This window comes from Aulonocara sp. 'chitande type north' Nkhata Bay, linkage group LG14 (assembly GCF_057382095.1).
Source record: "Aulonocara sp. 'chitande type north' Nkhata Bay isolate Kocher_YH1m ecotype deep benthic linkage group LG14, A_spYH_male_GT1.1, whole genome shotgun sequence".
Classification (NCBI taxonomy): Eukaryota; Metazoa; Chordata; class Actinopteri; order Cichliformes; family Cichlidae; genus Aulonocara; species Aulonocara sp. 'chitande type north' Nkhata Bay.
The window spans coordinates 32,826,762-33,384,778 of record NC_141357.1 but is presented as its reverse complement, the minus strand read 5'-3'; the positions used below and the strand labels follow the sequence as shown (position 1 = coordinate 33,384,778).

General features: G+C 39.0%; 12 protein-coding genes across 27 annotated transcripts in view; 4 read left to right on the top strand and 8 right to left on the bottom strand.

Annotated features, from left to right (window-relative positions):
* cntn5 (contactin 5) overlaps positions 1 to 69,496 on the top strand; it is a 111,762-nt gene extending 42,266 nt beyond the window's left edge. Inside the window, exons 3-25 of one of the 3 annotated variants that reach the window (XM_086262179.1) lie at positions 5,750 to 5,956; positions 15,019 to 15,142; positions 15,254 to 15,429; positions 26,505 to 26,600; positions 28,071 to 28,094; positions 29,758 to 29,961; positions 34,603 to 34,705; positions 40,960 to 41,141; positions 44,532 to 44,668; positions 44,832 to 44,961; positions 47,427 to 47,571; positions 51,338 to 51,465; positions 51,846 to 52,033; positions 53,436 to 53,556; positions 56,145 to 56,303; positions 59,039 to 59,188; positions 59,872 to 59,942; positions 66,324 to 66,558; positions 66,643 to 66,752; positions 66,861 to 67,047; positions 67,211 to 67,323; positions 67,974 to 68,142; positions 68,608 to 69,496. In XM_086262179.1, the coding sequence (XP_086118305.1) occupies positions 5,750 to 5,956; positions 15,019 to 15,142; positions 15,254 to 15,429; positions 26,505 to 26,600; positions 28,071 to 28,094; positions 29,758 to 29,961; positions 34,603 to 34,705; positions 40,960 to 41,141; positions 44,532 to 44,668; positions 44,832 to 44,961; positions 47,427 to 47,571; positions 51,338 to 51,465; positions 51,846 to 52,033; positions 53,436 to 53,556; positions 56,145 to 56,303; positions 59,039 to 59,188; positions 59,872 to 59,942; positions 66,324 to 66,558; positions 66,643 to 66,752; positions 66,861 to 67,047; positions 67,211 to 67,323; positions 67,974 to 68,142; positions 68,608 to 68,711 (3,263 nt within the window). In that variant the 3' untranslated portion in view covers positions 68,712 to 69,496. The remainder of the gene's footprint in view (positions 1 to 5,749; positions 5,957 to 15,018; positions 15,143 to 15,253; positions 15,430 to 26,504; positions 26,601 to 28,070; positions 28,095 to 29,757; positions 29,962 to 34,602; positions 34,706 to 40,959; positions 41,142 to 44,531; positions 44,669 to 44,831; positions 44,962 to 47,426; positions 47,572 to 51,337; positions 51,466 to 51,845; positions 52,034 to 53,435; positions 53,557 to 56,144; positions 56,304 to 59,038; positions 59,189 to 59,871; positions 59,943 to 66,323; positions 66,559 to 66,642; positions 66,753 to 66,860; positions 67,048 to 67,210; positions 67,324 to 67,973; positions 68,143 to 68,607) is intronic. The other 2 variants (XM_086262181.1, XM_086262180.1) reach the window with 2 other exon arrangements.
* A 17,847-nt stretch (positions 69,497 to 87,343) lies between these two features.
* Positions 87,344 to 168,166, top strand: arhgap42b (Rho GTPase activating protein 42b). 2 transcript variants are annotated; one of them, XM_086262170.1, is made up of 25 exons: positions 87,344 to 87,610; positions 112,798 to 112,893; positions 115,634 to 115,695; positions 133,461 to 133,532; positions 145,718 to 145,819; positions 146,046 to 146,156; positions 147,519 to 147,623; positions 148,252 to 148,381; positions 148,737 to 148,837; positions 150,492 to 150,601; positions 151,093 to 151,149; positions 152,763 to 152,841; positions 153,179 to 153,218; positions 153,531 to 153,593; positions 153,778 to 153,852; positions 154,349 to 154,433; positions 154,630 to 154,688; positions 155,768 to 155,873; positions 156,072 to 156,231; positions 164,219 to 164,369; positions 164,597 to 164,992; positions 165,281 to 165,437; positions 166,201 to 166,263; positions 166,366 to 166,445; positions 167,260 to 168,166. In XM_086262170.1, the coding sequence occupies exons 1-25, from the start codon at positions 87,457 to 87,459 to the stop codon at positions 167,346 to 167,348; spliced, it is 2,703 nt and encodes a 900-aa protein (XP_086118296.1). In that variant the 5' UTR covers positions 87,344 to 87,456; the 3' UTR covers positions 167,349 to 168,166. The 2 variants fall into 2 exon arrangements, with proteins under 2 accessions (XP_086118296.1, XP_086118297.1); XM_086262171.1 differs by lacking the exon at positions 151,093 to 151,149.
* Positions 167,580 to 174,140, bottom strand: pgr (progesterone receptor). 2 transcript variants are annotated; one of them, XM_086262178.1, is made up of 9 exons: positions 173,210 to 173,292; positions 172,981 to 173,129; positions 172,567 to 172,676; positions 171,735 to 171,851; positions 171,221 to 171,526; positions 170,802 to 170,946; positions 170,523 to 170,653; positions 169,743 to 169,900; positions 167,580 to 169,649 (listed from the first exon to the last, which is right to left on the bottom strand). In XM_086262178.1, exons 2-9 carry the CDS (start codon positions 173,127 to 173,129, stop codon positions 169,494 to 169,496), a joined length of 1,272 nt encoding a protein of 423 aa, XP_086118304.1. In that variant the 5' UTR covers positions 173,210 to 173,292; the 3' UTR covers positions 167,580 to 169,493. The 2 variants fall into 2 exon arrangements, with proteins under 2 accessions (XP_086118304.1, XP_086118303.1); XM_086262177.1 differs by having other exon boundaries at positions 172,981 to 174,140.
* A 1,178-nt stretch (positions 174,141 to 175,318) lies between these two features.
* On the bottom strand, positions 175,319 to 183,169 carry trpc6b (transient receptor potential cation channel, subfamily C, member 6b). 5 transcript variants are annotated; one of them, XM_086262175.1, is made up of 13 exons: positions 182,438 to 183,169; positions 181,766 to 181,961; positions 179,798 to 180,566; positions 179,507 to 179,692; positions 179,153 to 179,312; positions 178,635 to 178,760; positions 178,035 to 178,262; positions 177,446 to 177,710; positions 177,115 to 177,310; positions 176,780 to 176,986; positions 176,531 to 176,587; positions 176,151 to 176,226; positions 175,319 to 176,071 (listed from the first exon to the last, which is right to left on the bottom strand). In XM_086262175.1, the coding sequence occupies exons 2-13, from the start codon at positions 181,783 to 181,785 to the stop codon at positions 175,905 to 175,907; spliced, it is 2,457 nt and encodes an 818-aa protein (XP_086118301.1). In that variant the 5' UTR covers positions 181,786 to 181,961; positions 182,438 to 183,169; the 3' UTR covers positions 175,319 to 175,904. The 5 variants fall into 5 exon arrangements, with proteins under 5 accessions (XP_086118301.1, XP_086118302.1, XP_086118298.1 ...); XM_086262176.1 differs by having other exon boundaries at positions 178,635 to 178,757; XM_086262172.1 differs by having other exon boundaries at positions 178,635 to 178,851; positions 179,148 to 179,312; positions 182,438 to 183,168.
* cep126 (centrosomal protein 126) lies at positions 182,501 to 190,024 on the top strand. Of its 4 annotated transcripts, none has more exons than XM_086262165.1 (11): positions 182,502 to 182,870; positions 183,092 to 183,211; positions 184,259 to 184,404; positions 184,674 to 184,785; positions 184,885 to 185,017; positions 185,761 to 187,702; positions 188,132 to 188,250; positions 188,652 to 188,721; positions 188,982 to 189,191; positions 189,311 to 189,375; positions 189,469 to 190,024. In XM_086262165.1, the coding sequence occupies exons 1-11, from the start codon at positions 182,836 to 182,838 to the stop codon at positions 189,550 to 189,552; spliced, it is 3,036 nt and encodes a 1,011-aa protein (XP_086118291.1). In that variant the 5' UTR covers positions 182,502 to 182,835; the 3' UTR covers positions 189,553 to 190,024. The 4 variants fall into 4 exon arrangements, with proteins under 4 accessions (XP_086118292.1, XP_086118295.1, XP_086118291.1 ...); XM_086262164.1 differs by having other exon boundaries at positions 184,882 to 185,017; XM_086262166.1 differs by lacking the exon at positions 189,311 to 189,375 and having other exon boundaries at positions 182,501 to 182,870; positions 184,882 to 185,017.
* Positions 190,025 to 193,268: 3,244 nt separating this feature from the next.
* On the top strand, positions 193,269 to 215,625 carry yap1 (Yes1 associated transcriptional regulator). Its single transcript, XM_086262163.1, has 8 exons — positions 193,269 to 193,995; positions 195,155 to 195,390; positions 204,765 to 204,883; positions 205,790 to 205,903; positions 210,525 to 210,688; positions 212,737 to 212,864; positions 213,879 to 213,991; positions 214,798 to 215,625. The coding sequence occupies exons 1-8, from the start codon at positions 193,795 to 193,797 to the stop codon at positions 215,031 to 215,033; spliced, it is 1,311 nt and encodes a 436-aa protein (XP_086118289.1). The 5' UTR covers positions 193,269 to 193,794; the 3' UTR covers positions 215,034 to 215,625.
* Positions 215,626 to 220,412: 4,787 nt separating this feature from the next.
* Positions 220,413 to 254,053, bottom strand: maml2 (mastermind like transcriptional coactivator 2). The gene is made up of 5 exons (XM_086262162.1): positions 252,636 to 254,053; positions 226,802 to 227,971; positions 222,102 to 222,266; positions 221,906 to 222,014; positions 220,413 to 221,809 (listed from the first exon to the last, which is right to left on the bottom strand). Exons 1-5 carry the CDS (start codon positions 253,044 to 253,046, stop codon positions 220,977 to 220,979), a joined length of 2,688 nt encoding a protein of 895 aa, XP_086118288.1. The 5' UTR covers positions 253,047 to 254,053; the 3' UTR covers positions 220,413 to 220,976.
* A 1,855-nt stretch (positions 254,054 to 255,908) lies between these two features.
* gab2 (GRB2-associated binding protein 2) lies at positions 255,909 to 290,399 on the bottom strand. Of its 2 annotated transcripts, none has more exons than XM_086262161.1 (10): positions 289,986 to 290,399; positions 275,684 to 275,984; positions 265,070 to 265,298; positions 261,504 to 262,030; positions 260,834 to 260,931; positions 260,377 to 260,653; positions 260,160 to 260,250; positions 259,953 to 260,055; positions 259,698 to 259,817; positions 255,909 to 259,621 (listed from the first exon to the last, which is right to left on the bottom strand). In XM_086262161.1, exons 1-10 carry the CDS (start codon positions 290,055 to 290,057, stop codon positions 259,478 to 259,480), a joined length of 1,962 nt encoding a protein of 653 aa, XP_086118287.1. In that variant the 5' UTR covers positions 290,058 to 290,399; the 3' UTR covers positions 255,909 to 259,477. The 2 variants fall into 2 exon arrangements, with proteins under 2 accessions (XP_086118287.1, XP_086118286.1); XM_086262160.1 differs by having other exon boundaries at positions 259,698 to 259,820; positions 289,986 to 290,398.
* Positions 290,400 to 290,960: 561 nt separating this feature from the next.
* On the bottom strand, positions 290,961 to 296,598 carry nars2 (asparaginyl-tRNA synthetase 2, mitochondrial). The gene is made up of 14 exons (XM_086262159.1): positions 296,263 to 296,598; positions 295,234 to 295,343; positions 295,010 to 295,130; positions 294,771 to 294,911; positions 294,602 to 294,682; positions 294,392 to 294,486; positions 294,039 to 294,171; positions 293,419 to 293,517; positions 293,272 to 293,309; positions 293,108 to 293,174; positions 292,861 to 292,998; positions 292,643 to 292,740; positions 291,284 to 291,310; positions 290,961 to 291,195 (listed from the first exon to the last, which is right to left on the bottom strand). Exons 1-14 carry the CDS (start codon positions 296,422 to 296,424, stop codon positions 291,051 to 291,053), a joined length of 1,455 nt encoding a protein of 484 aa, XP_086118285.1. The 5' UTR covers positions 296,425 to 296,598; the 3' UTR covers positions 290,961 to 291,050.
* A 12,736-nt stretch (positions 296,599 to 309,334) lies between these two features.
* On the bottom strand, positions 309,335 to 455,410 carry tenm4 (teneurin transmembrane protein 4). Of its 4 annotated transcripts, XM_086262155.1 has the most exons (33): positions 454,808 to 455,410; positions 421,925 to 422,210; positions 421,001 to 421,273; positions 400,124 to 400,345; positions 390,457 to 390,706; positions 387,984 to 388,058; positions 387,646 to 387,744; positions 386,505 to 386,740; positions 381,007 to 381,171; positions 377,586 to 377,800; positions 376,271 to 376,481; positions 372,848 to 372,949; positions 371,991 to 372,185; positions 370,282 to 370,482; positions 366,756 to 366,941; positions 363,872 to 363,898; positions 359,973 to 360,119; positions 357,397 to 357,613; positions 351,443 to 351,562; positions 347,875 to 348,136; positions 346,290 to 346,557; positions 346,045 to 346,188; positions 342,022 to 342,271; positions 341,588 to 341,608; positions 337,889 to 338,121; positions 336,998 to 337,152; positions 331,413 to 332,290; positions 326,937 to 327,109; positions 323,882 to 324,117; positions 320,078 to 320,374; positions 317,514 to 319,128; positions 315,289 to 315,431; positions 309,335 to 311,955 (listed from the first exon to the last, which is right to left on the bottom strand). In XM_086262155.1, exons 2-33 carry the CDS (start codon positions 422,145 to 422,147, stop codon positions 311,197 to 311,199), a joined length of 8,598 nt encoding a protein of 2,865 aa, XP_086118281.1. In that variant the 5' UTR covers positions 422,148 to 422,210; positions 454,808 to 455,410; the 3' UTR covers positions 309,335 to 311,196. The 4 variants fall into 4 exon arrangements, with proteins under 4 accessions (XP_086118281.1, XP_086118282.1, XP_086118283.1 ...); XM_086262156.1 differs by lacking the exon at positions 387,646 to 387,744 and having other exon boundaries at positions 454,808 to 455,329; XM_086262157.1 differs by lacking the exons at positions 387,646 to 387,744; positions 387,984 to 388,058 and having other exon boundaries at positions 454,808 to 455,329.
* Positions 455,411 to 517,353: 61,943 nt separating this feature from the next.
* Positions 517,354 to 520,463, bottom strand: LOC147315009 (paraneoplastic antigen Ma3 homolog). The gene is made up of 2 exons (XM_086260436.1): positions 520,318 to 520,463; positions 517,354 to 519,609 (listed from the first exon to the last, which is right to left on the bottom strand). Exon 2 carries the CDS (start codon positions 518,983 to 518,985, stop codon positions 517,354 to 517,356), a length of 1,632 nt encoding a protein of 543 aa, XP_086116562.1. The 5' UTR covers positions 518,986 to 519,609; positions 520,318 to 520,463.
* A 32,053-nt stretch (positions 520,464 to 552,516) lies between these two features.
* On the bottom strand, positions 552,517 to 554,530 carry fam181b (family with sequence similarity 181 member B). The gene has a single exon (XM_086260317.1). The coding sequence runs from the start codon at positions 554,369 to 554,371 to the stop codon at positions 553,409 to 553,411; it is 963 nt and encodes a 320-aa protein (XP_086116443.1). The 5' UTR covers positions 554,372 to 554,530; the 3' UTR covers positions 552,517 to 553,408.
* Between the last annotated feature and the right edge of the window lie 3,487 nt (positions 554,531 to 558,017).

The following is a 558,017-nucleotide window of genomic DNA, read 5'->3' as shown; positions in this document are numbered from 1 at the left end:
GCAACCATTCACACCAACCATGTAATTTAACTGGACAAATTTGCAACATTTTTTTTTTAAATCAAGCTCAATTTTTCTGATTTTTTTTAGATTTTTGGGGGGATCTGACTAAACAGATCGGACAAATCAGATCACTGAATTTCTGTAGATGTGCAGTGAACACACAATGAGGTGGAAATAGTAAAATATTAGTCTTTCACGTCAGACACAGCGAGATGCTGATCCGGGTCAATCGGCTCTCTGAAATGATTTCTCTGCCTTTTCAGATGTGATCTCAGCCCTGCCAACAAGACCTCAAACTGCCCTACTTACATCCTGCAGTATGTACAAAAGCATGATACAGTTTCAACTCCTGGATCAAACTACGAAATTCTCCCTACTGCTGCCTTCTCGTGAGAATTGGATGAACCAGAATCTCAGTTTCTTAGTTTTATTGTTAAGAGAAATCAGAACCAGCTCATCATGCCTCTATGTTGACGTAATTTTTTTCATAATGCATTTTTTTGATGACTAATTCATCACAAAAATGCAACACGTTCAGTGTCTACATACGTTACACGGCAACTTTCGATTTGGAAATTCGTTTGGTTTTTTTTTCACAGTGCATTCAGTGTGTAACAGTCTAATGCTTGATTTAGTCTTCTGCAGGAAATATGTACATCCCAACTCAGGTTACCTAAATCATGTAACCAGAAACTCCTTTTATCCCTACACTGCAACCTTCCATGACATTCAAAGTCATTGTGGTATGCCTCAGCCAAACTAGTAGTACATACAGACATTTCTCGGGAGATGCACTCCAAGTTACACAGAAGGTTGTGGCATTGGGTTAAAATGGGGTTCCCGTTATGGCGAAAGTTACGATGTAGATCTGACGCAGAAGTATAATTCACGTGCTAAGTCTATATATGTATTGTAAAAGCTATTAAAACAATTAATAATACAATTAGACCTATAAAAGCAATGACAAGTATTATATTGTTTCACAAAGGGCAAGACAAGATAGGATATAAAAAATGCTTTATTTATTCCAACGGTTAGGAAATTACTGTGTTACAGTTATTTAGCTACACAGTAGCTTATGCCGTTGATTTAACAAAAGTCGCACACGGGATAGCACAAATTCACAAAGCCACCAATCCAAAAGTTTTTCAGAAAATCCTTCAAAAAATACCTAGTAACCAGTTTCTTTAGCTTGTATCAACCTGACTGTCAGGAGTTATGACTGTCTTACTGGTTTATTACTTTAGGGACACTTAGGTACATCAAGTATAATACAATGTCAAAAAAATGAAAGCTACTTAGACCTTAATATTTAAAAAACACTAGATTATCATATCTGAGTGTGTCAGAATTGTGATAGTCCTACAATAGCTGCAGTATGTTATATATTAAATGAAACCATAATGTTGCTCAAGCTCATGAGTATTTTAAAATCCCATGCTCCCAATAAGTATGACTCATTTTGTACTGTGAAAAACACTTCTGGGCTATTTTTTATGGTTCCGGCCCAGTCTGAATTTGCATCAAAGGCTTGTGTTAATACTCTTGGGGTAAGCTTTTATTTGATTCACTAGTCCTTTGGTAAAAATTACCCCTCATAGTTTTGTACTCTCTCAGGTATCCTAATGATTTGATTCTGATTTTAGGTGCTGTGGTTTGGTTACAAAATGATACATCCGTTTCTATATATGCACATTCATAGTGTTGTAGTCATTATTATTTATCACCGTTAAAGTCTGATGAATCTAGTAACATTATTATTTATTTCCACTGCAGGAAGTATGCCAAATGGCATTGATGAGATACGGCATGTTTACGTGGAGATGTCCTGTTTAGCGAGAGAAATTAGCTGTATGTCCTGACAGTATTTTAAATCTTGACTAAATGAAGTCATTGCAGCTGTCATCTTTTAACAGATCAACCTGTTTTATTACAAGCTGTTTCCTTGTAATCATTCAGCTTCTTTCAACCATTACATCTTAGCTGTCAGTCAAAGATACTAAGTTGCTTTATACATTTTTGCATCAAATATGCTTAACACCAGTCTGCTTCTGATAGCTTGGCCTCAGCTCAGTTATAAAAAATTCAGTTATATATTATGTTCTGAGCTCTGCTTGAATTGCAAAAAAAAAATCAGTGTGACAAACACGATCATAAGCAGAACTTTGTGTGACTCACTCTGTATTTCTGTGTGACTCTAAATGTTCATTGCAGGGCATGACAGATCTTTCTAGTTTTTCTCCAGGGTTTCTTTACCCTACACCAGGCCTACAGGGTCATGTTGCCAGGCTGCATACCCATCATCTCATACATAAGTAACTACAATACTGTGCAAAAGTACACCTCATGTCTATATATTTTGTCTACTAAAGAGTCAAACTTCTTTGCTATATTTTTAAAGTGGTCTCGAGCAATTGTCTTCAAGCGCTTTCAAAGTTTTTCACCCGTTTCCAATGATTGGATTTAAAATACACTGACCTGACCATTTTCATAGATTTATTGGCACTGACCTGTGAATCCTTGAAGGCCCCTAACTCTAAGGATGAGACACTTTTGTGTCTACACATTATAGATAACTTAGCAAAAAATGAAATTTAAATCATATCTTTAGGCACTTTGTTACTAGTAGCCTGTCACAAAGAGAGCATCTCTCGTGACTGAGGGCCCTCGTCTGTGTGGTAACAACTGGGTTTTCAAAGCTCATTTTTCTGAGGGTGAATGTGTCACTGCTGGAAACTACACCTAATACCATGGGTCAGTTTCTCAAGCAGCCTTGACACATGAGACCCACATTCCATCTCTACAATTCCTTCCCTCCGTAACTGTGAAAGCATGCTGACCAGTAATCGTACCTTTAGACCAAATATCCTGAAGGTCTTGGTATCTCCTGATATGAGAAGTTGCCTGTCCATTAACTCTGCAATACGCTGACGGGTCAGCTATCCATACTGCTGGTTGAGGGCATCCATTGTGTTGGTATAAGGGAACCTAAAGTTGCTACAGGAGTCGGCAATAAGCAGCTTAAGGTGATCCAATAATATCTGGAAACTGAAGCGTTTTGTTGCATCTGCTGGGAGAATATTTTCCTGGGCCATCCTCAACCATGCAAATTCCACTGGATTTGGGTATACAAAATCTAGGATGGTAGGTATGGGACCCTGTAGTAGCGCTCCTGACCCCCACTGGACTCTGATGGGGGACCATGCTCCTCCCATGCAGGTAATGCATGGGATGACAGGATATGGCATTATTTTTGTGCCTCTATTCTGGGCGCACATTTAAAAAAAATTGCAAGTGCAAATGTTGCATTTTGAGGAGAAAATTATTTTGAGCAAAGAAAAGCTTAATTTGAGCAAACAAAATTCATTGCTGCGTGCAAGAAATGTATTTCAGTGTTTGCTATTATCCATATACACACACAATAACAGCCCCTCTCGCTCAGTTGTTGCATTTGCTCTTGCTCAGATTTCTGCTCTGTGTGCTGACAGATATCTGCGGACCTGCTCTCAGTGTGTTGCTCAACATCTCTGCACCCTACACGCTCAACTCTTTCTGTACACATTATAAATCTTCCACAAAACCAACCATTCACAGACTTGGATGCGAAGATTGTGATTAGCTGTTTTGTTCTCCAATCAGCTCACTAGCTACTCTATTCCGGAAGCACTGTCCAAAATGTAGCCAAATCCAGTGGAGTGGTTTGCTTTAAGCTAGATTAAAACCAACAATGGGCTTAAAAATTATCAATTTTTAAAACAAATAACATACTAACCAAAAATAGGTTTAGCTATACTAATACATTTCTTGTACGCAGCAGAATTTTGTTCGCTCAAATTAAACTTTTCTTCGCTCAAAATAATTTTCTCCTCAAAATGCAACACTTGCATTTGCAAAGTCTTTTTATGTGCACTCAGAATAGCAGCACAAAAATAACGTCATAACAGGAGCGCTTTTTAACAAATACTGCATTTAAAATATTTATGTTGAACATTACAAACAGTGCTAATATAAATGCATTGCATTATTACAATGCCATTAAGCCGTATTACTGAGGCTCTAAAAAGTAGCTAAAATTTTATTTTGGAATTCTCTCTCAAGTTAATACGATTTGTACCTTTCCAGGTGTTAAAGGCACATTTAATGAAGTACTGAAAGGTACTGTTGCAGGCATCAGCAGTGAGAATATGATTTATACCACAAACTAAGCTGATTTTTGGCAGGATAAATGGTTTAACTGACTACCAACCATCTACTAATTGCTTTGCTTTTCAATGTTCAAACTCACAGTATCTTTAATTTCAAATGGAGTTCCATATCCTGTTTCTCAGCAGAATATGTAATACTGTAATTGCCTGCTCTCCATTTGTAGATTGCTTTTTTTTTTCTTTTTCTTTTTTTGCAGCTGACAAGTCCCCAAGGACACATAATTATTTCTCAGTTTTGTTCAGTTCTTTCACAGCACTTTATCATGTAGGGTAAGAAACTCCCACCCTTCTTTGCAGATATTTGATTAAGTTCTTCTTGAGCTTTAAGATTATAGTCTTATGCATTTTAGTTTGAGCCATATATTTGCACAGGATTGGTTCCATAGTACCAGTAATTTTAGCTATTCCTTAGCTGTATCGTGCAGTTGCTTTGAAACGTGTGAAACGAGGATTAAATTTCAAGCAGAAAAATACACTAATTGTTTATGTTTTCTTGAGTTATATTAATAGTATCACAAAAGTAAAACGAATTGGAACAATACCATTAAAAAAGTGGACTGAATTCTTCAGAAATATGCTGCAGACATTTATGGTGACAGCGATGACTAGTGACAGCCTCGACATCTTTTTTCAGAGAGGATATTATTCTGAACCTCCACGGTCTCTTTGACTTTAAAGGAATCTGTTTCTCTCCTGTTCTGTTACACTTACCATTTTATTCAATTTGAGACTTTGATGACAGTAATCTCCAGAATATGCAGTGTGTCTGTGGTTCCTTTTAAGAACTGCATGTTTTCACCTAAGGCATCATAAGTGCCTTTTTAGTCAGTACATCAAATGGTGCTACGCAGCAGATGCTCCAAAAAAAAACAAAAAACAGACTGTATGAGAGGCAAATGGGAAAACAGACTCCTAGATTTAAATTGTAGAATAAAAAAAATGTTTAAAAAAGAAATTAGAATCTTTATGGGTAATTTCACACCTTTTTAACAGGTGCTGTGGTAGTGATTTTGAAAATGACTTTTATATTAGGTGGATATTGGGACTTTAACAGACAGATATTTAATCTTACACAAATCTCTTAGACCTTGTGGTTACAATTTTACTCAGAAATTAGATCAACTATATCATTTCTATGCATTTTTTAGACATTGTAAGGTGTTTTTTTCTGTTTATTTCACTCTGAGTTTTACGACACACCTGCTTTCTCCTTTATTTTTGCCTGTGTGCTATGCCTCGTTTGTAAGCACTAGTTTGCTCCAAATTATTCTATTCCTTGCAGAATGAAAACTGACTAGAGTTGTTTTGCTGCTGAGTTTTATACTATACACTACACTGGAGTACTTTTCTCTTTGTTATTTATTAAAAAGGTTAGTGCTTTCATAATTTGTTCTTTCAATTTGGACATCGACTTGCTGCAACAAATATCCACTAAAACTGAATTTGTTGTTATTGTTGACAAATTTAACTTCAGTTTCAGTTAACATCCTGAACATAAATGATTTATCCTTAAACTGTGTTCCACATTTTTTCCCCCCCAGATTTTGCAAGAGCTGTTGCAGCACGGCCTATATCATATGCAGCAGTATTACGAATGAAGCCAGACAGCTCTTCTTCAGTGGTCAACTCACGCGGCAGACCTCAACACTACAGCAGTGGGCTGGTGACTCCTGACTGGCCTGCTTCCTCCAGTCACCCCCTGTCAGCCCTGAGTCTGCATAGCTCTCAGGAGGACTATAGAAGCGAAGGTAAAACTAATGGAGCAGTCAAAATCTCAGTTTGTTTTCTCTCAAAAGTTTTTGATTTGTTAGAGTTTGCGTTCATACTTGCATATATACAAGCAAATGTTTCAACAGGGATACATATATATAAACACAAAAGCTTATTAATGGGAGAATTTGGACAATTGTTTTGCTGCATAGAAGTCATCTCCCATTTTATCCATGGATACTTAATATTTGGATCCCTTTTGACTTAATTTACACTTTATAGTATACATTGTTTAGCAAAGTAGGAAGAGAAAGCTGAGTATGTTTTTTCTTTTATGGCATAGTATGTCTTACTAGCTATCAATGTCAGCTTCTAACTCCTTATAAGTAGAGAGCACCACTTTTTCACGCTATTTTCTGTTGTTAGTTCTGGATTACATTCTCAGTCGGGGTCAACTACTTTCAAGTCACCCTATACAGGAGTGAGACCTGAATTGTGAAGTTCAGATGACAGTGTTCTCACCCGCCAAAATGAGCCTAACCAAAAGGGAAGGCACTCCAGAGTTTGACTGAGCTCCTCCAAAAGTAATTGGTGTGAATGCACTCTGCTATGTCTGCACTCTGGCAAGAGTTTGCCATATTAGGTTAGACTTTATATGTTTCTCTCTGTTTAGGTTTGGTCTGGAAATGAATTGTACCTATCCGTTATCACCGCATTCTCCGGGGAGACCAGGGTCATGCCCTTTGTAAAATTGAAGTGGGATCATTGCAATATTGTGCTCACTGTGCTTCTGCCAGCATAGAAAGAAATAATGGATAGCTATGTCAAAGACAAGATGTAATACCCAAAATGCACAATGGAAACACAACATCATAAATTTACATGGGTCACTTAGTGTCCTGATTTCAAGAATTAATAAGTCTTGAGGATCTAATGACACATTGATGCTTTGATGTGATTAATTACATCATGCTTATTGCATCTGGAAGGCTCATTAATGGAAATCTGAAGCAGTTTCTCTATTGTCAAACCGGATCAGTAGTTCCTAATAAAGTGAGTCATATTAGAAGCAGGCATAAAATTATAATATCTATCCTTTTTTTTTCATTTTTTGTTTCCTTTGTTACCTTCTTTTCTGTTCCAGGCGCTTGTCTATTCCTTTCTGCCTATCTTTCTGCCTTTTTTACTTTCTGACAGCATTATCACTAGGTAGCCATAAAATGACTTACATCTATATAACCAAGGTGAAGGTAATGCCTCTCCACTGTCAGTGTTGACAGGACCATTATACCATTGCACCGGATTGATGTTCAGTGGATGAAATGGATGCCAACAAGTAATGTACCGTTGGTGGATTGAAGGGGGTATTGCGTTTTTTGACTCTATGACTGACAGATGGCCATGACACTCGAAGTTGAATGACACATATGCTTGTGTATGTGTTTGTATTTTCTACAGACAAACACATAAACAAATACAAATGCACTTAAAGAATGATATGGGGTTTTTTTTTTATCCAACTCTCAAGTGTTTTCAAATTATCACAAACATGTTGGTTGAACAGCTCTTCAGTATTGCTGTGAAGAAGTAATTGTCCCATTCCTGATTAGTAATTTGTTTGCATATTTGTCATACTTAAATGTTTTAGACACATCAAACAGATTCTCCTATTAGACTAAGATACCGAGTGTAAAAAAATATATATAGATTTTAATTGAAAATAGAAAAAAGCTATCCAAATCTACCTGGCAAAAGTCAATGCCCCCTAAACCTAATAACTGGTTGTGCCACCATTGGCAGCAAACCTGCAATCAAGCATTTGGCTGTTAAGTTAATTGGGATTCCTAGATTGGCTGTAGGTGTAAATATGAGCACGAGTAGCCATCTGTCTCATGTCTGTTTCTTTGTTAAACCTGTGATGCACTAGCAACCTATCCAGGAGGCTGTCTTTGGAGTGTGACTAGAAGCCTCAGAGGGAACCCACACAGACACAGGGAGAACATACAAACACACTGAAAGGCTCCAGCCAGATGGTGGATTCGAACACAGGACATTCTTCCTGTGAGACAACAGTGTTAGCTACAGCATCACCATGCTGCCCCTAAATAAAAATAAATGCATTTAAAAAGTGTTTAATCACAGTTAATTAATTATTTAACAAGCAGGGTAGTTACTTTTTCCCTTAGTAAGTTAAATCAGCAATTAAAAGATAAGATAACTTTTATTAGTCCCACATGTGGAAAATTTGTTATCTTACAGCAGAAAGTGGAGAGTACAAAGTTACAGTAGCAAAAACGTTTGAATAAGATAAGAGAATAAGAATAAGATACTGTACACAATAGAATAAGATACTATATACAATAGAATAAAATACAATGTTGTCAGAACAGAATTTTGTATTTACTCAGGTTGTCAGGTTTCTTTTCATATAAATGTCATTAAATTGTGTCAAATAATTGAGGAAAAAATTGTCCTTGAAGCGCAGATTCTTTCCCAGAAGCCTTGAAAATTGAGGGAAGTCTGGAGCCTGTTTATTTCTCCTTAATTGAGTATGTGGGTTGCACCCATGAAAAACTTTAGACAAATTGACATTCAACAAATGTATTAATTTAACAAGCAGGTACCTTGGTAGCATCTGGAACAACCATGCACAGCTGCAAAAGCCTGGCCTTTCATCCTCATGCTAGTGACCAGCATAGTACCACACTGCCGTGGGATGGCATCTCATTCTTCATCCAGCATTTGCAGCAAGTCAGCCAGTGTGATTGTGTGTTTCTGACATAAACAGCATGCGAAAGCTGATCCCACAAGTGTTCAGTAGGGTTAAGATCAGCACTGTAGGCAGGCCATTCCAACCTCTACACTCACAAGGGAGTCTGGAGGGAGTCCCTGATAAACCCTGCTCTGTGAGGACGAGTGTTGTCATGTTGGAGGATAGAGTTCAGTCTCAGACTGTGGAGATATGGGATTGCCACTTGTTGCAGATTCTCAAGTTGATCTCTCAGTGTCGGGATTGGCTCCAGTGATGACAAACGTTGCCAGTGAGGGATATGCTGCCCAACACCATCACACTGCATCCACCAAAATCCACCAGCTGCCAGTGTACCCTGTCTTTGACATCCCATATTATATGGAACTTGGCCTTCAAATTGGAGAGAGTACTAGGACACACTAAAATAATGCTGCAACCTGGGTTTTGCAGAACATTAGCTTGAAGTTGCCCTGTCCAGATCTTTGGAGCAGACACCAACTGACCACTCTAGCTCTTTCTATCAGTCTATCAATCAATAATTCAATCATTCTTTTTGCAATGTGTCCTGGTGGATTTCTGTGTGGATGTTCTCCATGTGCGTGTGTACTCCATCAGAGTACTCTGGCTTCTTGTCACACTCCAAAGACAAACTCTTGAGATAAGTTGCTAGTGCATCACAGGGTTAACAAAGAGATAGCCAAGAGACAGACAGCCACTGACGCTCACATGTAGACCTAAAACCAATTTAGAATGCTGTAGGAGGATAGAGTTCAGTCTCAGACTGTTAACAGTCATGCCTTAGACTGTGGGAGGAAACTGGAACGCTTGGAAAAAACCCAAACAATCACCAAAAGAACATTCAAACACCATATAGAAAAGTGCCAGTCATTCAGTGGTTCAAACCCTGAGGCGACTGTATATAGCACTGCCCCACCGTACCCATAGTAAAGTCAGTTAAATCCATATTATGTTTGCCTTTGAGCGCTAACAGAATGCATATGAATTTTTCCTGTGGCTGTCTGCACAATAATGCATTGTAAATAATATACTGTGTACCAGAATTACAGTGTTGCCAAGAAAGACAGTGATAGTCATTTATTGTTTAGGCTCCAGCATACTGGATTTAAAATTAAACACTAAGTGTGAAGCTTAAGTGTTAATTTTCTGCTTTAATCTGAAGGTGTTTACATCCTCACTGATTGAACACTGTAGGAATTCTCTTCCTTGTTAAACATATTTCCCTCACTTAAGGGGATGAAACTTAATTTAAATATTCAATACTGCTGGATGTTATTATATATTATATATTATTATCAGATGTAATAATATATCATTCTTATAATAATATGATTTAGACTGATGAATTAGGTCCACATATTTGTATGCTGATTGACATCACAATAAAAATGGGTGCTGCTCAGCTCGATATTATCTAATATCACTTCCTGAGTTTAATTACGTTTTTTAGGTTGTCTGTCCCTATGTTTTTCTGTTCCTGCAATATATAAATATAAATATAAATATCATATAAATTCCATGTGAATGTATATTATGATAAGTCAATTCTGGCATTTCCTGCACCTTTTAGCAACATATATTATATGTTATGACATGGACTCACCTGAAACTTGATTGTGTTTGAAATACAAATATTTTAATAATTTTCAGTGGCCCATTCGCTAAACTAAGCAGGACAGGTGCAGCACACTGATATTGCTGAGTTTATGTCTGAATGTGCAGACAGAGAGCCGTGTAAATAAGATGCAGAAAATGTAAAGACCTGATGGGCTTCTTTTATTTTTAGAACTAGTAACACTGCAAGGACTGACATCAGTTGCTTTATATGCACTGTAAGGTTTGCAACTTAATATTGATTCATTTTCCTCCAGTGATGAGGATATTACTTCAAAAGCTATTTATTTCCCTGTAGAACAATGAATTGCTGACAGTATGAAAGAGATTATATACAGCACGGGAAGAAAAAACAACATGATTCCCATTTTGTCATTGGATTATTTCTAAATAGCGGCAAATACTCAAGGTTGAGTCACTCGTATTGTTGCATTGCTGACATTATGTACCAGATCAAATGCAGTGTCAGCTAGTGATGAATGCCCTAAGTGTATTAAAATGGGTTCTGGGGATAATTCTCTGATTGTTATTGCCATGTTTATCTTCCAAATGTTATCTCTCCAACTCTCACACACGATGATGCTCTGCTCTTAATGACAACGGTTAACTGAACTAAATCTATGGTTACAGTTGTGGCCACAAATGTGACAAATATTTTGGATGTCAGAGCCAAAACATGGAGACTGTAAAAAACAATCTTGAGAAAGTGGCTCACATCCAAACTGGGTGCTGCAAGAATTTCAGTTCAGTAGTAGAGAATTCAATTGAGGATTGTTATGTAAGTTAACTAAATTATAAAAATTACATTTTACACTAGCAAAGTTGCCATTGACTGAATGTACTGATAGATTCTGAAACTGTTAGTGTTATCAGGGGGAAAAAAATCATTTTTTGTGACAAAATAAAGCAGAGTTACTTCTGTTATTTGTTTCTCTTTTCTCTCCTAAACCAATTCAAAAGTATCACATAAATAAACAGTATTGCAAAATATAGGATAAAAACCTTCCCTAAGGCCAACTAAAGCAAAATGCTCAGTGTAATTATGTCTGTTAACCAGTTGGTTGTTAAGCTGGCTGTCCCATTGGCATTGCATGGAGCCACTGCAGGTTGGAAGTTCAATGATTATGAAGTTAACAAAAATAGCTGATATTATCATGCTTAGCTTTGAGTTTTTTAATGTCAATGAAAGGTAGGATACGTGTTAGTCTCTGACGAGGGCATGCTGCTGCTTAAACTACTGATTTAAACAGCAGCATGCATGACTTGCATATATATATATATATATATATATATATATATATATATATATATATATATATATATATATATATATATATATATATATATATTCAGCTACTATATTCTCCTGTGTCACATGCAAACTTCAAAGAAGCTCTGTTTACAGAGCTTAGAATATCCCTAAATGTGCAATTCTTTTGAAGAACACAAGATTCAGCTGTCTTTTGCAATGTCTGTAAATCTGATGTGTAATGCAACTAGGAAGCCTGCCGTACAAGGTGCATCACTTTTCTGTTACCAGCCGAATGAAACAAAGAGCACTCGGAAGAAACAACACAACTGCAACAGGGACTGTCAAGCAGAAAACTCCAGGGCTGAATGATACTGAAATAAATAAAAAAATTACTGACATTTCGCTTCTGTCTATTATATATTTCTTTTTTTTAAAAAGGCAGGCTTTTTCCCCGGCTGACTTGAGAAGCTCTGTTTGATAATAATTAATTATTCTACAATCTTTGGGATGATTTTTTTTAGGAATGTGCACCAGTATAGAAAAACTGAAAAATATTTTTTGGGCGTAAAAATGATCAATTCGTATACTTACTTACTTACTTACCGCTACAATACACCGAACACTAGAGGAGACGCCCCTCTGAAGGCCCATCATTATTGCTCCCTTCCTCAGGAGTGAGACTATTTTCTCCAGCACCATGCTTGTCGCCGAAAGGTGGATGCTCATGGCAGAATGTGTAACCCCTCCTTAACAGGTCCCATTTTGTGGGAGGGAGGAGTTGCAATCTGTTCAGAGAAAAGCAGAAGACTGGCACATTGAGAGAGGATGTACCCATGTGCCCTGTCCTGCTTGCTGGCAAGAAGGCTGCAAGGACGCCTGCACAGTTTTGTTGGCCTGCACCCCAAACTCAAATGTTGCCTTTTTGTTAGATGCTCATTTTGCAGTCTGCCGCTCAATAGGTAACAAACTGGGTGTTTTGTAAATGGATTTTAAAATCTATGCACCAAAGAACCCTTCAGTTGAAGTAAATCAACTTATATGTGTCATAACAATTTAGTTTTCCTTGTCTGACACATATCCTCTGATGTGATTATTGACACATTACTGTGTCAGAGCTAGAAGGACATTGAAAACATTATACCTCCAAAAAACATTGATGTCTGGGTAAGTTTTTTGTAACCTGTAGTTCAGTGGCGTTTACAACTAAAGTTTTCTCTGTACTGTTGTAAAACAATCGTGTCTTGTATATATTGGTATAGCAAATTGGTTGACAGTTTCATCTTAGCTCTTTCATTAAAATCTATTTAATGAGGTCACACTGTAGGTACCTCTGGACTCCTAACAACCCATGTGTCCCCCATGTATGCTGCACGCTTTCAACTAAAAGAACAAAAGTATGACAGTTTTCCCTTTGAACCGCGCACATGCATTTGATGACAGTTGTGCTCTGTGCCTTAAAATGAAAGATCAAAAGTGTTCAAAATGTCATATTTCTTTGCTTTTGGGATATCCTATGAGTTAGGAAGTCAGTGATGTGGTAACGCATGGCTGGTAATTTTCTAGTGCGCATTATGCATTTATAAGTTTAATAGTTCATTTACCTACTGCTTACTAATAACAGAGGCTAAAATAATGATCTAAGATAGATTTTTAACTTGAGGTCACAAAAGTAACAGAGTAGTAAATGCCTCTAAACAATGTGCAGTTATTAATTTGGTGTAAGAAATAAAGATACAAGATAACTGATGTCAATAAAAAATAAACAGAATATAAAATGAACTGTGGAACAATGGTCAGAATTCCCATTGTTCCAGCTTCAAGTCTTCTTCCTGGAAGACTTGAAGCTTGTATAGCTGCAAAGGGCGGGCTGATATTAAACCCTATGGATTAATAACGGGATGTCACTCAAGTTCATATGCATATTAAGGCAGACAAGCAAATACTATTTTCAATACAGCGTATTTGAAATGAGCTTGTGTTCCCATTTAAACGCAATGGTCTGTCTTATTACATTTGTTTGTATATAGCAATTGATTAATACCATATTAAAGCACTTATATTAGAGTTACATACAGTAAATAATTTTGCTGAATATCAGATAAGGTCCTTTTAGTGTGTGTGTGTGTGTGTGTGTGTGTGTGTGTGTGTGTGTGTGTGTGTGTGTGTGTGTTGTTTTTTTTTTTTTTTTTAATGTATTCTTCTGCTTGCCAAGAGTGTTATTTTAAAAAAGAAAGAAAGAAATAGAGGCCTGGTATCCACCATAGCAAAGAAGGTGAACATTGCAGAAAGATTGACAGAAAAAATAATGCTTGTGTTATAATATTCCCTCCAACAAATAAAAGAAATGCCTGTTTTCTGCTCAGTGGCAGCATCTTTAAATTATTCTGTAAAAGGACAGAAACAAATCTGTAAGAAGAGAAGATGGATAACAATATCGTACTAATGTTATCAGTCCCCTAACATGGTTGTTTACCATTTGATACCTTTGTTTAGCAAACTGTATGTGCTTGGATATCAAGTGCAAAGCCCAAAGAGATAGAAGATGTACACTCCCTGCTTTGCACTCCCAAGCCAGGGCAACAAAAATACTTTAGTAAATAGCAAAGTCAGGACCATCACTTGTCTTTCGTTAATCACTCGCCCATTTAGTCAAACAGCAGTGTGTCCAAAAACGTCTAAAAGAAATGGGATAAAAGCTTAATGGATAATCTTAAAGGTTTAACTTATATCATCATTCATTTTTAACATAAGAAACCTAAAAGATTACCCTGAGGAAAGGATCACTTCTAACTTCAAAAGCTGTTATAGCTCTTGGAAGGACAATGCTTTTCAGGTGTTCTTGCTCAAAATTCAGTTTAGAGTGCCATTTTGAGGATTACTCAGTTCTTTGTAATGTTAGAACTAACAGATTAGTTATAAAATATATCGCTCAATCTGGAATGCACTAATTAGCCACAATATTAAAAAACAGACAGGTGAAGGGAATATTTTGTCCATAGTGCAGTGATCTTCCCTCAGGTCCTCACATATATCTAACTGTTACTTTGACATGGACTAACCACTGGCAGCAACCTCCCTCAGCAGGAAAATGTAACCTGATGGCTTAAGAATCACAACAAGGAGTCCATCAACCTAGCCTCCAAGCTCTCTAGATCCCAATCTTGGTGACCATCAAAAATGCACCAAAGCAAGTCCAGTCCACAGCGCCCCATCTTGTAACCTAAAGTCCCCAAATCCCACAGTGCACCCCAGACTTGTCATGTCCTTGCCCTGACTTGTCAGAGCTGCTTTTACAGAATAAAAGTGATACACACAATATTAAGCAGGTGGTTTTAATGTTGTGAAAAATTGCAAATTTCCTACTGTTTCATGCACAAATCAAATTCCAGAGTTCATAGAAAGCCCCCTGGCACTCTGTTATGATAATTATAATCATCTTCTCTCCATCTCTTCTTTTGTTGTAGAAAGTGAAGAGTTTGGGCCTGTTTTTATCCAGGAGCCAGATGATGTTATTTTTCCTTTGGATTCTGATGAAAAGAAAGTGGTGATGCACTGTGAGGCACGGGGGAATCCACCACCCACATACAGGTGTGGCATTCGTTTGTCTGTGTGCTAATTGAAATTTCAGCTTTAACTCGAAAATAAGTTGGTCATTCATCACAAATATAACAAAAACCTTATTCCTCTTATGTTTTTCAGTTGGTACATCAATGGGACGCAGGTAGATTCAGAGGCAGATTACCGCTACACATTCATCGACGGAAACTTAATTATTTCCAATGCAAGTGAGATCACTGACTATGGAAAGTACCAGTGCAAAGCAGAGAACAGCATTGGGATTGTCCTCAGTCGAGATGCTTTATTACAGTTTGCATGTGAGTATGATTTCTCTGCTTTATTACACCAACTTTCTACCTAGTAAAGTTCAGATAACCGCACTGTAAGTCAGTATTTATTAAAACAAATGGAAAGTGCATTTCATTTTTGTCAGACTAAGAACTTCTATGAAGCAAATACTTAGCTTTAAGCCCTTTTGTCTCTCTGAGTCAAAATAGCCCTGTTTGGTTCTAGGGATAAATAAACACTATGCTTTGTTTTGTTTTGTTGCTGAATATAGTTCCCACAAGCTCCATCTGATACTGCTAAAGGGGTATATGCACTCGAGTGCAAGTGTTAAATGAGACCAAACTGCACGTTTCTTCCCACAGTATAATAAATATCAGAGGGCACACATGGAATCACCAGGGACACTATCCTTTAGTCAAAATGCATTGTTGGGGTGCTCTTCAGTTTCCTCAGGGGGCAATGACCATACTACTCTTACCAGTAGTTTACCCTTCCCAGTCACTGAGTTGTTGCTAGAAAGAAAGGTACACAGTCTCATCCAGTGTTATGGAGCTTTAGAGTTCCTACAGAATTACTTAAGAGGCATCACTAGATTGGCCTGCAGCTGTGTAGCAGGCAAAATGGATGAACTTCTCTATAAAAACACAGCATTTCTTGACGCCCAGAGAACCAAGTGCTTTCTTTACTTTTGGTTGCATTCATTCACAAAGTTTCATATATATCAATATGATCCAAGTGAATAAAAATCAAAAGAGGACCAGTCCTAATTTAAGTGTAAGGCAGATTGCTTGGCAGGCTGGAATGCCCAGATGGTAAAGCACAGGCTTCAAAAAAGTTGTGCCTGTTTGTGTGGAACGCAAGATGTACTTCAACATGTACCCTCATCTGTGTTCTCAAACATATCCAGATCTTTTTCTCCTCCTTTTTAAACTTAAGGGTCATGTACAAATTTATGCTTGAGTTTTTTACTTCTAAAAAAAACAAACTAATCTACAACCAATTTATCAGGTTGCATTATCTATACCTAATATTAGCATTATTTTACTGCTATGCTCTTATTATCCCATTTAAGCACCTAGTGTATTTATAAGTCTAAGCCCAAAGCATAAAGATGTTGAACATGGCAAACATGGGAAAGTATAGAAGGTGTTTCCTTAGGTTTCACAGTGGAGGACCCTGACAGCTAATGCTGTTGACTATCTCAAAGTAGTTCTCATATCCGAGGCAATGGGTATAAGAATAGATACATGTGAGTGAAAATTTAAAAGGTAAACATGAACCTTCATCCTCTATATTCAGGGAATCAAGTGGCTATGTTATACTACTGTGGGTATTTTGCTGGCGTTCTCATGATCCACTCGGTTCCTCTTGGAGGAACTGATGATTTTAAATTAATACAAAGTTGAACAAAGTTTCAGTTGGAACTGAAACTTTGTTCAACTATTTACCATACTTCCCATACTAACACACTCTGTTAATTCATTTAGGTTTTTTTCCCCCTTTTAGGGTATTTGTTTTTTCTTAGAAGATGGTTAGTAGTGTGCTTCTGAAGTTTTAGGCCTTACACAACAACTTCAGACAGCACTGAATGACAGCAAATGTCTGTAATCCCCAGTAAAATTAAGTAGAGTACCAAATAAAACTGTAGAGTCCACCATTGTTTCGATAAATTTAAACTGTCTTGGCCTGACTCTATATCAACCATCATATTTAAAGAGGCACATTTGTTGTTTTTCAGCATTGTGTTTTAAAGAATCAGTTTTCTGTTTTGCAATGGACTCTTTATGTATAGCTTTTTTAGTTTTGTGTAAATACTTTTTAAGTTTCATTTCTATTGATCTAAAATCAGTAAAGATGCATTTTTTGGGCAACCTCCAGAGCATATGATTTGATTTGAAGCAAATAAGGGTTTGTGAGATTTGCAAATCATTCAATTTTTATTCACACAGCATTCTAACTTTTTTTGGAACTGGGGTTGTGGATCATATTTTGGTCACTCTTTGTTTACTGTTGCAGTTCTTCAAGTGTGTGCATTTTGCTTTGGTAATCATATTGAAAAAAAATGTGGTTTGAGCAGATAGTGAGGTTAGGGATATGTTGTGTTGATTGGCAGGTGTGTCAGGTGAGATGATGGCCAACTGTCACACATCAACTTCATCCAAACAACCTTTCCACAAAATTGGATTTTCTAGTTTCAATAACAGGCAGGTCATCATGTTGTTACTATAGATATATATATAGATATATAGATATATCTATATAGATATATATAGATATAAAATTCAATGAGTATCAAACACTGCAAGTACTGCTGTTTGATACAATCCTTACACATAGTTCATTATGCTAAACTGTTATACCTGAGAGCAATAAAAAATATGTATGCACAGAAAACAAAATTCATATGTTTTGTTATGATGTAATTAAAAAAATAAGCTCTAATAAGAGAAACTTTCTAAAAAATTTCAAAGATTGTGTACTATGTTTAACAGCTGCTTTGCTGTTTATTTAATAATGATATTTAACATGGGATTTGTGTGACTGAAGCTGCCTTTGCTAAACCATGAGCAGAAATAGTAGTCCAATCATTTCTTCTCTTCACTAGATTCATTCCAGGGTTTTTTCTACCATGTAAAATAACACATCTGTGTGACTGTTTCTTTTGCTTCGTGCACTACAAATATTCAGCAGCGTGAATGTGCAGTAGGCTACATTTCTTTAAAGTGCAGCCCTTCAAAAGGCTAGCCACAGAAACAAAGAAAGGTGCCCTGCAGCACACATTTAAATGCAGAACCTTCCTTCGCTCTTTCAGCATATCAAATGGTGGGTATTTATCACTCAGCATGAAGCTCAACTTTTCCTTCCCTTTTCATGTTAGCACTGCACATTTTTATGCAGTAGCACAGTGGTTGATTGCTTTACCTGGTTCAGATTCATATGGGTACTTCTTTTCCATGTAAACTGAACGTTTTAATGGAGTAATTGATGCTTTATTGAACTAGAAATCAGTGTTCAAGCTATGTGACTTGTGGAATGCATTACACGCATATTAAACAGCATATAGAAACCTGGCTTCTTGTAACTTTGACTTTAGATTGGAACATGATTACCCCAGTTAGATTGTAGAATTTAAAGCACAGCGCTGTAAATACTAAAGTCCTTTACCTGGTCTGAAAGAAGCCTCCAACTTCTATATAGTACCTGCAGCAGGTTGAGTTTGATTCACGCCTACTTAAAATACTAAAGGTTAATGGGCTTGATATTGTTTTGCACAAAAACTTAATAAGTACTATCAGAGAACATCTTGAAAGCCTCATCATAATATCATCATAATAAACATTCACAGCCCTTGTGTGTGTGTCAGTTCACCTAAATGTTTTTGCTACTTTATATGACTCAGGAAACTTTTGTTCTCTATTTCACACATTACAGTAATGTGTGAATTGTAATGGATAGTGAGTCAGATGAGCTATTGCATCTCTGGTTATGTTATATAATAGTAATAATAATAATAATAATAGTAATAATAATTAATCTTATTATTCGTTTAAATTTATTTTAAATAAATACATTTTTTTAACTTATTGGACTGAATCAATTTGAGTAGGCTGTCAGTGTCCCTCATTTATGGTGGTGGCTCTATGTTAATGCACTGTATTCATTTATCTCGCTATAGATAGCGGCCATACTGATCACAGCCCTGCTTCACTGAGTCATGAGAGAGTAAAGAGTGGACAAGGCAGAGTGCATGGGGAAAGGTTGAGTCAAGGCTCTATATATTCTATCCACTGGTCGTGTACTCTGTTCGAAAGATGTTTCAGTAGGATGCTTTTTTTCTCTTTGTTTTGAAATTCTGAGCTACTGAACTCACACTTGGGCTGCTTTTCAGCCGTGACTTTGAAGGCAGCAGGCAGAAAGGAGGCGTCAGATCTTTCTCTCCGAAGAGTCCTTCTCCCCCTCTCTCTTTTTGCGGACGTGAGGCTGGCCAAGGCTCAAGTCACTCCAAGCTGTACAGTAGTAATGAAATTATCAGGATGCTTTAAATCAAGCACTGGAAGAGCCACACACACCACTCTGATATGTTCTACATTATCAGATGTAAAGCTCATTGATTGAATTGATTCATACTGACCTTGAAATATCGGATTTACATTAAGCACCTGTTCCTTTGCTTGCTGCAGATTTCATCACTGACTTGGATTTTAAACATTTATATGGACATATGTTGACTTGTAATTTTTCTGGAAGCTTTAATGGCCATGTTTTTTGTTTTTTTTTACGTTATTGAAAAAGTCAATAATATTAACTCGGGTACATAGCTTTAGCTTGTAAAAGGACGTTATATTTTCTTCTGGTTTCATACCATATTTAATGACTGAAGCACCCACTTGGTCTTAATTTGTCCTGTATGTTAAATGATCATTCTGTCTATATAGCTTTTTGCACTTGTTAATCAAATAGTACTTCAGATTTCTTAGTGCTTACCTGATATCCCCCTTGTGTTGCTTCTTCCTGTAAAATGTTGAATTTCCTGTGTGCCTGGAGTTGTTTCCCAGGAATTGTCTACCTTTACCGTGTGTTTCAGACACACATCATAGCAAGTGTAGGCCCTTAAAGTAAATATACTAAGGTCTGGAATATCATTCATTATTGACAAATTTAGGCAAGCTGCCCAAGAAGACCCTTCTCTCCACAACATGTAGCCTGGCAGAATTTATTAAAGGGAGAGAATATACTGAAACGCTCATATCCACATCTGGTTGCTGCCAACTCCCGCAGCCACGTTGTAGGTCTGTAATTACTGTGGCTGTACTCGTGTCTGTGTTATTTACTCACCAATTACTCACTCAGTCATTTCATATTCTATCCTATTTTATCATTAGATAAAAAATCAATGTAGCTTCCTCATTGTCTGCTTACTAATTAAATATATTGATCAAAGATAATGCATGAGTTATGTTGGAATAAAAAAGGGAAAAGATGTAGAGCAAAGCTACACTGACAATAGAAGACAGGGTGGTGACAGCTGCGGGTGAATCAATAGGGAGCGCAGAGACAATCATTTCCATCCGTGCTCTGGTGGCATGCTGTTTCCAAATGGGCCAAGGTGTTATGACAGAGTATCTCTAGGATAGCTGTCCAAGACAATTAAAACAGGAAAAAATGGCAAGACAGCTACGGATGGGAATCAGAAATTGGTTCCGGTTCAAGACCTGTTCCAATCTATCGGAACTGTATTACTCCTGCTTTTTTCTTTTATCAGTGCTGGCATGTTTTCTGACATGAGCACATTGCACAACAGTGACATCAAAGTCATAACTGTGAAGCATGTGCAAATGTGCAAACTTTTTTCTTTTTCTTCTTTTATTGTTTTTATTATTATCTCTTTTATTGGGACAGCTGTTGAACATAACAGTAGTTTGCCTTTTTACATTTTCTTTGCTGTCACATTTTAACTTATAATTGAAAAATAAAGAAGACGGAAAAAGAAGAGAAAAGAAAAGAAGAAAAAAACAAAAACAAACAAAAACACCCCCCCCCCAAAAAAAAAAAACAACAACAAACAAACAAACAAACAAAAAACTAGGGTTAGGAGGCAGCAGGGCAGGTAGGTTTACGTAGAACTCAGGGTTGTAACATCATACACAAAATCACACCTCATATGCTTAACATAGTCTGTCCATTTAGACCATATTCCGTAGAAGGTATCCCTCTGAGGTTTAAGAGAAAATGACACTTTTTCCATCGTATAGATCTCTTGTACAGAATGTATCCAGTCTTCTATCGTTGGTGGTTCAGGCTTAAGCCATCTTCTCGTAAGAGGCTTTTTACTTGCGGCCAGAAGGATATACAGGAGTCTTCTGTCGTTGGAATTCAGTTTATCCACTGGTGCATTGCACAAAAACATGGTCTCAAAAGTTGAAGGAAAAAACAAATGAAAAAACATTTTGTAAATGATCATGGATTAGAGACCAATACTGGCGAATATCTTTACAGTCCCAAAAGATGTGGAAATGGTTAGCTCCATCTCCCCCACATCTCCAACATTTATCACCAATTCCTCGATATCTTTGTTGAGCAGGGGTAATGAAAAATCTCATAATGCTTTTCCAGCAAAATTCACGCCAAACATTAGACCCAGTGGTAGCCCACTGTATCTTGCATGCGTGAGCCCAACACTTCTCTGTAATTGTCAAATTACCCTCCTTTTCCCACTTCGCTTTAATATGTCGTTTTTACACCGCCGGATGCTGTTATATAATTTAGAAATAATTTTACTTTGCACTTCAGATTTGGTTAGTAATAAGAATGTTTCTACAAATTGTAATTCGTTTAGGTTCACTTTTAAGTTTTGATTAAAATAATTTCTGATCTGTAGATATCTAAAAAAAATCATCAGATCCCAAGTCATGTTTACTCCTTAAAGATTCAAAGCTTTGAAATGCACCCTTATGGACAAATGAATAATAATTGGTTATACCTTTTGAAATCCAGCTTTTGAATCTATTATCATATTGATTTGGAGTAAAATCCGAATCATATGCACACCATCTTAAACCCTTAGAGGCATTTTCCAAACCACCAATTTTTATTACTTCTTTCCAAGCTGATATCATTATTTGCAGTATAGGTTTATCTGCCATATGTATTTTATTCTGTAATTTTATGTCTGATATTAAAGCTGAAACTGGTATTTCTTTTACTATTGTTCCTTCAACATCTTTCCATCCGGCGGTGTAGTTTGGACAACAGAGACAAATCAGCGGTCTTAACTGAGCTGCACAATAATATTCTCGTAGACAGGGAAGCCCACGACCTCCCTTTTCTTTCTTTAATTGAAGCGTTTTATATTTAACTCTAGCTTTTTTCCCATTCCAGATATATTTTGACAATGTTCTATCCCATACCGCAAACTGTTTTTGTGGTATGGTAATCGGTAGAGACTGAAACAAATACAGCAGTCGGGGAAGAATATTTAATCTGATTGATTCAATCCTGGAGTGTAGGTCCAGAAATGGAATAGTGTTCCATCTTTGTATATCTGATTTTATGGGTTCATTTAGAGGGGCATAGTTGGCATTGAACTTTTTGGTGAAGTCACGCTGTATTACCACCCCTAAATACCTAATGCTATCTGCATCCCATTTCCATTTATAACGATTCTTGATTTCAACTGGTGGTTCGTAATTTAAAGTTAATACCTGCGTTTTATTTATATTGACCTTATATCCCGATAAGGAACCATACTGTGATAGTGCTTCCATGAGATGGGGGAGTGCCTGTGAGGGACAAGTTAATGTTAAAAGTAAGTCGTCAGCAAATAATGCTAATTTCTGTTCCCCTCCTGGCGTTCGTACTCATGTTATATGCTGACTCTGCCTAATCCACTGACTTAATGGTTCTATAAACAAAGCAAAAAGCAGCGGTGAAATGCAGCAACCCTGTCGTGTCCCTCGTTCCAGTATAAATGATTCGGTGAGGTCCCCATTGATTTGGATTTTAGCTGTTGGTTTGTTGTATAACTCTGAGAGAATATCAATTATAGATTTATCAAAATTAAACTTCTCAAGCACTTTGTATAAAAAGGACCATCTCACTGAGTCAAACGCCTTCTCAGCATCTAAGCTTAACACTAAGGTCTCTAATTTTTGTTTGTCAACTTGCCGCAATATATGCAAAACCTTTCTGATGTTGTCCTGGGCCTGCCTATGTTTAATAAAACCCGTTTGGTCATTATGTATTAACCTAGGTAATATCATTTCTAATCTCTTAGAGATAATAGATGTGAACAACTTGTAGTCAATATTCAACACACTGATTGGGCGATAGTTGCTACATTCTAATTGATCTTTTCCTTCTTTTGGTATAATGGAAATTATTGCTTCCCTCCAAGAAGGAGGGATAATTTTCTTTTCCATTACCCAATTAAATGTCTTTATCGTGGTGGGGATCAAATGATCCTGCATTATTTTATACCATTCAGGGCCGAACCCATCTGGCCCCGCCATTTTCCCTCCCTTTAATCTTTTAATTGCCAAGTAAATTTCTTCTTTAGTTATTGTGGACAACAGCATTTTATTTTGTTCCTCTGTCACACCTTGCAACTTTAGACCTGAAAAGAAAGTATTGACAATAGAGTTGTTATCTACAGGAGATTGGGAGTAAAGTTTTCTGTAGTAATTCTGGAAGCATAGTTAAATTTTCCCCAGTTCAGTTTCTATTTGTCCATTAAGAGGATTCTTTATTCTATGTATAGTCCTCTCTGCTTGTTGCTTCCTAAGTTTAAGAGACAGAAGTCTTAGTGATTTCCTCCCTACCTCGCATTGCTGTTGTTTAATAAAAACGATTTTCTTTTGTATATCTATCATATTTAAATCATCTATTTTTTTCCTAAGTTTTATTATGTCAGATTTGATATCATCATCCAGCGTCACAGAATGTAGATGTTGTAGCTCTAACAATTTGTCTTCTAATTGACAACGGTTTTCCCACCTAGATTTTTTCAGGTAAGAGGATATACTAATTATTTTTCCTCTAATTACTGCCTTCAATGCATCCCATAATATTCCTGGAGATACCTCCTCATTTTCATTATACTCTAAATAAGTTTCTATTTCCTCTTTCAAACTCTCTTTAATATTTGGATAATTTAAAATGTTTGTATTCAGCCTCCATAAGGTTGATCTATTTTTGCTATTCAGGCAGATCTCAAGATTAACCGGGTTATGATCTGAGATGGTACAAGCGCCTATTTCACAGCTTTTAATTCTAAATAGGTCATTCTTAAACATGAGAATATAATCTAGCCTAGAATATACATTGTGTGGAATTGAGAAGTGGGTATACTTTCTGTCATTTGGGTGTAAATCTCTCCACACATCTAGTGGTCCAAAATCGTCCATAAAATGCACCATTCTTCTTCCAATACTCCTCTGATCGCCTTTTCCATTTGAAGAGTCTAACTTGGCATTTAATGTGACGTTAAAGTCACCACCGCAAATGAAAATTCCCTGACTCCTTGTTGTTGCCAAATTCAAAATCTGCTCATATAAGGACCAGTCACTGCCTGGGGGAATATACACATTTAAGAGAGTAGTCATTATACCCTGAATTTTACCCATTATCAATATATATCTGCCTTCTTTATCTTTAAATTCCGAAATATGTTCATAGTTCAAAGTTGAGGATATCAAAACTGCCACCCCCCTTCGCCTCCCAGAACTATGGGAGGAATAGAAGACATGTTTGAAACCTAATTTGTTAAGTTTTGCATGATCTTTGTCAGCTAGATGTGTTTCCTGCATCAGAACAATTTCTTTTTCTTCTTTTAGCAAATTTTATTTAGGCGCAGAGAAAATAAAACAGTTGCATAAATTCTAAAACCCCAAGAAAAAAAAATACAGGAATCAATAAGCAGTTGGTAAATCATCCAAATTGTAAGTAGGTACTAGCAGTATTCCATCCATTTGCTTCCGCTTATCCTTTTCAGGGTTGTGGGGGGCACTGGAGCCTATCCCAGCTGTCATAGGGTGTGAGGCAGGGTACACCCTGGACAGGTTGCCAGTCTGTCGCAGGGCTAACACACAGAGACAGACAACCATTCGCACTCACATTCACACCTATGGGCAATTTAGATTGTTCAATTAACCTATCCCCACAAAGTGCATGTCTTTGGACGGTGGGAGGAAGCCGGAGTACCCGGGGCGAACCCACGCAAACACGGGGAGAACATGCAAACTCCACACAGAAAGACCCCGGCCAGATGGTAGAATTGAACTCAGGACCTTCTTGCTGTGAGGCAACAGTGCTAACCACCGTGCCACCATGCTGCCCCACTGGCAGTATTAGCTGTACAACTCATAGAAATACCTATCTCTAAAGTCAACAACAGTGAAAAACATTGAAATGTGGACAAGCCAATTGTCCCCATCTAACACTGAATTGAATGTAAAATGTGACTGGAATCAATTTTAGATAAAAGATCAATCACAGTTGTTTGTAAAAGACATTAGACATTAAAAGAAGCTATCTTCAGTCATTGGGATTCCAGGATTTTTAATTTTGTGTGTTGTTGTTCCAAGATTGCTCACTGTCAGGAGCTGATAAACTGTCCATTTAGTGCTGGATCTGTCTCTTTCTAGGCACAGGAAATGGTGGGCATAGCAAATTGATTGGTGGTGTGGACTGAGTGCTTGCAAATCCGAGTTGTGTGGCAGGTCATTCTATTGGGTGTTTAAATGAAAAAGTGCCGTATACCCAATGTTTTTTCTTTTGTTTTGTTTTTTTTCTTAATCTTTCAGTGTGGTCACTACCTGAACTATCCTTTAGTTATTTCACCAAAACAAAGTTCAGTAATCCAGTGAGGGTTTTTTTATTTCAGTTTTTAAAGACACTGACTATGCTGTGTATATATAAACATGATATTTAAAGGGCATGTACCACAATTTTCATTAAATGTGCCACAAAGTCGGTTTCACAAGTCACTCTGAGGCATAATTGTGAAGACTATGGAATGAAGGCCATGAAGACCTAATCACCTGCCCCAGGTTAGAGGTCTGTCACTTGATCTCCACACTTTGCCATTGCTTCAGCTAAATGTTAGCAGCCATCATTATGCTCCAAAAAGCTACAATTCTGGAATGAAACATCCATTGTTCTAGTCATGAACAGTAACAACAGGGTCAAAAAAACATACTTGGACACATAACTCTATAATTGTAAAGTTCCATGTGATTTAAATTAGAACTTATTAAAAAAGTAAAATAGAAAAGAAAATGCAACTTTCTGGTTTTTACTGGCTTTTAACATTTTCCTGTTGTTGTTTTTTACCACTGTAGTGGTTCAAAGTACGTAGTTTCAAAAGAAATACATAAGCTGTCTGTTCTTTGTCTCTCGCTGAGTACAGCATGTTTTTGTGGAGGTACTATCACTCGGGGAGAACAAAAGCTTTATTGTTACCTCACCAAATCAAAATTACTTCCCTCATCAAATGATGAAGTCAAAGGCTATCAGCAGAAATAATGATGGTTCTGTATAAATTCATTATATCTTACTGTATTTGTTTTTATTTGCACTGAAAGCTTTCGTTTCCATGCTGTTCTAGATCTTGGTGCTTTCAGTACAAAGGCCCGGGGTGGGGTTTCTGTGCGTGAAGGCCAAGGTGTGGTACTCATGTGTACCCCTCCTCCCCATTCACCAGGTAAGAGTTTAGTTTTTCAATCACAGGCAGAAGAAGAAATTCATTTTTTGCTTTTATTACCACTCCAGTGTGAGTTATTGCTCCCACTGTTTATTTTTATGTTATGCATTGTATTTTGATTATTTATATTTCATAGCTGTTCACTGTCCTGTCTATCCATCTATCCATGCTGTTCATATTAGTGTGCCAAGTTACAGTGACCAAAGAGCCAGAACTCCACTTATGAAAGATTAAATTTACTGGATCATTACAACTAGAAAGAAATGTTACACGGCCAATTATTTCACACAGCCACCATCTTTAATGCCATATATTTAATATCCCTCTCTATAGTCGTCCTTAAATATAAGCTCTTATGAGGTTTTCTGTTTGCATCAGCTCTGTCATTCTCCTGCACTGCACCCATGGGAACGTTTGCCAAGTGCTCTTCAGCACCCATACACATTTCTAGATGCCATTTTGCATCTCATGGTAGCAACCAGAGAGTCGGTGACAAAATAGCTTGTTTAAAAGAGACGCAGTCAATAATTAATGTTGCGTAATGACTGACAGATGTAAGTGTAGTACAGAGTTTTCTCAACCTTAAAGTTTTTCATCAGTCATAGTGCAGATGTTGCCCTTGCTCAAGGAGTATGTGTGAATATGAATTTTTCACAGGGAGTTTGAAAATCAACCCCTCATACATACATGCATTTAATTTTTTGACCAAGGTCTCTTCTTGAATGCTTGGAACTCTGATTGGCATGTGATTGAAATCAAACACTGGCGATGATGTTAGCATGATGACAGCATAATGGAAATAGTGATTTTCTGTCTTTTGAAATTTGTTGCAGTCTTACTACTATAAACTGTAAAATTGACCCAGGTTTCATAATGACATACTTTAAGTCCCCCGTGTTGAATTGCTTGCATTATATTCATTATGCGGGCCAAGTGGATCAATACAGAATATATTATACAATCACTCAGCCGTTAAATGCGTAATTCAGGGCAACTGCATTAGATTTACAATTTATTAGAAAATCAGCATTTAAAGAGTAAATAAGAAAATCCATTGAAAATTTAATCTACAAAATACATTTGTGCTACACAGAATAATTGAAGGACCTTAGCTTGTTGATTAAGAAATTTCTGGTTTCCTGTACCTGTTCCTTGTATATATGTGGTTAAATGATACAGTAAGATACAAACTGCTTGTCAGGGAACAAGCTTGGATATTGTTGTCTTGATTTCTATTTTATAAGCTTACCTTCCCTCAACTATAAACCTAAGCTTCTAAGCTTTTACAGCATTGCATTTATCCACAAAAAGCGTTGCTACACTAATCATACTTTAGGCCAAAAATGAATAGTACTTGATCTCCCCTTTTTATGTTGTGATATTAACTTTTAGGTTTAAAAGGGATATGAGAGGCCAGTCTCAACATGTTGTTGAGCCTTTATTTTGATGCTTATTTTTTCATATTTACAGATTATACTCAAAAACACAATACAGGTAAGATTATGATTTATTTCTTCGGCATTGCTTACACGAAATGAAAAATGATCTCAAAAAACTTTGATTAGATGCCTCATCCATAGAATATCCTACTGTGATGAATGCTTTGGTGTGTCACAGTTCAAATTCATATTGAAGAGGGAGTGCTAAAAAATGTTTGGGCTAAAATGGCTGTGGGAGGATTCAAAGACATTAAAATGCCACTTATTTTGCAAAGGCCTTGTGAGTAAAAATAGCTGTGAGTCACTGAGATATGAAAAGTTGATCATCTTCCGTTTGATGGTTTTGAGAAGTTTCTGTGTGTTTTGGGTAAATGCTGCGTATAAAGAATAGAAAGAGTGTAATGAAACTCTGGCGTCTTTGACAATGCTTATTGTCTAGAACAAGGTCTGTTATCTTTTATATCAGCAATGATATTCTGTGTTAAGTTATTCTTTTTAGTTTTACAGGGTCCTGTTTGACTTGTGGACCAGAATCTGGAATATCACTATTTTACCTGTTCTTCCCTCTTCGGGGAAGAATAGCAACATATGATGCTAACTTTGGACAGTAATCTGTTAAAATACAGTATTTAGGAGTCCACTAACACTGAGCTTAAATTGAGTGTTGAATTTAGTCATAAGATCTGTGCACTAATAATGTTGCATCTTTAAAACATCAGTTATTCATTATTTACCAAGAAGACAAGAAGCTTATCCTTTCTTTGTCTGTTTCTTTCATGGATTATGGATCCAGATCGAAGAGTTGTAGCACAAAAGTTCAATGTTCAATGGGATGCAGCGTTCCACAGATTGAATTTAATTGTGTTTCACACTTTAATATTGATCTTGGCTATGTATAAATGTGTAACACATGGAAATATGTCACAGTTTAGCTCTGTATTTACCATATTCATCTATCCATTTATCCATACATTAAACTGTCACTTCTGCCACATTCATAAGGTACAAATGGCTAAAATACAATACATCTTACCAAGTACTTTATTACAGGTATCAGGTATTTATATCTTCTACTCTTACTGCATTTTGTTTGAAATCTAAAAAAGATTGTGATCCATCTACATCGATAATCATTCAGAATTATTTGCTATAAAAGCCAGCTAAATCTGTTTTTAATGACTCTGAATACATTCATAAGCACGTTCATACACATGACCAAGCTTATTGGAATCACTCTGTCCTGGAATGATACCCTATCATATGCTAGTTTTACCTTTCTGATAATCACCGGTTAATTAGATTAACCTCCCTGCAAATAACAGGGTCTTTAAAGTCTTCTTCTCTGAACTTTAAGCACCTTAATATTATTTTTTAGATTAATTTAGTCTGTGATGATCAATTGGCTTTGTTGCTACATAAAATCCATACTCATGACTCCTTTAAATCATCACTGTTTCAGTATTATATTGAGCATTAAGCAGTGTTAGGCAATAAGCAGTAATGCAAAATGCGTCTATACAGTACTTTAGACCATTTCATAACCAGTGTATTTTTAGTATATAAATGTTATATTTCAGTACATTGCAATAGTTTATTTGTTAAAGAGGTTAAGAAGACCTTTTTGGGTACTCTTACACAGATAAAGAGCTGATCAAAATTCATACATGTAAAAGTTTTTTTCCTAATGTGTACAGTATCTGTCTTAACTTGCTTTTCAGAGATTATCTACAGCTGGGTGTTTAATGAATTCCCCTCGTTTGTCGCCGAGGACAGTCGACGCTTCATTTCCCAGGACACGGGAAACCTCTATATTTCGAAGGTGCAGCCCTCTGATGTAGGAAGTTACATCTGTCTGGTGAAAAACACAGTGACAAATGCAAGAGTTCTTAGTCCCCCAACACCTCTGACACTGAAAACCGACGGTGAGTGTTTTTTTGGGTACATAACACAGAAAATTTTAAAGTTCAATGTTTGTTTGACAGTAACAGAAAGCTAAAACTACATTTTATATTCTGTGTGTGTACAATATTGTGTGGAAATGCATTTGGAGGAAAATTTCAGATCAGATAGGTTAATAAAGTCGGGTGTTCTTCTGCTTTCCACTGAGCCTCATGTTTGTAGAGGGCGTTTTGAATTCCATACACACCATAAATAGATAGTGAGCAATGCTTTAACATTAGTGCGGGGAGCCTTCTTAGCTCACAATGTGCTTTGGTGAAACTGGCCATCGGGGAAATCATTTTCCTGCATAAAATTAACTGAATCAATGGCCCTTGCTGTGGATGGGAATTTGCTCTTTTATACTAGCCTCTCAGGAGCCATGGTGTGGAGCTGTTTGTTGGATACAGGTGTGGATTTCACCTACAGGCTTTTTTACATCCGACTACACAGAGAAACGTCCATCACTTCACGCAGGTGCCTGTCTTTGTCAAGGTTTCAAAGAGCCACTGAGATTACATCCCCAGTGAATCTGTGAAATGGCCTCTGTGCCTCAGAAACACGTTTGTTCCAAATGTTACAACGCAAATTTACCTCTTTACAATTACATGCCTTCCGGCAAGATTCTTGCTCTGTATTTGCATAACCTTGTGTGAAGTGGCCCCCTGAGACATACAAAACACTTTGCACATAACAGTGCTAAATTGGTTTGTGTCTCTGTAACTGAGCTGCAAAATGTAGTCATAAGGGCATATGGTCAGTCGGCTATTAGCATTTTAATATTTTTCATGGTTGGATAAAGAAACAGAAGATTAGTTGTTGCTGTGGTTTTTTTTTTTCAAATAGTGAATGAACGAAGGAAAATGAGTTCTGCACCAACCGTGTCCTATTTGGTAATGACACATGGGTTGAAGAACAGCACCCTCACCTGCAACACAACACGGCCAAATCTAATCACTACACCTGTAGGTCCATTACGCCAAAGAACGTCTTGGCATCTCTTGCTCAAATCTCATGATGCTTAGCAGCCTCTTATGTTGTGAATTTGGGTGTAAAATTCTGAAAATTACATTGGCGCACATCACAGCAGTCGCCCAAATGTTGCCGTGCTGTTCCCACCCTTCAGTCATTGGAGTCTGACCAATTAGACACTGCAATCTGTGCCTCAGTAAAAATGAGTGATTATTACACAGCAGACAGTTCAAGCTGGATCTGTGCGTGGCTCACCACTGTCAGCTCCAGCCCTCACTCTCTTAATCAAAACAAGCATCTGGGTTCCATTATACCCAGCTGGAGGCCATTGATCGTCAGATCACAATCCACCTTCAGCAGAACGGGGCTAAACGCTAAACTCCAGACTAATACACCTTTTAAAAACAGTTCATCTCAGAAACACCTCTTTGATTTTCTGCTTTAGTGAATTTCGAAGCAATTGCACTTTTTTTGCTATATCATGGTGTTTATGATATCGCATTTGATACATTGGTTGTTTTTGGCAACTTTTTGTTAACAACAATTTTAGACAAAAAAAAAGAGTTTAGTATTGATCATGTTGATGAGATAGAGGTCTCAGAAACTCATGTATTAAATATGATACAAATGGCATTATAGGGATAAACAGTAGCTAAATCTGAGGTAATAAAACAAAATTCAAGAAACTGGACTAAAAATTGCAGATATATTCATGTCTTATGGTTAGTGAAAAATAAGGAATTTATCCATCAATAAATCTCATGTAGCTGGGAGAGTACCTTATAAATACAGAAATGCAACCAAAATCTATGGTGTATTTTTATCGTTTATACAGATAAGTGCTGCAATTTTTATTTGGGCTTCGGCAGCACAGCTGTCATTAATGTCATAACATATTTTCTGTCTCACTACTGTGTCAATAATATCAGTGAAAGACAATGTTTGCAGGCACATCTACGCATGGGCATGTTTTTCTCTGCTTCACTTTACTAAATTATTATTGAAGACCTCTGGTTCATAGATATATCGGATGTCAGAATGATTTTTTTGGCCAACATACTGTAGAGGCATAGTCAAAACAACTCCCTGTCCTTGAATGAATACACATTTGAAAAGGAAAGAAAATAATTGTCATTGTTCTTAATAGCACATTGTATACGTCTATGTTCTTTTTGAAGTTTAAAAACATTTAATTTAAAGAGCGTTAAATGTGCTATTTTTAATGAAAACAAATATATAATGTGCATATAATGCATATAATCTGTACATGCACAGATTAATTAATCAAGTGCATATATGACCCGGAGTTGTCAATTTATTATTTCCTTTTATTTTATTTTCAATTAAAGTTTCAGAAGTTTTGATTTTGATCGGCATCATAAAACCTATCTGTTGCTGGGTCAGAGGCCTAATAATACATTCTTTTAAATTTGTATTAACTTGGATTTTCGGTAAAAGTTAACAGGCATTATAGTTTGAAATTGGTTGGCAGAAGAATGAAATACAACGAGAAAATAATCAAATTTTCATGTGATTAATAAATGAAATTGGAACATAAAATATAATGCTACGCTGTAGGGTTGGTAATGTTTTAGCACACCGAGTCTACACATTAGTTCTTCCAATTCTATCAAGTCCAGCCACTGAGACTGAATATGATATTGAATATACTATGGCAAGAGCCAGTGAAATATTGCAAATTCATTATATGTGAAGGGCTGCTTTGGAGCCATAAATGTTGAGAATGAGATTGAAATTGAAAAGTTCTTTGGAACAAATATCATAAAACTCCTTTTCCATGCATAGTGGGCCACAATTCAATAACCCCACTCCCTTTCTTCATTCATTTTATCACATAAAAAGTGTCAGGTGCATGTAGTAGAAGGTGTAATTATGGTTTCTCAAATGTCAAGCGGGTCATTTGTCCTGGTGCTCATGTACTTTATAATGCATGTGGAGTCATGCTACACATGCTCTGATATGTTTTGATGTGTATTCAAGTTCAGCTGTGGATGTGTGATGTTCAAATGCAATGATTGTGTATTTAACATTACCGTATGTCACCGTTCTCTTCACGCTGCTGCTAAGCGGCTCTCTTTGTATGCCTGCAGACTTTCCTGTTGGTTGTTTATATATGTATACACTGTTAATCTCTGTGTAAAAAGTAGTCAGTATTGCCTTCACTGGCACAATATTTTGCAAATCGTTGCCAGAGTCAGAACACAGTTTGGAGAAAGAGCTTTAAAGTATGTCACCCCCCTTTTTTTCCTGGAATCATTTACAGAAGAACCTGAAATTGGCAGAATAGATTTTCTTTGAGGGGTTTTATATCATTTTTTAAGGATCAAAAAATGGTTCTCTTGGTCAGTGTGAATGCTCCTGAGGATGCGTTTGTTCTCATATTATTGCATGTGAACTGGATGCTGTATTTGCTTGCTCGTTGCTTGTTGTGTGTCAGTTATATTTGCTCATTTATATTTGTATTTGTTACAAATGCTGCTTCTATCCTGGCCTTGGCTCTTGAAAAAGAGATTTTAATCTCAGTGAGACTTTTACCTGGATAAATAAAGGATTTAAATATAACACATATTTTCCTTTGAGAAAAGTAAAACATTCAGATAATATTCGTATTGCAAACACCCAATTAATAAGACAGATAACAGTAAATCCCTTTAAATGATGATGTTTTTCTTTGTTACACTTTTTTTCTTTTTTGTTTATTACCATCTCTGACACATCATCCTAGTAAATGAAAATAAATAGCCGGCTTAACATACAGATGAATAAACAAAGGAAACGTCCTCTGGCGATGGCTTAGAACAGAGGTGTTAGTCATAGTGGCACTTAGCAAGACTGATAACATGTTATCACTTGTGTCCTTCACAATGTGTTTGTGAATTGTTGAGCGGATTACTAATTCTTGAGGACAATAGTAGGAGTCATTTTGTCTCTTCTGCTGGAGAATGTTTGTTTTTTGTTTGTACGTCATCTTAATGTGCTGTTTGTGTTTTCGTATAAAGCTAATATGTCACCTACAGACTTTTCCTTACATTCCCACATCTTCCAAGTATCTGCGACATATTAAGACAAATTAAATTGCAATCTACCAAAGTGCTAACCCTAGCTAATCTTGCTCATGCTTTAACCCACTGTTTTTGTAGGGATTCAAAATATAATTATTAAGTTGTGTGCTTTACAGCTCTGTCAATTAAATAGTCTTATTAAAATAACACTGTATAAACTTAAGGTTCATGGTTAAAATGATTTTCCAGATGGTGTGCACAATGTGCATTCCACACCTAAACACTGCTTTGATTTAACATACTGTTCATTTTAAGAGGTTTAACCAACACAAATCTCTAGGAAGAATACATTTATAGCATATAATTTTATCCTTCAGTTGTTACTCTTATTTTGAAAAAATTGCAGGTGAAAGAGGAAATGGGTGCCTAAATTATTTTTATTTCTTTGTTTGTCTGTATATGGGCAACAAAGTTGAACAAATCGCCATAACATCAAATTGTTAAATCACTGCAGTCTGTTTTTGTGTCCACACTGCAAGACGCAAAGGAATAATAGCAAACTGGAGACCAACCAGCTATTGCAATACCTGCTTCTAATGAGTACAATTTCTCTTTCTTAACCCTTTTCAGGTGTCATGGGTGAATATGAGCCCAAAATTGAAGTGCATTTCCCTACATCTGTTCTGGTTGCCAAAGGAGTCACTGTCAGACTGGAGTGCTTCGCTCTAGGAAAGTAAGTAAACAAGGACATATTGCGCAAATATTGGTAGTTGTTTATTACAGCACTATCATATTAATCACCAGGAACAGTAAAGTACAGCCTATCGCTGCTCTGTTGCTGAGAGATCCTTTAGATAATCCTGCCTGTGTTTTTTTTTTTCTTTCTTCCTTAAATTACATTATTCCATTACCTGAATGGGAAGCAGGCATATCTTGTCTTCAGGCAGTATGTTAAGTGAGTGTAGAGAAGTGCTGCATCGTAGCTTGGCTGTTAGATGGCATGTTAGTGCATGGTGGGGGGGGGGGACTGAATGGGGAATTCAGCCCTAGGGACCCATGTGTTCTTATAATTGAGAGCCCTAATGTAGCTGTGTTTCCTGGGTGCTTTCAGGGTCCGTTATGAATGTAGAAAGCCCAGGTTATGTGTTTGGAAGGAAAAAAAAGGGAAATTGGTAATAGTTGTCTGCCAGGAGGGAACACTCTTTATTCCACAGAGACTAAATCCAAACCACTCTCCACAGTTACTAAAGTTAGTGCTACTGGCTTCAATATTGCCTTTTGGAATATTTATTTTCTTTGTCAAAGTTCTGAAATTGGGAAAGACTTTATCTCTAAACACAGGTAGGCTAGATGACGAAAAGCGGAACTTTATTGGTAAAATCAGTCTAATCAGCAAGATTGCAAGATTGCAGTGGTGTTTTTTTTATGACACAAAATAATTCTGGTAATAATTTATCATCTTTGCTCTTTATTTAGTATTTATGCAGTATAAATTATTCATTCCTATCTTAAGTGCAAACAGTCTCTAATCTGCGGATGACTAAGGGCCTCATAATTGTTTACTTTGATTTAATTTAATTATCCACATTATGGTGGTCATTCCCTAAATATATAGACACTGTATTATAATCTCACTCCCCTTGGCTTTTTCTATCAAGCAAAGCAGGAGTTTCTGAACAGTCTGCTTGATGGGAAACCCACTGAACAGCCAAACAGCTTGAATTCTTGCCCTGTGCCTCCCTCAATGAAGTAATTTGTGCCTGATAGCTTTCAGTCAGACAGTGATCCCAGTGACTTACCCTTTTACGCAGAGATGAATGATTTATCAATGCACCCCATTAAGAAATGCCAGTCTTTATATAGCACTGAAAATGAAGTTAAAATGGGTTTTGTACTCCTGTTGATCAATATGTATGATGGCACTGCTATCTAGTACAGGGCAGAAAAGCTCTTTGTGTGAATGCCAAAGCTCCTTGATGTGATTGTCTGAAGGGCGAAGAGAACAATGAGACAATGAAAACAAAAACAATATGAATACTGCTCTTAACTTGAAGGAATTTTGAACTATGTTCACATCATGAGCTATTTTAGTGATGTCTGTAGGAATTAATCAAGATTTTTGTTTAACTGCACCATGTAGAATTAGTAATCACTGTGGTTCCTGAGTTCCTTCATCCATAAAAAAGGTAAATTACAGCTTTGACTAGAAATAATAAGCAAAATACATATTACAGTTATACAGTAATTCCAGAGTCCAGTGACTTTGAAAGAACCTTTGAAAAATAATTTCAAAGGTATTTTTAAAAGCAGAAATTTAGATAAAGTAAAAATCTAACTAATTAAAAAGACATTTTTGGTTTCAAGCTCCACTCATAAATATTTGGCCTTTTGGAAGTTTTTATCAATGATGTGCTGATTTTAATGTTGCCTCCCTGAAAAGTCTGAGGCCTTTTTGAGGTTCTCTTAGAGAACGCTGTGGACTGAGGGAGGCCTTTGGATCATAGTCATGAGTGATGGGAAGGTGGGCTGGCAGATTAGTGCAGCAATAGCAATAGGACTGTTGTGCTGAGGAGAGAGTTGAGACGAAAGGCAAGGCTTTCAGTTTACCAGTCCATCTTTGTTTCAACCCTTACCTTTGATCACAAAATCTGTGTAATGGCCGTAAAAATAAGTTCAGAAAAACAAACAGCCAGATAAGATTCCTCCGTAGGATGGCTGTGCTGAACTTTAGAGATATGGTGAAAAGCTCAGACATCCAGAAGGAGCTTGGATTAAAGCCTCCGTGTCAAAAGGAGAGTTAGGTAGTTCAGTAGGTTAGGTAGTTAGGTTGCCTCCTGGGTGCTTTCCTCTGGAGGTGTTCCAGGCACACCCAGCTGGGAAGAGATCCCAGGATAAACCCAGAACCCACTGACAGATTATACATCTCATCTAGCTCTAGAACACCCAAGGATCCCCCGGGAGGTACTAGAAAATGTTGCTAGAGAGAAGAACATGTAAAAACAATGCTCAGCCTGTTATTACTGTGACCTAACTTTGGATAATTGTACATTAGATGGATTGATAATTATAAATGCCAGAACCACGCACCCTCAAGTTGAAATCCTGCCTTCACAGGATCATCTATAAGTAACTCTGGAAAGTGCAATTCTGTTAGCTGCTTTTATTTCAAGGGTTACTAGACTATGAAGTTCATTGTAGTTCAAAAAGCCTTGTACATTCGATGGGTTACACATTCAACCCACTCATTTCCACTTAAAATATAATATGTAGCATGTGTTAGAAGGTTTCATCCAAATTGCTTTAGAGTAGTAGATATACTTTTTAGTTTCAGTGATCCCAGAGGGAATCAAGCTCTTGAAGCCCTGCAGTTAAAGCTGACCACTTAGTCAGCATGAAACTGTACCTCTTAACACAGCACATTTTATACTCTCTGTGCTGTTGTTAATGTTTGTGCTCTGATACAAACGTTAATAAAAACACCTTTGTCTTTCGTTTGGATACTTCTTTTAAAATGGTTTGGAAATTATTTTTTTTTAAAGAAGAAATTGAGAGTTAGCAAATTAGCTAAATAGTGAGGCATTATCTAGGAATCAAGTTCTTTATTATATTTTGGTATTAGATTTAATTTTGCACCTTTATTATGGAACAAGTCCAGATGAGGGCGCATCAATTGTGTGGATTGCTAATTAATATGTAATCTGCAGAGCTTGCCTTTAGGTACATTTTTCAATTGAAAACCATAACACCTCACATAAACTCCAGTGTGTGACTCATTCAAAATGTTAGGGTATGAAATGCTTACTTTTAGAGTTTGATGAAACAGACCACAATCACCAGGGTTTCAGAGTCTACTGTCTACCTGTCTGCAGCTTCAGGAAGATGCTGACAGGAAGACTTCATACAATGAATGAACCTGTTCCCTTCCAGTCCAGCAAACATGTGCAGGCCCAGTGCTTATTATTCAGTCTCCAAAGCAAAATCCTTCCATGGACTCAGGAAGTTTTACCCCCATCGTCCAACCTCTCATAGTCCCTACAGATTTCCTTTGTTATCTGACTTGTCAACAGTTTAGTTGGAGCAAAGGTCTCCAGAAAATTGTCCATCAATAACATACAATGAAGTGCATCACAGCAACTCAATGGCATATTCATGAATACTGATTAAGTCTTTGTGACTCTTTCTAGTAAAGATAAGAGTATACTCATGTTCAGAAATCTGGGGTTTTGGTAATTCTAACATGTTCTTTCTGGAAACTATAAACTATTCCTATTCACAAGTCACGAACATCACACGGAGGTTCTGTCCAAAATGAAAAAGAAACATTTGTTTAATAAAACGTGATATGAATCCTAATTTGAGTCCATTGCAGCTCAAGGGAGTAACATTTCTGTCTTGACTAAATGATTGATGGGTTCAGTGGAGCTTTGTATGGTGTCACTTTTCTATCTTTCACAAAACTGTCAAATCTAGTCATATAGTCACTACTGATACTGTGCTTATACATAGGATGACATTCACTCTCTGCATGTGCAAGTAATCTATCAAAGGGATCTTTAGGGGAATACATGAATAAACAGGCGTTGATAATGGTTGCTGGAATATCAATTATTTAAAAAGAAAAAACCCTGATCTTGTAATAACCTCATTTGAATAATGTCCCTTTTCCTCGAATGTCTGGTATCTGTTATATCTATTATATATATATTTACTGTAACAAGTGAGACACATCTATCTTGGGTGGTCAAAGGGTCATTGTTTGATATGCAGAGCAGAACATTAAATTACTATCATGGGTTTTCATGACTTATGTGCAAATGAAAGATGACAGCCAAAGTTGTCTTTTACCTCAAGATCTTGATAGAAATTATACAGCATAGTGATGGAACTAATTATTCAATCCCCTGCTGTATTTAGAAACACGCTCAATTAAATGAGTGAGTTTGTTCATGAATAAAATAAATAAAATGAGCAGTCTCTAATTTTTATGGTAGTTACAGAGAGACATGATATGAACCAAAAATACAGGAAAAAACATGTAACATGAAAAAGTATTTGATCTGCCACAAACCAGCCAGAATTCTGGCTTCCACAGATTGGAATCATTCAGTCAATTATAAATACTCCTAATCTCAGTGTGTATGAAGCACATCTGTCCACAGAATCAATTTTTGCCTTTCCAGCCTCTCAACCTCACCTCACCAACCTCTTCACCGCCAAAGGAGCTGTCAAAGGACAGAAACTGTAGACCTGCAGAAGGCTGGAATTAGGGCTGTTCGATATAACGATATATATCGGATGACGATATAAAAACATCTATCGTTTCGTGGTGTCGCAAAATAAACTGTTTACGGCAATATTTTTTCATCGTTTTGATGGTCACTGTAGTGGCTATATTAATTTCTTAAAGTTCTCTCTTTCTCTTATATTTAATATAACCACACTACAGACGGACAAGCGCCTGTTTTTATGTGTTGTGGTTAGCAACAACAACGGTAACAGCATTACTATGGCGTTATTTTTATGCCACTATTCTGAGCACACGTAAAAAAAATTTGCAGGTGCAAGTGTTGCATTTTGAGGAGAAATTTATTTTGAGCAAAGAAAAGCTAAATTTGAGTGAACAAACTTCATTGCTGCGTGCAAAAAATGTATTTCAGTGTTTGAAATAGCTTTTCTTCACTCACTTCACCAAAATAACGCCATACATCGCGTGTCCGCTTGTTTATGTTCCACATAAACCTTTCGCAATAAAGCTCAAGATCCTGTTGAGACTTTTCAAAATAAATGGAATCACGTGAAAGAGCAGATTATTTACGGATGAGAATTAAAAAAGAGCCGCCAGGTGCTAAAAAATAAACCTTACACGCAGACGTTAGGACAGGCTTTTCCCCGCAGCACGCCGTGTAATAAATACTCACAAAGGAAACGGCGGCCTTTACAACTTATGTCTAAAAATGTATCGTTTCATGCATCGGTTAAAACACTCGACTCCAGGTACATGACGCGCAGCTGAAAACACTTCCCGCAAGACGAGCTGCCCGAGATTCACAGAATTTACAGAAAATTTTACATTTTTGTGATTTATATCGTTATCAGGACGATAGAATTCTTATATCGGGATATGAGATTTTGGTCATATCGCACAGCCCTAGCTGGAATGGCCTGCAAGAAGGTGATTAATGTTGCTGCAATTATTTAGAAGTGGAAGAAATATAACATGGTCATAAATCACCCTTGATCCAGAGCTTCATACAAAATCTTGCCTCATGGAGTGTTGATGATCACGTGGTGAATCAGCCCAAAAAATATGGCAGGAGTTTCAGAAGACAGTTGGGACGATACCCACCAAGAACAGCAGAGGTAACACAAACTGCGTTGTGATGGATTTTAGTCTTGCAGTGTCTGCAAGGTCCCCCTGCTAAAGCTCTTTACATAAAGTTTGTATTTGTATACATTTTTATGAGTCAAAAAAAGTTCAATGCAAAAGCACCATAAAGATTCTTACTTCAAACTTTTAAACCACTTGTTTTCATCATTCAAAAGTCAATGATCATTAAGATAAGATAAGATAAGATAGAACTTTATTAATCCCTCGGGTGGGTTCCTCTGGGAAATTCGATTTCGATTAAATTCGATTAAAGAGGGATATCAGTGATAGAGAGTTGAAGATGCAAAAGGTTTAAATATCTTTTAAAGCTTTCACAGGCTGCATATATTTAAAATTTATTAAAGACAAGTCCTAAATTTCTTGGAGCATTTGAAAGTGTCATTACAAGATCATTTATCTGTGAGTATATGGTACATGTTATTCTAGTCCCTTTTCTTAAGGAAGCCCTGAGTTTGAATTTCTTTAAATGATTATTTCTGAATTGAATCATGATCGTACTGTATGTAATTCTGCTTGTACACTTTATACTGTAGTTCAGTATTATTTATGCTACTGTATTACATGCTGTGGTGTGCCATGCTACTTTCTTCTTCTCGCAGCCCAGTGCCAACCATCACGTGGAGGAAGATAAATGGCAACATCCCCAAGAAAGCAAGACTCCGTAAATCTCAGGCTGTGCTAGAGATTCCCAATATTCAACTAGAGGACTCGGGAACTTATGAATGCAAAGCTGAGAATCCAAGAGGAAGCACTGCTTTCAAGGGACATCTGCAGGTCTACAGTGAGTCTAAGTATTTTTACATGTTTTTGTCTTCACTGGTTTAGGGAAAAAAATGGCACATTTTGATTATGTGGTGTTGGCAAACACCCCACCACTACCACACACACACACACACTCCATTATTATGCATTATCTAAGAATGTGCTTGTATTAGAACAAGTGTTCATTCATTCCAGGAATGACAGTCTAACCAGCAGCTCTGCTATTTTGGTCCTTCTGAATTTCTTACTCATTTTTCATAAAGTAATCTTTGCCACTTAGTGTTTTCAAATTGAAGACTGTTCCTTAGGAATTTGCTGAACAGCCCGTGCTATAATTATGTATTGATCTACCCAAGATAATCCAAGAGCAAGGATTCATCACAGCAAGGAATGTGTTGTTTTGTTTGAGCTGAGAGAGAACTTAATAAGTGTGTCTTCTTCTAAACTACATCCCTGTTCATTTGATGCTTAATAGACTTCTGTGTTTGCTCCCAGGTGCATAATTTGATTTTTTTTCTGTATTGTTTATATTATTAACAATTATTATTTATTTATTGATGATACATCTCATCTAAAAAATACTGAAGAACTGCAAAATTTAATCAAGAATTTTCATTATCTGTTTTGTATTTGTGTATGATTATTCATTTTGGGGTGAATTTCACCTAAGAACAGTTTTTAGTTTTCTAATAATGAATTTCTGCCTGGTTTGTCGCCTTCTGTGATCATAAACTTATCTTTGAGGCTGCATGACTCCCAGTTCCTCAGTATTTGTGCCATGTGCTAGGCCCAAGATAATGGACTGCTTCAACCTTGGTAGGACACGTTTTCAAGGCCCTGTTCTTCTTGGCAACCTCCATTCTCTTGACATCACAAGGAGAATAGTGAGCCTAATTTGTAGCAGCCTCACACTAAATGTAATTTACACAGGTTAGCTGGTAGTTTGCACTTTTATTGTGAGGGAGACCTTTCTGACCATAATCATTCAATCAAACCACACAAAAAAAGTATTCTACTGAAGGTGCCATATGGAAAGAATAGAACGTGCTTGGCATGTTATTGTGAGAGAAACAGCTCAATAATGCGGGTGTCACACTGTCTGCACAAGAAATAAACCACAGTGAAATGTGCACCATTTAAGTTGGGAAGGTGTGTCATAGTATACGCTAATATGGACATTATTTGGAGGATTTAATTTCTTAAACAAAAACATGCCAGAAATATATGTATAAGCTTTGGCTAAGCTAAGTAAAATATATTTAAAGTGAGTTCTAAAGCCAAAAACATCATCAAAAAGTTGTCACAAGAAGCATTACAACTTTTTGGTTAGACTTACACACACACACACACACACACACACACACACACACACACATATATATATATATATATATATATATAAAAAACACCCAGCACGCCCCTGCGGGCGGTTTATCCTTCAAGCTCGGGTCCTCTACCAGAGGCCTGGGAGCTTGAGGGTCCTGCGCAGTATCTTAGCTGTTCCCAGGACTGCGCTCTTCTGGACAGAGATCTCCGATGTTATTCCCGGGATCTGTTGGAGCCACTCGCCTAGCTTGGGAGTCACCGCACCTAGTGCTCCGATTACCACGGGGACCACCGTTACCTTCACCCTCCACATCCTCTCGAGCTCTTCTCTGAGCCCTTGGTATTTCTCCAGCTTCTCGTGTTCCTTCTTCCTGATATTGCTGTCATTCGGAACCGCTACATCGATCACTACGGCCGTCTTCTTCTGTTTGTCTACCACCACTATGTCCGGTTGGTTAGCCACCACCATTTTGTCCGTCTGTATCTGGAAGTCCCACAGAATCTTAGCTCGGTCATTCTCCACCACCCTTGGGGGCATCTCCCATTTTGACCTCGGGACTTCCAGGTTATACTCGGCACAGATGTTCCTGTACACTATGCCGGCCACTTGGTTATGGCGTTCCATGTATGCCTTGCCTGCTAGCATCTTGCACCCTGCTGTTATGTGCTGGATTGTCTCTGGGGCATCTTTACACAGCCTGCACCTGGGGTCTTGCCTGGTGTGATAGACCCCAGCGTTGCACCCCTAATATATATATATATATTGATGTTTGCCTATAAGGTCTTGTTTGAGAGTGAAAGACATTCAAGCTAAAAGGGATTAAAATAAACTAGAAATACTCTGGATTTGTGACTCGCTGATTAGCATTTTCTTTCCCGCACAAGACTGACAGAATGTTCCTGCCCCAGTAAAAGGTTCTTGTATATTTTATAATCTTGTAAATGTACAAGAATTTAAAAAAGTCACAACCACAGATCAGAGGTGCAAGATGGAAAGAGACTAGAAGATAAAAAGAAAAACCTACAGCCTATACAGTGTTAAGATCTTGAGTTGTGAGAGAGATTTTCTGCAGTATGTGGAGTTGAACAGGAAATGTGGATGGAGCCTTGGGAACACAAGAAAGTAGGCTGTGGAGAAAAAGAGAAAAGTCTGATGGTGAGTCCCCAGGAAGGGCAGTTGCTTATTGCATAGTTTGCCTTGGCCTTGGACCAGCAGTGAAGTGGAAGGAAAGATAGAAGATTTTGACATACATGATACAAATAAGTGTAGCGAACAAACAAGCAAAATTGCTTCAGTGCTTACTCACTTGGGATTTGATTTGATTCAGTGCAAAAGTGCTCCTGCCTCTTGACATAAGTTTTAGTTCTTGATTTCCTTCAGTTACTATCACCTCCCTACAGTTTTGAGCATGTTAGCTTGACAATAACACAAAAACATGAAAGTGATCCCTACGAGAGTGGCTTTCTACACATCGGAGCCCCAATAAAAAGCTGGGCTTGAAATTTTTTTTCTTGCAAAATACATGCAAAACCAATTTGCATGGTCTGTAGTACTAATTAATATAAAGGTTTAATACACTTACTTCTTGTCCCCAAAATAAGCTATAGATCTGTTGTGCAGTACATGAATCAAAACTTCTCTTTTGCTTTTTCATGCTATTCTGTTTCATGTTACCAAAAACCATTAAGGAGTGCCCAGATTTGAGGACTTTTGTGTTAAGTGATAAACAACAAATAAAAAACATTAGTGTACATGAAAGAGAATGCAAAAACAAAAGACTTGATGGTTTTAAAGATTAAAATGCTCAAATTAACTAATTAAAACATAAAATATTACTGAGATTAATAAAAGCAACATGTACACAAACATCAAATACATGGCACATCTGATTTGAAACGTAATTTATAAATTAGTAATCGTAATAGTTTATTTTTAATCAGTGACTGATTTTATTCAACTCTAATACAAAATTCAGCCTTTTACGTTGTACGTTGACGATGTATTCATGCATGCACGTTCTTGTACCTGGTGTGCACTTCAAGGATACATTACTTATTCGTAATCTTTTTTTCTATCTTCAAGCCCTCCCGCAGTGGGTCAGAATGATTAATGATACTCAGATGGATAGTGGAGAGAAGCTCCAATGGGAGTGCAAGGCCATTGGGAGGCCCCGGCCCACCTATCGCTGGCTTCGTAATGGTTTGCCCTTGACATCGCAGGTACCCATTTTACTTCACAGTACCCTTTCTTTTGCTCTATGGAACATCTGAATCATCCTTGTGAATCTTCACATCGACTATATGCAGTACAATCCTGCAAATTATCTCCGCATCCAGGAGGGATATTCCTTTATTCTTTTTCTTTTTTTTTTTTTTGTTCCAGGGTCGACTTGAAATAGTGAATGGGGAACTGACCATTCACAAAGTGCAGCAGGCGGACTCGGGAATGTACCAGTGTGTTGCAGAAAACAAATATGCGGCCATCTACTCTAATGCTGAACTCCAGATTTTAGGTATCAGCTAAATGGATTTAAGTTGAGCAAAAGAATGTATCAAAAACAGAAAGGGTTGGTGTGAATTACTTTAATTATGTTACTTTCCCTTTCTGCATATTGTTTTATTGAATGTCTGCAAAGAATAAATTGCAGACATTCAGTATTGACAGCTGAATAAGGTACTACATGATAGGTAAGGGCGGGTTGCTGAAATGCAAGCGGAGAACACTGAACTGTGAGATGTGCTGATTGCCAATCAATGGTCCCTGATTTAACCCTGGCGGTGGGCGGCATGAATAAAAGAACGCCTCTTATAGTTATATTCAGTGAGGTGTCTGCAAGCATTAAGCTTAGGAGAGTCCTGAATAATTCTACCTTATTCTGAAAACAAAAACCAATGACTTGTAGGTATAGATTTATACTAATGGGAGCAAACACTAAGAGGAAGACATCAATGGTTTCTTTGATGGAGTTTAATGACTCCATTAGAATCTTATCTTCGCTCTATCGTTTGTCATCAAAGCCCAGACTACATTACTTCTCCCATTACTTAGGAAAACAAATCTTCGATCCGGACATGACTTTCATCGGCCATTTATTAGTCAGTCATTACTATTATCACTTAATAATCACTTATAACCATTAATATATCGGCCTACATGGTCTATATATTGATGGTGAAGTTTTCTCATCATTTCTAACAGAGTATCAGAGTATATGTATCTTTTTCTTGTTGCTGGTTTGGTTTTTTGTACATAACAAAACCTCCATCAGAAGCACTTTAATGATATTAAAGGCCAAAGAAGCTGTGTTCTTTCTTGAGGCTCCTGGGTAAAAAACATAACAGTCATACTGAATAGCTGTCCACTGTTCTGTCTTGATGCAGTATTTTCTCCCTGTCATTTTCTATACTGGGACACATCTGTGACACCCATTCCCCTTTCATGTTTCCCTGAGGGACAGTTTGATTTACTGTCTGTATGGCTTGCCCTTTTTTGAAGGCAAGTCTGTGGCCTTTTGAAAATCTTACTGCAAGTGGATATGTTTTTTTTTTTTTTTTGCCCAATATTTAAAAGATTAGTATAAAACCAGTGTAAAACAATCACTGTTCAGTTGATTTAAATTCAAAGGCTTGCCTGCAAGAACCAAAAGTGCTGTTTTTCTAAAAAGTTTTATCTGTGCTGACGAGGAGGTGCTTTTTGCCCTCCTTGGAGACAGAGTCACACTTGTGATATTTAGAGACTGTTGACGAATGTTTTCATAAGTATAACCCCCAGGCACATCTTCCTGGTGACCTGTGCTCTGTGGAGATGTCCACAAGCAAACACTATCAGGACAGATTACATGACTAATAACAGCCTGCAGATGAGCGATCACTAGAGGCTATGTGGGGGCAGCGGCTGCCCTCACGTCTGTGATCTTGTCCTCGATCCAGCTCTTATGGGAGCGTGGCGGGTGAAGTAATACGGGTACTGCCACCAGCAGCTGTAGGCCTGCTCTTATTTTGATTAAAACAAATACGCACAGCAACTGCTCTGTTTTCTGCTACTTTCGTGTCTAGAGGGACCTCTGCCACTCAGACAGCTACTGAGGCTCAAAGACACAAGTGTCACAAGGAGAGAGGGGGTCAGCCTGTAGCTACAGATGGGATTGAATTGTCATTGTGTATAATGTCACCTATGAAGCATCATTCAGAATTTGAATAATCACAGTTGACTAAGCCCTGTAGCCTGTAGATGGCCTTGATTTGTAACTAAGCTATATGCTAGCGCCACAACGTTAATGCCTGAAGCCTTTTTCTTACAAAATTATTGCTTCATTTGTTTTTGCAAGGCACTTATATTAATTGAAATTTCATATATATATATGTATGTGTGTGTGATTATAATACATAGCCAAAGTGGCTCATTTCACAGTAAATAAAAGAATACATGTATGCATAAAAGCTCTCCTTGTAATACTTGTTATGAAAATTGTAGTTATTTGCAGTAAATTTCGATTAACACAGTGTTCTGAGTCATGATGTGCCAGCCTGAACCCTCTAGCATTTTTAAAATAATTACTTTGAAATACCACAGCTGAAAAGTCAGAACTGCATTATGCTTTTAACTTTTTTAAGTTTCAGCAATCGCACAGTAATTAAAACAGCAATAAGCATCAGGTATATGGGGGTTTTTTTTGTTTTGTTTTGTTTATTTAGTTTTATTTCTTAAGTAAGCAGGTGAATTTGAAAACAGTTTCAGATGAAATAAAATAAAACAAGAATCCAAATTTCCACTGAACAGATTATTCAGCTAGCTTGTGGAATTTTGCTGTAAGTGGGGGCTTACATTCTGGTAGAAGATGGTAATACTGCATTTTGTTAGAAGTCATTTGATTCATAGATTGTTTTAAAGCTACATCCACGATCAAATGTCCCTTAAAATAAGCACTTAAAGTAGTGAATCTTTATTAAAGAAATATTTGTCGTTTGTCTTACACAGCATCAGCACCCGTTTTTCTCCCCAATCCCATACGGGTCATAGCCACACTTGGAAAAGATGTGTCATTAGATTGCAAACCAAAGGCATCACCCAAACCACGGATAACATGGAAGAGAGGAGACCGGAGGATAATACCAAATAAAAGGTACAAACATGACCACTCTCAAATGAAAGTAACTTTTAACATACTGGATATCTTATTTTGATCTTGTTTATTAGAATGCATGGAGTTTTTAAATTGTTTTTGTGCATTTGTCCCTTTACATGCAACTTGCAAGAACCTCAGAGCTAATAGCTCTGCTTAGGATATTTGAGTGTGTAATGTGTGTGTCATCATGTTAAACTTAGAAATGTGACATATGTTCAACACGGTGTATGGTGTGATATGGTTGTTTTCAAAAACCACTGTAGATACATGTCGTGTGCACTGTGTACAGGGGCTCAATGTTACAGGCGTGTCTATTAGTAGGGTAGATTTCTACTCTTAATTATGATTTTTGCTTTTAAACAGTATATCACCACAAGCCTAAGATTATGTACAAGTATTTGTGTAAAAACTAAGATAAACATGTAAAACACATAATCTATCTTAAGTAGAGCATCCTGTATAATAATATGTTGTTAGAAGTGTTTCAGTGTTTGGAAAGAAATCTTTTAGACTTGACAAAGGATTCATTTCCACTTTTATCACTGGGAGAGGCAGCATACATTTTCTTTGAATAGTCGTAGATTTACAGTGCCGCAGCTCTTTTTTGTAATAGAATCTGATTTTTAGTTCATCTGTACAGTTTAGAGAATAAAATATTATGAGAGAAAGTTAATTGCTCTGTAAAATATGTATGAAGTCATGAAAAGTTTGTCTCCCTCGATATCTTTATATTGTTATTCATCCTAGTTTTATGGCATAAATTCCACTGTTATCATTGGAGCTCAGGCCCTTGAGGAATTGTCTACATGTCTTGTTGTAACACATCACAGTTTCATTACTGTAACTGAAATAAAGTGTCACTGTTAAAATAAAACACCTTAGGTACTGGCAAAGCTCTGGAGACTCATACTCAACCCCACCTCCTTCTCAAGGATGCTGACAATTTAGACCACACAATTGCATTTGGAATTCACATGCAGTTTGATGCATCATCTTTTATGAGAAACATCTCTCCATTGCACCTAGAGGGGGCTGAGCAAGGCGCGGGTCTATCAATCAAACTGAGCGATGCCGCTGAAATTATCAGTCATGGCTGAGCATCTCAAGTTTTGAGTGAGAGAATGGAACCTTTGTTTATCGGCCAAGATTCAGCAGTCTGTTGAACAGCCTCACAGCAAGGACAGCCAGTTGATAATCAGATCCTCAGTATGTGGCTCCTTCAAACAGGCAGGGACAAATCTTCCTTTCTCTAACAGGTGGAAGAATATTCAGGGATTAGTTTATCAGGACCATTTCAGAGGTTAGTGGAAGTTTGTGCTATTTATTTCATTTTCGATTAAATTTAAAATAGTCTTCATAGGGTTCTTTTTGACATTTTTCTTGCAACTGATGGATGGGTCGTGATTAATGGCGCTAAGGTTTTTGTCAAACCTTTGCAGATGTTTTTCATATCACAACACAACCTTAATCTTGTTTAATATCTAACTTCAAATAAACTGTCTGAAATTGCTAATCTCTCCCCTCCTAGTAATATATAATTCACTATAAAGTGCGATCTTTAGATTTGTGAGGTGTTGTTTTTTTTCTTTATAAGCTCTACAATCAGTGTTTCACATTTACGTATAGATTTTCTCTTAACATATTCAGCGTTTTGATAATCGCAGACTCAGATCTAATTACAATTTGACATCTTATGCATTGCAACTTAAGGTCGCTATAGTAGGTTAAGCAGGTAATTGTGTGTTTGTGGGAGGTGCTGTTCAAATGGAGATCAATCTTGTGAGAGGACGATTTCTATCTGAAAAATCCAAAATAGAGACGAGGAGATATGCGTTTGCAGGTCTTGGTCAGAGTGACTCCTGTAAGGATTTTCTGCCATTTCCAATAGTAAAGAGTTTATGGGTGTAGAGACGTCCTATTCATGAAAGACCGGGAGGAATCGAGCGTCACGTTTATCTGGCATTGACAGCTGTGCTGACTTAATGAAGGTTTGTAATTAACATGGATTTCCACTAATGTTCAGGGCTTTTGTCTCTTAAATAGAAAGTATTAATCCTATTAGTTTGAAAGCACATGGCAGACTCATTTGAAATCTACAAACACTTTGTTTGAGAGCCAATCAGGAAGAGCATAATTTCACCATTTTTTTATTATTGCAAAATGTTTTCCACAAATAATTTAAATAGGTTACTAATTTCATATGTGAATTAGTATATTGTTGCAATCTGTTTTATTTCACTTCAGAGATCTTTCTTTAGATGAAGTTTTCAAATCCTATAGTTTAGCTGTGATCTTCTTATGTTTACATCACATATTCTGTTTACCCAGCGTTCCCTATCTTGTCCTTTCTGCCTCAGTGTCCTTGTCAGATGTAAATTTTTTTACGCTAATTGAAAAATGTCTCCTGGCTGCAGATTGCCACAGAATTGTGTATGTGTGGCAAGATTTTTTAGTCACGCCCTCGTGAAGATCCCCTTGCCAATTTTAATCACCTTGCCCATGATGAAAGTGCTCAGTGTTGTAAATGTGAATGCCAAATAATGTGAATTAAATTACGGCAAAAGACCGGAAAACCTCACACCCCCTTGTTATTTTTGACAAGTGAAATTAATTTTCTAATTAAAAAGAAAAAGTACGTGGATGCACCTCAGTTGCCAATTGGTGCGAGTTCATACACTTTTATATATCTTGCCTCAAAGGCAAGAATTTGAAAAAACAAAACTAACAATAATTTCAAAGTATTAACCACCTCCCCGTTTAAAATTAGACATAACATAAACATCACAAAGGAATCGGTTTGCCCTAGAGAGCAGCGTGACATGATCACAACATGGTCACAATGCCATACTTTAACATGAATCCTGCTCTATAGCCATCTGCTCACACACCTGCTCTCAGGCTTTTTGTATATAGTTACAGCCACAGCTATCTTATGTTAACCAATGCATTTTCCAGCTGTTATTTACAACTCAGAGAGAAATGTTAAAACCTAATTACTATTGTCTTTCAACTGGAGACGGGAAAGCTGTGGGATTGTGGCTGTTTCTTTTTGTGTCTCCGGTGTGTATTTAAGGAGGGCAGCTTGGTGACATGTACATCTGCATTTGACAGTTTTTGCTTTAGATACATTAAATGAACATTTAAGGTTTCTCTGGCGCTACCATGAGCAGTCTGTAAGATGAATGCACTATTTATGTATACCTAACAAAGAATCTTGTCATCTATTCTTATTATTTTACTTTGTGTAGTGTTCTCTGCAGATTTTGTACTGAAATGTTTCATCAGTGACTTTTAAATTATTCTGCAATTAGAATAAATTGCAGCTGATTGTGTTCTTTTAAAGATTAAATATAGCAAAGCATTGTAGTGGAATTGAAAGTCAGAGAAATAACTTTCTCTGTTCTTGACATCAAAACCTTGTCCTCATTATCTTTAAAAGCATTTCCCTTTAATCCTGTGCATGGTGGAGCTATTTAGTGGTATCAAAAAATCAAATTCATTTTCACATTTTTACTATGATTAATCTTTATTTCATGTGTTTATTTTCATAGTTTGTTGAAATTGAGTTATATAAACAACTTTAAGATGTAGATCTAGTTGTTAGTATTTCAAGCATATCTCATGAGATTGCATATGCTCTTACCGATAGTGAATGTTACTATTCTTGTAACCCGAACAACCCCAAAACATATAACCTCATGCTTGAACTTGTTATTTGAATTGTTTCTCATACCAGTATTGATTTTTGTGTCCTTTCTTATAGGATTATGCTGTTACGGAACAACACTCTGAAAATTGTTAACTCCAGCCGAGCGGATGAGGGGAACTATGTGTGCCGGGCAGAGAATCAGTTGGGCTCGGCAGAGATGACTGCCATACTGTGGGTAAAAGGTAAGTGATGCCCTGAAGGCCTTTATTTTCTGCCAAATTAGCACAAGTCGGCCACCAGTAAACAGTCCCCAATGTCATTTTTTCCTCCCCACCTTTGCTCGGGTGCCAGGGAATTTATTGTGCTTGCTCAGCCGTGAAGAAGGCCTCTCACATTCAAGAATCATATTACAAGGACACACTCTAGCAGTGTAATAGTATGTCTCATAGCTGCACTGCGCACAGTTTAGAACAGAGCTAACCAGGATATTTATCTGACAAAGGTGAGTGTTTTTGCCCAGGTTAGGCTTGGGTTCCCGTGATTGCTCTGCCTCTGATGTCACAGCTAAATGCACTGCCTTCCGTTAGCCTGAGGTGACAGTGCAGCAGCTTTGTGCTTTCAGAGGCCATGCGTGTGGTGCTTAGCCCGAGCAGAGTGGAGGTGACTGTCGGGGAGAGTGTGGTGCTGAGCTGCAAGGCGACACATGACACGTCACTGGATGTGGCTTTCCAGTGGTTCTTCAACCAGAAACCAATCAACTTTCAGTATGACGGTGGCCACTTTGAATACATCCAAACAGTAAGAGCCCGAGTAAGAGCAATAGTACTATTAACAGCAATTTTAACACATTTGCTTTTGTTCCTATCTAACTATTTATCTCTGTCTATCTAATTATCTGCATAAATATCCATATGTTCTGTGTAAACAGAAGGCTTTTTTCCCTTTTGTTTAATTTTAATTTTTCCACATTCATTGAGCCTGTCAACCAACCTATTTAAGTTAATTTTCCTACTAGTATTCTTATTGAACCGAACACTTGTTACACCTGAAAAAGAATCAGGTCCGCCAAAGGTCAGACACCCTTGTGGTATCATCAAAGCGAGTCAATAAATAACCCATTTATGCATATCAAAGACAGTCCTTTTGTTTTGAATTTCACCTGTGAACTGTGAAAATGAGACACTGACTCATACTGGCTCAGCTTTGAAGGTTTATCAGGGTCACCAGTGATTTAGTATGAGAGGTAAGGCTATTGTCAGCTTTTCTTCAAAGCTGACAAGCTTGGCTTGGTTATGGCAAAGTCTAAGATTCTGCTCACAACAAGTACACGGTAGTTATTCCCATCTAGAGTTAATATAGCACAGTATCTCCTCTTTGACTTTTATCCTCTAGAATTGACCAGGGTATACAGGATCAATGATCCTTTATATGCGATGTACCAGCAAAAGCAGAATATACACAGAAAGAAATGTAACCTTTGGCTTCCCTCAGCTACAGGACTGTTTCACTAACCTTGTCTTTTCACCTTCTTCATATTTATCTTTGTTATTTTTGCTGGACCGCTTCTGACCTCTATGTTTCACTTGTTTGTTTAGGACCAGCAGATCAATTGATGATCAATAGATCAATATATAATTTTCTGCCTCAAGGTGCAACATTTTTATACAAGTTAATTTAGTTTTGTGTTTTTTCAGAGGTGCTATTTTCCCTCTCTGCAAAAAAATAATTGGTCACCATAATTGTGACCAACCATAAAATGTTAAAGTTGAAAACAAATCAGCAAGCTACTAGCAGGGAGTCCTGTTTATGTCACTATTCCTTTATCAACAGAGGATGTTAAAATCACATCTGCCCTGATATGTCCTCTGCCACAACCTGTCCTCTAGGGAGGAAGTATTTGCAGTGACAATTCTTTACAGGCACAACAGAAGCCTGGCTGATGCATGGTTTGTAATTTTAATCAGGTTTCCTGCTAAACAGCTGCCTGTAGACTTTGAATTATTCCCAGTCTTGCCTTAGGCATTTCTCATTTCAGCAGAGAGAAAATACGGGTAGCTGAAGAATGTAGCACCAAGCAAGCACCTGAATTAAACAGGAATTTTTCAAGCCACATGAGCCTCTACAAGATGTAAAGGAATCACACTTTTTGTGTCGAGCACATTTAGGCTTGCCTAATACCTAACTTTTTAATGCTTTCCTTTCCCAATTGCAGCAGTCTTCAACAGTGGATCTGATGATTAGGAACATTTTGTTGAAGCATGCTGGGAAATACGGGTGCAGAGCCCAGACCAGCGCTGACACTGTATTTGCAGAGGCAGAACTTCTTGTGCGAGGTAAGCTTGTTATCTGGCAGTACACTGTGACGTCTTGCGCGCTCTTTATTGCTGGCGACTTACTGCTTCTCTTGAACTAATCCACAACTGCAGTACAGAATTACCGTATTGCACACTCTTGGAGAATTTAGTCCAAGTCACTGTGCCACTTGGCTAGCTTTTAGGTGAACAGGAACATTGACATAATGAAAAACTATCTCGGTGAACATATGGGCATTGGGCACATGTGGGCCCAAGACAGACTTTCAAATTTAGTGAGCCAGTGCTTTAAAGCTATTAGTAATTCTCTGAAATAATGTTAACAATTTCTTGGAATCTATTAAATTAGCCCAATTTGTTACAAGTGCAGCTCATCTGGGAAGTTGGTTAATTACAGTGATCATTAGAGATTTGCTCCTGCTGGGGACAATTGTGCCAAGACTACTTCCACATTATTGCCCCTTTTTGATCATTTCTACTAATTTTACATTATCATGGTGAATGTCCTCAGCAGATGTTGCATCTGCATGAACAGGTTTGCTATGTGCTGTTAAATAGATTGACTGAAATGTCTAGTGATCAAATGCGTTGGTTATTTTTTGATTGTTGCTGAAAATTGCCCATGCAAGTTCTGGGCTTTTTGTTTTTTTTGACTGTTGTAATGACACATTAACGCATTGTCAGGCTAATCATCATTTTATGAGTGACACTATTTAAGCCTCATTGCCTGGGGAGTTTTCATGGGAGATGGCAGGAATATTTATAATGAAAGCAAATCTATGTCAAGTTAAGCTTTGCCTGTTGATTGTCTGTGTTATAATCGGGCAATACTTTAATATCAGTGGTTGGTGAGTGACACTGGAATACTGTTGTGCAGGTAGACTCAAACTGTTAGTGTTGGGGTTGAAAGTAAACCTCGAATGTGTTTCATTTTCTCTCATATATAACAATTATAATTTCATAATTTCAAGTAATGAAGTCATCTTTTTAACCTTCAGCTAAAAAAATTATTACTACGCTTATATGTAAAGATGTCACTGAGTAGGGATGCTGTGGCATTAATATGGTCATCTCAGGCTTATAGCAGTAACCCATACCAGTTGTGTGACATTTTTGACAGCCAGCCAATCAGAGGGGAGATAGGTTGAAAGAAAGTTACTCTTTAAGGGAGAGGAACTATGAACAGAAACTCCACTAAAACCCAGTACAACAAAAATAGTTTTGTTTGTCGTTATTTTACTTCTTTTTTTTTTCATTTGACATTGTGGATTTTTCACTTTTATTAGAAAACCTATGGTGAGCAATCAGACAGGTAACTTGGGATGAAAAACGGTGGGGGGATTTGCAACACAGCTCCCTAGAAATGAATTATTATCTGTGCTATTATTAGCAGAGTATGTAAAGTATGCAATTTAATATGCACCTCTAGTTATGAGCCACAGTTTAATATGTTTTCATTACAGCTGACAAAACAAAACAAATGCATTAGTTAATAACAAAAAATATAAAACATGGTAGAGAAGCACGAATGCATCCCCCGGACATCATTATAGGTGGATATTTGTCATGTCAACTGCACATCTGCAGAAAGGATGGTATTTATTACTGGCAATGGCTAGCATGTATCGTTCACATTAATTTTGAGTTGATGCAGTTATTTGCATGCAGACTTCAGTTTTTTTTATATATAATGAAAATATCTTTGTTTCCAAGATACAAAACATCTACAATTCAAATTGTTATTTTAAGCATCTGCATCATCTGCAGATACAACATTTAAATACCATATACTATTAATAAGAAAGGACATAAAATAAACAGTAAGTTGTCTCCTACCTGTCAAAGCTTAAGCTGCTAACTAGCTGTAGCTAATAGAAATCAACTCATTCACTGCCCAAACACTGGCAAAACATTCCATATAGACGCCTATGACAGTAATTATTTGGATCCCACAGTGCAAAGAAATGGCCCTTGCAGTGTAGCTTTCTCATGGGCACTTTTGGGGGGACACAGTAGATTGATTTTCACTGAGCGCGCCACCTGTCTGCTTTTTCATTTACAGCTGTTCCCTCTAGAGTCCTTAGATGTTTGCTTTAGCTGCAGTATACGTTTACCTCTGAAGACTTAGGTAAACATATGTTCAGCTGTATTAAAACAGAGGAAGGCCTGCCGTCCAGTCACGCTGAGCAGAACTGGCAATTCCCTCCAAAAATCCAAAAAGGAAGCGTCGCTATCCCTTAATCATCGTCAAATCCTTGGCAATGAATCTGTGTCAACCTGCATCCTGCTTCACTTTAGTCAGTTTAGTATGTTGTGTTCTTGTCTGGTGTCTGTTTGTGTAAAGATTACAACAGGGAGCTGGTTTTGTCACCATACACGCACAGCTGCATTTCCCTCCTAATGCTTCCGCAGTTGCATCCATTAGTGTATCTAATTGTAACAGCCCATAATGAAAACATCACAATGGGCCAGCTTAAAAATTGATTCAAACAGCAGCAAAGATTGATGATTGTTTGGTTTTTTCCTTTTTTGCGTGGCCATTTCAGAAGCGTTTTTTTCTTTTAAACTTTCAAACATGTTTTATCTGTGTCTCCTTTTTCTTCCACCAGGCCCCCCCGGACCACCTGGAGTGGTGATAGTGGAGGAGATCACAGACACCACAGCCACTCTGTCGTGGACACGTGGTGTCGACAACCACAGCCCTATCAGCACTTATAATATACAGGCCCGAAGCCCATTTTCATTAGGTTGGCAAACTGTCAAAACAGGTAATCAATAAGGAGCAAATTGCAGCCTGTAGATCTGGGAGGTTAATGTGAGGATATATACAAAGGTCGTAATCCTGCCCAAAGTTCTATACCAAGATAGAGAATCAATCCAACCTGATCAAGGTTACTGTTTTCAAGAGAAACAAATACAATTTTCTTTGGCAATCTTCTCTTACTTATATTAAAAGTTTGAATTCCTCGTTTTAAACAGTTGCTATAGAAAAAACTATGAAAACAGTGCTCTCTGATGCCCATGTAAACATTGCCTTCTACGTGTGAGATTTTTAACAGTAGGAATAGGATACGATAGGATAAATAAGAAGCAAATTGATCGTATTCACTGTTTCATTCATTCAAGTGTTTGAATGAAGGCTATGCCTAACAGAGTATGAAGTCACTCCAGTGCAGTCTGAGTTTATTTTAGTTCTAGTTTATCTGCTTGTCCATGTGAGTCATGAATATGCAGCTGAACTTACCTCTACGTCTCCTTGCACCTTGGAAGTTGGTGAATTTGTTTCTAGATAACCTGGTTAGCAAGTGCATTTTTAACTAACTGTAATATTAAATATTTAATTTTTTAATTTTAGAAGGCTTTAAAAATGCTCTTGTCGTGTATAGTAGTACAATTAAACAAATCACAAGAAGATATGTTAAAAGTCGATATCTATGAAGTTGTCTTAGGCTAAAATTAACTATGGGGATCATTTATGTCAAGTTTTAAACATGCTTATTTTTTCCAGTAAAGTTAAAATGAGACTCTGTTGGAACTGACTATTTTTTGAAACTGCAGTTTCCAACAAAATAGCACTGTCATATCCCGACAATGCTTATGGCTTTAAAAAAATACTGTCTTACCAAGTAGTAGTACAGTAGTACAAGTTTAAATAAGAACACTTATTAACTAATACAACATATTACCCTTCCCTCTTGCACTCATACCACTGTTCTCAAAAGGGTAATTTCATTTTGCTCCTTGCCTTGTGCGTGTTGAGCAAGAGTCACTTCATCTTCCTGCAGACACTAAGCGAAGGAGGAGATGTGGCTGATGCGCCCGTTTGTTTCAGTCTTTGAGGCTGGTGCTGTAGTGCGACAGCTAGTCGGTCTTAATAAAGAACATGAAACACAGTTTTCTGTCATTTTCTAGTTGAATTCGGCTATTTTTCAGAGGTGCTCAGCAGAAAGTAATTTGAGCACATATCAAATGTCACTGGTGTGAATTTTAGTCAGTGTCATGTCAGCAGTAAGTAGGAAATTAACCTTTTGGGCTTGAATTATAAAACCGATCTATGTTCATTTAGTAAAAAACGCACTTTCAGTGCTTAGAAAGAAATCCTTTTCTTCTGTAACTACATGGAATAGCCATCAATTACTATCACTTAGCATTAAAGAATGAAGGCTTGCTAAGCGTCGTGTGTAATCCATCTTAATATGGCGTGTGATAATTATAGCAGAGTTTAAGGTGTGATAATGATTCATCCCCACAGATATATAAATCATACTTTGTATACCCTCCTCTCACATCATGTCTGTTCAACTACATTTAATTTGATAAAGCACAATTAGGTCTCTCTGATATATTGTCAGTGTTGAACTTGTTAAGATTAGCGTGAAGGGGATTGGGTTTTTAGCTCCTGCTCCTTACAAACAGAGTTATCAGCTCATGTTTGGAGAGCAGCCTGCTTGACAGAGTGATCTCATCGTGAGCCGCTGTGAATGATAAGAGTGTAAGCTCCACTGCTTTAGAGACCTCTGGTTCATTTGTGACATGGATATGCTTTCAGTCAATGTTTGATTGTTATTGCAGGATCAATATTGACAACGCTTGATTATGGCAGTGCTGAAGCAACTAGATTAGTTGCATTATCTCCTTGTAATTCTATTCTAAATACATTCATAAAATCAGATTTTTTTTCCTTTAGTCTGAGGCTGTAATTTAATTGCATTGGTTTGTTCTGCTGAAACTGCAAAAAATGGTTGAAATCACCTTCACTCTGTAACGTTTTAAGCTGTTGTTCATGCGTCAAAATGCCATATATCACCTTTAAAGCAAATTGTGTAACATCACCACCTGCTGTGAAAATATAACAAGTCACAGTGAATCTGTGAGGATGATAAAGAAGTTGTACAGTCCATAAGAACAAAGGAGTCTTTTGTTGGCTCAGTTCACACTAGTTTTTAACTGAAAGGCAGGTTAAAATCTCCCAACACTGACATTTTGCATACAGGCATAAATTGTGACCCTTTTTTATGTCATTCTACAGTTTGACAGGATTAGATTTAAGAAATGTTATGCACAGTATGTTTTCATATGTAGACTATGTCAACAGACTTTGTAAAAAAAAAAATTTGTAGGCCACAATCCAGGCTGTGTTGCTCTTCCAGATCTGTTCCACTTCTTGCCTGTTTCAGTGGCTTTTCACAGTGAAACACTTACTTAGTTGCATGATTGAAGTCAAAACCTTTGATTGTTTGGCCATAAAAAAAACCTCTGGCCTCTCCTGGTTGCATTTTATTTCTGTTTATTGCATGCTATACTATTCTTTGGAGAGGATTTTAGAAAAGGCATATGATACCTTACTGATTTATTCAATGTGCTTTCCGCAAACACCTTTAAAGCGCTAAGCTGGCACTTAGGGTACTTACCTATTATATACTGTACATAAGGAAAACTGAAGTGCTATAACTGCAACGTTGTTCTGAATAAATAAACGCACAGGAAATACTCTTGTGTGCAGACCCAGAGCCAGTGACAGGAGACATGGAGTCAGCCATGGCTGTGGAGCTCAACCCCTGGGTGGAATATGAATTTAGAGTGGTGGCCACCAATGCAATTGGGACCGGAGATCCTAGTGCACCTTCGAGAGGAGTTAGAACTAAAGAAGCAGGTAATACAGATTTTGACAGACATCAGCTGTAAGAGCACAATTATATTTATTATAGTCAATTCAAAATCCAGTTGATAACTTATTGCTGTTAGAGAGCTTAGCTGTTGCCCCCATATGCCACTTCAGAACCATGTTGTATTCCCACTGTTTATGTACTCTATTTTAATTGGGGAGGACGTTGAAAGTAAGCTGCTTATGAATGTGAATTTCAACAAGTCTAGTGTTTCTGTAAAAGCAGCCAGGCTTTTAAAGCCCCAAGGCAACAACACAGCAAAATATAGCATTTACGATGAGCAAAAATTCACTGTGCTGCTTCACTAACTGCTCATTTTCCGTCTACAAAATGCAATAATTATAAAGGTCAGTGGTCATTTCAAAGTGGCTTATTTAATCTGTCCCATCTCTTCAGCGTAATTAACAGACTAATAGCTGTATCTACGCACAGTTGTGGTAATCCATCCCAAAGTTACAATACGTGATCTAAATGTCAACAAATAGGTTCCAGTTCAAAACACAGCACTGGAAACCTACAATAGCGCTCACTTTGATTGACAGATGTTTCAGTGAAGGCACAGCCACCAAATAAGGTAGTTTTTTTTTTTTTTAGCTGTTTTCTGATGCTTTGACTATAGTTTTAAAAAAGGAGATTTTGTAGTCAGTGTTAACCTCTCTGTTTTCCACAGTCCCATCAGTGGCACCATCAAACGTTAGTGGAGGAAATGGGCGCAGACATGAACTGGTCATCTCGTGGGAGGTAGGTTTTCTGTCCAATTTCATTCAAGTTTGACAATGTGCAAAAAAAAAAACCCGTTGAATTAAATGTGTTAAAGGCAAATCCCTTAATTTAAAAATAATACTTCTCACGAGCACAAGATCCAAACATTGGAATTCCTCTGAGACCGTATAATCATAAGCAGAAATAGCACATAAATAACATATAGAAGGGTTTTTCTTTGAAATTCAAGATGCTAAATATATAAACATACTCCTGTTTTTACAGAATCTTATAAAAAGCTTGTCAATGTCTTGAGGCCAGATTGAAGATAGAAGAACAAGGAATAATGACTGCAATAATCAGTGCAAGTCAAAGTTACCCTGATAATAAATGTTACCCCAAAAGGATTTAGAAATACTAATACCATTTTTATTATCTTATCTCCGATTACTTTTATTCTCTGGATTCATAAAATAGTGCCTCTCGTTTTCTCTTGTGACCCTGTAGAACAAAGCAGTGCCTCTGGTAGTGGAAACCCACATGCATAAAGGCACATCATGATGATTATTTTTAGGATCATTTACATGAGTAAACATAAGAAGACATCTATAGCCTGTAAATATTCATCATTTAACTTGAGGAAGTATTACTCACTAGGATTAAAAATGTGATAATGGGACTCTGTGTAAGGAAATTTATCATCGCCTAGACGCGTCTGAAACAGCATGATGAGAATCAGTAATGTAATCCGAGAGTAAAAACGAGCCCACTGCAAGAAGGTTTATTGTAAACATCACTAAGTACATTTCTGACTTTATTCACTGTTTAACAGTGACTACCAAAAAGAAAAAAAATGCATATCATCTAATAATCATGTAGATGTTGCCATCACATGAGCTGCATGTGCTGCTCATCCTAAAAAACTTCACTTCCTGGGAATACTTGTCAGACATTATTAAGGAGGATAAAGCATGGTTGATGGATGACGGTAGTCCTTGTGGTTCTAAGCTTGAAGGAAATGGTCTGATGGTTTCACGATACACAGATGATTGCATTCGTTTCCAGTCAGTTGCATTCACTTGAGGTGAGATGCGATGACTAGCTGCAGTAACGCTCGCTGTGTTTTTAGGGACTTGCATTTGATTGTCATGCTATTCCCAGAACCATCAGCGGGAGATCTAATTAACACATAGACAAAAGTTTCAGCAGCTCGAAAAAATAAAACGAGATCTTAGAGAAGTTGTGACTCTTGTATAGAACAAATTAATAGTACCTGTGATTACACTATCCTGCTAATACAAGGTTTTACATTTCCTTTTGTAAGAACCAAGTTTGGGATACAGCACTGTGCAAAAGTGGAGAGTCAACTCTCATTTCTTTATATTTTCCTTGGAAAAATTGGAAATGTGCTAACGTACATGGATATGTTGTTTTTGCTACGGAATGTCTAGACACAGAACTGGTTCATCTTTCGATTCAGGTGACTTTTCTGTGCTTGAATATATAAGGTCATATAACACAACATAGGTCAGTGTTAAGTGCTTAACCAAGAAAGGGAAACATTCCTCTTAAAATGTTCAGATACAAGGACTAGGCCAAAAAATGATGGAAAAAGCAGCCAATGTCCAAAGTAAAAACAACTTAACTTTACAAGAAAGTCGGGCTTCTTGGAAGCAAAATGGTAACATGATGAGGGGTGACTCAGCTTTATCACAGTACTGTATCTGTGTATCAGAGAAAATTATGTAGTGCACAAATATACCTCATTAGACATTTTCTACTCACTTAAAACTTCCAAAATTAAAATGTCTTTAGACAATGTGCAAAGGCCATAGTTCATAAACAGCAGGGCTCTATTTACATGTAGGCATAAGTTGAAGGATGAACTTGAAAACACTGAGGTTGCTTCTTCAGTTCTAGCTGTTTGTGACTTCATGTGCCCCAAAGTGAAAGGAGACAACTCAATAATGAGTTTGTAGAGTGGCCAACTACCGAGAATGTGTCATGGTGTGCTGTGTGGCAGGCAGGAATTGGACCCAAAATGCAGGACTCACGGAGGCAAAACGTGAACTTGAAGGCAGCTTTATTGCTGACCAAAGCAAAACCAAACAGAAAACCTAAACTGGAAAGCTAGAACCAAAATACACAAGAGAACATCAGGAGAGACAGGAGGCAAAGGAATACACAAGCTAAGAAATATAGAACAGAAACCAAAACACCAGTAGTCATAAGCCAAGAACCCAAAGGAAAACAGCCCAATAAACAATAATATAGAATCAAAACACTGGGCCACAGGCCCAGGACCGTGACAGAATGGTGTCAAACATGAGTGTGTTTTACCCACAATCAAGGCTTACCTACTGAGAGCGCAAGTGTCGAGTTCACATAAGTTTTTATCGTTTCCTTTTGTGAAATACAAAGCTCTTGAAACCTGAATTATTTATTCATTGTTCATCTATCCACTTTCAGCACATCACAAAAATAACACATACAGTTTCTTATCATGGCATTGTTGCTTTTATTGGCCCACTACACCTTCTGTGTGTACACGTTATAAAGTTTCTAACAAGCAGTGTTTCCCAGTGTCAAGCCACAAATACAGGCATTCACTCCAAAAGTTATTAATCAAACACCTGACTGTTGCAAAATACCCAAACCTGTTTTTTTATGTTCACCAACCTTTTCATTTTGATTAATTATTATTTCTCCACTGATAATTTCCTCAAAACAAACCATTCATGTCAGTTTCCCCCTTGTGTCTCCATTCACAACACCGGGCAACCAGGGAAAACAGCTGCACACTCCATCTTCTTCTGAACATGTCTGGCCACAGTAACACCTGGAGGTGTGCAGTTCTAATTACAGTCCAGGTGTGCATAGTCTGTATGCTTGATTGCAGCGATGTTTTGGAAAAAATGTAAATAATGTTCCTAAAAACTAGAAAATGAATTTTGATAACCCTAAGTTATATATTTTTTATATAAGAATACACTTTTATTTCTACTTCCATTCTACATGTGGCACGACAGTGGGACTGATTTGCAAACCAAATACAATTGTGCACTGTTGCATAGAGAAGACATAACTGTAAGATTATCTATTTTTTTATTGAACACCAGAAACAAAGAGGTAAACCACATTTAACTATACTACCGTGACATAAGCTGTAGCACTACAGAATTCTTTCTCATCAGCTGTGTCAGGTGTAGGTGGTCAAAAGCAGACCAAAGTGCGCTTTTACACCCTAAACTCAAAAGTTCTTGAAGCTTGGGCCCTCGGTGTGTTGCTGATTGAAAAGAATTTCTCTACTTCTTTGTTGCTGTAACTTACTGCAGCTGTCATTTCCAACAAACACGACAGTTTGCACTACATACTGGAAAGTTCCTCAGCTGTAGAAACAAAGATAAAATAACCCAGGTGGTGATGCACTGAACTCCAAGGCAGCATTGACCCTTTTATTAGGAAAGGCAAGGGAGATGCACATTATCTCCCTTGCCTTTCCTAGAGGGGTATATCACATAGGATGCCATGTGAGCTGTGAGGGGCTCAGGTGAACATTCATCATTAGGGCAAAGTGACCTTTTTCCATTTAGACACAGAGACGTGGGAGACCCATCTGCTGTGATATACTGGATGATTTTCTCTGACTTTCATTGAATTTATACTCAGATATGGAAAGTCATTGGCCCACTGGGACAGAACAGTTTTCCTCAGGACCAACCGTTGAACTGGCTGTTGTACAAAGGCAGAACATACACGAGATAACAGACTAAACATCTGTCTACAGTCATTTCCAGCACATGTGCAGATTGTGGTTATAAATGGCTCTGCATTTCAACATGTATAGATGATGTGTTGGGAGCTGTGGCAATATTACCATGTTTATTACAAGCTTATTATTAACAGTGGCCAAGGAGTGGCTCAAGATCATAGCTCATTGCATTTTAAACAGGGTTCTAATTTAGCCTTGAGAAATTTGCTTAAACATCACGGATCTTAAAGTTAGAGGGCGCAACTTGGTAATAATTGCAAAAATTGCTGACACGGTTCAAAGACGGCCAGCTGGGCCATTTACTACACAGAGCTACATCAGTCTGGCAAGTGATTAAGATGTACTGAATTTAAAATTTGGTCCCACCAGAGAGGCGCAGTAAAGATTAACCTTGACTCTTAGCGTCATTCTCTCTAAATCCAGAGGTGTTTATGAAAATCTGTTTGTAATCTCAAGCTACAATAGTTGTAGAAAATATAATAAGTTTCACAACAAGTAAGCGGGATATTAGTATGAACCATTTCCAAGTGGACAGCCTGGCTCTCAGCCAGATTCAGGCCAATGCAGCTACTGAATTGCTATGAGCAGAGCTGAGAATTTGCAATTGAGATCAGCTGAAGGATACATTAACAGGGGACCAGTGAACAGATGTAGAGGCAACTGACAGTTATTCTTGTAGTTATTAAGTATGGGAGCCCAACTGCCACTGGGAAGATAACCTTCACATCAGGAGATGTGCACCTCCATGGCACATTATGGGGGATAATGTCCATTCCAGATGGGATGCTGTTTGGTGGTAGACCATTTCCTATTTATAACTCAAGAGTGTCATTAGCTTGGCTAGTATAGCACAATGACATCCATCTTATAAATACCATAGCGCCCCATGTTGAGGGACACATAAAGCTCATAAAATAACGATTGATGCTTGGTATGACACAAAAGCCTAATAAAGAGCCCTTATGAGTCATGCGTGAATTTAAATAATTACAAACAGCAATTTCTTGCTCACGATTCTCCTCATAAGGTTTATAGCTGTGACTTTCGTTCACGCACATCCATGATCTGAAGAATTAGGTTCTTCCACGAGTGGCTCAGCATAAAAGTGAGAGCGAACATTATTCAGTCTCCTCATTTGTTTTCATTCAGACATTTTCTCCAGTCAGATCAAGTCACTTGTGAAGTAGCGAGCCTACAACAGTGAAAAATTTAAGTGCTTCTTCAAGAATTATATTGTCTCTCTGCCAATTTTGAGGTACAAGAATTGGTCACCCATCAGGAAGTGTGTCAGTTTTCGAGAGAATCACAGCACAATGCTGAGACACTTCACTTTGATACAGTAGCCTCCTTCTGGTTCTTGGCATTTTAAGTAGTTTTAGCTCTACCCTATTTGTTCTTGCTTCTGCTAAATGCTTTTGGAAATAAATCAAGACTCTGTCAGTGATCAATGGAGATGGATATTAGAGGAGACAGAGCAGGAATGTTAGCCCTTTTTGGCAGTCAGGGCATGTGAGCGCATAGCAGTTCCGCCTTTCCAATCATCTGTGGAAAGTTGTCAGAGCCTGGACAGCCATGGTGGGCAGGGTTATTAAGCAGGATGAATGACTAAACAGTCTCTGCAGCTTCATTCAGCCATCTCTTTAGAGGCGACTGCGAGAGACTGCTTTTACACTTGTAGCCAAAGGGAGGACCATTAGTGATGCCTCCATAGTCCCCATCACTGAGCCTTAAGACTTACCTCAGTTCAAACTGTGTCCACGCTTATCTGTGACTATCTCACATCCCAAAGTCTTTCTGAACTTAACTAGCTAATTTGTTCACGCTGTTTTGTAAAGACCTGTGTTCCTTGGCATCTCTTTCAAATCTCTGCCAGCCGTGAGAATAATTTTGATGGAAGCTAATTCATTTCCACTGATCATCCCTGTAATTAGGCAGTCACGGTGATTGGTCATTGTCGAATGAAATGTGAACTACATCTCTATTCCCACGCAATCCCCCTACAGACTAGATAGCTAATGCGGGTGATGCCTTCAGGGGACTGTATCACTCTGAAGCTTATGCAAATCAACACATTACAGCAAATGCAGCATACTTGCCAAAAACAGGTGTACAGGTGTTTGTCATTTATTAAATTTAGCCAAAGATTTAATCCCTGCTGCTCATATTTTAATTAGATTCTAGCTCACTTAATAAATTGGCACTTGATTTGATTAAGTACAGAGCAGCTGTGGAAGACACTTCCCAGTTTCACCACTATAGGAAAACCACAGATAATCACTGGAAACCCGTGTCCCCAAAATCCTCCTGTCAGACATGGAAAGATAAATAGCTACATAATGGGCACAACTGAGCCAGATATGATTTGTTTCCATTGCTCAAGACTGACTGCATCTTTATTAATACTGGCAGACAGTTGCAGTAAATGGGTAGGAAATTGAAAGCTGGTTAAACGGGATTACCGCAGAGGAGAAACTTCTTTTTTCATTCAATGAGATCCTTGCTTTCAATGATGAAGCTGTCCAGATTGGAAATTGTGAAAATGATGCACTTTCAGTCAAAGAGTTTAAGTGCTGCTGAGCTGCTTTTGTATTCTTATACCAGTGAAATACACTCCATGGTGATTGAGTCTCCTCTTTCTGTGTTTTCAGCCTGTATCTGAGGAGTTCCAAAATGGTGAGGGTTTTGGGTATATTGTTGCATTTCGTGCCAACGGGACACGAGGGTGGAAGGAGAAGATGGTGACTTCCGCAGACTCTACGATGTACAAATACAGGGACGAGACCTTCCCTCCTCTTACCCCCTTTGAAGTGAAGGTTGGTGTCTACAACAATAAGGGAGATGGGCCATTTAGCAAAGTTGTCATCATCCACTCTGCTGAGGGGGGTAAGTTAATATTCATGGTAGTATGAATTTTAAAGACAGAGGAGGAGTTGTTTTCTCCATTAGATCTTCACTGTTGTTTTACAGAGCCAAGGGAAGCGCCGTCTGATGTGAAAGCTTACGGCATTTCTTCCTCAGAAATTAGAGTGACTTGGAAATCGCCCACGCCTGGTCCTGGAAAACCAAGAGGATATGAGGTTTGTATAAATTATGTCTGTGATTGTTTCTTTGCACACTTTTGGTGTGTGACATTTTGTAAAACGTTCTCCTTCTTGCATTTTTCTGTCCTTAATTTCTATTAACAGGTCAGCTACTGGAAGGATATGGAGCTGGAGGAGTCAGGAAAAAAACAACAAACTGTAAAAAATGAGACATCGATGGTCTTGACAGGATTAGAGGGGAACAGTGTGTATGCCATTACAGTAAAAGGCTTCAACAGCATTGGCCAAGGTCCTGGCAGTACTGCTGTCACAGCCAAGACCAGGAAACCCCGTGAGTACAGCACTGACACTAATCTCATAATACTATATATGGAATACAGGCTACTTGTTAAGTTTGCTTGCCTGTAGAAAGTGTAGTAATTGACCTAGTTGGCTGAAGCTCTCTTTTAAAGTCTTTTTAAATTTGGACTTTGGGTGTTGTGTTATATCCATAGCTCCTGCTCAGCCACCAGCCAACCTTCACTGGCTTCAGGAGGGCAACAACGTGTCCTTAAGCTGGGACCCCGTGAAGGCAAAAGACAATGAGTCTGATGTCATCGGGTACATGGTAATGATCCATCCTTATATTGTTCAGTTACATAAAATCTGGTAAATTGTTAATGCAGGGAGGAAAAGTTCCCAAACAAAGTATCCTATCCTCGATTTTGCTAAAGATTGATCTCAAACTCTGCTCGTCTCCACATGAGTAGCCGTGTTTATAGTTTATACACTGTGGCAAATAATTATTTGATCCCCTGCTGAATGCGTATGTTTGCTAACTCGCAAAGAAATAAACAGTCTTTAATGTTTATGGTCGTTTCATTTTAATGGAGAGAGACGGGATATCAACGAAAACAAAAACACATTACATAAAAGTTGAATAATTATTAGGATCAAATAATTATTTCCCCGACTGTATCTTAGAGAAATGATACCTCTCGAAAAGATTGAAAAATGACCTATGATACACAACTATATAAATGCAATAGGTATTACCATTACCTTCAGCAGGGTTTACATTCAAACTACTACTTTCTCATAAAGATTGGCTTGCTGCATTTCTACTGACCTAGTTTTGTAACAAATAAGAATATATCTGCAAATACACTTAGCTTATTTGACCATTTTTTTCTTTCATAGGGGTCTGAATGCACTTTTAGTGTGATATACGGGGAAATAAAAAGTGAAGTAAACCTTCAATGTGCATATGTAATGCAGGTGTTACTGAAACAGGAGGGCAGAGGCCACAACCAGGTGACAAGAACCATTAACCCTTCAACCATGCTCTCACTGCCAGAGGGAGGCACTTATGTCATCGAGGTGCGGGCGCTCAGTGAAGGGGGAGAGGGAGCCTTCAGCTCCCAAGTTCGACTTGTCACTTCCTCTGGTAAGCTGGAAGCTGCTTAGTTGCCTCTCTTCTCACTCACATTACATGACCTCTGAAATCCAATTTCTATGCACAAGCTGTTTTCTCTTTGTAGCAATCTTATGTCCTGCCCTTAATTTAGTCACCACAGCTGTTCAGCGAGCCAAGTTTTCTTTGGCTAATACTGTTTTAATTACCTCGCCCACACAAACCTTCCTACTCCTGCACAGCCAATTAACTTCTAAGCAACAGAATGAACCGAAACTTTGCAGTGTTACGTGTGACCAGCCAGATTTTAAAGGCAGTTGCAGTTTTCCTCTTTGTCTCTATATTCCACCACTCATTTTCCACCCTTCAGGAAAAAGATTATTTCCATGCAGCTACACGCTCCCGATATATAGACCACTATATTGAATACATAATTTAGCATTAAAAAAAGAATTCATCTTTGTATTGACTCTCCTCTCATCCACTTGCTTTCCTTAGGTGTCCGAGCAAAAAGCAACCAGTGCTCAGTGCACTGCCTGCCACGGAGCCTAACATGGACTGCGATCCTCCTGGTTCTTCTGGTGCCTTCAGCTTCCTGGTGAGGCCACGGTGGTGTCCTCACTTTCATGAAGGGAGCCACCAGTCTTCTGCTCCCTTTTTCTCTCTGACTGCCTGCTTGCTTCGGCCTTACCCATCTCAAAGGGCCTGAGGTGTGCTGAAGGGGTTTGATTCTGCCAGTTCACATGCAGCTCTTCAGAGTCCCTCCTTTTCAATTCAGTTTTCTTTGAGACATTTGAGTTGCGCCATTCTTTCCAACATCACAATAGTGTTGTACTGTAGTATACATTATGTGGAAGGATTTGTTTAATCACTTAATTTAACATTATGTGTTCCTCTCAATGACTGGCATCTAACTACTTCCAGACGGCTCCTACAGCTCCGGGGCTCTACAGAGCATGAACAATTCCTTGAAAGCTGCTGTGGTAGTAATACAGGGATCAGCCGACCTGTTTCTTTTCATTACTTATCTGCATCAATTTACCCCTTGGCTGCCTAACAAGCAATGCAGCAGAGGCTCAGTAGAGATAAGTGCATTGTTTTCTTATTCACACATTGAGGAGAAAAAAGTTTTTTTTATGGAACCAAGAATCTTACTATTTCCAGACTTGCTTTTTGTACATTGTGTTACCTTTAGAGAAAAACAGTGGTGTGTGTCAGCTATGTCAAACTCTGTTTTTTGGTAGCAATTAAGCAATGCTTGGTGATACAGTTTGTTAACTGTTGGATGTATGGAAGTAGGAAACAGTGGTTTGGGTACATGCTGTGCCCAAACACATTAATAGACAAAGATAGCTCTGTACGGACTCCTGGTGTCAGTACAAATAAATGTGATGTATATTTTTTAAATGATTGTTTTTGGAATTTCTGACTTTCAGAATGTCTGTTCGTATAGGTGTGTGTGCGTGTGTGTCCGTGAAATAACTCTAATATCCAGTAGCTACACCCAAGGTATCCAGAAAACCATCTCTGAACACAAAAATGACACAAAAGGTCAAACATTGAAGCAGACGGACTACAACATCAGGTGCTCATCTTCTGATGACTGCTTCCATCAGGACAACAGGCCATTCATTCACATATTTAAACTAAAACTCAAATCATATAGAATCTTGCTGAGCTATCACACAGGTTTGCATTTTAAGGAGTCTTGGCCATGTGTCATGTAAGATATGGGTAGATTAAATTTCACATGTGTGGCATTAGAGGCCGCAAAACTTTGTGTGATAAAAGACACTCTGCAGAGCCAAATAGGACAGCATCAAGAGTATCTCTCCTTCCTCCTGGGCTTCTCTCTTGCCTTGTCTGCAGTAAAAGCTTATCTTACAGGGCAGAAATCCAAATGAATTTGCCTCAAGTGTAATTAATGTTAGTATGGAGATCTATAGTCCTAAAGCCTTCTTGCCTGAACCGACCTTTTGCTTCCTCTGCCTCTAGCTCTGTGGACTCTATTACAGAGTCAGAGTAACCTGGCTCACCCGCGCAGGTTCAGACAAGGGTGCTGGCTCAACCACAAGAGATACGACCACACAGCAGAACAGAGGACGAACACTGCTCCGAGCAGTGTCTATCCCATAGATACTCTTCTTTCGGACTTCTCTGTTTTGGTTACGTTCAAAAGGGGAGGATGGTGAGAGTGGTCTCCTCTTTCTAACTTGTACATCATTTCTGTCTGTAGTGCTAAGCATTAAGCTGTTTAATGTCAATGGAGGGGTTTTGTGGTGCTTTTAGCCTGTTCAATGATGTCGGCTCAAACACATGCCTCCACACAAGTGCTAATGTACCAACCTTTAATTATTCATGCAGCACCTGACTGTGTTGGCGCATCTGATTTATGATAATGGATTATGTATCCAGCAAGGGGACCCATTTGGTTCAGAGAGCCAGAAGCTATAGTGTCAGCAATTAAAACATGAACTCCCCCTAGGTTAATGTCAGTGTGTGTGTGCATGCATGTGGATGTGTGCAGGATATACTGTGCTTTTTAGTAATCTACAGTATATTCAATGGTATTGGGTCTAATTCATATTGCTTGAGATTAAAAAAACAATATTTTTTGCCGTTTTTGATGACACTACTTGTAGTTACATTTTGTATGTTAAAAATAAGCTGCTATTACTGTAGTATTTGAATATTTTTAATGACTTGGCCATAGAAATAGACATAAAAATATTACCTTAGGTACATTTTTCTAACGTGTGTATAACCTGGCCTACCTGTCTGTAGTGTGACTAAAGGAGTCACACTACACTGGTTTTGATTGGGTTAGCCACACACCGACTAAAATGTCAAACCGAAAGCGGAGCAACCTTGCTCCGAAAACAATACTTTTGGAATTTAAATTTCAAAACAGATTGGATGATTTGAAGCTAGCATGCCACGTGTAAAGGTTGTCCCCTTGTCATTCTGAGTTAGCTTTCTCTGACACTTGCATCATGCACACAAGGAGAGTGACTCTGCTGTGTCAAAAACAGCCTTTCAAAAAACAACCAGCCAATATCTTCATACTGCCGCTTCATGCATTCCCTACTGTCCTTCCATTTTATAAAACTTACAGAGTCAAGTATTAAATTGTCTTTGCAGCGTTGTTGTTCAGGGAATCGCTTTGTGATTTAGAACTGAGTGATCCCTGTGACTTTGCTTTTGAGGCAGGTCACAGTTTAACACTCGTCCTGAAATTGCCAGAGAAGAACTGCAAAGAAGGGTCCTCCAACAGATGCAGCCGCTACAGTAAGAGGTAAACTGTAATATCATACAGTAAGAGATTTTCACATGCACTTCCATGTTTTTTCACTTAAAAAAAGGTCTTAAATCATACAGTTTTGGACAGATTTATCATGGGAATATGTTTGTTTTCTGAATCTTCTTTTAGGACAATTAGCAGATGCTACTAAATTGAAGGAAATATTTGGTTATTTTTACAGTAGTATGTTTTTACAGGCTTATATGTGATATAAATCTGATGTAATATAAAATTGTATATATAAATCATTTATTAGCTGTTGAGTCTGCTTTACAGGTCACGCTGTATGTTTTGGTATTTAAATGTAAAAATATGACTCTTGGGACTTCTGATTCTGCAAGCTAATTTGAATTTGTTATTCGAGGTTTCTGTGATGTTTGGATTTTCAGCCTATTGGCCCCCCCGGCAGTGACAGGAATGGCAGAGAATGAGAATTAGGGAAGAATGTGAACAGAAGGATTAAAGGAAGCGCTTTGTAGTGAGAGTCAACAGAAAGCATTGTATTGCATCAGTCCACTAATCATCAAACACGATGTCTTTTGTCCTCTAAAATCATCTTCTTGACCATTTATTCTGAGGAAACCAAAATGCACAGTATGTGCAATATTTTTGACCTTTACATGACATAAAATTGTTTTCCTATTTTTTTCTTGCATCATAATTTATTTTCAGATTGTTATCCTTCCTATTAGCTGTAAATTAATGTCACTTGGTTTGCCGGTTAAGTCTCCAGGTTAAGTAATGTTAAGATATTTGAACAAGTGTTGTTCAATTCAGAATTCAAAAACAAGTACAAGTGTAGTGTATAAAGTATACCCTCTTCAGAACTAAACCGTGCCTGTGTGCTGGCAGATGGTGTACTATTAAAGGGGAACTTCTTGAAATACGCCAGTTAATCTGATATACTGTGAATCCTCACTCATAAGAAATTAAAGCAAAAGGGCCCCGCAGTGAGGCCTCATTAGGGAGACACATTTAAGAGTAAATCTAAGAAGCGAGATGACAAATCTGGTTGATTAAACTTTCTTCTTGTTCTTCACACTTTGTGTTTTTCCTCTGTTTCTACTCTAAACATTTACCACTGAAATATAGTAATGAGATATGGGAAAATGTCTGGCGCTTGCTAAATCACATGATGTCTGCCTGCAAATAGTTTCCAAATATGATGTCTCATGCTGCTCAACAGAGAAAAAAATCAACATTTCCTAGATTTTTGCCTGCAGGTGTATTTCCTTTCAGGAAGTAAGAGTCACATATGGTGATTTGTTTATACAGATCTTGGAATTCAGCCAAATCCCTGCAGATTGGAGACAGTGGTGATTCAGTTTTGGAGATCCGAGCTACTTTTCTCAAGACCCATTGTGTGAGGAAATATAATGGGATGGATGTGTAAATCTGGGGATAAGGAAGGAGCAGTCTGTATAGGAAGATTTAAAGGTCAAGCAAGAAAGCAGTCAGCTTAGTTTAGACCTCTGCCAAGACCTTATAATCTACCCAGTTAGCAGTTACTTTCACAATTGCACTGTGCAGATAGCTGAATATATAAAAGTAGACTAAATTTGACCCAAAGGTGACACATGCATGAAGGTCAGGGGGTCACCAATTTCATAATATCTGTTTCTAAGGGAAGCAATAACAAACACAATGAATTATCTATAAGAGTAATCCATGACACATACATTGTTGCAATGGTCTAAGGGTAATAGTGTTCATGAGGAGTTTTGTGCAAGTTTTTCAGGACCAGTTTGAAGCTTGGTTCAAGCACCCTGAATAAATATATTCAGCTACACAGTTTTGTTGACCTTAAAGTATCTTAATAAGATTGTGGTTCTGTTTTCAATTTGCTCATATCTAAAGTTGTCTGTAACTCTGTATGGCACACTGTCATTAAAATTTCACATTAAAAAGTAACATCGGGCAGAGGTTAGGACTGATAGGAATTCAGCTATTTAATCTAGAGGCATTTCACAATATTCTTACTTACTTGTGGATTTAGCATGATCTGAAATCATTAAAAGCATATATTATATGCCCCATAGAGCTATGTTCAAGTCAATCCAGTAGGCATGCATGAAAGTACTTGACTGCCCAGCAATCATTTTATAAGTTCTTAGTTTAAACCCCAGTTATTTTATTTCTCGTTGCTTAAATAGAAATGAAAAGTAGTTTCAGAAAGACTCTCAAAAATTAAACATTTTAAGGCTATAGGGAATGTAGAGTGAATCCACACGATAATATCTAATTGTTTCTAAATTGCAGAACAGAAAAAGAGCAGTCATCACTTCCTTTTCAAAGAGGTAACTATTAGTAGTAGTATTTTTTTTTTTTTCATTGGCCATCAATGGGCCATTCATTAAAACTACACAGGTGACATTTATTGCTGGATCTGTGGGATTAAACATGTTGAAAGTTCTACCAAAAATGATCTGAAATGTATTGTTTCCTTGTAAATTGTATGTAATTTCATTAGTATAACCTTCTGTTTTTTTGTCTAGGTTATGGGTATAATGTGCTACTTTTTTACAATCTTCATAGTAAGTAGATTCAAAGATAATACCTAATGTTTTATTCATTGCTTTTAGAATCAGATGAATCAAAGTCCTATCGGTGTCTTTAATGCACTGGCTTCTTTCCTGATTGAACTGTCCTGTCCTGCCACTAAGACCTTGCTGCAGCCCCCATTCTCTATTTTCCATGACAGAAGGAGACAAAGGTAAATGTGGGGTTTATCCTTGGTCTGAAGTCTGGCTGTGCAAGAGAGCATCCAGTTCATCGCTTGGCCTTTTACTGCATCATTGCCTACTTTATAGTAAAGCCAGGTGCAGCGAACCTTTCGTAGAGCTGACATATTGCCTGATTTAAAGATTCCCTGGGTGGCAGGCCACAGTAAAACCTGGATCAGTTGAGGGAATCTGAGGGTTCCTTTAAAGTGAAATTAAGTCACAAAACAGTAAAGAGGTCACACTATTCTGCTTCTTTTTGGTATTCCTCCGTAAGTTTAAATTGGCTGGATTATCTCAAAGCTCCATATTTGCTCATTCTGCTGCTGCACTGAAACACGTGTGAATTTCCATGACTGATAGAATAAAGTTGAATCCGTGTCTGGCAGCTTCTTTCTTCATCTGGCTTGACTGAAATATTGATTTTCAAAAGTTTCACAATGTTCAAATCTTCAGTGTACAAATTGCTCATATATTCAGTTATGGAACCACTTGAGGAAGGATTTCAAATAATTTCATGTTGCACTTCTTACTTGAGTGACTGTTAATTTCATCTGGATATTTGAAAAATGAAAACCCACTACCCCTTGACTGCACCTAGAAATTCTGTCCATAAAAAAAATCAGAGTTGTGGCAGAGTTCAACACCCACCAGGAACCAGCCTGACTTGTTGTTGGAAATGTGAACTAGCATCTCGATGTTATATGGGGACTGCATAGCCCATAACAATAGCCCATACTCTGAAAGCAACTCCTCAGGACACAGGTCAAATGCCTCCTGCATTCAAGCTTGGACTCTCCAGGTGGACTCTCCTCGTCTGTTCCCTGGCATAGACCTTCACATGGAGGCTGAGGAGTGTGAACTGCTAGAAGTTGGAACACATCCACCAGTCCCCATTCTTAAGGTGAGAACCAATACCGTGGTCCAAATTTCCATGCAATGTTATAGAGGTGTGTCACAAAAAGAGGGCACATCATCCATCCCGTGGGCTCTGCCACCATGGAGTTCTTTAACTACCTCAGGGACTCTTCCCACATCCCCAGAGTCTGCTTCCTGAAAGTGTAAGTGGATTTGAGGAGAACCTCAAAATATTCTTTCTAATTCCTAACTTTCCTTTTAATTGCAGACAACAGCACATCATCCCAAATGAATATAGTGTGAGTACAGCATAGCTTCACCCTTCTGAATCACCTGACAGTTTCAGAGTCACTACTAGGCTAACCAAAAGTTTTGCTCCACGGCCTCAATGAACTGCTCCCACAACAACGTTTTCAGGTTTTGTTTTTTCCTGTTTGCAAGAGTGCTAACCACTCTGCCACACTTGGCCTGCAGGTACCCACTACCTGACTCTGAAATCCCACAAGCCAACCGATTAAAAAAAAAAAAAAAAAGACTTCCTCTTCAGCTTAACAGCTCAATTTACTTCTGGTGGGTGTGTCCACCATCTAGTTATTGCCAGGCAGAAAAATTACAGTCACAGCTCAGTGCATCATCCTCAGCAACGGAGGTTCAGAACATGGTTCACTCAGACTGAACATCCACAGCCTCCCTCAGAGTGCTGTCCCTCAGATTTCTGCCAGAGGTTGAAGTTGAAGATATCTTGGACTGGAGTCTCTGCCAGACACTCTGAGTCTCACTGTATATGTGGGCACACCAGGTCTGTCCAGCATCCTCCCCCACCAGCTGATCCAACTCACCACCAGGTGAGTCAGCGCCTCTTTTCACCCGAGTGTCCAAGACAGAGAGTGAGAAAAATCATTTATTAGTTTAAAGTAGGTTTAAGTTCACACTTTCTATGCAGGACTTTTGTGATATCCCCCTTTTGTGATAATTCTGCTTCCACCCAAATGAATTGGATGTTAATACATTTTGTTTGTGGTACTTGCAGTATTAAAAATCTCAGCATCGGTGCTTTAATGACAACAATGTCATGTGCTCTGGATATTTTACAGGTTTTTATGTGAAACAGTGTCTACTAAGAAAAGGGCACGCGGTCTAGTGGACCAGAGCTGGCCAGCCAAAGCAACAAATCTGACCCCACTTGATGGTTTTCCAAAGAGTGTTTTTTTTTTTGTCATAAAAATGAGCTGCTGTTTCTATTTTAATGATACCAGCTTTACTTCACAGTAAACATCTAAATGTCCACAAGTTGAATAAATTTCAGTTCAATAAAGTAAAACACTATTGTTTACTTTCAGAGTACCCTACATGCGAATACTTGTGCTGTTGTAGATTCACTGTGATCTAAAATGTACATTTTTATCTGCAGGTAGTATCTGATCTTTATAGCAGCAAAAATTAAATTAAACTAATATAACTACAGCAGTGCGAGAGTTTATTTTAATTTAGTCTACTCTGCAGAATAAAATAGCTATTGACAATCGCTGGTCATTTTGGTGTATACTTCATATGGCCTGCAGGCAATCAACATCTAAAGGGTGGCTACAACAATGATACTTGTAGAATCAATACCTGGATCAATACTGTACATAGTGTCAATACGCTCAGGGCTTTAATCATTCATCTCTGATGTCTTGCACAAGGTTCTGTCAATGCGTCTTTCCGGTATAACAGCTTCACATCCTCAAAGCCCAACAGTAACCTGAGGTATAGTCCAACATGAGCGTTGGCATCCTCCTAGATTTTTGAGTGAAACCAGACATACACATATGCTACAGAATCAATATACAGGGAGTGCAGCTGTTGTAAGGCCATGATAAATGGGACAGACTTGAGGTGATTGAGCATGTCTGCTCCGATGGTGGTGCATTTAAATTGGGCTGTGCGTGTAAATGTTTTCCCTTAATTGGTAGCCAGAAGAGGTTTATCACCCGAGGTGAATACAGATTTGCAACATGGCAACTGAAAAGAAATTCAATTCAGATTTAATGAGCTTAAGACTGGATATCTAAGTTCACATTGATAGGCTGAGGAGAAAGAAACTTCTTGTTTTACTGACAGTTATATATATACCTTTTCTTCTTAGTTTTTTAACTGTGATTAATTTTCTAGGTTTGACCAATTGACTTTAAGCTGAAATGAAGAAATTGCTCTTTACCCTTCATCGTGCTACGTGTTTCCCTGTGTGGTAGGTTTAGCAGACTGATTTTATTTTCCCTTTCTTTAAAAAAAGGGGCCAAGTTTAATTCTAAAAATGTCCTAAAAGCAGCTGTGGTGGACCATAGATCACAGCAATCGCCGTTCAGGTGAACTAGACACAAAGTCTGTAGTGCTGAGGAGTTTTCTTGATTAACGTGTCCTCTCAGACAAATAGGTGCATTAGACAGCTTAGGGACTTTGGTGAGGGAAAAGAAAAATAAATTAAAGGAAACAGCTGCAGGAATCTAGAAAGACAAAGCAGAGACAAGAATTACAAGAAGCCATCAAATAATAGCGGGAGCTAAGATCTTTGCACATGGCAACAGGAAAACTTCTCACAGTAAATGATTTTTTAAAAATGGCCATGCACAGAATGTCAATACTGCTCATGAGAAGATATTGTTGAGAGAGCATTTGACAGTTTTAACAACTGAAAATTCTTGTCAAGATTAGAAAAACAATTTTACTGCTCAAAGAAAAACGATTCAAGGAATTTCTCGTTATGTTAGAAAAATCGAAATAATCTGATGCTGTGGTGAAATTATTGGGAAGGCACTGCATGGAAGCACCGACATCAAGCTCGTGTACTGATAGATGGCTGCAATAAAGTGCAGCTATCATTGCATTTTTCAGCCTATGTTGATGATTCTGGGGGTAATGGGTAAAAAGGAGATTTTACATGAATGTACTTGGTATCAAGAACGCCATTGATAGAAAAAACATCCACTGAAATCAATTGAGTCACTGATGTGTTTGCGGTAGTGCATACTGGCATCAAATCAATATAATATGGGCTTCAGAACATCCTGCTGGACGTCTTAACTGGTGCAATTGGTGGATAATCTTCTGAGATTTCCTCTGGGTTTCTGTTTCAGCAGCTGCACAGTTTGTTTTAAAGGGTTCAGTTTCGGGGTTTTCCATGCCACCAGAGCAACTGCGTGATTACTGTGTTTTCTTCAGAGGCTCCATGTATAGCCTCCTTGCCTGCTGGAGCTAATCTCAGTTTAGCATTTCCAAACAAAAGCTGCCTTTGTGGTTACTCAAACAATTGTAGACCACTAGAAGCCTCTGATCACGCCGTTTGTGAAAACAAAGACATGCAGTTTTCTGTTTGACTCTTTCTCAAATGGTAGTTTATACATGTAAGCCACATCTCCCACGTGGTCACCGGCTGGCCTGTCCCTAAGACCTAGGAACCTTTGGCATTAACACTTCTGTCTTTATGAGGCAAATGTCTCGCAGACATGCGTTAGAATATGCAAAAGAATGTAAAACTTTGAAGTGTTATTAGTGCATTTTAACAAAAACAACAACAAAATCTAAAGGAACATTTAATAAAATTCAAGCATACAGAAACTGTTCCCTGACCTCTCTGTCTCTGTCTTCATATTACTACTGGATCAGTCTGTCTGTCTCTTATGATATTATATATAAACATATTATGAAAGATTTTTCTTTTACATGTAGTCTGGTCTATCTACGAAAACCTAAACTGATTAAATATATTTTCACCAAAATTATATTCTAATATTACATACATCGTTACTAGAATTTATTTATAGATTTTAATAACATTTTAAATGTTTTATTTAAAATTATGAATAAAATATTTAACACATAAACTACAAGCTAATTTACCCATTCTCTGAGAAAGACAAAACGTAGAAGCCGCTTTTTAAAATTCTTTTTAAGGTTGTTTATGATGTCCTAAGAAGGTAAAAAATAATAATAATTTAGATCTAAATAACTTTATTGCTTTGTGACATTGAGCAATGTCACATCACAGCCTGTTTACAATCTGCAGATGTTTTATGACAGAGGGATTTGTTACAGCTGAGCATCCAAATATCAGATGTCCCTTTCCCCCTCCTTCCTATAATACCTTGCATTTAACAGGCAGAGATGTTTGGCAAATCACATTGCACATGAAAGCTATGGGTATAATCTGCTTTCAAGAAAAAAAGATAAGTGAGATTAAATCAGGCATACATGAGCTGAAAGTTTGGGCTGTGTTGATAGTGTGGTAACTCTGATGCCTTATCTGTGTGCAATATATATAAACATCCAAGTGTTGAAAACAGAAGTTATACCTACCCTTTCTTCTTCGGGGTAGCAATTTTTTTTTTATCTTACTGTAAATAAATTTTCTTGTATAGAACTTGACACTATAACAGCAGAATACCTGAAGGCAACCATTTAGAATTAGAATAAATCTTTAAAGTGGAAGCTGTCACTCACTTGGTTTGACTGACATAACTTCTGATGTGAGGCAAACGGAAAGTGGTTAGATAAGCCTTTTGTCTTTGTCTGTTAAATGCCTCGACCTTGGATTATTGAGCTTCTGTCAGCTGCAGTCTCCAATCCATGTTGCTTATTTGCCACCATTGTGCTTGTGTAAGGACATTCTGCAGAGGAGATAGATGGCACTTTTAAAAGTGTCTTTACAGACACTCAAGACAGTCATTAGTTGTGACCTCACCTGGCACGCAGGCGTAGGCTGGGAGGCTTATTTTGTGATGTTTAGCGTTATGTTTGTGAGTGTGAAAATAATAACTTGACATTTGCAAGCAGCATCTGCTGCACAGTGAGTGCTGTGATGAAAAATGTGGGAATGTGGTCTTACTCATCCATTTTGGGAAAGTGTTTTGGACACATTGAGAAATGACTCGGTCCAAATGTCACTATGGGTAGTTTACTAAAGTTATGCCTGCTTGGATACCAAACTAATTTAACTAATGTACCAAAACATGACTGTGTGCTCATAAATCTGGGAATTGTTGCAGCAGCCTGTTGGTTTCCAAAGCTGTGGAAAAAGTCCATAATCTCCAAATATCAAACACTTCATTTGCACATTGTTATAAATGGCACTACATGAAGTTTGTGTTTTAAATGTTCATTTAGATCATTTCTGCCTGGTAATGAGTGGGCAATTTCTGCTTACATATTAGGCATTTTATTGTGTTTTACAATTTTGTGTGAGTGCGTGTTTGCTTTTCATTGTGCGTTATCAAAAGATGATGTATATTAAGTAAAGTATATTAATCGCAATAACTCATTGTCAACTATTTTAGGTATGCCGTGTCCAACTCGCTGTCAGACAAAACCTTTCATCTTGAGTGACATGGGGCAATAACCCTTTGAATTAGCAGGGCATTACGGCCAGACTGTTTAACTTTTGAGAATACACACATCCATCCAGTTTCCTAACTGCTCACCCAACTTAGCAGGACACACACATTACATTTGAATCAATAAGTAACAAAGCATTTTAGCTCAATTATGTGCACTTAGTAATTTGGCCACTGGTGGGTAAACAGAGCAGGCTTGACATAGACATTGCTTAGTTTGCTGCGTGTATTATTTGTGCTGCTGTTACACGGCATGCTTACTAATCCAGATTGTCTAATAATGACTTTTCAAAGCAACAGAATCTTTGCTATTCTTGTGTAATTAATTACCATATTTGGCCGGTATTACTGCTATTCTGTAAAGGTTACCTAATCTTTATCTTTATTTATTTTATTTTTATTTTCCATTTTTCGTTATGAGCATCTCAGTCTCATGTGGCCTTTGTGGCTGTACAGAATATGTTGATTTTGCATCAACACAAACATGTAATAATGGCAGACAAAAGTACAATTCCTTGAAAAGGAATTTCAGTTAGAAGCAGTATAAAGTAGTATAAGCCGTTGTTGTTGACTGCTTGGACAGCATATCTGTCTGCAATTATTTTTTTTCTTTCTGGGCCTCATAAAATGTCTGGACAAGCTTGATTGAAAGGCGCAGCTGTGATGCAGCATGGCATATTGAATATGGTCTGTGAGGCATGAGTCTATGAGCCCTTGCTGAATTATATAATGGTTGATGAGGCTGGTAGTGTTTTGGATGTGTTGTCTCTCATGTGTGCCAGTGCTCAGGATTTGGCTTTTCTCTGTGCTCTGTGGCAGCATTTAACCTGTCAAATGATATTCTATGCATCATGCTGATGGACTGTGAAAATCTTAACTTAATCTTAATCCATTATAACCATGGAAACGTGGGCTATATTGATATCGTTGCCGAACATAAAAACAGCAATGACTGAACCACTCAACCATACAGTGCTTTTAGTAGTGTGGGATCTTTTTAGGTATGACCCACACAAAGACCCTTTTTTCCCTTTTCAATTACCTGGCACAAAGCTTTAAGGATCCCAGAGAGAGCAAACAAAGCTTCTATCACTCAATCACTGTGTGCTTTTAAAATGGAAAGCCACGCAGTTATTAAGCCTTTCCTTCAAAACACATTCCTCTTCAAGAAAAGTGATTTCTTCTGAGAAAGCTTTCTTCAACTCACTGGTATTTTCCAAACATGAAATTGCCCCAATAACAGTTATTCAGCCTGAACTCTACAGATATTTTTGTTTCATCTCCAATAGACAAAGATTGCCTTTATGCCTTTATAGTGAATGTGACATACACTTAGAATGTGTTGTTCGCATTTATATAGAAAATGCCTGACAACTTGGACATCTTAAACAGTGTGTTTCTATGAGGTTACCGAAGTAGTTTATCTTATGGGGAAGAAAATAAATACTCAGCAGCTCAGTGACACTCAGTGTCACCAGTTGTAACTTCTCACTTATATTTACTCACTTATATACAGTATATTGGTTCACCAAAGAACATAATACTCCTTCTTTGCCTCTGGGATTTTGCCATATCACAGTGAGGCAATTTAAAAATTTCAAAGAATTGTTTGTGTGATTTCTCCTTTATAATACGCTCTGGGAGTTAATCTCTTTGGCCACTTTCTCCGTGTCAGCAGAAGAAATATTGGCTAGATTGAATAGAGAAACTTCAGGTGACATCGGACTAATGGGCTTTAAATTTAACCATGAGAAGTGAAGATGATTGGAAAAGTTTTTGAAGGAGGTAAAATTATAATACAGCCTCCCTGAGGATGAGTCAAAAGCATCGGAAGACCTGTGTAATTCTCTCTCTGATGGCAACCCTTAATACTGATTTATCTGATCAAGAATGTCTCAACAGCTTTCTCAGTTCTGCTCATGGAATACTAATAAACCATTTAATGAAGGCTAAGTACAGCAAGAACTGAACACGACTGGGGCCTTACATACAGCTGTGACCTCTTTTCATTTTTTTCTCTGCTAAAAATGTGCTTATTTTGTAGTAACTTTAAGCCATAATTATTTCTATTAAAATAATACATACTGTGGGAAATGGTAATACCACCGCTCACATTGCAAACCTTACTTAAATTCCCCCAATCCACAAAACTTACTAAAGCCTGGTGTTTGATGAAAAACATATAAGCAGTGGCACCATTTCCAACCAAAGTGGCAATCAAACAGGATGTCTGGTCAAAAGCATTGGGTCCAGATGGAATAAGCTACAAAGAGAAAATTATCCAGTTTTACATGCAATCTGTTGTTTTCTGGTGGGACTAGAATATTGATGGGATCCTATGCTGTTTACTCCCAGATGGTTGAAACGAATTGTCTAATAAATTACACCAGTTAGTAGATATGTCTCAGAATTTAACCATAGTTCCTTGAAAGTGCCATTTTTTAAAAGTAATGAACAAGTATTTGTGATACGGGGTTTCATGTTTTGCTACAGAAAAAATGCAGTGGAAGAGTGTGTTTTCATATTGTACCATTATAAAAGCTTCCTCTCATTTTGACTTTAGATTTTTTCCTTCCTACAAATAGATTTGGCGTTTTCCTGGTCAAAGGGTACGTGATAAGAATATAAAGAGCAGCGGATCCTTCATTTTTCAGTGACATATTAGATGCGAACTATTCTTCTTTGAGCTAAAATAGAATCAAAGTCTTTTCTCAGATATGGAGGAAATCAAAAGCAGCTGCCAGCAGTTGAAGCTCTAACCTGCATATATCTGGTTTTAAAAATAAGAACAAAGGTTTCTCTTTAGTGTAGTAACACTAAAATCTTTTAAGTACTATTCTCTGCTCCAAAGTTTAGCCACAGATTTTCACATCCACAGTAGTGATTGTCGATGTACCAAAACATCTTCACAGTGTGGGGGCAAGATGAAAATTTTCAAAGGGTAGTTTATTTGGCTCGATGGAGGCATGCTGCGGCTGAGAGGCTTGTTTTTTTGAATATCTGCTGTTCCAAATTAAAGCCAAAGTCCCAGTGAAGCACACAAACTGTTTGCTTACAAAGCTGGTGGAGCAGCTCTTGTAATTTATCACCCAGACTTAAATTTGTGCCTGGGGTCTACCTGGACAAGTGTGACCTTATGAAGGTCAATGAGGTAAAAAATAAAACCGCTTTGCTCCCGAGAACAACCCTTCTTATGTATACTGAGAAGATTTGTAAGTCAAAAGCTACACATGCAGAGACACAAGGCAGCTTTCATGTGTGCTGGACTGTATTTACTCTTTGGATCTAACATTTTCCAGAAGATGTGTCCTTTACCTGACACCGGATTCAACTCATATGTGACCGTGGCATTTCAAAGTTTAAAAAAAAGAAAAAAAAGCTTACCATCCTAGTTTTCACTGTGCAGAGAAAAGCAATAAATTGAATCCCTGTGGACACTCCATGCTTTAGAGATGTCTCTTTCTGTAAAGAGGAGGTAATCACGCATAACTGCTCAAACATCATATGGACACAGGAGTCATAAATGAGAGAATGGCACTTGCCACTTTGGCAGATTGCATTGTCAGGAGGTAAACAATGGAAAGAATGAGGAAGGACTCATCTGATAGGAAATGTCAGAGCATGATTGGATTAAAAAAAACCTTCTAAATTAGGCTCATTAATCACGAGCTAGGAAAACAGTGACAGGTCTTGTTCTCAAAAGCTCTCCTCTGGAACTAAGCTGAGTGCCACCCGGAAATTGCGCAATTACCTTAATACCTGATTTAAATGAAGAGTATGCATGGTGGTGTCAATTGTTAATTGGGGAAAACAGCTCATATTATTTAGAGGTAATTGCCATCACAAGAAGTCTAGTTATCTAATCCTATCTTTTTTTGCATAATTAACAAGACAGCATTGCCTTGAATTCACTCAGATCTGATGGTTCCCTTTTGTGCAGGAATGTGACTGAATGCTTTCTATAGCATAGTCATAAATGTAAGCTGCATCCCGACCAGTAATACATGTCAAGTGTGACATCTTAAACTCTATCATCTCTGCACTTTCAGACGGAAAATTGAGAGCTGTGTATTGAGCAGATTTTTTTTTCATAGTCCTTCTCAGTTATCATATTTCACCCAATAACCCAGTTCAGTACTGCAGAGTGCACACAGCAATTAACTTGAAGCAACAGGGTTTCCACTAATGTATCACATCTCTCTGCTCACTGTGTCAATGTAACAAACTGCACCCCCGAGGGCTGCTGCTGCAGAATGATGGCACAAGAGCTGGAATTGACGGGAGCATGTTAGGACCCAAAAACACCCCCCACCTCTCCCACCACAATGAGACCAGACAACTTCTCACAGCAACTGACTATCCCGCTGTGCAATGCAGCAATATTAGAGGAAATCTAATCAGAAGACCCCTGACTTGTGCATAATTTATTGCAGAGCTAATTCACGCTTATTCTGCATGGATTAATGATATTTGTTGTGAAATCCAAGTCTTTTTTTTCCCCATTTGAGCTGCCCATTCTCAATCAGGCAACATCATTGTAGCCCTGTTTAATGCAGTGAGAAAAAGGATGAGGATGTGGGAAAAGAGTGTCTCACATATAAATTATTTCCCCACTTGTATGATAATGCGAAAGATGTCTCACTCACTAGTGTGTGCAACAAGCTTGTATTGCTCAAGCATGACTGGCTTGTATATGCGTGTGCAAATGCTCCAAGACTGTCCTTTAATGGGTCATAGTTGGTCTCCTTAGGTGAATTCACGGAAAACGATATGTGCACCGCCTCTCAATAGACTCATGTTGGCATGACTAATATGAATGTGCGAATGCCTTCATGAGTGAGGAGTACAGGGGCACAGTTCTCTATTGAGTCTCATCTTAATTAAACAAAATTTACCTCAAAGACTCTACAGGCGGCTATTTTAGATTGCAATTAGCCATGCTTCATACAGCTAACCACTCGTCCTCAAGTCTCCACTGGTGTGTTGTTAAGGCGGTATTTTTGACCACTTTTTTTTTTGCAAGATTTCTACAAATGTAGCATATGGCTGGAAACCAGCACATATTTATCTTTATTTTTGTGGAATTACTTGTTCATTGAACCACTTGCTTTTCTACAACAATATACCAGAAAACATTATTATAGCTAATCACATATCCCCAGGGAAACTGGGCTCTCTGGACTTTTTTATCACATGCAAATGAAATATTTTAATGTTGGCCACAATGAGTGTTACACCTCTAAATGAATCCCTCCAGGATCCTGTTGAGTTTCATTCCCAGACTTGAGATTTCATCACCGTAAATGCACACGTGTAAGGACACACATGCGCCCACTGTTTTTGATTCCTCAGGTGCAGCCAGAGGCCAGTCCTTGTTCCAGTTCCACATGCTTGCAGCTGTTTGAGTGTAACTCACTTCTGCTATAAGTGAGGCATTTTCATATGTGAGTTGCAGTCAGAGGAAAGTTAACTGTCAACCCTACAGATAATCACAGCTGAAAGAGTAACCCACAGAGGGTAATAGGGATGGATCTTTTTCAGGTGGTAAAAGCTTGAACTTATATCGCTCACCTATGGATTGCAGTGCATTGTGCACTTTAGTTTTATGGTTCTCAGTGAAAAACTTTTACATTGCTCACATCTCAGAAACACTCATATGTATCATTTTGATATTGAGATTAATTATTACTATTTTTTTATCTTACTGTATTTGAAAATATAGTTTGACTACAGACCTACTGGCCATTGCTGGAATCTGATGGTAACACACAGTAACAATTCAGCTGCAGTCACATGACTTTGCCTGTAAAGGTTATCTGTCTCTGCTGATTTACCTCACTGCTACCTAGAGTAAGATCAGGTTTGTTGTTAGGAACGGTTGCTAGTTAGTTACCAAGGCAGAAATGTACAAGGCCACAGGGTGAAACTTAGAAAAAGCTTGTCTCTACTTACAGAGCTCCAGTCTGCTCTTAATTTTGAAGCATTAGGTTGTTATTGCTTTTTCATTTGTGGGTTTTGATTATAGTCATTGCTGCAGTATTTGCATCTTCGTGTAGTTATTACTTTAATCTTTGCTCAGAGATAAAGCCTCTTTCTCTCCCTCTGGCACTGTAAAGCATCAAAGGTAAAAACAGTCATCCAAAGGATTTAGTGTGACTGGTGACAAAGCCTGTGCTTCACACCTACCAAGATATTTACCTGGAGTGTAAAATCATTATTACTAACCTTTAGCATGAAGAGAATGTGACAAATCCCTGCCTCCAACTAGGCTCTAGCTTAATTACTTCCATTTACCAAGGTATTAGTTTAGATCCCTCTTCTTAAGCTCTCGATGATGCCAGTGAGATGCCATGGACATCTGCAGAGTTTACAGTTCACAATATTAGAAAGCAGCACCACTGGCATAAATTGACCAAAAAACAGTATATTTGGTGCAGTAGACGCTTTAAGTGTGTGCTAAGATATCGTAAAATAACAAAAGTGAAAGAGGTCATTTAAGAAATAAATGGATTTTTTTTAATGCAAAAGATTTCTATAGCATTGCATACTGTGGTTGTATCTGAGGCAAAACAAAAATTAGTTCCAAAATCCTTGCAATTGGCAATTCTTGTTTGTATTTCCACAGAAACTGAATTCAAATTTTAATCTCTCTATATATTTTCTCTTTTCAGTCATTTGTAGTTGATATAGAGATAAGTAGGTTGATTTTTTTTTTTGTTTTTCGCTTCTTATTCTTCTTATTCATTATTATTATTATCATTATTATTATTAACGTAATTAGGAGGTTTAGTGTGAAACGCAGAAATCAGCTCAATTTTTCAAAATAACTTTTTTCGTTGCTTAAGTTAATGATGGACCTACCACATTTGTTGTAATCTGTCCAAAACTAACCAGCAGGAGTCATACGACCACTGTTTTTTAAGGTAGCCGACAAAAAAAGCGAAGAAAATCAAAGCGGAAGTGAGGAACTAAGCGGAGCAGGAAAAGTTTTTAGGGGGAACTTAGAAGTGGCTATTACATCGGAACTACGTGATGAAAAGTAAAAACCTTTGTATGCCTAGTTACAGAGTTTAAAAGCCAGCGTTGCCGTTGAGGGACAATGGGACTCCCCACTTTGGAGTTCAGTGACTCTTTCCTGGACAGTCCGGACTTCAGAGAGCGTCTGAAATGCCATGAAATAGAACTGGAGCGGACAAATAAATTCATCAAAGACCTCATTAAGGATGGGAATATGCTAATCACTGCGCTCAAGAGTAAGTAGCCCAGCGTGGCCTTTTTTTTAATTCTTTCAGTCCACAAATAAAACTACGTAAAACCTAGAGGCGACTTTCAATTAGCGGACACATTCATTATATTTATTTTAAGACTTTTGTGCTAGTGTTTGAATGGTCCAGTCTCTCTTTGAACTGAAGCCACCGGGAGCTGAATAATTGTTGTCCTACTGGGAAACATTTATATTACTAGGAAAAAGCTTAAATCTATACAAAAGCCACATAATTCATTATTAAGGTTGTTGCAATGCAAGGGATTTGTTTGCTTTGTGTCTGCTTCCCTGGCTTCAATGCATGCATGCAGAGGCTTGTCTAACAAATCCCAGTGTCAGAACTGTTAGTGTCATATAAGTGGGTTTCCTCTGCTTTAATATTCAATCATAAAGCCACTTTCTGACATATGGATAACAATACTGGGGGTTAATTCATTGATAGAAAACGTTTTTTCTCTGAAGAGTCACCGCTCAAAAGTAAGGAAAATACATATTGTGGGCTTTAATGTCTGCATGAGGATGTCAGTGAGGATGCCAGCATTCAATTTGAGAGGTCATTGTCCTCTCAAATTCCAAGTTAGGTCTCAGATTCCACCGTGCTGATTAAAGTCGACTTCCTGCTCTTTCCCTGTGGGGAAGGAGTTTGGTCTGTTAACGTCAGAAGTGTGTCTGTGAAATGGAGAAAGATTAGAAATATAGGTCTAATAAAAATGGAAAACAGCTGGGTTGAAATAGAATGGGAAGGGCACAGCATTGTGCCACACTGCGCACACTAACCCATCACTCACCACTGTATTTTTTTTTTCCACAGTTAAACTCAACATGGGTCTGTCAGACTTTGCTGTGAGACGGCATCATTCTTGTCACGCTCTTGCCTTTTTAATCACCATTCCTGTATGTTTTGCTTTTTGCTGCTCTTGTGCTTGAGGCAGCGAAGCTGAAATTGCACCTTAAGCAGGGAGTAAGGTTGCAATATCCAACAATTTACACATTTAAGCGGATCTATTATGCAATTTAACAATTTTTTTGTGTATTTCTTCTTGGACTCTGTTAGAGTCCAAGTGTGATTCACAGTTCAGAGTTATCTTGTACTACTTGGTGCAGACCCCAAATTCATAGGGTTTTTTTGAGACAAGATTTTCACCCCTCCTTTTAGCAAACTTTCTTCTGACTGGGTGGCCCTGACAAGCCAAAGGTTTCAATGGCAAGTGAGCGGTGCTCCTGTGCTCACAGCCATTGACTGTTAATATACCATACCATGGGATAGTAAGTAAAACTAGGCTTGTGTCTGCTGTGTATTGAGCACTGAACTGAATTTTAATAAAGCACAGTCATGGCCTAAATTATAATAGTCCAAAACAAATTAATTTGATCTCACAAATGACACGTCTTGACTTAATTAACTCTTCTGGACTAATCAGCCAATTTGAAAAACAGGACACTGATGCTTATAATAACCACATCTTTGTTTTTTCAGTATCTAGTCTGGCAGAATGAGTTTAATGGAAATTTATATTGATAAATGAACACAAAGGCATACAGTGTTTAACAAAGTAACTTTTAAGTTTAAGCTCTTTGCGGTGTTGTGCTGTATTTCTTGCTTCTGGTTTCAGTTCCACATATTTGTACTAAGCGTACATCAGATCAACAAAAGTGAGGAGCACTTAGTATTTGTATCACCCTACCATACCGTTGTATTGCTGACTCTAGTATTTCTCAGGGCAGCTGAAGGCCAAACCTATTTCATACCTTTTTTGCAGGAAAACTGTTCCGTCAGTGGACAGGGCATCATAGGTGGACAGTAACACCCTTCTCAATGTTTTATTCACAACAGGGAGGATATGTCAAAGGCCTGCGCAAATTGTTTAATACCAAATAAGACATTAAGACTTCAAGATAGACTATGCAGTGGCAAGACAGTGGCAAGTGGTTTGAGACTTTGATTGCCTTTGATGGTTTTATTGATGTAGAAACACTGCATAGTTAAGGTTTTAATAGATCCCAACCTACACACCCCTCCATCTAGCTGATCTGTTGCTATATTGAAGTTTGAAATGAGAAATTCTTATTAACCAGTGTTTCGTGTTAGTGCGTCATCTTCCACAGTAAATAATCCTTAAACATGACCACAACATTACCAGTGTTTGAGCTACTTGGAAGGAATTTTCCATTGTGTTTGTCTTTCCTTTGTAGTCATGAGTGTCTCAGTCCTTTAACTGAATGCCCAGTTTCAGTCAGGAGTAGGGAGAGAGTGCAGGAAGTGAAGAGACGGAAGTAAATTATTGATGGTCTTTAACTTGGGACACCGTAGAGGTTTATGACCCTTTATGACCTGTCATCAGCGGTGACATTACTGGAAGATATTTAATGGATCTTTTTTCCTGTTATCATCTCATGTTTCACAGCTGTAAAGTATCCTATAATGTATTTTTCTTTAAATGCTGTCTGAGTGAAGGAGGTCTGTTGAGCCAGGTTGTTAATGTATTACCTGCAAAGTGGTTTGACATGTGCTGAAACTGCACTAACTGGCTCCATATAAAGTCAAGCATATGTTTGTTATGGGTAACTAAAGAGGGTGATTTTCTGGCTTTTAGAATTAGTAAAGAAATTTTGTGACTACCATTGTTGCAGTAGTGAAGGAAACACTTTCGTCTGGAGTCTGTGACGTTTTCACATTTTAGATGCACTCTATTAGTTGGGCCAAAGTTTAAGTCATTTTAAATGTTTAAATACTTACCTCACACAATATCTTTAACTTTCTGTCATCAGCTGAAAATTAATTCTGTAATCTGGTAACAACCCCAAAACATCCAGCCAAAGTCGTAAAAAACGATTTCTAGTCATATGTAGAACAAGAAGACTAACAGATGGTATGGCCCCCTCAGAGCTCTGGTCTCAACACGGAGGTGGTCTGGGATTACATAAAGAAACAGAAAACAGTGAGACAGAAGGACTTTGACTAGTTCTCAAAGATACTTTAAAGAAAATACCAGCCAAATACCTTGAACTGCTCCACTTGCTACATCTTAATCTCTGTGATGACTGTTAAAATATACCTGTAATGTGCATATGAATGTGCAAATGTTTCCGTATGCTCACGAACCAGCCTTGATCGTGCAGTTACTTTATGCAAATACACAGATAAAAGAAACTGTAGCTTTTCATGAATCAATCACCATTTAGATATTACAAATCTCTGTACCTTTGGTACTTTATATAGGCTCAGTTTCATGAAGATTGGAAAGGCTGTCTAAGCTGAGGTCAGGAACAAACATGACACGCATATATTACGATCATTATGTTATGATATGCAAGATACAATCAAAAGGTTCTTTGACTGTGAATATACAACTCAAAGACCTTACCAATCATCTCTAACTAGTGACTTGTTGCAGGGATACACAGCTCCCAGCACTCCAGCCACTTTTGAAGCTATTCTTGAGGTCCTGTTCGTTAAGCTCATCAAGGACAATTCGTCATAAACCCTGGATCACTTCCAATCTGACAAAATGGCAATACTTCAGCATAAATGTTTTGGGGCAGTCGCTGAAATCTGATGGGATATGACTGCATTGTAGTAGTCAAAAGGTTGCCATCTCACCACAATTCAGATACCTTTAGGTAGAGCAGGGCGATATGACCAAAAATATTTATCACGATATACATTTGAAAATTTGTGATAACGATATAACTGACGATATAATTTACACTAGACAAAATACTTTACAACTCCACAACTTTATTAGTGCAAAAAAAACCCCATCAATGTATTTTCATTTAATAAACAAGCAGCTGTTTTTTTATGTGCATTAAAGTTATATAAAAATGTAACAGTTCAAATGCAAATTCCTTGCTGACAGTTTAACCAAAAGGCATTTCCAGTGGAAATTGGCCGACATATCCTCAGCATAACCATGTATAATATCCAACGACGGCCCGCTAGCATGCGCTACCAAAAATAGTGCTTTGTTGTGTATCTGACGGACGAAAGCTAACCCAGTTCCACACTACTGAAGTTGCAGCATTTTTACAAACCAATTCTGGTTCATCCGTTTCATTCAACGATCCGCTTTCGCCGCCATGCTTTTTCCGACGTGTGCGTATGAAAACAAAGGCACTGCGCATGCGCGTTTTACCCATATTCTATCACGATATTTAATTTTTCCCAAAATTATACCGGTATTGCCGTGAACGGTATGATATGGCCCAGCTCTATCTTTAGGAGCCTGAGGACATTACAGTAAAACTTGCTATTGATAGTTTAACTTTGTAAAACCCTGCTAATGTCCAAGAAAACAGAGTAGATTCTCATCCTACTCCTAAGGTAATGTGCCTTCAGTTTTAGAGATTGTGACTTCGTCTATTTTTAAGCCCAACTCTCCTCACTAGGAATGATTCTTGACGTCAAGGTTGTCTGAGAATCCATGCTCTATTGTGAAAAATCTGTGTTACACAAGTGGTGACATTACATAGAATACATACTGACACATGTTGCTCGCATGTGTCAGTGCTATTCCCAATTTATCACTAAGAGAAAAAAATGTAAACTTCTTTGTCCCTCTTCATATTAATACTAATGATGAAGGTTGTGGTTTAAAGATTTCTGAAACACGCTGTTTAAACAGTGTTATGTATCAACAGTGATTTGGTCAGGCGGATGTAAGTTGCACGGTTTACACCTGTTGTAAATTACTAGTATTTATTATACCCTATACTTAACTGTATTAATTCACTAATTATCACTTTGGGAGAAGGGTGGGAGAACCACAGATACGAGGTAAATTATCATACATTTAACATGTGGTTGGCAAGTTTATTTTAAGAGTATAAGAGCAGAAAGCCACAGAATTGGAGGCTAGTGTCTCTTATATGAAATCTATTTGGTACCTTCTGTAACTTATGTGATGACAGTGTCTTTACTATGCAGCAAATTGTTTGATTAACATTACAGGTTCTACAACATCCTTTAAGAAATTTGGACACAGATACTCTTGCTGTATTTTCTATAGAATGAGTTAAACCATGCTGCAGTAACAGAAAAAAGTGAATAGTTACAGTTACAGAGAATATACTCATGGTTGACAGGCTAGTGACATTTATAAATATGTATGAAGAACATGAAAAATGATGAGCCATAGCTGGTCATACTTTGGCAAGGGGATCTCTAAAGACCTACGTAGACACACATTCTTTTGGGTGACAGCTTGTATCCGTCATACATAATTTGTACGTATTTGTAACACAGTGAACAAACAGTTTGTTCCTTGCACTTAGTGTCATCAGAATGTACTTTGGTTAATTGTGCATCACCACACATCCTCCAGATATCCACTGTTCTGGAGCTTGGGGTTCCCAAAAAATTCAATCCAAAATTCCAGGTGTTCCAGATGCTGTCTAATGTTATCTTCCTGCAAGATAACAAGTTCTAATTGAAAGAAAAAAAGATTTCTAGATCTTAAGTATTAACTTTTGTGACATCTAATGCGTTTCAGTGAGTGGAGACAGATGAGCTTAGTATAAAGTGGAAGACATGGTTTTATTATGCTACCTGATAATATATCTCTGCCACCGCCCCATATCCATGCCTTTCAGCAGTGACGGAGTGATGCTTCCTCCTTAGGATATACAATAATGAATGGCTGACACGCACGGGGACTGTTATTAAAAGAAATCTGTATTTAAAAAATATGTAAACAGCAATTCTTCCAACTGTGCTTAAATAATTTAATGCTTTTATGTAACTCAATATAGTTATAATTAGTTGCTGCTATTTTATTAAATAAAAAGATGACTTGTAGGCTTTTGTCAAAAGTGATTTCACAATAGCTTTCAGCTTTGGGAACTCTAAGTGTTTGTTTGTCTGAGGACAGATGATGCTCCCAAGGCTCAGCCACAGGAAATGTCCTGTAAACATGCTTGTATAACCATCCCCCATCCGCCCTCAGATAGCATTTGGCCTGACATCATTCTGCTTTACTGTGTGGGTGTGTGTATCTGCTTTCTTAGTGTCTGTGTCTGTTGGACTGTGACTAAGGCAGACTGTGTGTTGCCGGATTATGCCATTTATAATATATTGGTGCTACTTTGACTACATTGATGAATTTTAACTCATGTAATGGAAATGAAATGTAGAGGTAAATTATGCGACTTGTTTAGCAATAAAGCTGAGAGAAGCGGTAAGCATAGCTGCTGGAGACGTGGATAATATGTGAACAGATTTTGATAAAAGGATTAGACGTTGTATTCCTAAAAGCTGCTTCCCTTCAGACTGTGCAAGAAAATGTGTTAGACTTCATATTGAGGTCTGTTCTGAAGCACTCTGTTGTTAGTCTGTCAGTCAAACTGATTGTCACAAAGAGTACACCGTTCTCAAGTTCACAGTTAGCTGACTTACACTGAATGCCAGGTATTGTGGTTCATATGTATTTCACCTCCATAACATTCAAAATTCAATAATTAATCATTCAATATTTTTTTGTGTGTCATCCTGAATACAAACTGAAATATATAAATGTATATATAATACTGTGTAAAATGTTTCCGAATCCCCAGGCAAGTTAAGATTTTGCTTGGAAAATTTGAAAGTAGGTGCAGTGATTTATTCAAATGTGTAATACATGGAAATACAATATAATACAGTGAAAACGGAGTTTGTACAATTCTAGTGAGCTTGAAAGTCAATATTTGGTAGGGCAACCTTCCCTCCTCAACTCAGCCTGAACTCTCATAAACAAGGTTTCTAATAATTTCTTTAAGAGCATTCAGGAAGTGTTCTCAAGGATTCTTGAGGAAATTCAAAGCTTTTCTTTGGATGCTGGCTGCCTTTTGTTCCATTCTGTCAAGAAGGACCCACACTGCTTCCATAATTTTGTGGTTGGGGCTCTTAAAAGGCCAAGAGGCAGTCATGACTAAGTGTTCCATTGGATGGTTTTCCTATAGCAAGTGCTTTTAATGCATTAGAAGTGTGTTTGAGATCATTGTCACATTTGGTCATAATTTTGTCATTCACACTGTGTCAACTGAATAGCTGGTTTAGGGTTGAAATTAGAGCTGGGCGACAGAACGATAACGATATGTATCGCGATATAACTTTTACTCGATAGAGAAATTAAACTATCGCGTTAGACCTCGCCGCTCTTGTCCTCTTAAAGAAAAAAAAAAAAAAAAGCAGAGCCGAACCAATCACAGCCGCAGTGTCACGTCACGTGACTTGTTACGTACAGCACAAGTGCCAAGCCGCACATGTGTATTTGTTTGTGAAGCAGCCAGCGGGTAATGGAGGAAATGAGTGTGCCGACTAGAAAAATCAACCGAGCGTGACCGAAGGTTACCGAAGAGAAAACAGATGATGGTTCCAATGCCGGAGAGATTGTCGAACGGAAGAGCCATAGAAGTTCCGTAGTGTGAAGGTATTTCGGCTATTTCAAGTCTGACAAAAAACAGAGTAGCGTGCACTGTAAATTGTGCCGAAAGCAAGTCTGGAAATACAATAAACTGGTGCATGCGTTACACTGTGCGCCACGTTATTGTTTCGGTGAAATGGATTTCTACAATACTGTTACTGTTAATTCTACTCTCTGCAGTGTTTAAATGCTTACATATACACACAGTTACTGTCCCTCCACACATACGACTCGGTTCTGCTTCTATGCCCCAGCTTTGTTTACTTTTTCCCACCGAGGCTTCTAGACTTCTGATTGGCCAACATTTCTGCACGGTTAGGAATCTAGCGCCACCTGCTGCTTTGGCATGTTCATAGCAGCGTTTTCCTTCATTTCTGCCTTTATGTGTGGACGGGATTATTTTTTAAAACGAAAACGGAAAATCTCCGTTTTCAAAAATACCCGTGTACATGTGGACGTAGCCTCAGTCTCTGACTGGAAGCGCTAATTCGTCATTCGGCTTTTGTCAGACTAAAGTAACTGTTAAAACTGTTTGAAAAGCTAAGCTATACAACAAGGAGAGATTGAGAATTTCCTTTTAGTTCTCAGTTTATTTGATATTGACAAAAGTTAGTCAGTTTTGTCTGTTCTTCTGTAAAACAAACTAAGATTTATTTTTAGAATTAATATTTTGTTTCTAAGTGGAATTGACAATTTAGTCGTCTGTTTCGTTTGTTCTATTTTGAAACTTAAACGCTTTAGCGGCTGCCTTTTGTGTAGTTTGCAATATTTGCCTTTATTTATCTGAAAAAGTCTCATGTTCCTTAAGTACATCTACCCTGTTGAACTTCATCCATCCATTCGCGTCCGCTTAATGGATGAACTTATTATGGGAAATAAATATTTAAATAAAAACAAGCTGCTGATTATTTCACATTTTACTTGTGAGCAACGGCACATTTAAATCTTACAAATATAGTTATTTGGCTTATATCGTGATAGATATCGTTATCGCCTGAAATGAAAAAAACATATTGTGATATGAAAAAATCTTATATCGCCCAGCTCTAGTTGAAATGCAGCCCTATTACAAAAACCACCATGATTTACAGATGGCTCTAGATACACACTGTGGTACCGCTTTTATTGGTGACATTTTGAACCAAAAATGTCATCACATCATAAGACATTTTGCCACGTATTGTCGTATGTAGTTTGGTATTCTTCAGCCTTTTACCTCTTCCTTTTCTTAAGACTGGGTTCTTGACCGCCACACTTCAAGTGAGGCTGCTTCTGGGGCTTTGGTGAACAGTAGATCAGCTGAAGAGAGGGGTACATCTCTTGGGGCCTGTGTCAGATATTTGCTGGGGGATTTTTTCTTAAGGATTTGACTTTCAGATACTGTTCATCTGTTGTAGATAGTTTTTTAGACCTGACATTTCATTTTCTGTCCTCTACTTGTCCAGTTTTCTCAAACTGTTTTGTCATGTTTTGAATGACTAACTGTTCACCGTGCTGAAATATGCCACTCTTTTGAAACCACCTTGTTGGTGGTCCTTTTCGTTGTCCTTTTTCATAGATTGAGCTAAACAAATGGGAACAAATTGTGTTTTTGGAATAGGCTGCATTTAACAATTTTTTTTAAAAATATAATTTAAAATTGGTGCCTGTTGTGCGTTGACATAACACTGGTTCATCCTTGGAGTAAGGTGTCTTTTATCCGCTTGAATCGTTCATAGGTCAGTGTTTAGTGACAAGGCCTAAACTGTAAAAAAGCTAAAAGGCTAAAAAGCTAAATGTCCTTCGGAAAACTTGGAGGACAACTCAAGACCGCTTTAGAAAAATGACAAGAAAGTCTGACTCCTTGGAAGCAAAATGTAAAGAAATGATGGGTGGACTTTTTCACAGCAAATGTATATTAAATGTGTACCAGTATATACTGACTAAAAAGATTTGTCCTTTATATTTGTCCTCAGTGGGTTGAAATAAAAAAAAAAAAGTGATATTTTTGCAAACTGAATTATCTTTCTTTAAAGTCTGTACTTAGCTGTTCTTTTACTAAATACATGCTTTGTTAAGTCTTATATTGAAAAAGGCCTTTGAGAACTGTTACTACTGTTACTACAAAGTAGTAATCGAGCTGATTTTATCAGAACTTTTTTGAGAAATAAGTTCATCTCTGTTAGAATTTGTACCAGATGTGTTCTCGATGTGTCTTCTGAAAGAAAATCTCTCAACTCAGTCTAAAGGCAGTAGACCTGGTGATAAATGGTAGGTGCTGGCCTGTCTGCCTTTCTTTTTTTTTCAGTCCCGCAGAATTGCAGGGGTAATAACTCTGATCTTTTTCTTTCGCGCTAAAGAATAGGCTGTAGCATTGCATCAGCCTCACATCAAAGACTCAGTGTCAGTATCTTCCATCTTCTAAGTTGTTTTCAGCAATTTAGATAGCTGAAAATGATGTAGATGTGTATTCTGCATGAATATGTGGGGAAAGATGGTGTTTTTCCTCTTTCATTCTGTGAACTCTAACAAATTTGTTGAAAGAATTAATTAGCCAATACTTAATAGGCATAAAAGCAGATTTTTGGATATAAGTCATTGTAAATGACAAATTCACTTTAGTGCATAAAATAATTGAGACATACCTAGCTTCACAATAATGACGTGCAGTTCTTCTAAAAAATACTAAATTGCTGGATTAACTTCCTTTGTTTTGAAATGAGAAAACAACTGTTGTAATTGGAACATGGGGGACTACCACGTAGGATTTTAACTGTGAAGTATTTTGTAGATATGCTGTGGTTTCTAAACCCAAGATTTCAAACTGGATCTCTTCCATTAGTGCTTAATACATTCATATTAAGACCTCTCATGAGTTGCCAATTTATTATCCCATCTTAAACCACATTAGGGGGTTGAATCTGCTAAAAATACTAGAGTTACTGTGTGACTACTACAAATGCAAGTTACAGTCATTGCTATGTATCGCTGACAATGCCATTAATGGCACATGATGTCAACATTTGAGAGCTATGTTTTTCACCATTCACCAGTAACAACAGACTATCCATGAATCCCATTTATCTCTAATGAACACGTAAAAGTAAACAACAATCTGCTGGAAATTGTAATTACATAGCCATGTGTTTGTGGAAATCCTAAGCTCTCTATTAGTGTGGGGAGTTTTGTTACATAAATAAACTATTACATTTTGGTTACAAAGCTATATTGTTAGGCAGGGTTTATTCTAAGTAGGCTAAGATACAGCTGATTACCATGCCATGTTAATGACCTGATCCAAAAAGGCCTGAACAAAAACTAGTAGTAAACACTTTAACTGCCGAACTCCAGAATTGAGTAAAACTGCCTGTTAAAGGTGTTGCTTGATGCTACAGCTGGATATATTAGATGAGGCTTTGTTTCGAACAACAGCTTGCGGTGGGAAAGTTTCGGTATGCTCCGTGAGTGCAAAGGACTGTCTGCTGGCTCTGATGCACTATCTCCCCTGCTGGGTGACTGACAGGCAAACGTAATAGTAAGCAGGTGGAAGAGGCCTTACCTGAAGGGCCGCTCTTCCATTACAATCCCTCCAAATGCAGTGGCACAATGCACCCCACTGTTGCATCAAAGAGATCTCCCCATCTCTCATTAAGCTTGGTGTGCAAAAGCTTTCCCCTTTGAAGACCTTCTCATCTGAAATCAGCAGTGTCTCACTGACAAGATAAAGTAGCTACGGTGTTTCTCATTGCAATGTTGATATATAGGCAAAGAGTGAGCTGTCTCTACAAAAAAAGAACATTATTGCAGATTGCTTTTTTTTTGTATATGTGCCTCAAGGAAGGCAAAGATGTATAGCAAAGTCAAGGAATGTAGCTTGTAAATGTGACACAGAATATCTTAAACTCACTGTGAGTCATTTGGGGGAAGTGAAAACTTGTAGCTATTTAGCACAAACTGGAGACGAGTGCATAGTAAAGCTTTTTAATGGAACACATTTATTCCTGCGACTTAAGGTTTTAAAAGCTTTTCTGCATTAATTTGTGTTAAGGTACTTCATTATAACCCCAAAGAATTATTTAGAGGAGTGAAAGCACAACAAGGATGCTGCTGTGTAATTAGTGTTATAATGAGTATGTCAGTCACATTGTACGGTGAACCGGGAGTGCTGCAGACAGATGTTGTAATATGCCTGAAATTTAGCAGGTCAATTGGATAGTTTCTAAGATTCTTTTGAGATATGTTTCTTGAGTTTGCAGGGATTTTTGTGTAGAGGAAGTCTGTCAACTTTAAAACTTATTTTGAACTTAGTGAGGGTTTCAGAAATGTAATTGTTTCATAACCACCATCTTTGCGACTTGGGTTTAAAAGCTTGACATACTAGGAGGAAGTTTCTTGTATTAAACTGAAGCCTGGATCAACTAGAAATTGCTTAATGGATTTTAACATAGTATCAGTGCGTTTTACAGAAAATGAAGTAATAATGTTTGATTTCCTGCTGGGGAAATTGTTTCTTTTTCATGCTTTGGATACTAAAACCCAGGAGGGTGTTAATTTGGTACCTTACATATAAAAGTACCATAATCATGATTATGTGGTTCAACCAGACATAGAAACTATATGTTTTATTGACTGAGATATAGTTGCCACCCCAAAACTAAAAATAACTGAATTGCTCTTGTAGAGTGTATGACTGCTATGACTATCCGTATTAGTCAAGTCCTAATAGTGAAATAAGTATGCAGTGTTTGCAGGAAGACTTTCAGGTTCAAATGTAGTGTTGTCTGTGCTTTGTCAGGCGCTGTCAGCAGATGGAATTTGGTAGTATGTGGTTGCCCTGGAGATGAGATAAAGGTTGTACCCAGGGGGTTTTGTTGTGCGATGACTGACAGCCATAGTCCTTTCTCATATCTCTCACACTGGGCACTAACTGGCGTAGCTTTTCCATCCAGTAACGTCTTGCCTGGGTGGTCAGACTTCTGCTCTTTGATTAAAACCTATACAGGAGGATGGTACACAATACTATTGTTCCTTCAGTTACCTCTTACTGCATTCTCACTCTGAGAAGAATCATTGCTGCAAGTTAAATACTCTAATAGGAAAATTCAGTGCAGACTGAGCTAAAATGTGTGCTGAGTATATAATTAGACAACAATATTTTAAGGTGTTTAATGTAATGAGTAAAATCAGAAGTGGGTTGCTTCCTTTTTTCACCTCCCTTACTCAGGCATCAGTATTTTTTTCTTATACCAGTGTTTCACTTCATGTGGTAACATTTTCAGATTCACGCCTTATACGAGTTAGGCTTGTTCCTCTCATTACTTCTGTGAAAAACATAGCACCATTTCGCTACACAAATTGAAAGCAGAATGCACCAAATTCTTGTTCCTGACAGAATAGGTGTATAAGAATAAGATGAAATATTCAGGGAACCACAGAGACTATAGTTCCTATATACAATGTGTCCTTTGTTCCATATTTTCTTCCTTTCTTACAGAATGAACTACTGATGTTTGGTAACAGTGTTACATGTGATGCATATTATTATATTTTCTTGATATGACCAATACAGAAACTGAATTGCTTTTTGAAGTTGTGAAGACTTTGCATTTATTGTATTTAGTGACAGTCCATTATGCATTGGAGGCTACAACTGCCTTAATTATTCATAGCATGCATTCAACAAAGTGCTGGTAGCATTCCTTAGAGTTTTTGATACTTATTGATATATGATAGCTTCACAAAATTGTTACAGATTTGTAACCAACACCTTCATGATGGATCTTGAAATATATGGTACATGGTTGCTTTTCTACTCTACCTGAGTACTCAAAGTACTTTTTACAACTTGTCTCATTCAGCCAAGCACTTCTTTCTGTGCTTTCTAGTACTTTCTATCTAACATTCACACACATTCATACTCAGAGAGCAGCTTGAGGTTAGTATTATGCCAAAGGCATGCAAAGTGGAGCAGCCGAGGATCGGACCACCAACCTTCTGATTAGTATATGACATGCCCTACCTCCTGAGCTACATTCACCCTAATCTAGTGACTGTGGAGGACATTTAAGTTGCAAACTCTGTTTAAGACTATATGAGTTATGTGACACAGCACATTATCCTGCTGAAAGTGCCCATTAGAACATAACAACACTGTAGGTATAAAGGGATGGACACAGTCAGCAACTGCCCAGTTAGGCTGCTGTGTGTAAATGATGTTCAAATTGGCCCAAGAGGCTTAAAGTGGACCAGAAAGCAGCCCTTGTCATTATACTAGAGCTGGGCGATAGAACGATAACGATATGTATCGCGATATAACTTTTACTCGATAGAGAAATTAAGCTATCGCGATAGACCTCGCCGCTCTTGTCCTCTTAAAAAAAAAAAAAAAAAAAAAAAAAGGTCAGCCAATCCAAATTGGGTAGCGCAGAGCCGAACCAATCACAGCCGCAGCGTCACGTCGCGTGACTTGTTACGTACAGCACAAGTGCCAAGCCGCACGTGTGTTTGTTTGGGAAGCAGCCAGCGGGTAATGGAGCCAGCGCATAATGGAGGAAATGAGTGTGCCGACTAGAAAAATCAACCGAGCGTGACCAAAGAGAAAACAGATGATGGTTCCAATGCCGGAGAGATTGTCGAACAGAAGAGCCAAAGAAGTTCCGTAGTGTGAAGGTATTTCGGCTATTTCAAGTCTGACAAAAAACAGAGTAGCGTGCACTGTAAATTGTGCCGAAAGCAAGTCTGGAAATACAATAAACTGGTGCATGCGTCACACTGTGCGCCACGTTATTGTTTCGGTGAAATGAATTTCTACAATACTGTTAATTCTACTCTCTGCAGTGTTTAAATGCTTACATATACACACAGTTACTGTCCCTCCACACAGACGACTCGGTTCTGCTTCTATGCCCCAGCTTTGTTTACTTTTTCCCACCGAGGCTTCTAGACTTCTGATTGGCCAACATTTAGGCACGGTTAGGAATCTAGCGCCACCTGCTGCTTTGGCATGTTCATAGCAGCGTTTTCCTTCATTTCTGCCTTTATGTGTGGACGGGATTATTTTTTAAAATGGAAAATCTCCGTTTTCAAAAATACGTGTGGACGTAGCCTCAGTCTCTGACTGGAAGCGCTAATTCGTCATTCGGCTTTTGTCAGACTAAAGTAACTGTTAAAACTGTTTGAAAAGCTCAGCTATACAACAAGGAGAGATTGAGAATTTCCTTTTAGTTCTCAGTTTATTTGATATTGGCAAAAGTTAGTCAGTTTTGTCTGTTCTTCTGTAAAACAAACTAAGATTTATTTTTAGAATTAATATTTTGTTTCTAAGTGGAATTGACAATTTAGTCTGTTTCGTTTGTTCTATTTTGAAACTTAAACGCTTTAGCGGCTGCCTTTTGTGTAGTTTGCAATATTTGCCTTTATTTATCTGAAAAAGTCTCATGTTCCTTAAGTACATCTACCCTGTTGAACTTATTATGGGAAATAAATATTTAAATCAAAACAAGCTGCTGATTATTTCACATTTTACTTGTGAGCAACGGCACATTTAAATCTTACAAATATAGTTATTTGGCTTATATCGTGATAGATATCGTTATCGCCTGAAATGAAAAAAACATATCGTGATATGAAAAAATCTCATATCGCCCAGCTCTGCATTATACCACTAGGAGCAGCTCAAACTGTTCAAGGTACATGTTAGGAGAGATTCGTGCTTTCTACCTCCACCATATGAATGTTACAGCACAAATCAACACCGATGTCATTACCCATATTACAAATTAACATGTTTCCAATGTTCTAATACTATATATATATGTTCATATATATATATATATATATATATATATATATATATATGTGTATATATATGTGTATATATATGTATATATATGTGTATATATATATATATATATATATATATACACATATATATATATATATATATATATATATATATATATATATATATGTGTGTATATATATATGTGTATATATGTGTATATATATGTGTATATATGTGTATATATATGTATATATATGTGTATATATATATATATATATATATGTATATATATATATGTATCCTGGCCAAAATAGACTGTCTATTTACCAGAATGCCTTACCACTACCCAGTGGTACTACCCTGCCAATTTTGTGAGCCTGTGCCCACTGTAACCTCAATTTTTCTAATCTTAGGTGACAGCAGCCTATTGGGCACCAGTAGCAATGGAGTGTTCATGAAGTCTCTTGACTGGTCTTTTAATTCTTTAGCAGAGTAGATTTTCTTAGCCATGTCTGCATGCCAGATGCATTGAGTTTGCACAGGTGTAACAAATAAACTGTCCAGTGAGTCTGTGCATTTAGATGCAGATTTCCAAGAGTAAACATTCATGTTCAAACCAATAAAGCCTGGAATATGTTATGCTGATTACACCTTTACTGTTTCCCTGGGGATAAAACAATTAAGCTGTTCATTTATCTTCCTTTATACTGATCCCCCTGCCATTTATCTTTGCTGCTGCTAGTTTCAGTGGGATGGTTTCTTTGTAAGTGGTTGTGCTATATTTTCTGGAATATACATAGTTATTTGTGCTAATTCCTGATCTTAGTAAATAATGCATTTAAATAGAAAATAAATACATAATTGTTGCGCTAGCTCTCGTTTAAACATTGCCCAAAGTAAAATGTGGTACATTTGTTTTCCCATTGAGGTATAGTTATAAGCAAATCTTACCAGAAAGACTCAAAAGACTCAAATCTTGTTCTTCTACTTCTTTGAGCTGCTTCCTTTAGCGGTTGCCACAGTGGATCAATTGACTCCATCTCACCCTATGCCTATCATCCACCTCTGTCACACCAACCCTCTGCATGTTCTGCTTGTCTATATCCATGAACCTCCTCAGTGGTCTTCTTCTTTTCCTCCTGCCCGGCAGTTCCTTATTCTATATTCTTTGTTCAATATATCACAATTCCCTCCCCTGCACATGTCTAAACCATCTCAGCCTTGCCTCTCTCTTTGTCTCCAAACCACTCAACCTCAGCTGTCCTTCTGATATACTCATTTCTAACCCTGTCCGTTCTGGTCATTCCTAGTAAAAACCTTAACTTCTTCAAACCTGCTACCTCTCTGCTAGCTCAGCTTCCTGTCTTTTTGTTAGTGCTACTGAATCCAAACCATAAATCATAGCAGGCCTCACTACCATCTAGTAAGCCTTCCCTTTCACATGTGCTGCTATCCCTTAACCACAAATCACCCCTGACACTCATCTCCACCTTGCGCTCTCTTCTTCCATTCTCTTGTGCACTGTCCATCTCCACACCTTGTACCTTCATGGTTACAATTACTCATTCACACACACGTATGTATATTAAAATCTATTTTCACAAGCACATTTATACAAATATCTAATTTATTATAAGATCTAAAGTGTAAATCAATCAATCTTCATATCAATGTTCATTATATGTGGGTATAAAAAACTGTCAGTCACCTCACCTATAAATATTATACTGAAATACACACAATCACACATATTACACTCTGGTTTCAAAAAGAGCAGTGAAATCAGGTTTATTATATAGACCTTATATTGTTTCCCTAGTCTTTACTTTCTTTGTGCCCACGTAATTCATAACACAGCTGCAGAAACTGAATTGCGAGTTTGACTGCTTTGCGAGTAATAACAATACACACTTTTTAGAGGATATTATTGGTTCACCAGTGGTTTCTTTTTCAGTACTAATTAGAGTGAGTGAGTAACGAACAAAAGTATTGTAATTTTTATTAGCTATTCAAGCTATTCAGGAAAAGCGCTAAAGTATTGACCAACTTCTGAACTAGTTTGTGCCCAACTACTATGCTTATTATGGGTAATCTAGTAGTTTGAAAAAGGTTGAAATGAAGGACATTTTTTTACCTTTAAGAAAAACCTTAAAAATTGGGAGCTGCTTTATTTATTTACATTGCTGCTCATTTGCTGAGGTATAGTTTTGAGGAGATGCATAACTTGAATGCTAATGCTGAAAATATCCCTTTTTGTTTCAGTTTCATAATTATATATTTTTTTCTACAAAGCTCATTCAAAACCCTTCTTTTTAAGAAGAGCACCCAATCTTTTTAACAGTTTAATGTTTCCCATGAGCAGCCCATAACTCTGTGATTAAAGAATAGGAAATCAATACAAACTGACTCCATCACATTTACTTTTGATAATATAAAGATTTCAAGTCTGTGTCGACTCTTTCATTTGTTATTAAGCTGAAGTCTGTGAAGTCAGCTCAAGTCAATTTATTTGTACAGGCCAAAATTACATGCAATGGTTTACAGAGATATGAAACATAAAAACACATTAAAAACACGAAATGAAACAGAATCATCAACATGTCAAAGAGACAAAAATGAAAAGAGAAAAAAAATGAAGTACAATGAGCTAAATAAAACCCGTTAAACAGAGACACAGAGAACAAGAGAGAGAGATGGAATGAGAAAACATGCTTGCAAATAATAGTCACTGCAGCTGCATAATTAACATTTCTCTCCCCCATTATGAAACCATTGGACTGAGTAACTGAACATTACCTTTCTGAGCGACAGAAACGCCACCATTTCCTAAACCTTGAGCTCTTCTGAACCTATATTATTTGTAAATTCAGTTATTTTGAGGAGAGAGGAGATTTAGTATTGTTCAAATAAAAGTACATTTGTTCTATAACTATTAAGATTACTCAAGATGTGCCGTATAGTACTAAGGCATCAATCAATGTCAATTACCTGTGCAAATATTATTCAGCTATCAATATTAAGCAAAATGTTTAAAGAAGAACCTCTCTGAAAGTTTCTTGAAAGTATCCACTGACTTTGCTTCCTTAATATTTTGAGGTAGACTGAGTTTGGGGGCAGATTTAATGGATGTCTACAAATTTGGCAGTGGAATATCTAAGAGTGCAGATAAGGTGATATTTTGGTAATATTGCTGAGATGAAAGGCACACTTAATGCGCAGCTTTATGCTCAGTCACTCCTAAATAAGCATGACTCTTAACGTCTGGTTTTATCCTGTATGTTTACTTGCCAAATGAGCGCCTTCAATTTCATTGAGGTAAAATAATTTCCTTTTATCTTCATTAACTTTTATTTATTTATTTATTAATGCCAGTTAAATCCAGGGCTAGAGTTCAGCATATATAGTTGTGTGTCATTGCGTTACAGCAATGGCAACGTTATGGCAATGAATATCGCAGTAGCAGACCAACACACCTGAATTTTTCATCACCCCAAGAAGTGCCATTGGATTCCTGATCTCCACAGCTGAAAAAGAATTTCCTACTGGAGATATTTAATCCGATTCAGGAAATAGCATCATATTAGGAAAAACCTACAAGTAGTCATGATGGTGAATAAAGTAATCAAATTTGCCAAAAGCTAATCATAAATTAAAAACAGCCTTAGCATCATAGTTGGGTGTTAAATCTCTAATTATTATTTTGTTTTATTTATTTTTGTGTGAGGACAGGCTTGAATGCCTTCTGTTTAATGATTGTTGAGACAAAGAAAATAAATACAGTTAAAAAATATACTTTAACCTGGAGAGTGAAGGTTTGCGTTTTATTTCAGCCACACAATTATATTAAAAACAGGAGTGAAATTTGAGAATTGTCTTTAGTGCAGATGAAGAATGTGGTAGGTTAAATTCTCAAGAGAACAATAGTCTAGGGTTGCCTTCATTATCAGCAGTAATTTTTCAGAAATAATTTCCTCTGGCTTTTATGACAGCTTTGTTATAAGATGCAACACTTTCTTTACAAGCTAGTAGATGGACTTCTAATTGAGTTTTTCTCCATCTCCTCTAAGCTACTCTGCAGACCCTTTTGAGCTCCTAGATAGAGGTGGTCAACCATGGGGATGATTTAACAGAGCACTTTTTTCCTACTTTGATTGGCATAATTAAATCTAGTAAATTAATTAAAGTGCTATTTCTTGTTAGTCATATCATCAACTGAAGAGTTAGTATTAATTTTGATGTCTGAGAAAATGAGTTCAGATATATTAAGTTCGGTGCTGCTATAAAAGACCCTTTACTTGATACTTTTATGGGTTTTTGACCACAAGGAAAAATAGCACCAAAACACTGTAGAGCAGTATCAGAGAGTGGAATGTTGTAGATATGTACAGCACATATTAAAAACAGAACTGTGTGACCAGGCTCATTAACCAACATATCCCATGACGTTTTGGCCATTGCTGTTGCCATCGATATAAAGCAATATCAAAAATAATTTTGTCGAGGATTTAAATTCTATTATTTCAGAGTATTCTGATAAGCAGTGAGTAGCTTTTTGAATTGTGGTTTGTGGTTTATTAATTTTAGAAATGAGAACATTGGTTTTGCAAATGAACCAAGAGTAACAACATTGATGTTGAAGCTGAAGAATTAAGACAAAAGGCAAAGACCATATCCTGTAATACCAAAACTTTTGTTGTAATTTTAATGTTGCATTTTCCTGGGTTTTGATAAAGGCTGTTAGGAAACATTACATTCAGGTGACTGTAACATTGGTAGGTTTGGTAAAGGTTGGGTTAATCTGAGCATCAGAGTTAAAAGATCATCCATTATTGATGGTCCTGTGAGCACACCCAGACAACTGCAGCAGGGCATCGATCTGAAATCTGCAGTTTTAGAGTCAAAGTGGGAACGATAGTAGCGCATCAATGGCACAATACATTTTCTGAGTTCCTCTCAGTGCTGTTCAGTGCAGCCTCTGCAATATTTACAAGTGGTCGGTCAAACTTAAAACAACATATTTTTATGAACACTTCAGTGTGTGGTCTATTCGAGAAGAGAAGCCTTGCAGTTGTCTTTCTTAAATAGATTGAAATTGAATGACTCAGTGCTGACTGTTAGGGTTAGAATAATATCAGACCTGTCAAGCAATTTCTGTTCCTGTGAAGTTTAGACCCTTTTAGTGAGGATACGCTATTTTGTTCTGGGTAGCCACTATATCTTTTATAAACTGTCAAGCATCCTCTTACAGGCAATTTGCAGCAGAAAATGAAACTCAAAGGTTTGCAACTTTGTAACTTGATGGTTGCTCTTAAACTTTTTTTATTGTATTAAAGATAATTTGGATCCTTCTTAACGAGCAAAATTCAAAGCTTTTTCAAGTATAAGAACAAACTGTATGCAAGCATGTAACCATAAACCTACGTGTGCCATTTACACTTGAGACCTGTAAAACCGCTGGTACTTAATAGTACTTAATGAGTCTTTTATATTTTTAATGAGTCTATTACATAAACACAGTTACTGTATCTGTGTCAAATTTATTTTTCTTTTAACTTTTGAGGGGTTTTTTTTAGGTAAAGACTGTTGAAGAGAGAATAATTAAGGTAAGAAGCAATTAGTGAGTCATTGTCAACAATAGATATGAGAACACTGCATACATTTGAACTGAGTGGGCTGGCAAATAAAAGGCAAAAGGCATTTTAGAATCTTTGCCTTGTTTTGTTTTTAATTATAAATCCAAAAGAAAGTTGAAATGTTGAAATATTCCCTCACGTGCCCGATCTTCACTCATTATTAAAATTTCACCTCAGCAGGCCCACACGTTAACCTTTACGTAACTGAGATATGAAACATATTAGCTTCAGTTGCACAATTAAAAACAGAGTAAAAATAATAACTGCAAGCAGGAATGAGGGAGCCAAGTACTTCCCAATAACAACTTCATGTGATCATGTCAAAAGTAAGGCTTTTTCAATTGGCTACATAATGCTTCTAAGGCTTAACCTGAAGATTATCAGGACTAGTTATGATGGCAAGTCAATTAGGCTGACATGACTAGTTGACATATCTTGACCTTGACACCCCCGCACTTTTACCAGATGCAAGCGCTACTAATTATAAGCAGAAATGTTGAACATTATTTAGCAATACCTTTTTCTTCTAAAATGTATAATATGATCACTTTCAATTTTCTTTGTGCTGTTTCTGCTGCTTGTTAATGTTGGTGACAGGGCTGCAGTTTACCGGATTTCCTTAAAAGCTTGACTTGTATGGTACTTGTTCTGGTGAGGAGCAGAGCCAAAGTTTAACAATATAATGGGTAAAGTAGATTAGATGAAAAGTTGTTGAAAAATGCAATAAACACTACCACATATATACAGATATACGCAGCAGTGTTCATTGCCATATATGGCATACATGAGATTGCATCTAATTATAACATGACTGTGCAGTTTAGTGCAGCTACCAGGTTCCTCCACAATCACTAATCCAACGACACGAGGGAGTGACTGAAGTCGTTCTTTACAGAGCATATTCCAATACAAAATATTGTATTCACGTCTTTTGATTTATTTGTTCCTGTTTCATTTAGGCATTCAGTCTGAGAATTTCTTCACTTTTTTCCTGCTTTTTATGGATGCACTTCCTTTTATTCTGTCTCCACTGCCTGTGTCAACCCGTCTGTAATTCCCTCCCCCCACAGAAAGCGCAGAGTGGAGGAGTACTGGTAAATGAAAGATTTTTACCAGAAATACTTTTTATACTTAAAAGTCGACTGACTTGGGTCCACAGGAATTTCCTCAGTCTGAAGATCAGATGAATGATTATTAAGTAAACCACCGAACACACAGATAGAAGTTACTGAATTCATTGAAAAGTTAAGTTTGACGCATCGTGGCATGCTCAAGAAGTAGACATTAAAATGAAGTGACTGCCCCCAGTTGGTGTTCAGAGCTACAAACCAGTCAATTTGATTGGTTGGCATAGATTCTTACAGCAAAGAGACAAATAAGAAGATGGATAAGAACTCTTCTGGTGTCTATGCAGCTTCATTACTTGGCCCACAATTATAAGTGAGTCATGCGCTCGGTTAGCTTTATAGACGTCATCACTGTAGTTACTCTGACCCTTTCATTAAATGCAAAAAAACTGCTGCATTTCTTTCCTCCTTGTGATTTCAGTTGTAACTGTAATTAGATCTTCTCTTGAATCAACGCCCTGATTTCTACCATACATATCATTGGTTTATAGTGTACATCTGTGTGTAAGATGGAAACCAGATTTTAACTGAGTACTGTTTATTTTTGTTTCGTCCAACAGTTTAAAACTCCCTGGTGTAAATGTGAAGGTGTGTATGTCTTTTAATGTGTGAAAATATGGAGAATTTTTGTGTAGCTCTCATCCAAGCTGTTATTTGAGGGAGGAGAAAAATGAAAAAATAGTAAGTTGCAAGTTGATGTAGCCTAATTGGGGAAATTAAGTACATTTTTTAATATCCCACATAAACTTTTGAAAACTGTTGACAAGGCAGGCAGAAAAATGTAGATATAAAAAAAACATTAATCAGCTATTAAATCGTTTCGTGCAACTTTTTTTAAGCAGCAACAGAAGTTAAACTCATGGTGAGGTGTCTGTCTGTTCCCATTTAGTTCTTTTCTTTATTCCATGGATCAAAGAGAAAGTGGGAGGTTTTATATAAGGCAGGTAGGGTTCAGGAAATGATAACCTAGTCTTTTTTTCCCATTGAGAGCATTAGATCAGAGACTGTTGAAGCACCTCTAATTCTTGACTGGACATGTTACACTCTGGTTGACTCATCAATCCAAACAAAGAGAAATTGCTCTTGGCTACTTCTGGCTCATTGCTATTAAGTCAAAGGTATAATACTTTGTATGAAGTAAACTTGTTCATAAACTTGTAGTTTTATGCATACAAATTTTAGAGACAAAGAGCTTACAACTGTGCTGCCTGCAGCTCTAACAATGATTGCAGGACGTCAGCCTTGTAACTTTCTGACCGCAGCTTGAATCAATTTTCTTTGTTATTGGATCATATTTGGACCAGTTCACGTGCTAAGCTGCGGTGTTTTGTTTCTCATTGCCACATTTGTAAATATGCCTCCAATCTTTATTGGACTTTAGCTTGCTTCTATTCATCAGCAGTTATTACTAAGGCTTATAGATACTGTTGTCATATAAAAAAATACTATGAAATTCTCCTGCTGTATTGTTAAATTCTTGTGGCTCATTTAAATCTTTTTAAAAATTTCCACTGGCAGTCACACGCACTTGTGTTTTCATAGCTGGAAGGTTTTGGAGTACAAAAAATGACAGTACTCTCTGGAGGTTGTCAAAAAAGACATTTGATCAAGTTAAACTGTAGAATACAATAAAATCATAGATTTATACCTAGCAGTGGGGAGTATCCAAGGGTGGAATTGTTCTATTGATTTGTATTTTCTGTGTGGGCTTTATCATTTTTGAGACAAAGGTTAGGCAGTTCATCTGGGCTTATTTTTTCAGATCCAGGTATTATGATCAGGCACCAGTAAATATTGCAAATGTGTGACTGTCAGTGGGTGTGTACATGGACAGACAGCAGTTCATAAAAGTCCATTATTTGGTTATCTGCTGTTATGAATTGTCAAGCTTTATGCTATTGTCAGTTTATATCTGTAGAAGTAGTAGGGCTGCAGTGATTTATCGAATAACTTGAATAACTCAATTAAAAAATATCCTTGACGCAGAGTCCTTCCTTTGATGACTTGGAGACTTGCAGTAGAAATGAATTTAGAGGCCTTTTTTTGCATGCCAGTAAAAATGTACATGGGTCAGTAAAACTCTGAGCCACTGACCTGGGCTGTTAGGCTGGACACTGAATTATTATTATTAATATGTACAGTATGAGAACACCTCTTTTCAGCAACAGGAAACGTTGCATCAAAGCACAGGTCAATCCTCAGTTCTCAGAATGTTAAGATGCTCACTTTTCTTAATTGAAGGCACCACATGCTATTTTAAAGGCTTACAGACCACACTTACTCATTCACTAGCACACTTCAGCGTGCAGGCAAACACAAAGACACATACACATGAACAAACCATTGATCTATCTCATCCATACGATACTTTTAGAAGCATTTTTTGCCTCCTACTAATGTAAGAAAGCCTTTCAAAAAACTGAATAAAGGCTGTTTAATGAATGTTTTCATTTAGTTTGTGTTCAAAAGAGCAGTTGATTTTAAAAGACTTGACTTTTGTCTGTTTTGAATATTAATTGTTGCCCATTAATAAGATAAAAACTAGGCCTATTTATATGCTGATCTTTTATGATGCAGCTGTGGTGCCCGGGGAAATAATTCCTTGCAACTTTACAATAATTAAAGCAATGCTATTGGATGTGGTGGTTATCTTGATATGGTATAACCATATGAAATTTCTGTCATTTGACTATCCACACGTCAGTACAACTTATAGAACTTGTAGCTGTTGTCCTGGGTTCTGCTTTGTTTCCGCTTTGACAACAAGTTCTGGGAGCAAAATTTTGGCACCCTTTCCCAGGTGTTGCAAAATCTATTTCCAGTTATTGTGTGGGAAGGGATGGGGCACACGGCTTTTGCTCATAATTGGCAAAAAGATCTGTTATATGAACTGAAATAAATGCAGCAACAGAGCAGAAACCAGTAATTTGTCTCTGTGTCCACTAAACTTTTTTGATGTGGAACAGCAGAATATGTTTTGCCCGAAGTGTGTCTTGTTTTCAGCAATATGCATCTGCTTGTTCCCATTTTGTGAAAGTGGAAAAGCAAAATAAAGTAAAATCTAGTGCAAAAGCAAAGTCTGCGAATTTTAAATGGTTATTGTGTATAGTCCAAGGAGGTTACATTAAATTTGCATTAAATTACATTACATTTTTCTTTATAATGTACAATAAAATTTGATTCATGTGTCTTCAGTGTGCTTTTCATCTGTGGTATGCCTCATCTGATGCTCAGCCCATCTGATTTTCCAGATCTTTCTGCTGCCGTCCAGAAGTTCTCCCAGTCTCTGCAGGAGTTCCAGTTTGAGTGCATAGGAGATGCAGAGACAGATGATGAGGTGAACATCGGTGAGTCCAGTTTAACAAGGCACAGAGTATTCACCTCCTGCTAAGGTTTCATCTCTTGCATCACATCAATCAGATTTTTTTTTATCTGATTTTTCTTTTATGTTTTAGTTTCTCGTGGGAAAACAGTTGCTGCGCCCCCACATGTATCATGCGGGCACTTGTCTTGTAAAGGTCACATGCTCAAACGATTCGTTTATAGTTAACCTGTATATTAGTAAAAGTAATTAACGAAGAAAGAAAATGCTGTAACACTAATGCTGTTCATTTTTTCAAATATAATCCAGCGTGATCTTAGAATGGGGTTTGGCTTTGTGTATGGATGTTAAGCTTGTCTGCTGTGCATGTATAATTAATGCTATTGATTTGCTTATGATGCTTTTCCTGTATCTTTTCAAGCCTATATGAGATCAAAGGGACTAATTGTGATCAGTGTCAGAGATTAATGAAGGTGCAAACCTCCTAGCCTCCAAGAGGAATATGAAAGCAGCTGTGCAGAGGGCCTCGTTGGCTCTAATGGGCATGACTCCCAGTTTGGCCTCCTCTTCGTCTCCGTTTTTTGCACTGCTCATTATCCCCAGCTTGAGTCTTTCGCTCTGTGGAGCTGTAGACTGCTGAATTACTGTCCATCTGTGAGGGCTAGACTAGATATCGACCTCCTCTACAGGCTGTAATGTTCACCTGAATGCAAAATGAATAGTCCTTTTTTCCCCTCACAAAGCTGTTGTTACTGTGTGATGGCCATGGGTGCAGGAGACCAATTATATTTATTGGAAAAATCCACATCCAAATCTAAACCTCATTAGAATCAAGCACACTTTAATTAGAGACCCTTCCCTTGACTTCCCTTGTAATTAAGAATCTGATCATCTTAGACTCAACAATGGATGTTTTAGCAGCGCACCTGTAACTGAACCTTTTTGGCGATGCATGAAACTGGCACAGGAGAAATGGTTCTGATGACAGTTTCATGCCACGTGTTGGGAAGAATTTGTGTACTGTGTTATTTATAGACGTTGGCAAATTTGTTTGGGCAGCCTTTAATCAGGATCAAAGTAAAAATGAAAATGCAAAATAGTGTTTGTGTGATTTTGTGTCCACGTCTTCAGTATCCTTCCTGCAATACTACTCGGTTCATTCACCATGTCAGGGAGAAAAGGCCACGATTACTATTTGAGGAAAAAAACAGCCTGTTGAAATCAATCTAGTCATCAATGAAACTGAACTTTCTGACTGACATACCTAGACCCTTGTGTGAATGCCAGCCATGATCTTGATGCAGTATTGGTATAGTTCACTTTGATGCTCCTTACTTCCCCACATAACATTGGGATCCTGTATGTGCTGCCAGACAGGTTCATCTGACCTTCTATTGATTTCAGTCTATGACTTCCTGCAGTGACATTCACATTCCAAGCCAGAATGGGGCGAAAAGATTGATGTGGCTATAGAAATTTAAATCTTTAGAAAAGTTACAGCCCCAACTCATAGAAGGTCAATCCTGTAGTCGACAAGAACTGTTCAAATGTGGAATAAGTGAGATGAGCAAAAATCCAGCTCTGAAATGTTAAATATGGAACAGAAAAAGCATCATTTTAAGCACATAAAATTGATTGTAAACATACAGCTCTTGTTGTTGTCTAGCTACAGTGTGCAGAAAAATGTACATTTAAAAAGCTTATCTTCCCAATTCATCTGTTCCTAAGGTACTAAACTTTATTTAATTTAGTGATTCATCGGGTTTATTGCCTTCCCTCCACTTAGCAGTGAATGATATGCAAGTTATAACCCCACTTTGACTCCCATTTCCTTTCTTCACAGTCTAATCTTGTCCCATCAGTGGCTCCAGCTGTGCCCTTTACCCCCTGAGAGGTTTTCACCGTTGATAGAGGAACTGGTAGCATTAATAGGAGGCCAGCCTGCCTGCAGGATCACTGGCACAAAATCATTGCTCCCCGGTCTTTAAAAGCTTTGGTGTGTAAATGGACCAAAGTGTCTAAGATGATGCATGGGTCCCTATGCCAGGCTGTCGGGGTTGATAATGATGTTACTGTGTTGGCAAGCAGAGCAGCTCGACCGCTGCTAAATGGCTAGACATAGGGTGACACAGGGGCTGACCAAGACAGGCCACGTTGTATCTGGCCTTCTATTTAATGAAGCTGTAAAGCTATCAAGGCACAGTTCTGTGTCAGATAAGCCTCGATGCATTGTATGCTGAATTCATCTGGCCCTGCAAAATGTAATATAAGCCACTGAAGTATAACCCTGATGGCAGGAACATATCTCTATCACATCAGTCTCTCCTGTATTGTGACACTATATTGCAAACCCTAGCTGTGGGAGAAAATAAAGGGAAGCAATCAGTGGGTTCAATTGAAGTATTGTTTTTTGTTGGTTTATTATTCCTTTCTTTTTACTGCTGGTCTTGGCTTAAATTGGACAGCTGCATGCTTTTATTAGGTTCTAAAATGTACTGCACTGAAAGGTCTGAAGCTGCAGTGCAAATAAACATTTTAGCATCACGCCTCTCCAGTGCTCGTAGGGTGCCAGGACCAGCTGACGTTTAACGGCTATGCTTTTTTTTCTGCTTACGTATTTTTTTAATCATGTGACTGTGTCAACAGCCCAGTTCACTGTGTGTACTCTCTCAGCTGTGAATATATTGTGAAATGGGGACTCATACATACTGATATATATATTGACCAAACATTTTAATATGCCGATATGTCTTATTCTGTTTCAGCCCAGTCATTCAAAGAGTTCTCGCAGCTGTTGAACACCGTTGAAGAGGAAAGAAGACGCTTGGTAAGAATCCAATTTTAGACACCAAACAAAACCATAATTAAGATTTCAAACAGAAGCGCTGCAGTCTTTATTGCATCCGGTGATTGACAGCGATTTTTATAACTTGATATACAACAATAAAACAAAATCACATTCACTAAAGCAAATATTGCCAATTATCTAGTTAATAGTTTCCTCTTATTTTATTTTGCGTGCTGAAAGTACGTTCACTTTTAATCTGTTTGCTTTGCTAAATCCAAACATTCGATTTTAAACATGGATTTTGTGTCTGGAATTTATAGTAGTCAATCAAGACGATAGAAATATCAGTGAGTTTGTGGTTGCAGTGGGTGGTCATATAAAGTTTTGCCGCAATGCTAATGATTAGTTGATGTAGTTGCAGCTCACAAAAAGCAAAATGGAACAGTAGCTGTTTATTTTACCATAATGAAATCAATTTGATTTGTTACTTATACTGAGTACTTAGTAGATCTGCATTAACCTGTTGACCAGAGCATCACAGTCTCTAGTTACACAGCTTTACTAACTTAGTTTATAAGAACATAAGCTATTACTGAATTATAGGAACTGACATTCTTTAGAGGTTTTTATTCTTGGAAGAAACATTTTTCCTATAGGTTTCAGATGACTGGAAGTCAACAGAGCATAACATAATGATTGATACAGGTAGTAATATGAAAATACATTAAAACGGCAACGGAATGGAGAAACTTTGGCAAAACAATTTAAAGCCCCACATTTTCTTTGATGGATTTTTGAACTAAGATCGTTGGCTTTTTTTTTTTTAGCATGGTACAAAAAGTGGCAGTTATGGCTCCGGATGGCTGGTCTAAAGGTCAGAAAAAAAGGCTTCCAACTCCGCTGAATGCCTGCAGACAAACCAGGCATGACATAAAGGGCAAGGGCATTGGAAGGGGCCAGAGGGAGGGGCTTATGCCCCACCTGGTGTGAGAATGTTGCAGAACTGAGCCCACACACATACACACACACACACCTCAACCAACAGTATGGCTTTTTTTTTTCTTGGAGGATAAGCAGTTGACAGCAGACACGTTTTTTTGTGTGTTTGTCATAATTTAATTTTTTGGCTAATGACAGTATAGAGATATCTGTTGAAAGGAACAGAGTATTTGTCTGTGCACACCTCCACGTCATCTTATCCATGCATGGTTTTTCTAGTGTGGATTAGACGGTTAGAAAGCACAGTTGTAGAGTATAAACAGTACAGTGAAACATAAAATGCTTGGTAGTATTTTTGCTTTTACTTTATTTGTTTTAAAGTTGCACATCTTTAAAGTTTAAGTTTTACAACTTTGTTAGTTCCCCTGAGTCGATGTTTTCATGCAGAAAAAGAACATATCCCGTGTCTAGCATTTAAAGGTAAAAGTAGCTGTTTATGAAAGTGGCACTAAGAGATGTCTCAAGGCAGCAATTACATTAGTCTACATACTTCAGCTGTACATCTGATTTAAGAGGTCTGATATGCAAATGTGACCAGCTGTAGGTTAGCAGTTACAGGTTTTGCAATTACCTCAGACATTTTCATTAGAACTGTGTTCACCGTGACGGAGGAATCTACAAACTTTATACTGCCACGTTTTTTAGACTGCAGAGAGTAAATGTTTGATACCATAACTTTTATTTGAGATAGCTCGCTGAAGTTTAAGGTACAGATCTCACATAAGTTTGCATGTCTACAATATGTGGTTATTGTGGTTACATATATACAGCTATACTGACAAGCATTCACCCTCACATTCACACCCCACTTCTCACGCTAGGTAGCTGGGATGGGCTACAAGCTACCATATCAGATAAGTGTTAGACGATGGATGGATGGATGGACATGGCTATACTGTACCCATGCTTCTATGTTCTTGGATAGGCTTGCAATATATTTCTAAAATTATGTAGAGTTTCAGTGAATGTGAATGCGAATCTCACAGCTGACACTCAAAGCACAACTCAATTTTATGATGGAAAGAGTTGCACTTAAAGAAATGGGTCATCTCTCGTTAGACTACATACCTTTAAGGAATATTGTGTCATCCTAATCATTTTACAAGAATAAAGGTAACATTAATAAATGTATGTCACCTGTGAAACATGTTTCTTTTCTTTTTTTTCCAAAGCTCAGATGCTTACAAATGCATTAGATCATGCATCTTCTTCGCAGTTAGTCAATTATTGCCAATCTATTTCACTGGCATCGGAAATTTTAACCAAGGTTAACCTTTTGTTTAACCAGGAAGTGAGTTCTTGAGATAAATAAGCTGTTTTGCAAGCCTGTCCTGGGTTGATAATGGCAACATTAAGCTAGCATGTTTTTTTTGTTTGGCTTGTTTTTGGGGTGGTTTCACTAATCTGAGCTCCCAGAGAAAAACCTGCACAAGCACCCTAAGGGCTTCTTGCTGTGAGTCATTAGCAAAGCAACAATTGATAAATCATTATTCCATGTGCTCTTTGGATGTTGCATCAATGCAACATCCAAAGAGCATTTTCTATACGTAAACATAATTATCATCTAATAAAGAGCAGCAGGCCTTTCATTAGTGAGGTTGCCAGGCAGGCCCTGAGTCAGAAGGAGACTGTTTAAGAGCTTTGTATTTGAATAGTGATCGTGGAGATTTCGTCTGCTTTCACACCACATCAAAATTCTTACAAAGTTAATTTTCACTGTCTGGGCCCAGAATATGCTCATAGAAGTGATTCTTAATCTGGCGAGATTAGCTGCCTGGATAAATAAAACAAATAAGCTGCTGATTCTTTTCACATTTCTAAGTACTTTGTTAGATTTGGGGGAAAATGTGTTAAGAAACCCACATGCTGAAGAGGGATGCTTATCTAGTGCATTCAAATGTTGGGAGTGCCTGACTTTTCTCACTATTGCCTTAATTGGTGTGTCATGACCTTGTGCTTGAATAAGAGAAAGCAGCAGCTCTGACACCTGTGTTGCTCTGAGCTAGGAAGTAGTTCAGGAAGTGATGCAGAGCTTTCTAATTAAGACACCTGCATATACAGAGCATTAATGCAACGAAGAAAGTGCCAAAGTCTTCTGTATCTTAATTTAAATTCATATACCACGGGTAGTCATAATTGCTTGTTTGTGTGCCTGCAGCACCACTTCTAACAAACTTGATACTGAGTATGGGTGCATAGGTGGTAGCATGAAATACAGCAAAATGTGTGTGTACGGTATATTAACTTGTGGGTGTGAAACACCAGTGTAACCTTAGAAATGAAAATCTTGGGCTATGATGGAATCAGTGGTGGGCACAAATGCTTCTTGCATGATTAGTTAGAAATATCAAAGGAAATAAATGTGTTTTGGATGCACTGAGAGTCTAAGGTTTGTACAGGTTATATATACAGGTTTGTCCTCTCCTGAATAAACATGCACTGTTGTTGTTTGTTTATTGCTTTTTGTATCTTTGTGTGTAATTCTCTTCCTCTGGGATGCTGGTGGTCATCTGGGGGCTGACAAAGAGGGTATAATTTATCTGTGCATTTATTAGGATTCAACACAAATACTAGGAAGCTGACACTAGTGCTACTGTAGACATAAAATTAAAAATTGACAGGACAGATACATATTAAAGCACGTTTGCATGTGCATTAATATGTAAATATTATGTAGTCGTGTCATTTCAAAATGGTGAAAAAAACAAAAACAAGTCAAAATGACAAGCAGAGACAAGCTGAACTGGATAAGAGAATTTAAATGACGGCACAGCTGAGAATCCAAAGTCATAGAAGTAAATTTAATAAATCAAAGCGGCTATGGCTAGGCAAAGAAGCTATGGGATGCAGCACTTCATTCATCTTTGATAGATTTAATAAGTAAAAACATATTCATAGCACGCACACACACACACACACACACACTTCCCCCCCTACTTGCTTGAAAAGTATCCTCTTTGCATCATCTTGCCTCTCTTCACCTAGCAGCTGTCTCCTCAGATCTCTGGAATATGCAAGAAACAGGGTTCTGATCTCTGCACTTTGAGCTGATTGTAATGTGATGCAGGAAGAAACGCTTTTTCTTATGGTTTTCTTTCTTTCTTGTTTTTTACCTGTGTGCATTCTAAATCTCTTGGGACACAGGTGCAATGTAACTAATGCCTTAGATAAACTTTGTATTTTTTAAATCCCCGTGGTGTGCAAAAGTGACTTTTTGATATCATTTTCCAAGAAGATTATTCAAGGATTTTGTTTACTTTGAACTGAATGCTGCCTTATTTTTTTCTCCATTGCTCCTATATATGAAATGGAAACTTTAAATGACTCACATGACTTGGGGCATAAAACTGTGAATGATGCTCCTCAGTAAGCTACAACAAGTACTTTGCTCATTTTTATAGAGCCAAACTGGTTATACCAAGTTCACTGATTGATATATACGTCCTAGTTTCCACTACAATAGCGTCTTGATTTGATTTGAATGACCATTCAAATGCTTTCGGAAAGCTTTGATGAGTCCAAGAATGTCATATTTGTCTTTTAATCACTCTTTTTTTGTAGCAGATCAAATAAAAAACAAACTGCCCTCAAACTGTTAGCATACATCATTTTTGTACAGAGAAGGTCAAACATCCATAGATGACCACAAAACAAAAAATGAATGCTGTAGCACCCAGAATGTAAACACCTTTCAAGTCAAGTATAAAAGCTGATGAAAAAAGGTTAATGACACCACAGAGCTTATAGAGCTATTAAATTACTTGTTTTGCTATAAACAACATATTGGTGGCAACAAGCCAGTTATGTAGGAATAAAAGAAAAAGGGTTTAATATCAAACCCTTTAGATTATCTAAACTTGCAGTCAGTTTAGGTCTCAGCTAAAAATTAATAATGAATTCATTTTTATTTGAAATGATTAAATGAATATAAAATAAAGTCGAGTTTCTACCATGTTTTTATGCTGATATCACAGCTATATAATTTTCTTGTTAGTCTCGATATGACAACTCCACAGTATTTTTTTTTTAAACAGCTGGAGTGTTTTGTAAGGCTATACTCAAAAGACTGAAATAACCCATTTACATAAGCAGTCAGACCCTTCACTTCATACTTGGTTGATTCACCTTTGGCAGCAATCGCAAACTCTAGTCTTCCTTGGAATGAGCCACAAGCTTGGAACAGCTTTCTTCTGGTTTCTCCTATTCTTGGCAGAATTCTTTTAGCTTACCTAGTTTGATGGAAAGTGTTGGTGGATAACAACCTTGAGGCCTCTCCAGAGATTCTCCTGACTCTGGCTGAGATACTCCAGGACTTTTACAGAGTTTTCGAAAAGCTGGTCCTGTGATTTCTTCCTGGTATGCTTATTGTTGTCAAAATGTAAAACGTGTCTGACTTGCCAAACATTGGCACCGTTTTGATACTGCCTCTAAGACTATGCTTGACTATGGGGACGACTGCGAATTGCGGCCAGATTGTGAAATTATATTTTCAGCATATACGCGCTTTTCTTTTCATGGTCTGAGAGTTTGTCATGTGCCTTTTGGCAAACTTCCAGCACGCTGTCATGTGCCTTTTTGTGATGAATGGCTTCCGCCTGGCCATTATACCAGAAGGCCTGATTGATGGAGTGCTGCTCTAATGGTTGTCCTTCTGTAAGTTTCTCCCATTTTCCCAAAGGAAATTTTGATCTCATTTATAGCGACCATTCGGTTAATCTAGTCTGACCAAGGCCCTTTTTCCTCAGTTACTCAGTCTGGCTGCTGATCAGATCTAGTAAGTCCTTAGGTGCTTTCAAACTTCTAACATTTAAAAATAATGCGCCATGTTGTTCTTTGTAGCATTTATAGTCCTCTTGAATTTTCCCTATAGCCTTTTATGGATGTTCAGGGAGATTATATCCCTCTGTCTCATTGTTTGGCTTCCCCAGCTGTGAGACCTTAAATAAACAGTTACATGACTTTCCATTTAATTAAATTAGGTAAAAGTTGACCACAGTGAAAATCACCGATAGAAGCAGAATAAACCAGAGCCTAACTGCAATTCTAATAAAGTCTATTGTAGTCGAAGTCTAAATAGCAGACAGGTATCTCACACTGAACTACAAAGATGCAACAAAAAGTACTTCACAGCTTTTAATTCACAGTCAACTTTTCACTGTTACTGTGTGGCAATGCACAAAAAGGAAACTCCCTGAATCTCTTCCAGATCCACTGTCACAGTTTATGCATCTGACTGAGACAAACCAGGAGAAAAGTACAGATAACCAGAAAGTTTCATCTCAGTCTTTACAGCAGTTGGTCTTCAGAACTTAATTAGCACATCTCAAGCCAACACATGTTCACCAAATGTATGAAACATTTCCTAACAAGGAGACTATCCTATGCTCAAACCATGAAATATTGTGAGATATATCAGCTGAGACTTGACTCTCTGCTATTGTTAAACCACAATCACTGCCAGATGGTGTTTCTATTTTGCAGGTTTGTTTCCCCTAATAGATTACAGCAGACAGATGTGCTTGCAGCCACACATTAGTAAAAAGAATAGAAAAAAACTTGTCATGCTCAGACAGAGCAGTTGAAAACTTTCAGAAGCTGGCTGTGGGGGGAAAAAAAGGAAGAACCCCTCCATCTAGTACCGTTTCACATCTGGACTGAATCTGTAAGAAAAGCACAGACTGATGAGAGTGACTAAAAATGTAGATATTTCAGACTGGATATAGAGGAAATATGCATGTCTCAAATCAAGGTCCCTGTCATTTCTGGAGTATTACCTAGCGTGCTTTAAATCTAAGTTGCCTCTGGTGCTTGGACAAAACTCTTACCAGTAGCACAATTTCTGCAGGGTTTGCCAAGCATGAAGCTTTATATTGTCTGTTGGCTCAGCAGGCAGCCAGGCCTAAAATCTTTTTGTTTTGTGGCTTGTGATTGGCTTGTCAACTACCCAAGTGTGTTATTCCTCTTAAAAACTTCCCAAATTCTATCCTGGTAAAAAGATTTTTGCTATTATTCCCCAGTTGATTCCCCTGAATTCCCCTCCAACCATCAGAGAAATAGTGAAAATGGTTAAAGTTCTGCATGGTTTGAGAAGGTTCAGCATTGTTGAGCATGGATGGCATTAAGGAGAAGAAGGGCAGTGCCCTGATGTTGGGGCTCTTGGAGTGATATCCATGTCCCCTGGGATAAGGCTGCGCTGAAAAACACATTGAGTTTTCATGGTGTTGTTGCTTCTTTTTTTATATTTTGGTTACCTTAAGAGCAGCATAATATATTTGGGGGTTGGGAACAACTGAATTGCAGTTACTTTAAAGAACAGGCATGCATAAACACATCAGTAGATAAATAGCCCAAATATTTTAGTCACCTTTTGCACAAATGTTCGCTTTGATTGCAGTTTGCCTTATATATTCGAAATGAAAACAGTAACTCAAGCAGCGCAGTAGCTCAGTGTCTGCTGTCACTGCTGTGTGGAGTTTCCATGTGCTTAAGTAGTTTTCCTTTGGAAGCCTGCGTTTCTTCCACTATCAAGAACTTCCAAGGTTTATTGTTCTGTCATTGTGCCCTTTATGAAGACACTAATCTGGAGATGGAAGAATAGCAGCCAACAGACATTCACAGAAGAAGACGGGTATGTTGTGGGCAGCATAATTGCCCAACTTCCCACTGCAAGACTGGAGCTGGAGTCTATTCTTAAATTTTCCAGACTGCAACTACTCCTCCACAGTTATTTAAAGGAGTATCAAGAGCATTAAAATGCAATGTATACAATGTCAATATATATATATTTGTGTGTGTGTGAGAGAGAGAGGGAAATACACTTCTCAAATTCATTTCCCCCTTTATTAAAGAAAAGCATTCCCTAATAGTCCCTCAGCTGCATGTGATGCATTTATTCCCCATATTGAATTTCCTTTGGTTTACAAGTCATTCACAGACATGCAATTATACATATTTTGTGTCTTTGCCTGACATTAAATGCAAAAAGTGTGTCTGTGGTGAGCAATATGCTGCTGCTGTTTTCCCAGGATTTAACAGTACAGTAATTCTGCTATGTGGGTAGCTTGTGTGCTGGCCTGTGAACTGAGGAATGTCCCGTTGACCCTGAAACAACACAGTGAAATAAAGGCAGTCATTGTTCTGAGGCACATTCATGGTGGCTTGTTTAATGAAAGTCTGAAAAGTATTTGGAGTGAACATCATCAAACCGTTGTGCTACACGCCCCAAAGCTAAAGTAAACCTCAGTTAGTATGAGCAAAAATTTCTCTGGTTATCACCCACTCTGGTTAATACATGCCGGCATGCTATGGCTATGTTATTTGTTTAAGAAATCCTCCACATGCAGTGTTTGACTGAAATTCTTTATTGCAATAGATAAATGTCATTTTAATTTTAGATGTTTTCCTTAAATCTACTGAGGTTTATATCAAGACTTTGTAATAATAATGGATTGCATTTTATATAGCGATTTTCGGGGCCCTCAAAGCGCTGTACAATTCCACTATTCATTCACTCACTGGTGGAGGCAAGCTACAGTTGTAGCCACAGCTGCCCTGGGGCAGACTGACAGAAGCGAGACTGCCATATCGCCCCTCTGGCCATCACCAGCAGGCGGTAGGTGAAGTGTCTTGCCCAAGGACACAACGACCAAGACTGTCCAAGCCGGGGCTCGAACCGGCAACCTTCCGGTTACAAGACGAACTGCCAACTCTTTAAGCCACGATCGCCCTACAAGTAGCCCAAATCCCCACTTTGGGATACTTTTAGGATATTTTCTTGGAAAAGAAAATATGTTCAAAGTAAAGAATCTGTCCTATTTCATGATTCATTTTCCTTCTTGTGACAGTTACTTTTTACTTCCAAATAATGTGCTAAGTAATGATAATGCTTTAACAGCATAGCCCCCCCCCCCCCTCCCAAAACCAATTTTCTCATCAAAGCAGGCCATGTTGATTGGTACTGGTGCATGGAAGTTGTGACTTCCGATCATGCAGTGAGTGATAGAAACCAGAGAAATAACCTGAAAGAGTTGAAGATTGTCACTGTTTTGAAACCAGTTCATAACACACTAGTGTGATTTCTTTCCTCTTCATTGCTCTTGTTATCTTTATGCTTTCTGCTTGTTACTGTATGTTACACTTGAGTAAAACAAGGTCACTGATTCATCTGATGGAGAGCATTTTCTCAGTGTCTGGAGACAGCTGCTTCTCCAAAAGTGTGGAAACTGAGGCAACCACCAGAAGAGCTGTTTACTGATATGATGTATTTTTCTGTTGCTGTTGTCTTTTAAGGAGACATTGAGCCTTAAATGCTTAAATGCTTCACCGTGGAAAGGAGTTTTGAGAGTGCAACATGCATGCAAGAGTTAATGCAGAATATGTTTAAAAGCTAAATGTCTGCATGTTATTTCATTAGAAGAGTGATTTCACTGGTAAAGTATGTAATAGACACGCCAGTCCAACGTGTCAGTTTGCCTCTCCAAAGCGTGAAATGGACACACATGCAGCACCAGCAGGGCGAGATAAGATATTAAAAGCCAAGAAGTCGGTAGTGAGCAAAAAAGTGGGAAGTACATTTCAGGCTCCTTAGTCGCCAGAAACGATTAAGCTAGGCAGCTAATATGTTTTTACATGAAAATATGTTAATAAGGTCTGTTTAAACACTTTCCTGTTGGCATGAAATAAAATATCTCCCTCTGCAGATTACTGCAACTTCTGCATGCGTGTACATTTCACACTTTGGAGAGACAAAGTGTGAAATGCACACGTGTCTGTTAAATGTTTTGCCGTGATACTGAGGCTACGTCCACACATACATGGGTATTTTTGAAAACTGAGATTTTCCGTTTTCGTTTTAAAAAATAATCCCGTCCACACGTAAACGCAGAAATGAAGAAAAGCGCTGCTAGGAACATGCCAAAGCAACAGGTGGCGATATATTCCTAACAGTGTAGAAATGTTGGCCAATCAGAAGTCTAGAAGCCTCGGTGGGAAAAAGTAAACAAAGCTGGGGCATAGAAGCAGAACCGAGTGGTATGTGTGGAGGGACAGTAACTGTGTGTGTATATGTAAGCATTTAAACACTGCAGAGAGTACAAGTAACAGTACTGTAGAAATTAATTTCACCAAAACAATAACGTGGCGCACAGTGTGATGTCAAAAAAGGCGCACACCTTTGACGCTGCGCTTTCTCCGTTTTTCTCGTCCACACGTATATGCAAAAATGGAGTTTTTGAAAATATCCACCCTGGCAGGCGTTTTTAGAAATCTCAGTTTTCAGTGACTGAAAACGCCGTTTACGTGTGGACGAAAGGTGCAAACGCATAGAAAAATCTGCGTTTTCAAAAATACCTGGGTACGTGTGGACGTAGCCTAAAATTCATCGTCATCGTTTTAGAAAGTCTCCGTTTTGAAATGTATGCGTTTTCAAAAGAGCGTTTTCAAACCGCTGCGTTTTTCCTTGAGGAAAACGCCGTCTCAGTGTGGACGGAAGGCCAAAACGGAGAGAAAACGATGCGCTTTCAAACGAAAACGCATTAGTGTGGACGTAGTCTGAGGCTACATCCCGGGTATTTTTGAAAACGCAGATTTTTCTATGTGTTTGCACCTTTCGTCCACACGTAAACGCCGTTTTTGGTCACTGAAAACACAGATTTTTAAAAACTCCTGCCAGGGTGGATATTTTTTGAAAACTCAGTTTTTGCGTTTACGTGTGGACGCAGCATCAAAGGTGTGCACATTTTTTGACGTCACACTGTGTGTCAGGTTATTGTTTCGGTGAATTGAATTTCTACAATGGCGGACGAAGACAAAATACTGTTACTGTTAATTTTACTTTCTGCAGTGTTTAAATGCTTACATATACACACACAGTTACTGTCCCTCCACACATAGGACTCAGTTCTGCTTCTATGCGCCATCTTTTTTTACTCTTTCCCACGCAGGCTGACTTCTGATTGGCCAACATTTCTACACAGATAGGAATATAGCGCCACCTGCTGCTTTGGCATGTTCCTAGCAGCGTTTTCCTTCGTTTTTGGCTTTTACGTGTGGACGGGATTTTTAAAAAAACGAAAACGGAAAATCTCCGTTTTCAAAAATACCCATGTACGTGTGGGAGTAGCCTGAGATGCTCACTCACTCATTGCCAGGTGTACTAACTTTTACGGTCTTTTAAGATTTAGTATGCTAGTTAGGCTTCGACACACGGTTATTATGACGAATAAATATTACTGCTTTTTAATTACCAAGTAGCAATTTCTAAATTAATTTACAATAATGTATAAATAACCTTGTAAGATTTGCCAAAGTGTTATAGATTTTATTATTGTTTTGAGTTCCAGGTATTGCTCATATTTTAAGGTACTGGTAAGGCCCAAATGTTACTCAGGAAAACTAGGTAAGAATATCTGTTTATCACCACTTTATAAAAATCTAAAAACCTTTTCCATTTTGTGGCTCTTTTAATATTGCAGCTCTTTACCTGCAGACTGTTTGATACATAGGGATAAATGTGTGCAGACAGCAATCACAGCAGCCTCAAACTCTGGTAGCAAGAAAGGTCAAGCAGTCTCTAACTGTGCTTAAAACAAACAACAGAAAATCCTCATGGGACCCACAAACCAGCTACTATCTCCATTTCAGCAGTTTCTTTATATCCTTGCTTAACAGCTTACTCGCCAATCACATTTGTGTAGGGCAAACGTGTCACATCTATTCTCACACTGTTGTGTTACTTTGTCTGCAGTAGGTTTGCTTTTATTTCATAGCTCATAAAAGTTAGGGAAGAATAGCTTTGCAGCTTGCTGCAGGTGCCACTGCTGCACTAGATAAAGATTTAGCTCAACGAGATTGTTACCCCCCTGACACACACGCACACCTTCTCTGCAAAACAATCTGCAGAGAGAATGACAGACACGCATATCTATTGCAGTCCCTCTTCTAATAAAGGTTGTATCCCATTGTCAGCATGAAATAGAAAGTTTTATTTTGTCATGATGATACGGACGATAATGTTTATTATGCATTTAACGCACTGTATTAATTAGGTTTTGGGGGCTTTGCTTCCGCATCTTTAATAAGTTTGACTAATTCCTTTTTGGTTGCTGCTGCTATCACTGTGGTTATTGGTGTGGTGTTATTGTTGCTGATATTTTTATTTGATGCCGCCGGGTGTTACTAGGTGTAATACAATTCAGGACAAAGAAGTACAGACGTCTAGCACGCAGTCTTTTTTCATGTAAGGCACACCCACTCATGTTATTGCATTTAAAGGCTGCGCCAGCAGTGCTTGTTAACATTCCTCAGATAGTCATCAGCAGTATTTCTCTACTGGTTTTTACGCTTAATAAATTTGCACAATTATACATTCAAATTAGCTTCATTTCAGCCCCAAAGGCTTTAGATGACCATTTATAACTGACAGCTAAACAAAGGTGGGAACCTAAATGGGAAAATTAAATCACCTCCAAGAACGAAAGCCACTGTAAGCATGCTTAGTTAAGCCAATAACTTAATATTTATCACCAGGAGACTTATTCGTGCTGCAAAGGAAGAAGGACTGCTATTCTAGCAGATAACTAGAATCTGCTAGAATATATAGTATCTATTTGTTATATTATAACAAATAGATACTGACCAAAATCTGCTGATTGATATGATTCTTTCTTATAATATATAATAAACAAATCAAACAGATTAAAATTAGGAAGTTTTTTGTATTTTTCTCGTTAGATGTTAACCATTCTGGAAAATTGTGACCTGTTTCTGTCACAGGATTTTACTAAATTGTCACAGTTGACAGATTTTCACTTGCAAGCACCCACCGATAAAACACCTTCTTGTCAGGGCCCAGTTGGCTTTTTACAGAACTGTTTTTTCCGCCTGGAGCCACATTTTCTTGGAAAGTGTGCGTGAGGGTGAAACTGCTACAACAACAACAAACAGAAATATGCTTTTTCATTTGAAAGATAGTGCAGCACGGTGGCCGAGCGGGCTTTTATGACGCCTCTTCAGCCAGAGAAAAATGGCAAGCCCGGTGTGTATGCATGTGGGTGAGTTTGTGTGTATTCAAAAACCAAGCGATTCAGTTGATTTGCAATGAAGAAGCACGGCTTTAGGTGTATTAAGTTGGAGTTTCATTGTGAGGACGCTGTCAAAACGGAACGGGCAAAAAGCCTATAAAAGTTATTTACTGCCCTGTTATAGACTTACATACTGAAACCGGTGAGACGGCACAATATACAGTTTAATGCTAGAGTGATTATAAACTGCAAGTGAAATGCACCAACACAACCAAGGAACCACGGCCACGAGATATGCACTTTAAGCCATTCTAGACGATCTGAAACATAATAAATAATATAAATATTTGCATAGAATATGAAATGGTTTTACCCAAAATGTGTTTTAGCAGCAGTTGTAAGTCATAGAGGTGAACATGAGAGGTGCTCTTCTAATAAAAGCTGGCCTAAGTAATGATTATTTACAGGCTTTCTCTGCAGTAAACATAGATTAAAGAGGAAACTTAAAAAAAGTCTGATATCCAGCAGAATATTTTTATTAAGGGAAAGATGAATGATACATGATGTTTCCAAAGGGTTTAAAGTTGATATTCACATTTAAATCGGTTCTAAAGATGTGTTTGAAAGGGGAAAATTTGAATTGGTACACTTCACAGTATTCAATTTGAGCTGGCCTTGGTGGCATTCTGGTCGGCCTCTGCAAATTAACCTCAGAGTAACACTTTTGATCTGCTTGATGTTTAGACTGGTAAAAGCAGGAGCATGGGAAATACAGCACATTGACATTCCTCTCCCTATCTGATAATGAAATTGCTTAGCGCTATTGCATCCTTTCAAGCATCACACTGTGCTCGCTCATATGGATTTAATCCTGTTGAGAGAGGCTGTTGCTGAGGGCATTCGGCACAATGCCAGTTTGAAAGTAATCCATTGAGTCTTAAATAAGATGGCCTCTTTCAAGTTTAACTGTCTGAATCAGCTTATTGGAAGATAATAATCAAAAGTGATCGGAAATCTTGAACATTTTAAATGTATTTTCCATTGCTTTGAATGTAATATGCATTAACTGACACAAGAAGTAATCACGCTCCTATTATATCTAAATCCTGTCAGATTTCAGGTAGCAGTCGCCTTCAAGGACAATTAAACTCAACAGTCATCGACTCAGAAATCCAGAGAAGAACAAACTTGGTATTTTTATCTTGCTTTCAGTCGCTTTCAAATATTAGATCATAATCTCAAAAGCCTGGAGTGCTGTGTATTTAATTGTCCTGTCTATTTAGCTGAACATGAAAAAAGTGTCGTTCTTGCTGTTGAGACGGTAGATAACACAACGACTTCAATACGACTGGAGGATTCTAACAGCTAAGAGATTATTTTTTTATATAACAGATCTGATGACCATCAAATGTCCTCTGTGCTTCTGGTGGAGTATTACTTGTAACCAAAGAGACTTGATTTATCTTACAGAGCTCCATCATGCTTTTAAACCCCATCTGGTGATGAATCATTTTGCAGGTTGCGAGATGATATTTTATATGTAAAGCACTTCCTACTTCAAATTTCCATCAAGCACCTGATTTTAGATGAAGGTTAAAGACTAAATAATAGGTTAAAATGTTCAATTTTGTTTTAATATAACCTGAAATTATTTCAAATTCCCCCAAATGTTATTTGAGTCAAAAAGAGTAGTTAAAAAAACACACAAGCTCAAGATTACTGAACAATAGATTCTCAAGGTGCCCTGTGGTATCTGGCATGAAAACCTTTGCAGCAGAGACCTTAAATCTGGGCAGATGCTAGCTTGAGCCACCACAATCAGACTTATTACAGTACATCCCCCAACTCCCTTACCAGTTCATGGTTTGTCTTTCCTCCTATTTTTAGTTGTCTTGACAAAATAATTTGGCTTACCTACTCATCCTCATCTGTTCCCTTCATGTTTAATATATGAGAGAGGGACAAGCTGTTATTCATTTATGTTTGAGTAATCACAACATTTTGCTGGAATGCTGTATGTTGTATGAGTAATTGATTATAGTATTAAACAGTAGAAGTTTCGAGATGTTGTGGTTTTGAAGTTACTGTACTTTGCAAAAGTCTTGAGCTACTCCTCATTTGTTTTATATGTTATTGGTTTCTGATTTTATGTTTTGAAGTCTGTTCTGTTTTTGTTCTGTTTTTTAGTGTTGTTACTATTAGGGCTGTTCAATATAACCATATATATCAGATGACGATATAAAAACATCTATCGTTGCATTTTACGCTATCGTTTGTTTCGTGGTGTCGCAAAATGAACTGTTTATTGCAATATTTTTTCATTATTTTGATGGTCACTGTAGTGGCTATATTAATTTCTTAAAGTTCTCGCTCTCTCTTATATTTAATATAACCACACTACAGACAGATAAGCGCTTGTTTTTATGCGTTGTCGTTATTTCCACATAAACCTTTCACAATAAAGCTCAAGATCCTGTTGAGACTTTTCAAAATAAACTGAATCACGTGAAAGATCTAGAGTATTTACAGATGAGAAGCAAAAAAGAGCCGCCAGGTGCTAAAAAATAAACCTTAGACTCAAACAGAACAGGCTTTTCCCCGCAGCACGCCGTGTAATAAATACTCACAAAGAAAACGGCGGCTGTTACAACCTATGTCTAAAAATGTATAGTTTCATGCATCGGTTAAAACACTCGACTCCAGGTACACGACGCCCAGCTGGAAACACTTCACGCAAGACGAGCTGCCCGAGATTCACAGAATTTACAGAAAATGTTACATTTTTGTGATTTATATCGTTATCGGACGATAGATGTCTTAATATCGGGATATGAGATTTTGGTCATATCGCACAGCCCTAGTTACTGTCACCATCTTTGTTATTTAAGCCAAAGGGGGCTGTATTTTAACAAGAGTGCTAAGTTATCAGCTAATGCTGGCAAGCTAGGTTAGAAAGCTACATCCATAAACATATACAAAGAGAGATTTCTGCTAATTACTTGTAACACAATAACACGATAATTTCATTCAATTATTTTCAAATTAAAACACAGTTTGTCAAGAACCGAAGTTCAACACACAAGCTGGACCCAGGAGCAGAACACACACACAGCGGTACGAGAGAAAAAATAAACTTTATTATAACTGAGAGTGTCCCGGGAGAGTAGAAGGGAGAAAACGCACGGAACCAGAGAAACCGAGGGACCGGGAGAAGAATCGCGCAGGAAACGCCGAGAGCGGGACCGTGGGAGGGATGATAGCGGGGCCAAGGGAACCGGAGGGAGGGGTGAGGGTCCGTGGGGAGAAGCTCCAGAAAGGGCGAGGCGGCTGGGGTTGATGGTGATCCAAATTCTGGACAGGCAGGTGGACAGGCTGGTGACTCAAAACACGCCGAGCAGTGATCGCTGAAGGACGATTACGGACTGGCGTGGAGCAGCAGGCTGGGCAGGATTAAATGGTCCACCTGGCGATCGCCTGGGATGGGATGCAGGTGTGGAGTCAGCGGCCACGCCCACGGGAGTGGGCATCCCATCAGCACCTCAGACGCCAGGCCGCGGACCATGACACAGTTTTCTTCTCTCGTTTCTTGACATTTACTACAGGGGCTAACTTAAAAAAAAAAATCAGCTCTAAAGCTTAACATGGGTTTCATTTGAAGCCCTTTTGAACAGCTGCAAAATTTGTGACTGTAGTGTAATCATAGTGCATTATTACAACAAGTAAAAGTTACATATTTACTCTACAAGATTTTAACATCCACATCATAAAGGGAAAATGAAAACACTGCAGGCTAAAGAGATTGCATCTTCCTTTTCAAGTCACTCATTCTGGTTGGGTTCGGAGCTGACAGGGTTATTTTTAGACAGTGAAAATATGCTATGATTAATGGTTCAAAACAAAGACTCCATCTCGAGAAAGTCTGTGTTCAGAGGACTGTAGCTGGGAAGCTGATAGTCATTCTGAGCTGACACCACTAAATTAGTGCTGTTATCATAGATGTATCATAGAGCCCAGCCCTTAGTTTATCACTGGACAGAATAACACCTTAAATCAACCTTAGAGGCATGTCATTTATGGCAGTGCTTCCTGTGCTCCACCAGTGGTGGGTGAAAGCTCATACACAGAAAATTCAGAAGCACCTTAATGGCACCTTTTTGAACTGCTCACCTGCAGTTCAACATAGACAGTAATTGACACAGTGTATCTCAGCTTTTCAGTTTCTGTCTGGAATAAAAGCGGAGTGACTCCTCCAGAGACCTTTTTTCCGGTCACAGAAGAGGTCACCAGTATGTAGAGACATACTTCAAAAATTTTAATGCATTGCCAATTGAACTTGTAGAGCTGTGCTGCTGCACTGTGTTATAACTCACCAAGATTTGACAATACTGGTGCATCAAAGCTCATATAAAAAGGCTCCGTTTTTGTCTGCCTTGCAAGACTATTGTTGAGTGCTTTATCTCATAGATCTGCTGCACTCATTTCGGTTCCGTGCAGTCACACATTGTTCATTGTCGCTGGCTTAAGAAATATTATTAAATGTGATTGCTCCATCTTCCACGTGTATTTTCAACTGTGTTCGACTTAAGCTGAATGATTCCATAATTTCCTGTGGGACACATTTGTAGACCAAGCTTATTGTTAAAAAAGTGAATGCCTGCCAGATTACATTTTTGTGATATTTTCTTTCTAATAATTCTTTTTGAAATAGTCTGAAGACTCGGGTTCTATCTTTCAGTCAAACTGACGTCTGTCTGTATCACTGCTTTCTTATGATTTTCATTTCAGATTCAGAATGCAGATGATGTGTTGATTACTCCTTTGGAAAAATTTCGTAAGGAGCAAATCGGCGCTGCGAAGGTAAGAGACCACCTACATGTGCAATTAGTAGCTGAACAGCGCAGGATATTTCATGTATTCTGACACGCTCACCTCCTCTCCTAAGCCCCTTCATTTTCACTACAGTATGTAAATCATTAATTAAAAGTAAAATGTGACACTACCAAGAGAAGTGCCCTGCCCCTAATTAATGAGGCTAGTAGGGGGTATAAACAAATGTGTTGCTCTGCAATTGTGATCTTAAACGGTATTAACTCTTTTTAGTTTTCTATAGTAGTTAGTTTATATTCATTAAAACAAGACATATTGGACATTTACTATTTCTGTATCCAACTATGTTAATTAGCACAAACTACATTTGACAGATTCCCCGTTTTGAAAACCACATTAATAATACAATACTTTATCCCATGCCATATTTCACTTCATTTTAATATAAAAATAAACTTTTTTGTGCTGTGAAAAGGGCACTGCACGATAAAATTCTAGCTGCAAACTTTCAGCATCTAATATATTTCACCTTCACCCATTTTATAATCAGATTACTTTAAACCTGATACGTATAATGCAGTCCTCACTAACCTATTGCATACAGGCTTTTGATATCAGTAGGGGTGTTGCTTGAAGGCATCCTGGTTCCACAGTGGACATGTTGTTGAGGCTGAAGCTGACTGCAAAGAACAGTGTGGGTTTGTTGCCACAAGCCATGCTTTCATTCCTGGCCAACGCAAAGGCATAAAATGAAAGTACAGCAGCTTGTTTGTGGTTATTCCCTTGGTGAGATCACACATGAACAAGCTTGTAGAATGCAAGCCTTTGCACTGCTCTCTCACACAGTTTGCAAGTTCATTCCTAACTTTATATTGAACTATGAATCATTTGCACATCTTTACACAACCCTGACCCCTGTGATGGTCAACCTAGCCTCAAAGTTAGACTCGCACATTTTGATTTATTTCACATGACTTGACAGCCACTGGTCTGTAAAAGCAGTCACCTTACTGTACGTCCAAAATAATGGAACAATCTCTCTTCACAGCGCTGAGGTGTGAACATAAATCATCTCCTTCTTCTGTCCAGGCCAAATAACTGATGTCACTTCATGTCTTAGGCATCACATGTATCTACCATAATGAAAAAGCACATTTTGCTTCCATTTCTTTCTCTCACTTCCCCATCACAGTGTTCAGTGCAATTGCATTGACTGACTATGTTTATAAAATAGTTCCTTAAAAGCCACAGCCCCTGTCACTCCCACTGCTGCTTATTTCCTCCGACCACTTTCTCCTAATGGCTCTCTCCTCCTACGGCCTATCCCCCGCTAAACATTAGCCCAACTAGAGTGAGATAAAAGGCTGACATCATGAGTGGCTGAGCAACTTTCCACTGTTCCGAGAATCTGGAGAGATCTGCAGGCTGTCTGACCCTTCCAGTTACTGCATTTCATGTCTGAGAACATAAGGTGGACAAATTGGGAGCTCTTGCCTTATATGGGTGTGCTTCGAGTAATCCCAAAGAGGTTACGTACCACTGTATCAGCTTCTTAGGCACAAGCACAACACTTCCATAGCAGCAACTCACTAGCAGATTGACTGCAGCACTATAGGACATATTAGGCACGGTCTGCTTAGCACAAGGCTGATCCAAATGTTTGGAATGAACCCCCTCAAACTTCAGTGCAGTCTACTGTAAATACACATGCTTCCAGAACTCAAACAATCACATATTTTCACCGGAGCACCATATGCACTGGCTGCCAGACTGTGATGTAGAACTGAAATTGTTGTTACACTTCTTCTTTTTACTCTCAGGTATATGTTTCTGTTGCTTTCCCAGGTAACACAAACAATACTTTCAGAACTGAAATAAGAATCGAGAATGATCCTAGTTTCTGTTTATTTATACTGCTACAGTGACCACAGTTTACTTAATGGAGAGTAAATATGATGAACAGTTTGCTTTGTTCACCATGTTTAGTGTTCAACTTCTAAAACATCTGTAATATTCATTTGTGTTTAATGAATATTCATTAATATTTTATGATTTATTTATTTTTTCAAAAGTGGGCCTGAAGTGTCACATAGAGCTGATGTTAAATTAGTACTAGAAAGCTTTGTGCACATTTAGGGGGGCAATGTGTGTGTATTTAGTGGTTGTCAGACCTTGAAATTTAAATAGGCCCCAGGGACACTTTGTCAAGGAAATACCAGGGGGTGTCTGACTGTGGGTGGCATTCTTCCTGTCTGAAGTTTTGACACTATTATATTTCCTTCAAAGATCGTCTTCAACATTAGGGGCACTGTGGGGGTCCCACACTTACTGAGTGTGAGGAATTAGTGCAAATAGACCCAATTGGGATACAGATGGCCACCAATGATTTGCAAGGTCCTACTGTACAAAGCGTGGTTAGACATCAGATGATTCTTAACTAGATTAGATATGACTTTTCCATCTATGCTGCATAATCCTAAAATATGCTGCTGAGTCAAGGGATCAATTAAAGTGGCCTGGGGATACACCTGCCAGCTGTGGCCAAAACCTTTGCAATCACACAGATAGGAACAGTATATTTTTATACCTTCATTAACCTTGGAATTTTTCAATCAGTCACTAGATGTAGGTAAGTGCCTCTTTGCGTGCACATGACTGAGAACTTTTACTTGTATCCAATATACTTTAAATTGTATTAAAATACTGGAAAACAGGGCTGGCCCACAGACAGTATAAAAGATGATTATAGCTACAGTGATGTCAACTGCTGATTTCTAAAGTCCTGTTTTTGAGCCTGAAGATAAGCGTTTTCATCGTTAGCATCTCGGTTTCAAAGAACAGGATGTAACAAAGAGGAATGGACTGACTGTAAAGCTGCTTGCTCATTGGCTAATGACTCGTCAATCATAAGTAGTTAGCTAATCAGCATACCATAGACAAGTCTAAACATAGTGTGGCCAAGATTTACAAAGAAGTTCTACTGAGAGCATAAACTCATCAGATCAGTCTTCAGATCCCTTCTAGTGTAATGCAGTGTAGGATGACTTTGTGTAACGCCATAGAGTAGCCAATTATGAAGTGTTTTTTACACTAAAAAATAAATGACATTTCATTTAGAGAGTTTCAAAAAAGTTCAACTTATCCATAATTATATTAGGGATTTTTGAGCTATTTAAAAGCGAGAAATAACTAGATCCTTCCGTTAGCCATTGCTAGCAACAAGCCAACAATTAGCTTTCCGTAAAAGCATGGGTTATGGCAGTGGGAAAAGATGGTGAATTCTCCTGTCAGCTCATAGTTTTGGTCCTGTCTGCCTGATTTAATCTGGCTTGCTCACCTGGCACTGGATCCCAGAATTGACAATGGAATGTTCCATGCAGTACAATCCACGGAGGTGGACTTAACATGTTTTTATATTACAGACTAGACACTGTCTGGCCTTACAAGAGCCAAAGAAGACAAACTGCCTTTACTACCCTGCTCTTTTAGCTCTCATCGCAGCCCTGAAAATGTGAAGTGAGCATACCTCCCCCACCAGCAGAACTTTTGAAACACTTCATTTTGAAAAGAAAAAAAACAAAAAACCCTGGGCAACATAGTTGTACACGTTTATGTGTCACTACTTCATTAACTATTCACAACAATCAATTAGTTGAAGCACAGACAAGCTGGTCGGGCGTCAGGAGCTGTCAAACACACAAACAGATTCACACTTTTACTGTGAAATAATTTGTTACACAGCAGCTGTCTGATCAGACAAGTCTGAATATTTTTATGTTAAAAGTCTGATCCATTTATTAAAGTTAAAAATATTTGTTTCAGTTTCCCCCTTAAATTCAAAGTCAGTAACAGCAGTTGTGGTTATGTGGTTATATTATTGCACAGATGTTAACCATAAAAAGTGGGACCTCTCAGAATATTAGTACTTATAAAAACATGGGAGCAGGCAGTCTGATAATGAACTAGTTAGGGTGTTATTATTGTCTTGTTAAACTTCACAGAAGAGATGTTTCCTCTCAAACATATAGTGTTATCGTTCTATCTGATTTATTTCAAGGGCCAGTTAATCCAAATTACCAAAGCAGAGTTGACAAGCTTCAAATATCATCATCATATCATTTCCCTCCACAGCCCACAAGAATTGTTTTTAAGTATTCTTGTAAGCCATTGTTTACTGCTTAAGATTACACTGACCATGATAGAGAACAGACTATAGAAAAGAGTAGCAAACTAATATGAGATAAACTGGTGCCATGCGTTGGTTTTCCTTCTCTCCTTAATTTTTCTGAGCCACCAGGTGCCCTTGAACCAAAGTGTGATAAAATATTTTTTATCATTTTCCAAAATTCTCAGGATGTTGAAGATCCCCTCCAGACTCCTTTGTTGATATTCACTTTGAATATTAATTTATGTCTGATATACTTTTTTTTCAAATAAAAAAAAATATATAAGATATGCAGACTCAGGTTTCCACATAGTCCCCTGGCTCTGCAAGAGTTCCCAGATCTGAATATCAGATAAGCCTGCACTTTTGTTACAGCTTGCCTGGTAAGGAAGCACATTTTGTAGCGGTTTAACTAGCAAATTTAATAAAACGTATTAAACAAGATAACGTAATTTTAATAGATGACAAAAATATAAAAATGATTGAATGTGAAAGGCAGTAGAATCTTTTGTATTGGATGTATTTGAGCGTGGATATAGTTTGTCTGAGTTGCACAAAAACAACATGAAGGAGCTAAAAAGAAAGTGAGAGGGTAAATATAGGGCAGCCAGGCGAGCCGACTACCAGCACCGGTTTTATAGCCTGCCCACCTAGGTATCTAAAACACATGCCGAGGAAAGGAATGTTGAGAGTAAAAACTAGGGGTCATCACAGCCTCGCACTTGTCATACTAGGACTGGACTGCAAAAGAATTTTAATGGCAGAAAGTCCTGTTTACTGGCAGAGAATTTCAGCACATCTGAGTTTCCCATTGTCAATAGAAGATTTTAAAAAGGACTTTGGGTTTGACACAAAGTTAAACTCCAGATTCCAACCAAGTAGAGGTTGCTCTGTTCTGGGAAACTGCATAATTAAACACCCCGAACTTACTGATGAGTATACTTTTTAATATTTATTGAAAATGTATATTATGATAGGCCGGGTACATCAAAAGCAAGAAAACTTCAAATAACAGTGACTGCAACTGATTGTTAAAGTTATAGCCAATATATTAGTTGTTGACAGATTAATTAATTATGCTTTTTTTTTTTTTTTTTTTTTTTTTTTTTTTTAAATGACATCAGAAACAGCAGTATGCGACATTACGTGATGGCAGAGCTTCAGTTCATCCTTTGTCATTTTTTTTTTTTTTTTTTTTTTTTTTAATAAATAGGACAGGGGGAATGAATGAGAGAGAGAGGGGGAGAGAAAGAAAGAAAACGCATAATTAATTATGCTTTGACCTTTTCACTACATTGTGCTTATAGACTGTGGTTGTGTTTGTTCACTATACGAGAACGACACATCCCAGCTGTATTAACATAAAAATCCATTGTATAATCAATGAAGGAAGTGCTGTCCTAGATACTATGCATTTCATAAAAAGGTTAGCAGCCTGTCAGTTATTAGTGTCGTAGTGATTTATCAAAAAATGCACAAGGCGATAAGGTAAGAAGAACAAAACAAGCTTTGAAAACATTTCTCCTAAGAACTTGAGATGACAGCACCGCAGATGATGCAGAGACTCAAACTTTGTGGTGCAAAAACAACAAAACGCATGAATAATGCGATGCAGATTGAATACATTTCTTTTTGTTATTCTCGTATCTGTTCCATCACTTCCCACTGTGCCCTACCCAATAAAGCAGAAACACTATTAAAACAATCTTTCTGAAAGTAATTACTTTTTCTCCTGATCATCAGAATTTCACAAGGCAGTAGACCTTGAGAGGTCGGTCTTTACCTGTTTTAAGGCAGCAGCCGTTCGCTGTAAATATATAAGATATTGCCTTTCGCAAAAGAAGTATATTAAATCAGATTATGCGCAAACAGTGAAATCATCCCGAAAAAGAAGGATGCCTACAAGCATAAAGAAAAATTTAACATGAAAGATGGCGCTGAGTGCAGCTGCTGTGATAGCTTTGTCCCAGCTCATTGATAAGAAAGGCAGTAAGAGTTTGGTAATATTTTGCCCTGTTATCCTGAAATAGATCAAACCATCTGAGACGGTTGGCTTTGTGAAATCAACTATGTTCTTCAGTCTGAAATATTTGTAGGAGGTAACATTATATAAACTAGCAAGGCCAGGCCTGCAGTGCTTGTTTATTCTTCATTATATCATTTTATATAGTGTGACAGTAAACACAGCTGAAAGTGTTTGTTACATTAATAACTTCTTAAAATGCTAATTTGTCTAGTTTCTTCAGATTTCGATGAAACAACACCAAACAACAAACTATGGCAGAAAAAAACAGTTTGGCATCAGCAGAGAAGATTTTGCCGAAAAGAGACGTTTTTCTTCCCGTAACCCGCTTACTCAACTCTGCTGCTCAACCCACAAATGCAATTTCCTTACACATTTGGCAGCATTTAGGGGGGGAAAAAAAGCTTCCAACAGTACCCTGCGATAATACATGATTCCCAACATTTCTTTCAACCGTTGCATTGAATAGGGGTATTGGGCTGTGAGGGCTGTGAATTTCTTTTTTTTTTTCTTTCTTTTTTTTGCCTGTCCCGTTTGGCTCTTTTGCCATCAGAATTGTTGTCTAAAGGCAAAGAAAGATGCCCAACGGATTTACTTTACCAAATTGACCATCCCAGCCTTGCCGTAATGGTCCATTTGAGTCACCTTTTATTGTTTATTTTATTTTCACTTACTGAATATGGGACAGACTTGACTGGGGGAAAGAAGGGGAGAAAGAAAGAGGGAAAGAGAAACAGCTGAGAAGAGGGACGGGGGAGAAGGGCAAAAACCAAAAACCAACAGAATGAGCAGAAAAAGAAAAAAAAGAAGAAAAAAAGAAAAACAAATGCATATATCAATCACCTGGGTCACCTGCTGAGAAAGAAAAAAGAAAACAAGCAGAAGAGAACAAGAGTAATAGAATAAACAACATCACAATGATATATGGGAATATGACAGTAAATACTAAATATTAAACATTATTGTGCAGCACATAAGATCAACAGAACACAGTGTGCTTTGAGGTAGGAGCCAAAAAGGGTGTAGTTTGTGGGTGTGATCACCCGTGTGTACACCTGTGAGCATGGATGCGTTTGTTTTTAGTTTTTTAAAAGGTTCCTTCATGTAATGATCTGCTAGAGGGTGTGGGGGGGCCACAGCCCCGTCCTCCAGGGCATGAAGCAGGTATGGAGGAGATCAAAACTCCAGACATCCAGAGGCCCCCAGAACACAAGAGACCAAGGAAGACCAACAGAGGGGCAGCCGCGCCACTGTCCCAGAAAGAGCTGAGGAGAGTCCCAGATGAGGGCTCACTCAGCAGCCGCGGAGCAGAAGCCAGGGGGAGTTGCAGTGACGCGCCCGTGAGCTCCGCCGGCAGCCAGCCGTGCCTGAGTGACCGAGCCCCAGGCCGGGAGGCCGGGGGCACCCCACCTCCGAAGTGGCCCGAGCAAGCCCCAGGCTCCAGGCCCCGATAAGCGGCCGCCAAGGAGTGAGCCGGTGTGTACCTGGACGCCCATCCCCGGACACAAAGAACCACCAACGCACCGATGTCTGAGGGAGTCCGCCACTGGCAGGGGAAGTGGTGGTAGGGGGAGATAGGCCTCCAAACCTTGGAGGGCCTAAGATGTCCCCAGAGAGGTGGCGCCTGACACCCAACCTCACATATAGACACAGAAATACAGGCACACACAGATACAAACATCCATTCCCTCATGCTCTCATATGCACTTACTCCACACTCAACCAACGTGGAGACAGACATAAAGAGATGCTGTACACACGATCACACTCCCCAAGCGTACTCTAAGCCCCGGGTCTAGGTACCCTTGCCCCTGGAGGGGGGGAACTGCACCCAGACCCAGGTGGTGTTACCCTTTTCCCTGCGGTGGGGGGAGGCAGACCGCCCCGACTCCGCAGCAGCAGGGAGGCCCCACACTCCAGACCGCAGTCGGACGGCCAACTCCTCCTCCTAGCCCCCCCGCTCCAGCAGGTCGCAGAGAATGGGGGTGAGAGAAGACTCCAAACCTCCCTCCACCCGCTCATTGTAGTGTTGATGCATGTGCGTTCTAAGGTGCATTTAAAACCCAGGAGGGCATGGAGCTACCTGCCAGAGAGCAGCAGGTAAGCGCATGGTCCCTCCTGCTGGCCCTCAATGTCTACGTGTATTTAACATTGAGAGGTGGGCAACGACGCCAGGGGTGAGGTGTACACCCTGATGGTACTTTGGATTCCGTGTATCGTGCCCACCCCCAAGATCCTATATGTATGTGTAATGGGAGCGTGAGTAATGTGAATGTCTAAGTTGTGGGATAAAATTGAGGCAGAGGCAGCCAGAAGGGGACGGGGGGGGGCCTCCTCTGCACCCTGGTGACACACCCCTACTCCAAGGTCCTGCATGTGTGGGTGGTTGTGGTGGAGCGGGAAGAGGGAGGCAGCTGGAGATGGGGAGGGAAGGAAGGGAGGGGCAAGTGACCCCTCCCTGGGGCCAGCTCCTCCGCTGACCCCAGTAGGCACCCCCATACTCCGCGACCCACCAGGGAAAGGGGGCCCAGGCCAATCCTGGGCTGTGAATTTCTAATGGTACTGGTACCAACTGCTAAATTTCTGGAATCAACACAAAGCTGACTGGAATCAAATTTATAACATATCAATTTTAACTGTGATTTTTTTAAAATATTCATTACTTAGATGCAAAACCCTGCTAAAGATACTGAATAACTTGCTTGTTACCTTAAAAGTAATTTGCGTGGCCTGAGAGAACTTCTTAGTCACAGACTTAGTCATGAGCCAAGCTGACCTATGATATAATCCAAAACAAATAATCATCAAATCTGTCATCTTATTAGGAAGTTCCAAATGTCCAAATGATTCAAGTTGTTTTTCCCTATTTCTTATCTCTAGATTAGGTGGTAAGATGGTAAGAGGAAAGCTTCGCTTGACCTTGATGGGAGAGATGCCTAAGGGATCCTTACAATACAGACCTACTGCATATTCAAGGAAAGCTTGTCAAAAGATTTTCTTTTCCAGAGTATAATAAGAAAAAGCTTTTTGGAGATATAAAGATACCAGCGTTTTTCTTGCTGCATCTTTATTCAGCCTTTAAAAGTTGGTCTGTGATATACCAAGAAAATCCCACTGTGAAATGGAAAGGCATGCATACTATATTGCGAACTCTTATCTTTATCACTTTAAAGCCAGAAAACAAAGGGACTGATGAATATTGTTTAGACTAAAGCTTTGCGTTTTGCCTCACACACGAACGATATTTTCTCTGTTTCTTTTTTAAACTGCAGAAGCAGATGTTGTAATTATTTCATACTAATTGGCCAACTTCTTGTCTTCTCAGCAGGTGGGATATCAGGTAAAGATGGAGACAATTATTTATTTATTTATTTATGTGGACCACATCCAGCTCCTGTGTGGTGAAATCACACATCAAAATAACCCAGCTATTGCTATTTAATCACCATTCTGGACCCCTGGTCCAATTAGCCGCCTCTAGTGAGCTCATAGAGATTTGTTTTAAAGTTTTCCCTTTCATGTCACTGCTCAGAGAATCCGTTTAAAATGAACAAGCGAAGAGATATCCCGCATGTGATTCCTCGCTAGACATTGATGTTTGTGTTCTTCTAGGATGGACAGAAATGAGGAAGTGTAGTGTGATAGCTGGGGTTCTTTCCTCTGCATACACGTGCACAGAAACGTTCGACCTCCCTTGCCGCTTGCATCTGTTACCATGGCGATGAGAGGCGTAGAAATTATGGCCCTGAGGCTCGTTAGGGCCACTGTCAAAACTAGCGATGTGCAGCTAGTGTCCAAATATTCCTCCTGCAGTCTTCATATCTGTTCTCAGCATCCTTTCTATAGCAAACTGAGAAGTCCTGATGACCAAAAAAAAAGCCGCCTGCAGTTTTTCCTCATCGCTTTCCTCCCTGCAATGTTACATTAGCAATTAGCAAAGTTACCCATACTACAGCTGCCATCAAAGCGCTCTTAACAGCAACATTAGACTTTTCTAGTTAGAAATTCCACTACAGAGCAATCTGCATCAGAATATTATCTTCCTGCATCTGATTTATTCATGAGAGCGAACAAAGCAATCAGATGAGGAAATCTCCCAAGTGATAGGTTCATGTGTGTTTTGTGCACCACAGAGTGTCGGGAAGTGCTTTGACTTTATTCATTCCCAGCTAGATGATTACTCTCCAATGCTGGCATTAGTTTGTGTTAGAAACTCCCACTTTGCATGTGCTTGAGGGTATACATATATATATATATCCACCCCAATGTCTTATGTCCCCACATGTTGGGCTTCAAAGCCTTTTCCTTGCACTGCAACTACCTTCTCTTGAATACTTTTTGCAATTTAAATGCTCATATTCCACTCTGATTGCACAGACATATCCAGGGGCTGGGGGGTATGATCAACACATGGACAAACCAAGAAACACCTGGTGTTCTGCTAGGGTATCATTATGGTAGCACCAGTTTATACACGTCCTGCTTGGATCAAAACAAAGCAGTGCACTTTGGTGACTTAATCAGGCTGGCTATGCCTCACATATTCACTGTAGCTCTGAGTCACTGCCTGCACTTTGTAAGTGTGAAAGAGTTAGGCCAGACAGACAGAGAGAGGTTTGTTTTTGGGTGGTTTTTTTTGTGAGGACTTTTCTGGTGTGCTCACACTGGTCAGCAGCGCTGGGAGATTCCTGCTGTGACTGTGGGGCTCAGCTAAACCTAAAGCTCTTAATTTAATATGATCTCCAGTGTGTGTGTGCATGTGCGTCCATGCGTTTGTGTGCATGTTTGTGTTTTCCCCAGGGCTTCTGCTGTATGCGTGCTCACAGAATAATGTCACATCACAGTGGCAGAGAAGACAGTCAGCTACCTTTTGTTCTCTAATAAAAAAAAACCTTAAGGGAAATTTATTTCCTGTCAGCTGACATCATTTTTAATCATATATTTATTTTCTCATCCACCTGTGTATTTCTTTTTCTTTGTTTCAGGAAAGAGTGCTTATATACAACAGATTTTGTTTCCCCTCCCTCATTGCAGAAGAGATTATTTATGAGTAGACGTGATAAGAAAGATGAAAATGAGATGCTACTACATTAAATTATCAATTGATTTGATTTTATTCTTGTTGTATGTTGAAATGTTACCATGTCTTACTGTGAATTCCTCCACAGTTTTATTTCTGAGGTTTGCTGGGGCTGAACGCTGTTCTAGGTCATATCAGTAGCTAGCCGATTAGACTTGCTAAATTTCAGGGCCATGGGAATGAAAATAAACAAGAAGGATCTGGTTACAGTGGCCGTTTCCTCACACTTTCCCCAGCCCCCGCTTATTCTGCCTCTCCGCTCCTCTTTATGAATGTTTGCATTGCGAAATGAGCTTTAAGTAGGCAAAGCTTGGTTTAGAGGTCAGACTTGCAGATGAGGCATTTGAATGTCCTCACTGAGACAGGTTTTCACTGCTTGGGCATTTTGATTAAGTACTATAAAAAGGATCTTCTGGGGGGCAAAATGTTTAATTTCTTTGTTCGTGTACTTTATGGATCGGCATCTCACATGAAAAGCCCATTTCCTGCGCCTTCTTCAGAGTCTTCTGAAACATGCTGACTGAATTCTGGGACTTGTAACTGTTGAGACTGACTTGTGTCTGTCAGTGGATAGCAAAGCAGAACAAGAAAAGAGATGCTAACATCAACTGGTCAGCTATGTGACAGTGCCAGAAGCATTATGCTATGTGTGATTTACAGTGCTGTGGGTTTCACTGTGAAGTTATGTACCTGCCTGTGAATAACAGAATAACAGTGCATTATTCTCACATGACCCATCGATATGCCGACATTGTCTGCTCCTCTGTGCGTTTGTTATAAGCCACTTTCAAGACATGCAATAATCTAGTGTCAGAAATTTTTGGCATGAGAAACTGTAGTTAGACCTCCACCTAGTGGCAATCCATTCCCACACCCCCAGATCGGGGAATAAGTGACACATTTCTGGTAATGTTTAAGCCTTTCATGTGTCTTGTGAACCTTTTTAGGAGGGGAAGAAAAAGTTCGATAAAGAAACAGAGAAATACTACTCTACACTTGAGAGACACCTCAGCTTGTCATCCAAAAAGAAGGAAGCATATCTGCAGGAGGTAAAAAGAAAAACAAATTTTCTCATCCTGCAAACGTGTCTTTGAATAATGCAGTTTTATGATCAGCCGAGTGTCTTTGGAAAATAAGCTGTTTGTGTGCTTTGCTGTGCTCCTTACCCCTCTCTCTAACAACAGACTGTTTCCACGTGGTGATACAGACATTAACTCCTAGGTTGACGCTTGTCGTCGTTGTGGCACTAACCCTGGTTTGTTTGCTCGTTCTCAGGCTGACATGCAGATTGACAAGGAGAGACAACTCTTTTATGATGCGTCCCTTGAGTATGTCTTCAAAATACAAGAAGTGCAAGAAAAGAAGAAATTTGAGTTTGTCGAGCCAGTAAGTGAAGTGCCAGTTTTATATATTTCTCTGCTAAATTAGTTTTGCATTTTAAAGATGAAGGAGTACATTTTCATGCTTTGATATATTTTATTTGTAGTCAAAATACCACCAGATCTCTGTAACTACTACTACATTTCTTTTTTTTTTAATGTCTATCATCCTGGAGTGAAGGCAGGTGCATTTATACAACACTCACAGGAACATAACCACACTTGTATATCCCACGCATTTGTCATCTTCATCACAAATTCTTTGTAATGTAGTTGATCCATTTGGGGAAGCTTGTGGGTAAAATTAGATGAAGTATCGGCTGTCAAACAAAAGAAGACAGAGTGCTAGTGCAAATCAAAGGCTTTATGAAAGCCCCTGCTTTATAGATATGTAGAGTCGATTTTAACATCTTTAGTGCAGATGCTACCAGGAAACATTAAATTTGCTTCCTATTAAATGTCTGGGAATGTGAGATGGGTGCAAAGTAGCTGTTTCAGACGTCCTACTCCCATTTGTTTACATCCACTGGCAACTTACCCACAACCCTGGCCCAAAAATGTAAATCTCCGGGCCCCAGGTAGTGCTCAAAATATGACAAGGCTCAACCTTGTGTGTGATGAATCTGGGCAAAGAAAAGATGGTTCATCCTTGAACATTTGATATACCAAGCCTCAGCCCAGAAATCAAATCAGTGGTTGTGTCTGAAGGTTTTACTGAAAGCAACTCCATGTTTGTGGACCACACTTGTTCACGCAAGAGATGGCATCAGTTTGTTTCTCTGTAACAGTAGATCTTTATGCTTTATTTATGTGTGTATTTATTTATTAATATATTTAGATGTATCCAAAATGGCCATGGATGTTTGTGTGTTCTACAAAAAACAAGATCAATATCTGTCTGCCATAAAAGCCGAAAACTTTTTTAAAATTTGGGTTTTTTTTCCACTAATATACTTTTTTCAGTTTTCTGCTTGTCAGTACAAAAATGTTCAATAAATTATCGATTTAAAATTAATGAGACTCAAATTCCTTCAACATGAGATTTAAAAGTGAACATCAACAATGTAACAAAAAATTCTGACAAAATGATTGGTAGAATAGAAAACAATGTACATATCATTGAGATGACATTATCATAATAAGTGCATCGTTATCAAATAATAATAACAATAGAAAAACGTCCGGATTACTTATATATTATAGGTAGGATATTCTATTATATGCTATTATAAATGTTTTCGGTGTGTTGAATGGATGTTCTGTTTTACAAGATTCCTTTAAAAAAACACTTGCCCATGTAAATAGGCAATCAAGTTCTTGTAATGTTTATTAACTCGATAATTCACCAATAAATATTGTTCCATTCCAGCTCCTGGCCTTTCTTCAGGGTTTGTTTACATTCTACCATGAAGGATATGAGCTGGCTCACGAATTTGAGCCGTATAAACAGCAGCTCCAGTTCAACCTACAAAACGTAAGTCTCAACACCTCAGGGGTTGTACACAAAGGCAACCAGCCACGTAATCAGATTCTGCAGCTTATCACACCCTGATATAACAAGCGGAGTTTTCACAAATGGATAGCTGTGTGATTAAATGAAATTCTTTGCTGCGCCGAGGATCGATATTTTCAGTGTTGCATTGCAGGCAGTAACTGTAGGCCATTTTATGGTGTGTCAAAAAAGACTTGGGAGTAAAAGTCTAGTTGCTGCAGTGCCGCCTTGTTCCATCACTATGTCCTCTCTACTTAGGTCCTGATGGTTCAAACATCTCTCTGACCCAATATGTCAGTTCTGTTGCCCTTACAGTTTCCACTCGGTAACCCTCTCTCGGATGCAAAGATTTCTGATGGTTACTGGATGAATGGAGGCTGCTTCACCACTCTCTGAGATATTAAATGGCCTGATATTGACCTTTATGACTCCAAATAAGAGGCTGACATCTTCAAGATCGTGTTCTAATTTTAAATGACCTAAAAAGTATTACTTAAAAAGTCTAATGATAGTTTTTATTTATTTGTTCTTTGAGAAAAAATAGATGTGTTTTTATTTTGAGAGATCAGAGATAACACAATGATAACATAACCCTAAATTTCCCACACAGACACGAAACAACTTTGTGAGCACCAAGCAGGAAGTGGAGAAGCTGATGAAGAGGATAAGGTCGGCAGATCAGGACTATAAACCACCCGGGCAGTGGACGATGGAAGGCTTCTTGTATGTCCAGGAGAAACGTGAGTCTTCCTAGCTGTGCTCCCAGCCATCCAGGCCATCTCACTCCCCTTCACTTTCAAGTGAATGGTTTTACATCCATCACCATAAACATGTCTCGAGTTCTCCCAGGCCTCTGCCGAAGAGATCCACTCACACAGAACTCATAATTCATCCTGTTTACGGATTCACTTTGATGTGCTCTCAAATGGGGGAGTTACCACAAATGGTAGATTATTATCAGCAGCAATAAACAACTTTTGATTTATCACACTAAAATTGCAAATTGATTTTCAGAAGTCTTTCCAGAAGCCTGTGATTCAGTGAAAAATTATTTTGCCTCAACTAGTGTTTTCTTCTGCATTTGTTCTGTCCTAGGTCCTCTGGGATGCACTTGGACACGTCACTACTGCACTTATGAGAAAAGCAGCAAAACATTCACCATGAGCAACACTGAAAACAAGTCAGCTGGGAAACAGGTACTTTACATTCACTTTATTTTGTTTAGTTTAACATTTGCACGATAAAAAGCTAAGAAAAGAAGGAGCAGAGTGTAATCTGTGTGAAAAAAAGAGGCTTAAAGGCATGGTTTGTCCCGGGAGGAGAAAACGGAAAATGCCAGATTGACAAAACTGCAAATTAGGCGTAGAAGACAAAAGACTCGTTACGTCAAGGCAAACAAACATGTTTTATTTTTAAATAACAAAATGAACAAACAACACCGCAGGGGAATTCAAGGAATGAAAATAGTCCGTTAAACTAAACAGTTATAGTATCTTGCTTTCTAAGTGATCTGATGAATGTTTACTTCCTTTGTAGGAATTTATCGCTATGACTTAATGACACTTCATGTAGATCAAATGATAACTGATAATTATTTCACATTTTATGTATTAGATGAAAAAAAGCTTCCAATCAATCCTTTTTTTGTATGTAGTAATTGGATGATGATATGGAGTAACTTCCACAGGGAATACAGCTTAGCGCTGCTGCGTCAGGTGCAAACCGACTGAAAATGTCAGCATGGTTTTGAAGTGTTTAGCTATCGCAGTTTAACCTTTTGTTATTTTTCACAAAAAAGTATTTGTAGAAATACAGGTTCCAGTGACGATAACAAAAAATATGTGCACTTCAGTGCCACACAGATTAAAAAATTATGAAAACATACTTTTAAAGAACTCCAGTAAACTTCAAGGGAGAAATTATATAAAAAAAATATCCACATAACTGTGAGTTTCCATGCATTTTTCTGCACATGTTACAGATATGGCTACATTCTGATTTACTAATGATCTCGGTTTCTTTTTATTTTTAAATAAAATCGAATAAAACAAAGAAACCCACACACAGATGGAGAGGGAGAATATAAAGCCCAAAGCCAATGCAGGTGCAGGCGTATTTTTATCCACATATCTGGTTTGTTGCAGTTGGCTACAGTCAGTCTTACTGGCGTGCACAGGGGAGGATGTGCTGTATGTGAGATATGGCTAATTCTCAGAAAGAAAGAACAAAATCCGTTCAGGAGGTAATTGAATTGATACTTTCAGCTGACACTGAAGGCCTCTAATGGGAAATGAAAAACAAGGTCAATGATATAATGTAATTTTAAAACTATATTTTCGCGTGTTTAAAATCAAGATAATTGAAATAAAAGCTCTGCTTCTTGATAAGTGGATGATATGAATGCGTGCAATCAAGTAGCTTTGTTTGGGCTGACAGCCCAAATCAATTTTTAGGCATATGAAGATTGCATCGAGCTTGAGTTTAGAAAGTCTGAACCACCAAAAAGAAAAAACTAGCCAAACAAAAAGAAGAAGAATTTTGCAAATCCAAACCACAATGGTAAATGTTCTGTTTTTGTTGTTGTCGATGATTACGTTTTTTTTCATTCGTTTTTCTCTTTTTTCTGTATTTCCAATCATATTTTCACAAAAGCACTGGACGCTCCGGATACATAAATCTTCTGGTTTCAAAGTACCTTCTGTGTCTCTCACAACAAACACACAGCATACATATTAGTCATTTCAGACTTGCAGAGCCGTGCATTTGCAATTGTAAATATATTCATTTTCATTCCATAATCATTTTTCATTGTATTTTTAACTAATTAATGACGAGTGTGTTTATTTTTAGAATGGTCTTGTCGTAAATCAGCCAGAGGTGTTCAAGCTCAAGTCCTGCATTCGGAGAAAAACGGACTCCATCGACAAGCGTTTCTGCTTTGACGTTGAAGTGGCAGAGAGGTCTGTGATGTGTATCCCTGAAAATGTCTAATAGCTTTCATAGGCTGAAAACACATGCAGAATGTATTATGTATTGCCTTAATCACCACCGAGAGCCAAAAAGAAAAAAGAAAGTCATTGCACATCACCTGCTGAATACTCATATTAGTAAGATAGCAGTTGCACACACTTTTTTCTTGTTAAAACTAACTTAATATAAGAACGTCGAACTGCACGTGACATTTTGTGCTATGTTGAACTCACCAATACTGGAAATTAACCCAGATTCCCCCTGGAGTACACGACGTTTGAACATGCGAGAGCTGTTCAGGTTTGATTAACATCTTCAAAGACTCGGTTTAACAGTGTTAGACGTAATCAGCTCTGTTTGTGTCCTGCATGTTTCTCGAGTCCTCTCCCCCCGCTCCGTTTGCTGTATGTCTACATTATCATTATTTTTTTTTCTATTTTTGAACCCATCCCATCTTTTCTCTGTGTTCATGTCAATGTAGAAATGACATCTGTCGTGGAACTCTTTTCAGGCCGCTTCAGTTTTTCTGTAAAGTCCGGTATGTGAACTGACCAGTGCTGCCCTTTCAGTGCAGTTGCATGTGCTGCATGTGTCCTAATCATGTTGTTCACTCAATATTAAATCCAAACCTAATGAAATCCTGCTGCTTTCTTAGCACTTCACAAAATCTGACTTGGTCACTTGGTCAAGACACATTCTTAAATTATTTCTTCTTGTCTACAATTACTCAAGTAACACACAATATTGAACTTAGAATTAATTCCTATTTTTTTCCCTTTCTTTTCAAAACCTTTGGCCATGTGGGAACATTCATAGTTGATTTGTTTTTAATGTTTCACGGGGAAATAGGATTACATATTGGGCAATGATCAGAAACCTTTAAGTAGCTGTCAGCTGATTAACACTGGCTCAATTGACCAAGCCATCCATTATGAATGCTTGATATCAGTTCTTTATAGTGATTTGTACCCCAGAATAGAGTTAGCACATCACTGTGTGTTAATGTTGCACTGCAGCAGCATTGCTCACGCTCGGTGAGTGTTGCTGAGCATGGACAATAACTGCAATTTATTTGCAGGACAACTCATTTATCATTAACTGCGCTGCCCCAAGGTGCGTGTTCTAACCACAAGGACAATGTGGGCCAAGCTCCAGTCAGCTTCAAGCTCATCCATTAATCCCCATTATAATAAACATGCTGTTGCCCAAGTTTAATCAGGCCAGCCATCTCGGAACCTCATTTTTAACGGGTTGATTCACCCGAATTAGTAAAGAGGTATCCAGCTATGCGGATACTTTTATTTGCCCAGATTCTGAGATAGCCATCTCTGAAACATCCTCTGCCAGCCCAATAAAAAGAATTTCATTTGAGCTGCTCATAGCAATGAAAGAAGAGTTTCATTAAAAATTTACCAGCAACGTGTCTTTCATAAGGACTTAAGGGAAAATACATCCATTAAAAAAAATGATATGAGGTTGGATGAGGGTAGCAGAGATGCTGTTTTGGGAAAGAGATGTTGTTAAATGATTTGAGAGCAACACAAATATAAATATTTTCTTCTGCGTTCACCTGTACGGGTTTGGAGTCTTTAATATTGGACAACTTAAAAGCTGGTGAAATAAATGCTAAACTGTCTGCATGTCAAAATATCAGTAGGGGTGTTGTTAAAGGTGTAGCACTTTTTTTTGTATTTTGGTTGAAATGACCTTTAACACATGCAAGCTGACACAGCTCCATGCTAGTACTAACTGCCACTACTGGGTGGGGTGACGTTTTTTGTTTGCCGCCATCATCAGATAGTGTTCTATAATTGTGTTACAGCCAACTGAAGCAGTGCCACAAATCAAGGCATAATGCCCCAGATTCTCACTATGCTGCACACAGTAAGGTGAAAGCAGATAAAGCTGTATGCATGTTGGGTGCAAAAATGAATCACTCTAATATTAAGAACTTGTAGCTTTTAATTGGAAGGGTAATGTGAAGCACAAAGTGAACTGAGGGCATAGATTGAAGTCAAGCATTTGCACATGAGCTATTTTAGTTACACTAGTCCTTTTATAGTGGTCTCAGCCAATATAAACATGGTCTGTCCAGGGGCCCCAAGGAAAAGAGATCAGACTGAGACCAGCTTTTCTCTTAAATCTTTCCAGGCATGGCGTTATGACACTGCAGGCACTGTCAGAGTCCAACAGAAGACTGTGGCTCGAGGCCATGGATGGCAGGGAGCCGGTAAGGAACTCTGCCTGTTCTTCTTTGAAATATTCATTCGGTGCTGGCTGCAGTTGGTCAGGTTTTTTTAAAGTCCTTTGTTTGGCAAGAAGACAATGCCAAAAATGAATTATTTGTCACTGGCACCCTCTTCTGGTGGCTTTCTGTAAGGTTTTTTGTTGTTGTTTTTAGGAAACCATGACCTCACCATTTACTTGTGCTAATAATAGGACAGTCTACTCAAATTAGATTCAGTGGGAATAAGGTTTTGACATTATCCTTTTCTTTCAGCGATTTTTTTCAGTATTCAAACTAAGGTAACCTTTACATTATAATGATTTTTGTAAACTCTCTCTAGATTTACAACCTGCCGGCCATATTAAGCAAAAAAGAAGAGAGTGAGTATTGTTTTTATATCTTTCCAAACTCCTTCAGGATTAAAATGTTTGCCTTTCAAATTCTTAAAACGTAAGATAATGAGATCAACAACATACACATATGAAAGAAATACTCGTTACCTATGACTATGCCTTTTCATTAATACTATAATTTTACATATGCCCACTCAGCAGGCATAGCACAGCCTCACAGTACAGGGCTGTGCTATTAATTTGAGCAGCGGCATAAGGGAGAGCTTATTATCCCACATGACGGGCGGTTATCCCAGGCAGTAATTGTCCTTTCATTTCTGCTCTTGTTTTGTGTTACAGCATATCTTAATGAGGCAGGCTTCAACTTTGTAAGAAAATGCATTGACCTGGTCGAGATGAGAGGTGAGGCGCTTCAATCTCTCAGCTTTCGTGTGTCAAATGATTTGAATGCAACCTGGTTGTAATGATTAACAATGTGCTCGTTAGTGGACTTGACAACACGTTGCACTGGCACGAGTCCTAAATAAACACAAAGTCTTAGGTCCTTGTTCCAATTCATCCTTTTGCTTTTTTCACTGCCACACAGGGATAAACACAATGGGACTGTACAGAATTGGAGGCGTCAATTCTAAAGTGCAGAAGCTGATGACCACAGTCTTTTGTAAGTAACTAAAATCAAAAGTATTATCAGTGAACTAATGTACCAAGTCAAACCCCTTATTCTGTAATTCACAAGTGTCTGAATCTCCATGGTAATGTATGAATAGTTTTCTAACGTGATCTTTTCCAGCAGAGTGAGGAAAGAGGTCCTCCTTGTGGTAGGACAGTGTAACAGCAATTAGGCCTTATATTATGTTGTCATTATTTTATTGAATTACAAGGTAGTCTCGTCTGGATATATATAACACATTTGTACAGGAAATGTCTGAATGAGTTTGTTAAATGTCTCTAAATCTTGACCCCCAGTGCTATTAGACACCACACACGTCACTATTTATTTTCAATTCTCCTTTGAGTCTCTTGACACAAGAAGAAAGTATTTTCGGTCCTCGGTTGAGCAGCTTGACAGGTCATGTCATGTTGTATTGGTTTCTTAAGACAATTTGCAGCTTAAACTTACCTAGTGGTCATATAACAATAAAACATCTTTCCAATAGCATCCAAAGCACCTGTGGATATGGACCTGGACCCAGACATGTGGGACAACAAAACTATCACCAGCGGCCTGAAGAATTACCTCAGGTCAGCTCGCCCCACCATCTACGTGCACTTAAATATCAGGAGTCATCCTTGCCTCCATAGTGCCTCTTTGAAACCTCTCTGATGATAGTCATACATTAAGTGCTGCGACTGACTCACCAAGGATACCAGCTGCATTCACAGGACCTGTGTCACTCAGGAAATAAAATGAAACTGTTTCTTTTTTCTTTTCCATCAGGTGCCTGTCTGAGCCTCTAATGACTTTCAAGCTCCACAAAGATTTTATCATGGCTGTCAGTAAGTTACAGTTATAACATATTACATATTTTATCAAGTTCTCTATTATCCTTTCTTGTATAGAACAGATTAGGAAGATATTGGTACAATTCAAATCATATAGCACTAATGAATCGGGTGCATCTGATAACTAACTAATTATGTCAATTGCAAAGGTTAAGCAGGATTTATGTGAAGAGATATTGCATTAGAATTTTGAAAATCTTTATGAAACATTTTGAATTCATTTTAGAGATTTGAGCTTTGTGAGCACTACGTCTGGGTTATCAAAGCAGGGAAAGCAAATGAGTCAGGACTGATCTGATTAAATCATTTCTATCTGAGGAAATACTTGTATGGATCTCAGGTCATCTCAAACTGTGATGTCAGAGTGACTCGAGTGTGACTTTGTAATGAGAATAACTTTTTTTTTTTTACCGTAAAAACCGTGAACTTAAACATTTAACATAACTTAAACATTGAGATAAATTTGCTGATATGTCCACTCCTGGGAAGATTAGCAGCTGTCCCAAATGCTTTGCAGTTTTTAATAATCTTTCTCACTTCGCAGAATGATGCACATCAAATTGCAATTCTCACATAGATGGTCAGCAAAAGTTTCTTCTCGTCTTTCCTTCTTGGCACTGTTGCCAAAAATCTGAATGCTACAGACCTGCAAACTGCCAAAACGTTTATAGAGGTGGTCGCATTCGCTGATGATCAGTTAATCAACTGTGTTTGATTAGCAGCTCCTGGCTGCTGCTTACCGTGTTCATTTCAATGGAAGTAGTAATGGCGTAGTTAATTGTTTACACACTACGTGTGCATTTTGGCTTAGTTTTGGGGGTTAAGTGTCAGGGTTAGAATTAGGGTTATTTTTATTAAATAAATAATGACACAGTAATATGTGATGTATTGTTCATGTGAGGTTGTATTTACCTCATTTTAAGACCTGTTTAGGGCCAGAAGATAAAACCTTAGAATTAAAATGGGATGTACTTTCTTTTTCACACAATTACATCTGAAATACAATTATTCCATAAGTCAGTAGTGGCCAGCATTTCTACTCTTCCCTCATTTCTATTTATTTTCTTTCTCAGAGTCCGATGATCAGAACTACAGAGTGCGTGCTGTCCATGCTTTGGTTCATAAGATGCCTGAAAGAAACAAGGAAATGCTGGAGTTACTAATAAAGCATCTTGTCAGGTACATGTTCTTGTAATCAATCAATTAACTTGCAGACTTAACGTTACCTGAAACTAATTAAAGTTATCTGAGGCACTGCACCGCAATTGCAGGCGTCTCGCCAACTCTCACTATCTCGTAGACCAAAAAATATCACCTCATGGTTAAACATGTGAATTCTTAGGACGCTTGTATGATGTGCTTGTCTTCTAAACGCAGAGTTTCTGCACAAAACCAGTCTAACCTGATGACAGTGTCAAACCTGGGCGTCATCTTCGGGCCTACATTGATGCGATCACAAGAGGAGACAGTTGCCGCCATGATGAACATTAAGTTCCAGAACATTGTGGTGGAAATACTCATTGAAAATTTCAACAAGGTGAGTCACAGTTTGACTTTGAATGGCCTGGTATGCTTTTAATTATATCTGCATCAATAAAAACATTCCTCGTGCAGCAGTTTTCTGAAGTAGAATATCCATATTTCCTTATTAGAACAGATTTATAGAAAGATCTCTTATGGTTTATAATCATTTTTCATGTTTCTCAAAAAACGACACCTAGACAGCAACAGATAGCAGAAGACACAGACGAGCGACAAGAATAATGCGTTTTATAATGCTATATGAACTTTCATATTCCAATGTTTATGTTAAATTCAATTGACATTTAGTCATGCGAATACATTGTTGCCACTAGTAGTATCATACATAAAGCACAAGCTGAAACAAATGGCTGCATCAGCTGTGTGTATTTGTGTATGTGTGTATTTCTCTGTGTGACTGTTTGCGCGCGCACTTGCGTGCATGATTGTGTGCTCTGTGCCGTGTGCTAGAGGCACATACAGTCAAACAGTTAGCAGAGGAGAAAAAAATAGCAGAAGCTGGCTCTGAGATGAAATGTAACAAGTGCACATATATTTGTTTCATTTTTTAATTTAATTCGTTGCTTTTAAGCCAAAAGCTGAAGGCACCCAGTGAGTGAAAATGATTGCATTGGCTCACAACATTTGATGTGGCGTGCCTCTTTAAATACAGGATCCATGGAGGAGGTTTATTTCTTACAAGTGATGATGGTTAAGTATAATTTCAATTCAGTATAGCATTGTCTTGCTGAAACATGCATGCCTTCCTGATAAAGACATCTGCATCGGAGCATAGGTGGCTCTAAAACCCATCTATATATACCTTTCAACATTGAAAGTGTCACTCCAAAAGTGCAAGGTACCAATTCTATAGGCACTAATGCAGTGCCATACTATGAAAGATGCAGACTTTTTAACTAAGTGCTTATAATATGTAATGGTTCCTCTCCTCTTTAGTCCAGTTGACACTGCAGCCGTGTTTTCCAGAAAGAATTTAGAATTTTGATTTGTCTGACCACAGTTTTCCACTTTGCCTCGGTCCATTTTCAATTACCATTGGCCCAGAGAAGACTGCAGCATTTGTGGAGCGTGTTCAGATATGGCATCTGCTTTGATCCATAGAGCTTTAAACTGCTTTGTGGATAGCAGAGTGAACTGTGTTAAACAATAATTTCTGGGAGTGTTACTGAGCCTGTGAAGTTACTCTTAAATAACAGAATCATCCCTGATTTTAACACAGTGCTGCCTGAGCGAGAGAGTAGTATTCCCCCAACTGTTTCTTTTTTTTACCTCTTACTTTTCCAGCCTTTTGTCTCTAGCCAAACTTTTTTTAGATGTGTTGCTGGCCTCAAACTCAAAATGAGCTCATATTGTAATTAAAAGGGTATATTTTTAAATGTTTTCTATGTTCTATTGTGAATAAAACACAATAGACATTTACAATTGACATTTACAAATCATGCCATTATTTTTTTGTTTTGTTTGTTTGTTTGTTTTTACATTATACACAGCGTCCCAACTTTTTAAGAATTGAGTTTGCACAGACAGCCTGTTGAAGAGAAACATCTCGCTGCCCCATTAAAACTACGAGGTTAGAGTAAAAGGATCAACACTATCAGATGTTTATATCATATCAGTTAAGAGTTCAAGACTCCTTCTATGTCAACTACCACAATTTTCCTCTGAAAGTGGAAAATGGTTTGACTTCCCACTGTCCCCCTAAGAGCAGGTTTCATGGACCTAATTTCTCTCTCCCACACTACCCAAAATCAGGAGCATTTGGGGGATTAAAGTGAAGCTGGATTTGGGACTTTCAGGGATGGGTCATGGCTGCAAATGCATCTCTCAACTCCTTGCCTCTTCTTTAAAATTGCCACAGTTAGAAAGAAGCTCATGGGGCTCTTCTCTGCATGCAGTGAAATGTCTGTGGGACATAAGGAAACTGTCAGAATGGAACTGTAGGAGTTCAATATGAGAGTATCTGATGTTAATATTAAACATTATTCACCACAACATCCAAGTTTGATAGTTAAAGGCCTAAAACAGTCAGCGACTATGGACCAGAAGGTCAGTTTGCATAACCTCAATCTAGAAGAAGGTAAGTTAACTACATCCTTGTTGCTATCACAGTGATTTTTTTCTTGTCTCTGGGTAGCATATGTTTCTGCAAGGAAGACATTCATACCCCTGTTTTATCTTTGATGAATCAACCCCTCACTTCTGAAGGGAGGGTGGAGGTGTCAGCATTATGTCTTAAATTCGGTGTATGGGCTGTCTTGTGAGGTGAATAAGCAATGGACAGAATCAGCTGACTCATCAAGAGAAATTGTAATGACGACCCCAACCATGTGCTCATTGTGCTCATGCTCCCTTTGAGCTTTATTGAACTATTTCAGTAGGTGTTATGGAGAATGGATTGTTGGACCCAACAACAATGTGCAGTTAAAAGTTAGAAGTTTTAATTTATCCACAGGATAATGCTGCTCAACAAACATTATGATGTCAGAGGTGAATGCACAGTCATTTGAAAACTTTTTCCTAGGGCATGAAGCGGGAGAAAGTTGGAGGTTAACACATTTGACTTGTGGCATTTCTGTATGTGGTCTCTCTGTGCACAGTTTAAGCTTTGCTGGCTCCCCTTAAAATCAAGATGCGTGGCTGCACCCTGAGTCAACACACTGTCAGTCTGCCCCAGGGCAGCTGTGGCTACAACTGTCGCTTGCCTCCACCAGTGTGTGAATGTGAGAGTGAATGAATAGTGGAATTGTACAGTGCTTTGAGGGCCCCGAAAAGCGCTATATAAATGCAAACCATTATTGCATTTATTTATGCGTTCGTGGCTCAAGAGTTGGGAGTTCGCCTTGTAATCGAAAGGTTGCCGGTTCGAGCCCCGGCTTGGACAGTCTCGGTCGTTGTGTCCTTGGGCAAGACACTTCACCCGTTGCCTACTGGTGGTGGTCAGAGGGTCCGGCAGCCTCACCTCTGTCAGTGCACCCCAGGGTGGCTGTGGCTACAATGTAGCTTGCCATCACCTGTGTGTGAATGGGTGGATGACTGGATGTGTAAAGTACTTTGGGGTCCTTAGGGACTAGTAAAGCGCTATATAAATACAGGCCATTTACCATTATTATTATTATTATTACTATGCTCCATCATCTAAGACAGCATAGGCATCAAAGGTCCTAATCTTGTTTCTAAGTCTTATTTTAATTACCTTTAGTGTGACTTTAGATAATATAATCTGTGGGTTCAAGTGCATCACACTGGATATCTGGGTTCTCTTCATTATCCCTGGATGCTGACTTTTGCACCTAAAACAAACACCTGTTTTGCACCAGAGAATTGTGTGGAGCATGATACCGTAGTTGAATATGAGCCTGTATTGGGCCTGAGGCTGCTATATAAACTGCTGAGGTACACAGAAGTTTATATAGCAGCCACGGAGAATGTTACTGGAAAGGTAGGTAAAGGAGAACAAATAGAGTGAGGTTTCAGTAATAATGGGTGGAGGTCAAACTGCATATAATGCGGCCATGGCCTGCTGAACTGGTGGTAACTGAAAATATAGGCCATAGGTTGGCAAACTATGCTAAGCCCCTGCAGATACAGAGGGTTGGACTTGATAGGAACATACAAAGGAACAGATTGGTGGGATTTGGTCAGGAGGCAAATTATTTGGCCTTTAATGGGCACTTGAGGTGCTTGTAGAGCTGTAGATTGGCTTCTGGTATATAAGGAGAGAGAGGTTAGGTGTCAAAACTCACTTTGAAGGTGTATGAGAAGCCAATGTGGAGCCATAAGGCACACAAGGGGTAGAGACTAGATTAAATGGCACATAAGCTTTTGAGGCTCATGGTTCCTGAACCTGAGACTCCATTTGGGGGACTTCAGCAGGTCTTTTATGCTTATATGGTGCAAAGGTACAGTACCTATGACTATGAACAGAACAGGTTTGAGCAAACTGGCAGGATTTTCCACTATCAAGAGTGGATATGGATTCAGGTAAATTTGGTTCAGATCGTATGTTCTCATAGTGAGCTTCACTACTATCATTACAGAGGCTGGTTTATTCTCTCTCTGCTATTTTCTGTCTTATTAAATCAGTCTCGACTCTCTGAAATGGGTTCTACACACTTTCTTGGTTGCTTTAGGGCAGGGGTCACTAACAGGCGGACCGGGGTCCGAGTCCGGACCCAGTCGCCATCCTATATGGACCTGGACCTATAGTTAACAAAATATTAAATTATATTTAATTTTGACGGGGCGATTCAATTTTAAGCAGTAACCTTACATTGTATTAGACCAGGGAACATACTAACCAATTGTGTGCGAGTTACGCCACCCACGTGACACTACTTAGCCAATCACATCTGCGCATTCAAGGCGATCGCAAGGCTGAGTGCAGACACAGACAGACAGAGGAAAGACATGGTGAGAGGTGAATGACAAGCGAGACGATTAACGATACAGTGAGACAAGACGTGAGCGGGAGTCACAAGAGGTAAAACAACTATGGCGCTTTCAAAAAAGAGAAAAGTAGACACCGAAAATAGAACTTTCAAGACTGAATGGACTGACGCATATATGTTCATTCTTCCGGCCGCAAGCAGCAAACCAGTGTGTCTCATATGTTCAGAAACCGTGGCACTGATTAAAAGTGGCAATGTCAAACGCCACTATGAGACAAAGCACAAAGCTTTTGAACAATCATACCCACCCAAGTCTGAACTCAGGTCCCAGAAAATTAGCAGTCTCAGAGCCCAATATGATCAGTCCACAAGGATCTTAACCAGTTCTTTCACCGCCCAACAACGTGCTCATGAATGTTCCCTCAGAGTTGCTTGGATTTTAGGTCAACACAAAAAGCCCTTTGCAGATGCAGGTGTTTTCAAAGACCGCATGAGTGCAGTAGCAGAAACATTACTTGAGGGTAAACAAAAAGAAGAGCTTCATGACAAAATAAAGCAAATACCTATGTCAGCATCAACAGCCACAAAGAGAAGTGAATTATTAGCTCAGGATGTGCTATCCCAGCTGGAAGAAGCTATTCATAAGACACCATGTGTAGGCTTGGCTGTAGATGAGTCCACTGATGTGTCTGACAATGCTCAGCTGTTAGTTTATGTAAGGTTCTTCAACAATGATAAGAAAGAGTTCTGTGAAGACCTGCTAGGTGTAACTTCCCTTCACAGCACTACAAGAGGAGAGGATATTTACCTGGCCATTAAGGAAATGTTAACAAAGCGAGGAATAGAGCCAAACCAAGTGGTTTCAATAACCACAGATGGAGCCCCTGCTATGATGGGGAGAGAGAAAGGAGCTGTAGCAAGAATGAAAGAGGACAATCCCGAGCTAATCTCTTATCATTGCATTATTCATCAGTCAGTGTTATGCTCCACCCTGTCAGACGAGTATGCTGAGGTGATGAAAACAATGATGAAAATGATTAATTTTCTCAGGGCATCTTCTTCTTGTCAGCATCGCATGCTCAGGGAATTTCTCAGAGAAGTTGATGCACACGCTGATGATCTTCTGCTTCACAACAATGTGAGATGGCTTAGCAAAGGCAGGGCATTGGAGCGATTTTGGTCCATCAGAAGTGAAGTAGCAGCTTTCTTGGAAGAGCTGGAAAGTCAAAAAGCAACAAACTTTTCTCTCTTTTTAAATGATGGGAAAAACATGGATATTGTGGCCTTTTTGGTTGATATCACTTCACACCTGAATGAACTGAATTTGAAGCTGCAGGGCAAGGACAATTCAATTTGTGAACTGATGACAGCTGTCCGCTGCTTTCAGAGGAAACTTGAAGTGTTCAAAGAAGACCTGCAAGGAGACTATGCACACTTCCCAACAGTGAAGGAACAGGTTCAGGGACAGAGAGATGTGTCCTCTTTTGTTGACTTTGTTGATAAGCTGATTGAAAACTTCAGCAAACATTTTGATAGCTTCAGCTTTGGACAGCAGCTCACCATGTTCATAAAGAACCCATTTGCCATCACTGATGTCAGAGGGTTCTCAAAGGAAGTCACACAGCACTTCAAGTGGGCAAATGCTGGGCCTCTTCAAATGCAACTAATTGATCTCCAAGCAGATGTGGCCCTGAAAGAGCAGTTTGGAAGAACTGAACCTGCCATGTTTGGCTCCACATACAGCTGTGAGGCAGCTTTCTCCAAAATGAACATAATAAAAACTAAATATCATTCCAGGATCACCAATGAGCACCTACACATGTGTATGAGAATGGCCCTGACACCATTCCAGCCCAGATTTAAAATCCTAGTAGAGCGAACTAAAGCTCAGTTCTCTCACTGAACAACAGAAAGTTGGGACGTGGAATATAAGGGGGAAAGAAAGAGAAACTGTAAAATTGTTAAAATGTTTTGAGGTTATCTGTTGAAAATGTATTGAGACTGTTTAGTCGAGATGTAAAATGTAAAGAAAAAGGGAAACTTTTTTTTTCTGAAATTAAGCACTTTGTTTTAAGATGCACAATTTAGCCATTTTATTTATTTTCTCTAATTCATTTTAAACAGCAGCCCTATTTCTAATGTAGGCCTACTGTGTGTTTCAGTGTTAACAATAAATTTTGTTGAAATGTTTTAACTTGTATTTTCATTGATTTGACAGTCTATTGTTCATACGTTCAGATATAAATAAAAATTTTAAAAAAAGGTTGCTTCTCTATCACAATCATAACGTAAGTTAGACATTATGATGTCCCGGACCTCTGCTTGAGAAGATTTTCTCCAACTGGACCTCCTCAAATTTTAGTTTAATACCCCTGCTTTAGGGGCTCGCCCTGAAGTTCTACTTTTTTAGTCTCAGAGATGCACTGAAGGCATCCATGCTGCTTCTCATGATCTTTTGGGGTTGCTTCTGAATCCTTTCCAGCTCAAATGATCAAGAAAAAAACTACAGAGATGTTTGTACTGGTTTACTGAACACCCAGTGTCATAGCCCAAAGGCTGTTTTAAAGGTGGACAATTAATGGCAGTTAGGTAGCTTGTTCAATAGACAAGCGATTGTTTTTTTACACTTGAGATATCAAATTAAAGACAAATAAATGCAATTGCAGATAAAGGGAAATTGGCAATCTTAGCAATCCTAGCAGCCACCATCTTTATATTCATTGCCTTTAAGGTAACACCGTAAAGGAATCTAATGTAACCCAAATAATACACACATTCAGATGATCCTGAAATATGATGTAAATCAAATAGATGAAAGACTAAACAGTCCCCTTACACTTAGAATATTCTCTTTGTTGTCTGTTTCATAATTACTTAGCCTCCTGGGTGTGTCCAACAGTTTGACAGTTATGATGTACTGTGACAGGTGTGGCATGGTCAGAAAAGGTGAGGTTTTTAAACTTGTGATTTTAACATTGTAATTGAAATTCCATCTCATCCTTTTATAAGTGTAACATCGGCAAACAGTTTTATAGAAAGGGCCAGTCACGCACATCCTGCTAGACCAGCTATCAATACACGCCGAAACACGGAGGTAATTCAACTTCCGTCGTTAATAACAGGATTTTTTTCTGGCTCTGAATGAGCCCCCGAGGGGTGGCATGAGAAGCACAATCACCCAATCTATCATGAAGGCAATGTGTCTGTCACCTTATTTAACATTTTCCTGTTTTTTTCTTACCACTTGATGAACAAAAAAAAAGAATTATTGACCAAATGAAACCTTGTTTAACAAAACTTTGTGCAAACTGAAAAATTCTTTATGTAGGATAAATATTTTAGTATACTTTTACATAGCTGCTATAATTATCTTTACTTACAGAACCGTTAAACCAGAGATATAAAAAGCAAGATTTGCTAGATGTCTGGTGGTTAAGATTTGTTAGTTAGAGGTTAGTTCATCAAAATATATAAATGGGTACTGAGAGTGTTTGAAGAGTACTGATAAAAATCATGTTGAAATGTCAGACTGTATAGAAATACATAGTTTCTGTATTTGTATTGAGTAATCAGTGTTTCTTTCTGGACCTGTAGATCTTCCACCAGCCTCCAGATCCCAATGTGCCTCTGCCCCAGCCCCAGAGTCGACCTGGCTCTCGCAGGAGCAGGGCCATCTGTCTGTCCACCGGGCCCCGAAAACCCCGGAGCCTCTACACTCCCACACTGTGTCTTGCAGATGCAGATAGTGAGTACCAAGGAAGTGATGAGTGTCACAATTTGTTAAACCACGCCTTTAATATCTTTTAGGAATCTTTACACGCAGTCTCCTACATTTAGGCCAGCTCTCTAAAGCTAATGAATAATATAATATCTAAACATTTTTTGTCTAAATTGCAAAGAAGCTAAAATCTTTTACTTGCTAAGCAGGTTTTAATGAGGGCCTTGTGTGCCTCGTCTCTGGTCCCTGCATAGGTGACGCTTTGAGCAGCAGTCCAGACAGCACCCCCATGGGGAGTATGGAGTCTCTGTCTTCCCATTCCTCTGAGCAAAACACCTCCTCCAAAACAGCTTCCTCTAGACAGAGGACATGTCAGGACAAGTCACTCCTGGACCTCCGCCGGACACCTTCACAGCTTTCAAATGGCCCCCAGAGTGCCGTGTTTGTCAGCAGTCCCGACTCGAGCTCCAGGGAGGACACGGGACGCACAGATGGCGAGTCAGAGGATGCTCTTAGCTCGTCCTCAGTCAGCACAACACCAAGGCTGTCTCCTGCACCCAAGAAAGCCCCACACTGTCGTGCTGACCTCAGGCCAGAGCTGCTAAACCGCTCCACGGCACCCTCTCTCAAATCATTGCATATATCCGAAGGTACGATAATCGTGAAGCGATGCCATTTGAAACGTAATTTGCAGTTATTTTGACTTAAAATCAAGTCGATCAGAATCTCATGAAAGTGAAATTTCAGGACAGAATAGATAAACTGGGTAGTTTTCACTGTTATGATTTATCCTTCAAGGGTTTTCAAAAACTGACAGTAGCTCGAGAATATTTTGTTATTTCCTGATTTATTTGGTGCAGCGTGATAGCTGTTCCTTAGTGTCTGCCTTTTGTTTCTATGTGTCATTTACGAGTTATTATTTGTATGTCGCCCTTCAGGCCACAGGAGCTGCTCTGGATCTGTCCAAAGTTTATCAACACTGGAGTCCAAAGAGAGTTTAAAGCCTACTGAGCACCCAAACCTTCCACCAAAACAAGCGATCCGCCGCAGGATGGACACTTCAGTCAGCAATGGCTACCAAAGACCTGGCTCAGTGTAAAGAGCTTTAAAAAGCAAATCATTTTTCTCATCATAAGTTAGAGTTTTAACATGTCTCCACAAAATAAATACAAGGCAAACAGGCTTTTACATATATACTTGATTTTCTTTCTCCCTTCCTCTCTGTTTGCCCTCTGAGTTTTCTGCCTCCTTCATCTGTTTACAAGCATCGAGAGGTTTCTAAGGACAGATGAGTGCGTGTTGTGAGATTTATGTCTTTTCTGCTCTGGTGGGAGAGCTGGCCTTAATTACGTTCTGCCTGCTCTCGGGTTGCCGTGACCCAGCACCAGTCTGCACTGGATCTCTTGAGATGAATAGATAGTTTGACTTGTCTTGTCTAAGAAGCCAGTCACACTTGTCTTTCAATTAGTTTTCCCGTATAGCATCCAGCTAGCTTGCCCTAGTCTCTGTTGTCCCCATGACTCTGGGGTTATGTCCAGGGTCAAGTGCGGCCTCGTTATATAGTTTAACTCAGTTTAGCTTTGTGTTAAAGCTGAGTCTGCCAGGAGGAAGGAAACCTCCCATATTGTGTGGTTAAGCCTTTCATTTCATTCTCAACAATGAAAAATGCTGGCAAGAGCAAGTAAACTAAGACAGCACTGATACATTATAATAGATAACACACAGTTACACTGTTTCATTATTTTAAAATCATCTTAATTGTCACTCATGCTTGTCTTAAATGGCATAATTACAGCTTGACATACTTTACACAATGAAGTGCACTGAACTCTATTGTTTTTTTTCCAATTGTTTTCAGGGTGGCTGCCCGAGCATTGCTTTTTGAAAATGCCTCCACCCAACAGTCTGCTCCAGTTGGAAGGTGATAAAAAATTACAACCCCAAACAAGAGTTTGACCTAATCGATCCCACGCTTATCTCCTTAAATCTGCGATTACAAAGCATATTTTTGTTGTCTTTACAGAGATGCCAAGGCAATGTATTCCTGTGAGGCAGAGCACAGTCATGAGCTCAGCTTCCCACAGGGGGCACACTTCTCAAACGGTGAGCAGAAAAAGCGCAAACACATAAGCACATTTAACTGTCTGCTTGTAAGCCGACTTTTGCTTTACAGCAAAAGTGTTCGGATTCAAGATTGCAAATGATTCGTTGAAAGGCTGATCGGAAGTGTAAATACTGTACACACAGAGGGGGTAATTTGCCTGACTTGTGCTGACAGCAAAGAGCAGGAACTTGGTGAATTTCCAGTGTTGAAATGGAAAGTTTTTGCTCTTAGCGCGACACTCCCATATACATTATGGACATCCAAACAGTGCCAAGATTTTTTTTATTGCCTCCTGCTTGTTTCCATTAAGAGATGACTTGGCCCACAAACAGTCTAGGCAGGTCACTGTAACCTAGTAATGAAAGGCACCAGTGCCGGTTTCCTCTTAGCACAGCCAGCAGAGCCAAATGCAAAAACGTCAACAAATGCTCCCCACAATTTACTAGCAGGCAGACTTTTATTGTTCTCCATTTTCTCTACATCTTAATTCAGCACATCTCTGCTAGATTGTATTTACCGGACATTTTACAGCTGTTTCCCTTTGTTTTGGTGAATCTCCGCAATAATTTAGTTTAGTTTTAATGGTTTAAACTGTTTGCGTTTCTTTCACGATGGCTAAAATTCAAATACTTCATGGGGACTGAATCTGAAGAGCAGACTAGCCCAGAGCCCTCCTCAATCTAATATTCAATAATTCTTGTAAATTATGCAGTCAAATATAGGCTCAGTGATTCAAATCAGCTTATTCCAGATCAGAAGTCTGAATCTGTTTTTTCACTGGCTCGGTATGTTTTTCTCTCTTCTGTCCTGTAGTCTACCCCTCTGTTGAACCAGGCTGGCTCCAAGCAACATACGAGGGAAAAACAGGTTTAATCCCAGAGAATTATGTTGTCTTCCTCTGACAGGTGGTAAACTTTGCATCTTTTCATGGTATCCATGGAAAACAAATCACACAATGTGCTTAAATCTCCCTATTATTATACTAATGCATATTATGCATTTTTAGCAGTTATCAAGCAGGTTAATAATTGCTTAAACAGTGCGACAAGTCCAAAGATATACCTCCCTTACTGTAATGACTATTGTGTGCTTCTGGAGAATGGACATTATTGTTAGATTTAACTATGTTGCCTGCTGGCTGCACTGAGTGACAGCGTTCACTTACAAAATCACCAAACAATATCATATCCCATTTCACACATTTTATTCTCAGAAAAATATCATATTTTAACTTCCCATTATATTAGCAAAACATATTCATCAAGAAGTTAATGAAAATCTGCTGTCTCATAAACATTTGTATTGACTGTAATTTAACAAGCTGTGATTTAAAATGAGAAGATCTATTTGAATCTAATAGAAAAAAAATGTATAATGGGTTTGCACCTTAATTTTCATGTTTTTGTACTCTGATCATTGCTCATCCACTGAATCTCCTCACTGCTGCAGTGCACTTTCTGGTTCAGTAGCTACACGGTACTGTAATGTACATTAAAGTTTGTAAGTCTTTTTCTCTGTAATTCCACATCAAAAGATATTTACTTCTAATGACATTATTATTTTTATTATTACTATACACTGCTCACAATGATATATATCACATGTTTGTTTTATAATGTTACAAATGAATGTTACGAGAAGTGTCCTTGATACACCGGTGTACTGGTAATGACAACTAGACAAGCATAGCGTTAACAAATAAAGTTCTATTTCTGTCACAGCATTTTTCTAAAGAAATGTTTCTAATTACATAAAAAGTTAACTTCATTGATACCGTTTAAGAAAAGCATAAAAGAAAAATTAACAACAAGGTCACTTTGAAGTAAAGGGTTCTCTGGCTAGCCAAATTGTTTCTGGGAGTGCATTTTTAGTTTCGCTGTTGCCAAGATCAGGATGTTCTTTTCTTTTCCTTTTACATGTTAGGAATGCAAAGCGGCCTTGAACAGCGATGCCGGACTTGTACTCCCTTAGAGTCTGAATTTGCAGGGGCAAGTTATATCATTGAAATGATATTCATATCCCAAATATGTAACATTTGGCATCCTTTTATATACTGGAAGTTTGATGCCTTGGAGACATCTACTGTATCCTGACAGTGCATAAACATGTCTATAAATAAACTTAAGCATGATAGACCAGTTGTCCAAATTTCTTTGCTATAGTTAGTGAGTGGAGATAAAGCTTTGTAGCAGTAAAGTTCTCCTCAAGTGTTCTTCCTATCCATAAAGACATGACAATAAATTTTATTTTATTTTTTACATTTGGACCCTTTAATCTTGTCAAGCCAGTAATGTTTTACTTCAAATTTGTCGCATTTCCTGGCCAAAGAACTCAGAAGTTGCGATAACTCAGGAGAAAATGTGGTTATTTTCCTGAATGGTCTGGATTTCTTAACAGTGCAACATTAATGGTAATAAACATGTTTGCAGTTGTCACTTGCATCGCATTAAGATCCCATTATTTACATGTACATTTATGTTGATGCAGATATGGATGTAAATTAAAGCTGGTGAGCTAAGTTTTGTTAAGAAAATATGGCTCATAGGTCACTTTTCGTTCTTATAAATATTTTAAACAAAGTTATTTTAAAGGTTTCACCTTCCTTAAGTAGGTATGGTGAGTTACTATGCTGGTATCCTGTATTGATTAGCCTAAGTCACAAATTTCAATTTATTCTGCACCTTTCCTTGAAAAATGTTAGCATTTTTGTATTTATTTTTTATTTGTTTTGAATACAAAAATATCTCTAATGGTTTTCTTAAAACCTACTATGTTCAAAGCAAGTTTTATACACAACTTGTAGGAATGGAAATGGTGGATACACCTGAATAAAACATAGGAACTTTATTGATTGATGCCTCTAAATGTATAATTTTCAAGATATGTCCCTGCTAAAAACATTTTAAGAAACCTGGTTTTCCTGTTTAACCTCAAGCAAATTAGAGGCATTTTGGCAAAATGAAGGCTCTGAAGAATCCAGTAACAATGGGATGAGTAATCCAGACACAAGCTGTCTTCACAGAGCTGCAGTATCTGTGTTGGCAATGTCATTTGCTGTGGAATAAGAGGGGCCTCACCATGCCAGCAAGGACCTTGGGAAGCTGGGAGGCAATGACCTCTGACATCATCTCTGGAAACTCCACTTTCATGGCATCTGCCTGGATGAAGGTACTCAAACAGAACAGGTTGATCTTCTTTACTATCTGTTAAAAAAGAAACATCAATTTGTGTCTTGGTAGTTGTTAAAGTGGCAAAAATATATATACGGTTATACTGAGCTCTGTGGGGGAGCCTACATCATGAATGGCATCCATGAGTTTGGTGAGGTGGTAGAATCGCTGGGAACTTGCCACGATGCCCTTCTCCTTCATTTGAATAGCCTTGGTCAGCTCCCGGATGTAGTTTTGTCTCATTTCATCAAATGCTGCCTGACTTTTTAATCCTTCAAGAGGCACTAAGTGCAGAGAAGATATTTGCATATTTAAAATTGCACTAAACATTTCAAAACGGTATTGTTAGAAGAAGTAAAGAAATACTGGGGAGATGTTATGCAAGTACCAGCCAGCAATGATTTTAAAGGTAAATGCCGTTAGTAAAACTAGGATTGATAGCAGTTGCTACATAAATCTTGTCAAGATGCACACTGCTTTTATAAAAATGTCTTTATTGTGCAGTGCAGCTGTAACTGATCATAGCTTAGTTTGTAAGTCTCCTTAACAGCGTAAAATAGGGCCGTGCGATATGACCAAAATCTCTGATTCAGTTTATTTTGAAAAGTCTCAACGGGTTCTTGAGCTTTATTGTGAAAGTTTTAGGTCGAAATAACGACAACGCATAAAAACAAGTGCTTGTCTGTCTGTAGTGTGGTTATATTAAATATAAGAGAAAGAGAGAACTTTAAGAAATTAATATAGCCACTACAGTGACCATCAAAATAATGAAAAAATATTGCCGTAAACAGTTTATTTTGTGACACCACGAAACAAACGATAGCGTAAAATGCAACGATAGACGTTTTTATATCGTCATTCCGATATATATGGTTATATCGAACAGCCCTAGCATAACAGTCTTACCTGTGTTGAGCAATATTATGGCTTTCATGCAAAGAAACTCTTCGCGTGTAACTTGAAGATTTGCAAACTCCTGAGGAATAAACTGTATCGCTAGACAGAGGTCGTAAATTGGAGATCTCCTCATTTGCTCCCTAATGGACAAAAGCACAAAATGGTTTACGTCTCTGGATAACCAGTAGACTCTTTCTCTACTGAAATCACTAACTTATGGATAAAAGAGTTCATGAATCATCACCAACCGAAAGCCATCTTCAATTGCCGATGACTGTGGTTACTTACTGGCTAAGAACCAGATCAGGTGCAAAGTACAAATGTTCACCGGTGACATTCTGAAAGGAGCGCCACCCAAGAGAGAACACCATCATGTTCATCCACGAGTACTGGATGAGTGTCATCTGATCATTGATGTGTAGATTACGAAAACCTAAAAAAAAGAAAAAGAAGAACATTTCATTCATAACATTTCTTCTCGTATATATATGGTTTTCCAGTAACAGTAACATTTTTGTCTCAGTAGGTGTTTACAGTCATGTTAAACTATATTAAAATTTCCTGTCAAACACTTGACTCGGTGACAATATTCAAGGCATTACAAAGTCTTCTATCTTGGCGTTTAGGACTTTAGACTTCCAACAAGGCCCGCCACTAGATCCCCATGACAACAACTGTGATGGCCCTGAGATGCAGAAAGCTGTTACCTGGGAGAGATTTTGACCACTTCACAATCCACATCAGCTGTTTCTCACACAGCCTGTTGAGACTGGTGAGCAGAAGATGGGGAGCATCAGCCTGGGAGCTGTCATGACCAGAGTACACCACCTCTGGTTCGATGTTTTCAAGGATGTTGAGCATTTGTTGGGAGACTTGTAGCTCATGAATGCCTGGTATGTAAGACATGGGAGTCAAGGCTTGGCTGTCACCGGGCATGGTCATGTGGGACCGGAACATCAGGGATGGGGTCAAACCTGTGTCTTTCAAGGCCCCAAAGCGCTTCAGTTTCCTCCCTGTGACGTGAACATAAGTTCTGGTTTGATCTAATGGGAAACCACTAAATTTGTGCCAATAAGACATTTGAAAGAGTAAAATATCCTGAGGGGTTTTTTGTTGTTTTTTTGAGTCATGATTTTCTTTTTAATCTAAACATGCAGAATATTCTCTTTGGTTTTAATCATGGTTTCTTGGGACTACATGATAAATAAAACCAAATGATACCTCCAAGCATCATTCCTGCTTGATAGCACTTTCGAAGGCGACACGCAGGGCAATTTTTTCTCCGAATTTTGTCCACAATGCAGTCATTCCGCCCAGCACAGAGATAGCTGTGATGGCCTGTTGAATGAATAGGTACAGACAATGCAAAACATTTTTAGCAGTTCTCCATTCCAAATATGTAGGAAACGGGAGAGGTCTTTAATAAGAAGAGAATGTGTTGAAGAGTTCTTGACTAGCATGAATACTCTACTCCACGCTGAGGCAGCACTCTGGCAGAAAATTAGATAGAGGCAAGGCTGTGAGGACAGAGTGACATGGCCACGGTGAGACATAGTGGCTCTAATATATCTCACATTGAAAGATAACAGGAGAAAAAAAAAACTCCAAGTGGAAGAACAGGATGTACACTAGTAACTGTGATACTGTTGCTAATAACCTTTAACAACTACCACAAAAGGTCATTATTATTCTTTTAACTTGGTTTTAGGAAAAATTTATAAAGATTAACATAGAAAATACATGTCTAAGCACTAAGAGAGATTTTTCATTTGTCTAAATATCGCAGTATTATGTTAGTAGTACATTGTGCAGCATTTTAAATGAGGGACATGAGGACAGAATCAAAAGAAAGAAAAAGACAGTAAGGAGTAAAGCAGTGAAAACTATATATATATATATATATATATATATATATATATATATATATATATATATATATATATATATATATATATATATATATATATGATTCATACACACACACACAAACACACACACACGCACACACATATACACACACATTTGACATTTGTTAAAGATTTTCTTTGCTCACCTTCAACCGCTCTTTTAAAAAATACTTTACAGCTCCCACACGTTAAGACTCCATAGTGGCAGCCAGATGCCTCATCACTACAGATCATACACAGTCTCTGGGGTGGCATACTGGGGGGGAAAGTAAATATATGTGAAGAGAAAAAATATTCAGACAAAGACTACTGAGCGCTGTGGACTCCGCACTAGATAAAATATTTTTTGTTACGTTCAGAAATACCTAGAAAACCGTTAGTCGTTGTAAAATGATAAAGTATGTGTTGACAGTTGTGTAATTAATTAGGCTACTCTTTGATCCTCGAGTTACACGTGCCAACATTCACACCTATCCAAACTGTGTTAAAAGTTTTGCGACACTGTTATGATTAATATAATTAAGATTCTGTCGGCAGTTATCACGCTGAGTAGTAGTTACCCGGGGAATGTGGAGAAAGGAGCTGGGTTCCTCTGAGGAAGAGTCTGGGTCTGGTTCTGCATCACATTGTAGCCACTAGTTCTGAACGGGTCCTCGTTTACCCCCGCCGACTGTCCCCAATACTGGGTCTCACCTGGAGATGCTTGCATCTGCCAACGAGGAACATCAGTCTTATATATCGACAATTGCCCAGCTGTTTGCGCGTTGGGATCGAAACTTGTCGATTCACCTTTGCTAAGCCCTAAGTGCTGCTTCCTGTCGGTGTCAGAACAGGTATCGAGAGCGGAAATCTCGAGTGATGGATCAAAGTTGTGACAGGGGATGTCCATAATCACAGAAGGCTCCTTTTCATCTTTGATGAACTTGCAAGCCCCGGAGGTAGAGGGGAGACCTGCGCCTGGTAAACTTTCGGATGCGGCCACGTTTGTCCTCTGAAGTTTAACAAAATCCTCCCACGGAACACCATCACATTTAAGATAGTCTCTGTTACGGTCATAAAAATGTTTTGCTCCAAGTGAAGGATCGACTGTGTTACAGTCTTTAAAAACTGCGCAGTCAGGGCTTGAATTAAGACCTTGGATCAATGTGTTAACGTTTCCAAAATTACGCACAGAGGACATGCAATTTAGAAACCGTGAATCGGCCGGCAATTTTGTATTCGACCTACTGTATCCAGCTTCAATCACGTCACTTAGGCTTGTTTCGGTGGAATCAGCGACCGAAGTACTGTTGGTGCCCATCTTCCCGTTTGTTTTATTCTCCATTTTGTGAACCTCTAAGCGCACAACAGAGAGTGGAGGGCGCTCGGAGGTTGGAAGGTGTATGATAAGCTGTGATTTGGTAACCTTCCTGTAGTCCTCCTCCCCGTGGAAAAAGGCAGTCACTTGTCTTTCTTTCACACGAGGTCTATTCCATTAATATATATCTATATTTTTTCACTTCACAAATAAAATGAAGTTTTGGCCATTGTTGATGAGAGCGCAACTACGACCCCCAGTCGATAATCTCGGCAGATTTATAAGCATAACCTTGTGCTGGTAGTAGTCATCTTTAAAAGTCACATCGATTGTTTTTATTCTTGTTTCACATATTCGTAGTATTCCTCATTCTGACTATAACGGTCCTCCAAAGGTTGCCAGGGGAAGAATCCAAGACAAGACATCTATGTGGTTGCACTGCGCTCACACCAGACTTAAACAATAGACCAAAGAGGAGAATCAACAGTGCATCACTTCAATGCCAATGGTCTTTTGTCTCCGCCCTACAGTTCATGAATCAAGTAAAATATGGGGAAGGCATTATTACCAAAGGAGAAAGTACTATAAACTCTTATCGCCATCGGAAAGACGAAGATAAACCCCAGTAACTCGCAAAATGGATAATCATTTTCAACATCACCCTTGTGATTTCTGCTAAATCACAAACTTTTGTCTGTTTTATAAGTTTTCTTCAAAGGAATATTTTTTATAACTTTAATTGACTGTTTCCTTTTTCATATTTAATAGATTTCATAGTGCTCGGAAACTAACCCTGCGTTTAAGCATCATCATTTTACTGTAGACAGATGAATATATAAAAAGACTTTGATAAAGTGAAGACTATCACCCATGTGGCCATCTAATGGCTACTGTTTATAAAATTGCCCTTTACCTTGAATTACTTTTTTGTTTTATCTTTAGCCTCAACCTTGTTAGATATTATAGAGGGTTTTATTTTTAAAGGAAATGTGAATGTTGCTGATGCATGTCGTTATTATTCACACAACGACCTTGGCCCCTATCTCCTGCGTCATGTTTTTGACAACATCAGAAACAATTCTCATGCTGTAATTGTTCTTCATATCTCCATAATGTGTTCTTTAATGTGCTGCAATGGCCTAGTTTTCTCACAAGTTTTTAAACTTTAAATATAGCTCCCATTGACCACCAACAGGCTTCGAAAAATCCTCTCATTTAATCAAATTTCGAATATTTCAGACACATGGGTAAATTTCCTCGGGATGTTAATGTTATAGATTCTTCTGGTGGTAATTGTATCAGTTTCGCTGTTTTATAACAGCCATGTTATAAAACTTGGTGTAAATGCTTCACAGCTGCATTATTCACAGGCTTGGCAGTTAAAGCCTGTTTGTAGCTTTTAGTCTTTCTGCCTCACTATATGGAGGCGAGCTGGATGTCTACATGACAGGTCACACTGTTCTCAGATATTTTGCCTAACACCAAGCACGAGAGAGCACAACAGCATGTGGTGCAATGATTTTAAAAACGCATAATCTCTCATGGGATGAAGATAACCCGCAGTAACTTTAATAACATTAAATAAACATTATACTCGGGTAATTAATATTTTGACAAAGAACAACATTTAAGAAAAAAGTTTTATAGAGTTTTGAACATCAAGCCTGGAGTTGTATTGATTAACTGAAGTTACATTAAAGAAAAAGTAACTACTTTCCTCCAGCTACACTGAGCGCAGTTATCAGAAAGAAGCTTAATTGAGTGTTGCGACTGAGACAATCAAACATATCTTTCTGTTTTATCTGAACCGCTTTCTGGTTTTCAGCACCAGGTGAATTACCTCCAAAACAAATCATGCAGATGACAGCAGTCAACTCAGAACTGTAGCCTAGTCAAAGCAACAGGAAAAGTTACATTACAGTTCCTTTATTGTAGCAATAAGCAAACTGTTCAGACACAGGCACGGAAAAAAAATCAAAAGACAAACAAATTAATAAGTTTACACAATGGAGAAAATGGAGGAATTTTTTTTATAATGAATACAAAATATGTAGTTTTATCAGCTAAGTTGTGTCTGAAAGTTGTGTGTTAAGTCTGTGTCACAGAAACATTCGGCCTTGACTGAATCCCTCATTAATGAGAACGATGGAGTGTGTCCAGTAAATACATTTCTAATCTTTATTGTTTTTAAGAAACCATATCCAGTGTATGCTTCTGCTCTTCTTTCTGCTTCGCATGCATTACTTCTTCCAGCTGCCTCATGAGCTCTGTTAGTGTCTTCTTATCGTGCTTCTCCCTTTCCAGGAGCTCAAAGCGAAGACTGGAGATGTCATGTTTGATCTCTTTCAGTTCACCTGAGGAACAGCAAGTGAAAAGGATAAAATTGTGTTTTTTATGTGATCCTAGCATGAAAAGTAGCTCAGAAGAACTTACCTTCATTCACTTCATTGTTATCTTTATCCCTCTGTGCTTTTAAGATGTATCTTTTAATGAGACAATTCATTATTTTCTGTAATAAAGTAACAAAGTCATGATTATAGTTTTATTCTGCTCTGCTAATTATTTCCCTCACACAAGACACAATTTGGACTATTTGGACTGACATGTTATGGGTCCTTATGTGTATATACAGCAAATTTATTTTATGCCTTATACTGTTTCATAGGTATGATTCCATAGATGACACCAAAATAAATGACAAACTTTGCACTTTTTATGTGCACTTGTTTATGTATGCAAAACCTTTATCAGGAAAGACAATTTACTGAAAGCTCCTTTATTAAGCAGTTATTGGAGATTTAAAAAAGCTTTACTTGATGACGGGTTGGACAAAGAGATGTTTCCCCAGCCAGATCGTCCTGTCGTCTTAACTAAGCCAAAAACAACCAAAAGAAGAAGGTGTTAACATAGGTACTTACAACCCCAAGCTGTACCTATTAATGTGACAAAAGAAGGCCCTGAGGCCTGCTGAGATGATATATATTCCAACTAGTACATTCAACAAAATTGAAAATTCCTTGATTAAAATGTTGTTTCATCAAACGACACTGGTGGTGCCTCACATTGTTAAGCTCCATCTCATTGCGTGATTTTTTTGTGTGTCTGCCGGGAGGTACATTCCAGATGAAATCCTTTATACTCAGCAATAGACAAGATACTGATTTTGGGCAGGGCACAAGATTGAAGGGCACAGGCAGTGTGCCACTATGGTCAAAGTAAGAGAACCAGAGTTTAGCTCTTGCAAATTTCCACTCGACATCTGCATCATCCTGCAGCAAAAAAAAACAAAAACAAAAAAGATGGAAATTTAAAACGCTGATAAATTTGGCAATCGGGCTTAAGATATAGTACCAGTCAAATCAGTTCTAAATTAGAAATATCAGTGATGAAGTTGTACCTCAATTTCTTGGAAAGAGCTGTTAAACATAGCAATGAGCATATTCAGCAAGACGACCACCATGATGATGTTGTACACCCCGTACAGAACGTAGCCTACATTCTCAATGAACTTATGGTTGATGTCAATCACCACTGATTTCACTTCTGACAGCCCAAAGATGGCCCAAAATAATGTTTTAAAACTCTCTTCAAGCCTGGAGTAATACAGAAATCAGAATTTAGTATAGTTCAACCATTGTGCCATATTTATTAGACACGTTTTGTGTGTAAAGGAAACATTTGATCATATTTTTCTAAAAACGGCGTTTTTGAAGTCGTTTGACACTTACGTTGTAAAGGCATCGTTGTGTTTGGCTCCAAGGTAGTATGAGTACAGATTGAACATTCCTACCATGAAAGCCACAAACACTGTTACGAACACCACCATGAATTTAAATATGTCTTTCACCGTCCTTCCCAGAGAGATCTGCAAAGGCCCGAAGCGCTCGTTGGCGGGCAGGATGTACGCAATGCGGGAGAAACTAAGCACAACGGCAATTGCGTAAAGGCCTTCGGAAATAAGCTGCGGGTCTGAGGGCATCCAGTGGATTCGAGCTAGGAAAAAAGAGAGAGAGAGAGATGCTGCATGTAAGAACAGGTTTTATGATCTAAACTTTGTGTCTGTTAATATTATTACTTGTGTTAAGATTTATAAATCAAATACCAATAAAGATCATTTTTCATTTTAATGATGAATTTTAAAAAATTAATTGGGCTATGAAGATAACACCTAAAAGTTTGTTTGTCTCTTTGTCCAGTGCAACATTAGAACAAAATTAAAATCTAAGACCAGCAACCTTTTATTTTAACAATGTAAACAAATATTGAATCCTTACCCATAATACCAATAACACTTGAATTTTTTTGGTCTACACTTACCAAGCTGGAAATACTGTATTTCAAAGGGCAACGTCATGTTGGACAGGCTAGTATGGTGCTTGTCAATATAACACTGGGCTGAATATGCATGCCAAAAAGCCATTAATCTGGCAGTGAAAGACGTCATAAAAATGGTGAGGATGCTAAAGTCTAGAAGGTTCCAGGGTTCTGATATGTACTCCCGGATGTCCTGGGACCAAATGTTGTTACATTCTTCCCAGATCTTCCCTGTGGAGAAAAAAAAAGTGATTGGCAGTCCCATTTTTGCTCTCTTATATGAAATAGTGTAATAAAATCTTATCATGTACAAACAGTATTACTAAGATTTGGATAGTATTTACATCACATAGGAATTTTTATTGCTGTTACTGGTAAATCATGTTTGACATGGCTTCAAAGTCTGGTCTGTAGTTTGAGATTTTCTTGGTGAATGTGGGCAATTTGTATCATAGCAGATGTGTGAAGATTAATAAATCTTGAATGATTTTGATGTTTTTACCCTGACATGCACAGCAGTGTAATATTATGAGGACCCTGACTAAAATAATGAGAAATCCATAAGTATATTGGTGAGGGACAAAGTGTGTTTACGCTTATGACCTATGACCCAAGATATGATGAGAATTTCCATCCAGGTGAAGGGCGTGGTCTTCATACGAAAAAGCTGTGAAGGGTAATCATGGATGGTCATGTTGGGCAGCAGTGAAGTTCCCTCAAAGCGGTCTGCTGCATTCAGGACCAGTAGGCAAAGAAATATCATGAAGGAAGCTGCATGCGCCACAAACTTCAGGAAAGGGCTGCCCATAAGTTTCCCAAACTGAAGCGAGAGACAACAAACAGAACAAAACCTAAAATCACTTTTTTTTTTTTACATATTTCAGTGATATATTTTATACATCAAAAGATACATGGCAGTGCTTAAGCCAGTCATAAAAACTGAAACATTGATGATGAGAAAAACTTCACAGGAAACTAAAAAAGTCAGCGCAATCCTACATTACAGCTTTGTTAACTTAGTGTTACCAGAATTTGGCAATTTAAAGTTCAGCAGGCATAATGCAACATTTGTATGGCAGGTTATTAGGTTATGTGCAACTTTTTTTGTAAACTAACCTTACTTGATGGTGCTATCCAGTAAATAAAAGCCAGTATAGGCAACCCAAGAGCTACACCGAGAACAAGAAGAATCTTAACTGCTGTTGTTTGCTGGTGGAGTCGAGATAGGTTTTCATACCAGATGGAAAGGAGTTGCTGTTGGCAGTTTGGATGTGCCACAAACTGCCTCATTTGAGTTTAAAGGTATGTGTTTTTTGCGTGTGTGCATGTGTGTGTTCATGCAAGACAAAGACAGACAGACAGAGACAGGAAGAGAAAAGGATTACTTTACACACTTTACATATTCAAACATGAGGTTGATGAAGGATGCAAGATTGATTAAAAAAAAAAAAGTTAAAGAGTGCTCATGTGCTTACCTTCTTAACCTCATATTTTATTGCAAGTTTTAACCTAATCAGGTTTTGTCTGTTCGTGGTGTCTGAGCTACGATATGATTCTTTGTCCCCATTTAAAATAGCCTCCACTTCCTCTGTGTTTCGACACAAATCCAGGAGCCCCACCACAAAGTCTTTACACTGCATTGACAGGTTCTTATAATCATTCTGTAACAGAGAACAGCAGCATATGCACTGTGAATGAGTGAAGCACATAAACAGACTGGCAAAAACATCAATATGCATCCTGAGTGAACACTGTAATTACTGTACCTTGAACTCTTTCTCGGTGTTGGCCAGAACTGCAAGCTCATTGCTCAGTTCCAGCGCTGCCATCACAGGATCTTCACTGGAGAGACAGAGATATGCCGGGCTGGCTAGACCTTTATATGCATTGATGCGGGACTGTGAATGGCTGAAAGAGTCATGCCTCCGCTGCTCACTACAGGTCTTGCACTGACAGTAGTAGTCATGGGGTCTTTCTATCCTGGCTCCCTTAAGAAGAAGTATATGCACTATTTCATACTCTTGGCACTGGCAAGCCAGAATGATGGGAGTGATGTCATGAGAGAACCGTGTCCCATCCTCATCATAGGAGAAAAAGTCATCATGCATCTCTGCCTGGCTGGGGCTGTTAGTCAGCCTTTGACTGTCTGCAAAAGCCTCGTGGTTCAGTATGGCCTCTACTATGCGAATGTAACCTTTACTGATGGCTAACAGCAAAGCATCTCCTATTCTGGCGAGGTCTTTCTTCTTTAGAAGAAGTCTGGTAAGTTCTAGATGCTCATTGGCAACAGCCAGCTGCAGTGCATTCTGTCCCATGTAGTTGACACAGTTAACATTGAGCTCTGGCAGCTCTTCCAACATCCGCCTCACTTCAGGGATATTGCCATATTCTGCAGCTTCTAAAAAAACTTCCTCCTTCATAGAAAGGCAAGAGGAAGAGTGAGGATGAAATGGGTAACCGGCCCCCCAAAAAGCTTGTCTCCGGGGTTTGACCACAATTTGTCTTAGCATCGTGGCTTTCTCTTCATTGCTCCATCTAAAAACAGGTAAGTGTATTTAGTCATATGATCTTTAACACAGGGTTACAATCACATTTTAGGTTTGTAAAATTATTTCTGTAAGACAAAATAGAACTACCTTTTCAGCTGGTAATCCCTCCTTTGCTAAGGTAAGATTAATAATTTCTCTCGAGGAAGATAAACAAATATTCTATTGCTTTAAAGGATAATTTTTACCTTATATCACAAAAAGGGCTGGACAATGAGACAGCAGTGATCCAACCAGTGACTGAACAACAGTGTGCACAGTGGGTCTCTGCTGATTTATAACTCACACTAAATGTGTGACACCACCCACAGATTCATCATCTGCTCTCCTTCATTTCATGGGAGGACACTGACCATTCAGCCTCTGCTGGATTCACATGTCTTTTTAATTTAGTTACTGTTGAATAATCCAAAATAGACTATACATAACACCACTTGCTGATCATGGAAAACTTAGAACGTGTTACGTCTTAACCACAGACATTAAGCTGAGGTCATACCTGATGACAGTGACTATTTTTATTGCTAATTAAATCGCCATTTTTAAAAGAGAAAATCAACTTTCTGCTCACTAATTACATTTGAATAACAAGGTTATCTGAGGAGCCAATTGCTTCAGCACAAATAACCACCATGATGACAGACGTTGACGATGTCCAGTGTATTCAGTCATAATTAGTGACATTAGTAACAAGATTTTAAGTAACTGAGCAATCCGTTAAATGCATGCAATACATGCAGAATTTGTTCTGATAGAGGGGCAGATCGTTTATATTTGCGAATACAATATAAACTGAATATGTATCCTGCTGTTAGGCCAGGGAAGGTGAAAAAAATCCTTATTTAAACCGAAGTGGTTTAAATAAGGATTTAATAAGTGAAGATCAAAATAATATTTGAAACATATTTTCTGGTGAACTTTGTTTCCCTTCCTATATCATCTAAAGAGCTAGATGGAGAAAACAAATGAAATGAAAGATTTCTGTAGCATCGTAAAAGTAGCAATAACATCGATATTATGGAAATATAACAATATCATTATCTGTCATATATATATATATATATATATATATATATATATATATATATATATATATATATATATATATATATATATATATATATATATATATATATATATGTAAAGAGAGAGAGATTTAAAGGGAAAAAAAACACGCGCTTCACTAACCTTGGGAAATACTGCTCCATCAGATGATTTATTAATTGTTTAATCTTTATGACCCAAATCTGCTTCGGTCATCGAGCTCATCCTGTAGCCTCTGGACCTTCTGTCAGAGTGGCTCTAACCCTGCGTCCAGTGTTGACTCTTGAAGCTTACAGTGCTGCATTTGCACGCCCAAAGGGCGTTTTTCCTTTAGAATTTCCTTTGAAATATGGGTATTGGTGTGGGTATTATATTTATCTATTATTTACTTTATTTTCAATCAATCTTCCCGTAAGCCCCCTAAAGCAAGATATTAAAGCACTTTGACAAACTGGGACTTTGGATCAGCAGAATCGCTCCAGCATAACAGGTTGTGACTTAAACTGTAGCCGAGGGCAAAGGGATTATATGTAATTACCCGAGTGCAGGATAGCAGCAATATCATCACTATACCCATATACAGTGTTTGACAAAGTAAGAGATAAAGCAGCGGCCCACTCATCCATAAAATGGCATACACAATCTGGAAAAAGCAGATTTTCAATAATCCTCTTAACTTCTGTTTTTATTAAAGATAAAAAGTAATACCAGCCCATCCTCGTATTTTACAAGCCCTCCTCTAAGAGTAGATATAAAAGCTGAGTAAAAACATTTTAACTATCCCACAGAAAGTTTTTAACATTAAAATGTGGATACCTTTAATTTCCAAATGTGCCTGAAGGCGACATGCACGTCTGGAGGAGTCCTGCGCCCTCTGCTGGACATAAGAAAAACAATCACCTCTCTTGGTTGCCAAGGAGTCGCGTCCTCGGTCGCTATCATGGAGCAAGCGTACACAAACACGGCTGTGGACGTATCAACTTATTCGGATTTTTGTTCTCACTCTTTTACACAAGACAATGAGGCTGTTACTGGTCAGGGGAGGTCGCAACGATGTGGACATTTACGCTACAAGCTTCACTTCGCCCTGAAAATGGTTGAGTGACTTAATCCGGCGTACTGCCGACGTTAGCTAAAAAGGACAAGTTAGCAGCTGCTAGCCGATTGAACCTGTACGTCTGCTCGGTGTCAGCGAAGATCAGCAGCCTCAGAGGATGCAAGTTCCACAAGATCACTTCTTCTACCATTCGTATCCTACATGCATGAAGTTATTTGTGTTATAGAAATGTGTGTCGTGCACCCACGCTCGTTTTAAAACAAATGTAGAGTTCGGTAATGACCCAACTTGAAACTTTATTCGACCTGCTTGTATAATTCACGAGAACTTAATCATTACTGATTATTACTTTTACGCGACACATATCCTCTGACTACCATCAACAACTGCTCTCCTCAGCTGATGACTACCAGATATTCGAGGTTGAGAGATCATGCAAGTCTCGAGAAGGAGAGACGGCTTTTGGTTGAAGAGCAGAAGATATGCAAATCCCGAGCACGCAAATTCTCCCTGGAAACCAACCGACGCAGAAAGTCAGTTGTCAAATATATTATTTTTATTGTTGGACTAACAGCAAAGTTTCATCTAAACAACACACTTCTGTCCGATTTCTATAACCTATAACGCTCCCATACCCATTTAGAGAAATATGTGCAGCCCATTTAATTTTGCTGGTGTTCAGAATGGGCCTCTGGTTCTGTCCTTGACTTTGATACTTTATAGGATCAACTGTGCAGACAGGATTTCACAATGTAGACCTGGAAATAGATCTATGTTTCCAGAGAGGTGATTAAAGCTTGACTTCTTTGAATGCTTAAAGCTGCAAAGTTTATCCCGATGAGGTTCAGATCCCTTGCACCTTCTAAATATGTGTTTCCATAATTGGGACCTGACACTGAGAGGTCCTGTTTTTAAACCTAGTGCACTAAAAGCATGTTATAGCAAGGATGGCTGTAGGCAATGGTCAGGCTTATTGCGTAACATCAGAACAAGGCGTAACCCAAGAACAAGAGGAACCCCACAAATTAGATTTGTTCCTTTAATGGAGGGGCAAATTAAACTGTGGATAAGCTTACCCATAAACATTACATAGATTGCATGAAATACTATATCTTCACTTACAGTAATACATTTCAGTTTTATTTTTAGACAGCAGAATTGCAATCTTTAACATGATTTTTCACACGTAAAAAAGGCAGCATAATTAGGCACAATGTTGCACATTTAAAGGACAGGTGTAACTCCAGTTCATGTATAGTTTAATGACACATTTTCAAAAATGAATTTTCAGCTACTATAAGCCTTTGTAAATACAGTAGATAGAGGTACTTCTCATGGCTATTTAATACACTACTGCTTCTGACATTTTAAAAAGAAAACAAAGTGGAATTTTATTTACACTATTACTGTTGTTACTGGCTTCACCAGTGAACCCAGGAGTGAATGGTGTCTTTAATTTATTAATGGCTCTGCTGAAAACATATCTCTAGGCAGGGACTCAGGTTTCTGTTTAGCCCAGACTAGATTTAATAAATTAAAATGTGCCCTAGGTTCATTCTCTTCCCTTTTTCATGGCTCAGGGCTTTGGATGAAAGACGGAAGCAGTGGGATGTGCAGGAGCAATGCCTAAGAGACCGCATCCTCCAGCAACGCAGACTGCAAGTACAGGACGCAACTGAGCGTTTCCAAAGAGCACATTTACCCCCTTCTGAGAGGCGCCGACAATGTTAGTAGATTATACAGTTAGCTCCATATATATTTGGACACTGACACAAGATTTGTTCTTTACCTGTTTACTGAAAAATATTCCAGTTATAGTTGTATAATGGACATGGACGGAATGCGTAGACTCTCAGCTTTCATTTGAGGGTATTCACATTCAAGTTGGATGAAGGGTTTGGGAGTTTCAGCTCCTTAACACGTACCACCCTCTATTTCACTCAACAGTCTTGACATATTTTGGTTTATTTGTATGTTTTCCTTTGTGTCTCATAGCTTTTAAAAGAAATGTTGCAAATATTGAAGATGCACTCCATCAAATTCAAGGCACCTTGAATTCGCACACTCGGCAGTCCTCTTTCTTGTCCAGCAATATAAATGTTAATGGGTAAAAAAGAAGCAGATTTAAACTTCAACCATTATCTTACTGCATACCAAAAATAGCCAGTCACTGCTTATTTATATTCTCCTTTCTCTTTTAAAGAAGCTGCTCCCCATCTCCTAAGCCACCCACAGTTTCTAAATCCTCCCACCGCCAAGCGCTTTCTGCTGTGGAGGCCTACACAAAACTCCTCCTGGAACAGAGCAGAATAGAGAGCGAGCACGATCACAGTCCACAGGTATTTTGTTTTTGTTTGTTTTGTTTTTTTCATTTCAATGTGCAGGAAACAAAACTTTAGTGTGACAGCCCTTCTGCTTTTTTCGAGGCCACAGTTTCTTTCAGTCGGCGCTTAATTGCTGTGGAAGCTCTGAGGCTGTACTTACTGCTTGTACTGCTTCTACATTTTGGCTATATTTTTAGTAATTAAATAAAGACAGAGTGTAATATGCCATGTGTTGTAATGCCGTATTTAAATAATTGTAGAACCTGGTAAGGACCAGATTTATGATGATTTTGTTTTTCATTTTTCATTTTTTTATATATATATATACTAGCACGACTGAACGAATAATGGGCTGTTTATAATATTGGGGAAACCTACCTCAGTCACCTGAGACTGAAGAAGTCACTTGGATGAGTGTTGAAACGTTTCTCCCACTGAAAACGTCCAGATGAACAGAATCAATCTTGGGGGGATTCCACTAGGTGGCAGCATTGTAACAAACCTTTTCCTGCAGTAACAGTCCCTGTGGATGCTACAAACTGTAGCACCCTCTAGTGCAATGTGTGTATATTAATAGCTGTTTCAGAATGTATATTATTTATAACAGTCTTCATTTTCATTTTGTGAAAAAAAAAAAAGATCAGTGGCAAGGACGCAGGGGAGGTCCTTGTAAGCACTGATAAGCAACAGGCATGCCTGTACAGTTGTAAAATATATTATTTTCCACTTATCAACTCCTCTCTGCTTCCATTTTCCAGGGTAGCCACCTGTCTGATTCTTGTCTTTCTGAGAGCCTTTCAAGTAAGGATAGTTTGGAAAATGAGGATTTCAACCACCTCACAAAAACTCTGCAGAGTTCCTATTCATCACTCTTGCTTGGCACAGAGAGGACCCATCAAGACCTAAGAAAGCAAAATGACTTGTGTCATCAAACATCAGACTTCTCAGCGATGATGCTTCTCGGTGATAACTTAGTCCAAGCAAATAAGCGGCATGAACCAAACCAGAAAAAACTAGATGAATCTGGATGGTGTAATAATAAGATAAATGTTTCTAAAGCCTCGTGGGAATTCACATCTATTGAACAAAGACTTAAGACAGAGATCCAGCCTGCTCTGAACAACTGTAATTTATCAGCTCATAGTGAAAATGTTAGTGCTGACCTAGAGCCCTATGAGATGAAAACTCGACAGAACAGCCCCGGTGGCAACATCATTATTGCAAATATAGCTGCTCTTGGCAACGCAGCACTCGATTCTTCCTATCCTAAACAAGAGGGCCTCTTGGCTCACAAACAGGAGAGGATCCAAGATGACAGACAATTAAAATATCCAACTACAGAAATTCCTTTGCTTGCCAAAAATAGCAACAGCAAAGACATTTTGTTTGGGGATCCCCCAAAGCCAAATATTTTCTTGTACAACAGTACAACAGACAATTTGTCAAGAGAAAGCGCTCTTCAGCAAACAGGAAAAGAAAACAGCGCTCTGTCATCTCACAAAGAATGCAGTGCTTCTACAAACAATCTCAATAAGGTTACAAACTCAGACTCCAATACTAAGAAGCCAATAAATACAAAACCCATGGAGCATACCTGCTTGTCTAATATTCAGTCAGATACGTACAAGTGTCTTGAATGTCCTGAGAAGGAAGTCGAGAAAATACCTTTGTCAATAGAGACGTCTGATTCGGTATGTGAGGTCAGATATAGTAAGGGAATTCTTAAAAAGCAGTCCAAATACATGGATTCCACTTGTGTGTACGGCTCAGGGAATTTGATTTTTGCAAAACAAGTAGCTTTAGCGATCAGGGATAGTGTTGAATTAGCACGGAGAAAAACAAGGGACCTGGAGGGCAATAACACTGTCAAAAAGAAGCTGCGTTGGTTTGATGAAGTGCATGTGGAAAAAGAGAAAGATAAACAGAACAAAATGAAAGGCAAATCCTTCAATCTCTGTCAACCAAAAAACAACTCGAACGACCACCAGCTAAGCCTTAGTGCGTTCTCAGGGACTCCCAAGACTGGACCCGGCATGACCCCTGCAGCCTCCACTGGTTATCAGTTTACAAAAGAAGCTTGGGCAGATGTTCAAGTCAACTTGCCCCAGCAACAAACCGATGAGGTCAAGGTACACCGCAACAGCATCAGAGCCAGTGCCCCCAAGGTCCCTCGGAAAGAGCACTTTGGCAGAGCGGGTCCTGTTTCCTCACGAACAAGAAAGGGCACGGTCATACGACCTCAGTCTGCCACCGAGGTTAGTCAGATTGCCAAAACCCAAGGGAAGGTCATGGTGCCACGTCCACCTCCTCGGATGGAATCTGCGGAGGAAAAGACGCCGTGCATCACCAAAATTCCATATGGCAGGGATCACGCGAGCGCCATCAACAAACGGGCCATGGCTGTTGAGCAGGTCCTGAACAAGAATGACTCAGAGGGCCATTGCTCAGCTAAAACGCATAAAGAAATAACAACAGAAAATACTGTTTTAGACACACCACTGCCACCGTCATACGCCTCCCCACTTTCAGAGGGCATTGTGACGAGCATGCCCAGTTCAAGTCATCAGGACACTCACCACTACAGAAGAAGGGGGGGGAATGCATGTAATGAAAAAGACTTCTGTTTAGATTGTACTCCCACAGATGAAGAAATTTCACAGCTCTGGCATGGCGTCCGCAGTGCCTTAACCACAAAGGATGGTAATGTATATTTTAGCTGACAGCACTACACACGGCTTAGGGTTAATTTGAGTGCCTCCAGAAATTTTAGTTGTTTTTTTTTCTACCTGTTCAAGTTCATATTTTACATTTTATAATGTAAGTAGTAGCTACAGTACTTTGAGCGTAAAGAGGAACAATCTTTAATGCTAATCCAGTCCCAGGATGCTGTTTGACTGTGTTCAATTGTACAAGTATGCAGAAAATAATCTGCATGACATTTGTGAGTTTTTATGACTATTTTTAATCATTATTCCACTTTTTTATTATTTGTAGTAATAGGCTGTGCTTCAAAACATCCAACTGCTTTTTTAAACTTTAAAAACAAATTTTACATGGTGTTCCAGACAGCACAGTCTGGAATATGCTTGTTCTTGTAGTTATGATACCGGTGCATATGTTTTCTTTCAGCAAAACTGATACTGAAAGCACCAGCCCTGGAGAGAGGGCGAGTCTTAAGGAAGCCCTGTACAGAGAAAGGCAGACAGGCTCCTGGCTCAGAGAATAGAAGACTTCATCAGATCTCTCAGGTACATGCGTGCAGTTGCGTAGTTGCCCTGTGGGAGGTGTGAGAGTAGTTGGTAAAGATCAGTAAGTGGGTGTGTTTGAACTTGTTTTGCTGTTCCTTTTATGCTGTCCAAAGTGTTAATTTAATAATTAATGGTGCCAAAGACAAGCGTTAGGGATAGACATGAGTTAACGATACATTTTTTTTGTCATCACAAATAAAATAAGACTTAATTCATCTCTGGCCTGCATAAAAATTAAGGTTAATTGTAGGTCAGACTAACAGAATAAAATAGAATAGAAATCTTTGTCTTAAGCTTCCCAGACAAAGGGAACAATAACAACGAGCAGTTAGTAAAAAGCTAATAACTGATGTTGACTTAGTGACAGTTCATGTGTTGTGAGTGTGTGTTGTTTTTTGCAGCAAACAAAGCAAACAGCAAAGCTGCTCAGAACATTACCAAGCACTTACAACTCAGCCTTTCCAAATGAAGGTATTATGTTCTCTGTTTGTGTTTACATTTATTTTATAATTCAAGCAAATGTTGAATGTATTAGTTTAAAAAAAAGTTACTCTTCTGTCATGTCTTATGCTTTATAAGAGCTTTCTTAACATTTTCTTTTTTGTTTTCTAGTTTTAGGAAATATATATAATGTAACTTAAAAAACATGGATATAGGAATTTAGAAATCTGATAGGACAGCTGCATCATGCATTAATAAGGTGAGAGTGTCTGCCTTTAATGTAATCTCAGATTTTGAGAGTGCAGCCCAGTTACACCTCGCTGAAGTGCATGCTAAAGGCCATCTGGAAGAAAAGGGTATAGTGGCTGCCATGGAGACAGTCCAAACACAGAGATCTGGAACAGTAGACCAGTACAGCCAACAGCAGGAGCTCACCAGCATTTCCTTGGAGGAGAAGAAAATTCTGCTTTGTCTGGATCGACTCAACCACCAGCTTCAATGTAAGCACTTTGTGAAGGCCGTTAAAATCAGGCCAGAATTTTTCTGACCTGTGTATAACAGAAGAGTATCAACATGATGTCGGTGCAGCGTAACCACGCCAACCTGTTACTATTTGCAGGTGTGCAGGAGCGTGTTGGGGGCAATACTAGCATGCATGGTCTTGTACTTAGTGATGCACCCTATGTAAGTGTTTAGCAGGGATTTATTTCTTTCCTCAACAGAAAGGGTGACTTTGTTGAAGATAATTCATTTCTTAACTTCTGTCTCCATTTTCAGACAAGAGAAGTGAAAGCATCAAACCATAACAAACACTGTGGATCCTCGGCTAACAATCACTCTCGATACCACCAGAAGTCCTGACTTGAAGCTTGTGTTCGCCACAGCAGTCTTGAGCCCTCGTCGGTGCACTTTATGCTGAAGCATGTTGTTGAAACAAGCACTTATTACAAAACAAGGAATTGTGTCTTTTTAAGTAACTAAGGATCTGAAATATAAACAGCCTTGAATTGCAAAGACAAAAAAAGACATATCAGCAGCCTTAGAGCACACTTAAGCTACTGACTATCAAGCAATCGAAGTCTGAAGTGCCTATTTAAATGAGAAAGGCTTTAATCTGTTTTTATGTTACAAAATGCAAAGATGCTCTTGTTTCAATCAATACATGACCAGCCCTGACTGCAAAATATACAAACACTATCAAATTGTATATGTTAAATGTTTAAAGGTGTACCATTCTGTATTTATTTTGCATAGTAACACTATGACTTGGTGGACTGTTTTGCAGCAGTTCAGCAGTGAACTGAATAAATGTTGTTGACAGTTTGCTGATAAACTCTGTGTTTGGCAGTGTTACAATCAGTGAATTGACCAAGGCCTGGAAATGGTTTATGAAAAGTTTTGCAGCGTTGAAGGTGTGTTTGTCTTTCTTTTATGGCTGTGGAAAAGATGATTATGGCTACTGGACTCAACCTACTGGCTTAACAAGCCGAGCCTCTACAGCGAGGTTTCTGCAGGTTTCTCTTCAGATTGCACCTATGCTGAATTTTATTTTTGCTTTAAGGCTTAATTTATTTAATATTGCCCTCAATCTATAGTAACATCAAAAGACAAAGCATGCTATTATTTGATACTAGTTGTTGTTTAAAGTGTATTTAATTAAAAACTTCTCTGTCTTCCTTGGCAAACAATAGGTTCATTGGGGGAAGACGCTGTAGGGATTATTGATGTGAGCTGCCCCTCCTTCTCTGGCGTGTCTGGGTTTGTCCCTCTGTCAGCCTGCTAGGACTTGTTCCAAGAGCTGAAGGAAGCCCAAGCTCATCTGAACAATGATGGGACTTTTTTTATAGCTTAACTGCAGGTTTCTTTGGTGCTCCAAGAAGGAGCTATAAACGGTAATGTGACAATGGTGTCTCATTGCCACATCGAGTCGTGCATCACCTCCTTGTTAGCTTACACCAAAACTGAGAACAGCAACAGAGGGAAACAATGTATTCATTTTTAGCATATGATTATGCCCACAACAGCAGATGCACTTTGACTCGTTACATTTGAAGAGATTCTCCAGTGAAACATACAAACTGTCCAATGTGGTTAATTGACAATGAGCGTCAGTGTTATTTCTACCCAGTGTGCATGAGACGATTATAAAGAGAAGAAAACTACTTTTATCTGAACTGATGCTGATATTTAACATATTTGAGTCCTACCTATTAACAAGAAACTCTCTAGTAATGATACTTAGACTGCCCCAATAAAAAAGGGGAAAAAAACAACATAAGCGTGCACACAAATAAACACAATCATGTAGAATAAGTGTTCGTGTTCAGATAAATCACTGAAATTCTGAATATTCTGCTGTAGGTTTGCCCTGAAATCAGTTCCGTTTGGCCTGGCACCATTATTGTTCACAGCCATTATGCTATACAATGGTGAGTGTAATGAGCTTTAAACCTTAACCAGCACAACACCCAGAAACTGAACAAGAAAAGGCAAGAGTGCTGAAAATAAGGGGAGACATTTTCACAGATGCAAGTTCAAGCTTGTGCTTTGGTCTGTTGTGAAGCTTAAGCTGTCAAGTATTTTGTCTTCTTTTGTTACAGTCCATTTAACACGCAATGAATGAGTGTCTGGAAAAGCAATATTGCATGCAACAAAAAATGACCGAAACAAACCTTGACTTTAAAAAAAATCTGAATATCTTTTGTAATAAGACAATATGCACATGGATGGAAGGTTGGAAATTGTGTTTTACGTGTTTAGATCAAATTTGTAATGATAACAATGGTTTTAATGCTCAGAAAATGAGTGATAGCTAAGATTTATGCATAAAGCTGAAAGATTGTAGGCAATAACATAGTTGTACGTGGTTTGTTCATGTTTAAAGGAAGTCAGAAAGGAAGGGATAGACACTGCAATAGTTTGTTTATTGGGATAAATACCGATTGTACACTGCAGGGGGCGTGCGAGCCTTCCACTCACTTGACTGTAGCAACAGTGTGTCAACATATCTGTAATAGCCAAACAGAAGAGCAAAGCGCTTTACACAAAGTGGACTCATACAGCTACACTTTCGATCACAGGTTGATTCTGCTTTATAGCGGCCATATAATCGTTTCTAGTAATATCCAATCGAGAGCAGTGAGGAGGATGGAAGGCTTACAAAAAGTGACCAAACTCGGCGTGGTGGGTGGTCCTCTTGGCGCTGCCGGGACACTGCAGTCCATCTCTTTAATGTGTCTGACTGCGTTACAATGATGTGAAAATGGCCACTTTCATTGAAACAATGGACATTTTTTTGACTGGCAGCATGTGTGCAAAGACTGTTTCCTTCATTCATCAAATTAGAGCAACTTTTAAAACAATAATCAAGTATTTCACAAATATTAAAAGTTCTCTCACTGTCAGCATTTTACTAATCATTTATTAGACACATCAAAGTTTAGCAGGACAAACATGAATTCCTACCAGTATGGTGGATTACAGCGATGTTAAATGTTTCTAAGATTTTGAAGGTGCAGCATTGTTAAAAAGTATTATCTGTCCAAAAGCATGTGGGTTGAGTGTGACTCTCAGTCTGTTAAGGAGGTTTACAGTGTCTGTGGATATTTAATAGATCTTCATAATGATGCATTCATGGATGTATGGGAAAAGCTGAAACAGAGCCTCTATATCCAAAGAGGGTGGATCTTGACAAAATGATTTCTCAATGGGAGAGGGGCTTCATTAGCATAACAATTGTGGGAACTGCATGGGTCTACTTTTCATGAGCACTGTAACAAAAAAAGAGAGTGAGAGAGAGAGAAAACTGTACTATTACACATAGTGATGATATTTTTTTTTCTTATCTTTGCTCAGATTCTTGGGAAAGTGTTTATCTATATTTTGTCATAATGTTATAAATAAATCCTGCAAAGAAAAATGTGATCTGCCAGTGTTACTTTAGTCAGATTTTCCGTTTGCAAATGCACTTTATTGTACGTTTTTATGAGCTTTAGTTCAATATGAATTTGATTTTCGTTTTCTTTTTGGTCCTTTATTTTCTTGTTTTTACACTAGAAAAACTTTGGTAACTTAAAAAAAAAACATGTACAAACTTGTACAAGAAAATGTCACTTTATAGCATCAAATTTGAGTTTAATTTGGTTACCCTGTGTTCATCTGTGTGTATATATTTTCAGTGCATCTGCAAGTTAGTTTAATGAAACTTCCCATGTAGTAGTGTTTTTTTCTACAAGGCATCCAGATTTGGGCTAGCAAATGGGCCATAAATGGAGACCATAACTCATAAGGTCTTGCCCAGATTGTCCGGTCGAAGATTACATAAACTGTAAAGGATATTACAATTCCATTTGCTGTCGAAATAAGTAGATGTTAACGTTAAAAAGTTGTGACATGTCTTATCAAAAATGTATCTTTTGGTACATAATCTTTTACTTTTAATTTCACACTATGTTTAATTGGGGAAGGTGCCCGCTAATAAAGGGCTTGGCTTTTCCAGTCTACCTTTAAACGCTCTTGTCCCAATCGGAGCCGTAAGTCCCGCCCTATTGGTGATTACGTCACTGGCGTCATAAAGTTTGATGTCCTCTCCAAAGTTTAGATCCGACTGGGGCTAAACTTTTTTTTTTTTTCTAGAAAGTGAGCTGCGGAGATTTGTACCGCTCACTATGAGCCTTGCTTAAAAGAATATCAACAACAGCTTGGACTTGGCCCGACACTCAGAAAAAGTTGGACTCTTTCACTCAACCGTTTGTGGTGTTTTTTCGTCTTTTGTGGCTGCATCTGCGTTTTTTGGGGGGACGAGAGCATAAATTCCAATGTGGAGTTTATGCGCTTTGTTACGTTAACAAGTATGCCAGCAGGAAAAAACAGGAAAAGGCTGTCTTTCATTGCAGATTTCGACAGCTAACACACTTTGGAAGAATATCAAGTGCTCGACTTGTAAAGTTTAGAATGACTCCGAATAACTTTTACTGAGTGTCGTCGAGATTTTCAGATTTCTCCCGGCGTGGAAAAAAAGTTTGGGATTGGCTCACGTTTATTTTTTAACTTCCGAAGCCTAACTTTTTTGGGACATAAAGTTCGAAGACTGTTTTTGGGACAATGGATCCGAGCCAGCACAACCCTCCTGCCGGACACCAAATCGTCCATGTACGGGGCGACTCTGAGACTGACCTAGAGGCGCTTTTTAACGCTGTGATGAACCCGAAAGTCAATACCGTGCCCCACTCTGTGCCCATGAGGATGAGGAAACTGCCAGACTCCTTCTTCAAACCCCCAGAACCAAAGTCTCATTCCAGACAAGTAAGCCCGCCCTGGTTTTTACTGTGCCCGTACTCAGAAATCACAACTAAAAAGCAGGGCCCATCTTGTCGAGTTTCGGCCTTCAGGAGCTACGTGACTGGCACTTAGTTAATAGTTACTTCATCCTTCTCTGGTGCCATTTTTAGCCTTCAGCGTTATTGTTTTATTGGTCAGTCATCTTTGAACACACTTATTATTTTTTTAAGTCTTTAAGATATAATAACTTTATTCAGGCGGACTTGTATTGACCTGCTTAAATGAGTGTGCATTTCCATTGATGGGTTGTTTTCCCCCCTCAAACTGCATTTAATTTCCATTTAACACATTTCACAGCAAAAAAACAAAACAAAAGAGAAAAAAAACCCAAACATTAAAACAGCAAAGGCCGTGAGGGCTTTATTAAACGGCGGAAACATTCTCTTGCAGTCTTTGGCCGTAAGTAACCAAGAAAACCGATGAATATTGCTTAGCTTAGAATAAATTGTGATTAGATGAGTGACAATGTAAAAATAATAAGGGATGGTTTGGTTAATAATTCATGTATAGCTATTTGCAGACGGATAACCGTCATGTTCGTATCATCTTAAATTTCCAATCCGACTTTTTTATGTAAACAACTTGATTTGCTGACAGGAAATCATATGATGGTTAAATTATCCTATATTCACCCACAGCCCCTCCCCGATCCCTTCTTCCATTTTCAGCTCTTCCAAGTTCCCGGTCGCTCCCCATAACTCTGAGGACTTTTTGTAATTAGTGCGCATGCGTGTTGGTGGCAAGCCCTGGATACCTCCCACACCCGAATAAGTCAAAAACATGCCTTCACATGCACATGAATAGAATTTATATACACTTTAAAGTGATTACAAATTATAAGGAGTGACTCAAATATTAAATGGGTAGAAATTATGTAGACTAGTACACACTGTCAATAAATTAAGACTGTGTTCTGTTTTTCATCCTCAATCCATTATTGCACTTGTATTTGAAACAAACAAAGCCTCATGTTTTTTTTATTCTTTCATAAATGTTTGATTTGTCTTTACATTTGCATATGGCCTTTTTTAATTATTACATGATAATTGATGTTTTTAAGTGAGGGTTTTCACTCAAACTCCCCAAAGAAAACTAACTGTGTTGTCTCTCAACCCCAACACAGGCCAGCACTGATGCTGGGAGTGCCGGAGTCCTCATCCCTCACCATGTCCGTGCACACTCATCCCCTGCTTCCTTGCAGTTAGGAGCTGTTTCTGGTGGCTCACTGTCTGGCATGGGCTCAACAGGGGCCTCTCCTCAACATCTTCGTCAGTCTTCTTATGAGATTCCTGATGACATGCCCCTACCAGATGGGTGGGAGATGGCCAAGACAGCCTCTGGCCAGAGATACTTCCTCAAGTATGTATGCTGCCATGAAGTGCATCATACAGTTTGTAAAAGTCTCTGAATGCTTGCAACCTGAAATGTTTTGAAAAATCGGTGATATTCATCTATCTTAACTTTTTATACTTATTTTATACTTATACTTAAGGGCGATCGTGGCTCAAGAGTTGGCAGTTCGTCTTGTAATCGGAAGGTTGCCGGTTCGAGCCCCGACTCAGACAGTCTCAGTCGTTGTGTCCTTGGGCAAGACATTTCACTCGTTGCCTACTGGTGGTGGTCAGAGGGCCCGGTGGCGCCAGTGTCTCGCCTCTGTCAGTGCGCCCCAGGGCTGCTGTGGCTACAATGTAGCTTGCCATCACCAGTGTGTGAATGGGTGGATGACTGAATGTAGTCTAAAGTGCTTTGGGGTCCATAGGGACTAAATAAAGCGAATACAGGCCATTTACCATTTATTTAACATTATTACATCAGATGTCAGAAAATCCCCAAAATGGAAAATTTTGTCTAATTTTATGAGAACATTTTATATTTGTGCAAGTTCTAAAAAATGTGTTTAAAATCTTTGATTGCAATTTTATACATACATATTGTTGGAATAATCTTACTGATATTTACAATATGTATATCCCTGCTTATAAAGCAGTACAATCACTGGTTCAAACTTTTTTTTTTTTGTTGTGACAATGAAAGTTACCAAAGAATTGGTCTTGTGACAGGTCTCTATAGAGACCTCTGTACTACAAAGCAGGATTTAATCTTATCTGGGTAACTTCTGGATTAGCTCTGAAGTTTAACCCTTAACCCTAACCTGCTCCGGAACAGGTTAGGTTCCTGATTAGAGATCAGCAGGTATGAAATCACCACCTACTGACCAGGCAGTTCTTCAGAAACTGGCATCACCCTGCCTGAACAATCCCTCTGTGGGTAGAGTAGGTGGCTCTAGTTTTTCAGTAGTGTCTAAAGTCTTTGTGTTAGCTGATGAGCATCGGTGATAAATCTTGATTCATTCCCATATTTGTCAGCAACAATTTTACTCTTTGATAAGTGTTAGTCAGTAATATACGATCCTAAAACAGGACACCTATACTGCACTTTCTAACCTCATTTCAAATTTGTACATAGACTAAGCCTATATTTGAATTCTGTTGTTGTATTTAAACTTACTCTTAAATCCTTAAAAGACACAGATTGTAGCTGAGAGAATGAAAACTATAACTATCTTATGCAAATTTGATGGGAATAGTTGATAACAGCTCATCAGATTCTCCAATATCTTAATGGGATATTTTTATCTGTTAACTCAGACAAGTGGCTACACTTTAATAATAGCTTTCTAACTAAAGTGGATACAAATACTTACATCATTTATGTAACCTCTTCATATTTTTCTCATTTTAAAGTTTACTCTTTCTTTGTAAAATCAGCTACTAGTACACTAATCAATGTGATCAGATATTACCAGCACCACCTCTTTCATGTGAACTCACGTGTACCTCGATTGGGAAGTCCTGGGCTAACTTAGTGAGTTAATAACCAGCTTAGTGTGACCACTTACCCGAACGCCAGTGTTAGGGTGAGTAAATCTGGATAACGAAGGATACCCTGGGTATGCTGAACTCGCTTCGTAGTACAGGGCCCAGCTCTCAATACTACATCTCTATTCAGCATACATTATGCTGACAATGATTTTCAAATCTGTTACACAATAGTTGCCACTGTGTCCAGAAAGAGACAATTGCAATAGTTAAATTGTAGGTTATTAAATTTGGTGGGCTCAGCAAACAAGAGAAGTCTTTTGAGCAATGATTGCTGTATCTAGTGCTCCTTTTCTTGGTCTCAGGTTTCAGTAGAGACAATGGAGCACTGTAGCTACCCCAGACAGCAAAGAACAGTTCTGCAAAGCTCCTCTGCTACTCAGTAGATCTTCTTCGCATTAATCATCCATAGTAATGTAGATTTCTTGTTTGCAGGTACTGTAGAGACCTTTAGGCTTGTCACAGGATGTATCGATTACTTCTCGGGTTTTGAGGGCTTTGGTTCTTTAATACTTTTTTGTGCATTTGTTACCCTTTTTATTTCCACTGTCTGTAGCTCTGGGCAAAGATGGGTTGAATTATTCATAAAAGTGGCGTGCTTGTCAACAATTTATGTTAATGTAATCTGCTCATTGTGAAGCCTTCTAAAGTTTATGAACTCTTCAGCAGCTCTTGTTTAAAAAAAGGCTTGACACTCAAAGTCCTCATTCTTTACTCAAAGGCAAAATGTTGTCAGTTCTAGGAAATGTTACTCTCTGACGCAGAGTCTGGACAAACATGATAGCTTCAAACTTACTTGGATCCCAAAAAAAAAAGAGAGCTTTCATTACCACATGTTTTAAGGTTGCACATCTGGAGAACATCTGGCCCATTTTGTGGAGGCCAAAAAAATAATGGACAGGGAATAGAGGAATCAAAACAGTACTCTGAAAGACTCGAGATCTTTATGGTTCTTTAGAGTATTTTATCCTAAAATACTGATAAAGGCAGAATAAAATATAACGTGTATAAAATTGGCAGTATAAAAGCCATAAGTTCACAAGTCAGGTGTGTTAACCGAGAGTCTTTCTGTGTATAAAAACAGTCATTTGATCTCACTGGTCGGTAATTTTTTTTTTTTAAATGCTAAACTATCCAATTATTCATAGATGATATAATATATACCTGTTTATATAGCGTATACCTGAGGGCCTCTTCCTTTCAACTCACATAGAGTTTGATGTTAACGGGATGTGAAACACATTTCTTTGCAGAGACTTAACTGTTTTTCCAACTGGCATGTTATACAACCAGAGTGAGTATAGTACACTGTGTTTGTGTTTGAGTACGGAAAACGCGAGGAGACATCTTCCACACAGATCAAAGAGCAGATATTTGATCTGGAATAAAAGCAGGCTTGCCAGAGCTGCTGGAAAAGACACTCCCCTATTTATAAACAGGGGCTGTCTGACCAAGATGTGTTGCAGAGAGAGTGAAGCAGAGCAAGAGTGTGCGTGTGTGTGTGTGTGTGTGCGCGCTAGCTATGGACTAGTGGGGGTGGGGAGTTGGTCACCAGCTAGGAAAGCAGAGAGTTGGGGGTTCACATTTCACTCTGGTTGCTTGCTGTTGTCCTTAGAGATAAATGAACCCAGGGTTGAAGTATTATTTTTTTAAGATACTATTTGTTTATTACTGTACTGCAGGATTATGCGTAACAATAACTGGCCTCTGAGTCAGTGAGTCTCTAGATTTCGATGCCTCACTCCTTCAGGAGTCATGCTCTGTTTTGGTATGAATGGAGCTGTGACTCTGTGATGGTGCCTCTCTGTGTCAATGAAGTTAAATGGCAGCCATGTGGAGATCACTAGAAGAGGGGGCCAAAAGAAACTGTGCCCTCCCCCTTTGTCCCAGCAGCGAAACAGTGATCTTTATTCAGACGACGGGCCTGTTGAGACTCATGTGAGCCTTCCCGAAATAGACAAATGGCTGACATGAAGTTTAAAGATGGGGGTGAGAGAGTGGTGGCTTTGTTAAGACTTTAACCTTCTTCACACCTGAAGTTCTGATATTTTTTTAAAAATTTAGTTTAATTTTGGTGTAAATACTAACCAGTGATGATAAGTGACAGATTTAGCACTTTTTTTTCTCCTTTAGAGTAGCAAATGGTGTTGAAGCGATATAAATATCATTTGATAAAAGTGATGCACCTTTTAAACCAAATTTTAAAAAATGAGACATTTTGTTATAACTGTTGGTGGTGATCAATAGTCGCAGCCCTAATGGTAATCAGAGTCAAATAGGATGCCGTCTTTTTTTGTTGTTTTGGCTGTTACATAAAAACAAATACTTGGAGAACGTCAACAAAGTCTGTTGACCTTTCGTCTTTTTCACAGCAGTTTGCTGCGGCCTTTGATTTATGACAGCCAGGGCACAGAGGTTGGGTCACCTTGGTTGTTGGTGGGACGGGGGCAGGGATGGTCTCCAGGGGTGGGTCATAAACTAATGAAGGTTTCTAATTTAGACACACCGGTGAACTAGGAGGGGTAATCACTGTTTCCGGGCGCTTATTAAATGCAGCTTTGAAAGAGCTTTCAGTTCGTGGGAAGTCAGCTCAAAGCAGAGTAAAGCTCTGGAGGGGGGGAGGCTATTATCTGCCCTGAGGGGCAGGTAGATCTACGTGTTGATGGACACTTTTGTCTTTTCTCGACTGGGTTTTTTAAATGTTTTGATGAGCTTGGTTTCACATGAAAAGAGCAGACTATGTGTCTCTCTTAAGGTTTAACTCTGCAGTGGCTAAAGATGATTCATGATTAGATATGCAAGGAGATGATTATCCACTGTGAAGAACTTTAATAAATCCTTTCTTTAGTGTTATGTTTTTAAAAAACAAATTATTTTCTCAGACTTACACTGCTGCAGAGTCCCGGGTAAATCGGCTAATAATCAGCTTTTACTATACTCTGTCTGTGATTTCCTGAACATCTGTTGCTCTAAATACAAGTCAGAGATTGCCTGTTTGCACAGGAAAGATGTTTATTTAGGCCTTATGCTCTTGCTGTAGTACATTATAATAACTCTGTTATGCTGATTTTAAACTATAAGATTATATTGATAAATCAATTCCAGCAGATAACATGGTAATATTTACTGCATTTAAAACAAAAATGGCCTAGTCAAGCTTTAGGCTCTCCAACTGTCGCCATGAATTGAGCAAATAAAGCTGCAATTGCAGTGTTATGTTGTCTTTTAAACCATAGTCAGACTTTAACTACTTGACAGTTTTTCATCTAGTCATTAATACTGTAGTGATGTAATAAATTAAATAAAAACAATATCAATTCATTTTTAAATTCACTAACAAGTTTTACCTTTATAGCTTGGCTAACACTGATCTTATAGTAAATGAAATGAATGGTATATATAATTGTTTTGCGATGAGTTTAAAGTGATAAATATGCAAATTGGTTTTCATTCTAAGACGTTGTAAACTAAGACCACTTGGTCAGTCACAAATGGTGCTGGGAAGACTGGGCTGTAAGCTTGTGCAAAGCCCTCATTTGGAGCAACTTTGTGTTTGACAAACTTTTGGTTTATTGACCACACACAGACAAGAACCTTCCTGTTCAACTTTGGCCTGTCAGCTCAGTACACAAACTGGACTGTGAGAAAGTCAGACTAATGTTTACCAAAGGTTTGATGTAACACCTCTGTTTCAGACATCAATGCCTCCACTGTCACTAAGGGCATCTCCACAGAGAAGTAGTCTCTGAGAGGTGGACCTCTCAGGTGGGATTTAGAGATTTCGAAATACTCGGATAACCTTATTTTAATATTGATATATTATTTGACTAAAAGTATGCACCTATTAATAAGTTTGCAATGTTACTTGGTAAATGATTAAGAGAAGTGCTTATGCGGAGTACTTTGTCAGGCAAGTTTTGCTTAAAAAAAAAACCCCACCTATTAATCTTTAATTACGACAATCCCTAAAATTACATTCAATCTTGAAATTACTCTTAAAAAATAAACAGTGGAAAAACCGAGGAACATTCAGTCCTGGTACTTCATGAACTAGTTTCCTCATTAATACAAACCACCCTTCAAAGGGAAACTTAAAGCCACAATAGGGTCACAAAGGTTGCCCCAATAATCTCTCTTGATGATGTCCTGCTGATAGAGAGGCAGCCAGGCATCTCCAGTCAACGAGAGTGGAGGTGGTCACCCTCAACTTAGAGGCCTGATTACATCTGGCCTCCCCCAGTGCACTCTTAAGTCATTGGCTTCAACCAACTTCCAAGCACATACTCCCAGGGTGGAGCTCCTGTGGTCTGACGATCCCATTTTTAACATTTGACAACTCAGCTGTGGGAGTGCTTCATCACTGCTGCACTTCTCATAGCTTCACTCCCCTGTATTACACCAGCGAAATGCAGCACTTGACATCTGGATTTGAAGATGTGCAATTTCAGTGGAATAAACAGTCAGCCTGGACTGAAATCGAGCTTTGATCTGGTGTTTTGAAGGTGGCAGAGGTTATTTGGAGACTTTATGTTTTTTGAGTAGTAAATTCTCTACAAAGCCAGATGCAAACGGCCATAGTTTTCATGAGCATAAACAGGCAGGCTGTGTGTTTGTCATACTAGTTTATAATACTACAGTAATTCACTGCAGCTTTTGAAAAATCAAGTGGGGGAATTCAGACTTTTGCACGTAAGGGATCGTGAACCCTTTATAGCACACTCCGGAAACCTGAATCTCTTAAATCTCAGATTTTTCAGTCAGTCCTTAACGATTAGCACTTTGCATTGTATTTTTACTCCAGTTAGTCCTGAGCAGGAAACTTATAAGTCATCCCATATATCATTTCAGCAAAGTAGAGTTTTGCCTTCATGCCTCAGCAAGACATGGTCAAACATGACAACTTGAGCAAAAGATGGAAAGTAATGGATCGCATTTGAAAGACATTGTTCTTCTTGGCTGCAGTACCTGGTCATTTGCAGAAGAAATGATGTGTTATAGTTTGTCTGTGATGATTCCCAGACAAACATGAGACTTTTTTTTTTTCCCCACCACCTTGTCCCGTCATCTAAACTAGGATTTGGGGTTGGAACACCAAAAGATGTTTGTGTTAACAAAAAAAAATCCCCCTTAAGGGACTTAATTTGGGGGAGGAGGATGTTGTTGTTTATGTAAACCATGTGACAGAAATAGAATCTAGCTGCTAGTTCATTGTTTATGGATTGAAACGTGTCTATACAGGTTACATTTTTTTGTGGCATGTAGACTTATTTTATTCTGTCCATTCATGTGCTTAGTGTGTAATCACACAGCAGCAGTTTGTGTGTAAAGAGTCAAAAGACGCCATTTATTTTAAGCATTCTCTTAATGTTTGGGTCGCAGCTTGAATGAGAGTTTTGAGAGCACAGTTTTACAGCTTACTTAAAAAAAATTGTAAACTTTTTTTGCACTTGTATGGATCAGGACCAACCCCAAAAATATCTTGCCCATCCCCGGGTATGCAGTAGGGGGCAGGGTACAAAGGCTGCCTTGCTGTGCTCGTTGTGGTGTCAGAAACATGTAAAGAAAACACCGAGCAGTTGTGACCGTGGGGTTGCAGATCATCAGCAATTCCTAACAGCAACTGGTGGCCTCCAGCCGTCCCAACAGTTGCCATGACATTGTTTTGTTTTATGTTTCACCTACAGGAAGCCGTGCAGCTGACCATATATGGTTGGTGGCAGGTTCAGTGAATAGATTATCTTTTAGTTTTAAAACCTGGTGATGAATTACTGACTCTTGGTAACTCATTTACCGGTTTTCTCAGTTTCTTTTCAATATTCTTTTCAGCACTATTGAACAGAAAGTCGATTTCATCACAGGCTTTTAGATCATTATTGCCTGTATTTTGAACTAAGGCTTTGTTTACAGTTGTTGTGGTTGATTTGATCAACGGAAGTTGGCAGTTCTAACTAGTCTTTGATAGAAAATTCAATATACCTTTTATCTGTGCATAACTTCAAGAATCTGATTTTAAGGTTTTAAAGTTTTATGTTCCTATCAGTGTTTTCTTTTTTCCCCCACTTTTAGCAGTTTTTTTTTTTTGCCATTGACGTGCAAGGATGTGCAGGCCTCTCATTTACAATAAACCCTCCCTTCCCTTTTACCCTAGTGCCCGTCTCCCTGCCTCCTCCCCTGTTCTCCCCCCACCCCTCCCCCCCCCACCCCCCCCATAACAAATGTCATAGTTTCCAGAGTGGGGAAAAAGGCAGGAAATGGGGCAGGGCGGGCACTCAGACTGTAACAGAACCACAGCAACTCACACAGCCAATGGAATTCAGGGGATTTGCTTCTGTAGATTTTTTTTTTTTTTAACTTTCACTTGTTTTTTTTCTTTTCTCCAGTTATATGCCCCTCCTCTCCCTGACCTTTCTTTCTCAAGGCCCCCCCAGTCTGAGCAGTTCCAACTATTTTGCTTGGTTTGCGGTGCTTGTGTGGGTGTGTGTGTGTATATGTGTGTGCGTGTGAGGGCTGGGGGAGGGTTCGGTAGGGGATTTGGCAGCTCCTTTGATCAATAAAGCATAAACAAGAGGGGGCTTCAAAATGGGCTGCATTGTATCGGGGGAGGAGTGCTGAGTCAGGTCCTCTCGCTCTCTGGCCTGGGATCGAGAGCAGACAGGCAGGCTGGGATTATCGCAGAGGCCAAGAGAAACTCTCTGAATCTCTCATTTCACCCAGCTGTTCCAAAATCTGTGCTAATGGCGTTTAGGGATCAAATTAACAGTGAGTTGTAAAGAAACGCAGTGGGTGGAAGGACACCATTAGAACCTGGGGTATAATGGATAGCTGTGGGTAACATTTAGGTGCATGACAAACAAACTATTTTTGCCATGTGTGTTGAAATAACTCAGTCAAGTTACATTATAAATGCAAGATTTGTGGTGATGTATGAAACAAAAACACTTGAATTTCATGCCTTTTGTATGAGATTAGTTTTTGTTTCTTTTTCAAAAAAATGGGATAGTTAAAAAAAAAAAAAGAGAGAAAACAAGTGAATAGTGGGGTTTTAGGTCGTAGCTCAGTCTGTGCCTTTGTCAAGCAGGTGAAAGCTTTGTAAATGTGGCGCCAGATTGTTAAAGCCCCTGACACTCTGTAGTGTCCGAGCCGCTTCCAGGAAAAAAGGACCCCCTGCATTGAGCCCTGGGACTGACCCTCCCTCAATAGAGAGGGTCCTGCTCGGGAGAGGAGGGCTTCCTGTATTAGCTTTCCATCTTAATCAAGCAACAAGTACCAACAAAGCACTAATTATCAATGCCTTCACAGAATGAAACACAATGCCTCCTCCCCCAAGCCTCAGTCCTGTTCCAGCAAAGATGAGCCAGAAAATAGATGGAGCAACATTGTTTGATGTTACAATGGGTGTTTTAAAACCAATCATAGGCCGCTACACATTTTCAAGAAGCTTTCAGCCTGACTTGACTTATTTTCATTTTTTGCAGTGTGCTGCTTTTGTTTTGTCTTATTTCAAATATAATTTAATGTTTTTTTTTTCTTTTTTCCATTGTTATTCAATACACATAGATTCAAATCATGAATGAATGAGTAGTGTAAATCTAGACTGAATCCAGGCTGGAACACACACAGTCAACATTGAGTTTCGCTTCCAGTAACAGTCATCATTTACAGAACGGGGGGGAGGGGGGGGGGGGGGGGTAGATTCAGTGTTTTTGTCCATGAGGTTGATGAAATGGGTCTGAGTCAACATTTATGTGTTGTATTGACATAGCCCTAGTTTGACCTTACTGCTTATTAGTTGTAGGAAATCATAGATGGTCATTTCTGTGACTTATTTTTATTGGCTGTCCTATCTCCTTACAGCCACATTGATCAGACCACCACTTGGCAGGATCCGCGCAAGGCCTTGCTCCAGATGAACCAGCCTGCCCCTCCCAGTTCTGTGCCAGTCCAGCCGCAACCTATCATGAACCCAGCCAGTGGTGTGTATCTGTTGATTTTGTCAAATTTAGTTTTTATATCAGCGGCAGTGCATGAAATGCATTGTGTAATTTTCAGCAGTGAATGGCAATTATTTCAGTTCTTCCTTTGCACAACGTTCATAGTGTATTTTTTTCAACATGCATTTTTTGTGTGTTCACATATGTAAAGCAAAACAATAAAAAAAAAAAGAAGAAAAAAATTATACCGAACAAGTCAGGTACAGTCTGGTTCTTACCTGTTACTACTTGGTGTACCTCAGGTCTGTCCATACAGTTGGAATTTGCCCTAGGTGAGGGAAGACTGAGGCAGAACGTTACGCGTCCTGTTTGACATGTTTGGGAACTCTGACTCAATAGCTACTTTTGCACATGCACACACTGTGTGATGTCCTTTAAAGCCATGTGAGAATATAGCAGGGAATCGGTCCACTGAAATCACAGCAAGCGAGTCCTTCCTCTCGCATGCTGTACCTGGCCGCCACCCCTCATCTAAACAAACAGCGTTTCCAGTATTAGAATGCATCTGAAGTGAACCATCTCCAATATGGAGCTACATGTCAGAAAGGCCAGTTTTGGACAAAGGCAGATCAGAAACTGGGTAAAGATTAAAGATTACCGATCTGGTAACCCATTGTTAGTCATCTGTCAACTGTTGACAGACAGGATTGTTTGATTTCAGTGGCTGATGGCAATGATTAATTCAGAGATGAAAGATTACGACCATCTCTAATTCTTCTGTCTATTTATTCCTTTTGCTTTCTATATGGGAAGTTTTTGCTTTGTTTTGGTCTCTTTGTCAGCTGACTGTAAGAAGTTTAAAAAATTCTGCCAGTCAATTAAAGCATAGATTGAACCTGTAGGATCTCTTAGACTTTGTTTTTGTTTTTTTTTGCATCGTCCCTTTAGGATCCCTCCCTGACGGCTGGGAACAGGCTATTACAGCAGAGGGAGAAATTTACTACATCAATCACAAGAACAAGACCACATCCTGGCTGGACCCACGACTTGAGCCACGTTATGGTGAGTTTGCCTTGGACTGAGATTGTTAGTGTTAAAGTGTGTTGTATTGATTAAATATAGGAAAGTCATTGTTAGACACCTGAAAATATAATTAAATGTTCACACTTGAGGGAGGTGTTCCTTCTCCACTTTTGGTTCAAAGTTAATGTAACCACACCAGAGTGCTTTGGGCTATCTAGACATAGCATTGGTGGTTGAAGGCAGATTTTGTTAAAACCCCCACCCTCAAAATTCACACCTACACTTTTGTCAGCCGTTTTAGTTATGGCACAACAGCTGAGTTTGCCATTAATCCCTCGGGCCAAACTAAAGTTAGCTCCGAGTGTGTGGTGGTCAGGGTTGGTGAATTAGTGACAGAGCCAGGTACATGTGTTCGGACTACTCTGTGGCCATGGGAATAAGCTAATCCTCCCGTGTGCCAGAAAGACTTCCTGAGATGAGGGCTTATGTCACTCTGACTCATTTATTCTTCAGGTGACATGCTTTTCATCACTGAAGTGTTCCCCAGGGAACTTTACCCTGGTTCACAAAGGCAACATGTGTGAATCAGCGTGCGGCCCGCTTAAATTTAGTGTTAGTTTTTTACCGAGCATGGCCACTTAAAGGGCAATTTTTATGTAAGCAATTGTGTGTCCCTGTTCTGAAAGCAGACAGGAAAGTTCAAAACAGAGTTGTAAGGGGAGTGGGGCAGCTGGGGAGAGATGGAGGCTTTAATCGGCAAAGCTCTTTGAAGGTTTATAAGTCTTGAACACACAAGGCTGCTGGGCCCCTGAAAGCGAGAGAGGGGGAGAAAGAGTGAAAGAGACAGGCTCTTAACTCATTATGTGCCATAAACATGATTTTGTTCCTCATGGTATAACATTTTTTTTTTAATAATAATTGTTAAAACGTCACATTTATACTGCTTGTATTTCTCATTTGCGGCAGTTTGTACCTTCTTAGGTTTACAAAAAATTGTAAAACTTATGAATTTTAAACTGTTTTTTTAATTCCAGTAGTTTTGTTTGTTATCATTTTTTTGTATGCATTTGCACTTTTGTACTATTTAAGTAAGCTCCTGTGCGTCAGAAACCCCTATACTGCTGCTATGTAGGTCTTCAATCATAAGCCAACTGCTTTGATAATGGAGGCTAATTTGAGCTTTGAGAAGAAAAGCAGCAGAGTGCCTTTAACTGAGGGTTGTTGCCGGCTGCCTTCCCACTGTGTGAGGCCCAGTGCAGGCACAGCCCCATTCTGCTGTAGCTCCAGACAGACTTGAATCTTTGCCAGGCCTCTTTATTCTGTGTTCCAACTCTTAATCTGTTCCAGACCTTTTCAGTCAAAGAACTCTAAAGAGGGGAGGGCATGGGAGTGGTGGAGGGGGGCAAGGCGAAAGGGGAGGAAAGAAAAACTGAGGAATAGAGAGAAAATGACGATGGGATAAACATGCATCCTGTTTAAGATCCAAAAAGGTGGTGAGCAAGCTGCGAGTCCACGGTGACGTGGGAGTTCAAAAGGGGACTGGCTAATGTGGATGTCATATCCTATATGTGTTGCTGTGGGCACATACAGGAAATGACAGCAGAAAGACCAAAAAATTCCCCTGGGACTTCAATGTTTTCATCTGAAGACTTGGCGTAATACTGTTTGAGTACTGTCAGAGTACTAAACCAGAAAAGCTGGAACCTTGTTGAAAATGTCGCTGTCATAGGGTAGTTTGGCATTTGTGATACAAACAGAATTAAGAAATGTCATGTGGAAAAAGTCAGGAGCAGCTTCTTAACTCTCAAACAGCATCCCGTGGATGGATAGTTTATGTTTGAGTTTTGCCAAACTTTGCCAAAATATTCTATGCTTTTTTTTTTGCTTTTTTTTTTATTGGTGACCATTAAATGGAATTGAGTGTACGCATTAATAGATTTCTATTAGAAGTGTCAGATACAGCTGTATTATAACCTGTTAGCCTACACTCTTGATTTTCGCCTGACTTATTTTTTTCATGCCTCTCAGAGCCAAGTCGGCACAGGCTGGTTTTAGCTTACTGAGTACAAGATGATAAAACTTTGTTTGCATCACATCCAGTCTGTTTTGCCGCTTTACTTATCTTGATGCTAGAAATACAACACCTTCCCAAGATGCCTTTTTTTTTTTTTTTTTTTTGTTAAACTTGTTAAATCGAAAGCAGGTAAATATTTACTAAGTCTTAAAAGGTGCTGAGGCCTGGTCATATAGAGAGCTTCCCACAGCTGGCACACCCTCAACTTTACCTGCCCCAGGTGATCTTGTGGTGTAATATGCCTGCCAGTGTGATTGACTGATAAGGGGTTGTGTCGCTGGCTCGTTGTCTTGCAGGAGTGCGTGAAGAAGACAAAAGGCAGACAGCATTAACTTCTCTCTTATCTGACTGGCTCACCGGCAATCACTACCTCTATGTGCTGCTTACTCAAACCACCTCTCCAAAAGTACACACACACTCTCACACACAGTCTTCTTTGCCTTGAGTGGCCTCCTTTTAAAATATCAGTCTGGCCCTGAAATGAACCTATCCTTGGCAACTATCTCGCCCACAGATGTAATTCCCTTCTTTGATATCTGCATTGCTTGTGCATAGTTCATCCAGTAACATTGGTTATTGTTGCTATTTGGTCTGCAAAAAGAGTCCTTGACTTGGTTTTGCAGCAGGAACTTTGCTCCCCTGAAGGAAACCGTTGACTTTGACTAATCACATAGTTTTGTTGAGCATAATTTACTTGGCAGAGAACTAACAAGGTTAGCAAATCTTCTGATTTTTGTAGTTTTTTGTAAAATTAGGCGAAACTACGCGATCGTTCTGCAGAATTTTTTCACCTTGTTCTGCAAATTGGCTGGAGGAGGAGGTGATTGGAAGCTGACTTCCCTTTGGCACTGTTCGTATGAATAAAAGGTTACTGTCATAAATAGAAACTGGGGTCAAAATAAAGACCCAGGTTTTGACATTAAAACTTCTCCTTTATCTTTTGGCTTTGTGTATCAGTGGATCTCTCCATATGTGTCCCATCGCTTTTACGCAACTCGTCTTCAAAGCTAAGGCCTTAACAGATCTGCAGCTGCTGACATGGCCCATGCGTAGAGACTCCATCATGAGAACAGTTAATGGTGCCCCGATGGCGGAGCGCTCCAGCCACAAAAGGCTTCAGTATCTGCCAAAGATAAGAAGTAGGGAGAAGTAACAGTCTCCCACGGATTCTCTTGACGTGTGTGTGGGGGAAGCTGCCTACATGAGTCTGTGTGTGTGCGCGCGCTTGGGGTGGGGCTGCTGGGGAGACATTGCGGTCAGAGAGGGGAGGGGACGGTGGAAGGCAAGGCAAGGTGGGGCCTCCAAAGCTTCCCAGGGAGAGCCCTCAGCTATGGTTCATTCAGCCCCTGCAATAGTGTAAACAGACAGTGATTGAATGGTGATGAGAAAGGTGCCGGGGCGGGCAGGACAGAACAGAGAGGGCCAGACCCGCATGAAAGTTGCGCCCCCGCCCCATTAAAGCTTTGTTGTGATTGGCGCTTCAAGCACATAAGCAAACAGCACACCTCGTTGGCTCCTTTATTGTTGGTGCAACACATTCACGTTTACTCCACTGCAAATGTGTGACCTACTTTGCATGCATAGATTGCAGCATCGCATTGTGCTTTACACTTATGTTTATTAGACCCACCCCCACTACACTGAAGAATAACAAAGATTTCATTGGGGAACAGCTGTGTTTTCAGTACAAACACATTTGTTCTGATATTGTAAACATGTAGTCGGCTTACAAATGCTTAATGCAGTAACATTTGTTGTGTAAAAGAGCCTTTAACGTAAATTTAGAAGTGGTACTGTGTTTGCATTACCTTAGGTAGGCCTGCACTATATTAATGGGCACAGAGCAATCATATTGCGTTAAATCAGCTTAAGTGGACACATCAAGCCAGGGTAAGAAGGCAGTCAGTCTCGAGGGATAAGCGGCGATTTGTTTAGAAGGAAACAAAACGCACAATGAAAGGATAAGTCATGACTGATGCAATGTACAAAACTAACAAAGCTCGTCTTAGTCAGCGAGTGGGAGGAGATCAGGTCTTACAGGAATAGTGATTGTTTTAGATACTAGGTGGACAACTTGTGCTGGGACTTCCCTTGTCCTACACAACCTGCTGCACTGGATCCTCTTTTGCAATTTCACTATGTGGACAAATGCACAAGTTGTTGGTCTTGTTATGTAGTATTTAAATGCAGCGATCCATTAAAGAGGTGAGGTAGCAGGAAGTTTCTGAAGAGAGATGGGAAGATACTAGTCTATCTAGTCTGCTAACTAGAAATCATGTATGTTAGTTTTATTGCCAGCTTCTGAGAGCTGACATTGTTAAATTTGCATATATCTCAATATAGTAAAGTCCAAAGGATAAAGGTGTCTCATAAGCACAGCACTTAAGTTTTGCTGTCAGGTCTGAATATTCCCCCGCTTTGCCTAAACAATATTTTGAAAGTATAATGATTGTCCTCAGTATTTCCTTTACAACAAAGCAGTTAGCAACCATTTTTTGCAAAGTTTATCCTTGTCGTTACAGCATTTGGGGTCTTTGTATTATGTGCATTTGACTGATATGTAAACAACTTTTATTTTATTTGTAGCTCTGAACCAGCAGAGAATTTCCCAGAGTGCTCCAGTGAAACAGGCCGGGCAGCTGCCTCCCAGCATCAGTGGAGTTATGGGAAGCAACAACCAGATGAGACTTCAGATGGAGAAGGAAAGACTGAGACAGAAGCAACAGGAGCTGCTTCGGCAGAGACCACAGGTCAGGAATCGGAGTTAAAGCAGCTCAAAATATTTTTAAGGCCTTTTGGAAGTGCCAGGGCCTCATGGAAGAACAAATACTTTTCAGTATGTTTCCACCACGATACTGAACCTCAAACTGTTCATTTGCTGAATGAGTGCAGCAGCAAAATGTTTACACTTTAAAATGTACAGCTTTAAAATCTTGGCAGGGATAGTGGTGGATCCTAAGCCTCTTTGATCAGTCTTTATTGTTACACCACACTGCAGTGAAGTCTTGTGAGTCATCGTCCTTAATAATTATCACTTCCTAAGGTTGATGTGTCACAGTGGTGCCACCCACGCAGGGTGGAGCGGTAGTTTACTCAAGGCTGTGTCATAGTACCAGATTTGGAGCTTTATGATTATGAATGAGAGTGCTGGTGACTTTGTTTACCATGCCTCAGGTTCAGATGGGTTGTTTAAAGTTCACTGTAGGACGTGACCCGTGTGTATGCAGGCACTGGGTTATAAAGGGAAAATTATTGGAACTGTCCTTTTTAAGAGAATATGCTCTGCATGCTTATGTAGCCTGGTTACTGTTGGCTTTTAAAGAAGGAGATTATGAGAGTATGATGAGCACAAACACTTTCTTTCAGATACTTTGGACTATTAGCTATTTTAAAAGCCTTAAAATCAGAATTATGAGTTTATTTACAATTTTTGTTTTTGTTACGTGCATGACAAGTGCCCGCGAGCAAAAGTGGGACCAGACTATTTCAGTGAAGCTGCCTGATTTCACTTAGTGTCTTGTGTAGACAAACACAATTAAAATGATGGATAGAAATTCATCAGTTATGTAAAGAAACATGAGCAACTGAATTATCCAAGGCTCAGACATCCACGGCCACCAGTTAAAATGGAAAATAAAATGTGGAAAGGCACTGCAGACCAGGCAAAGATATAAAGAGGGGTTCTGTCTAGCCGCTAGATTCCAATAAACCCGAAACCCCTGTAACTCTGCTTTGTTTGGATTATGGTGGCTATCATTTATTTACAAATCTTGTAGTGCGTGTCAGGAGTACATTGCATAACGTTAGGCGTGTATGGGGAGTTCAATTTTGGAGCAAAACTTGACACAAATGGAAATGTATGCACTTATGCAATTATGTAATGAAGAATAGGTGAGTGGCTAACTTAAAACCCTTTGTAAGGTAATTAATACTACAGGAAATAAAATGAATTATTGATGTTGCATTGACTATGACTAGCTTATAGTTAGTCCTTCACTTATGCATGGCAACATAAATGTGAAAAACCGTAGAATTGCCGCAACACAATGGAGATTGCTGCAACTTCAAATGCAGATGAGCCATCAGACATGCCTTGCCGGGCGTGTGCTGCTCAGACAGCCGGTTTAGCTAGCTTTATTTTTACGTGGTTTTGATAGTGTCAGCAGGTCATTTATCACACAACTGCAACTTTTGGTTCAGCTGAAACTGTTCCAAACTTCACTGCAACAGCTGTGTGTTTGAAGAGGTAAATTTACTTTATGCACTTATCGAAAGCGTAGGCTGCCTCACTTTTGTTTCAAGGAATGCACAGATGGCAGATATCAGCAACCTATACTGCACTACATGCCAAGGTTGAAACGTAATCTTATTACTGACTACTTATACTTGATTTATTTTACTTGCTGATACCAAATACTAAGTAGAAAAAAAAAGTATAATTAGTGCATTTCCAATAGTGTCTTTGTAGAATTTTAATGAGAGCTGAAAATGGTGACTATGGTCAGCTCTGTTCACATCCCCTTAGAAGGAAGGGGGTGAAAAAGAAAAGCATGACTTCATATCCTCAACCTTATCTGATTCCTCATGTGTAGAAAACAATTGTCTACAACTGTGGCCGGCCCCTCATGTAATATGACACCGTGCAAGGAGAGAAATGGAGACCAACATGTCTGACAGCAGACCAGTGAGGCTGTAAAAAAACGCCTCCATGAAGCTCTAGCTGTGTATAATTAGCTTTGGATGTTAGGGGTGGTGTTGACAGTGTTGCTCATGAGTTTTTGTGTCTTATTATCCGCAGGAGCTGGCTCTAAGGAACCAGCTGCCTACCAGTATGGATCAAGATGGCAGCACAAACCCTGTGTCCTCCCCTATGGCTCAAGATGCCCGGACCATGACGGCCAACAGCTCTGATCCATTCCTCAACAGGTTCGGTTTACACATAAGCCAGGCGTGTTCGGTGTGGAACAAAATAAGGAGACAATCAACCGCTACAGTCTGATTGGCACCAGCTGACTTTTGGTTCAGCCCATCAGACTTTATCCTGTTTTAGGGATCTGTGTGCAAAACTTTTTGAGCTGTGGTAGTAAAAACAGAAGGCCAAACTCTGGGCCTTAACCCTCTTCACATGGTAATGACTCATTCAGAGCAGCAGATCTGTGCCTGGAGTTCAGTGATGACCTCTGGTGTACAACTGCTGCAGTAAAGTCAGTCAGAGCTTAAATGGCGACGCAAGTTATGAAATAATACAAGACCACTCTTTTATTTTAAGAGTGAGACAGCCCCCCCACAACCTCCAAAAAAAATAAATAAAGTGAAAATCTGCTGGTCTGAGGCTGTACAGATTTGAACAACAAAGGTACAGGAAGCTTTTTATTGTGTGAATGCTGCCCCACGGTATGCTGGGAAATAATTTCTAGTAGTTCAAGCTCTAGTTCTTCTGTGTGCACACAAAGTGAGGAAAAGAGCTGAATAGCAAGCAGGCCATGAGAACATGTGGTCCAGTCAGTAGACAGGCCAACCTAATCTCCCCTCCTCCCCCTGTTCCCTGCACTCCTCTGCGCTCACAATGGCCTCATTCATCGTGCCTCTGCCATACTCTGCCTACATATTTTTCTGCTAATTAGTATAGGCTTGTCAAATGTCCTCTCTCTCATTTTGTCTCAGTTGCCCCTTTCATTGCTGCTCTTTGCCTATGTACTGCAATATAGTGTAGATTAAAAAGGGGGAAAAAAAGTGAAGCTCACTTTCAATGGTGTCACTGCAGATTAGTCATCACGTAGCGTTTCTAGAGGGTTGAACCATTTAAATGTGCATGTATGTAAAGGGAGTTAAGGCCGCTGATTTCAACAGTTCACTTTTAAAGTAAACTATAGGCCATTAGAGTTCATTGGTAACAGAGCAGCATTTCTAACCAACATTTCATCATTTCTGCATTTCCAGCGGGACCTACCACTCCAGGGATGAGAGCACAGACAGCGGCTTGAGTATGAGCAGCTACAGTGTCCCTCGCACTCCAGATGACTTCCTGAACAGTGTGGATGAGATGGATACAGGTGAGCCACAGAGACTAATATTTTTGACCCAAGTGGAATAAAAGTGCTCAGTCAAAATAAACAGGCTGGAACCATCTCCTGCCGAGGGGTGCTTAAACATTTTCATTAACCAGTCAGATAAAGGTTTTTCAATATGAACAATTTAGCCGGATTCCTTTCTTGCCGTTTGCTTCCTGCAAATTTAGACTTGAGTCTTTTAAAAAATTGCAGCTTTTAATCTGAAAGGCTACATTTTGAATATAAGAACAAAAAAGATGTTTATTGTCCTGAAAACAGAATGTAGCCCTATTAGGGAAACGGATCATACAAAGGCCTAAGAGATGAGGAGGTGGACATAATGACATTTGTATCTGTTTCACACGTCATACTGTTCTGATTAAATGCGTCGATGCATGTGCACATCAAAACATATGAAATGCTTGCATCTGACTTGAATTCTTGACTCTTGATTCATTTCTGTCTGAATGGGATGGACCGCACTTCTTCTGTCGGTTTGGCTTAATGATTTGCTCACGGCTGCTGATTATTATTGTACATATTTCTGCATTCCCTTCATAACCGAATTCAGTAATGCAAGTCATTACTGAAATGATTTAAAGTGAACTATTTTAATACATTATCATAAGATATGCCAATTCATTTTGGTTAACTTACATCTAATCATACCTTCTTTTTAAACTAGCTGAAGTTGAGGTTAAAAGTTACTGGTACTGAACTGCTGTAGCCTTGAGAAACTTTTTCACACCTGTTCTGGAGCAAGTAACATCAAACAGTATCAACATTTTTTTTTCTTCCCTCTTCATCAGGGGACCCACTTGCACCCTCCATGGCAACACAGCCCAGTCGTTTCCCTGACTACCTGGATACCATTCCTGGAACAGACGTAGATCTGGGCACCCTGGAGGGGGAGAGCATGGCGGTGGAAGGTGAGGAGCTGATGCCCAGCCTGCAGGAGGCGCTGAGCTCAGACATCCTCAATGACATGGAGTCTGTGCTGGCAGCTACCAAGCTCGACAAGGAGAGTTTCCTCACATGGTTATAGAAAAGCCGAGCTGGCCACTCCTTCCTCGCTCCTCTACCTACACTCTGAACTTCTGCCTGCTCTAATCTGTGAAGGAATCATAGATGATTTTATCAGACATTTCAGCAAGCCTCTCGGGACTTCTGTGTCTGTGTCAGCATGTAAGGCCAACCTCTTTTTTTTTTTTTCCTGGCAGTATTGTTCTGTTCTCTTCACTGGTTGTGTTATCTCTGTATTTTGTCTGTGTCTTCAAGGCTGGCCTATGAACAGACAATTATGCAAGGGTCCCCAAATCTTTCACAGGCCTGTCAGTGAATCTAGGGCATATTTACCCACTGGGCAGGTGCTTCCACTCTTCTGCCCTGATCAGTTATCCCCTGGAGTCTCTGGAGCCTCTTTCTTGCAAAATAGCGTGACGCATCACTACTTAACTGTATTTGGGACTTTTGCATCTAGCTAGTAGCTTTATATTTGGCCTCATGTTTTTATTCTTTTTGTTGTTGTTGTTTTGTTTTTTTCAACAAGCCTGAAAAACCAAAAATGATGTATTTGGAGCATAAAGAACAATACTGATTTGGAGTAAAGGTAACGTGAGGCCCATGTTGCTTGGGGTGGGGGTGGGAGGGGTTCGAACCTGCGGATTGACTGCACCGCTGCTTGGCTGTGCCAGCAAGTCTAAGTTAAACCTTTGATAGATCAAGTGCCTTCAGTTGTATTTTTTTTTTTTTTTTTATTTTGAGATGCGAGCGACACGAATAAATACCCACATTTCTATAATTCAGCGACAAGCACACTGCTGTTCCCGTAAACGGCAGGCATACTTCCCTCTAATGTTCAATGATCAAAATTGTATGTTTGGGGTTCCCAGCCTGATTCACAATCCATTCGTCGTTTTATCTTTTTTAGTGTTCTATTTTTAGATAACTATATATGTATGATAGTTTAGATCAAATGGCATTTTACTTTCTTTTTTTTCCTTCTTTCATACATGGATTGAATCATTTTATTTTATTTTTTTTAGACGGGGTCATCTGTTATATCGCAGCACGACACTTCAATGAGATCAAGCCAGCCAGGACTTAATCTTGGTGGTCTGATTCTGTTTGGACTCTTTTTAAACCCATTTATCTGATTCTCTCGTCTCTGCTTTACTGTATCCACTTTAATGTTATTGTATTTTTGATATTCACATGCAGCTTTTTTTTTCACTGTCTTTCCTGAACATTAACCAAAAAGGCAGGTCTCTTGGCTCAGAACAAAGTATAGCTCTTTGATCAATGAAACCTTATGACCACATACAGTATACAACAGTTACAATGTTGGAACCCCCCCGCCCCTCCCGTCTATGCGACGCTGTGTTGAGTGTTTTAAATGAAAGGTTTATAGACTGCAGCCAGGACAAGTTTTAGCAGGTTTAAGAGTCATGTCAAGGGGTAGAGTAGAGGATCAGTGTGTGACTGATGGTGGTGAGTTTTTCCTTTTGCCTGTGTTTTGTTTTTTTGTTTTGTTTTGGTTTTTTTTTTGGGGGGGGGGGGGTGGCATAATAAAGAAACAATCAGATATCTCAGTCAGGAATTGTTGATGCAGATTCCAAAGATGTTTTTGTAATGACACTAAAAACTTGTATTTTGCTTCTATCTTTAGAGACCAGAAACGGTATGATTTGTAAATCAGCCTGTGTTTGAACAAACTGTATAAGCTAATAATGAGAACATGTTTTAAGTGTTAATGGGCACGTCTAGCTGAGAGAGTTTTTTTTCCCTCCCCTTCTGTTTGGGATGGTTGTTTCGAGTGACTAACCTTGAGATTTTTAAGGATGAGGTTTCAGAGCGGAGAAAAGAGCGATTCTTCTACAAGCACTCACATGTTTACATACTCGGCCGCAGTTGAGACAACACACTGACAATTCTCACATAATCACGTTATTTTTTGATGTTTACACAATGACTACATATTTGCATTACTGCAGTAACCTTTGAATAATCAGCCTGCTGCGTGTGCCCCTGGTTTAGGCTTTGCAGGATGTCACACTGATTCTGTTGCCAACCAATACTAAATGGGTAGCATTAACTTGATGGAATATATATATATATATATATATATATATATATATATATATATATATATATATATATATATATATATATATATATATATATATATATAAATTTTTTTTTTTTTTTTTTTTTTTTTTTAAATTCATGAGAAACCTCTTTTTAGTTTTGATTTTACTGAATATTAAGTCACGTGCTGATGGATTTTTAAGATGGATGAACAGTGTTGGTGAGAACAATGCAACTAAAATGAGTGGTACACCACAGTGCTCGTATTGCACGGCTAGTTTTCGTTTTAATGCATCAATGCATTTTGTCACACAGACCTGATTTTATGCTTAGTGTGTAATTGTCAGAGCATATTAGCTGTTGACTCTCATTGTAGCAGTAGAACTAATCACAAGTTAAAGGATTTTGTATTTAGAGTTTTCTAAATGCACATGAAATGAATTTATATTCAGTAATGATCTGTTCTTTTTTTTTTTTTTTTTTTTTTTTTTTTTTTTTTTTTTGATAGAAATGTGCATGTGTTTTAGAACAAATTCTGTTACAATATATCTTTCTTCATATGATACTTTGAAATTGGCCTAAAATAAAGTATATACTTTGTGGTAATATTTCCCTGTGTCATATTCTGTTTTTTATAGTTTGTTTTAAGCATGAATTCTAATTGTATTGGACAGCAAACATTTTTCTAAAATGTTTGGTTTCAAAATAATTATTAAAGGCTCTAATTGTTAGCCCTCTAGTGGTGGAACTGTGGAACTGTTGAGAAGCGATACATCCGGTGAATGTCAAAATAAAAGTCATTGTTCATACCAGTTTAGCACCGGACTATGCACTGTGTATTTCGATTAATGAATTTGGTTTACATTATTCTACCAACTAACTTTTTTATGCAATTTACTTGACGCTTCATACCCATTTTGCTGAATCCAGTTATACATAGTGTTGCCAATTTCAAACCAGTTCTTCGAAGGTGGATACTCTGAAATATATATAGAAATGCATTACTACTCCAGCTAGTGAGTTATACACACTTTAAAATAATTATTACATTTTATGTAAACCTATTATTATTATTATTAAAATGATTCAAACTACTACTGAAATTACTGAAAACTAAAGGTTAACATTTTCAGCAACAAACAATAAATTTAACTGAAACAAGCAATTTTATCTTAGCATTCACCAGAAACTTTTTTGGGGGGCCTTTTTTATCTTATGGCTTCATTTTCGATAGGGACAGTGAAGACTGACAGAAAAGCGGAGGAAGAAGAGGGAAAGGCATGCGTCATAGGTCACGTCACGCAAACTAAACAGCGCGTTAAACCGACGCCCACCTAAAGGTTTTTGAAACTTTCAGCCTCAAATTAAAAGCCTTGGAATTGAAAGGTTAACTTGAACAGAAGGATATGTTGATTCCCTCTTGTGTTCACAGTAGGTAACTACAACGAACACCATCAACCTCAAAACACGACAGAGCCCTGACTGCCCACGTTTAGCTCCGCCTCCAGCGGCATTATGCTGTCAGGGGTATTTGGGGGGAAAACACTAGCATTGTTACCAGGTTTAAATAAATGCTCTTATTTAAGTAACCAAATTTCCCCTTGTGGGACAATTATAGGATTATTCTATTCTATTCTATTCTATTCTATTCTTATGCTGATATGTTGTTGAACCTGTGTACTGCACACATCTGTTTTCTATATTTTATTGTATTTATAAATGTCTATATATGAAATTTTATGCAAAGATTTATAATTTTATTTTTAATATTTTATTGTATTTTTTTCACCAAATTAATAGTTTAGCTACTGAAACTCTGGAAAGATAACTCTGAAAATAGCAAGACAATGGCAAAAAAACAACAACAACAAAAATCAAAAACAAAGAATAGACTGGACCCAAAACATTAAAATATAAAGAACACAAACAATTCCTCCTAGGGAATTTGAATTAACTTTTCATTGTTGATGGTCACACGTCTTTCAAAGCAATCGGTAAAGTATACTTGGCTTACCTGACCGAGAGGCTGTGCCAGATACTGAACAGGACAGTTACATGCCAGTGCATTATCGTATCATAATACATCCAATTTGGGTCTTACATCAGGCCAAAGAGTTTAGATTAATGCATGAACCTTACACTACCTCCAATGCAAAACATCTGCGTAAACTCAAAAAAACCCCAAAATCATATGACCCCCTTGGGGGCAGTGAGAAGGAAAAACTCTCTTTTAACAGGAAGAAACTTCCGGCAGCACCAGGCTCAGAAAGGGGTGGTCATCTGCCGCAACCGGTTGGGGTGAGACTTACTTTCTGTAAGTTGTTCATTTTGAAACATTTTTTAATCATTATAATTGTTTGTGCCTTTACTTCAGACAAGACATACTGTAAACAAATTTCCAGGCTTCTCGTTTTATTTTTTAATCATGAGCGTTATTAGCTAAAATACATAACCAATATAATATCTGCTTTGTAGGGTTCAATGACATTTTGTGCAAATCATCATTACATAACAATATTACAGTCCCTCAGCAACACTCATCCGCAGGTGTAATTATCTAGAATAATGGTTGTTTCAGTTCAGGCAGTGCTGAACATTTTGTTTTAAAAGCTGATGTTTGGGGGAAAAAAATCATACAGCAATCATCACTCGCTTTCTTTTCAGTATCGCACACTTTCGCCTCACTTCTCTCAGTGTGGTACTGAGACACCTTAATAAAAAATAGTCCAGAGTAGAAGGACTATGTGTATGTATGCAGTATTTTTTCTTTCACTCTTAGATAGGATGTTCCTAATTTTGACAATTCTTAAGATGAAAGAAGGCTGTCCTCGTTTGATTTATATATGACTTCCAGAATATCTTGTCTGTTTTGGGGACAAAATGAATATGCATAATACCATTTTTGTCAGCCTGAAGAAAACAGTTTAGGTTTTGTTTGTGTGTTTGATTTTGTTTCTTTGGTATTCATTCACTCTGCTGACTTGTTTCCATCCAACTTTCACTTTTGCTTTTACTTGCTGGTTAGCTTTAGGTACCAAAAGCTGCATGGACAGATTTGGGGTAGTTACAAACAAAGAAAAAGCTTCATTAGTGCCTTAAATATTTTAAGGCACTAAAAAGTATTTTGTTAAGTTTAAGCACTGTACACTACTTGTTTATTTTTATGAAAAGGTTGCCATTTGGGTTAAAGTGTGTCATTTCAACACACTAACCCTGTAAAGTGGGACATAACATCAAAGCATCCTTTAATTAAGAGTATCTACATGCGCTGATTTGGAAGTATGAGATGTAGTAAACCAAACTATTCATTATTAAATAAAGTCAACAAAAGCACAACTTGAGTCAAATAAATTTTATTAATTACATGTAATATAATGTCTACTTACTATTCCAATAATTATTAAATATAACATGAAAAAAATAATGGTTACATAATTTAAACTGTAACTACCACAGATGAAACAGTTTGAACAAGAAGGAAGTAAAGGGGAAAAAAATGCTTTTGCAAGCTTGCTTGTGTCTGGCAGCAAAACACTGGAAAGCTCATACCACGTGATGCTAGACTTTGAAACACAAACCAGGATGAAAAGGAAAATAATGGCAATATTTTCTTTTCACAGTGTGAATTTTGTACTTTACTCTATAAGACAGCACAGAGCACAGACCACAAAAACAGTGACTGCATAGAAAAGCAATTTCTTGGCCAATACACCAGGAAGAAATACGCAGAGTACATAGAACACAATTGATTTTCACAGTAAATACAATACAAAGCAATTCAGTATATCTGGGTAATAATAAGTCTATAAAAGTCCATTTTAATATTACTTACAAATGTAATCCTTTACACCTCTACAAGCTCTGAGCTGTGGGTCCATTTTTAGTCATTTGTGACCCAAATTCACGAGTGGCTACCAAGAATCTCATCCAAATTGATATCTTTCATCCAGTCATCATTTCCAGAGCCCGATTTGAGCAGGGAATCTATGAAGTCTGAGTCTGCATTGATTCCCGGAACTGTGTTGTCCCCCTCTGGGAGGAAGTCAAAGGTCAGACGGTTAGTTCTGTTATTATGGTAGCTGCTAGAGCTGGGACTGGGCTCTGTAAAGTTCCCTGCTGGTATCCTCGGTTCAGGTGAGGCCTGGTTAAGGTTTCCCACGGCTGAGGGAGAACCCATCATTGCCTGACTTACTCTCTGGCCTATGTCTCTTAGTGGAGGGTTTAGAGTGTGCATGCTGATGTCTGGTGCTACCTGGTTGGGAGGGGCAATGTGTCTCTGTTGGAATGGATGGTTCGGCAAGTCCTGCACACCCTGGGACTGTAGTGGGTTGGGTAGCTGCCTAATACAGAGTCCAGGTGTCACTTGCTTGTTGGCTGAACCCCAGCCCATGTTGACATTTGTCACCAACCCTCCTACACCCTGTCCTGGCACAGAGGAACGCAAGTGAGATGTCAATCTCTGGTGCTGTACACCTGCCACACTGTTTATCCCAAAAGACTTTCCTTGTGTGTTTGGGCCCTGGAACCTGGGTTTACTCGGATTCAGTCGAATTTGACTGTGACTGTTTTGCTGCTGGCATTGGCTGACACAAGAACTGGGGTGACAATCTGTCCCAATAGAAAATCTACGGTCTGATGGTGAAGCACTCATCTTTGAAGCAGAACCAACTGCAAGGTGACAAGACTGTAGGGTCTTCTCAGGGCCACTGTTAGGACACTGGGAGGAGTTTCGACCTGCAGAAACATCAAACAAAGAAAAAAAAAGTTTTTTTTATTAAGATTGTTTGTTAGCATGTAAAACATTCCTTAATCACTAGAAATTTAAAGTACCTGGGAAGATGTTTCCCTGCTGAACTCCAGCTATACTTCTTGACTGCTTGTAATCTGGCGGTGGTCTTGTCAGGTGACGACTAAACTGATCATGTGTGTTGTCTTTGTCCTTGAAAGTAAAAACAGTATATTCATATGATTGATCAAAACAGTCTTAATTAATCAGTGAAAACGGTATGATGTAAATGCAGCTTACTGAATTGCCGATGGTGTGCTGGGGTTGGTTGAGCTGTCTTTGCATGGCCTGTGTTTTTGGAGGCCCTTTCTGCTGGTTGTTTGGGACCGGGGGTCGTGGCTGTGGCTGGGCTGACATGACTCCTAAGCTTCCATTAGTGGGAAGCCTTGGACCAGCAGGAAGACCCTTTGAAAAAGAGACAATAGGATGGTCTTACATTACTCTCAGTGAAAGCACAAAATCAAAACATTGCAACAACACAGGCGTGCCAGTAGGGGGCGAAACTCTACAAGACATCATACATCTGTTTCAAAGATGCTATTCAACCTCCAGAATGTGGTCAAGGCTACTCCCTCTGCAGATGAAAAAGGGAAAAATGGAGGGGGCTTTTTTTTTCTGTTCTTTTTTTTTTGTTGGGGGAGGTGCGGGGGGTTCAAGTCATCCTCAAGGCCTGCCTCTCCCCTGATAATTGTGTCTAAAGAGAGTGGAAAGAATCCCTGAGACAGCAGGAAATGTGTGCCGATGGGAAGTTAAGCGCCAGCACCATGACTACCTCCATTTAATAAGCTCTCCCTTACTGATCACTGTGTTGTTTTTGGCAAGGAGGCATTCCATCCTCTAGAAACCCATTTGGCTCCTGACACTATCACTGATTAAAATGTTGTAGTCTGCGGCGCAGGAATTGAGAGATCCAAACTAGCTTTTTGTTTAAAGTTTTGTGCTCAGTGTATGCTTTTTTTGTTGTTGTTGCAGATAATCTTTCACCATGTGAATACCATGGTGCTTAAGATGTTACAGTCCTTCCATTTCATATTTTCTTTAGCTTTTTTAGACAGCTGTGACGACCATCCAAGCGCTCCAAATAAAACTAGCCTTTCATGTGGACACCCTCACAACACACAAGCTTGCATCAAGTGCGAACATTTGTCATGAAGGAGGTTAATGTGCACCAAATCCAAGTCAACACATACTGTGTATACAGTGTCAGTCATTGTGTTGACTTAAAATGTTTCCCAGGGTAAAATGGATTAGAAATCCAACAGTGCATTTACCAGAAGCTACTACTTAAGGACAGAGTCTTTGCAGAGAATGAATATCTACAGGGTAGTCGCTTTCTGATTTTCTGAAGAAAAAAAGGAAGAATATGTGTGTGCGTGTGTGTCTACTAGTCTTAGTGAATGATAATGAATGGACTGAAATTTGGAGAAGTAACGAGACAGGATTAGAGACTAAGGGAAGCCGAAACTCATCAGGAGTCACAAGCCACTTCACGTAAGCTAATATTCGCCTTCTCTGCCCGAGTTCAACCCACACAGCAAACCAAGCATGGCAATGAGGTTACACAGGGACTGAAACATCAAAACAGTGGTTTCTCCTCTTACAGTAGAAAGCAGAGTCACTGGTTTTGATTTACTTTATCCATTTACTGAGTCTATAAGAAAACGTGACCTTCAAAGACTTGTTCCCCACAGAGGTAAACTGAAGAGAGCTTGATCCATCTTTGTTGTAAGAAAAGACCCAATGAGGGGTGTTTTAGCGTGTACAACTGAGTAATCCTCTGTCATCCTGATGTGTCATAAAGCTGTTTTCCATGTTTTCCCCCCTTCCATTCTTCACAAGTTTTTTGTAAATGAATACCACATGTGGCTCGGGCTTGAGAGAAGGAGCGGAGTGATTTAGTCTCCCATCCTGCGGCAGCGCAGGCAGCTGACAGTGATCCAGGCCCAGCCTCGCCGGCTCTCACACTGCACTTCCTCCAGTCTGGTCTCAGGATGCTGTCCCTGGGGAGCGCCTCGGCATCTGGACTTGGCCGCAGCTCCCTTTCCCAGGAAACAAGTACTCCCTTCACAGCACTGCTGGAGTGACCTGGTAGGCTCAACCCCTACGGCCCCGCTCTTATCCTAACTGAAGGATCTGGTGCCACAAGATCGACAACAAAAGTTGAGGAGTCCTTATTTACTTTGAGTAAACCTTTATTTTTAGATGTTGCCTTAGTTTTGAGTTCTACTCAATGTTTGCCGTTACTAGACAGTTGTGTAGTAGTAGTGATAAAACAGAAAGGAAATGTGTTAGACGGGTTATGACATCCAGCTCAGGTCTGCAGCCAGATTATGTGGCATGCACTGTGAGCATTCGGCTACTTTGGCGACTGGGTTCATGCATTTCAATAAGGACAGTATTCTCCAGAAAGTTTGTGTGTCGTATTAAAATAGGAATTGGTATGGGATGATGAAATCGCTGTCAAATGTCTTCATTTGATCTGATGCAGAGAAAATACGGATGTCGCTTTGGATAAGACTGTCTGACAAATATTTGTAATGCATGTGTACACAACTGAATTTGAAATAAAAAAAAATGTAAACATAGGTCATTATATTGCTATAAAGATATTTAATATGGAAAAATATTCAGTAACTATTTGACTTGAGTCATTAAGGAACTAAAAAGCTTAACTTTCACTAACATAGTTTGTGCTAGAAAACCATTTTTCTTTGTTTCCCTGAAAGGTCTTTCTGGAAGCGAAAACTCCATACAGAGCTTTTTTCTTTTTATTGAAGCAGTACTTTTTCCACTGCTGCAATATTTCAGAAATTAAAAATAATAAACACCGGGATTGCCTCATTCTTTATTAGCACTCATATTACACCCCAAAGTATTTTTTCTTTAGCCAAAACACACAAGACAGCTACACAACTGGTGAAACTAGCAACACAAAATTTTGTCCTTGAGACAGCATTGCCACCAACCACAGTAACTCAGGTTTCATAATGCATTAGTGTCCTCTAGTGCATGCTGCTCCAGAATGTACTCGTATGAGTACTTTAAGTGGGTGAAGCGAATATTGTGCAACCTCAGAGGTTTACACAGTGGTGGATTTGAATTTCGTCAGGTTTGATTCAGAAACTGATTATTAGTAAGAAGCTTCAAACATGTTTGGACGTGCATGCTTTAATAACGGTCTCCAGCTTCAGGCAGTGGAAGGAAGCCCACTGCTAGTTACTTGTGTTACACAGGGGATCAGGGCACTCTTTCAGGACCTTTATTTCTCTGGCATTACTAATTCAGTTCACTGTGGGAAGAGACTCCACTCTTTTTCTCCTCTCTATAAGCTGTCCCTCTCTCATTAGCTGGACTTTTAACCCTGTACATGCTGGCTAAAATTTACAAACACCATTATCAGCACTTTTTAGCTCAGCTTGAAATTATAAATAGTGTCCATAAATTATAAAGGTCTTTTTTGTAATCCTCAATTCTAACCCTATCATATTCATAGCTACGTGCTGGTTATTTGGTCACATTAAAAAAAAGAATCTCTTTGGGAAAGCTGTCTCACCAAGCCCTTAACCCCTCACAAACTTTTAAAAAGAGGTTTTACTTTAAGGAGCTCTGAAATAATGTTTAATAATTCAACAAATTCACAAGTCTTTTTCATTATTTGATATCCAGCTCTGTTAAGTGTCTTCCCCTTTTCTCTCACTGCAATCCTTTTTAAATTAGATACCACATCTTACATATTTTATAAAAAATGCTTATTATCGCTAATGCAACACTAATACTACTGTCACTATTACGGCAGCCAGTACATTTGCTTGAAATGATCCATTGTGTTTATGAAAAAAGATTTGAAATATTGTGAAATGGGGTGAATCTGAGCCCAGAAAATGCTTTTTTTCTTTGTCTATTTAAATCACCTACAAATCTTTAAGCCCGTGTATTTCTGCCTCAAACATTTATGTAAGGCTTCTGATATCAGGAATATTTGTCAAGTAGTTTCAAGGTAACCATGAACAGCCACTGTTTAAAGTGTAAATAGCTCTAGCAGTGGTAAAACTGGTCCCGTTTTGATGTGTTGATGTAACTGTCATGATCCTACCTGGTTTACTTCCATGTCTGCATAACTCCCTCCCTCTCTCCTTCTTCCCACCCTCTCCCAGTCACCCAAGCACTTCCCTTGATCTGTAGAGGTTACGAGAGCTCTGTTGCGGGGCTCGCATTATCGTTTCACACAAAGGCAGCTACAGATATTGTTGGTGCAAAAAATGAAAGAGGGGAGGGTCTAAATCTCTCCAATCATAACAAATCAGTGATTCAACCTCCGGCACTAGGCTAAGCAGATTACTGTCATTTTCCACCACTTGTCCCTTGTAGCTAACAACCTCCAATTAGCAAATCCCGCTGTGCATATCTGTGCCCTGACAGGGAGCCACCATGACAAGCAGAGAAATTAGAAGTCCTGCATGATAATCTACCATGCTCTGGCAATCTGTGTCATCGTCAAACGCACACACACAGACATTAGCAAGAACAATAAAGTCGCAGAATAAACAGAGCTGCATTGTAGCTGTTTTAGACAGCAGGTTGGCTGCTGCAAGCAAACTGAAGATGCCAGCAGGACAACTAAATCAGTACGTTTGATTGTGCTTTGGATTATGTTACTAGACTTTCTACAGAAAAAAAGGCAGTCGGTGCTGTTATTGACTTTGTTCATAAAGTGCAGTAAAATAGAAAAATGAAACATTCTGTGGATCAAACAGAATGTTAAGTAGCCATACTGGTCTCAGTATTTTATGGCACTAGCTATGCTTGATATGCCGCTATGGGCACATGTTATATCAAATCTCTTAATTGTGGAAGCCGTCCTGCTGTAGAGCTGAAAAGTTAAAATAGTGTTTTCACATAAGGGCAATCGTGTGTAAAGGAATTTTGGACAGAGACCTTACCTGCCGCTGCTGTGACGGTCTGAAAGGCAGCCCTCCGTGAGCAGTCTTGGTTTGCAGACAAAGGGCTCCTGATGTGGGGATTTGTTGGTTCTGGAAATGAAGACCTGAATGTGGCTGATGTGGGCCCGGTGAAGGTGACTGTTGCTGCTGTTCTGTCTTGTTCACTGGGTTTGTCATGATAGACATGGGCTGGCTGGCAGAATGGGGTACTTTGGGGCTGAAATGCAATGTAGGCTTGGTGCTGAGAACCTTCATGTCCAAATGATTGGAGCCATTGTGGCTGGTTGATTTGAAGAGACAGTTGTTGATCCCTTTATTGTGAGAGCCAATCCTCTGCTGGTTGAGTGGGAGTGGGCTAGAGACATTGTCTTGAGGGAAGGTGCTGGTGGAGGAGTGGGTGCTCATGGAAGGAGCCCAGCTGGTCAGGGCCACAGGTGCGGTTTGGTGGTGGTGATGGAGAAGAGAATTCGGTTGCTGCTGGTTTGCTGCCATCTGCTTTAGCTGCTCTGCGTGAGATATTTCAGGCCAACAGGGCATCCTTGGGTGTCCTGCCTGAGTGTTTGCTTTTTGCGATGTGGTGGTTGAAGACGTGCTGGTCAATGTGAAAGTGGGCCCTGCAGAAGCGGGTCGAAGCTGTGGAGAGCCACAATGAGCCTGCCCAAAATCAGGTGAGTGCTCTGTCTTTATCGGCTTCTCCAGTGGAGAGCACAGACTGGCAGCTGCTCCCGCCGAGCTTGGCCGTCCTAGATCCAAGCCAAATGTATCATCCTGCTTTAGCATCTTTTCAAACTCCAGGTCATTCAGTGTAGGCACCGTCTTTGTCAGTTCATCAAAGAGATCCTGGAGTTCTGGATCAATCTGACCTTCATCTTTGAAGTCAAACATCATCTCTGCATTTGACTGGTCACAAGACTGGATCTCAGAGGGCTCTTTCTTCATTTCTTTCAGGGTCATGTTGAATATGTCTGACCCCAGTGCATGAGGCATCATGTAATTCTTCCTCTGCATGCTCATGGCTGAGGTGCCTTGCAGAGAATGGGACTGGGCTAAGTTGTGGTCCACACGGACCCGCTTAAAGTCTGATCCAGGGAAACCACAGGAGAGGCCATTTTGCTTTGATATTTGTCCTGGGGCATGCCCCTCAATCTTCCTTCGCAAAGATCCATGAATCTGCAAAAAACAACATATAGAAGTTAAACCCAGAAAAAAAATATCAAAGGCTTTTAACATTTACCTTTTTATCACCAGGTAAGCAACCCCCTCCCCTCAAAAATAACCCCAGCAGGTATGCAGTTCAGATAAACCCAGAGTTCAATTATTGTACTTAATGGAAAATATGTCATGTGAGAGAATGTAAAGCAGTTCTGAAAATGAATACACTACACAGACGTGAAGTGACACCATGTATTCAAGACTAATTTCACACATATTAATTAACAAATGCTAATCTTAAAGTTAAAAAAAGCAGTGATTTCTCAAACGGTTCATTCTGGCATCAATCACAAATTAGGGTAAGACTATGCACGTTCAGATTGGGCAAAATTTGAATACACAGTTTTATTTAAACTCTTCCAATACAGCAAGAAGGAACTGGAAAAATGTTTTGATATAATGTAGCCTGAGCGCATTGAATGGGATGAGAAGATAGTTAGGAATCTGATATAGTCGACAGACTGCAGAGAGAAGAATAAGCTCTTTGTCTGTTTCCCTCATTTGCATACATTATATTTTCATCCATTGTGCTTCGTTAGATATACAGAGTTTCTCCTTTGTGGCTGAGATTCTGCTTAACATGCTGGTGCAGATATCTGATTTCCTTTTGTCCTCTACCCATGTCTTCATTTAAGGTAATAAGAACAGAGGTGGAACTAACTAAGCACACAGCAACACTCTTAACATCCTAACTGTGAATTTTACTATTCCAAAAATGAGTCATATTTTTAGGAGAAGATATCATCATGTCAACAAAACAATACAATCTCCAATATGAGTCTTTAACAACAGTGAGAAAGGCTGTCTATTAAGAAGCGATCTGTTGTGTAAATGCATTCATACAAATGGCTGATTATCTGACCATATTTTAATGCGACTCCTGCATGGAAACAAAATGGTTTTAATTGTACACCAGCCTGATCATAGGAGGAGTATCAGTGTGTTGCATATTTCACTGTGGAACAAATTTGACTCATTTCCACTAGCTGGCATTAAGATGATTCATAGCTTGAGGCTTTGGAGCGAATCCTGCAGTTCACTACATTTCTACTCTGTTCATGTCATATTATTTCTACTAATGCTCTTAACAACAGTTCATGTTAATCAAGGTACAAATATCTCTGACTCACCAAGCCTGTAAATGCTAATACATGTCCATGCGTGCTTCGACACAGTAACTGGATGATGACAATAATGCTGATGCACTTAAAAGCAGAGGGACATTGTTTTGTTTAATCACACTGACTTTGCATTTAACTTTATCTCGCTAATACAAACCATATTTTTTAAACCACAACTGCAAAACAAAGATATCCAGGAGAAAATTCAACATGCAAGCAGCAGACCCTTACTTTTGCTCCATTTTATGATGAGTATGAATCCACTCAAAAAAAAAAAAAACTACGGTCAGTTTTCATTCTCTTGGATGTTTGCCTCCTATTGTGCAAAATAATGTATGTTGAGAATTTGCACTTTCAAGGTGCTTATAAAAATCTGTTTTTTTCTTAATCTAAGCTCATCCAACAGCCCCAACAGGGCTTGCATGTGCAACATTTGCCACATTATCTTGAAATCTGCATTAAGGATTGTTTCAATAGTAGAAAAAGAGAGTAGTATTTAAAAAATGTTCTCGACAGGGACAAATAAGTAAACAAAGTAGGCTGGTAAGTGAAACGTAATGTACGTTTTATTGGTTTGCATCTAAAACCAAAACAAATAATAATAATAATAATAATAATAATAATAGTAATTAAGATAATAATTAAAAAAGTAATGAAACAAAATAAAATGCAACCCAATACCAAACAAAAAGAGAGGCAATAATTTAAACATGCTTTGCTAGATAAAGTAACCTCAGCAGACAGTTTCTTAGAGTCTAGAGAAGAAAAAAACCTCTTATCTTAATGGCAGTCTGGCTGCTTGATTCCTGCTTAATACAGGGAACTCTGGAGTTGCATATAATTTTACACTGGAAATGCTCCATGAGTTAATCAGCCATATGAACTTTTTCCATCTTCAATGAGAGCCGCATAATCTACGACATGTGATTTTCTCCAAAACCAGATGAGAACAGGCTTTTTTTTAGTGTGTGCACCTCAGGTACATGTTCTCTCATTCCACAGGGCTCTTTCTGGAAAAGACAGACAGGAGTACTCCTCATGGTTCAAGGCACTGTCAGTGAAAACACATCATGAATAATGGAAAGGACAGTGCATGTGTTGCAAAAAGCCACTGTGAGAGAGGGTTGCCTCATTTCTGTTTCTGTGCCATTTAAAAAAAAAAAAAAAAAAATAGCCAGGAGTAGTGTTCAGTTCAAACTTCAAGGATGAAGTGTCTCAAGACTTTGCAGTTGAGATTTTCTCATGCTTCAGTCACTCATATGTGTCACGATACTGGCTTCAATTGGGACAAACCCCAACGTCAAGCGCAAACACTTCACAGCAAAAAAAGGACCATCCTGCTCACTCAACTCTCAGTACTCGGATGCAGTGGCCTCACAGCTGACCTGAAATCCTCATGACTGATCTCCTAGTGATCTCAAAATAGATTTTTTGATTAACATTTAATGAGCTCAGATGCTCTGAATCACTTTGAAAGAGATTCCTTCTGCATGAGCGGCTTAAACCTATATATTATATACTGATCATCTAAGAGAGGCACGCGCAACTGCGCCGTTGATTTTCTGTGTTGAGAAAACGTTCAGCCACTGTCAGGCCCAAGGTTTAGCACAGTGTGTACACCAGGATTTTATTTTTTTTCAAAAATGGATTAGTACAAGCTGGAAAATCAAATTAAAAGTTCTCACAGATATAGTAAACCGAAAAAGAACCCAATACGGCACAGTGCAGAGCCGCTGATCCAAGCTTGGAGACAATTTTCCAAAAAATGATTTTCCTGAGGAAATTAAGAACGATAAGTTCAGTTTTGAACATATTCCGGTTCACGTTTGTTGATGATCTTTGACTGTGTCAGTGAGGAACCTGACCTTGGCCATGTCAACAGAGCCTATCTGTTCATGTGAGCTGGAAGGCTGTTGGCTTGTGTGTCAAGCTGAGCACTGCAGTGATGCTGAGCAGTGTGGATGGGGCTCCGGGTGAGCCATCACAACGGCGCAACACCAAGCCTCATGGTACCATCTGTCAGTCCAGTGGCACAGCCCTCTGAGCCATACATGCTTTAAGGGTATAGGTTTTAGAGTGTTTGCAGGTTTTGTGTCTGCGCATGTGTGAGTAAGAGAGTGTGGCTCAATGAGAGATTGAGCTTGCCAGCCTTTAATCTATTCACCAGAGCCTTGAAACATGTTGCAATCTGCTCCTGAGAGAGCTATAGACCTCCCTCTCGGCATTTGACATGGAAAAAAACAGTCCCAAAATAAAGGAATAAATACGACTATTGTGTTCCTAGGGAGACATAATATTTATGCAGTTCAGCAGGTTGCATACTGTTGCAAGAGGGGATTTCAGCTCATTTATTGCCAGATAAGAAATAAGAACCTTCAGACCAGTGCCAATGATCAGCTGTCACACAAAATTCATCTGCAGGCCCAACTGTGGAAGGTTCCGTCGAATTATAAAATTTGAACTAGCTGAAGGAAGCTGCAAGCTATGATAGTGTAGCCAAAAAACATCCATGATAACTTGAACATTTTCATTATTTTAAGGCTCAGACTTGGTATTTATATTCACAAGGCAGTATATAGGCAAATCATACTGTGTGTGTGTGTGTGTGTGTGTGTGTGTGTGTGTGTGTGTGTGTGTGTGTGTGTGTGTGTGTGTGTGTGTGTGGTCATCGAAGCGGTGGGGGGGATCCTTGTTTGTTTTACTCAGCACATTTCAGTGAGTAGCGAGGTAAGCAGAGTGTATTTGATACTATTCAACAAAACAGAAAGAAAAAAAATCTCCAGGATAACAGTGATGTCATAGCAACCACTAGAAAACATACTCAATCACTACCGACAATTTTGCACTTCAATTTAAATTTAAAGAGCCATCTTTGGCTTTCACACAATACAAACATTTCATTGAACAATAGGATTTGCATAGAAGTAAGAATAAGAGGAATTTAACTTTAGTAGACGCAATAATAAGTCTTTTTATTATAATTCAGGTATTCTGCTTTTGTTAGATAGTTACATTGAATTGAATTCATATACCGTAAGGTTACACAGGAATGTGAGCACAGGTTCATGGTGTGCCTCCCTAATCAGGCTGGTGTGTGTTGGGACGAAGCAGCACACTGCAGAGGTGGGCTACTTTTGGCTCCTCAGCACTTTGCATCCCCATACTTCCTGACACAGTTGTATTAGATTGAGGATGCCCTCCAGAGAGCAGGCAGGAGAGAAGGATGAGCAGCGGCAGCAGCAGGAGGAATAAAAGAGGCAGCTTTGTGGCAGCCTCTGGGAAATGGGAAGAGATGATAAGAGCTCCTTTGAAGAGAAATCATCCATTATGTTTACTGAGGGCAAACTTTTTTTTTTTAAACAGTTACTGTATCTCAGTTCCAGCATTCCGTAGAGAAACTTGCTATTTTAATCAAAAGCAGCTTGAACACTAAAAATCCTGTTAGACATTTACCTTCCAAAGAAGAGCTCCCCACTGTCCAAATCTGAAGATTACAGGGAAAGATTATAGCTAGTCCTTGCTTTGGCATGTTCACAATCCAGAAATATTTAATGCGATATCACCAAAGTTAAAGGACAGGAGAACATTCTCCAAAAACATGCAAGGACATCATAAGAACTCATATAAGCCAAGCAATGCAGCTCTCTTTTCTATTACCAGGCACCCTATGTAATGAAATGCAAAACTCTGGATGACAATATATAAAAGGTCTTTTAGTAAATCTACCATTTGTATTGATCTAAAAATACTAATTATTCTTCCCCAGGGCAGTAGTTTCAATGGCCTATATTCAATATATATATTCTGTCAGATACAATGACAGAGTCTAAGTGCTGCGACTAAGGCATTACCGCAACACCAGCTAGGCCGTGCCACTGCAGACGTACCACAGGTCACCGACATCGCAGTGACAAGCCGTCACATCACATCACCCATGGCCATGTGGCTCTCAGAGCTCCTGACACTGCTGTCGCCTCTCATCTATATGTCATTCTTAACCACAGAGACATTTACTGAGGAGGACTGAGGGCTCCCCAGATTCAGGAACAATCCTATGCATCGCATCCGACTCTATTTTCCAGTAAAAGGTATCTGTGCGATAAATTTGTGCAAAGCAAGAAATTCTAGATTCAACTGTTCTGATCTTAAAGTTTGTTCACAGTAAATTTTAAAACACCATTAAACCTCCTTCTGTGCAGCACAGCATCCATCCATTTAACAAACGCAGAGCTGGTCACCAGACACTGAGCTTTCCTATCAACTTGGCTAATTGCTAAGGTCCTTCTTCAGCTTAAAGTCTCATTGGTACAATACCAAGTGCTGTAAGTGTGTAATTTACCTTACCTTTATCTTCTTTCAATAGACGTACTGCACTGTTTCTGCTTAAGGGCAGAAAGTGAGAAACAACTTTCACTCTGAGAAACAGCTTGAGGGTGTGGGTGGGTCGACATACTTTAAATCAGAACATAAAAGAAATCGTAACAGCCAAGGTTTAAACCTGCAATAAGTTTTATACAATTCACCCCACCTGGGCTCAGCAGAAACAAAACGTAACCTTGTTACTTTTCTGCAAATTGGCAGATTAGTCGACTACCAAAATAATCTCTAGTTGCTGCCCTACCATTCATATTCCTCTACTTGTGTTTTTGAGCTAAACTGGACTCTTTAGCTTGTTATGTAGTTGCCATCTGTGACTCTCCATCATTGGTGCTGTGAGAGTAGTGTACAATGGGTTTTGAGAGGTTTTCTTTTTTTTGTTTAGAACACCTATGACATCCATGACATTATGTGAATAGTTAACATCAGTAAATTTGTCATCTTTAAATTATCATACTATCACATTGTTTTAATAGGGTCATGTCACACATTGTTGATGTAAACACTCAATTTAAGGGTAGCAATATTTGCAGTAGCTCATTTTGATGTACAGCTTGTTACCACAGAAGAAGTAAACCAGGACTGTGAAGCACAAAAACATAGATCTTTAAGCAGGACTGTAGTATATATATATATATATATATATATATATATATATATATATATATATATATATATATATATATATATATATATATATATATATATATATATATAACTGATTAAAACAGCTTCCATGCATTGTTTTGGTTTAGCTGTAACGGTACACAAGAATGTAACTACTGCGGAGGTGGAAATTTGGACACATGACACAGTAGATAATAAGATGTTTTTAGTTTTTCTGGAAAAAAAAAATCTGTCTCTGAACAAGTTAAAGGCTCTTCTAGTTTGTGCTGTAACACTTGTACCCGTTAAAGGCCATTACCAAACAATTTCAAGTACCTTTTCCCCAGCAAACGCCAAACACAAGGCCTGCCTCCGGTCATGCCACAGGAAAAGGCACATAAGCAGGGAACAAGTTCCCTTCCTGTTTTCAAAGATGATTCCTATGGCATGCAGAACCGCTTCCTGCACACTAGGCTCATTTCACCATCTAAAACATCTGGCTGCTCTTTAGCATGCAGCTGTAGCACAGTGAGAGCCAACACTGCCAGTACTGAGTTGAGCAACACACTCCTGTGCCATTCCAGTCATATCTCTGGCCACTACAAAGAAAACCCATTATGTAGCTTCACTGGCTATTGTGCTAACTGTGTATATTATTCAGGACCTGCACTAAGTTTTGACGAGATAATCTTTAATTGCACCATATTTTTTGCCCTGCTTATGCCATATCACTCATCTATTATAATTATGAATTCCTCAATGCTCCCTTTCAAGTGCATTGATTGCAATTCCCAATCAGGAAATAACATTTGTCAATATCTGGTGTGGCTACAGCAAAGTGCTCTTCGGCAGCATTGGTATGGCGATTTCCTAGTGAAACAAGGATCCATTTTATATCCCGTGGGAAACCTGGGCTGAGTGGTTAATGCTGTACTAATGCTGCTTCACTCAGCCAGGCCTTGATAAGCCTCATGCTTTTAGAGAGGAGAAAACACATTTAGTGTTTTAAACCGCTTCAATGGAGAAAGCTTTGAAAAATCCACTAGTTGAAAAGGGTATACTTGTTGAGTTTTGCCATCTCTCTCAGCTTTCGCTTAAATTACACACACATGCATTTGGATAGGCGAGCAGTCACACTAATCTGCACTCATGCTACGAAACAATCCTCTGCTGATTCGGTTTGAAAAGGGACTTAAAAGTAAGAGGAAAAAATAAATGAGTGGGAAGCTTTGTTTCACTCCCACTCCTATCAGTTCTGTTCTGACATTCCAAATAAGGTCTGTGTAGCCCTGCGCTGGTGGAGACGGACACAGAAAACACTGCAGAGCTCACTGACTCCAACCAAGGAAAATGTGTGTGTTTTTGGGAAGACTGGAGGTGGGCGGGGAGGCATTAGGGGATCATGGTGCAGAAAATATGTGACCGTTGCATAAATCTATCATCAGACATCTGACATTTCCCAGAACAACAAAAACAAACCATTACTTAATACCAATATGAGACATATTAGGCTTATACCTTAAAAAAATAAAAAATCTGTCCAATTCCAAACTGTTTTACTTGATTCATGATAACTGTGGCCATAAAAAGAGGGGGAGGGTTTTTTTTTTATATGTAAAAAAACAAATAAAAGCATAAAAACTGATTATTTGGAAGGACTTTCCCACAATAAATAAATACATAACTTATCTGAAATCAGCTGTAAACAACTCAAATGCAAAGCTGCAAATGTTGTTGTGAGCTCTATGATCAACTCAACCACACAGACAAAAAAAAAAAAGACAGAATTTGATAAATGTCAACACTAGTTAGAAAAACTATTTTAGTCTGCGAGATAACTACTGCAATGCACTGCAAACACAGGAAACAGTGAACGGCAATGAAGGAATGAAGTCGAGGCTGAAAATGAGCTAAATTGCACTTTTCTTTTGTTTGCTGAAACTTTCAGATCTTAATCCAGATATTCACTCTTAAACCTGCAGAGATTCAGTGTTCCTGCGTTTCCCATAGACAGTGGTTTTCAAGAAACAAGCTCTGATATACCTTTCTAACACCAAAATATCAGACAAATTAAGGAACAAAAGTGAATGAGGTAGAAGTGAATGTTTAAAAGACAGACAGCCTCAGATCTCCGTTTGAGCATTTCAGGACTTTTTTTTCCTAAGGTAAACAGGAAATTGTCCTCTGTTGCTGTCCCAACTTGTAATTTAGACTAACAGTGTGCAAAATAAAACATTTCGTTGAAAGGCTGCCCAAACTGCCTTCCTACAGAGCCCTGCAGGTACTACCACTGTCTTGTGTGGTGGCTGTCACTGTGGAAGGGAGAGTTCAAGATTGCAGCAAAGCCTAGATCTCTGCGCAAGTTTCTGCATGCATGCTGCTCTTGTGTGTGTGCAGTCACAGGACTGGTCTAGTAGGCCTTCTATACCAGCGCTTTAGGTCTTGTTACATGTCAGCGCTGGTGAGAGACAGTCTAAGGTAATCTGTCCAAGTGGGAAAAAAAGTACTTTCCCATGATGTGATGGCAGAGGTTCATTCAAAAGGCAACCGTTTTGATTTTAGGCTGATTAGGCAGATTTATGCTGATTGTGACAATTGTGGGAAGCAAAAAACACCTCTGGGCATCCTATCAATCTATTGTCAAAACAGTTCTTAGAAGTAAAATGTCTAAATCCGACTACAACTGTATACAGTACATGTTTACACAAACACAGGAGCCTGGAGACTTTCTCTTAGCCCAACTATAAATACCACTTGTCAAGCCTAATTCTAACCTTGCAACGCTCTGTCCTCATCATACAACTCAATTATTTACATTATTAGGGGTTGCTTTATGTCCCAATAAGTAATAGCTGCAACACTTCCAGATCCTAAAAACATGAGTAATACCTGCACCACACACACAAGCTGCACCCTACAATTTTTATCTCAACGACACAGTCCAATTTCACTGTCTTAAATTGCAGGTAACTGCAGCAGTACTTGTTCTGCTTGCTGGGAGATATGTTACATATAGAGTATATACAAGATGGACAAGGACACTGTGCTACCATTTGTTAGTTAAACCTCAACATGAGGATTTTGGTTATTGCTATCTTTTTGTTTTGAAACTGGATGCGACTGACAAAGTAAGGAACATTGTGTTCTCACAGTATAGACTGATCAGTCACAAGGTAGTCTCACCTCACAACAAACCATTCCTTATCACTCATAGAACTGGGACAATAATTTACAAAATGAGCACTGTGCTGTATTCATTAAAACCAATAAACTTGTGACGTGTGGCGTTCTTCCCTTCTGGCCATTAGAAAGAATGCAGGTGTAAAGCATTTGCCCACTGCCTTCACTCGTTTTCATTTTCCACACGCTGAAGCTACATCTGTCACTGTCTGTGACTGGGAGTTGGAGAATCAATCCAACCAGTTCCTGCAGCAAGTGTAGAACTGGTCCGTGTGCTGCCACACCAAGCTTATAAGGGCGTCAAGATCTCTATCATGTGATAACAGACATGAGCCCATGCTAGTGACACCTGAGTCTTTCTGCCAGACATGAGATTAAATAATGAAAAGCACTGAGGACTGCTGTAGCAGCGATCTGCCAAATTATTTTGTAAGCAGGAGACGGCTTGGTGGAGCAGACAAAATTTCCAAAAGCAGCAGAAATTTGAATACTGAGCCTCTAGCCTCAAGTTAAAGTTGGCTTTGGTAACAAGGCAACCACATGCACAGGTAATCATGTGATCACATGTGTTTGACTAAATCAGTGGGGAGAACTGATGAGTGTTGCAAATTAGATTTAGGAAAGAACATCTCGTAAAACCTACAGTTTAACTGCTACTGAAGTGGAGTTCATCAAGAGCAAACTGCTTTAAATGTTCAAGTAATATCAACTAAATCGACTGAACAATAAAAAAGAAAACACCTCCAGCAAGGGAGCCATGTGGCATTTGATAAAAAGAGCTGAACAGAATCTGCTCCCTATGCCAACTCATAGGCAATATCATAGCAGAAGCTATCACGTGGCAGATAAACTAGTAAATCATAATAATGCCCTGCTACCATAAAGTTGACAGTAGAAACATGTTTTGCATTGTTTCTCCTCACACAGTTATGTAAATATGTGACAATGCTGCCTATATACCTTTATATACTGCAGGTGGAAAGTGACATTCAAACAAAAGGCAATACCTACCAAGCACCAGTGTGATGAGATTTAGGATATCTCACCGTACCTTATGCTGCTGTCACATGAAATTACACCTTGATAGGTCAAGGTTGTGTGCATTGAATGATTCAAATTGCCATCACAGGATATAATATTTGGTCTGGGTGAAAGAGATTATCCTGCTTACTTGTGGATTTCACAGCTCAACTGGCAAGGCGTCTCTTCACTGACTAGACAGCTGTTTTTTTCCTCTTCACTTTGACTACTTCAGGCAAAACAGATGAGCCTGTTGGTACAAACTAAGCCAAGGCAGCACAATTGTTTGGGAAATTCCTTCTTGGCAGGGGAATTAATTCAATGGGAATGACAATGGGATAAACGCAAACAGACATGTGTGTCAATATTTTAATCAGAGCTTTGAAAGATTGTTCCGAGATAATGTACTACTAACAAGAGCATTAGGAAATGCAGTAATAGATCAGTCTATATAATAGCATATCAGTGTATCGGTGTATATTCTGCAAGTCAGCAGTCCACCATGAGGGTTGCTTTTTTACATTAAAAATCTGTGGTAAACACAGACTGTATTGCGAGCAACATTTACTGTAATACGGACAAAGTATTGCATTGGTGTCATTTTATCATCCTTCAGATGTAGCTCTGCAGCTTGAGTAGAGATACATCTGAAGTTACATCTATCAGGAGGAGGGAAAAGTAGCTCAACAGCACGGCCATTATGTACGAGAACATCGGGCACACAACGAACAAGAAGTCCAGCAGAAGACCCCATGGACCCCAAATCCCAAAATCACATCAGAGGTCTGGGATTATGTGAAAAGATTGAAGATCCTGAGACAAACTAAATCTAGAGATGAATTGTGGCAAGGACTCCAAGACACTTAAATGACCTACCAGTGAAATAATCTGAAAAACTATGTGCAATTGTTCATTTACTTTCTATTTGCTGCCTTGTTTTTTTATTTTGTGGTTGATGCCAAAACCGATTTTAAGGCAAAACAAATTCAGGTCAATATATCAGTCGATATACATATATCTTAGGATTCTATTGAGAAAGGAAAATTATGGGGTTGTTTTCTATACTGAACAGCATACACCCAGATTCCACTATCTATATCGGCCCACAATCTGACCAATACAGTAATTCATTTATTTCATAAACCCCCTTTTAATACCATAAATTTGTACTGTAGCACTGTACAAGTCACATGATAGTGATTACAGAATACATTCTGCAGTAGTCGACAAACTCTTCTCTAAGAGTCAAAGTCAACCTTGCAAGGCTACCTAAGCAGTCTGGAGTTAAAGTTAGGAAACAGTGGTTTATTTAAAGTCAATGAATTTATTACATTTGACCATGCCCGTGTATAACTGAACCGCAGAACACCATGCTGTTAGATTATCGCATAAAAAAGGTCGGCTTTGTTGCCGGATGTGGGAAAAACATCCAATAGACTCTAAAAAAAGCACAGGAAGGAAACTGGGGGTGGGGTGGCAGCGAGTAGCGATGGGGGTGTGGTGGTAGAGAGTGGGAGTGAGAAAGGAATGTTCTCTTCACTCTCTCTTTCTCCTCCTTGTTATCGTGCATGCACACACATAATAACCCCACTTTCTCACTATCAGCTATGAAAAGAATGCAGCATCACGGTTTTTCTCTGCAAGCAGGAGGGCAGGAGAAAGAGCCTTTACTTGCTAAATGATCACTTGCCATGTTCATTTACAAGAACAATCAACCTGCCCCCCGCACAAAAGATAGAAAATGAGAGAGAACTCATTCTAGTAATATTCTACTAAGTGAAGTATTTCATGTTTTGATTTTTTAACTGTATTTTGATCATATTCTTTCATCTTATTAGAATTTCGTTTGGTATGCTCTTAATACGTTGTACTAATAGCATGTAAAACTGATCCAAAAGTTTAATAATTGATTGATTAATTATCATTCTTAGGCAGCACCTGACCTAACTTTCTGGTACCAAATGCAGTCAGAAATATTTAAGAACTTTTTAAATTGCCACGTGTGCCACATAGAGATGTTTTGCTTTATTTGGATCTACTCAAAGTTAATCATATGGACTTACAGGATACACTTTTTCCTAATTGCAATCTCATCTTCTGGAAGCAACATTCACCATATGGCTTTACCAGATTAAATACACTTTGTATTTTTTAGAGTGAGAACGATAGGATTCAAAATCAAATTTTATTTGTCACACACATAATCGTACACAATACGACATGTAGTGAAATGCTTATTGCTGTACAATGCCTGACCATTAAACTACACAACAGAAATTAAATAGTTATACAAACTTCACAAATTTAAAAATTTAGAAATTTGCAGTACAATTTTTTTTTAATCCGCAGTTAAATAAAAATTTTTGAAATTTACAGTTAAATTAAAAAAAAAGGCTAACAGATGTAAACAATAAATTAAGAATTTAACCTAAGAAATAGAGACTAAACTAAGAGTTAAAGGTCAATTATAAAGATAAAAATAGAATGTGCATATAAACAATTTAAGAAAGAAATTATGAGAAGTGTGCAGATAAACAGAGTGTGTGAGAGTCCAGTCATGTCCTACACCTGCTTCAGGGCCCGAATAGCCTGGGGCAAGAAGCTCCTCCTCATTGTCTCTGTTTTGGTCTTAAGGGAGCGGACGCGCTTCACAGACCTCAACAGTGAGAAGAGTCCATTTTTGGGATGGGAGAGGTCCATCATAATCTTCCTGGCTTCGGTCTTGCACCGTTTGGTATAGATGGACAGCAGGTCAGGAAGCTCTGATTGAATGATGCGTTCGGCCGAGCGCACCACCAGCAGATCTCGTCTGTCCTGCGTGGTGCTGTTCCCAAACCAGGTGCAGATGTTTCCCGTCAGGACGCTCTCGATGGTGCAGGAGTAGAAGTTCTTAAGCACCCTCAGTGGCAGATGGAAGTCTCTGAGTCTTCTGAGGAAGAAGAGACGCTGGCGGACTTTCTTGACCAGAGTGTTGATATTACATGACCATGATAGTTCCTGAGTGATGAGGACACCCAGGTATCGGAAGCTGTCCACTCTCCACTGGTGCACCACTGATGATCAGGGGCTTGTAATTCCTTGCCTGCTTTGTACTGAAGTCCACGATTAGCTCTTTAGTCTTGATGACATTTAGCAGGAGGTTGTTCTCCTAGCACCTGGATAAAAGTTTTATAGGCAAATGCAGCAATACTGGACCGTAGCAAGTATCCTTATGGAGAAGAAAATGAAAATACTTGCTTAGACAGCAGGAATCCCCTTCCCGAACTTCCCCTTTTTTATTCCTTTTCATATTTCTTTAAGCAGTAAATACACCAAACTGCTGTCATATTATATATTTTGTGGAAATCAAGGCAATGGCCACAGTTATCCTACATGACTTGAGCAATTTGGCTGACATTAAGCAAAGTCCTACACAAAAATTGAAGTTTAAAGCAGATGTCCTCCAATTCATCATCAAAGTAAGGCTCTTTTATGGCCTGAGTGTCCATTTTAGCACGAGATTCCATGTCTCTGTTCATAATCCTTCCTGTAGTCCTTTAGTGGAAAGAAAACAGAATTCACTCACTAGTTCTGCAAACAGCAGATATAAGAGTCTCTTTGGAAAACATATTATACATTTAATCCATTTTTAGAATCATCTGCCTCTGGACTAATTTTTTGCAATAGACCTAAAGATAAAGCAAAGTGTTAAGAAGTGTTTAAGGTATGTTAAAACAATACTGTGGAGGATTCAACAGGGCAGGGCAGAGGGAAATCAGAGATCGTCCCCTGGTTTCACATCTCGTCTGTGCGCCTCTAGGCAAGGTGGAGAGCATGCAGGCGCCAAAGCATAGCTCAGCACCGTGACACCTCACCACAGCAGAGCAATAAGGCAAACATTCCAGCTGCCACTTCTCAGCTTTATTGGTGGAGCAGAGGCAAGAAACAAGGCCATCTATGTTCCTCCTCTAAACCTCTATCTGACGCGCTAGTCAAGCTGGTCTAGCAGTCTGAGACGTGGGAAAGTCAAACATGTGATGGGTGTTAACAACAGAAATTTTGGTCTTATACGTTTGTCTTTGAAATAACTGGGTAAATTTATAGGGACTAGTTTGAACTGCAGTTAGACTTTCTTTTAGCAGTTTATGTTCCCAAACCACATCCAAACAAAGTGTTCTAAACAATGAATAATATCCAGGGAACTTTAACGTTAATGGTCATGTTTTAAAGTTCCCACAGTAATTATACCGTTTTATCTAGCTGGTAGCTCCATAACACAGGGCGAAGTAATATTGCTAAACATAAAAATCCTCAAATAAAATCCTGCAATACCACACTGGAATGACTTAACAAGCCAACTATCCTTTATTTCAATGCTAAAATTTAAACCATATGTATGTTTTGCTACATAACTATGATCTAAAAGAGTGTGATACTAGAGAAAAGTAAGTAACTGGTGTAACTAAAAAATAAAATGTAGCTTTCCCTTGTTAAATTTGTTAAATATTTTTATTAAAACTACTGAGAAAAGAAAATTCACATTTTTGATTAAAATAAGGAGATAAAAATGCAATGTGCTGTTTTTTGCATGTGCCAAATTTGCTTTTAATTCTTGATATTAATATCTAAACACAATGCTAACAACATCATCTAAGTTGTTGACTTTCACTTCTCTTGTATTTCACATGTATAATATTCCCCAAAGGACAGCCATAGCAAAGAACAGAACATTAGCACAATGCAAATTGAGTTGAACTATGACTTAGACCCCAGAGCACAGGAGAGTGAGGGATTGAAGAATAAGTGAACGCTTGTGCCTCTTTTCAGCACTCTGCAACTCTGGAGCCTGGGAACTTCAGCAGCTTGGCCGGGCTCTGAGAAATATCCTGAGCTGTAATGTAAACATGCCTGAACTCTGATCTAGCATGGCCCTTCCCCCTCCCAGTTTAACCCAGCATTCTGTGTAAGGGCTTTGCCAGTGACATCAGGAGCCCACTTACTCAGTTCCACAAGAGGGTAATGACCCTGGTGAGAATAGACTCTTGCTGAAAATATAGCTGTTTTGCTATATAAGCAACTGTTGCTTAGCAAACGAGTGAGTTTCGTTCTTTTAGTTCAGCTTCAAATGATTCCATCCAATAAACAGACTTCGTTTTAAACCTATCAAGTATTTTAAGGTTAGACTAAAGAGTTTCAGCAAGGTGAAGAAGAACATATTGTGTTAAGCTGATAACATAAATGGACTTCCACACCCAGTTCACTCATAGCAGCTGAGATAATCAGATCTGTTTACAACAGAAGCTAGAACAAGTCCAGGAAACTCTGACATATCAGGTGGCTGATTGTCAGATAAGTGTGAGAACAGTTGTAGATAAGCTCCTGTTTATCCAAACACAGAAGTGTCGACAACAAAAGCATCACACTTGTTAAAGTTTGCTCATAATGTAACTTCCAAAAACAAATGCTAATATTGCTAGGTTAAAGAATACTCTTTTATTTTTAAGCCTTGTTCTTCTGTAAACAAGGTAACAAACTACTGCTTGTGTTTCACTTTGAATGCAATTCCTCCCCTCAATTCACTTTCAGTGCACTGCACATGAAATACACCTGAACAAGCTTGTTCCCACAGGGTTCCAGTTTCAGCACTGGGTAGCAAAGTATTGGTGGAAAGACACTCAGAGGCATTACCCCCAACCCCCTCTCCCCCCCACTCACACAATCCTACCCTCCCTTCAATTAAGTCAAGCAGGAAAAACTTGACAAACCTCAAAGAGCTCTCTCAGCAGAAGAAATCACATCAGGCATGAACGGATACCTCTACAAGGCCCCTCTGAAGATACAAAAGCACATAAACATGGTCCTTGCCTGCTAAGTGATTGCCCTAAGCTGGATACTTACTCTTATGTCTAGATTCTAGATGATGAAAAGCTATGAAATATTTGTTTTCATGTGGATTTAATAGCTACAACGGAGCACTAATATATTAGTCCTTCTAAAATTCCCCAATGACTTCAACAGCATAGATGAGATTTTTTGTATCCCGAGGTCGGCATAATGCTTGAAATTTAAACAATGTGTTGGTAACAACTGGGAGCATGCTGAAAGCAGAACTCAACAACAAAGGGATACAGTGGGGACTCTCTAATCCAAACCCTTTGGGAATGGAGGTATTTCGACGCAGTGAAATGTTCACTTGCATGAACACAGTCAGTACCGCGGTAATTTATATTCAGAACATGGAACGAGTATCTACACAAATTCACAAGGGTCTATTGCAGAGTCTAATTTGCTGTTGACATATCAACAAGAAAAATTAAAACAACTATCAAAATGAGATCCGAAAATAGGGCAAAGTGCAGTTTATGTGAATGCATTATATTGCAAGTTGTATTTTTGAATAAATATAAACATAAAAGCTGCACCAGGGCTGGGGTTAAAAGGGTGGCTCATGGTGGCTCCGTTATATGCAGGGAAAGATATTGGTTTGATTACAGAAGGAAAACAGCAAGTTTGGAGGTTTTGAAAGATGAACAGTGTTTTGCACCACTGCCACTGTTCAACTTCTTTGCTTTACAAACTGCCAACAAAGGATATGTGAGATGCTGGTATTTACTTCTGTGACTAAGCAAAATTAAACATATTTACTGTTGTAATCAGACTGTATTTTATTAGTTCCATTATCTTGCTGTTAAATCTTGCATGGCTACACTATTATTATGGGGAGCTGAGTCTTCTAATGCATGTTTATTGACATAGGAGGTCTGTACACTAAGATTATTATAACAATCTGATTTTTTTCTTCATGTGCATTTATTTAGCTTTGATAGCTAATAAAATTTACTGATTTCAACTGTTGGACCCCCCCCCAAAAAAAAAAAAAAAAAAAAAAATTCCTAGAAACCCCCCTTTGGTGCACCAAACTGTGAATGCTGCAAAAAATATCCATTTAATAGTAAGATGAGACTGTGGGGGAAATGTGTCTGTTCTGAAACTTATGGGAAAACGCTGACAATTTCTGCTTAATAGATTATTTAAGCACATATGACAAAAATTACCATGGATTAGTTTTCTCTTAAATAAAATGTTCTAATTGAGTGAGATCCACACGTGACGTCACAGCCATTTCTGTAATGTGAAATTAAGCAATAGTAAACACTTATACTGACTTATTATTCATTACTACTCTAAAGATAAATTAGTAGATTCAACACAACAAAATATATGCCACCAAGGAGCTGATTTTGCAAGGGTGATGCTTATTATATATATATAAAATTTCTACACTGTTTGGATGGTGACTGAAGGTAAAGATGTTACCTTGCAAGCTCTTCTTGACACCAGGGGCCACTTCCAAGGACAGGAAGCACATGTCTATGGAGGAAAGGCTTTTAACCAGCAATGGTTCCATTACAAATAAAGGAAACATTTATCCTAAAAGGTCAGACATTTATGAACCTCGAACAGCAACCTGGCCTACCTGGACTTTGAATGGAGCATGTTCTTCTGAGCATGTACACACTTACATTGAATCAACCATTGAAAAGGATGAGATGGATTTAGTACATGATTTCTGCAGCACTCTTCAAAGACAGGCACTGCCTTCCATAGGCTGCTGAATAAAACATAAGGACGCGTGCGGCAGAGTGGGTTTTGTTTGTGTGTGTATTTGTGTGTCAGTGAGTGTGAGTGGAAGTATGTAGGAGAAGGGGAGTGGGATGAGATAGCGTGAGTGAAGTTCGCTTAAGACACTGCTCCTAGAGATGCCGCATAACCCATGAGCCATAAATTTCTTTGATCTGACACACATCCTGGCTGCCCCGCTAGGTATTTGGAAACTTCTGTCTTTCTTTATCGATAATGTTTTTTTGTTTTTCTTATTATTATTTTTATCTTCTGTGTGCCCTCTGGTAGCATGGAACTGGATAACAAAGTATAAATTAGTCCAGAAAAGAATAAAAGTGTGCTCGTTTAAAGAGTAGAAGGCGCTGCAAATGTTGCCAGGTACAGAGATGTCCCAGATTTACATGCAACTATTTCCAGCACGTTGCTGCTGCATGATACCAAGGTTTGGTGAGCCCTCTCTTGTTTTTAAATCTAATTCTACTTGATTTTTTCCCCTGTTTTAACACATCATCTATTCAATGGGAAGCATAAAGAAATTTACAGTTACTCATTTATGGTAATAGCCAGGTCATGGTAACAAAAACAAGTTGAATTCTGACCACACTCTGAAAACCTCTTAAAAATTACAAGTTTTTACCTTTCTCTCACACTAAAGGAAGTAGGAAAGGGATCTGATACATATGCCAAACACGAAAGTCTCTTTTTGTTTGTTCCTCATAACTTCCCATCTTTACCATTACAAATATCACCCTTTTCTCTATATCTGCACTGAACAACTTAAAGTGATTTGGTTGAAATGTTCACTGCTCTTCACAATTATCTGATACACTAGCAACTTACACTCAGCTCACTCAGCTTTTACTGCATCTGTTGTCATAAAAACCTGAGTGTCTCATAGGGCCTTTCTGGGAAAAATCCACTGCTGCACAGGAAGTGATGCATGTTTTCTGGCATTAACAAGATTGTTTGAAGCTGGGTAGTCAGCAGCAGCTACCATGGCTCAACACACCAGATAGAGCAAGCAAAAAACCAAAAACAAAATACTACTAGATCTCCTGGAGGCAGTGACAAATCCACTACAAAAACTGCTTAGCACTTAACACAAAATTGGATGTCTTGGACATCCACTTAAAATTTAATTTGACATATCCAGACATCATCATGCTAGAACTAGGGATGTGCTGAATATCTTGACATCATGACACTGTAAGATATTAAAATCTGCATTTTCAATAAATACACTCACAAAATCAAAGGGATTAATAAGTAAAGCTCCTCTGAGAAATGACACTCATCTGTGAACTTTCTTTGTGCCACTTAGAAATCCGGTGTCTACATAGTCTGTTAGAAAAGGAACTTGTTGACGCTTGTATCCCGCTCTCCCTTGAGGACACAGCAATCACGATCACAAAATGTATAAGTTGTTTAGAATGTTTATAAGCTGATGTTATCCTAAAATATTACCGCAGACTTTAATCTCATGCACAATTTAACCAAAAGATGATACAGTAGCTAATAACTACAAATATAACTACAAATGTCCTAGATTAATACCACCACCACCCCAAATGAGAAGCCACAACATTAGCCTTGTTTGACATTAACATACCACATCCCACTTCCTTGAGGACAAGATGTGCCTAAGTACCTCTACTTAGTGCTGAAAATTTATGAACGGTGCTCTGGAGTGTCCAGAACATAGTGTTACATGTCTCAACTTTTATTGCATAAGACAGTAAATCTGACTGTTTGACTGTAAAAAGGCTGTTTTAATGTTTTTCTATGCAAAAATGTGGGGATCTCTTCTGTACAAGAAGAAACAGGACATAAACCTATATATGAATAGGTCATACATTTGAAAAGACATTACTGCCTTGATTAATCGGGAAACATTTGAGCATATCAAACTCAGTAATACAAGTATATATCACTTTCAACTCATTCTTTCTTTGTTAGATTAAGCTTTTACATCAACCCAAAATCTTTGAATTCCAAAACCTTTCAATCCTCCAAGTTTTTTAGCATTTGAACAATAAAAAGGTACGTTACTAATTTGTTAAATAAATAATATAACTACTCAGTAAGCACCCCACTGACTAAACTGCTTTGTCTATCTTTTAAGAGCATGATGACAATTCTAAAGATATGTCTTTCTTGTAGCAACAAAAAAAAAGTAATAATAGAACATTTTTAATATATTTATTATTATTACCCATAAGTAGAATTGAACCACAAGTTGGACGGATGACTAATCCCAAATAGAAAGAGGAGATTAACAGATGGCTTTACTACAGTATATGGAGGCCTATCTTAATGTCTTTTAATCAGAGCACTATGAGATGCTCAACTCATCTAGCAGCTAACGGTCTGCACAATGAGACAAGCGTAATCACATCAGGCTTAAAGTGTAGCCATGCTGTCAATAAACAGCACCCACAGAATTTCCATTCTGCTCTGCAGGGGACTTAAAGTAATTCACCATTCAGACCAACTGGCAGCAAGCTATTTCTAAAAGAAGACTGTAACCTATCCATGACAACATGGAAGTGATCTGTGGGATGAACACGGATCCCTTTCTGCATCCACAGAGTTGGGTAGAGCTATGGGCTTCACAGTGGGTGGCCCCCATGGACCTGGGCTAATTGTTTCACATCACTGCCGAGCCAGGCTGAGATCAGACCACCGGCATCTGATTCAGGCTGTTCAACAGCCAAACATGGTATGCCAGGAAACACAGCACACACCCCACCCCACATTCACACACATGCACACACTATCCACTCCATCATACATGACCACGAATAAGTGCAAGGTATTCCTTTTCTGTGGGATTTTTTTTTAGCAAGCTGTCAATCTGCTTACTGTCAATCTGCTTACCCAGAAGTTGTAGTCTTGTGACAATATTTAAGCTTTCGAAACTCAATAAATTATAAATTCATAAATTTTAATTCTGACCCATGTAGTAGTGCACTAGTAAATAGGCGAGAAACAATTTCGCTGCAAAACCTTCAATTGGCATTAGTGATATCCTAGATGATGCACTAAGTCAAAAGCGCAGTGTTACACAAGCATTTGCGCAAAAGCTACATTAGTTCAAAGCCTAAGAGACCAAACAAAATTTTGATTAGTATTTTTTCTCCTTTCCTGTCCTATTAATCACTCTGCAATCCTTCAGCCTCTTTGAGGGGGTGATGATCTTCAAGTTAAGAACATCATGAAAAGTGCAAACAACCAGTCTTTCCAACCTCTACCCAGCATTCCAATAATCCCTCATGTTTGCCATTTTCATAGTAAAAAGGGTTTCCCTGAGAGCGGAAATTAGCTTCCTTTCCAAGCTTTAAAAATGTCCAAATGACATGGTTTCTCATACCCTCTTTATCTTGTAAAATAAATGTCATACATTTAAAAGTCCAAACAACTACAACTGCCAATTTTTATTCAGTTTGCCAAGGCAATTGTGCCAAATTAGCACACAAAGCCAAAATAATATTTTGGGAATTTGCCTTTATTACAGGACTCACAGTACACAGTCACGGAAAATTGATAGATAACCAGAAGTCATTGGCTAGAGCTGGCTGTGGTTACATGATTTATGTTTCAAACCACTAACTGACCAGTATGACTAAGGCTACAGTTTTTACAAAAAACCTGTATGGCAGACAAACAAGGTCACAAGTGCTTAAAATAATAGGAAAACAGCTCAGCATATGAGCACTTTGTGTGCATGCTGCTCTATGAGTATACTTCCCAGATCTGTCACTACAAGACTGAGTAATAACAAAATCCTCCCTGTGCACATAGCACTGTTAATCACCAGGCATCCTTCGCCTACTGCATTTTCAAGGCCTGTTTGACTTAAAGTAAACACATGCAGGAAATGTATTCAGTGGCTCTAAACATTTATATGGGGACCTTGTGGTTCAAACAGTTTCATGGCCGGCAAATCTATCAAGAAGGTGCTTAGTGAGCCATTTGTTAAACACATGATAATATAACATGGCATTACATGGCATGCTAGTATGCTTCGAGGCTGTATGGTTGTTTGTTAAGCCTTTCATTTTTGTGCTCACTATCTGTATCGTTGACAGACAATGTAAGATGATTGTTGGATCCTGATCTGATGAAACTGAATGTCTGTTCATTGTAATATGGGGCTAATGTTTTGTAAGCTCTACTGTGTGACCTATTTCTGTGCTGAATACATTTTCTGATACAGGTATGAAGGGAACAATTGGAAAACTGGCCATGAAAAGAAACAATCTAAAATATGAATATCCAAAAGCTTTCAATGAGTTCATCCACGCATTAAGGAAAACGATTTTCCGAGTCGATAAGTATGCTCTCGTCTCTTCCTTCAAATTTCTCCAATTTCATCTAAAAGAATATCCTTTGTTAATCTGGTCTCAATGAGCACTGTTGTTAAGTGCTGCTGCTCACTGCACTCCCAAGCAGTCATAATCCATTGTGTTGTTTGCCCCTAACTCAGTATACATTTCCACTGCAAATTCCAATGTGAACACTCAATAACACGCACAGATGTGGTCATTTGAGATGTCTTACTTTTTAATTCTGAAGAATGAATTATGGTGAACTCTGCAGAACCCCCATACATATTTGAAGCAGCTTTCAGTTATTATAGCCAAAGATGATAATAAATTTAAAAAAATAAATAAATTGGTGGCAAGAGTTATAAGGATATATATAGACTGTATACATGCAACATACTGGCATTAAACAGGATTTCTGCAAGAGCGGCTGTTGTGCTTCACCCGATCATTATACGTTGCGAAAACATTAACCTCAGGGTTGATATAAACATGTACGCCAGGACTTCATTTCCTCCTCACTATCTTGCTGCACTCATCAGTTTTAAATAGAACATGTTACTCCAGAGTCAAGATCAGTAAAAATGAAACGGTACATGATAATGATGTACCCTGACCTCTTTTAGACAGCCAGTATAATCCATGAAGTTGTGTCTTGTCTCTCATCGTGTTCCACTGCCATGGCTCTACCGATCAGCATGAAAATGTAAAAGCTGAGAGGTAAACTGCATTTTAAACTAACTCTATAAACCACAGAGAATCTGCTTTTCTTGTACATGAAACATTAATGCATTTTATATTTTTGTTGGTAAAAAATAAAATATATGTATGAAATATTGTTTATTTCACCACATCTAGAAAAAGAATGTCTGCAAGCTTTCAACCTTTGACATTATTGCTTGGGAAGTAATAGGCTAGACGCTAAACTCCCCCATGCCCAGTGAAAGAAAACAACTAAATAAATCTCACATCTCAGTGACTGCTCCCTTAACAGATGCCATACAGGAAGTCAGTCCTATCAGCACTACCAGGCACACAGAAAGCACAGTTAAGTTTTCCTATCCTGCCTACCTATGTCCTATGTGAAGCTTTGCTGTTAGGGGAGAAAACACTGTCCTGTACTCTCAGTGGCACACAAGGTCATGCAACTACTCAGTTCTCAATCTCAACAGAATAACTCAGAAACAAAAACAATTTTAAAAAATGACATAACAGTGCATATTAAATGGGTTAAACAAACCACAAAATGCATCCGCATCCCTCTGTTTGGATCAGCTGCATGGTTGTTATGTTGTCAAGGTTTGCAGTAAATGCAAAACATCCCCATGGCCCAATGACCCCAAAACCATTTCCTCAAAATGGATTGCTTTGCAAACAAGCGTAACGCTTCTGTATCATGCCATCTACCTTAAGGGCCCCCTTAATCAGGAACTTAGAGTTTTAGAACATTTCCTGACTGTTTTTGACATGCATTTGGCTGCCATCTAAGTTTGGAAAAAGCTTGGACTTTTTGTTCATGGATAGTGACAGCAGCGTTATCAATGTAGAAACATTTATTGATCCATTATCGCCAAGGAAAGCTCCCAGCTGATTTTTCACATAGCATAAAAAAAAATAAATCTCAGTCTCAATGTTGTGGTCCTTGAGAATGGCCATAACTTTAGGCGTTTCACCCCCATTACAACATACTGGTACCCTCATCATTGTTATCAATTTTGTCATCGCTGCCACAAGCTTGATTGTAATAGTCCTAATTATTTATGTTAAAAAACAAACAACACAACAATATCGGCAGTCTAAGGAGCCTGGAAAGAAAAGCGTCTGGACTTCTTTAGGTTTTCTTAAAGAGGTGTTTCTGGATGCTGAGGATGCCAATGTTCACATTTTGGACAGAGAAGACAGACGGTTTGAAAGAGGAGTGAAAGAAGCCACTGTGAACGGCCATCTTTGAATGCAGGCGCTGGCTTACCACACCAACCGTCTGCCATCTATAATCCAGTTTTGAGATCCCTTCCCAGACGCCTTAATGCCCACTCACATCCTGGGCCATTTGACCTCAGTAAATCACATGATAGGGTGGGGCTAGGTTTCACATTGGGTTCACCGGAAACATTGGCTGATTGTGGCCCACACCCGTTTTCACACCTTGGCTTGTGTGATTAGGTAGAAGATCAATAGGCGCTCCATGACCCTCTTGGGGACACTCCCGTAGGGCTTAAAATCTGGGACAATCCACCAGTTGCTCTTAGAACTGATGAAGCTTCTCGGATGAGAGGTGAATCATCTTCAAAGAAACTTAAAGAAGTCCAGATGCTATTCTTTCCAAGCTCCATAGACTACGATGACCTGGATAACTGAGAACCTTGACAGACAACATTAACAGCAACTCACCGCTATGCGTGTGGGGATCTTCTGCTCGCCATCTGACCCCTTTTGCTCTCCGTTAGCCCTGCTGTAGTCTGGGGGTTGCTGGTTCGATCCCCGGCTACCTTTTGCTTTACGGTTCCCAGGACCTTGGTGGACTATGCTAAGCAGCTGAAGCGTACTCTCGTGCTCCCGGTCTGTGCTCTCGGCCTGACCTCGCTGATAGCGGTCCGCGCAGGTAGAATGGTGCCTCCTGCACGTCTCTAACCGGGCGCGTAAACGCTCAACTATGGCGTTGTGCAGCTGTGGCACTGTGGAGCCCCTTGAGCTGGCCACCACCGGCCCGTTGCTGACCCCACCGGGCATAGCTCCTAAACCAACACCCAACATGGGTACGTATGTCCCTGCAGCAGACTGAGCGGGGGTCGCTTCTCCCATGCCCGCAGGTCCCTGATAAGTTTATAGACTGAGGTCCACTGTGCTTACAGTGGACCACAGAACGGGCATGGAAGAAAACAAGAAAACGTACTGAAGACTTCCAATGATCCCATGTGAAAAAGAAAAATACTTGGCTGTAGTCTCTGGAGAGGAGTCACTATGGCCTATGATATGTGTTGAAATGTGAGCCAATTATCTTGTCAAACTGGGACTATGATATTATATGATATAAAAGATTAAAGATTAAGATACGCTCCATGTAAAATCATGCTATGCTCCACGTGGATTAAAAACATGCATTAAAAGTCTCAAAGTTACAGAATTGTAGTAGTTTTTCCTCGGGGGATAGGCTCTGTCAGCTTATAATTAAACGTGAAATGATTTACAAACATGAAAGGCTCCGCAGCTGGAATGAATCCGCTCTTGCTTAACGACTGGAGCTCTGCTCACAGATAAATAGGTTATATTCAATATGAATCCCTTAGATAATTCAAACCCACGGCACGCACAACTTCGGTTTCACTGGTGGTACATTCCGAGTAGCTACATTTTCAGCCTACTTTATCTAAATATTGTACCACTCTCGTTAACGCCAAGTCCAAGAGTACACTATCGACTATAAATTGAGTGAGAGCGACCGGCTGCAAAAATAGAAGAACCAACAAACACACGAAATCCACTAAACTTCAAGACTCACGGCATTTTTTTGTTTGTTTCGAAATGAGTCCTTTTCTTTGTTGCTTTCCTTTCAATCCGGATAGGAATCTGGTTGCAAACAAGTAAAAAAAAAACCAAAAAACCCAGACCCCCTAAACGCAGGCAGTCGTCGCAGAAGCCGACTGAAATCCGTCTCAAATAGTCCATTGACAATCGTTTGTCCGTGTGGTACACGAAGGCAATAGCGGAGCTACTTACACAGACCCTTATTGTACGAACATTCTGCTTTTGACATGAACTCGTATGGTTAAAAAAAGGGGGGTCCAGTGGCACACTCTAGTGGAGAAAAGCCTGAACTTGTCTTGCAAGGCGTGAACGGTGACACGGAGGGAATCTTATAATGTATTTTAAAAATTTGAACACTGTTGTCTAACCGAAGGAGCAGTGAAGGGTCAACCTGGCACCGCTGTTCTGTCTGCCACCTGGTCAAGCTAATCAACTAACACATGTTATCGAACATTTACTCATCCTGTATTTAAAGACACAAATGAAAAACATATTTAGATAATTAACTAAAGCATGAAAAGAATAGTTAAATCCAGAAGTATTCTTTGATCTTTTTTTGAGTTAACACGCAGAGTAACTAACCAAGCGAGCCTACAGAACCGCTCAAATGAGCTGATTGGCTGCTGACATGTTCCTATACTGTTGTCTTATGTGTCTAGCCCGCCATGCCTCAAATCTTTGGTAACTTTCAGCTTTCTGTAAATCTTAAAAGTTGGGTAAATGTACTCAGTAGCTTTCAAATATAACAATCACAAAAGTGCATTCGACTATATTTGTTTTGATTTTACACCTTCTCAAAGCAATTTATTGCCCTTTCATTCATTAACCGGCTGTTGTTTGAAGTTAATCGTATCTGGTTCAGGGGAACGAGATATAGGAGATTAAGATACAGCCACAGAATCACGCAGAAACTCGCTCACACAGGATGCATGTTTCTGTAAAGCAGAAGGAAGCTGCTTGAGCACCCAGAGGAAAACCACACAAATATGGGGAGATCGTGCGAAGTCCACACAGAGTTCAAGAAGAAATCAATTCCGTTCAACACTGAAGCCTTTTCCAAGTGTAATTAGTATAATAAATTAACTATTTGTCTTTGGGGCTGCTTTGATAGCGGCAGACTGTAAGACTAGCGGCCACCAACTTGTTAACCCATACGCATATGATTAAAACCTAAAACGCTCTCACGAATCTGCCAACCCACACTCTCCCCTCCCTTTTAGGCCCTTCTTTATGATGGATATTTCATTACCTATATGTATAGATGCCTCCCTCAGTCATTCAGTTAACTAATCTTCATCAGGGTCTTGGCTGACTAAGAAATGTTTTGCTTATTAATCATTTTTATTCTCTTTATGGGAAATGGCATGGCCACCCAGTGGTCATTACTGGAAAATGATCCTGAAGCATAATAACAGTCATTATTTAAGAAGTAGCAGGCTTATTAAAGACGAGGAATCCTGTAGAAACCCTTTAAAAAAATATCTGTATTTCAGTACGATAATCTGCATTTTCCAATTTGGTTCTAAATGCATCTTTGGGCATAACCCAAAGGAGCTTGTCATCTAATGTTTTATTAGTACTTGACTGCAGCTGCTTTCTTTAACAACAGAGGGCAGCATACATTTAACGTCTGTATATTCTGTTTTGGAAGATGTTCTAAGGTATTTTATTTTGGTATTACTAGCAATTCAAGATGCTAGTGAGTTCTGCTGTGATCTATGGTTTGGAGATAGTGGCACACACAAAAGGAGGTAAAGCTGGAGGTGTGAGAGTTGAAGATGCTAATTTCATTGGGAGTGACCAAGCTGGACTGGACTTTTACAGTGAAAGGATAGTGGACATATTGGACAAAGGACATTGAAGATGGAGCTGCCAGGGGGGAGGAAACAAGGAAGAGGACAGAGGTGGTTCAGGGAAGCAGTGAAAGTGGACATGCAGGCGGTTGGTGTGATAGCAGAGATAAGCTGAGATGGAGACAGATGATCTGCTGTGGTGACCTCCTAAAGGGAGCAGCCACAGTTTACTGTGTGTGGACAGTAAGATCTCCACCACTGTGTTCAGTTTACAACTAAAGGAGAAAGTGTGGTTGAAAGATGAGGTTTACATTTAAAGAACTTTAACACCAAACTTTCACTTCTTGCTTTATTCTACGTCCACATTGTAAGCCTACCATTATACAGGAATAACAAAGTATTGTATTTTTGTGTATTCCAATTTAACTGTACCACAATACCACTGTCATTGTTTTTCTCATATTGCTTCAAAATCAAGACAGTTTGTATACATCAGTGTTAGTAGAGAGAAGATTCCTTGTTTGATGGTTGTTGTTGTTTTCTTTCTTTCCTTCTTTCTTTTTTTACTATTATCAACTAAAAAAAAACCACACACACACATACAATAAATTAATAAATTAACACAAGCAATCTGCCTTACAGTAGTAGTAATAATAGTGGTTAAAAAAATCTTTACAAGTACAGTACGTCAACTCAGTGACAGCCTGTCAGTAGATCTGAACAGTGTTTTCAACCCAGTCAGGCTGTCATTTAACATACTACAGCTTACAATCTACCACAACACATACACAACTCTTCTGCTTACACATGATCTCTCTAGATAATAAATTACACATCCATTTCATTAAAAAAAAAACCAAACAAACAGACAGGGAGACAGGCTTTTCTTCACTCTTTCCTTTCCTCTCTTGCTCTTTGTGAATCACAATTCACCTGGGATTTGCCAGTCCAACTTACACTGGCAGCCTTTGCCTTTTTATGATTAGATCATACAAAAATGAAATTTGGTAATTTAAAAAAAGAATAATACACTAAACAAACGTAGTTTACTTTAGCCTGTTCCTGTCATAATGCATAACACTTGCTTACATGTATCAGTAAAAAATAATGATTAAAAAGAATATAAAAAAGCTGTAAAAATGGTAGAAAAACATTAAGAAGTAAATCTTAATGAAATAATCCATACCATCTAGCACTCCATGGCCACGCTATTCTTATTAAGGTCAAAAATGGATTCTGTGGTTCCAGCCCACAATGAAATACTGAACTTGAGTTGAACTAGAAACTGATCATTCAGTTGTCCTTACTATAATATGATTCTTCCTGTTTATTCTAAGAATATTGTGAAAATTTCTTCAAGGCAAAATGTACGGTCTAAACCGAAATGAAAATATAAGGCAAATTGATCAACAAAAGAAATTTAGTAAACAATATTTCACGACTGTTTTATAGTGACTACGATCACTGGCAAATATCCACTGTGGTAGATTTCCTTTGCATTTAAAGCACTATGTTACATTATTGTAGTGCTCTTTATGCCTTGTACAAGTGTATCAAATTTCTAACAGTCAAAAAGATGCACTGCAATATGTATATCTATTAATAATTTACATACAGGAACAAAAGTACTCCTCAGGGACAAAGCTGTAGTGTGTGGCATTTCAAAGCCCAAAGAGAGAAATCAGTGAATGGAGAGTTCTGGAAAACAGAAATATGCTACTCTTTATCTACTAGACTTTTGTTAATGGTCTCTAGAGAGACAGAGTACGTGCAAACTACACCTCTTGTCTTATTTCTATTTTTTAATCAGCACAACACAATAATTTTGGGTTGTTTTTTTTTTTTTCAGTGCACGTTTACATTGCAAATCCATTTGAATCTTAACTCAAGTGAAATGACCACTGAAATCAAACGTAACGAGGTTTTGTCATCTTGCCTTTCCCATCTTCTTCATGTCGTAGATTTGGATGTAACCAACTTTGTTCCTGCATTGAAATAATTGGCCTGCCATCATGCCTGACAGCTTTTAAATATAGTTTGGGCTCATATTTAATAGAAACCCAGGCAACAGTCATGTATGGTTATCATTAGGGGTTCTGACACAAGCCTTTGCATATTTGTATGGCTATATTTTTTTCCTCTCCTCTTACCAGACATGCACTGCTAAGCTGAAATGATTGCCCGCAGTGAAAATAATCTCTTCACTGCTTCTGCAAGACTCAGCACAAATGATAGATTAAAGTGAAAAGAGAAAGTCAGCCTGCATGCCAAAATTGAAGTGCATCTTGGCATTCCTGAGACCAGCAAGCATACTCTTACAGTATATTAATATGGTTATTGACCAGTTAGCCTCTGTTGCTCTTAAATGGCAAAGACAAAATAAACTGCCAACTAGATGCAAACAAAATTAACTTCTGCAGAGGGTTGAATGGAACAGTGATCAAACAGTGCATTTATAAATAACAGTTTGACAGTAAGGATGATATTATTAATTATCTATTCACTGTTCTAACAGTCTGTGTGAGGAGCTTTGGCAGGGAACTTCACCTGTATGGCCTGATATTCTGCATGCTTGCAGTACACTCTAGTAATAATCATCACAAAGAACAGGCATAAATTAGTTATGGCTTTAGGCCCAAATATTTTAGTTTTAAGCAAGCTCATCCAGTATCCATGGTAATGGTGGCAGAAACTTGACACTGGAGATGGCTGACCTAAAGTGCCCCTATTATGCTTTAAGTTTTTCCTCAACTCTCTAATCTGTTACGCAGCCTTTTGTTCATGTAAGAGGTCTGGAAACTTTCAAAGGCCAAACTTTCACGTGTGGCCAAATGAAAGCAAAATCTCTGCTGCTGTAATGTCTCAAATACATTCTTTACACTCCAGGCTTTTTTCTGTATTGCTACTTAGTTATGTCACTGTGACACAATGTCATGAAGTTTATGCAGTCGGTTGGTTTGACATGCTCACTAACAAAGAATGAGGAGCAGCCTTAATTCAATTTAGATGTAGTCAGTTGCTTTATTTTCAATTAAAGTCACTTCTACGAACTCTATAATTCCTTTGCTGTGAGGAACACACACCTAATGCTCTGCTGTCGAGTCTTCGGGCACTCCCTGGATCTGAGGAAGTGACCAAGTAAAGTACTTTTAGTTTTCCATAGCAATGTCCCCACAACAATAGGAATATCCTTAAATCTTTAGTGTTAGCATTATGCTAATGTGGCTAACTTCACCATCTGTTAGCTTCCCTCCTATAAAAGGAGCAGCTGCAGCAGAATTATGTGAATGTGTGGTGTCTTTCTAACATGTCTAATGCTTTATGCTTGCAATCTGCAGCCCTTTGAATAAAATGCTACAACTGGGTTAAAGGCTAGCCAAAAACACCAAACACCCAAAACCAAAAAAACCCAGCCCAATATCCAGACATGGTATTCAGAGGTGGACAGTGGGTGCTGGAGAGCGTTACAGTATGTTTTGGGTGTGTATATATATATATGAGTGGCAGTTTCCTAGGATTTCTGCATAAATAAATGATTTAATATAAAATAACATTTTTTAAATTTATTGTTAATTCAATTATTTCATGCAAAGATATGTAGCAAACCAGTGGGCAAAATAATTAAACTCTTTAAGGTTCTCAATTCAGCAGGAAAACCTGGTAACACTATCTTGGAGGACTACGATTATACATCTGTGATCAAGGATGTCTCCCTTTTGCAACGCTATTGTCAACTTTTTGGGGAAATGCTGTAATGGAACCTGTTAGAGGGTGAAAAGAAGTGTCACCGCAATGAGAATAAGAAAACCGCTCGTTGTACTAGAGTTTAATCTATTTTAATTGACTCCCTGAATAAAATGATAAACCTGCATAATAGGGACACTTTAAGGCTTGTTTTTGATGTATAGGTCAGTGTCAGGACTTGACCCCCTTGGCAGGTTCAGTAGACTGTCGCACATCAGTCCATTCCTGCATTGTGTTTTGCAGAGCTTGAGTCTTTTCCTTGTCGACTTGGACATAATCCACCTTCTCGTCCGATGTCACAGAGGACGTAGAGGGCTGTGGAACAATAAATAAAGTTTAATTGCATATGAAATGAGAAAAGTTAATTTAGTCTATAAAATCCTCTGCTTACTTTTCTGTGTGGGTTGGGTGTCCCAGGCTGGAATTCCAGTGCTAGGTAGTCCACGTTGCCACACTTCCTAGGGGCTGGGCTGCTGGTGCCACTCACGGCTGGGGAGGTAGACGCTGGGTTCTGCTAATGTAATAGGAGGGAGGTTTCACTCACACAGTATGCAGTGAGTTAGCAGTGCATACAAATAAGTGGATCGTTAAAACAAAGAACACAATGTACTCTCCCCAGTCTCCCCGTCCAGCTCCCTGGACCTACCATAGCCACATAATTCTCTTCACTGTCTGCAGAGTCGGTGCTGGTGATGCTTTGTGTAGAGATGGGTCTACAGTGCTGGGAGGATGTGCAGTTCATAGCAGGCCTAAAGAAACATAAGGGGGGGAAAAAAATCTGTAACATCTGTACTGCCTGCTATGTAATGATTCTTGACTGTGTGTGTGTGGAATGCACTGATATAAGACTCACATGGGTCGTGTCCAGGACATAGTGACTGGACTCTTAAATGGCAGCTCATCAATGATCCCGTTGTTCTTCAAATCAAGAGGTGTTGGCTTTGCTGCAGAAAAACAAGAACAGATGTTATTAACAAATATCATGGTCTTCAACAATTTACACCAGAGTTTAGAGCTGATTTGAAGCATGCTCTTAGTGAGAAGTGAGAAGCTAAGTGTCAAAATCTCACATTTTCTGTCAGGTTTGAGGTCGCGATAGATAGGCGGTGGTGTAACATCACTGAGACGACTGGGCCTGTGGCACAAGGAGGCACTGCTCGCCTTACGGGCAGGTAAAGTTGCAGAGAATCCTGGGAAATCAAAGTGATGTGGCCCTGGGCTCATAGGAATGTAGATATTCTTAGGACTGTCAGCCTGGCAAGCGCTGAGTGGTGAGGAGCCAGGATTCATGGGCACGTAGTTGTCATCTGAATTGCCGCTGTCCGAGCGAGTAAGTGGTGTCTGTCTCTGCCATCAAAAGAGACATGGGGCAAATGACTCTCACAATCTCCCTGGACTTGCAGGAAAACTGTAGCACTCAGTTGGAATAAATATAGAAGTATTTCCTTTTCTATCTCTGCAGTTTATGATTGACTGCTGACAGGATCTATCTGAGGAGACAGTGCAGTTCAAGGGAGAGTTACTCACCAGGTAAGAGCTGAATCCATCATTGACTGACTCCATAGACTGGCCTGAGTGGTTGAAATGGATGAAACGATGTTGATTGTTAGTTTCAAAGGAGGATCCTGTGGAGAAGGGTGAAGGAAATGATCAATATTTACCACTGTCAGAAATTTTGAAAGGGAAAATGCTGCCCAAGTGTAAAAGTAACATTCCATGCCTACATGACTTAAATACTGTATGACAATCCCTGCTATAGAGATCAATTTATATGTAGGAAGGACCTTTTTAACATTTAAAAAAAGTGGTCCCACATTAGCTCTTGTTTCTACCTATATGATGGCTAAGGATGGACTTTGCAAAGTAATAACCACAGCAAGCTAAGAAACCATGCATTGTGTTTACAGAAGCTTTTTTCACATGGCAGAAAAAAGCCTGGAATGAAAAATTCTGGAGCAGGCTGTATGGCTTGAATTTCATTAGCATCTCAACAGGACAGAGTTTGCCAGACTGGGACGCTTGTTTCTGCTTAGTTGCTAACTTTAAATCACCAAAGTGAAAAGCAGAAGAATATAGAAAGAGTCAGTGAAAGAGAAGCAGGTGAGTGATGCAAAAAGTGTTTGCTATTTGTCAAAAACAGAGAAGAAGTGAAAACGTATTAGCAAAGCAGTCATAGCAATAATTATTTCCTGCGTACCTCTGTGCAGTCTGATGTTCTCGACAGCAGGGAGAGTATTTCTGCGTGGGATGACTGACACTGCAGACATTACCTCTTCATTCTGGCTCCCTACTGACTGAGGACTCCCCCACTGACCCTCAGACCCTTGACTGGGTTTAGGGGGTCTGGGAGGAGGATTATATGAGGATTCAGAGCTAGAGGGTGTCAAGGCGTTGTGATTTTTATCAAATGTCCTGGGGATCTGATAGAAGGAGCCAGGTGGTGTAGGCAGATCATAGTTATCAGGCAAGCGTTCATTGCTGTGCATTGTGGCAAGGGCATTGCAAGGCGTTTTGAAAGTGTAGACCTCCTCATTCTCAAGCTCAGGATCACCTAGACCACTGTGAGCTGGCGCCTCCGAGCTGTAACCCCTTGGAAGAACGTAGCAGGCCTCCTGGGTCGAGTCATCGTGCACTGGCAACTGGTGTTTTCCTGGCTTGGGAAGGCTGTAAAAGCCATGCAGCTGCGCACTCTTGCTTCGTGTGGACTGGGAGAAACTGGCACTTCTGCAGCACAGAGAGGATACACACAAACACACAAACTTTTATTCTGGAAACCTTCTTGCTGCTTTTCTTTTATCTACCTTTATTTTTCTCATGCCGTGAATTAAGTACTGCGCCAGCCTATCTAAACAAAAATGAACCATCATCTCTTCTATTACAGTGTTTACTGTCACTTTAGCGTAATCACCAAAATAGCCACTAGATGGTACCATGGCACTACAGAGGGAACTTTACCTTGATAAGCATTAAGCACACAATTAAAGAACAATATACTTGATATCCAGTTAATGATACCTATGCAGCTAAAATACCTTATTTAGTGATTTAGTTATTTTTTAGATGGCTCAATGAACAATACACGTATTGTATCCAATGCCACAGGCAACGTTTTTGCCTCTAATGCCTGGGGGACTGGCTTTTTTGAATTCGGTATTTTTAATCATTCTTTGAAAAGCTTCTTTATTTTTATGTTTTCAGCATTGACAAAAGAGGGTTTCCCTGTCAAGGGAGGGGGAGGGGGAACTCTATGACTTTCCCAGAGTTTCTCAGTCTCGGTCAGGCACCCTAGGGACATGCCTCATTTAGTCTGGCTCCTTTGAAGGGCTTGACCTTGAGAGAAAACCAAAGCAACGCTGCTCCTTAGAAATTTTGGTCTAGTTAGTGGAGCAATGCAACTGAAAGTTATCCTCAGTTAGTTGTTTCTCTATGTAAGCTGAGGAGGCTGTGTGCAAATATGCAATTTAAATTGCAGGCTTCTAATGGTTACATGAACTCTTTATTGTAATAAGAGATAATGCATTAATGCCACACCATTAATATTGACATAACATTTTGCTCTCTCTAATCTAATTTCTTTTTCATGTCAAATAACACACTTTGTTCCATCAATTCTTCTTCTTCTGTCTCCAGTGGATTTTCATCATCAATCAATAATTTTGCTCATTGCTCTGTATTCCATCATTGTGGCTGATTTGTGGGCTTTTTACGCAGATTAATTCTAGTCAGACCCACGGAGTTTCATTCTGACATGAATCATACCCTGCCACCAGATGCTTGTCTTAATTAGCACAATTGTGAAACAGAAGCTAGCAACATAAATATCTGCATAAAGCTGATGAGATGGATTGTGAGGTTTGATTTCCTGGGTTTTGCAGAGGTCCAATGCAGCAGATTTATGTGCAAATCGTGTGGCTGAGAGGGCAGTTCTTCCCTGGGTGAGTTTAAACCTATAGGAGTGATGAATTGCTGCCTCAACCTCATTGATCATCTACTGTGCCGGCTATCTGCCGAATGGCATCATTATTAAAGCTGACTTTTGATTCTTAAAAAACAGGCACGAAGGCGGTAGAAAGCAAGGTGCATGCTGATGCAAAACACAGGAGCGCATTTAATATAAATGCCTGGTCCCTTTTATTCTCCTGCTCAGCATATAGCTGACACAAGCATTTATGTACCTACTTCTAGTTACCCCACATTAATTCACACCTCTGCATTTGTTCACATTTTGCTTTACAACTACAAAGCTAGGGCATTATCACATGTTACAAAGTCATATAAAGTCTAGCACGCTGTGGTATTTTTTAGATACACATGTACTGAATTTAATTTAAGGCAAGCAACATGTTTCAAAAAAGGTTGAAATAGAGCAACAAGAGACTGTAAATGCATAACGTGGAAAAAAATACTCCTAGTGGAACAACTACTTTGTTTAATTAATAACAGGACATCCTAGAGTGGCTGAGACTTACGCAAGTGCAGATGGTGAGGGTCTGCTCCTATAAGAAAGGCCTTATGGGCAAATCGCTCAGCATTTTAAAAATAATGGTTCTTAATTTAATGTTGTCAAAAATGTGGAGATCAGGATCTATGATGCATATTATTAAAAAGGATTCAGAGAATTATGACAAATGTCTATTAGACACACATTAATCTGTAATGGAAATCCCTGAATAGCACTTTGCAAGAGGATTTTAAGTGAATGCATTTTATCACTACATTTGCAAGTATATGTTAAACCATGAAAAGAAAAAATAAATCGATACGACAATACAACCAACAGCAGGCTCTGGTTGCAAAAAATGGCCTGCCTGCAGTCCAGACCTGCAAACCCACTGAAACATTTGGCACATCATGAAATGAAAAAAATGCAACAAAGAAAGCTGAAATCTGTTGAGCAGCTGAATCCTCTATCAGCCTAGAGTCTGAACATTTTCTGCTTTCAAAAACTGCAGCAATTGTTCTCTTCAGTGTTTACAGACAGTTAAAAGAAAAGATGATGCAGTACTCTGGCAAATATATCCATGTACCAATTTTTTTTAGATGTGGTGCATGCAATGAAATTAAAATTCGGCAAAGATCAAAAAGAAATTCAAATGTATCACTTTCAACATTTGGCAATTTGTCTTTGTAGTACTTTCAATGAAACACTTGATTAAAGAAATTTGCAACTCATTGCATTCAATGTTTGTCATTTTTCAAATGACTGATTAAGATAATTAAACACAAGTTGGGTCATGGCTGGATCTTGTTTAGAGCCTTTTTGCATTAATCTGACAAAATACTTTCATTTTTATAGTATTTGCTACACCGAATAAACAAAAAGATCCAACATCTGATTGTTTATTCTAATAATTATCAGCACAGCAAACCAAATGTTCATACCATGTTACAAAATGCAATCCATTATACCTTACCTTACATTTTCAAATTGGATCTAATTTCAGTGAATAATGAAAACCTTCTTTGTTTATACTTTCCACAATGCTTCATCATATGCGCTTCCACAGCACATGCGGCACTCACACACACACACACACACACACACACACACACACACACACACACACACACACACACACACACACACACACACACACACACACACACACACACACACGGTGACATCACAATTCTCAACCCTAAAACGTTACTTCTAACCCTCAGAGGCTTCTAAGCTGAGGAAACGCTGTAAACCTGTACGTTGACCTGCATTAACGGAAAACAGGAAACTGACACAGGACGCCTGAAGGTCATGACCTTTACCGTGCACTTTCTGTCTTCCTGCTAATGCACTGGTGGAGGAGGAGGTAGTCCTGGGGCGCACTGTTGGACATGGAGTTATGGTGTGTGTGGCGCACAGGCACATCAAATGTGAAGAGCACTGGCTGGCTGGAATGGACGGGGGCAGAGGACTTGCGTTCTCCGGTCAAAGGAGCCATTGAGCCGGTGACATCTGCTCCAACAGAACGGGGCATATGGTGTAACCTGCCATCTGCAGAGAGGAGACATTGGGATAATTGATTATTTCACTTAGGTTAGTTTTCTGTAGAAGTGATATGTTACATAGTATTATGCTTTAGAAATTATGAGCTTAGTAATCATCCCTTACACATTTCACTTCTGCTGTCAAAGTCTTTGTACTAAAAGGTGAAAGGGTTCTAGGTCTTCAGATGACCTAGTCTTGTAGTTAGGTGCAATCAGTCTACACTCAAATCAATAGAGAACAGGGATTTATCTCCAGGGAAGACAGAAAATCGTATCCTCTTGCTTTTTGGGATGCAGTTGAACAGCACATGATCCAAGTTATCCTTTTTGACCAAGGTCAATGTGCCTGTTTTTTATTTTTATGGAGCCACCTACTGTTTTGCACAGTGGGACTATGTGAACAACATGATCTCACAATCTTATTGCTTCTGTGTGACATTCCTGATATTTTCCACTGAAAGACTATAAAGAAAAGACAAATCTGAGATGGGGATGCTGGAAATAGACTGGGCAGAAAGCCAAAATGAGGAGGTGCACACTGAGCAGAAGGAGTAGTGAGTAGGCAGCCCACTGAAACATCGACCTATGGTGCATTGTGCAACACTAGCTGATAGGCGAAAGAGAAAAAAAAATCTCAGCTACTGCTGACAGTAATCTCTTTCTTTCACTGTACAGTAAATGAAAGATTTTGCATAAGCAAGAATCTTTGAAGCTTAAAAAAAGAAAATACTATCTGACAACAGTCTTGAACCAAAACATATAAACGAGGACAAAAAGAAAACCTTTCCCTTTTTAGAAGCAGGAGGGAGTGTAAAATCAACTTTTCCGTCAGACAAATGACTAGTATTGCTTTTCACTTTTTCGTTGAATTTGTCTGTCCACTGTGACTCTCCTCAATCTTTATCAGGCCTTTACAAAGCAAGCTATGGGTCAAACTGCCCTTTAAGAAGAAGGCAATGTTCTGTGAGTCATAATATGTGCTGAGAAACAGATACAAATGTGGTGTGTGAGCATGTGTGTATGCATGTTGGACAGTTGGAGGGTGGGGGTTTTCTGGAGTCCAATTTGCTGAATGAGGTCACATCCATGCCTGAGGGGAAAAAAGGGCTATGCTATGAGGACTCCAAGCTAGTGGACACAAGCGAGATGCCCAGGCCCACAGCAACACAGGCGGGGACTCTCCCCAGTGATCCTCAATTACACCATTGTTCTGAGCAATTCCATTCTCCCTAGGCTGGTTAGGCATCATCTCCTTTCTCCACAAAAAGCTTTGTAAAAGCTTTCATCCAGTGCGGTGAGTACTAGGCCCATGAATATGGGTAGATATATTGATCTGTTGTCGAAAAATAGCCCCCGCCCCGCGCACCAGAGTGGACAGATGCAATGAAAAAAACAGAAGAAGGCTTGATGACTTTGATCCTGCGGAGAGAACAAAACTTCAACTAAAGAGTAACATGAGACAGCTGCACAAGATAATGTTTTTCTCTATGTTCTAAAAGATTTTTGATTAACTGCACATATCACTGTCAGAATCAGAACAACATGAAGGATGACTGCTTCAGTGTGCTGATGGAACAGCCTATATGGCTCATCACTGACACTAATGGACCTAATGATGTATGTTGCCACTGGAAAGCAATTCCAGCAACACAGAACAAAGCCGCAAAACAGAAACAGAGAGAAGAGCAGAAAATAAAAACACTCATATGTCCCCACAGATGCTACAAATTTTCGCTACACTAGTTAATGTACTGGGACGCTCAAAGTAAGGTGGAAAAATGCTTATTATTTACCGTTATTATCGTATAAATAACAATACCACAGCTTAAAAAGTAAGCCAATAAAACTAAGAGGAAGGAGTCAAATAAAATAAGAGGTTAGTAGTGATTTTTGTTTCTTTTTTTCTTCGGTTTTTAGTTTTGAGGCTGATTTCATTACCCAAAACGGTTTCTTTTCACTAAATTCAAACTGAAGCACCAACATGAAAGGCAGTTTAAAAAGACAAAGAGTTCTTTCCATGCTTGAAACAAATATCAGACCATCAACAGCAATGCATTGAAGGACCCTTTTGGTCGGTGAATGACACATTGCTTTGCTGGGTCAAAGAGCTCCTAAGTTCATGAGCAATTTTCCAATTATGTTCTATAATACATCACCTACTGTCTCATTGAGTCTGTGGCCATAATCTAATATAAGCTGGCTGCTGCTGAGAGGGCCGAAATTAGAACCATGCTGGATCACTCATGACAAGAAGGTCTTTGTAGAGTGCTCATTTCCTCCCAGTCCAACCAGAATAAGACATAGACATATGATAATTTAATATGAAATTAGAAATAAAAATAGAAAGTACCACTGACCTATTGAATTGAAATATACAGGAAGCAGCTGAATTTTTCATCAGCATTGCAAGTGAAACCCTTAAATACTGCATAAAAGATAATGATTTAAGGTACACTCTAAACACATGCCTTGAATGTAAGTACTTCAAAACCATTATTTCCTTAATGGTTTTTGTCAGAGATTGCACTTAACAATACTATCTTGTGGCTCAAACAGCTGCAGTAAGTACTGCACATTAACCTCAGATACATCAAGAGTGTACACAAAGGCCTGGCAGTGGTCTTGGTTTTGGTGGTGGTGCTGATGATTTTGGGGGTTGTTGTGTGTGTCTGAGTGCGAGACACAATAAGGTGACACAATATGTCTGACGTCTGCGTGCCCTTGAAAAGGAGACCACTACTTTTGGACGTTCATCTGAAAATATATTCATTACATGAGCACTAAACTGTTTCTACAGTGCTGAACATAGCTACATTATTTGTTGTCCAAATCTGCTTGGCAGTCTATAAAAAAAGCACTGTGTCCCAGTGGGCTACATACTGGGTCCATTTGGATGTGTGGTTGCTGAGGGTATGGGACGTTTCCATGACAGTGATATAAATGGATGAAGAAGAAACTAGGCTGCTGCTGACATGGGTAACATCAGCAGTGAAGAGAGATGTTTGCATGGCATTCTTACTCTGCTAGAGCAAGGTTTCCCTTGAAAAGAGTTCACAAGAGTATTATGCAGACTAAACACGCAGGAGCTGATCATGTTACCCCCCGTGCCCACTCAATACCATGTGAGCGTCACCATCTGACCCCACAGTAACATCAGTTTCCCCTCAAAACACTGCACTCATCAATCAATTAAATGGCTTGTGCTATTCTGGGCCTCTGTATTATAGCGTCTGGCTAAATTATAAAACTTAAAATAATTTTAAATTTCATGATCCACTTCTATAAGGTGATGGATTGATATAAAAAGAAATAAATAGACTGTAAATAGACTGTAAATAAAAGATAGACATGACCACTGGGATTTTGGATTCCTCTTTCATTTTAATTGTTAACATTTCTTTTTAAACCAAACACCAAAGGAGGGCTATGGATCTAGGTGAGCCATGGAGGGCACTGCATACAGCAGTATCTTATAAATCACAAGGTAGCAAAGCTCTAATTTATATCCTACCATATTCAATTTTACCTTAAAAATATAAAATATTAACATCATGCCGCATCAATTAAGACATAAGACAGGCAAACTGAGATGAGCAGGCGGGTTACTTTTTCATAGACTTCTATGGAACTGAATTTCTTTTTACAACCATAAGGAGTCGCCCCAAAGCTTTTAACATAAATGCACATTTAGGGGTCCAACTTATAAAGAGTGCGTACATTACCCCTGTCCCTAGTCATCTTAAAAACTTAGTACATATATACTTGTTAAAAATGGATGTAACATGTACTGTTAGATCTAATAATTCTTGCTTTACAGCATAGAAAATGGATACACTTGGAAATATCATTTTTTCCATGAGGTCTCCATTTGTACTGTCCACAAGTTTCTCTAAAATTAAACTTGTAAATCAACAGTCACATGGTGCTAATGAAGAATTGCAAGGTAGAAGGGGCAAAAGGAAACGGTCAGACACTAATACAGGATGAACATAACTTGTTCTGATTTTCTGCTTAAAAAAAACATATACCTAATAAATGCGTGTGTCACTTTTTCCTAATTGCTGTTTAGAAAAAGTGTAGGCATGAGAGTTATGCAGCTTCTAAGCAAGGTTTGAGCAGAATATCAGTGCAGCAAAGATTGCACTGTGGCTCATGTGATTACTCTGATTCATCTATGCATTTGAATTAATTTGTAAAATGATACTCCTTTAGTAGTAGCTTGCCGCCACTGTTTCTATAAACGCGCACATCATCCCTTCTGTTTTATTTGAACGTATTTTGATTTTATAAGGACAAGAAAATGCAAAGATTATCTTGGTTTCATAACTTTCACTACGGCTTTCAGTTTGCTGCAATAAGTTAAATTCCTGTCTTGAAAGGGAGCTTGACGTCTTGCCATTTCCTCCCACAGCATAACTGACTTTTCACGTTTTTTTTTTTCTTGCACGGTCAATGTGCAAGAAAAAAAAAAAAACAATGACCAATTTTTTTTTTAAATCTTTATATCTTTAAGCAGGTTCCTAGTACAAAATCTGTTCCTTTATTTATGAATGATCAAATGGGGAAGTTTCGAGTAGATCACAATATTCCCTCGACAGTAACAGTTCCATGATTTTTTTCAAAACTGGCCACATCCCTCCATTAATCCATTTTAATGCCTCTACAATTCAGGCTGCTGCATTTACAGTTATAAATAGATTTTTTTCATTTCATGGCTGCTAACATGATCCATCAAAAAACAAAACAATGGGTCCTATCATGTAAAAGATGGACCAAAGAAAGAAAAAGAAAAAAAAAAATCACCCCTAACTGGAGATTATCCTTGTCTCTGAGTTCAAACAGCCAGCCCAGAGCAGAACAAAGCCCATGATTGACGAGACGATGTTCCATTCATTAGATTGTGCTCGGGGGTGGGTCTCCCCGGGTGCAGGCACACGCCACACACCCAGCCATCAGCATCTGATAACAACAACACTCATCAACAGATTCTAAGAACAAGAAAAACATACAATTTGGGATGTGTCTATGTAAGGAAATCGGTTTCAAAATTACTTTTTAGTAATCCTCACTTTTGTCTAGTTAACAACAAATTGGTGTTGGACATCAATACTTGTTCAAAATGAAAATATTAACTGTAACATGCTTGCAAATGAAAACAACCACTAAAAGTGAACATGATTCTTTCTTTATGCATCTTTGAACATCCTAAAGCTGCTGAAATTCTTTATTTTACAAACAGAAAAGTCAACCCCTCTTCTATAACAATTTTGATGACGAGTGTGTACAATACATTCTCAAGTCTCTGGTTTTCAGAAATGCTGCCACTGATATTGTGGTTTGCATGGCATTGGCAGCAACAGAAACCTGTCCTCAGACTGCTCTTTGGCAGCAGAAACCTGACCTTCCAGAGCCATGGAGTCTCATTGTTTCAACAAAAATCAATGCAGATGAAGGGCACTTTGGGAGGGGAGAAGGCAGAAATGCATTTAGAGATTGTAAGACATGAAACAGGGACTGTGAAATATGGTTTGCATAATATTTAAGCATATATATATATATATATATATAGATAGATAGAGAGATAGAGAGATAGAGAGATAGATAGATAGCTAGAGAGAGAGAGAGGTATTTACAGAGCAACAGCGAGAGCAGTAGAGCAGTCTGCTCTTAGAGTAACAAAACTTTAAGGATATTACATAACTGACAAATATATTTGCACACTAGGTCCTCTAAAGAAGAACAATACTAAGAGTATTAGCACAAGTAATGTGCCAAATGCCATACTGGAACTGACTGGAAAATGTATGAATGCAAGTGTGAGAAAGTGTGCATATGAAAAGGGAAACAGAAAAGCAATGAGTCACATTACAAGATAGCGAGACAACAAGAGGGTTGTGTAACAATGAACTGTTAAGTGCTACAATTGGCCATCCTTCCTAATAGTTTTGACTTGAGCTGCAGCTTACCTCTTACTTCTAAGTTGATAAAGCCAACTTTGACTGACAAAAGGTAACTTCAGATCAAGGTGCTGATATAAGAGATCCTGCCAAAAATTCAGCAAGAACAAGAAGTGTGACACTTTGCACAATCTGTAATATTGAGTTCTTGCTGTTACTGGACTGCAACAGTTGTTGAAAAACTAAAATATGGAAGCTGATTTAATCAAGTCTCTGTATGACACGAAACACGATATCTGCATAATTTAGTATTTGTGTTTGTATGTCTCTGTCACATTATGCAATTTCCATAAGAGGAAGCAACTTCTTATTTGTTTTCCAGCCTAGCTTGTTTTCTTTCAAAGAGGGAATTCCCAGTCTGTTAGATGACACACTCACGTCATTGCTGCAGCTGCCTGCTAAGAGAAGAACCCATAAAATATCTTTACAGGTAAAGGATGTTTATCATATTTGATTTTCTATTAGCTTCAGTGAGCATCCACATATGCTAGCACCTTCATGAAAATATAATCACAAAACACACAAATGAAAGATTGAGCAACCGATCAGATTTTTAGCAATTAACAACAGTTGATTTGTTGCATGGTTAAATGGCTCACCCCCCACGAGTGCTATGTGTTCATGGCACGATTGAGATCAGAGAGGTTGGAGGAAGAATACTGATGCAGGCACAAGGTCACAAGGTTGCATCGTTACTGCACGCCTCCTCGTCCCCTCCACTTCTCTTACTAACAAACATTTGCTCAGTGACCTCAAGGCAGTTTCTTCCAGCTGGAATGTGATAAAAAAAATAATAAAAGATCTACCACAAGGCAGGAACGTGTTGTCAGAACGGTACTGAAAGATTTCAACAGCAGTTTTGGTTATTAGCTAAAATATAATCCAGAGTACTTACATCCTTTTTTGACCATAATTACTGGCACTTCTGTTGGCAGTCAATTATCTGTGGTTGACAAAAGCCCAGCTGGGGTCACTAATGGCAAAGATACTTCCGGCTGCTCCTTTATTCACATAAAGAAGCCATAGGGCCAAGCTCCTAAAGTTTTTAAGAGGTATTATATAAAAAAATATTCTGCTTTACACTACTTACTACATTACTTTTGTATTAAAGCAAAAATGTTCAGTTTCATGTATTATTAACTTGAATTAAGGTTTGCAACTGTTTTAGAAAAAGGTTCATATTTTCCCCACTTAAAGAGAATTTCACAAAAAATGTTGTGGTGACGGTGGTTATGCTGTTGAAATACAAGCCATTTCCTCTTCAGATGCTACGAGACACAATGTGGTGACAGCACTGGTGAGTTTTTCTGATATTCTGGACTGGGTGCAGTTTGTACTTTGCTGTTAAATTTTTATCAGAGCAAAAAATTCAAAATAATGTGCCTATCTGAACTCTTCTAAAGCACTAGGCCATACTACTATTCTTGACTCTTCATCTACTACGCGACCTGAAGTCAGGCAATTGTTCAAGGATTTATGAGTCAGCACATTTGATGATTTTTGCATTAAAAAAACCCACATGATTACTGACTTTACAAATAGTAATAAAATAGTAATTAAAAAAAGCACATTACTATAATGTGATGTCAATAATGCAATACTGTTTTGTAATGCACACAAAAAATTCAAATGTAATCTTTAAACAAATAAAAACTCTGGATATAGGGTTTGTAGAGCTTTTAAAGCCCTTTAAGGTAAACTTTAGATTTTGCTCTGTATAAATGAAGGACTTTACAGGGTACATTACTGGATCTTGGAGTAACAGTTTTTTTTCCACATTGAGTCCGAATTCTTTACTAATTGTATCAACATGCCCTTGCTTTTTCAACAGGACAGCAGTACTGAAAGGCAAAATGTGCAACACTAGCTAACTGCACAGTGGGCGAGTGTTGATAGATGCAGTTGAAGATGTGATCATTTATTTTCACTGAGACACTGAGAACAAGCTGATAGCAAACAAGGCACCAGGCAGGCGGTACTACCAGGAAAGGAAGGATGGATCTGCATGAAAGTCAACAACTTACTCCCTGGAAAATTCTGACCTGTGCACAAAACTCTTGTGTAAAGCTAGTTTTACAAGGAAGTTAAATGTGGACTGATCTTGAGATGTGTGTGGTGATAAATTTTTGCATCTAGTAACAGATGGGAAAGAGACCAGGATGAAGAGGCAATGCTTTTTAATTAAAAAAAAAAAAAACACACACACACACACACACGCACACACACACAAAAAACAATAGCTTTAGCTTGTCTGGGTGGGGGAGGAGTGATACACAAAATATTTTAATCTTCAAAAAAAGACTCCTTTTATATCACACATAGCTACAACACCTATTCTATTGTTATGCTCAATTTTAGCCCCTGTTTGCCCCTCCCAGCACATCAGCACGCATGATAATTGGCCAATATCAGTTATTTATGTAACCACGGTAACTCTTTGAGGTACTGTTGACTGCGAGCCATCAGTGTAGCTGCTAAGAATACCCTGTAGCCACAGGTGGCTACTAATATTTAGAGTGGTTATTTTGCATTTAAATATTGCAAAAATAAAGTATTGTGCTAAGCTTTAACTCATGTAAATGGTTATTTTTGTTGTCATAAAATCTTCACTTCAGTGGTTTACATTAGTGTAAATGGGCAGCTTTTATTTCACTACTTTAGGCCCCTATAGTAATTTTGTCATCTCCACCAGTACTGCTGTGAAAACAAGCCAGAAGCATGACTGTATTAAGTCCCGTGACCATTTTTTTCATGGTAATCAAATTTTGCTCGCTGTTGTCAATTATCACCCCATCCAATCATACACTGAACATGACTTCCACATAGCTAGCCAAACCAAATATGGTCACTTTCAGTTCAGAAACAATACCAAACGCCAGGACAGCAATGGCCGAAATGCCAAATGCAAAGCTTAAAAATAGTAGCCGACAAACGGTACTGTCATGAAGGGGAACCATGGGAGCACAAGAATTTTTAAGAAAGATGAATCGGATAAAATCCCCCGAAAAAACATTTTCATGCCCATCTCCAGCATTAAAACACTTGAAGTACTTATTAGTTCTAGTTTGCCGTGCTAATTAAAATCAGAGTTTATCTGAAGACGAAAACCCTCAAGCACAAACAATACCAGGAATCGAGATTCCTTCAAGTGGCTTTTCAGAGAATTCACTTAGACAAAAAAGGATGTTAAATTACAATTTATCATCTAATAGTATAAAAATAGAACCTGACTGTCACTGACTAAATAGTTCTGTGAATACAACGAAATAGTTACTTCCCTGTGAAAAGGCTGATGTGGTGCGCACACTAAAGAGGCTGTACTCACTACAGCAGTTGTCATGACATACACACTTTCCAAACCCACTCACTTAGCCTTACTCTGCTGGCCATAGTTGATACAATTTCAAATTCATCACAGGACTTTCATAATTATTGAACGTGAACCAAAGAGCTCTCCTCATCATGTGAGGATTATTACACTCTTCCTAGTTGTTTTTAATTCCACACCTGGTCATATTGCATGTTACACATGATCAACCATGTGCACAAAGACTAACGTCCACCAGCTGCCAGATGGCGGGAAAACAACAGCAAGAATATAATCTGGATAAGTTGGAATAAAAATAATAAAAATGCAGAGCATCATGAGCTATAGTAACTGTAGCTATATATATTTATATTTACTGTAACTATGGAGATATTTTTACACACACCAAAAATCTTGATCTATGGATTGTCATCTATAAAAGCAATCCATTCACATGTACAATGGATCGTAACTTAAGCGGTACCAAAATCTATAACAAAAACAAACTTCTAAAATATCTCATAACCAGAAAAAAAACATTCTGGATATAAAAAAAGTAGAGGGATGACCATTTCTTTAAAAATAAAAAAAATATTGGAAAAATCTATATCAGTCTCAGACAATGTGTCTATTTATTTGACAGAAATGTTGCCATTGACATTATGTGGTTAAATCTCTGTTCAAAGTTCAAATAACATGCAAAAGTACAACAGAGGATTCATAAAAGACAGATGACTATATTCTGCTTTATAAAACTGTATTAAACTGTATACATTGTTATATGATTATTTTTGGAGTGTTTATTTATTAAAAGCATTAGGTGATGTTTTTAAGCTTTCCTGAAAAGCAGAAAAGAAGCAATGCATCCCTTTAACATCTTAAGTGAGTTGTTTTTTGGTTATTTTGGTCTGTAAAAGATTTTTTGAAAATTTGAATTCAAGGCAGACTAAATCACAGATCAACAGCAAATTAATTGTCTCGGCTAGCCCAAGAGATAATACATGGCAATACAAAGTAAAATTCTCAGAGATTTATTTTAGTGAATTAAAGATTTTAAAAAAGAGGATAGAAGGAAAGACAAACAGAAACCGAGGCTGATAGATGAGCAACTGTGTTTCTGTTCCCTACCGTGGCTGTCGTCCGACTGGTTGAAACCACACAGGTGGCAGATGGAGCGGACCCACTTGTTCATCTCTTCCTCAGTCTCAGCTACAAGATAGAAAGTGCGGTCTACAGTCTTGATGTCAAATACATAGCTGTCCTGGAACTCCTTCCTCTTAAAGGTCAGGCCTGCATCGACCTGCTCACAGCACTGCAGGTCGATCACCCGAATGGGCTTCTTAGAGTGATCATTCTTGTAGTACTCCAGAACGTCAGGGTCACCACTCATGCGGCCACTGCGAAGTATAAACCAGCGTTTCTTCCATGCCTGGAAATGAGATTGAAAATGTAAGAACGTGAATGCAGAACAAAACAAAGCAAAACGAAACACAAATACCAAATTATACAAAAGTTTTATTTAAAAAAATATATATATACAGACATATATACAAAAATATATACATTGTCATATATACATATATATATGTTTATATAAACACACACAATATATAGTTGGACTGTAAGCGTTGCACAAAAAGACAAAAGCTATTTCTGCACATACGCTTATGTGTGGTTTGTATGTGTGTTAGACACTGTGGGGTGAGGGGGCAGCAGGTGTTTGCTCTCTCCCAACGTATTTCCTGTGCCGATATCCCTCCTTAGGCTGAGACTAGCAGCGCTCCTCTAACACAGCTTCAGACTGCAGCCTCCTGCCACCTTAAAAACTGGTAATTCACACTTCTTCGGTCCAATCAAAATCATGCCACATCTGCAAATCAATGTCAATTTTTGTCTGAGAGTAAATAAGCATTGTGCATCGTAACCACACGAAAAGCAGCAAAAGGTTCATATTTGATAATGTAAACAGCTATAATAACAAGAGAACTACAATGTCACACATTTCACACCATTAACATTGTTGTATGTATCAAATGGAAACGAGTAAAGGAAGAACGATGGCTTTCAATACAACAGTTGAATGTAGTTTTCCAGTGGCTGTCTAAAGGGACTCTGTGTTCTCTATGTTCAGAAACAAAAGAGGAAGATAGACCAGGAAGGCAAAGGAGGAGTAAAGGAGGGTTGGGGAGAGTAGGGGGAGACTTTTGGACATTTGCCATGATGCACTGCACTTCTGCAAGGCAATGTCTCACGTTCAGGCTGCTGACACACAGGATTCTGCAAGCACTCTCTCTCTCTCCATCAACACAGACACTGCTGCAAGGCTAACACCTCCCCCCAAACAGACACACACACACGGCAGAAAAATGGATTGTACTGATGTCTCTAGTGCCTTTCAGAAAGATTCCTAACCTCCTTGGAAAATAAGTATGCTAAATGTTTTATTTAGTTAGACCATTACTTCTGTGATGCAGAGGTCAGATTAATGGATAAAATAGCTTTGATATCTTTACCCTGCCCATGAAAACAAGCCTCAAATGAAATGAAGTAGTTAAGCATTTTGGTGATGTGAGAAATAAAGAGAGAAAAAAAGAATACATGTATGGATAGCAACAGGGACCCATAAAGAGATTAGACCTGTTAGTTTTATGAAAAGGTGGTTGCCGCTGAAAAGTAAAACTTAGGAGAGAGCTGCTGCAATGCCGGCCTACATGCCTGGTCCAACAAAACGACCTAGACTGAATACTACTAAGACGAACAATCAATCACAGGCCCTTTGAGAGACCTGGAAAAAATCCAACATGATATTCCTTCTCGACTTCTCTAAGAGGCGTTAAAGCAGGCTGCATGTTCTTGATGCCATTTAGCACCTTTAGCCAAAAAGCTTAGATGCTGAAAAACCAGAAGCACGCCCACAAAGTAGGAAAAAAAAAAAACCTTCAAAAGGCACAACCAAAACTACATGTAGAAAATAGCAACTAGTGCAGCTGTTCCAATACCTCCACCCCAACTCACTGAAAGTAAGACACAGTCAGGTATTGAAGTACTTTGTGTTTGAGGAAAATGGCCATGGGGTGATGCCTGACTTGCAAAAGGTAACCAATGTTATCAAGCTTTTGAGACCAAGAGAGAAAGTACTACTAATTTAGCAAAGCACCAAAAACACCAGGACCCAGATCTGCTCGAACAGTTCAAGGTGGATGAGTTTCAGTAACAACAACTAAAGTATTATCCTACTTTGACATTACCACCGTGAAATGAAGTATGTCCCATAGGCTAAAATGTTTGCAAAAGCAAAATGCTTAACCTTATGCAATGTAACTAATATCACACCTTGTAGTAACATTAGTAGGCCAATATTTCATTCTGTGCCCTGTCAACAAAGTATAATGTTAACACTTTAAATAAATACATTTTTAAGCACATGGGATAATAATAATTTTGTTGTGGTATCAAAATGAGTATTGAGAACTGTATAATTCTACGCGTATTGGTTCCACCTACTATGTTTGTGTCATGATCTTCCTAGAGCATAATACTACCTTTCTTTGATCAGATGCACAACTGACACCTTCAAATTTATTTCAAAGATATATCTTTCTAAAGAGGTTTAACCAAATGCATCCCTTAGATTTGCTATTTTATGAATTTGCTGCGAGCTGTTCCCATTTTTTTTACTTTCTAAAATGTTTCACAAAATAATGTGTTAAACAGTGGTGTTTAATTACGATAAAGTACATTTCTGAGACAAATGTCATCATACCAATGGTTATTTTGACATTCTTTCTTGAACACATACTCTTTTCTGTTTTTTTCCAGGAAGTGCAGATTGTTATCTTATATTCGGCGTCTAACTGAAGTTCTCCTGAGGTACTAGTTTGCAATACTGTCTGTTTATTTTCTTTCAGACTGATAAACTGATAAAAGCTGTAGGCAGTATCATCTTAATAGTCTTGATAGTACAGCTGTGCTGCTGTACCACTAACCCCATATTCAGGAAGTAGAAAGAAGTGTGAACAAGATAATCAGCAGCATCTTCATGAAATGTAATACTGTGAAACATGTATTAGGTCATTTCTTGCTATGAGATGTTTTTTTTTAATGTTTACTGATACTGATAATAACAACAAAGGTTGTGTGGAAACTGTCAGCAGTGATACTCCTCAAATTTGCACCTAAATGCTTCTGCTGGCGTATGAACTTATTTCACAGAAATAGAAACACAGGGGAGTTATCACACTCCTCCAAAAGAACCAAGCAGAGCACCATTTAAAGAAAAAAGAAAAACCACAAACAAAAACAAAGTTCCACAAAGCTCTTTGATTCAATGCTATTACAATGCATTTAAAAAAAATCTCCATAACTCTTGCGAACCCCATTTAAATATTTTTGCCTTTTCTGGAAAGACAGAGCATCACTTAATTGAGACCTGGAGAACTGCCCAGTTTCAAAAGGTCAGTGCAACCCAGTTGGGTTATTCCTGGTATCCCTCGGTTGCAACCAGCACATTAAAACAGGACAGCTCTCAACAACAGAGTGAAGAAAATTTATCTAGAAATCTTTATGCTAATCAGAACATTACTCAGTTGTTGGAAAATGAAGCTGTTGCTTACGAACAAATCACAACTCGCATAAAATAAAGGGGAAGACTAAAAACAACAGTTACACATCATGTTAAGCTTCCCACGAAATGCAATATTATCTTAATAATGCAACTGGCACTGTAGCCTCTTTCCCAGTGAACTGAATCATAAGGGAGTAAGACACAAGGAAACGAGCATACTCACCCCACTGCCTGTACTACAGAGCATGTCTAAGCACATCAATCACACTGTAAGTAGTGGGAAACAAGGGCTGAAGCTGTAAAATAGTCTGTATTCTCCCATATCTCTAAGCTGGATGAGGGATGTGTTTAAGCTGCATCAGTGTTTAGCAAAAAAAAAAAAAAAAAAAAAAAAAAGGGCGAGTGGTGTCTCAGCACAGAAATAATGCCATAAATAACGCCCTTGTTAACAACTAGACCGGGTAGTTCATGGGACCAGTGAGAGAGCTCTAGGCCAGGCCACTGATCACACTCAAAACTAATATGGTGACAGAGAGCTGCACCATTGTCTGAGCAATGTACTGCAAACTATACAGGACATGTGGCATCTCCCATGTACTAGTATTATTTCATCAAGTCAAAGTCTAATAAAGAAGAAGCAGAAAACAGGACAACAGTCCTGTGTAAAGCACAACACAAAAATGTTAATGCTAGTGAAAGCACAACAGCCAAAGTTTACCCCCCCTGCATGAGCACTTTAAGGCTTCCAAGAATTCAATTCGATCATCCAATAAAAGCTTGATATTACCTTGTTTCAGCAGTGTCGTTTGTCCTGTGCTGATGGCAGCTGGCTACAGATACAGAAACAGCAGCGGCATACAAAAGACAATGTGTGCATGTACTGTAGATGGATAGGAAGGAAAACACTCAATACCAAAACCATACAAAACAATTCTATGACTGTGGTTGCATCTAAAAATAGGACTAAAACTAGCTAATATTGCTGGCTCCTTTTGTTATTTAGGATGTTTTTTTTGGCAGACTTTGAAACCAATTGTGTAGGAAAACAAACCAACTCAGAAATAAGCTCCCGCTTCACAGAAATAGGAGGACGCAGTTATCTGGTATGTGTTTTATATCAAACTTAGCATCATAAATACAGTGTCATCCAAAAATGTATTGTACTGGCTCGTCTACTGTAAAACACAGTAAAAACAGGCTCTGTCTGATGTACGCGAACAAATAGAGCCTCGCAGTGCCAATCACACCGTCTAATGAACTTGGAGATGGCCGTGGCCTAAACAATTATCTAAGGTGTGCCTTTTACAACACTACGGATATACATAGTGTGTGGTTAGTAGTAGGCTGTGTCAACAGGCTGGATGGCGTACATCAGTCAACATGTTTTTAAATGTGCATGAGCAAACAGTCATGACTATGCTATCCAAGCTAGGGGTTAGAATAGTCTTGTTTACATCTGGTACTATTAAAGGAGTGAAAGAAGAGACAACAAGTTGTGTTTCTTTGACTGTACCTCCTCTGGTTTACCGGATGCTGTAGTACACACACACACACACACACACACACACACACACACACACACACACACACACACACTACACAGCTGCACAAACACTGGCACTGTAGAGCTGCAGCAGACCCTCTGTAATCACCCTGCGTGTCTTTGTGTACATTTTCTAATCTACTACCAGCTTTTATTATGGTCATATTGTGGAAAAGGGAATTACATCATGTCATCTTTACTTGGTTTAAGCTGAATTGGACACTTCGGCCGGCGTGCCCTTGTTTAATAGCGCTCACACACTAAAAACACCTGAGAGACGGCACGAAAACAAACAGGTGCTTGCTCATTGCCAGTGAAGTAAAGTAAAAAGTGATAAACAGGATTCGCTGGTCACTTTTACCTCCCATGAAATCTTATTTGTGAAATTCATTAATAATAGTAGACAACAAGGAGTGCTCATACAGTGTTAGCATGATGTAGCTTTTCATTCCACTCATCCTAAGCAACTGTCAATTATAGTAGCCCTCCTACAAAAAACCCCCCCCCCATATTTATCCTATAACAGTGAAATGAAGGAGGAATATTTAATACACAATACTTTAATTTTTGTGCCTGTCACATGCTGCTTGATTATGGTTTAAAAGAAAAATCTTTCAACAAAAGAACAACAGTGAGGATGACTTTGCAACATGTGAATTAGGAAGGACAATGGTTAAAATGACCGTGACTCTGTGAGTAAATGCCTAAACACTTGTGATTCCAGTTTATGCGAGAGGAGACAAAGCTGGATACACAATGACAACAGAGCCCTGATTATCCAGTCCCAATCAATAGCAGGTCACACATAACAACACATTGTAGGAGCAGGCTGGAGTTTGAGCAAGTGAGGGAATGTGATCGAGATTAAGCTGAAGAATAGCACACGGCCATCTACACAGCACAAAAACACAGCGTAATCTGAATTATTCTCGAAAACTCCTAGAAAACAAAACAATGAGGTACTCAATCTGCAAGAGAGGAGAATGATAATCCACTAAAAGTAAGTTTGTCTTGTCTGTGCTTAAAAGGTACCATTCATCTGTATTTATCTATACGACATCCATTTATATAATCTTACATAAGCCACAAATGGTTCTTTGGAAGCTGTAGAGTTCACATGGGTTCTGAGTAAGATGCTAAGCAGACAAAGTTTATAAAAGACATTCTGGAGCACTTGCAATAAATTTAGGTTACAAACAAAATGTGCCAACAGTATGCATCGTTAGCCGCTACATTTACTGAGTGGAGAAGAGTGGGACGCAGCTTTGTCCCAGCCTTGTGCCCAGTAAGGTAAACATGAAAAAACGTTAAACAGAAGAGTTTCTGTGAGTATAAACTACTGGGGAATATAGCAAATGCATTAGAGCACTCCTGCAATTTAAATCAAACCACTCATGTTTCCCAATAGTCAAAACACTAGCCTTGGAAGGACAGCAGCTGGAATACATAACACATAAAGATAAGGCCTAAACATGCCCATAAATTCTCGTAAGTTAATAAAAGGTCAGAGGTGAGCTAGAGACTGCAAATACAGACTAGGTCCTCTGAACACAACTTCATATGCAGAGTAGAGCCTCGTACCTTTGAGCTTTCATAACATTTTAGCAAATAGGATTCCAAATACCACGCCATCACATCACTATGACAGACAGCCTCATCGCACAGGTGTGACGATGATCAAGAGGGATGCAACATTTGGTACCTACTGCTCTCATTCACTCGCTTTACGGGGGCGATGATCTGCAAAATCTGCAACACAGCCTTTGAAAAACAACCTCTAAAAAGCTCTCTGTAGATATAATCAGCCTCAATTGATGGTTGAACAGTTGCATCATTATGAAAATGAGTAATCGCTCGCCATGTCTCCGTATCAGAAAAAGGCTGGGCTTATTTAGATGAGCCCACCCTGACAGTTTAACTAACGAGAAGCATTATCTTTAATCAGAACTCTTTGTGTTGCTTCCTCTGCCATCTGCGTCAGCTTGTACACGTCTACGCGAATGTGCTGTGAACATCTCCTGATCTTTCTAATTCCTTGCAAGGTGGTTTTATATATCTTATATATAGTGAATTAGACGTCTCTGGAATGGAAGTGGTCCTGTGAGCAGAAACATTTCCATACAAGGAGAAAATCTGACCACAGTGAGGTTTTTGTTGGAGAATCACTCAAATGGATTCGCAAGCTACATGTCTATGAGGTCATGTGCATCACTGAAGTCAGCCACCGACATTTTTGTCAAGGTCTTACTGAAAGTTTTGTGCAACACAATATAGATGTATTTTTTTGTTTGTTTTGTTTGAGAATAAGATGATCAAAAAAATTAGCATTTTAATTTCATGATGCTGCTTTTTAATGACCAACAATTTTTCTTTTTTTTTTTTTACAAGTTTTACAAGTTCTTCTATTATTTTTATGTGCTCAGTTTTCATGGTCCTTTTGCCTTAATGGTAAGAATTTCTTTTTTGTATGAATCAAAAATATACAGCCACTTTGCCGTGTTGCTATAATTCGTGGTGTGAAATAGCGTTTGTATTTTTAAATTTGGGAGAAATAACCTTTAAGACTGGACAAAACCTGAATATGAACTTTACTTAAGGCAGCAGACAGATGATTTGCAAAATACTATTAATTAAGCTATAATTTAAAAAGACACCAATGTAGTACATTTAATAAGTGGCGCATTTAATGACCATTTTACAACTTAAAATGAATAAATGTAGTTGTTAAATTAGATTTACAAGGCACTAATTCCCAACATCCCGGTTAACTTTACATTAAAACTTTACATCCCCAATATTACACAGAGAAAATCAACGAGTCCCTCTGAGCAAGCACAACATGACTGTGGGGAGAAAAGTTTCCTCTCACATGAAGAGACCTCCAGCAGAGCCAGACCCAGAGAGGTGGCCCTCTGCCTGGACCAGTTGGGAAAGTGAAGAAAGAAAAGAAAAGCACAGAGAGATGAAAACAGACAAAAATAAAATAAACACTTGGCAGGTTTCTGGGTCCAGCAACAGCAAATCAGGGACAGACCTGATCCAGAGCTATCAATGACTGTATTAAAAGACATATATTATTTAAAGATAGGTGCTAAATACTTAACATTTGCTTTATCATCTTGACTTTTTTTGTGCCATAAATAATCATGGTGAAGATCCCTAAAGAAATCATGTGGTTACAGTTGCTCCAGTAACAGACTGAACAGAATTACATAATACAACATATTAAAAAGTCACAAAAATAATAATAATAATAAATAACAATAATATTCAAGAAATTAAATATATATATATAGAAAACTGTAAAACTGTTATTTTCACTGTAGATGATGTGCAAAAGGGTGTAACTATTGCACTGTGCACTGTGCATTAGATGGAGACGTTGTACAGGGAGATAGCTACTGGCAGGAATGATTTCCTGTGTCGTTTAGTGGTGCATTTAGGTAATCTCAGCCTCTCACTGAACATGCTCCTGTGACTGGACAGCACGTCATAGAGTCGTAATGGACGTCATATCATTATCCACGTTGTCTTTTGCCTAAGCATGAACAAGAAACGGAACCCGTGGGAACCAAAAACGTGTTTTCAGCAACACTGACATAACAAATACATACAATTTCTGAATTTTTCAACAAAATGCCCAAGTAAAGATACTAAGAGGAGATATTCAGAATTAACTGCCCCATCAAAAACAAAACAGAACAAGCTCAGGGAGGGGGTATCGACCAAGCCTCCAGATTCCAAGATCTCAATCCAGTCGAGCGTCAGCTAATGCACCTGAACAGGCCCAAACTGTGGAAGCCCCAAAACATAACCAGCAGTCAATGTCCCTGCGCCAGACACCACAGGGTATTCCCAGGAGACACATGTCCATGTCTCAACTGATTAAAGCTCTTGTTGTTGGAAATTTCAGTTCCTATAACTAGCATGCAATGACTCATCCATGTCTAGATGTTCGTATGACAGAAATGCCTAAGTGAGGTGCGAATGTAGCGATGATGAAGTAAAAGCTTGGATTAGAAAAAGCTTAAGCTTAATTGATTTATTCAAATATTAATATTTTGTCTTTCTGTCTTTAACTCTTTTAGCATGTGACTTAGAATGATGTGAAAATCATCTATTATTAAAAAAGCATTGTTATCAATAAAACGTGTTAAACTCCCCCATACAAGTAGCCAGAATTAGAACACGTGATCTTATCATAAATATTAGACAAAACACTTGTTTTTTTCCAGTGTATTACAATGTCCTCAAGAAAAATATTTACCAATGCCATATACAGAAACATATGCGTGCTTGTCACTGTTTTCATTATGACTGCCACAACCACCTGCACCACAACCTCAACCAAAAGTCACTTTGTTTTTCAAACTCCTACAAAGTACTGCCCAAAGGCAATGAGATTCAAATAAAACAGAGACACAACAGCCTGTGTTTTGGCATATTTAAAGCATTTACTACACTTATATTTCATAGTATAAACACATTAACAACCCCTACAAAACTTTCTTAACTGGTAAAAGTTTGGCCAGTGCCCTCCCACCTGTTTTTTCCACACATGGGTGCATTCCTCGAAGCTCATTCGAACTATCAACCACACTAATTTCTCGAAGATATTTAATATTGAAATTTCAGTGAACGACACCTTTAAGATCCCACAGTTTGATGAACATCCAAAGAAGTGTGACAATATGAAAAACAAGCTGCTGTTATTAAAAAAAACAAAAAAACAACCACCTACTTATTTGCTTGCTGACTCAAATGTATGCTAGAAATACACATTTTCCCATCCTACCTTAATCTCAGTGTGTGGTATTGATAATCAGATCATTTCACTGAATGTTAAAAATATGCTAACTTGTGGGCGTAACTTGAATTATACTTAGATGTATGCCTCCGTTTGCAGGTGACAACAGCATGACAGCTCACTTGCTTCAGGAGGACGATCTAATGATAGTCATATGACATCTAAGTTTGAACTAAACGTGTGATTTGTGTCAATTATTCTACATTTGGATTTAATCAGTACAGAAACTAGATTCCTCTAAATGGAGAAAAAACTCCACACGTGGGTGAACATGAAACTAACCAGCATAAAGTTTATGCATGCACAACTTGCAGATGACGTCAGTGCATTTTTTTCCTAGACTGCTTTTACCACTTGGGTCAAAAATGAAAACAGAATAACCACGAGAGTTGTTTCGGTCAACTGTTTATAATCAAAGTTGTTGTAGTCTGACTCATTTTTATTTGAACCATTATATTAAACCATGTGCGCTTTCTTTAATGTCATCAAAAAAGCATAAACGATCTCACTGTTAGTCCAAATCACAAAAGAAAAAAGAAAAAAATCAATAGGCTCCAATTTCCTTCAGAAGGACACTATTTTGAGCTCGGCTCTTAAGGCTTTCATAAATGGAAACGCATTTATGTACGACTCACCAATTTAATTACTATTCCTGTCATGGGACTTTTTGCAATACTTCCTGTAGGTACCATCCAAAGGAAGTCTGGCATCTGCTATTGGTAGAATTACATTCTACGAGTTCATGGCAAAGCAGAGTATGGCATAAGAAAGTTTCAAATCAGACCATGAAAATATAAATATATATTTATAATCTGCATTCACTTCATTTAATGGACTGCCAATGAAAGAACACCAGACAAAATATATAATAGAACAATCAGTATAACCCACCAAGCAAAACTAAAAATAATGAACAGATTATAAAGCAACAACAAAACAAAACAAAAATCACAGGTCAAACACAAGAATTCTTTTAAGTGAACATATCTAATGATTTTAGCAAAACAAATAATAAAAAATCATTAGATATCAATAGTGTCACTTAAAGCCACCCCAGTGTTGTGGGGGAAAAGGCCCACAGATGAGATGGAACAAGGAAAATGTCTGGAGTGCTGGTTGTCTGTCAAAGCAGGAACTGGGAGGTGTTTGGAGTTGACCTCTAAGGGCAAGGACTTCCCAAAGCCCCTCTGCAAAACAACAGCAGACCCGGCAGCTGACAGTGGGACACAGGCTGCTGCTCTGCTATGCCTGCCTTTAAACCTCACCGACTCCCCTCATCTCTCTTCCTCTCTTCTGCAGCGTGCCATCCACAAGGGAAAAAGTGCACAGCCTTTTAAAAGGGCAAGCGGGAGAAAGAAGACGCAAAAGATATCACCTTGCCGATATGATCTGTCTGGAATGTAGCAGCGCTTTACTGTATTTGAACAAACACGTCTGTGATGTCAGATACAACAACGGACAGATGGGGAGAGTTTAGCAAACAGCAGCTTGATCAGCCAGAGAGCAAGAAAGACAGTTTTTAATGTATGCAGTGTGAGTCACACTGTGCGTGATTAATATAGACAACTTATCACGACACATGTCAATACTGAAAGTATCTATTTAGGAAGAAATAGATTTTCTCTTCTTAAATCTTTTTATGACTTGTAATCTTATGTGCAGCACTTTGTGATTCTGTCTTGAAAGGTGCTATATAAATAAAAATGTATTTATTTAAGAAACTAATGAGGAAGAAGCCAAAGAAGATTTTTTTTTCCCTTCTTTACAACAAGCCAAGAAAAACTAGTGCAAACTTTAGTGTTATTATTTGCAATGTATTGATTTTGTAATGGGAAGATTGTTTAGTACACAGCAGCGGCACGTAGAAGATTGTTTGCAGCTTCATACAGCAGACATGATTAAGCTCGCTGTCTGACCACGAGTGATGAGTAAAAATTACCTCAGCCGAACTATGCAAGAGGAACTGGGAACACACTGGATTCGTCAGTTGTTTTCATGTTCTTTCTGCTTATTCTGGACGTTGTTCAAAAAAAGCAGCTGGGCCACTCCCACCCCCAGCATTAAAACACTGCCCACCTCTGGAACCTCAATCAGCGCCAAAGAGGAGATAAACTCCAACCAAGTGATTTACATTTAGACCATGACTTTTTTTGGTGGGAAAGAAGTGAAAATTAACCACACGTCTGCAAAGCCACTGTCACATGTTTGAGAGGGGCTGCATTTGTGAAGTGAGGAGCTGTTGTACAGTAAGTAAGTCTTACTGTAGTGATTCACATATACATTACATTGCATAAACATGCTGTCTCCTGTCTTCTCCACTAGTTGCATCCATGCTTTAACTGGCAGTGTTTTGCTTTGCACATGATTTGCATGTTGGGCCTGCAGTGGTAGTACCAGTTTTTACTCTCGCCCTACACTCGAGCAGATTCTACCCTGCACTAAATGAGCTATGTGGCATATTTTCAGAAATCATCTGTGGAAGGTCGCGGGAGACGATAAATACAATGACCAACTATTTCATCAGCTAACTACTGATTAACAAACACGGGCCTCAGCTGGTTTGGGAAGGGCACGGTGGTACAAATGGTTGAATATTGACAGGGAAGTTGTTATTAAGGATTAAGATATATTTTCATAAATAATCCCCTCTGATTGGCACGACTGAACTGAACATTTTAACATAAAACATGGCAGTTACAGCTCCAAAACAACACATTCCTTTCACCTCTTCTACTGACCGATCAAAGTTGCTACCACGTTCTCAAGCACAGCACACCTCCAGGAATGTCTGGAGTATTGTATCTGAAAATATCCCGCTACATTCACGTAATTGCATCAGATGACAGCAATACTGGTAAATAAATGGCCCTGATTGTCCATATAGCCTGACTTTAAGTGGAAGGAATGTCAGATGGACAGATGATCGCATTCACAAGTCTGCCTGTTCTGGACACTCCATCTCATGACTCTGTTTTCTGGCTGAAACAGTGTTTGTGTAGTTGTTTATAGGTTATTTTTCAGGGTGAGAAGCAGTGTGAGAAGGGCTCCGAGGCTGCTCCCTGCGTTCTTGCTTGCAGTCCATTATGTGGGCTCTATCTTGCCTTGAGAGGTTTTTTTTCTCTCTCTCTCTGGTTGTTTATATAGTACTGTAACCAAGCAAATTTTTTCCTCTGTAGTATTGCAGCTGCCTTTCCATACTGTCCATGGTGGTCTCTGTGTAAACATTAGCCAGCTTTAAGTGGAAGACAATGACTAAATGACCGGACAGCATCTGAAGACATTCAAGGATGGATTTCCAGATGAAACAGAGAGATGACATCATGGCAAAATCAGCTAGCAGGAACACGGAGAGGCCTGGTAACGCTACACCATACAAAAACAGTGGACAGCTGTATTTATAGGAGATTGTCTCATGGCTCTATCTGCCTTCATAAATCCTATTATCTGATTTGTAGCCATTCCCCTGCCTAGCATCCAGCAAGAGACCAGCAGCTTTGGCTTATATAGACTTATCAAAGCACTCAAGTGTTGTGACATTAGTTGACTTGGCTAGGATGAAAACTGGTCACATCAGTTGTTGATTAGACATTACCTCATCATATTTGGATAAAACCAAACGACAGTTTGCGTGCATCTCAGCTCTTTAGCCAAAATTATAGACAGCTGTCATCTATTGCACAGGCTTACCTCCATGTTATTATCATACATCCCAGCGGGTGGCCTTTCATGTAAAATCTGCTGTCATTTCATGTTTTTAGTGGACTCCACATCAAAATTAGGACTATAAGACTAAAGCACAATTTCTAACACCATTTTTTACTAAATGATGTTAGTTTTCTAAAATATTGCAAATTGTCTGCTGTTTACAATACAGAAGCAGTTAAGTGAGGGTTTAATATCAAGTGGACCTTGATGGGATGGTTCAATAAATCCTGCATATAATCAATAATGTAGTGCTCAGTATCCTCTTGTTTTAGTTTGTCTATAGATGCGCGCACACACACACACACACACACACACACACACAACTGTACAGTCAGAAAGAGTGAAAAGATCACAGGAAACACAGAATACTGTCTCATCTGTGGGACATGAAGGTTTTAAAACTTTGCCCCTTTACACGCTCTGTATTCACTGTTCTGCCTTCAGGCTTACATTACAGAGCACCAAAGATCAGTAATCATTACAAACATTAGTTTGTTCACTGTGCAATCGGATTAAACCCAGGGACCTTTGAAAACCTTTTTGTATTTATTATCATGTTTTGTTGTTTTATATTAGTCTTTCTTTTATTATGAGGGCGTGATGCTGTAAACTGTCTTCATGAGATCTTTACGAGTTAGAAAAAGGATGCACCGGCTACAAGTAAACTATACGAGTTTGACAGCAGTTAATATCAAATGACATGAACACAAAGAGTCACTTTGGCAGAGTGAGAAAGCAGACAAATCGGGTAACTTCTGTACCGATCAAACTTCTAAACGTAGACAAACTAAACGGAAGTGCATTCACTTACATATCTTCTGAGTTTTTTCTCCGGTGGTGATTTTCTCAGCCAGCCTTGGAAGATGATTTCTCCGCCGCTCATGTTTGTCAGTGTCTGCTGCTTCTTCTCGCTCTGAAACTGCGGTTTGCCACTAGTACATGATGGCTCCTTAGGGCTTGCCTGTTCAAAGTGCTGTCGGGGTTTGGCTCTCCCTGCTGCTGTCTGCTCCCCCCATTTGATAAAAATCAAAGTAGTGATGGTCGCAGATTTAGACAGTCGCTCCCAATGGTACCGTGTAAAACAAGAGGCGTGCAAAACGATGCGATTCTGCTTTTAGGCAATTACGCACGACCGGCTGACGAAGAGCCGCCGCCAAACTCAACTGATGCAGGGTGAGGAAGTATCATAGGGTGTCTGCAGTTTGTTTTCCTTAGATACCACGCCCACCGTGAATAGAGGGATGGGCTGCACTGGGATGAACAGGATGGGGGAAGATCTGCTACTAAACAGCTCCCCAAGCGACTCCGGATAAAACAATATCAATTTGTCTCTAACACAACGAGCAGATCTAGAAGCGATTTTCTGTTATTTCAAACCCCGTACATTATTTTTCTCTAAATAATTAAAAATAAAAAAAGTTGTATGAGCCCATAATGTGATCCAAGTATAGTTCGATATTATGAAAGACAGAAGGCAGTTTCTTAACTTTCTGCGTTTTGGAAAAACAGATAATATGGATTCAGGTAACAAATTTAACTTGGCAAAAAAAATTGGCATTTTCACACTAGTTGAAATGGGAAAAGGCACCATCTGGTGGGAAGTTAACATCTTGCTCTTAAAACCAACCTTGTTGGAAAAGTGAACCAGAAAATTAAAAGTAACCAGGTAATGCTTCCCTAGGAAGTATTGCTCATGTCATCAAGTATTCCTTGAAAACTAAAATGTATCAATTCAAATTCTGGCAATGAGCAATTCCCATTATAGAGGCAAACACAGAAATAAAAAAAAAATTAAAACAATCCTGAATATTACATTTATTTAATGTTTTCAAGACATACATAACTTTAACACATCCAAAATGCTTGAATTGTTTTTTCACAGAAGACAAGAATGAGAAAATCTTGGGAAAGGAACGACATCTTTTATGTTGTCGACACCAAGAATGCATTGCAAATATCGCTCAAATCCCAGTCCAAAGCCGCCATGAGGGACAGAGCCAAAACGCCTCAAGTCCAGATACCTGCAAAATTCACAAGTGTTTTTAGACTTCTTTTAATGTCCATTAAAATATCATAAATATACAGACGTTTTTACTATTATTACTTTACCAGCTATAGACGTCTTCTAATCCAGCCCTGGAAAAAAGTGCAATAATTGACATGAGATCAAGTTCTACAATAAATGCATGATTTCAATGGTTTTGTCCACTGCTGCATGAAAGTGCCACACAAATGCTCCGTATTTTGCACAGTACAATATATTCTTTTTTGTTTACAAACATCTAAATTCCTTTATATAAATTACAAGAGATGTGATTAAAAAGTTACAAGACTCCACCCATAAAAATAGAAAAACAATCATTTATGTAAAGCTGTCTGAACTCACCCATCAAGGTCACCTTCTTGTTAAACTCTGGACCACTTGCAGCACTGCTTCTAATTTCATATTGCTCCCTAGATGGCCTGTTCTGACCACCTGCGCACCCGAATTTCCAACATGAACCTTAAACTTGTGCAAACATCAACTTCCGTGACACAACATTTATGTCAAGGATCCTCATTTGTAATGGTAGCTAGATCTCTGGGTAAGACCCAGCGACCCACAGGAGATTTTAGTGGATGTGCATGCAGTGTCGATGTCTGAAGATGATCTATTAGGTCAGGAGTGCGAGAGCAGGCAAGGTGTTTTTTGATTTATTCCTTTATTTTAATTCATGTGCGAGCTGAATTCCTCCCCCAGGGTCAGAATAGCAATGCAGAGTTCTACAGTAACATCCTGAGATATCTGAGAGAGGAAATCCAGCTAAAATTACTTCAACTTCAATGCCATAATGTACCTTCACACAGTGCAATGAAACATTTTGTTTGGCCACAGAAACGCAGGTGCAGCGATATTCTTGCCAGATTTGCCCCTCTGCAACTTTGTTCTCTTCCCAAAAATGAAATTCAAGTTAAAAGGTCACCATTTTACCATATCAGAGGAGATCCAGCATGCATAAGTATAAAGGGACTGAACACAGACACAACCTTGGACAGGAGATCAATCAAATTTAGATCAGGTATGGTATCTTGATTTTTATGGGCAGAGTCATATAACTTTATGATCAAACTTCAGAAATAACATCCCTTAAAAGTTTCCTTTCAGTGTAATATCTTTAATGGGCAGTGAGGTAAAACACTAAGTCATGCAAAATAGATGCTAACCCATCTAGTCTGATACAACAAGATGTGTCAGAGACAAGGGAGGGGGGGGGGTGAGGGGGGGGGGGGGTACAGAGCATTTTCTTTATTTTAATCAGCCTCCGCAAGACTTAAACTGCACCAGCTGGCCCGGAGTCTCACAGGCAGGATTATGACTGCTCTGAATGCATTCAGGAAAAATTCTAAAGCAATTGAGGATAAATTGAAAAATGTAGTCGAAATCTTTTGGCATAAGCCTTCCTATACTCGTGGAGTATGAATTCTTACTCTTCCAGCCGAGCACTCAGCAGATTCAGCCTCTCCTCTCTTAGGGAGCCCCCACAGAGCTCTCCAACTCCTGGCACAAGAAGGTCCACTGCAGCTGCCTGCACAACAGTCAAAATCAGCTCAGATATGCAAATTACTGAAATACCCTAACTGACAAAGAAGGAAATGAGAGGTTAGATCATTCATTCACCCTGTTATACAGTATAACTGACTCTTACTGTACGCTCAGGATGATCCTGGTTGTCTCTTGCATAAAAAGGCTTCAGATCATAAGGATAATCAGTGACAAAGACTGGAATGTTGCCACAGTGTTTCACCAGGTACTTCTCGTGTTCTGTCTTAAGGTCACAGCCCCACTGTAGAAAAGAAGAGCCGTGTGGAATAAACTTGTTGTTAGCAAGCAGAGTGTAGAGGAAGAGATCTAGTTTGCAATATCAACATAAAAATGTAATCATTGCCACTCACATCTGTTGGGAAGGCAAATCTCTCTGAACTGCGGCGGAGGATGTCTATAGCTTCTCTGTAGGTAATCCTTAGAAAAGACACCAAATATTCCTTCAACTTTTGTCTCCATATTATTTATGTCATCCACTTTTTAAATGTGATATACAGAAAAGGAATAGACTTACACAGGAAAGCTATTCTTTATCATAGCATCTACAGTGTCCTTGAGATATATGAATGCAAGAGGAAACACATAAGTTGAGCTAATAATGAAGTCAGACAGAGTAATGGCTGGAGCCAGGTTATGTCCCCAAGTGTCCTTCAGGACTTACCCTGTGCCCAGGAGTCACATGCTTGTGAAACAAATCCACATCCTCCACACAGTGAGCCAATACATGCTCTGTGGCAAATCTGAACATGTCCTCCATAACCTAAGGAGCAGGCCAAGTTTAATAATTAAAGCTTTCCCAGGCAACTGTGCACAAGGGCAACTTTAAAAGTCACATGGGGAATTTGCAAAATTTGAAGTTCAGTACACAGAAATTATATGATGACATCAGTTCAGTTTATTTTAGATGCTTTTCTAATCTTACTGATCACACAGAACACTTAATACTACAAGCCACAATTAACCACACATGCATACAGCGGTTTATTTTGTACCATTTCAACACTTTATTTACCTCAAATTACAACCACTAACCTAGCAAGCATGGCTTTAGACTTTGGCCTAATATAGGACGCAAACTTTCAAACAAAAACTGACAAACAGAACAGCAGACATCTGTGAATTTGAAAGAAGGGAAGCCGAATTAATCTATAACCAGTACAGAAATATGTAGTATAGAATAAAAAGTTAACAGGCTTAAACATGTTATTCAATGTCCTGTTTGACTGACAAATAGCATTTTGTATCTGAGGTCGAATACAGATCAAATATGACATAGCTAACCTTAGTGAGATCCTCTAAGTACTGTGTGAAGGAGATCTCTGCCTCTACCATGTAAAACTCAGCCAGGTGGCGTCTGCTTTGGGAGTTCTCTGCACGGAAAGTTGGCCCAAATGTATAGACTTTAGAAAAAGCCCTAGAAGAGTATGAGTTATAAGTAGAAACATACTTTAGTGTACATAGCTGAATACAACTGATATGAATATGTAAGCTTTAGAATGTGCAGAAATTGATAAAGTAAAATGAAAGTAAAAAAACAATACGATTAAGCACTTAACATCCAATAGTTATCTGACAACAACGTAAAGTAAGTTGATTTCTCCTGTAATTTGTCAACTTTCTGTAGTTTACCTCACCCTGACACCACTTCCAAATGAAGTTGTCCAGACACGGTCAAGTAGGCTGGTACAGAGAAAAAGTTCTCTCCATCTGCATAATCTGGGCCTGATGGCTGTGTTAAAAGCGGGGATTTCAAGTTTTCAAACAGTGTCATAAATCTGCTCAGACTAAAGCACGGGGCTTTAACTTAAAAAAAAACAGAGCTGTTAGTGTGTTTAGATGCTCACCTCCACCTGAAAGAGCTCCCCTGCCCCTTCGCAGTCATTTGAGGTGATGATTGGAGTGTTAATCTCTACAAAGCCATTGTCCTGGAGGAAAAAAAGGTAAACAATAAAAAAAATTAAAAAAAACTCTTGCTCCTCATTTTTTATGAAACTCCTCCACTGATGTTCTCACCTTGAAATATGAGTGAATTGCTGCAGTGGCCTCACTTCGTATCCTCAACAGGGAGCTAAAAGCATTTGTTCTGCACCTGAGATGAGGAAATTGGCGAATATACTCAAGGCCATGTCGCTCTTTGATTTTAAAGGGAAAGTCCTTAAAAAGAAGAATATAAAACAAAATACAATAAAACTGTGATTCCTATAGCAACCATATAAACAGTTACAAAATGTGTATGAGAAATTTGTTCTTACCACAGGGTTGCATTCTCCAACTACATTGATTTGCTTAGCATCAAGTTCAACTGGTTGTTTTTGGTGTGGACTTTTCTTAAGAATGCCCGTGACTTCAACAGCACTACCAAATGTGAGCAACCTAAATTTGTGAGAAAAACAAAGAATATTCTAAGCATGCACTTTTCATGTCAGAAACTCTGTGGCAAAGGATTGTCTATAGGGAGTAATGCCAAAATGCTTACGGATCACTCAGCTCTGAACTTGCGACAACTTGCAATGACTGCAAGGAGCTCCCATCATTCACATGGAGAAAGACATTGGCTTTCTGAGCTCTAACCGAGCGAACCCATCCCTAAAACAAAGACACAGAACAAACTACACTCAGCTATTCCATCTGGTAAAACAAAATGTGCACATTTTGCATACATAATCAGGATGTTGGTCATTTGAGAACTCACTGCTTGTTCTTTCTCAACATGGCACATAAATGCATAGAATGTGGTACGATATTATTTGAAAGTAAGTGAGAAAGTGCAGCATTAGGCATTAGGGTATGGGTGTTGTGATGTACTGGTACTAACAATAACCATGATCATTTCAAATGGAATTCTGAGATTATCAAATTGAATAATGAATTAATAATATTGCACTTAAGCAGATTATTTGTGGATTTTGTTTACATCCGATATTTGGAAGTGACCTTGGGCAACATATTGTAAAAAGAAAACCCTCTATGAATGTGTGAGTGGTCAATAAAACTAGAAAGATGCTACAAAAACGCAGCTCGTTTATGTTTATACAGTTATTTTTATGGACTCTTTCTCTCCACCTAATAATACACTTGTTTTGAGTGTAACTTAGAGGCAAAACAAGATGTTTTACTACAGTCGCATAGCGGCATAGTGAAAATATGATAATGTGGTGATGTAACAGATTTTCAGCTAGTGATGGCTGGGAGTCAGCAAAAAAATATTTAGGGTTAGCAGTGGTTAACTTTCACAAATACCAGTTTTGTTTGTCGCTACTTAACTTCCACGCATGCACCCAGGCAAATTAGCATAAAGTGGTTTTTACAAAAAATTTTATTTATTTACTACCTACAAGTTTCAGCAGAATTTGCATAAGGGTGAAGTTTGTTTAGCAGATTCTTAGCAATCACATATAACAAGCCACCATTGTTGTGAGTTAAATGAGCTTGAGTTCCTGCGGCAGGGTTGATCGCACAAATAAGCGCAGTTACCAGAAAATACTAACCAATAAACATAACTTACCTGAACTTTGATGTTAGATCCCAATTCTGCCCCAGACAGCGCTTGGGACACTCTTAGTTTAGTTGGTGTATTCTTACAATAATGTCTAATACCTGCCGCTATTCCCCGAGATACTGAGGTGGCTGATGCAAAAGAAAGGACTTTAGCTGCCGACTGCAACATTGTGACAAATGCTGTTGTTTCAGATGCAGAACCTGCTAAAAGCACAACATGCTACTATCACAATCTGAAGACTCAGAAGACAATATATTTAACAGGTGTATTAGATGCACCGCATTTTGTCTGGAGTTGACTTTCAGATTTCACGCTGTCTGAGACTGAATGCAACGCTTCCTGTTTAGGTCATTCGCCATTCGTCCAATCCAGTCACGTGGTTTATTAAACTCCAATCACGTTTCTGTTTCTTGCTGCAGGGAGTTGTAGTGTTATTTAAAGACGAACGTATAAAAAAATTACTCAGGAGGGTTGGAATTATTATTTTTCCACAGACATTGTATTAACATTGGATTATTTTAAATTAACAGTATAATCTACATTGTTTAGTCGTATTTATTTATTTATTTATTTTCTAACAGGGGGAACCATAAAACATGAAAATACTATACACTGTTCAAAGCTTTGTAAGCAGTGTTGGGACTAACGCGTTATTAAGTAACGCGTTACAGTAACTACGTTATTATTGTGGTAACGAGCACGGTAACTAGTTATTATGCCAAAATCAGGAACGCGTTAGTCGTTACTGGGGTTTAGATAGGGTCGTTACTCGTTACTTCGTGTGGTGGCTATCGCGGAGCTTCCACAGATTCAGTAACATTAGCAAGTGGTGGAGGCAGCAGGTGGATGAAGGAAAAGGGACGCAGAAGGAAAAGAGACCCGGGGAGGCCGCCGGTCCAAGTGTGAACTGAACTTCAGGTAAGAAGTTATGACCTGCAGTCTCTCTGGGTCAGATATGAACCAAGTTTAGGTGGAGTTTATTTTCGTTATTCTGACTTTTTCCGTACTGCGTGCTAGCTAGCATGACGGAGTTTCTATACAGCTGGGTGGTGCTATGAAGTTAATGATGTTGAACTTTATTTTGTTCATAAGTTATTAGAGTTGCCAACCGTCCCGTCTGGTATTCAGAGAAAATATTACGCGTTTCTTATTGAGGTGAAAAGGAACAGTTTGTCCCGTAATTCAGCTACAATGGAAAAGACACAAAGCTGGAGTTATTCTGTGTCTTTGCTGCACAGCTGCCTCTTCTTCTTTCATTCTCTCCCCTCCCTCTCCTGTTGCTAGTTCAATCATGAAACTGATCAATGATCAGCTGATCGTCTCTCTTGTGTGTTTATCGCCCACTTTGCGCCGAAAGAGGAAACCAGCGGATGTCGCACTAAACAACAGCAGCACGTTTAAGCTTGATCAGCTGTTGTTAGAATTTATTTAATATTAATTTCTAGTATCAGCTGATGTTTGCTGGAGCCACAGCTGTAAACCTGCTGGTCATGATATGGTTTGGTTATCTGGTGAGAGGGAAACATGAAGATGAAACCAGGAGATGTCCTTACTGAATCATCAGAGCTGAACAGGTGATGGAGAAACAGGTTTACCTTTTAGGTGACATGAATGAGTTGAAGGGAAGTTATGAACTGTTTCTGAGAGACAAATAACACCAGGATCCTTTTTTAGGTAGCTGACAGCTGGTAACTGTGCAGGGGCGGGTCTAGCAAAGTGTGGCCAGGGGGGCAGGTAGGGCATTAACAGGGAGAGGGGGGCACAAAGAAATACTTTTCTTTCTTATTCTCATTTAAAATGTCTCGCTTTTAAAAAATAATTATCTGAATCTTACAACAAACGATTGATAGATTGATGCATATATACCATCAAGACAGTGAACATCACTGTCACAACAGCGTTTATTTTCATTCAAAGGCTTTATGATTTTTCCTATAATGGTCAAAATGCCCGGGACAATTTTCTGTCCCAGTCCAGCCCTGTATGCAGCTCATCTGCAGTCTGGTGTTACCTACATCTTCCTATTCAGAAGGCAGAATTTCCGAGTTCTGAGTACAATTGAAAGCACCACGACTGCAGTTTTTGTGTTGGATGTAAAAGGCGCACATGACGCTGTGGCGTTGGCTAGAATCATGGCAGCAGTCAATGATGGTCCAGGCGTGGGATTTCTCTCGTGGAAATGTGCACATTATCTTTTCCTTTCTATTGGTAGGTGGCACAGTGCACTTGTGGCAAGTAAGCAAGCTAGAAGACTGGCAAAGTTATGGAAGAAACACATTAACAAGAGAATTCTGAGTAAAACCAAAGTTACTTTCCCTAGTAACTAGTTACTTTGAAAGTAACGAGTAACTTGAAGTAACTGAGTTACTTTTGAGAGAAGTAACTAGTAATGTAACTAAGTTACTGTTTTAAAGTAACTTACCCAACACTGTTTGTAAGAAGCTTTGCTGCAATGCCCCTCTTACTCCCCATATGAGTAATGACAGTGCGTAGATGGATTTTGTGATCTTGGATGTATTAACGTGTCAAATCTCCCATTACCAGTAAAAATAAAAAGAAGGGAAAAAAATCTCTCTTCAGGTAGATTGGTAGAAGATTTCACGCAAAGGTCAGTCAACCCCGCTAACTTCCAAAATTTCCAAAACATTTTCGGCTGTGAAGCGAACACATGTGGAGTGAGTCAGGAGTGTAATGAAGCAAGCCGAACAGCTATCACAGCCACGTGGAAATGTTCTTTAATCTTTCGTGATGTATCTGCCGTCAGTGTGGGGTTCATTTGCGCGTAAACCTCGTTAATTCAATACCCACAACGACACTGGGTCTCTTCCCACCATTTGCTGCTGGAGTAAATCAGATCACGCCAGCAATATAATAAGATGCCATGGACTATTATTCACCTGGTCTCGCCTGTCAGCTTTGGAGCCCCTGACCAGAGCCGGGTGTCTCCACCTCCGGCTGCTTATGACACATCATCATTAAAGTCAACATGATGCATTTGAAACGTTAGCAAGGTCATTGATATTAATTATCTCCAGCCTGGATGGAGCAGTTATGTCCATGGCCTTATTTTAACAGGAAGCAGAACAATTCTATTTTTTGATTAATTGACAAAAAACATAAAATGCTTCCTTTTTCTGTCATTTTTGGCATCTGGGTTTGAAAACCCGCCACTTTCAATACACCAAAATGAACTGTATGTATCCTCCTGTCAGAATAATGAACTGGTCTCCGTTTAGTTTAATGTCGCGCAATATCTTACTCTACCACAAGGTAGTGCTGTAGCTCTATGATATTTCTTCTCCCTTTAAAAATCCCCACCTAGTGTAGATTTATTCATTTACCCCCGAGTTGCTTCCAATATATTATTCATTTGAAGCTCCGAGGTCTACTGAAATGAAAGCAAGCTGGCATTGTTATGTTCTCTCTGCAGTTCTACCAACCACAATGCAAAGGACCTGCTGGCTTTGGTTGGCAGCGGATAGTCCAGGGCACAGTCAGTTCACGTTGCATCCAAAACTGTTTTCTCCGCATCAACAGGAACAGCGAGGTTGCAGTGCCCACAGTGCATAGCTCTGATTGATTTGAATTTTTTTCCGTGACAACTTGCACGTGGGAGAGATACTTGATGGGGTGTCGCATTTTTTATTTCCACAGATTCTCATCCTCCCACAAGAACCACAAAACAATATATGCACGAAACTAGGTAAACACAGTAGGGGTATGACTTTAAAACTGTTGCATAACTACGGGAAAAAAAATAAGAAGAAAAGGGGAGAAAAAAAGCAAAGTAAAACGCTATTCCTTCTATAACAAGAAAAGAATTAAATAGTTCTCCCTGTTAGAACTGTAGCTCCCTCTTCTTTTAGCCTCTACAGGTAGGAGAGTTGTTTGGCAGCGGTCTGACAACTGCAATAGAGCTTAACAACTTGTTAAAATCAATACAAGATTAGTCAGCAAAACAAAGGATTTTGCTGTAAAAGCTTTGATCTCAGGAGGATCACTGAACTTGGAGGGCAAGTGCATCCCTATTGACAGCCTCCCCATGCCCCCTTTCACCAGCCTTCAGCTGCCCCTCCAAATATTCTGCATTCTCAAAAGGAAGGGTGCATTGATTTTATGTAACATGGGTCGTTAAGTGCTGATTAGACCATTATAGTGATGTGATTTCAGGGAATGGGTTTTGGTGACAGGCAGCCAAACACAAATCAAAAGGAACTAACAACCCTTACTAAAAGAGATTTGGGCTGCTGCACTGCTTTACCTATGACTTACTACTACAATACTCTGTTTGTGTGGGTTTATATGTAATGTGCCAGTTTGAGCAATCTCCAACTGAGCGAAAATGCCGAAGTAAAGAGATATTCACTCTGAAAATGATACTAACCATCACACAGATAGATCATTTTTTCTTTGTAATATAAAAATGGTGTATTTGTCCTTGTGCTTAGATAGTCCATCGATTATTCCTTTAAAACAAAAAATTCGGACAAACTCTTTATACTATTTTATAAAGCAAAAATGCAATGGCTGCTGGTTCTCAATGCTCAATATTTTTGCAAATATTGTATATATTTTGATAGAAATATACACTATTAACAATATTATTTACACTGTTTAAGATTTTCCATCTAATTTGCTTGTAAAGTAACATTTATGAGCATCTTTTGAAACCTGTGACTAGAAAATTCTGCAAAGAAAAGGAAACATAAAGACTATCTGACATCATGTTAGGCTTTCCCTCTCAAAGTGGAATAAATTAATCATTGTAGGAAAAATAACTGCAATTGTTACTGTGGGGTTGTCCCCTGTCAGACCAACCACGATGATTACATTCATCCTTTTCTGTTTTTACTCAGTGTGTACTTTGTGTTAAATGTGTTCCATACAGGGTCTGTTTTTTTTCTCGCGAGCTACATCAAAGACAACTTTAATGGCAATCACCTTGTGAACACTGTGTTTTATAAAGTTCTTGCTAACTTATTTAAAAAAAAAAAACGCTCTTCTGGGTCAAATTTGACAGGTTCCTGTGGAGCTACGCATCTTGCCCTGCTCAGAAGTCTCCTTATAATTCACTCCCTGGCTCAAGGTTGGCAAGGAAGAGCAATAAAGTTGCTTCTCTGATTGCACTATTTTTCTCATACTGTGCCTCACAATGTGTCACAGGATTTCTGCATTGCTTTTTATGATATATTGTAGCAGAGAACCATCAAGTCAGTTCATGGTCAATAAGTTTACTTTTTGGAAGCAACAATCCTATGGATAAGAGGGTGGTGACTACTGTGTGCCAAGTTTCTAAATGTGGCTTCAAAATTTACATATATTCTAATATAGAATGTTTTAATTTTGAAGTGAGAGGAAATCCCCCCTCGTGTACAGAGGAGACAGTATCACAGACAAAAAAGTTGGACCATTTACAATACAGCTTTAAACTTAAACAGTGTCTTTAACAATTTGTCATTTCAACCCTTTCTTTTCTTTCACTGGAAGCAGTCAAAGACCAGGCACTCTTGAGATAGTTAAGAATAGATGATGAAAAATAGAAAAGCAGAGGGGTAATATCACAGTATTGTTACATATTACACATAGGCCACAGTCAAATGAAACAATTCATTCTCATCCGCTTCACAGCAGCATCACATGTCGGTTTTGGCTTTATGAGGACATAGTGTGGGCTCTGCTTCATTTCCCCAGGTTCCTTAATTTAACTTTGCAAGAGCTGGACGCAGCTCCCTTATCCTCATTTACAGGATAATTTGCAGAAATCATCCTAAATGGTAACTCTTAATTGTGATGCAGGAATTCTAGTTTTATCTATGTAACACCACAGGATTTATTTTCTTAACTTGTTGGGGGTGTAGCTTGAGAATGCCTGTCTAGGGATACTCACATAGCACATCAGTGGGATGTTTTTATAATCCGCTGCTAAACCCAATGTCTTTCAGGATATTCAGCTCTTCAGGATATTTTACTGTTATAAAATGCAGCTACGTTGCTGCTGTGGCCAGTTATTCACTTCTCCATAGCACAAGGAAAGAAAAAGAAAAAAGAAGATTTTTGCCAAATTCTGTTCTCCACTACTTTTTCAGCACACATATGTCCTATTTTAAGAATACAAGCTAAATAGTTAACACAGTTAACAGCAAACCACATATGAGCAGTGAAAATAGCTCTTTTCAGCTTGTGTGGGAACATTACTCAGCAGTAGCATAAACATGTCCTTCCCCTACTGATATATTTCATTTACCTTACAGGGGATGAAATCTGGTTTCATTTCTGTGAGCAAAACATTATTCCTTTATATAATAAAAATAACTTATTAGCTTTGTAAAAAAAATCATGTAATTTGAGTTGTGAGGCTTCAGCTGGTCCGGGGCAACACCGTCTATTCTGTAGGCAAGAATTTTCGAGACATGTGCATTTAATCACAAAGGTCAGAGTGCTGAACTAAATGGTGTGATACCCCTGGGGCAGTTGTGTGTCTTTGCCAAGGGCAGTTTTGAAAAGTCAGTTCTGCAGTGTTATAATGTTCTCCTACGTTATAACACTTCCGCTCACGCCGGCACACATCCATCTGTCCTTGTTGTGCCCTACTGTCCTGCTCAGGTGATCTGAAATTAAATATATTTTATTATAACACATAAGCCAGCAGCCTTATTTTCTTTGAATTTCATACATATGCAACCATGTGAGCAAATGCTCTGTCAGCATATAGCAGCATAAATCTAAGCCTAATTATGTTATTTTATCCAGACACAGCAACTAACCTCTAATTAGCCAAACAATAAATGGTAATGTCTTGCTCTTCCATGTGGCCATTTGAGTTAAACTCAGTGCAGTAAAATGGATATGCAGCATTTCTATTTTTCAGTCACTTATATACACAATGGCCTAAGACCACGTGCTATTAATTATAAAACAGTTAACATTTACCAAAATTTGGCATCTTTTCACATCTACATTAAAGAGAAAGTTTAAATTTTGTAAAATAGAACGACAAAGAAGCGTACTTAAATACACAGAGAGGAAAAAGCAAACAAATATATTTTTAATAGCATCTCTGCTGCACCACAACACTGTCCTCCAGATGCCTCTGATTTGTGCATCTGATTTATTCATGCAGTCAATTCCAATTCAAGCACCTTTGTTGTAGAGCAACAGAAACAGTGGAAAATCATCACTTTTTATTTGATAAGACAAAACAATGCAATGTAAGCTGGGAGTTGGGACTGTAGCTGCACACCTCCTGAAACATTATGTCATGATGAAAGGAGCTGGTATTGTGTATATTCAGCAAACACTGTTTTCTGGAAAGTCTCTTTCTGTGGCAAATTCTACTTTTTGAAGTAAACCTTTTTGTGAATCTGTTCCTCTATTTCCCAATATATTTCTCATTTCCTCTCAGTGACAGGCATTAAATACAGGAAGTGATTTTTTTTCATTAAAATTAAGTTTTGATAGTTTTTGACAGCATCACTTATCCCACGAAAAGTAAAGAGATATTTTTATTGAACTATTATTGTTTTTCTTCACAGCTGATTAACTGGAGACAAAATCTATGTCTATGTATTTATATCTGGTTGATATTTTTCAGCGACATTTTATTAAAGTAAATATGTTATTTATGTTTACACATGTTGTTTAGTAGCTACAGTGATGATAGTGATGGAAACTGAAGGAATACAAAGCTGCTCCGATAAGCGGTCTCTAAAAACTCCACATAGAAACATAAAAACTGTGCTTCCGTGCGTGTGTGTTTGTGTATTTGTCCGAGTGTGTGTGTGGCCTTTCTGTTTCAAATCTAAACAGTGTTGAGTATGCCACACACAGGCATCCTTCAAAATATTTCAAAAAGATCTTTCAAAAAGAAAGCGATTGAAAATCCTGAGGTTAAAAACATTTTTCCCCTGACAGAAATAGTAATATTGTTTTCATTCTTTTTCCCTGCAAAATGGTTGCGTGTATGGTCTGTGTGCGGCTGTGGAAGGGGCTCAGCAATTTTACACGATCTACATTTTAAGAAAAGTCGATAGAAAAAAAATATGAAAGAGAACAAGACTGTCTAATTTCCACAACCTTAAAGTTGGACTGGCAGGCTTTTTTGTGTGGTAAATGAAATGAGAGGCCTGGTGTCACACAATTCAAATGCACAACGTGGAAATAAATCTCCCAAGGCTGATCTACATAATAGTATTCGTAATGGGCCCAACAAATCTGTAACCAAAACAATTCTGTCAGGCTGACTTCAGGCTTTATATTTCAGACAGCAATGCACACAATCCTACTTTCAAAAACAAACATAGGAAACAAAACATCTGATTTCTGCGTGTTGCTATTTTTGTTCTTTTTAATAAGAGAGGCATCATTTGCTGAGAACCTCTATTGTCCTGTGGAAAGTGCAAAACAATTTCTACGAATCACTATCTCTAATATTTAACGATTTCTTGATCCAGTAGTATGCAGATGTTTCTTGCATTTGTTGACTTACATTTCATTTAATACAAACTGTTCATGTGTGGGTGCCATACAGACCATGCACTTAAAAAAGTGTCAATAAGGTTAGCAAAGCGTTTGTTAAAAAGCTGTCTGAAGCTAGAGATTGCTACTAACTAGAACCTAACTAACTCTTCACTGAGTGGCAGGTATAAAATTCCCACCTCTGACTAAAGCAACTAAAGCTTGCACAAGCTAAATTCAAACAGCTCCAGTCCTCAGCTTTTTGTCAATAAACAGGTCTGTTGTTTCTTTGATAAATTGTAACTCTAAAGCCTTCATGTGTTTTTCAGCCATCTCAAAAAAGCACATGAAGCTCATTTAAACTAACAAAACTGCTTCCAAAGTATATTGAAAGAAGCATCAGAGGTTTTAGAAAAAGGATTTCAACACTGATATACTAACATAACCTACTGACCAAAAGAGAGCTGACTCATTTAAAGAATATGCAACCTTTTCTACAGCTTTATATATTTTTTAATACGTCTGTGCCACTAAATGTTTTGCAGCAGCTCAATCCTATTAAATATACATAAGCCTTGTTTCAGCCCTGACGGCAGATTATCTCCACCGAGAATGAAAATTACATTGCCTTTCTGGTTTCTCGTTGCATCTGCCTATGATTAACATGTTCTCAGTTTCAACGCACATTTATATGATGAGAGAGAGCTGGTTCTCTGGACGCTCTAAAATATCTCGCAGAGAAATGTTCGCATCCTACGTTCATGAAACTTTTTAAAAACACTTTTCATACCGTTGCCTTTACTTTTTATCCCCACGGTCCTACTAAACGAAAAGGAGAGGAGAGCCTCTGACTGATCATTGCTGGTGCTCACGTCATAGACAAAAATCAATAACAACTATTTTTTCATGGATATAAAGTACTACATGATAAGCTGTCTTAAAACATTAAGCATTTGCTAACCTTTCAGTCAACCAAACTGCTTCCAGACACTGGGTTTGAGTGTGTCCTGATCCTGTGCTACGGACAGATTTGACCTCAGGCATAATTAGCCTAATAAAAGCATTAGTTATGCTGTCAATATGATTTGCATAATGTGCCAAGGCAGTTTCATTCCTGAATGCAAGCGGTGTCCGAGTGACTTAAAATGCTGCAGTGACATTTCTTTGGGTCCTTTGTTCACACCTGTCAGGGGAAATGTGATGGGAGATGGCGGACGCAGCTGTGGCTTCCGCCTCCAGTGAGTCCACAAAGATCCTGAAGTCCAGTATACATCAACCAAACAGCAGCAAACATTTCTAAAGCAGAAATACAAGAGTTTCATCTTATGCTGACAGGATTCATTTCTTACAGCATTGACTCATAATCCATGAAGGTCAGGATGAAATGGAGAAGTGACATAATCTTAGTATTTTCCCAATGAGAAAATACATAAAATAGCACAACTGACTTACATTATATAATTTTTCAGAAAAAGTAAAGCATTTTCTAAGATATGCAAATACATTTCTCCCTTTAATACATGCAGCGGTAACAGCATCTAATTTTAACACTCTGCAGTCACTGTGCTCCCACTAAGAAACCCCACATAGAGCATTGACTTTGAGAGGACCAGCTTTGATATTGCTCCACCTCACAGGTTATCAATTGTCTTGGCTATGTGTGCCTCCGTCAAAATGACTTCAATACCAAAAGCTGTGTTATGAGTCATTTACACTAGTTCAAAAGTCAGAATGTTAGGTTATGTTGCCCTAGAGTAGGGCAGTAAAAGCTATCTTACAGGGCTCTTTAGCCTAATTTTAAGAGAATAATGCTTCTCATATTACAAGCATGCAGCACTGTACTGTTTAGGGTGCTAGTACTGCACATTTTCCATTTCCCTTTGCAGCATGAGAGGCAACAATGGCCTTTGGTTGACCCGTGGAAATATGACACGTTGAAAACCATCATGTCTTTCTTATTTCCAGAGTTCAACTTCGCTGTCTACTTCTGCTGCTGCTGTGTTTTGTCATCAAGGTGGGCATTCACATGAGACCTAAACCTTGAGGACAATTCAGTCTCACCTCTCTATGGCCAGTTGGTTTACCATTTCTTGCCCCATTAATTTTTATGATTGGTCCACCATTTGCATAACTGGTAGAGAAGGGAATGTGGACCTGAATGATTAAAGACAGAATAAGAGGCAGTCCTGTTCAGTCAGGCATATGGTGTTATGGGGCTACACAGCAGATGTGGACCATCATACCAACATTATTTTATGGATGTCGGGAAAACTTGAACAAGTGTAGCCAGTCATGGAAAGGTGGTGCTCTTTGCCAACTACATTGCCGATCTGAACAAAATAGATGCAGCTGTCTGTCATGTAATAACAGCACCTGAGACTGACAGGCAAAAGAAAACAACAGACAGCAGGTGTTTCATTTTTGTAGTTGTTTTCAGACTAAGAAACTGATTCATTGAGGGAATGGATGGCTGGTCCTCAGTATGAATCAACCTTTTACTGATTTTAACAGGAAATACCTTTGGCAGTGTTTATCCAACTCAGGTCCAGAGTGGTAAAATTATCAGTGAGAGGAAAACAGATGAAGTGTGAAAGCAATGTGAAGATAGAACTCAGCATAGGTAATGAGAAATACAGCAGTTCATGGATGAGTTTTAGAGAAATGCTTTTCCTCCACTGGTTACAGTGATATTAACGTCATGCAAAAATCACAGCTGTGTTCTTGGTTGGTCAAAGAAGCAGTGGTAGATGTAAAGTGGGATCAAATCCACATTTTGGCTACATCCCCAAGCAATGGTGGAGACCCATCTTACAAATATAGTTCCTGCCCATCCAGCTGTTGACAACAAAGGCACAAAGGAAGAGCACAAAGGAAACATGTCAACAAAAGGAGCTGAAATGATGTTTCTTTGTTTGATTAACGCAAGCTTTTGTGTGCACATTTTAAAACAGACACTGATATCGTGTTGGATCTGAGTTGTACTAATATCAAAAGATCATTTTTCATATTTGCTGCCATCAGATATATAGCTTTAATTGATTTAAAGTGCAGATTCTGTACACCCTGCCACACAAATGGCAACAGCAAATTTGTAAGGTTTTAACGAGGCTATTCATCAGTATCAGCAGTAATTCAGTCCTTACTGCTGGCACATAGTCTGCTGTTTTCTTCAGCCTTTTTTTTACTTTAATTTTTTAGCCACATAGTAAGGTAGCCACAGTTGCTCTTGGCATCAGTATTAACTTTACAGATAAATTTTTAGTTTAGAAAAAATCGACTCATCCATCATTGAGGTATGTTGTAGCAATTATTGTGGAGGTCAAAGTGCTGTTATTATGATTCTACCAAAGAATAAGGTTCTATGAATTAAAGGACACTCTGACTGCACGTGCTCTCTGCTAGCAGGACTCTCTGTTCCCTGTAAAGAAATCCTCTTTGCCAAAGGCATGTGAGGCTCAAGGCTCAGACTGTCTCAAGAAAAATGAGAGTCACAGATTTGAAATTTCCTTTTGGTCAGACTAGGTGAAGCAATCATCAGAGTGTGATCATTTCTTGTGATGCTAGGCCTCCATACAGAGAGATCAGCACTTTCCTTGACTCACATCAATGCTAAGTGAATAAGAACAAATGTGAAAATTCGGCCTGCTTACGTCAAACGGGCCATGTTGCTTTCTTCTGGGCAGCGAGCTCAGCTCTGCCTGCAGAGAGTGTAAATGTTCTAGGTTCCCTCGCTGCCACCACATACTAGCAGCTAACTCCCGCACCACCCTGCCTGCTAACAGGATTATCCCCTGAGCTGCACTTACTTCAACAAAGTTATCAAGTTTAAAAACAGTCTCCTGGTGGCTTTTGTGATATCAAAGGATTGGTCCTCAACTTTGACAGGTTAATTAATAGTCAAGTTTTGCACTGCATCCCTCGAGGCTTGCTCGTCTTATGCCAGTTAAACACATTCACTGCAGAAAAGTTGATATTAATAGACTGCACTTGATATACTGGTGATTCAGCCACATGTTCAGTCCATGTGAGAATTTAATAAGTTCAATGTCTAAACAGGTGGCAGAGCGTGTTTCACTAAATAACGGCACACGGCGAACTATATTTCATTATCATAATGCATCAAATTAGCCTCATTAAAGGCTTGTGAAATGTGTAGCAGGGTGAGAATTAACATTTGTGTAATGTACCAAGGTGTAATGTAGATATGAAAATCTTCACAGTCCGAGGTGGTAGGAACATGAATATAAGGGAAGGTAACATAAGTGTGCTGTGGTTTGAGATGCAGCGATAGATAATATCATCCACAATAGACTGTGTATAAAACAAACGCAAAAAATAAACACAAAATATTCCCTTTATTTTTTTTTCTACCTTAAGACTACACAGGGTCACTGATGTAGCTCTAAGAGGTATCTACATTTGCATTTTATTTACAGCTCACTTTGATGTCCTCATATTTACACAGTCAAATAGAAGCGCTAAAAACACAGTGTTGAGAACAAACCAAAACTCGAAATGAGTCAACTTTAGAAAAAGATACAGTCTTCTGACGCAACAATTCTCAGTGCAATATTCCACAATGCAAATATCCATCATTCATATTATGTAGAACATACATATATAGTTTTTATTTTTGTGTTTTGAAAAATGTAAATGAATCGACCAGGAGCAGGAAAAAAACCCCCACCCATGTCCTTTTCACTTTTTCACTTGTACAGATTGAGACACTCAATCATGCTCTCGTCACACGAACATGTTCAAATGTTTTGTGGGAAAATTAGCAAGTCAAGAGTGTGTAGTGGCTTGGCATAGTTCAACAACTAACTGAATTTAAATCAATATCACCATTTCCAAAATAGTCTTGACTCTGCGTCCGTTTTCAGATAAAGAAACATTAAGTTGTCCCTTGCATTGCCCACCGAGGGAGATGCATGGGAGTTAAAATGTGATCACGAGAGTTATTTTCAAGGTTGCCATGTATAGACGACCTTTAGTCTGTAAACGGGAAGTAGTACACCTGCAGGTCTAAATGCATTTCAGCCAGCCATGGGACCAAGTGGAGCCCTATCCTGGAGAATGAAAGCACTTTCAAAGCTGACCTGCAGGCAGCCCTTTGGGCAAAGGCAATTTGTATCTTTCATCTCACCCACAACACAACGCAAAGCCCATCTATCTCAACAGCCAATATGTTAATGTACCGTGTATCACTGATGAGATTAGTCACTGACCCTCTTTGGAGCCTCACTTTTATAAAGTATTTTTATCCCGAGCTTTATGTGACTGGACATTGTGATGAGGAATACTGACTTAAGATCACTGATAAACAAAAAGAGCCTTTCATATGCAACCGAGATCAGTAAAATGCATGTGGTCTGATGAAAAACACAGTAATTGATTTAACTAAACCACCTTTCATAGTTTATTCCATGTGTTCAAACACCCTTAAGCGTTGTTCAAGTACAACAATTAACAATAAAAGGGACAACAGTTCACATTTTTTTAAAATTCACATTTGTTATACTGTTAATTCATATAGCTATTTATAAAACAAAACTAAAAGATAACCCCAAACCATTCCTGTAAAATACCTTTTGTAGTTTAATACAGACATTAATTCCACAGTATTTTCTCACAGGGTTGGCTTTTCTCTGTTTTTATAATCGAGTTGTTTGACCACAGTCAAAAGAAGCAGAGAAGAATTTATTCGCTTTTCATTTTGTTCATAGAGAAAAAAAAAAAAGTCTGGTTATAAAATAAAATACACACCAAATAAAAAAAAGTGACCTCACATCCCTTTGTTGGCTCCACCACATACAATTTAAGCTTAATTAAGCAGTTTTGCTAATTTTAAAGTTCATAAAAAAGGCCAACATGCACAGTCACGGTGCACCGAAGCCTTCCAAGCTAAGACCACAAATGAGTATCGAGCTTCCTCTTTAAAAAATTACAAGACATCACACAAATGAAGGTGCTTTGACAAGTTCAGCTGGGTTCTGATGAAGGGCTCTACCGCCAACAGAAATCTCTCTCATTATTTATGGATGACTGGGGCTATGACGGTTTCAAGTATAAAAAAGAAGTGATTAAAAGAGAAGGAATCTCCTTGGCTGAGGCGCAGAAAAAGGCAGAATAGAGCAAGCTTGTGAATAACAATCTGCAAGTCTGTCAGCAGAGTGATCCAGTGAACATAATGCATTACCAATACTCCTCTTGGATTCCTTTGAACAGAATCACCAACAGGGATGAGGAAATGGAGTCACAAGACATCACAAATTTTCATCCTCTAGCAGCCGCACTTGGAGAGCAAAGACTGTTAAAGAATCTTCAAAAGGAGAAGGGCACTCTTCTATTAATACAGTGCAACTGATTGCAACCAAGTTGAGCACAGTCAAAGAAAAAAAACATGTGGTCATGTACACAACTGTCTTTGGCAAGAAGTCCCATGTCCTACATCTGAGTCAGTCACTCGAGAGCCTCGTGTTCATGTCACCTTCGGCCCATTTCACTCTGTCTCATGAAATGAATGTTGTTGACACTGTCTGCCAGCTCAGGGTATTGGTCAACTGAAACCATGTAATATCCATCGTAGCCTTGCACCTTCCCTGAACCTAGGAGCTGCTGCTTCTCTCCTTCAGTCCAGGTTCGTGAGCCCTCTTCTCCATCCCTCAGTCTCTGGCGCTCTCGGGCCCAAGCTTGGGCGACAGCTCTCTGCCGAGCCAGCTCCAACACACGGGCTTTCTCCTCATCCACGCTACTGCCATAACGAGTATTCAGACACAGAGCGCCATACTGTAGCTGAATGTCAGTAATGCGCCTAGTCCTGCCATTGACAACAGTGTTGACCTGAGACACTGTGACATTGACGCCATTCTCTAGTGTACGTCGGCCCACTGTCATACCAATAAGGGCCAGATCTCCCTCCACTGAGCCCAGTTTGACAAAATAGTGGGTATCCATTCCCATGATAGTGAAGTGGAGGTTTTCAAGGTAGAATGCATCGTTCAGAACTGCAGCCATGCGACGGCCATCTTCATTGGCCAAGCTGATGATGTCAGTGCTGATGCGACCATCTCTGATAGCAAATTTGACCCCCTTGCCAAAGATTGAGCCACCAGAAGCAAAGATCTTTTTATCTTCCGTCTGAGGGCATCCAGCACTTTTGGCTCTGTAGATCTGGCCAAAACGTTCCAGTTTTACAAAGGCCTTCAGCTGCCTCTGAACTTCACACTGAACACCCAGCAAAGACTGCAAAAAAACCACAAAGACAATACTGTTAAGTTACGCAGCCCCCGCAACAGCTTCATACACTCAAATATATATTTTTGCTCATTCTCTGAGGAAGAGCTTGTTTGAAATCGTTCTTGCGGATATTTCCCAAATATTCACTTGTGATTGCTTCACATTTTGATTTGTAATCTTTATCCTTATCCTACTTTGCATGTGGAATAAGGAGCACAGTCTGATTTCAGATACATCCTTTTCAAATCTGAGATTCATACTGCTTCATTAACACTTCAAACATTTCAAACTCAGTGCTGTGACTACACAGCATGAGCGATTCTTTTTATATTAACGTGAGGAACATTTGACACTAAATAAAGTGTAAAGTATACACTACAATGTACACTATATATATATATATATACCTTGTGAGCGGGTGCATGTGCATTCCTTCTTTTTTAATTAGACATCTTTATAATGTTATATGTTGAAAATAACAATGAAAATGCCTTTATTATTGGCACATAAATCCATAATGCTTTGATGCTGTGAATAATGCAGCTTCAAAGCATCGCAGCTGCCCCTACCTTGACACATAGTTAAGGTAGGGGCAGAGGTGTTTGTCAGCAAATGCAAATCTCCCTGATCATTTATGACAGGCATGATATTTTGAAAAAGGGTGAAACAGTCATGCTGTGCCAAATATGAAACGGGAATCTGCTGGTAACTAGTGTATATTGTTCCTTAAGGGTTTACAAATGTGTACATACCATACTGCTTTCAGCCAAAATTAATACTTTGTCCTAATGCTACTTGACAAGAGATATTTGTCAGGAAGAAAGAAGCATGTTAAAAAGAGGAGAATGAAATTAAATGGAAGCCAGCCAACACCACAGTATCTAAGCAGCAGAAAAAAAAGCTCTCAAGCATCGCGCCTTCTTGCCATCGCCTAAGATAAGAGGTTGTGAACATCCTGAGGAATTTTTGTCAACCAGTCACATCTAAAGTTTCCCTGACAGTTTCTAATTCCGTCTCTCTGTGCTTTTGTTGAAGGATGGCTAAGGGTTGGAAGACTGGGTGGGGCTGAGAAATGAAGAGCAGGCTGCAGTGACCGGCATATCTGCCTGTTCTTTCATGTGACACCACAACCTGCTTCAAGAGGAAACAAAAACGGGGGTGGGGGCAGCTGTACTGTAGGGCCCCCAGGGAATCATTGCCTGGGGGTACGCTTCACACCATGCCACTCCATGTTTGTTTACCGTGCCAGTATGTGACACGGTCAGCTGTCCCAGGGCAGAAGAGGAACAGGGGGCAATGTCCTCCACTTTACTAAAGCAGCCTCCCAGGACACTCCCAGAGAGGCATCATTCACATAGCATGCTGTGCAATCAGCCTCCAGCACGAGCCGAAATGAAAGATCAAGCCTTGTGCAGCACACAGCTCATCTCTCTGGCCCCCTCACAGCATTTTTCAATCTGTGGTGGATTCAGCAGCATGGTGAAATAGGGGCTTAAATGGAACAAGATAGAAAGGCAGGCATGAATAAAATAAAGTTTTAAAAAAGCCATTTGTACAACACATAGCATGTACTGTTTTAAAGTTGCACTGCACCTAATTGGGCCGGTGTGTCCATCTGCAGTGGGGATCAAATGCATTAAACGCCTAAGAATACCATTTTGGAAGCAGGAATTCTAGATAAGAATAACACGCTTCAACATACACAGGAAAACAACTAATTATCTCAAACCTTCCTTACATATTATTTATAGTACATATTCAGAGGTGTGCTGAAGGCAAAACTCCTTCACACAATCTTGCAATCGAGGCATACTTTCTATTTAAAGATATACTAAAGTCTGTTATGGGTATTTTTGAATATGTAATTGAAAGGCTGAGTCTGTAGATAAAACATGTCCTTTCAGTTATATTATTAATAAAATGGACCTACTTATGTTTAATACTTCAGAGGGAAGTAAACATAGATGAGCTGAATATAGTCTCATATATGACTAATTTAATTTTAGCATATTGAAAGTCCTTCTATCCTTCTAAGAGTGTTTTTGAGAAACCGATGGTAAAAAATTTAAGCCACCAGATGTCTGATTTTCTTAGCAGTTAAAGCAATCAGAAGTGCATTTGTGTTTCTGAAAGAGTGTTGCATTTATCATCTGTAATCTACAACGCAATTCCCTCAGATCCCCGCGGATCTACACTTAGGCACTGAAATACCTGCAGTGTCTTTTGTTGCTCATTTATAGATTGGCACCTTTGGAGAGTTCAGAGGTTTCTTTGTGGAATGTTAGCCACAAGCTTTATGCACGAGTTAGTCCCAGGGGTTCTGACAACAACCCTTTCAAAACAGTTTACGTTAGATGAAGAAATAACTGGGATTGTTATAGATTTACACTACGCATATATGATGTGTAACATTACAATAGGAATAAGTATTTCATTTCCAGTGTAATTGACTAAAGTGTTGCTGAAATGCCTGAGATAATTCATTTTTTGATTACAAATACTTTTAAAGGACTCATGAGAGCAGGAGCACTTATCAACTATTCATTTGCAAATCACAAATTTGCATTTGTTTCTATTCACAGTAATTTTGAAAATCTTCACCTTTAGTGTCATAGAATAAATATTGATGGATAAATTCTGAAATAAATGGGACACCAACTAAAACATCACTCAGACATTTATAAGTTGTTAAGAGCTAAATACTGCATGACAGTTTATAGTAACAGTGGGGGTTTTTGCCAGTTTTTTGTGTATCCATGTTTATTAGTCTGCTGGTCAGATCAGAGAATCTTCCATCACCCCAGTAGCTTTTAGACTTACAAATAGATGAGAAGACATTCTAACCAATACCGGCTATGTTAAGGTTGCAGCCAGAGTGTAATGCAACATGAATCTTCCCTCTTGATGGGTGGCATTCACTAGTCTAGCTGTAACCAAACCCAAGAACAACAGTGGCCTGTTCAATAATTCAGGTGAGTTGGGGGCAACTTAAAAGGCCTGATAAAAGCGAGAATCAAAGCATGTCTACTACTTCTCAGACCTTGGCTAACAGTGTAAGGCTGAGATGAAATCAATGGCCAGTGGTAGAAGAAAGGGAGAGTGAATTTTCCTAATGGCAGGACAATTACAAGAGCTATTTAGCCTGACCCCATTCCCCAAGATGAGGACTAGGGAAGCAACCAGCATACCGGGCGATGTTTTGGCCTGATAGCTGCCAGCTCCTTTGGGAGTCTGGCTACATAGACTCTGCCCATTTGCTAATGATGTTGGAAAGGAGAGGGGCAGAAGTAGAAAGCGATCCGAGGTAAGATGAAAAGTGGGATAAGTAAGGATGACTACCTTGGTGCTATCCCATTCCTGCGTCTTGATCTGGGTGCGAACTAATTCGTAGGATGGCTCCATGGCCTCTGTGCTTGGTTTGCGGTAGCCGGGGATAACGTTGTACAGTTGGAAGCCAAAGGTCACCAACCAGCTGTTCACATCTGCGGGGGAAGGGTCAAAACAAATGATATACATATTCTATTAGTAGACACAATCGTTTGTGGCTTCAGAGGAACTGTGAAGAACTGTGAGAATTAATTTGTTGAATCTGAACAGTTGACATTTTGTGGGCGAGACTGTTTCCATGAAACACTCCTACCTCGGCCAGACCGCTTGATTTGTTTGTGATAGTGGAAAGCTATGCTAAACACTCAAGATAGTTGTGATAATTCGTGTCCACTCCTGCAGGTGCCACACTAATGACACGCAGTTGGGTTACGGAAATGCCAAGTGACATCTGAGAGTGCCTGCTGTGCTGATAATTATATTCAGTAATTTGGTGTCATTTCAAGGCAGCCAAGACTTCAACACGAGATATTTTGAAGACTCAGCGGGCTCCTCTGCATTAATTTCTCTCTAATGAGATGCTGAAAGAGAGGAAAGTGACGTGTCTGAGATTTAAATACATCCAATCATGATAATGTGGTTCTTCTAATAGCAGCCACCGACACTGTGGTTATAGGTGCTGCTGCAGTCCCCTATAGCATGCTGTCATATTTTATGAATATCACAGAGAAGGCTACAGGTCTTAAGAGAAGCAAAGCCTGTCCAACCTGATCGATTTCTTTCTCGCGCCCTTCCATGTGTTTGTTACAGACAGCATCATTGCTGTGACACTCGGGGTGCAAGTCTCTCACACATTGCCGCTGCCACATTGTGGCACCTGACAAAGCTTTTTTAAATATGAATTTGTTTGAGGACAATGAAAGGACCCTGGCAATTTAGTGAGAGGAATGTAAATGTCACTGCTATCAATCACAATTGAGGCAAACCCACTACAATATATCTATCTAACAGTCTATTTAGCATTAAAATGCCATTGAGCCCCTAATGGTGGACTATGATGCTGAATGCCTTTGTGTTTGCAAAAAGTGACTACTCCGTCTCTCGGTATTGTCTTCAGGTTATTAAAGGATAAAGAATAAAAGGTAAACACATTATTATTCCTCCACAAAAAGGCATTATGGAGTAAATATAATGCAGCATGAACACATGAGAACTTATACATTCATTTATGACAGAGATCCAGCTACTGCTTGGTTTAACCACAAGGATTTCACTGAGTATGTTGTTTTCCTTCCGGCAAAAGAGGTTGATACAACCAACAAAGATTTGTATGGTTTGTATGGATTCATTGTGCTCACCTTCTCCACCGAGGTGCTTTCACTGCCATTTACCCCCTCCCCACCACAAAGAACCAGGATATTTCTGGAAAAGGACCTGAATGCTAAACAACAGAAAGGGCTTGGCCGTATAGCATTGTTCCCTTTGAGCATTTTCAGAGTGATAGCTACTGGGCACGTACATAAGCAAGTATACACGAACACACATACACGAAACCCCCCCACACCTCAGTTTCCCAGCAAGTGAGTGCTTAAAATCCTCCCAAACACACTGCTTTTGAATTTAATTCTGGCAGGGTCTGTTCTTCCAGTTGTGTGAGGTTGTTAAGAATAAAAACATAACAAATTTGACAGAAAAACCTGGAATAACTATTGTGCGCTTCAAGCAATAACAGTCATACACAGGAATGAAGGCTAATATTTGCTTGCTCTCCACAACCAAGTTATAAGCATAACTGATTGCTTTAGCAGGACTCACGTAAATACTGTCAACTTCTATTTATATTCAATTATTTGGATACAACTGAAAGTATTTTAAGTCCTACTCACTTTCACTTAGAATTGTTACAGGAAGATTCAGAGAAAATCTTGCTTTTGAGCATCAACAGAAGCAGACTGCACTCAAATCATTTTCTGATAGAAAGTTATAATTCCACAGTAAGTCCTTTTCTTTATGTTTGCAATGTTTCCACAGATTGCCTACATTTTTTAAAGACATTCATTTAAAGGTTATGATACTTAAAATGAATGCCTCTTTGTTTGATCATCAGTAGAATCCAGCGAAACTGCACTGAAGCTAACTTCCTGTCCTCTAAGGTTAGGTGGACTTGCGCTTTATTTTTTCTTAAAATTTAATCTTCTAAAGCCATAAAGCATATAAAGTCTGTTAAAAGAACTTACCTGTCATGTAGCACTTTATCTCCTCGTTATTGCTGAGAGGATTATTATTCTTGAACATGTACAAGTTGAATGGCACAATGTGGTTGCTGTTGAGACGTTTCCAGATCTCGTGGTCTGGTGTTGTCCAGCGGCCAGCAAGGACATCATAATCCCGCCTGCCCATGTGGACCAGTTTGCTAAGAGGCTCATACAGGCCTCCTTGGTAGCCTATTATGAGCTGCAAACTGGGGTTGGTGTCAAGGTAAACTTCTCCAAAAGCCGTATGGAGGATCTGCTTGATCATGATGCCTGATCCACTGAACACAGCCAGTGGCGTGCCTATGTTATCACACGCCACGTAAAACTCATCCCCACTGCTTAGCTCCATGGCAAACAGATGTCCCTGCAGGTCATAATACAGTGAGGTGATCTCAGAGCTGGAGTGATTGTACATATGGGTGACCCTAGTGGGGCTGGACAACTCAGCATAGAAGAACTGCAGGTGCTGGCCCCTGCTGCTTCTGCTGGACACCCTCCTGCCGAGGCCATCGTAACGGTATTCAATGCTCCAGCCGCTCACTTTGTTGTACACTTTAACAAGCAGGCCAGCAGAATTATACTCAAAATAGTCATTCCCTCGCTGCTTAAGAAAACCGTCCTCATCCATCCTATACTGAGTATCTCCCAAGCGAGTAATGCGGTCCCTGATGTCATAGCGTAGTGGTGTGAGGCGTGCGCTGTTTCCAGGGCTGAGAAGGTGTAAGTTGCCATTAAGGTCATAGCTGTACCTCCACAGAGGCTTGTCATTGATGGAGACCACTTGAAGTTGACCGTCAGCATCGTACTCGTATGTGTAGCGTGTCGTGTTGGCATAAGGCCCAACCTTTAGCTCCTTGGCCACCACTCGCCCCATATTGTCATACTGCACCATCATCCAGTACATGAGTGAGCGGAAGATCTCATATTGGACTTCCTTCACTCGCCCGTAGGCATCAAAGTGTTTGGTGTGGGTCATCACTGCTGTGGTTATAATTTGATTTATGTCATAATAGATTACTCCAAATTTACCAAACTGCTCTGTTTTGCCAGATACGTCATCGTAACGATACAAGTCAATTGGCAGCGGTTTCTCATTTATGACAGCCTGCATGCTAGTGACGCGGAAACTGTTGTCATACACATAGTCAAACCTAGCGTTCACCATGCCCTCTTCGCTGAATCTGAAAATCTGCCTGTCAATCAGTGGACCAATCTGACGGTAGCGAATGGTGCAGGTAAAGCCTTCACTCTGCAAGTTGACGGTCTTTAGCATGCCTGCCACTTCATCATAGGAAAAACCAATTCGAGTGGTGTCATAGAGAATCTCCAGAAGCTTAGCAAGCTTTCCATATTTGTAGATGATCCTGCGGCCTGTACCCAGATAGGTGGTCTGCAGCAACTGTCCATCCTCACTGTAGTCCTGGAGCACTGAAGCGTTACCTTCAGGGGGCCGGTAGGTGTTTCTGTAGTAACCAATGGAGCGGGAGGTCTCTAGAGTCTGCCGTGCTACGTTGGGCATGGTCACAGAGGAGAGCCGATCATTTTTGTCAAATTCAAAGATATACTGCCTTTGGCTGTAGAGCAGCAGCACCATGGACTAATGAGAAGAAGAAACAGAGGATTTTTTGTGTTATATTAATAAATTGTAAGACTGACTGCATTCAAATGCTTCACTTTGATATATTTTCTGTTACACAAACACACAGTCCTAAAAGCTGTTACAGAAGCACAATGTCTGACACAATAAGACAAGATAGAGATTAATTAGAAAATTGCTACCGTTATAACGTCTAATACCAATAACACAAAATGACAGGCAATTTGTCTAAAGCGATAAATATTACGCAAGTTTGTGTCAGTCCAAATCTAATTTTCATCATGAACACAGAGTTGCTGATACTCCACTGAAATTAAGATTTCCTTAAGAGATGATTTCACAAGCTGCTTCTATTTTGCTCATTTGTCAGATCTTTTAATCCAAACAGTAGGAAGCCAAATTTTCTCACCTAAGCAAATCTAAAATTTACATCTGTGCCTGTCTTAGACCAATAAATGATGAGGTTGTAAAGCTGTCACAACAGGCGGCATCGAGAAATTGCTCAGAGGTTGCTATGACTAAAGACTATTAACAAGGTGACTGACTGCTGTTCATATTATATGCCTAAGCTACAGAATAACAGCTCCTCACCTCACCCAAACAGTCTTGCCTTCAATTAGTCAGAAGAAAGTGACATTTCACTCTGTTCTTTTCATCAGAGCTATTTCAGGCTGAACTTTGCTGTCAGACTTTGGTAACAAAGTATGTCTTCAATGCACCAGACACTTTAATTACATTTTGGCTGATATCTATTCCAGAGCCTGATAGTGCAACACAAACACTTCTGTATTATTACAAGTTAACTTTTAACTCCAGTCTAAAATCTCATAACAAGTTTCTTACACAAACACACCTTTTACACTTTATCTGTAGAGCATGCCTCCAATATTATATTACATTTTTTATCTTTAAACTATTTAATCATTATTACAGTTCAACCAATTCGTACCTTCTCAAGATAAGTGTAGCTCCAAGATTTACCATCAGCAAATATCTGGGAGGTGATTCTGCCGTTCTGGTCGTATTCCATGCGCACCGACATTGTGCCTCTTTGGATACCTGCCACATGGCCTCCAGGAGAGTAGGTGACATTGACTCCATTCAGTCGACTGCTCGGTGCCCACAATGTGGGGCGACCGGCATGGTCATAGTGGATCCGTAACGTAAACTTCCTGTGGTCATCGTAGACCTTTTCTGTTCTGGTGATTCGATCGAAATCCAACGATAGGAGGTTTCTGTTATGAACCTATAGGAGGGAACGCAGGGAGTTAGGAACACTTTATATAGCTACAGAAAATTCACCAACGGGAATAGACACTTTAAAAAGTTTGAAATTATTGAGAGGAATTGGTGCATTACTCTTCTGAGGTGGAACATTGGGAGGAGACCTTTAATCACAAAGTGATTATTTTTATATTCTTCTTTTCATAGCTTTTAATTACAAAAGTGGAGCTTTATCTCAGGACTGCAGGAGCCAGCGGAGTAATGAAATTGTAAGAATTACCACATTTCTTTGTTTGTGTCTTAGCCCGAGTATGCCTATTCAAGCAAGAAACATTAGAGTCACATTGATCATTAAATTCATTTTTAATGCTTACTGGGAAGAATTACCAGGCACAGATGACTCTCATTCTATTTTGCCTTTGCGTAAATTGGAAAAGAGAAAGAAAATCAGTTAATCTCCTTTATGACTGAACATTGTTTAAGTGAGACAGCTCTTCTGAATGTATCAGGCTTAAAACGGTGACCTTTGCTTTCAGAGCAAAACAACACTGCTCTGAAGACTGCAGGCTTTATGAGGCAGCTTCTGTGCTTTAGCCAAAAAGATCAAGCAGCAGCCCTGGCATTCTGTTTCTCTGTCAGCAGCCTCCATAAACAGAAGCTACAGAAGCAAAAAAAATAAAACAAAGAGAAGATAACAGCTTAGATTGCAGGTCAGAGCAGATCTCTGCAAAAAAAAGCATTGCTTTAAACACCATCTGGAACTTTTTGTAAAATGGGTCTTCAGAGGTCTCTGGCTGTAATTAAAACTACACCTCTGTTTCTGTAATATTTATGATCTTTTTTTCTTATTAATCTTCAGAGTGTTTCTTCAGGTGTGCTATCATTTGGCTTAGTAAAATGCTTGGCAAGGCTTAAAAACATCTTAAAATGCCTCAGAAGGCTGCTTCTGGCTACTTTCCAGATACATCCCACAGAGCAGGTCACACAGGGATTGCTGAGAAAGCTCACTTTTTCAATCTCACATTGAGGAAAGCATGCTTAGGTCTCTCATCTGTGAAGGGACAATTACACCAGAGGCAATTATTGTCACTGATACCTAATTGAGAGGATTACTTTAAGTAAAACCAACAGAATCATGAGGAGCATAAATCCATGGATATTTGGAGTGGCGTAAACTATTTGAGACCTGAGACAGAAGGAGTGAACGTACATTGGATCTGGAAATAAGAACGTGTTCTTTTGTCTCCTTCGCCTTCAAACACTGTCATAACAAGTGTCACACTTCATTGAAATGGCTACACCTTTTAGTTATTTTTTTTAAAGAATACTAGTAAAGATCCCCGCTGCTCTTGTTAAATCTCTGCAGGCAGCAGAGAGCTGATGTCTTTCACAAAAAGTTCCCAGTGCTAGAATAAGGTTTGCCAAAGTCGCATGGCATAGAAGGAAAAAGTGTCCCATAACAGTGATTCCAAGTTCCCATGAGAATGGAAACCCACTCAAGGGGAGTTATTTCAAATAGAACATCACCTCTAAAATGAATTTCTCACAGAAAGTAAAAGAGTAGAAGCAAAAAAGAGACTTTTACATTACACTCAAGATCATAACAATGATGTCTCAACCAATATCAAATACTATCTGTAAGTGTCCCTGTAAATATGTAAATGTCTATTCTCAGGTTTTATGACTACTCCAATTAATTTTTCTTTAATAGCAACAGTTCTATTTATTGTCATGCTGCAATCAAAGATAATCCATTCCATGTTTTTGGTTTCTTTTTTGTGTATCTCCTTTGAACAAACAGCCAAACATTAGAAGCATCTTGTCATTGCTATCAATACTACATTCAAAAGGATGAAGATTCTTGCAAGAGTGGAGTGGCTCAAGAGTTCTTCATTAGTGTACATTAACGAAAAGCCTCAGGACATGAAAGGCACAGCACAACAAAAACGCGTACGTGTTGTATCAAAGGAACAAATACAGTCAAGCAAAGTGGGGGAAAAAGACATCAGAAATATAAACACTCTCCCTTTTCTCCACCAAAAAAAAAAGCTGTGAAGTCAGAGCCACATAGTTGTTTCTTCTACTCCTGTTCCCATGGATCTGTACTGTATTCAAGATCCTCCCCTCCCTCCAGCCGCGCACTGCCACACACTCACCCAGCCACCCACGTAATATCACTTGACATGTCACTCAAGGTCGCCCAATGATTCCAGCTCTGTTCATCCCTTCTGTTCGTGCCATTAGGCTGCTCCCATTTCCTATCTCACCCCTGGGGCCATTGTCTGTAACATACATTAGTAGCTTTCACTTCCAAAGGGACGACAAGGCCATTACATGAACAGCCAATGACAGACAAAGTGGCACCTTCCCATTAGCTGTGTTGCCTCACAGACAATGTGGAAGACAACTTAACCAAAGTAGCCATTTGCCTTACAAAGCCAAGGCAAAACAATAAAGGCCACCAGATGCAATTTAAATCAGTGTTGTGCGGGTTAATGCCTAAATCCTACATACATTATGGACAAGCACTTTGAATTTGTTGCATTATGAGAGGAGACCTGTTGATATGCAATATACAAGTAACTCTTAATTTTGATTTTAACGAGAAAGTATTTTATATGTTACAGGCTATTAATCAATCCATTTTTTTCCATTTATGTAATTTAGCATCGCTTGGAGCGTATTCCAGGTGTCATGGGGCAAAAGCCAAAGTATATTGTGGACGAACAGCCAATTTATCACAGACCTAAAGCAAAGCGAGAGAGACAGAACAATTTAGAATAGCTGATTCATCAAACACGCATGTCTTTGGACTGTGGGAAGTACAGAGAAAGAAGCCATGCAGGTAAAGGGACAACATGTAAATTCGAAACAGAAAGGCCAGCCAGTGGATTCAAACCCAGGACTTTGTCGTTGTGACCACTGTACTGCTCTGTTAGGATCTATACACAGACTGAAATCACTTTATTTAATCTACTTATGTCAAATTCAGATCAAAATTAGCCTACAAAAAATGTACCAGATTGTGTGTGTGGGTGGGCTTCTACAGCTATGGGTGAGAAGATACCATATGTTCCAGAAAGTCAAATCTGAGTAATACATCCATGAGTATGATGGCCTATGATTAACTGATTTATAGCTGTGAGACAGAGCTCAAAACAGAGCTTTATTAATTATTTACTATAATAATTTGACATGTCATTGTATTGTCATGCGGCCAACTTAACTTATGCACAACAAACAACTGAGCTTTTGAGTCGCAGCTTCTATAGGAAAAAAAAAATAGAGTTCACAATGAACCTGACACCATTAGATCTGCAGCTACACTTTTATTTCTTGTGAATTTGGATTTTTTTCTGGAGTTTGTGGTTTTTCGGCATAAATACTGCCCTATTTGAAGTAGTAGAATAACTACATGGACTGTAGCTGATGATTTGAGAAAATATGAAATAAGACACTAGACATTTAGCCTATGATGAAAAACCTTGCATAAAACCATGAGTGTCTCTTAGCAAGACAGCATGCTTACCCTTAATCTGCGTCCATACACAGTAACTTGGCCACGTGCCTGCTCCTTTCTCTGTCTCCACTCCACCAGGTTAAGGCCGTTGTCGATAGCCAGGGTTACGTTCCTCTTGCTGACTGTGGGGTTGACCGTACCAGCCAGCAGGTGGGGTTCAGTATACAGCGACACCTCCATACCATTGGCCAAAACTAGACGCAGCGAACCGTCCAAACCAATGAAGTAGCTGTTCCGAACTTGATCTAAGGACGGAGAGATGGGATGGAGAAAAACGAGTATGATTAGAAGGCAAGCAACAATCATAGCTTCTTGTAACTAAAGCAAGAGGACTAAATCTAATATCCATGTCAGTGAGGCGCAAACATAATGACCTGAAATGGCTGCTCAGCAAAAAGAAATCCTTTAGCAGCAGTATTTAACAGAACCACTGCAATAACGCAGTGGGTCTCTGACAACAAAGATCAATAGTGAGAGGTTTCACAGTGCCAGTAAAGCAAAGTTTTACAGCTGTTGCAGCAGCCTGGAGGATATGGAGGAATGAAAACTATCAAAAGCTGCTGGCTTGCCTGTGGCCACAGAGAAGGCAGGGTGAGATACGCACACGCACGCATGTGCACACACACTTACACACACTCACCCACAAGGGATAGATCTGAGCCTGTCTGTTACTGTCCCTAGGTGACGGCAGCCTGTGTTCCAGCTCCAGACCAATGACTAATGTTTCCACTGAGCATCTCATATACATTCAGAGAATGTGTCCTTCTTACCTCCTGTCAGTAGACTGACAGGGACCAGGATGAATGTGATTCTCAATATGAACAATAGAAAAATAATGGTTTGTCAGCCAGCACATTAGTTACTTGACTTCATTTAACAGAAAAAACGAACTCATACGCTGCAATTTCCTTGCGTTCATGTGTCATGTTCAAGTGGCTGTGACAGTTTCTTTGCTGTGGACGCAGAACAACAATAAACACAACGTGTGGGGAAAGGCTTTTTTAAAAAAAAAAAAATCTTTTTCTTTTTCACAAAGCACCAGAGGATGTGTTGTGCTGTTGCGACAAGAGAAACAGATAGAGGCATGACTGACCTTGTACTGGCCCTTGCCTCTTTACATCATATGGACACTTTAGGGGTTGACCAAAGACTACTGGGGCAGACCCTACCTAAAAGAGGCCTCAGAGACCAACAAAGCTCAAAATGCTGCAAAAGTAGTACACACACTCAGTTCAGCAATAGAAGGGGGAAAAATACTGGCTGTCATGAAATATAGCAAACCATAACAATGTGGTTTGCTATAATTTCCTAATAGCTCACAGTGGCTTATATGTAAAACAGACTTGCATTTTTCTTCTATAAACAGCATTCTATGTGCAGTATCTTTAAGCTTTAAAAGCAAATAATTGCAACTTTTTATTATTTGGATATATTTTATTATCTTGTAATACACCTGATTATTTTTCTAGCTATAAAGCTTCTGCCCTTAATCCCTTAAATCTTAAAAGTTATCTGTTTCACAAAACTGTGATGATAGCTTGCTGAGAAGAGGGGACAAAAACAGCCAAATGAGCAGGAAAGAAACTCGAAGGCAGCACAGTCATATGCTATGTGATCACCCAGCTAACAAAGCAGACAATAGTGAATTAATTAACAGCAGATTTCCTGGCGCCACTTTCCTCACAGGCAGATGCCTAAGACAAGGTCACAACATGGAGGTGGCCACTCCGTTAAACAAAAGTGAGAAACCAGAGAGTGTCATCTCCCGTTTCAGACACAGCTTTGCGGTCAGTAGTCTAAGAAGGGATATGCTCAGAAACAGAAAGTAGAAGGGTGTATGCGTAACCCATCTTTAAAAAATTGAAAGTTGCTCCAGATTTAGTGAAGATAATATCAGATAGATATCAGACAGATACCAAAAACACCTAGAGGTGTTCAAAAACAGCCTTATCTCCTCATGAATCTTTCTCAGCATTGTATGGACCACCGGCACTGTGTTTTATCGTTTATTTTTTTTGACAGAAAAATCAATATTTGTTTCATTTCTGTGAAATGCAAGCTGCACTACACATGTTATTAAAAACAGAGAAGCACCTCTGTGAGTGATATTAACACAGCTAAGTCTGAGACGGGATGTCTTCAAACCCACAGATAAGATTTAAAATCTGATCATGTCTGGAGCAATCCAGACAGTGTTGCTTTTAATTCACATCTGTATCCGAGACACCTGCCTCGGCCTTATTGTCGAAAGATAAAGGCAAATGTGATTTGCACTGCCCAAATCAAAAAGAAAATACATTTAACAAAGTCAAAAGCTATGCAACTCTACAGAAAGTCATGTTTCAATTTTAAATTCAAAAGTAATTTACTGGCATGAAAGGAACACAGCACAAAATCAATACATATATTAAATCAATTAACGCAATGCAACATGCTTACTAAATATTTATATTATATGCACATATGTCTGTGTATGTCCAGATCACTGGACTATTTATTTATTAAACACTATTTATATATAACCCCCCTTTTTTTCCTTTTAAACTCTCATTCGGCTACAGAGTGGCAACCCAAAATATTCAGTGAGGCTGAGCCAGAAAGTGCCTGGCAGCTTCCAGGCAGCTTGAGCTCAAAGAAGGTCTTATCCGTGACAGTCCACAGAGACCTCTAAAATGCTCTTTGTCTAGTCCCTTAGCTTGCACCAGTTTCCCTTAGGGCTTCTGAGCGACTGCCCTCTACAATACATCCCTTTTTAAATCAGGAGAATGCAACACCTTCAAAAAAATAAGGTAAGTAATAAAATCTGTTTACAATCTCAAGTGCTATATGTACAGATAAGGGGGATACACTGTTGATTAATCAAATACTAGAACATAAGGTAATGGAAGTCAGAATATATGTAGATGAGAAAGAGTTTCTTAAAAATACTAACAGTACCTAGTCCCAGCTGTATAAATTAATATCAGGGACATAAGCAAAGTTAAAGCTTTTGGGACTTCACCTCGCAGAACAAACCCTAAAAAAAGAAACCGCTCTACTTACGGCCACCGTAAAAGAGACTCACCTTGCATAAGTGTGTAGAAGGTGCCAGAAGCTGACAGGTTAGTGGTGACGGTGATATCTTCTTTGTTGGAGCCCTCTGTCTGGATACGGACCGAGCTGTCTGCGTCTGTACGGTAGCTGCTCACTCGGCCCGTGGGGTAGGTGATGTTAGTCAGACGCCCATAGCTGTCATACCTACAAAGAAATATGTTGATGTGAACCAAAGAAGGCAAAGAGGACCATGCCATCTGAAAACACAGATAAACAAGCACTATGCCTGAAACACAAACAATGCTGTGGTATTAAAAATTTACTAAGCCTTGTTGAGGTTTGTTAAATCATAAGGAAGCAATCATGATCATCAATGCAAGTCAGGTATGCATAAATGATTGTAGGTACATAAATGTGACTAATGAGTTGCTGTGTCATTCCAGATAAGCAGTGATTATGAGTTGTTCTCTGTAAGTGTTCTAGCATAAACTCTGCTAATGGTAATTATAGGTAGGGATTGGAAACTTTCCGCAGAGTCCGATATTTCCTCCGTGTTGTCACAAATTGAAGCAATGTGTCAACACAGGCAGTAAACACAGCAGCAAATCCATCAGTGCTGGCAACCTGAGGTAATACATGGGATTTCAGAGCTATCATCTTTAATCATCGAAGCACAATCAGCATAGCTTTTGAAAAATATCTCCTGCAATTTTCTATTCACAAACAAGGAGTGGGTGCACCAACAAACTAAGCAGCTTTGTCCTTTTCTAGCCCTTTCAACAAAATGTGAACGGGGCGTTAATATCAATACTTCTCACTGCAACTTAAAAACAAGTATTCATTTTAATTCTATTCTAGCATCATATCACAACAGTAGTTAGCTCAAGGCAATTTGTATAGCAAGGAAAAAACCCTACAATAATACGGAGAAAACCCCAACAATCAAATAAGCCCCTTTGAGCGAGCACTTAGCGACAGTGGGAAGGAAAAATATACTATAAATATGCAATAGATTTAAAAAAAATGATTAAGATGAGAAAGCAAACACCTTTTTTACATTTGGAAAACTGCTTATTAGCTTAAAAGATTAGCGATATTGCCTAATCTCATTATACAGCCTATGAAATAGGGGCGCTGAGGTGTGAATCCTTAGAGAGATGCAGCATCTTCCTAGCTTATAGATCAGTCAGTTCATCACATACAGGAACATGAGTGGCCAGATTGTTTCATTTTGCTCAGAGAGCACATCAGCATAGAACAATTTTAAATCTTTCAGATTTTCAGTGTTCCAGAATTGAAGCGAGTGAACGGTACATTACTTAGAAAGAAGACTTTTATCTGCACATTGAATACAGATTGGAAAGCCTCTTCGATGTTGCTGCCTGCCATAATAAAGCCTCTAATAAATGAGATGGCGGGTGCTGGTTTACAGATATTTCCTCAGCGCTGCCATCTCAAATATCCAATATGGAAAGGAAGAGTGGGAGAGGAATCATCTCCCAGAGATAAATGCTATCTGATCTCAACTGTACTAGGGACTGGGATTCATAGATACATTTCAAGCCAAGTCTTCCACTTCAGGAAATACTAAATAGCAGAGTAATTTATATCTAAGCCTTTGATTTCTTTTGATACTGCTCATATACTATCAGCAAGAAATTCTCCTTGTGTCCATCATGCAATCAAAAGTTTTTGCAGTGAAAGCACTGCAAGTTATCTGCACCATACTACTTTTAATGGTTCCATTTATTTGACCAAGCGTTCCTGTTTGCCTTCACCTCTGCACAAAAGACTCAGTCCACAAGACAGAAATCTCATTCAAGAGCAACACTACAAGCCCCAGCTTGATCACTGACCCAAACTCTCTATGTCTCAATTAGGGCCTTAAGCTAGTTCCATTCCTTGAGCTCCACCGCTGAGCTCTAATGGTTTTGGCCTGCTTCAGCTCAGCTGCCTATTACTTTGCTTTCTTTCGACAAGAGGGGCACACAGGGGCAGGGTGCTCAGCAGAAGGACAGGAGCAGTTTCCCTCTGGTTGGCCACAAGTCTATTCGGATCGCATCACCTCTGTGTCACATGCTAGCTCTATGACCTTTCACGCTGGGCCCCAACAATAGGCTGAACACTTCATATCGGCATCACCCCCAGCATACCTAACTTCCGCTCATATTTTCAATTTGTCTTGCTGCCTGAGAATTTCTGAGCATGTGTGACTGATAACTTACAGATATAACTAAAGAACATTTGTTAAAACCCAGTGGGTAAGGCACATTTTTTTTCTTCTACCGTCTTAAATAAACGATAAAAGAATATTTAGGTGTTTTATAATTCATCATGATTTGGAACAACCCTTAAGCAGAAGCACTTATCATTACAACATAAATTTAAGGCCTGCGGACCGTTTGTGTGTGCAGTAACTGTTGTACAAATGTGGTTTCCAGGGGTTACAACAGAAAGACAGTGTGGCAGATGTCTTTTGTTCTCTAGTCAATCTATTGGGTTTTTTTTTCTTCGTTCATTCAAATTAATTTTGATCCACGAAGCATGGAATGTAAGTACACATTAATTAATATGGGTGAAATGATTAGCAGTGAACTTTGGTGGGCAGAGATAAATAGAGGTTCTGATGGTAGCAAATTACAGTTTTGACCCTCAGGTGATGAAATGACCTTTAAAGCTAATTATTCAAGAAAAACAAAACCCTGTTTATTGGGTGTAAAAAAAGCATGGATCAAATGATTTGATTGTAGGTAAATACAAAGCTTCATTGCTTAATTTGAAAGGGAAAGACAGGAAATGAAATAATACATGGACTTCATTTTATTCCAAGTATTTTGACATGTATAACAATTTTGTTTTACTCTACCAACATCACAAAGTGTCTTATGAAGGCGGTGGGCCACCATGTGCTGCCAGAAGCTGTAAAATGTGTTCAACTAGGCTGCGATCGGGTGATTGCAAATGCCATATGATTATTATATGAATCATAAAATGGTCTTGCTGCTCAAACCCCTCAGTAGCCTCACATGCCTTATGGAGTGGAGCACTGTCATCCTATCACAGATCATTGTCATCATCATAAGACAAAGGTAACCACTCAGAATATCTTCTGCCTGTAGAAAATAATATATTATTATTTACCGCAGTAAAATAACAATGTGGTGCATGAGCGATAGGTTTTATCACCTAAATCAGCGGTCCCCAATCTTTTTTGGACCACGTACTGGTTTAATGTCAGACAATATTTTCACGGACCAGCCTTTAAGGTGTCGCGGATAAACACAACAAAATAAAATGCTACGACTAAGACAAAACTGTGGTATTTTGTAAATATAATAATTAACGTGAATCCACTGTGTAATTGTGTAACTTTATTAGCCGCGTCCTCCTGAAATACGCCAACAACATTGAGAGAAACATCCTCCTCTCTGCCCCTTAATGCTCTCTGGTCGCTATGGTAACGCGTAAACATTTCTTTCAAAATAAGACACGCATGCTAGAACCTAAAAAATAAAAGAAGCCATTTTACAGAACGTCATAGAGAAATCATTCAGAATTCCAAACACCCACTAAATTTGTCTGAGCCTCAGGGAATTCAGTCTACCTCGAGAAACGCCTATGCATGGCTGCATTAGTGCTGTTTTCACTGCACCTTTCCACTTTTTTTTTTTTCAGTGTAACCATCAGATGACAACCAAATCAAACACAGGTGATAAATGTCTGCTCATATTAAACAGAGCGTCTGATTATGTGTCAGAGTTATATTCCTCCAGCGAGGTGTAACAGATGTCTGACCAGCCAATCTGCTTAATCACACTTTTTGGAATGACATCCAGTTAGCATAGTATCCCCTGGTACATTAAGCTAAGGGACAGATTGCTTCATGCAAGTCACAAGAACATGAAATCCTAAACTGTGGGAGTGTTTTCCGTCGTTTCCTCACAAGGTATGCTTTGCCTGATTTAATTAAAATCTTTGGCTATTCAACTATGCTTATATTTCTGGGGTGCATCCCAGTCATGTGAATATACATTTTGTACTACTCAATAGATACACGCTGTTCCTGTACCCAACAACTCCAAACAAGTGATGATCTCCAGTCTGCAAGCAAGGGCACAGATGAGTAACATATCATCCAGTAATCCTATTTGGTATGATAACAGCAAATAGGATTACACCCATCCTTCCGCAGGTCTTGTATTCTGAGTGACATAGACATCCAGCCATAAGAAGTGAACTCATATGCCAAAATACTAAACTCACATGCCAAGGAGCTCTTTGACTGCAAACATTAATTCACTAAAGCATTCAGTGATATAATGAATTCAGTGCTCTTAGTTCAGATACTCCAGGAAAAAAAACCTAAACAAAACTGTCCAATCTGCATATCTGAATTAACAGATTAAACAGATCTTTAAGCTTCTTTGCTTTGATGCAGTTATCAGCTCAAATTGGATCCAGACTTTTAGGTAAAATGATTAGAAAGGTGTTTCTTCATATTACTTACTCAAAGAATGTTGTCCATCCATTTTCATTTGTCTTAGTTGCTAACAGTCCCGAGCTTCCATGGTACGTCATTACAGCTAGCTCTTGACCCTGGGCAGCAACAGTTTTAAGGGCACTGTTAGTGCCAATGGTGAACCAGAAGGTCTGTCCATCAGGGACCATTAGCCACAGAGGCATTCCTGTTGTGTCTCTTCTGATGATCACTGTGTTTTTGTTCTTATCAGTAATGCTGCTTAGATCTCCTGATCCCGTGTATGTCAAATTGTAGAGATAGTCTCCTGTAGTTAGACTTTGGGTAAAAATGTGGCTGCCATTGGAGTCAAACAGATAGAGTTCATCATTAATGGGAGAGGACACCTCATACATACTGAGGGGATTCAGAAAAGGCTTGTTCTTGCGCACATAGCGTATACGGATGTTGCCCAGATCTGCAATGTAAAGATCTCCATCTGGACATACTGCCAGGGAAGATGGTGCATTCAGTTTAGCATCTTTGGCATAGCCTTCATCTCCAGAGTAACAATCGCAGTTGGCATCGTTCTTGCAGTCACAGCCACTTGGTGCCCCTGCAACCAAGGAGATCTCTCCATTTGTGGACACCTGTCTGACTCGGTTTATTTTCTTTTCATCTGACTCAGCAATGTACAAAACACCATTGTGAGACACAGCTAGGGCATTAGCTGACTCGAGGGTGGCATGGATGGCAACTTTGCTCAAGAGGAAATGGTCAATCCCAGGCACTTGACAGTGCATAGGACGGCCTGCTACAATACGGACTTGGTGGTTTTCAGAGATCTGGAGTACTACATTATTGTCCAGAACATATAGAGAGTTGTCCATTGGATTCACTGCCAAGTCTGTAGGCCACTCAAGGCGCACCTGCGAGGAAAAAGACACACAAAAATATAATCCTTAGGTACCAAAGAAATATACCATACTTTTATTGATCTACAGTTTTCGATTTCTATGTGGAAAAGAGCCTGAAAGGAAAACAGCGTGATTATTTTTATAGCTTAAGCTGTAAGTAAAAACATTTTTAAACGATTTATTATCTGATGAGGAGGAAAATAGCTGATGTACTTTTAAAAGGTGATACACAAAAACATGATTGTAAGATTGCAGATGATAACAACAGTGGTGAAGAAGGGCAGTGTGAGAAGAAATCATACAAATGATAAGATTAACTGAAAAGAGCACACTGGGATGGTTCATGAGAACTGTGAACACTTAAGGACAAGGCTTCTGCATCCTTCACCCAAGTCGCTGTTTTTCCTTGCTTTGGGTTATTAATTTTGTAATGACAAGAGATTGCATGAGTCCTTGAAAAGAAACTGGAGCACACTTATCAAATGAAAGCCTACTCTGTCTCTGGCCTCCTAAATTATGACTTATTGTTCTGCTAACAATGCATCAGGCTTTTAACAAATTGGAATGATTGGCTTCATCCAATTTACTGGTCTCCCTCTCACTTATGATCCCAGTGGGATCTCTTAGAAACATAATATGAAGTGCAATATTTCAATAGAAGCCTTGGAGTTCCAACAAAGGAAACTGATTAAAACCTGGACCAAAATGCAAAGACAGACTCAGATTTAAGGTAAGATTTTACACAAAGGACCCTTTCTTTTGTTTGGTCACTTAGAGACAACTAGAAAGTAGAAACAGGAGGAAAGTTATCAAGGCTTAATAATTAGCAATAAAGAGCTAGAAATTGCATATATTTTTATTTCTGCAATATACTACTGATAAAACACCCAAGCATACAGCACTTAGGCATGAGCTAAAATGGCTGACTACCATATTAATATATTATTAAGTCAAGTAAGTAGACAGCTGAAAGACACAATGAAACATTTTGACTGTATTATGCACAGACACTATGCACCTTGGCCATGTAGTAGGCTTTCTCCAACTGTCTGGGATTAAACAGCACATTGGACAAATACATTGCAATAAAAAAAAGCAGGTTTCTTAAAATTTCTAGGAATATAAAAACAGTTAGCCCTATAATTCCCTTTTTCTTTTAAAATGTGGATTGCACAGAACAAAATGCACAAAATAAAATTCAGACAGCTTTTAGACATTAGCTATATTGTGCCTTTTCCTTCCTTGTTATCTCCACATATCCCTAATGTTCTAATTTAAAAGTTAACATTGAAACAGTGACATTCTGTGGCAATAATGATCTGAATAATTCTAAACTTTTTGCTCTGTTCATATTCTTGAACTCACGTCCTTTTAAAAGTGGGGCACCCGCCCACCTGTAATTGAAAAACAGATTTGAGCATTACACACCTCACATCCTATAAACCTCCTATCATCTGCCACATAATGGAAGAGGTTTATATAACAGGATGTATCCTTTGGCTACATACGACAAACAGGAGACTAGTGGATACATGTCATCTCTCAGTAAGCAGAAAATGCATTTACTTGGATAATGAAGGGTAGACTTTCAATTTCTTAAAACCTATTTCTTGTCAACACTGCTGGTTAAATATTTCATGAGCCAAGTGTGGAGTGGCTCCTGGGAGCTGCCTGTAAGGAGGTTTTCACGCCACTCTGACTGATGAGGGGATATTTCCCGAGCTGCTGTCCCATATGCTGTAACCAGATCATACCCTCCCTTTTATACAGTGGGAATGCTGTCAGAAGCGCCTGCTAGACAAAGCCGCTAACAGGAAGAAAACCAAAACATGCTCAACAGCTGAGAAAGCGAGCCGTAGATTTGTACACAACATCAAACTATTTTAAATGAAATGGAAATTGTATTAAGAATTATAATGACATGTTCCATTAGTAATCGCTGCACTCTTTGCTAGTAACAGCATGATGCTTGCCTCAAGAAGAGTAATATGTCATTATTTGAAGTCCCTCTCAGATTTGAATTGAATGTCACAGTCATACTCTAGATAAAGCTTTCTGAAGCTGCTAACACCCCTGAAATATGTTTGAGTGATCTTGTTTTAAGACATGATTTTCCTGCATTTAAGCTCAGCGGGGAATGCAGCGAAATTTTCCAAGACTTTAAAGAAGAAAAATGGAAGGAAAATGGAAGATACTTCTAAGACAGGAACGACCCAAGGCCTTGGTAGAAAGAAAGAAAAAAACATATATGAGGTCAAAATATTGTCATTTTGCTTGATAATCAAAAGTTAAACGAAAGGTTACAGAGGTATACACTGAATTAAGAGAGAATTTAGCTGTAGCTTGCTCACTACACAGATAGCAAAGTAAGATAACAACGACCTCATCAGAGGAGAGAAAGAAATCTAATGTTATTTCTTGCCTTGGTGTGCCAGGTGTGGTAAAGCAAAAGTAATGACCACTGTGATGAGCCTTCTCCAGAGAAAGTCAGGTTCTAAGTGAGGGGTTGGGGAGTGTTTGAAGAAGGAAGCTCTGGATTAATTTTTAATGGATGCTTTTTACTGTCTGAGTGTCTCTGGCAATGCTTGTGTGATTTGTCATCATTGTAGAACTGCAGTCAGTCTGCCTGTGTCCTCGTATTTGTGGAACTGGGATGCTGAGCATCCATAGGCACTTGTGTGTGCGACAAGGTAAAGGAGCAGCAAGCGGAGGTCAGGAGGGGGATGAAGTTCCCCCTAGGGCTGCAAATGGGCAGCTAGAGCCTTTGCTTCCTCCACTGAATACATCATTCACACACAGAAAACTCCCCACAGAAAGCAGAAGACCTGTATCCTGCATCCATACTCAACAAAATACACAAAGAGGAAAGAAACAAATGATTGCATGCATACTGAGCTGGGCTTGGACCTCAATCAAGTTCAATAACCAAGCCTCAAAATGCTCAATTCATGGAAGTAAAACTGAAACAGTTATGAATCATGTAGATGGCATATACAAATTAAAAAGATACATTTTGTAGGGGATTTTATTTACTACTGGGTAGGACTGTCAAGGAGGCAAAAACAGCTATGTATGCTAAAAGTCTGCCTTGTCACCTCCAAATGGGAAGTCAGTGAGCCACAGAGTGACCTCAGTGCAGTGTCCTTGCCTGGGGGATGTGTTCTGCGTAGTGTGTGTGTGTGTGTATGTATGTATACATGTGTTCATGTGCGTCAGAGTGAAGATCTGTGCATGAAGTCAAAACCACTGAGGTTAAAGGTCATTCTTATCATTCCCCTAAAGCTGTAGGTCACTGGCACTCTGCATTTAGGAAATCGGCGCTACAAAAACCACAATGCTACTGTTTTCAGCATGGTCCTGTACTCCTTTAAAATGCTTAGTGCAGATACTTTGGAAGGCCCAAGCCTGGACTGAGCCCAATTAACTGCTCATTTTCAGTTTTTATTTGTATCTGCTTTTTAACTGTGAGGTGATTTTAGCTTTCACCAGGCTTGCACGGCTTTGATTGTGTGTTGCTTTCTCAAGTTCATAATCCTACAGCACCAGTGAAAACTATGCAATTGAATCTTAACAGATAATCCTTTGGTTAATAGAATTGACCTCTCAGGTCAGAAAGGCAAGTTTTGTAGAAAAAAAAATAGGTGCAGTAAAAGTTTTCAGTGTGTTTCCCTGAAACTGTCTCTTGATTAACTACAAAGTCTACAATGTTTTCTTGTCCTATTTATGTTAGATTTGTATTGTTGATTGTCATTTATGCTTAGAAATATTTACTTATATATGCTTAGAGTTTTGTAATTAGTTGCAGATTGGTAGAGGTTTTGATCCTTGATAGTCTGCAAACTTTGTGTGTATTAGACAGCACTTTGGGAGCATGAGAGGTCATACCGTGTCTTATTGTTTTATGGTAGGATTAACGTAGTTGCGTCTGTTCTAGTCTAAGTGCTCTTTGTTTAGATGAACTGCAGGACTTCCTCACCGTGTTATCTAGGATGAACCATCTAGGGTGAGGGGGAGGCTACCCTCTTCCTGACCAAGGATGTTTAACCCTTTGATCAGCAACACACACACACACACACACACACACACACACACACACACACACACACACACACACACACACAGGCAAGGTACTCTTTGTTTGTATGTAGACGTCGTATGTTAATGAACCTATGCATATTCATGTAACCTCAATAAAAGGGCAGTGTTACAGGAGGACGGACGAGACCAACTGGAGTCAAGCGGTTGTCTGGTTCTCTCCCGTGCACGAGTAACATGAAGAAGTTTGCCTACTTGCGTCTTGCTTGCAGTGTAATTATATTGTCTTAACGTTCCAGCGAATAGGTTTATGCTACAAACCTAACAATTTACATATTTTTTTCATCCTGCTGCAAAATGAATTTCCTCCTGTGGGTCAAAAAATATCTAAACTGACCTGAAGTATTTTATCATTTACGATGAATCATAGGACCAAAAATTTGCTGAAATAAACTGCACACAGGAAAAAAAGAAAATATTGAATCTTTTAGAAAGTCTTGTGGCTATATACCATATCTAAACCAAGGCCTACAGTACTAGATGCAGGCTTGGAGAATCAAGCTGCAGAAATACCAGCTGATGTGGAGGTGTAAGCACCCTGAAAACAAGGGTCATTCAAGGAGACAGATGTAGGTTGAGAGAGAGGAAAGCACAGGTCAGTGCACAGTTCCAGAGAGGTCATACCTGAGAGATGTCCATCACAGCATCACAGCTGAGAGGTCGGGCAGAGGTCAGGTCATTGAATCCCAGAAGGGTGGAGATGATACCATTCTGATCAATCCTGCGAATCATGGTCCCATCCACAAAGAAGATTACGCCGTACTTATCCACGGTAATGCCTGCAGATAAAGTCACACAATGAGAAGAAGAGGGAAATATCCTTAAATTATTCTGTTTATCTGTTACTTAATGTGAGCACAGAGCCCCACCAAATCACAATTAAGGACAGTTCACTGCAATAAAATGAAAGACTAATCATGACAATGAAAATTAATGGTAGGATTGATTTTTTTTAATCAATAAAGAAGAACAATAGAAGCATCAAAATAGATGAGGAGTATTGTAAGTATTGATTCAATTATGGGGAAAACTTCATCAATGTCTTTCTCTCTTGCTATCAGCCTCAAACAACAATGAAGCTTAGTAAGCCTAGCAAGTCTCTGTATTTTTCTACTTCTCTGAAGTCTGACAAATATCATTGAAAGAAATATGGACCTCATATTTTCAGTAATTACAGCAAACCGCTCTCTTTTTCAATGCAAAGCACGGCTATAGATATGCACATTTCACAGGGGCTCTTTCAGCAAATATGACTCATAATGGCATCACAGTAGAGGACAAAGAATAAGCATGTGATTGAATGACTAATGCTTCATGCCCATATGGAAGCAACACAAAAAAGATCCCGGAAACTCACAGAAAGACATGCTGTTAAAAATAACTAGCTAGTTAGCTGCACATTTGGGGTTACAGCTGAAGGCAAAAGCTTACTTCAGAAAAGGTTAGAAAAAAAAACAAAAACAAACTGACAACTGACTTGAAACTATATCAATTTTAATAACATCTATGCAATACCTCTGGGGTTAGTAAGGGTGGCCTCAACAGCCTTTCCTCCATCCCCGCAGCGTGCGTCATCATATGGGAGACACTGGTCACCAGTGCCTGCCACCAGCTCCAGATTCTTGGCCACATCTTTCACAACATTCAGCGATTTAACCTTGAACACTTTCCTGCTGCTGGTGTCTGAAAGGTACACGGCATTGTTCACTGGACTGGTGGCCAGGTAGTACTTATGTGCAGGGCTGTTGCTGATAGGAGGGAAAAGAGAGGAAGAGGCTCAAGTCAATAAAGCTGGAAGGGCTACAGCTCTTTCAATAAGAAACACTGTGTAATACAATTAAAATGGATTCAAAAGCCATTTAGAGAGTCAATTGGGCACAATTACAGTTTATACCCAGGACAAAGAAAACAGAATGAGATTAAACATGCTAAAATAAAAATGAGATTAAACATGACATAATAATGCGGCTTAGGACTCATGCAGTCAGCTTAGTAAGAAAAGCGTGTTTTGAAAAGGGAGTGAAATTACCAGTGTATCTACATCTATATGTCTGTGTCGACCTTTAAATACAGTGTGTGAGTGTGTGTGTAATAGTGCACATATTATTGAAGAAATAGTAATGTAGTAGAGAAATAAGGGTGGGGAGTGGTGCTAAAATTTATGACCCGAGAAATTCCTTTGATATAAGCTGAAATCGATACAAATAATTATGTTTTTTATTTTACTTTGGAACTTTTTAAAAATACAAACAAAAATGCATGACTGAACTAGGGATCCAAACACATTATGCATCCATCAGGCTGATATTCTAGCACAGAAAAATATCCTATTAAAATCCCAGCTAAGTCAACAATGCCATCCTTCACATCCATACAAACATATCCACAGGAGGTTGCCCAACCTGACAGACAAGACAATAGAACCAAATATAACCAATCCTGCTGCGGCAGGATGCATCCAACCTACTGATGTACTCCAGTCAGGATAGGTGACAGAAAACACAGATAGCTGTAGACAAATCCACAGCAGTGCAAATTAGGACGACAAAGAATAATATTTCCATTAAAATTACACTTCTGCTTACTATAAACATACGCTCACGGTGATAAATCAAAGCATGGGAGATTGGAAGCAAGACCAATTACATTTTACTATGCACATGCCAGATGCTAGAAACTTCTTAAACCGTGTTATTTTAAAGAGATTTTACAGCCTTGGCTCTGCTTCCATAAATATGATTCATTACATAAATGTTACTGAGGTTAAAGGTCTTTTCTTTTCAAGTGCTGACTGACACACTTTATTTGTTAGTTCATGTCAGAAAATGTATGAAAAAAAAATCAGACAAATCCAGAAAACTGAAAGTTAAATTAAAAGCTTACATCAAAATAAAAATAAATTATTAAAAAGTCACATTTTAACTGTCTGTTGACTAATTCTACTACTAATTTAGGAGAAAAACAAAACAAAGGAACACGTAACCAGCTTAGCAATGAGTTTGCTGCCACCTTAAAGATGACCAGATGTATAAGAGCAGGATACAGCACAGTTCTGCCAGACCTGATAAGCATTATGGAAAACCCTGTCAGCTGGACATCATTCAAAGTGGATTAAGACAGTATTTCAAATATAACCTTCAGGGTTCTTTTAGGGGTTTATGGTCAGTGTGACAGTGCCAAAGCGTACATTTTTAACACACAACGAGAAGAAAGACAAGTGGGTGTGTGGAATTGTCGTCTCCAGTACATAATTTTAGGTGACAATTGACCTTCAATGAATCAGTGATGACAGGGCTTTGCAGCAAACCTCAGGCACACATGTCACAAACTGCCCGCTGACCTAGTTGACTGATATGATGCACTTCAGTATACTCCAGGTACAATTGGCTGGCTTAGAGAAACGACTGCTGTCTGAGAGTAGGTCAATGGCAAATCTCAATGACTGGCTTTGCATTCTATCTGCCATGTGCAATCAGCTGATACCTTATCAGCTCCTAGGTGCATGTAAAACAGTGTTGGTCCCCCATAGTGTTTGAAACTATGAGGTGTTATTCTCTGACCTTGAGCTATGGCCATATACCCCATCTATATTCACTGACAACATCTAGTTTGTAGAAGATAATTGGATTTTGCAGCATGGCGTCGTGGAAATGGTTGGAGCGGATTGGGACATCCTTAGTAGGGGGTCAATGAACACTGCAGTAACATCACCCACCTCCCACTCCTATCGCTAACTCACACATGAACAGGAGGCAGCCGCCCATTTTATACAGACACATGCTGTGTTTTCCTGGGCAAATCTCCTTTTCAATATGCAAATGTGTTTGGTGTGCTGAGGGACGGGGCTCTGATGTGTCTTGTTCTAGCAAAGAAATCTATGCGATGTCTAAGTTAATGTACAGAAGCATAATAAAAGTAATATTTCTGTTATGCAGAAGACAGATACAGAAAAAAGCAAGAAAGAGAGATTCTGAGTTTTTTGTTAGTATGTTCATCCTCTTGGAAACAGAGGCCAGTGACCAGCATCACAAGGCTTTTCATCCACAAGTTGACTAACTGTTCCCCAGCTAAAGTCATGACCCTGTGATAGAAAATCAATCAATAGCCCTTTGCCTGAGACACAGTATCTAAAGACAGCACACAGAGATTTCCCTTGCCACCACCTGCCATGGAAAATAAAGTCTCTGTATCTTAAGCCAGTGATAAAATCAACACTGAGTTGCCATTTTAGCAGAATCAGCTACTGTAGCTAGGCATGCACACCAAATGAGACATTATCTTCTGTTTAATCCTGCAATCATTTGCCTGTAACATGCACTGCTGTTAACTTGTCTTTTATAATAGATGTTATATGAATAGGGATATATATGTATAGTACATATTCTCTTTACGATTATGAAATTACATTTAAGACTCTCCAACACTGTCAAAAACTGTCCCATACTGAAATGTTAATTTTTTTTTTGAGGTGCACTTTTGCCTTTATTGGTTGGTGGAGCACTGAAGATACACAGGAAAGTAGAAAAGGGGAAGGTATGTGGCAAATGGACAAGGGTCTGACTTGAACCTGGGCTTCTACACTCATATTGTTGCATGCTCACCCACCCAGCTGCCCACTTCTTTAACAACTCGAATGCTCCCAAATGATTTCATTTTAGAAGAACTAAGGAGAAAGCCTAGAAATTAAGCAAACTTAGAGTTAATAAACTGTGCTTTCATGTAAATTATCTGGTTTAATCCAAACAAATCTTTCAGAACAAATGAAAATGAACCACAGTTTGAATTGTTTCTTGAGTGAAAACATCTTTTGAATGTTTTCAGAACCAGGAAAAGGGAAAAAAGATCCAAGAAAAAATATAGGAAGAGGAAAGACCAAGATTGTAGGATATGGCCAGCATTTTCCAGGTGTTTTTGGAGAGAATGAGAGGGAGTGAGAAGATTTTCCCCGAAGATTAAAACAAATGCAGCTACAAAATGCAAACATTGTATAAAACGATAATCACTCAGCTCATTTAATTTTTACCATTCACTCTAATATTGACAGAATGGTACCTGCTGTACTTACATCAGCTGATATAGACAGCTGTTGACAGGTTTGGCAGGTGTAAAAAGACCAATATCTCGAACTTTATTAAGATAAATATATATATTTTTATTAATTTGGTGACTGGGCTGTACCCTTTTTTAAAAATGAGCAAATACTGTGTGGCTTACCTATGCCTGAAGTCTTTATTTCTGTGAAGGTTTACCAAAAGAAGCAGAAATGAGAAAGGAAGAGAAAGGAAAGAAAGTGTTAGTTGATAGTAGATGGAATTAAAAAGTAGTAGGCATTCTTAATCAAAAGGGAAGCATGAATAAACAATATTTCAATTTTATTTTTTTTTTAATCGACTCAACCTTCTCCTTGGGAGCATTAGGAAATTAATCTTTCCTTAACATTTTCTGTTAAGACCTTATTACATCCTCTACGTCCCTTATGAGATCCAAACTCCAGCTGATACAGGTGAATCAGAGAGGCAGAACCATCAATCCTTTGCCTTTAGGGCATTTCTGTCTATCTCGATCGACCTCTGTGGTTTATGACCTGTATACAAGCCCATCTGAGCTCATGGTCCTGAGCGAAAGTAAGTAGGCTACTCTTCCGTTACCTGAGCTCCAGGACGCTGGTGACATTCCCTGTGGTGAAAATCCTCCTCACATAGTTGAAGTCACCCACGTAAAGACTTCCATCTGAGCCACAAGCCAGAGCAACAGGGGCCATCAGCTTGTTTCCGTCAGCAAGGCCATTACAGCTAGGGCAGGAGATGCTGCGCCTCCGCCCATTCCCCATCACGCTGCCGATTACAGGAGGCTGCTGGGAGATGAAGACGTTCTCTCCGTTGCCCATGTGAAGAATACCTGATGAGGGTACAGAAAAGAAACAGCTTATTTAGGTTAAGGAGAACAAGGGGGGTGAGCACAAAGCAGCATGGCCAGCTGTTAGTGGAAAACATTTTACAATTTTGGTTAGAGGTTAAGTTAAACCAGCTTTTTTTCCAATTGTCATTGAAAGCAGTGTTTCCAAAAAAAAAAAACTAGGGGAGTGTATTGAAACTTTTTTTTCCAGCTATAACAAACTGCCTGATTTAATTAAATTTACATGTTTGAAAGAACCCTGAGAAATGATGTGTACAAACCAATCCCACCCGAACATGCTAGTCTGTGTCAACAGCTACAAAGCTAAAAATATATATATATATCTTGTCATTATACTTTTGATACATCTCAATTTAACTTGCATTATTTCTATACAGTGCTTAACAAATTTATTAGACCACCTTTGTACTCACCCATGAAGTAAAGTTTTATTTTAATAAAAAACATGTCAAGACACACTCCAAAACACCTCCAGTAATCTGCAGATGAACAGAGAATCTATAGAGAATAGATTTCCAATCTGGCGTTGAGCAGCACAGAAGTTCATATAAATAATTTTGAAAATTCCATGTCATAAAATTTAATTGATCAATTAAGGTCCTCGAGCGGCTTGATGTGAGTGTAATGAAGTTCAGAACAAGTGGATTAAAATGGGATTCGTACTGAATGCTTTCATATTTCTGCTTGATGGATAAGCAGTTTGCTTATGCTAACGTGATACCAATGGGAATTTGGTGAGCTGAGCCTGTTCCACTGCTCTAACTCTTTGAGTTCCTGTCTCAATAGTGGTTCAAGGTAGCTTAATGCAGATTAAAAGCTATATTGGATGAAGGATTTAAGGGAAAGTGTAAGTCAATACACAGATAAGCATTTGATGTGATTTTAAATAGGACTGTGTGTGTACCTCTATTAACTAGAGCCATGAAAATTGCACTGAGTGCCTGGGATTGCAATAAGAGGTTGTCTTGGTGGATGAAAACACGGGCACAATTTCACAGCAAAATAGGAACCAAGAAACCCTTGGCACAAGCATAATCTCTTGGAGCGAGAAAATTATCACACAGGCACAATCACGAAAAAGAAATCCAAACAAGAAAACCCAAAAGAAAACGAATATATATATTTGTTGTTGTTTTTTTTACCTGTTTTTCTATCTTCACCAGCTTTGCGGCAAACAAAATTAAATCAATAAAAATATAGCAGATGTGCAAGCATTCACATATGTACTTGCATGCACACTTTTTTTTAACATTAGTGTTGCCAATCTGCTCTTGGAAAATTGTCAAATATGTAAATGTAAAGATGTTGCTGCTGCCCAATCAATGTAATCATATTTGAAATTCAGCATCTGCATGCCTGTCTTAGTTTTGCTGCATCTGATGGTACTTAGTGACCTGAGATCTTTGAGCAGCACAACATTTGGTCTATCAGAAGAGATCAGCCAAGCATCCCCTTCCTGGGACGTGATTTAATCTTAGGGACTGCTGCTGCTGCTGGGAGTAGCAGGCTGATAGCAATTAAATTAGGGATGATTCTAAAAATGCTGGGCATGAACAAGACATGAAGGTGCCAAAAGAGGGGGTGACTGGAGGAACTGGCAGTGCTGGTGGTGAGGGCAGTTCTCGCCTTCGTCTGGACTCCACTTTCAGGCTCAGCAGGTTTAGCGTGACAGATCAAAATGCCACCTTCGTGAGCACTTTTCAAGTATGCTTCATCTCCTCTGATGAGTCCTCCCAGACACAAACAGACACTGAAGCCTAGCTAGTGACAGGTGATGCACAAAGTTATTTCTACTACTGCCTTTTAGGAGTTATTTGATGGCAATAAGAAAATTGACCTCCCTCACCTAAAAACGGATGGAGGGAATAAAAAGTGAGATCTATCAAGGGCTACATGACACTGCTGAATGGAATAAAGCCTAAAAATGCTACAGGCAGGGAGGACAGTTTTATGTTACATTAAAAGCATCGTCTAAAGCACGTGGTGGAACCAGTGGCACTTCTTCTTATCTACTCTTTTCGGCACATTCAGGATGACGCGCAAAATATAAAAAGGACAGGCAAACCTAAAATATACACTTTTGTACAAAATGTACTATTTTTAAATGGGGTCCTGATAGCAACATTTTTGCCAATGTGACCCTATGCTTTTACTACCATCACAAGACTTAGATGTCTTGTTTTGTTTTGTTTTTTAACAGCAGCTAAGTGAAAAGAACAAAAATCCAAGACATATTTTTCTGTCATTTCTGTTCGCCTTGCTTCTGTCTTCTGCTCTGTTCATTGTGTTGGGAGTTTCACCATGTGGAGGCTCTCCCACACAGACATATACCAAGTGACAGCAGAAAACAAAAGAAGAAGAGGATATTGTTATTTGTGGACATATGTATATTTTAGAATATACATTTTAGTACTCCAGCTGTCTGAATATCATTAAACATTAAAATCTTAACAGCCTTCGAAGGACGCACTTGCATTGCTATGCTATTAATATATTATTTGTGGCATAAACTGTTTATATCAGCAATAATCATTTATCGCAGTTATATCTGGGGCAATATATCATCCAACTAAATCAGTATTCTAAGAGGCCTGTGTACAGTATGGGTGAACCAAATACAAAAAAATTAACACAGCCTGTCATGGATGCAGGTTCAAGGACCGAGAGGAGAATCGGGATGCAGACTGTTTAAACAGAAGGTGTGCCAGTTGCAGAGTTCAAAAACAGAGTCCAAAAATAAGAAGCCAAGAAAATCCAAACAAACCCAGGAGACCATGGAGGGGGGAGAAAAAAAACACTAGAGGAGCTTAACAGACACTGCAACAAAGATTGAGGGGGAAGGCTGGATTATTTGTACACATGGAGGTGATTCGGGAAGTGGAGACAGCTGGGGCGAACTCGACACAGGTGTAGACAATCAAGGCGAAGTAAAACTAAGCACAAAGCACAGGAGACTAACTTCCAAAGTAAAACAGGAACTAACTCAGAGAAAAGTACAACAAAATAACACACTCCATAAACTTGACAAGAACTTAAAGGTTTAAAATACAAGAGCGCAAAAAGTTTGAACCCTCAAGTGAATAAACAAGGACAAACTATACAATCAAATCAAACAGAAAACACCTGAAGCTGAATAAGAGCTTAGAACTCCAAACAATATAATAAAACTTGACACACAAGGAGTTAGCAGAGGTTAAGTAACGCAGAATGCGAGGAACCAAAATACAAATAACCCTAACCTGCTTTCAAAAGAAACAAGATTAAGAGATTGAGATTAATGCACAAACCCCCACAATGAACCAATAGATCGTGATCCAGGTACATCTTCTTAAAATTAAGATATGTTGTGGGATAAAGTTATATTTTGAAGGCTAATTGGGTACCAATATGTTTAAACATCTGAATTCAATATCAATACTGTAAACTGTATGATTAATGCAATGGTAATGATGATGATTATTAACAATAGCAGTAAAAAAATTTCCCTGATCTCCACAAATACTTTAATAAAGAAGCTGTTGAAAGGGTGCTGGCATAGCTCACTGGCTTAGCAGGCGACCGATATGCCAAAGGCAAGTGCAGGCCGTTTCCTTTATGTAGTTCTTTTCACCTTCATCTACTGTACTCTGTTTTTGTCCAAGGGCTACAGTACGTTACTGTCCAAAATAAAGATGAAATGCCCCAAAACAAGTTTTTTTAAAAAGAGAAGTTATTAAAACAAAAAATATATGAAAAGGAACAACTGGCTGACTCACCACTCTGGATATTTAAAGCATGGTGCTTGTCTATTGTCCACCCTCCCAGTTTTGAGGCAATGGTTTCGTAGCCCTGTAGTACAGCGGTCCTCTTCTCCCATAGAATAAGGTCTGGGCATGACTCATACTCAAAACCAACTGAAACTATGGAACAAAACAAAGATAAAATAGTAAAAAAATGTGTGTTCTCTGGATAAAAGAAAATCATATCAGTATAATCAAAAATAATTTTTGTCATCGCTTACCAAAAGCTTCGGACAAGCCATAGACCTTCTGGCTGTAGACATCTGTCTTGTCCCACACAAAGTCATACGAGAGATTTGGGGCTGCAGGAAACCACTTTCTGAAAAGCCTGCCTTCCACAGCCACCATGAGGTGAACTTTCATCAGGTTAAAAGGGATTAAGGAGTGGGTGAGAGTAACCCTTAGCACTGACTTGTAACCTGGGGTCCTGCTGCTTAAATAGCCGAGTCTCATTTCCGTTCCAGGTATAGGTACTTCTTCCTCCAGAGACTATGAACAGAAAAACAAAGCTTATTAAATATAGAAAAGCATCGATCCTGACAGAAGGTGACATGTTATAAATTCTGTCCTCACATTTGAGGTAATAATGTTCCACTGTTTTATTTTTTTGCTGTTCTTGTTTTACACAAAATATCAGCTTGTCAGTCTGTTGGTCAATGGCCACTGCAGCCATTATTTTTTTAGCCTTGCCTCCAACCACATCTATGGACCCAAGGGAGACTGGAAACACTAATTAGAGGACAATTATGCTCATGCGTTACATGGCATAGGATGAAGAATTTCTTCATTATGTATTCCAATGAGAATTTTCCATAATTGATTTCAAAATAGCAAGTCCTCCATTAGGATGGTAGTCTTTTCTATGAAATCCATATCGCAGTTGCGTAACCTGTGTGCTCTTGGGCTCAGAGGCTGCCAAGGCCAATAATATATAGAATAATAAAAGTTAGCTTAGTAAGATGCTGTTGCCTTTAGAAATTTTAGCTGAGGTCAGACCTGTAACAACAGTGGGTCAGCATTCATAGACTGTAGAGCGTTCGCAATGAGGATCAAGGGTCGACACCAGTAGTTTGGTTAACCAATTCCTGTCTTCTATAATTGAATCGCCTCTTTCCATAGTACAAAACAAGATTCAGAGTACTAATCAAAACAAGTACTTTAACTGTTATAGGTCAGATGACTTTTATGTGTGTTTTTTTTTAATTATTCAAACAGGGCAGCTATTCATGGTTGACTTATCAGGATTCCTTTTTACAACTGTAAATGGGATGATGTCCCTGTACACGGAGCAGCAAAGACAAGGCGACTATAAATAAACTCAACTCAGACTAAATTCCCTGATATGCCATAAATCTTACGAAGCAAACTGGGAGGCAGAGTAATGAGAGAAGTGCAGAGATACCTGCTAGAAATACAGGAGCCGCACAAACAGTTCGACAACATAGGTCACCAACACAGAAGTCCAAATAGATGCTTACATCAAAAAGCCTCATGTAGATAAACTTGTATGCATAACTGTAAGATGCAAATCCTTCCTAGAGGTATTTATATGCATAAACTGGATGACTACTCTACAGTAACAACTGTTTCTGTGGATAAGATAATAATCATCACTCTGCAGTTAGGTACAACGTATATTGTGAATTACCCAAATTTTACAGGCCAATTACACTTGAGTGATAAAAATTAAAGCACTGAGTCACTGTTATATTTATACTTGAAAAATAGTCTGTAGCTGTGCGGCATGAATCATTTACAGGAAGACCCATATGCATTAGAACCTGCAGGGCAGGGACAGAGCATCACCTGGATTTCAGGTACAACATTCCCTCTTTCAGCACAGGACCCAGCGAATGCGGTGAGCGGCGCTGGGGACACTACAGGGCTGGGCCTGGTAAAGCTGCTCAGGTCACAGCTAGGGATGTCATTCTCCTCATGCCGCATCACGATGGTATCCATGACAAAGAAACGTCCCCATGGCAACCAGAGTGTGTGCTCCTGGGTGATGAATGGAGCGCGTTCAAAGTGCAGGGCTATGGCTATGCCCCCATTGGTCACCAAGTCAAAACTGGAACACAGATGTGCACAATGTCAAAGAAAATTAATTGATTGTCTTACTTTTGGATGAATTAAAATAAATACAGTGAAAATTCCCATTCCCAATTTATACTATTTGTTTTGTGTTGTGCATCAAGCCTCTGTTGTGAACACGACACATTTGTTATTCTCTATTTAAAGGATAAAAAAGAGATTAATCAGTAATAAATTCAAAATTTAATTTTTTTAAAAAGTTAAAGAAAGGATGCTTTTAACTGCTTTGAATCATCTCTGTTACACAATGGAGCAGATACAATACGATTATAGATCACAATGTAAAAATGCAGGTTTCCTTGGTTTAATAATCTTAACATTTTATTTGAAGAATGCAAAGTAGCAGATTACAGGCGTGACTGTTTCACTCCAATTACCATGTAATGTGCTGCTCCTGTGCTCACATGTGTACTGTAAATGAGAGAGAGAGGTTTGTGCCGAGGGATGGAGGCAGCCGCCAGTACTTTATTGATCTCTTAGATGAAGGCTGTCCACTCTAACATCAGTCTAAAAGCCCTGCAATGCAATCCCATCTGCTGTTGCATTAAAGGGTCTCTGCCTCTGGACTGACCTGACTGTGTCTCAGTAAACAGGCTACATTTTGGCAGCGTCATCACCTCTAACTGCTGCATGGTACCTGCACCTGGACTGGACTTTTGCAGCTTTTGTCACTTCTCTCTAAGAGCCAATTAGCACCTGGTCACCTACAGGCCCCTGGGACAGGCAAACACTCTCTCTCTCTCACACACACACACACACTCAGAGTTTTTCTCAAATTACAGATACAGAAGTAAGTTTAAATAGTGCCATGTAAAATGGGCAAACTCCCTCTTGGTTTAAGCTTCTATATAAAGAACTCGCTCAGTCTAACTTCCCTTGAGGGTAAACATCTGATTGGCTGTGGTGATAAACAACAACTTGGTCCGCCCTTGATGTTTTGCCCTTGGCTGGGTGCAAGCAAAGTGAGCTTCTTCATCAGTCTCGAGTCTGCAGAGCAAGGCTCTCGTAGTACTCATGCAGCTGTGATCCATCAGTACCCATGCAGTTGCATTCAGTCTGTAGCATGCCTGGCAGGCTTGGGCTATGCAAACTCAAAATACTTCTGGACTACCATGGGCAGCATAGGCGATCGATGAAGAGATTCACTGGCTATTATCAATCATGACAATAGCCTTAAGGAACAAAATGATTACATTACCTACAGAAGGTTACCGCCTTGTGCCCTTTGGAAATGCATCAAACTAAGAAAGTTAACTACATTTTTACTCATTTGCCAGCTAATGAGCAATATAACAGTATATTTATAATGGACTGCATGACGTCTACTTAGGTTAAAGTGAGCCAAGGTCAGAGCAAAAAATTAGTAAGAATAAACACAGACTGTAAAACTACAAGTTCTCCCGTAAAGACGCTCACAAGTACCCTAATAATGTAATGAGCTTAAACCCATGTCAGCATTTTTCTCATTAATAGAGAAAAGCTTAAAAGCGAATAGGTCTGTCTTAATGCTCAGCCAATCAGAAAATAGCTACACAGTTGTAAAGAAACTAAACTAACCTCTTTTGTTTAGGCCTGAAAACTTTCCCAGATAGTGGAAAAGGTAATTTAAAAAACTAAGCCCTTGGACAATAAAGAACACATCATAAAAATGAGTTGAGACAGCTTTCCCATTTCTAAGTGGCTGAACAGGTGCATTTCTGATTTCACGCTGCACTGAGCCTGTTTACAGTGATTGCAGGGGAGTTGCAGGAGACTGGGCATGTTTACAGGGGAACCTGGGAGATGGAGTAGTGTTTACACATATGCTGGAAGGTAGAAAAGAGTATGGAGCTTTGCAAAGAAAAAAGTGACTGATGCATAAGAAAAAAAATGGGACACGCATAAATGGAAAAAGGATAGAGATGAGGAAAGTCAGTGCAGTGGAAAGGACATGAGACCTGGGCTCAAGGAAAGCACGGGAAATAAGTAAAAGAGCAGTACCCAGAAAGGAAAGGCTTATGGGCAATGAGAGATTAGAGGAAAGACAGCGTGAAGGGATGGAGAGCAGATGAAATGAGTGAAGAAGGTGAAGATGATGAAGTAGAGAAGAGAGATTTTTGTAAAAGTAAAGGGGAGAGAAAAACGACAGGATGGAAGAAATGAGGGGACGCAGGAATGATCAGGATCAAACCAGCGGCAAAGATGTGGGCCTTTAGAGTGTCAGTGACTGATAAAAGTGCCAGGAAGAAGTGGGGCTTGGAGAGCAAACACCAATTCATGTTGTGCTGTGATAGAGGGGCTCGGTTTGCCACAAGGCCTTACTAACACTGAGATACCTGGGACTGGGGGTTGTGAGTGTATACTGTATGCTTGTACAATCTTATCAAATACATTTAAGATGAAAAGAAAAAGAGAGAAAATTATTAGAGATTTTATTCTCAAGTTTTTTTCTCTTTCACTCCAAGAAACACGCCGAAGCTAGTTTGATGTTTTTCTCTGTTTCTCTGAGAAACTCTCCTGATGCCAAAGCAGCCTGAACAGCATCGCTCAAAGAACGCTACACAGAGAACTCAGACTTTTTCCTCTTTCTTATTTAGAACACATTGCCACAACAATTTATCTTCCCCCAAAGGGTTTTTAGTGGTGCTGTAATAAAATAACAAAATAGCTTTTTTCCTGCTTTCCTGAACAGCCAGAACATATGTGGAATTGTCTGAGGAAGTAAGTGGTAATGATCTATGACAGTCACATTACTACGTATTATTTTATGGTCATAATTATAACATCCAACTAATTAGAAAAACCATTTCATAAATGGCAAAAGCATTATTAAACTATTTAGAGAGGATAAACAAGGAGCGCAAACACATTTCTGTGACCTAAACCTAACTGTGTCACTTAATTCTCTTAATCTTCTATTGTCGAATAAATAATGTCCATCTGCACAATGTTTTATAGCTCCAGTGAGATGCTTTGCATTGGCATATTTTATTCTTTCCCCACCCTGCTGCTACTGAAGCATAACTTATGAGTGTACCAGAAGGGCTTTGTTTGATTTCTCTGGGAATTGAGCCGAGAACTCCAAAATTGGACCAAATTAAATCACAAAGCAGATCAATGGCAGCACAGTTTGCTGTGGCAACTGTGTTTTTTCCCCCCCTTTCCATCGTTAAGATTTTGTAAAAGTATTTGACAATGATCTAAATATCACTATCTGTACAGCATTTTTAGGTAACTGCGAGAGAGGTTTTACTGCATCCTTTACTCTCTGCGTGTGCTTTGATATAAAGACTCAGGTTCTTACCTTCCATCCTGCCTGGTGATTGTGTAACCATAAGATGGGTTATTGATGAAGCTGATGTTCACTCCTACCAGTGGCGTTCCGTCTGACGTCACGACTTGTCCACGGATGACACAAGCATGGCTGTACGAAGTGAAAAAGATCAGCATTATTGCTCATTGCATAGCAGTACAAATAATTACAAGCTAACAGCAGGTGTCCTGCAGTAAAACCTGTATTATCTTGTTTTATTTATATAATTTCTGTCCACGCTAAAATATGCAAAAGAGGATGGATAAAACATTCAGACAGCATATTTTAACAAAGCTAAAAGGTTAGATAGAATGTACCAACAATACTAATGCTGCCTACAATGAATTCTTGGTTTATGGAGAAAGGACCCATTACTGCATACCATTCCATAGCTCGTTCCCATATTTCCTGTTTTTTAAGGTCTTTTTTTCCTTTTCTTTTTTAATCTGCTTCTATCTAAAAGTCAAAATAATGAAAACGAATTGATACCAATTGATACCACATACCACCAGCACTTAAGACTGACATTGTGGATTTTCTATATAACACAAAATGACGCTATCTCAGCGTACTTATATTAATACTAATACACTCTGTCTCCTCCTCCCCCTCCTACTACTACTATTAATATTAACCTCAACCTCAGTCTGCGACTGGGGAGAGTGCCCGCCCTATGGAAGACATCCTGCATCGTCCCGGTCCCCAAAAAGAACCGGCCCAATGAGCTGAATGACTTCCGACCGGTGGCACTGACGTCACATCTTATGAAGACTCTAGAGCGGCTCTTCCTCAACCTCCTCCGACCACAGGTACAACATGCCCAGGACCCACTACAGTTTGCATACAAGGTGGGTGTCGGAGTGGAGGATGCCATCCTGTACCTCCTACACAGAGCCCACTCACACCTGGATGGGGGAAAAGGCACGGTCAGGATCCTGTTTCTTGACTTTTCCAGTGCCTTTAATACCATCCGGCCCTGTATGCTTCAGGAAAAACTGAACAGGATGGAGGTGGACCCCTGCCTGGTGGCTTGGATCTCCGACTACCTCACCGACAGACCACAGTACGTCAGGCTGAAGGACATCACGTCTGACACAGTGGTCAGCAGCACAGGAGCACCACAGGGAACTGTGCTGTCCCCTCTTCTCTTCACCCTGTACACCTCTGACTTCTGCTACAACTCTGAATTATGCCATATTCAGAAGTTTGCAGATGACACGGCCATCATGGGGTGTATCTGGGATGATCAAGAAGAGGAGTACAGAAGTCTGGTGAGGAACTTTGTCGCATGGAGTCACACAAACCACCTGCAACTCAACACCTCAAAGACTAAGGAACTGGTTGTGGACTTCGGGAGGTCCAGAGAAGGTCCACTGCCAGTTCAGATAGAGGGGGAGGAGGTGGAGGTGGTCAACAAGTACAAGTACCTCGGGCTGTGGGTGGACAATAAACTGGACTGGTCATGCAACACCTGTATAAAAAAGCCCAAAGCCGACTGTACTTCCTCAGGAGGCTGAGGTCTTTTAACATCTGCAGGAAGCTCCTGAGGATGTTTTACCAGTCAGTGGTTGCTGGAGTACTTTTCTATGCTGTGGTGTGCTGGGGGAGCAGCACAGCAAAGAAGGACTCATCCAGGCTGGAGAAACTGATCAGGAGGGCTAGCTCTGTGGTCGGCATGAAGCTGGACACTCTGGTGACAGTGGCAGAGAAAAGGACATTATGGACAATGCCAGGCATCCTCTGCACACGGCCATTAACAACCAGAAGAGTCTGTTCAGTGACAGGTTGCTTCTCCCCAAGACAAGAACTAACAGACTTAAAAACTCCTTTGTCCCACACGCCATCAGACTGTTTAACTCCTCTCTGGAGGGGAGAGGGAGGGGAAACAGGAGGACAAAGGAGGGGGGAACAACTAAGCTGTAGTGCCTCTGCACCTCACTGTACAATACCTTGTGCAATACTTTTTGTAAATAGTCAACAGTGCAATAGACTCAATACTTGAAATGTGCAATTCACTTGTATTTTTATTTTTTATTCCTATTTATTCTATTTATCCCCTTTGTATATTTTATTTATATTTGTCTCTGTATTTATATATGTGTGTGTGTGTGTGTATATATATATATATAACAGTTCTGTAACTGTAACTTTGGTCGTTGCTGTGCTTTTTTTGGAAGTCGAATTTCCCAGAGGAACCCACCCGAGGGATTAATAAAGTTCTATCTTATCTTATCTTATCTTATCTTATTTTTTTTCTTTTCAGCATTAGAAATAGATCAACAGAGAGGAGAAACATTAAAGTCAGTATGGATTTGCTCAAAATAGAAATACTGTACACAATAAAATAGCCATAACAGAAACACAACAAACTAACACCTCCTAGGGTGTCTCTAAGGGTTTTTCCATCCAGAATGGAAGGATAATGAGATAAGGAAGCTTTACTTTGCTTTTGCTCTAATTAAAAAAGAGGAATTATCTTTTCCATTACAGAATGCCAGAGAGGGAAATAATAGGACTGCAGATTGCAAGACTTGCTTGGCTGATTATCAAGACCTCAACAGATTTCCAGACTGACATCAGGCCTCCAGAAGCTGCATAAATTAGATCTGATCATCAGTCGCCACCAATCAATAGTGGGAAGTCGTCCAAATTCACCTCCTAATCTTACTGGACTGATGAGTTGAGACCTTGCTGTAGCACGTCTCCCTCGTCGACTCTTACCCTCGTCATTATCAAGGCCCGACTCATGGTCAGCCGTTGTTTCTGTAGTCGTTTGCAAAAAATTGGTCCCCTAACAAATGCCTTACTGTCACTTCTTCATTAGACCATGGCTATTTTTAATACATTTGGGTCTTAAACACTGCCACGTACTGGAAACAATTAACACTAGCGTGTTAGTAGCTGCCCTCAACATGTCCTTACCAGAGGCAAGATCATTCACCCTACACTATCCTGGTCCCCAGGAACCCTGTTTTATGTTAATTAGGCCAGGTCTCCTTCAGAAGACCTTCGCTGTCCACTACTGTGCTGTAAACAAGCAAGGAGATACTGCTCTGAATCCTTGGGCTTACACCCAAATATCTAAGAGGATGCATTTACATAGAATTATTACCAAAGTTAACCCAGCACTGATCTGGCTGTCTACATTTAATCATTCACAGCAATAGTTTATTTTAGTCTTGTTTGAAGTTTCAGCCGTCTCCATTTTCTTGAGATGGAGTTGTGAAAGCGGAACTATCGCCTTCCTGCTTCTGTGAACCACATCGGAAGCTGATTCCTCACTGTCAAGACAAATGATTTAAATATTGACATCAAATAAAACCCTGAGACAGAGTGGCAAAGGAAGCATGAAGAATTCACTACAGAAAATTCCATCCTTTGTGAGATTTCACAAGTCCAAAGGGATTCGCAAAGAGAAACATAGAGGACATGTTATAGTATGAAATAATCTTTAGTTTAGCTTATCTAGTCAGACGTCACAGTGGAGTGTGTCAGATGTCATTTTCACCCCTCACTTGAACAAGTCTTAAACTTACTCTATATAGGAAAAAAAACATCAGGTTTCCTTCAGGTGATATTTATGGTGACGATCCAAATGACTACAGCAACATACTGGCTGGTTAATTTACAAGAAAATAAGAACTAAATGACAAAAGGAGAGCTTTTGATCTATATCTAAAAAAAGGTAAAAATAATGGTAGTAAACATTAAACGGTAAAGATTTGAAGCATAATTTGGAAATACCATCTTTCACAATTGTGTAATTGTGAGGAAACTACATTGTTTTCTCACACTGACATCTCAGATACAATAAAAGCTGCGTGTCAGCTTTAACTATAGAGAACCTTCAATGACCACGGCTAATAAATAGTACCATTAACTCGGAAGCAACGGAAACATCATTACCCACGCAAATGAATTGATTACAGGGGAAATCCTGCTGAAACTGTAAGCATGTCACTGCAGCCCTCTCTTTTCCCTGTCTGCGTGTTAATAGCATGCTGAACAGGGGAAAACGAGGAGACGTCGATATAAATTTTTAGCTCTCCAAATATACTATGCTGCTAAAAGGGCTAGGACACACAGAGAAGGAAACAAACAAGAGATTTTCTGACATTAATGGTCTAACGCTGATAAAAGAGTTCTAAATAAAATAATACAAGTGCACGCCTGTAAATGAAGTAAATGGCTTCTGCCTCGCTATTATATGCCAGCTATCAATCTTTGCCCAAATTGTTCCGCGGACAAAGCTCCTGTTTACTATTCTGGTCACCATCCACTGCTGGGCATAGGCAGTCTCTTGTATTATGTGTCATGGTGGAGAATCAAGATGTTTCATGCAGTGGCAGATGCTTTATTCAGTGGCACCTTTGCAGCTTTTTGCGGTGGGAAACATCAGAAATAGAAGTCCAACATGTCTACTAGCACAAGGAAGCGGTTAGAGGATCAATAGCCAGATGATCGGGTGACCAGGGCAGGAATATCAGGAAGGAAGATGCTGAGACCGTGCCTTTAAGGCTCATCTGAAGCCCAGAGCTCCCTGTCATAACTGTTCATATCTGTCAGTGGGTGGGGAATGAATACCAAGCATGAATAATAGATTATCACTGATATTTTTAGGTGAGCTGAGGCCTCCAATCTTGCAGCTCATCTCTGGATTCTTCATTTTACTTATTTATGTCTGCATCTTGTGAGAGAGACAAGAATATTACTCAATCCTCTATGCCGCTTCCTCTGTCCAGTGAAGAACTGCAAAATGTTGAGTGGTTCTTGAAAGCTAGTAAAATGTCAACGAGGGAAAATGTCACACCGCTTCTCTTAAGTATCAGCTGACGCTACTGCAAAAGTAAAAAAAAATTAAAAATTAAAAATCAGCCATACTTTACTTTGCTGATGCAAATCACAGAGGTTTTTTAAAGCCTTTACTGACACTGGTGTTTGAAAGAATTAAATCAAATTTGGCATAATTTTCATATGTTAACAAGAACCCAATGCTAACATGTTTTTTAAAGTACAAATGGTCTGCTTAAAAAAATGTTAAAACACCTAAAAAAAAAATTAAAAACCAACAAACCATTACTGAGTCACATTTTAATACCATTTTCTAAACATTTTCAAATATTCTCAATTTACTTTCTTTAGGCTGTTGTCTCGTTCTGTCACATGGGTATAATAAGTTGAGATGAGAGAGATGCATAAGCGAGTGAGATGCAAATAAGTGACGCAGCCTCACAAGCGTTTAAAGATGAAAAGAGAAGGAGACAAAAGAAAACAGAGGCAGGGGAACCTAATGGGAGTTTGACTGCTTTCCTGCCTGATATGAAAGGATCTCAGATTCCATGGCTGGGGTGTCATGAGCTCTGCCTCTGGGAGCGGGCCTCAGATGGATTACCGTAAAAGTAATCACAATACATAAATATGAGATGCCTTTCTTTGTAGGGAATTCTCCTTCCTTTTTGCCACATTCTATGTCTGTCCATCATCATCTGTCCATCATCCTCCAAGCCTCATCGTTCATTTCAGCCTTACTTTCAGCCCCCACTGACTGCTGCCTCCTCTCCCTTGTGCAAATATTTTCATCTGGATTTTAAAAAGCACATAATTTACATCTACTAAGATCTGTCAGTGCTATAACTGTAGCGCAGTAATTTGAAGCGGCCTATATTAAAAGTAAAATCCACTGATTTATGCCTGAACCTCAAATGTCATTACTTAAGAAAGCGATAACACAACTGTTGAGTTCACTGAGCATCAACTGATAATTTGACTGGCTCAACCAGGAGGAATCTGACAAGAATCTTAAGCATGAACAACAAACGACGATGCAGAATAAAAAGGGAATTCAACCCAATACCGTAGCTGGTTCTGGTTATATTATTAAGAGAATTGGTTAGAGAAGGCTGCGCTGGGTGCTGTCTGGTGAGAGTAATGCAAAAGTCACTCACTTGCCATCGAAGGGGTTTGCTCCAGGGATTATGTGGGTGCTGTCCCTGCCCACAAGGAAGCGCACCCTGTCATAGAAAGTCTGTAGGTTGCTCTGTGCAGAGGACATCTGTGTCTCCTGGATGATGTCCAGGGGATCCGGGGAGCCCACACACAGGGAGGTAGTGTGACAGGTTGCCTGCAGACAGCAGTCTGGATCCATGCAGTCCACCAGGCCATCTGACAAGGTCAAAGAAGTCAAAAAAACACAAACACTGACTCATTAAACAACAGCCTAGACACACACCTGGCAAAAGAAAGTATAAAGTACTGCTCAAAGTTGGTTTTAGGGTGTGTTAAGCACAAATGCTTTGAGAAATAAAAGTTTAAAATATATATATAGCCATTAACGTAATATAAAATACAGTAAAGATAAATAAAAAATCAAATTGGTGCTTGCTGTCACTACACTGCATCTTTAAAACATAATAATTTATCCTAGTCACACTTGCCCACATATTTTTAATGTAGGTGGCAGATAAGTTGATACAAGTTGTTTAGGGCTTTGTGTTTGAGAGTATTGTTATGCAGCGGAAAAAATCTGGGACAGCTCGGATGATGGATAAGAATTTGTTTGCATTTTTCAGAACTCAGAAGATCATTTATTCTCACAAAATTCCCAGCTCCATTTGCAGAAGTGTAGCCCAAAACCTGCAAGGACCTGCCATGCACTGTTGGCTGCAAACCTTTGTCGAACAAACAGACTTGTATTAAATTTACATTAATCAGGGAAAGTAAGCAAGAGTACCTGCTGCTTTTGTTATCAGAACTCAAGTTTTTTTTTGTACTATGATTAGTTTGCTCCACATCAAAAAACAATAGTTTGGAGCAAATTATCATCTTGAAAGTCAGAAAGCATACAGAACTGCAATAAAATGTACAAAATGTTCTAAAAAGATCGTTTCAAAGTCTCCCATGAGAAACTATCGGAGCCCAGCTGCTTTTTGGCACTGCTGAATTTCAAATGCGTCCGAAATTCATCAACTGTGTGTCCTCGGATGAGTGTGTTGTGTTTCCATCTTTAACCTTGTCTGTTACTTTGTGCTTCTGCTATTAGCTTATCAAATTTATTAGACCACTTGTCCAAAAAAATAAGAGAAAATTAATATTTCAGAAATATAAGCTAAAACTAAAAAAATATATTGCTGTTAATTAGGGAAGTAACAAACTGAATTAATGTTTTTATACCCAAACTTGAGCTGACACACTGGAGTTTTCTCACAAATTAATCAAGCATCACATTAAAGAGGCTGTAAATGTAACAACTCTAATTTGTTGTGTTAATCAAAAAATAATAATAACATGTTTTACTTTGTTTCTTTTGTAAAATAGTAAATTTTAACATTTGTGGATAACAACAATAAATATATTTTAACATTAAAAATATTTTAATTAACAAACTTAGGCTTACTGGTAGATTGACTATTACAAGAACATGAATAAAATAAATAAAATTTCCAGTACTGTCAATTTAGGGCAGCTGTGGTAAAACCTTAAATTGGGTAATGGTCTAATAAATGTATCATGTGTAGTATATGTTTTCTTTATGCCCAAAACTTTGCACTGTATATTTGTCTTTTTTATGGATATTATTCTTCTTGTTAAAATTTTAGGGCTTCATACCTTATATTTTACTTGATATAGAATTAGACAAGAAAGGATTATTAATTTGCCTGTTGTATTATTACACAAACAGAGACAATTTATATACATGAATAGGAGTCAAAATTAAATATATAATTTATTTAATATACCATAGCAGTGAGAAAAAATAGAGCAGTTCCGACCTGTTGCTTTACTCAGTGTTTCTTACGTGTACGCGTGTGTATATCCTCCTTATTTGATGGTCGGAACTTGTAACATTGCTCATGGCTCTCTGTCAGTAATTTAAGGAATACATGACAAAGAGAGCTGCTGTGCATTGCACTTTTCTTTGCTGAAGTGGGTCACTGGACTCCCTAGCCTTTGCTTTAAGGGGCCTATCTGGCCAGATGGGTGATAAAAATAAACCCTGCTGTCAGGATTCAGTCAAATCCCCAGAAGCACCCTCCTTTTACTATTGAGAGCTGTGTGGTCCCTGTACAGTGATCGGAAGACAAACAGCCCCTGCATAAATAAGGGATGCTAGTGCATAGCTCAAGCCCAGAATGAGGTCTGGAAGAAAGGAAGTCACGTATCCCACTTGGCCTCAAGAGTGGTGCAGCCTCCTGGCTGGCTCTGTGTGTGTGCCTGGCTCTGCTCAGGGCTAGTTAGAGGGCAGAGCGTAGACTTCCTCCTGGGGCCGGGGAATGTTCAAAACCTCAGGGCCAGGTACTCTGCTTTTTAATAAAAACCTGTTGTCCAGGTGCCTGGCTGGAAGCCATTCCTCAACTTCACCTGTATAAGAGAGCAACTGAGCCTGGAAAGCATAAATGTACGTACAGGATATTCTCAAGCACAAGGGTGGTTAATTTTATAGTCAAATCATGTCTGGTTAAGAGTCCCTGTTGATGCCTGGCCAGTGTCAGAAGGCACCATTGTGTGTTGTTTGTGACTTTACCTCCATCGTTGTCCTTGACATCACTGCAGGCAGTTTCCATAGAGGTGTCACAGCCAGTGCCCCTCCAGCCCAGCTGGCACACACAGTACCAGCCATTGTTACCCAGAGTGCACCTACCATTTCCATTGCACAAACCAGGGCAGCCCTCTGCGTAACAAAATGGACAAAGACAAAGGTCGGCAATGAAAATCAAATAGCAGTAACACACGGACACTGTACGCTATTTATGGGAAAAGAAAACTACAAATTTGAAAAAAATGACAAAAATGTGAGGTGAGAGCTAATATTTATCGGGTAACAATAAGATTTTAAATGGGTGAGGGCAGCCACAATGACCCTCGGCAGAGGCTGATTAATTTGATATACCTTCCGTGAAGCTTCTAATATCCCTTTGCAGTAAAATCAGATAAGCGGGATCTTCTACATCAATATTCACTCATTACTACAGTGGACTGGACTCTCATATCTATGCCGCTACAGTTCGTTAATGAGAGCAGTGGTGTATTGTGCTGGTATTTCCGTCCGCTGAAAAAAACAAGAGTTTGGTGTTTTACTTATTGAAAAAATAATTCATTTTATTATTTGATAAACTGTCCCAAGACACTTTTCAGCTATCAATAACATACAATGCTTGTTTTGTCATTATGAGAAGAAGAAAAGAATATAACATAGTATAGTTTAAAATGGATAAAGGTTACCTCAGTAGCTTTGTGCAGAGGCAGGCTTTGCAAGAACTACTGTTCCGGGGGAAGCGACCCCAAGGGAGTGAAAAGCTGGCTGGAGCATAACGACAGGTACAATATTCCAATGTTTTTCTTTGGTTATATCTTTACAAGGGCATAGATTAGAGGATGATCTTGCCCATTCTTCGACATTTATCTGATACCTTGTGATCTGTATCCTCTCACAGAGGCATAGGGTAAATTCACAGGATATCAAAAACACATCTTAACAGCGGTTTGTGTTGCAGGAAGGCTGCCTTGATAGAAAGAATATTAAACTGACCCATTTTATCGACTAAAGACAGTGGGGCAGCATTCTCTACTGTATGCTTTTACATCACACAGAAAGAATGGGAGCAAAAGAGGGAGATACTGAGAAAAGAAGAGACAGGTGTAGTGATTGGTGGACATATGAATGGGAGAAAGATCAGTAGTGAGACAGAAACAAGTATACGCATTTAGGAGGATGACTGTTGTAGATCTCTCGGTTAGCTACAGAGTAAAGGTGACACTATGACATGAGTCATAGCATAAACAATTCAAAGAACAGCCCACACTGCTTTTACTTATGCACATTTATCCCATATAAATGTTTTTAATGGCATAGGCAACACTTCCCCTTTTGCTTTAATGCTGCTTTTTAGAATTTAAATAAATCAAGATGTGATTCAAGTGCACAAGGGTTTTAACAACGACAAAAGCATTGCATTCACTGTTTAGGAATTGCAGTCATTTTTATATAGTCCCCCATTATCAGCCCTACAATAATACAAACAGAGAAAAATCCAACATTCATTTTACCCCCAATGAGCAAGCACCTTGGCAACAGCGGGAAGGAAAAACTCCCTTTTAACAGGAAGAAACCTCCGGCAGAACCAAGCTCAGGGAGGGGCGGCCATCTGCCGAGACCAGGTGGGGTGAGAGAAGGAAGACCGGATAAAAAATGTATACAGGTGGTCCCATTGAGACCCGATGTCTCATTTAGAAGAGAGCAGGTCTGGTTTTCCTAGCAATTTGATGCAGTCATTGAAAAAAGTAATGTAATTTTAAAAATAAGCACTGTTTTAAATACTTTGTGAAAATCACGACAGGCAATGACTTTGTGAATTCTACACCACATAGTTGTAATCAAATGCAGTGCTTGCTTCCTTTAGATGCTCTGCCAGGCCTTTACTGCAGCCACCTTCAGTGGCTGCTTGTTTGTGGGTCTCTGCCTTTATTTTTGTTTTCAGTAACTGAAAAGCATGCTCTACTGGGCTGACATCAGATGACTGACTTGGGCACTGAAGAATATCCCATTTCCTGGCTTTGAGAAACTCTTGAGTTGCTTGTGCAGTTTACTTTGGGTCATTATCCATTTGCACTGTGATAAGTCGTCCGATCATTTCTGTCGCATTTGGCTGAATCTGAGCAGAGATACAGCCCCGTACACTTCGAATTATTCCAGCTTTTCTTTCAGTAGTTTGATCAATAAACACTAGTGGCCAGTTACACTGGACGCCATACACAGCCATGCCATAACATTGTCTAAACCATGTTGGACAGTGTGGTTTTCTTCAGATCAACAGCAGTTCTTTTGACTACTGTATACTTTTCAACTTCCCATCATTCTGGGACAAATTGTACCAAATTATTCTTTTGCGCATTACTAAAGTTTTAGGGCTCAAGTTAATTTCTTACTATTATATTATTATTCTTTTTTAAGAATGCAATGGCTTTTTCCTTCACTTGCATCAACATTTCTTTGTACCTAATCTTGAGAATTCCAGCGAGAAGCTACCGAATACATGTTCAAAATGTTAATCAACTCCAAATTTTTTATTTGTTGAATCTGTCGTAAAATAATGATATGAGCAGCTCACCTGGTTGTGAAACTGCATGTTAATCAATTTTCCAATTACTCTGGAGGCTCGGAAAATGTAGGACTATGTATACAAATGGCTATAATTTATAAAAGGTCAGTGTAATACTACTGTTAAACCTCTTGGATTAAAGCTAAAATTCTGCACTACAATCACGTCTTATTGTAACCATGAAAAAAGAACCCCAAAACAGAACTATATTTCCAATAGTAAAACATAATATAAAATAGTAATCAGGAACACATTTCACCAGATAACCCAAATCCTTATTTGATTATTTAAACCTGTTAAATAACTAGTTTGGTTCAGGTAAATAAGTTTGGTTCAGGCTTTTTCAATTGGAGCTGTTTGTCCACACTACAGAGCAGTCCATGGGCCGTGGACATTTGATGAACTGTGAACAGCTGCTTAGGAGAGCGGCCAATAACTACTGTATAAGGCATGTTGACAAATGTTTTCTCAGCAATTATAAGTAAAACAAAAACTCATCTAGAACTCCAATAAAAACAAGATTGTGCACTGAAACCTTGTGTCCAGGCACTTTCGGTCATTTCTTGTGTTATTACTGAACAAATGGACAAAACAACTGCGGTTAAACCAGTAGAGACAGATGATTAGAAAGCTCACAATGTTTATTAGAGGGATAAATAAAAATACACTTTCAATTGGCACCACTTCAACTTAATTGGCATGCCTTTCAGAGAGGAGTCCCTGCTGAGCTCTACCCAATCCTTCCTGAAACAGCTCCAAACGTGAGCTTGCAAGTGTTCGAAGACCTCCTCTGGCAGACCATCCTATGCCAGGTGGTCCATTACCAAGGACGCAGTGAGAGCAAGAAGGGTAGCTGGAGGCAGGAAGGCAGGGCTGCAGCAAAGCCTGTACCCCCTGCTTACCCAGCACCAACCAGACCATGAACTCTTTTAATTAGAGAGGATGCGGCCTCAGCACCTATCAGGCCCCTCTCACAGCTGCATGCTCATTCATAATGCATGGCACAGGTTATAAAGGCCCTTTCCCAACATCCCCCAATTGAGAAAGAAAGGATACAAGCACACCAATTACTCAACACATAAAGAAAGCCCCATAAATTCACTAACCAGGTGCGAAAGTGCTAAGTGGAGATTACTGTGTGACAATATGGTAAAATAAAAGTTGATGGGAGATGTGGGATCTTAAGAATGAGTTGAACAAGAAGTGCATAGTGTTTGCATATGTCAATGTAGGGGAAAAGCATGGTGTGTGCATATGATTTGTTAATGCTGGCTGGATTTACAATGGGAGGAGGCCAAAATAGAAGGAAGGAGGAATGCCATACCTTTCACTACCTTATCCAGATAGTGAGCTTGGGAGATAAAAGACAGGACATATAAGGGAGGTCTGAACAGTGCCACTTCCATGACAGGACAGCAAGGCAATGTGTTAGTTTACAGTACAAAAGGTAATTAAAAAAGACGAAAAATGCTGACGTGAAGCATTACATGCACGCACTACAAGCAACACAACAAATACGAACCAACACAGAGGAGAGAGATGGAAATGGAAAAAAGGCAGGGAAAGTTGTGGAACACAGAGAAAGAGAATGAAAGTGAGAAAGAGTCAGAGGAAGCGAGCAAAAGGATAAAAAAGTGAAATCTGTCACTATTTAGTAACTGCTGAGATCGGCAGAACGTCTCAGGGGAGTGTTTAAAAGGCAACATGATTGATGCGCACGTTACTTCCCTTAAATCTCTTAAGCGATATTGCACAGGAGGTCAGGATGTTCAACAAACGGTGCTTTTAATCTTCAAACACCTCTATATATGATAAGGTCGCCAGAGGCTTTGCCAGCGCACGGGCCAAATCGGATCTCCTGTGCTCCACAGCTTGAGACTCGAGGCCAACGCGGAGCTCTCGATAATGAAAATTGATTCAAATCGAGATCTTTAGCTTCTAAATGGACGACATGGAAGAATATTCTTGTTCAGTGGGGATCTCAATATGGCACTTATAAAAGCCCCATCAATAATGTAAAGCCAGTGTATAAAACATTCACAAACTGAGTCGAGGCTCATGCAGCCCTGGTTCAAAATATGCATGAGACTGCTGTGAGAAAAAAAGATCTTTGTCCATTTGGCACCTTGCTCAGTAACAGCTGTCAGCAAACAGTGACAGAGCTTTAGTTTAATTCTATTCCTATATTAGTAACACAAAGCTGACTGCTGCGGACCTTATTTTAACACATACTCCGTTTGGTAGTTCCGTTTAGATGAATGTGTCATACTGTATACCACTGAGACATTTGTTTCTGCAACAGCACTGAAGTAAACATGGAGTAAATATAAAAAGTGCTAGAATACTAGCGCATAGTACTTTCTTTTCCTGAAAACTATAACTGACAGAACATACTTGCACAAATTAAGTTTTTGTCAATGTAAAATTAGGTTTGAATAATTAAACAATTAAACTTTACATTTCCCCCAACAGAAGTTAAGTCACAGAATTTTCTTTAAGTTAAACAAGTGAAAATAAAGTGTGCTACTGGACAGAGGTGCGCTTTCTGCAGTACACCCACCTCTACCCGAGATATTTTACCTTAATAAACAAAAAGCAGTTGCAACAGGTTTATATTACAGCATATACAATTGTATTTAATATGTATAGATTTAGATTTAAATTACTTACTTTATTTTTCAGAAAGTTTATTACTAGATAACAGGGCATCAACCCTTTTCTGTTTTTTACCCATCTCCATAATTTTCATGTTAACGGCTTAGATATTTTCACTACTCATACTGAGACTCTTACTTAGTCTGCTGGCTTCAGTCTAGCTAGTGTCACGTTTATTGCTACAAAGTTTTGGTGAATTTTGCGTCTTCCACAATAATCAGAAAAAAAAACTTGCTTATGGCCACAGACACACACTAATGACATGTTAGCGTGTCTGTCGGGCTGTGTTATCCATGCATGAAGTGGATCCACTTGTAATCAGACTTATATGAGACTAACTGGCTGGTCACCGGTCCAGGCTGCCAGCCAATTGCAGTCTGTGGTCAATTGATTGGTACATCTTTTATATAGCTCTATAAATCCATTCAAATAGCTTATCCAATATTATCAAGAGAAGAGAAGAGAAGAGATGCATCCATACATGAACACAGAATGCCAAAGTTGCAGTCTTGCAAAGCAGACATCACATAGCATATCCTGTGGATTTTCTCCAATGTTTAATAGAGGTTTGACAGCGTTGACACAAAATATCAGAAATATCAGAAAGCTAACTGCATTAAAACACTTCTCTTAATGACCTCAAGTTAAACTGAAACTGTCAAACCTCAGAAATCCAACAGCAGAACTAAATTATCTTCATGCCATCCTGTCAAACAAGGGCATGTGAAACAAAGAGGACAGGTCACAAACAGAGGTCAACTACTGCTTAGTTATGATAACAACTTGGGGGCACTTTGATGTTTGCATATTACTGCAGTCACCATTTCCCGGTGACAGAAAAATGCTCACAAAATGCTCACAGCGAGAGTGCCACCTCCATCAAAGCAAACATGCTGAAAGCACATTTTCAATCTAAAGTGTTGTGTAGACCATGCTGCTCTTTTTAATTATAAACTGTTTTCTTTTTTCACCCCCAAAAATACAAAAACTATACCAAAATGATCAATCCATGAACTATTCCTAGCATAGAACCACTGCAAAATACACAGCATATAATGACTCTAGTAGGCTGAACTTTCTACTGGCTTATGTGAGCCAAGGTTTTCAGGAAAGCTCTTGACATTCAGTCAAGGTTTTGAAAACCTTACTTTGCAAGTGTTTGGAGGGGAACAATCGCTAGCATAAACACAGCGAAAAGCAGTGGTTGACCTACTCACAATGACTCACATGTAAGCATTTGAAATTAATAGTAAACGGAAAGGGAGCAAAGAAAAAGATGAGGAAAAGGATGAGTAAAATGAAAGGACACCTTAGCACATTCCCACATTAAAATGCATGAAGGCAAGCTTCAGATCCTTGAGTAAACCTGTTCATGCTTTACTGAGTTGCACAAATTCAATTAAGCATGCTTTTCCCACTCTTCTCCACCTAGACCCTTCCCTTCACATAGGCAGGCAGAATGTCAGTCTTTGCCTTTGTTGGCCTCCCAAACCCCTCCCAAACACAGAGACACCACCCGCCCCAACCAAACCCAAAACCTATTCCCATCTTACCAATAGTGCAGTGTTCTCCGTTCCAACCCGGACTGCATTCGCATTTGCCGTCCTTACAAGTGCCATGTTCGTTGCAGCGTGGGTGACACGCCCTCTGGTCACACCCAGTGCCCATCCAGCCATCGTCACAGCGGCAGGTGCCCGAAACACAAATGCCATGACCACCACAGTCCGATGCACAAATCTCTGTGGGAGACAGAGAAATAGAAAGGGACAAAAAAAAGAGAGCGGGGGGAAGACAGAAAGAAAGAAAAGGAGGGGGGGAGGTGGAAGTGGGATGGAAAAGGGAAGACAAGGCGGTGATGGGACAAGGCGACAAGGGTGAAAAAAAGACAAATCCAGAATTTATTGTCAAGGAAAGGCAGCCACGCTCCACTACCTTGTCTGATGGCAGCTGAAAAGAAATTCCTGCACCTCATAAGGGGCAATCCTTTTTGACAATACAAATCTAATAAGTCCATTACCAAGAAAAGACAAGGATTGTGGCAGCCTTAGCAGACTTATTCTTTTCCTCTCCTCTTCTCCTCTTTTGTAAATTTAGCTTTTTGTGCTACAAAAGGCGTGAAGAGGAAAAAATGCTCAGCTGAAACTTTTTGTAGAAATGGCAACAATGTCACTTCTGCCATTTTGATTAAACTGTAAACGTTATGTCCCTTCTTGTACACGAAGCGGTCAAAGCTTTGCAACATGTTCTACTGTGGTCTACAGGAAGGAGGCAAGATTCCACAAAATGATTTGAAGCAGAGGATATGAATACACTGGTTTTTGGTGGGGGGGGTTTTCTTCTTCATTTTCTCTAAGTGCTGCACACGAGAGGAAGAAGTACACTGACGCAATGAAGGAGACTGAAAGACAGTGCTGCTGTAAAGCCTGGCTGATGCTATTGTGTGGCAGCTGAAAGACCTCCCTGACTGGGTGTGATAGAGCCTGGGACATTACCCTCATCACATGAACTCGAGGGAGAGTATGACAAGCTGAAAGCTGAAAGAAATTAAACGCTGACAGATTACTTATGAATCTCATTGAAATGTTAACCTCTTTATTAACTACTTTGTAATAAAAGGGGCTTAGCAGTATGGGCAACGATGAACAATAGCCATGTATTCCTGGCTTATTAGCCAAGCCAATTCAAATTTGACCACAGGGGACCAAACTGGAGGTAAAATCTTGTAATAAGTCAATTACCGCCTTTACAGTGCCTATTTTGCCATTGTTACAAATTAAATCAGAGTGGTATTTTCAGCCACAAACCATAACATGGCATTACCAGCTTAAAAAGCTTTTATCAGAATCACTCTCTTCTGCTAATTACAGCTCAGCACAAAGTATGCAAATGCTGATTTTCCATCTGACTTTTGATTTCTAGGTAAAGTGTGCTGGCAGTATTAGTGCCTGACAGGCTGCTTATGCACACCAACATACAAACAAACGGAAATCACATGCAAACACGGAATAGTTAGAGCTTATAAATCATTTTATGAATAAAATATTTTCTGTCAAACTACACCTTCTACGTCCTCTGAAAAATATTACAGTTAAGAAGGAAGTAGTAATGAGCATAGTGAACATTAGTAAACAACAGTGATTGAGCTCAAGAACACAATATTTTTTTTAAAAAATCAAGAAAAATGCGGAAAAAAAAACCCCCCACACACAATCCCCCCCTCTCCCATAAACTCAACCAGTTACTACAACACACAGTGGTCAGAGAAAACAGACTCAAACTGACTGTGAGACAACTGTTCACTTGGAACAAAGTAGAAACCTTTAACATGATAAAGATCCAATTACAGCCTGCAGGCAAACCCTCATTATCTGTGGCCAGAGGAGCCCTCAGTGAGAAATACCCCCATTCCCATGATGGCAGTTACCATTTGCACTAAAGGACAGAGTAAACAAACTTTCCTCTGGGTGGAGGAATAGCAAAAATGGCATAAAAACACACATATTAAAGGACATAAAACCTCAGGCATTGTTTTATGGCTACTAACAGCATTATACCAGCCGTGCTCACCTAGGCTGTACTGTCCCAAAGCAACACGAGAAAACGAGTTTCTGACTTAAAAGAATAGTGCAAGAGGCGATAAAGAATCTTGAAAAATGTATCGAAAGCTTTCCATCTTTTTCTTTGCCATGTCTGAAAGGTTATCGGTGCCAACTATACTACCCTACCACCAAGCTTAGTGTCGTATTAGACCACAGAAAACTCTACAATGAGCAGGATAAAGGAGAATAAAAAGCCAGCTCATCATCATTTGCAGAGCTTTTTTTCTCTGTGAGGCAAACTCAGACTAACTGCCCATTTCCCCTTAAAATCCTCAGGATTACCTAATAGGTCATTGCGTCTGCCAAGAATATAAAAGGATTCATGAAGCAAAGCGACTGGTGTATTAAAATAGTCTTTTCAAAAATATTTTCTGAGGATCCAAATTGTGTGCAAATGAAAATACTGAAAATTGTTCTGGTCCCTGTATAAACAAATTTGAGCTGGAGCTCTCTGAAACTTCCATCTGCTACAAATACAGTCAACAAATATAAACACATTTATATGTCGAGTGAATTTTTAAATTCTTCATGTTTAGACAAAAAAAAAATTTTTTTCCTCTAATGTGAATTTGGTTAGACTTCTCAGAGTGCAAATCTGATGTTACCTATGTTTCGCGGCACTTTAAGAATCTACTTGTAACCTATATTGTAAAAAACACAAAACCTTTTTTTCGTGCTTACATCCTGTAGAAGGTATATTCTAGCTATGAAACTGTATCATATGCTGTTTCTACACTTTGAATAACAATTCCCCATGGACGAGATGAACGCAATAGGAACAACGCTTCAGAGCAGGAAAAAAGTCAGCTGTGAACCAATGCACTGATGTAAAGAAATCCAGAACCCAAAAAAGAGCGAAAACTTGCATTAGATCATGGCTCTGACAACATCTCTGTTATCTGTCTTTCTTTTTTCTACAACTACAACCATTTGTAAGAGAATTACATTTAGAACCAAATCAAAAGAATCTGATAGCCATCGAAGGACCTCCTACTAATCACTGATGAGAATAATTATGGCTTTTATGTGAGCCATTTTCTTTAAAGAAAGTAACAAATATTTACCTCTGAAAGGATAAAAGCAATTACCAAAGGTACACTAAAAGAGATGTCAAGGTATTTTGTTGTTGTGATCCATTAAACCTGAAAATTATTATACATATCACCTATAATTATATTAGCTACTAAACGCGTGCTACCTTATTCACTCACAGTGCTGACCAGATGCCAAGATATAAGTAATAAACTACTTCAGTATTTACATTTTGTTTTTTCTCTATGTCTTTGAAAAGCTACATTAATAATTGTGTATGTCCTGCTCATATTCCACACTAAGAAACATTTAACTGAACTGAACTGAAGGCAACATTTTCTGTGGATGCACTGCTTTTTTTTTTTACTTGCTAATCAGAGTTAAATCAGCACTGGCCTGTGAGAAGGGCTTTCGCCAATATTTACTCTGTTTTGAGTGAAGTACTCACCTGTAGCACAGTCATGGCCTGTCCAGTTGGGATCACAGCTGCAGGTTCCTGTGTCTGCCAGGAAAGCTCCGTGTCCAGAGCACTGGTCCATGCAGGAGGCCCTAGGGCTCTCACATCCTGGCCCTCCCCACCCGACAAAGCAGTGACACTCTCCCTGGACGCAAACCCCTCGGCCTGAGCATGTTGGATCCAGGCAGTCCACTAAAAAGGTTCCAAAGAGAGAGTGTTAGACACACTAGTCACCTGCTGTTTCTCTCTTTCAGAGGCAACCTGGCATCTCTATTTGAGCCAAAGTACAATGGCAACTGGAATAGGCTGCAGTTCAGCTGCAGATGCACTCAGCTTAGCTCGTGTCCAATGGGGGTAAATTATTCAAGGAGGTCCATCTTTTTTTCAAAAATCAGTGACAAGATTTACAGAGAAGCTAATTAAATGGCTGTTTTCACAGTATGTCTCATGGCACAAAACTACAGGTACTGCCCACGCTTGTGCTGGCACCCTCCCATTATCTCACAGCAAAAAATCCTCTCAGAGAGCGAAGGCTGTTTAATAAGAGCATGTTTCTCACAAATCAAAGCCACCATAATGCATAATTCAAAGCTGAATAAACCAAAACCATTAACAGAATCTACAGGAATGGTAAGGAAAGCCTGGGGCAACAGCCAGACCTCTAGGCAAAACTAGATAGTCAACTCTAGTTTCTAGACAGTTTGAAGAGTTTGCATTTGCTTCCCATGCAGTGGCTTTTGTACACTGTCTCAGTGCACACCGTACAAGTTCAATTAGTCAACAAATATCAAATTAATGCCTTCCCTTGACGTGCTAAATGAGTGTTCACTTTGAAAGGAACAAGAGTTCTGGGAGAGTATGATCAGAATATTAATGTTTTTTTTTCTACCAAACAATATTTACATGGTACACACAGATGGCAAACGGGCACCAAGCACGAGCAATATCTAGTCACTGTGAGCTGTAGGCCACGGCATGGCAGCTCCCCTTTACCATGACATAAATGGCTATAAAGGCTGTTATAGTAAGACAAACAGGATCTCTTGCCTCTTAGCAGATGGTTTGGGCACAAGGCACAAAGATCAGAGGCTAACTGACAAGAAACTCTCTCCTGGCAATTAATCATTGTGGCTGAAGGTCATATGGAAGAAAGGTAAAAATGTTAAAGGGCTCTCGTCCACATTCCCCTCCACTCCTTATGGCTAACGCTCCACCTAAAATAGAATGGGGGCCTATGGATGTCAGAAACCCCCATTTATCAAACTCCCAGGGTCCATTTTTCATCTTGAAATGAGAGCCTTCAAGAGCTGACAAACACAATGGCTCCTTCAATCTTATCTGGTCAAGCCTTATCCAGCAAAGGATGAATCTGAAGTTCCCAGAAGATTAACATCAGACTTTTTTTCAGAATTTCAGACAATAAATGGACTGTTTCCATTAACATAATGCCTTATAGCCATGATTTATACAGGAAAAGTCACCTAGGATGCGGCTTATGAACTGTTATGGCTATAATGCTCTTCATAGAGGATGTCCTGTCTTTACTACTCAACAGACTGTAAGCCATACCAACTTAATAGCCATTCCCATTATGAGTAAAATGTCAAGCACTAACAGGCTAAGATGGCGGTTACAGCAGCCACATTATGTAGGATTTTATTAGTTTAGGATACATAACCATGACATATTAAAACAATCACCTTCTTCACAGTTTTCCCCCTTGTAGCCAGGGTTGCAGATACAGGTCCCGACTATACAGATCCCGTGGTTGCTGCAAGTGATGTCAATGCACTGGTTGGTGGGAACGTCACACTCCGAGCCCTTCCAGCCGCTGTGACACATGCAGCGACCTTTTAGGTATTGACCATTCCCACTGCACAGCACTGGACAGGCAGCTTTGAAAAGAGCAGACAGCATACATCCATCTGAATGGACTTCTTCATGCACAAAGAATAGTGAGTGTTTGTTAAAGCCTCGCTCTGACAATGACCAAAATGTTAAAGGGTGTCCTGTCTGGTAAATATTATTTAGCACAAACTACTGTACCTTGGCATCTAGAGCAGATGTGCCATATATTCTAACAAAAGCAGCCAACAAATATCTAACGTCTTAACAATGGCTGGTAAAAAACATAAGAACAAAAATTAGCTGAATTAAAGTGTCAGGCATGGTGCTGATCAACACATGGATAACAGATGGCAGTTCAGTATGTGTAAAGAGGTAACAAAAACAACCTACCATCATTCTAACACGCTGCCTGAATTTGTTTTTATGTGGAGAAAAACTAATAGAGCCTTTCTTTAATAATTGAAAGAATGAGTGAATACTAGCCCTATAATCTAAAGCTTTTTATAGAGTTCTTTCATATGCAACCCAATACTCCAGTATGAGTACTGAACCATTTCGAGTATTACTGCCTAATTAAATAAAACAGGTCTTAAGTACAACTAAAGCAATTGTGGAGTAAAATTGTTTTGTTCGAGCCATGCAGAGAATATAAATTGGAAAATGCATCTGAATGATTAACAGAGGTAACATGAGTGAGATAGTGACTCACCTCGCCCACAGTCAGGTCCTTTGAATCCTAAAAAGCAGTGACATGTTCCAGCAATACAGTCACCGTTCCCAAAGCAGTTACTGGGACAGTCATCAATAGAGTCTGCAAGAGAGCAATCAAAAGATTGAGTAATGTGGTTTGAAAAACAATTTTCCTCCCACTCATTTTCTTTGGGTTGATTATTATCCCTTTGCTAATGACAGTCATAAGCATGGAGGATCCAATCCTGTCAACATTTCTTTTTCAATGCAAAACATTTTGAGTGTTACTAATGTTTCACAACAAATATGAGCTTTCACTAAAAGGGTACAAGTTCTAATTATTCAGGCTTCTACGAAAAGTTACAAAGGAATTAAAGTCTCTTAAGTACCACATGTACTAGCTGCCTAATTAACTCTTTTATGGCACAGTGTCTGCAACTCTGGAACCCGCATTTATCTGCTGTGACTGGTAAATCTGACGGCATCATGAGTTATTCTGTGATCTCAGTTTTACACTGTAAGTTTTTCTTATAAATTACACTGTCATTTACAATTTTCATGCAGTGCTTGGACGTGGCCATTGCAATTAACTGTATGGCTTTAAACTGAGGCACTTTGATGCAAACAATCAGCAAAGCACGCACACTCTTTCCAAGCTTTCCTCTAGCAATCCCTCTAACAAAATCAAATTAATTGGCAAAACAGTTATTTGTGCTACAGAACCATGTCCCGGCACTTGCTTTTATTAGAAATAAGACTGACCACTGATCTCTGCAGACAGCAGCAGGAATCTGAAGCACAATGCTCACTGAATTAAGCCTGAAATGGTGCTGAAAAATATTCAATCTTGTCCATTGCCTTCAGGCAGCAGAAACTCTGAGGCAAAACTTACAGAACAAAGAATCTCTTGTGCTCCACAAATGGCTAGAAATGTGAGCCATGGATTCAGCTTCCCTTTACTCTGGAGAGTCAATCATCACTGAGGATGCAATGCAAGACCGAGGAAAAAAAAAAAGACAAAGAGAGGAGGGAGAAAGAGATACAGGCAGACCAGAGATACAGCAAAAAGGAGGAGGAGGAGGCAGCGAGCAGAGAAATGCTGCGGATATCTAATGTGCTGCAGGCTTGCCTTTGCCATTTTGTGTTAGTGAAGGGATGCAGGAGAAACTATCCTCTGGCATGGTTGAGGCAATCAGCACTTTGGTGGGGTTTTGATGGCTTCCAACAAGAACATCTAACTATAGCAGCAGGCTTGGACTTTTTGCTCAAAGCTACAGAGACCAGCAGTGTAGGTAGGGCAGTGATTGAAGGTTAGGGAAAAGGAATAGATGTCTACAAGCCAGCTATTAACAATTCCCACTCAGATTTATAATTACATTCCAGATTTGCACTTTATACAATAGATTCAAATAGGTTACCATTATTTTTCATAAAGAAAGGCTCTGAGATATTCAAACGCAATACCCTGACATTAGAATACCAGCATCAATAACAGAGGTTATTGTATCTATATCAGAGATATTTGATAGGTGAGCAACATTGTAACATTGCAACATACACATTTAATTAAGTAATCATGAACTGGAGTGCTCCTGTTCTGAATGCTGCAGTTTAGTAGACTGCACATTGCCCATGTCTATTGGCTGATTCCTCTGAGAGCATGGAAAGGAGGCCCTGAATATCTCTTAGCAACACACTCAACATAGGCCAGCGCATAAATCATGGATTCAAGCAGAGCTTCATTGAAATTCATTACCCTTCATATCAGGGGAGCTAACTATTGTGTGGGTCTCCAGTCGGTGAGGACAGAGTAGTGCGCAGTAGGCAAGTTTAATCAGCGACTTGCCATGCTCTCTAAGGTTGCTCAATACCTTTGGATGATGGGTGGTTGTGTACAGAAAGAACTTCTGCTGGAGAGTTAAACGGGACATAGAGTAAGACACTGGTGCTGGGTTTTTGCTTCCCTTTGCTTTGCCGTGCCTAGGCTGAAGCATTTCTGGCACCAGGCAGCAGGGACAAATGGCTTCATGCTCCAGAGGGTTGTGATACAAAACATTCAGTGGGACACATTTCACATTGCCATGGAGTCACAGCCAAGTAATGAGGAGCAACCCAGATTAAAGACACGGACGCTCCATCCCCCCAGATGTATTATGGCATGGCTATGTGCACCAAGAAAACCCTTCATTTGCTGCACATAGAGAGTACACTGATGGCAAGGAAAAAGATCTATATATAAATTTTCTCTACGAGCATTGTCAGAAACACAGAAATAATTTAATTTTTAGTGTCTTTTAAACAATGCTGCTGGTGTTTCTGAGTGTGTCTGTTCGATATTGTTCACATATATTTCTATACCTGGGCTGTTCTACTTGAAGGTCAACTCCATTTCTCCACGGCTCAATACAAGTGAGGCAGTTGGTAAGATTCAGTTTCTGCTGAAGGGCACTTAACCGGTGACCCATTTTAAAAAGGGCCCCTCTGCCTCCCTCTGAGCTCCTGTGAGCAGATCAGCTCCAATACGACTCAATCGAGACAGAGTTCTCGCCCCACCCCAGACTACCTTACCTAGTTATGTTTTCTCTTATGTAAACCACAGGAGGCCTTCATGCACACCCAGTCAAGAAGAAATAAGCACGAGTAAACATACTGCCCTGACTCCCCCTTTTTGTGTCATATCATATATTAAGTATTGAATTACAGCTGTTGTTGGCACAGCGGGAGGGCATAGTGCATATCTTGCCTGTCTCCACTTGGTGTTGAGGACAGCTTCTCATCGATCTGCTGCCTGGCACAGCCCCTGTCACAGATGGACTCTGGCCCAGGAGCTTTTAATTAAAGAGCATGTGAGAACAGCTCCCAGCTGCCATCCCCGTGAAAGTCGACACCTTAGGCCCTCTCACACCTTGCTTGATACAGCAGTGCTAATCAAAGGCGCTTTAGGGAGAACAAAGAGGAGTGTACAAAATGAAGTCACCTCCACAAAGAAGGACGTATGTCTGAAACACAGCCGCGTGCCACACAGTTAGAGGAGGGAAACATCTTTCCTACAATGATATATGGAAAGTAGATGGAAATTGGAGCAAATCGTGATCAAAACTGGCACTAGCAGGAGGGTACAATCATACTTTGAATTGTATGCAAATGGTTCTGAGAAGCTGGACCCCTGATTCGCTTGGAAGACACTCAGGGTAATGAGGATATTATGATCTCTCAATGCCCTACTCAGGGGCATGGTGGGATAGCACTGATGTCCTGATTTTGTAATATTCAGCTTCACCTTGATTAACCTGCACTTTCCTCGGCTCTTAAACTCTCAGTGTTTCTGACTCATGGCCTACAAGTCTGTGCTGTTTGCGGTAAAGTCGCTCCTGGTTGGTATTATAGGGATTACGGTTTGCTATTACAGGTTTTAGCAGCAGGTCATGCCCAGGGCACCCACCTATGGCAGTGGTGAGGAAGGAGACAGTTTCAGTTTCTTTTCCATCGTTGTAGATGGCCAAATGCCAGATGCCTGTGTCCATATACTGGATAAAGCCTGTGTCATGTGTAGTGATGGGTACTAGGCTTCGCTGCATAGCCACAGGCCCCTCCAGACCATGGATGTCTTGAGCCAGGAGCCGCCGCCCATCCAAAAGCTCCACGAAGTCAAACTGCAGACAGAAACACAGAAAGTGAGAAAGACTGATGGATGGACCGCAGACACACCATTAGAGTGACACATGAGACTTGAGTGCTTTCAGCCCTCTTTATAGTGGAGCATCATTTGGTCTGCATGAATAACTCATCATTCTAGAGGAGCTTGAGTTAAGTCTTGGCACATCGTGGCTGGATGGGCTGAGATAATTTCAGAGTCCGCATATCTTATAAAAGCCTTGTTTGAAACTATTACAGTGGAAAAAAGGGAAGCTGGAGGAATTAAAGTTAGTGTTTACCAAATAACATCTGCACCGATTTGCTTCACATCAGCTTTGAGTCAATGAATACCAATGAGACGGCATTTCATTTTCATTTACATAAGGAAGGGAATCTTGACTCATCTGCCATTCTATGTGTAATCAGCCACATTACGAAAACTCCGCTCTAGATGATTTTCTTTGAAGCATAAATAGAGGAAACAGGCAACTCTGTTGGCTGACTGAAAAATCAATATCACTGGACATTAGCGGAAACAAAATTCATGCTATAAACAATTTTGCTGAACTGCACTTGCATTTACAGAAGTAATCTCAACTGTGCGAAGCAAGTGGCAAGGTATGATTAATAACATGACATGTCTCATTCTCGGCTATATACAGACGGAAAATCTGCCCAATATTTTTGTGCGACTCTCAGATGGTATTGAACCTGAAGAAGTTTTCCATAAATCCTTTCTGCAACAAGAAAGCGATTTTTAATAGAATAGAGAAAACTCGGAATTGGTTTGCATTCATGACACGTTCCTACATGGCTAGATAGATTCTTTTAAACAATATCCCAATTTATATTTTGTGGCAGAAGAAGAATGGGAAAAGAAGAAGAATCCTTGTACAATGCAGGCATGATTGGAAATTTTTTCATAAAACATCACATTTACAATACACCATTGTCTTTTGCAAACAAAACACAACATTGAGTAACGCGATTTGGCATCGCAAACATTCAAACATGCTAAGTGCATCGACCATTTAGATTCTGCACTCACCTGTCATACTATTAATAAGTGCAGTAGAATACATTTACTGTAACAGCATCAGTGACATGTAAATATTGCCTACCTGTGTGTGTGATGGAGGAAGACCTCTCCTTCCATAGATCCCCACTAAGGCATCTTTACTTAGGGACACATTAAACTTTAGGTACATGGGATGATCAATGAAGACCTGGGATCTCCAGAAGATACCAGGAGGAATCTGCTGTGCGACCTTACGCCCCACGTCAATCTCTCCCATATCTATATAGCTGTCATCTGGGAACAAGCTGTCCAATTTGCCTGCATTGCACACAAAGTAAATCGGTCAAAGAGATCACACCATTAATCCACCATGTGGATGGCAGAGGGACTCAGTCTGCTGGAGCATGATAGTCTGACCATATCACAGATATTCAATCACGCCGCTGACAGCCAGTGAAAAAATATAATGAATGAACCCTCCGACCACTGCCAGCAATTTCAGTCACAATTCCACTAGAGGGGAGAGCACAAAAGAAAGAAAATATAGTCTTCAAACAAAAATCCAGTTACTTTTTGAAGTGTCCTGTTTTGAGTCTTCTGATATGGCAAATAGAAAAAATATTTTTGTTAAAAAGAAATGATGATCATGATCACGATAAAATACATTTCAACATGAGATAGCATTATTCATTTCAGTACAAAAAATTGTATCATGAACGGAGATAGTGTTTTTTGGTTTGGTGCTATCACCATGTTTCAAAAAATTGGGGACAAGTGCAACAAAACAAAAGTTGTGAAGTATAAAAACTCAATGCAAAGGACGAACTATTAAGAAAATAAAACAGGGGATTTCATGATCAGTTGTTCAATCGATTATTGAACAATTAGTAGAATCCAGCGAATACTATATATATACACATCATCAAATAATCAAACCATTATCAAATGTACTTGATATATATGTATTTGCGCTAAAGAGGAGGAGAAATATCTGGCTTATCATTAATGCTCAAACTCAACCGAAAAAGCCAGCATCCATGATGATATGGAGGTGGATTAGTGCACAGATGAAACTTCAGCTAAGGCTCTATAAACGCTGAACAACAAATGCAGGTTTTGAAGCAACAAATGCTTCCATCCAGACAATGACCTTTTCATGAAAGGTCTGGCTTATTTCACTTTATTAAAAAGTTTGGGTGCTAAAATATAAAGACATTGTGAATTTTTAAGTAACTAAAAATCACTTATTAATGGAAAAAAAATGTGTATTTCTTTGAAACTATAGTAAATGCTGTGCAATTAAAAGACAAGGTAATGCCAGAAAGTTGCAAATATGTCCCTTTGCCCTGTGTTTTTGTTTTTATTATCAATCAGCCGCAATATTTGGTATTTTTCACTATGTCCTATTTTCTATTAAGCACTGAATTTCAGTGATAAGTAAGTTATTGCATTCTGTCTTTATACTTTAATTCAACTCAATTTAATATTGAGTTGCCAAACTGTTGTTGGATTTGGTCATATATATATATATGACCAAATCCAACAACAGTTGCCTCAAGGTGCTTTATAAACCCTACATCAGGGGTGCCCAATCCAGTCCTCGAGAGCTATGCATCCCTACTCCAACACAGCTGAATCAAATGGTTTGATTACCTCTTCAGCATGCCATCAAGTTTGGCAAAGGCCTGATAACAAGCCATTCATTTGATTCAGGTGCAAGGATGCATCTAAAAGCTGCAAGACGGTAGCTCTCGAGGACTGGGATTGGGCACCCCTGCCTTACATGTTACACATAATCCCACCTTTACATTGTAACATTGTATTACATAAAAGAAAGTACATATGTTTGCAGGGGTATGGGACTGAAAATACTTGATAAAACAGAAATGCATCAGTACTTTGATAGTAAAAAGGAAAAGTAATAAAGTGAAAATTGTAATTATAGAAAAGAGGGATTTCTAATGCTACTACCCACTCAGGTATTAGCGCATCTACTGCTAAAAATTGTCCATATGCTCCATAATACAACTTATTGGACTCTGCGGAAAGGGCAACATCTGTTTTCACATGTAGATGAGCTAATTTCAGCTGTGGAGTCGCCTAAAACAGGCATCCATACAAACTACCCCTAGGACACTTAGGGTTACACATGGCACACCAGATGGAAGTCTTCGCAAAAGTCAATCAGTGGCAGTTGGTTTTATCAGAGTATACAGGACACACTCTCCGTCTCCCAGATTTGGGTTTTACATAATGCTGCAGCACACAGGCACATTCTCCACATGTTGGCGTGTGTGCGTATTTATGCAGCACATTAATGGTTGTACTCATCAGGCTGTTTAAATAAATCATAACCCGGGACAAGTGATAATGGGCCTCATGGTTAAATAAATGCTATTTTCTTCTGCAAGATAAGCTACAGCATAGTGCTCTGATGGAAACACGAGAACCAGAAAGAGAGAACGATATCAAATTTCGACATTGTACAAATCACCTTGATAAAACATTAGATAGCCCAGCATTGTTTCCAGCGATAGCAGAGCAAACTTTAACTTATTTAGAAAACTATAGTTATTGATTTCCTATCAGCAATTGGTGCTGTGCAGAGTCTGAGCTTTGTTATAGTCATGATGGCAAGCTAAACACACTTCTGCTGCCCAGTAAATGAAAAAGACAACTCCTGGATTCATTTATATGGTAATAGCTCTATCTTCTACCTATTGTGGTATGCCAGTGGCAAATCACATGGTTAAATCTGGGCGCATTTGTTCAGGAATGGAACAGAGCAAACTTTTTTGAGTTGAGCAGTTGGTACCGTTGGGTGAGCACATGCTTTCTTTGGCTGCCAGGAAAGGCAGCCCGAGCTAGGAGATGAAAGGCTCACATCCGTTCTGAAGGGGACAGAGTGGCTAATCCCCCTCCAGCCCCTGGATACTCAGTCCCTTAAGCTGCTCCATTTTCTCCCTCCAGGAACAAATAACACTTTCCCACTTACAACAACTTTCACAGGATTACAATGCAGATCTCTCCATGCCATGGAGACAAGTGAACAAAATGTGAAACTGGATGACAAAATAATAATAAACTCACAAGAGCTCTGAAATGTCATCTTTAAAACTTTGAGATCTGAAAAACTTTCACAAATGAATGTGCAAGAATTCATCATCAAAACAAGAACAGCTACATTTAAGATTATTTACTTATAGCGAGTACCATTCAGAAAAAACATATGTCTTTTTAAATAAAATAAGTTATTCTGTCCTGTGTTATGCCGTCCAAAGACATGCAACTTGTGGGGATAGGTTAATTGGATAATCCAAATTGCCACTAGGTGTGAATGGTTGTCTGTCCCTATGTGTTAGCCCTGCGACAGACTGGCGACCTGTCCAGGGTGTACCCTGCCTCTCGCCCTATGACAGCTGGGATAGGCTCCAGCGCCCCCCGCGACCCTGAAAAGGATAAGCGGAAGCGAATGGATGGATGGATGGATGGATGGAAGTTATTCTGATAAAAACTGTACTTACTGTCATCTTTTCCTTTGCGGTCATGTATTTCCAAGCCTGTGCTGCCAAGTGGTGGCAAGCTCAGGTCTGTAGGAAAGGTTAGGCCACTTATATTGTCCTCTGACAGCTGATACATCTGTCTCTGCATGGGTTGCAGGTGCCAGTTTAATCCAAAAAGGTGCATGGCTGAAATGTGAAATATAAGACAATTTCAGAATTTATTCATGCTAAGAACCATTTTAAAGTTGGATTATAGCTAAGCTGAAAACGTATAACCTTAATGTTCTCACAGAACTATTATTATTTGCTTCTTTTTCATTTTGCTTAATATAATGAAGGTGTCAGCTGCAAGGTGGGAAGAGGAAGTACATAGAATAAGGAACAATAGCTGGTTTAATGGTTAACAGGCTTTTTCGCAAAATGCTGAGTAGTAAAATCACAAGATGAATGCTATCTTGACCCCATGGGACAACATCTGTCTCACCACACCAACACTGGAGTACCATTTTTTCCAAGCACATTACCGTTACAGTCCCCTGCAAAACTAGGGGACGGTTAGGACAAAGAAAAAACAAATCAGCAGGGAGACACCAGGGGTGTTTCAATGTGAACAGACTGAATGAAGCACACGGATATTTTACAAGGTCGACAAAAGAAATGTCCTTTGGAACAATGGCACTAAAGCGCAGGACAGACGGAGGAGGGGCCGACCATGACAGATTACCAATAAAAGAATGGACAAGGCAAGCTTAGCAAGGCAAAAGCCAATATTGAAGTAAACAGTCAGCAGAAAAGGCCAAGAAACGCGATATAGCTGTTTTATTGTTTAGCTGGTTCTCTTAAGCTCCTCAAGGATATTATAATGCAATTAAATTATGAGGAGAGAAATTAACTGACAATTTTACAGCACAACGCTGTTTTCTTCATTTCTGTTTCCCCGTTATAAGCGCACAGAGTCATGTCCATAAGCATTTCAGGATTATTCATACAAAACAGATAATAATAACATTAATAGCTCACAAAACAAAAGTCAAACTGATTTCTTGTAATCTTTTTGCTGGGGAGAAATTTGATAGTCATTTTATAAGATTACGGCAAGAACTAAGAATAACAATGACTGTGACAGAAATTTGTTTGTCAATTTACTGCATTTACTCGAAAAAGAATCAAAATGAGAATAACGAGACTAATGTTTGTACTGGTCTGGATTTCGCTTACAACTAACTTTATGTACCCATTTTCTTAACTGCCTGAGTAGATTAGTGTTACCAGGGGGATGGAGCCCATCCCATCTGGCATAGGTCAAGAGATGTTGGTACTCCCTGGACAGGTGACCAGTCCGTCACAGCGAGACAGACAAACATGTCTTTGGACTGTGGGAGGAAACCCACGCTAGCACAGAGACTGGAGTTTGCACCAAGAATCAACCTGCTATCAGATAAAAGTGGTTACCACTGGTTACCATAATAATAATAATAATAATAATAATAATAATAACAACAATAATAATAATGAAGCGGGAGAATACATTATTTGAAAAGGGTCCTCTACAACTATACAGTTCCAGCATTAGCTCGTTAGGCCACGGTCAGAAACCCTCCAAAAACAAAGGACTAGAAGATGATTGTGTCTTCATCAGAGTAAAAACAAAAGAGTTTTAGACACAAATCCCCCGGTTTGCATCATTAAGCAACTGGCATTATATTAAGTCTAGAACTGCATGCGCATGATGTATTTAAGAGTCCTTAATAATTTATTCGGCACACTTGTTAAGCAGTACCAAATGCTCACTAAAATATTTGCATGGATTTGTGAATAAAGACAACAAGCAATGGAGTGGTTATCAGGGAAACCACAATGCAAACATTCCCTAACATGATAAAAGTTCATCTTCAATACCAGCATCTGTTCTGTGCATGCCCAGTGCTTGTGGAAGTGACTCTGTCTGTGGAAGGCAACCATAGAAGAGACAGATGGCTTTATTTGCCATTTTGTAAGTTCCAGAATGACATTCCTTTGATTTGTAGCTCAACACTGACTGGCAAAATGGAAAGAGTCAGTGTACGTTGCTGAACAATCACAAAGTCACCAGGCACAATGTCGTTCCAAGTGTCCTAGTAATCACGTCTTTGTGAGCCCCGTTCTTCATCCCATCTGTCCCTGAGGCCCCTAATGGAAAATGGTTAAAGAGCCTCCCTCTCCCATCCTTAAAGATTTACTTCAGCGCCTTCGTGGTATCTATGATATGCAGAGCACTGGACCTGAGCCAGTGGAGAGGCCTCCTAATTTGGTTTTGCTTGCCTTTCAAACTTTGCAAACACTGTGCAATGATAGTAATATGGCTGCTGCAACTGCCTGCAAACTAAAGACAGGTATTAGGAATAACAAGGTACTTCTAACATGACAGCCGCTGGCACTGACACGCTGTGTCTACATTCCAATGATGCCGCTGACCTGTCACGAGTATTGTGCTTTATAGGACTGTCCATTTTGTCCTGAGCACATGTTGTGCCTTCCTTTCACTTATCAGGAAGTTGAATCACGCCATGTGCCAATTAGGAGGCAGAGGTACTGTAGTAGAAGACTTCTCAGCCAATCTGAGGAAGTCAAACCGTATTGCTATCTGTGATTTGCCACAGAAATTTCAGTGTTGCTTAGTTCAGTGCAGAAAAAAATATTAATGCCAGCTGGGATGGAAAAAAGACATCACATCAAAGCATCCATCCAATCTGAGTGCCTGATGGAACAAAGAAATTACCAAAAAGCTAAGACCTTGAGCTAAAACCTGCAAAAATTCATATTGATGCTTTTTTCTGATGTTCTGTATAAATCATGTTTAAGTGGTAAAATGAATACTTCCAATTGTTGCTCTTTGAATTTAAACACAATCTGTCTGTTTCTCTATACCTGTGTTCTAACTAATGTTTGTTAATATACCAAAAAAGCACATATTATGTAGTTGTAAATGCAATGACTAATTGATACTGCATAGGACAAAGAAAAAAAACAATAGTATATTCAAATATTACTGTAGCACAGGTGTTTATCATTACACATAAATATAGGACTTTGAATCTATATTGTGTATTCTAGGATTAAATCAAAAAGGGGTTTCAACGAAGGGAAAAAACGTTTTTTGGCTGTGGAAAATAATTCACTATAAAAGTAATTGATTGCTAAGATATTGGGAGGTATTGAAAGACATACAAACAGGTATGACCGGGGCTACAGAGCCTTTTACCGGGTTGGATGACCTTAAAGTCTAACAATAGATGGGGACCAGCCTAATTGTGCTTAGTTAGATACCCAGGGTGAATGGAAGGGAACACAAGAGGATACTGATGACCTTAAAATGAGAAATATATAAAAATGTGCTAATGAGAAAGCAACCACTGAGACAATATGGTGGCACCTTAAACTCCCAACCTTTTTGCACTTCAAAATGTTCCAATTTACACAGCTGTGAAAAAATAAAACTGTGCTACATGTCAAAACATCTGTCACAAGGCATAACTGGGTTCATTAGACATCTCACCCAGAGTTCCCAATTACAGACCTCAATAATTAATTGCACTTGGAATTAAATGTATTTTCTCATCAAGCTTTTAATTAAATATGACCCACGTTCTTGATTTGAAATTCTGATCTTAGGGTGAGGCTTGGTCTCCAACATGTTTACTTGTGGTGCATTGAGAGATGGCCTGAGCTTTGCAGGCTATAATTACAGAGTCTGATTAAGCACCATCAGACTGATGGGGATCTTTGGCTTTTGGCCAGGTCACAAGCAGAAGACACAAATTGTATCTCTACTTTAACATCCAAATTACACCGGTGATGCCAAAAGAAAACCAAACTAAAATTGGTCATATTAAATTGCCTACCAATTTAAAACAAGTAGATGTAGATAATATGAGCAGCAAACAGTTTGCGTGTGTTTTTTTTAACACCAGCACAGTTCAGTTTAAATGGTTCTGGTAACAAAAATAATAATCACATTTTAGTTTGTGTGTTCTTAAAGAGAAGAATTAATGATAGCTTTTGTGGTTGTTACTTCCTAATGTGTATCTACAACAAATAACCTTCATAAAATGTATCTCCCTTGTGACACCCAGCAGAACTATCAAGATTTCTTTCATCAACTTCATGCAAATGAACAGCGTTCTCGCCATCCTTCACAATGAATTATTCCTTTTTCTATTTAAGACTTAAATTCAACAGTGTAGCCATCTGTATATTAAGCAGAAATTCACAGTAAACCAGATGTACATAATATGGTAAAAATAAATTAAACGGAAATGTGTATCAACTCCTTTTTTTATTTGTGGGTTACAGTGATCTTTCATTACTTAATTACAAAAGCTGTTGCTTGTTTTTCATTCCAATCAGCAGACTGTTGGAAATATCTGCTAATCAAGGCAATGACAATATTTAAATTCACAATTCAAACAAACCTTTTTGTGAAATTTTAAATGACTTCTCACTGTAATACAGAACCTCTGACACTTTGTTTCAAACATGATCTTTTCTCCTTGTTCATGAACCCCAAACATAGCCTAGTTTATAGTAATAACTCAGTCAACCTGTAGCTTACTTAATTTAGACTGAACTCCAAATATGTTGTTAGTGACCTTGAATGTACCAACAGGGCTGCCACTGGCATTTAATTTATCCACAGTTTTACGAATCCTTCTACTATCCAAGAACAAAGACATTAGCTTCATACGTTATAGTTAGCTAAGTTCTAAAAACATTTGCTCTCCTCTAGAAATTCTCCATATGTCAAGATGTGGCAAATTAAATTGTTGGGAATGATTGTTTTAAACATCAGGAAGTTGCTTTGTGACAGTCTGAAGCTGAAGCGAGATCGCTTGATTGATATGGAGATTGCTTACAGGAACCCCCCACATATACTTTAATATTTTATCCTTTCATTTCTGTCTTTTTGTGATTATTTGCAACCAAAATGCTGTGTAAACACTTCTAGTGTATATAGATCACAGAAATGAAAACAGTATGACCGGATATGAATATCAATGCCTTAGGGGAGGACAGCAGTCAAAATGAGCAGAAATGATTTAATAGCAAAACTTATCTGATAGTCCTTACCCAGCTGGGACCTGAGAATGCTGTTTAGGGAATCTTAAATGAAATAAGATGAATATTCTAAATGTGCAGCCCTCTCTCGTGTGATGGCTTATGTCTTATTAATTTATTTCACATCCTGGCTATTCGCAAGAGCAAGACACTGGATTGCCTGTCTGCAGATTCAGTCAGTCCAATCTATGAATGATAATGTTTCTTTAGACAAATTGTGTGGGCAAAGAGTCAATCTGTGAGTCCCTATATAACCATGCTTATATAAGGTGCAGAGGACAGATTCATCACTATTGAAATGGATGACAGAAGGAAATGATAAAGTATGTATTCATCCTATGTCTGCATTCAAGTGAGGGGCGGGGTTTGGAAGTGACTGACAGAGGTATACGTCTTGGTGTATGAGAGTGTCAGAGGTGACTCACCGATGAAGTAGGCTAACAGGAACAGCAGTGTTACTGAGATGAGGATGGCACTGAGAGCAGCACATTTCCAGTTGCAGTGCTTATAGGGTTTCTTCAGGCTGAAGGCAGGTCGAGAGAAGGTGTTTCGAGGCAAAGGTCGTGGAGGAGGCGAGTAAACTGTGCTGGAGGTCAAAGGGTATCCTGGTGAAGTTGTGCAATACATTGGTGATGTTCCACCTGGTTTGAATAGGAAGTGCCTGGGAAAATACATTTGCTTGTTAGTTCTAACAGAAACACTAGGTGCTCATGACCATAACGTTGCAGGTTACTGTCTATCCAGGTACGGCCCTTTCCAGTGGTAAGTAATACCAAGCACATTCAGTAGTGTTACCATAGTCATGCTAGATTAGTGAGAAAACTAAGGCATTTCGGGTTGAAACAGCTGAAACTGTGAATCTATATTAAATCTCTTTCAGAGGACGAGTGACCACAGCTGGCTCTTGTTTATATATTCCATCCGTTGCGAGAGGAGTAATTCCCCGTAACCATGTGTCAAGGCTACGTAGAGGAGAGATACATTATATAAGGTTTCAGCATGGAGTTGAGCAGATTTATTCGCCCTTGAAGAACATGGCTGGCTATCTCAGAAAACGTGTACAGCTACATGTCCAAGTGCCGGATGATCAGCCCATCAGAGAGCCAGTGGCAGCGGCACTGTTGTCAAGGCCATTTTACTGACAAGCATACAAGAAGCTCTCGAGCAACAGTGACATGAGCGTGATTGAATGTCATATTACAATGTATGATGTGGAAAGTCACCGAGACTATATTTTATTTATACATATCAGGACAGATCTCTCACATGTCCTATTCAAGCAACAGGAGACAGCATGGGCAACTGTGTTCCACACAGCAGTCGTGTTTACCATTATTCAAAAGCAATACAATCCAACAATGTTACTCGATGCAAATTGTTAGTTGTATTAAAACAGGGAAGGGACAAATACAGCAAGGATTGTAACACTGCAGGAGATGTACACAGATGATTGACAGTGTTTCAAAACAGAGGATGCTCGATGGAATATAGTGCAGGCATCTATTGTTTTCATGGCAAAGCAGATCCTGACAGTAGTCTGAGCCAGATAGCAAACATGCAACATACCCGTCGTTGTACGAGGCATCGTGGCGTGCTGATGCCAGAATGTCCATCTCAATGAGGTTGTCCTGTAAAGTCTCTAGGAATGTCTGCTTTGCTATGTTTCTACACACAGGTGGAAAGATGGATATGAAGCTAGTGTGAGACATGCGTGCAAGAAATACAGAAAGGCCAATACAACTTGTGATCACCAAGCAACATCAACAACTGACAAATGGAGCTCAAGATGGACAGTATGGGACAAAAAAACAAAACAACCAAGGCCCTTATGGAACTACTTCTACAAAGGTGTGACACAAATAACATCTACCTGTCTTATGCCCCTCATTTGGACACTGCCATACCTTGTTTTGTACGAGCCCTGCCCTTCTCTGCAAGCGTCTTGCTCTTCTCTGATAAACATTAGAGTATTCTGGCTCCTTTAAGGTTGTGATTGGAAGAAAACAATGCATCACTTACAAATAAGAACCTTAAAGTCTATTACACACAAATACTACTCTAAGTCTAATGAAAATCATCACTGAGGTTTCATAGCCTTTATACTGATTAGTATCCTTAACTGCTACTTTTTTCCCCCCATTTAATGGTTGCTACATGTCTTAAAACACATTTTCAGCAAACATTTCTAGAGTCTCATGTCTCACTGCCCCCCCCAAATGAGAGCTCTGTTCCATAAGGAAATACAGCAGCAATGCAATGGAGAAATGAACTGTCCACATGCAATGGGCAGGCTGAACACGTTGCATGGTACAAGAGAAAAGCTTTGTTTTTGATCCCAGTCTCCTCTGCGGCCAGCAGTAAAATCTGTTCATAGTCTTTAAAGCTTGTGTTCTAGGGAAGAATGCTACTTTTAACGAAGAAAGAAATACTTGGCAGAAACTTGGCAGAAAAAAAATGGTGAAGCTGGACAGGGCCAACCAACTGCTGGCATTTTTCCAGTGCTAAAGCACGGCAGAAATATACCAGTGCTGAATTTATCAGTGAAATTAAATTTCCCAAAAGTGACAAGAGAGGGCCATTTTAATACTATTAACTTAGTAAAAGTGACATTTAATATTGCAGGGTCCATGCGGATATTGCTAATGGTTTCAGTTTCCTTATTGGAACTTTGCTAGGTGTCATTTTTTTCCTTCAATGCAATAGGTTATACAGACTCGATTCTGTATGTGATTTCAGCAGCACTCTAGCCTCTCCTCACCATCTGTTTTCTGTTCCACAGGGAATACCTGTACGGGATTAACTGGAGCTGGATGATGTGTAATCATTCATTATACAACTAACTGTCCTTCTACCAGCTGAAATTGATTCTCATTTTCCTGTTGACTGAAGCGTCTCACAAAAACTGAAAGAGGAGACAATAAGTCTGTTCAAGACTGGTTTCTTAGCCACGCCAAATTAGCTATTAGCTATTTTCCTGTCAACAGCTATTTAATTTATGGCAATGTATTTTATCACACAGACCAGTGGTTTTTAATAAGTTCTGAATATATTAAAAATATTGGCAACATTTAAACTGAGGACGCTGTTATGTAACATTTTCAAAAAACAGAAGAAATAAATTACAATATTCAAACCTTAACTTTTGTACATAAAGCTATGCGGCAGCTAAGAACAAATAGCTACTGTTACTTGTGCACACTTTCTGAGCTGATTTTTTCGAGTCAGAATTCAGAAAAATGTTCAGAGAAAGCGATATAAATGGAGGAAAGAAATTCTGTCCTCTCTCAGCTCATCATAGTTTACTGACAGAATCTGAGCTGACCAACCAAATTATAATAAGCCTGAACAGTACTTGTCTAACAGCTTGACAAGATCGATATCAATCATTATTCAGTGACACCTTCACTAGGGTACTACCTGTTCTAAACAGTATAAATATATATGAAGAATCCACCTGTCATTGGCCAGAACTGTGGGTTTTGCTCATTCTTGATTATTTGTTATAACACTTTTACCTATAAGAAACAGAAATGCAATTGCTGCATTTATTTAAATTTACAAACTATTCACTTTTATATATAATATAATATAATATAATATAATATAACATCATGGTATGCGCAATTTTTTGTCATTGTGATCTGTTGTTTTTAGCCTTAACTGCTTTGAAGAGATAATTGCAACAGTTATAAAACAAAGGGTTTTTTCTTTGTTCTCCATAACAACTTACTCAAAGGGTTTATTTAAGGAAATGTGCCGCTGGTGATGTGGCGATTACTTTTTTCTTTTTACTATTAGCAGACTAAATTGATATCTTGGAAGGTTGAGAAAATTCTGCCTCAGTATTCCTAATTTCATACCGCCTTGCAATAAGACCATCCAAAGAAACACCAGATATTCCCTTTGTTACAATAACACTTGACAGACCTACTTCACACAAGGGCCTCCTATTGAGAAATACTAGAGAAATGAATGCTGATTAATATGAAATAAATAAAACTCAGGGCTGAAGTGGAGGGGCTACGAAGCCTGCTCACGGGAGCCTGAATATAATTTGGTATTATCCAACATGATTGTAATTACTCTGCTGTTTAAACTCAATAGCTTCCCCTGTTAGGACTCCTAGTATTAGGCGAACCAAAAGCACCACTTTTCTCTTGTTTGCCACAAAATCATGTTCATCACAAATATAGGCCTTTGCCCCTAGCAGGATATTTTCCATTTTATTGCTTTGCTCCTTGTTAGCACTGTGGTAATTTAATATGGAGCGGACAGCAGGAACAAGAGGAAACACCAAGTTCAATGGCACCAGCTCAGCTCAAGTCTTCCAGATGCCAACTTCTCTATACATTGTCTGAGAGACAAACTACACAGTACCTTGTTTCCAGGGGGATGTTGCTGTTAAGTAGCCAGTTGTCCTGTGCACTGCCAGAGTCTTGACCACTGGCGGGACCCTCAGGAGGAACGGAGCTGTCTGTGGGCGCAGGACTTGGGTTGCTCCGTGGTGTGTAGTTGCTCCTATTCAAGGAGTTAATAGAGGCTGCATGGTGCTGATGATTGGGCGAGTGGGAGTGGGAGAGTGGTAGAGGAGGCGTCCGCAGCCGAGAGTGATTTTGAAAGGCTCCGTCTGAAAGAAAAGAAAAAAAAAAACAGAAAAGAAATAAAACATGGAACAGATATTTTAAAAGAATAAAAATTCGACTCATTTACTGTTTGCTTTCAGGCACTTTTGGGTTACCTTTGAAAGCACCATCAAAGACAGCCAGATTCAGTTTGTTTGCCAGCATAGCAAGAATATGGCAGCTCCTTTGAGGATGCACATTCCAAAAGGTTTGTGAAAGCAAGCTCATGTGTGTAAACTAACTGGTTAAGACAAATCCAAAGCTTATTTCACGCCTTATGGTGTTATTTCAACCCAGTCAGGAACAATATTCTGACTGATGAATGATTAGACATAGCTTCGGTAGCACATACACTCACCAGTCACTTTATTAGGTCCAACTGCAATGCAAAATGCAAAAATCAGCCAATCACATAGGACCGTGTTTAGGCATGTAGACGTGCACAAAAGTGCTAAAGTTCAAACTGAGCATCAGCATGGGGAAGAAAGCTCATGGCATCATTGTTGATGCTAAACAGGCTGGTCTTTCAGAAACTGATGATCTGCTGGGATTCCCAAACAACCATTACTAGGGTTCACAGAGTGTAGTCTGAAAACTACACAATGCCCAGAGGCATAGTTGATGCCAGAGGTCAGAGGAGAATGGCCAGACTGATAAGCAAGCAGAATAAACTATAATACCAACTGTTACAACCAAGATATGCAGAAGAGCATTTCTGTGCACACAGCGCATCAGCCCTTGAAGCAGATGGGCTACAGCAGCAGAAGACCACTGATGTCAGCTAAGGACAGACAACTGAAGTTCACACTGAAGTACATTAGGCTATTCTACAGTGGCAGAGTCAGAGTTTGTGGTAAAAAAACATCAAAGAATGGATCCATCCTGCCTTGTATCAATGATTCAGGTTTCTGCTTGTGGTGTAATGGCGTATAAGATATTTTCTTGGCACACTTCAGGCCCCTCAGTACCAATTGGACATCATTTAAATGCCACCTGTCTTCTGATGGCTGCTTCCAGCAAGGTAATGTTGCATGTCACAAAGCTCAAATCATCTCAAACAGGTTTCATAAACATGACAATTAGTTAATTGTACTCAAACGGCCTCCAGAGTGACCAGATCTTCATCCAATAGAGCACCTTTGGGATGTGGTGAGATGAGAGACTCACATCAAGGAAATCTGCAGCAAGTGTGTGATGATGAATATGAACCATAATCCCTGAGAAAAATGTTTCCAGTATGTTGATGAATCCATGAAGAGTTAGGGCAGTTTTGAAGGAACTTGGTAGTACCAGGAGCCTGGACTTATCATCACAAACTGACCAGTGAGTATAAATTAACACCAAAAACTACTAAGTTTTTCACCTTTTCACTTACCAACAAAAAAACGCAGTTAAAAAAGTCGTACTTCTGCTCATTATTTCTCTAACTGACCTCTATCAGAGTGTTCTCTCTACCTCCCACAGAGACCTGTGACAGTTTACTCAGATCAGACACTGACTCCTGTGTAAACAGATTAGCTGGCCTCTTCCTGAAACACACCAATTCACTGGGCTTTTCTGAATTTGCATTTAGCGTTTTTTTGAGCATGCACAGTTTTTTTTTTTAAATAAACAATACTTTGTTTGCCTCCAAACTTCAATCCCGTAACTGCCGCAGATTAAGTGAAACACATTCATGATTTGATCCAGATTTAATCAACCAGATTAAGAGTGACTCCACTGGTTATGTACCATTTCAAAGCTTTTAGCAGGAAAATTTGCTCTTTTTTCTTTTCTTTTTTTTTTTTTTTTAACCAACTATATTGTCACTTTTTTAAGAGGATTTAAAACTATTAGATATGAAGTCTAGAAGGAGAAATTGTACCCTGTGGTTTTATATTCACTATTTGATAGTGTGCAATTCATGAGATAGAGGACCAATGTCTGTATGCACTCTGTATCCATTTATTTCCACATCTGCTAAGCCATTCATCAATCAATGAACTCCCGGCTTTACACAGAGTGGCTTTTCTTTATAGCAGTAAGCCTCCTTTATTTCACAGATATCCACAACACTAAATTGCCAATTTACAGCAGAGAGAGCAGAATACAGACACACACAAAGCTTATTTTGTATAATCAGCTCCTTCATTAAAGCGATACCTACTCATGCCAGTCAAGAAGCTTAGAGTCATTTCAGATATTTTTAGGGTCAGGAACATGAAGCTCTGATATCAACATGTGTCAATCAAAGCAGGCACAATAAGAACTTTTAAGGTGCACACTGGGTATTCAGAAAACATTATTATTAAGCTTCAATGCTTAGGTCTAGTCTGCAAAGTGGGTATAAAGTCCCTTGTGTTCAGAGGTGGCATGCTAAATAATGGCTCAGCAAAAGAAATCAACACAAAATGTACCATGCTGTATTAAGCAAGCCTGTTTCTTTTCAGGATTTAAACAAGCTGTTGCTTTACAAGGCACTAGGTAATTTTATACACAGTTTCATATTGTTTCAGTCTAGTGTTTCTGTTTCTGTTTCTTTACGTTCCATTAACTATCACCAAAAAAAAGAGAAAACATTTAAATTTTCACCTGGCTCAATGCCACGTAATCTACATATTTTCTAATGTAAAAGAACCGCTGAAAGAAGTAATTGCTATATGATGCATTTGCTGCACTGACAGATGGTCGGCTACTAAGTTCTCCACTTCTGCACAATGTTGCCTCTGTGCTTAGTCGAGACAGTGAAAGAGAAGCACACCACAGTCGTTATCAGCAGTGGACTAGTGTGAGGTAAAGCCACACGGTTGTTGATGATCTCCTTCCTGCTCAGTAATGTAACTGATTCCCTAAAGCCATTAATAAGGATATGCTAATTAGTTACAGGGACACCACAGATACTCTGAGAAATATATCACAAGGACAAATGCATCGCTGCTCTGGAATGCATTTACTTTTAGGTAAACAAATACTTTACTTCCTACTGTATGACCATCAAGTAAATGTAGGGCAACAAGTGATTAATTCCTCTAACATATTTTTGTTCCACCTGGGGACCATAGAAACAGTCCCCAGTGTTATAACAAGGCTCTTAAGAGCTTTGCTACAACATAAAAAATTACCACGAAAATAAATTGGTGCACATCAATATATCATAAACTTAATATAAGTATAAATTAATACAAGTATGCAGAATGCGCTTGCAGTGTATAGTTAGGACTACTGGCTCTTTTGTTCGCTCTGTTTAAAGACCACAGGAGGAACATATTTGAAATATACTTTCTGAAGTCTGAGCTACTCTGATATTTAGATTTAAATTTACATTTTAAACCTTAATGTATCAACAGTTTTAAAACTGATGGAAAATAATTCTGGTTGGGTATTCCACCTTTGACCTTCCCTTTGGATACTGTAACACAGAAAAGCCATCTCTAAATTCAAGACAGCAGTTGCAAAAAATCAGCGACTGAAAATCTTCTGCAGCCTTTAATCAAACCTTTGATCATCATATGCCCCCTAAAACAATTTCCTTTATTGTGTTTTCACTGATGCATTCCCTTCTGATGAGCTGCTGCCTGCTGAGACCGATTCTTCATCGTAGCTCTTCTTCTAGCACCTGGCAGCCACTGCTCTGCTTTAGCTGTTTGCTAACTATTAATGAGTTATACGTTCAGGATTGAATATAGGTCTGAAAGAACATGTAAATTTCTAACTTTAATTTTTCTATTTCTTTTTAAAATGCACATATGTAAAGGCAATTTCCTTCTAAAGTAAAATTACAAAGCTGAAAATGTTTTTTGTTTTTTAACTCAAGTCTGTACTTTATGGCCCAGTAGGGGGTCAAGGTCCACACGTTTGCCAATCTAAAAATCAGTTTTGCAGTACAACCAAAATTATATGCTTTTATGAACCTCGGAGAACCCTGAAAGCTGCAAATTACAAAAGATAATTTAGCATGCACAGTCCACTCCAACTGTTTTATTGGCTTTTTGAGAAGTTTTCCCAAACCTGCCAACCTGTTTATATATAAGCAATTCCCAGCACGCTGCACAGTAGAACAGATTATAATAAAGAGAAAGATAAATGCTCGTCGCACCTGGCTCAACAGCCCGGCAGAAAGTCATTCTTATTTTTCTGAAAAGAAACAGAAAGACAAGAAACGCGTCTGAGACCAAGCACAGTGAAACATGACCCCCACAGATGTGGTGATTCAGCAACAATTATTCACTACTATCCAAAGGATGCAAGAAAATAAATGGTTTTCTATTGAACTGCTTTGCACAACAAAATTGGCACAAAAGAAGATTCATTTGTTATCAGAGAGTCAGAGAAGGACTTTGTTACCATAGCCAAACTTTCACAGGACATTCAAAACAGAAGCCTAAAGATACCCATTCAGTCTGGGAATGTGGCATATTCATTTTTCTTTCTAACAGATGTATGCACTGGTTAAGGCCTCCTGATGCTTTTCTAGACAAGTAATTAAGGCAAATCCACTTCATTAGCTACGACCTCACCCTGCACTCTGAGAAATAAGAGAGATGTCTAATGGTGGAATGTTATAATTACTGGGAGACTGCTGTCCCATTTGTAGAAAAATAGTGACACAAAACTCAGGGAAAGATTAAATAAAAATTAATGGTTAATGTTCCACAAACAAGTAAAATAAAATAAAAAACTAAAAAGAAAAAACTAAAAGAATACAAAATAATTCAAACTCCTTGTAATATTTCTACTAATGTAAAGTTACGATTTTTACTTAAGGATTAGAAATCTTGGTTATTGAGAAGTCCTGGGTATGTTCATTTACTCATGAGCTACTGTATTGAGCTTGTTAATGAAATACTCAGAGTGTATGCAGTAGCCAAACTTTGAATTTTACTCTCGACAACAACAACAACAATAAAATCGACAACCAGTCACAGCAGAGCATCCCTTCATCTGGTCCAATTTAGCACTAAATGAGCCAACAAACCAATAAGAGCAGACTGGGATTTTTGGGTTGGCTGCCTTGGCATTTGAGACGGAAAATAGGTGTTTCTGTGATGAGAAAATTCTGTGCTATGTAAACCTTATATGGCACTAAAATAAAAGTATTAACTTATACGTTATATAGCATTATATCAGCTCTTTATTTCAGTGGATACAGTGGATATATATAATAGACTGAATCAATATAATACCAGATTTTGTGCTTGCAGTGTGTGTCATTTGCCACATTCGGCAAATCACATACAGAGGCCAGGTTCTCAATTTACCACTCGGTATAAAGACCTGGGTTGCGGGATGTTGTATTTCTGAACAAGGACAGTGGATGAAATCTATGGCAGTGATGGTCACACCTGATGAAATAAAATGATATGACATGCTCCAAACACCCGATCAACGCATTGAGGTGTGAGCTATTCGATACAGAATTAATCAAAAGCTATCAAGCGCCCAGATAAATCATTAAATCTTGCTTACTGCTACATCTCCTATGGCTAATCACAGGCGCAAAATTTCCAGTTGAGTGCCATTTGTCTATAAAAATACAAATAGAATTTGTCACGAAAGCAGTGAAGCTGCACACTCTACTGACTCTCAGAGGCTGGTTCTCTCTGCTGGACTTGCTTTTTCTTATGACATTAGAGAAGTCTGAATGGAAGATACATGAGGGAATTTCAGCTCTCTTTGCTGGACCCATTTGAGAGGTAACAGGTGCCGAGAACAACGTGATGTGTTTAGCGCTCAGTCCTCCACTCGCTCTCTATGGAAAAATAGGGAAAAAACATATTGAATTGTGACTATAATTTCACCTTCATCACCGAGGTAGAAAATGTTGATATTTTAGAAATATAAGATCCCCAAACAAGCTTTTGCAAAGGAGGCAAGTAAGTAGAAAAGACTTGATGGAAGCAAATATATTTATCCAAAAAATATATGTGGTTGTTTTTAATAACACAACAAAAAAAATATTAGTAACATAATTCAGAAAAATCTAGTTTTACAGCAATTTAATCTATAAGGATTTGCTTGCAAATGCTTCTCTCACCCTGAGATCTAATGGATTTTCTGTCATTCCCTGAGCTGCCTTAGAAAGAACAAGACAAGTGTTTATGTATGCTCTGTTCTGTGTGTCACTCTGCTGCAAATCCATCAAGAGGTTGGAGATTTTGTTAGATGGCACAGATGGTCTCCAATCATCATGCAATGGAAGTAATGCATCTCACTTTATGTCAATGAAAGGAAGATATGTAGGTATGCAAAATGCATTATCCATAGTCCCTGCACGCTGACGGACAGCAAGTTGAATGGAACTGGACAAATTGTCTGTTGACTCTAGTTCATTGATAACTTGAAGCTATTACTAAGAGAAACCAATTTCTTTTTATATGTCAGTAAAAAAAAAAAAAAATCAGATCCTCAGAAAAACAGGGGCAAAGCATGGCAGTGCCATGTGCAGCTCATTAAATTATTATTTAGGCTCAGATAGTTTTATTCCTCACGGTGTCTGTGGCTAAATTACTTTCTGGTGTGACCTCTTTTAACCACATTTCTCCGTCCTTGCAGACGCAGCGGGATGATTAAGCAGTTCAAATGAAGACTTATTTGAATTCACACACAGCTATGTCCCTGGGCCTTCTGTCCGGCTCAGCATTCCTGCTTGGTCAGCTGTGCGGTGGTGGTGGTGTGCTGGCCCTTTCACCAGGGAGCCCGGCTGCGCTGAAAGCTAACACTGACCGACCCCATGCTGTTTTGCATTAAGAGATGCTAATGCTGGGAGTTTGCAGTGTCTCAGATCTTGTGGCTCAGTGTGGCAGCGGGATCTCACTGGCAGTCTCCTCGGGAAGAAGCCCCTCAGAGAAAGCTGAGGGCCACAGTGAAACACATGCTTCATAAAAGAACTGCAGGCTTCAGCGAGCAGCCTCATCAGCCTTAGAGAAACTATTGCTCAGTGTTCCTCTAGATAAAAGCAGGACTCCCCCCACCCCACAGGGAAAAAAAGGGAAATAAATAAACACTGCTGCCTTGAAAGCTACTAATGTGAATAATGATATGCTGCTGAGAGTGTTTACTTGTTCAAAATCTAGCAGAACATTTTAAGTCCTGTATGGGGGCTCAAAGACGACCTTGAGCATATGTAATTTTAAGTGATAAAAAAAACCACCTGTTTTCTAGAGCAACAGATATACTGTGAGACAATTATTTTGGCATGCAAATTTTCTGTGGTTGTTTGCTGCCAATAATAATGTTATTTATTTATTTATTTATTTTGCTACAGTCTGTTAACCCTGACTTTGAATTTGTCTTCTACAACTGACCTGCATTAAAAAAAAGATCTGATTTGATATTCCAGTCATTTTTGCCATGGTGGCTTTTAAATTACCTTTTTTTTTTGCTCATGCAATTCTCACTGAAACCTGAGATGCATGCCAAATTCACATTTACATTTAGTAACATGAAACCTTTTTTATCCATAAAAAGAGAATAAAACAGAAAACATTTGAATTATTTTTCCAGATGTTTAATTAAACAAATATAGAAATGTGTAATCTGGTTAATTATATTGGCTATGTCATTTTGTGTATACAACACTCATGCACGCTCAATGGCAGATACATTTATGTAGCTCATGATAACATTGCCACTAATTATTTGACACAAACTACACAGACAGTTCTCCAAATTTGAATTTTAAAAGAAAATCTGCAAGACTATAGAATGACTGAAGAGACAGGCAACAAACAAGCTTACATAACTCATTAGGTGGTTTAAGTTAGCTGAAGAACAAAGGCTATTTCCTCTTATATAACTGTACGTCGCTTCTTACTGTCAAACATTGTGTAGAACTAAATAATAACATTCATTAATGAAGAATCTCAAGCAAAGCCCATTTTGCCAAGCACTAAGCAATATTTACAAGTTTCTCAGAACAGACAAGCATGGAAATATTAAGAGCTCTGGTGTACTGTTATATGAAATTGTATATGAAGGGCACATAGAAACTTGCTCTACTTTGCAGTTTAACAATCAGTCCTACAAAACCTGAGATGACCAAAGCTACTGGTGGGGGACATTCCTCATCGGTAGTCTCCAACCCCTTACTGACAGCCAGAGGCCAACCTAAACGATGTACCTATGCAAATCAGTGTCATTGTTATGAGACAAATCTGCTGCTTTAAAGGCCATTCCCCCCACCCATGTCCCCTTCAGCACAGTCATGTCACTGTTGGGTGACCAGCATGTTGCTACTGAGGAATTAGTGTTGAGATTTGCGATGGGATTAATAGCTCCTTCTCCGGGCTTTCTAAACAGGCAGCTGGGGTAGTTTGGAGCTCTGTGAGCTAACCCTTTAGTATTTGATTTGTAAGATTGATCAGATATTTCAATTTTTTGAATTTTCCTTTGGGTTTACTCCACCAGTAACAGATGTACAGTAGCTGAAAGACATCGACATTAAAACAACTCTAAAGCATCTTATTTAGCATGCAGATGTGAGTGATAAGTTTCATAATGTTTCATAAACACAAAGAAATAACTTTTTATACTGAAAATGAAGGTCTAAGCAAAAGTCTCTGAATTTGTAGCAACCAGAATAGTACAATGCAGCAACAAACAAATAATATATGACCATAATTTCAGCCTCTAGACCAGCCAAATTACATTTACCTGCACACACAACTCATGCAAATAAAAAAGATATATCATTATAACTGAAAGTTAACTACTGATAGTGTGAATAACATAGTCTGACTGCTGCTTGGTAAACATACTGTAAATATTTTACACTCACTACATTTCTGTCATCTCCTAACACCATGTGAGTCTGTCAGTCTGAGTGAGTGTTAAGTTAACAGCAGGAGACATTGCGTTTCATGAGGAATAATTAGCTGACATTTATTAATAAGAAATCATGTTGGGACTCTTTAGACTCAATCTAGCTCAAAAACCATGTTTTGCTATGCTATTTAAATAAAAAAAAATGACAGTGTTTATTTTAAAACTGTTTTAACATAACTTCAGACCACTCAGACTTCAGAGTAGGATATGGCAAGGACTACATTTCAGTACTTCAGTACTGTCTCAGTACTGTCTTTTTTGTATTTCTTGTCTGAGGTGTGGAGGTTGCATGCAGCTGCTTTTGAGGGATTTTTAGATGGATACTCTCACCATCAAACATTGAAATTGAAGAGAAATATCTGTGACAAATATCTCCTGCTGAACCAAAATCGTCCATCTCTTTGTGTGAGGCTCTGAACTTTGCAGACCTTGCTTCAGAGAGTGCTGTGCATTTCCTGAGGCTACATATCGACTCAAAAGTTTCTACTCTCTCTCATGGTGCTCAGAAAAAAGGGACATTTTCTTGCCTATAGCCATCCACATGACCTATAACACAACATATCCAGGAGCAGGGGAAGGCTAACCTCCACAAAGCAACAGTAGTTTGAAAACCAACTCACCATCAGCAGTAGCGGTAGCAGGAGCATACAGGTTCCCTGAGCCAGTTTTAACTAAGAATGAATTGGGGCCAAACTCATCCTCAGAGTCAGAGTCCTGGGCTGGCTGAGCCGCACAGTTACCTAGCAACCCTCCCTGGCTCTCATTGGCTGCAATGGAAGGGGGAGGGTAATGGAGCTGCTCAACAGGGGAGGAGGAGGCGGATGAACAATGCAGCGGAGGACCTGTGGACCACAAACAGAGACAACACATGGGGGGGAAATGAAACACACCCAAACACAGGCAACATCACACAGAAGCAGAACACACACACACACACACACATGCAAGACTTAACTCTGACACTTCAAAAACAAACAGGGACACATCTGCCTTTGTCTCCGCCACCTCATCCCAGCTGGGAAGAACAATACAAACAGCTGAAATGACTTTGAGATAGAATAGAAAAGGCAAATGCCTGGCACTGGTTTAGAGAAACAAAAACAACAAAACACCTTTTTGGGATGTTTAATGCAAAAAAGGGGGGATAATTACAGGTTACAATGCACAAATCCAAAAGCAAAGGGAAAAAAAACAAAAAGAGGAAAACAGAGGTGACGTGTTAGGGTGTATGGAAACATTACAGCACAGCAAATATGCATCCCATCAGGAGCCTGTCAAATTACTATGAATCTAAAAACTCCTCAAATTCTAAACAACCTCTCTTCACATCCGTTATCTAGCATAACTGCCATTCTCCAAACTACAAAAGTTACACTGAGAGATAAATGATTAGAGATCAAATTTACGCACTGTGCAGCAAGCATATGAATATGTCCCTCATTCTGGTGACTGTTAATACCCCCTCCTGTGGAAATATATAAAACCCCTGCCAGTCAAGAAATGAATCCAACCTGAACCAATCCTTCCTTTTTCGTATGTACACTGTGTCCATCTTAGCTTTTCTGCTTGTCAGTAATATAAAAAATAAAACAGCATAGTTGTCAGAGAGGTCAATTGCCTTTAAAGCATGAGTCATCTCGTTATATTTCAATATATTTCCATAACTCTTACATCTGAATATGGTACAGTTTTGTCTGTTAAGCCTTATTGGCTCCAATCACATGCTGTCAGGGAATGTTAAATCTCCACAAAGACCTCCTATTAATGTGTAATTAACTTTTGATGGACCTCTGCAGTGCGCTGAAAATAACACTGCTTAAGTAACATGACTACAGCGCACAAAAGCCATCAGTATGGCGCTCTCCCCATTTTTCCATCAGTCCTACTGTCTTGATGTTGAAATTCCAGCTGACCTGATTGTCATTTATCAGGAGAGATGATTTTCGTCTATGTCTGTAATGATCCCTGAAGAGTATTAAAACACGACTCACTGACTCGCATCTAATTAGGAAACAATTAGTGATATTAACATATCAGCCACAGCCCTACACAAGCAGTAAACGTCCACTGCTTCAGAGAGTCACAGTTTGTGCTTTACACACACTTCACACCAGACACTTCATTTTTTTTCTCAACTCTCTAATGCCGGTTCAGTAATGGGTGCTGAGGTATAGTGGTCCTGCTGTGGGTTAATGGCCAAGACACTGCTGTGATTGAATGTGCAGGAATGTATAACGGCGAGAGGAAAAGCTGTAGCAAAGAGCATTATCACGGCTGATTCAACGGGATTCATCTAAGACATGTATTAGTATCAAAAAACAACTCTGTGCTGCTAAATCAAGTACCACTTGACAAGCTACTACCTGACGCTATTTAAGATCAACCGTAGGACTGAAATGCTTGACGGAAAATACAAAGATGAGCTGCACAAGGGTCTTGGACTGAATATTACTGCATTTTCCTCTAAGAGAGAATTCATCACTGAGACCAGAAAAGATTAAAGTCCTCTAAACATGGTCAAAGTCATAACTTAAATGAGGTCAAGGTAGTCATGTTCAGAAGCCATTACTCTTGCACACAAAGGTTCTACTGTCTCACTGCATTTCATTAATACTGCCTTATCCACACCACATCCACCTGAAGCCAGACACAAGGCCTCTGCAGACAGAAAGCCACAGCTTGAGATGGCCAGAGAAGTTTCTCTGGCTGCCAGAGTTGATTGCTTTTGCCTTCGCTCACTATATTACAGCAGCAAAAGGGAACCTTTACTTAGGACCCCTTGGACCATGCCCAACTGCTGTAGCTTCTGACAGCTTCAGGAAGTGCCTTTTACTGCCTAGTTTGTCCCAACTGCTAAAACAGATGACCACCCACTGCATTTAAGGTCTTAATCTACTCATTAGCAAGCCAATTACAAGAACAGGCAAATAAGTGTAATCTGTAGGTAAGGAAATCTGCTAAATACATTGTTGCTTTTAGTGCTTGCTCCCTATATAACTGCTGACAAAATGTATTTCAATAGATTTGGGTTGTTCTAAACTAAAGGAACCTACTAATAATGTAACATTCTTGCATTAAATGCATGTAACCCCCTCTGTAAACAAACATTCTAAAACCTTTTACTTTCAGTATCATTCAATTATATTCATTTTAATAACACTATTATTAAAAATGCTCAGATGTGTCAGAATAAAGTGTGAAAACAGAATCGAATGAATGGCTAATTATTTAAAATGATAATCTGACAAACACAACAGGTAAGGCTGAAACAGAGGAAGCAACAAAACTACACAAGCGTAATGCTACACCACTTGGTGGATATGGGTGGATATAGAATATAGGTTTCATATGAATAAAAATACGCTTATATGAAATGGAATTTGTATAAAAGTTATGCAGTGAATTATCAAAAGTCACTTGAAATCAGAAAAAAGACAAAAGCTGAAGCACTGTGAGGCTTTTTAAAAATAATAATTAAAAGATTTTATATGTTACAGTTCTACAGGTCAAAGAAAAAAAACTGTATGTGGTGTATGAATTACAGACATGATCCTAGCAGCAGTATAAACATGCAAATGTATGATGAAAAAATTCGATCAATTCTTTTTATAATCCTACAGTTTAAAATAAATAAGCAAAAACTGACCAAAGACTAGTAATGGGCATGGGCTACATCATGCAAACGGGAGCATAAGATTCTTTGGTAGAATCACCTCTGTGTGTTTATACATCACTGCTGTACTTAATCATTAGCAATTATTAAACTATAGCTCTCACTCTCTCTCTTCATAGTTTTCCTTTTCTCCTGTCTCTTTGATCTCACCTTCATTACACTTTAAACTGGTCACAGCAGATTGTTGCCCCTCGCTGAAACTGGTTCTACTAGATGTTTCTTCCTCTTAAAAAGGATTTTTGTCTTCCCACTGTCTCCAACTGCTTGCTCATAGGGGCTGTGTGATTATCGAGGTTTCTTTCTTATATTGTAGGGTCTTTAACTTACAATAAAAGCACCTTAAGGTGACTGTTGTTGTGATTTGGTGCTATGTAAATGAAACTGTATTGAACTGAACTGAATTCAATTGTTAAACTGTTTAAGAAATTCACAAATCAACAAAAAAGAAGTTTGCATCTTCAGTGGCAGAGCTCCATGTCCATGCTCCATGAGTGGTGACATCACATCTGCACTCTGCCGCTATTCTGGGCTAAATCTAAATTTTTTACAGTAACTGACGAGTGCAGCACGAGGGGGTTTCCAAATGGGCAAGGCAAGTTTGTGAACAGTAGAAAAAACATATAGAAAAGAAAATCAAGAAAAGTATTTTTTTTTTTTTAGCTGTTTTAGGATTTTTCATTTGCTTCATCACTAGTGCTCTGGCTGCACTAGTTAAAATTCCATTACACAGATCTTTGGGATCTGTGTAATGGAATTTTGTCAAGATGATGCTGTGCTTATCTGACTTACTTTCTATTTTTATTTAATTAGTTTATGCAAAATACCAATTTTCACCTTTACCTTTCTTAAACACTGTTTTACACTGCCTTTTTCAATCATTCTAGAGTTGGAAACTGTTACAGAATCTACCGTATACTGGTTCACAAATCCCTATAATAGCATCTCACCCTGCATTAAGCTTTAAGCTCTTTTTACACATGTGCTGCAGCCGTGAACTTCTCTACACCGGAGGTGCAAAGGAGAATGTAAATGTCTGAAACAGTAAGACGGGAAATTAGCCAGTCTTCAACTTGTCAGCTACCTAATACACCTACCTAAGTCCGTGTGATGTCTTATTGCACTGATGTACAAATAGTGCAGCTAATTGTCTGCTGTATTAGCTGCTAGTAAGAGAGTGTGTTGCCTCCCACACATTCTATCCAGGAAGCTTCCTCATCCAAAAAATAAATAAATAAATAAATACAAATAAATAAATAAGACTACTTCCAGTAGTGCAGACTATCTCCTTCAATGTGCTACATGACAGTTCATGTGTGAAAATGGCTGTAGTGTAATAAATGTCACAAAATGGTGAAAGAAACAGTATTCACAGTGTCACAGGGTAAGGTGACAAACATGTAAGGCATCCAAATTGTGTGTTACTGTGTGTGTGTGTGTGTGTGTGTGTGTGTGTGTGTGTGTGTGTGTGTGTGTGTGTGTGTGTGTGTGTGTGAGTGAGAGAGAGACAGACAGACAGAAATAAACACTATAAAAAAAAACACCAGGATAACCAATTTAAAATTACAGAAATAAAAAGCTGGAAAACTGATGATTTATTATTTAGCAATAATCAGCTATGTGCTATGTCACTCAAACCAACAGCAACATAAAAAGCATTTGTAGCCACACTTTCTGCTCCAGATCTGTTTGTATATTATGCCTCTGATTATTATGTGAGTTCAGAAGTGACTACAGACAAGCAAAGGCATTACCAAACATATTTAAGAACTACAACTATTATGTGTACAGACTGTAATGCACATTTTGGCCTTGAGAAGCTACGAAACTAATCAGAATGATTACATTTGTGCATGAATGAGAAGCAGAATCAGCACAAACAAAAAAAGAAAATTTATGTTTAAAAATTCCTTTATTTGAGGAGGCTTCACATGCTAAGAGAGAGGAAATGAAATCAGGTAAACAAAGAATGTAATTTAGAGGGAGGATGTAATCAAGTGAAAAGAAAGTCGAATAAGAAGAATCAACAGAGTCCTGATATTCAAACCTGTTTTCTCTCCAAACTTAACTAATCTTTCTTATTTTACCACCGACTGATATAAAAGTCGGAAGTTATACAGAGAAAATAAGACATATTCCTGGAGATAAAATGTGCCATTCTTCAGCTACGCAACATGATAAACCAGGTCTATGACTGCTTTTGTTAAATACAGCCACCACACAGAGGAAGGCTGGAGCAGACGAGTGACTCCGTGATGAATGGAGTCACTCGTCTGAATTATGTTTACTTAAAAACTGCAGCTAAGGGCACTAAGCATATAGGACACAGAAGTATGACTCAGAGTCTCAGAGGAGACTGAGTGTCATCATCACATAGCTATTCTCTTTGTAAAATGCACATTGTGTTGAACAATGGTGGTCATATAAGACTGTAGTAAAGGTAGAATCATTTATTGTAATGCTAATCGTAATTTAATTTAATCACAGCATTGTACAATGATAATATGGCAACCCCGCCTCCAACCCAAAAAGGTCCAAAAAGCAAAAAAAATAGACAAATAGACAAAAAAGAACAAACAAGTAATATTATGTGTCAACAAATTGGCTTGGACGGTTGTGTGGTACCATTTGAACAGGAGTATGTGAAAGGTTGGCAGGTTGTCATTGGCAGATCAGTAAAATGTTATGTAATTTGCTCCTGGCACCAATTTTGTCATCCAGTGTAGGTGGAGTAGGATTCACTCCAAGATGTTATGCCATGAATAAAGCTTTTGTCATATTTTCGGCTGCTGAATTTTATCCTCAGCCATCATCAGCGGGCCTGATCGTGAATATTCTGATTTTCCCTGCTGCTGTAAGTGTTCCAACTGTGTTTAAACGTGGAGGTCAAATGGAAATGGACAGCTCTATTTTTTCTGTGTGCACATACATGCAAAGTGCTCGTCTCTACACCACAGTGGTTTTGTTCCTTGTCTGCACCTACTTGACATTTTGCACCAATCTGCTGATGGTGGTTGGTGATGTTAGTGAAGTGCAATTTTCAGCATCTTTTGCACTAATCACAGTAAGGACCTAATCAGAAACATGCAATGGGTGCAGCACAAAGGCTCTGTACTGTTTACATCATTACTTGGAGAAGGAGCACCTTTAAGTTCTCCTCTAAATTTATGTCTAACAAATACGTATGTTTGCCGCTGTGCTCAACTTTAATTGTACTGTTGCCAATCATCAGTCATCTATGCACAGAGTTTTGTTATTTATTTTGATTTGATTATTATGTGCCAGATTTCACTTATGAAGGTCCTCCTTTTCTCTTGATTAGCTGTCTTTGGACCCATCTGAAGGCTGCAGGTATGCGTTGCTTCTGCAGTGTCTAATTTGAGTGGCACACGGTGAAATGTGATTATGCACACCACCACCGATAGTCTTGATTAAATCTTCCAAAATCAGAAGCAAGCATCTACTTCCGTGTCTACTATAGGAAATCTTTACTTACACTTTATGGAGCAAAAATCTAGTGTCTTTGCCAGTGTCTCTGCTAAACAAGAGTGGGTAAAAATAAAGGTACTTCAGCAGTATTAAAGCTTTACTTCTAGAAAAAAATGACTCACAAGTGTTCGTGCTTTTCAAACTAAGCTATCAAAACAAATTAATACAACAGTGACTGTTGTGAGTTTGCTGAGAAGCATTAAGGATATATTCTCTTCAAAGGAAAACAGCTGGCTTTATAAATAAGCCTATTATTCCAAACCAAATACAAATAATGGTCTATTAATTGAGTTTTATTTGCCTACAAGGTGCTTTGGCCACCAAGGTGCTTTAATTGGATAGTTAATAGCCTTTAAATTACCTGAGCATCTGCAATTCCCTTTTCAGCTTTCCAAGTTTTTCCCCCCTCATAAAGTCTTGTTGCTTAAAGCTCGAGTGGCCATATTTACTGTGTTAACCATTTAGGATTAAGTTGTCCGGGGAATGTTGTGTGACACAAGGTCTTTAAAAAGACTGATAAAGAGCCGACTCCATTAATAAGGAAGTCTGATTCTTTTTTTTCTACTTGGGTGTTATCAAATGTATTCTCATTAACTATATCACATATTTTACTTTATAATGAATTTCGAGAATATGAAAATGTGGTGTTAATATTGCCATTGTGTCACTGACAATCTCAGAGATTCAGTAAAAATACAAGCAAAAGCAGGTGGAAATGTTACAAAAGATCAACAAAAAGCAATGTTTAAAAACCAACGCAGTTACAAAAATTAATTTTCTCATTTTTATATTTCCAAAAATGTATATAATCTTTTAATGACCATATTATCCGTAATTTTTGCTGAATATAAACATTTTACATTTTCTTCTGACAAATATTTGTGAGGATAAGATCAATGGAAACAACAGATTTTGTAATAAGGCATGTAAAAAGTTATCAGGATTAGATTACAAGACTACAAGATGTATCTTGAATACTCATGTGTGCTCTGGTAATTTAACTAATCACAGTTCTACAGGCAATACGGCCAACAAGGCAGCTTAATTTTCTCTTGTGCATTATTATTAGAATTCCCAAATTGACATAATTGTGTTCTATGATACTGCTGCAAGCAACAACTAGCCTTTTGATAAAATTAACACTTGAAAAGTGATCTCACTTTAGGAAAAGAAAAAAAGAGAAAGAAAAGAAGTGTAAACAAAAGCAAATTTGCAGCTTAAGGGGACAGAGTCATAAAAGTAACTCACCAAAACCAAGCGATAAACCGTATTGTAAACATATGTGGTATATTTTTTTTTAACTGTGATACTACAAAGATCATCAAGCTCCTTTGCAATACTCAAGATTACACAAAACATGTCTGCTGTGTGACAACAAGACTTTGCTTATTGATTTGGTGCAATTCTATGTGACATCAAGTCCTCCTCCTTACCCCAACTCCACAATAGAACCATAGCCTCGCTTGCAGAGGAAGTGGGAAACAAGCTTTTATGAACCAGCATTGAAAAATTGATAAATATCTCTCTGATGGTGCCATTTACCTGTGAGGAATCAATATCATAATAACGAGAGTGAACCAAATGTATGATTGAAAATAAACTGTAAAAACACATAAATGTCTTTTTTCTTTATAGACGGGGCTAACCATTACTGAGAAAATGGAAATTATACTGTCTTGTAATAAAACAGTATGCCCACAGAAGAAACAATTCCATTTAAGACTTTCACCACTACACTTCTATCAGCACTTTAAGCAAAGCATCCATTACTTACAACAACTGTATGCTCTTAAAGAGACAAATGCTGAATTATAAATGGATGAAAAGAATAAATCCAGAAAACAAGAGAAAAAATCTCATCATCGATCATTAATGCAAATATCGTAGTAATAGCAGTAAAATGCTAGAAATAGTTAGTGATTTAGATCAAATGGGTAATTTTCATTAGTATATTTACAGGCAATGGGCCTAAGACTAATTTAACATCTTAGGCAGTTTTAATCTATTCATCCGCATGGGGAAGGAGGAGAATCTCTAACTAAGATAAAAAAAAATCAGCAGCATTAGCAGACAGCAGAAAAGACAGATGCATTCCAGGGTATCACCTAGGAAGATGAACAGGAGGCCAGAGTGTCTTAGATTAGAGATGGCATTTCCTCTCTGGGTTAGAACCACAGACTCTCTCCCCAGTCATCCTCTACCCACATCCCTGCTTGGCTGCTGCCACTCTCTTGCATCCAGTCCACTCTATTTTTCTGTGCTGGAAGGAAAAGAAGAAAACTTGTGTGCCCCGCTATCCAGCTGAAAGACACCATCTGTTCTTACTTTTCTGTGACAAACAGAGAAATGAATCAGACTCGGTATTTAAAACTGAAATCAACTGAGGAGACTTTTTTCTGTTCGAAGAGAAACCCTAAATCCCGCTGAACGGCAAGCTTCAACCTTTTTTGTGTTACCCTTAAGGAATGTTTTGACACCTAGAATAAACGGAGAACACAGTGTGCAGGCCAACTGAACATGCTGAGACAGCTAAGCTGATGCACCGTTTTTTTGTTGTTGTGTTTTTTAACTGAGCAAACGTTTTCAAGACTCCTTGGTCTTTAGGCCCAATCCCATTTCCCCCCCCCCCCTTTTTTTTTTTTACAATTTACTTTGCTGGTCTTTTGAATCAGTGCTACTTCTGAGGCAGTCTGACATTGCTAAATCCCTCCATACAACCCCATTTAAGCATCCCCAGGGTTTTCTTTGTTCTAGGATGAAAAGTAAAGGTTCCAATCTCCTCACCTCTCACTGTTAACGACATCCTGCAGGCCTGTGATGGCTGTTTTCAAGGATCTCCTGGTCGACACAACTGTTCGCAAGTGACACTGTGACAAGACATCTTCTCTAACTGCACAGAAAAAGTGCAGTAAAAACAGGCTTATAAACGCATCACGCCCATTTGGAGAATCCTCAGCAGAGGATTCCAAACTTCAAAGTTGTGCACATGGTAATCTGCTTTAAATGGATGTTTCGCGGCCTCTATCATAGCTCGATCATCAACTGAGCCGACTTAAACCATGGCTGAAAAAACAATACTAATAGTGGATAATTATCAGCTTTTACTTCGTCTGCACAGGCTGCTCCATTCCCTCTTCCATCGCACAAAGAGGCTGGTGAATAAACACAATGGCATGAATAAATAATGATCCCACAATCCTCTTAAGGTCCCCGAATAGTGAGGGGGAAAAAAGACAAAAGTTTACTTTTGGTGTTTGAGAGCAAGCAGAGCCTGAAATTGTAAGCGACTCATTAGGGCTACATGTGGCTTGCCTCGGGCCTTGCTGAACAAAGATAACACCATCCCCATCCTGCCATTCCTCAGTGCATTCTAGGGCTTGCCTAATAAAATTCTAAAGTATACCCTTAAGAAAAAGCTACATTCCTAATAAAAGACAATAAAGAGCTTAAACACGGCCTCAAAAAACTGAAAACCTTTACATCTTCCAAATTTTCTTCTGGAATCCAAACTGTATAATACAGTAAAATTCTTTACTGAGAGGGACACATTTTACATGATTCCACCAGATGTTGTATATAGCCATCGGAGTAACACGCAGGCTTTCATGAAAGAGAGTACACCTCTGTTAAAATTGATATCCTCCTCTCATCATGCTCTCCAGATAGCTTACATAAAAGCCCACTGTTTTTCATTTCAGACACTTTGTCAGTGTTGAAGAATTGATTTGTGTGTGTGTTCAGCTCCCACTGAGTGCAAGACAGTTCAAAAGGCTATCTAAAATACATGCTGTCAAGCGGCTTATGTTTGTAAGTGCTTATATAATTCATAGCATGATAAAAGTTAAGCCACTAAGAGTCAGCAACATGGTCAGTAAGATTAGTTTATACCACAAGAAGTTAAACAAAGAGTAAAGAAATGTGGGCATAAATGTATTTTGAATTTGAAAACAATTTCGACCTTATATAAGTATATTCCAACCATCCAAGTACTTCTTATAATTCATCCAAGTATGTAGTTAACAATACTTGGTTGAATGTCAGTTGCAAGAATATTTTGTGCAGACAGAAAACACCTTTACTAAGGAACAATTGTTCACAGCAAGGAAAACTATTTTTATTGCAAATTTGGACTTGGACAACAGCACAAACATCATGATTATTTTTAAATAATTTGTCAATCTAGTAGCAAAAAATTATAAGAATTTCCAATATTTTATATATTCTATTGTTGAGCATTGAGTCCTTTGTGTACAATTTTTCGTTTTACGTTTTGACACATTTGTAAGGGTTAAAAAGAATTATTTAAGAATTAAAATAAGACAACATTGAACAGTTTGTTTACCAACAATTATGGTGAATAACTACCAATTACAGACAAATGTTAAATAAGTGCAGTGGACGTCATGAACTTTAAAAAATGGGCCTTTTTATAAGGGATTGCCTCAAGCAAAACACTGGGAAAAAATGAATTAATTAATAATGAAAAACTGGAGAAAAAGAGGGGGATGGAAGCACAAACTGGTCGACGGTAGAGCCAATCTCGGAAGGGTCCCTGGTGGCCCACAACCATCCAACAGCCTCTACAGTAGAATTCCTGCAATGGGGGATGTGGTCCAGGCCCAGCCGGCAGTGGACTTGCAGCAAGCCAGCGACTGTCAGGCAGCTTTAAGCAGCCATTAATGAACCTTTGGAAGGTTCATTAATGGAAGCATTTTATGACTTTAACGTCTCAGCTTTGTTTTTGTTTTTTTTTAATTTGTTTTTTTTGTTTGCTTTTTAGAAACAGGTGAAACACTTAGGAAAAATGAACATACAGTAAAAACAATAATTGCTTTATCCCAGTTATCTTGTTCTCATAATTGTTGGAAGATAAAATCCTAATTGAAAATGAAACTGGATTAATTGCCCAGCCCTAGTATAATGTTACCTCAGTAATGTTACCTTGAGACATTTTAGTTCATATTAAACATACATTCTGTTACATAAAGGATGTTCTGAGCTAAACCGCAGGATAAGAATGGAGTCCAATAAATATTTAATGGATAAATATGAGCCATAAGCCTAATCTTTTTTCAGTCCTTTGTTTACTGCATTCTGGCTGTTACAGGTTGTATTATTATTCATGAAGCTGTCACTTTCTAGAATAAAATGAGACATTTACGGTTCTATCTTACTTCTATACTTTTCTTGGATGTGTACAGTGTGAAGAAAGCAGAACGTCTAGAAGTCAACTATGTGATAAGAAAAGGTACAATAAAGCTTTATTTATCCGAGATTAGGGAATATGTTTGCTACAGCAGTTAATATAATTTAATAATAATAACATCAACAGCACTAAGAAAAAGAAAAAGTAGAAGCAAAAAAGTTTTTAAAATGTCAATAAATGTTTAACTGAATTTTGGCAGTAGAGCTGAAACAGTCTGTCAAAGAAAGTCCGCCGTTGCCAGTCCAGTAAACGGTGAACAGTGTGGTCAGTATTATAAATTGGTATTTATTTTTTTCAGTGACCTCCTCTCGACCACAAATCTTCAAATATGTCCAATTTGTAGCCAATCACAGAGCCAGCTTTCTTGATCAGATTATCCATCTGTTAGTGTCACCAGCTCCGACGCAGTTCCCCCAGCAGACCCCAACAAAGCAGGCTGAGCTCACCACAACAAACTTATAGAAAATCTTTTCCTGCCTCTCACTGTCTTTTAGCAAATGACAAAAGGGGCACACAAGACTTAAAGCTCAACTTAACACTATAACAATGTTAGGAAAATCAAAATATTCTTTTTTGTCCTCGCTTTTCCACTTCACTTTTGCAAAAGCGAACATAATATTATCGCAGCCATGCAACTGTTGTATGCTATAGAGTCACATAACTAGTGTAGCGTATAAATTTTTATAGTGGCTGTTTATCAGGCAGCTGACTGACAGAAGTCAATTTATTTTCTAGTACCTGATTAAGTTGTTCAACTTGACATTTTGAAAACATACTGCCTCAGGTTGCCATCCATACCTAAGCTAAATGGGAAAATGCGTCTGAACTACACTTACGCGGAACAAAATGGTAAAGGCGTTACACTTCCAACCTACTGTAAACAACAGACAGAGCTTAGCTAGTAAGAAACCAGTTTAAATCCTCTAAAAGTGCATCTATGCCAGAATTTGGTAATTCACACACTGCAAGACAGACAGATAGACTGCAGCTCTGGTGCGACCTACTGCAGAAGCTGGCAATTCATACAGTTGCGATAAGACTGGCGTTTCCAGTGTGACAGCAGTACTTTTGGGAAACCTCTGAAGGCAGAAGAAAAAAAACTGTAAAGCTTATATCCCAAACTTTTTTCTTCAAAATTCACAGGCTGTGAAATTTTCACTGTGCCAAGCTATTTTCAATGAGAGATAAATAATCCAGGAAGAACATGAGCTGTCCAGCGCAATGAGTCTTTATGTGTGTGAAAATAATCTTATATTTAAGCATGCTAATCTTATTTTGAATCGCTCTGTATTGACAAATAATTATACTCACAAAGGACCATCTGAACTCACATCATTCCCGGGTAAGACTTTTAAAAGAAACACAAATTTAATAGACACGTTTCATCCGCATCCACTGAGACTCTTTTGGCTCTTTTCTTGTGTACTTTTATACATATACGATGAAATATGCATGAGAGTTCAATAAAAAAAAACATGATTTGATTTTGCATCTTAAATATAAGAAAGTGTTTTCTACCTTTGGATGATGAAGTGACAGAAACATATTTACATATTCAATTTCCATAGCTGGTGTTTACTGATAAATGTTAGATCAAGTAGGACTAAAAGTTCCATAGCTGAATTTGTGTCAGAGACCATACATATCAGAGGTGACTGCTAATGAGAAAATTCTCAGCATGAACATTTAATTATTTTTTTTTATCTGAGACTGGGGCAACAGCACATTATGATCTCTGCTTCCTCAACCTCAATAACAACCCCTAATTGCTTTCGCAACGATAACCGATCATTCAGAGCTATCTGAAATTTTACTGCAAGGCTTCTAGAAAAGAGAAACATAAAAAGCATCAGATACAAGAGATTTGTAGATGTTTTGTTTTAATGGTATGTTACATATTTATATGATAGCATTGAGTAAGAAACTGTATTTAATACAGGATCCTTGAATCTGGACAGTAACTATTACTCGTGCACGGAAAAAGATTCAGAATATTGAATCAGTGCATTGCAGCTTATATTCCATTTTAAGAATGACTGTTCTCTGAAAATAACACAAGCATATAAAATAGGACTCTACATTAAATGGATATTGCTAAAAGAGGGACAGAAATTGTAACACTAGGTTTGGATAATCCTCCAAAGAGGAGGGCTCATCCTCCTCCATGTCGTGCTTTGAGGCCCCTGAGTCTCAGTGGTGGGCCCTGATGTGATGTTGGTTTAGACTGTCAGAGGCACTGGCAGGGAGTGGATAAGCAACCCCACAGATAACAGCTCAAAACTGTCCACAAGGGCCTATAAAACCCACCAAATTAGCCTGCAAATGAGCCAGCAAATATCTCTACTAATCCATGATCTGAGGAGAAACTCTGCCAAAAAAGTAAACAAATAAATAAGTTCATAAGAAATACTGGGGGTGGTGGCTGCTGTGAGCTAGGAAACCACTAGTGATTTCTTTGAAGCATCATTTCGCCTGATATTCTGCCGCTGCGATGCCCGTGACCATTTCAGAACAAGCTTCCATGTTGTGCTCGATGTGGTTGCAGTCAAATTACAGATCCCAGCATTACAGCAAAAACTCTCCTCTACAGCAAAGGATCACAGCCTCTATCACAGACGCCAAAAGTCAATGATGCCTCAAAATACCATTGTTTGACAACGATTCTGTTGTGTCTGCAGGAAAACCGATACAGCTAATAAACTACAATAGGACAGTGTAATTGTTCCTAAGGGTATTTGAAAAATAATATTCTATAAATATGTCACTGGTTTCATTGCTGAGCAAAAAAGATATCTGTTAGAGAGAAACAATCACAGTCTGTATCAATAGTTTATCATAGCCTTACTTTTTCTATCTTAATTCTTTTTAATTAGCCAATAAGAACCCACATTCATGATACAAACCTATCAAACAAACAAAAAAATACTCCCGTAATGTTGTAAGCAAGCGCTATGAGTCCAGCCGTGTAATACAGAAAAAACGTGTCCAAATGAAAGGCTGATGTCACTTCACCCCACAGGCTCCAATTTTATTCAGTTCAAAGTTAAAACACATCTTAAATGTGGAGTGTGCATCAAAGACATTTTCTCATATGATTCAGGGGGGTGTGGCCATTGACATCTATCTCTAGGCAGAGCGTACATTTGTAATGTGCTTCCTTATTCTCTGTAACCTTTCAAATTATTTCATTTAGATTTTTTCAGCTTCTCACTTCACCAAATCCTGGATTTTACTTTACGCAGGTCAAATTAAAAAACAACCCCCCCCTAAAAAAAAAAAAAAAACAGTACTGGATTTAACAAAAGAAAGTGGACTATTGTTAGGGCTGCGTCTCTGTAACACATACATTTTACAATCACCCTCAAGTGTAGGTGCTTCTTTATGCAATGGAATTGTGGCTTGGGCACAACAATAATGACAGTGAATAGAAGCGAACAAAAGGCCTTTCAATGCGTGGATACAGGGGACAGGTTGATGTACTCCCCGCTCAAGTTCAAAACTGTGAGAGATTTGCTTTTCAAAGCTCCTCAGCCTTTTGGGGCTGTGACTTTTCTACGAGGAACACCTGTCCCTCACACTCAGTCATGCTATGTTCAAAGATTCAGTAACTGAGTATAGCCCTGGAGCTCTTAACCTCAATCTTTCAACAGTTCAAGGTTTCTTCAGTCTTGAACCCTTCAACATGCATCTAAAACCAGGTAGCAAGGGAACAAAATCATTGTCACCAAGGAGTTGGAGAATACTGTGTGAGTTTTGTTTCACAGTTTTTTATAACACTTACTAACACTAACTATGACTGCATGTATGGATCATCAGTGGAAGTCAGTAACAACATCTAAAGCAGACCAAAAAGAACATCTCGGTAGCAAAAACATCATAAGAATGCAGGAGCAGAGTGAATCTAGATAACAGACTGACCACATTTTATCTGCCAACTCACCATCAATAAATGCTGCACTTACCCAAGCTAAACGCATGATCAGCTCAGCAGATTATGTGCTTTGAAGGTATAAATGCTGATCACTGACTCATGTTATAATCAGAATAAAAAAAGAAAAGACTTAAAAAACACGACCACCGCTCATATTCAGGCCTTATTTTTGCATGCTACCTCAAATCACTCGTTTGTGGAGCAGCCTCTAAAGTGTGTTGTTGTGATAAAGATCATAGGAAAGGGAAGAAAAACTGGGGGGGGGGGAAATGCTTTAGTATTTTGGATAATTATAAGATCAGAATATTCCTCTTCTTTAAAAAATGAACTTTAAATGCTCATTAAGTCCATTCTGTTTTAATGAAATTTCCTGTATACTGCACTCAAAAACAAATGAAATTGTTGGTTTAAAAGAATCCTCTTTAATTGGATACTGCACAAATAAGGTTTTTTTTTTTTGTTTGTTTTTTATAATTGAGTCAGTTGTGTTATTTCAGCAAAATACTGCATTCTGGCAAGTCAACTTAATGGCTTTTTATTGAGTCAATTCAACAATTGAGAGTAAAGTCCATTCTGTTCATAGTTCACGTGATGTCACAGCGATTTCACGCTGCCGTATTTGATCGGAGCCCATACACTGTGTAAGGTCACAGCTCTGTTAAATGGGTATTTACATGTACTGTGATTAAATATACAGAATGGAAGAAGTCATATTTTCTAGGTTAAGAACAGGTCATACGTGATTAAATTCAACTACCCGTGAAAAGAGAGTATCGGACCATGTATACCATATAGAAAGGGAAAAAAGCATGGAGCATGTGTTACTAAAAAGTAATGGATATAGGAGAGGTAGAGAAATCCTAAAAGTAAAATATATAAACAGGGGTGTGTGGGAGCTAAGTTTAGGTATTCTGTTGCAAGGGGTTGTTAGTGGTGGCACAGAAGCACTTCTGGGTTATTTTAAAGGAGAGAAAAGTTGTAAACAGAACCTAAAAATAAAATGTGTAGTATTTGGGTGTGTATATTAGTGCTGCTTTCTAGGATGGGAACTCCCCATACTGCAGATAGCATTTTGGAGGGTGGTACTATTACTAGTACTTGGCAGTAATACAACTTATTGTTTGCTCAAAGAAGTAGTATGGACTAGTGTCTTATTTCAGTGAGATGCTCTAGCTCAAAAATCTGAGGTGCATATTTTTTTCCCTTAAAAATGTTGTTGGTTTTGGTTATGAAACAGGGGACTGTGGTTCGATATAAGACCAATAATTACTGTAGGACTGAACAGGGTGGTGATGGGATACTGAGGCAGAGCAGTGCAGAGTGTGTGTGACTGAATCTGTAGAGAACTGGGTGGGTTGCTCTCTGTGCAGAGCAGCGGGGGAACCGTAACTAAACTGAGAACAGTGTGGAGTACAGATCCAAGGAAATAAAGAGTTTTGTGCTCCATGCAACTGTCTTACTTAATTTTAGTTTGCTCTTTTCATCCATCCATCCATCCATCCATCAATTTCCTCAAATGTAACTGTTTTCAATGCAAGACTAATCCATAAAAATAAGCTAATTTACTTAAGTTGCTATAATATACTCAAATCATTCATATATAATTTATTGGAATTCAGCAAGTCCACATATCAGTGAGTTATTTAACACAGCTGCGGGACACGACTTGACACAACTTCTTTTTTACCCCCGTCCCAAAAAATACATTTATATAATGAAAACCTCTCTTAAGCTCAACAGAAGTGGCATCTGGCATCAGGACTGCTCATTTGTGCTGAAATCTTCTATTTTAAAAGGAAATCAGAAAACTTTATTCAAATTATTATTAGTACTACTAGCATATAATTTTGATTTCACTCAGACACCCCCTCAAGGCAAGTTTCATTTAATAAAAGATTTAAAATCAGAGTGAATCCAGCGATTTCAGGAGTGTGTGGAGACAACACAAACCCCTACTAGTTGCTTGTGTGCTGCAGGCTATGGAGAGACTTTCACAAGAAGATTTCACCAAAGTATCATGAGGCTTTGCCCTGAAGCAATGCCTACAGTTACCAGGATTTCAGTAATGACCATTAATAATAAAATTAAATCAAATAAAATGAAATAATTAAAATAAAAATTTTTGCATATTCTTTATACCGGCATTAAATTTCTGTGAAATGATGTAACAAAGCATATCATGAAATTGAACTTTACAGTAACATCAAGGCTCGGCTGCATAGTATATCTCCTCAATCGATACCGACAAGATCTCTCGGGAGGACGGAGAAAGGGAAAGCAAAATCAGTACACAACATAACTAACCACTCACTGGAACTAATTACATTTTGTCCTTTGAAAAATATCAGCATCAGTCACTCAAACATTTTCTATCAACAAGAACTGTGTAGACTTTAGCCACATTGTTTTTCTCCACAGGTTATGGAACACATGAATAACAATCCCTCGACAGGCTTTTGCGGCCATCTCCATTGCCGGTTCTTATGGTTACAGAAATGTAATAGCCCAGCCATGACAGTGGGGGAAAGTTGGATTAGAGAGCACATCTGGATAAGCCGTTATTGGGTAAAAACCAAGAACAGCAAGTCTCTCCCAAACCCAGCAGTCTGCCTGGCCCTTCTTGCAGTTTAAACTCTGTAAGATGTGCAATGACTCAGCAGTCGCTGGCTGCTGGAAGCATCCTCAAGGGACTCCCTAGGGACCGGAGGCAGCATGGATAGGATAAACACACATACCGGTACACACTGCATTTAAATGATATCCAATCCACAGTCGAGCACATGCATGTGCACACAGATGCACGCATATAAATGAGGTTTACAATGAGCACTGGAAATACTTATTTCTCCATTAAGTATCAAATGATAACAATAAAAATTTGCATGTCTGCGACACTACACTTATTTATTGAAACTAATCATGCAATTTGTTAAAACGGCAATCAAGATAAAGGCTAATATTACTGCGACATCTCAAATGGAATGAATCAGTGAAGCACACTATGATAAGGAAAGGTTTTTCTTCAGTGTAAAACTGACAACTGAATCACAGCATCGAGAAAATTGTTCCAAAATTGCTGTCACTTATTTGCATGCATTAAAACTAGGGTCAAGTAAGTCACATGTGAAGAAGGGGGGACTGCCCAGTGGCTTGAATACATTAAAGCAGAGTAAATGGTTTGTTGATTTAAAGAGATTAAAGCACACACAAGCAGACCTGCTCGATGGATTTTAATTAACTTGCCATATATAAATTGTATGTTATCAGGCATTACTGAATTAAATGCTGAATACAAGTGCTCTTTCTGCTTGGGTGAGTGGAATAAAAAGCTACTTAGAATCCCGATTGGGTCTCACAGACGCATGATGCTGCAGCTTCGGGTGCTCTGAATACATTCCAGCCTACCAACCCCTGAACAGTCAACCAAGAAGAGTCTCTTTAATTATATACAATGCTGGTAAAATCAAGTCCTTTGGCATCTCAGATGATCAAGCAGAGAGATGCCATGTTCTCTCCCTGAGTCATTCGGGCAAATGGATTCCACTTCCAAGAGTCATTTCTGTCAGTTATAATAAGAAGCTAATACATAATGTGACACACTCTGAAATGCAAAACTATTCACAAGGTTCTCTACAAGGCTGTGCAGGGGCAATTAGAATTTTGCCGCTAGGCCCTTGATGAGTTCCTCTTTCTGGGAAGTATCCTGGGAACAGTGTCATAAATCTACCCGTTAATATGCATGATTTAGGTTTGTTTCTAACTATGTATCGTTCTAAACAGACCTTAAACTTTACCATGTAGTACCTCTGTATCACAAAAAGCAAATTAAATGACAGAGTACCTCCAACCTATGAGAGCTTTTTCTTTCAGTTTACACACTGTCCAAAAAAATAACAGGATGCAACAGAGTTTACTGACAAACAGGCACAGCGGGACTGAGCATCCAAATTTAATCTTCCAAACAGAATTCTGTAATATCACAACTTTACGGCTCTCGCTAATCTGCAATTTAACAAGTAGCTTCAGCAAAACTGTTATTCCCTTCCAGCGTTTTCTTTGTCGCAGGTAAAGTCAGGCTCTGGAATTGTAATACCCCTAAAAACACTTGAAATACTGTAGCATGCACAGATATATGTCTCCCTCCATTCACCTTTGACTCGGCTGACACACAATAGCACTACTGATAACATAACTGTAATTTCATTCAGCATTACATGTTTGAACTGGTAACTGATTCCTGAGAAAGACAGGAGCTGATTATACAGGGTCACCTGATGTATCAGAATGCCAATGTATTCTGTGCTCGCTGTAAAGAGCGAACACAGAATACAATACAGTGTGAAATGTATGTAATGAATAACATGATCCTTTGGCCAGTAATGCGCTGCTAATGTTTGTTAACCCTTGTTCCCGATCGCCAGCCATGACAAGTTGGGCCCACCCCCAGAGGTTGACACAATTTTGTTCCTTAGATTAATTAAATATGAGATCCCGGCTGTTTGAATCTGTATCTTTGAGCCTGTTACTGAACACCACCCCACAGCCCCCCTTTCACCCCAGCCATGATGATGACTGCTCTTTTATCTCATGTCTTCCAGCATACAACGTAGAACACGTGGACATTTAACGAGGCTAAACATTTAATTTTCATTTAAAGAGGTTTATATGTGAGTTTCTGAGCAAACACACAAAGACTTCATGCGCTCTGGGACAAAACAGAAGCACCAAGACAGATCATTGTCCAACAAAGACCAATACAATACAACAGATTCAGCAGAAAGAAAGCAAGAATAAAGCGATCCCTAAACAAAAAGCAGAGGTAATGGCAGGTAATAATTCTGATCGTGCTGAAAACTAATAAGCGCATCTCCTTTTAGAAGTCACATCCTAATTATGCTGGTCTTTGGGCCAATTTCTGATATAATCAAGCAAAAATCTGAAAGGCTTAATGAAACTGTCATGTTTAATTACAGCTCATCTTGTCTTTGTAAGAAGTCCAGTTGAGCAATGCCAAAAACTATTCAACCTAACATAATAATCATTTAGTCTAAAACTGTGACTTTATTTCACGCTGTTCTTCTTTTCCTGTTAAACAACATGTTACGTTGTTTACACCAGCGTCAAAATAAACCAAAAAAATTCAGACTCTGCTTTTTGATAAAGAATGGCTGAGAAAAAGTAAAAAGAGAAAAGCTCCTTACCATTTTCTGTGTTCTCATGTTCTGTGTCAGTCAGAGTTAGATTGGAGTTGGCCCTGCTGGAGAGGCACGAGCTGCGGCCTGACTTGGTGTTGCTGCGGCCCCATAATCTGACTGCATGCTCTGGTGACATAATGCCGTCTGTCTCCGTGTCCGCATCTGAGCCCACACTGACTGAATATTCGCGGTGTGCCATCCCCAGGTCAGTCCTGTATGTGGCGACATGCGATGGGAGGGCATCTCCAAAGCCAAGATCTCGAAGGGAAAAGTCTGCCCCTACAGCAAGCCAACAGATAGACATAATTAGCTGCATCACTTCACATAATTAACAGTATTCAGTGCAGGAAAATGACAGCAATTTAATGGCCTGGGCGGAGAAAACACTATAGAGCAAAGGTTTCACTAGCAGTGGTCGTGGAGTTGCAAGTACATGAAGGATTGGGACATTTAACATTTAAAAAAACAAAACATCTTTATATGCTTTCACTATATTCACTTTAGGGTACCTTATCAGAACTATGTCTTGTTACACTGGGGCAAATTGTAACTCAATTCCCTGTTTTACTGTATTTAAATGTTGCCCTTTTTTTTGCTTTTGCTCTGCAAAAGCAGAACTACAACATCAAGTGGCAAGCAAATTTAAATCTACCATCATATTTCATTTAAACTTAAATGATTAATTATGCATTTCAGCGAGCAGGTGAAAGTGTGCATGTCCTCCATGCAGTTTTTAACATTGCCATGGTAAGTTCAATCCATAGCCACCTTACTTAATAGTTGGATGATGCTGAGTGACCTCTACTGCGACTCAATGTAAATTAATAAGAGATTCATCATTAAAAAATGATGATGCATATCACTAATAAACTGCTACTAGCTATACCAAGTGATATTAATGACACTTTCTCATCTACTATTTTGTCTAACCTTGTCGGTTGAATTCATCCACTTCGTGATGAACCATTTCCTTGACACGGGTCCCGTAAGCCATCCTGGAATCATGGTCGAAGGCTTTTAGTGTTTCACTGGAGCTGTAGGACTTTGCGTTGGGTTTACCGTCCTCGCTGTCTGCTGAGGAGCTAGTGTAACGGCGCTCTGTGTCCTGCCGAGCAGTAAGTGAGCGGTAGGGTCTACGTTCCTTCACTTCCATGGCTGCCTCCACACTACTTCCAAAATCAAATGTGTGTTACAATGCCAGTTTAGTTTGAGAGTTCTGTAGAAGAAAAAGAAAAAGAAAATATTTTAGCCTTTATCATCGCCCAAAATAAAGTTAAGGCATTCAAATGTGTATAAAATATGTCTAATTCAAACATGCTCATATCATTTCAGGAAGCATAATGGTAGTATGTTAAAAAAAGCCATTACTGACTATTTTCAAATAAAAATCTCCGTACACCCACATACACACACTTAACCAAGCTGCTGCAGAAACATATCAAATGCAAATGCATGCCCCCGAACAGCGCATGCATGGCTCAGCACACACAATGAGAGCCCGGAGAACCACTAGGATTAGATTTCATAAAATATTGCACAACAAATCTTGCACCTATAAAGTTTACGGTGCAAGTCTCCCACAAATATTCTTTTTTATGTGCCACATAGAAATGCTGGGACTCCAGCATCTGTAAAAGTGGCAGGTGTCCCTCCATGAATTGTGTTGTTTATAAGTTACAAATCATCACCAGTTGGAAACGGAGGTTTCAAACAAATCTAAGACTACTCTGAACCCACAGAGATGATTAAAATCTGCAACATAAAACTACTACTGCCAAACAGAACACAGAGTATAAGATCTACACAGAGAAGAACTTTAGGCATTCAGCTATGTGGTGCATTTTATTTTCTTGGCGTCAAGGACAAACTGTTGAAGTGAAAACAGAAGAAAATAAAGATAAAACTGCAAGACGTTGCTGTCTTAGAGAAGCACGACATAAATCAATGGGTATTAGTACAGTGGACAGCAATTTTTGTCATGCAAATATGACATTCGAAGTGACCACGTGGATATAAAAACATTTGATCACATCTACAAATGTCACTATGAATGGAAACCTTACAAAAATGCTTGATCACAGTTCACTCTGAAGCTCAGAGTAACCTGTATTTCTGCTTCATCCAAATGCATTGCCATGATAATTATATTTCACGAGCTGAACACCTTACCATTCATGCCACAGGGTTCTTTTTCAATTCTGCCTGCCTCAACACTTGACAATGAATTACTATAACCAAACGCAGGATGCAACTCACTGGACGCTAGAAGACGGCTCTCTGAACGAAAGATAAAAAACACACCAGGCAAATCTGGGAGGTTTAACTGACAATATGGCTGCGCTGTTCAGACAAGGATTTTTTCACAAGATAAGCTCTTTATGAATACTGTATGAGATTTGTGCCGGACAGAACAGTAAACAATAATCCGTAGTGAACTATATTTGCCCTTTCTCCAAAAAAAAGTTTATTTTTCAAAGATGCCATTGTTGGAGTTGGGGGCTTTCTTTTTTGTACGTATTGACAGCTGAAAAGATCCTGGTGATTAATGACTTGAGGCCTCAATAGCAGGACCTCTGCCACATGGGGAGGTGGAGGGTTTTGGGGGTGGGGGCGTAGTGCGAATGCTCCCACTCTTCTGCCACAAGAGCACTTCAGCTGCTCCCAACATTTCAAATGCAGCCTGTATGAGTTGCTAATTTTTACCTTTTACTCGAGATCCTTGATGCTATGCAAATGTGAGGTACCAGACAACAAGCAGCTTTCTAAAGTTTCAAGAATGTTCTGTAAAGTGCATTGTTTTTGTTTCCTGAGAGCTGGGCTCAGTGCTTTGGCCATCTCTGTTTTGCACAGCCCTTCCTCCTCATTACTAATCGGCTAGTATGCAATGAGATGTAGTTTTGAGACCATGGGAAACCTCGTGAAGTTTTTTCAAAGAGGCTAACAGACTATGCACAGTGACAAATGACATGGGATGCAAATGTTCTCCAGTCTTGAAACCCTATCCACCTTAAATGCTGCTGTCAGAATTTTTACAAAAGGCACCTGTAAAATGAAACGGTGTTTAGCAACATCTGACATTATCATTGTGTTTCAGTGCCAGAGAGCAAAGCTGTTGTTGTTCTTCATCTGCCCAAGTCTAAATCCTGTGAGAGCGTGCCAAAACAAAGGAAACGCCACCGTTATTCTAATGTACTTTTGTGTGAAGATAATAAACAGAAGGTTTTATTTTCCAAGTTATATCGTCACTCACTAAAAAAATAGAAGTAATATGTGATACAAAGCCTATTTTTAAAGTGTTATTATCATCTCATGGTAGGCTCAAGGGAATGAACAAAGTGCCTTGAAGCACCGATGGAGAAGGTTAATGAGGGTATTTTTACAAAGACTAAGAAAAGTTATTTACAAAGAACAGTAAAAAAGACATAACTGCCATGAACTGAAATCTCTAAAATGAAGATAATAATCAAGCTTTTATTCTAAAGACAAAGTTCTCCTAAAGCCTTAGAGGCAGACCTCGAGCAGTGCCAAAAAGACGCTAACTGCATATCTATGGAATGATCCAAAATCAATTGAGGTCTCTCTGGATAGACAAAGAAATGATGGATGGTCTATTTTCCTCTCTAAAGCAATTGCAGACTCCACATTTTTCAATTACATTGTCTACAACTGACCAGGGTAGAGTCAGGTTTGTCTGTGGGTGTAAAGCAGATGTATAGCAGCTGTAAGCAGTGCAATAATGTGGTTCCACAGAAAAGGGCTTGCAGGGAGTATTCAATAATAAATGAATTGTCAGTTCAAGTCATCAGACACAGTGATGCATAAGGTCCTTGTTGAAATATCTGCTGGGAAGCAAGAACAGATTTAAAAATCATCTGACCCATTCAGTACTTCAAGGTGCATCGGAGATCACAATCAGCCAATACAACTTAGAATGAGCTACCATAGATAAAAGAAAGACCACTGGAGCTCCCGAAGAAAAAGTCACAATTATGAAGTAATACTTGCAAATCCGCATTCTTCAGGAACTGGATTTCACTCCTTAGGAAGAAAGGTTAAAACCAGTATAACTTACTGGAGAAAGGTTAGTGCTGCTGCTTTCAAACGGAACGTAACCAGCTACCAGCGACATGCAACCTGGAATATTAGCATGATAAAAAATACAGTTTTTAACAAACGGACTAGCCAGCTGTTCCAATCTCTTCCAGGGTTCCGGTTAATTTTAGTTCAGGCCATTTTTTACCTGGTTTGTATAGTCTTATTAATTCAGTGTTAAAAAGCAATAAACCTTGCCTCTATAAATCTTCACAGTTCTCCAGTACATCAGCGTCACCGCTCATAAATGGTTACTCGGGTTAACTGATTTCTGCTTAGAAAATGAGTTACCGTTAAGTTTTGCTGAACAAACTGCAGTCAATTAATTCTGTATAATCAGCACATCTCAACTCCCCAAAACAAACTTACGCTAAAGACAATTCTTATGTGATTAAGTGGAAACTGCTGTAGCTGCAGGAGTTCCTTGTTCCAAAGGTAGTCTTTTGTCTTTCACAAAACCTGGCAAAGCAAAGCATAAAATAAACCACCTGTAGTTTATCTGTAGTGCAAAAGTAACTTAGTGAAGCTCATGTTAAAGCACTTGTTGAGGTTTTTGTCTGGAGGTTACTATGGCCATTGGTCCAGTGTCAGGAGTTAAATATGTGATCTAAATAGGTGGGAGGCAATTGGGGTACAATATAAATGCAAATGGGTCTGTACTATCCATCAAACAATTAGCAGCGTGCTGAGAATTGCTATTCAGCACCGGTGCATATAAATCTAGCCTTCTCTCGCAGCACAACCCTGTTTTCCATTATAATTAACTGCTTGCTGCTCTTTACATGTCATAGATTTTTCAATGCAGTATTCGAGACTAAATGGTAACATTCGTCACAGAGTAAAGACTTTGCAATTTTGGACCCTGAGAAAAAAAAATGGCAATGAGAAAATATTTACAATATATTTGGTTATGGCAACAACATGTTTGTTTTTCTATTGTTACAGAAGCCCTAGGACAGAATTGTGATAGGGTCAATAATTTAAGATGCGCATCTCCCAGTGTGACTGCTGCCATGACCTACATCTACCGCCCGACCAGCCAACCAGGACAAAACAACATGCTGATAAACACAACGTAAGCGCCATTGTGAATTACACAAAACAAACCTCAATTTAACATAATAATATGTTAAAATCTGCAAAACAAAATGTTTGTGAATCCAACAAAGAAGAAAATCTATTTGAGCCGTGGCAGCAGAAGCCATGTTGCCTTGCATGATGTGTCCTTCAGCTGTTATCACAACAGTGCCAAGTATGGAGCATGGAAGGGAAAAGCAGAGGCTTCGCATCCATGTGATGTAACCTACAATTCAGTTGGTATTATAACATTCCTTAAAATATCTCTGGTATTATTGTTATAGCACAGCCTAAACGCACTGAATTTAATATCATACTCCAGCACCTTAGAGCATTTTCACACGGTGTTTACCAAATTCCTTTGAGTATTTTCCAATGCAATTACAGATTACTTGCTTGTGAAATCTCTTAATTGATTGATCATAAACACTGGCATTTAAAGTTTTCCTCATGAGTGATGCTATTTTAAGATAATAGATGATAAGTAACAGCTGGTAATGTTCAGGTGCATGAAACAAAATATTTTAATGCAAATGTAATTTAATAAGAATGTAAGTTTTAAGGCTATGTACTAAATCTAAATAATATTGCAACTGATCATTAAAATGTTAGAACAGTATTATCTGTAACACCTACTGTAAAGATACAATACTGTGCAAAAAGTCTATTTTTCTGTATACTTTGCTTCTAAGGCACAAAGCTTTCTTGTCATTTATTTTAGGTTATCTTGAGCAATAGTTCTTCAAGTTTTTTTTTCTTTTGACACTGGCTAATTTTTCAGTCCAGTACTTGTAGCTCACTATTTTCAGAGGGATGCTCTTTTTTGTTAAGCCTACAAAGGACTTACACATTAAGAGAAAATTGGTAAAAATAAATAAATAAATAAATAAAAATGTAAAAAAAAAATGTACTGTACCTGATATCTTCAGACACTTTGTTACTAGCTGCCTGTCATAAAAATGCATTATTTGGAGTTAAATCTTTTAGATACTACAGTTTGACAAGCATAAAATAGCATTTTTGCACCAACAAAGGGATTCCCAAAGAGGTATGAGCCAAAAACCGGGCCTATATCAGCAGTCTATGCTTAGAAAGTTTGAGGAAACTGGAAAGATGGAGGACAAAAGAACAAAAAGTGGAAAAACTCTATTTGTTTTTCCAGGGGGGAAACATTTATGCTTTGGGGCTGCATTTTAGCCAGTGGTGTTGGAAAATTTTTACAGGCTGATGCAACACAGACGATGATGATGATGACCACAGAAAAGTACAGTCAGATCACGCATGTAAATCTTTTGACTGGCAATGGCTTACTTTTTTAGCATGATGATGATCCCAAACACACTGCCAATACAGCAAAAGCATACCTGTATAGAAAAACACACAATGGAAAACTATCACATCAATTATGGTTTGGCCTCCCTAGAGCCCATACCTTATATTTATTGAAGCAGTATGGAATTTCCTTTACAGAGGACAGAACAAAAGGCTGCCAACATCCAAAGAAGAACTTTGGAATACACTTCAAGAAGCCTGGAGAATTATTCCTTAGAAATATTCTTTATCACTTGAAGGAATGATAAGAAAACTTGTCAAAGGAAGTTCTGACTGTCTAGAAGAATAAAGGTGGTCATACCAAGTTTTGACTCTCAAGCTCATTAAAATAGTACAAATTCTGTTTCTGCCTATTTACTGTATCTTCATGTAAGTTTGCCCATGTTTTACTAAATAACTGCAACTATTTCCCCCTTTAAAGTTATCAGGCTAAAGCAATGTATACATAAGAGATCAGGTGAAAAACTTTTACTTATCAAGTCACATAGTCAAATAATCTGTGACAGAAAGCTCACAACACTGCAGACAAACGTCTACACCTACAAGCAGCTCATAGTGCAGCTCAGAGGAAAATTGGGCAGGTATCAGTAACACTGTCTACAAGGTCTATTGAAAGGAAGAAGTGCTCCATGCAGGCTCCATTTATTTCTTTTCTGGAAAATTTTCACATGCTTAGACTCTATAGAAAAGCCTCCTCAGCCAACAGAAAGGTGTGTTTTCAATAGAGGAAAAAAGAGCTGGGTAGATGGGGTCGGGGGGCTGAATGGCCTGCCAAACAGATCTGAATTCAGTAGTGCTAATACAAGCTGCGGAGGAGAGGGGGCATAGTGGTGGTGGGGAGGTATCTCAACAGCCGCCTCCTTCCGGGATCAAAAGCGAGCCCCACCAGCGCATTAAACAGAATGCGTAAAAGCCTTTACATAAACAAAAGTAGTCTGGGACCAGTGCTGCAGCACGCTCCCTGCTACTAATCACTCTAAGCAATTCAAGGTTTAGCCCTGACAGAAGGAGCAGGCAATGGAATAATGCTTTTAAACCAGCCCGGTAAATAACAGAGAGAAGCAGTCTATTTATTCACTTTACACCACTGATATACACTGCTGGCCTTGGCAAAATACAGAATGCGAAGATTGAATCAGAGTTCTGTACATACACATGTTAGGAATTAATGGGAAGACAGGAAATAATATGTTTTGGTAAGGTTTGCTGTCCCGAAGAAAAAGCGAGACAGCAAATAAATGTGGAGTTCACGCAGGTTTGAAAGAGAACCTCTCCACTAGGCTGAAGTGCTCCGGTGGTGACCTGTCTCTCATTAGTCTGCGGACTAATGCTCATTACCCTGCAAAGGCTAGACCTGAATGATTTATAGTTTGGCCTGAAGTGAAACCAAAGCTAATACCAGCAAAGCAATAATCAACTTACTGTAAACGTCGTTGATATTTATTCTTAAAAATATTTGAGAATTTGCAGCTTTAGCCAGAGGAAGGTCTATGGGGCTGAAATGCTACAAATAAATGATGCACTGAACACAAATATTGTGTAGTGCTAGTTCCTGCTTTAAGGAGTGATTCATCGGAATTACAAAAACACCCTTCTTCAATGCGTGGAGACTATGTGTGTGTCATAACGCGGTTCAGAGAGGAGAACACATTCGATATCTGCTGCTGACCGCCTTCAAATACTGCAAATAGAAAAATTAAAAAGTAAAATCTATTAAGTAATAATTGTATTTCTAAAAACTGTTTATTTGGAACTACTCATATACCCTACCTAAAAACTATTTAACTGCAATATATTTAGATTAACTCCAGAAATCTCAGAGATGTACTGTATATTTTGCAGTACAAGCAGATTAAAATAAAACTAGACTGCCAGCTGCTACTCAAAAAAGGTTGTGAAGTTTTGTTATTATTATGATGGGGATGGGGGATTCTTGTGTTGATTTTTCCAAGATCAGCTTGCATGACTCAGTCTTTCCAACAGTGGCTGAGCCACAAAATCCCGTTGCAATACAATCAACAAACATCTTTCAGGTGACCTAAGCTTTCTGGCTATTGCAGGTCTCCTGTTATTTGCAACAGCGGCTGGCAACATTTGATGAAATTTCAAAATGTCTGAAATTAGCCATCTGAAATGTTTTAATTTGTTTTTGTCTGTTTTAACTGAGAAAGTTAAATATGTAGCTATATTTCTAGTAATTTTAGCAGTCTGCACTGCAGACAAGAGCAATTCATTTTTATAAAGTGGTTTGATAAATGCTGTCTTAATATCAGCAGGCCTGATTAACAGTTTTCTGTTGTTTTGCTTAAATGAACTTGGCAGGTTGCTAACACCAGTAAGTTTTCTGCTTTCCTTGATCTCAGAATACCTAAATATATGTCTTGGCATCTCAAAAGTGTATTTTACTCTTCTAGACATTTACCTCAGCATGACTTGTCTTGTTCTCAAGTGATCATTTCTATTTGGACTTCAAGTCTCCTGTAACTGTGCCAATACATATCTCCTTGTGCAGGGCTCAAAGAAAGCCTGTAGTACACAATATAGAGCACACTGTCAAATGTAACTTAAGTTTCTTCATAAAAGTAGCTCCAGCCTGTTGTCTATAATTGGAGCATTTAGAGCCATCCACTAGTAATCAGATCATCTAACCCATATTTTTCTTCAAAGTGCAATCCCAGCATCAAGCTGCACGTTGAAAATACCCTGCTCTGTGTTTTACTCTGTGACAGGTTGTTGGAGACGAGGTTAATAAATGGCCACCATGTTGCTCTTAAGGAGTGGAAGAACTCCCCGCAAGCAGAGTGTGAGGCAGTGCTCTTGTACTGCTGGATACCAATTACAATCTTTCCACACTGGGGTCCAGAGATTTCCTCATGATAACTCATGTAGGGACCGGACAAAGAACTGCACTGCAAACATCACAGACTTAGCAATGTCTTGCTGTCACCACTGTCACTACAGGAGTCTGTATATCTGAATATAACTTAGAGGACTTTTTTGGGGGTTTTTTCTTTTTTTCCTTATGAAAAAAAAATCCCATCATAGGCAGTGTAGTGGCTCTGCAAAGCTGAATTTCAGTGTTAGCAGCCCAAAAACTAATAGTTTTAGTCCATTTATGCAAGGATTTATATGCATTATATGCAGATGCATTCTCATCTTTGATCAAAGTACAATACTGAACCTTAGAAGGTGCTGTATATAATAAAAGCATCAATCAATCACATAAACTGCAGTCATTAGGTTTCTTCACAACAGCAATAATAAAGATCTTAGCTGCACTTTGCAAAATGAATCAGCTCGAGAACATGAGACGCACGCCATAACCTGATGCACAACAAGAAGCATACACGACCGTGTTGAGACAACTAAATCTGCAGCTGTTCAATATCAACAGTAAAAAATCAGCACACGCAGCAAAGCTAGACGAAGGGTTCCTGCATGGCAATGATCTTACTCTTAAGTGCTTAACTGAGTCATCTCCACAAGCCCTGCTTTGACAACCACACACCTCCCACATCTCCCATCTCAGCAGCCTCTGGGTGGGGCTAATCACCCTGTAGCTTCATCATCGACCGGATGACAGCTCCGGCTATAAAGATGCAATGTTTTAAAAGGCGTGGCTGCTGCAGTGGCCTACTGTAAACAGAAAGCACCCATTTTCTAGAGCTGAAAACAGAGCATTGCAAAATTGCATTAAAAAAAAAGAAATCTCTAATAACATTGATCATGAAGAAAGAAATCCATTCTTCCATCCTCTCGGTGCAGACAAAAATTCTAAGAGGATTTTCTTAGGGCACTAAGAATTTGCATATGTTGATTTGCCCTCAACTGATTATAACATGAAATGGCTGAAGGGTAGTTTGGCAGTGCTGTGTTGACCTGCACAATCCCCTTTCTCTGCCTCTAAGGCACCAGAGGTTTGCACTCTCTGATCCCACCGGCTGAACATTAGACAGTGCTGAGGCCTGCAAAAAACCCTCACGCACAAACGCCTGTGCATTTTCTTTTTTGGCTTATCTATTATCAGTCCTTAAAGCAGCTTTTATTCTCCAGCGAAAGCCCTGTGTTATATGTTATTAAAACAACAACAACAAAAATCAAAATCCCATATGTATTGTCTCTTTTTTAAGCCATTTTGATTGTTTGCGCATAAGAGGGAAATGCCCTTTCATCTATCAGGCCAGGGCACTGCATCCTCTTATATATAAATTTAATTCTCCGAGTAAATTAGGATTGATCACTACAGCTCTAGGCCACAATCAGCGTTTGTAATTTAATAACAGCTCGGCCCTAGACAGAAAAGGATACTTCCATAAATAAAACCATATGAGAGCCAGCAAGTGCCTATAACATTCGGAGTACATTTGATTACCATCTCTCTCTCCACAGGTGTGCTTTTAGCCTTCTATCTTCAAAGAGAGCCAGTCTGATATAATGCCACACTATGTGCATCTTCACTGTTGTTTTCCTGCACTAAAGGGTTTTACATCATACTTGCATCAGCGGATGTGAGCACCCCATGCTGAAGTCACTGCTAAGCAGGCAATGCCCATGGAAGCCAGGCTGAGGTGATCCCAGTGAGACAGAATCTGTCAGAAGCGCCGTGCCCGTCGACACCCAGGGTAATAAATTACCCAGAATTAACACGTCAGCCTGCGCTCCACACAGTAGCCGCACTCGGCTCACACCATGCTGCTTAATGGATCTATTAACCAAATGGATACAGGGGTGCACTGCTTCCAGACTTGGATATTAAGTTATTGTAAAGCTACCAAAATGTAGGCTGGCAGAATCTGTGTACATGATTGGTTAAGAATATTATTTATTATGAGAATTATTATTTTAATCTAGTTTAATCTACTGTTTTATTGATATCTTTTTCTCTTTGTGAGGTGACCTTGGGCTTTAGGAAGGCGCCCTCAAATAAAATGTATTATTATTGTAATGTATCAAGGTTTGGTCTTCACTGATGCTTGCACATTATTTTTCAGCATGCTACCTTTGGTGGGTAGTTATAATGTCCTGCGCTTCAGTCAGAAAATCTATGCAAAAGTACACTAAAAATAGCAGCATGCTCAGAGGCCATCTGCAGTGTTCCCTGTGTCACCTGTTTGGGAATTCCTCTGGGATGTGTCTCTTGGCCTTTAAGGACATACTTTGCTATTGATGTCTATCACTGATGGCAGGGGATATTTAGCAGACAATTCAAAATGCCCACTGCGCAGTCTGTACCTGCTTGGCATCTCTGGCATGCAGCCAGTACTGTGACATGTTGACAGCATGGCACACGGCACCAGGCAATTTTTGACCAGAGCTCACTCATCACAAAAAGTAAATAGAGATAAGAAAGAGAGGCTTCATACACCTCTCGTTTCTTTTTGGAATTCCTGAATGTGGCACAGGTGATAGACACTAAAGAAAACACATCCTTTGTAAAAGAATAAACAAAAATAAAATAAAAACGGAGACTAATACTTTATTCTGAATAAAATGCCAATTGTCTTTTATGGGCTACAATAACTCCCACTGCTTTAACTTTATGCTGTTAGGATAGCAGTATCATTTCTTCCTCCTCTTTCTCTTTCTTTCCCACTTTTTGCATATTTTGCATGCATCAAGGAAAAAGACCTCTGGAGTCAAAATGAAATTTTTATGAGTGAGAATGCATCAAACCTGAAAAGCAAAGATGTATGACTCTTGAATGATAAAATCTTACTGAAAAGTTAGGCACAGTGATAGAAACTTTTGCAATGTTAAATATGTCATTTAAATTACTTGATGCCCAACGTGGACGGGATTAATCACCAGTTATCCAAGGCTGCGCTCCCCATGCTAATGCATTCCTTGATAATTCTGACTGCAGTACACAGAAGTATTTGATCTGATTTCTGGTGTTGCCAGGTCCCGATAATCAGCAGCAAAACGGACTTTGCACTCTACTTGGGTTCTCACTTGAAAATGACTCAATAACTCTGATGTGTAACATTATATTTGCTACATAGTTTCAAAGATTTAATCCAAACATAGTGAAAAGTCCAAATAAATCATAGATTCTAATTAAAAGCTACTTTCAGTAGCATCAGTATAAAAAAAGCAGTATGGCACCTTTCCTGTGGGCATGTCTCTCAAAATACTGCCAACCTCACCCTAGTTTGAAGGGTGTCCAACCACTGCTGCCAGTCAGACCACATCCAATTTGTGAATTGTTAGGTGCGATTAAAACTGGCTTTTCTGAAAGAGCAGTAACTGAAAGAGAAATGTAGCCATGGAATTTGAGTACCGAAGACCCAAAGGTTTTATATTCATTTCAGAGTAGTGACTAACTTTAATACAGTTCCAAGTTGTGTTTCAAAACACATGTACTCGCTTGGCTCCATTTCAAGTGCAATCCATAACTCAGGCTGACTCAATTCACCAGTCAAGCAAATGTCAAGAACTAAAACAGGTCAGAATAAATAACAATCCAGTACCAATTAAATATCTAGAATAAACAAAATAACACCCTAATGATTTGACATCATGATAAGCATTATTGGTTAAACAAAACCTGTTTTTAAATTATTTTACATTGAATGAAAACCTTAAAAGACAAAAAAAAAAAAAATCTAATTTTACGAGATCGTTTTTTTATTCTTTTAGGTTGTGTCGCAAGTTAAATGAAACAAATTGAGGAAAGAAAATATTGGCATGCTGGGGTTGAAAATTATAATCTGCACTTCACAGAAGACAGACAAAAGGTAATTTTATTTTATGTTTACACTTAAAAATAAATCTAATACACTCGGCATCTAACAATAACGGAATACTTAAATGTGTTTTAGAGAACATCGGAAATAAACTTTGTCCATACCAAACTGATGACGGACATCACAATAAAACTTTCCCTTCTGAATGCAGAAAGTGAGTACCATAAAGGCTGAAAAGAGAAAAGACCTGCTCAAGAGCACTCATCATGCCCCCTTTTAAGTGGGGTCAAGAAAGACCATGTAGAGTCATGAGCATGAGCCCTCACCCAAAAACCCCACTCTTACCAAGCATACCATGCAGCATGTCTTTCACACAAAGACCAGGCTTATTCCTTTGCACTCATGGTGCTCTCTCCTGAAGCCTCTTCTGAGGTGGACCTGCTTAAAGTTTAATGGGAAAGCTCATGAAAATAGAAGACCTGCATGAAAAACATAAACTCTCTGCTCAGGATGTGACACAGTTAGGGAATACATTACAACGCAGGACAGAAAGATCTGCAGGCAAAGGAAGAAGTGAATAAAAATACTGAACAAATAACACTTAATTGAGGTCAGTGTGATTGAACGCTCCAAGGCTAGGATGGCTTTAGCATAGGTTCCAGATGGCAGGCTGTTATTTCACTGTGCCCTGCTAATACTGCAGGATTCGATGCTGGTAACCTGAGTGTCCCCTGGGCCCCCTGGCTCCTCCACAGCACTGAAATCAGGGCCAAGCTCCCTTCGCTGCTTCTCTGCAGGTTTACTCAACTTTGAAAAGGGGTGTGTTTGGATATAGTAGTGGAGGAGGGGGGTGTGTGTGTGTGTGTGTGTGTGTGTGTGTGTGTGTGTGTGTGTGTGTGTGTGTGTAGGTGGGGGTAGTGCAGTGGTGCTGGAACAAAGCATGTTAACACCATCTCTGTGTTTTAACAAGTTCTGAAACAAGCAGGGTTTTTCCTTCAAATCCTCATTGGCTGGTGTTTCACCACTCCATGACACAGGAGAAAATCCTAGAGTTTATACTTCTCTTTCTTCTCCTTTGCTGCTTTTAACTGACTGGAAAATACTCATTGTATAACTTAAATGTCTAAGACTAACATTTAAATATCACTCACTGCTAATTCCTTGGCATCTTTGGAAATGACTTTAAATCCACTGCATTCATGTGCTTTGATTTTTGTGTTGAGATTAAAAAACATTTGAGAACTTTTTATTTATCAAATTTCTGTTATTTTCTTGAAATTTAATACAGCTGTATGTAGACACTGGCTCTAGGCAACATAGAACCAATCTATAAAAAAGTAAATAGAACATTAGGTAATTATTTTATTACTTAGTTTAAATGAACTAAAACTTGTTAACCTATTGCTTTATTTGTCAGGAACCAGAAACTGAATTAATAAATGAAGAGATACCTTGTACTAGAATTAGATTGTTCATCTCCGCAATCCCTTGATGATGAATGCAATAATAAATGTTACATTTCAAAACATGCTAATGGTACTTTAAACGATTCAAGGATAGATGAGGCATTACTAATCAGTCATGACCCAAGTTCAGTACTCAAGGAGGCAGACTGCTACATTTGCAAAAGCACAATGTATTTCACCATTCCCAGATAGCTGCCAAATGTACGAAGCTAAACATAATTATTGTACGTGAATGATACAATGATACAAAAGAAACAGTAGAAACAAATCTGCCCCAAGAGTCAGAACGTTAAAAAGGAAATACTTCAAAGTCATCAGAAAATATATTTTGTAGCGCAGTACAGTGAACGACCATCCAAATAAAACGAAACATAAAATGCAATCAGAAGGGCAGCCAGTTATTTTCTCATTCATATGCAAACAGAAAAAAGGTGGTATGGTGCTACCTTCCCCCTGCCAAATACACAACCTGGTTGTAAAAACCTTGTAGAGCTTTTAAATGCTGTAAATGCAAACACAGCAGCATTTTCATATTTATATGTATATCTCTCATACGTATCAAGAACAAAAAGTCTCACCAGATACGTTGTTTACAGATTCTGCCCCAGTGGATGTTCTTGTAAACAAAACATGCTCAGAGCATGAAAATGCCATTCACACAAGGAATATGCTATGGCATTTTTATTATATGCATGCAAGACAGGGGTCAACCCAAATAGATTTAGCCCTGTGGTGCTGACGGTTGCTGAACAGGATATTAGAGGAGGCAAGTGCTTAAAAAGACCTAACAATGAATGGTAGATGTTTTCTATGTCATATCAACTCCGGAATAATTTAAAAATTGTACAGTATTGTGCAAAAGTCTAGAACTACTCTTCATTTCTTTCTGACTTAGTTTTTTTTTTCTTTTCTTTTTTCAACATTAGCTGATTTTCAGTTTCAGTTTGTTAAGCCATTTAACACTGACCTGGAAATTATTCATGCGTAAACGTTGGTACTATAAGCCTGCCACAAAAATGCATGATTGGCTCCAGTCTGTTTAGTTGAATCTATGAAAAATGGCACAGATAACAGAGTTTGACAGAAAAAGAACAGCATTTTGCATCAACGAGGTGAAAAGTTGGCATATGTGCAATGTGTTCTTAAAAATAAAATAAGAAAACTGGAAAACTGCAGGAAAAAAAATCCAGCAAAGTCCTGACACAGGACCTAAGAGATACAACTAATATTTGCATTCAGGCTATGTATGGCCATCCAGAATACTGACTTTCAAGCTCATTAGAATTGTAGAAAGTCACCTTTTGCATTATATACTGTATTAAATCGCTGCGGCTATTTTCTATTTTCCAGGCAAAATATAAAGAAATAAGGGAAGGCTCAAACCGTTTGCACAGTAAAGTATTTGTCTGTAAAGAACTACTTGTGGGTTCGGTGATACGCAGGTATGTGCAGTTTATTGTGTATATAAAAAAAAAGACTGGGTCTTCCTATATAGTGTGTATTACAATACATGTATTTTCTTGTAGTCACCACATAGAAAAGAACCAACCATGACAACAAAACAAAACTAGTGTAGACTATTTACCATGAAAATAAACACATGAGAAATTTTCATATGAGCAGATTGCAATTATGGTTCAACATAGCTTATTTATGGTTTCAGACAAGTGATTTGTCTAAAATATCCAACAACTATTCATATGAGAACTCACTGAGTTGAGAGCCATGATCTGCTCGGTTTTAAACTTGCGATGGCCAGACCACTGTATTCTTTTCATAACAGCCTTGTTAATCATTTTCTTTTCAAGTTATTTAAAATTGGTGAAAACTTTCTGCAACACTGTTCAATGAAGTCCTTGAACCGACGTTAACAAATAAAAATAAATCACTGAACTAGGAGTTATGAGCCTGCCAGATGACAACAATAAATAATTGCTGCTATAGGTCAACTTGTGTTCTACACAACAGCGGTTTCATTTTTACTATGACTTTCTTCTAACTCAGCATACCAGGACCGTTCCCAGTCATGATCTAAATCACATAAGCTCCTCTGTGTGTTCAAACACATGCAAAACTATTCAGGCACATATAGCACTCCTCTAAATAAAGCGGCTGAGAAGGCTGAGAAGAAAATAAAGGGAACTAAAGGTCTGACTCACACCAACATTAGTCTGCACAGAAGTTGCACTTTGAGCTGAGCGTTTTCATTTTTGTCCTCATCTCACACTCTTTTGCACTTTCCACATTTTATTAGCACATATTTCTTCAGTGCACTCTTTAGAAGAGCATCCATATAGTGTTGTGACCAACACGTCTTTGTGAGAAATTTACATGTTTTAGCACCATCTGGTCTTTATTGTTTCTGGGAGTCTGCCATGTTTTAAGACTTCTAAAAGAGACTGACCTTGGGTGACTGCAGCATACAATCAATTAACAGCTCAGCTGCAACAATAAAAACACAGTTTCACAGAGAAATTATGCATTAATTAAAACATAATACTGAATGCATTAATTAAAATATTATACTGAATGCACGCTAATTTTTGTAAAGTGATCAAAAGCGCTTAGGAAGAAGCGACGATAAAATATTAAAATAACATGCATTAAATTCATCACTGGTTAAAACGTGCAAAATTATGTTTGTGTTATTGACACTTGTTTTACATTTGAAGTGGAAATCATAAAGGCAGATTAATTAAGAGAAGAGCTGATTAAATCGGATGTATAAGAACTGTGATGCTACCGTATCGTGGATAGTGATGATAACTGGGCGTAGTTGTGGTAATCGTGGAATAGCAGATTCATCAAACTACTGGTTGGTTGGTCCATGAGTATAATTAAAAAAGGAAAAAAAAGGGAAAAAATATAAAAGGAAAAAAGAGGAATGCAAATCCCTCTGCTTTAAAATAAGCCCAAAAATCAAGTGAGCATTTTCACCAAGTTGTCATTTTACACAACACTGCATTGAACAAAGAGAAACTGAGCAATACAGACACAAGGCATTGTGTGGGTGGCACAGTGGGCAAGAGGGAGAGACAGAGAGTTGCCAGCTCTCTTTTACTACTGATTAAAGCAGATCACTTTTTCTTAAATACTTAGAAATTAAAGGACAAAATTGAGGACATTCAGATTATTTAGTTTCCTAACATTAAACCTCGGGCTGTTCGATATAATGATATATATCAGATGACGATATAAAAACGTCTATCGTTTCATTTTATGCTATCGTTTGTTTCGTGGTGTCGCAAAATAAACTGTTTACGGCAATATTTTTTCATCGTTTTGATGGTCACTGTAGTGGCTATATTAATTTCTTAAAGTTCTGTCTTTCTCTTATATTTAATATAACCACACTACAGACAGACAAGCGCTTGTTTTTATGCTTTGTATGTTAGCAACAACCGGTAAAACCACCGCGTGTCCGCTTGTTTATTTTCCACATAAACCTTTCACAATAAAGCTCAAGATCCTGTTGAGACTTTTCAAAATAAACTGAATCATGAGAAAGATGCAGAGTGTTTACGGATGAGAAGCAAAAAAGAGCCGTCAGGTGGTAAAAAAATAAACCTTAGGACTCAAACGTTAGAACAGGCTTTTCCCCGCAGCACGCCGTGTAATAAATACTCACAAAGAAAACGGCGGCTGTTACAACCTATGTCTAAAAATGTATCGTTTCATGCATCAGTTAAAACACTCGACTCCAGGTACGTGACGCACAGCTGGAAACACTTCACGCAAGTCGAGCTGCGTCGCTTCACAGAATTTACAGAAAATGTTGCATTTTTGTGATTTAAAGCATTATCGGACGATAGATGTCTTAATATCGGGATATTAGATTTTGGTCATATCGCACAGCCCTAATTAAACCAATTCCAAACAAGCAGTACATGTCACAGGAATTGCGCACCGTGTGGCTTATGTTAACACTTATACTTGCAATGTGACATTTTGGCAACACAGTTCTAGATCAATGTCTAGTGAACATGTTTTGGGAGCAGACAGCTTCCAAAGCTTGTTGTTCAGCTGGAACACCCCACAGCCAGGAGCAGCTAAGTAAGGAGTGACTTTACCAACAGCTTTAAGATAAGAATGGTGCAACATGGGTGTCACTTTAGATCAATAAGCTTCATCATATATAATCTATCATGTTATACCAGAGCATATGCACAAACGGCATCACCTCTAAACCAGTAGTTTTGTAGGCTGATAGAATTTTTTTTAAAACTGCAAGAATCTTACAGGAACATTCATAAAGTGACATCAGGAAACTGTGCACACATATCACTCATTTTCACTCACAGCTTCTGGGTCTGCCATCTCTTTTTTACCAGAGTGAGAGAGTGCTTGGGGTTCTTCTATTTTGCAGTGCCACTTTATGATTTAGGCTGATAGGGTGCATGTATTTTTACATAAAAATACTTTCTGCCGTTTTAAAGCAGATGATTTCGAACTGGAAGAGGCTGTGAGGGCACTCAGTAGAGTTAGTGGGTTTGAAGTGCATTGAGCAACTCTGTTGATCTACAGTGTTAATGCATGCATGCTGTGGCAACCCCCATTACTTATTCAGCAGTGCACATGTACTACATATAAAAATGACAGCAAAATACTTTAGCCTGCAAATAGGATTTCTGAAAATGCAAGCTGGCTGTGAAATTAGGAATAAGCTCTCTGATCCAAGAACACATTGCATTATTGTGTAAAAGGTCATGTGTCGGTGCACAGGACCATCAAACGATTTTTATGACCAGTGACTTCCTTCAGCAGGAATTGCAGCAGCAATTTTGAACATAACTTATGTCTACTAATAGTTATATGTACAAAGAAATACGTGTAACTGTAAAACAATACTCAAAACCCGACATACCAGTGATGGTGAAAGTTTCTTTCTTTTCTTGAAAAGCAATATCACAAGTGGGTGCAGTGTCTTCACAATGTTCCAAGAGCCATGCAATAAAATGACAGCACAAATACAAAAACATTTGTTGACTAACCACAGCTGCTGTTACTTTTGATGCAGTGATTTCACACTTAAAAGATTTCAGGTGAGGTATCACTTAACCTGAGTGACTAGTGATTCTGCATACAAAAGGCACATTTAAACAGACGTCACTCTGATCCACAGCTTATGATACAGCATAATCCAAGAACCGTGTTTCCATATGCTGCGCGAAAGTCCAATTTCTAAAAATAAATCCAGAAGCAAAGCTTTTGAGTCAAACAGCTTTCATCTAAGTCTACCTGAATACTGGCAGAAACTCTGCAACCGCATACTATTGCAATGCATCTGTCATGATATGTTCTCAAATGTATTTTTTTGAAACTTACTATTGCTTTAAACTTTTTAACTGGTTAACATAAAGTCCTATTGTGCAACAGATTTTTCTCCAAGAAAATACTTAACAGCAAATGGAGTGTATGTGTATGATGCAGGGATCTCTGCGAGGGAAAAATGAGTTCAGTCACCCAAACAAAATATTATCTTCCTTGTAAAGTGGTTGTGAATTTCTTATTTAATAGTTTCAACAATAGAAATGTTGACGACTGCTACACAAGACTCCTCTGTGTGCACATACAGTCAATGGAAAAAGGTTTTCATAGGACTCTGTGCAGTACTTTGAAAAGGTAAGTACACTGCGATTCAATAGCATGTAGAACCACCTTTAGAAGCAATTTCTTGAAGTAATCATTTCCTTTATGTTTGCATCAGAGCCTCACATCATTGTGGAATAATTTTAACCCACTCTTCTTTACCTCTTATTGAGGTTTACAAGCATTCATTACATTATAAGCACAGCTCTCTTAAGGTTCTGTCACAGTATTTCAGCCGTTGATATCTTGACTTTTAGTGGGCCACACCTCGACTCTCTTCTTTTTCCGATTTGCTGGTGTGTTTGGGATCATCGTCCTGTAGCGTTATCCAGTTTGGGCCAAGCTTTAGCTGTTGGAAAGATTCCCTCATGTTTGATTCTAGAATGCTTTGATACTTTGAGTTCATGGTCGACTCGATAGCTGCAAGGTGCCAAGGTCCTGTGGCTGTGCAAAAAGCACAAAGAATCACTCCTCCACCATTGTGTTTGACAGTTGCTATGTGGTGTTTGTGCTGATATACTGTTTGGTGGTGCCAAACGTCTCCACTTTGCTCTTGTCTTTCCAAAAGACATCGTTCCAGAAGTCTTGTAGTTTATTCAGATACAACAGGAAGCAGTAAGCATGTACTTAGTCTTTCACAGGTTTACATAGACGCCTGTATATGAATATGTAAAAATAAAGTATGGAAAGTGTTTTTGCATTGTTTTTCTTTTTCTAAGCATAACTGACAAATAATATTTCAGTTTTTTAATGAAATAAAAATGAAAATGTATGGTTTTCAAAAAGGCAAAAGGTAACATAAATCTAATGCATTTTGAGTTTGACATTTGACTCTAAGCTCTGTTGCTTCCAGCTAACTATGCATGAATGTAAATCATCTCATCCACATCAAAAGTTGGCAGCTTAAGTTTCAATGAGGTTGACTATGTGCAGGCTTAATGTTGCTGGGGGGTTTTTTCCACAGCCACAACACTGCATGCCACACTAAGTTCTATTTACACTGCATCCTCACAGTAGGGGGTGACCACCATGATGTCACATAATGATCCCGGCTTGGGAAAACTATCACGCCATGACGCGTTGTGTGAGCATCACGGGGTATAGATTGGCACAACATCTTTATCTAATTAATAATCTGATTATTTACTTCTGCTCCAGAGTAACGTGGGAGTCAATGTCCTTTTGAATTTGTTTTGTCCCTACAGTTCCAGTTAAACAGATAATAGCGAATGTTCCGATTTATGACAATTCAACCTACTGATTGAGTTGTCATGAAATACTGTAAAAGCCTAAGGGCTTCAAAATAAAAGCCCTCCACTGGAGAATCACTACAAAGCTTTTGTTGTAAAGCTGAAAATGATAAACTGTGGAGTGCTGACTTTTTTTAAAAGCATCCAAAATTGATATTTTAGTACATTCATTGCTAAATCAATAAATACAACAAAGAATAAGTGAGAGAAACACTTCACCAAAAAAACTGTTTGTAGTTACAGAGGGTACATGTTTCGGACAAACAGCATTACCAAATTGAGCAGCTCGCAGCCCTTTTAATGAAAACAATCACATTGCAATGTCTGCACTGTCATTATGGTTGCTTTGTGACTGACACAGTATGTGGACCCAGCCACATGAGCATCTGCCAATAGAGGATTTGCAAGAGTTCTTAGAAAAGACAGAATGTCCATTCAGTTTGAACATAGTTTACTTGTACACAAACTGCTTAGTTCCACAAATGTGCTGTAAATGGGTTGAGTCCTGTCGGCCTATTTATACACTATATATACAGTACAATTAGATATTTTTGCAAGACAATACAAAAAAAATCTACATTTTTATCTTGACTCAATAAAAAAACAAATACACTGAAGTACGAAACAGATCGTAAAGGTTCTACTGTATGTTCTGTAATCACTATGCACGCCTACTCCAGTAGAGTATTAAGAGCTACATGGTAAGTACTATATGTGCTCCTGTATAGGATTTGGATTTGCTTGCCTAGACAACTTGGCAAGGTAAGTATTCCCCAAGGTCTTAAATATCACAGCTTTGGTTGATTATTTGAAAAGAACTTCAAACTAGCAGGTCTAGTCAAATTTGCTCATTTACTAGTCTACTTTGATGATTGCTTATATAATTAGTGCAACACGATTTTGTATGATACAATGTTGACCCTGAGTGCATCATAAAAAATGACTTCTTCCAGATAGGTCATAATTACTGAGAAAGATAAGCAATTTTATAATAGCCAAGCCATATTAAAAACCAGATTTTCATACAGGAATTAAATAAGTTGACAATAAAGCTTTTTGTCAACTAAATTACACCCTCATCTTGAATGTTAAAGTGCTTAAAATCAAAGCTGCTCAAATTTACACCTTGGCACACAGGAATTATCTCCTCACTAGTGTGAAACGCCATTAACACAAATACTGTGGTTAAGCATAAGCCTGCAGAATGATGCTATTGCGTAATGGTCATAGCTGTTGCCATATTGAAGTCATGTACGTATATGCAATAGTTTAATTTAGATTAAAACATGTCCTATTCATAAAGGAAATGGTGCAGTTACAGGTCATTAACAATGTCACTTGATTCAATAACAATGATGTGCCATAGTATGGGAAAAACTGATGTGCCGATTAATAGAAAGACACATTATATCACAATATATATATATTTCTTATTAATGTAAAAGTGATATTTTATTATTCAGTGTCAAAACAGCATTTAGATAAAGTGCTTGGGGGGAAAACAACCGTTTAAATAACACACACACGAACACACTATATGTGTATACTCCTCTATATTCCTTTTTATGCCTATCAATATCACTTTCATGGTTTAATTTTCGCCTCTGTTGTTCTAAACTCTCAATAAAACAACATCTGCATGTAGGCTACTGTAGCTCGTGAAAGAAATACAAACAAAGCAAATGCTTTGCATCTACGAGCATGCCAAAGCGCTGTGTTGCTGCTTAGTCTTTGCTGCATACAACAAGTGCATCTTGGCAGAGCAATGTCAGCAGCAGCCAAAATCTTCTATTCTTGTCTACATTGTTGGTTCCATTATTCTTCCAGTTAGGCAGCCATGTGGATAAACAGGCCACTGTAAGTTTCAAGTGCTCCGATAACAATAAAAATACACAATAACCAGATTGCAGACACTTTCATGAACATAAGTCAGACACAGGGTAACAAGTCACATTAGTAAAACATGTGTTTGTGTCAAGTAGTCCACTGTGAAAATATGTTTGCAATCACAATGGCTAATGCAGCTTGTAGGTGATCACATAAACACATGTCAATCAATGTTTACAAAGCTTCTTACAGTGATTTATGTATTTTGTTGGTTAATGTAAAGTAAATAAAACTCACACCTGTATTGTTTTCTCTATTTGAATTTTGCATGGGACAGGTCAGCAAACTTAGCTTCCATTTTTAGTGATGACGTTTCATTTTTGAACAATGAGGCCTGTCACTAAATGTCATCTTACCACTTCCTTGCCATCTCGTCACTCTTTTCACAACTTGTCACATTGAAGCCCTGTCTGTGACTTGAGCAAACTGCTAGCTTCCTTCCAGGCAGGCTAGTGGGCTTTATTAATATTTATAGAATAACAGCTTAAGGCCATCCCCCTTGAGAGCTATCACTCCACTTTGCTGCCTAACACTTGCAAAATATATTGACAATTTCTTTTCCACACTTCCCTGCCCCTGAAATCCCCCCAATGCAGGTGCAATATGCAGCAGGTTTCAAAAATGCCAGTTTTCTGAAGGAACAAAGACTTTTAGTGCCATTGGATTTTAAAAAAAACTTGCAAATCTGTGGAATCTGAATTCAGTTTGGAAGGAAAATTTTAAAAATGGACTGGGTTCTTTTTTTTTTTTTCAAACAATCATAATGTTATGTCACAGATGTCACGATGATGTCTGACTGGGTGATGAAAGAAAGTGCTGTTGACAGGACTTTGATGACTCAGATATAAGCAGCCAGTTTCAACCAGTTTTCAGTCAGAAGTTTGGACCAAGAACTTTATGGCACAGAAAATCTTCCCATGTAGTTAAACTTCAGTAGCTACAAAGAGGAACCTTGACACCAAGTGACACTCGCAAAGACAAAATCAAAGGGGATTGTTTCCTTCCTGAAACAACATCAGATTAGTTGGATTAGTAAGACTCAAAGAAATGAAAAGATAATTTCACCAGTCCTTTCCCTAAATAAATGTTTCCAGAGCTCTACTGATGGCTACAGGCAGACTATATTACCCCATGGTAAGCGTTGCCCAGGCATACAAAGGTAAATAAAACTGCGTTCAGGTAGCAGCTGGCAGTAAAGCCCACAGTGCTCTTCTTATCCATGAGCTGAATTAACATACTTTTAGGCTCTTATCCATATGACACTTAAATATTATAATCCTATATTAAAGTAAAAAGAGACCCCCTGCCAAACACAAACACACATACACACAAACATGCAAATCCCTATGCTAATAGCCAAATACATACAGTACAAGAATTGAACAGTTCATATTAGCGCTTTCTACATTTTAGAAGCATATAAAGTCTTGGACATATAATTCAGAAGACAAAGTACTAACAGATGCTGACAGCAAGTGGATGCCAACCTTATAAAAACACTCTGATCTGAAAATGTTTTTAATTTCTTTTAAAAAGGCTTAATCAGTCAGGAGTATGATAAGCTTCTAAATGTCCTGCATCTTCCCTTTCATGTAGTCCTAAATCACATCCTCTAAAAATGTCTCTGTCACAGCAATCATAGCTTAAACTAAAAGCAACAAATTAGTGTGAGATTAGAGAGGGATTCAGGACTAAAGTCAAGCACTTTGAAGTTAAATCTTACAAACAGTCTGTAGCACTGCAGAGTAAAACTTTAAACTCCCAAGTAATCACGATGCCTACTAAGACCTTAATCAATCTCAAGCCAAATTTAAGCAACATAAGTTAAGATATAATATAATATAGCATGTATGTTTTGTTGCCCAACAACCTGCTAACCATTGTCACAACTAAACACTGTAATCCAGCCTTTCATGAGTAGATTTCATTAATCTCAAACAAACAAAAAGTTCAAATACTTACTACATTTACAAAATTAGAAAACATTCAGATCTGTTTTCAGGCACTACAGTTTGGTAAAAACATCTCTGCTGAGCATTGACTAAATAACAGCCATGTTTGTTCCAGACCAGACACAATCTGCAGTCTCCAATTTTTAAATCAGGGTAGTAACAAGGCCTGCTACCACCTGTCACAGCAGGTTATTCCCATACATTAAACTGTCTTCTCACTTGCGCTTCAATTCTCACGAAATGTATGGTTTGCGACATTTCATAAATATGCGTGTAATCAACATATCAGTGCAATTGATGTTCTTGCTTACCTAATCTTACACCTACATTAGATGAGCGGGACATGTAACCCTGGAAACCTGGAAAAGGGAGGAGAAGCTTCCAAAAAAAGTTGATGCTGTGAAAAAGTCTATTTTAACCAAAACCATTATCTTTTTGTTGACCTAAACACGTGGTTTTGATGACTAATTCTAGCCTAAACTTAAAAAAGGGACTAAGAACCAACAACCCAACATGAGAGTTAAACTTAATGTAGGTTATTACTGAACCACTCCTCACGCAGACTACTGTCAAAATGTAAATGTTTTAAGTTATTTAAAGATGAGATTTATTTGTATTAGAAAGGTACTAAGGCTTAGACAAAATATGCTTCCCTCAAAATGTGTCTGAGAATTGAGTTTCATTGGATGGCATAGTAATTTTTAGAAGAGGAGACAGGGTGGTTACTTTAATAAACTGGCATCACATCTTTGCCTTCAGCAATGCTGTTCTTTCTTGCACCATGTAACATGAGCCTGGGACAGTTACACAAAGCAAAGGGTGTTTGGACTTGGGTGGATGGCGCTTCTGAAAAACCAAACTAATACAGTAAGGACATGAACTCATTTTTCGATTTTCAGAGCTCTGTGTCAGCACCCCCTATAAATCCGTGCAGTGATTCAAATAAAAGTACGGTACTGGCATTGCTGTGGCCCTATTATTATTCATAACATTATATAGCCATATTGACTTCTTATTGTATATGCTGCTTTTTCAACTGCAAATCACTAGGGTTTAATTACCTGCAAATTAACTGCTGTTTCACTATCTTGCATAAGATTATCCTGGTCATGATGAAATGCCACAAGGGACGCTGTTCTGATGGGAGGATTCGAAGACACAGAAAATATAAGATGCCACTTTGTTAGTGTGATAGATGCAAGGAACGTGACGCCTGCCAGCTAAATCACCCTCATAATGCGACTTTCAAACACTGCAAGGACATGTTGTAATTCCTGTCACTTTCTCAAGTTCAACATGAGCTGAGGTTCAGTCATCACATTACTAGCTTTTTCATCTACTGTCCATAGCTGTAGCAGGCCACAGCATATACACGCAACAATGTGAGTGGGGCAAATTGCTGCACTGCATTTAACTCAAGTGGTGTAAAACACATTGACCTGACAGTTGGGCAGAGTAAGTCTGTGAGCAGTAGTTGAGAGCAGTTTGAAATGGTCAGCCTCAATTTTTCTCCATCAGTGTAGTTTTTTTTTTTTTTTAGTGCATGATGGGCAATCAAACAAAGGTTTGGAAGGCCAGGGATGTCAAATCTGCTCTTTTAGACCAAACTGCTTGATAATTTCCACTTTGACATTCAATTTATGACACATTTTAGGCTGTGGACCATCTCAGTTTGCTTAATTTGCTGCCTCAATGGTCCATTTTGTTTTGCATTTGCTTTAATATTTTTTTTTCAAATATTTGAGGAAATTCAACTTAAAACCAAAGCTATTTCACTGGTCTCAATAGAGTGATTATTATTGAGCCTTACCAAGATTTGGTTTTGGTTTATGTAGTGCATCTAAACCTTCAAGGAAACAGCTGAGCTGTGGACATGCAGCTCTGCATACGCTTTGGGTGACAAGAGACCCAGGGGAATTTATTTCCCAATTCCTGCTTGAAGACAAATGTAGGCTATACCAGCTGTAGTACTTCAAGTCATGGTTAACCTTGTTGACATACAGCAATGAATCATTTAGCCTAACATAATTAGTCAAAATAAGTGTACTCATATCAACTTCAAGAGTAAAAACTCAGGGGAACCCGTGGATTAGAACAATATAACATGCAAGGCACAAACTAGCATTGTATTGGGTACAAGTGAGTAATTGAATGCTTTCGTGAAAAAATCTAAGCATGTTAGAATTCAGATTTTTGCCTCATGTGTGATCTAACTCTATATTTCTATTAGATTATACTGCAATTCTAGTCAAGAAAAAAAATAACATTCATTAAAAAAAAAAAAATTGCAGTTTTGACCGCTATCTTCCTGGAAAAGACGTAGATGGTTAATAGGAAAAAAAAAAAAATCTGTATGTGTATTTGTCCCGTCTCCTTTTTCTCTTCTCTTTCCCCACACCCAAAACAGGTCAAGGCAAATGCCTGCCCCTGCCTGAGCCTAACTTTCTTCCTATTAAAAGATAGTTTTTCCTTGCTATTGTTGCACAAGCCTGCTCATAGGGGATCGAATGATTGTTGGGGTTTTTTCTCTGTGATACTGTAATGTCTTTACCTTATAGTATAAAGTAGTTAAAGGCAACTGTTGTTGTGATTTAGCTGTATTTAAATAACAGTGAAATCATCATCATCATCATCATTTATTTATATAGCACTTTAAAAACACACCTGGTAGACCAAAGTACTGAACAATACAACTATAAATAATAATAATAATAATAATAATATAAATATAAAGATGAACTGTTTAAAATGACAGCATATTTTTGGTACAACCACATTTTGCAACTGTTAACTGGCAAAGATCCTGCGAGCACCAACAACCTTTCTTTAACTGTTAAATTTGACATTCTTAAAAAAGGACAAGTGAGAAATTATCATGAAACTACCTGACTATATCCTGGCGTTCAAGAAGCTGCCGAATACGCTGGGGGCATTATCATCTGAGAATATGGAGATAAGCTCAGAGAACAGTGTTTGCACTAAGTGCACCTGGTCCTCTAAAATGGCCTCATATTATTTGGCTGTTAACAACCATGCAAGGCAACCATCAGATCTAATGACCCTACTGAGATGGTCATTCGTCCCATTACTTGTCCAGAACCATATTTAAATGTGGGAATGAGGTCCTGTCAGTTTAAGCCATGCTTATGCTTGCTTCCCTCTAATTTGTGAAAAAGAAAATAGGATAACAAAGCAGACTAAGATGTTCGAGATTTATGTATTTCAAAGTTCTAACTTCTAAATCCTGGGCAGTACTAATAATTGGAATTACTCTAGAACTAAGTTTCTAATAGCATTTACAATTTTTTTTAAGCAATGAAGTGTTGTCAAGATAATATTTATTCTAATAGAATATATTGATAAATTATAAAATATTTAATACTATTTTCTATCCATAGGCAGAAACTGCCACAGTATTACATCTGCATTTTTAGATAAACACAAGAAAAGGTTATAAAATGACAGAATACAAGTAGTTGAGGCACTGTGGTGACTTACAAAATCTGGTTGTATGTTGTATGCACACATGTTCAATTCAATTCAATACAATTTATTTATTTATTTATACAATGCCAAATCACAACAACAGTCACCTCAAGGTGCTTTATTTTGTAAGGCAGACCCTACAATAATGCATACAGAGAAAAACCCAACAATCATATGACCCCCTATGAGCAAGCACTTTGGCGACAGTGGGAAGGAAAAACTCCCTTTTAAGAGGAAGAAACCTCCGGCAGAACCAGGCTCAGGAAGGGGCGGCCCTGTGCTGCGACCGTTTGGAGTTACAAACAAAGCCATTACCTGTAACCTAAAGTAGAAGTGAAACTGTGAGTGAACAATAGGAAACAGGCGTTTTGTAAGGTTTTTGATACGAGAGAGTAGAAAGGGCAGCTGATATCTATAAAAATGCAAAAAATGACCACTGGAACTGATTCAAATATTCTCAATCGATGTAAAATAATTTTACATTTTTTTGAGAACATAGCTGCTGTTTTGTTTTATCTATTTCTTTTTTGTTTGTTCGCTTTAGCTCTCTGTAATTCTGGCCTAAAGTAAACATTTGAAATTTTAATTTGTGCTTCGTGAGAGAGCTGAAATTCTGACACTTCTTTTATAAGCATCTAATGCAATTAAAAAGGAGAATGTTGATTTTTGGCAGCTATTATTTATTCAGGGTGTAGTTTAAGTTTGAAGGAGAGGTCTCGTTCAACCTTCCTTTGATTTGTCTCTAATTAAAATAAAAGGATATACTCTGGTGCTAAGTTAATGACTTTAGCTATTACATTCAGACACCCTGTGGTTATAATCATGAGCCTGCCCAAGGTGTTTACTGTACACGAACTGGTGATCTGAACATGTCATTTGCAGAAGCAGGAAACAGACCAACAAGTAGCCAGTGGCAAGAAAGAAACAGCCGCTGCCAATGATGTTACATTTCTTTAACAAAGTCTATTTTTTTCTTCATCCTTTTCAAATCAAATCAGTGGCATAGACAATAACGTTATATCCAACAACAACACATAAAATAACAGCAACTGGTAAGAAATTTCACTTAAAAAATATACAAAATAGTCTCTGCACAACAGAACGGCTGGTTTTAAGCCATAAACGATGATTAATGGCTATCACTATAAATGTGCCCTTAGTTCAACTAACCACTTTACTTTGATTTTTCTTCTTTTCTATCTAAAATGAAATCAGATATGGGAGGATAACGTAGTATAGCGTAAGAAAAACAGGCTAGTGCTCTGTTGTGCCACTGAGCAGACAAGCATATATCAAAGTAGAATTTGTAAGGATAATCAGTACAACACCTGCAAGTTGTCATTAGCTTCTGCAGCAGCGAGAGTCATCTTAAAAAATTGCTACACGCATACTATGAAATGTCGGACACAAAGGGGAGTCTGTTGCCGTGTTCCCAAGAGGAGAAATACTATCCTGTGTCCGGGGGCTCAAGTGCATAATTTCACCCTCAATCTCACTCCTCGAATACTTTGAGTGATTCTGACTTTCAAAGCCCCATACAGGTGTAAGATTCCACTTCTTTTTTTAAATGATGCCATAAACTGCAACACACATTCAAACAAAAAAAGGATTTCAGCACACCTGACGTGATGTTTGTTTGTTCATATTTCCCTTCATTAATAAATCTGTAAGAGAATAATATTAAATTAAAAAAGAACCTCTCTCTTTTTCTTTTTTTTTTTTTATCTGGGACTTTTGGATTTCTCTTTGTTTACCTAGTGAAATGGGCCCCAGTGCAGGCGGCACAGCAGCAATACAGCATCAAAGTTAACTTCTTGAGGTATGTTTTTTCAAGGAACCGAAACCACCAAGGTGAATTCAACTGCGAACTGCTCTGCATTGCAATTTTCAGCCTCTTTAGTTGTTTAAAAAGTCCTTAGCTTTTTCAGTTTTTTCAGGCACTTGTCACTTCACATTTTTGTTGATTTACCAACTCACAACAAACCCCATGAAGCTTTCTAAAAGCACTAAAACAGACTGCCTCGGAAAAAAAAAAAAAGAGTTCTATTTTTAAAGTCAGGTTGACAAGTCCCTGCTCTTTTACTTCAGTTTTGTGCACGTCCAATTAGAATGATTCAGCATAAAATTCACAAAAGACCTGATCTAGTGTTATTAGTAGTACTAAGGAGGTCTGATTTTCCAGAAAGAACTGCTATGCTTGATTAGCTGGTCATTCGGTAGCACCACATGCTTTTGATTTTTACAGTGTCCTCGACTTGTCACGCAAAGTCTGGAGCTGGCGTGTCAACATTAGGGAAAAAAAAAAAGAGGTGTTTGTGCGCGTGTGCGTTTGTGTGGGCACGCTTGAGTGAGAAAAGTGTGCACGTATTGCTTAGCTTTCATGTCGTGTAATCGTGACAGCTAGCCATTAGCTCTATATGTGATAAATCACAGCATGACAGACTGCAGCTTCAACTAAACATAATGCTCCACACTAGATAATTCACCTCTGCCTTTGTTGCACTCAGAGCTTCTAAGATGAAAAAGCATGTGGATCACACACTGTATAAATTAGCAGAAAAAACTAAGAGATAGTATACAAGAAACGTATCACAGATAGTAGTTTTGACTTTATTGACACCCTGATCAATTTAAGGTTTTTAGTCGAGCAAAACAGGTAAATGCTGTATTCCTGTCCATTTAAATGATGGATCCATTATTTAAATGGACAGGAATACAGCATTTACCTGATGTCACATCCTGCCTATCGTCGTGCTCTTCCCACTGATCAAAGAGGACGTACTCTTCACCCAAACGTGCTATCATTTTTGCTCCCTAGATGATGGTACAGTTCCTACAACAATTATTACTTGAAATACACAATATCCCCCCTGGAAAACTCCATGGGGAATGAACCATTTCATTGTTTCCTCTCTGTCATCCTTCTGCCCCCGAACACTGCCAACATTAGTTCAAACATAACAATCGGTTATAGAATATAACAAGGTCCAACCGCAACTTTGATGTCATCTTTCTTTCAGCCATCTGTCCCTTGGAGAATAGCTGCGCATTCAGTTCACAATAAAATGACAACTAAGGCAAAAAGACATGCAACAGATTTTTCATTTGTGACCACAAAGGGAGGGCTGTTCCCCCTCTTATCATGCAGAGAACTAGTGCTGAGACTGCTTCTCAGAGCTCATCAGCACGACAAAGACAACTGAGAGAATGCAGCCCTGTTCTACAAAGGTTAACCTCGACGGGACCTAACAACTTCAGACTTCTCATTTGATGTTCACTGCAAACACTTGCCATAGAGGACAGAGGGCCCCTGGATTCCCCTGGCTTTAACCTCTCATATCAGAGGTCACTCATCCCGCTACTACCAATGTCACTTGTGAGTTCTGTTCTGTGTAATCTCGCCACGTACACAGAGTAGTTTCTTAATGTTCTGGTTGACTAAAGCAAGTCTTGAGAAAAGCTGGACTATCAGCAGAGACAAGAAACACTGCAGTACCTTTTCTCAGTTTATAAACATTCTTAAAAATGTTCCCTCTGACAGAGAAACTTCACTTTTTAGAACCAACTACTACTTATAAGACTATGTGACTGAGTGGCAAATTGTTGATTATTCAAATGCATGACAAATGCATTCTAATCTGTTTGTTATCAGTTTATGTTTTGTGTTAATTTTTTTTTTTTTTTTTTTTTTTACACAATTCTTTGGTATGACTTTATTTCTAGTTAGACATCATTAGCAACTCGACAAAATCTATCACCGTGATGTAGCACGAGGCCAAAAATCTACGAGCAGCATACTATTCTCAGAAGTGTGGGTGTGTGTGTTAGCCTCACAACTTGCCGAGTCTGAGTGCCCTTCACTCGCAAATGTTTGTATGCTGCATTAATTTAAATAAGGGGATTTATTTATTCACCTTAGTTAATTCAGTTGGTTCGATTGTGACCCTGTGTGATAACCCAGCTTGGAGGGCTCGACTTTGGAAACTTAAAAAGATTTTATAAAAAGTCAGAGTGAAACAGTATTAAATTTACAGTGATGTTGTGTTACAGTTATATTGTCACTTATATCTATATATATGTATGTATGTATGTATGTATGTATGTATGTATGTATGTGTGTGTGTGTGTCTATAAAGACCAAAGTACGCCCTGTATTAATATTATTAGTTATTAATATTATTACTATTATTATGCTGCAGTAAATCAGCTATGCAGTATTCCCTGGGCCTTGCTTCATGTTTCATTTAAAAGCTGCCGACACAATTCACTAGGCTGGTACTGCTACTCCACTATAAGGCTCCTGCAAAGTTGAATATGGACCCACCTGTATTTTAAAAAAGACAAGGTGTGTGTGTGTGGGGGGGGGGGGGTCCCAGACACTTCAAACCCATTCATTTGCCCCATGATTTTCACAACAAATAAATAAATAAATGACTTGTAACATAATGTAATGTCGCAGCCTACTCTTAGAGGCAGTCACTGTACAACACAAGGTTAGGCTTACAGTCATACATCACAGTATTTTCATCTACCTAAATTCAGTCCTTCCACATCCTTATTTATGTGCCTACCTCACATCATTTAGGACACGCTGCAGCCATTCCTAATCCTCAGCCTGCCAGGAAAAGCAAGTATGGACTTTTTGATCCTTTTGCTCGATGTCAGATCTACACAGCGCGATGTTAAGGCGGTCTGCAGACCCTTTGGGCTGCTAAAACCGAGGAGCAGGTAAACCTACCGTGCTGCACCGCTCACGAAGCCCCCGTTAATCTCTCGCTCGCTCTTCTTAACGTGCAAAGCAAAGCGGGCAGATTTACAAAGAGCCAGCACAATCAAACGCTATGTTCAAAAACAACACACGTCTGTAGTGGAAGTGATCGCGGCTCCGTGCGTTAGTTGTCCGTTTTTGCTCCGCTGCTGCATGATGTTTGTGTGCCGCTGACCCTGTTTTCTGCAACACAGGCACACACACAAAAATCAGTAAAATAAACCTTACCATTCTGAAGACACATCCAACGAAGCAGGCCTGTCCCGTTGACAATTCACTATTTCAGTCTGGATTGCTCCCCCAAAAGCTCTTATGCTTCTACTTCGCCGCCGTCTTCTTCTTCCCTCCCTTTCGTTTTGATAGTAACCGGAGTATTTCCACTGTGCACGACACGGTACGGCTGAAAGAAATCCTCCTCCTCCTGCTCTTCCAAGGTGCCGCTGCTGTTGCTGCAGCTGCTTACAGTGCTCTCAGAGAAGCAGCACACATGGACGAGAAAGGCAGCCGTCCAAGATGCCCATTTACATGCACAGCCCTAATTGAACGCCTTCAAAATCCTTAGGGAGAAATATGTTAAACAGTCCCCGAACACAGAGTGGGAGATAAGGTGACACGCCAGCCGACGCGCTGGGGAATGGCAAGCTGCGTGGTCCCTCACGATTTACAATTAGGAGTTTGGAGAATAGATGAGTGAGCGACTGTGCGTGGTCGCCCCCTTCGGTATGGGCTACTGGCGCTATATCTGCCCGTTTTTCTCCGCGGAAAATCGCTCTAGTAATAACCCTACAGGGGGGGGTTGTCCTAATGTTATTTACATTCAACACATTGTGTTTCATCCTATTCTCCACCAGACACGGAAAACCTAAGAAACATATTCGATAGATAACAATTTTAAAGGAGACTTCCGAAACATAATTAGGACTTAATAAGTTAGACGTGAATGATGTCCTCCTATTAAGTTTTGGTCAAAGCGCATCGTTTTTAATAATTATAAAGGTCATAATTAACCAGAATTAGTGTTGCACACTGCAAGTGCGCCCTTCCATATGTGTGCAGGGTGCCAGTTACTGTTACTCAAAATGTCCATGTGTAGTGTTTTATTTTGGAGGGAGATGCTTAACCATTACAAATATAGTCTATGAAACATTAAATAAGGTTGCCTACTACTCGTAAAATCAATGGAATGGGAATAAAGAAACATTAAGTTGCGATTTAAAGGTAAATGGTAGATTTTGTGTTAAGTCGCAATTGCTGCTGATATGATAAAGCTGAATTGTTTCCAATAAAGTCAAAACTACGATGTTTAAAATGGGCTTTCATTAGTAAATGCAACCTAAAATGTACTAATAAAGTTGTACAGCTCAATATTGCAACATTTGAGAATGAGGGTGTTTCCCTCAACCTGTGCTGAAACCGCTGACACTAGAGTTTGGTAGGTTAACGAGGAGACCATCTGTCTTGTTTCATCTGACAAAACTTTTGTCTGGCCAGGTTCTGATCCTAAATCCGCTGCCCCATACTTATCTCAAATTCCTAGTTTCTCCTCCTTGGTTAAAAAGACTGGTCAAGAGTTCCTGGCCCTGGAAGTGTGTTTGGTCACCCAGAGAACAAGAGAGGGGCCATGTGTGGCCTTTAATTCACTGCATTGTCTGCCAAAAGCTAATCTTGGCCAGGCTCAGAGTCTTACTGCTCATGGGCTGTGAATGGATGAGTGAAAAGTTAAATATGCTTTCAAATGTAAAACTGAAGACCAGCCTGGTATTGTGGTTTGTGTCATTGTGGGAATGTGAGATTTGCCGTTGACCCAGGCAACAGGAGGAAAAGTGCCAGTTTCAGTTTGAGATGCTGCATTCAGGCTCATGTTTGCATGCGATAGGCTGTAATTCAGTGGTCATTACATTGATTTTCATGCCGCTTCATGTGTAAAAAAAGAAACTGACGGCTCACAGTGGTAGCCTTTACTCAACCGTCACACAAAATTGATGGCACACTGTATACATCAGACACCCAATCCATGTTGTTCGAGCTCCATGATTTGACCTTCATGATATACTATGTTTGTTTTGGTTAATGCTCATTGCTTTTGTAACATAAAATTCATGGGAAACAAACTTTTTAAAAATCAAATGGACAAGACACGCTCGTAACAACAGGCAGGCAGATCAGTGAAGTGATGATCTTAACAGAGATTTGGTAGAGTAAATAAAGAGGAAGTATCTCTACCAGGAGTTGGTGGAGACCAAAATCTGAGCTAAAAGATACCCAGTACCACACTTACATGTGCCACATTGCCAGACATGTGACTATATTGCTTTTAACTGCTTGGAGGTATTGCAAGGAGGTATTTCTGTAGTCTATTGATACTAGATAGTGGAAAAGGGGTGGGATTAAATAAGCTTATGCTTCTTCCTGCTCCTTTTTGAACATGGACGTTATTTGGAGTTGTGGTTGCTCGTTTTCCTTTTGTTTGCTTTGTTCATTTGTCTCTTTTAATTCTATTTTTTTTATACTTTTTCAACATGTTCAAAATAAAGATTCAATCAATCAATCAATCAATCAATTTTTAAACAACTGTTTGTTAACAACTTTGCCTGAAAATAGCTGCTTTAGCCCCTCCCCCTTTATGCACACTTGCTTCTGATTAGCTGTTCTTGAAAACCACAGCTCTAAGAAGATGAAAAATTGTCTCAAGTGATTGGAGCGGTGTGAAGCCAGATCTTTTAGCTCAGTAGAATTACTTGCACATGTGCTGACTGCAATACTTTAAACTTTCACGTGGAATGTGAGCATTCACTGTGATATGACTAATATATGCATCAAACACATGACTAATGATCTTTGGCAAAACTGGGTTACACCAGCAGCAAATAAATAAATGCTTACATGCACAAATAAAAATAACACAAATAAAAAATATAGGATACAGAATACAACTGATCATGTGAAAATGCAATTTTCTTTAGACTAAGATAAATTAAATGTACATATCTAACATACTAGACTGGTTCTTGTGAAATAAAATTCACATTTATACAAAACAGAGAATATATTCCTTTGCAATGAAGAATTTATTATCACAGCTATGCAGCTTATCTTAACTACAGATGGAGATAGCAATACCTGTTCAGAGGAGTGACAGTCATGTTAATGGCTGTCGACTCTCATAATCTGTGTTATAATTAGAACATGCTGCGCATGTGGTTGGAGACAGAATGTGGTAAATAAATAAATAAATATCTTATGGAAAATCCATATCTCATTGCTGCCATTAGATAGTGGGCTTGTGAAATATGAGATCAATAACTCAGTTGATCTCTTTTAACAACAGAAATTCTGGACTGTTTAAAACCATATAGCATTTGGCGCTGTTATTAATCAATTGCACAACAACTGATTTCAGTCCCTTTGCTAATCACTTGGTTGTCATATAAGCTTGTGAATGTTCAGTCTCCAGCAGTGCATTCTTGTAATATCAAAGAGAAAAATATGTTAGTTTTTGAATTAAGGCTCAGTGCTGTGACTCAAATTATATGCCCCATAAAACTCCTAATTAGGGAATGTTGGGCTATGCTGTCCTCTTACTTTCCTACTTTTCTTCTAATGAACAAAGGGAATCATTAGAAAACACAGCCACGTGGTATGTGCGGTTCTCCACTATTCTTGCATGCTGTAATGCTGTTATAAAGCATCTTATCAGTCACAGCAGAACACATAAATCACAAAATATTCAAGAAATCCTTTTAATTGGACCAAAGCCCTTTTTCTATAAATAAAAAAAAACAAAAAAACCCAACAAAGCTAAATGAAAACAGTGGTTTGTAAAGACAAGGCTTCCATCACAGTCAATGTGGTGGAAGGCTGTTTAGATTCAATCATTTCATTTTATTTACACTCACAGTAAGTGACTAATTAGTAAATACTTTGCACTAAAACAGTGGCCCTCTGTTGAGCTAATTTGGTTTTATTCTCTTTTGAGGAGAATATGAGGCAGCATATAGTCATAACCTAAACTTCTCTGAACTTGAATGTTTTAGCCATCTTTCTAAATCCTCAGTGTCAACCACCAGGTATAAATTAGTTCTAATTTTAATATTCAGAAGCTTTAGTGCAACCGTAGAAAAAGTTAGCAATTAACAGACTTACGGCATTTTCAGCTTGCTGAATTTAAACCCCAAATTACCCATAAACGTGTCTCTTTTACATTCAGACTCACAGGGCATCAGTGTCACACAAACATACTACAAAAAACACTAGACAATAAACTCTGACTTTGAAGCGATGCCCCCAATGCCACCCATTACCAGTCAAAACTCCCTTTAAAAATTATTTTTTGATCATCAGTTGTTCAATGAACCTTTTTATTTTGGTAAAAGTCAGGGAAAACAAAACTGAACAATCTGACATACTTTGGTTCAAAGCATAAAGCTCATTATCATAAAATAATTATTATAATTTAGAAAATAGGTAGAAAAATTGTGGGATTACTTTGTTTTTCATATTACAGGGTGATATGCCCTCTTGTCGGGCTGGAAAATAAGCAATCAAATACAAAAACGTAATGGCACAAACTCCCAGCTCTGATTCCTGAACCCCTCACAGACAACTTTAGAGTTTATAGGAAAGAAAGCTACTGTACAATATTAGTAGTATAAAGATGTCACATGCACACATGTAATGATGGCACTAAAACACAACAGCTGCACAGATAATCCAACATTCAATTTTTAAAATTCAGTAAAAAGAGTTTTCATATATTATGAAAAAGAGAGGATGGTAAAATCTGTTCCTACATTTCTTTTTGTGTCACAATCAAAAATCTCGGCTTCCTTCACTTTTCAAGTTGTGATGTACTAAAAGTAGCATCAGTGTGTGACTGCTTACTATTTAAGCTTATTAGGAAGATATACAAAATGTTTTGTTGTTGCAACCACTAAATACTAATTAGATTTGGATTTTATAGCACTGATTGAATTGGTAAGGTTATATTTTATTTATATATATATATATATATATATATATATATATATAGTTACGTTTCTGAGTTACGTTCTGCTATACAAACCTGGGGCAACAAGTATGTGAGTTGGAATTTACTGCGATATAGCAACACCATCTCTGTGTAAGAACACAGTTATTTACTCTAAATCACTTTTCCAGTTCACTGGTCTTGATTTGGGTGCACATTTGGACCTAAAATGTTTTCTAAATTACCATCAGAGCAACTTTAGAGTGTGATGAACCTGTCGTTATTCTTTAGTTTTATTCCTAAATTGGCCACTTAAGAGCAACGTGGCCCGCAGACTTTCTAAATTCAAACCATGTTTCAGGCTTGCATTTCAATAGTCCTTATTGCATTGTGATTGCCACTTTCAGAGCGAGTAAAGAAAACAATTTTTAGAACCTTTTCCCATTTTTGATGGTCTTTCAAGATCACTTTGTTGACATCAAGCGAATTACCACTCCCAGTTTGTTTGCTTTCAATTTTAGCAAACCAGTTTGAGGATTTTGTCGTCAAATTACCGAGCCAAACCCAGCTTCAATCACAACTTTCTCGTGCGGCAAACTTTCACTGCAGTTCTCATGCTTGTCAGTTCGAAGCTATTTCCCTCAAACTGTAATAGGATCAGGGCTCTGAACTGCTTCCACATGATTGATGAAAGATTAAAAGGATTGTTGAGATTGAAGGCACATTTAGCTCCCTACTGAGGTCCAATTTCTTGTCCTTGTGCTGGCAGTAGGGCTGCCACCATGCAGATGAGAAGATCACTGCAGTGAATGCCAATAATGTGAAATGGTTGTGCGAAAGTCTTGAGGACATGGCAACAGGGAAAAGCTGGCAATCATTTTAAATCTGACTGTTCCTCAGAGGGTCTAGAGTCAGTAATGGTCATAGAGGTGAAAGAAAAAATAAGAAACTAACGAAAAATCAAGACAACAGTTGTGACTTTAGCTGTTACTGATTGTTTGCTTTCACCCTCAGGAAGCATTTGACAGCTTTTTGATTGAAGACACAAACCAAATTATCAATTTTTCCTACTTCAATCTTTAATAATTGAGAGCACATTTATGTGCTTTAGCTTTGCCCTTCATACACAAATATATTTAGTCATGATTTGCATTATGCAGTATACATGGGTCTGAGTTGTTTTCTGTAATTTCAGTGCCGTTAACGTGAGAATTTTAGAACGCCCAACATTAAACATATTTAAGATGTGTCCACGAAAAGCATTACACGACTGAACCTTCCTACATATTTTCAGCTGTCAGTTATGTTTTCCCACAGGGTATCCATGTCAAGTTGAATGTGACGGAGCTCTGTAATTAGAGGTAATACTAAATTAAGAAGTAGCAGCTGAATGATATGAGGCAGCAAATTGTTATTTTAGTGGGAAGTTCTCAGCTGCATCACACAGTTACGTGGGTTGTGACATACCCCAAAACCCTTAAGTGTCAAGGAGTCATTGCCGTTGGACACACTATTCTAACTGAAGCACTTTTATCGCATTTATTTATGTTTAAAGCTGCAGAATATTTCACCTTATGTCTCCTGTTGTCACAGTATGTTTGATGCGATCAGCACACTAACTGGCTTATTCATGTGAAACAGAAATGCAAGAAAGGCAAGTTTTGACCTTGAAACTGTGTCATCCTGGTGTCCTGACCCTCTATTCCATGGAGGCATATGATTAGTGGTGACCAACAGCGATAACGACTGCATGTCTGTCAAAATCAAGCTGAAGCTCAGTGCCCTGACTGCTGTCTCATTATGAGCTGAAGTGTGGTGTCAGGGTCTAGGGTCAATTTACCAATTCAGCAGTGCATTAAGTCATTGCCTAAGCTAGCTCGCCTCTACAGTTATTAATATGTTATCCTAAGCATAAAATAGTTGCAACATGTCACCACAGACACCTTCAGAGACAAGCTATTTGGAAAGTGTTGGCAGCTGATGCCCTAATGCATGCACATGTGTTGGATGCTGTGCAGCTGATGAATTATAAAGTAGGCTTACGTTGCAATATATTACACACATCTCATACAAGGGTGAACACAGACGAATGTCGTCATAAACCATAAGTAGCGGAGCAATATATTTTATTTTTTTCGGTTATCCAATTTCCTTCAATTGTTGAAGAAAACTGGAGCCTTGTTGAGTCATCTGCAATTGATCAAAACAATTGAAGGAGACAATCTCCAAGCAGAGTGCCGCCTCTTTCAGATGCAGAGAAGAGGCTCTTGATCAGATCACGGTGTATGGTTTGAATATGATTGTAATCAGCATGTTTTGCGTGGATCCCACTCTGGAGTCCACTCAGAGCTGTCAGCTATTATCAGCCAGCGAGCAGCGGCTGCGGTGTGACCTCATCCACTGCACTGTCCCTCACAAAATGGCTGAGTTATGACTGGCACAGAGGCGAGCTGAGCTGCTCACTTGTAAATGAGTGTGGCGCAAAACAGAGTGTTCATGCGTGTCACGAACAGCCCATCATTACTTTTACAGGGGTTGATTTGAGTCACAGCCCAACATATGGGTTATGATGCCTCAGATCGCAGACACGGTATGCATTATAAGAACAGATGCATTCTAAAAATACAGTGCTGATATAAGACATGAGTCGCACTAGATAATTGAATAGCAACCCTGTTTTTTTTTTCTAATCATAACATAATAATACCTGTTATCATAATTGTTTAATGTTATGACATTTTTATTTCAATTTTGATCACCCACCAATGATAATTTGCCCTTGTTTTCATATTTCTGTAATGCAACTAAGTAGCATACATTTGCATGTAAGCACTTTGCAATGCACTGCATGATTCTTTGCTTATACTTGAAGATAAGTGTAAGTATTTTCTATTATAAAATTCTTTTTAAGTACATGCGACAAAATAACGTAATTATACTGAAATGCTTTAGTTTGAAATAACTTTGCTCTAAATATTCAGCATTCATCATAAAAGGGCATGCCTCTGTTTATAGTTGAACTCTCCAGATTATATTTTATAATCCACCAAGGCCACAGATCAGTTGCAAATTTCAGGTTTGTGATCCAAACATTTGGAAAAACTATGTCAGTATAACCAAACCATGTAGCAACATGTTTCAAACATTACTGAGGTCCTCCAAGACCTTGTAGACGATTTCACTGACTGCTTTTTGCTTCTAAATCCAAAAGCATGTTTTCAATAATCACGGGGTATTCAACACCGCATCAGTAAACATCACAAAACACTAAACTCAACAAACCAAGCTTTGCACTTTACACCTAAAGGATTATTAATCCCTCAATTGTGAAAAAAAGAAAAAGAAAAAAAGAAAACCCTTGATCATTGTCATTTTTGAGTTCTAAGGCAGAAATCTACATATAGCATCTCACCAAAAACAGCTATATAACTAAGCTAAATGCATGCAATCCGATTATCCCCATCTCTTTTATCAAAAGTTTCACTTTCTATCATTAAATAGCTGGCTTTGACTTCCACTAGCTGGAATCAATAGATTCAAACACTGCTATTTTATCTACAAACTCTAAGTAGTTTATTGCTTTTTAATGTTTAAATGAACTTGATTTTTTTTTTCCATGTTATTGCTTTTACTGTGTTTAACTCCTTTATGAGAACATTTCACTGTGCTTTTAATGTATTGGTTTTCATTTCTTTAGTTTAAAGTGGTTAACATTTATTCAACTAAGCTTTTTACGGATTGCACTGTCTCACTTCTTCCTTTTGTTTTTGAATTTTTAACATGCCAATTTTGTATTTGAGCTTTACACACACAGGTACGTTATTATATTCTTGACTAGAACAGCCTGAACATAGCTTCTTAGAGCCAGTCTATATCTGGCAGGCTCAGTTATTCTCATAAAGCATTCAGCTAGAAAATATCCCATGAAATTCATATGAGCCTCAATGTGTCTTCTGCCTTTGCTTTAATTCTTTGAAATACCTTTTGCAAAGTTTGTGTTATTCAGCTTGTACTAACGAAAATTAAATGTCAATACTAATATCATAGTGTTACAAGGAAGCTTTTAGCTATATTTGAGTTGTTTTAAAATAAATTACATTTACTGTTTTTGCACTTGTGTTTGCTAGTTAATCTGTTTTACAAATGGTCCTAGTAACTGCAGTCAGTGACTTTTTCTGCCTGTGCTACTATAAATATGCAGTATCCCCCCCCCCAAAAAAAAAACAAAACCACACAATTTGGCATGTGTGAGTGTGTAGCAGATTGTGAGTATAATTTTATCACTGCAACCTGCTCCCTTTTATAACTTTCTTCTTCCAAACTGTGAGGGGTCATTGCTAATTGTCACAACTGTCAGCAAATTCTTGAATTCCAACCAAAACTATCCATTAAGAACCTCTGTCCTTTGTTAAGTGGCTCATTATCATCTGAGATGTTAGCAGATCGTGTAAGACTTCTAAGAATTCACTGTGTGTGACTTTAAGATAATGCAATAATAAGACTTGCTTGTAAGGTTTTTAACTGTGAATAACATGTCACCATTTAGACATACACAGTAACATTAAATGTTTTGAATGCAACGATTCAGCAAAGGTATTACCAATCAAAAATGTGACAATGTGACGAAAGTTTGATATTAACAAATTGCATTTTGAGTCATTTAAAAACAGTAATATTTTCAGAAAACTCACTGGGATTTTAAAATGACTGTTTGTTTTTTTTAACTTTGAAGAGTTTTGATTTTTGCAAAATAATAATATTAACCTGTAAATGCTACATTTATAACATGACAAAAATCCAAAATGAATCTTTGCTAGAAATCCCCATAAATAGTTTATTCTTTAATTGTCCAGGGAGGTTGTCTTACCTTGCTGCCTGTTGCTTGTTCCCTTGTTCCCTTGTATTCTGAATACAGATGCTGAATGTTCATTGAACGACATTGCCACCACTTCAACCCACCATAATGCAGTCTGCAATTCAATGGCATACATTAAGGAATTAGATAAGTGTTCTGTCATTAAGCTTCATTCTGTACGGAGTTGAGGAGATTATTTTATTATTAGATCCAATGCAAATTAATGCGAAATCCTTTCTGTGACAACCATTATAGACTGTGGGGTGCACTAGAAAATCCACAGTGACAATACGTTGTATTCTTCTGTGGTTCAGTTTTAGCTTTTAAATGCAAGTGTCAAAGCAAGGTATAGAGCAAGACTGATATTTATATGAAAACTTTGAGACTGGCTGAAAGTATGTATGACTTTATACTTCAGATTTGCTGCATCAAGGTCAAATACTCTAATGAGTCAAATGTTCCTGTGAAAACTAATGAGAGATTGACAGAAAGTGCCATTTTCCTTTATAGAGCAGCTGGTATCATGATTTTGCCTCTGTGCCAATTAACACCGCTGTAAGAACTCTTCTATTTACCATAGACCGGTGAGGACTGTGTTTCTGCCCACTCGCTCATCGCCTCCAGCCAAGATTATGTGAGATGACCCGACATGTCATGTGACCCCATCCAGGGCAGCACCTGTGAGTTTTCTGAGAGAGCGCTGTGCCTGATAGATGAGTCTGAGGTGACGAGCAGCTGATGGAGCGGCTACCAAAGGTCATGATGCTTAGGGAAGCACCATTCTGCTTTCTGATTTTGATTTTGGACCAACACTGCCTTTTTCAAATGCATGACAACCTCTTCCAAAAAGGTCAACCTCTTAAAACCAAACTCATCCTTTGGTTCACCCTCTTCTATTGTAGAGTTCAAATGCAACTTGTTGGTTGCAGCAACATTAGTTTAAAAAGGAAGCCATCTAATTTAGTGCACTGTGTCTGCCAAATTGGGTTGCATCCTGCTTGCACTTAGGTGAAGCTGCTGACTAACAAGGCCCTGCAGGCTGGTTAGCAGCAATAGATGACAGAAGCATGCAGTTCAATTGTGTATTTTTTGTTAGTTGATGGATATTTTTTCTTCATTTTAATTTACCCATCAAGTTTAATTTCCTTGATATAGTTCTACTCACCATTCTGTAGGACTGCTTTCAGTGTTAAAGAAATCTCCATCTCAAAATAGGTCATTTGTAATAGTAGAGAAAGGTGTTTTTCTCCAATTAGACCAATAAAGGCATATTATGTCCTATACGATATGCTGTGGGAGTATGTTCACATTGCTTCTTTGCCACAATCTGCCTTGTTCATACCATATTTTTTCTCTCTGTGTGTGTATGCATGAAAGAACCAGGGAAGTAATGGAATAAAAGGAGAGGGAGACTACAATTGCATGGCAGTGTGCACACCTTGCAGCCCATATGGACACAGGAAACAATTGACCTGAATGCTGTCTGCACTCACCCGTACTCACAACTGAAGATGGTCTTGATAAAATGTCATCTTTGAAACTGTCATGTGGCAAGCTATGGCCCTGTAGCTACACCCCTACTGGAGGAGGCAGATGTGAATACTTTGAAAATAATGCCCTTTGCCAACTCCTGCCGTTAAAATTTGCATCACAGAGAACAACAGCAAAATGTCAGTGGTCAATCAATTCAAATAATCTTGGCTACGGAATATAAAACACAGCATATACTTGGTGTTGATAGAAAATGTAATGAAATGACCTCTTGTCCCCAAGAAAAAGAGTGAAAACTCATTTGCTTCAGTGAGTCAGTTTTAGGAAGTAAAATTGTGAGGGGCAATTCATCCATGGAAATTAAACATATCCCTGGGGTAGCATATCTAAATATGCAGAGAAAATTGTTTTCTTTTTCCTTTTTCTTTCAGTGTTTTCTAGCATTGCAAGTGGAACAACATGTAGTTATAGGGGAGGCTGCTCTGTTTTCATTTGTTCGCATTTTAAAATAAAATCCGACTTGGGGCAGTTGAACATTATTCACAGGATTTACAAAAGCACCATAAGCTATACATGATAACAGTACAGAGCTGTTGAACAAAGCCATTTTACAACAGCCTATTGAATTCTGCCCAAGTTCAGATCCTCAGGTCATTAGGGAGCCCCGCGTGTGGCTGGCTGTGCATTCCAAAGCTAGCTGGGTGCGATTGTTTGGCTCAGTTCTTTACTTCATTAATGCACATGAACTGCTTCCAGGCACCCTTGCCAATGTTAATGAGCGTATTAGTTTGCTCCGAGGCCAGCCACTGTCTTTTGATCAAGTTAATATTGGTCGAAGATACAGGGAACCTAGCGCTAAACAGGACAGAAGGAAGAGGATGATCTCAAATCTGTATCTTCTGTAAGTCAAAGAGTTAGTTTTCTTCACTCTCTTTTTACCACGGCTGCCTTATTAGACCAGGTGATTAAAAATAAGGCAGCTCCGGTGGATTTCTTTGTGCTATAAAGCAGCATTTTGAGTCATTTCCCCTGCAAGTGAATTAAACAAAATGCTTTTTCTATACACCCTTTGGTGAAATAGGAAGCAATCTGTTCTGTTTAATGGTGGCACACTTCATTAGCATGTAATTTGAGCTGAGGTTTTGCAGTCATATCCCAAAGCATGACTTCAGTGCCTCATATGTTTTATATTTGCGCCTTACACCCTAAAGTGCTACCCACAGTGTATCCTCTGAGACTGAAAAATTCACCAGATGAACAGTTGTCCAGTGAACATGTACCAGGCAACACATGCATCTTTCCCCGCAGTCAACAGTTGCCTCGAAGAACTGAAAGAAGGATGTTAGACGCATTTGGTGAAATTATGAGGGTTAAACATACTGATCAAATGAACAAATGGCGGAAAAGTCTGGTGAAATCCATTGTAACTGCTGTCAAATTCAGCTGACTACTGTGATGTTCCTTTGTGTTGTAATTATTATAAGTGAACTGCATAAAATAGGAGGATTCGATATAGTATAAAGAATAAAGTGTACATATGTTGACATTGCAGAAGCTGTTGTCTTATTTGTAAGTTGTTCTCTTATTATTATATGACATGATTAATTACAAATATTTTGAGAGAAAAACACTCCTTGCAGAGGGTGTGAAACACTCAATTCTTTACAATCTGCCCACACACAGTAAATCTCAAAAGAGCAATGTTGCCATAGGTGGGAGCGAAAATGCACCATGAACATTGTGCTGAGTGCTGAGCCAAAATATTGCAGATCCATCTCAGCTACTTAAAAACACATCTCATTAATAAAAGTAAAAAGTGACTGATTAGTCAGATTGCTTTTGATTTATTTTACTCCTACTCACATTCACAGTTGTGTGCGCTCAAGTACACCCACACACACACACCATAAATGTGCTTATAGTGTAGACCACAAAGCAAAACACACTTTTCATATCATAGTAGGGAGTTCAGAACCTACTTGGCTTATAAAGTGTGGCAGTTCACTCAGACAGACAATCTGTCTCCCACACAGTTAGAAATTGGTGAAGGTGCTGGGTGAAATACAGCTATGGTGTTATACTATTGTGGAGGACTGCAAAGTTTACTTTGATCTTTTCTAACTCTTACCACACAAGTTATATGTGGCTTGGCTTGGACAGAAGGTAAATAAGCAAACAGAAGAAATCTAAAGTAAATGATAAAGATGGAAAATATCAATGCACATGGACATTTGGGTGGTTTATTACCTCATGTGTAAAAATCAGTGATGATCAAATTGTGTCCAGAGAGAGAAGAAAAAGCCTGTAACAGAAATAAAATGGTGCAGTAGGGAGTTTGAGTCAAAAGGAGCTGTGGGTGATGATAGATGGGGGTGAAAAAGCATATGAATCTGGCCAGGATCACAGGCATCCATCCTCACCTGTCAGAGAGTGACTAATTTCAAAGAGGGAGCTGGGCACTGGCAAGCTGAGTGCCTCAGGTCAAAAGAGCCACTTGGGTTACAGTGAGGTGCTTCTGTACTGGCTGGAAGATAATGACTGGAAGCTTACATGACATACCATGGACACCACCTTATTACACAGACTGTCCCAGCAATGGATCCACACATCTGATCAATCTCGAGCTAGTACTACACCGTGGCATTGTATAGTACGTGCATCTTCCACAAGGGGATGAGGTGTCTCAGAGTCAAGAGATTATTGAAAAGCTCTTCGGTTTGAGTAACGCAGTCACATTGCTATCCCTAAAGAACGCCAAGTTATACTGTTCATGCTGGAAAATGGTCACAGCATTCTTTTTGTGTGGTTCAGCAGTTAATAAAACATTAAATATTACTACTAGTGTCATAACCGGCATTTATTAGGACTACTGCTCTCAGCTGTTCTTACTGTACTTGTCGCTAATGCTACTGGAATAAAAATGGGCAAGGGCAAACAGTATTCACCCAGTCTCTTGGAAATATATGAAGAATAAATTAGTCCGCACGTATAGTAATTACTTTACAAAACATTCATTTTCCCAGTCAGATCTCTTTCCGATGTGCTATTCTAAAGCCACTGGGACCTTTTGTTCACTGTCTGTGTAAAAACGAATGCAAAGGCAGAATAATAACATAATGAAGCAACTCCCAACTCATTGAATCAGGGTTCTGTAACAAAACAAAAATCATTTTCAGCACTACTAGAATAACACAGGATAATGATCTCTTATAGTACTGGGTCGTGTGACTGCCATAGTAATAAACTTAAGCACTGGATCAGAGGTTGGGTTGCTCTCTGAACTGCACTGAAATTACATCCCCCTCTTCAGTACCTCCACGGTGTCTGCTATAATAAAAAATTAAATGTGTTTGACCTCTGCTCTCATTATGACGAGTTGCTTGTAATGACGGGCACAGATGAACTAAAATCAGGACTTCATTGCAAACTGAATCAGCATGTTGTTATCTGTAATAGTGAATTTGAAACATGCCGTTTATTGTGGGCGAGTTTGCCTTTTCTACAACGTTGCATATCATAGTTTATGTCATGCTCATAACATTAATGTCTGAATTGATCCTTTGGCTCCAGATGAGGCTGCCTGTATTGAAAAACATACTATAAAAGTCTGAGTAAATGACATGGGTCATGGTGTACGGCCAGCACAGAAATCGGTTGAAGGGACAATATGAGCTTAGGTGTCAGCAGCCACTGTGACACAAACGTTAATAATCTGGTTTACAAGGGCATGTGATTGTATGTATGTGTAAAGAAGACACTGTTCCATCATTTAATAGCATGCAATTTCTAAGGCTCAAAGGTCCCACCACATGTCAACCAGAATTTTATGAATCTGAAATGAGGCAATCTGTCTCAGGTTCAGTGTGTACGAAGAAAAATACATGTGTTTGGACCTGAAAATGATTAGATTTGACATTTTGACCTAGTGTTTTACAGATATCAAGTGAAACTGAAGACAGTATCAGGACAGGATGTTGTTTTTAATAGACTGTCAGGATTTTGCTTTCGTGTTTTAATTTGCAGTGTTGAAGTCCTTTATCCCAATCCTTGCTTGGCATTAAAAGTTACACTTCCTGCCATTCGTGTAGACCCATTTTAAAGGATTGACTGGCTCTTCAAAGCATTAACACAATGCACGTCTCGCGTAGCAATCTTTTGTAAATCGTTTCACTGAGTTTACAATTTCTTTCCCCTGGAAAACTCTATGAACCATTTTCTCAGCCATCTATGAACAAAGTCAAAGCGAGCCACAGAATGCATTTGAGTTTTTTAAGATATGTCAGTTCTGAGATATGTTGCAAATAGAAATGCAGACTAATTTTTTATCATTGCAGGAGAATGAGTGTGGAAAATTGCAGGCTTATCAGTATGCCGTTGACAATTAAACTGTGTATTGGTGATTTCAGGTGAGAAATCATCTGTCAGCTGTCATTCTCTGCTAATATATTCTGGAACTTTTTTTTTTCAGCCTGTTTATTGTGCTATAAAAACCACCTCAGTTCTTGGGACAACTTTACAAAGCAGCAGATTGTAGAGTATTTTCTCTGATGCAGGGTCATAGTTTGCTAAAAACTGTTTTTCCTGCTTCCTTTTTTGTGTCAACACATTGTAACATTTAAATTGCACAAGGAAATATCCCACCTTAAACACAAAAATGAAGCACAGAATCCTTACCACTAAACACTGGGGTCTGACCTTGGTTGAAGACTTCAGTGATCACTCTCTGCCAACAGTCTACAAGGTTTCAGATGGTCATGTCTTCTTCTTAGAGACACAGCCTATTCCCCTTTAGTGGAGTGATTACAGCCATTCTCAAGGTGTCCTTCTGTCAGGAGCATTCACTGCTGTGTTTTTAAGCCTTTTCTGTCAGGTTCTGCAAATATTAAAGCTGTGTGATATTGATGAAAACATTACGGTATCGTTTTGAAAGGATATTTCCTTAAGGTGTAAATTACTTCCTCATAATATGAGCTCCAAATTTTACTTTCAAAAATTGTTCAAGCTGTAACCAATTACACTGGTAAAATAGTCTTCATGTGATAAGAGCCTGTGCCCGTTTTTAAAAGCAGATAAGTGAATTGTGAAAACCTGCTGAATGACTGCAAAATTCAAGATACTCTATAAATGCATAATATTACCATGCCATGGATGATATTACCTTACACAATGATACAAAGTATCTCTTCCACTGGGCAGCTAATCTAAATGGAGTTCTGGCACTAGGAAAAAAATGGAGAAACATGAGGAGTTGTCACTGAAAACAGGGTATTGCCGCATTCTTTAACCTATAATTTAAAGAATACAGAAGAACCACAAACAGTAAAGCAAAACTATCTCCATTACACAAGCTTGTTCTTGTTCTCGCTTCTCTGAAGAACAATCCCGTAAATACATTTTCTCCAACAGATAGAAGACGGGGGAAAAGGTATGTTAAGGTCAAACTCTCATGAGGAGGGTGACTCTACCCAACAAATTGTGTCAGTAGTGAGGTTAGCAAACTCGCGAGGAGAGTGCAGAAGAATTTAGCCTCGGACAGAAAATACAACATCCTTTAAAGCAGCTTAATAAGCTGCCTGCATTCAGGTTGTTCCCGCGGGTGGAAGCCAGGGGCTCATCCTGACATGGGGGAGTAGGTCCTGCTTGTCCACTGCCTGGGGAGACGTGTGTAATGCAGAGCGAGCAGCTGAGAAAACATTGCAGTGGAGACAGACCTTTCCAACCTGCACCTACCCAACAGCTGTAATAATAAATGGTCTGATTTAAGATGGTTTAAATCTACCTCTGTGGAACACAAATAAACTTTGACTAGAGGGAAATATCAGTGGAGTAAAGCCTCTGTTAGCTCCTTAAATCACCAAACATTAGAGGAAGTTTTATGAAAGATATTCTAATAAAAAAAAAGAAAAAATAATAATAATGATAAAAAAAACACTAACCCAGAATAGAAATAAATTAAATGTGTTTTGATAATTTGATAAAATCATTTGCAATAAAGTGTCACTGCTAATAACCAACATCTCAGCTTAATTAATAGCAACAGAGGAAACACAACATATTGCTGTGTCATAACATTTTTCTACTTGTTTCAGTATATGTTATACAAATAAAGAGTTGCATTGATTTATCAGCAAATGTCAGACCTTAGCCCAAAAAAAGACTATATGAAAAAAATAAATAAGGTAATATGTGATATACTGTAGAAACTAATGTGTGTGTGTCATTAAACCTACACTGTCTAGGGGACGTTTTAATGATTTAACTGAACTCTACTGACTTTTTATCATTACAATCTTTCTCCCTTTCAACCTCACATTGAGATATAATCCAATTCATCACCTCGTTAGATAACCAGCCAGACTCTTCCCAAGCAATAGTCTAATTAAAACACTGGGAAGTCTGATGGTTGTGGTTAGACCAAGTCAGCATCAGACAAATCTAACAGAGGAAGAAAAGAAAAAAAAAGAAAGAAAAAAAAATCAAAAAAAAAAAAAATCACAGAATGATAGTTAAATGAATCGCTGAGAGCAGCAGGACATTTGAGGCACCACCATTAATCATGACGCACAACAATAACTAATATTATTTGCAGAGGCTAAGAATTGAGGGTAAATCACCACAAAAGCTGGTGTTAGCAGCTGGCCTCTGGTGAAGCATCCTGGCGATGCATTACTTTGGATACAAGCAAGCTCTCAACCTGATCAGTTGTCAGCAGACTATTTTGGCATTCACAAATTGAAAGGCTACATTAGGCAGATGGAAAATGGACATAGAAGCAGACTGGTAGGCCAAAGGAAAGAGACTGAATGAAAAACTGTCACTGGGTCCCTTGAAACAGAAAATTACTCACATATCGAGTTCATTTTCATCAAGATGTTCATAGCGAGCCCCACAAACCTTTTAACTCTCCTCTGATCAACGGAGATGACAAAATACTACACACATACTTGTCTGTGAAAATCATGGCATTAAGTGCTCTTTTTGGTAAGTGCATTACTGAACTCTTCAGAGAGTTAAAAGGCAAATTAAATGTGAAAAACCCATAGCACTAATTTTTAATTATTTTCCATGCAAAATAGATCTTTGGGAATATATTCAGTGCTTTGCTTCCGTGCAGGTTCAGGGAGAGGCATTGGTTATTAAACTGACCAAACAGACATGCACTGAGCAAAGAAGGAGAAATAAATATATGAGCACTGAGGCAAAATGTAATTAAGGGACAGAAAATGGATTTTCACCCTTTGTCTTGATGATCTATTGTTTGCCAACATTTAAGGACTTCTATTTAAACAGCCTGTTAAAGGTCCAGAAGCAAAGGGGACATCCATGAAATGATGTGAATTAATGCAAAATTTGCATATTTCTGTCAGGAGTTGTAAGCCAGAGGTTACTTGAAATGACAACATGAAAGGCAATTCGTGTTTAGGAGAATGACGATGTTAAGAAAATTGATTGCTAGAGGTTCACATGTGTCAAATTGTAAAATTTTACTTGAGCAAGTACTTGATATTTGCATAATATTTTCTATATAATTACATTCATTTGTGGGTAATTTTACAGAGGTGATGCTGCTGGTACAAAATGGCGCCGGTGAGGTCGGCTGCCGTGCTGGATGCTCTGCCCTAACTTCTCCAGTTTTTGCAGTTTTTCGTCACTTTTTGCTATATCTGCGATAATCTTGCATGGGCATCATGCAAAACACACAAATCCGCTACAGTAGAGACACTTTGGTTTCTATTGGTCTGCAGTACACGAACATTTCACCATGTTTAACTCCGGACCCAACCTGGCCAAAGGAGATCCTGAGAGAGAACAAAGGACGCGACCCTAAGCGACGGCCTCGAGGTAAAAGAGCCGGCATCAGGAACAGGCTACGGGCTCGCGCACACCGCGCACCCATGCCCAGTATCCTGCTAGCCAATGTTCAATCCATCGAGAACAAGCTTGATGACCTCAGAGCCAGAATCAAGTTCCAGAGAGACATTCGGGACTGCAACCTCCTCTGCTTCACCGAGACTTGGCTGAACCCAGCGATACCAGACCACGCCGTGCAGCCGACGGGGTTCTTTTCGGTTTACCGCATGGACAGGACAATGGAGTCGGGGAAGAAAAGAGGTGGTGGAGTGTGTTTGATGGTGAACAACAGATGGTGCGACAGCACAAACATCTCCCCACTCACACGCTCTTGCTCGCCCAATCTGGAGCTTTTGATCGTTAAGTGTCGCCCTTTCTATCTCCCTCGGGAATTCACTGCGGTCATTGCCTGCACTGTTTACATTCCGCCTCACGTGGACTCGGACACTGCCTTATGTGAGCTACATGAGGCTCTCACACATCAACAAACACTTCACCGAGATGCCGCACTCATTGTTATGGGAGATTTTAACAGAGTGAATCTCAAATGGACATTTCACAACCTTCACCAGCACATCAACTGCCCCACCCGGGGCACGAGGACATTAGACCACTGCTACACCCCGTTCAAGAACTGTTACAAGGCTCAGCCCCTGCCGGCATTTGGAAAATCGGACCATTCCGCCATCTTCCTCATACCTGCTTACAAACAAAGGCTAAAGCAGCAACCACCAATCAGGAGGGAGGTCGCTCGCTGGACGGACCAATCGGTGGCCGCGCTGCAGGACGCACTGGATGACGCAGACTGGGACATGTTTCGGCGCAGCTCTGATGACATCAACATGTTTACGGAAGCGGTTGTGGGATTTATCGGGAAACTAGCGGACGACACAGCAGAAAGAACTATCATCCGAACGTTTCCCAACCAGAAGCCGTGGGTGGATAAAAACATCCGCGACGCTCTGAGATCACGCACCGCTGCCTACAATGAAGGGCTTGTCTCCGGTAATATGGACCTATACAAGGCTGCGTCCTACAACGTGCGCAGCGCGGTCCGAAAGGCAAAACGGAGCTACGGGGAAAAACTAGAGTCACAGCTACGACAGTGCGACTCTAGGAGCCTTTGGAAAGGACTGCGGACTATAACGGACTATAAACGACCAGCTTCTTCAATGATGAATGCAGATGCTTCACTGGCTGATGAGCTGAACACGTTTTATGCTCGCTTCGACGCCGCAGCAATTAAAACAACAAACGGCTGTGCGCGCTCGGAGTGCACCAGTGAAGAAAATGCATTCGTCATCACAGAGCATGCCGTGAGGAACACCTTCAGGAGGGTGAACACCAGGAAGGCAGCAGGACCAGATGCAATCCCTGGCCGGGTCCTTAGAGCCTGCGCTGATCAACTAGCACTGGTGTTCACGGAGATCTTCAACCTCTCCCTGGCCCAAGCTGTGGTTCCCACGTGCTTCAAACGGTCCATTATTGTCCCTGTTCCAAAGAAACAACAGCCCGCTTGCCACAATGACTACCGTCCAGTAGCACTGACTTCAATTGTGATGAAGTGTTTTGAAAGACTGATGAGAGATCACATCACTTCTTCACTTCCTCCCACCATCGACTCACTTCAGTTTGCTTACCGGACTAATCGTTCCACAGACGATGCCATATCTCACCTGCTCCACACATCCCTGAGTCACCTGGACACTGGCAGAGGGAATTATGTTAGGATGCTGTTCGTGGACTACAGTTCAGCATTCAACACAATAATTCCCTCTAAGCTTTTCACCAAGTTGACGGATCTAGGACTCAGCTCATCACTGTGTCAGTGGATCCACAACTTCCTCACAGACAGACCCCAATCAGTGAGGGTAGGAAAACAAGTCTCCCCCTCCATCTCACTCAGCACTGGAGTGCCTCAGGGCTGTGTTTTAAGCCCCCTGCTGTACTCACTGTACACTTATGACTGTGTAGCCACATCCGACACCACCTCCATTGTCAAGTTTGCTGACGACACTGCTGTTGTGGGCCTGATCTCCGACAACATCGAGACGGCCTACCTGGAAGAGATTAGGAACCTGGAGACCTGGTGCCAGGAGAATAACCTCCTCCTAAACATCAGCAAGACTAAGGAGCTGATCGTGGACTTCACTACAAAGCAGGCGAGGAATTACAAACCCCTCATCATCAGTGGCACGCCAGTGGAGAGAGTGGACAGTTTCCGATACCTGGGTGTCCACATCACTCAGGACCTGTCATGGTCCTGTCACATCAACACCCTGGTTAAGAAAGCCCGTCAGCGTCTCTTCTTCCTCAGAAGACTTAGAGACTTCCATCTGCCACTGAAGGTGCTCAAGAACTTCTACTCCTGCACCATCGAGAGCGTCCTGACGTCAAACATCTGCACCTGGTTTGGGAACAGCACCAAGCAGGATAGACGAGATCTGCAAAGGGTGGTGCGCTCGGCAGAACGCATCATTCAATCAGAGCTCCCTGACCTGCTGTCCATCTACACCAAGCGGTGCAAGTCCAAAGCTAGGAAGATTATGATGGATCTCTCCCATCCCAACAATGGACTCTTCTCACTGTTGAGGTCTGGGAAGCGCTTCCGCTCCCTTAAGGCCAAAACAGAGAGAATGAGGAGGAGCTTCTTCCCCCAGGCTATTCGGGGCCTGAACCAGGTGTAGGACTGGACTCTCCCAACACGTCACTATAAGACTGGACTCTCACACACGTCACCACACGCACCACCACACATTTCCTATAATCCTATAATTCCTATAATTTATAATCCTTATCTTTATAATCTCTTCTGCTATTTGCACATTCTTTACTGTAAATTCCTAAGTTAATTTGTAAATTTTTGTAGTAAATTGTAAATATTGTAAAACTTTTCTTCTGTCATTTAATGGTCGGGCATTGTACAGCTACAAGCATTTCACCCCCATGTCATACTGTGTATGGTTGTGTGTGTGTGACAAATAAAATTTGAATTTGAATTTGTTAGCCACTGAGGAGCAACTCCTTAGTGTTGGACCCTCCATAGCTAATCTTATGTGAAACAAAAATCCATCTTAAGATTTTCTGCTTCCCCTGGTTTACGATAATCACCATCGGTATCCAGAGCACATATACCAGAGGTAAGAGGTGGGGGAGAGATGGAGGGAGAGACAAATACAGAGGAAGAGAAGGAACATGAGGGAAAGAGGAATAGTAGAGATACTGACAGCCTTGGAAGTGTAGAAATGGATGGCGGGCAAAGCCTTCCAGCCCTCAGGAAAACAGAAGTGGGATTTTCAGGTGGGTGGTGAAATTGCTTCAGTAAGGTTGGAGACAGGCCTTGCTCACAATTGATGTCCCTCATCTTTGAAACTTTATTCAACTCTGATACTCTATTCAACACTGTCACAGAGTGAACTCAAAGTGCCAGTAAAAAAAAAGTTCATTATACATAACAGAAATATCTCAAAAAGTCATCCCACAAACACCGGCCAGGTTTAAAATGACAGCACAGATAGACATCGCTGCATATAAGCATAACATTGTTGCATAACAGTGCAAATCATTTTCCCATCATATGAACAGAGATGTGTGCTTTCACACAGTTTTTCATGTATTAGCACCAATTTAAAGCACTCTGTGTATATTTCCAGTACTCCCCTAATACTACTAGATCAGCAGATAAACAAATCAATCATATTGATGCCATATATAGTCAATTGTAATGTAGTCGGGGTTGTCCTACTTCTTAATTCAGACAGTGCTGCCTTAAGCATATCTTGTTCTGCACGACTAGTCTGAGTTATTTAGTGTCTGTGCATGTGACATATTTCAAAGCCACAGGCAGGAGATCTCAGTGTATTGTGTTGAGTCTAAATCCAGAGTTCTTATTACATTTGCAATCTTTGCTGCCACTCTCATGACATTAATCTACAAGTAAGTGCATATTTTAAACATACGCAGACATTACAATCTATTTGGACAGGCTCTTCGGGTGTGACATGGATAGGAAAGTTCCTCGTGGAATAGAAATTTCAAACGTGAGAATTTGGGCCAAGCCAACAGTTCCTAAATCTGGACAACGATCTGGTTTTCCTTGTCTAGTTCCTCACTTATTCTTTCTCTTCCATCTTAAAAAACCATGATGCCTACCAATATATTACACTCCACACTGCATTACACTATAATGCACTCCATGACAAACATGTTCTTTAAACTAAAAATCTGAAAATAGAGTCGACATTTGTTGTGTCCCTTCTTTCATTTTAACCAAACAACATGTAACCACAATATAGTATTAATATTTGGTCAACATCAAAAGATCCTGTTATATGCATCTAATGATGTATGTCGCATAACGGCCTGTTTTAAACGTTGACAGTCTCAGCTTCACACTGTGCAGCCACTGCAGAGAGGTGGTGCGTGGCTGACACAAGTGTGAGAGACAAATCAGTGTAGTAGTATTAATGGGAGTTGCTCTGACAGGGAGCCTTGCTGACCTTGGTCTTATCTGAGCGACCTCATGCATGATTGATAAATAAAAATGAAACTCAAGAGGTCTTCCAAAGCTGGGGAATCTAATCTCATTACGAGCTGGTTCTTTTTGGCAAAAATAAGAACAGACCTGTTTGGTCTTGGCTGGCGAGGCAATAAATTTTGAAGCACTTTTAGGGTTTACACAGGGAGTAGAGATAGAAAATAATATTTCTGCAATGTGTCTTTGTCCCAATGACAACTGGATTCAGTGACAGGCAGCAGAACACAGGTACTAGCTTGTGTCACTTTTTGTTATCCGTATACAAAGTGATGTGGAAAAAGTTATTTCATATGGCATTTTAAACATGCCTCTCCACTTTCCTTGAGAAAATTGTTTACAATAAAGGTTATGAACTATTCAAAAAACAAAACCCCACAGTGTTTATCTTTGACATCACAAGATCCTTTGAAGCTTCAGTTCTGGATTTGATCTGTTAATGTCTCAGCTGCATGAGCTCCAGCGCTTCATGCTGCAGAATAACAGGATTCCTTCTTTGCTTTGTTTTTTGGATGTGACTTGTTACCATTTACAGCTTTAGTTGAAAAACAGCTATTGTTGGAAATTGAGTCTCAGTTAATATATGCTCACGCAACATTAAAGATTATAATAGTAGAGTACAGTGTAGCCCATTTCATAACAGGGAGTATTGTTTTGAACTGTTAATCGATAATGCTCCCAGACTGGAAATGTTTATTCATAGATTCTGGGTTTTTCTTTTTTCTTTTTTTCCCCGAAGCTATCTCAGATCTCTGATAACTTCAAAATGAATCACGACACAGCACTGTGTGTGGCTATTAGTAGTCCATGCCTGTGACCTAGCAGAGGGTTTTACCGGGCAAAGGGTAACATAAAACCAGAGGAATTGTTTTCATGTCTCTTTCCATGGTCTGTCTTTGAGGGATGATTATCCGTATAATTACTTCCATGAACACAGAATAAAACCATGTGCCGTATATTATTTCACCAAAGAAAACTGAGGTAAACTTTCTGGAATGGTTACAGCAAGGCTGTTCAGTTATTTTTTTTACCTGTTGTTAGTGAGTTTTAACAACTTCCTAAATGTTAAGCATGTATGTTCAACACCTATATAAGCTTTAAAGTGGTTCAGAATGTACAAATTGGTATTTGAACTTTGGCTGTGGAAAATAATAATAATAATCAGGACTGTACGGTGTTTCTCCAACAACAAACCTTGGATTACCCCAGAAATTAAAACCGTCCTCAAGCAGAAGAGGAGGGCCTTCAAATCCAGAAACAAAGAGGAGTTGAAAAGGGTGCAGAGAGAGCTGAGGGGACTGATAAGGAATGGGAAGGAGAGCTACAGGCAGAAGATGGAGAACCAGCTTCAACAAAACAACGTTGGTGAAGTCTGGAGAGGCCTCAGAACCATCTCGGGCCACAAACAGCAGAACTCTCTGCCTGGGAGGGATGTGAGATGGGCAAATGAACTGAATCATTTCTTCAACAGATTTGACTCAGCCATGAGGCAGTCTGCAACATCGGCTGCAGACTCACCCACCCCCACTGCTGCTGTTCCACCTCAGACACTTCACACCTCCTCTATTCACCCTGCTCACTCCCCCCCACCCCCAACAACAGCATCCAATACACACTCAACACAAGGCTCCAGCCTGTCTCTCTCAACCACCCAGGTTAGGAGGGAACTGAGGAGGATTAATGGCAAGAAGGCAGCGGGTCCAGATGGCATCAGCTCGAGGGTCGTCAGGTCCTGCGCGGACCAACTGTGTGGGGTGATGGAGCACCTCTTCAACCTGAGCCTGAGGTTGGGAAGAGTTCCACAGCTCTGGAAAACCTCCTGTGTTGTACCAGTGCCAAAGACTTCACGCCCCAAGGACCTCAACAGCTACAGGCCGGTGGCTCTGACATCCCACCTGATGAAGACCCTGGAGCGGTTGGTCCTGGCTCAGCTTCGGCGCCTAATAAGCTCATCACTGGACCCACTTCAGTTTGCCTACCAGCCTGGCATTGGAGCGGATGATGCCGTCATTCACCTCCTACATCGTTCCCTCGCTCACCTGGAGACCGCTGGAAGCACTGTGAGAATCATGTTCTTTGATTTCTCCAGTGCCTTCAACACCATTCTTCCCTCGGTTCTAAAGGACAAGCTGGTGAACTCTGGAGTGGACCATCACCTCACTACCTGGATCCTGGACTACCTCACCGACCGACCACAGTATGTGAGGACTCAGGGCTGTGTGTCGGACAGGGTCGTCTGCAGTACGGGGGCCCCACAGGGAACGGTTCTGGCTCCGTTCCTCTTCACCATCTACACTGCAGACTTCTCCCACAATTCCACCCAGTGCTTCCTGCAGAAGTTCTCTGATGACTCTGCAATAGTCGGCCTCATCACTGATGGGGACGACAAGGAGTACAGAGGTCTGACCCAAGACTTTGTGGACTGGTGCCAGCTGAACTACCTCCAGATCAACGGCAGTAAAACCAAGGAACTGGTGGTAGACTTCCGCAGGCACAAGCATTCTCCACTGCAACCACTGAACATCCAAGGTATGGACATTGAGGCTGTGGACAGCTACAGGTACCTTGGTGTTCATCTGAACAATAGACTGGACTGGACTCATAACTCAGACGCCCTCTACAGGAAAGGGCAGAGCAGGCTGTACCTGCTGCGGAGACTCAGGTCGTTTGGAGTGGAGGGCCCACTCCTGAAGAAATTCTATGACTCTGTTGTGGCTTCTGCTATCTTTTATGGTGTGGTCTGCTGGGGCGGCAGCATCTCTGCTGGGGACAGGAAGAGACTGAACAGGGTGATCCGAAGGGCCAGCTCTGTTCTAGGATGCCCTCTGGACCCAGTGGAGGTGGTGAGTGACAGGAGAACGGCGGCTAAGCTGTCATCCCTGATGGACAACATCTCCCACCCCATGCAGCAGACTGTGACAGCACTGAGCAGCTCCTTCAGTGGGAGACTGCGGCACCCACGGTGTGGGACGGAGAGATTTCGCAGGTCTTTCCTCCCCACTGCTGTCAGACTCCACAACAAAGACTTTAACTGAACAAACACACACATCCATACATATGCAATAATACTAAGTGCAATAATCCTTTCTGTCATCGTTGTATTTTTACTCAGTTGTATATAGTATTTGTATTTGTATTCTATTTTTATCTTATTGTATATTTATTTTATTTTATTCTACTGTATATAGTATTTTATTTTATTCTATTCTGTACAGTTGTGTACTGTATTTATTCTTATTGTATTCTAATTTTTGCCTCATAACTTTTGCACTGTCCACTTCCTGCTGTGACAAAACAAATTTCCTACGTGTGGGACTAATAAAGGTTATCTTATCTTATCTTATCTTATCTTAATCACACAATTAGCCTCCAAAAGTCCTCCAGCTAATTCTTTTTTTTTTACTAAGGATATGAATATACTCTGACCAAACCAAAGGAACATTTTGTTTTGCAAGGGAAGAGGGCTGTTTAAGAAAAACAGTGTTTACAGTAGGTGGCACAAGTTACTGTAAAGAGTGCAGATAAATCCATTATGCTTGGCTTAAGTTACCGCTGGCAAAAATATCTTGTTTCAGAGATTTACAGGTTAGCAAAACTGTGTGATCACAGCCTATAATGCCATGTAGAATCAAAAGTCACAGCAGAACTTTGGTGTCTTTTGATATCCAAACATAAATCCAGATGAAACAGGAGTTTACACTTGATCTGAGCTTCACAGTGCCCACAGTGGGGAAATGCATGATTTATGTATATATTCCTTCTTTTGCTTCTTGATCTATTTATATAAACACAAAACACACATGTACAAATAGCACAGAGCTACTTATAATTATGCACGTGTTTTCTTCATCATTATTCTGCCCAACACAAAAATTTGCGAACCATTTTAATTTGTATTTTTTTTTCTTCTTTGCTTGTATCTTTCTGAGTCACTCCTCTCGTTTTTATTTTGAAAGTTTGTGTTCCTTCCTCGTGTGAGCTTTATGTGTAGGTTGTGAAGTAAGATACTATAAAAGGGCCTCTGCTCTAGGTGGAGATAACGAGCATTCAGACTCATCTTGAATTTTTTTTGACTCTATTGCCGCAGATATTCCCACTTTGCCTCTTTTTTAATGATACATCTCCGTAAAATTACTTTTAGTGGACAGAAAATTGTAACTTTCATTAATAATTAATATGCTGGCTGTCATATAATACACATCATATAAAAAATAATAACTTGGGTAAATATTTGAGTTAACATTTCATCTCCTGCATGAATATGAAATACAGTAGAATCAGAAAGAATAATCTGGTTCTAACTTAAGGTTTATTGTTATATTGTTAATCTATTTTTGCAGATCTAATATAGTGAATGCTTTGCATGCTTCATTTATTTCACGCAGGTATTAAAAAGCTCTGTTTGAGAACCCAGAAATCTTTTCAGTGCTACAGAGAAATTGATACTGCCGACAAAATTAGAACCTCTAAATGTCACCATTTTCAAACAGACAGTAACATTCACAAATATCAAAAACTGAGTATTCAAAGTTTATGGTATAAAAATACCTATCAAACTCCCTGCATGACAACGGTAGAAATAAGTGTTTAATTAAAGACTGAAACATCAAATTCAGAGTTTTTTAAATAATAAAAACTTTTATGACTAATTTTTTTCAGTTATTAGAGTACATTTCTTAATTTAACTGAATAAGTTTGTGGCATGAAGGCACCAAGACTTCCCACATCAATACAAGTTTTCTGCAAGGTAATAATGCTTTCATGTCATTTTAAAACTATACATTCGACATGAAATTGAATAAAAGGAAGATTAACCTGATCGAATGATTAATTAATTAATGACTGTCTGGATAAATTACGTTTTCTGTAGAAACTGAATTGGAAAAATGCATGGTCTATTAATATGTTAAAAGTCTGGAATACTTCTACTTCTAAGTGCATATGTAAACTGCACAATTTAAGCTGAACACAGAATCTTTCCCCCTTCAGCAAATGGCTTTAAAAACAAACTCTGCACATATATTATTCTGCAGCGTGACACCCCAGTGAAGTAAGAATAAGAAAAAAATGATTTTTGCCTGTAGATGTGCAAGCGAGCAAGTTATCAAAAAATGGCTATAAATAATACTTAAAAAATAAGCTCACTTATATATTCGCAAAAGGAAACTATCCACTCAATAGACAATTTGGGTATATTCGCAGCTAATCTCTCATAGTGTGTCTGATCAATATTAGTGACAGAAAAAAAATCATTCTTTGTTCCTGCCTCCATTTTCTTCCCTCAGTGTGCTGCCTGACACAGTAGGGAAAGGCTTCATGAAACATGTGGTGGTATATTTAGCTTTGATGCTGAGCAAAAATACTAGATTAGTGGACTGAATATAGGTGATGCAGTGGTTAGTACTGTTGCCTCAGAGAAAACTGGTCTTGGCTTAGAATCATATGCATATGGGGCTTTTCTCTGCATGTTCTCTATATGACAACTGGGTTCTCTCCAAGTATCCAGCTTCTTCAAACAGTGCAAAGACATGCATGTTGGGGTAATTGATGATTCCATACTGGCTGTAGGTGTGAATGTGAGTGGTGTGAATGTTAGTTTGTCTCTGTGTGCTGGCTCTCTGATACACAGGTGACCTATCTATATAATGACACATGTCTTGTACATGTTGTGGTTCTTTACTGTCACCAGGCAGCAAGTGCCAAGAACAGGGGGTCTGTGGGCTTGTCTTGCTTGTGCTCCTGTTCATTCTATAAACAGCCACAGAGAAACATGATGTTACAACATATGAAAAGCTGAAGTGAAATAAGTGTTAAAAACAATGAAAAGTATCCACAGGTGTCACAATATTGTTTGCAAAAAACTCATTTACAACTTGTGAGCTAATTGAACAATTATAATAATTATAATGATACCACCAGGATTTACTAAATAGACTTTCAAAATATTATTCAGTATGACTCAAAAGATGGAACTGAGCTTATAAGCTCAGGAGGAAAGTGCTTCTAGAGGTCAAGTGTTTTTTCACTTTTTGGGTTTCCATACAACCATGAGACTTTTGCAACAACTGCTATGGCCATCTGCATGTCCCGCTGCATTGGCTTCATATTTCTGACATCCATGCTTTATACTGTCTGTGGAAGTGAATTGACCAGTTACTCCCTTTGCCCACGTCGACGCCTCAGCATCGTAATTCTGCCTTTGGAGTCCAGCCCCCCAAAACCATGAAATGGATAAGTGCTTACAAAAATAGATGGATAAAGTAAATGCACGTTTAACGTTTAATCTATTTTTACAACAAAAATAAAAGATATCTTTGTAATTGTGTAGGGATAACTTCACTGACTAATACCACGTTGCTAGCCAGGTGTTGAGAATCATTGAACAAATGAATGAGTGCACAGGAAATACAGTTTGTTAAGAGATTTTCTACATTATACACTATAATCAAATCTCTATAATACAATATAATCAAGTAGGCCTTATATTCTAACCAAGTATGCCTTACATTTTGTGTGTTCATATATTTTCACATAACCAAGCCTATTGTTGAAGAATTACCTAATCAAGTTTATTGTTAAAGAGAACATAATGCATTCCTTACTTAAGTGTCTGAAATGTTTGAGATGTTTTGACAGCATGATATAATGATGCATTCTTTCCTATAATGTCTGTGATGTCAGATAAAGCATGATATACTACTGTATTTTTAATCCCAGTGTGTGAAAGATCAGATAAGCTGATTTCATGTTTAACCTCTTCCCTGACTGTTAAAAAGAGGAAGTACTATGTAACCCATTTTTGCCTTATAAATAAAGCAGCGAGCCTGTGCTCGGGGTGTGTGTCTTCTCAGAGGCATTCACCCGTGCGCACGTTTTCTAATTACACTCTGAGTCGGTCTGCAGTTGTCTCATTTCTCTTACTTGTGTTCTGAACAAATGTCTACCCCTGACATAGTTATGTCGACAAATGTTTGGACACGGACCCAACTGTCAGAATATTGGTTTTTATATGCCACCTCAATAGATTTAAAATAAAACAAGTTACAGCTGAAGAGCAGAGTCTCAGCTTTAGTGGATGAACAAAAATATTGCGATAATTACAGCCATTTCCCCCAATTTTCAGGGGCTCCAATATAATTGGACCAACTGATATAATCATAGATGTTTTAATACATTGTCAAGAATCCTTGACTGTTGGAAGTTGTTAACATCAAGGATTTTTTTTTTCCTTTACTGCAGCTGTCTTTAGCTGTTGTTGGCTTGTCATTCTGTCTTTAGTTCCATCTTCAAAAAATAAAATGTATGAAATTTTGTGAATGACTCAGCCACTGCAGAATTTGATACTTTTTCACCCTCAAAAAAAAAAAAAAAAAACTTCCAGGGTTTCTTTTGCAGTATGTTTGTGGTCATTGCTCAGACATTGCTGAACTTCATTGTACATTATAAGCATTGAACAGAAGAGAATGGGCAAAACTGAGGCTGAAAAGTAACACTGTGTGGGAGGACTGAAGTCTCACAAGGTTGCAGATGATATTAACAGCAACAGATTGTTAACATGCCACTTTAATAATAATACCAAGTGGGATTTGTGTTCTGGGATATAATGAATGCTCGAATGCACTCATAGTTCATTCTTTCTATAAATCTGGAGGTTATATCATATGACAAAATAAGAACAATCACCTACTACGAAAACAAGGTTAGCCTACAGTGTAGAGCAGGGGTGTCAAACTCAAATACACAGTGGGCCAAAATTCAAAACTGGAACAAAGTCGCGGGCTAACGTTAATATTTATTGAAATATATTTATTCATCCAGATATAAGAATGAATCTTTTCTTATGGACTCAAACATGTTTTGCTGAAAATCTGAATGTGGAACAAGCAAAGCTTAATACTAAACAAAATATATATTAGCTGTATAATACCAGTAGGCCAGCTCTAATAGTAATTTGGTAGGGCTTCGCGGGCCAAATGTAATTAGGCTGCGGGCCAGAGTTTGACACCTATGGTGTAGAGAATTCAAAAATTAATAAGACTTTGAAACAGCAAAAACATTTTTCAAAAGAAGAATGGCAGCTGTTGTGTATAAATGACCAATTATCAACTACATTGGACAAAATGAAAATGATAAAACCAAGGAAATAATTATAACAAAGCTGGACTTCAAATTTGCAGTAATAACCAGTTTATAATGAGAAGAAAATGCTGCAGCTAAGGGTAGACAGCTTTTTTTTCAGGGGTCTGCTCGCATTATCCAACCTAGTCTATCCTTGACTCACCCAAAATTGTTATTTTCACACTGCCAAAAAAGAAAAAAGAAGTGAAAAATTTCAAATGATATTCACATTGTCTCCAACCAGGTCAGATGCAAAGGACTGCAGTTAAACATGGGTGCACCAGCCCTCTCAGAGTATGGGCCAGTGAGGCTTTATAATAACCCTGCCATTGTGCCAATCCCGAAAACTCATCTGTGACGGCCAAATTGGCAGCCCCATCGTGTAGTTAAGTGCCTAGCCCCAGAGTTTGCTGGGTGGTCCATTTACCAGTCAGCCAAAGGTGATTACTTTTAATTAGAACCAAATTTTTGTTAGAGCCAGCTGCACAGATGTTGCTGCTGTATATCAAAACAGCAAAACCAGCAATGTGCAACAGATAAATAATAGAATATTGCCCTCGTGTTAGATGCCTTGGTGATATCTAACCAATGCCAAGTGCCAAATTTTTTTTAAAAAAAGAAGCATTTTCACAGCTTTATAAGTTTGTTGTAATTCAACAGGTGTTTCAGGCTGATTGGAAACTTGGATCAGGGAAAAGAGGAACAAAGAGAAAGAAACTAAGACCTAGCTAAAAAATAAAGGTTTATATAGGTCTTACTTTAGCACAACCACATGTGTTGTCCCACCGCTCAGATCATACTACAGGGAACAGGATTAATAAAGTCGTCTCTGTCATTAAATGAGCACAAAGACTATAAAAGTTCAAGATCTAACTGACAAAATTCTCTTCTAAGGTGAACTGAAAAACAATCAAGCACAATTCTGAGCACACAACCTTCAAAAACTTATTTTTAGTACTTAATATGAGATGTTTTTCTGTGCTTGAAGAAAAAGAAAGTTATTTTATATTGTTTAGCATTGTGTCTCAGCCATATGCACCACTTAGTGTACTTTATCACTTGCATACCAGTTCAGGAGCCTGTCACCTCTATACATGCACTAATTAGAGTGTAAGGCAGTGCTTTCAAGAACAGCAATTTACACTGTGTTCAATGAATCAATGTGATAAGAGTAACATTTGCTACTTAAACACATTTTCAGTGAAAGGTAACACTGCTTTACAAAAGGATCCTATGCAGCTTTGCTAAGCCTCTCATACATGACTGTAAGTCCAGCAGATACAGAGGAAGATTAGGATTCATTTGAATTTGTGTTGCTTATCATATTCTATTCTAGTTGGAATATTAAGTCTAGTATTCACCCCAATTTAGCTCTGTTTTTGGTCTCCACCAAGTCCTAAGGGATATCCCCTTCTCATTAGCAGCAAAAGTGCCACTGTGTTCAAAAGCAAATTCAAAACAATGAGTTGCAATGGGCTATAAAGCACTATAGAAATAATTGTTCACATCTTTGGGGGTCTAAGACCTAATGTAACTGATTTTAAACATCATGAAGATTTTCTAAAGCTCACATTAATAGACCATTTAATTATTATCATCATCTTGTAGACATAGACATAGAAACTACTTTTAATTTTTATCTCATATAATTGTTAATAGAAATTCTTTCTCCTGTGCTTTGAAAACTCACAATCACATCCCCTGTTTCACATCCAGCAGTATGAGGTAGAATTCAACTTGTGAAATTTAGCAACTTTAAATTCTGTTGCTGCCTGCGGCCTTGAAAACAGAACCTTTGTCATATTTATTTTTTATGTGTTGCAGAAAAATCATGGAATGAGCCTACTATAATTTGCAGAGGCTGTGTGAAAGGCTCTGGAGTGACTGGATAGCTGATATAGCAGCCTATTTTCTCCCTTGTCCTTGGTGCAATCACTTTAAATGGAGGTTTCAGTCAAGTATTTCAGTTGTAAATGTGAGGAAGCTACTCATTTGCTAAATTCGTAACGGTTACCTAAACTGAAATGATCATGCAAACTTACAATATGTCTCTTCAACTCACTTAAAATGCATTTGGCACAGCAGGGCAAAAAATATGATTTATCACTTTTGGAAAAGGTCATTGTGTTGCAGTGTAATTTGATGCAGAGTCTTTGACAATACTTTTAATGGCAATTATCTGGTCATCATGAGGGAACTCATCTCACGGTTCAAGACCAATTTAAGATTTCTAAATTAGACATTAAGAGTTTGTCGTCTTATCATTATGTTGACTGCTCTAGAAACAATGTGTGTCCATACTGGCTCAGTAAACTGTCAGTGAAGATTGTAGCTGTATTTGAATTCTGGTTAACAGTATCTTAGCGAGATAGTAGATATTTTTCATCTGGTGGTTCAATGGTCTGACCTTTTAAACAATTGCAATGTTGCATTGTTATGCATTTCTATCAGTAGCACAACAGCGCTGACTAACATTTCTGCACTCAGATTTGTAATAATGCCTGTGCAGTCTTCAGCTTGACTCATTTGAACTTTTAATTTATTAAGTAGAATATATATACTTTTAGTGAAGCAGTAGAGGCAAAAAAATAATGACTGACCTTGCAGTATGACCTCACATTTCAATATCAAGTTACTTTTTTCCCAAGAGGAATTGTTTTCACGGGCAAGTACAAAATGGAGACCACTTAAAGTTTTTTCTATTACTATTCTTACTTGAAGATATTTGGATTGCATTGTAATTCCAGCCAGAGTGAGGAAGGGTAACAGGCAGTATACTTGTTGTACTTCTACCAAGGAGGGAAATTTCCATACTGGATTGGTTTAGGCTCAGGTTAACAACTACCTCTGTTGGTCAAAACTGTGCCAGTGGAAACTGTGCTACTATTGGCCAAAGACAAAGGAAGAAGAAAGGGGGAAGGTGTCTTACAAGGCTGCAAGAGCGAAACAAAGGCAGGAATGTGGAGGTAAGTGTAGGGACTTATTATATAGGGGCAATGACTGGCAAAGAGAGAAAGTTGATATGGAAGAGAGAAGAAAAGTGTGTGCAAGAGACCAGGTGGAAGGGAAGCAAAGCCAGGAGCACTGGAGATGGATTCAAACTGTATGCGAACAGTGTTGTGGAGCTGAAGAGAGAGTGTCAGGCAAGATAATGAGTTTGAAACAGGAAATCAAAGATGTGATATTGAATGTTGTCAGCATATATGCACCACAAGCCAGAAGTCAGTTGGAAAAGACAGAGAAACTCTGTTGGATAAAGTGATCGAGAGTGTTCTCAGGGGGAGAAGGTGGTGATTGGAGCAGACTTCAGTGGACATCTGGGTGAAGGGAACAGAGGTGATGAGGAGGTGTTCGGTAGGTATAGTGTTAGGGAGAGAAATTGGAAGGGCAGATCAAAGTGGATTTTGCAAAAAGGTTGGAAAAGGCTGTGTTGAACACATACTTCAAAAAGAGGGAGGAACATGGGTTGATGCATGAGTCAACACACGGGTGGACTATTTCTTATGCAGAAGTTGCAATCTAAATAAGATAAGAGTTTGCAAGGTGGTGTCAGGGAGAATGTAGTGAGGAAGCACTGCATGGTAGTCTGTAGGATGACATCGTGGAGAGGAAATAATGAAGGCACAGATAAAGATTAAGTGGTGGAAATTAAAGAAGGAAGACTGTTGCATACAGTTTAGGTTGAAACAGGTTCTGAGTGGCAGAGAAGAGTGACTGGATGACTGGAAAAGTACAAATGTAGTGCTGAGGGAATCTCCCAGGAAGCCATTTGATGTACTGTAAGAAAAAAGGAAAGAAGGCAAGAACACTTGGTGATGGAATAAGGAGGGATGGAAAGTATTCAAAGGAAGAGGATGATGATGAATGGGTTGACATTCATGTTCAGAGATAACGCTGTGATCTGCAGTGAGAGAGTAAGAGTAGGGAGCAGGTGGAAGAGAGCCTGGAAAGGTGGAGTAATGCTATGGAGAGAAGAGGAATGAAAGTAGTATAAGCAAGACAGACATATGTGTGTCTGTGGTGCATATACATGCACCACAGACAGAAGTAAGGAAGAGAGTCAAAGCATGATTGAGTGGAGACAGGTGTCGGCATAATTTGTGACAAAAGGATGGCAGCAAGAGACAAAGGGAAGATTTACAACATAGTAGTAAAGCCTGTTATGTATTTGATTGAAAATGGTAGCATTGACAAAAAATAAAGCAGGCCAAGCTGTCAAGCAGAGTCGAAGATGTCTAACTCCCACTAAAAATCAACAAGATCAGAAATAAGAATATCAGAGGAGCAGACAAAGTTAGAGAGGCAAGTATGAGATGGTCTGGACATGTGCAGAGGAGGCATAGTGGGTATATTGGACAAAGGATGCTGAAGATGGAGCTGCCAGCCATGAGGAAAAGAAGAAGACCACAGAGAAGATTCACGGATTGAGTGAAAGACGACAGAGGTTGATGTGACTGAAGAGGACTGATGATCTGATGCACTCTAGCAGCACCTAAAAGGACCATTTAAAAGATGTTTTCTTTCTTATTATAGAAAAGTCCAACTTTTCTAGGACATAGCATTGCAGACGTTTAGAGCTTAAAAAACAGAAAAAGAGAGCTGACAAAAGAAAGAAAAGCAGAACACTTACATAATGCAGAATACTGTATAGCAGATACGTGGTACTTTACCTGGTACAAAGTAACTATACTTCAACACATACTCTTTTATCTGAAATCCAGTCTACACCACTTAAATTACTCAGTTACTCTGGTGCAGCGTTTGTCAATGTGTTCCTTAAGTGGGAAAATCACAAATCAATTTTTTCCCAATTATAACAAAATACCAAGCATCACAATAAACCAGTCTAAATATGCAAGTGGTCCTTGACAATCTTTTTATGTTTGATTTTTAACAGAAACCAGAATTGTTGTTATTTGGAAAAGCCTATAGGCTGTGTCCTATAGTCCAAAAAATATCTGATTAGAAAACTCATTTTGAAAACTTCTTCCATGCTGTCTGTGATTGTCCTCCAGCAGCTAACCCTTCCAATGACATTCCCAAAATACACAGTAATGATTTGCTCTTTCAGTCCCACAGTCTCTCCAGCACCCACTGGAGTACCTATTTTTCTAACTAAGGCAGCGAGTAGGTTGATTTTCATTGCCTGTTCTTAGCTTGTTTCTTTCCTTAAAAAAAAGAAAAATACACCAACACTGCAACGATTTGCACATTGGTTATGATAAAGTACTGCACTGACTGTAGCAAACTTACACCATTACACTGAAATATGCACTGGAAAAAGAAGCAAAACAGAATAATTCGACTCTTGTACCACTTCAGAATTCACACATCTGGCTAAGGGCACGAAAAATAACTTGAGCAGAAACACTTTTCAAACTCATAACAGCAATGAATATTTTCAGGAATTTTTTTCTGGTAACTCCAAAGTCCCTGCTGAGGACATGGTGCACAGTGTCAAATGAAAAGCATGGACGCCAGCAAATTTCAAATTCTTTTTATTGTTGCCCATTTTCTGCTTGCTTGCTTATCAATTTTAGATCACAAACACTATGTACCTTTATTGTCAAGATTTTGCATCTGGAGACCACCCAAAAGAAACCAAACCACACCTGCATCAACTGTGGGTCAGTAAAATAAACACTAAAAGCTAATATTACTGTCATCACTATACAAGTTTTGTGCACCACAACTAAAATCCATAGTTTAGACTTTAAAGAATTAGCAATTAAAAGCAACACAATTGTCACATTGGCTGTACTGTAATCAACTTCAGGGTCCTACAATGTTGAGATAGCAGAACTGCGACGGCCCAACTGTTTGTAAAAATACATCCAAGTGCTACAAAAAAAACAATAGTCATTGTTATTTGCAATATCTCAATTCGTGCTCTGCCATTTGTTTTTTACTCTGTTTTTAATAGATGATATATAAAATGGTGAATGAATATATTGTGTTGTTCCTGTCTAAATGCATTCATGTTGCAAAATATAAAATGGCAACAATATAACCCCCCCTACAAGAATCCCAGCAGTGAGGATCAGTAATATGTTAATCCCATTGAACTCGAGACACTGTCTCATGGGTTTTAAACTTTAAGATGTTTATACTGAGCACAAACACTGCCTTTACAAAGCATGGAACTCAATTCAAGGTCATATTTAGCACACTCATTTTCCATCAGAATGGCCTATAGTGAATGGATTTGATCCTTTGAATAGTGCTGACTCTATGTGACCCTAACTAAAGAAATAATTTTGCATAATCCTTCATCTTAAACCGTAGGCTAAAGCTTCCAAGATTCTATTTTTACAACTGTTAATTTTCTGTTAGTTGCTAGAGCTCAATCAATGTTGGTAGATGTTTGACATCTTAAGTCATCACTCTAATGAGTGTTGTTAATTAAGGTAATTAAGGAATATCTGCCAGCACCTATTTCTGTACAGTCTGCTATTAAACTTGAAATAAGGATGTAACAAGTAAAACAAAGCATATGTTTAGAAAACCACAAAAATGAAAAGGTTCTTTTATGTAATCAGTTTCAATGACGTGCTTTTTTAAAAAAAACAAAAAAAACAAAAACATTGCAAACTGATTGAAAACACTAGAGATTTGTTCCTGTATTAAGGATATAGCTGCTCTATCTCTGAAGAATGCTGCCAAAAGTGTGTAAAAGAAGTTACAGCTTGTTAAGTTTTGGCTTGACAAGAAAATAACTAACATCTACAAGGCCATACTTCACATATGCAGGACAGTTTACATGCACAATGCTTTTGACCTCTCTTGGCTTGAGCTAGAATATTGATCTTTTCTTCTTGATGACAACCAGGAGTCAGCTGTAATTGATCCAAATCAATTAAAGCGCAAAGTTTCCTGATAGCCATCAGGAAACTTCACGGTGTGAAAGCCAATAGTATCTGAGAATGCACTCGTTTACTGCTCTGCACACATACACAACTCTTAGCTGATGCCAAAGCACTAGCATTGATAAATTATCTATGAGGAGAGCTCCGGTCTGAGCACAAAGGAATAAATAACTGTAGCTTTTTTGTTGATTTTTTTTTTTTGACTCACCAAATCCGATCCAGGAAATTAGAGATTAGCGCAGCACCTACAAATGCATTTTGCCCTCCTAATGAGGATCCTATAATATTTAATTTTGAAAAATAAGATTAATATTTTTTTATTTGTTTTGGGTTTTTTTTAGAGATGGACAGAAAAAGAGCATGTCTGATATATACGCTCACATCTACACATAGTATGTGCCTTGACCGACCTGTCAGAGACTATAAGAGTGGATGAGAAAAACACAATTAGACATTTTCTTCAGTAAAGGTCACCTTCATAAATATATAGTGCACTAAACACTGTGCAAAATAGGAGCAGTTGTATAACTAAATGACAAACGATCTGACACCTGTAACTCTGACAAGCGTCTCACATGAAACAATAAATGATATTAATAAATTATGTGCTTTTACTACGTCGTGACCTCCTTGTATCCCTCCTTTACAAATACAGTTTATTTTTTAATGGTTACAGACTGCTTCACACACAGTAGCAGTGAAATTTCTCATGATCCGATGAGGCCATTATTTGAAAACAAATCTTTCGTTTTTTTATTAGAAATTAATTTCCTAAATTCTCTGGTTTAGTCTGCAGAAATACACCCTGAAATCTATGACATTATAAAAACAAACTGCAGTTTCTAGTTTCTAAAAGCACAAAACAAAACCTAGTGGTTCACTGCCAGAAAAGGCATACTCTGTTTATCATTGCCAAAAAAATAAACTGTTTTTGGTTCCATGATTCATCTCCGCCATATGTTAATCAGGACTGCATGCACAAACATTTTCACACTTACTAATATTATTACTCTTAGCGCTCAGATTACTGTGGGTTCCCAAGGGACCTCAAGCATCTCAAATATATGATTGGCTAGGATTGATATTTTTTTTAGAAAAAAAAAATAACAACATCTAACTAAGAAATATCTCTCCATTTCCAGCGAGATCATTTGAGTACAAATAACAACTATGCACTGCACAAACACAGATGCACAATGCAGCAGAAGCATCGGAGACAAAGGCAGACCTCTACAGGCTGTCCATTATCGTTGTTTTTGGCTGGTTTCACACGTCTTCAGGCACAAAATATGTTTACAGGGTCAATCACCTGCCACCTACTCAGTCTGAGTAATTGGAAATGACAACTGTTACATATTGCATCTCCAGCAGAGAGGAAATTTAGTTAGTGCTTCTGTGCTTCAGTAAATACTTATTGCATCAGCAGGGTCCCTTTTCACTTTACATAAGCAGCTGCTCAAATGACCTCAAGATGTTGCTGCAATGAATTTACATTGCAACTTGATCTAATGGTAGCCAATAAAAAAAGCTAAGAGGAAATCTTGAATGTGCGAAATGCAGCGAGAAGTGGCTAAGAGTGTCTCTACTTTCAGGAATACTGAAATATTTACAGTACAATAAATGCAGATACTGTCTGAATGTAGAAACATCATACAAGTACGGTGCAGAATTATGGTTTTATATTGCATTCGGAATCTTGTTTGCTTTTAAAATATATAGCCATGTAAGGAATAGCAGTCAGTAAAATCAATATCAACATTCTGCTGCCACTGTAATGAACACTTCAAAGGTTCATACAAGTAAATATTTGAAAGAGCCAGAGTGATTCATAAATAAAAAATAAAAATTAACTTAATGCAGCATTACAGAACCTTAAAATGCCAAATGATGACTGAGTAGTTCAGCATCTCTCTGTGCTGCAAGAGTCTAGCTAGTTCTACTTGTACAACAACAAAAGCTAATCTCAAAGGAAGTTATGTGTCCTTCAGCCTGCTTCCCTTAAATAACATAAATAAATAACAGCACCACCCAAAGTGAACAGCAGCGCTACTTGCTTCAATTACTGCTGCAGTAGAAGTAATGAGAAACACTCTTCAAGTGTGGCCAATATACACTATAGGGTAAGAAAGAAAACACATTTTTAAAATAAAACTGAATAAATTTACCAGGTTATCTTTACGGGAATTGATACATAAACAAACACAGAGGCAAACCAGATTTGCATGCTTACTGCAAACAGAAATTACGATGTGTGATGTACAAAATTACAGAATTATTAAACGTAACGTCTAAAAATACTAGGGTGAATGTTATGCGTAGACATGTGTTTGATATGGACATTTATTCATTGCACAAACTCAAAGCTATCTTTGTGCTGCAGCTAATTTTATATAAGGCATCGTAAAATAAGGTCTCTAAAGTAGCACGTGTTTTATAAAAATATACACGATTAAGAGAGGGATCAGATCAGAAATCCAGCATTACAAAACTTGGAGTATCATCAGTATCTTGGAGTATCTCCACTGGACTGCTGCATGTGTCAGTAATATGTCAGTGGTGTGAGCTAGAAGACATCATTTCACTGGTTCTTAATATATCATTAAGTCCTGTCACATAATATCATGTGTCTCTGTGACATCCTGGAGGACTGGTTGTCTTGGGTACATGTCATGCAACTGCCATGTCATACAAGTGAACTTCTATTGCATACTGGGCTGTCCTTTCTCTGAAAATATCTCCTGTTTTTTTTGCTTTGTTTTGCCCATTTTCATGTAACCACTTAAACAAGACCACCTACAAGAGAAACTTGAACACTAAATATCTTGAAATCGATTTGTCAGAGGGAATTTTTTTCTCACTGCAATAATGAAAAATGGAAGATCAATCGAGGACTGAAATGGAAGAATGCTTATTGGCATCTGCGGTGAGGAGAACTGAGCATTAAGTATACAATGGCATTTTCCTGCGTATGGTGATTTGACTTTAGTGTTTAGTCATTCAATAAAAGCAGTGTGACATCTCTGCCTGGCTCACGTTCCCTAACACTTACGCCGGATAAAAATAAACAAACTTTAAGATGAATTTACACTGATAGCCTCAAAACAGTTGTCTAAAATGAAGACCTCCTTTTAACTCTCTGAGGCTTATAGATTAGAATCAGGCTTTTAAATAGATCTGTAACTGTTAGATCCACAATAGGATTCATATCTCATCTTATATAAATATTAGCACAAGGCTGATAACATCAGTATAACAAAATGAACCTCAATGGTTGCAGCAAGGTCACAGCAACCCTTTCAGCTGAATTGCTTGTGAAATTTTAAATAGCTCAGTGAAGGGTCAAGCTCCCCTGATCATACCAACAGGAAATGATACAAGTTATGTTCCATTATTTTATTTTAAAAATAAAGCTGCTTTTAGGTTTTGTTTTTTGAACTGTTCCACAACTCATCGTCCACAGCTCTGCCACTTCTCTCAGATGCCAATGGGCATCCAAGCGTGGAGTAACAGTGTCAATCAATACACCACCCAAACTCACAATGTATGCAAGTGCAGAGCTTTATTTTAAAGCTGATTCACTGGAATTAAGACATTCCTGCTGTCATTTTCTTTGACCTGCTTGTCTGCTTTATTATTAAACATACAACACAGTTAGCATTCTTGCAAAAGACTGTGAAAAGTAATTTGTCATCTTTAAACACTGGTGTCAACCCACACTTGAACAAATATACAAAATAAAATGTACACATATACCCTTCATGTATTTATAAAATATGGCTTGCATTATGGTCCTTATCTACAGCTGTTCAATATTTATACCTAGCAGTTAGCCTACGGCACATATTTTGTGCAATGAATCCCAGAATGCAAATGCAAATGTTTTCAGCTATGCCTGAGCATTCCAACAGGCATTGCTGGTCAAACATAAATGAAAAGAAATCAACTAATTTATGCAAATTTTCACATTGTTAGCAGTCTAACGAATTTTAATGCAGGTTATCAATTCTAGAGCGAGGAATTCACAGGAAAATAAGAGGCTTTGGCTTACTAAGCTGCTGTCTGCTGCACAAGCTATCAGTCAAAGAGGATATTAACAGAGTACGGGGACCCTCTTTAATCAAATTTTGTCCAAGGAAGCACAACTAAGATCATCTGCTGTCTCTCTTTCATACCAGCCTTGAAACAGTTAATGAGTTTGTGCACATATAAAACAATTAATGTTTTACCTTCATCACAAAACTGATATCTCTTAATATAAGTCGATGAAACATTTAAATAAGAGGCGATACAACACAGCTGTGAACATGTCCCTGCTCCTTTTTTTTTTTGAATATGTCGCTAGCATCAGTTTTATGATATAAAAAGTAAACAACTTAGATGTTATTGATTATATGTCATTTTTAAAAGGCGCACAAATCACAGGATCCTAACTTTTTGGAGGCAGGTAAATATTTTGTCTCAGCTGCAACATTAAAAAAAAGACAAACAAAAACAAAACTGACTTAACAGGCACAAGTGAGCTTTCCCTCCTAATTGTATTTAAGCTCAGATTTTGCTATGGATAAAGAACTTTATCTTTTTGTAGAAAGAGTTCCCTGAAGTGTAAACAAACAATAATTCATTTTCCAAACAGAAAGTGCTGATTACCTATTTTAATTAGCTCAATTTTTTTGTCTGACTTCCCTGGTGGCCTTAGGAGCAAAGTCTTTCTTATTTACCCACTAAAGACCAAAAGCATGTAAAGAAGGAAAATGTGTGTTATAAAGTCTGTGGTGCACTGGTCCAGAATATTTAATGTAAATAAAGCTGCCAACCGCTTAATCCCAGGGGAAAATGAAAAGTGACTTAACTGCTGCGGGGGAGAGAAATGGGCCCTCAAGTTGTGACTATGCATGATTATCAAGTGTGATTGAGGTAATGCATTATTGACCTGAAACCGCCTGTATTATTTATGTGGATTAATTATCAGGTTTTTAATGGAAACCATCACTTCATGTTATTGTGATAAACAGGAAAAAAACACTTATTTAAACCCTGAGCTTAGAGATTTGTTTTGTGTAAATATTAACTCATTAGTGCATGAAGATAAGCATCACTGGGTATTAAAGCATAGGTCTGTATACAGTTTTACCAATGCCTATGATTACAGAGCTGCTGAGAACTGAATAAACTTTGCATAAGGTTAAAGCGACAAGCGAAAGAAGCTTTTTATAGTTTAAAATCTTATTAAAATGGCATCTGAGGTAAGGCATTGTTTGTATTTGCTGCTTGTTCTGTTACTCAAGGTGACCTGTACGCTTTAATCTGACCACTCTTGCAAATGAAAAAGTGAAAGCATATGATGGCTAACAACCACAGGCTCAAACAGCAAACTGGAACCGTAACTGCATCAAGTCATAACACATTCTCATATTGCGAAGGAACATCTACGACTTATTTCAAGCTACACTAACCATTCTCTAATCTCTTACAAGTTCAGCAGGTAAATTACATTTATATGAGAATATTTCTGTTGTTTCGTACCACTGACTCTGAAATGATTTCCACAACAAGAGCAGGCCTTACGACACATGCGGTGCAGTGACTGGATTAACTATTTAGCATAATGCAAGGCAGCAACACCCATGGGTAAAATCACTTCTAACAACTGTGTGACCAGACATATCTGGCGAATGGTGAAGCTGCTATGCCAGTGAGTAACATGTTCAACCTGAGATTTATCACTGCTTCTTTGTTTGCAGCTTACCCCTCTGAAGATGATAAGCAGTATCTGAAGAACACTTACCTTGCCCCCCAACGCTTACCTTAACCAACCGTGTGCAGTAGTGAAGAAGCAGCCACTTGAGTCTGGAACGCCCACTCTTGATCTGTAAAGACCTCTGCTTGAATGAAGTATCTAGTAGTATGATACATAACAGGTTAAGATTCATCATGCTGGTATATACTGCAAATCTCTAAGCGAATGCTGCACTTTATATTAAAAAACTTTAGGAAAACAGTGACAATATAAAAAACACACCCCTATTTGTAAGAATTATGAGTAAAACCATGAGTTATTACTTTGTGGTTGTATAACTCTGCCAAGCATTTAAGTTGCAGTTTATATTCATGTCTGTCCAGATGACAGACAGATTTAGTGGCAGATTTTATTAGTGTCCCAATTCACTATGAGACGCAAAATGAAATATGGTCACAATCTCCCCTTCTGCTCTTTAGTTATGGCTTTGAGTAATGGCCAAAAAAGGACTTTGGCAGAACATAAAGAGGTTGCCATGAAGTTGACCTTTGAACTTTTGCATATAAAATTGCTACAACTTTTTTTTGTCCTCTCAGACATTTGTATGCAACTATATTCTCAACGGCATCATATAAGGTGTGAAATCTGGAGTCAAAATGAACTGTTTTATAATCTTGGAGATTATATGTTTTGTTGGAATAAAGCCATATCAGCTTTACTTTAAAACAAAATAAGGCTCTTTGTGCACATTTATCACAGATCTTCTAATATCCAAGATCATAATCAATGCAACATCAGCCACAGCAATAAAAATCAAAAACTCAAGTGTCTCCATTATTGCAAAACACAATATCCTGATTTTCTCACACGTGTATTGCTGCAAACAAAAAGGAAATACTCGTCTGTCTCTCTTTTAACACTGCTCATTGTATATGGTCCCTTCCATTCTTCTCTGAGGACGATATTTCAGTTTTATGTTTTCGGTACTGAGCAGTGAAGTGGGAGGAATGTCTTTGTTTTGCGTTCTAAATAATGAGACTGAACATCTGATTGTGTTGATATTATAAAAACCCTCTGTATGCATTTCTCGTACTGCCAACTTAGGACTGATAAAGTCTCTTTCCTATACTTGTTAAGTGCAACTATGCAAATAATTGTATTTGTCCTTTAAAAGTGTAGCTTTCTCACAGCGTGTGACCTTTCAGTATATGTAAAGCCATTCATCTGTAGCTCTGTGTCTGACACAAGAGTCGAATGATAATGTATTTAACCTGCCAGGCAGAACCTTATATAATAAAACTGAACCACAATACAGGAAGAATCTAAGGGTTCCAGTTATTTTACATTAGATACATTTGTATCCAACCGTGATACTGCTTTTTACTATGTTTCCATTTTTCACAAATAAAGAAGATGCCAGAACATACGCAGCACACATGAAAGTATTTCCAGCTTGGCCCTGCTTCCACATGAAGATTTTAAAGATGCGCTGATGTGTATTGATTGATACACTGTTGTTGTTCACAAAGTCGTGTCCCCTGTGTCTTATGAAAACTGTTCTTAATAAGGACACAGAAGGTGCCATTATTGCTCAATCTGATGGATGAGGTGTTGGCTGGAATGTGAAACTGCCTTGGCCTCCGTTTTGGTTCAAGAAAGTGCTATTCCTCAAGGGGAGACATGCTGTGATTGAAGTATTTACGACAAGACAGAAATGTGATGGCATAGAGAATGTGGGTGACAGTGACGCATGACTGAACAGATTACTGTGTACAGACTGTAGAGCGGCCCTTTGAATTGTGATGCCTCACTTTATTGTGCCGAGGTTAAAAGGCTTACCTCTCAGGGAGCTGCATTACTCTACCCCCTGCTCGTTTTGATATAGCGGTCCACAGAACAAAGGCCATGTCAGCACTGCCAGACAAACCCCCAGTTTGGTAAACTCAAAAATGTACTCTGACAGGACAATGACCAAGACTGATAGAGAGATAGTTTCTTTAACATCTACAGGTCTCCTACTGCATGATAAAACACGTCTGCCTCAAAGCACTCATTATTTTCCACAACAACCAAAAGTCTGTTCGTTTAATACAGCCAGAGGAGAGAAGTGCTCTTGCACAACTTGCTTTAAAAGCAGGAGACGCTACTTAATGCAGTGCAGCACTTTTAGCAAATGCAGATGACTACTTGAATGTGCAGTTTCTCCCCCTCTGTAGTTAATATTAATCATGGTGAGTAGCTTTAGTGTTCTTCATAAAAGCACAGAGGAAAAAAAAGAATGAAAAATTTTGCTGCCTAAATTCATCCAACTCAAAATTCTGCATTTCCCCTTCTGAATTCTTTGTGCACTTAAAAGGATTTAATACAGAATAATGTTTCACAGTCATCACGCAGAGCTGCAAAAAAAAAACCCTTTTACATTTGCATTAGCCAAGTGCAGGAAGTGATCAAGTGACACTGGCTACAGATCGTGGCTCTGTAAATGTTCATACAAATGAAGTGATATGATTCCATGATGTGCACTTCTGCTCCTTCACAGCTCCTCTAAAATACTGCTAACTAACTACATGTACACTTATCTTAGCCTGGGGTCGGTTTCTTGGAGCTAATGACATTATTTTTCACATAAATCCCATTGGTTATTTTCCCTGCATCTTTAGTTTTTAAACCAGGCTTTCAAATGTAAATTCAAATTTATTCAAATTTATTACCTTGATCTTTTGTTCAACAAGAGCAACCTTTTACAATATAGAATGTATGAATTAAATGCAAAAGTAAAAGCAAATTCTGTGCATTAATTAAGAATTAAATCATTGCTCACAGATGCTGAGAGGGAAAATAGTAAAAGCACAACTTTAAAGGTGTAAATCCTCTCATTTCAGGATCCATTGCTACATATATCCATTCTCTTCATCGCTTTCCATAGCGTCACAGAGGGGAGGTATCCTATCCCAGCAGACATCGGGTGAGAGTCATGGTACACCCTGGACGGATTTCTAGTCTATCACAGGGCTAACATGCAAAGACAGACACCTATTTACACTCACATCCACACTTGGACAATTTATGATCTCCTATCATTTGGCTGTAGGAGGAGCATAAGAGAGAAAGAAAATCCATGCAGCAGCAATCTCCACACAGAAAAGCGCCGGCCAACCAGAGAGTTTTAACTCATAACCTGGGGAACTGAGCCCCCCTATCAATTTTTACATATAAAAATGATTTATCGTGCCTCCTTGCTGAGTTTGCTCACGCACCAACTATTAAATCAATCCAACAGATTCTCGGTGAAACTGGATCTGTTGGCTCGCAGAGTGAAATCACAAGGAAAAGAAGGTGATTCTCACTGTTTTGGTCCGTGCATTTGCTGTACATGGATTACTCAAAATGATTATTGCAATCCTTATTCACGCTAAATGGCATGAAACAATTACTATATTGGCTAAATACAATTTGGATAAATACAGGGATACACTCTGCTGTTTTCAAGGCACTTTTTTCCTTACTGAGTTTGACGACAGTAACTAATTAGGCTATATGAAGAAATGGAGTAACAGTTCAGTCTCATCAACACAATCACAGTATCAATGTAAGACAAGAGTAAATATTTCCTGACACTACCTTAATGTCACCATTAACATTGTATTAATACTGAAACAGAGACGAGAGCTGGTGCTAACTGACTAAATATATGTTACACCTGTCTCAGGATGGCTCTGATTTTGCTTCATCTCATGTGTCATAGAGATGTGAACTATAATGCCTTTTATAGTACTGTCCTCTCCTCAAGAATACGAGTGCACCTCTTGTGGATTTTACACAGCTGCAGACACATATCTGTCTGCTCCGTTTTAAGGAAAGCTGATACAGAATGATGTATATATCGGTGTCTGGATATAAATCCCGCTGTCAGTCTCAGCTGTTGTTATCAGTTTATGTCCTGTGAAAATGAAATGGTAACCAGAGATCCTTACTTCTTACACTGATTGTACACACTGTTACGCAGCTGTGAAGTCATCTTTTTCCTTTACTGCAGGGCCCATTTTAAATACACCGACAGTGATAAAAAAGGGCCTGCGGGAGTTGCAACCACTTTCAACATTCACCGAGGCCATGCAGACTGTAACTTGGCCATTGACATAAGCCTTCTACTGGGATGGTTTGTTTTTAAGTTTCACAACCATATCTGCCGTACACATGTATTAGCAGAAATGCATTACATCTATTTTATAAAATAGAACAAAATAAATCACCTGATACAAGTCAGACTCAGCAAGATACTGAATTAATAGACTCCATGGCAACTGATTTATCAAACAGACATCCATGTCTCGTTGACCCGCTTTCTCGCCATCCTTGTATAAAAATAAGTTTTCGTTCAAAAACAGTGGTGTGGTTATTTATCACTATTCTGTGTTATTCAGTGAATTTCAGGAGTTATTTTGTCATTTGTTTTGGCTATGCAGTTTTTTTCTTTTACTCAGTGTTCCTAAGCCTGTGCTTCATAGTGGTAGTGATTTTACACATTTCCCACACCTGTGAACTTTTTTTTTTTTAGCTTTGAGTGTTATGTGTAAGTTGGAGAGTAATAGTAAAAGTGATAGCGATAAGGATATGAGAGCAAGAGATCAAATTTTCTAGGAGAAAAAAAAGGTAAGCGTCATGTCCCTTTCTCAAACTGTATTAAGTTGAGTGTCTGTATTGGTCTACTAAAGCTACTGTCAGCAGAGAGATTGATATCTCTGCTTCTTCTGCCACAAAAACTCCTTTCTGCATGATAACTGAACAGCACAGTAGTGAAACTCAAGGAAAAACGTTGCTCTTTTATTAGACTTGAAATTGGTCTTTCCCCGTTTCCTCCTATCAAGCTTCATGACAACTTGGTAACTCCTACCAGCTTCCAATAAAATCAGACAAAGTTCTTCTTTCAGTGTATTAAGCATTCTACTCTGCAGAATTACAGTGTTCATTCTGTCTAATCACTAAGTATTTTTTATGTTGCAACAGCAAATTAACTCCAAAAACCTGTCCAGCACAAAACAGCTAACAACATGAGCGCTGATTACAAATCCTGAAACCCCAGCCCACAAAGACAAAACAAATAGCTAATTTAAATATGGCCACCGGCCTCCTCAAAGCCAGCTCCTCATGCAGCGCTGCACTGCTTTTATTTCTTCAGTGTGGTTAAATTGCACCCTGATAGTCCCCTTTTGGCCACTTGCAAGAGTGTAAGTGGTTGAGAAGTAAATGTATCAGTGTGAAACTTGATACAAATCAACTTCAGTTTCAAACGGATTTAAAATTCATGTCAAGGTTTTATGTTCCTCAGGAACATAAAATTCCTGGGGATGTGAAGAAATAACAACAAAAGTATCTGAGTTGAAAAAGGAAACAAGGAGACAGGATGTAAAGAATAGGTTCTTGTTTTAATAATGACACTAAACGCGACAGACAAGCTGCTTTCCCCCAGACAGATATGGTGCACTTTGACAATGGGACTCTCTTACCTTATCCCTGGCCCAGTTGCTGAGTAGAGTCAGCAGCAGTCGTTGGTACCTAAGATAGGAGAACAAGCAAAAGACAAAACATCCACAAAGGTAGAAATCACAGTGGGCCCCACGGAGACTGTTATGCAAGGTCTATCACGTGTGATGAGAGCTGGGTCACTGACCATAACCAGAAGAACAAACAGGAGTTTCCAGAGGATGAGTCCACAGTATCAGAGTTTATAGATGTTATTTTTATTTTTATTTTTCCCCACAGTTCCAACACTTTTAGACTGTTATTGCCAAGTTCTTCCACAACAAACTGAGAGGAAAAACAACCTGAATTGTGGCCTGTGCCATATTTTGCCTGCTCAGAGCAATTTGAAAAGGTATTTTTGGCAACAGCAGCACAGTTGTCACTCTGCTGGCCTGGTTTGCCTCACAATTTGCCACACAACTTTTTGGTGTTCTCCAGAATGAATTTCAAGTTGCACTGTTGACAAAGCAGAGTGAGATCCAGAGTACATGACAAGTGCTCAAGTTCAAGGTGAGATCAGGGTTTCCAGGGAGTGAAGTAAACCAAGTAGTGAGGCACTGATACAAGTTTCCCTCAGCAGACACTGAGCCAAAACCTTAACAACAAAATCTGACTGAAAAATAGGTCACAAGACAGACTGGCAATCTTTCCAGGCTGTACCCTGCCTCTCGCCCTATGGTACCTTGAATAGGCTCCAGTCCCCCCATGACACTGATGAGGATAATCGGCAGAGACTGGATGGAAGGATGGAATTTACCAACACTGTTTCCAAGTAGAAGTAAGTAAGTACTGGTTTAACCCTGTAAGGCCAAGTGTACTATATTTGATACATCCGTTTTTGTGATGCATGAGTTTTTCTACATCAATTATTTTGTGTTTCAGGCTTTACAGGGTTAATAAAGACTACCGTGTGTTGTGAAGAGTCATCATAACATGAAGTCACCAAACATAGATCCACTGTGTTTTGGTTCTCTTAAGCAAAAAGCTGCTTCCTTTCTTGTTTTAATCAAGTAAGATGACTCTTCACAATGCAACGCAGTGATCAAAACAATTTAACAGAAGCAGCAATCTTGTACTACTGATGACCATAGTTATGGGTCCAACGAATGATCTTGTCAACTCTGGGGAGAAAACTCAAGATAACACAATCTGTCATGTTACCTTGCGATTTGTCACTGTTCTCTTTTTTTTCCACCCTATTTCTCACATTGTGACAAGCTGACAATGATATTTTTGGCCCCAAGACATATCTCCAGGTAATTGGTTCCTCACCTCTCACCTAATGTGAGGTGTGAGCAGTTACGCCATCACATGCTCAAAAGTTTAAGATGAGCTGCTGCTGGTCAAGATCACCTAATGTCACTAGATTTAAAGCAGGGGTTCCAGAGGCAACTCAAATATAACATATTTTCTCCTTTCTTTTTCAAGGGATTACTCTTGCAAGAGCAGAGGCAGACAGGCATACACAGGAATGCATTACCACTCAAGATGAGCCTTCAGAATATATATCCAGTGAGGGTTACCTAGTCATGTTCTGTTGGAAGAATTTGTTTTGAAAATTCCAGGTAGGAACCAGGATCTGATCAGATCGAATGAGTGTGAATGGCTGTTCTACTCTGATTCTGACTTGCACTACAGGGACTGAATTATGCATTAGCTCTCAACAGGATGCTGTGATATACAACACTGTCTGCCAAAGTCATATCTGGTGGGCCTACCCACCTGATTCAGCCTTCATTTGTTCAAAAGTATTTGCAGAGATACGTGTATTTGCAATATAACCTCTATCTAAAAACAGGTAAGTGCAGATTAGTTATGCTACATTTTAAGAAATCCATCCATTCATCCTTTATGCCGCTTATCGGGGTTAGGGTTGTGAGGGCAACAGTCTAAGCAGAGACTCCCAGATCTCACTCTCCTGGGCTCCTCCAGGTCATCCATAAAACTGTATTAATGGAAAATTGTGCATAAAGTATCAAAAGTAAAAATATGTTATTCTGCAGAAATCATTAATGTGTTCATTGGATTAATATTGCTGCTGTATATGTTTAAGGTTCAGCTCATTTTAAATACCTTAATCATATGTTTGTGGCTATCCTGTGAGGACCACATATTTCAAAATTTAAAAAAAAAATTGATGAATTAGCTGAGTTAAAATATCTACAATAGGGGTTAAAATATGATTGGAAAATGAAGGTGGAAAGTTGGCAAAATAGCTGGTTAAACTCACAGATGCCAATCTGAAAGGACTGCTGAGCCTGCATCTGGTCAACTAGCCTGCTTCATTAGACCAGACATAGTCAGAGCTGCCATCCGCTCTCCATCATCAGACTTTTCCTTGCTGTACTAAAGGAATTTTAAACAGATTTTTTAAACTCCATCTTCTCCAAATCGCACATGGCCAAGGTGGTTAGCAAGAACAAATTCATCTGTCACAATGATAAATTACTGAAGCCAGTCCAGTTGCTAATGCTAGCTGCGTTTCCATACAAAGCCTAGCTCATAACTGATCTAATAGCAGTGAAAGCAGAGCCTGCAGAAGCTTACCTTGTGCTGGTCTCTAATCAATTCACCATGAAAGACCAGACCCAGCCAACACACGTTTATCCACAATGTGCATGCGCAAACCACCAAGGAAAGAAAAAAATCTGCTGACCTCTCAGCTTGTCCACCTCAAGTTATTGTTAATTGAGAGGGACACAAGGTAAAATAGATTTAGATTTGTGTAATCAGTAGCAAGCAGTGTTTGCTACTGCCTAGGGGACATCCAGGAGGCATTATAATCAGATGCATGAACCACTTCAGCTGGCTCTTTTTAATGCAGAGGAGTAACAGCTTTACTCCTGAATGATGAAGCTCACCAATCAAGCCCAGCCATGATATAGCCTATTTTCTACTGTATGTATTCATTCATTCAGATTCCTTGTGGTCACTACCCAGAGCTCATAGCCAAAGGTAAGGTTAGGAAAGTAGATTGACAGCTTGCTTTCAGAATCAACTCTCTCTTTATCACAGCATACCAGTACAGCATCCACATCAGTGCAGACGCTGCACAAATTACTTTGTCAGTCTCCCATTCCACTCTTACGTCACCTGTAAACAAGACCCTGAGATATTTGCAGTGTATTGCGGCTTAAGGCAGCAGTTGGAACTTCAGAAGTCCAAGTCTGAATGTTCGTCTGAAATGCTGCTTTAACTCAGATTTCTGACTCAAAAACTTGGAGCTGTCCCACCAACTACAAGTTAACAATCCAAGATATTGGCAGTTAACAAAAACAGTAGTAAAATGTAATCTGTGATGCCACTGTTGTGTATTTCTGACTTGCTAAATAAGCTATGCGCAGACAACTGAATTAAAAACCAAGTATTGTGTCGTATTGCTAGTGATGCATGATTTGGTCTACCTTGGTAAGAAGCAAAACACATCCAGTAAATCAAACAGGTTCGATTTACTGCTCTTGATATGGTTGTACAGGGACTAAATGGCCTGTAGCAATGGGCTAGCCACTGACTCCATACTCCTGAACAGCTTCCCCAACAGTATGCCCAGAGTGATATGGTCAAATGTCTTCTTAAAGTCCTCAAAACACATGTTGACCATATACTCTCACACAACCTCGAGAAGATAAAGAACTGGCCCAATTTTCCTTGGTGAGGACAAAAATCAAATTGCTCCTCATGGATCTGAAGTGGATCTGAACTTGTCACAGTCTGGCAGAGGCAGACTATAGAGAGTGGAGAGGGTGGACCCAAGTGCGTACACGCAAAATAAAAAGACTTAATATTAACTGAAAACAAGCCGTTTATTGAAGGCTGATTTTAGCAAAGAAAAACTAAAGCAAAGACAAAACTAAATCATAACCTAAACTGGGTGCGCTAAACATACCAAAACCCAGGAACATGGACTCAAGGTAGGATAGCAGACGGTTGGACAAGACATGAATGAACACAGACTAAAAGCACACAGGAGGTGATCAGGGGAAGTGGAAACACATGGGGAAAAACAGCTGACACAAATGAACATAATGACATGCAGTAGAAGAGTAAAACTAAACACAATGAACACAGGAACACATGACCTCTTCAAAATAAAACAGGAAACACAATGAGACAGACATGACAACATTAACTTGACAACAAATGACATGCAGACATGAAACACATAGGACAGGGGAGACTTAATACAGGGGTAGAAAACACAGAGGGAAACTAACAAACAAAGAACTATAATGACAACCTAGGCATGATAGAACGAACTTAGAAAACCTAAAGGACTTAAACATAACAAACTAAAACCAAAATGCTGATCGTGACAGAACTCTCTTCTCCAGCATCCTGGCATACACCTTCCTGAGCAAACTGAGGAGTGTGAGCCCTCTAAAATCGCAAAACACTGTGCAGACCACGCAGTGCCACGTGTCAACAAATCCAGCCCTAGATTTTCAAGAACTATAAGAATAAGAATTACATTCACCCCACGGACCTGGCCATCTGAGAGCTTTTTGACTACTTCAGTGACCTCAGCAACAGTGATGGCTGAGTGTTCTTTCCACTGCCAAATTATATCCTTATTTCAGATGAGCCACACTCCATCTCCACTATAAACAGTGTGAAAGGGAAGTTGCTCCCCTTTCCTAAATTACCTCATGGTTTGTCATAATTTCCTCAAGGCTGACTGAAAGCCTTGCTTAATGGCCTCACCAATCTCCTTCTGCACCCAGGTTTCTACTGCTAGGGCCACACTTCAGTTGGCTTGTCGTTATCTGTTAGCTGTCTCCAGAGTCTCACGCCAACTAAGCTAAACAGGATTCCTTTTGTATGAAAGCATCTCAGGTTTAAACCATATGGTTGGGTTGGGGGAGTGTGTGTGTGTGTGTGTGTGTGTGTGGGGGGGGGGGGGGGGGGGGGGGGGGGGGGGGCTTACCACCATGACAGGCATCAACCACGTTGTGGTTGTACATACAGCAGCTTTGGCAAATGAGCCTTGGCTTTCTCAAGCTCCTTTTAAGAAATGGTAATTGTAAAATTGATTTTTCATGTATTACATGGCAGAACTAGAAATTCAATGCATTGCTCTTTCCAATTTGCATTACAGCAGTGCTGCAGAAATGACTGCAATCTGCATCTCATCACTTCCTCTGTAATCCCTTTACAACTGTCTTATATTGGCATCCACTGACCCACTCAGGTCTGCTCTCCTTTCCTCAGACAGTACAGTCTTCACACCCACAGGCAGCATTTCAGCTTGTCTGGCAGTCCTACAGTCAGTCATAAAGTATATACCAGCTACAGAGAATTATAAAAAGCCTCTGGATCCATTCTTAATACCATTATATTCAAGTTAATAACATTCAACACCTTTCATCTGATTACAGTGAAATGTTTAGCTGGTTAAAAAATAGATGCTGGCATTTATTTGGATGTTATTTTGACATGTAACAAAATACATGTACTGTACTCTGAGAAGGACCCACCCCAAAACCCACAGGCCATAAATGATCTGCTTCTACATCTTAGTGCTAGATGCCACAGTACAACACCTGAGGTCCATGCACCAAACGGTCAGAGCTATTTTTGCAGAGTAAGGAGGACACATGATATTAGACAGGGTTTTAACATTGTGGCTGAATATTATATAACTGCTGTTCAATTTATCATACAAAACAGCTGGTTCAGCTGCTGATATCATACCGTAGAATTAAAAGTGTGTTTTTTTTTTCAGCCATCAAAAGTAACATTAAAAATGTGATTGTCGTTAAAATTCCATTATTATTTCATGTGACTAACTAAAAAAGACCACAGTCTGAATATCCAATAACAATACAGTATGTAAATATTTGCCACAGTATGGTTGACACAGAAACAGTTGGCAGCAAAATGATTATACTCAATAAATTTAGGAATTTTAACTAGCTGTTGTCCAGCTGTGATAACAGATAGTAGAAAAAAACTTTGGCTGAAGGCATTTTGTCTTCCCCTGCATCCTGCCAGTTTTGTTCCACTGCCCATTTGTCAACAGTGATGTCCAATCGCTCAGTGCCAGGCGGGCAAATCAGCACCTTGTCACTTTCAAAATGGCAATTTGAGTCTCCAGTTTGTGCCTTAAAGCCACTCACTGCCTCAAAACAAGCACTAAATTTAAAACAAGCCAATCCTAAAGTGCAGACTCGCATGCGATCTACAAAACTGACCACATTAGGGCTTTGAGGTGGCTTTGAGATTGAGGACATTTCTTTTCATTTATCAGAAGCAGTGATGCTAAAGTTGAATCAGAAGCCTGAAAAACCTCTGTGGGAACTTATTACAGAGCCTTATGTAGCCAAGTACAGGATAGGGTAGGGGAAATTAAAGTAAGATGGAGAGAATGGGCCAATAGCTAGATTCGCAGGAGGGATAAAGGGAGTTGCGTGGAGAAGAATGACTGGAGCCACAGGTAAAGTTGCTATGAATTGTATTAAACTATTTAGCAACAATTTAACAGCATTTTATGAACAGGAATGAAAACATAAAATAAAATACAGTGACAGCAATAATAATAACAGTCGGAATCCTATCTGAGCTCAGATATGTCAGTCTTGCCGGCTTAATAGTCAGTGTTCAGTCAAGTCAAATCCAACAGGTCAAAAGTTTGTGATTGGTGCGATTTCGTCCTACCGCACTGTTGCAATTGTTCGTGAGAGAAGAGCAACCTGCCCTTCTGGGCCAACTCAGAATGGCTGTGGTTCGGTTCGGTTCAAAGGGAAAGGCTCGCCATCTTCCTCGTCAGGAAGAGATCCAGGTCTCACGATCCCATAAAAAAACCTAGCCTGTAAACAACAGGACTATTACTAATTCAGTTCACACTCTAATGATATACATGGCCATATGTAAATAATGTAAGTGCTATAACAAAACAAGCACAAAACATTAATTCTAATTTCTAACTATAGTCTATACAGTGCATCTTAATCATGAATGCAATCTTTAAATCACAATCAGCTTATTCTATCGTCAAGGTGCACATTTCTATCAGAAATCAGAAATAAACCATAAACTATGGTAGATTATTTTTTTACAGTATTGCCCTTTAACTGAATTACAGGAGCATTGCTTTACACTGCATAGCAATGAAGCAATATATTATTTACACTCAATGTACAGAATAAAATTACCAAAAGAATATACAAAAACCCACAGGCTGTAGTTTTACAGTATGTGGTAACGTATCAGCACAGTAAGAATACACACGGACATCTATCCAGTGCCGCTCGAGCATCAAATGTAACAAAATAAAGTAGATTCATGACCTTTAAGATCAACATTAACTTATTCCATCATCTAATTTTAGTGCATTTAATATTCAACAAGTAATACTAGAACATCATCAGCACACAAGCTGAGTGCTCAAAATGGCTGAACTCAGTGAGAAACCCCGTGTGTTCTCCCACAGTGAAAACGTGGTCAGCTACAGCTATGAGCATTAGGCTAGTTAGCTTTTCAATTAGCCTGATTCGCCCAGTCCCAGTTTAACTCACCAGCACACTTCTAATGTTCAACTCTCAGAGAGGATCTTGTTCAACTCTCAGAGAGGATCTTGTCCACTTCATCCGCTCCCGCGCAGATCTACAACATTGAAATCGGGCCATTATATTCCCTGTTAACTTCTTGTTAGCTTCAAGGTTAGCTTAACAGCTTCTGACTCACCGCGATGGTTTCAAGGTCCGAAATGTTCACAATAAATCAGGTCCGTTTCTCCAAGGTCCATGCAGATCTCCGGTATGGATATTTGCTCAATTTATCAAGTTAATAGTTATTTTCCAGCGAAAAGCTTGGCGGTGAAAATCAGTGATGGTCTCGTGCACCTCCGTCTCTCTCTGTGTCTGAGCACGTGACGGTACAGAGCAGGGGAAGGCGGGGCTTGTTCCTTCCTAACCAGTAGGGGTGTTAAATATACTCTTTGGGTTTTATTCTTATATTTATAGTATTTATCTTTTATTATTGATTTATTTTTGATCAACTCAGTGATTAACAGAGTAATGATAAATCCCAATTAACAATAACATGTTGTAGTGCATTACTGAGTCGTGTAAACTCACTGGGTTACATCCTCCCCTCTTAAATCTCATGCACGTCCCCGTGCATGGCTCTGGGGGAATAGGTAACATCATGAGCAAGGGAGTCGATGAAAGCTTTGTTCAATCCTTGAAAGAGTGATTTAACCACTGTTACTAGTGGGTTACCTAGCTGAGGATAAGTGAGTCTTTGGGATGGTTGGCGAATTCTTTCAGATCTTCTGATCTGTGTTTCTGTTTGCAAGGTTTCAGGTTCATCATCGTTTTCAACTTGTCTTTCAGGTGAAAGTTGATGAGTTGAGTTCTCTGACAACGGTGAATCTGACAAACTGGTCGACAAAACATTTTTGTCTTTTCGAGTGTCTGTTTCAGACTCACTTGGTGTGTTATTTTGTAGGCTTGTGTCACTTTCACTTGGTGATACGTTTGCTTCACTTTCACGTTCTGTCTGAGGTAGGTCTGTTTCACGGTCCATTTCAGGTAAGTTGGTGTCAGTTGAACTTCCAATTTCGCCTTCAGGTAAGTATGTTTCAGTTTCGTTCTCAGTTTCCTTTTCAGGTAAGTCTGTCATGTCCGGTAATGTGTTAGGTTGTTCGTCATCATTTACAGGATATTTGTTTTGTTTGAATCCTTGTGTTGGCGGCATGGCGCATACTTGGTAGAAATGTCTGTCTTTCACTTGTGGAGGTTCAGGGTAATAAAACTCATCTTCCTCTTCCTCAAGTGTTTGGTCGGAGTCAACTTCCAAAGCTGAACTTTGTCTTGTGCGTGGTCTGTTAGTTTTTGTGACTCGCTCGGGTTCATGCTCTGTTGGTGAGAGAAATCCACAGGGAAGTAACAGATCTCTGTGGAGCGTTCTGTTGGGTCCATCTCCGTTTTCTGGTTTTACAGTGTATACTGGTAAGTTTTCCATTTGTTTGGTAACAATATACACTGTTTGCTCCCATTTGTCCGCTAATTTGTGCTTCTCTCTCAGGCGGAGATTTCGAACCAAGACTCTGTCTCCCACATGTAGTGTGGATTCACGGATGATTTTGTCAAACCGTTTCTTGTTTTTGTCTGCTACTTTCTGGGAGTTTTTGATGGCTATTTCGTAGCTCTGTTCGAGGTAGCTTTTCAACTGCTTGACGTATTGAGAGTGAGTCAACTGTGGCTTGTTTGGCTGTGGCAGGCCAAAGGCAATATCAATGGGCAAGCGAGGCTGTCTACCAAACATTAACTCATAAGGAGAATAGCCTGTTACATCATTTTTTGTACAGTTATAAGCGTGAGTAAGTGGTTTTACGAAGTCACGCCAGTGATGTTTCTCGGTGTCTTTCAAGGTACCAAGCATACTGAGTAATGTGCGATTGTATCGCTCAACAGGGTTGCCACGAGGATGATAAGGACTTGTTCGGACTTTGCGGATACCGAGCAGAGAGCACAGTTCTTTGATTGTACGCGATTCAAAGTCTCTCCCTTGGTCGCTATGAAGTCGCTCTGGAAAGCCATAATGAACTAAGAAGTTCTCCCATAAGTTCTTTGCAACGGTGGTGGCTTTCTGGTCTTTGGTTGGAATGGACACAGCATACTTTGTAAAATGATCCGTGATCACTAGGACATCTTTAGTGTTTTTACTGTCTGGTTCTATTGAGAGGAAGTCCATGCAGACTAGCTCCATGGGCCTGGAAGTTTTAATATTTACCAGAGGAGCAGCCTTGTCTGGCAGGGCTTTTCTACGGACACATCTCTCGCAAGCTTTCACTTTCTTTTCGACATCAACTGCCATTTTTGGCCAGTAGAAACGTGACCGAATGAGTTCCAGTGTGCGTTCGACCCCTAAATGCCCCATGTTGTCATGAAGATTAAGCATAACTGTAGGGCGTAAGGAATCAGGAAGGACTAACTGCAACAAGGTCTCTGGCCCCAACTGGCGTTTCCGGTACAGTAAGTCATTTTGGAGGTCAAGACGTTTCCACTCCCTTAAAAATAAGAGAACATCGTGAGACTCAGACTTAGTATCGGCTGGTGGACGTGAGTCAGCTGCCAGCAGCTTGATGACTTTACTAATGGCTGGATCTTTTCTCTGCAGGTTGACAAGATCAGTATGGGTGTATCTGGGTAAGGCTAGGAGATTGTTATCATTGCCTTCTTCTTGAAACATGTCTGGAATGGCACCTGCAGACATGGCAAGTGACTGGACTAGAGCACAAGAGGGTTCAGTCTGATCCATAGCCATATATCTTTGACAGGCTGCCATCACGGTATCGGATTGAAGTTGGAGCTCGACATCTTTGACTGAGGACAAGAGATGGGATCTGAACTTATCAATGCGCTGACATTCCTGGGTAAAAACTGGATCGTCTTCAGGTTTGTCATGTGGTTTCCTAGATAGTCCATCTGCATCAAGATTTTGTCTCCCAGCTCTGTACTTAATGTCAAAGTTATAGGTGGACAATGCAGCCAACCAACGATAACTCGTGGCATCAAGCTTTGCTGTGGTCAGAAGGTAAGTCAATGGGTTGTTGTCGGTGATGACTGTGAATGTGTTTCCATATAAATAGTCATGAAACTTGTCAGTTATGGCCCACTTTAAAGCTAGAAATTCTAACTTGTGGGCGGGGTATCTAGCTTCACTACGGGATAGACCACGACTTGCATAGGCTATAACCTGTGTGGTTCCATTCTGCACTTGATAAAGAGCCGCCCCAAGTCCGGTTGTACTGGCATCTGTGTGTACCAGGTAAGGTAGCTTTGCATCAGCATACCCAAGGACTGGTGAGGTGGTGAGTTTTTCAATAATAGTTTGAAACGATTTCTGGCACTCTGGTCCCCAACGATCACCAAAGGGCTCTTTGGGGTTCAGATACTTTGGATCACTGGGTGGGTTTTTACTATGCTTTCGTCTCGGAGGATAGCCAGCTGTGAGGGAGGTGAGGGGCTTGACAATTTTTGAGTAATCTTTGACAAATCTCCGGTAATAACCGGTAAAACCAAGAAACGATTGGAGTTCTTTTAAGGTTTGGGGTCTCGGCCAAGTCTTGAGTGCTTCAGTTTTTTCGGGATCAGTCTTTACGCCGTCTCTAGATACAATGTGGCCTAGATAACGGACTGATGTTTGGAAGAAACGACATTTGTCGGGCGAGAGTTTCAGCCCATACTCTCTGAGTCGCTCAAGAACATGAATGAGTCGGGTCTCATGATCTTCAAGGGAACTGGAAAAGACTATCAAATCATCCAAAAAGACTAACACTTCTCTCAGATTGATGTCTTTCATACACTTTTCCATAAGCCTTTGGAAAGTGCTTGGGGCATTTGTTATTCCCTGGGGCATACGATTAAATTCGTAGAAGCCGAAGGGGCACACGAAGGCTGTCTTTGGCTTATCTTCTTCACACATCTCGATTTGATAGTACCCTGACTTAAGGTCCATCACAGAGAACCACTGAGATCCTGCAAGAGCAGAAAATGACTCCTCTAAGTTTGGCAAGGCATAGGCATCGCGGATGGTCTGCAAGTTAAGCTTCCTAAAATCAATGCATAACCGCACATCACCATTCTTTTTGCGGACCACCACTATCGGTGATGAGAATGGAGATTCAGATTCTCTGATTATGCCTGCATCTAAGAGGGCTTGTAAGTGCTTTTTAACTGCCTCGTAATCATGGGGATGAATCGGGCGAGATCTCTGTTTGAAGGGGGTTTCATCTTTTAAGTTGATGTGATGTTTTACATGTGTGGCATGCCCAAAATCAAGATCATTGTGTGAGAAAACATCAGAGAAGGTGTTTAGCTTTTCAGCTATCTTCTCTTTCCACTCTTCAGATAGTGGTGATTCACCAAAGTCGAAACTGAGAGGGGGTCTTGAGGTTGAAGTCTGCTGCTGAGAGTTACACGTTGCAGACACCTTTTGGTCGCCTTTCTCAGGCTCAGGACATGGCATGACACAGTCAGGGGCAACTAGCTCAGCAATTACACAGTTAGTGGGCAATGTAATGTCATGGTTAGTCTCGTTTCTCAGCAACACAGGAACTTTATAAGGTCCGTGCTTTGGCAGAGATATAAGGCAACAATCTACAAACACACCACCAGGTAGGGAGCCGGTAGTGGGCTGTTCAATAAGTGCACACTGTTCAGGCTTAGCGTGGCTAGCATGCATAAAACCTTCCACTAGTAGCTTTTGATTTGCAGGAAGGACTTCTTGGGTTCTACTTTGAAGTTTTACCAAGCCGATCTTGCCACTGTCACTTTGTCTTTTTCTGGATGCTAATGTCTTTAGCACTTGTTGGTATCCATAAGGGAGTACCTTAAAGTCAGGTAAGGTGTTCTCACAAAGATGCTCATATAAGGGGTCAAGTGTATTTGTGCCAATTAGTAGAGGTGTGTCTGAGTTTGAGCGAATGTCAGGGACAACTAAGGCAAGAGTAGATAGTTCAAGCTCTGACTGATCGAGATCTTTGGGGAACATGATACTCGTCTCAATGTATCCCAAATAAGGGACTGTCTGACCATTCGCACCTTCGACCTCTAGGAGATCACTGATGGGTTTTATAGGATGATCAGGTAAGTGTTCTTGATAGAAGGATTTGGCAATAGTGGTTACTTGAGAGCCTGAGTCGAGCAAGCAACTACATTCAACGCCATTGATAACAACTCTGGCTGTGCATTTTCTACCCACAAGTCTTTTGGGAAGTTTAGGCACTGAGTGAACATTAGCTGTTTCACATTGGGCTTTTGTTGTCTTTTTCTCAGTGGGACTTGGTTCAGATTTAGCACCCATCTGTCCCGCGACAGGGGCTCCTTCTAGTTTAAATTAAATGACTCATCAACTGGTCTGGATATTTCCCATTCTCGCTGCTTCTGTCTGAGGGCATTCCTTTTAGCTGCTACTAATGCTGGGTTGGGATCATTACTACAGCTGGAAGCGATATGACCATCTTCTCCACACTTGAAACAGTATCCAGGTTTGGGTTTGGCTGACACTGCAGCAATTTGTGGTATCTGTCCCGGCTTGTTCTGAGTTTTGGTACTTGGGTTCCTTTTTGCTTCCTTTTGAAGTTTCTGCGATCTTTTCTCTGTTTTATCAGCTCTGAGCTGTGCGATTTGAGACCTGAGGTCAGCAATTTGCTTCTGGAGGTCAGACGAATTGCTGTCCATTTCATGCTCATAATCGTTCCTACCTTGAGAGCGTGTGGTTTGCACGTTAGAATAAACACGAGTCTTTTGGATCCCCAAATGTTGTTTCATGCGGGTTGCTTTACTTGCCTGTTTGTCCTCCTCGGTGCGTAGGTGGAGGAGTAGCTCTGCAAAATGAGGTGGGTCGTCTTTCTTTTGTTCAAGATGAAGGTTTGCAATCAATGAGCTGTCCCAACACCCTCTACAAAACTGTCTCAGGAGCTGTTTATTGATGTCACTAGAAGCAATTCCGTCTCTTTTTATGACCAGGTTTAGCACTGTGTGCAATCTTTGCAGGTAATGTGAGGGTTTTTCACCTCCATTCTGATTGGTGTTTAAGAAGCGAGCAAAGAGTTCGTCACCGTCCTCTACAGTTGCATAGGCAGAATCAAGATGTTCAAGGTAAGTTTTGGGGTTTGCTTTTGGACCAAAAGCTTTCACCAGGTCCGCTGCAGGGGGTGAAAGACTTTCAACAATCTTTCGCACAACTTGAGTTTCGGTGAGCGAGGGATCAGTCAAGCAAAACTCTACGCTGCTGCGCCAAGTGTCATAGTCAGTTTCGAAAGGAGGATGTGGAACTCTCCCTGAAAAAGGTTTCAGTCTGTATTGCGAGTTTGGTGGGGGAATGACTTCACTGCTTTTAACAATGTGCTCTACAATAACCCGCTGCACTTCAGGTGTGCTTAAAAGGTTGGTGGGAATCTGAGGGGTTTGTTTCTCAGCCTCTGCCGGTGGGTGAGTATTCAAGGCACTTACATGGTTGCTATTGGGTGTTAAAAGAGAAGAAGGTAGGGCCTCATCACTGTGGGGCACTGGCTCTTGTTCAGTGGAAGGCTCAACTGTGTGGACATCCCCTCCCAATGACTCCCCAATTTTAGCTAGTTCATCCATCAAAAGGTCTTTAAACGATCGGTTGCTTCGTGCTGCCACATCTTTAAGCTGTGACAGGTAAGTTACAGTAGCTGATGCGCTGGTTTCAATGCTATACGCACTGGCTAGGTCTCGAACGTGATAGACAACTTCAGGTTTCACAGTGCAAGGTCTGTCATAAGGCAAATATCTTTTCTCTAGTTCTTTAGCAGTAGCCTCATGTTGAAATTCCACAATAATCTGACCACCAGTTGGTAGCTTAATCTGCCTACTGACAGGACCGAAAGCTTCTAAGAACTCAATTATTTCTTTATCAATGTCTGTGTTAGTTAAACCACTGACCAAGACAGCATTTTGAACTTTAACATTCTCTGTTTTCACAACTTCCATGGTTAGGACACGTAAAAGTACCAGTAGAAAAAAATACAAGTCACTGTGAAGCTCCAGGCACTCTTAATCGTTTTATTAAATTTTGGGTGGACTAACAACTCTGCAAACCCTCCTGGCTGGCTCGCCACTTTCTGTAGCCAAGTACAGGATAGGGTAGGGGAAATTAAAGTAAGATGGAGAGAATGGGCCAATAGCTAGATTCGCAGGAGGGATAAAGGGAGTTGCGTGGAGAAGAATGACTGGAGCCACAGGTAAAGTTGCTATGAATTGTATTAAACTATTTAGCAACAATTTAACAGCATTTTATGAACAGGAATGAAAACATAAAATAAAATACAGTGACAGCAATAATAATAACAGTCGGAATCCTATCTGAGCTCAGATATGTCAGTCTTGCCGGCTTAATAGTCAGTGTTCAGTCAAGTCAAATCCAACAGGTCAAAAGTTTGTGATTGGTGCGATTTCGTCCTACCGCACTGTTGCAATTGTTCGTGAGAGAAGAGCAACCTGCCCTTCTGGGCCAACTCAGAATGGCTGTGGTTCGGTTCGGTTCAAAGGGAAAGGCTCGCCATCTTCCTCGTCAGGAAGAGATCCAGGTCTCACGATCCCATAAAAAAACCTAGCCTGTAAACAACAGGACTATTACTAATTCAGTTCACACTCTAATGATATACATGGCCATATGTAAATAATGTAAGTGCTATAACAAAACAAGCACAAAACATTAATTCTAATTTCTAACTATAGTCTATACAGTGCATCTTAATCATGAATGCAATCTTTAAATCACAATCAGCTTATTCTATCGTCAAGGTGCACATTTCTATCAGAAATCAGAAATAAACCATAAACTATGGTAGATTATTTTTTTACAGTATTGCCCTTTAACTGAATTACAGGAGCATTGCTTTACACTGCATAGCAATGAAGCAATATATTATTTACACTCAATGTACAGAATAAAATTACCAAAAGAATATACAAAAACCCACAGGCTGTAGTTTTACAGTATGTGGTAACGTATCAGCACAGTAAGAATACACACGGACATCTATCCAGTGCCGCTCGAGCATCAAATGTAACAAAATAAAGTAGATTCATGACCTTTAAGATCAACATTAACTTATTCCATCATCTAATTTTAGTGCATTTAATATTCAACAAGTAATACTAGAACATCATCAGCACACAAGCTGAGTGCTCAAAATGGCTGAACTCAGTGAGAAACCCCGTGTGTTCTCCCACAGTGAAAACGTGGTCAGCTACAGCTATGAGCATTAGGCTAGTTAGCTTTTCAATTAGCCTGATTCGCCCAGTCCCAGTTTAACTCACCAGCACACTTCTAATGTTCAACTCTCAGAGAGGATCTTGTTCAACTCTCAGAGAGGATCTTGTCCACTTCATCCGCTCCCGCGCAGATCTACAACATTGAAATCGGGCCATTATATTCCCTGTTAACTTCTTGTTAGCTTCAAGGTTAGCTTAACAGCTTCTGACTCACCGCGATGGTTTCAAGGTCCGAAATGTTCACAATAAATCAGGTCCGTTTCTCCAAGGTCCATGCAGATCTCCGGTATGGATATTTGCTCAATTTATCAAGTTAATAGTTATTTTCCAGCGAAAAGCTTGGCGGTGAAAATCAGTGATGGTCTCGTGCACCTCCGTCTCTCTCTGTGTCTGAGCACGTGACGGTACAGAGCAGGGGAAGGCGGGGCTTGTTCCTTCCTAACCAGTAGGGGTGTTAAATATACTCTTTGGGTTTTATTCTTATATTTATAGTATTTATCTTTTATTATTGATTTATTTTTGATCAACTCAGTGATTAACAGAGTAATGATAAATCCCAATTAACAATAACATGTTGTAGTGCATTACTGAGTCGTGTAAACTCACTGGGTTACACTTACAAAATGTCAGCTTCATCTCATAGCAAAATAATCTAGAGCTAGAGGATCTGTCATGGTCAATCAGCCATGTAATAAAAAGAACCTAAGATGAATACAGAGCTCCAGTAGAGTTAATGCACAAAGTGAATATTCCACATGATGCAAACCCCATCAGAAAGCAGATTGTCTGGTGTTAATTAAGGGCGATGCTGTCCTAGCATTACTGTATCAGTCATTTCACAGAGTCATTTTTATCGCTGTTGCAATTCATGGCTTGTGACTGTTATCATAACTTGTAAATATTCATTGATGTAAGCACGTTCAGTAAAGTTAAAATTAATATCAGCCCAGCAGTTGCACTAAAAAGAAAATCAGTTATCCTGAAGACAGCATGCAAAATTGCCCCATGGAACAGGTTTTGATCATCTGACAGGTAGCTCGTTAAAAAGTCTCTGGATGTGCTTTATGTTGGAAGCGTTACAACATGTGTAGCTAAAAAAAAGTCCTGTTGTTGGAAAAATATCAAGAACCATGCACAACCATTCGATATTACATTGCTAAGCTCACTGTCTTTTTATATCAGTCTCAAGTGTATGAAAAGAGAGGATCCATCTAACAGTCTTTTCAGTAGTCTTCCTTTGATTGCTTCTGTCTGAACTTCAGACCTATAGCTTTGCCCCCATCCACCCACCCACCTGTATTCATTTTTGAAGCAGCTGGTGTTCATAATGCTCATAGTGATACAGTGAAAATAAAGGTAGCATCATTTTTTACCACCTAATACAGCCCTGTGCTTGCTTTCATGAGTGGTCTCATTTCAGTGAACAGAGCTCCCACACCAAATCGAGTGTGACTTTGTCTTGAATGCTTTCTATTGTTTTTCATGATTTCCCCTTAACTTTGAGATAGCCTTCAATCGCCTCACAGCGCTTAACTCTGTTATTTGCAGCTTAAAGCAGCCTAAGAATCTTCCAACAGGTCTCCCAATATCAATGCTAAAATATTAACACGGACCAAACTTAAAAAGTTCAATCCAAATTTACCAATGAAATCTATCGCCTATAGGCAAGAATAACCTTAAGCAAAACAAATCATCCTTTAATCTTAAAATGCTATTCATGAAAGTCTGGAAAACAAAATTCACATCCAATTCCTTTGTAGCAATGTGACAAATGTACACAATCACAGCACGGTCTTCTTTGTCTTAGGAAATAATATTAATCACTGCTTAAAATCTTAAATGTGTCCCACACCTTGTCATTATAGATTTTAACATACCTTTGTAATACGTAATTAACACAGGTGAATCAAACAAATCCTGCCTCCCCTTTAGCTTGCTTTGATAAGTATTCTGTGGAGATGGCTGTGTCATCTGGAGTGAAAGCTGTCTTGGGGTAAAGGTGATCTTTGAATATTTCACCTGCTGAAATTAGATTTATGTAAATGTATAATGGGTGCCAAACACTCAGCCGAGCTGTTTATTCATCAAGTGAATTGGCTGAAAATGGATGACGACATGTGCTCTGGCAGTCAGCATGGACCCTTGAAGAGACCAGATGATTGATATTTTCAATCCCACTATATTTGATTAACTTCTGTTCCCCCACTTTAGAGAAAGACATTTGAAATCTCCTCAAATTAATGAAAAAGGAAAGAATACAATTGATTATTTCTGTTTTGTACTAAAATGACCACCAACATTTCATAAGGCTGTGCAATCCATTGCTGACATTAAAGAGCATCGCAAATCTGAGTAGCAGAGGAGAAGTCAATCTCTCCATTTCATCAGCCTGTCAGACTTGTGTCTGCTAGATTGAAAGGATGGAAAAATAAGAGTCCCTCTTCTTCAGAGTTTTCAATTATGTATTATGAAAATGCACAGCCATAATAAAACATCTCTGTCAACACACAGAAATAAAAGACAAATTAAAAAGATTATACCATACTGCCATTGTCCATACTTTTACAGATAAAAGACGTCAAACAAAGCCCATTTGAAAACTTTATCAAGAAAATATATTTTGGTTGTGTTTCTATTCATATCAGAGAGATTTTGAGAACATTAATTAATCACTGGTAGCATTTTGTTCCAGTGAAGGAAGAAGTGTAACATATTAATTGGAAAAGCCAAAGGTGCCTCTATCTTGTGACAGGTCTCTCCAGGATATCATTTGTGTCACAAGACACTCTTTGATTTTAAAATTGGTTCTTGTTGCTACATAAACTCTGATGACTCTCGACTTCTGCTGCAAAACATTCAGATGGTGTCAGACATGAATGCATGGCTCCATCCTGCCTTCTATCAGGGCTTCTGGCAGTTATTAGTGGTATAATGGTGTGGGTGATATTTTCTTTGTACACTTTGGACCCTGTAGTACCAACTGAACATCACACAGCCTACCTGAGTATTGCTGCTGACTGTGTTCATCCTTTCATGACCACACTTTACTTATCTCCTGAAGACTGCTTATAGAAGGATAATTCACCATACCAGTGGTTTCTTTAACATGACAATAAGTCAGACACTTTTGGGAATGCTTAAAGCACCTTGTTGAATCAATAACACAAAGAATTATTGTGATTGTGATTATTCTGTTACATACAGCTAAAATGTCCTTGTTCAAGTTATGACTACAGTGACATTGTAGGGCATGCAGAGGCATTTGAATGCCAGAAACTCACCCAAGAAAAAACATTATTCATTCGAGTCTCATGTCCCCTGACTGCTTAACCTTGGATCCTAGACTTGAAATCAGCCTGACCTACATAAAGCAAAATATAACAACACATAGACATCAGGATAAAGAGCAGTTGCTTTGTTGTACTTAACTAAAATGCATGTATATGCTGCTACATGATAAAATACAGACCACATTGAAATAATTTGTTGTGTTATTTCAAGAGGTTGGCGAAAAATTCTGTTGAAGAATTACTGTTAAGCTATCCAGTGTTTGAGCATCTCAGATTTTATCCTTCCTCGTGTGGAGTCCCACATAGCTAACTAATACCACACAGCTGCTTTCTTCAAAGGTAAATCCACAATGATCTTTCAAAGATGTCTTTTAAAAACACTCACAGCTGTTTTGAAGGCACTGACAGGATCCTCTAACCATCTAAAAATACATTTGAAAAATCCATTCTTTTTAATCTTTTTAATCTTTTCCCCAAACAGCAGCAGCATTTTCTTAATCTATCGAAGGAAGGCATGATTTCTATGACCTCACATTACAATTTTTAACTTTTATTATCATCCAGGCTGCATTTTGATCTACTGCTAATCGTTGACATCATTACAGAACAAACCCATATTTGTGTTTCTCTCATCAAAATGAGGAGGAATGTCAAGCTCATTTTATTTTCAATGGAAAAATAAAAACACTTACCTGTGGATGTGATGGAAGGAGTCTACACAAAAACAATGCTGATATTAATGATTCATCTTTGCATATGTAAAATATAAAAAGCCTATTAGCTTTGACATGCTCTTAGATCTAAGCCGCCCAATTGTTTTTCTTCAAGTTTTCGTTAATTAACAAGCTCTTAAGGAAAACAAACTAAAGAGCCACAGCCAGAAATTTGCATATCTGCAAAGTTGAAAGCATCTCGACAACATAAACAATGTGAAGTATGGCTGAAAGGGTTCAGCTTCCTGTCACTCGAAGGCAGTTCAGTTCAGTGATGTGTTTTTAATGATAATTCAGTAATAGCCTACAGTCTATTAAGGTTACGATCTCCACTCTCATTGCAATGCACTTCAAGCTGTTTTCTACATGACAGTCTGAAGTAATGTGCTGATGAATTTCCATTCTATTAAGATGGCTAAATATGGGAGTCGGTATCATTGTCACAGCGCATCGAAGTTTAGAACCCCACACGGGATACAACAGGAGGCAAAAATAAATAAAATGAGGGTAATTTTGAATTCTAAATAATAACAATAATAATCCATCCATTTATTTTATTGTCCAATTCAGGGTTGCTGGAGCCTATCCCAGCTGTCATAGGGCAAACTAGGCCATACAGTGGACAGTTCGCCAGTCAGCGCTAACCACCACCCAGTCAAAATTCAAAACACAGGCTCACCACGGTGGCACGGTGGTTAGCACTGTTGCCGCACAGCAAGAAGGTCCTGAGTTCAATTCCAACATCAGGCCGGGGTCTTTCTGTGTGGAGTTTGCATGTTCTCCCCGTGTTTGCGTGGGTTCCCTCCGGGTACTCCAGCTTCCTCCCACCGTCCAAAGACATGCACTTAGTGGGGATAGGTTAATTGGATAACCCAAATTGTCACTAGGTGTGAATGTGCGAATGAAAGTGAGTACGAATGGTTGTCTGTCCCTGTATGTTGGCCCTGCGACAGACTGGCGACCTGTCCAGGGTGTACCCCGCCTCTCGCCCTATGACAGCTGGGATAGGCTCCAGCGCCCCCCGCGACCCTGAAAAAGGATAAGCGAATGGATGGATGGATGGATGGATGGATGGAGGCTCACCAACATACATTCGGGGGTGGCTGTAGCTCAGGAGGTAGAGCAGGTCATCTACTGATCCGAAGGTTGGTGGTTCAATCCGTGGCTCCTCCAGTCTGCATGCCAAGTATCCTTGGGCAAGATACTAACCCCAAATTGCTCTCCGATGCGTTCATCGGAATATGAATGGTAGTTAGGAAGCACTAAGAAATGCTGTATACAGTGCTTTAAGGACTCCGGGAGAGTAGAAAAGTGCTATATAAGAATAAGTCCATTTACCCCCTGGCCAATCAAATTGATGGCACTATTGCCTCCAAAACTTTTTATATAGGGATGGCCTTATTGGGGCCACTAAGAATAGTGGGGGGGTCACACCAGAAACAGAAGAAGAAGTGTTGGGGCGTAGCAGATGGGAGGGGGTGACAATGGGAAATCATGAAGGATATACAAAATGACACAATACGAATGAAAAAAAGTTGTATATGCAGGAAAATGGCCAGTAGTCCTTCCTCGCCCCTCACCTTGGTGGCACCCATGATTGGTGGACCTTAAAAAAAGACATCAGAAATCATACTTTAAGCCAAATGATTCTTGTCTCCTCTCAGTAAATGATTAAATCTTTATAATGGTACCTCAGGTCAGTACCTAATCGTAGCAGAGAACATCCTACCAAAGTAACACTGGTGTTTGTAAGGTGGTGCTTTGCCCCAGCAAATGTGATTCAGAAAAGGATTCATAGACCCTTTGTGGCATGGTTAAAGTCTCAAAACTAGAACTTTCTGGCCCTAATGAGGCCAGTCTCACTGTGTATGACTATGACCATCCTTGATCTCTGAACACATCACACTTCTGTGTGATCGTGCACATCAGAGTGGAGAGATACTCTAAAAGGAGCCAAAGCACTGGAGCCAAGTCTCCTGCTTGATATGCTTGTTATGGCTGTGCTGTAGAGGTAATCCTTATCAATCACACTGCAAGGGATGGTAGCTCGATGTTTTCATTGCATAATTTTGAATGTCATAACATCAATATTTAATTTCAAAAATGTTTTCTGTTTTGAAACTGACAAGTCCAGTGTTACCATCATTGTATCTAATGATTCAGTTCAATGTGGCATTTAATATGTGATGCAGATGCAACACACTGATGAGGATAATGCAGTGATATTTTCTGTGAGCAAGCTATAGCATGTTGTTATAGCATTCATGTATTCAGTGCCAGGTGTTCTTTTTTTTTTTCAGCAGGGACCTTGAATGAGAACAGCACCGGTGTCCCTTGGATCCAGCCTCATTAAAACATCACTTCGTTAAATTGGAGAGCCACCAGACAGGCCCAGAGTACTGGTGAAGGTCTGTGTGGCCTGCCATGTACAGGTTGCCTGCCTCAGTACATAGCTTGTTGAAGTGCGCTACAGCTTTTAGAAATTCAGATCAAAACCTTGTTCACATGCCTTTGTTATTGTGCAGATCTAAACCCATAGTTCTCATATAATGGAAATTATTATCACAAGGACCTGCAACCGTTCATATATTTTTAAAAATATCATGAAAAACTATGTTGTCGGGGTTTTTTCCAGGAAAAAATATGACGATGTGAGTTCTGATGAGAAAATAAAAAAATGTTTGTTTTTGCTTTTTTTTATTGAGGAAAATTGTACATGTTGAAATTTAAATAGAAAAAAGACTGAACTGACCATCAACACAAGCAGCATATTATAATGAAGGAATTCAAATAGCTATGCTGAACTTGCACAGATGGAATGACAGGGCAGAAAATAGGCTTGTCAAGGTGAATGACAAATCATATTCCTGTGTATAATTCACAGCAAACAAGCACCTGAAGCTTCACAGGAAATTAATATTTTAGTCTTCCAGATCGGCAAAATGTGTGCTTTATCATTACACGGCATTAAAATTCCACATATTCTTTCACTGCAAAATTGCACGATTCCGATCTATTGCGTAAAACCAAATAGGCTGTTTACTTTTTTTAAGAGGAAGCGTCGCCGTATTGATAGTTAACAGCTTTTTGGTAAATGCACAGATTTAGAGTGACAGCACAATCTGGGCTCTCTGACTGGTGCATCAACGTGCTGTCAGTCAGCCTGTCAGCAGTGCAACAGTGCCATCTATGGTGTTCTATCAAATGAGACTGGTCATCCATGACATAGTAATGACTTGACTGGACTGCACTCAGTTTCCCAATCATTACCATGGCAATGAAGAATGGTTTGTTCATATTAGTAAAATGACTGTTTTTATGCCTGACAAAACCCAATGACATGGAGAGGTGTATGTAATGTGCTGGAACCCCATTATGCCTTGGCAACACATCTTAATAATCACTAGACATTGCCCCTCTCTTTCCAAAAAGGACGTTCACCCTCAGCAGCCTTTATGAAAAGCTGCTATTAACCCCCTGATTACAGGACCCATGAGCTCTTTTTTGTGGACACAGTAAAGGAAATGTGAAACGCTGTAAGGAGACTACAAGTAGTAACGGAGCATAAAATTTTGCAATTTGCATGCTTTGATAGGTAGAGAGAATTGACCACCATTGTCATTCACTTATTTCAAGGTCATGGAGTTCTTTAGGTGAACTTTGTGATAATTGTGCTCATGCAGGCTAAGAAATTGCTTTTACACTCTGGCCCACAAAAGCCATTCAAACCGTGCTCCCATTGGGGAAGGGTGTTTTTAATTAAAACAAAGTTACATAGTTGTGTAATTAAAGTCATAATAATAATGCATTCTTTAATTATGAAGTTCACTTGGAAAGGTCTCACTGATTAGATGCCCAAACATGGATGAGATAACAAGATGTGACATGGAAAGGGGGGGAAAGGCTCTGGAGGTGCTACAAGTATACCAGGAAATATTCTTTCTCTGGGGTTTAAAGGCTTATAAGGATTTGGGGGGATATTAGCGATTCAATTTTAGAAAAGTGTGAAATCCCTCCTCATGTAAATGAAACAATCAATATCAAATTAATAAACCCTTTAAGTGCATACTTCTTAATGATTTGCTGAAATTCAGGAGAAAGAACAGAATTTAAAATCCATATTAATGCATTGTATTAAGCCCCTCCTCACACCTCAGATCCTAGTTTTGAAATCCAATTTGAGGTTTTAATCAGGAATTGCTATGCCTCCATGCCTTAGTAATCATCAGTACAGAACATAAAGCAATTATCAGCAGTTCACACACACTGGCTTCTTGGAAAATCATTCAACAGTGATTACTTAAGAAAAATGGAAAAAGCTTAGCTGATTTAACATCCGTCAATATCACGTTCATGGAAATACAAATGCCAAAAGGTCCTGCACGCAGTTGTGTAATGACAAGCTGAAGACAAAAGCAGGATTCATATCCTACTTGCCAGTGCTCATTTACCTTGGTGACCCACAAGCTCTCTCAATTTATGATGGCAATGAAACCACAAATAATTGCAATATTTGTCTCATAATGGAATTTGGGGGCCATTGGGGGGCAAGGTGTTGCCCACCTCATGGCAGCATGAAACAAATCCTTCAGCAAAGAATGGCTTTGCTTTAATTCAGTCCCATAACATACTGAAACCCAAGCCGGCTTCCAGTGAGGGAAAAGAAGTCCATTAGGCTGCAGCAGATGTATTTTAGCAGCTTGGAAACTCTACCAGAGACATTTTTATAAGCATACATTTTTGCAGTGCATGCTTTCTACCAAATGACCTTCCCTTCGCACTTCGAGTCCAGACTGAGCAGCAGCTTTTACGCTCATATTCATGAGGCCTGTTTTATAGCACTCATAAGGCCACCTTCATCCAGGAGCATAATATGTTTGTGTGAGGGATGTAAAGCACATAATGTGCAATAAAATATGTCCTTTAATGAACATTATAGAAAGATTGAGGCATCTACACAGCCTTAAGTATGGGGCACATAAAATTGGCTAATGGCAACTTCCTGTAAAGCTGCTATTAAGGAAAAGTGATCTGTCTGGTCTTCACTTCTGCACTGCTTTCCATTTGAAAAGCTGGAAATACAAACACGGTGCTTACCAAGCATCATGCAGCCCAATCTCGCATGAATGAGGTCCCCAAAACAAGCTGCTACAAAGGATACCGGGGTAATGCTGTGGTTTGTATACGACTACGAGGCTTTCAAAAGTTTGAATAATAAAACATTAAAACAAAAATAGACTAAAAACACATCAAAAAATCTTCTGCTTAAAAATGTCTTTTACAACTCCACTTTATTCAAAGCTCTCTTTCCAGACCTACTAGAATCTGTTGCGTTGTGTGAATATGGCCTATATTTGATGGATGATAGTGGCGAAGGAGCTGAGAGGACTGCTGGACAGGGCGGACCCTTACACCTGAGCAGCCAGGGATGGCTTGGCCACATGCTGTTCGCATCATTACACAGCCTCAGTTTAGACCTCTGGTGCTGCTCTGATTGATGGGCTCCACCAGGCCAAACAGCCCAATGGAGGCGTTCCATCCAGACTATAGCCCAGCCCATCCATCTTGAGTCCCTAGTAGAGAGTCATGTTACTGTACGTCTTGTCTGGTGCAGGGCTGCTCAGCCTTAATCCTACTCCCTGATTAAATGGGCTGCTGGGTGCACTGAGGGCAGGATTCAGCATTGTACACTAAATTGCCAGTGACAAACCAGGAAGGCTGGATGAATGCAACGCAAAATAATGAAACACAAAATGTCAGTTTATTGTGATCATTACTTTCACCGTGCAGTTTGTCGTATTAGACGGGGTCTGCATATGCTCTATATATTTACTGGTAATGTGGGTAACCTACAATGTGATGCACATATCATTGCACGTGATTTTAGACTTATTGATCAATCAAATGTGGGTCAGGACCATTCAGGAGAGCCTCATGGCAGGACTCGGGTTAGAAAAAACAGTTAAAGAGGGAGATTAAATTGTTTACATCTTTATCTTAATACTTTAAATGATTATATTGTCAGTTCAGTATTTGCCATTTAAAAGTGGGATTCACTGCTCCTATGGTCAAATGCATGGGAGACTCTAAAATGCTTGTGATGATAGGAGCGATAAGCATGTTTATTAAAACTAAGCATGCGCTGTACAAACCTTCCTCTCCGTGTTTCCAATTAAGATAGCTTTCAAGCATTAGACATTCTGCTTCAAACAAAGTTAGATGGCCGCATTGTTTAAATAATAACATCTGTGCCTTGTGCAGAGCCAAGTTTGGCCACTCTCTGTGGCTGTTTTTGCCAAAATAAAAAAGGAAATCTTATCTGCAGTTTATATCTATTTCAATACCTCTCTTGTGCTCATTTCTTAACACAGAAGGAGGGAGACAAATTGCCAACTGAAAGCCATTCCCTCGATTTATCCGAAATGACATCTTTAGAATTTCTGACAGTGCACTTAGTGTCCATAGCAGTGCGTGCATCAATGTGCAGCCTGTGAGATCATTTTCAGTATATGACAATTACTGGCACGTCGTTTCTCGATCCACAGGAAAGAAATGGCCATAACAAATGAACGCCTTTACTCCTGCCCCTTTGGATGCTCCACCACTGCAGCCAGATGCGGTAACCAGATGCACACAGCTTGTGTGCTACCTTGCCGCTTCAATAACTCTCATTACGGTAATTGTTGCTTAATGTTTTCATAATCTGCTGCTTACAGGAAACTGTTTTCCTTTCTCTAATACCATAGCTCCCTCCCTATGGTCCTATTCTGAATGCTATGTTAATTTTTTTTTCATGTTTATAATGATTTGGGAACTGTCCCAACTGGCCGGTCTCCCTGATGGAAGAACATCTCAAAGAAAAAGTGCTTCTGGTTTAAATGAGTGAGAGAGCCAACAGAGAAAGGCCGATGGACTCCCTTCTTCTGATATAATGAGCCACTCTGATATAATGAGCCATGGTTCTCACTTCTTCCCAGCATCTGGACGTTTACTGGGTTTACTTACATTTCAGGTCTGCCATTCCTCACGAGGACTGATTGTCTTCTTAGCCGTACCCATTCTTCCCTGAAGACATACACATGCACATGTACTACAGACACCTCGAGGTACTTCGTTGGAGTGATAATCTGAATATTGGGAGGTAAAGTTGATAACAACAGAGCCAAAAATTGCTTCATTTTAGGTGCAAATTTGCATTCACCCTGGAGGGTTAATTAGTGGGAAATTGCTGTGTAAACCTATTAACGGGTTACTGACTGTTATCAATTTGTCACCCTCACAATCTGTGATTCAAATTTTGAAATACTCCAGATATACTAAAGAAAGAGTGGCTAAGGCTTTTGATTTGCTTCTTTGAGGCAATGTGGAACACATATTGTGTTCAGAGCTATATAGAGGAAAGTTTTAGTGCCACAAGTACGAAACATATGCAGGATCATTTCTTGGGGTTTCTTGGGGTTTTTGAGGTCAGTGCTGATAGTTGTAGTGATTATAGTTTTGCTTAAAAACCAGTGTGGTATTTGAAACCTATGACTGTGTGTCCAAGAGACCTGTGAGTTTGCTATCAGCAATAATTTTGACTGACCAATCAATCTGTGGATCACTCGCTTCTCTCTAATTATCTCACACGTGCATTCTGCCTGCCTGTGACATTTAGCAGGAGCTTTTTCAGTAAGTCACAAGGTGGGCCAAGATGCCATTAGGTGATATGGTTCATTTATTGTAGGGACCCTCATCAGCACATTTTCCTGCCTTGAGGCGTAAAATACAATCCACACTGATTAGCATCAGCCCCATATCAGGAGAAACATAATAGTCCCAGTCTGAAGGTGAAGCTTTTTGAGGGCACACTCTTTGCTCAACATGGGCAATTGTCACAGATTTTATTGCAGTTGGAGGATTATCTCTCAGGCGCTGTGTCCTCAGTGTTGCTCACATGGGTGAATGGAGTTGTTTTGCATTCGTAAAATGTCACTGTATAATTCCATAATTAAATCATTAAGCAACAGCATGTCCTTCATACATTTAGTTTGTACCTTGATGTAATTTTGCTGTCAAGGTTTATTAATTGATATAAAGACAAATTATAATCAAACCAAAGTGCTTCACCAGACTCAGTAATTGAAATGACCCGGTGCCCTGTTTGCCCTTGGGAACTGGTAGGTTTTTTTAAATAAAAAAGCTCAAAGTTTGTTTTGGCCTACAGCACTGCTAAAAGGCTCCCTGTATTTATATGTCACTCAAATATGGCATTACAGGGAATTTAATGACACAATGTGCCTTTTCTCTCCTACTATGCTCAGCTGGCTTATTCTCAAATGTGATCCATTACAAGATGCAGCGAAACAATCCAATAAAGACGTTGATTATGTAAGAGAAACCTCCTCCAGCAGTTGTTAGTAGATGTAATGGCTAGGACAGCTAATTAGTTGGGTTGGTTGTCTTTGATTTATATAGTCTTTCCTATCATTCCTTAATCAGCTGAAAGCAATGATCCATGTGCAGACAAAACCCATTCAATTACAAAGCTGCGATCGTGACAGAAATGCCAAGCTCCAAGAGGGGTGTTTAAAACCAACATAGGATTTTCACATTTTCTACATTGATAATTCAGATAATTGAGCTGTAATTAGACACATCACATTGTTTAGAGAGTATCAAGGCAACATGCAAGTGAATCGTTTACTGAGAGCATGAGATCTAAGCGCAACATTATAATTCAGTTATGCAAGTGTCTCTGTTCAAGATGCACAGTAGGTGTGTTTACCAGGGCAAGTCCAGTGTGAATAGCATGGGCAGCACAGTGCATTGATAAACAAACAGATTTAATTATGCCATCGTGGATTTAAGTAAACGAACCTTGAACCGGTAGATGTGTTGAAACTGCATTTGAAAAGTGATGGCTGCTATAGTTTGGTTTAATGACTGTGGGAGGAAATATGCTTCATTGTGAAATGCAGCTGTTTTACATTAATCACTGGCATATGGACAAGTGTCATATTGTAATGATACACAGATCTGCGATCATTATGCTACTACAAATGTAAAGCATACAGAGCACCAGCTGCCTGGGAAGGTCTAAAAGAAGCAGACAGACGGATATCAGTGCGATCAGCGACAAGGGACTAGAAAAGGGACAGAAACCAAAGAGATTTTTTTGACAAAATCAATAAGCAAAAGAGCTACTGTGAGCAGGTCATGACAGACAGATACACACACACACAGCCCCTCTCTTTCTCTCTGTTCCTGATTGTGCAAACATTATTATCACTGTTTGCTGAGACAAGTTTTTCCAATCCCTTTTGAAGTACAAGTACAAATTCAAATTCAAATTCAAATTCAAATTCAAATTCAAATTCAAATTTTATTTGTCACGTACACAGTCATACACAGTACGATATGTAGTGAAATGCTTGGACAACTGCTCGTGACCTAAAGAGAACAAAAAAGGAAAGGCTATGAATAAGATAGGAAATAAATATGAAAAATTAAAAAGGGTAAATTTAACTAGGAAGGAATAAAATATAAATTAAGGTTAAAAATGAAATAACTGTACAACACAAATTAGAATGAAGGGTAAATTTAACTGGGAAGAATAAGATAAAATATATAAATTAAAGTTGAAAATAAAATAACTGTACAACAAAATACACAATATAGAACTATATAAGAATGTATGAAGAAATCTAAATATAAATAAATATATACACAATAACAGCAGCTGTACAAGTATTAACTGGAAATGAAGAATATAGTGACCAGTGTTGTGCAAAACCAAAGTCCAGAAAGTCCAGTGTGTGTGTGTAAGAACCATATGTGTGGGTCAGTACTGTGTGGTGGTGTGATTGAGAGACCGTATCGCCTGCGGGAAGAAGCTCCTCCTCAGTCTCTCTGTGTTGGTCTTCAGGGAGCGGAATCGCTTTCCTGACCTCAACAGAGAGAACAGTCTGTTGTTGGGATGGCTGAGGTCCTTCACGATCTTCCTGGCCTTGGTCCGGCACCGCCTGCTGTAGATTGAGTGCAGGTCAGGGAGCTCGGAGCGGATGGTGCGCTCAGCTGACCGCACAACCCTCTGTAGAGCTCGTCTGTCCTGCATGGTGCTGTTCCCGAACCAGGTTAAGATGTTTCCCGCCAGGATGCTCTCTATGGTGCACGAGTAAAAGTTCCTGAGCACCTTGGAGGGCAGTTGGAAGTCTCTCAAGCGTCTGAGGTGGTAGAGACGCTGTCGGGCCTTTTTCACCACGGTGTTGATGTGACAGGACCATGACAGGTCCTGCGTGATGTGAACTCCGAGGTATTTGAAGCTGTCCACTCTCTCCACTGGGCACTCGTTGATGACGGGGGTCTGGTAGTTCCTCTCCTGCTTAGTGCTGAAGTCCACTATCAGCTCCTTTGTCTTACTGACGTTTAGAAGGAGGTTGTTCCTCTGGCACCAGTTCTCCAGATTCCTAATCTCCTTCAGGTAGGCCGTCTCGTTGTTATCAGAGATCAGGCCCACCACGACGGTGTCGTCAGCAAACTTGATGATGGTGGTGGAGCTGGTAGTGGCCACACAGTCATATGTGTACAAAGAGTACAGCAGGGGGCTCAGAACACACCCCTGGGGGGCTCCAGTGCTGAGAGTGGTGGAGGCTGAGACATGTCCGCCCATCCTTACTGCCTGTGGTCTGCCAGTTAGGAAGTTGGAGATCCACTGACACATAGATGAGCTGAGTCCCAGATGCTCCAGCTTGGTGGTGAGTGTGGAGGGAATTATGGTATTAAATGCAGAGCTGTAGTCTATGAAGAGCATTTTAACATAATTCCCCCTTCTAGTGTCCAAGTGAGTGAGTGATGTGTGGAGGAGATGAGAGATGGCATCGTCTGTGGAACGATTTGGACGGTAAGCGAACTGTAGTGGGTCCAGTGTGTCTGGTAGTGAAGAAATGATGAAGTCTCTGACCAGGCGTTCAAAGCACTTCATCACTACTGAGGTGAGGGCTACAGGGCGATAGTCATTGAGAGAAGCAGGGTGGGGTTTCTTCGGGACAGGAACAATGATGGACTCTTTGAAGCATGTGGGGATCACCGACTGAGATAAAGAGATGTTGAATATCTCAGTGAACACAGGAGCTAGCTGGTATGCGCAGTCTCTTAGGATACGACCTGGGATGCCGTCTGGTCCTGCTGCTTTCCTGGTGTTCACTCTTTTGAAGGCTCTCCTTACTTCATGCTCGGAGATGACGAGCACGTTTCCGGTGCTGGCAGTATCTTCCTGTCTGCAGCCGTTAGCGCCGCTAACACTAGCATTGTTGGAGACCTTAGCTCCAACAAAACAATACAAGTTTCATTTTGGAATATTATAAAAGTCAGATGAAAGTAATATTGTCCTTTTCTAAAAGCTTCAAAAGGCTGTTGGAAATGGATAAACTCAAATTTCTTAGCATAATGGAAAACTTTAATATTACATCTGCTCCCAATAATTTTGATAATGGAGATACATATTACATGATTTGTGATTGGATTATATTAAAAACTCAGACAAGTTGACAGTTAAAAACACTGCACTGGGTTTATGCATATTCTTTGCACATCTAAAATGCATAAATATTTTACAGTAATATTTCATTTTGCTGTTTCTTTTATTCTAAGAGTGTTACTTGGAAAGTTTTTGGACAAAAAAGAGGAAAACCTGCACCCATATGTTCAGAGTTTTTAAATTTCACAGAAAAAACAAACAAAGACTGAGCAAGACTGGTTGTGCTGAACCCACTGAGCCCACTGGTGACATATATATCTGAAAAAAGAAGAATGTATGCAACAATTGCGTGATTCATTGTTTTTTTTTCCCCCCAGATCCTTTGGGTCCTCTGTTTTCAGTTTGCTTTCTCCTTTGGGGAGCTTTAGAATCACATCTGCTTCACTGCGTTAACAACAAAGTGTACGTCTGCTCCCATTGTGACACATACAGTGAGCCCCTGCAGCTGCTGAAGCCAAAGTGACTACAAGCTTTCGTATTATGTGAATGCCATTTAATAGCCTTTAAGAACACTTTAAGGTAGATTTTTATAATATGCCTCAACAACCTCATGATATGCTAAACACTGCAACAAAATAAGTCTAATTGAATACAAGAACAGGCAGTTTATTTGTGCGAGAATCACAAAATAATCAACAATAATATCAGGATATAGCAATTCTGCGATACTTGACATATTGTAAAACAACTCTCAGCACATTATTGTATCTGTGATAAACTATAACAGTAAATGTAAGAAAAAATAAAATAAAATAAAATGACAAGGGATAAGGCTGCAAATTGAGTCTACCATTTTCCCTCTATGAGGTTATTCTTCACTGGAAGTTGTTTTCACCACCACGAGGAAACATAAATACTGAATGAAACTCTGAAAAGTCAAATAGTCAGGGATATCCATTTTTTAAAAATAAAAATGTACCATCGCAAAGTTATCAATGCTGTATTACTAGAAGAAGCCGTACAGTGCATTACCATTTAATTTTTTTGTCCTACATTTAGTATTGCATAAAGTCTTTGCACAGAGGATCATTTTTGCATGTTGATTACAGACAAAAAAAACAAACCCAAAACATTTTCTTATCAAATAGAGATGGCTTGGTGCTGGGCAGACAGCAAAGCAGTCTTCATCATCGTGATAAAGCATCTCCCATTCCCTGCAGCAGGAAGCAGCAAAGCATGGAAGGACCAGCAGACCTTGAGTTCTGTGTGCTCTTCAGAATACAAGGGCGCCTCTGACCAGGGGCCAGCCAGCCTGTGAAACAGCAAAACCTCGACAGAAAACTCTTTAACACCGCCACGACTTTTGGCATTTACACCTTTGCCCCCCATATATGGACGTGGAGTATAACGTGTTGTTAAGAATTTGAATATTAACATGAGGATGTCTACTCTGCTGAAGCACAGAATACATATAAATACGTTTACTCATATAATTTACTTCAGTCTTACCATTGTGAATTATTGGTCAGTTCTTTGGGACTGGGTATGGTTTTGGCATGGCTGAAAGAATCATTCAGCCATATAGTCACGATATAATGTACTTTTGCTCATTTGGTATGCGTAAGTTTTATGAAGTATTGATTTGAAAAGAACTACACAATAAAACAACCTGCGTTTGACAGTGCCACGCAGAGCAGAACCCAGCTGAGCCACAAGGCCCTGTACTTTGAGTGAAGGTGTGGTTGCAATCATACACTGGCTAGCGAGCTATATCTGTGCTCTAATCCCATGCAAACACCTTTGATTGTAACAAGTTCCCTCCAGAGGCAATTTCAAGTTCTGCAAAAATCACATGAAATTACCACCTGAGTAATAGTTGACAGAGCATGTGGAGGGAATGTGAGCTTACCAAAAATAGTAAACTCCAACGCTTCATCACAAAACAATACTTTGAAAACCACAAACTGATTATCTCTAATAACGTAATGAGTATCTGAGCGTGGACCCACCCACCCATTTAAAGCTGCACCTCAGAGGCGGTTCCCTTGATCATTCTTTGTCATCCTCTCAGTTGATGAAGCATTATTTGTTCGTGCTATTATTAGTTCACGCTTTCAGCTCCATCAGTAACTCCAAAGCTATTTCACAATAATCTCTGGGATGACATTGAGATGATATTACACAGTGTGTCCCTCACATGCACAGCCTCTGTGGCAAAGCAGTACCAATGCATTACAGTGCGTCTAATACAGCCTGCATGGCACGGTTATCACAGAGATTACATTCATAGACATGAGCTTCATTAAAGTGTAATGTCATGTGCATTTGGAGAATTATTCCAAGTGAAACTATTCACCTCTGATATTGTTTTCACCTTCTAGAGCAGACGAACTCTTGGCCTGCCGCTTTGATCTAAATCTGTGTGGCAAAAGCACCTTTCCTGTTATTATCTTTTCTGTGGATATGCAGTGGAATTGTTCTCTGTCAACTATAGCTGTGTAATTTCTATCAATCATAACAGATGGAGCATCAAGCGAGGCAAGAAGATATGAGAGAAAGGGATCAGGCAAAATCCTAGAAGGACAAGGCCATGTGTATTGGTTTTTATTTTGTTTTTCATTGCATGTCAACCAACTGACACAGTACATTTCTGTAATACGGTTCAGCCTTTCATTGTTATTAATTTACCGTTTCATCTTCAAGCATCTCTCCGAATCTATTTAATTCAGGGAGAGGTATGTTCATTTCCCCTGCCCTCCTTGCATTTATCAGACAAGGAGTGATACCAGCGAATCCCATTGTAGTTTTAAAATAGTCCTTAATTAAAACCCAACACAATTCGATTAAGATGAGCTTAAGATTCATGTATGTTAATTACAAAATTAAAAAGTAAGTAAGCATTATGTGCAAAAAAGCCCTTTTGTCCTATTCTGTTATCACTATTTGTGCTTTGTTCTGGAAACATTAAATGCCATGATAACACCTACACATACGAGACAGTCAATGTGCAAATATCACAACTTCAAGTACAGGATGTGCCACAACAAAGAGCTCCCTGGTGTTATCATTTGGAAAATATCCTCTTTATAAAACTGACATTTACCAACATAACAGCATTTTACTTCCAAATCAGCTAAAACAGTAGTGGAATTCAAATATTTATTCTAGTTTAAAAAGTAAACTGTTTCCTCAGGTAAAAATGTGTTTATAACAGTAAAGTATGTTCAGCCTCACCTTTGACCTTGCCTGCCTGCCAGCCAGAATACACCCACCACAGTGTAGTTATTCTCCTTTATCCATGAATGGCAGCTGCGCAGTGTGTCCACAGTTCACTATATGTTAAATGTCACATTTTGCACTGAAGTGTTGTGTGATTATTCCTGAATAGCATGAATTTAACATGCAGCAAAGGGTGATGTAAAAAGTGACTCGCTGTGAACAGTGAAGTGGTTAAATGAACGCGCCACACTGCCGAGGTCACACGAAAGTGGTACAAAAGCATCTACTGGCCAACAGATGGTGTCCCGCTGCCGATGGTATAAAAGCGGTGGCGGTGATAGACTGCATTTTAATGTAATGTTAGTTCTAGATTGTTATGTTCTTTGCTGCATAAAAATGGCTTTCAGTAGAGCTTTAAATTTGATGTCACACCTGGCTGTAGTGTAAAACTCGTTTTAGTTTCATTCATAATTATGAAATATTTTGCCTCATTTATTAAATGTTTGCAATACACATAGTTGGGCAAAAAGCTTTGTAATGAGATGAGAGATACATTTAAAGAGAAAGAGTTCTCTGCAGTAGTTTAACCGTTGCTCAGATGGAAATTATCCGATTAATAAAAGGTAAGTCGTCAGCATCATTATAATGCTGGCTGCCACTATAATTTTGTTGTACATGTACAATTATCAATATTCTATTCTGTTCTATTTCAAGTAAAGACGCAAAGATTGAAGGAGACAAATCTCACAGGGTTTGTGGACAGTAGATGGCTGTTAGTTGGCTGGCTTTACTGGAATAAAACTATGCTGGAATAATAATATACTGAAGTATAACTAACAGTGTCACCCAGTATTCACTGTAAATTAAATATGCATAGCTAGGCTAATTCAAGCTGCACTAATTAACATATTTAAGACAAACATATTTCCAGATTCCTAAATTCAACAACCTTTAAGAAACTAGAGTTCAAACTACTTTAAATAGATAGAAAAAGAACAAAGGGATTGCACAAATCCACTCTGTTAACCAACTGTCAAACAAAGAAACTCATTATTCTTCTCCTGAAGATCAGGAAAAGTACTCGAACCTGAAATCCATCTTTCTTTATTAGGCTGCTCATCACCCAGTTTCAGGCTCTTTCTCCCTCCTTCAGGATTTTATTAATAGAAACAGTAAAGGATTCCCTTTCAAGCTTCCTTCTTCTCGACATCTAGCTCCAGCTGAAAACAAAGACATGAAATAAATCTGCTCCACCATTAGTGCTTTTAATTATGTGGATCCAAAACACGTTGGAGTTTTTCTTTCTGCGGTGTGATAAGATTTCCAAAAAAACGGAGACGTTATGAGAAAATGTTGCATTACTTGAAGGTTATGTTGCAAATATGCCCCAATTTTAAGAGCAATGCAAGTGGCCTGGGCCATTAGGTTAATTTAGGATGTTTCTTTAATGCTCCAGTTTTTTTCCCTTAATACTGAAAGACATTTCAATCATTCCTGAACTGGTTCCTATGCATTATTTTGTTAAACTGTTTAAAAGACTCGTCCCCTGGCAAGTAGTTTTCCTCCACTTCTTTTAATTCACATTGGGACATACTGCCTAGTTTATAACAACAAACATTGTAAACATAAACCATCATGCAGTCCTTTTTACCTTGAGCTGTTACGCCACTTTGTTTCTGCGTCTATCAGCGATAGACAGACAAATTGAAATTCGTTTCAGCAGCCCACGGCTCTTCTCTTCATATTTGTATTATATTTACCCTTAACATACACCAGCAGCTCTATTCAGCCACTGTTTTGCAATCAATAAAAAGTCCCCAGGAAATTAATTAATAAAGTCAAAGCTGGGGTTGTTTTAAGTTCAGCCTTACCTGACTAGAATTAAGTAGCTTAGGTGAGTCAGAGCTCTCAGTTTGTTCCGTAGATAGAGATGCTGTGGGCAAATATATATTTATGAAGGCAGAAAGAACTCATAATTTGGTGTTAGAGTTCAGTTGGGGAGTCAGAAAAACTTCTGTTGGAGTAAGTGTTTAGCCTATTAATGAGGTGGTTTGTTTTAAAGAAGAAAGCACAAATTCTCAGTAAATTATTTACCATGTTGTTTACCCGGAAATGTTATAAATATACATATTTTCCATTTGTTTGCTTTAAGCCAAGAAATGATAAAGTCTTACATTAAACTTATGAGTTCAATTAGTTGAACTAAATCGGTCACAATACCTGAGACATGATAATCGCTTTATCTTTTGTGACTTATGCCAGCTCAGAACAAGCAGATTTCCACAATAAGAAATATTAATAGATTGTGTTTTATTTATTTATTTATTTGCAGTCTGCCCACAGATCAGACAATGCAGTACAATAATTCTTTCACATTTACAGTATAACTCACACCTGTGCGCCTCAACTAACTCGCGATAGGTGAAAATGCTCGATAAATATGCCACTTTGGACTCTCTGCTGTGTGCTCGTTTATGTCAGCTTTTCTGCATTGACACATTCCTCAGCTTTCGCTCTAATATCTTAAATTAGAGCAGCTCACACTGTGCTATGCTTCCTCCTCTGAACAAAGAGGACACACGCTGACCTTCTCACTGTGTTCACTATCATAACGCAGTCTGAAAAGGTCACAGAAGACTACACTCATACTGATGATATTTGTCCTGATTGATAGAATTAGAGCTTACATGAAGCTAAAATGCTGTAGAGTGCTTAATGAGAAGAGATTACTATAAAAAAGACTGCTATCATGTAGATAAAAATAAAAAAATCAACTGTTCTCCATTAAGAGAATGACTTTTGCAGTTGTATGTTTTGTAAAATGCATTGCTCTGCATGTGAATATTTCACTTGGAAACCAGCAGGTAGATCTCGACCGAAGCGTGAATGTGGCATTGTTTGTATGCAGATTTGCATTTCGGTGTTAATGTCAATAGAACACATTAATGAGTCCTCGTGTTGAGGATCAGAATCTATTGATTGGAGCTCCAATTTGATTAAATATTTGACTCATTAACAGGTTGGGGTTGGAGGTTTATTGATGAATCCATCATTATGCTGCTGTGCATGCAAATCAATCCTTACATTTACTTTTACAGCCAATCATCACACCTTGAACCTAGTGCACAGGTTCATGTGAAGTAGTTGGCTTTGCATAAGCTACAAAGCTGTGCATAATTGTACCATTTTTATAGAGTGCAGGCATTAGAGCAAGAGGTAAAACAGTGGGATGACCCACTAAGTTATACTCGCTTTATCCTGCAGTGGGTTATGAGGGGCTACCATCTATCCCAGCTGATATTGGTCAGTTGGTAGTGTACACCCTGAATCAATCACCAGGCTATTGCAGGGCTGAAGAGCAGAGCGTTACTTGTAACGTGTTACTGTAATCTGATTACTTTTTTCAAGTAACGAGTAAAGAAAGGGATTACTATTGCAAAACGGTAATTAGATTACCGTTACTTTCCCGTAGGAACGCTGTGTTACTGCATTACTAAAACCGTGATTTTTTTTTTTTTGCGAGAATGTCTCATGACAAGGACGTAAGCGAGTGTGACTTTCGTGACAACAGCTGTGTGCAGATCAACAATGGATAATATAATGAGTGCGGGAGAGAGTATGAGCGTGCAGCGTTTAAAGCGTGGAAGTACTGTCCTTACTTTGAGTTTGATTCCATAAAAAGTGACAAAAACATTAGTGTCCGTTGTGCGTGGGAAGAAAACTTCTTTTTACAGAGAAAAAAACCCCTAAACAAGCACCGAGTGCGCAACGACGTAATTGGAAATTCACAGAGAAACTCGCGGATTCTTCCACTGACCGCGGCACACCTGCACCAGGGTAAACCTCTGCCTACCCCGCTCCTGCTTTACAGGTGAAAATAGAGCAAAAGGACCTCTAGTCTTTGACTTTATTTATTTTCTTCTGTGTTTTACTTGCATCTATTTGAAAGAGTGAGTGTAAACACAAAAAATATTTTATTTTATGTGCTGGAATGTGTAGAAAATAGGTTTAAATGTTAAACAAATTTCTTCAAGTCAGAGAATGTTGCATATAATTTAATTTTTGCTTGATGCATAAAGTTAAAAGATTAAAACTGATAAAACAAGTTAAAAAAAAGAGACTTTTCCATTTGATTACATTTTGTATGATGGATTATGCAGAAAAAGTAGAATTGGGCTGAAAGATCTATCGCTTTCTCACCTATTCAGGTTGTAAATCTTGTTTTTAAAAAGTAACTAAGTAACTAAGTAACTAATTACTTTTGAAAATAAGTGATCAGTAAAGTAACGGGATTACTTTTGGGGGGAAGTAATCAGTATTTAGTTACTGATTATTTTTTTCAAGTAACTTGACCAACACTGCTGAAGAGACAGACAATCAACATTCCCGCCCCTACATTTATGCCAATCAGGGCAGTCAGGGCACACAGACGAAAACTGAGAAAAGGGAAAACGTGAAAGCTCCACACAGACAAAGAGTAATAACAGGTATAATAACATACAGCTAATCTTGTTGGTTTGTGTACTCTGAGTGAGCATATTGTGGGGGATAAATAGTAGAGTGTACAACAAAGAAGAGGAATACAGTAAAACATGAAAATTCACCTGTAGAGAATGTGAGTGCAGCTAGTCAAACAGCTGTTAGTCATTTGTCTTTGTATGGTCAATGAACCAGTATTGAATGCAGCTGCTCGAGAGGATTTCACCTATTACAAACATCTGCTTTGGAGATGCAAGCCAGCACGGTTTCAGTGAAAGTTTGAGATATTTGCAAACTTCTGAGAGGATGTGATCATGCACATGCATTCCTGCATGGGAAGAAATTCTACTTGTTAGATTTTTCTGCTGAAAACAGAAATAAGATAAATGCTGTTAATTTTATTTTTTCACACACATAGACACACAGAGAGACACAAGCGTCACAGACAAAATAGATTCTCTTGCGATCTGTATTCCACAGCACAGAGCACTTAGAAGCACGTCTTTCCAACATGTAATTGTGTTGTCGGAAACTAGTAATAATTATTGATATCGCTGGAGAATAGGCTGGCATTTGGAAAGCCTAGAATTATTTTTCGGCGGAAGGCTAATGGAACAATTTACCAGACGAGGGAAAATAAGAGAAAAAAATTTCAGCTTGTCTATATGAATTCTCTGGCCCCAGAAATACAATCAGTAGATGCAGACATATCTCATGGGACAGAGATGCTAATGGACCCTTGATATACATACATTACCATATCACAAACGTGAACAAGGACATAAAGAGGCATGGTGTCTTTATAATTTCATTGCTTTATCACTGACTGCATGGAAATAGTGATTGGGTAAATGTTACTGAGTACTGGAAGACACATTGTTACTTTCATATGATGCAAACAGAGCAAAATATCTACAGAACCTTATTGGATATCTAAATGTTGTCAGAATTGATGGAAAACTAACTTATAGGAATGACTTTGGCCAACTTGCTAATAAGGAATAATCTATTCCTTGTGTTTTTGGATGAAAAATTTATTGCATCAGGCGCACTTCACAACAACAGCTGTTTAAGCTTCATTTAAAGATTTGATTTTAAAGCAGGGCCTAAGCAGATGGACATTATAGTCCCCAATATCATAAAAGCTTGTTGTGTAACTTCAGTCTCTACTAAACCATTCACTTTCAGTTGGAGTAAAATATCTACTCACAATGGTCAAGAAAAGTGAAATCTTTCCTGCAGCTGTAACACATGCCCAAATTACAAAAACACACTCAAACTCATTATTCAGAGCTTTTTTTTTTCTTTCTTTTCTTTTTTTTAAATGTTTGCTTCTAAATTGTTGGGCTAAATTGCCTAATTTCTGAAATGTGTTTAACAGTGTAAATTATGTACTTCACCACTAGACTGGAAATATCCTATTACTACCATATTTGTGGCTGTTGCAGTGACCTGATTTTTCCTGAAGGATCGGTAAATTTGATCGTACTTTCCTGAAGGAACTGTTATGCGTCATACCAAAAGATGAAAGATCTTACGAGGGAGATCACAAAGGAAATTGAAACAACATTTGATACCCTGCAACTTCTTATAAATCCTATAAATTATTTGAGCTAATTCCGCTTTCATCTTTCATTGCACTTTTAAAGTTTACAGAAATGTGCGGATTTCAAATGAGACACAACAACGTGTCACAAGAAGGAGTTCTCGCTCTCGCTCTCTCTCTCGCCGTCACTGTCTCTCCATGGGCAAACATCAAACATTTCCAGCAACCAAACAGCAGATAAACAGTTCATTAAAAACAGGGGCGTGCCATCACTCACAGAATTGCAGCGCTCTACCTGCACCCAGATGCACAACACATACCAGACAAGCAAACAGTCCGCTCAGCCAAGCACACGCCTGGACAGAACAATTTCTTGGACATTAGTCAGATCATCTAAACAAATGAGGGGCTCAAAGAAAAAGAGAGAGAGAGCAGGAGAGAGATAGAGAAACTGTCATAACATGAAAGAACAATAACGAGCTGGAATATGATTTATGCTGGCTGGTTCTGAATGATTTATGCTACTACAATACTGTCAATTGATTCGTTAATTTAACACATTTGCATTGTTGTGAAAAAGACAGAACCCGCTATAAAGCGTACAAGTACTGGAGGCTTTTGATGATTATGTTCAGTTTTCACCAGCTTGCAGTACCTTTTTGCTTCAGTTGATTCGTGCCTTGTTTATTTATTTATTTATTTTCTTTCTTTCTTTCTTTTTTTTGTCAAGGGAAGAAAGAAAAACTCGGAGCCATTTAGTGGACAAGAAGACCCAAGGTATTTTGATGCTCTGTAATTGGGTTGGCTTGGAGATAAAGCTGAACAAACGGAGCAGCAGGAGCAGAACAAACAACTGTACGGACCGTGTGATCTTTGGTGACAGAGAGTCTCTCAGGTCAGCTCACAGAGGTGCTTTTTTTCTTTTCTATTGCTGATCTTGAAAAGTGTGAACAAAAGTGATTTGCTTTGACTGCCTTTGTTAACCACATCTGCTTAGTCAAGACAAAATTTGCTCAGCCTGCTCCCAGTGAATGGTTGACTAAATGGATAATTTGGTAGCTGGATAGCCATTAAATGGCAACTGGTAGATAGATAGTCATTACCAACATTACATGTCATTTTAGCACTCATTTAACACTTTATATTGTATTTTTTCCATTAAAAAAAAAAAAAAGAATCTTTTTTGATGTAAATTTAACAGATTAATCAGGTCTAATGCCTTGCTCTGTACAAAAACTAATTTTTTCTTGGCCTGTTGTCCAACTTGTTATCAAATTTCATGGATGTTGCATTTAATAACAAACGGACATACAAAGATTGTAAACTTTGTATTGTCCAGGGAATTAAGCCTTTACATTTTTTAAGTTTTAGGCTTACCCCTTCATGCATGAATTATGACAACCTCAATCAGGATTTTTTCTTAAGTATTTTTATTCATCTTTAGGCATGAACAGATGAAAAAAATACTGAAGAAAAAAAATCCTGATTGAGGTTGCCATAATTCATGCATGACAGGGTTAAATAACAATAATTACAATGACACACATCATACATCTATAGTAACATTAAACCACCAGTGGGTGGCAGGGTGTGGAATGACACATCCTCCTGGTTTATGTGCAAGTATACCATCAACAATGACACAAATACAAGGAAACAGCCTTTGAATAGCTGTCCACTGTAGTGTCCACTATGCATGAAAGGGCTAATGTACTGACTCTTACTATATGCAGGATAATATTAAATTAAAGATCAACAACCGATATTACCAGCTGTAGTGTGGTGACTGTTGAAAGTATAAAGTCTTGAGGTTTGCTGGTCTTCAGCATCAGGTTTCGATGCATGGGTGTTATTGCAGCACTGTTTTATACCAAAAATCCTTTTTCAAGGTTTTGAGAACAGCCTAAAATAGATGTCCCCTAGATTTTTCCCGAAGATAAGTCTGGTATCAGTGAGTCTGCTGTCCTTCACCCCCTATTCCTCCCAAAGGGAAGGCTCTGGCAATTATGAGGGAATAAATCTGTGACAGGTAATGGGATTGTCTCTGCTTTTAAAGATTATTATGCTTCTCAGGGGATGTGCAGGTGGTATAATACAACTTGCTCTCCTTAGGATGATAGGCATATCATTTATATCTGCAGATCAGATCATGTCCTCAGTGTGATACAGGGAGCCCAAACAATGTACTCTCAACCTAACATCTTTGACCATTTTCACATGACAGTAGCCAGAGAGAAATTTTCTTTTAGAGGATGTTAAGAGTCATAAGTTGGAGAGATTATTTCTCCGAGGCAGTTAGACACGCTACAACTCAATAACTGAACAGCTCTGTGGGCCTTGTTGGCAGTCAGTTTTGATGATTTCACAAAGTAACATCTATTTTGAGGTGAGAATGTTACTCACGTTCGCACTTTGCATGAAGACAAGCAGAATTTGCACGAAGAAGTGTTATCGTGCCTTGTGCAATGACAGACTTGGCTACATTGCATTACCACAGAGGGTTATACATGTCCAGCCTTCAACAGAGGTGTTATGCAACAACCTTGTTTTTCAAATCTGCTACTTAAAGCCAGTAAAGGGATAATAATGGAAGAAAACACAGTTGTTGTTTTTTCTTTGTTCTGTGCTCTAAGGTGTTGGACACAAGCACAAATGGACTGCATTTCAGAGTAAAAACTGAACATGGCTGCAGGGTAAGTGACAACTTGCAGAGTCTCACAGCTAATTCTGTTAATTTTGCAATTGTGCCAATTATAACGAGTGGTCTTTTTATTGCTGAGAAGCTCTGAGTATTAATAACAAGGCCACAGAGGAATTACCTACTATTACTAAATAACTTTATAGCTGTAATCACATTTTGACCACCAGATATTGGTCATTGTGCCAAATCGGTTTGTCACTCCTGCTTTGTGCTGATGCCTGGATTTCAAATTGCCCCAAAAGACGATAATTAAGCATGAAAATGTTTCATTAACATTAGTTTAAACAGTGTTGTTTCTGTTTTGCTTGTCTTTTCCCCTTTGTTAGGAAGTAACAGAACATGTAGAGCCAGCCCATCAGGTAAACAATGTTAGTAAAGACACTTCACAGCTCATGCCGTTGCTGTATCTACATGGAATTTTATTTACACAGAGCTACTGAACATCGACTGCCACCTCAATTCATTTTCATACAGTTAACACCAACCTCTGCCGCACAGTGCTGGAGAACATCAGAGAAATAAAACAAACAGACAAATAAATAAATAACCAATTGTGATTTGTTTTATCTGGGAACACTCGGGTGAGGCAACACACAGAGTCTAGTTGCTTTGGACAGCTGTTTTAAAAGCAACATAGCTAATTGTTTGTACGTTTGAAGCTATCTTTATTCTAGCTGCTGCCCTGCTGTCTGTCTTTGAAGTCATTCGGAGCAATCGTACATCAATTTCAAGTGAATGTCTTATTTAGTTTATAAAGGAGTCTGTATTTCTCCTCATTAAGAGCAATTACAGCAGTTATCAAACTTTGCGTTTATTCCTGTTAACGGTGCATGGGCATGCTTTTTACCCGGAGGAAAATGATGAGATGGCTACGGGAATATGCCAAACCTGTCAAAATGTGTTTGGCGTATTTGGAAATGGCTAATGACCGTGTCTCCTGAGGTGGTGTTGGAGTAGCCCAGCAGTTACACCCTGCTGCTTCTCCCGTTTGCAATTATCAAAGACAGGAAATTAAGAAAGTTTGGGAAGCTAGTACACAGCAGGGAGCATTTGCCCAGTTTGGGTTATAAAATAACAATGTGGTGCTGTTGTTCACATTGTCAAAGATTTGGCGCAGAAGTAAAACTGATGAGTCTTGACCCATCAAGCAGAGTATGTGGTAGGACAACGTCAAGAAGGTTTTTTTGATATCCAGTTAGAAAAAAATCTAAAGTACATCCACATCTGTTTTTTCTTTTTTCTTTCAACCTGTCATCCTTTGCTTTTAATAGTGACTGAAATACAGGAGCAGAAACTGACGCAACAAGGGTGACATCAGTAAGTGTTTACTGACCACAAACACATACCTTGAATAATTCAGGGGGCCAAGAGCTGGACAGGCCCTTGGAAAATACCCAGGATATTCATTGTATTAAAGCTTCTGTTTAGCTGTTGTCAAGAGCCACAAAATCTCTAGCTGTGACTCTGATGGAGCGTGACCAACTATGAGTGGGGAAACCTGAGGAAATTGCTTGGCTAAAACATGCTATGGATACTTAGCTCCCCCAAGTGTGACCCGACTTAGATGGATGGATGGGTTGTTCAATGTGAAAGGGACTCAACAAGTAACACACACGCACATAGATGTGTATGTGTGTGTGTGTATATGGAGTTAATCAGTAGTGCAATATTTTGTGTTTATTCTGTGTTAATTATTAAGACATGAGAAAAAACACCAAGCCATAATTGCATTTACTAAAGTGATGCTATCATGTAGCTTTTCTGCAGCCTCTTGACAGCCCAGGTTTTAAGTGAAAGGTCAAAACAGCAGCAGCAGATATCAAAATCTGTCATCTGAGCAGGGAGTTGATTTTTGATTGATATTTATCAGTGTGAGAGTTTTGTCTTTCAATATGAGTAGCATCTGCTGGCGATGAAGAATTTTGAGGCAGTATTGTCTTTAATCTAGCCAGGACTTTTGTCAGCTGCACAGCTTGCAATTGTTATCACACTGACAAAAACACAGAGATGTAAGCAAGCATACCCACAACACCCTCGAGGTAGAAAACAGTGCGTCAGAGCTACTGAAAATGAATGCAGACTTAAATGGAAAGCGGTGAGACATGACATGCATATGGAAATAAATATACTGTGCTGAAAGCAAACCACTGTTTTGTTTAATCTTACAACATGGACAAAAAGGGGGTCAGGCAGGGATTTCCCATGAGTTAAAATGAATGTTAACTGATCACTTGTCTTTTCGGTAGATATATATTCATTTGTTTTTATTTGCATAAACACTAGTTACCCTCTATTTCTTGATTGACACTCCTCGTATGTGTACGTAAACCTGTTTCTGATTGTAATTCTAACTGCTCCCGCTGGTTGAGCACTTGCAAAATAAGATGTGAGAACTGCAGGGCGTACTGTGAAGAGATCTCTCAGCACTGACCTTGTTTACAATCCTTAAAGAACTTGCAGCATGATGCCCTTGAAAAGATGGGAAGCAGCCTACAACATGCTTTGTGATAAAATAGCATTTCCAAATTTAAGGATTCAAAGTTCAGTTTGTTGCAGGCAAAAGATCTATTTGAAGACTTAGAAAGGAAATCTTTGGAAGAATGAATACATCAGTGGCTCTCTGTACTGGTAATAGAAAGGCACTTGTTGACATTGAAATATAGAGGGGCTTTTAAAGATATAGTACTTTGCATTTGAGAGAAATGTCAAATAAATATGTAATATTTACAAGCAAATAGGGTATAACCTGATACGAGGAGTGATTCTCAGTTAATTTCATCTAGCATTTTTTTTTACATAATTTGTAAAACTTAAAATTATTTTAAGATAACGGTGATGCTTCAGCAACCTACATGGAAAGTCTTACTATTACAGTATTTATTTGCCCTCAGTTGTAAACATGCAATGGTTATTCTGTGAGTGACAAAAGTTGTCATGGAGAGGGGTAAAAAAGGCTCGTGAATATCATCTTCCACAGTGCTTTCAGCCTTGTGGTGTTAACAAGACACGAGGACAAGCTGTGAAAGGTCAGTGAGAGGGCAAACATGGAAGTAGATTCTCAATTTCCAGTGTTGCACAGACGTTATTGTGCACACTGGAAATTGAACTTCTGCAGTAGGGTTTTCTTCAATACAGATTCTGTTGAGTTCATATGTGTGCATGCACTTGACATTATGAGCTCCTGTATTTTTGTTTTTCCTTTTTGCATCAAAGGACCTCACACGCCATGCTAGATAATCTGCTGATTGTTATTTCGTTTACCAAGATATCTGCCTCTTGGTATTCAGGTCAGAACTAACACAGATCTTGTTAATCCCTTTGACAAACATTGCTACTCCTGTGTGCCACAAATGAAAGCGAGGCTTTCAGCAGTGGCTCCATCATCAGCGGGGTCTAATCTGAATGTATCAGTTGATGTTAACTCAGAGACAGAAAATCCATATGCCTTCTGTGAGCATAGTTTGCTGTATTGCAAGTTGCCAGATATTGTTTTTCCCCACGGCAGGGGGTAATGTTGACCAGTTTCCAATAAACCTAACTGGCAGGAGGTAAAACAAAAGACTGGCAGACAATGTTAGCTTCATAGCAGAGGGTGCATTACAATGGATATATGCACCATAATTGTTTATGCTTACAGCATCTTATTGGTGGTGAGTGAGGATTCTTTTAAACCAAAAATGAAAAAAGACCAAGAAATTAAAAAATTACTTTACAACTATTCATTCCAGTGCAGCTTACTAAATCATGACAGATTCATTTTATGAGCAGGTGTGTGCAGAACAACTCAGCTTAAGAGGCTAGAATTACATTCATAATGCCATATATCATTGGTGTCTGGATGGGAGTGGTGGACACTGGGTTTTCAACAGAACAATACTGCCATCTAGCGCAATTGCTAAATACCTGCTTACAGACCGAAGACATATTTTTGATTTTGAAAATTGAGAAAATGAGTCCACTGTGGTCAGTAAACTGGGGTTAATTGTGTCCAAACCTTGTACTCGATCTAAGCTGCCAAGAGGTGAATATCTTTTACATGTGTGTACATGTAAAGAGTGTGACAGAGACCAGAGCTGAGACAGATTGTGCATGGTTACTGAAGTAAAAATAAATCAGTAATTGTGCTTAAAAAATATGGGGGCAAAATGAGTAAAGAAAAAAGTTTAAGAACTTTCCTTGACTTCAAATTCATCTCTCGCCTTGCACTGAAATGCCTCAATGTCACGGCAAAACTTTTATTGGGTCCTCGAAAACAATCTTGAGTAATTGCAGTTCTGTCTCTAGTATTTGTGACCCCAGAACAACAAGGATGTTCAAGTTCTATTAAAGAACGCTCAGGTTTGCAGACCCTAGAGTTCCGCTATGGTTTACAGGACCCTCGAAGTCACCATTTTTCATGACACAATTTCATATTAAATCTTGTTTGTTTTTTTTCAACCCCTGTCATTTCATCCAGACTCTAGGGTGATACTTCAAGACAAATGTCTGGGCCGGGATGAGGTTCGATGTTAGAATGCAAATGAATGAACCTTTAGCAGCCAGCAGAGGGGGTTAAAGCTGTATACCATTAAGAGGATTCTGGCATTCAAATCTCCAGAGACCTCCTTTGCAAAGGTTATGCTTTAAAGGGTTTCAAGATTAAATCGCCAGTCAACTTGAACTAAACATATGGGCAAAATGACAATATTTAGATATTTTTCCACCTAATGTTCCAGTGCAGTGGTAGTGCAAAGTAATCAATGTTACATGTTTAGTAATTGTGTTAACTTCAAAATCACAAAGGTAAAGTGAAGCTTTTCATAGGTTTTATTATTTTCTGTCAACAAAATGTAGCACATAGTTTTTCCAAGCATCTGCCCCAGAAGAATTGTAAAAATGCACCATGCAGCAAAGTGTGTGTATTTTTATACAGATTAACTCTGTTATATTTTACAAACATACATCTTCAGTCATGGACGTTTTCTGCTTTGTATCCTCATTTCTTCATGATAATTAAACCTCGCCTTCCACAATGAGCACAACCAGACACAGTAATAAAGGCCAGCTTTATTTCCTCTTATTACAATAGCTAGATACATTAAAGGCTTTTCCACAGACAAAAGGGCACAAGTGAAATTCTTCCAGCTGAAAATAACTTCAGAGCTATAAAACTTCATCAAGCAAACACGGCATCAGACATTACTGTTTGAAAATTAAAATTAAAATTAGTAGTCCCTTTTATGTTGCTGCACAGAAATGTTACTAGCAGGAAAAGTGCTCCATTTGTTTTGTCAAACAGTCCTATGATATATAAAAAACAAACAAAAAGAGATGCTTTGTGGACTAAACCAACAAGTATTTGTGCTGCTTGTGTGATTATTTTTGTAAAATATATAAATGTTATAATCTGTAGTCTGATTTGCACATTCTCAAGTGGACAACTTAACTAAAGCAACAGCATAGCCAGAATCAAATGCATTTTCATCGATTGCAATATAAATTGCCTGAGAGAGACGCAATCATATACATGTGTGAAGCTTTTTATCACAAGTGGAAAAACTATGAGTGAAAGAAGCACTTGGTATCCAGTTACTTTTTTTTCCGGAAGTAATTGCATGACACACTTTGTTGAGTAGGGATGATACTACGTGTTTTCCAGTTGCAACACTGCTTTCACAACAAACCTGATATGATAAACTACTGTTAAACATAATTATCTGCATATTATAAGCCAAAAGAATTGTCAGCCTCTCATAGAGATGAATAATTAGCCCTGTTATAACCACCAGTTAAATCGTAGGTGACCTGAGGTATGGGGCAGTCTGCGAAGAAGTTTGGAAAGGCTAAAGTGCACAGCGCATTGTCTTCTATGGGCCCCGTAGCACCCTCAGACTGACAGTAGACAGGAGGCTGGGCTGGGCCTGTACGCATACTCTCCCCTACTTTTTTAGAGGGTCCTGAGCAGCTAGTCCAGGGTTCCGAGTAGAGGAGGCCACCAACTAAATGATGAGTATCGTAGGAAGCTGGATCTGGCCCTCCCAACTCTGGCTGCACCCGGAGAGGCATGCCTTGATAAATATCCTGATCGCTGACCATGTTGCAGTAATCGGGCCCCAAGAGCTCAAAGAACTCTGTAGCCTCTGGATTGCCTCGCTCCAAGTCCTTCAGCGTCATTCCAGATGTTGAACTGACTTTGGAGCAATTAGCAGGCTCGGTAAAGAAAGAAGGGGGCAGGTTGCGATGCCTCAGCGGTGGTTTCTTGGGTTTTTCACCCCTTATATCCTTCACAGGGCTGAAGAGAGCTGCCAAGCTTTTGCTCTGCAAGTTGGCCTGAACACCATCACGCTTAGGTAGAGTTTTGCTCTGCAAAGTGCTTGGCTGAGTCAGTGGAGAACCCTGTCTTTTTACTGGGGCCTCTGCAGCATTTCCTGGTGTTATAATGCCAGTGCACCTTTTGATCTGCTTTTGCAGATACTTCCGGTGGTTGACTTTCCTTTTAGATTTCACTGGCTTGTCCAGAGCTAGCTTGATATTGCTGGAGGCTGAGTCTATGAAACTCAACAAATCCCTCGTCGTCTCTTTGTAGTCCTCATCATTTTCTGTCTCACCCAGGAGACTTCCATCAAGACTTTTTTCCACATCATACTCCATCACAGAGCCAGGGAAGCAGAAATTCATGAACTGAGGGTTCATGATTGCAGTCTGAACAGCCATTACTCTGTTGAGCCCAGCAGCTACACCTGTGGCATCCACTGTGATCCTTGAACCCAAAATTTCTTCACAGCATGCCCTTTTTCCTCTGATAAAAACTTGGTCCTGATGCTGCTCATGAAGTTCCTGTAAACATTCCAGAGTAGAAGTGACGCGCTCTGAGGAAAGTAAGGAGATCTTTCGGGGGGCTGGACAAATGATGTCAGAACATCAAAGAGGAGGGGCAATGGGACCGCTGGACTTAACTCTTTGCTTGTGCCCGACCACCTGCATCTAAGAGGGATTTGTCTGAAATTCCCTGCTGAGCCGAGGACAATAACCTCTGTCAGAACTCTCCCCCTCTAGTTTAACTGTTTGTGTGTGCTCTGAACCAAAAAAGCTTTCATGAAACTCGAGGATATTACTGTTACAGTGAGAAGGGGAAAAAAACATGGTGGATAGAGTACGGAGGCAGAAATGTAATACAAAATGATCTCTGTTAGACTTAAACAACCATATCCTCCTTTGTTACGTTCATGACTATCAAACAAACTACGCTTAAACCCCCCCAAACAAAGAAAAAATGTAAATAACTTTCAAATCCTCAACTAGCCGACACCATTGTTCACACGTTCCTCTCGTCTTTCTCCAAACACTAAAATAAAAAAGGAAAAATATACTAATATTTTTGTTTCCTGTGTGGATACCCAAATAAAAATGTATTTATAATCTTAATTTTCATTTAGGCACAGGGACAAACAGCTAGCACATCACAACATTACAGTACAGGGAAAGTTTTGGGGGGGTTTTTTGTCTGTGGGAAAATCTAAGCGTCTAAACAGATGCCACTATATGGGAGAATCTTCCCAACTGCTTGCTTGTGTCTTAATCTGCTCATGGCAAAAGTTGATTTCTAGTGCATTCCCAGGCCAGTGGGAATTTCTGCCCTGGCCTGACAACTATTATGGGCTGCCTTTGACATAAAGCCCTACAGGGTCTAAATAGCCTCTATTCTTCGCGCAGCACTGAAAGGGAGCTTTGTGCCAGAGATTCATTAAATTGCACCTCACAGCCCCTTCGTAAAATGGGTCTCAATAATGAACAGTCGATTTAACTAGAAAAGCTGCCGGAGCTGTTAAATTAAAGGGGAATAAAGTGCAGTTCAGGCTTAGTGTGCCAGAAGAAATGTTGACCTTAAGAAATCCTGGGTATGAAACTTCTGTTGTAAACAATAACGTATTTACAGGAAGTTTCTTGGCCAGCAGTGAATACAATGGAGGATGTGTCCAAGAGCCAGATTGTTAAGTTGCCAGCACTTATCAGAATTTAAGTGGAATTTATTTTTTTTTTGGAGTGATCAAATTGGCAGCCACTTTTTCACCCTGCTTATATTTTTCAGTATTTCGGTTTACAAGGCAATGCAGCAGTTTCTATCTGGCACATCCTTGAATCACTTTAAAGCTTCATTAATTATTTGAAGTGATGCTGAGGCGCATAACTGAAAAGGTAACAAGTGAAGATCCTTCCTCTTTCAGAAGATCCATTTGAGGTGAAGCGGTGACTCATTAGGGTTTTTGAGACATGAAAAAGTCTAAAGTGGTGGCAAATTCTTTCTTATGGTAATTCCAGGGAGAAAAGGGCCAGTGATACTGATAGCACTAATTATCTGTAGCCACACAACACAAATCAAGAAGAAAAAAATATTAGAACAGCAGGTGGATACAAAACAAAGACTATCTTACTTGTTATACAACTGCCAACTATGTGAAAAAAAACAAGAACTTGTGAAGTGCATGAGCAATTTCATCCGTTTCCATAAATCTTTCAAAATAAATGTCCAAAAAAGTTTACATTTATCTTAAAAACAGGGGGGAAACAGCTGCAGCCTTATCAGGGCATCACATGCATTCAGTGCAGGGGCTTTTAATGCCTGCCCAAACCGATTTTGTCTCCTCTCTTTGCTAACGGCACAGTTTTGGCAAAGTGACATCATCACAGTCATGGCAGCTATATCCCCCTTTTTTTCCAAGTCGGGGGGTCTTGGCTTTTGTGCTGGTGGGTCATTCACATGACAGAGCCTGACGCACAGATCCCGGAAACAAGTTTCTATTGTTGAATAAAGGCTGAGAGGGTGAGAGGGGATGGGGCTGGAGCAGAGCAGCTCAAAAAGTTGTGTGTGTGTGTGTGTGTGTGTGTGTGTGTGTGTGTGTGTGTGTGTGTGTGTGTGTGTGTGTGTGTGTGTGTGTGTGTGTGTCCTTTAATATACCAAGATTTAGAGACAAATTATTAAACCACTGAACTTTAATACGGGAGGAAGATAAATTTCCTAAAACACACAAGTTGTTCCGTATTGCTGAGATATTGTTAAACATTACCACCACACCCTCTGGGCTTCTGGGAATTTACTTATTCAGCAGCACCCAACCCCAAGGGAGTGAGGTGCTCACTACAACGTGATGTGACATGCACAGGCTTAATCTCTTCCTACTGGTGTGTGGTCCCTGTCTGAGCAGGGACATAGTCAGAATTTGGGGTTGACTGAATACTTAAAACAGCTCTGATTGATGGCCAGTGTCAGAGACGTAGAAAATGCTGGCAAAATTAATGACCCCTCAAAGTCCTGAGAAAGGTTTAAGGAGAGCATTTAGTGGCCGAGACCCCATCCTCCCCCATGTTTAGCCATGTTTCTTTCTACCGAGGCGTCTGAAATTCAGTCAAGCCTGTGACAAAACACTGAAAAGTCAGGCTTTGTGTCTCCTGGTTGAAAATCAACCCACATACCAGTCCAGGACATGTTTCCCATCTGCATCACAAGGTCATGTCATGTCAGGGGCTTCTGCTTTAAAAGAAGAGGTTTAAAAAAAAAAAAAGTATTGGAGAGAGTAGTTCAAAGAAAATTACAAAGCAGGATGACATGTTTTCATTAGCGGCGGTGGAGTTTAGTCTTAGTTCTTTCATGACATTTGAGTCTTTTATCTTGACATTTAAAAAAAAAAAAGAAGAAAGTAAAAAGCCAGTTCACAGAACTACAGAAAGCTTCTTGGGATCCCAACTGATTCCTGCAACTACTCACCGCCTCACTCTTAACCTTCCATCAACCTTTCTCAACTACTCTGGCACCACAGGAATTGTATTAATAATATTACTTGCAGGGGGGACAAACCAGAGTCTACAGGCTGCCTTGGTGCCACAATTTAGTGCTTTAATGGCAGCCAGTGAATTAATGCGTGTCGAGGGGAATCCCACAGGTTGGTCTGCAGGGGTAAGGTCAGCAGGCAAAACTGCAATAATCTCCCACCACTCACTTTATTGGCCTCCTCCGATTGGGTTTTTATTAAATCTCAAGCACGTGCAATTGTTCTTGAGAGCTGGAAATGAAAGTTAAAGTCCCCAGTCTATCTAAAATATGACAAAGGGTGTGCTCAGCAACAGCACATCTGTAAGTGCTCAAAACATAATATGAAGGCTTAGACGACAGTAAACCTGGAGCTTTTTAATCGGTTTCATTAGAAGCAGTGTTATTTGGGAATTCAAGCGTATTGAGAAAATGATAAAATGCATGGAAGGCAGTGTCCTCCTGTGAACAGCAAACAGATTAAGCTTCATATTACACCAAGTGCAGTGAAAGCCTTCAAAAATGCATTGCCTTTGTATTTGGTGCCAAAATTTT

What these genes read in the sequence shown, in the direction of transcription:
- arhgap42b (XM_086262170.1), top strand. Translation starts at nt 87,457, where the DNA reads ATGGGACTCCCCACTTTGGAGTTCAGTGACTCTTTCCTGGACAGTCCG. An exon ending in ACAAGTCAGCTGGGAAACAG is followed by an intron (nt 148,838 to 150,491) that starts GTACTTTACATT and finishes GTTTATTTTTAG; the next exon opens with AATGGTCTTGTCGTAAATCA. An exon ending in ATCATTGCATATATCCGAAG is followed by an intron (nt 164,993 to 165,280) that starts GTACGATAATCG and finishes GTCGCCCTTCAG; the next exon opens with GCCACAGGAGCTGCTCTGGA.
- pgr (XM_086262177.1), bottom strand. Translation starts at nt 173,744, where the DNA reads ATGGAGAATAAAACAAACGGGAAGATGGGCACCAACAGTACTTCGGTC. An exon ending in GTGGTCAAAATCTCTCCCAG is followed by an intron (nt 170,947 to 171,220) that starts GTAACAGCTTTC and finishes TCTTTTTTTTAG; the next exon opens with GTTTTCGTAATCTACACATC. An exon ending in CATAATATTGCTCAACACAG is followed by an intron (nt 169,901 to 170,522) that starts GTAAGACTGTTA and finishes CTCTGCACTTAG; the next exon opens with TGCCTCTTGAAGGATTAAAA.
- trpc6b (XM_086262172.1), bottom strand. Translation starts at nt 181,785, where the DNA reads ATGGAGCAGTATTTCCCAAG. An exon ending in GGATAGCACCATCAAGTAAG is followed by an intron (nt 178,852 to 179,147) that starts GTTAGTTTACAA and finishes CTCTCGCTTCAG; the next exon opens with TTTGGGAAACTTATGGGCAG. An exon ending in TTTGTCCAACCCGTCATCAA is followed by an intron (nt 176,227 to 176,530) that starts GTAAAGCTTTTT and finishes ACTTTATTACAG; the next exon opens with AAAATAATGAATTGTCTCAT.
- cep126 (XM_086262164.1), top strand. Translation starts at nt 182,836, where the DNA reads ATGCAAGTTCCACAAGATCACTTCTTCTACCATTC. An exon ending in AGCAATATAAATGTTAATGG is followed by an intron (nt 184,786 to 184,881) that starts GTAAAAAAGAAG and finishes TCTCTTTTAAAG; the next exon opens with AAGCTGCTCCCCATCTCCTA. An exon ending in AGCACGATCACAGTCCACAG is followed by an intron (nt 185,018 to 185,760) that starts GTATTTTGTTTT and finishes TCCATTTTCCAG; the next exon opens with GGTAGCCACCTGTCTGATTC.
- yap1 (XM_086262163.1), top strand. Translation starts at nt 193,795, where the DNA reads ATGGATCCGAGCCAGCACAACCCTCCTGCCGGACACCAAATCGTCCAT. An exon ending in GGCCAGAGATACTTCCTCAA is followed by an intron (nt 195,391 to 204,764) that starts GTATGTATGCTG and finishes ATCTCCTTACAG; the next exon opens with CCACATTGATCAGACCACCA. An exon ending in TGTGGATGAGATGGATACAG is followed by an intron (nt 213,992 to 214,797) that starts GTGAGCCACAGA and finishes CCTCTTCATCAG; the next exon opens with GGGACCCACTTGCACCCTCC.
- maml2 (XM_086262162.1), bottom strand. Translation starts at nt 253,046, where the DNA reads ATGGGAGAAGCGACCCCCGCTCAGTCTGCTGCAGGGACATACGTACCC. An exon ending in GACCGTCACAGCAGCGGCAG is followed by an intron (nt 222,267 to 226,801) that starts GTAAGGTCTCTG and finishes TCTTTTTCAAAG; the next exon opens with GGTCTTCCTGCTGGTCCAAG. An exon ending in AGCACACCATCGGCAATTCA is followed by an intron (nt 222,015 to 222,101) that starts GTAAGCTGCATT and finishes TTTACTTTCAAG; the next exon opens with GACAAAGACAACACACATGA.
- gab2 (XM_086262160.1), bottom strand. Translation starts at nt 290,057, where the DNA reads ATGAGCGGCGGAGAAATCATCTTCCAAGGCTGGCTGAGAAAATCACCA. An exon ending in AGAAAAAACTCAGAAGATAT is followed by an intron (nt 275,985 to 289,985) that starts GTAAGTGAATGC and finishes TCTCATTTCCAG; the next exon opens with GCATGGAAGAAACGCTGGTT. An exon ending in AAGAGAATTATGTGGCTATG is followed by an intron (nt 259,821 to 259,952) that starts GTAGGTCCAGGG and finishes CTATTACATTAG; the next exon opens with CAGAACCCAGCGTCTACCTC.
- nars2 (XM_086262159.1), bottom strand. Translation starts at nt 296,424, where the DNA reads ATGTTGCAGTCGGCAGCTAAAGTCCTTTCTTTTGCATCAGCCACCTCA. An exon ending in CAATTCACTCATATTTCAAG is followed by an intron (nt 294,683 to 294,770) that starts GTGAGAACATCA and finishes TTTTTCCTCCAG; the next exon opens with GACAATGGCTTTGTAGAGAT. An exon ending in ACTTAGAGGATCTCACTAAG is followed by an intron (nt 293,518 to 294,038) that starts GTTAGCTATGTC and finishes CCTGCTCCTTAG; the next exon opens with GTTATGGAGGACATGTTCAG.
- tenm4 (XM_086262155.1), bottom strand. Translation starts at nt 422,147, where the DNA reads ATGGAAGTGAAGGAACGTAGACCCTACCGCTCACTTACTGCTCGGCAG. An exon ending in GGGGGAAAACTGTGAAGAAG is followed by an intron (nt 370,483 to 371,990) that starts GTGATTGTTTTA and finishes GAACCTTTTTAG; the next exon opens with TGGACTGCCTGGATCCAACA. An exon ending in GGATGGACAACATTCTTTGA is followed by an intron (nt 327,110 to 331,412) that starts GTAAGTAATATG and finishes ATTTCTTTGTAG; the next exon opens with GTATGACAGCTATGGGCGTC.
- LOC147315009 (XM_086260436.1), bottom strand. Translation starts at nt 518,985, where the DNA reads ATGGAAGTTGTGAAAACAGAGAATGTTAAAGTTCAAAATGCTGTCTTG.
- fam181b (XM_086260317.1), bottom strand. Translation starts at nt 554,371, where the DNA reads ATGGCTGTTCAGACTGCAATCATGAACCCTCAGTTCATGAATTTCTGC.